The sequence below is a fragment of the Catharus ustulatus genome, chromosome 3, assembly GCF_009819885.2.
Source record: "Catharus ustulatus isolate bCatUst1 chromosome 3, bCatUst1.pri.v2, whole genome shotgun sequence".
Lineage (NCBI taxonomy): Eukaryota > Metazoa > Chordata > Aves > Passeriformes > Turdidae > Catharus > Catharus ustulatus.
In genome coordinates this window covers 40,754,588-41,287,288 of record NC_046223.1, presented here as the reverse complement: position 1 = coordinate 41,287,288, position 532,701 = coordinate 40,754,588, and the positions used below count along the sequence as shown (strand labels likewise).

Genomic DNA, 532,701 nt, shown 5'->3' with positions numbered 1-532,701 from the left:
ATGTATATACATTTTTTTTTTTTAGCTAACTGTTCCTATATCAACCTACAAGTTTATTGTTGATTATCATCCCCATTGCACTGGTGGGGGTGGGGAGGGTGATGAGTGGGTGGCTGCTGTGTGCTTAATTGCCAGCTGCGATAGTGACAATAGGTCATTCTTATTGTGAGGGCACATATTTTGGGTGGAAGTGTTTGGTGTGATAATAATTCTAAGAATTATTATCACAGAATTACTAAGAATTATCTAAGAATTACTTTTACACCCAATTAGTTTTGTTTTTTGATTAAATGAACTGTTCAACGAGGGTCAACTGATGTTCAGCTCTCGGCACTCTGACTAAAAGGAATGTAATGCTTCCATTATTTTTCCTGTCGCCATCACAGTTCTGAGTGCTGGTAAAAGCTGAGTTCTGAATGAAAAGGAAAAAAAGGTTCCTAATTAAATGTAAAAATTAATTAGCACTGAAGCTGTTACCTTCTTATCAATTAGCACAGGGGAGAGCAAACTGAAGTAAATTCTGGTATTCCAAATTTTTAATTTTTTTTTAACATTCTCTTGGCTGGCAGAGTTTCCCCCACCAGCATGGTCCCAACAGGCGGGCAGGTGCGTCACGCAGCGAGGGGCTGGGAAATGAATCACAGCGCTTGCTTTGCCAGGGAGCTTCCAGAATAGCAAAAGCCGAGTGGGAACAGTGCTAAGCGAATGAACTTTAAATGCTTTAAATTAAAACCAACACAGGCTGATTAGGACTGAGACAGAAATAGGAGCAAATCAAAGCAAAATTCTGCAGAAAAGGCTCTCGGTGTGTGAAGCACCTGAGAGGAATTGTTAAGGGAAAAGCCGGTGGGGAGGAAGGTGTCCCAGGGCGGGAGTGTCCCACTCCTCTGGGATGCAGAATCCCGAGAACCTCCTGGAGATGCCCCAGGGACCAAGCAGGGGCTGCTCTGCCCTGGGGCTACTTCGCCCAGCCCAGCAAACAGGTCACACTCCTCAGTAAGAACATGTGGCTTCAATGTTCTCTCTCTCTCTTTTTTTTTTTAATTTTTTTTGGTGAGTCGTTTTTTTTTTTTGTTTGTTTGAACACAATCCATGCAGTAATTACGGCTCTGTTCTCCAAAAGCATTTTGTTTGCTTAGTGCCTAGTGTGTGAAGATCTTAACAGAGATCCAACCATTTTAATAGATGCTCATATAATACAGTCCTCCCTGTGTTTTTCTCCTGCAGCAACCACTATTATAACTTCTCATATAGAAGCTCCTGACAGCGAGCTAAACCTCTCTCCCCTTCTCACCTTCACCCCTGAGGTGCAAAGTTTCAAAGCAGACAGAAATAAAGCCAACAGTTAAATAAGTGTTCTCGAGAGGCTGTTGTGTGGGGCTATGTGTCACTGGGATTTATTCTTTTACCACCCTGTGAAGTGCTGAACAGATCTTGAGAGTGAATTTAAAGCCTCTAACCAAGTGGTCTGTCTTACACATCCACGTGCCTTCCCCATATCGGTTTGCAGTGCCCGAGATCTCTTCTTGGGACAGGCACAAACTCTGTACACAGCCATCACTGAACAGGAATGCTGATGTCCAGCGTTAAGTACTTGTTATGGGGATATTTTGTACTGATCACTGTATTCAACCAGGTACTCTATGGAAAGTGGTGGTCACTGAGCTTCTTCAGATTTGATGAAAATGTTTGTAGGCTTCACTCGGGTCATTTTAGAGTAGGAATAATTTGGCTTGGCGATTGTATCTGAAGGATAATGCACAAGATGTCACTAGCAAGCAATTCCTTTAAATTACAAGTACATGGAAAACAGTAATCTATTGTTTTCAATATCAAGGCTTCTTATTTTTTCCCAGTGAGGCTACAAAAAGATTCTGTCAAAATTGGAAATAGTCTGACTCAGATATTCTTAATGATCACCATGACATCTTTAATTTAATTTAAACTGGCAATATTGCAGGGTGCAATTACTGTGAAACAGCAAATATTGAATTTGTATTGATGCGTACAATGCCTTTTGGACTGTTTTGTGGTTCCTGGCATTTTGTGATAGTTTACTGGATAAGATTTGTTATTCACATGCCTGTTAGTAACCTTGTTATGGGTCGTACTGACAGTTTACTGCTGGGGTGTGTTTTTATTTTTTTTCCCTGCAGTTCTTATGGAATCTGTGCTGCTTTATTGCTTCTCTCAGATGTCTGAAATAAAAATCTTGCAATTAGTGGATTATTTGAAATATGCAGGTTATGTCTAGGAGTTCAGCGAAATTTCTGAAAGCATGAACCAATGGCCTATAGGCTTAAGTGTGGTAACAAGGAATCTCCACCTCCACTGGCAAGATATTTTAAAAATGCTGAAATCCAGAATTAAAACTATAGACTGGGACAAAGAAGAAAGAAAAATGTGTTGTCTAGGGCAGCACTGAAGTGTCAGTAGAACCATGGAGTATAAAAAGTTATCTTCCAAATGGTGCTTTCATCAGAATGAGCAACTGGAGTGTATCATGTTAGAAATCCTAAACATACATTTCGCTTCTTGAGTTTGAAGAGCTGATTTTTTTAGGGGAAAATTGTTCCATTATTTTTTTCTTTCTGATGAATCTGAAAAGAAATTTGAAGGCAGTAGCTGCATCTCTAACCTCTGGTGGATGAATACAGATTGTAAGCAGAACAAAAGGAGCTCAACAAACTGGTTGTAGCCACCCTGTGCCACCACTGGCTGATCCCCAGCTGTGGCAAAGCTCCTGCCTTGGCTCAGCTGACTGAGCTGCTTAGCATGCCTGCCTCCCAGCCCATCACAGCCCTGAGCTGGAAACCTTTCCTCCTGGGGTTTGCTTTGACTGAAACAAGCAGGGGCGGGGTCAGGAGATGCAAATGAGGTGTTTTGCTGTAAACCTTGAGGGGAGTTAGAGCGGAGGGCTTAGACCATTGCTGGTTAGAAACTAATGAATAGAGATGAGGTGGTGTTAGGAGCCGTACAGGAGCCTGTTTCTGTTTCCTCTTGGATGGGGTCACACGAAAAATAGGATTTCACTGCAGCTGTCACAGACAAATGTGTCTGCATTGACTGGTTTAGATGTTCTTGGGGGAAACAGCCAGCTGTGTGAATGATCCTTGCTCTTACTGTTGCCTGGGTACAGATAAAGTGCAAAGGGTTTCAGCTTTGCTTGAGAAGCAAGCAGAGTGGGTAACTAAGGCTTCTTTTTAATTTTTTTTTTCAAGAAAAGAAATAAAATGCTTTGTTTACAAGAACATATCTAAAGGTCCTTGGTGTTTATATCTCATTCATATCTCACTTATCCTCAGTCAATATAACAACAAAGTTAATAAAATAACCTCTGTTTTGATTCTCTGAATGGTTCACCATCTCTTTGTGGTTGTTTTGTTCAAAAATAAAGGAGGGGAGGGGGGAAGTGAGCGTATTCTAGGTACAAAGGGAGAAGATAAAAGCATCAGTCTGTTTCTGTACCTCCTATGTAATATTGCCATAGTAACGAGGAGCTGGCTGTGCCTGTTCATCACTGAATGCTGAGGTAGAGCAGACACTCTTCTTATTCAAGGGAATATTAGTAAAATACAGATTTTTTTAAGGTGTCAATAAAGAATTAGGAAAAAATTATTTGCCTTACATAGCACACTGTGAAAGCTAATAATGAAGTGCCACTTTGAAAGAAGACAGGGCAATTAAGGCATTTAGCAAACATCTATAATGCTGTAAATCAGAGCGGTTTATGCTCCACACAAAGCCGTGCTGAGGTGTGATGTGCAGTCACAGATGATATATTTTGACATAAAACGTGCATGAGATGAGAAGCTCTCTTCTCTTCTGCTTAATACATTTCTGGCATGGCTGTGGCCATTGCCAAATATTTGTACTGTAGCATTGACTGGCCATGCTCTAATCCAGATTAAGGTATAAGTGGGTATTTTATGTATTTAGAACTGTCTCCTAGATCCTGGTGCTATTTTTTAGCCATTCAACCACTTCAAGAGAGAATTAAATTCTGTTCCAGGTGTGTGCATCAAAAATATCTATATTTTTGAAATTTCAGTGGAGAGAGGTATAGTTCAGTTGCACTTGGGAAAAATTTGGGAAGGATAGAAATGTACACTGATTTCAGTGCATAATTACTAACGTAACTTACTGTTACTATTGTGACTTCTGTGTCCTTTACAGCAAGATTTTGGTATTTAAGTTGTTGCATTTCTATGTCCAATAACAGCCTTTTTTTCTGAGTCTTCTGTATTTGATCAAATGATAGATTAATCAGGGTATTTTACTCTGCACACACTCTCAAAGGTTTTATTAAATTGAAAGTTGTAGGTTCCGGTTTTCTTTTCTGAAGGCTTTCTCAGTCTGAAGCGTATTTAAAATGAGTGCTTGAAGCATGGAGCAGAATTCTGCTAGCAGCCACGGCTGCCTTCTGGGATCAGGAGGTCAGAAGGGGGCTGCAGGAACAGATTTTTCTACACCATCAGTGCTCTTCTCTGCCAACCTCTTTTGCCTCTGGTTGGGGTTACAACAAGGACAAGAGCTTGAGGCAACAGCTCCAGGGAAAGTGATCTGTGCTCAGATGCCTGAGGAAATAACAGAGATTCAGGTCAGAGCCAGGCTGAAGGGGTGGGAAGGCTCAGCCAGGAAGAGCAATAGCTGGAGGCTGTCACTCTTGGAGCTTGCAGAATAGGAGACTGAGCTGACAATGCTGGCAAATCCCTGTGAAATGCCAAAGAGAAAGGATGTTCCACCTCTTCCCATGATTGACTCAGGTAGCAGGTGACAAACTGGCTCCACAGACAGAGCCACTTTATTCACTCAGCCCTGTCCTGGCAGGAGGAAGGCTGGCATTCACTTTTTCCTCTTTGAGAAAGGCACACGAGCATGTCACATACACCTGCACACCATGGTTGTGGGACCAATCACACTGAAATCAGGTATGAAGTAGTTCATCCATCCCCCTTTGTTTGTATGCTTGTACAACCTTTTAAAAAGTGGTTTCAACATCACTCACTGCCCAGGCTTTGCTCTTCCTTGTGCAGCCTGGTTGTGTTTCTAGAAGTTTGTTATGCTATATGTGATGGATTTTACGACAGCTCCCAGCAGTGGCCACTGGAAAATGCCAGAACCTGCCTAATTATGCAGCCTGTTGGGCTGCACATTGACATGTTCTGGTTGATGCTGACCATGTTGCCTGGTAAAAGGCTGTGAAACCCAAGCTTTCACCTCCCGAGCATACTAATAGGGTCTTTGTTGTGTTTCGTCTGCTAGGGAGCCTGTGTGTGGGAAGGGAGCAAATAGAGATCATGTAACTTGGTCTCTTTCCACAGTTTGAACAGTTGCCTGAACGGTATTTTTATTGCTTGGCTATGGGTAGTAAACACTTTTTTTTTTTTTTTTTTCCTATGAAACTCTGTCCTATCTGGCTTGTGGAGCTCCAGTTTCAAAAACAGCTCTTAGGGTTTCAAGGGCAGCTTTGTGTGTGTTGTGGTAAACTGTGTGTTCATGAGGAGATAGGAAACAAGAATTTGGAAGAGGGAAAATGTGTTTGTGGATTACTGTTTCTTGGCAGACTACTACAGTTAAAAGAAAAAGCCAATTGTTTTAGGAACAAATGAAGTGCAGGATTCCTCTCTACCTGGTTCATGTCCTTAGGGAAGAGTTATTGCATCGTGGGCATCCTCTTTGCTTTGTCTAGTAAGGTCAGAAGAGAAGTTAAAAATTCTCCCTGGTGTCACCAACAGCCTGGTTGTTATGTTACTCTCCTGGAAGGTGAGGGGATGTGGGTGTGAACTCCTTCGTACAGAGGGCATGAGTGCACTGACCACCGCTAGCATGATGTGCAAAGTTTCCCGCTTTGTGGGAGAAGTTTCACCATCAGAGATGACAGTGAAATGTTTCTACTTGTAGAAGAACCCAGCTCTTACAAATAGTAACAAATTAACAACTAATTCTCTACAAAGATGTTGAAGGCAACATCTGAGCGATGATTTGAGAAACATTTTTATTGGATACTTCTTAGGGGTTTTTAAATTACTTCCTCCTCACCGCTGCAGACAGGGTATGAAAAAAGTCAGTGTGCTCCTGTGAGAGGGCAGGTCTTCAGCCCTTGAGCCCCAGGCTCTGTTGGATTTCGGTGTCTGGCTTGGATTTGTGAATGCTGTTCTATGAACTGAATGCCTCAGCAGGATGGGGCAGTGCCAAGTGTTGCCTCACTGCAGCTACATCCCTCTTCTGACTGCTGTGGTTTCAGGCTCTTCTTAATTTATATGTGTTGTGATGCAGGTGCTTTTGCATAACAAAACCTTTTTGTGTGGGGGAAAAAGATAAAGTACTGAGTTTGGGACTATGTGTGCTCTCTGTGGGTTTTTGTTTAAATTCTTTAGAGAAAGTGGACAATGCATAATCTAACAGAAGGATGAAGTGATGTCGACACAAGGAAGTGTGGGTTCAACACAATATCTCATGTGCAGCCAGCAATTAATCCAACAAGTGAATGACCAGTTGAGACCATTAGCACACAGACAAGCAGATTTGAACTTGGATTTAGTAATACTTTTCCAGTGACTTCTAAGCAGTTGTGTTCACTTGGAGTAAGATTTGGGTCACACATAAAGGAAACACAGGTATACCAACGTGGATCCTTCCAACTTTGCATATCCTGTGATTCTGTGATATGTCTTTGATTATTCATCTGTTGAATACTTTTTCTGCTTTTCCTTTTGTACATGCCAGGATGCTGCACACTGTAACTCACTCCTGTGTGAAGCCAGCCTTGTATCACTCATGTCATTTCCTCTTCTTTCAACAACCACCTGTTGATTTATTCCTCGCCTTTCTCAAGGCTGAATTACCCTTGGCAGGTGCTGCAGGAGGGGTGGAAACTGATGGTACAAGATACACTGCTTACAAAGTCTTAAGCTTTGCTAGTGGAGAGTTGCATGAGCTTAAAAGGAGTCGTAGACTGTCTTGTATCAGAAACTTTTCTTGTGGTAGTTTAATTACTTCTTTGTTTCTTTCTGCACTTTAGCTGTGCTATCTTCAAACCCATTTGAGGTTGGATCAGAAATAAGCTTCAGGGCTGTGTTGGTAGGGAAGAGGTGAACAGCCAGTGACCCACAACAATGCCTCTCCACCTAGGCTTATCTGTGTGTCTGTTCTGTGTGCTCACTGCAGACAGAGCTATGAGCTCAGCTCCAGAGAGCTTGCTGAATTGTCTGAGTGGTGCTGCTAGGGAGTTCTCTGTGGAAAAAGGCAAATGGGATGTCACCAGGGAGCTGCTGCAAGATGGAGCGGGGGAGGGGGAGATGGAAAAATGAGGTTGATGTGAAGAGGAGCAGACAGGAGCTTAGGGATATGGCACAACAACAGAATACCTCAGTCTGTGGCATGGTTCCATTTCTCTCTTATAAATCTTGCAGTGCCGACACAATTCTCAGTAGCATCATCTTGCCTCTAGAGAACCCGAGCAGCTGCACCATCTGCCAACCTGTCCTCTCTGAGGCAGGGGATCCCTGTGCTGCTCACTGGTACCTCGGGTGTACATTCATCTGAAACCACAGCTCAATCTGTGCCTCTCCCCCTGCTACCTTCGACAGAACTGTAAAGGTTTGCTCAGCTTCTCTGCTCGGGATCCTTCAGAGGTTGGATTTGAAAACGAGAGAACTAGAACGGGTGGAATTACTGTTACTGACTTTAAGTTTCTCTCTTTAGCCCTCTCGCTTACAAAACACTGTCAGTGCCCTAAGCTATTATTGCTGTGGCTCTTCACCCCAGACAATGCTGCTGCCTCATACTTGCAGGGTGGGGTGTGTGCCAAGGCTGCCTTCCACTCTTCTGCACACAGGGAGTGCCTGCAGGCCTTTCTGCAGGCTGGGAACCACCAGGATTATGCATGTTTGCTCGTGGCCTTGGTAGCAAAGGATTACTTGCAGTGAAATCAGGATTCTTCCCACTTGGAGCAATGTGCCTCCTGAGTAGTGCTTTGGTTTAACCAGCGAGATGGATTTTGCAAATAAACTGGAGGAAGAAGTAGTGGCACTTTACGCTTATGTTTTTGTGTTTTATTTTTGTTGTTTTCTTTTAACAAAATGGAGCTTCTTTTTAAATGTCAGTCATTTTTATTGTACTGTCGTTCTGCTTGTTGTCACATCTGCCTCATTTTGCTGCTTATTAGATACACATTAGATATTCACTGACTTTCAAAATCAATCACTGGCATTCTTGAGATTTCATAGCAACAAATTGTACTACAGAGAAAGAAAGAGGGATAAGTGATGTGCATGAATGATGTCAGTAATGCCAGGTATTTCTGTGAGATGGCAACTGTTTTCTTTGCAGTTGTCAGTCTCCTGCAAACAAGAAAGATGTGGTCAGACTTCATCTCAAATAGCACTTGGTAGTGGTGAGTGAATGTACATGCAACTGTTCTGTGTTGGCTCTTGGCCTCTGGTGAGGGAGCTTGTGCCACCTCAGAAGCTTTGCCACAAGAACCATGGCTTCTATGGTTTGGATTGAGAGGATGCTTCCTGTATGGTCTGTTTCTTGGAATGACACTTAGAAACTTGGTGAGCCCAGAAAGGCATCAGGCTTAGTCAGAGTTGGATGCTGAGCATTTGATAGTTAGAATAAACCAAAAAACCCCAACATGCCACAGATAGAATATGCTAAATTACCTAAGATTTTTTTCTGTATCTGGTACATGAACACTTCAGTTTCTCATGCCAGATCTGAGGTCACAGGTCAGTGCAGGACAAAGAGCTGATCTGTTTTATGCTCCTGCTTGCCTGGAATACTCTCCATTTCCTAAAGCTTAGAGAGGGTCTGACCTGAGATACCCTCTTCTGTCAGGTAGTACAGCTCTTCTAGAGTAGTCCAATTTTAGTGAGACATGAATGAAACATTTTTGAAAATGCTGCGGGTTTTTTTTGTTTGTTTGTGGGTTTTTTGGTCCATGCTCATAAGAATTGCTTTGATTCTTTGATATCCCAATAAAATCCTGTGTGTTTTTAAATGTGTGACAGACACTCAACCAATTGACATAGTTTACTTCTTTGTACCAAAACTCTGAGCAAGTCTTGCATACCTGTGAGCCACCAGAGCTGTTGCTCTGCCGCAGGCCATCCCTCCAGACCTCCAGCTGTTGTCCATGACCTGCAGGTCATGAGTTACAGCTACCTACCTGCTATGGATGTCCTTGATACACTAATTGCATCACACATGGAACGAGAAACATTGCATTTCAGCAGGATTTATAGGTTGTTTATGGCATCTTTGTGGTTTGCTGGTGCAGCCTGTGGGATTTTGGCTGTTCAATTCTGTTCTGTGCTGCAGAAGATTGTGTCTGCTGAGGGTTAACTTATCAGAAAGGATGCACAACTTCCGCTCCAGTTTACTGGAGATGTCTGGGAACCAGATGCACGTTCTTGGTATTTAAGTATCTGTAATGTGGTTAAGTGTGTTATTCTAGCTTCATTCATGGTTTGAATTATATATTGGCAAAGACAACCCGAAGGTATCCACTGCCACAATTGCACAGATTCTCCTTTTTGGCACCAGTTTATCTTGGTACAGAATAACCACAGAAGATGACTATCAAAGATGGCAAACAGAGAGGATAAAAGTCAAATTAGCACTTAGAGAGGAAGATTAAGAAGGTGTGATGAAACAAGCCCTAATGCATCAGGTAATGCCATTGTGGAAGGCTACCTGGCAACAGACAGCACTGAAGTTCAGGACTTCTGATCAAGTAACAAGGAAATCATTCAGTTGCCCAAGGTGCCAAGACAGTTTCTGTATTGGTGGAGCACCTTGATCTAACTGGTAAGAGAATGGAATCTGACATCAGTTGTGGTTCCTCTACCAGCATCTTTAATGAATTTATTTGCATTCTTTGTTTATGTGTGCGTGGGCAAGAGCAAAAATTGATTATATAGCCTAAAATGCTGAAGGCAGGCTTAAAAAAATCTCCCATGTACTAAGGGGAACAAGATTTTTAGGTGTGGTGTTTTGCTGTTACTGTGCTGCAGTGCCCATTGTTTTCATCAGCTATCAGGGGAGTGTCTGGAGAGCAAGGCTGGAAAGGAGTTCTTTGGCTATTTTTTCATGGACTGTTCCCCTGTGCATCAAATGAGAGTCCACCCTGGTTAACCTAGAGGGATGGTATGGATGGTATTAAACAGTATTTATTTGCATAATGGCATATGAAAATGCATGCTGTGTCAGAGACTCTTTTCAAAAAAGCTTTTGTAAGTGGCTGCTGTGAGATACTCAATATTTTCTCACAGCTCTAGTATTTACTCCATCGGGGTGCAGTTTGACACAGCTGGGTCTCAGCTTATGCCCTGCTGATAACTGGAAGAGACTTGTTTGTATTCCAGGAGCCTTCATGTCACTTGCAGGACAGTGCATGCAGCAGTGTGACAGCTGTAATTCTGTAGTGCCAGAGACAGTAATAGTGCACAGCTGACAAGAAACCTTGTATTTAAACCTGTTAGCAGGGCCTGCTGAGATGGACAAGGGGTAATGGTCACAAACTGGACAAGGGTCAAGTTAGGTTAGATACAGGAGGAATTTTTTACAAAGAGGGTGGTGTGACACTGGAACATGTTATCTAGAGAAGTGGTGGATATCTATCCCTGGAAACATTCCAGGTCAGGCTGGACAGGGCTCTGAGCAGTCTGGGCTAGTCAAAGATGTCCCTCCTTGCAGCGGGGTTGGATGAAGTGACCTTGAAAGGTCCTGCCCAACCCGGGACCGTTCCTGGACCATTCTATAATTCTACAATTCCATTGCTGGCTCGAATGTACTTTTCTTTCAGGAAACTGGCTCCTGTGGCTTGGCTTTGCTCCTTTTCCCGTAGTTCTGCCCATACATCAGTGCTTGGCATACTCTGCAGCAGAGGGATCTCTGCACAGCAGGGCAGCTGCTGATCCCGACTCAGGCTGGGGCAGCACATGGAATGCGCATCCCCCAAACCCTGCCCGGACTGCGGGGCCCGAGGACACTCGGGTCAACGTTGCCATCTGCTGGGGCTCTGCAGGAGCTGCCAGCTGCCTGCAGCTGGGAAACCCCGGGAAATCCCGGGAAACCCTGCCTGCTGGGGCTGGGAAGTGTGCGGGCAATAGTGCGTGTGCGTGCCAGCAGCTCAAAAATGCAAACCTCCCGCCAAGGTTGTTTTGAGAGGAGTTTAGGGACAAGAGGCTTCCAGAAGCTGCGGAAGGAAAAGGGTCCTTGGACTAAATCTGCTGTTGCCTTCTCCTTCCCCCAGGAAAAAAGCTACCACTACTATGGACACTTACTTCAAGCAGCTACTAGTGGCCTGTACTTTACAATAATTGTATTCTGTACGAGGTGGTTTTTCTCATATTCTTCCTCTGTACCCTAAATGTCTCAGTGTTCAATTTTTATACCTGCATCAAACAGAAGTGTTAGTATGTTTGTGCTCCTAAGAGGTCCATAACACTCTGAGGAAAGTTAAGCATACTCTTCTTTGTTGCATTAATTTCTTTTAACTGTATAATGCAGGTAAATTTCTTAGGTGTATATCCAAGGTTAGACTGTCTCTTCTGTTTTAAAGATAAACACAATAAAACAAGTTGGTGAAATGGCATTTCAAAGGGCTTATTATTTAAATAGTTTCAACTTGAGCTTGAACTCCTTTAGCTTTTCCTTCTATTTCCCATCTATCTGGTATGAAGCTATATATATATGTATATAAAGATGAAAAATACAGTTTTTAAACAAAAAAATCTGCCAAGTGTAAATTAGTTAGTGAGACTTCTCCTTTCTCCCATCTCCTCAAGTGCCAGCTTAAAATGTAATAGGATCTCTACAGACACAGAAATGTTTTTTTTGCTCCCAAGACTTGCTGAATTGGGAAGTTTGAAAGCAGATAAATCAGATCTCTGATTTTAGTGTCAAATCAATCTTGAGCAACAAAAGAAGGAAAAGATATGAAGTTGAGGAGAAGGAGGATGTTGGGAAGAGGGGTAGCCAATATTTATGTATGAAATTCTTTGAATTATGAGAAGGAATTTTTTTCAGAAAGATTTTATTTGTATTTTCTCTGAAAGCTTTCTTGGTGCAGAAGAGGATTTTCTTTCTCCAGCTAAAATAGACCACTTGGTACTGTGGACTAGGATTATTAAGGTGTAGCTTCACCATAGATGCATTATAATAGTAACTTGCAGATTTAAAAGAGGAAAATAATGACTGTACAAAAATCACAATAAAAAACAAAATAAATCAGATGAAAGGCAGACTGTTTGTAACAGTAACTACAAGACTAATTCTTTTTCTTCAATGATAGGTGCAAAGAAACCTGAGATATTAAAACCATTTTTCTAGATATACAATCACTGAAAAAATAACCTAGTAAGAAGTGTGATTTGTTCTGTTTTCTTGCTTTACTTTGGTATAGGAAGAAATTCTGAAATATATCAATAAAATAAGATCTTTTACTAATAGACAGAATTAAACTGCTATCCCCAGAAATTGCAGACAACCCAGCCAATCTCCAAACAGTTTTTATAGCTTGCAATTCACCAAATGCCAATTGTGGAAATCTCCTTCCTGCCTGTCACTCAGGTTGCTGACAGTGACATCCCTTTATGGACTCTTACCCTTTGCAGTTGCTATTATTTTTTTCTTTCCCCCTCAGAAGAGGAGGAAGCCTTCCCAAACTTTCATGGATGAAACATGCCAGATTTTCAGGAAGCACTGAGGAACAGTCCTGCCTGTAGTGAAATAACACATTTATTTTGGTGACTTGCCAGTCCCCAAAAATCCCTGTGGGTATCAATAGCTAAAAGTTAGGAGATTTTGTAGAGTTTTTGTAAGTTTGGTCTGTCAGCTTGTCTGTACAACAGCTTTGCTGCATGGTAAGATTTCTACCCCTCCATGTTTCAATCAAAGTTTTTGCTCCTGATGGTGTTATTTTGTTTAGCTGTGGATTTCCACATGCTGCCTTGGTCTGTTATTGCCCAGCTTGTGATTCTGTTTTTACACAGTGTTGCTAAGCTGGCTCACTGACAGGAGTATAGTCAGAGCTGTGAGCTGAATTCTGTTCCTTTACTGCTAACTAGTCTGGAAGAAGAAAGAGTTCTCATCCTCTCCTCTGTCTCCTGTGCTGTGGCTCCTGTCAGCTTGAGGATTTGGTGATGAGGTGCCCTGTTGCTCCTTAGCAAAGCTTTCCCTGGGGTATCCTCACTTCTTTACACCATTTATTCCTCCAGCAGCATCAGTGAAGACATGAATGTGTTGGTCTCTGGAACAGATGCCACAAATCAGTCTAGCACTTCTTTCTAATTTTAATGGAGATGAACTACTTGCTGTAATTTCTTGAATCTCTCGTTTAGGATGTAGAGAGACCATAAATCTTAAAGCAACAAACATTCCCAAATCCTACACTTTGAAGTGAATGGGAGCTCCTGAGTAATCAGCACTTTTCGGAAATAAGCTGCTTAACTAGGTGTCTGAAGTCATTGCAGTCTTCTTTTTTCCTTTCTGAAAACTTTGGTCTCAATATTTGAGGGAATATACAAGATGTTTGCATGGTGTGAGCAGAACTTCCCTGAACAGCCTCAGATAAAGCTGTTGGATAGTGCAGCATCCAAACTCAGCACTCCTGAGTGCCAAGCCAAGAGGTTGGCTTGGAGATTATGTTACATTTATTATTAGATTTTGTTTGGTGAGATGGATTTGGGGTTTTTTTGCTTTAAATGTTGTTATTAAAAACCCAAAACAAAACCAAGAAAACCCAACCCAAATATCAGGCTTGTTGTGATTTATTTTTAATTGGTTGGGTAGTTGTTTGTTCATTTAGGTTTCTTTATTCTATCAGCACTTTTTCATTCCCTATTTTGCATGTTCTCCTTTGAAAACTTACTCTTACGTGGGTGTGGGATAATCTAAACAACTGCTGTAAGTATTTGCCAAAGTATGTATCTCTGCAGAGTATAACATAGCTAAATGTATGCAATATATTTTTATGTTGTTATTCTTACTTCCTCATTTTTGTCTTTAGCTGAAAATTCAGTTTAGCTCCATAGTCTCTATAGATAAATGAGTTAATTGGGCTGTGTGCTGTTACTTGAATTGGAGACTATTTTTAAAGAACAACTATCATTTTCCCAGTACATAAACTATGTAAGCAATATGTTGAAACATAGATTAAAAAACAGACCAATTTCTGAAAAATGTTTGCAAGTCGGTCGGGACGGGAGGGGAAGAAACACGAAGGCAGCACTGTTGCTTATCTTCTATTAATGGACCATATCTTGGCACAAGTGTTTACATTTCACCTCAGGGTAAACTCTTCAGCCTGCTGCCTGACTTTTGAGGGCTGACTCATCCTGGCAGCAGCCTGGCTGGTTGGAGCTGCCCATGTGGTGTGGGGCTCAGGGTTTAATGGCACAGGAGCACTTCTGTGGCAACACTTTTGTGGTGATCTCAGTGTGGACAGGTGCTTGCCTTTTGTACTGGGGGCTGCTCTGCCTGAATAATCTTGTATTATTATCTGTGTGCTCACAGTAGTCTGGGGGGCTCACAGGTGCCCCAGCACTGCAAAGAAGTAGGTAAGAGCTGCACTAGCCAAGTGGAGGAGGTGAGGGGTATTGGTGTGGTGCTCTGCTATTGCTTGTAGCCCTGCAGCATTATTTGTGTGCTGGGTCTTTGACAGGCTGCAGCAGAGCTGTCAGCAGTCTGAGCTCCCCCTTTGCATCCACACAGTCCAGAGCTTTATTAAGTGGAGGCCCCAGGCTGGAGCAGCCTGTTCCTGAAGGACTGTGCCAGTGCCCCATGCTGAAGCAGTTCATGAGGAACTGCAGCCCAAGAGAAGGACTCACCTTGGAGGAGCTCATGGAGCACTGTCTCCTGATGAGGGGATCCATGCTGGAGCAGGGCAAGAGTGTGAGGAGCCCTCCCACCAAGGAGGAAGAATTGGAGGAAGCAACATGTATTGAACTGACCATAGCCCCCGTTCCCCAGCCAGGAGTGAAGTTAAGCCCAGGAAGAAAAGGTGGGTGCGGGAAAGGTTTTCTTAAGATTTGATGTTATTTGCCATTATACTACTCTGATCTGATTGGCAGGAAAATTAAACTGATTTCCCAAATCAAACCTGTTTTTCCATGACAGTGGGAGAATTGAAAAATCAAAGGAAAGACAGTCAATGTAAGGCAAGCTAGACAAAATTCATCACCTCTCACTGGTAGCTTTACAGTGCTCAATAAAACATGGTTAACATCTGTGGGATGTAGTAAGACAATTAAATGGCTCTAGGATTTGGTTTTGTGTTTGAGTTTTAGATTGAAATGTGGATGGTTTTCACTGAAAAAAAAAAAAATATATATATATTTGTGGGTTTCACTCATCCACTATGCCCACAAGGGAAAAATGTACTTCCATGATGCAGGTGAAAGTAAGATTGTTGTTGAAACCTAAATAACCTCAGATCAAATAAGTTGTTGTATCTGGGGTTTCTCTTTCTTTCTCTTCCTCCACTCTCCTCTTCCTCCTCTCTCCTTTCTCCCTCTTCCTTCTCTATTCTGCAGTTGCCAGTACTGCTCCTGTAAGGTCCTTCTTCTGGGACACTGAACTCTTTTTCCACTGGTGAAAAATTGTTGGTTTGTGTCAGGGCAGTTAGCAAACTTGCATTGTCTTAAGGCGCTGTGAAGTGAATTTGCTGACTTTATCATTTTGGCCTCAGGGTAAATCTACAAACCAGTCCTGAGTGGGCTGATGGAGGGAGGAAGATGAGGGTGAAGATGGCTTGCTTGGGTGTCAGAACAGGTGAGAGGCAGCAGAGCAGGACTCAGGTTGTGGCTGGTGATGGTAGGATACACACAGTATCCCGGAGGAACTTTCACAAATTTCTGCAATGGTGGAATTATTGCAGCCACTCTGGTATTTGGGACCGTGACAGCAGAGATCCAAATTAACTTGTGTTTGCACAGAAATACTTTCATTTCAGTTTTGACTGCAGAGCTGGCCATCACCTCCAGATAATATGTTTTCTAATAGTTCAAATATCTTGGACCTCTCCCGAAAGGCATTCGGTGGATTCTGTTACTCCCGTCTGACCTTTAACAGCTGCCACATGTCAGAATTTGAACTGAGCCTGTCAAGGTTGATGTGAATGTTTGGTAAGCCACTGGAAGAAAGCTGGCATGATTGTACACATGTAGGAAGCTCTTAGGCAGAGGGTCATGAATGTTTTACTGGATTCAAGGATAGAGCTTGAACCATGAAGACAAAATGGCTTTGGAGCTCTGGTTTATGAGTTTGTCTGCTGTGTGAAGATTTAGATGCTCCTCTTTTGACCCTGGCTTTTCAAGTCCTGCAGCTAGGAAACCAAAGTAGGTTTTGCAAGATGCAATAGTAGTTGTTGCTATTCTTTCAGTGTCACTGTAACCAGATGCACGAACATCAAGGCACAGCCTCTGCAGGAGAAGCTGGTGCCTGCAGCTCTGGGCCTTCCTGCTTGTCTTCTCAAATCTGGATTTCCAGCTTTGCCATTTGGGTGCACTTTGCTTCTGCTCTTCTCATTCCCTTTAGGAGAAGGTCAAGTGAACAAACTCCCTAAACAGAAATGGCAGGAAAGGAGAGGGCAATCCCATCCAGTTAACTTTCAAATTTATAAACCACTCTGTAATTTCAGAACTGTACTAATTTATTTCACATTAAGAAATAGAGAGGCTGCATTAATTTCTTCAAGCTGACAGATAAGAGCAGCTGATGAGTGACAATTGTCCATTCTTTCTGTTGATGGCTGAAGTCATTCTCAGTAGAGCCTTGAGATGGCAGAAAGAAGTTTGAAGCTGAGAATGATCCCAGGATAGGAGAAGATATTTGAGACAGTTTTACTAGTAGCTGTATGCATACATGCTGGTCAATTGACCAGACTGGAAATAAAAATTTATTAAAAAATACATATCTATGTCTATCTCTATGTTTTTTAAAATGCAAAGTGTTTAAGACATATAGAATTTTTTAAAACCACAACAAAACTTCTTGTTGTATTTTTTAAGTTTCATCAAAACAACGATTAATAAAAGGAAGAAGCTTCTGTGTCAACAGGTTAAGAACAATCACACTTTTCAAGAATTTTTATTTTAAATTAAAATGAAAATCATCTGTGCATTGTGGGACTTTTTAGTAGTTTTTATTTTTTAAAATTCCATTTTGCATGTGCTCTTCAAGCAAAAGGCCTTTTTTAGTGCCTGAAAATGAAAAAAGTTTGTCCTGATCTATTTTTGTTGCAAGAAATATGAAAAAAAAAATCCCCAAGTTGAAATGGTGAAAACAAAATTTGTTTGAAGGAGAAAGTATATGGAAGCCTTGCTTGAATGTGTGGTTAAATTAAATTTTAGGATACGTGGCACCAAATATAATAGATGTAATTTCTGGTTCATTTTTAAAAAGGTGAATAGAAATTAGGATAAATAAAAAATAATTCTTCTTTTTGTCACTTTTATAAAATTTACAGTGTTAAGATTTAATTTTGAAATATCTCTGTCGTTTACAGCTAGATAGAATCTCTCTCCAAGTTTTCCATGGGATGCAGCAAGCTGTTGAAATAAATGCTGCCAATTTCTGTGCTTTTGGTACCAGGATTGTTTTCATGACCTGGTTATTTATGAGAGTTTGCAGCTGAGTGGCCTCATTTTGCATATAAGGTTACCAGTGCAGAGCAAAAGCTGCTCCTAGTTAGTCTCAAAGGCTTGGGTTCTATCTCAATCTTTTGAAGGTTTACTTGAACTGAGAAACATCATAACAAAAACAACAGCCTAACTTTGCATGACATTTTCATCTGAACTTGCAATTAAGAAATATGTCTGATTCACCCCCTGTGTGAGAGGGAAATAAATCTCTTGCTTAAGACAGCTATTATATCTGGTGCCACATATCAGGTTGTCTCTACAGGTCCCTGTCAAAGTAGAGTTGTAGGCTTATTAGCATCCTATTAATATGTGCATAAAATGTAGTCTGTGTCTGAGCCCAAATACACAAGCTGGGAAATCAAAGAGAAATCCTTCACACCTTTTGCTGGCTTCATCCTGAACTTTTATTTAGCTTAAAACAACTTCCTTAAGAGAATTTCCTCTTCTAAAGGAAACACTTTTCTCCATACTTAGCAGGGGAATACTGCATTGAATTATTTCTGGAGTGACACAGTCACCATTGGGAGAGAATTGCTTTAATCATGGCATATGAATCTTAATTTTGTCTTGTGTAAAGTATCATTCAATTTGAAAAGTATTCACCCATCTGCACCTTTTTTTCTTTATAGGTAAAGGTTAGGCAAATGTTGAGCAGAGAGTATTTTCATTTGTATTTTAACAAAATCTTATCAAGAGAGGGCTACAAAGGCTGCTCTGTGTTACGAGTTTTGTTTTATTTATACAAACAATAGTAGCATACTGTTTCTGAGTACTTTAGGGCTTTATGTATACTACAGAATTACCTTTAAAACTCGGGTCAGTTCCATACTGACTTAAATACTGCAGTGGAAAAATCTTGTCTTTAACAGTCATTGTAATTCAGAATTCCATCTGTTTCGCTTGTGTTAGTAAGCAGTGGGTTTGGACTGAATATAAGTCACACTAAAGTGCAATAAAAGGTTTGTACAAGTTTAAAATCCAGTGTTCGGTTTAAGTGTGAGCTGAGAGTTGCAGTTAGGGGTGGAATAGAACAGATCCTTGCATGCACCCTTTTGTCTGGTGCTTAGTCTCAAATGTGCCTCATGAACTGTTAGGAACTGTCAAAACTTAGGTGATTTTGTTAAAGCTTGAGGGCTAAGAAAACCTTCATTTGGTAATGGAGACTGAAGTGCTTTTAAAATCAAACCAGCTATTTATGTTCTTTAAATAAATCTTTTATGTAACAGTTCAGACAGTTTCTAGTAGCTTTGTGTTGTTCAAACCATCAAAAGTCTTTTTTTATATTTTGTTCTTTGAGATTTTTTTCCAAAATATTTTTTCCCTTTATTTTCCTGACCTGCAGCTGCCAGTGAAAGTGTCCCCTGAACTGCCTGCAGCTACTGTCCTGCAGAACCAGCAACCTCCAGGCAAGCTCTTCCCACACTCATGTGCCAATAGGTCTGGAAAGTTGCTGCATCCAATTACTAAGTTGTCATAACAATTTGTCAAAGTATGTTAATGCTTATTTTTTACAGGAGTGCCTCACACATTATTGCTCATGGCTTCTACAGCATTATTTCCCATTATATGTTATATCAAATAAACACATGGGTGACTGGAAAATGCAGACCTCCTCTATCTCGGCATGCACACAAAAAATGGTTGAACTTTTTTCAACCATTTTTAATTTATGGAAATTAAATTAGATATAAAAATAAAAATTAACAATTTATTTTCTGCCCAAAATCTACCTGTGAGGGAGATTACACTTTTAGAAATGAATAACTCAGCTCTTTTGTTGTAAAGGCCTGTAGATGTCTAATTTCCCTTATGTTCATTTGCAGTCACATCTGCATAGCTATGGTGTACTCTGGACTGTTTTGGGTACAGAGCAGGAAAGCAGCAGTGGTGATGAAAATAAACATATTTAATTAAGTGACAATGGTTGCTGACAAACTTTAAATTGGCTTTTTCCAGTCATTTCAAACTGGAAGTACCCGAGATACATTAAAATATTGCTATTAATATTGATGTAGCAAAACTCTTTAGAGCTAATTACCTCAGACCTACTTTAAAGTGAGCCTCCAGCTGCTCCCCTTTGGCACTTGGAGGCTCACATCTGGAAGTGGGGCTGAGGTTGGATGGATGGACATGATTTGCCTTGTGTGTGCCAGCTGCCAGTGGGTGTTTTGGTTCCCAGTTCCATAGAGGTTAGCTCAGAGTGAAAAAAATCTGGGTGGTTGCTGGGTCCTCAGCACTGACTCATTCTGCAGGTTCAGCTTCCTCCATTCTGTGCTAATGCAGATGTGGACAGAGATGTGCTCCCAGATTCTGTTTCATTCATCTCAAATTGCCTGTAATGCATCTTATGGGGTGTGAAACTCCTGGTCCTCTTGAGTCATTTGTACTGATGAAGTCTGTAAAACTTAAAATCTTTGGCTTGGGTATGCAATTCATTGGTATATTAGCAGATAATCACTCATTTTTAATCTCAACAGCTCTTTATTTTGAGAAAAAAAAACCCCTAAAACTTTCAGACTTGGTTATGCTAGACTGTATTAAAAACTGAAATTGTGTAGGACTAAAGGATGGTCATTTTGGAATTTTTCTTAGATGCTTTCTTCAGAAGAAAATAATTTGGAGAATATTGAAGAGGAAGAGGGGAAAGGTGACTGCAGGAGCAACTGAGAGCTGGAGTCTCATCTAAGGGAGACCTGCATCTGTTTGTCTGCTGGATGTAGCAGGTAGTAGAAGAACAGCTCCATAAAGTACTTCTGTAGTGAAGCAATGCACCAAGAGACATGCTTTAATGCCTCAAATTCACCCCCTTTGGGAACTCAGATCTCACAGCTGCTCCGTGTGGGAATGCACATATGAGATGGGTTATGGAGAGTGGAAGCAAGTGGCTGTATCCAGCAGAGCCACTGCTTGGCTCCTCTCACTGCCTGCACAAGGCCAGGCTTTGGCTGGCTGTGAGCTAGCAGGGCTGCAAACTGGGGCTGTAAAACTATAGTGTGTGACCTGATGATCTCCATGGTGTCTCCTGGTGTTTCTGTTTTACAGTCCTTTCACACCTCTCCAGCCTTCCCAGTGCTTGCATTGCTGGAATGCAGCACCAGGCTCTAGGACAAGACAGGTGAAATGGTTGTAAAGTGACTGGGAAATGAAAATTATGCTCCCCTCCTCACCCATTTTGGATTTCCATGGGACTGTTAGCATGACAGGGTTATAGTTATGTTTGAAGGAACGTAAGATGTCAGTGAATGTGTGTAGGATGACATTGCAGTTGTGACTGTGACAGTTGCTGTTCAACACCTGAATATCAATATAGTGTTGGTAGATATCTTTTGAGCTGGCCATGGTAATGCAGAGAAAGGCAGATCTCATGTCTATGTTTCACTTGCTTTCTGGCTTCAGGCCCTGACTTCTAGAATTTAGAGCCACTTTTAATCACAATGCCATTTAATTGTGTCTTTATGCTTTCTCCCAATTTTGTAAATAATTGACATGAGAAGAGAAAATCATAAAGATGGTGACCATAGAAAACAAACAGAGAAAGACAGTAAATGCAATGTCTGCCCCTTTCTCAACCTATTTCTGAGTTTAGTTTATTCAGGGCTTGTGAAGTGGCACATAGTCTTTCCATGTAGGGAGAAACTGTGACTGCAGATTGTATGTGTTACTAGTACAAGCCTCAATTTTTCCATTTCTTTGAGAGCTAGCCTTGCAAGAATGCCAGGTGTGAATCTCATCCAAGTATTAAATATTTCCCCCTATTTAATGTAACTACTAGTGGTTTGAAAGAACTTGCAAACTGTGCCCAGTTGTGCTGGTTTTTGTTCTGAGATATTTGCCTGTGTGGAATGAGTTGCATTTATAGGCAGTAAATGCTAATATACACTTAGCTGGCATGGAGGAAAATAAATGCTACCACTGGTTTCAGTAGTGCAGGAGACACCATTGCAAAATACTGCTGCTGAGAACTGGTTTTACCATTGCATGGATGCTGTGCAAAACCTAAATAGAACCTTGAAATCCTGAAGAACAATAGATGTGGAAAAACTGTTGTCTCTAACTCACACTGCAGTGTCAGGTGAATGGAAGCAGTGAGCTAAACAAGTTCCTTCTCTGGATTCATTTCTGATCTCAGGAGTGATGACATGTTCCCACCTTTCCTCTTTGGTGGCACTGACAAATCTGTTCTTTATTTGGTAACATGCTCCCACTAAAGGTTTCAAGGTTTTTTGCATATCTCTGTCATATTTAAATTGCTAATAAGTTTGCAGCAGAAATTTCTTAATATTCAGAATGTGATCTTCATTTTCTTAGGAAAATAGAATTATTTCTTTACATTATTTCTTAGGAAAACACACAAAACTTCCACAAATCTCTGACTATAATAGATAGAGTGATCTACAGTTTGAATAATGGAGGGTGTAAGATGGTTTTGTTTGGGTGGGAAATTTAAATTTTGACTTTCTTTGTAAGCCCAATATAATGGGAATTTTCACAAGTGTGTGAATCTTTATAATCCTCCCTAATCTTGTCGCATGGGATTCCTCTCAACATTAGCTGCTAAAAGTTAAGTATCTCTCCTAAGGGAGTAATCTAGGAAGTAATTCCTCGGCAGATACCATGCCAGGGATTCATCTCACCTGTTTTACTCACCTATCCTAGAATGGGATAAATGGCAACCTGGAGACACTTATCTCTCTTGCTTGACTACAGAAGGAGCCTAGATGACTGGCTTGGATGAGCCACCTGATTTCTAGGTGGCTGTAGAGCAGGGGCACTACCTCTCTTGACCTTAGAGTATAAGATGTAGTTCTCAAAGATATATTCTTAGTACTGAAAGGGTTGCTTATATATCTGCACTCAGCTGTGCAAATAACACCTTTCTTATTAGTTGGTGTTTTGTGTATGGATTCATGTGCACTATGGGTTTGTGTGCACACTGTATTTAGGTGTGTTATTTTGTGTCCCAAATTTCTTTCTGAGAAGCATCAAGACAAAACTGAAATATGTGTATGCAGGTGAGTTACAAAGGCACGAGTGCTCCCTTCCCACAGAGGCACAGGGAAGCTCTCATCGTAATGGGTGAAACTTCCCAACCAGACTGGTACTGGGAAAGGCCAGTCTAGGCTAATCTCAAATGGAATAAATAAACGTAATTCTGAAAATTCTGTAAATGTCTGCAGTAGTCATAGTCTTTTAGCTGTGGAGGGGGACGTTTGAGTTCACATGTCTGCACAGAGCAGCACATCAGCAGAGTCCACTCAGTCCAGCTCTTTGATAAGTCTAGATCTGTGGAAATGGGCAGGGTGGTTTCACTTCCTCAGGCTGTCCTTTTTCTGTATTGCTGAGGAATATTGGATTGTTTCATTCACTTCTGTCACACAGTGCTCCTGTCCCAGCATGCAGCCAGGAAACAGTCATGTGGAGCCTTCAGCACTCGGTTCCCTCCTGAGCTGAGAGGAATCAGACAGGTGCTGAATTCCTCCACCTTGGTGGCCACATGGTCTCCTTGAAGTGCTGATGCAGTGATTCCTAGACATTTCCCACGAAATGAGCACTGGACAGGTGAGCTCTGGGTACACACAAGGACTGTGGGTTGTTTGTCAATGATCTTTCTGGGTTCTAGGCTGCCAATATCTGGGCATGATAAGGACACTTCTGTACCACAGAGCTGTAGGGCAGTGCCAAGACACATGGCACAAGGCTCAAGGTACATACCTGGTTACTCCTCAAAACTCATGGGATAGGTTTTCTGGGATTCTGCTGTAGAGTTTATCCCTCTGTGGCAGGATTTTCATCACTGGTTGTGGGGGCTGTTGCATGCAGAGGCTGCACACCTCTGTCATGCTGCTGCAGGAGCAGGAGTTGGGAGCTTCAGGGAGAACTGTCAGCAGAGGCAGTGCCGGGAGCAGAGATGGGTAACCGGGCACACCTTTGCCAAAAGACAGTGGGATTTAACATTTAGTGCCATTGGGAAGTAAACCACTCATTGCTGATGTTTGCTTTGATTTTTTTGAGATGGCAAAAAACAGTGAAAAAGATTATTTAAAATTAGGGAAAATCAAAGAGAACTGAACTAGCAAAGTTGTAGTCTGTTCTCCTTGTTGTCTTGTAATGCCAAAAGCATCAAGAAGCTATCCAACTTAACTGATGATGGTTTGGTTAACTTGCATCTAGGAGTGATGATAGAAACAGAGATGGCACATGAGAGCACCCTGGCTGTGGATGGTTGTAAGACAAAGGCGGATTTAGTGGAGTTAAATGGGTTGTTTCACCCATATTGTTTTATATAATGATATAAGAAGATCTCTCAGTTCTGTGGTCTGGACTCCGACTTTCCTCTGATTTTTTTCAGTGCTATAATTCCACAAAGGTATTATTTCATTTCAGAAAAACAGTGACAAGCTGGTAAAATCTTGGTTTGGGATATTGCAACCTGCTTTATTTTTTATTTTACAGTCTCAATGTAAAGGTGATAATCTTATTTTGAGTCACATTTCAATATAAACTCTGTGCTTCCTGAAGGAAGAAGTAAGACACCATCTATGAGTTGCTTTAAAAGGCTTGGGTAATTTTTTGAGGTTTTTTGGGTAGGAAATACAAAATATTTTACAGTTGATATAAGGATCTCAAAACTGTATATATTTTGTGCAATGGTTTTGGCTGAAGTAGAATATATTTTTTACTCTTTTTAAATTCTTGCAAACTCTGACTTACTTTTGAGAACAATGTGCTTTTCACTGTGTTCTACTGGAGAATTTGTGATTTGAAAAAACAATGTCCTTGTTGCAAGAATCTGAGAATTCACACATATTTTTCTCAGTGAGCCCCTTTGCCTGACATCAACCATTGTGTTATGCATTCTCCTCCAAAAGAGAAGTTGAAAAGGAGTGAGAGAGACAAAGAGGAAAAGGATCACAGTATCTCAATTTTATTTTCTTTCCTGAAGAGTATTCTCTTTGGACAGACAGTAATTGTAGTTTCTAATGACACAAACTTGAAGGGAAACAGAAGAAGACTACAAACAGGTTTATGGGCCTATCAGCAGGAATATGTGGCTACAAATTGCAGAGTAAATGAAACAGCCTGTTGTTTCCTAAGCCTGAGTTTGTGAGTGTTATGCCAAAGTATTTGAGGAGGAGCTAGAGCACCAGGCGGTGTAAAGGATACCTGCTGGGCCCTAATTGGTGCCCACTGTTGTTAATGGCTTCCTGTGGCTGAATGTTTACTTGTCATTTGTTTTGTGCTTTGTTTCCCAGCTACTGGAAGGAAAAAAAAATACTGACCAAAACTTTATTTTGCTTTTAAGTGGACATCCTTGGACATCAACTGCCACACTGCAAATTGTCTTATGCTTGAGACCATTCCTTAGTCCTCTTGGGCTTCTGAAATTACATTTCCTTTGGCTTTGAATTTGAAAAGTCAACAGATTTTTAAAAAGATATATTATTTATATATAATATAGAATGAATTATATATTATATGCAATATATATTTATTATCTAAGAAAATTATGCAATAACCATGTCTGGGGCTTTTGCCTACTGCAAGGCTTTGAATGGCTGAACATTTGATAATACTGGTTTTGAAAAATGCTACAGATAATAATAGTTTATTTATAAGCATCTGTTTTCCTAAAATGCCCATTTTTCTTATAAATATATATTTTTTTTTTTGTGGTAGGATGTCTGTTGAAGATGAAGAAGAACTTCTGTACATAAAATTCTCCTTTCTGTATGTGATACAGCTGGCTTGGTTGTGGTTTTTATTTGTTGTTTTCTTCTAATCAAAAGGGACTAAAAGAAAACGATCCATGTCAGTGTCTCAGACCCTTTGCTTATCCTGTTCTTGGTTTCCCTAACAAGAGAGCCTGATAGTGTCAGCTATGGTGTGAACACCTCCCTGCTGGGAAAAAGGAGTGAAACTGCTGTTTTTAACTAGGACAGCGAATAGTTTGTGGTGAATATCCACATATATACATTACTCAAGAAGAAGGAATTAGAATAGTAAAAACATCCTAATCCTATAATCTTAAATCCTCTTCTTCTCCTACACTGGGTTTTGGGGTTGGGGTTTCTTTTGAGTGATGTCAAGGGAAATTTAGTTTCAGTAATCCTAGAGAACAACACAGAGAACTTCAGAGAAAACATACCTCTATCTCAATTTAGCAATTAATTATTACTGTAACAATGTTTAGGTATTTGTCCTCTGTCCACAGGGGTGGACAGTTTGATACACACAAACATTACATGGTTGCAGAGACCTGAATCAGTTCGTGACAAGGCTGTGTTTGAGGCAGCTCTCTAGCAGGTCTCAGACCGTGTTTGGGGTGCCCTCAGAGGCAGACAAGACAATGTGGGAGAAGCTCTCATTGAAGTGCAGAGCACTTTGTCTGGGGACATAAATCTGATTCCTTGATTACCACTGACCCTTGTTTAGCTCTGTTTCACCTATATCTCTCTCCCCCGTGCGTTTGGCTCGTACACCTGCAGGTGTGCTGTCCACAGAGTATTACCTCATGCTATTTTGTGTTACCAATATAGATAACACTGTCTGGAGCCCTCCTTTAGCGGGAATGGAGTTTGGAAGCCACTTAGATCTGAAGGAAACTCTACACAGAGTAGAAGACAAGGATTTAGGTGCAGAGTTGCAAATATTTAACATTCTGTGCTGACCTAGGTGCTGGAGAGAGGGGGAAGGAAGATGGGTTCAAAATGTCCTTAACATATAGCCAGGCAGATTTTCCATTTTGTGGGCTGATCTCAGGAAAAGCACATCTAACTAATGTGGGAGCCCTTTTATGTAATTCCTGAAGGATCTTGATCAGTAAGAAAAAAGTGCTGATTTCCTCTGAGTGAAAAGATGATTCTCAGAAAACGGCAAAGGAAGGACTAAAGAGATTTGCCCCATCTTCAAGGGGAAGTTTAGTGTATTTCAGGGCATTCTCGTTCCTAATTATATCTTTAGAACATATTCTAAGATTTATCAAGGTATTTGCTGTCTTTGGTTTGTTCTTGGGTTTGAGTATTAACTACAGTAGTTTCACGAATACAAGCCGCACGGAGTATAAGCCGCACCCCCGGTGCCTCGACAATGTTGCTGTCTTTGTCAATAGATAAGCCGCACCCCGAATATTAGCCGCACTTTCGTTCGTCGCGAGAATCCGTGCGCAGCTTTCACAAATTGGCCAATTAGTAACAGGATCGCGGCAGAGCGGGCTTTACTGGCTCGGGGCGGGGCCAGGCAGGCTCGGCCCGCTCATGGTTGCCGACGGGGCCGGGTGGCCCAGCTCAGCGCCACGGCTCGGCGGGGCTGGCCGGATGGTACTGCCGCTGCCGCCGGGCTCGCTGGCCCCCCTCTCCCGTCAGCACCGCCCCGCTGCCGCGTTCGCTAGCCCCGCCGCCGGGCTCGCCAGCCGCGCCGCGTTCCCTAGCCCCGCCGCCGGGCTCGCCGGCCGCCCCCTCCCGTCTGCACCACCGCCGCGTTTCCTCGCCCTGGCCGGCACTGCAGGCCCCCGCACCGCCGGGCTCCCCCACGCTGCTGGCCCCGATTCTGCTGGGCTTCCCCCGCTGCCAGGCAGCCCCACCCGCCGGCCTTCCTGCTTCTGCCATGCTCCCCTGCACTGCTAGCCCCAGTTCTCCCGGGCTCCCCCGCCCTGCTGGCTCAGGCTCTGCCGCCCCCCTGCCCCGCCCTGCTGGCTCAGGCTCTGCCGCCCGCCCCCCACACTGCAGGCCCCGCCTCTGCCAGGCTTTCCCACCTCAGCCGGGGCCGGCCGGGCTCCAGCTTGGCTTGGGGCTGCCGCGGGCTCTCACTTCCGTGTTGGCAGCTTTTAGAATTTTGTTAATGTATTAGCCGCCCCGGAATATTGGCCGCACTTCCGGGTTTCCACCAAAATTTTGGTCAAATTGGTGTGGCTTGTATTCGTGAAATTACTGTAATCTAATATATTCATATCATCTTTTTCAGACTGGAAGGCTAAAGAATAAACTACAGAACCAAGAGGACTGTGAAGACTTTTGGCTGCTGTTTCCACTGGCTGTAACAGTTAACACCTCAGAAGAAAACCTGAGGATATAAAATCAAAAACTTGAGTTTCTTACACGCTTCGTTGCAGCTGAATATTTAGGCAGTTTAGTTGGGGGGAGGAGGGAAAGGAAGCCCCAAACCAAAACTGATTGCAAAAAGTGACAGCAAGAAGGCAGCAAGAAAAGGAGCCAGATCTGTAAGTGTTGTAGGAGTGTGTAACTCATTAGCACCAATGGATCAGTGCTCATTTGTGCCACTTGAGAATCAAGCCCAGTAACATGGTGTTGTCCCTTTAGTGTAATTTTTCTCTCACAGTTCCCAGTCTCTAGAAAAAGGAAAACTGAACTACATTTTGAAAATACATGTGAAATGCTAGAATCTAAAGTAATCTTTCAATTATTTAAATAAAAAAGAAGCCTCTATGCCAGAATATGTACAGAACCTGAGTAATTTGCCCAATATGTGAACAAGTGGTTTTCATGACTGGCTGTACTACAGCATGATTATTCAAGGACATTTTTCTTTGGGTTAGGGTGAGAAATACCTTGACCTTTGGTTTTGATAATCTATGTATCACTTGCTCATTTTGATTCTCTTTAAAGTCATCGAAAGAAGGAGATCTTGTTTTTGGTTTTTGCTGTCTTGCTCATCTCTTAACAGTTCCCTGTTCTTCTTTTTACACCTGTGTGTTGGTTTCTATCCTAATTTTTACAACACTCCTGCAAATATGGACTTGGTTTACTGCAGCTGAATTTAATCTGAATTTGCCTGTTGAATCAAGGCTACTAGGCATATGAAATAAGGGAAAGGAGTATTAGTTTGATTAATTAAAACTGTTCCCTTGACTTCTATAGAGGTGTCTCAATTGCCTTCAGTCAATCTGGAGCACAGATTACTCTGCCTATAGTATAAAATGTCTTACACAAATATATGAGTACTGTGATGCTAAAAAATTTAAAAAAAAAATGCTACTCTACAAACTGAATACTCAAGTGTTGGAAAACTGTTAAAATGGAACCATTTTTATTTCTTTCACATGCTACCAGTAACATTCTGATTATGTTTTTTCTCTGACTTTAGAGTGGTGTCTTCCCAAGGTTTGCCTTCTGGTGCCTTTGTAAGATCCGCCATGGAGCAGCTGGCCCTGGTTTCTCTAAGCAAAGGATGTGAGCAGCTGAAAAAGGCAAGCAACTTATGCTGTAGTCAAACAAAACCCTTGTGCTTTCAAACAGTGCTGCTCAGACTGGTATTGTGCCATCCAAAGTCATTCCTCCCTAAGCTGTGCTTGTACAGGACAGCAGTGGAGGCAGCTGCCACGACCTGCTGTGGCAGGAGACCTGCTACCTCATTCCTTGTGGTCAGAATGGCTTTACAAAGGCAAAACAATTCTTTTGCTGATAGATGTTCCCTGAAAAAAATAAGTTCTTCCAGCAGAACAGCATTTTTGCCTGTCAAGCTGTGGCTTACGAGGTTTTGCTAGAGTAGTTGTGCCCCATGCTGGTGGAATTGCTCCTTGCCTTCCCTGCAGTACTCTTCAGCCAGATGGCTGCCTGGCAAGGCTTAAACTTGGCCCTAGGTTTAGGAACATGCTCACCCAGTGTCTCAGCTCTTCACAACTTCGCAGTTGTGAAGAATGAAGTTTAACACCCTTGTGTTTTCTTGGAGGGCTTGGGATGATCCTTTCATTTTACTGTAAATTTGAGAGGGAACTCATGTACACCTGCATACATTGGGAATAACGTAAGGGGGAAAGCGATCATATAAGGTTGGAGGAGAGAAATATTAATTATTCAAACAGTGGTTTTAGGCTATTCTGTGTCCAATTTGGAGATTTGCTGCTTATACTAAGGGGGAAGCCAAAGAGCTACAGGAAAGAATTTTGGTCAAGGTATCAAGATTTTTGATGTTCCCCACAGAAACTAAGTGGCGTGAAGCCACTGAGAATGTTTGGGGGTGTGTAAGTTGAAGAATGACACAGAGATAAGGAGGGTGAAAATGCATAGAAGAAACTTCATTGGTGTTTGCCCCAGTCTTCTAGAACACCTTCCCTTCCAGCTCATTATGTCCCTGCACGAAAGTGCTGTAAACTGAAAATGCAAAAAGGGTAGATTTAAAGGATGGTGATGAAGAATGCTTGGAAAGACTCAGTAGAACACCCAGTTTTAATGGCATTAATCAAAGGGATTCATTCCTATTTTGGTAAGAAAACCACTTTTCATATAAGTTGGCAATGAAAAATGCTTGTCTGAAATAGCAGCAGGATATGAAGGAAACCAAAGTATCTCCCATTTTTTAGGCCCCTTCTCACCTCCTCCCCTCAAAGGCACTTGTTTCCCCTCTTTGTGTACAGTTCCCCTGCAGCTGTGCCCTGTGAGATGAGCCGGGGTGGCCGCGTTCCTCACACCTCCGTGCGATGCACACATCGCTCCCCCAGCCTGCCAGACTTTGCAGTATTTCTTGGGCCAGACTGTCAGGTTGCTGAGGATAAGGGAGGCTTTAATTTGCAGTTTGCATTCTTTTCCTAAGTAGTACGTGCTCTGGAGAGAAGTCAAAAGCGGTCCTATGATTATGAACTCAGTGGTTCCATGCATCTATCTTTATAAAAAGTCAGCTCTGTCCACAAGGTATTTCACATGTTGGGCCTACTAAGCTCATTTATACTGCAAGGGACAAAAATAACATATTTTTTTTTTTTTACAGCAATGAAAAATGTGGTGACCCTTGATTTTTTCTAATCTTAAATACATATATTTTTTTATTGTGCGTAGATATACCTGTGGTCACTTCGTCCTTGAATTTACCTGTTTGGGTGTATAAGTTGCTGTCATGTTTGCAATATAACACACACAATAAGGACACAGTCCCATTCTAGAATTTTTTATTTATTGTCTTTTACAAATTTGGAGTTACCAAATGATAACCTGGACAATGAAACAGTTTGAAAGAAAACACAACTATCTCTTTTTTTTTTTTTTTTTTTTTTTTTTTTTTGGGTGGGAGGAATTGCAGAATAGGAAACCAGGACCTTATCCTGTGTGTTTCATAATATGGTTCAAAGTTTATTTGTAAATACAAAAAGTGTATTACCTTGGAAAAACTTAGCATTTCTGGCAGTATTATTACAAGTTAAAGAAATAGTTGCACAAATGAAGAGTGATCTATCCAGTCTTCTGTGACCATTTTGCAGTGAATGAAGAAGATGAAATTTTTAAACTATTCCTCTCCTTTCATTTTCCCACATTTTTTCCCTGTGATTTTAGGGATGGAACAGGAATCAGGAGATAATTTTTCCTTCAAAGAAGGTTATTTGGCTTGAAAGGAAAAAAAAGAAAATGGGAGTGTTTTGAGATGAAACTTTAATCATCTTTTGGTTCAATTTTAATGTACCACTTTTGGTTTCCTTAACGTGAGGCAGGTGTTCTTAAGTGATATCCATTTGATGTTGTGATACAGCTTTTATCCTCTTCTCAGAAGGGCTTACACCAAACACTCAGAACCACTTTTCCCCATCTCCAGACTTGTAGTGTATTCATCACACAGACAATGTAACATCAGCAGCAATTTCAATAGTGTTTGTGTAAAGGACTTTTCTGCTCCCCATCACTCACCCATAATGTGTGGGTTGCTTTCTCTTTTGGCTCCCACACCTGTCCTCATCTCCAGTGGTGAAAAATGGGCTAGCCAGTGCCCAGCTCTTCCTTGGACAGCTTCAGCTGGGTCTCTTACAGCTGATGTCATTGCTGAGGATGCACATTCCTCCTGTGGTGAGGATGCAGGGGACAAGCTAGATTTGAGTTAAAGGATTTGAGCTGTAAAGCTGAGGCCCTTAAGGTGCCTTGTAATGTGAGAGGAAGAGATGACTGATTTGATATGATAAACGCTTTTCTTTTGATCAAAAGAGGGCTTCAGCCTCCTGTCCAGTTTAAGACCCAGTCCCTCTCCTTCCAGTTAGACTAGAGCAAAATGTGCTGTGTGGAATTCTACATAATTATATAATGTGGAGCTCTTGTCTTTGGCCCACAGTATACTGGATGATACCAGATATTCTCTCTTGGCTGTAGGCTGAAAAAGGACTTGGATAAGCAAATTTTACTCCGCTTTCTCTCTTTGCATGTGACAGCTACATTGTCCAGGCTGGAGCCAGGAGTAGCTTGGAGAGAACCTCTGTGATGAGAGGATCCTACACAGAGCAGGGGGGCTTGAGCCTGCTTCATGCTTTTGTGTAGGCAGACAGGAAGATTTGGCACCCATGTTTTACTAAAACAGATTTATTCCACTGCCATTACAAGCATGCTCATTTCCACCTTTACTGTCCAGGCAAACTTGTCTTTATAAACTTCATCCATTCTCAAAATTAATTTTCCGTGGAATTCAGCCACTAGCTGATGTCTTTAGGAGGATTTAGATTAACTGCTGTGTGCAGAGCTGGCAAGGAGAGCATGAAAGAAAGTTGAAATGGCCCATTAACAGAGCAAAAGTGAAAACACACAAGTATAATTGTTCTCAATCTTTATTTAGGATAAAACCCATGTGTCTATAGTGGCCAGGAAGCCAAACCATGCACCCAGAGAAAGTCCCGGGCTCCCACCAGCGTAAGTGACAGCAGAAAACAGGTCCTGAGTGCTGGCAGTGAGAAAGCAGCCTCTCTCATCTTATGGAAAGAGATTTACTTGTAGCCACATTTGGGTGGCTCCCTGTAATTGTTCCCAAAGGAAGGGAGGGCTGGCTGGGGTGTCACCAAACCGTGAGGGGGCCTGGATGGCCCTTTCATCCTGCCCCAGGCCAAGGGTGGCCACTCAGACCCTGTTTGCCTGACCCAAGGCAAATATGCCTTGGCTCAGGGCTTGTTTCTGTGTGCCTGGCTGAGGGTGAAGTGATTGTTCACAAACAGGTGAGAGAAAAGTAAAGTGGAGAAATGAAGGGATAGCCTTTAATGCATGAAAAGGGGAAAAGGCCACTTGAAAATTACTTGGAAACCCAAAGGCAGGACAAAAAATGAGCAAATGAATAGCAGTCAAGTTATTTTTAGAACAGTTATGCTCTATGGAAAATAGAAAATTCAGGCCATGAGTTTAGATGGGATGGTTGCAATTGGTTGGCTCCTTTTGGCATGTCCAGCCTGGAGCAGCTTAGCTGTGGCTCCAGGATAGGAGTGGGGAAGGAAAAGCAAAGGGAAACACAGCACACATGCAGACTGGCTTCTGGATGCTGGCTTTCCTTCCTCCTAGTATTCTGCATTTTAGGAATATATTTGTAGTCACACAAGGAGCTGCAAATATTTATGATACTGAGCCACTCTACAATGATAACTTATGCAATGCAAGTGTATAGGCAGCCACCTGGGTGCAAGTCCATGAAGAATCAGCCTAGAAAGCTTTGGTTTTTCTCTATGAAATGCAAATGGAATTCAATCAAAGACCTGCTCACAAACTAGCACTAATTTAAATGTATCTCTTGTTTTTTAACTGATACAAGCAATTGATGTGGGTTTTACATAGACATTGCCTGGAGCATTTCCTGTGTTGTTGCCCATCAGGGTTACAGAGATATATATTCAACCACTGTATTAATATTTGCTTGCACTCTTAGGTACTTATGCTTACAGTGCCCACTTCCATAAATGTTAGTTCCATTGCATTTTCCTTTAATTCCCTGGTCCTGTCATAAAAAGACATGCAAGTCCTCTTTCAGTTTTTAGTTGATTCAGATATGCTCTTCAGCTTTGGGTAAAGGAAGATCCTGTGCCTCATGAAATTAAAAAAAAAAATTCATTAAAATAATTTTTCTCTCCAGTTCTTGTTCTTCAGCTTTACAGAAAGGCCAACTTCTTGTTACTCTGAGAAAAGAGAATTTTTATAGGATTGCTGCAGGGAGCAACCCTAGACTAGAGGAGGACCAGATCCAGAGTTCACATTTCAATACTTCTCTTGAGTTTGGAAATAAAAGACAAAACAGAATAGAACAGTTCAGCTAGAAAGGACATAAAGTGATCATCTGTCTAGCAATATGAACAAAAAAACCAACCAAACAAAAAAAATCCCTGCAAAATATTTTACAAAAAAGCAGTTTTTCTTGCAAATTTGTCCCAAATAGCTATTACAACCGTCACAAGGTAGGTAAGGAGATATTTTCTTTTTTTTTCTTGCAAGATGCCACTAAATCTAATAAACTCTGGAAGGTAATGAAATTTGAATGACTAGCAAGAAAATAGATTACTTTTTCAAATGTTACTTATACTTGGAACACTGTGTCTAAGCAGAATTGTATGTATTCAACTGCTGAATTTTGGAGCTTTAGTAAAACCCATCTCAGGCACAGAAGTGCAGTCTGTAATCTTGGTTCAGGTGAAGACCCCGACACTGTTGGAGAGTGAAACGTGCCAGACAGTCCTGTTGTGGAGAACAGCAGCTTGGCGCTCCAGGAAGAGCTGCAGAGCAGCAGCTTGCCTTGGCCTGAAGGTAGCAGAGTTTCCTGGCTCGGGCACCAGCGCTTCATGCTGCTGGGCTGGGAGGCTTCATCTGATTTCCTGCTGTTGGCAGAGCTCCAGCAGTCCCTAAGAAATGGTCTGTGGGTCTGGCACGTGAGGGAATCAGTGAGAATGCTGAGAGGAAAGAGGTGTGTCTTGGCTTTCTGAAATGGCAGAGTATCCTGCATCAGGGGCATTCCTTTCTTTCCTTCCTTCATTTTGTGCCTCTCAAAAAATGGATCTGAAACATAAAGATGATGGTTTCAATGCAATGACTGCTGCCTCTTCCATTGTAATTGTTTTAACTGAAACTAAGCTGAAGGAACTAAAAGTATAAGCAAATTGTGTAAATCTGCAAATTAATAATTTCTTCACTCTTATTCTAAGGAAATTAGGTGTGTTTGTAGTTCTGTTGTCTGTCCCTCTTTCTGCCCTGTCTTCTGGGCACACTGGATGGATTTGTATCAAGGTTCCAAAAAGGTTTGTGAAAAACAGGTGTCTGGGAGCATGAGTGGGAGTCAGGCACAAATCTCAAGAGGAGATTTTCAATACAAGGCCAAGCTGCTTTTTAAAATGTCACTTTGAGGATGTGTTCATCGTGGGCACTGCAAGAAGCTAGCAAGTGAGAGCTTTTACCCAGCTTTAGGATAGAACTTAGGTATAACAGGGCAGGAACTGAAAATTCAGCAGTACAGGAAGGGAAGTCACAGAAGAGATAGAGCAACAGTTTTTGTTATTGCTGCTGCATTTTATTTTCAATGTAATTAAAGTTTCTGTGAAGTGATTATTATGTCTAAGTGCAACAGGTCCTGGGAGTGAAATATATTTGTATAATTCAGTTCTTCATTGGTCCAAAAAGACAGAAGCAGTGAAGAACTGCTTCTGTCTTTTTGGACCAGTGAAGAACTAAAGAAGAAAATATTTGTAGTAGATCAAGATGGTCAAGATGTGGACAAGCATATTGTCTGGATTTATTTTTTTATGGTGGAGGAGAATTTGAAAGGCAGAAAATATTCTAGCACTGGTAGGTAGAAAAAGTAGGTATTAAAAGTAGGAATTGAAAATTGAAGTCTTAGAAATGGGAAGAATTTTGCCTTCTAACAGCAATGGAGAAGAGGAAGTAACATAAAAGGAAGTAACATCAAAGGAAAAAGACAAGCTGCTCAGTAATAACTGCAAAGTTTAGTTTTAAACAAATAGTCATCCTTCCAGGCCAGCAGATCAGAAGTGTTATTAAATGTGTAGTGCTAAACTGAGGGAGATCACTTTGGTATTGAGATGCAGATTTGTGAGCCATTTACCTAAAGGTAATAGTTATATCAGTGTGAAGAGGAGAGGCTCCCTGAGGATAAGATACAGAAAATGACACCTAGGATAGAGCTTTGAAGAGCTCTCAGAGACAGGGCAAGAGATAGTGGAGAATGAGGAGCCATTCCAGGGTGATGGGAAATCCATATGTGTGCTGGGCTGCAATGGAACATAGAGGGGGATTTGTTAGGACTGGGGCATTAGAAGTGCCCACAGTCTGCTCCTTGCAGCCTAGATCAAACTTATGCCTGTTTGAGCTTGCATGTTAAAATAAATGGGATTTCTCTTCCTTACAGAATAGACATAAATCCAAGAGTAGGGACCAAAGTCAAGGTAAGTTTAAAAGGAGAAAAGGGGTGACAAGGAAGAGTCAGAGTCAGGAAAGAGAAATTTAATGCAGACTGTCCCATAGCTGAGAAGGGGACAAAATGAGTGAGGTTCATGTAGTGTTCAGCACAGCAGAGGAAGAGGAAAAAGGAAAGGGGCCAGGTTGGGTTAGGGAAGAGGTGCTGATTGTGAATTTAGGCTTCAGAGGGATGAGGCAAAAGTTTAAATACCAAAGAGGGCCTGGGACCTGGAGTTTTTTGTGTGTCTGGTGACTACTTGAATCTTAGCATGTGAAGACTATGACTCCCCTCTCTTCTCTCCCACATTAGTTTCTAATAACAACAAAATAAATCCCCAAATTGGTTCACTTCATGCTTCAGCCAGCCTTTCTCTCCCAGAGCAGTACCCCTTTGTGTGTGCCCTGAGATGTCCTGAAAGAGACCCTGGCCTTTCCTCCTCCCAGCAAGACTGAAATGCCCCTGCCTTGGGAGAAGAGCGGCTGTGGGTGCTGGGACCTGGCCCCCAGCGCAGGGACTGGAAGACACACTGTGCCTCTTGAGGTGGAATTTTGAGGGACTGCATTTTCTGAGAACCCACGCCAAAATTCTTTCACCTCTTGGTAAAGAAATGTCAGAAAAACAGGCCCTGATAGGCAAGAAGTTGTCATCACCCATAAAAACAAACTTCCTTCTCTTTCCAGTCTACCTTCCACTGGCATCCACAGCTCCCAAACCAGATACCAGCTGCTCCTGTTTTAACTCTAGACACAGCAGCTGAGATTAATGTGAAATTCTGCTTTCTGAATTTATATGTGTTAACATTCATTTAATTGTAAAGTTACTATTAATTTTAGCAGCAAATAGAGTTGGATATGGAGAGGAATATACCAGAGAATCTATGTAAAAATCAGGAATCGTATATAATTTCTAGAATGAAAAGCAAGTGTATAAGATAAATCTCCAAAAACAGTTTGGAGTTTAAGAATGAAAAAAATCATCATTTGCTTAGAAAATTTAAGGCAGTTCATTCTAAAACAAAACGGTGTTTCAGCAGAGACTAATTTTTTTCCCCTATATCAGAGACAAGGAATGGATTTGGAATTAATTTGTATCCTTCACTAGGAGCCTAATGTGTTTTTAGTAAAAGTACTCAAGGGGGATCCTGCTGTAGTGGTTTTCTGGTTATTATGCAGGTGGTTATGGAAGGGAAACATTCTGTGTGGAAACTGGTGCCAATCAGATGATGTATTGTGAATAGACAGATGACTTTTCTGACAGGGGCTTTTCCCTTCACACACTTAGCAAGGCTAAGGAGTAAGCTTCCTTACACACGGTGGATACAGGTAGATAATCTGTACTGAAGTTCTGTAAGATTGAAGTTCTGTGAGATTGTCCCTCAAGAAGTTATTTCAAATGAAACATTTCCAGTTATCTCTGGAATGAAACTTGATAATCAGGAAAAAAGAGTTCTTAAGCACAAATTCTTTCACGAGTGCAGTAGTCTCAGATATGGTATTGGTGGTCTCTTGACATCCCACTGAGGGTGACTGATGTGTAGAATGATCTGTGTCAGTTCCTTTTTAGCAGCATAGATAAGGAAGGCTGGAAGCACCACAGGTCTTGGTGCTTTTCAGCGAACTCACAGTGAACCACAGGATCACTTCACTCTTTGAAAATCTGGGGTTGTTCAGCCATGTCATTTACAAATAATAACAGCTGAGGTTGCGTGCCAGTGTCATCAGGGAGTTTAATATTTAATCTCATAGCTGTCTGTGGTGTGCCCTTGAAGCTGTGTCACTGAGACAGATACCTGCCTGTGGGAATTGGAAGTGCTCTCCAGGAACTGCGATGCCTTGAGCTGACAAGTCCTGGGTGAGTGTGAACTCTCACTGTTTTTTCATCATTTTTTCATCAAAGTGGCTGCTGGGGAAGCAGGTCCTGCATCAGCTGTGCCAAAGAACAAATCCTAATTTATTTTAAAATGTGTTTAGAATGTAACATGTGAACAGGGGTGTTTCAATGTTGGTGTATGTATGGTCAATATGAAATCTTTTGTAATCCAGTGTGTAAAATGTCTCATTTTTTACATGTGATTCCACAGAGCTTATTAGTGTTATTGTAGCAGACAGTAAATTAGACAGTGCAATATAAAGTTTGCTCTGTGAGAGGGTTGCAGGTGTGCTTGGCTGAAGCTAGACATTGTAGACTTGTTTTCTATCACCTTGCTCTTGTGTTGTCGTTTATATCAGTGCAAGTAGATGTAAACTGTGGCTTATTCAGGGAGGTGGCAATAACTGCCCAAAGGGCAGAGACTCAGACTTTGTATCTGTTATAGTGGGTATTGCACTGTGAAATATATTTCCTGTTCATTTCTCTTCCAGAGTACATTTCAAAAAATACCTCTATCTGGGGGAAAGAGATGGTGGTGTGTGTTTCACTGTTTGAGTGTTTTGAGTATTTTTTTTCTCTTGCTCCCTCTTTTTTTTTTTTTTTTTTTTTTTTAACAGAAGAACATACAGAGTTGTTTTATCAAAGCTTTTTGTAAAATTTAAAAAATAGTGCTGAAGTCATATGGAAAAAGGACATTTAAATAAGCAGTTATCAAAAGTTGTTGCAGTCTTTTTAATTCCTCCTTGAAAGCATCCTCAGTTTTGTCTGACATGGACCTAAGACCCCCACATCCCATTGTGAAAATATCCCTAATGATGTGCTAGTTCTCAAGGATGTATCAGAGTGCTGCAGCTAACACCCGATAACACTGCTCACTCCAGTGCTGGCACACTTTGCCTGATGGGTGCAAAATCTCTCCTGAAACAGATCTGAGGCAAGAAGTCAGGATCTGCATTGACTTGCAGCACCATGCAGCAAGCAGAAGAAAATCGATTCTCATTGAGTCATGAGGCTAGGCTGAATGCCTGATCCTTTCTCTCTTTGGATCCTTTCTTTTTCCCCTTGTTTTCTTCATGCAGGAAATGGAAGTGTTACCTGTCTTACAAAAACGTAGCAATTTTCTTTTTTTTGGCCAATAGTTAAGCACTGTGACTAGGCTTTCCCTTTTTTTCTTTTTTTTTTTCTTCTCACCAAGACTGGAATCAAAGCAGAGCTCCTATATTAAACAGTTTAACAAAGACTAGGGGAGTTATGATGAATATCTTTGCTCTGAGACTTATCCTTCCTTAAATTTTATTTTATCAAACTTAATGTTCATCTGACAAAGAGCTACAGGATGCACACACTTGTGGAGGTTGCTGGAAATAACTCCCTTTCCTTGCTTTAACTTGATGTCAGGGTTTCTGCAGGAGGAGAGCTACAAGGACTCAGTTGTTTACAGAGTACAGCATATAGCTAACCTCTGGCACCAGGTCCAGGAGGCTGCTCTGCTGCCTTCTCTCTTTGCTCAGCTGGCCTCCTGCCTAATCTTCCCACTGTAACAGGGATGTTTGCAGTCACTTTCCCTCTCAGTAGCAGTTTGTGTTGAACTGTGTGGTCAGAAAGCCACAGACAAGATTGTTTGTAGGCTTCTTAAATTAGACCAGCTGCAAAAAGGAGATGGTCTCTGAGGCACACAAGCTCCTCTCTAGGCTAAGGCTAATAATCTTGTAGTTTGAAGAATGCTAGGCTTCAAAGAGTGTTTTCTCCCTGACATCTCTTCATTTAATCCTGTATTTATTCATTACCTTTTAAGTCCAGGAGGGCCTAACAGATTATTGACTCTGTCTCCTGTTCAAGGGTCCATTATAATTCACTCAGTTGTCACACAGGGCAGTGACTGATATTTGGCCAAAGCAGAGAGCCCAGAGGTGCTCAGTTTTGATAAATGACCACGGCTGTCACTATTTGTAAGTGCTCTTGGTTAAATACTCAAGTGAAGCAGGATGCCTCTGCTAAAGTGAGTGGATCAAATCTACTGCTATAAGCACTTAAAAGCATTGAAAAGTGTAGTTACAAGGGATCTCTGGAGGTTTCTCATGGAACTTCTGCTTCAGCTTCAAATCTAGATCATGTTGCTCAGGATCTTTCTCAGCTGAACTTGGTCTGTCACAATGTACTCATTCTGAATCTCCCTGTGCTGCCAAGCACAAAATCTCATGGGAAAATTTTAAATCGGATCCATTACAAAATCCAAGTGTATCACATCCACACAATTGTTATTGCCAACCTAACCTGTCAAATAATGAAAATCTGCTGATGGCATTCATTGTTTTTATTCAGTAAATCATTGCAATAAACTCTTTCATCTGAGAGTCTCAAAATCGACTGAGGAATTGACGTGAACTTTTGTGTGGAATTTGCCATCAGTGGATCCACTCAAGCCTACCTTATGGCTGAGGTCTGCTTTGCTGCCCCAGTTGTGAACCTTTGCACCTCTGGCTCATGCCTGGAAATGAAAATGTGTAAATACCTTACACTTAGGCTGCTTCCAGCAGAGCCAGATCCAGGCATTTCTGAAACACCAGTGCTGTGCAGCTTGTGGGCTGCTCCTGGGAGTGGCATTAGCAGCTGCTTGTGCTTTGAGGCAAATGGAGGAAGATATGGGAGTAAACAGGGGACCAAAGTAATTGCACTACTCTGGAGCTTGTGGAAGTATAATAGGATTCAAAGGATTCATCAGAACAGCCTTTGTGAAAACTTATTGGGGTCTTCTCCATCCCCCCTTTTTCTATTGAAAGAGGGGTTAGGTGGCCTGAGCAAAGCTTTAAATCCGTTTCAGTTCTTGGTCTCTCAGACAGATTTTGTATCCTTGTGTACAACTGCTTTTTATGACAGATCTCAGAAAGAACCACTGTACTTTTTCTAGCCAACAAGAAAAAGAGATAACATAATCTCAAGAGTTTTCAAGTTTTAGTGTTGCTAATGATCAGCTTGCCACAGAAGCTCTAAATGATGGATTGGTGCTACACCTAAGCTGACATAACAGCTACTGCTGTTAAGTCAGCCCCCCTTCCTTTCCTGTCCTTGGTCTCCTGCTAGTGCTTCTCTGACACTAGAGTGAGCCAGCTCACAGAGCTCAAACAAAAAGAAAAAAATGCGCTCTTTTTTCTGTCTTTTTTTTTTTTTTTTTTTTTTGTGTCTTTATCCTTAATTGTTAACTGCCAGGACTTTAGTTTCACAATATTTCGAATTGATGTAACTATGCTGTGTAAAGTGAAGTTATCAACTCCAGCTCCTCCCTGCTTGTGCTCCTGCTGGCTCTCATGCCCTCTGTGTTGGGAGGCAGATCTTGGTTCTGATCTGGAGGAAAATCAGCTCCCCATTCTGCTCTCTAATTTTTCTTCAGGTTGGTTTAGAGATGCTTTCTTGACATGGCTGATTACATAGCTGTACCAATACTAGGAGGAAAGGACAAGACCTCCTGTAGCTGGTAATTTCCACTTGTTTTGGCTGAGACATAACAGAAAAGGGCTACTTTGATATGCCCTTGTAGAACTGGACCTGTTTTGCTGACAGTAAATCATTTATTCTCTACTTCCATTGAAGGTAGATTAGTGAAGAATATAGCCTGATGGAAAGAAAATACATAGGGTAAGAATAGAGTGAAGCATGGATAAAACATCATGTGGTCCTCTTCAGAAGTCTTTTTTCTTTCAAAGAAATGGAGATTGCTTCAATAAGGGAAATAAAATCTCTAAAACATTTCTGTGTTTTATGTTAGTTACTTCTTTCCAGGGGAAGATGAATTTTAGGATGGCACATCAAGGGGCAAATAAACTATCATGAGTTGAATATCCCATTTACAAAATGCATCCTTCTGACTTTGTTTTCCTTCTTCTGCCTACAGCACCCTGCCAGACTGCTGGGATCAGCACCCTGCCAATGGCTGCCTCGTTCTCATAAACACACAGAGCCCCAAAAAGAAACAGAACAAATATTTCCTATGGTAAGTGTGAAAACTTCAGCCCTTGTTGGCTCCTTTCAGCTGAATTTTGCTCTATAATTACTAAGATGAGTGTATGAAATTAAAGCTGTGTTTTTCAGCAGCTTTTTCCATTGTTCTTACCAGAACTGCACTTGATAGCCATTTCTACAAAGTTATTATTGTTGTACTGCCATGATAATAAGAGAAGAGAGTTGTGGTGCAAAAAGACAGCGTGCATGTGGCCAAAGAGGAGTCCTGTGGCACAGCAAATAATTTACCACTTTGCAACATCTCCCCCCCATACCCAGTCTCCCTCAGCTTTTCAGTTTCTAATATGCTTTTTTTAAAAAAATATTTTCTTGTAGGAGCACTGGCTCATAACCCTCCAGAGCTGCAAGGTTAGAGCTTCTTTCTTGAAAAGCTGATGGCAGAGCAGCTGTTATAAACTATGATACATATATTTGGAAAGATATTTTGAGGCATCACAAACATAAGGAAAAAGGCCAGTTCATGTTATGAGGTGATTTGTGAGTGCAGCACAAAGGCTATGGAGATTTTTGTTTTTAAAAACGATTTTGTTTCTTGTGCTTTGCTGTAAAAATCTATCTGCTGACACACAGTGGCGAGGTTATTACAGACTACTTCAGGATGGATAGCTAAAGATTAGTCCGGCGGTCAAGGGAACCTGCAAAAGCAATTATTCATGAGCTCACCTTCCTCTTCCCTCTGACAGCTGGGAAATAAGTTTCTAGTAAAAATATAGAGAGTGCTTACCTTCTCTGTGTCTCTTTCCATATTTCCTTGCTCTACAAGAGTACTCTGACAGTTCTGTTCCTGAGTTAGGTTTCTGAGCTTTGGTTGCTTTTTCAGGACACAGATCATCTTGCTGAGTCCTGGGTTGGGCAGTTTGTGTTGTATTTCCATGCTGAAGGTACTGGCACTGTTTGCACAGCAGTTACTGGGAGATAGAAGAGACAGCATCTTACGTGTACCAAGTTCCCTTAGAATTCTGCTAACAGAACTGGATTTAGGAACAGCATGAAATCCATGCATATCATTCCCTGATGGCTTTAGAAAGGGTACTCCATTCATTTGCTTGTCAGCAAAGCCATGCCATGCTAGCTCTGACTTCAGGCATGGAGAAGACCACACTGCATTTTTTACTGTTGCAGACACTAAGGTCTATTCTGGTTCCCACTGTTCTGTCTTGAAGAGATGTCCAGCTACCTCAGAACTTCATAAGCCGCTGAGTGGCACAACCAGCTGCTGAAGCAGTCACAGCAGCATCACGTGCCTGGATTCAGTTCATTTATGGTTGGAACTGCCTGACATCAGCTTTGTCACTGCTTCCAGTCCTGCTTTGAGTTTTAGGAATTGCTGCATCAGAAGTAGCTGTTAGTGAAAATAAAAGTATTAGGAAAAAATTATATGAGCTGGTCAGGATCGGCTGCTGAAATTCGGCTGCTTGTCAGAGGGGGCACATCCCATCATATAGGTTGTGCTGGTTTTGTCTGGGGTAGAATCAACTTTCTTCACAGAGGCTGCTATGGGGCAGTGTTTTGGATTTGTCCTGAACTCAAGGTTGATAATATTGAGATGTTTCTTTTATTGCCGAGTAGGGCTTGCACAGAACCAAGGACTTTTCTGCTCTTCCTATGGCCACACTGATGAGGAAGTTGGGGGTGAGTGGGAGGCTGGAAAGAGACATGGCCAGGACAGGTCCCCAGTTGAGCAAGGGGACATTCCAGACCACATGACATCGTAGTCAGTGTATAAAGTAGGGGAAGAAGGACATGGGGAGATCTTTGGAATGATGGCCTTTGTCTTCTCAAGTAGCCATTGCATGTGATGGGGCCCTTCTGTCCAGGAGATGGCTGAACACCCTCCCATGGGAAGTGAATTAATTTCTTGTTTTGCTTCACTTGTTTGTGTGGCTTTTCCTTTCCCTATTAAACTGCCTTTGTCTCAACGCATGAGGTGTCTTTTATCCTTCTGATTCTCTCCCTGATCCTGCTGGTGGGGGAGTGAGTGAGTGGCTGCAAGAGGCTTGGCTGGTGGCTGGGGTTAAACCATGGCATAGGTCTAGATGGATTAGCAGCTGCAGAAGTGAGAGCATTGAGATCTGGGCAATGCCCAGTAGCTTTTTGTAGACAAATCTCTCTCTCTAAACTTTTGCTGTATGAGCAAACAGCAGAGATGACAGTGCAGCTGACACTTTCCTGACTCACTAACTCCTTTTAAATTCCCATCCCCGTGCAATATGTTCCTCACTTGTTGCTTCTCACAGTCCTTATTTGTTCACTCTTTTCTGGCACTAAAATGCTGCCCAGCTTTAAAACATTGATGTAAAGGCCCAAGGTTAAAATACAAATCCCTAAAGTTTGGGGTGATAGGGAATCTAGGACCTAGAGGCTGCAGAAATGTTGGCATCCCACACCTAATTAAGGGCTCAGGGACAGATTTAAAGCCCACAAGCAGCTGTTCAAGCTCTTTCTCCTACACGGAGATAAGGACACTAGCTGAAGTTGGACACTAAATTTTTTGTGAAATCCAGGCCATGCCTTGGTGTTTGGATGATCAAGTCCCAGTGATTCTGAGTGGTGGACAATATCATGTGTCACTTGTGTGTCCTAGAAAATGGTTCCTGTAGACTATTAGTTTCAGGCACCCATTTCTAAAAATCTTGAGCTGGAGTTGCTAAAAGTGGTTCTTTAGGCCCAGTTCACAGCTCAAGGGTCACTTAAAATAAAGCATACTTTTAAGAGACTTTTATAAGAGAAGAGTTTTAGATGTAGTTTATTAAATTGTTCAGTTATTTCAAGAACAACGGCAAATCATTGTGTTTTTTCCTCTTTTGTTCTTTTTCTCCCCCAGCAGTTAGTCCCCTCTGCCTTCATTGCCCAAATGTAAATGGGTGCAGAAAATTCCAGATGAAAGTTTATGACATAAATGAATCCCTAGTGATTGATTTCTGTTTTCCTCTGTGAAGTCTACACAATGGGAGGTGGCTGCTTATCACTGAGTAAGATCACTGAGTGATTTAATGGGGGGCTAAATGAAAAGTAAGAGTTTTCATACTGGTGTGATGGAAATCCCGTGTCCAATTAAAGCCTCAAAGCATTTTTTAAAAGCTGTATAAAAGGTGAATCATTTCTGTAAACAGCCCTTAAAGTGAAAACCCAACACCTTTGCTGTGGGAGAAGTAATACAATCTCAAATACCTCTGCAAACAAAGAGTGCCTTGCCTTCTGCGAGCTGCTCTCTTTTTTTCAGCAGCTCAGCATGGGGTGCCAGAAAAATCATTACCGGGCGCTTCTTGCACTTCTGCCTTTCCCACACCTGCGGATCACCAGCTCTGCTGTAACTTTATGGACCGTGAGGAGGCAGGTTTGACGCCATGAAAGACAGGCTCAGCCAACAGCTGCAGGATGGGCAGAGAGCCAGACAGTAAAATGTAAAGAGGAGGAAGGAGAGGGATCACCTTTGAAGTTTACAAAAAAAAAAAAAAAAAAAAGCATGACTTTGACCACTTCCTTTTTTAATTAGCTGTCTCAGGTACATTGAGCCACCAGTTTGAATGGATGCTGGCAGGAGGTTGTTAGAAATGTTGAAGGTAACACTGTAAGGTTTCATCACAACATGACTATTATTTTTTAAACATTTTTTCTCTCTTTTTTTGGTTGTTTGGGATTGTTTTTTGGGTTTTTTTTGTTTGTTTGTTTGTTTGTTGATTGTGTTCTGTGTTAAGTTAAACATCCTAACGCAATGTCAGGGAAAAGTGCTTATTTCACTTGGGAAGGCCTGAACTACAGCTAAAATTTGTATCTTTTGCAAGTGTGAAAAACAACGTTAAAGCTGTGTTGAAGGGTACTTGGAGCTCATATTAGCCAGGAAATTGATGATTGCCACTCCCCTAGCAACAAGGACACACCTCTAGGACTCACAGGTCGAAATTTTTTATTATATGTATATTGTGTTCTGCTCAATATCCATGCTAGCACCAGGAGGTTGCTTTTGATTTGTGCTATTGTAGCTGAAAACTGAATCAGAGGGATCCTTAAAGAAATTGCAGTTGCTGCAGGAACCAAACTTCCCTGTGCCCCCAAGAGGCCAAAAGCTCACTTTGAACTAGTATGTCCCTACTCCTGTCCATTCATGTTAAAGTGTGCTCTGGGAGAAAATGCAAACTGCTGTTGTCATCCACGTTGGAGCTATATGCATTTAATTTACAAGGGTTAAGAGTAAGTATCTTGATATTTATAATCCATGTTAGGGTGAGATCCAAGAATAAAACTCTAGTAATTCAGAACTAAATGAGCTGTCTACCAGGTGGAGAATTTCTATGGGGTGAAAGGACGATAAAGCCAAATCCTGAACAAGTTCAGTGAGTATTTTTCTAGCCTCAAAAAATTAATTTGAGGATTTACTGGAGATACAAAAATCCTTCAGACTGAACAGGGAAAAAAAAAGCAACAGAATTTTCTACTGTCCTGTTGTAAAGTGCAGAATGATCTCACAGTAAAGTCCAAAGATGTAATATCAATGGCATAAAACTCCATTGTGCTGTGTAACTTCTGTAGTCTTGAGTCTGTTCTCTGCTTGAAAGAGAAGAAAAGAAGTTACATTGGATATTACTATAAATACACCAAATTCAGGTAGAAATTTAGCTTTTTAGAGGAGTTGAATGTGGTCCAGTGTGTCACTTTGTTTTAAAAGTTTAAAAAAAGGGAAAAAGAGGACACCAAACTGAATTGTATTATACACAGGTCATTTGCATGATTAAAAAAATTTTGTTGGAGCATGGAGTAATTATTCTCATGGGATTTTTTTTTTTTAATGCTTAGATTAATATTGATAAACTGTAGTCGAAGTACATAATTTGATATATCATAGGTAAAGAAAAGTGTTTATGTAAATTAGTTTAAAGTATCATTTAATTTACTTTTACATAATCTATTTTTAGTAATCTAGTATATACTCTAGTAAAATAAATCAGTCTGTCATTCCTTGCTTTTTTTTTTCCCATCTCTGGACTTAAGAATTAACAGGAAAGCATACTAGGGAGCTTGCAGATGGTTGTCTTTAGCTGAAATCACTCCCAGTTTAGGAGTGTTGATTTAATTTGTTAAGATCAGGTACTCTAGACAGACTTCATGGTGTTTTCAGAAGTAATTTCTATAGACTAATGGCCTTAAAAATGTCTTTCTAGAGTTGATGGCTTGTTGCAATCTCTATTTAGTTAGGCATGAGGCAATTTTATTCCCCAATATATTACAATAAAATATGAACATATAACAGGTTTTTGTAGAGGGTGGTAAAATAGAGGTGAATCAATAGCATAGCTCATAAATATTTTGCTTTATTTTTATGAGACTCTTTCAAAACCTGTACATTTTTTTAAGGGATTGGATCTTGGAAAATTCTGTTAATTGCAAAAGCTTTAGGCTGATAAGGTTGTTGTAGCTATAGAACTGGAAGGTTCCTTTCTTTTAAAGAAAAGATAATCTAAGACACTCATCTTCCCGGTGAACCTCAGATAATACCCGCCCATCATTTATAGATATTTATATAACTTTCTCAGGGACCTGTTTTCCCTGTCAAACTTGGTCCAGATTCCCCATCTCCTTACCTTTAAAATGTCTATTTCTCAACCTGGAACCTTAAGCTTCTTCCTGCAACTAGAGCCATTCCGCTTTTTAAAAATTATTTTAAATTTGTTTTCCCCCAGTGACAAAATAAATAGGAAAAAACTCTATCAATTCCTTTACCAGACTTGCAGATCATAATTTCTTCAGGAATTTTTTTAAAGCTATCATCATTTTAAGTACTTGCATTTTCAGAACTTCTGTTGGCCTTCATTTTTCTCCTCAGCTGTTCAGTGTCCCTCTTGAAGCAGCTCACACACATCTTGATGTGGTAGTGAAGATGTAACACAGCTTAATGACTGAATTATTATCTTTTTGTGATTCCCAGCCTGGATTTATGCTTCTGGTTCTTCTTGCAGTGTTTGGGTTTGCAAGGTTTGCAATCCTTGGTAGTTACTCATTTTCATCTCGTGGTCTAAGCAGCTGCCTGGCAGCCTGGCTGCATGTAGTCCATTACTCTTGCCTGTGAGCACTGTCTTTGTGCTGATAACCTGCTGCTGCTGCTTCAGACCATGCTTTCAATTTGTCCAAATCACTTTGTATTCTAAACACAGCTTCCTGGTAGTCTCTTCCCACCTGGTGTCATCCACAGGTTTAATAAAATTATCCACTACTCTGTCACTGCATGATGTGTTATGGACTCCAAGATTAATACTGGAGGAATACAAATAGAGTTTGTCAAAAGGATTACAGCTGTGTCTAGTGGTTCTAATAGTGGTCCTCAGAACACTAAATCAGGAGCCTCACTGATGAAGTGTATGGATGTACAAGGACTTATGCCCTGGAAAAGAAAAGGAGGTGGGAAGTAATGTGAGAAAAAGAAACATCTAGACATACAGATGTAGAAACAACAATAGAAATACAGCCTGGCTTCTTAATAATATATTAGCACCTCTAGTGACAGAACTAAATATTGAATTGGTGATAACATAAATAATTATTCTGATGAGACTAGGCTCAGTTTTCCCATGTGTCTTTTTTCCAGGTGATTTACAAATGTCAGCAGGATAAAAGTCAACCCCTGTCATAACTCTCCCTTTTACCCTGAGTTTTGATGATGGCTGTGTTGCCCTCCCTAGCTGACTGCCTTTTTCTGTACTGACATAAAGGAGAATCTCTGTAAACCACCCCCAGGTGAACCATGACTGAAATTGTGCTGCTCTCAGGAAAGTCTGGATCAGATAGAGAACACTTCATAAAGGGCCCCAGAAATACATTCATTATTTTTTTGGTGCCTTGCACCCCTAGCAACATGGGGATCAGTAATTCCTACAAGTTAAGGAGAGTGGGTTGGTTTGGGGTTTGAGAACTGTCCAGGAAATCCAGTGAATCCTAGAGATGTGGAGGGAAAAAATGAAAACGCATTTTTGTTCACATCAGCACTGAATGAGTGCTGTAGCAGACTGTAAGCCACCAGGCTGTTTCACGGTGTGATGCTTTGAATGAGCCTTTACATGGGTTTCTCTTCTTTTTAAAATTTAAACTGTTATGTTTTTTTCCAAGGTAAGAATGGTGAAGTCTTATTGGAAGAAGTCAGAGTATGGCACACGGAAAGAGCCGGCAGCCTCCAATTCCTACTTATCCTGTTAGGCTCATATTTTGGCATTTCTGTTTTATGCTAAACCTGGATGTTGGATTATGACCCACAGCTGCAACTTTCTGCGCTCTCAGAATTGCAGAGAAGACCTGAAGAGCCTTGGGAGGAGGTGAGTTCTTCCAACAAATCTTCACAGCATCTTTGTTATCCATGCTTTCTCCTCACTCCCTCGCCTCCCTGCCCGACAAAAAACTCCGAGGTTTATTTGAACTCTTGTAATTAGATCTGTCTGGGAGAACGACCAAAGTGTCAAGGTTTCAAAGAGAAATTCAGAAAAGTCAAGAGCAAGTAGAGACTTGAAAAGGGAAGCCGGAAAAAAAAAAAAAAAAAAAAAAAAGCTGGTCTTTATCATGGTAATAGTAATGAAGCCAAGCTGGAAAAGCCCAGACGAGGGGCTGGGTTACTGTCCTGTGGGTGCCAGGGCAGCATCCCGGGAGAGAATTAGAGAACCAGGGAGCGGCTGCGGGGATGGGACCGCGGTCACTGGGGAATTTCTGGTGCTGCGGGGATGGAGCGATGGAATGGGGATGGAGCGGGGATGGAATGGGGATGGAGCGGGGATGGAGCGGGAACGCCGCAGCAGCAAAGCCACCGAGTGGCTGCGGGTGGGGAGCGCTTGGGTGGGCAAAACAAGGTTTTGAGCCTCTCCGCAGGGGGCTGAGTGTGTTCCCGGCCGGGATGGGCTCTGTGCCCGCTGGGGCCCGAGGTGACACCCGGGAGGTGACACCCGAGAGGTGACACCAGGGCTCCCCGCCCTGCTGCGCCCCTCTCTCCGAGTGAGCCCCGCGGGTTCGTGCTCGGGGGCACGCCGGAGATGTGGGTGCTGATCACAGAATGGGTGCTGGAAAAGGAGTTCCCAGCGCAGGAGCCCCCATTCTGTGAAGGCTCCGTGCGTGCACATCCCCCCCCCCGGTACCGGGTATCGCCTCCTTCGCCGCTGCAATCAGGCTGCTAATCAATTAGGCAAATTGACTGCCGGGGTGAGCTATTTCCTACGCCTGGCAACAAAGCCGGTGTGTGTTAACTCCGTGTTTCCCAGGAGCCCTGGTCTTCTCCACCTTATATATACACACACACACACACATATATATATATAATATTTTTTTCCCCAGAGGCGTAAAGGACACAATAACGAAAAGGCAGAGGAATTTCTAGTAACTGTGAGCATGCTTTGTAACGCCAAAATAATTTCCCCAAGTGTGGGATGATTTTGGTGGTCATTTAAAAGCTGGTAATTTGGATCCAAAGGGACAAATATTCCAGTTAAGCAGGTATGGGAGCATTTGCTCTTTAAATCCAAGTCAGCCTAAGACCCAGTGCACATGAACAGATTCACACACAGCCAGAGAAGCAGTACTGTATCTATTTAAATCTGTAGGTGTGGATATGACGTGCCACTTAACAAATACAGCTTCAGAGGTTCCAGATGAGAGCTGAAGCTGCACTTTCCCCTGCTGTTGTTCTACATAGCAGGGAATTATTTCTGCCGGGCCCTGCAAGGAGCTCTGCATAGAGGAGTCACCAAAGCCCCAAAGGCTCCATGTAGGCACAGAGGTATTGGGAGGTCAGTGCCAAAGGAGTTACATCTGTTCTTAAACATTATTGTACACATTCCAGACTACTGCTTTCACAGATTGTTCCCAAAGATGTCACCAGGCCACGCTGTTCTGTCAGATTTCATCTGCTGTTTCAGGAGTTTAGTTCACTGTGACTTGTAACTAGTGCAAGGTGTGGAACAGAAAAAAACATCCTCCACAGTGCTGTATCAGTTGCTTTCCAAAATGCTGTTTCCAAAATGTGCAGCTGAGCAGCTCACCAAGCTCATGGCTCTGCTGCCCTACCTATTGCTTGGGCCTCACTCCAGTGCAACACAGAATGCTGAAAGTGTTCTAGAAGGAATCATCCACACTGGTATTTTATAAATTGAAAGTGGACCCTGCTCTGAAGCTCAGCTCCAGAGCCTTAGCTTACAGCTGGTCCTGAAGTCATTCAGGAATTTTAGAGCTGAAATAACTCTCATTAGAAATAAAATAACATTTTAATTCTTTTTTTGCTAGATTTGCTTCATTGAAGAGGCAGGCAAATAATTCATGCTAGTAAATTCACACAGAAAAGCAAAATAAAGACCTCAATGAATTTGCCACTTTACATATATAAAAATTAAAGATTGTTGAGATTAAAAATTGCTACTCAAAGTCATTAATGACAATTTATTTATTCATTGTAAATGACAGGTAAATATGCATTTCATACATGAGGGATGCTGTCACACAGTAAAATAATGAAAAGCAGAGAGTGCTAGTGACAAGACATGTTTTCTTGCTGGACCAGTCAGCAAAAAAGGGGAAATTACAAGCTATCTATTTTCAGATGCATAATATAAAAATTGTATTTTATAAAGAAAATTATATCTTTCTACAGCTCTTCCAATATGGAAAAAAACCCCTGTAATTAAACCAAGGATTTTTTTTACATTAGATCTTTTTTTGTTATAGCATTTCTGAGTCCAGTGCGATGTTTCATCAATAGGCATTTCTGTCCAGTGTTACACAGTATTACACAGACAATGTTTATCTCCTGATTTAAATATGAAATTTTCTTTGGGTAAGCTCAGTTTATAATAGTCATAGTGTCTAATTAATTTTTTTTTACTTACAGTACAAAACCTGTAAACGAAGAAATATTTTCAACATGGAAAACACCTTTTTATTTGCGTTCTTACTATGGCATTGTGCAGGAGATCAATTATTGTTATTATATATTAATATATTTAATATTTTATTAAAATACATTCAAGTCTTCTAAGCTTTATCTAAAAGATCAAGTAGCTTCACTATTTGACAGACTTACGTAATGTTTAAAATGTGTTATTATACTAATTTTGGATTTACAAGTGTTTGCTTTTGTTTCTCCTTCTGCAAAAATGATGGCAGGGTGCTATTCACAATTTTTGACTACCAAAAGAATGGGAAAAAATGTCCCAAATATTAAAAATCATTAAAATAACTGATGCTAGTGCTCTCATGTTAACCATGTGTTCAAAAAAAAGGAAGAGACCAGATGGTAGGTACCTGAAAAGCTGATTCAACTTCGGATTTGTTTCCCCGTGTACAACAGCAAACTTTGGCAAAGGAAGGCTATAAGTCTGCTTTGTTTCATGTTCCGTGTTCCGTGACTGAGTACATTTCCATTGGACCAAAAGGCCTCAGAGACAGAGAACCAGACCAACACAAAGAAAATCCCAGTTACCTTAAGACCAAATCAGTGTTTTTCCATTTCACCTTTTCCAGCTACCAGAGCACTAAAACAGAAATGTAATTAATTTTGTTCTGAGAATGTGAGCAGGAGGATCAGAGCGGTGACTTGTATTTGTTGTTGTTAAAGAAAGTCCTTTCCTTGTAGAATCCCAATCTTGTTCAGGAAGCTGACGGACCTCCTTGCAAACCTCTTGCTTAAGCTTCACTGAAGCTTTTAGGAATACAGCTGGCTCCTTAATAGAGAGCAGCCTCAGGGTTTTGATGGGTCTCACGTGTTCCAATGATCTCAAGGACAAAGTCACGGTGAGGCTTCATTTCAGATAGAAAGCTGAGCTATTTAAAATGTACCCTGACCCATGTGTTCTCCCCTGTGAAACAAAACCTGTTTCCATACTTGAGCTCTGGTGAAGCACTTGCTTATGGCAAAAGGCTCTCAGTCCTCCAGAAAAAAAGGAGATTGTAATGCTGGGAGAGAGCTGTAACAGTATATATGTAACGGTATATATATATAACTCTGCCCCAGTATGCAGAGGGGCACTTTTTCAGGGTAGAGCTAACTCTGACCAAAATTCTTATTTTAAAAATTATTTGAAAAAGTACACTTCTGGTAGATCAGTGGCAAATCTGCCCAGAAGGCTGGAGGGGCAGGGGTTCACATCTGTTTTTAACCTCTCCTTACTTTGCTTGGCTTTTATTGAAACAAAAGGAATTCAGAAAAATTGGCAACAAGCATAAAGTAATACATTTAAAATAGTTTTTGGATGTAGTTTTTGTGTTTTGGCTACCCTACAGGTTAGAAATACTGTGTTCTCAAGTGTGAACCATTAAAAAAGTTTATTTTTTCTAGATTTTCTAGGCTTTGAAACTGGGGTTTAATATCTCATGATATCTAATACCTACAGATAAGCCTTTCAAGAAGATGATATCAGGACTTTTACAGTTTTTACAGTTTTACAGTTTTCAGGTATGAGTCCAGAACTGCAGTAAAACCAGGAGTAGTAAGCTTTTATTATTATAGTACACCATAAAAAGAAATGTTGAATATTTACTACTAAAAAGATAAATGAAAGTCAACAGGAAAATCTGACAGTAAAGACTCATTTTGTTTAAACTAATTTCTGAGTTTTTTGGATATATCAATAACAGATATTTGACTAATGAATCATTATTTCAAGAAATAAGATAGAACAAAATAATAAATAAATATTTATTTTATTTAGCTAATACTTTACTGAGTATCAAAACCAGCAATTATGATAATCTCAGGCTGTGGGACATTCTTACTGAATTCAGGGATGTATGGCTCTTCTTGAGAAACAAAACCTTTAAATACTATTCTTTCACTAACTTCTTTTGCATTATTCTTCCAATTGCTTCTTCATACTGTGTACTTAACAAGCAGTGTGCATGGAGGTATTAACTGCAAGTGTTACTCTGGTACAGGAGGCACACATAAAATAGTTGCTGATTCTTACAGCATCTTTCTTACCTATTTTTAAGCACCTACTTTAAGCATTTCACCTTCTCCCTATCTCAGCTATCCACTGTCACTTATGATGAATCCAGACTGGAGAACTCAGAACTGAGTTAGCCATGAACCTCACTCCCCATGCCAACTAGCAGAAATGTACTTCCTTATTCATTCCAAAATTCAGTCTAAAACTATGGTCTAGGCAGAAAGATGATGAATAGTTCCAGTAACTAACAGAAATTTCAAACCAAAGCTTCAAAGATGCATTCAGTTCTGAGCATGTAATTGATTTTGTTACTCAGTTTTGTTTTTCTCTTATCCCAAGGCAGATTATTTATTTCCAAGACAGCGTGAATCCCCAAGTGTCACTGAGAAAGTAAGGAGGAAAACGCAATTCCAGTTTTGGCCTGAGAGGAGCATCAGGGACAGCACTGCAAGAGATCTTCCAAAGCATGCAAAGCTTTCTATGAATTGAGAAATTAAGATAATGGGGTCACAGAAATGTGAGTATGTTTCCTTCACATAATGGTTTGAATCAGCATATTTCCTAGATCACAGCCTTTCTTGCAGGAAGCTCTATCCAAAGTTTATGTCTACAAGAGTAGTTCCTGTGAGTAAAATGCCTATATTCTTTCATTCTCTGACTGAAAGCAGAAACATGATTTATTATAATCACTAAGGTCTCCAACACCCTTTTCTTTTTGTAACTGATTCAGAACAATGCAGTACTGAAAGTAATCACACATTCAAATACAAGTAGGTGTGAGCTTTCAAATATACTGAAAGTGAATATTCAGAACATCACATCCTGGTGTTTGCTTCTGATGTTAAAAACCTGCTGTGCAAACCAGGATGCATGTTTTCAAAAGTCTATAACTTTGCCATTTTGAAGATTTCTTCAAACAGACCAAGGCACATATTTACCTTCCAAGGATTTGTGCCATTTGTGCTGGCTTTGGTACCCTTAATGGAAACTAATTTTGAATTTCCTTGAATGCAAAAGTGCATGCAAATAAAATTTTTCACAGCTGATTTTTGAATGATTTTTTTTTTAGGTGTTCTGAGATACATTTTGCTAATAGTTTCTCTTTATTTGAGGTTGGGAAGGTTTGAAGAGATAATCTAAAAAGCAGAAGAGACAGAAATTAATTTATTGCAATAGAAAAAGTGTATCTAATATAATTGTATTGCAAACATAGCACTATGCTGTAAATATTTAAATTAGGTCTATGAAACGAATTGTTTATAATGAGCCTTTTCAGAGGTGTATTTTATATGTCCTGCAGAAATCCAGTGCCAGTGCTTTGGCCTGAGAAGAAATAAACATTTGACACTTCAGGACACGGCTCTGAAGCATCCAGTGCTGGTATGTTGCTCCTCATTGATTCCATACAATTGTGTTTGGTTCCATACGCCTCTTGAACCAAGTTTGGAAGCTTTGTCTAATTTGAAGGGAGATTCAGATTTGACTTTGTGCTCAAGTCTGAATGCAGCAACACACAAAGACTTCAATTCGACTGTTTATATAGGCATGCATATATTTTATTAATACCTTTTCCTTAAATGCAGTACTAGGAACTTTTAAAGTACAGGTTTTGAGGATCTGGTTAGGAATAGATCTGATGGAAAATGAGAATTAATGAATTTTGAAACGTATTCTCCTTCCCGAACAAAAAAAACCCCAACCAACCAAAAAACCAAAAAAACCACCCCAAAACAAAATAAAATCCAAACCAAACCAACAAACAAACAGAAAACAAAAACAACAACAAAAACAAGGCCCCCCCCAAAAAAAAATTTTGGAAACCCACCCCTCCTTCCCAAACAAAGTAAAATATTTTCATCTCAACACCCACCCCCCCCGAGGAAAAAAAATAATAATAAAAAAAACCCCTCAAGATTCAGTCTGGCAATAACAAAACTGCATTTTGACTTGAAAGCTCAAAAGATGCCTCAGTAAATCACTGATGTTCTTGGCTCTGATGGTGTTATTTTCATTTGCTATAATGCCACCAAGTGCTCTGGGTCAGCTCAGTTAACCTGTATTCTTCTGACTCAGAGGGGCTGTAACTCAAAAAAGGAAACAAAGAAGAGCACAGAGTGCCTCTGTCAGGCTCCCACATCTCCCCATGCTCCTGTGCTGCACTCGCTCAGGAATCCTCCACTTACAGAGAGGAAATCTCTTTGCACCACACATAAAATGGGATGTGCAGTCCAGCCAAGGAAGCCCCATGAGAAATAAGCCACCATCCTCATGCAGAATCCACTACAAGGCAGGTGTTGTACTTAGCTCTAAACTTTTAGACTGCTTTAACAAATAGTAGTACTGGGACTCAAATTTGACTTAAAACCGCATTATTTTTTGTATTGATTTTTCCAATTCAAATTATACCTATTCTGTGAAAATGCTTACTTTAGCAAATACTGTATTTTTCTCCCTTCTTAATTAAGTAGCAAAGTAATAAAGCATTTTTAAATAAGCTGATGTAACTGCAATGATGACACAGCCCTTCTTCAGGACTGACTGATACCATTAATTTTACATGGCTTAATTCTTCAGTGTAATGGTGACATTTTGTTTGTTTTTTTAACTTTAAGTAGCTAAATCAAGACTTACTGATTGGACTAATCAGGCAGATAAAGAAAAATCTCTGAAACTGGAAAGGAATTACTAAAATACAGAAGCAAGAAATTACTTTTTTATTACCTCCCCAAAAGCTACATCAGGTACACACCGTCTATAAATACATGGAATTTTAGGTATTAACAGTCATCCTTACACTAAGACAAGAGTTTTTGCCACTCTTTTATCTTCTTTTTCTGCAACAAATCTTGGAAGTAATTTTTCAGAATGATTGGTGTTGCTGCAACTCAAAGCTTAAACTACTGTAATGAAACTAGAGCTCCTCTTCCACTACTGAAAACCACAATACCAGTGGTTTTTTTTCTTTATTTCGTACCACAACTAAATTGGTAGGAAAAGTTTAAGACCTTCCATGTACCAGTATGGGCCAGCAACAAAACTGACTATGAATCAATAAATTCACCTTTCCAGGAAAGAATAAAAATAAGCGTATTTAGATGTTCACTTTCTTGGTATGTTGCAAAACACAGTTTTCAGTTTCATTTTATGGAAGTTTTCATACCTCACACTTGAGTGTGCTGTTTTACACTCTCTCTGTAGCTGCTTATGGAAATAAACATACCATGGTAGCAGAGACCATACCCTCAGCTGTGTGAGAGAACACAACTCTTGCAATGGGAGACATGAGAACACTGAGGAATCAAAGATGGTCAGTGGAGAAGAAAAAAATCTCGTAGTGACTCATAAATTGAGTCACTATTTTCAGCTAGAAATATCCACTGAGAGCTAAGAGTTAAAAAAAAAATAAAAAGAAAAAAATATCTAAACACCAGAAAGCTGTGTGAGATAAAAGACCTAATTTTTACATTTGTAAAAACTGGTTCCCTCACTCTTTAGAACACGAAAGGGACAGGAAAACTATTTTTCCTGTCACAGCTGTAGGCTGCAAGGCAAATTTAGCCAGGTACATGAAGCACCTTCCTGGTGCTTGAGACTGCCTGGCCAACTCTCAGTTCATTTGAGCACTGATAAATTCAAAGGGCCAGCAGCTCCCCCACCACTGCTGCAAGAAAAGCCCCACAGCAGGTATCACTAGCCCGTGTTTAGTGGCCACTGCTACGTAAGCAAGCCTTTGGAGGGTTTTTATCACACTGCTACCATGCAAAAGAGATTGGGTTTAAGGCTTTAACACTGGCAGGATGGGGATGAGTATGTAAGGGCAGTGTAAACTTCATTGCAGCAAAAGGAATCTACAGGACAACTCTACTTTTTTACTTCCAGAAATTGCTGCTTGTTTTATTTGTCTTGCACAGAACAAAGTGTGTCTAAAACAGAGCAACTGAAATAATAAATGTGTGAAAAGTGAAGCAGGCAATGAGTACATTCACAAAACAGCAAAAAGGGGATTGGTCAGCCTGTTTTGCAAGAACAAGGCTATTCTGGTAATTCATGTTCACAGGAAAAATCTTCCTGAGTTTGATAGTGCTCTCTTTTGAGATATGCTTTTTTTTCAGATTTGATCAAGAAATTGAATTTTAATCCAATTTTATGACTGAAGAGTTTAACCCCCAAGATGGCTTCATTTCCAACACCAGATTCAGAGTTCCAAGTACAGCAGATAAAGAGCTGGGGAAAAAAATTCATCCACTACCAACCAAGAAAGTTTTCCAGCTTTTACTAATGTCTTAAAATTAAAATGAAAACCAAAGTTTTAGCAAAATAAAGTATCCTGTTTCTTCACCTTAATACCCAGGCAACAAGTCAGGGAATAAAAACGCTATTTACAACAGAGATGCAATCTTACAAAAGAAATTAGTAAAGACACATTTTGTGGAAGTCACCTAAAATCCAGAACAAAGGTTGTAAGATTTTTAAATGGTATATTTCTGCACTTAACTGCTAATAAAAGTGGGTACTAATTGTTAGGCCCAAGAGTTATATGGGAGGGACAATTAGCATGTTGTTCTGTTTTTGAAGTATCTGTCTGCATTAACATAGGGCATTGTAGTGCAGATTACATTGAAATGCTGACTACTCTGCTGTAATATTGCTAGGAGGAAAACAGTCCTACAGCAAAGAACTGATATTAGTTAACTTAGAAAGGGTGAGTTTTGCTCTGGTTTTGATATTTTAGATGGTCTACTTGATAAGTAAATACATATATATTAATTTCTCACAGGGATTTGACATTTCTTTCCACAAATAAGTGGTTTCCACTAGGAGTTTTTAACGTAAAACAAAGCAGTTTTATATACAAGCAAGACAAAAGTTGTGACATTAATGCCAGCTTCTCTCTGCTAAATCTCTCAGGATACAAAAAGAAAAAAAAAGTTTTAGATATTAGATTTAGAGCAAAATCGTATCTCTGTTGGTCAGGTTAGTTTTCTTTGCAGCAGTCAGCCCTGTCTAAGGGAAACCAGCGCTTCTGACCTGTGACAAATTTCATTTAGATCAATGTGTCAAGATCAAGTCAGTATTTTCTACAGCCTTGCCTTATTAGATTTCAACTTTATATTTTCATATCTAATTATTTTTGCCCAAAGTGCCAAACAAAGAGAGAAGAAAGGAAAAAGAGAGGTAATTGTCACAAGCAGAGCGAAAGAAGTGTGTTTGCACATGCTAATCAGTTCCTCTGTATGTTTTGGTTTTCCCCTCCGTGGGTGCGGGTGGAGAGTGGGGAGGAACAACAACCACCAGCTTCTGACCCGGCAGCTCCGCTTCCAGCATCATTTCCCCTTCCCCTTTGTTCTCTCCCGCAAACAAAGCAGTTTCTCCTACCGGGCTTCTCCTCATCCCACCAGGTCTGGCTCCTTTCTGCTCCCCTTCCCCACTGCCCCATGGTCCCTTCCCCCACCGCCTCGTCTGTCTCCTGCCTGCTCCCACTGCTTTTCCATCCTCCTCCCATCACTCCTGCCTCTTTGTTCCCACAGGGCTCTGGAGATATGCAGCAGGAGCTCAGCTCTTTCTTTTTAATTCTTTCATTTGTTTTTTTTTCAGGGAGGAAACCTGGAACATTTGAAGCCCCATTGTGCAAACAAGTAGATAGCAGAGAAAAGAAGCAACCATCATAAGCCTTAAGAAAATGCTATCATTAAACACATTTTCTTTTTGAAGAAGATACAAGTACCAAGAAAGACTGTACGCAACTTGTGTGCAACTATGACAGCTTACTGTGTAAGGGATCTGTACAAAACTAAGAACGTTCTTCACAAGTTTAACAAAATTGTAAGAAGAACCTTTATAACTGCAAAGGAAAGTGAAGAAGGTAGGGTCAAGTTGCCTCATTAGGTTTTCAGAGAGCTCTCGTACATAGAAATAATTAATATATTTTCAAATCTGTGTACAGATGTTTAACTAGGAACTATAGATTTCTGTAGTGGAGTCCAGCAAGGCCTCAGGTGCACAGCATTAACCTGCTACCATGAAGGTGGCCTGGATAAGAGTGCTACATTCTCTTTAAAAAGGAAGAGAAAGCACTGCAATAATTTTCCCAGCTTTGGCATATGCCAAATTTTTCATCAAAACCATAAAAAACAACTTTCACCACCACCATATTTTGATTAGGAGCATAACTGCAAAAACAAGTTTAAGCAACTAACAGAAAATGTTTACAAAGTGCTGTGTCTCTCCTTACCTATTTAAAAATTACCTCTGTCCTGGCCAAATCCAGGAAGTAAAGAAAAGTAGGATTGGAAACGAAGCCCCTTTTATTTCTAACCATGTTCTTCAAAAGTCCCTGACTGCTTCCAGGCTATGCCTGAGATAATCACATGTTACTTAAAACTGAGTTAATGGAACAAGCAGCAGTCAGGCCAGTCCAGCTTGGATTGCAAGGCAGTGCTGAGGAAGCTGAAGGTACCTACAAATTTGTTATCCCTAATATCAAAGATCAAAAGGGTGAAGCACTGCTCTGCAGCACAGCTCATAAATTACTTTATAAGGGAATTCTCATGCGTCCTGATGGATCTATGAGAACTGGCAGACACTAATAGGCAGTAAAATAATTTCTCTAGAAGTTCACTTCTGCTGTTTGTTTGCATGCCTCTCTGGGACAGAAGTGAAATTTGCTAGTGTTTCCCCCTGAATCCTCCTCCCACGCATTGGAAACAATGAAATTCTATTTGAATTAGGACAACAGGAGAGGCAATTTAAAGGGGCACTAAAGAGTCAGTCTCTTAATCACAACTGTGACAAAATGCTGTTATCCTTGCTGGCAATTCCCTGGCAATTTACAGTACACTGGTGTAAAAGGAGGGGACCTTGCATTGCAAGGAGCCTGAGTAGATACCCAGATCTTCATCTACTGACTCCCCTTTCCTTGCACTATTGCACACATCCTAGGGATCACCAGGTACTCTGCCTTCCTGAAGCCATTCAGGAGCTATATTTTGACCCTGACATTGAATCTAAAGTTATTTAGAAAGCGAAGTCAGTGCAGAGATTGGCTTCTGAATAACCCATTTAATGAGGAGGGCATTTCAGTAGGACTGTGTGAATGCACACCAGCAGCCCCATTAGGCTGCAATAGCAGCCTAAGAGTCTTTACTGCAGGGGCAAACTAAAACCACTCTGTCTGAACTGTGGTTTCTACTGCTCCCCAAAAGGGACTCCCTTCCTGCATGTAGGATAGAAATTACATTGTTGGCAGGTTTCCCCTGCAAGGTCCTGGAATCCTAGGTTGCCCCAAGTCTAGCAGATGATTTAGAGTATAAGAAAAGAAATACAGAATTAGGAGTTTGAGAAAGACCTGAGGACTTTGAAGATAACATCCCAAAGCAAAGAAGACCTAAAGAAGGAGTTAGGATTTCTTCTTTTATGTCACTGCTGGGCTGATTTCTGTCTGAACAATTGCTCAAATGTGAAAAAAAAATTTTGGACTGAAAATGGTAAGTTAAATAGAGTCAAATAAAGGCTTATTTTTATTATCTACATATAACTGAAGGTAATTTAAAATGTGAGGAAAAACAGGTAGTGTAAAGGCCAGAAAAATACCCCAAGGATCAATATGGTCTTCGAAAGATTGTGATGTTTTTAACAACTTGTTAATTGCTGGTATATCAGTAGGTGTCAAACCCAAATCATTGTTTCAAATTATGTTCCAAAGCAAAACACATAGAAATTGCCAAACTCTGTTAAGCAGCACAAATAAAATGTACTCGTGGGTGATTTTTGAATTATTGCAATTCTTGTGACTCTCATAGCTTGCATTGACTCTGAAATGAATGTCTACTTTCATTACCAATCACTGCTGTTTTCAGGCCTTGAATATTTGAATCTCAGCATTCTTCCTGCAAGATGCTTAAATAACTAGAAACTGCAAATATGGTCTATTAGCCTTTAATCTGGACACTTTTGTCAAGAGAAATGCAATTAAATTACTGTAGCTGTCTGTCAGGCAAAACTCTTAAGCCATCTATTCCCATGTTCCTTTAGGGTGAAAGCATTCTCAAATAGGTTTACCTAATTCTTTTGCTTCTCTCTTTATTACTAGCTGATGGAAAAAGGCAGAAGAAATGTTAAGTGTAATTAATTTATTTTAAAGCATATTGCTAAACCAGCATCCCTTTCCAGAACAGAATATTTCTGCTGACAGCCTTTTTACACAAGATCTCCAAACAGTTTTCCATGAAATGTTTCCACTATCCTCAAAGAATAATTTATTTTTCCTATGAAGTCTTCTAGAGTTGTTAATTTATATAGAATGAAGAAAGTAATTTCAAAACAGATATGAAGTAGGCAATTGCTTTTCCTTCCTGAGGTTGCCATGGGTTTGTTCTCTTGCAGGAGAGTGTCACCTTTCAGCTGAGGGCTTCCAGTGACAGGAGTTTCCCTGGTGCTGTGCACAAAGCTCTTCAGCTACAAGTGGAAGGGAAGATAGACCTCTTGCAGCCACTTCAGGATTTCCACTTGGAAGCCTAGTAACAAAACACTGAATTGAAAATAATTAGAAGTATTTGGGATTTAGTGTCAAAGTTTCTCAATTGAGGCATCTCAAATATATCCATTGAGAACAGCCTCCTATCCCTTACTATTACTGTTCAGTTACTGTTCAGTATTTCTGTTCAAATGATCTGTTAGTTGGTCTGAGGCTGTTGAAATATCACTTCTAATGGTTCATAGCATCCTTTATAAATAATATGCTTTCTGTAGAATTTCATATTGCTTTCTTAACTCTGAGATAATGTATAGAAAATTTTCTCTTTTTTGAAAAATATTTTAAAACTGTGGCTCCTGTTTTGGATCATGCTTGAAGTTTAATCCAAATTTTTATGGAGAGAGACAAAACTTATCTCCACAAACACTTTAAATATACTAGGGAACACTCTTTTCCTCAGGTATTTCTTAGAGTCAGAACACTGACAATGTTAGGAAAGCTACTTTTTGGGGAGAAAGACTCAAGGGTAAGATTTTATCCTGTTTTCATCCTTCAGATTGCTTTTGCAAGGCTCTCTGCAGAATGAAGCATGGAAAGAGCAGTTGTATTCTCTGTCCTTCATGACAGCTTGTTGATATCCATAAGGCTCCCTGAAGCTGTGCTTCCTCTTAGAAGGGAATCTGGGATTCTGTGTATTTTGTTGTTTTCTTCTATCTTCTTGGGGTTTTTTCACTGGAATGTTTAAGCTAAAAATGTACCAAAATTCTGTGGTGAAATTAAGGCATGAGAATCCAATCCAATAACTTAATTTCTGCTTAAAGTTGCTTTATCTGGTATCATTGAGCATATCACAATGAGTTTGGTTAGTAAAGCTGAGAATATGCTTTCTGTGTCTGAGGGCAGGTTAGAAATGGAGGTTGTGGGAGCTGAATTATCCTAGTTTTCTACAGTTCTTGACTTTGGTAGGAAATGTAGGTATTTAGCAGTCCTGATGAATAGGAAACTTATTTAGGTGTTTAATTGTAGGCACTCAGGCCGAATTTTGAGTTATTTTTCTTTCTTGAGTTTGGATCTAAGTGAGGAGAGGGTGGGATTTTATGTCTTGTAAAATGTAAAAGCATGGAGGGAGAGAACTGGTTTGAGGCTGCATATCAGGGTTTGCCTAGAAGGAATGGCATTAAAGCTAGGCAGAGTAAAATGTGTGCCCCATATGAGAAAAAAAAAAGCTTACAAACAAGATACATTTGTCTGTAAGAGTGTTTTCCAAGACAACCAAAGAAAATGTTAGCGTGATGGACATTGAAAAGTACTCTGAAAAAAAAAAAAAGAGGCATTTGCTGGACCGTGGATAGAAAGGGTTTTCATTTCTGAATATTTAGCGTGAAACATGGTGATTTTGCTTGAAAATACATGGGGCAGCCAAAAGCTTGTAGCCACTTGTGCCTTGCTGAGAGATCAGCTTCCATAAAACTGAGCTCCTTTAAAGAAGGTGCCATGCTGTCAGCACATCTGTCTCGGGCAAGGGAAGGAAGTACTGAAGGTGGAGGATTGCCATTCATTAATTGCATCATATTGAGCTTCCAGGCAGACTTGAGACGGCCAAAAGGTGGAGATTTTTAGGTTCCTCCCCCTACTCTTCTATCTCCTCCCTCCTTCCCAAAAGAAACGTTTTGCCAAAACCTCCTTGTGGCAGAGCGAGGGTTTTAAAAGAAAAGTCAGGAACAAAGCAAGAATTTTGGAGACTAGGTTAATTCAAATCCTTTATTTTCTGAAAAGAAGACTTGTAATGTGTACACTCTATCAAGTGACACTTCTTTGTCACTGTTACTCAGCATGCAAATCCAAAAAACTTTAAACATATCAGCAATAATAAAATAGGGTCACAAGTCATTACCCAGCCTTGTAAATACAAGAGTCTACAGCTTCCAGTAGTTAATATAAGAACAAAAATTGTAAGAACTGGGGACATATTTGTACTTTGTTCAGTTTTATTAATATATGGATTACTCATGGAACAATTTCCTATGCTTTCAACAGAAATATTTCTGAGGTAAAATCTGTGTAAACTAGCTCATGCTTCAGAACTTTTTTAACATTAGGGCTCATTAATGAAATGGGTTTGTGAGTTTTGCAATTTCTTTTCAATTAGAAATGCATACTTGACTTATTCACTTAATACTGTGCCAGTTTGCACACTGTAATCTTGTATTTCTAGATGTAAAATGTGGTGAAGACTTTTCAGTGCATCCCAGCAGTTGCTTTTTGAATGGAAATATATTTACTACAAGTGTAGACAACTTAATGTGTGAGACAGGACATCTGCCAAGGATAAAGTCATGAATTAAATCCTATTTTTATCAAAGCTGTCAATGTGTTAAGGCTTGAAGTGTTTTGTTCCTAAAAAAAAAGTGCCTTGAAGTTATTTTCTTAGATTGACCCTGTCCTTGGCATCTGGACAGATAGAAACAGGAAATTAATTCTTGGGGATACATGGCATCTGCCACAAGGTTCTTGAAATGAAATGCACCTGAAATTACTGACTTGGACAATATTGAAATCTTCCTTGTGGTTTCTTTGAAAAATATTTTGCAAAGTCAGTGTTAAATGCAAATAACAAGCTGTCTAAGGATAGAATTGGGGAAGGCTTCAATTTGTAGTGTTTTTTACTAGCTTAAAACAATGAATATAACATGACTGAGATTGATTTTAATTCGTTTTAATTCAGCTTGTTAAAAAAAAAAAAGCTGAAGAAGGCAGAATGTTTGCAATGTGTCTGCAAGTTTCTTAATGTACAACATTAGCATGGATGTAAGTGGAAAGTCCGTGACTGAATGGAAAAACTCTGCAGTGTCCCCATGGCATTCCTGGCACTGCCTCCTGTGGCACAGGCACATTTGTCATTTGCTCCTCATTCGTCATCTCTGTTGTACCTGCACGTGGTACTGACAGCATGAATTGCTGGATAAAAAAGTGGGGCTTACATCCTTCCTTTTACTTTGTGGACTGGTTTTGAGGGTTTTTTTTGTTTGTGGTTTTTTGTTTGGTTGGGATTTCTTGTGGGTTTTTTTGATGTTGTTTGTTTTGGGTTTTTTAAACAAATTTAAAGTGCAAAATGAACCAATGTCTGCAGCATGCTGGAGCTAAGTGTACTAAAATGAGCAGTTTAATACAACCACCAGAGGTCCAGAAACATCCAGCAGGAAAAATACAACCTTGTTAGAAAATCAAGCCGAATTTGCATTACCAGACATCAAAGGTTGTGAATTTTTGTTTTGACATGTAATTACTCTTCATTATGTACTATTAGCCTATTGGATGCTTGCTTGCATTACAAATAGCTGTAGAGAAAATAAGGTTGGGATATTAGCAATTAAACTTTCTGAGTAATATTTTCCCTCTGAAGGTTACTAAAATGAGATCCTGAAGACTTGCCTGAAGGGAGATAGTGAGTCAGTAGAGCCCAGAATCAGCTCTCCTGGCATTAAAACACTTGTGCTGTACATTACATCAACCATTTCCCCATATCTAAACCTGTTAGGTGGCATAAGGCCAAAAGAAGTGGCCAAGACTCAGCTAACCTTGGCTGAATTCACACTAGAAAACCATAAGAAACATTTTTGTTTGTCAGAGCTTGATGGGTATGCTTGATGCAAAAAGCTGAAGCTAGCAGAGCATTCTACATTCCTCATGGAGCCACAAGCAGAGAAGCACAAGCATGTCTGTAGGTCCCAGAACGTGCTCTCCAGGTCTGAGCCCTGTGTGACAGGCACTAGTTTTGCCCATTGTCTCTCTGAGAAGACCAACAGGAGCTTCTTTAAGGAGCTGTGGTGTCAGCAGCTCCTGATTTCTCTGCAAATTACCACTTTCCAACAAGTGTTTCCTCACTTACTTATTCCTTGTCCAGATTTAAATTTAATTAAACTTTTTGTTGGTGTGACAGTCCTGTTCTGCTCTGTGGGGTCCTTCTCCCACATATTTTCCCTCTGAACAGACCTGTCCAGCCTGGTGAGAAACATAAATACTGTGCATAAGATTTACAGGGAAATACAGTGGTGGCTTGATCAATTTTGATCAAAATTGATCAATTCAATTTGAATCAATTTTGAACATTTCACTTTCTTAGAAGTAATAATATGAAAACAGTGAGATGTGGGGAAGACCTTGTTGGTGAAGTGGGTGTGGGTAAACTGAGGAGTTAGGTACAGAGAACAGAGGTACATCACATACAGCTTGGAAGAAATAAATTAATTGTGTTCAGAGCAGTGTAAGAAAGGGTACAGTGGAAGGACCTAGAAAGTGGCTCAGTTGATGTAAGAGCATGCTATGTGTGAGTTCAAATAATCCCTAGACTGAGTTAAGGTTCTCTCCTTTCCTCTGAATCTGCTGCACCCACATGATGAAAAACATAATCAGTTATATAAAACTGCTGGTGTCAGTCAGTGGAGGTTACCTCAAATAAGATAAAGAAAACAGTTTTCTGTCTGAGATCTTCCTTGCTGATGAGAGGCAGAGAATTTGTTTTCAGTAACCCCTCATTGCTGAATCTGTTAAAATCCTTTTATTTTGTATGGATAAGAGAGTTACCTAGAGCAAGAAATTGGGAAATAACTTTGGCAGTAAAGAGTTCAGGAAGGGTGGTAAGCTTTGAGGCCACATTCAAGGCAGTTACTAATTCCAAAGCATGGGATTATCTAGATTTAGATACAAATTGCCAGATGAATACTAAAAATGTTATCCTTACTTATAAAATATAAAATAGGGCTCATTAACTGTGTGTTTGCCTTTCATGTGAACTAGTAAGGAGAAGGAAGAAAACAGTAAAGGAGGAGTAAAAAATCCTCACAAAGCAATGTAAAAGAGATTGATTTGATTTTTAAAATTCTGCAGTTACAGATTAGCACTTATATCTCTTTATGTAGAGGTGTTAACATTGTCTAGCCGTGAAGCACCCAGTTTGTCTGAAGCCTTACAGTAATCTTCATGAAATGTTCAAAGTAGAGGAAAAATGATAGATTTCAAAATTCATCAGATCTTTTATTGATATTAAAAGAATTATGAAAGAAAGTTTGATTCTCAGCACTGCATACTTTTATAAAGAGAGGCATATGCTTAAAATGAAAAGATTAATATTTCCAGTAAAAGTCTGTTTTGGTCATTAATGTCAGCAAATCTGAGTACTTTTGTACTTAAGACCTGAACACTAGTTTTTTAACCTCCACCAACATATCCCAGTAGGGAAAGTTGTGTTTACATTAGCACCCTTTAGGAACTATATACATTGAAGTATAAGAAAAGGTGATGTTTGTGGTAGTCTCCCAACAGGACTCCTGCTAGGACATTTATGACAATGCTTGTACTTTCTGTCCTCAGATTTCTATAGTCTCTGAAGCATTGTATGTCTTCTGTGTGGGGTCGGGTGTTTTGTTTTTTGGTTGGTTGTGGTTTTCTTTGTTGGTGTTTTTTTGTTTGTTTGTTGGGGTTTCTTTGTTTTGTTTTGTTGGGGTTTCTTTGTTTTGTTTTGTTGGTTGGTTTTGGGTGGTTTTTTGCATGTGTGTTTTGTTTTGTTGTTTTAGTTTTTGTTTGGCTGGAGTTTTTAAAATTTACCCTTTAGTTCAGGATAATACGGTAAAGAGTATCTATTATTCTACTACTTTTCTCTGCATCCCCTATAGTCACTGTTGTGCCTGTCCCTCTTTGCAGCTTCAAATTAAATGGCCTGTTAAAAGTGGTGAGTGGTTCTTGCTTGTGTCATCTACTTGTTCCCACTTGTTCACTCAGGAAAACTTGGTTTAAACAGCTCTTGTCATCTACAGAATTGCTAAGATATTGAAAAATGTATTCTTGGTCAAGATATTCTACTCCCACATTTGCTAGTTTAATCTATCTTTGTGCCAGGCACTCTCTTAGGGACTTTGATGGGAGCTTCAGTTTATTTTGTTGGCTTTCCCCAGTTGGTGCTGTCTAGTGCAGCAGGCACTGAAGTCACTGGAAGTTTGATCATTGACTTTCATGAGGGAAACCTCAGGATCTGAGCATTTGAGCTGGAGAGGGCACTTAGCAGTACTCAAGCAAAGATCTGACTAAGTCAACGGGAGTTTTGCCACCTTCCAAAAATGCAGGATGGCACTCTGCCTTTGCCTCGCACTCCCAAATGCTAAAGAGGGAAAGCAAAACAAACCAAGTTTGTTGCTTGCTGTCTGTACTCTACCCAGAGTACTTGAAAGTTGTCTGTGCTCTGCCCAGACTACTTGAAAATGTTTCTCAATACATGTTTGCATCAAAAGCTGTAGAGAATTTCAGTCCTATTAAATACTAAAAGTGGAGATCCTGAAACATACTTATCCCAGAGTCTTAATACCCACATAAATATGGACAAAACTGCTGTATGTTTTCACAGGCTATCATATCCTATGTAAGTATATGTTTGCACACTGAGTTACAAAGTGGTGAGTTCTTTTAAAGAGCTCTTCCAACAGAATCTTGAGGCTTTGTGTAAATCTTATATATAAGGAAAATTATATGCCAGGTTAAACAAGATCCAGAACCTTCCTAGAAAAGTGGCAATTACATGCACATCAATGCCTCAACAGCAGTACCAGTAGGACATTCCTCCTCGGTGTCTAGGAAAAAGCAGCTGACAAGTAGAAAAGCACATCTCAATTACAGATATATAATGATAAATGTGTTCATTATTATTATAAGAGGGAAAAGGGGTAAAAAATCTAGGTGGTGGGAAAGCAGGTGTTGGCTCTTTAGGGAATTAGAAGAGGGAAGTTTTGACCTTTGGAAGGTGGGTTTCATCCCTGGGCTTATTGGGTGCTGGCCTAGCCCGGGGGCAGCAGAGACATGGATCCGGCTCCAAAGGTGGTGTTAATCACTTGTGTCTCCCCCAGAACTGCAAGCTGAAAGATATTTAAACCAATACTTCCAGTACTTAAACACACGGGCATTTTGGCACGGCATCCTCAGGCGGTTAAAGCTGCAGAGGGGCAGCTGGTACCCTGGGACCGCAGGGACGGGCTGGTTCCCGCTGGGAAGGTGGCTGGGGGAATAATGTCCCGGGGAATAAGGCAGGGAATGACGGACAGGCCTTCTGAACACGACGTGACAGCTGGAGGCTACCAATCTTCCCATGCAGGAGGGAAAGTATTGCTATAAATCGGGGATCTTTATAGCTGTTCGGCTGGAGGAAGTTTTTTGGCTGTAAACTGTCATGCACTGCAGCTCCCGCTGAAAAGACTGGGGAAGTGGGGACTCCTCTCTCCTGAGAACCAAAGTGCAATTAAGATCAGAAAGAGGGGGAAGGAAATAAAATAAAGACGACAGGAATACAACCTGAGGAAAAACTTCACGGTTTGGGTGTGTTGGTTCTTTTGGAGCAGTTGTTAGGTTGTTTTTATTTTTATTTATGGCATTCTCAAGATTATACATAAACTCCTGGAAACTTTTTTCTTTTAATGATAATTTCAAAATTCAAAGCTCGAAAGACTTTTTTTTTTTTTTCTTTTTAGGAGACCAGCTAAATTTGAGACCATACATTGTTTATCTGGGATGAGCAGCTCACTCATTTGCTAAGTATTAAGTAAAATGTGAGATAAATCAAGTTGAACTTCAGCTTTCCTCTCTTTGCCTAAAGAGAGCGAACAATGCAAAAAATATTAAGCATATGATAAGTCTGGTGCCGAAGAGCGTCTCATCCCTTGAGTGCATGTATATATATAGAGGGATTGGTCCTTCTTGAAGCATCCGTCTGAAAGAATTAAATGGTGTTTTAAAAGCTCAGATCACAGAAATACAAATTTAGATCGTCTCTAATTATTTGATGTATACATTTTCAGAACAATTCAAATTCCACAGAAACCGCTCCGCCGCTTTCAATTCCGGCTGTTCCTGCCGCTTTCGGCTCTTAAACACGTTCATTGTCAGGTGGCGTGGAGCTGAGGAAAAGCTGAGACAAGACAGGACCCACCATCACCACCCCCACTGCTCCTGTCCCTTTTCCCCTCCCCGCTTCCCCGTGCACCGCACCCTAAAAGTGACGGGACATCTGCAAGGGGCGACGAGTCCCCTCTCTCCCTGACACCTCACGGAGCTGTCTGTGCGAGTCCTTCGGGGTTAGCCTCTCCTGGTACCCGGTTTTTTCGGATAAAGATGTTAGAAATGCCGCCTTCAAAGCCCAGACCCCGCGATGGGGCTGCCAGCCCAGCCGGGCGTGCCGTGCTCAGGCTGGGGTTGAGCGTCCGTGGGTTTTGTTAGGTCGGGGTTGCTCGCTTAGAGTGAGATAAACACCTGATAGCGAAAAGATCCAACTACGGCTAGCAGTGACCACGTAGCGACTTCATAAACTTTGCCCGTAATTTATTTGCAAATGCTGCTTTCCCCTTCCGAAGAGGACAAAAAGCAGGCAGTAGGTGCTCAGGCAGAAAGAGCTTTAAGGAACTTTAAAGCAAGAATTACTCTGAAGGGACAACACTTTTCCGCCTGTTTCTGCACAGTGGTTGAGGAGAGATGGCTCGAGGAGTTCGGCTTGTCAGATCGAAGGGGTAAAAAAGCTCTGCGGAGTTGAGTAAGTGAATGATGTACGAGCCTGATGGCGCTGGGTAATGAAAATACAGCCCTAAACCACAGCTACTAAGCCAAAATCGCCGTCTGCATCCCGCAAAAGGGACCTTCAGCGTGCCTTCCCCCGGCAGCCCTGACTTCCAGCTCCTTTTGCTGCCAGGCAGCTTTACTGTGTATCCCGGGCACTTTCTCCTAAAATTCGAAAAATCCCGGCAGCGATGGTGCAGGGTGTTTGGGGAAGAGGAGATGCCTGTTTAAAAACAACTCTGCTCTTTACACCGCTCCGCTTCTTTCCCTCTCTCCTTTGCTCCCGTTTAAAGAACTTGTTATTGTTTAAAGAGACCCCATTGAACTATTTCCTGCTCATTGTCACCTCTCTCCCCCTCGCCCTCTATCCAGGGATTCTCACGGAAAGGTAATAAACTTCCCTCACACCACAGACCGTCGCAGCTCCGGAGAATGCAAACTACTACAACACCGGCCGGCGGGAGTGCTTCAGAGCATCCCTCCTTTCCCTCGTCCCGGCCCTTTAAAATAAATTCACCCCGTTGCAAAGTTTCGCCCATGAGTTTCTACATTATTGCCTGCAGTAGCTCGCGGGGGTTTCTCCTTCGCACACGAACCAAAGCCTTTAAATATCGGTCTGTTTTCAGGAGCATGTTTTTGTCTAGGTGAGATTGCTATCGATGTGATTTTCAGATTTTAAATAAAGTTATTTAAGTGGGATGGCTCTAAAGCATCGCCGTGGAGCATCTCTCGGTTGCGAAGGCACAGCCCGTGCTGGTGCTGTGGGGCAGAGAAAATTCCGCCACTTTTCTCCCGGGCTGGCTCAAAGCGGGGAGCGGCCGTGCCGTGCCAGCTGTGTGTCCAGCCGCTGTACAGCGCGGCTCCAGCTCTTTGGCTGGCTTTTCCCGCAAGGGCTGTGGCTGCCAGCTGCGCCCTTCCCTGCAGCAGGAGTTCCTGACAAGGGGGCAGGGGCGTGCGGGCGTGGTGCTGCTGTCAGCTTGCGGCCGCCTGGAGGAGAGGACTGCCCGTTTTTTCCCCAAAAGATGAACCCGCGGCGGGAGCGCCTCCCGTCCGGCGCTGCCCGCCTGGAAGCGGAGCGGGGCTCCGGCCGCGCCGGGAGGGTGCCACGCTGCCCGGTTGTGAGGCTGTTGCCGAGATGGGCCATTTCCTCCGCGGCTGCCGGAGCCCCGGCCCCGGCGGCTTTGATAGAGGTGCAAACATTTGGGGGCAGATTTACATAAAATAGCCGCGTTTAATCCCGCGGGCTGCAATTAACATCACAGGCTCCCGCGGGCACCGTTCTGATATGGCCGCGGGCGGCCAATGGGCAGCGCCGCCCGCGGCCATCAAAGGCGCCGCCCGCCAATCAGCGGGGCCCCCCCGCCGCGGCGGTGACGTCACCGCGGCCCGTTTATGGCGGGCTATAACAGCGGCCCGGCCGCTGAGGGCGCGCGGAGGCGGTCGGGCCCGGCGCCGTGTCCTCGCCAGGGAGCCGCCGTGCCAGGGAGCTGCCCCGCGGGGCCAGGATGAGCTCCCCCGGCGCGGAGGGCGCGGGCAAGCCCGCGCAGTACCGCGTGGATCACCTGCTGAGCGCCGTGGAGAGCGAGCTGCAGGCGGGCAGCGAGAAGGGGGACCCCACGGAGCGGGAGCTGCGCGTCGCGCTGGAGGACAGCGACCTGTGGCTGCGCTTCAAGGAGCTCACCAACGAGATGATCGTCACCAAGAACGGCAGGTAGGGAGGGGCCCCGCCGACCCCCGCCGCCTCCCGAGCCCTGCTCCGGGCGAGGGGTCCCGGCGGCGGGCCCGGGGGTCGCGGCTGCCTCCGCCGTGCCTCGCGCCTCCGTGTCGCCCCGCAGGAGGATGTTCCCGGTGCTGAAGGTGAGCGTGTCGGGACTGGACCCCAACGCCATGTACTCCTTCCTGCTGGACTTCGTGGCGGCCGACGGGCACCGCTGGAAGTACGTGAACGGGGAGTGGGTGCCGGGCGGGAAGCCGGAGCCGCAGGCGCCCAGCTGCGTCTACATCCACCCCGACTCGCCCAACTTCGGCGCGCACTGGATGAAGGCGCCCGTCTCCTTCAGCAAAGTCAAGCTCACCAACAAGCTCAACGGCGGCGGGCAGGTAAACACCGGGACCGCCGGTCAGCGCGGCTGCCCCGGGCTCGCTCTCTCCTTACTGCTCGTTTTCATGCTTTCCTGACCGAACGTGCCGGGATGGGTCGGGCTTTTCCCTACTCCCCCCCAATTCATTCATTCATTCATTCGGAAGAGCTGTTCCTTCCACCGAGGATGGGTGCCTCGATGTTTTATCACTTTGTCTTTTTTGAAAATCTCTTTCTGGTCTGAATATCTGCTGATGTCAGTGGTGTGGTAGATGGATCTTTCTGCCTGACTTACCATTGATGCATTTGTGACTCTGCAAGTGCCTTGTCAAGTAAACAGGGATGAGGATAACGGTGCTGAAAGTTGTGATGTCTGTCCTCACTGTGCCTTTCCTTCTCTCACAGCTTCAGCTTTAGGCTTTATTGGTACTTACTGCCTTTCCCACCTCTGATGGAAAGATGGATACTTCTACCTGAGCGCCTTTTGTGCCTTGGCAATGTCTGCCACTCCTGTGTCACTGCTCACCTGCTCTATTTGTTCGCAGATCATGTTGAACTCCCTGCACAAGTACGAGCCCCGCATTCACATAGTGCGGGTGGGTGGCCCGCAGCGGATGATCACCAGCCATTCCTTCCCAGAAACGCAGTTTATAGCTGTGACAGCCTACCAGAATGAGGAGGTATGCCCAGCGGGGAAGAGAGGATGCCACTGCCGGGATGTTTCAAGTAGCAAAGCATGCATGTTGCAGAGCAAAATAATGGATCTCCTTTTGCATTTTCTAATACTTCTTATGCTTTTTTTTTGAAGCTAAATATAAGAGATGAAACTGATGTATGTAAAAGCCCTATGAATGAACTGTAGAGCAAAGTTCTGATCATTGTTCGCCTCAATATGTGCTGCAGATTTGTTATGGGGGCAGTGACTTTTAAAAGACTCTAGGGGTCAAACAACTTATGCTAAAAACTACAATTGTCATTTTCAGCTACGCAGCGGAATGAGTGAATGTGCCATTTTTGGAGCAGCCCTTTTTCTGTTAGCCCAAATGCATTACTGTGTTGAATGAAGTTGTAATTATCAAGTTTTCTGGGATTTCTTTGATGTCCAATCTACTCTGGCTTGAAATGTGAAGATTTTTATAACTATTTAGTTTATTGCCTTTCTTAGGTGTTTCTTTAGATGATCAATGAACACAGGCAATTTAATCTTTTAAAATTTGGCAGAGAGACCAACTTCTAGTGCTTTGATAATACTTCATACCTTAAGGAGCTGTTTAATTCATGCCCATCAGTTGCTATTATGGGCCTACTTTTATTTCTTCAAAGATCTGTGATTTTGCTAACTTCCGTGGATAGTCCTAATTCAAATCCTAATATCAATGCGATAATGAATGGTGATATATGTGAATAAAGATATTTGTTGTTGTTTTTAGATCACAGCTTTAAAAATTAAATACAATCCGTTTGCAAAGGCATTTCTTGATGCAAAAGAAAGGTGAGAGCTGTTAACTTAATTCTAAAATGTGGGCTTTTAAGATATATTTATGAAGGCATATTCTTAACTGATATAACACGATTTCTTTTATAGAAGTGATCACAAAGACATGATGGAGGAAGTGGGGGACAACCAACAGTCTGGATATTCACAGTGTATGTTTCCTTTCATTGTACGTCACAGGCATAACTTTGATTTCTTCCATCTACTCTCTGTTAGTTTAAGCGAAACTTTGAGACCAGTGCTTGACGGCTGACTTGCTACTTCACAGAGAGGAATGTTACCAATCTCTATGGTTGTGGTTCATGCATGTTTATGATTGTATAAGCACTATAATCTCTGTGTGTGGTTAGGATTCATTGCATTCAAAACCATTTAATAGAATCCTGCAGAGTTCCCTTTGTGTCCAAAAAGACTTCTGCCTTTTTATTCAAAGACAGCAATGTTCACATAGACATGGAGACAAAAGTTCATTTCATAGAATTTATTGAGACAATACTCATGTTTTAAGTACTCTAAGAAAATTATGGGCATTTGCTTAAAAATGTTCTTTCTGATGATTGAAAAGCATTAGCATTTTAATGATTTCTGTTTTAACAGATGATTGACTACAATACGCAGCCTTAAAAGGATGGGGGAGTTGATTTGCAGTGGGAATTATTTTGTTTCAGAGAAAATAATTAATTTTTAAGAGGAGTTCTTAGTGGTCTGAGGAACTTCAGAGCTTAGTTGTAGATTGAGACCCCCAAAGAGCAATTTAAAACTGAATACCATGCTAACAATTACTGAGTACACACTACCTACGTATGGGAGGGTTTAACAATTTCCATGTTTCCTTTCTGTGGTTGTGATTAAATGGTAATTTAAAAAACATTTAAAAAAATTTTTAAAAGTTAGCTTGGCATAAGACTTTTTCTAGGCTGCTTTCTAGTTTTCCTTCATAAGGGCATTTATCAAACTTGTGATGAGCCAGGTTTTTCAGCTGTGTTGAAACTCTGTTTCCTTTCCTGAGTGTGCATTTCCTCGCTGTTCAGTTATCTGCCTCATTGCTGAGATTCTCTGCCTGGCTGCACCACGCACCCCTCTTACAGAGCTCTTTCTTCCCCACAGTAGGCAGCTGGCTTATTCCTGGCAGTGGGACTCTGTGCCCCCCTGGCAATCCCCACGGGCAGTTTGGAGCCCCGCTGTCGCTGTCCCCTGCCCACAGCTGTGAGAGGTACTCCTCACTGAGGAGCCACCGGCCCGCGCCCTATGCCAGCCCCTACGCACACAGGAACAACTCGCCAAGTGAGTCTGAGCCTGTTTGTTTTTACCTGTGGCTGTTGTCAGTGTCTGTCGGTGAAAGTTCCACCACAGGATGGATAGCAACAATAAAGATATGAGTAATCTGCAGATCTTTTAAAAAAGGCGTGCTCAGAAGTAGCCAAGTATCTTAAGACTTAGTATCTCAGGCAGTGGGTACTTCAGGGTGAAAAGGGCATTTTTGCCAGTAGGGGTTTTTTGGTTTTTTCTTTTTTTAAAAATTTCTTCTGGTGAAGAAGAATGGTTAACAATTTTAACTTTCAGGCTACATAGATATTGAAGGTTCCCATTTAAAAAATATTTATTTTGACTTGCAAAGTAATACATGGGCTTCTAGATACAGCCTGACCAATCTTGTATGTAACTCTGTAGTTCAGTTTGAAGTGGAAAACTAGCTCTCCGTGAGCTTTTCTTGCATCTTGGAAATTTTTGTGCAAGATTTAAAAAAGAATAAAAATTCGCTGGTGTTCTTTCTTCTTCCCTGGTCCTCAGTAAAAAAACACCTTCCCTTAGCTAGCTACCACAGCAGCTTCCTTCTTGCTATGGGTGACTGTATGGCATTCCCTTTATGGCTTCCTAGTGCCCCTGCTGTGGGAGCCAGCCAATTTGGGTCACAAGCCAAGTAGTCTGAGCCACAGACCAGTCACTCCTGGTGGTGCCTAAGGCAGGTTTCAAGGTGGCATGCTCAGCTCAAAACTGGGATATGTGATCCAGTGATAGGCTTGTTATCCAGCTTTGCCAGACTGTTACTGCCAGTGTAGGTGATGGGGATGGAAGGTCTCCAGGTGACAGGGCAATGCCAATAAAGGTGTGAGCTTGACATAGCTGTTTTTTGTTGTGTGCATAATTTTGTTTTTTTTCTTTGCCAAGGCAGTAGTGGGGAAGGGTGGTTTAAATCTCTGCATTGCATTTAGATGGATACAAGATTGCTGTTTGGCCTGATTCTAGTGTTTGCAAGTGATTGTGTTTTCTCAGCAGCCTATGCAGACAACTCCTCTGCCTGCCTATCCATGCTGCAGTCCCATGACAACTGGTCTTCTCTGGGAGTCACCACACACACAACCATGCTGCCCATGGGTCACAGCACTGGCACAGCTACCAGCTCCAGGTAGGAGTTCCATCCCTCAGCAGCCCTCAAATCCCTATATTGGCACTTTCTAGGAAGAAAAGGCTGAAAAAGGAGGTAAAGAGTCACCGGCGTATTAGAAGCCATTGATATGAACTGTTTGTACTCTGTGGGGCACTGGAAAGGACTGTCCACAAGGAAAACAGATTGAAAAAACAGATTTTTTTTTGTGTATGTGTTTTGGTTTTGGTAATGTAGATACTTGTGGCAGCAGCAATATTCAATAGATTAAGGATTACAGATTGCTTAGACAAACTTAGACTGAATTTGAGGATGCTCTCAAGTTTCATCTCTATTATGCATAATGGTGTTTTAAAAGTTTATTTTCTTTATCCTTTCCACTTTGGCTGGTCACAGCTTTCCAAACTATCTCCATAAACCCTTGTTCTGCTACAAATGATGAGCAGTGAACTCTAGTGTAAAGAAGGAGCACACGGCTGGGGCAGTAATTCTTTACTTAAGCATTGCCACACTAACCAGCATAGCATGGGATTGTACATGTAGTGAAAGTCGGATATTTTGCAATCATAAAAAAAGAATCTTTTCTTTGTAATTATTATCTTAAACTTTTGGACCCTTTAGCAAAAATTTAGCTTGCAGTTAGTCCCTTAAGACTCTTTCCTTTCGAGAACTAAGCTTGAAAGTTGAAAAAGATGCAGAAAATGTGGTAAAATATTTGCTGTTAACTGCAGAGGGGCAAGATTTGGACATCTTTCTCTGCAATTCAGACCTACCATTCTGTTTGTGGAAAGTGTTTTTGCATTTGAACCATGAACATGGATTCTTAACTAATCAGGTTATGTACTACTGCCCAGTAGGAGTTAACTGTATTACTGAACATAAGTTTTAGTCCTGAGCACAGATTGAGTAAAGAGGTTTTTCTAGCACTTGTTTCTCTGTCTGATCCCCAGGATGCATGTTTAGGAAGTTGCAAAGTTCTCTGAATTTCAATTCCTGCATTGAGTTGTTCAGTAGGTAAAACCAGCAGAGCTGGAACTGTGGAACCTCAAGGATGGCGTTTCTGCCACCCCTTTTGTCTAACCCCCTATCTGTTGCAAAACAGGGGAGTTCAGTTTTTGTGGAGGTGCCATGAGCACAAATTCTGCCTGGGGGTCCTTCCCGCCTCGCAGTGGCTGGGAACTGCCTAGAGAGTTTCACTGTTTCCAGCAGACAGACCTGGCTTGGGGGCCGTGTTGTGAGCTGAGGAGCTGCCAGTGGGCACTGGAGTCACTAATACCTGGTTTTATCCATGCTTTCCCTCTTGCAGTCAGTACCCCAACCTGTGGTCTGTGAGTAACAGCACCATCACGCCGGTGTCGCAGCCCAGCGGGATGTCCAACGGGCTGAGCTCCCAGTTCCTGCGCGGCTCTCCAGGACACTACTCTGCTCTGCCCCACCCAGTGCCAGCAGCCTCCTCTGCCTCACCCCTGTACGACGGCGCCGCGCCCGCCGACCTGCCCGAGAGCCAGTACGATGCCTCTGCACATGCCAGGCTGGCATCCACGTGGACACCTGTCACCTCCCCTTCCATGTAAACCCAGGCCTTCTCTGAGACACTTCTAGCTACTGAATTGCTTTAGGTGCTTGATCCTCAAGGAGGAGAAAGAGGAGACGTGAAGGAAACTGCAACCAAAAAGCATCTGCACTGCTCTGCATAGAGCATCCACATTATACCTCTTATAGTGAACAGTGCATCACTGACTTCATGTAGAGTTTACAAACCTGGTGAGTGTGCAATTCTGAGAGCAGATTCACTGCTTTTAATATTTTTTCTTTTTTTAGAGTTTGATAGACCTAAGTTTTTAAACTTTTACTTGGATTCCAAATTTCTCAGTGTTCTGATTTATTTGGACCTGAAATTTGGCATCAGTCTTGAGTAAGTTACTCATAACTGTTTTTCAGTTAATTTTTTTAAATGGCAAACTTAGCTATAGTCATGAGAAGATTTTTTTATTAACCATCTAGTTAGAGGCATTCTGAAATATGCACAAATGTAGCTGAGGAGTGAAGTTTTTGGAAAACCATGTGCACTAACGCGTATTTGCTTCACAAATACGTTGTGTTATTAACTGTATACTTGTTTCCTTGCTGCTGAATTAATGTCGAGACAATCTTTGAGGACTATGTTCTTCCCAATAAAAACAGTATTAATGTTTGGTCTAAAAAGTTTTACCCAAAAGACTCCTTTTAGAGGTAGGTTTTGCTATTTGATCATGTAGGTTTCAAATACCCTCCATCTTAGCTACACGTGTCTTTTTCAAACAATGTCTAATTAGAAGCCCTATCCAAAACCTTTTTGAACCATTGACAATACATCACTTGAAAGTTTTTTTGGTTTCTTTGAGTCTTTGGCTCAGGCCTTAAGAGAAACAATTCAACACCTTAGGGAATCGTTCTAATTTATTTTATTTCAATCTTGTACTCAGATTTGTATTTATTATTTCATAAGTTACAACTTTATCTTCTACACACTAAGATATGTAAATAATCCCTCAACCTAGAGTGTATTCTTTTAAGACAATCATATGTGGGAGATGTCATCCTATGGCACATGGAACAGCATGGATGTAAGTAGTTAAATTACTAGAAGAGGAAAATCTGTAGTTGCCAAGGATTTTGCACAAAAGTGCAGATATACAAAGATTTAAAACACACTGAGTACTTGACTTGCTGGAAGGAACAGGTCTTGATAAAATATTTCCTTCATTACTGATATGAAGTAATGTGATCCAAATGCCTAATGCAGGCTAACCCAAAACATTGGCTGCAAGTGTGCCCTCAGACATGTCTTTCTCCCACTGAATCTGGCAAACACATACCCTGAGGAAAGTGAGGTCTTTTGCATAAGCCATACTAGATGACTTGTATAATGAAGTGCCTAATATAACAAAGCAAAATTCTGTATCAGGGAATTCCTTAAATAACTCATTGATGTGTGCTTGTGTGCTGCAGTGGCAGCTTTAAGATGAAAAAGCATATACTTGCCACCATTTTGGTCTGTTTGGTAGCCTTTGGACAGGTTCCTGCACCTGGAAAGGTTTTGGCAGGGCATGTTTGCTACAGAGACAAGTCTTCCAAGGTACTCCAGCAGGAAACAGCACCAGAAGTGGATGGCTGCACAGCCACATGCTCTGTCGATATGTAAATACTGACCTAAGTGCTCCTATTTTGTTGTGAAGGTAAATTGTGTAAATTATGTAAGTGCATTATTATTTAGACTATTTTGTAGAAATTAGCAGCATCTTTCATTGTGAGGTTTTATACTTGTATTTTGGGCGTATAATTTAAGTTAAGAGAAAAAAAAAAAGTAAAGACTTAAGAAAAACTCCATGCTTGTTTTCCAGTTTGTGGAGGTGGTGGGAAAGGTGAAACAAATGCACATCAACCATATTGAACCTGGAGTATGCTGACCTTCCACTGAGCGTTTTCACAAATGCTTCCTGCTGCACGTCAGCTTCTGCCTGTGGGCAAAAGTTCAAACAGTTCTCATTCACCTCTCCCTGCTTTCTTCACCCCCGTCTGCTTCTCCCTTGTTTTGGTGAATCTGTGATGACTGGTATTCAGAGGTGCGTAGGGTGCTGGGTGAGAGCTCTTTTCCCACAGTGCCCAGTTCCTAGCCAGGCCTGGATGCAAGCCTGGCACCTGCTGTGTTATACCTCAATAACCAGATTTTCAAGTGTTTCAGAGTCCCTGTCCCCAGTAATAAATGCCAGGCTGCTGCCTGGTACTTTCAGCTGTTTCAGGGGTCTGTTATCAGCTGATCAGCGCTACTCTGGCTCTGTGTGCAGCTGAGGCTGTGTATGCCAGGTCAGAGGGCTGACTTGGGGGAGCCCTGCTCCTGTTGGAGTGGGAGCCGGCCAGCTTTATCCCTTGCCCCAGAGCTGTGCCCTTAAAGCACGCATGATCAATCTGCCATAGAATCATTTAGTTTGGAAATGAGCTTAATCCAGCACAGCACAGTCCACCACTCAACCATGTCTCTAAGTATCACATCTATATGTCTTTCCAACACCTCCAGGCATGGTGACTCCGCCATTTCCCTGAGCAGCCTGTGTGCTGAAGAGGACCCATAAAGCAGGGGAGAGGTGCTAAACCTCAGTCTGGAACCTGTCTCTGGGCATGGCTCTTGGCAGGCAGCCCCCTGTGGGTGTCTTTCCCCCACCGGGCCTGTGTGGAGAACAGGGCTCAGTAATGTCTCATGTTCTTGCAGACCTTGTACTGCAGAAGTGGTTCCATGTCCATGTGGACAAAAACAGTTGGGGCGACTTCTAGGAATGAGCTATGGCTCTCTGAACTAACCTCCCTGCAGCTAAAGCCTTTGGGCTGTGTAGTGGAGGAGTTCAGCCTTGCTTAGTGCTGCTATCAGATGCATCTTACCTACTTGGTTTTTTCTTCTGCGAGATTTTTTTTTTCCCTCCCATACTTTCCAATTAAAGAAACCAAAGCCTTTCATTGAGTGCAATTTAAAAATCACTTTAAAGCAGATGGAGCATTTAAATACCTGTGTACTTGCGTCTGAAAATGAACTTTGTGTGACCCAGCTGGAGAAGCTTTTCTCACCTGTGGGCTGAGGGCAGCAGCGCTGTGCTCTACTCCTTCCTCAGCTGCTGGCTGATGCAGACCTGAGGCTGCTGGGGGAGGTGCTGATGTAGGTGACATTTCCAAATGCTGAGGAAGGCTGGTGTGAGATGGCTCACCTCAAACAGCCCCCACCTGTGGTTGTGGCTCTGCTGTTTCCTTGTACCAGCTCCACCATGACTCTTCACCACTCCTGACTGTGCTGCACATCAAACAAATACTGGGGTTACAGACTACTGTGAGGCTGGGAGAGGTCCAAATCCCCTGGAACAAAGCTGTCACCAAATGCTCAGAACTCTTAGGAAACTTACACTGTTTGCCATCTCAGTGGGTTAATGCTTTTTTATGTTTATTTTCCTCTGGGTAACGAATAATTGCTGGCTGTAAAAAAATCTTCGTAAAACTCTCATCCCAGGTGTGCAGAAATGTCTCGTTCTGCTTCCAAAAGCCACGTCAATACAGAGTTCCAAGCAGGAGTAAAATGTGAGATTTGGTATTCCCCTGCTTGTCTCCAGCCTGACTCTCCACCATAGATATCAATTAGATTTATGAGCTAATACACATTAAGGCACTGCATCACTCACGTAAATATAAATAAAATAAAAAGTAATACAAATCAAAAGTAAAAAAAATCCCCCAAAGACAGGTATAAAGAAGATGGAAATGAACACATACTTTTTTTTTTTTTTTTAAACCACACAGAGACTCATTCTAGAGGCTTATATCTGTGCAGAAAATAATTTCTTCTGTAGAAGTTCTGGCAGCTGAGGTAAAGAAAATGAGAGAGTGAGTCTGAGTGGTGTGTGGTGCAGTTCCAATATTTCTCATAATGTCCAATAGCACCTTACAGACACAGTTATTTTTGACACTGTCAAAAATTCTTTGAGAAGATAACAATCCAAACTCGGGTTCTCTACTGTACACACCACTGTGATATCAAGGGTAGGGACACTGGTGGCTTTAGAGCCCAAGATTGTATGGCTGGCTACAGCAGTTGCTTTTGTAAACTGTAATTTTTGTTTCATTCTCACATGTCCTGTCAGGCTTCTCTGGGCTTTTCCCCATTCAGCAAGTGGGCTTTTTCCAGGTTGCCTGTGTAGCTTTTCTTATACTGACCAACATAGCTTGGGCCTTGGATGACACTGCAAGGAGAAGTCACTGAACAATGTTGAGAGGCCAAGTGCTGCAAAGCAGAGCACAGGCACTGCCAAGAGTGAGGACCAAAGAGCAAAAGGGAGATCTCTCACAGGACCAATCAGAAAACTGGGGAGCAATGGAAGTGGTATAAACAGGACTTCTCAGGAATCTCCTCCTGGAGCTAACAGTCCTCTACCATTCACAGATTTTGTCCTTCTGTCCTTTGAATTCATCTGCTCTGCTCTCCTAAGCGGACACTGCTAATTTTACTCCTGTCGTTGTTAGTTTTAGTGCTGGCTTGTGTTTATCATTTCTCAAGTCTATCTACAATGCCAGCAGGAGCAGGTAAGGTGCTGAAGCCCATTCCCAGTGATGGTTTCCCAGAGGTGGATGTTGGCTAGTCAGAATGGAGCAAGAAGCTGTGGGGGCTGCCATATATTGTGTATCTCCTGTATGATCACACAGCTCACTGCAATTCAAATCTCAAGCCAATCAAGGCTTTCCTCCACCTGATATTTTTTTGATGAATGGCACAGTTACCATAATATACTTCTGGTGTTGCACTCCTGACATGTCTCTGAGCCTTGTCTCCCGAGGCACCACCTGAGATGGTGTCACAGCTGTGTGACCAGAGGACGCCTAGGGATGACAGTCTGTACTCTCTGGGCAAGCAGCTTGAAGTTTTTTCTGGCTTTTTCCTCTCCCTGTCTTGCAGAACTACAAAAATAGGTTACTCTTTCTTGATGCTAGTAAACTAATTAATTGCTTCAGTTACTCTGTCAATGCCAATAATTCCTCTGTGATATGCAATTACCAGACTTGTACCAGAGAGTTGGAAGGGGTTTACTGAATCTAGTTCCTTAATTATAGGAAATCCCTTCACAAAGACCTTTTGGGAAAGAACTTGGGGTTTATCTTAAAAACAATGGGTGAGATTCTGGGGAGGTTTTTGTGTGTGCCTGTGTACGTGTGGCAAGTGGTGTTGCTTTTTTTATTTTTTGATTGGCAGACTTTTGCAGCCCCCTTGCTTCTCATTGCTTAGGAGCTATCTTTTAATTGCCAGATGAAATTTATCTGTAATAGTCTTATGACTATCTGATCTTGAGCCAAAACCTATTCCCAGCTTAAATGATTCTTCTCCCTTGGTAGTCTTTAAGCTGATATGCATTGTTAGAAAGTAATTTCTCAGCCTCTCTGTTGGTAGGTTATAAAAATCCTCTCCTTCCCTGGTAGCTTTCCCTCTCCTGCTGGCCCTCTGTCTGTGTCTACCTTGAGGAAAGGGAGAGATGGAGTGTCTGTGGTACAAAGCATGGGCTTGCAGAAGAGCCTATGCAATGGCATACTGCTTCCCTATTTCCACTGCAATTAGCCATTTTGATAACTTTGAAAAACACATTTTCATTATCTAGAGTTAGATTAGTGATTATCTGGTCACGATGATCCAAACATTCAGCTATTTGTTGCTGATGATCTCCAATCTTCTCTCACAAAGTGTTAGTCTCTTGACTGATTTTGCTCTTGTCCCAGCCAGTTTATACCACTTCCATCACTCCCAAGTTTTCTGGTTGGTCCTGTGAGTGATCTCCCTTTTGCTCTGCGTTAATGACATCTCTTAACCTCACATCTCCAGATTTTGTCAATGCTCTCTTCACTTTTGGACTAAGACATTCATGAAAGTGCTAAAGCTCCCCTTAGTTTTTCTACCTTTGCCTCCTTATTATATCCTCTCTTCCTCAGTGAGAACAGAAGCAGGATAATGAATACTTGTGGAAAAAAACTCCTGTATTAGCCTGAATTTCCATCATGTTCTAATGGTACAGTGACCCCACTCCTCTCTCTCCTCTCTCTGTGCACATGGACTGCAGGTGTTCTGGTCCTCACTCTTGGCAGTGCCTGGGCTCTGCTTTGCAGCACTTGGCCTCTCAACACTGTTCACTGACTTCTCCTTTCAGTGTCATCCAAGGCCCAAGCTATGTTGGTCAGGATAAGAAAAGCTACACAGGCAACCTGGAAAAAACTCACTTGCTGAATGGGGGAAAGCCCAGAGAAGCCTGACAGGACATGGGGGAAGGCAATCAGAACATCAGCAACTCATGAAGGATATCTGCCTGTTTGTTAATATTGGTGATCCCAGACCCAATACTGGTTAGCAGGGGTGGTTTGCAGGTTGGAGAGCTCGTGGTGCATTACAGAAGCCTTGTGGCTGTGCAGACACTGCCCTAGCCCACAGAGCTGGCACACAGGTGGCACAGCCCCACCTCACTGCTGGCTGGCCTCAGTGGGCTCTGGTGGGGAGCAGGCAGGTGATGCTAGTTTGGATGGGCACAGGTGGGGATTTTGGAGCAGGTGGAGCCAGCTGACTGTGTGGGGGGTTGATCCACCAGTGGGGAAGAGAGGGAATTGCAGATATATTTGGGATGTGCAGGATAGTGGTAAGTCTGTCTTTTTTTTCTTGAAAACAACCAGTCTGGAGCTTGCAGGTAAGGTGTGGTATGTCTCCTGGGCTGGGGCTCTGCTGTGGGCATGATGGCACTGTAAGGAATGAGTTGTGCTGTGGATTGGTGAGGTCCTCTTTAGTATGTCCTGCTGGGGCAGAGTAGCTGCTTACTGCTGTGGTGGGATGGTCCAGAGAGCTGGAAGTGTTGTCCTGGGAGCTGCTCTGTGGTGCAGCCTGCACAGCAGCAGCTTTCCCCAGTGTGGTCTTGTGCTTACTAATTAGACTTAACTAAGGGTTATTTCTGCCAAGAGGGCTGCCTTTAGTTGTTGGAAGGCCTCTCTTACTGTTGGGGTGGAAAAATGCTAAACCTTCTGCCTTTCCTAGGGACAAGGAGGCAATGGTGTTGCTTGCGGCTGCTTGATCTGCCAGCACTGAGGGGGAAAGGGCATCCCCAATGAAGGGGAGCTGGCAGCTAGCTGGAAGCTGGACACTCTGCCATCCTTCAGAAATACCAACTTGTCTCAGTATCAGAAAACCCTGCTGCCTCCTAGGAAAGGAGGTTCCTCTAAGAGAAGCTGAAACTGGCTGTTAACTGGTCTTGGCTTTATCTTGACTTCATGAATTTCATGTTATTTTAAATTCAAGGTGGCTTCTGCTAGTTACCCTGCACAGTTGCTGGCACTGTTTGGAAAAGATTTTGGCTTATTGAGTTGGGTTTTGGGCACTGCACTTACTGTGTGAAACTTAATTCTTGATCTGTCATTCACCTTAGTAGAACATTTGTAGTGGTAATTGTGAAACTTTAATAATTCTGAGACTTTCCCGCATTAAAGCTCTTGTTTCAATGCATTATAAGTGGTGTCCCATGCTGGGTCTTGTGCCTGAATTACTGTTCAGAGGGGTGTGGTCTGTGTGAGAGGTATTTATAATTCTTGTAATCCAGGATAGTTCTGTGTTCTGGTTGTCCCACTTTTGCTGGATGGCTCTTGTGATTTTCCATCATCTGTTCTTTGCCCAGTTGTAGGCTGACTCTGGTGGGCGGGAGGGGAAAGAGAAATTTCCGCTCACCCCAGCAGCAGGTTTATGCAGTTCCACATTTAGTTTACATCTCTGCAAAATGAAATGCGGTCTTGTTGTTGGTGCCAGGGGAAACTTCTGCCTTCTTCCTGTTCTTTTGGTTTGTACAAATGCCAACTCTCAAAAACACCCCCAAAAAATAGCTGCAGGTTGGATATAGGCTTTTCTTATGCCCTTGGCAGACAGAGAATCTTGTCCCCTTTTGGTGCTTCAGCTGCTGGCAGGATGCTTGCAGGGCAGGAGCTGGAGATTTGTGCAGGGGGAAGGGGGAGATCCAGGCTTAGGTTGAGACATGTAGGTGAAAGGGGAGCACTAAGTCAGGAAACTTGAGAAAATAACTCCTGTTTTGCATTTATGGAAATTTTCTTCTCCCTAACTGGATTGTTCGCAGTGATCTCTTCTACAGAAAGATCATAGAGGATTGTCATGCTGTCACTGCAGTTTTCATGTAGATGGCAACATGAAATTAATGAGAGTTAAGTCTGATTACCCGAAGCTGGAGTTACTTCTTTAGCACTCTAAAAATAACAAGCAACTGTATGGTAACTTGAATATAGGTGAGTGATACCTTCCGTTCCAGTTTGAATAAAAAGAGATGAACTTTGGCAACTGGACATGAGCAGTTTCTCCTCTACTTGGTTTGCTTTTTTTTTTTTTTTTTTACTTACAAGCACATTTTTCTATGTAGGTGAGGAATGGTACTCATCTTGGAAGCACTTGCTTCTGCAAACCACAGAGCTGTTGTTGGGGCATGCCAGGGAACTCTGCAAATACGCTGACTGCTGAAAAATGGTAGCAATTAAACAACCTTTGAAAAATTGCCTGTCAGAAGACTGAATTTGTGTTTTTAAACTGACCGGTGAGAGCAAACAAAGCTAACTTTTAATTTTGACTTGCCTTGGTTACTGAATAAATGACAGCATTCCCTCAACCTGCTAATTCCTTAGTTTAAGGAATGCATTTATTCGTTGAACTTCTGCTGTTAGGTAATTAAATAAGACAAACTTCATCTGCAGATGCTGGATTTCAGCAGACAGGTTCACCCCACAGCTTGGTTTTCTCTTTTTCCTTGTATAAATTTGTGGTAGTTTGCTTGGCTGACAACATGCACAAAGTCAGTGCTCAGAAAGGCTGCTGGTGTGGTCTGTTTTGCTTTGACAGACTTGCTATCAAGTGGTTGTTGCTTATCCTCAGTTTTATTCCACCTCTGTGACATGTGATTGTGGTGGTCCCAACCAAATTAAGGATTGAAATTTATCACTGAACTGTCCATTTTCATCCTGAAACTTGAATTTCTTAGTTGTTTTACCTGTACTATATTTTTTTTTGTTTGTTTGTATTTTAAGAAAGATTCAAGGGCTCTGACAGACATGTTTGTCTCTGCTTTAGCTTTTGTTCTGTCCCTCTGGTATGGGTTCTGATGTAGGTGCTGCCAGTGAGATGGTCCCCATAAGCATATATGTGTGTGCTGCCACGCTTGCTCTGTTGGCTCTGCTTGCAGCCTCATCTGTGCTGCTTTCTGGTGGATTGCTACAGGGAAATGCTCTGCACAAAAATCACGATTTGGACAATGGACCTTGTGCAGAGACTTCCTTCTGTAGGCTCTAGCACCTTGAAATGTTTGGAAACGCTTTGCCCCCCTCTAGTGATGAACTCCTGTAGGGTTCAGGGTGCTACTGTTGGCACTCAGCAGGTATTTAGAGACAGAAAAATGAAGACAGCTCTGTGATTAGGCCTCAGAAAGGAGCGCTGCAGGAAGCCCATCCTTGCACTGCCACACTCAAGTGGGTGGTCAAGGGGGTCAGGATGCAGCCCCAGCACTGTCTCTGCTTGGCTCTGTGCTGCAGATGTGGCACATGTGCTCCCTGAGGCAGGAGAGACAGAGTTCTGCTGGCTGCCAGGGTCCTGAAGTGACCAGCAAAATGTCACTCTCAGTCCTAGAACAAGATTAAGCAGGTGTTGCTTGTGAAGAACTGGTAGTTTCTGTTCTCACACCTTGGTTCTGGTGCATCAGGGCTACTTCAATAGGGAAAAAATAGAAAACAAAAGCTTTAGTATGCTTTGGAGAGTATAAAACACTCTTGATTGCTAAATAACCTGCTGAAGCATCAGGTCTGCTCTTTGGGCTACTGTGAGCTTGAAAATTTCCTTTTTGCCTGCCTAATCAAAATTGTTTTGTCAGACTAAATTCTAAAAATAAGAAAAAACAGAAATCTAACAAAGCTCCAGTTGTTTTGAGCCAATTTTTTATTTGCCTGCTCATCTCCCTTTCAGAATTTCAAAGCAACCAATACTTTAATAATCTCTCAAGTGCTTCTTGCCCTCCCCCTCAGCCCCGTTTTGCTCTTCCCCATCCCGCAGGATGCTTTCTAGCCCCTCGGGGAGGGGGGAACACCTCTCCGAGCTGTGGGAGCTTCAGTGTGGACCTGTACCAGAGGAAAAAGCTCCACTGCTGGTCTGTTATCTCCCTCTTGTGGACAGAGCTCTCTCCTTCCCACGAGCAGGTGAGATTGCAGCAGGATGTGTGGCTTGGCACAGCTCACAACTGTGAATTAGTGGCTAGGCAAGCATGTTATATACTAATTACTGAAGCACGCTGGGTTTCCCTTCTCTGAGGGTGTAACCTTGTAGTGTGAACCAACCTCAAATTTGCCCTGTGAATAAACGCTGCTGCAAAATAAACCGTCAATACATTTACATTTGACAAAGCAGAACTGAAATTTTTAGAGCTGCCTTTCACCTTTTGGCTTGCTCCTTTCCTCTATTGCTAATAAATTGCACTTTAGCAATTGAAGTACTAATGATTTGTAGAGTGCTGTGTAAGTTTTGGGTAACTTAACAGGGAGGAGAACAAAACTTAAAAACTTCAGTAACTTCAGATTTGTCTGTTTTAGTCATTTTTTTTTGTGCTGTCTTACATATGATCAAATCCAATAAATCCATCGCTTACTTGTACACCTGCTCTACCTCTGAGGATCTGCCTTGCTGAAAGTCTGGTCCTTTCTACCCTTGCTTTAATGGCATCTGTGGTTGATGTTCTTGACCATTTAAAATCACTTTTGATTGGCGTTTTGAAGAGAAGAGCTGAGCCAAGGACAAGTGATGGCGTTTTGCTGACTAACCAGTATGGTTTCATAAATGCCACCAAATATGGGCAACTCTTGCCCTGGTTAACTGTTGAGATTAGTTCTCATATATATGAATAAGTCTGTTAATGAACACAAACTTTTCCACTTTATCTAATTTACTTTAAATAAAGTGCGTTTAAAATGTGTCCTTTCATTTTTGTATGTGTGAGCCTGCCTGGAGCCCAAAAAGCCATGGGAGAGGAGACTGAACCAGCCCTTTGGACTGGGACTCTCTAGTCTGGCACTGGCCAGAAAGCAAGGGCTTTGCTCTGTGGCTCTTCAGTGCTACCAAGGGCTTTTCTAGTTTGGAAAGAAGCATCCCGGAAAGTTTACATAAGAAAAAAATAATATAAACAAGCCTATAGGCCTGGGAAGGGCAGTGTTGATGGATGAGAAGAGAGTGGTCTTCAGTGAATTCAGGTCTTTGCACTGCTCTGGATGGCTTTTTGGCTTAGAGCTAAGAACCCTCCTCTTGCAAAAGGCAAATACACTCTCCTGGAGTGACATTACACTGAAACATGAAGCCAGGAGGCAGAGATGAATCATTGCAGTTACAATGGTAAAATACAGTTTTTATCTTATCTCTCTCTGAGAGTGCATGCGGCTTCTGGCCCTGATAGTGATGTTTGTGAGTGACACAGAAGTAAGGTGACTTATGCTCTGCTCTTGGCAAATACTCCATACAGCGTTTGACCCTTAAAGGCCCTCGAATGAACGTGTTCATTGTTCACTGCATCTTTATGGATGTTTTATCTGTTTTGGTAGAGGGAAACACACCACTTTGCACTCAGTGCCAACACTATATTCTGAAGCTAAGCTCACTGTTTTTAAAAAGTGGAGGCAGCTAACCAGCTTAGTAAGATCAAACATACTCTTAAAATACTTGTCTAATAACTTGGAGTTTTGTGTTGGATCAGTACACTGATAGTTTAAAAGCTGCTTCTCTTGGAACTGCCTCAGGTTTTCCAAAGGAGTGCCTTGACAGAGAAGTAAACCTTTTGGGGAGTCTGGAATCTGGTTATCTAATCGTATGTTGTCTTTGTTGCTGCTTTTATTTACTATTTGGAGGAGGGATCGCTGATTTACTGTGAAGACCTGCCATAGGTAGAAATTTGTGACCTAGAATAAATGAGAGATTATTTGATCTAAAGGGTACTAGCAGCTTTTGGTGGTCAGGCAATGAATGCACATGCAAAACCTGTATCAATATTGTTCTCTCCTTTTGTGACATTTCCTCTGAAGCCAAAGCAGGTACTGTCACAGCCAGCAGTGCTTTCTGATTCATGCTTTCTCTGCAGTGTGATCTGCTGTTGTGCCTGGGGTGTTTCTCCAGCTTTCTGGGCATTAGCTGTTGCCAGCTCTCAAAGCTTCTTGGGAACAAACCCTCGACCCTTAGCACTGGTTTTTGGGTGAGAAGAGATTGGGACATGGCTCAGTGCTGTGTGAGACCCACAGTGGGCTCTGGCTTAAGAGCAAGTCCTTGACAGCACACTGTCACATTGACCTTCTGGTAGGAGAAAAGGACATGAGGTATAAACTCCTCATGCCAGTCTGGGGAGCCAGGTTGCCTAGGTACACTGACACCTGCCTGCTAAGGGGTGTCCAGTGCCCCCCTGGGCTGGGTGGATGGGCTGTGGTCCTGAGCCCCTGGATCAGCCTTGCACACTTAGCCCCAAGTGCCCCTGAGCTGTGTGATCTAAGGTGGAGCAGCCTCAAGTTCAGCATAACCACCTTGCCAAAACAAACACATGATGATGCTTCCTGGAGTGGAATGTGCTCCATGCTGATGCAGCCTGGTCAGGTTGGCTGATCTTGCTCTCGGGGAGTGTGTGAGTGGCAACTTGCCCAAGGAGCTGCTGCTCTCAGCCTCTTCAGGCAGCCAGGCAAAATCAAGTCTGTCATGGGCAACTTTGTATGTTGCTCTTGGTTCACTGCACAAGCTGTTAAGGATATGTGTTTTTCAAATTAACAAAGAAACTTCCTTTTCCCCACGTCATGATTGCTGTGGGTTTTTCTTTCCCCTGCTTTGTCCCCCATGTCCTTCTAATGCTTCCTCTCAGTACAGCTTCCATGTACTGCTGAGGGGGAGCTCTTAAACTCTATTCCAGGGAGGAGAGTTGTTCGTGGAAATAGACAACTAAACCCTTTTTCCTGGAAAATCAGGCTGAAGTCTTGAAACAAAACCAATTTATTCAGCAATCCTTTTGTCATAATTCCCTGGCCAGGCTCTGCCTTCAGAGTGAGGGAAGACCAGCACAGGCCAGAGCGAGGCATGTCAAGGTAAAATGTTTCTGAAGTGAATTTTTTGTGTTCACAGTGAGTGATCGTGTACTGTTGTTGTCCTGTATGTTTTCTTGAAGGGACAGGAAGATACTTTTGTGAATAATAGCCTTTTCTGCAGCTTTGACTCACAATGTTTAAGTTTCCTCCCCTGAGTTTCCTCAAGGAGCTGTTTCTGCCGCAGATGCTTTGCATATGCAGGAAAAGAGTGTGTTAAGAATGGAGCACCTAACCTTTCAAAAGCTTTTTTGGCTTTCTATTGTCAGTGCAGCCTATGAATTTATTGTTTTTCTGAGTTTTATACCCTTCCTATCATATGAGAATGAAGTTTTTAAAATCAGTAAATCAGTTACTGTAAGAAACATATCTTTTTAGCAGCAAGATCAAAGAACAAAAAACACCCTTCAAGCACACTGCTCCTGTCTCTCCTCCATCAAGCCCTGTGCTTCTGGCCATCCAGCACCACCTTTCCCAAATGTTCACTCTTGCTTGCTAAGGAAACAGCACTGTCACTGTTATCCCAAAAGCTTTTGAACTACTTCTCAGTTTATTGCATGTGAGCAGGAAGTCAGAGGCATCCAAAGCTGTGAGAGAAACTGAGCCTTGAAAAACTTTCTCCTTGCCAGAGGCTGCTGCCTGCTGCATCAGCCACCCCTCTGTCCAGCCCTATGTGTGCACACCAGGCACCTCAGGGTGTGTTGGAGCATGCAAGTGCTGGGAAGGTGTAAGGACATGGGGGTCTGAAACTGGGATGGCTTAGTCCTGTTGGTCAGGGAACAGGAAATGGTGCTGTGTGAAAGGAAACCAAGAAGCTGACAAGGACAGAGAATGTGTAGTTCTAATTGCTGGCAAAAGGGCACAGACTTCACCAAAATCCAAGAAAATAGGAAAATCAAAGATCAGAGAGCTTAGACTTGAGTTTATTTTTTTTTTTTAACAAAAGTGTTACCAAGGCAAGGTTCCCTCCTCCTTTCTCCTTCACAAGGATTTCACCTTGATATTTAATCTTTCCCAAAAGAACTGTGATTGTCTTATGCAGCTTGAAGAAAATGCTGATCACCCACTTGCTCATGAGTTTCAGGGGCTACTATGACTCTGGAGAATATTTATCCCATCACTTTATGTTGGGACTGTTAAAATTCAGAGTTGTCCCATGTGAGGACAATGTCAGCTACTCTGAGTCTTTCCATAACATTAATACTCAAAGGGCGTTAGGAAAGAGTCTCAGGGAGAGAAATTTCTTCTGGACTGATCTCTTCAGTTTAAACACTCATGAAATATTCCCGATATCCCTCTGCCCTTCTTCCTGCATCACTCTGAAGGTTCTGCCGGTGGCCTTTCTTAGGCCCTTCAGTGCCTTGTTAAGGGCATGGGGATAGATGTATAATTTACGTTATTTTCATTTGCCTAGCTGCTTTTTCCGTTGTTTATCTAGTGCTTTCTTCTTGATGAGCATTTGGAAGTTGTACAGCAGTTTAACTTAAGTTACTGATGCTTTTAAACTTCAGGTAAACAGTTGTTTGTGAGGGCCAGATTGAGAGCATGAAAGCTGGAGTCAATAAAGGCATGGGGCAGGAATTAATCGATAAATTAGCTTTTGTTTGCTTGTGCGGGGAATGATGTTTTGTCAGAATGGAGGTGTGGCTGGATGGCAGATAATGCCCTGGGAGTGGGTGTAGCTAGTACAGTAACCTGCATCATTCACTCTGCTCTGTAGCTGGTTCTCCTGGATTTGGGCAAGAAGTCACTAAAGTAACTGAACAACACTCAGTTACCACAAGAGGTTCAACAATTCAAAGTGTTCAGGATGTCACAAGGTACTACTGTCTTCTGTATCAGGTTATGTCTATGCTTTTACATAAGCACTGACTTTACTGTAAGCAACCTGGGATGCTGCAGAGGCTACAGTAAAAGGATTGGAAATAAGACTCTATGGAATAGCAACTCCAGTTTAACTGCTTTTGATGGAACCAGGTTCAAAGGACGTAGATGTGGTAATAGGTCCCAAGATGTGCAGGAGTCATGCTCTGAGAGCAAGAATGTGGAAAATAAAATCTGGTTTCTTGCTGTCCATCTGATCAGATGTGAGTTTGTACTTGCTTAAGCAAATCCTTGAGGAAGTTCAAAGCTGGAGCTCAGCCAGCCTGTACTTCCAAGGAAGATAAGTTTTATGAGAATATTGAGAGGAAGGAAATGGGAATTTGGGTACAGCAATAAATTTACCAGGTAGGTTTTTGAACGTATCATAAAGTAGATGTTATTTAACACCAGTATTCAGTGTTGAAACAGAACTTTTTGCAAGACTATTGAGAATTTTGGAAAAACTTGAATAAATTCACATGCAGCTTGCATTTCTGCTGTGGCATGCATGGCTGTGACTTCAGCCATGATCAAGTGATTACTCAGCTTCACTTATTGTAAGCTATTTGTCAGAAAGATTCTGTGATAGTATCTTCAGAAATACTTTGAACTATTCACCTGAACAAAATGTCTTTTTTTTTTGTTTTCTTTTCTTTTTTCCCCTTAGAGATGAAGAAAAAGCTAATATTTTGGTAGTAATAGCAAAAAACTGGAAGCAAGCATTGCTTTAATCCACAGTGAGGCAGTCATGGTTTACCAAGTGTGTCTTGTTTTAATCCATTTAACATGTATACAGGGAAGAAAGGGAAATTTTGCAACATACACCACTATTCCAGGGAGAATTGTTTTGAAACTTTTTCACAAATGTTACATCTGTTTAGTAGTATCGAGTGTAGCTCTCTGTCCATTTTATTAGGGAAGTCTGTTGACCACATGTTTTTCCTCTATTAATTGTGGGGAAATATTGATTGTGTACCTTGTTAGTGAATTACTACTTACAGTAGGTTTTAATTTTAAAAAAAATGGCTGAGTAGGGACATAAATAAATGCTTCACTGAGGTGCTGGGCACTGCAGAGCTCTGCTTGCTGGGGGTGTAGGGCTACAGAATGTGTTGCTTCAAAGTAAGTCTTTGAAGGCATGTAAGGGGGAAAGCTCTCAGCACAATTGCTGAAGAACAGCACAGGGCAAGTTCTTAGGAAAAAGATGTAAGGATCTGTAATGGAGAGACTTAGAGGGGACAGGCACAATGTTTCTGCAGGTCAACTTTGATCTTTTAGTAGCAAGTCAGTATTAGCATCCTACTTGAATGGAGCTATTAATGGGAGAAGCTGCATGTGCCTCTCAGAAAAGTGAGGAGAGAAGGATTTTTTTTTTTCTTTCATGTAACATCTCTGGCTAAATAATAACAAGGCGTCCTGACTTAGCTACTTGGTGCAGTTTAATTTTGTCAGAAAACAGTCACTTGCTGAAAACTCACAAAGCATCCTTTTGCACTATGCCTTGTTCACATTAGGCTTTGTCTTTATTTCCTCATGCCAGTGCATTTTGAAGCTTGCCTGGGTTTACTGCTGCAAAGAGACTCTTCTGTTATACAGTCCTGGCTTCAGTGTGGTTATTTGGGGTGTTGATATCTGTCTTGCTTCACTCTCAGTTGCAGTTTAGAGCTGTGGTTGGCCTTTATCCAGTAATTCAGCTGTCCATATTTTATGGGTGGACATTCCAATACGTGCAATCTGGAAATAATTGTTGAAATGTCTTTTTTCAGTGAAAAAGAAATGGATGCAGCATAAGGTTATTGGCTTGCAAAAGAATTGGCGTTCAAGTGGACAGTTTCAAAACTACCAACCTGTACATATCAATATTAATAGTTTAACTTGGTTGAGTATGAACTATGAGATTACTTCCTTGTATTAAAAATATACATGGCACGAGAATAGGTGTATTTTCATGAGACCATATGTCTGGTTGCTTGCTGCTTCCAAGTTGTAGTCTGTTTATGCTCCAGCACCTCCCTGAGAAGTGTACAGTTGCCCTCCATGCCCATGTTGTGTTGCCTTCAAATAACTGTTTCTGGGCAAGCAAAATTTCCCTGGCACCATGTACAATATGGAGTTGAGGTCTTCTATTGCCAGCTTTTTGGAGGAGAGACCTGTTCCTTCTATTTATATCCAAGGCATCTGTTAACATAACGTGTCTGCTAAACTACGATGTTTTACAGGAGGACTTGGTCATTCTGATCTAGACCTGGGACCTTGGGATATTGTGCAGACAACATGAGCAGACCCAGTATCAAGTGTTTTTAATCAAATATTAGAAAGAGCAAGTTAGGAAGATATCCACTCACCAGTGTGATTATTTTATTGCAGGAATGCATGAAAAAAGTCCTCAAAACGACATGATTTAACGGTGTTTGGCATAAAGAACCATGCTAAAGAATCTGCATTTCTGGCTATAAAATTAGTTCTGTGATACATGGCTGGGTCTTGTGGAACATATCTGTTCTATTAATACCTCATTCTAATAAAGTAGAAAGCACTGAAAACTGTCAGAGGGTCAGATGGGCTGGATAGTTGTCATATGGTTTATTGGTATTTACTCACTTGACTCTGACATAGTATACTGCTAATTGGCAGGCAGGCAAATGAATTGGCAGTAACTCTTTCTGCAGTGTTCTTGACAGCATGCAAGGGGATAGGAGAGGCAAGGAGAAGCTGTAATAATATCTTGCCTAGGGTGAAAATAACAGGACAGAAATCCCAGAAATCAGAGCTGAAAGAATAAAGGAAACTTCAGAGGAGGAAAAGCTATGTATGCAGAAAGTTCCATTGCACTGAGAACAGCTTGAGAGGAGGAACTGGAAACAACCTTCCCCAATCTCCAACACCCTGAGTTTTATAATATCTTGCATGAGAATCTCTCATGGATGGCAGTGAGGAGCCCTCTGCACAAAAAAAAAAAGACTGGAGCTATGACTAGTCCAAGTTAAAAGCAATAAGGGTTTGTTTGATTTGAGTTTTAGGTGTCCTCAGATGTGCTGCAGACCCGTGCCTGCTTTGTCTTTTTCTTACACTTGGATTTAATGTACAGCATGAAGAGTCCTCTAAGCTAACATGGTAGAAGCCATTCAGGTTCTCTTTCATGCCTCTTGGTTATACTCCCTTTGGATTTTGAGGGGCATCCTTCAGTCATTGCAGTAAATCAAAGGTGAAATTTGATAGTACTGTGGGAATGCAACCTTAGACCCAGGATACAGATTGGTACTTGAATTTGAAAACTGAGAACCAGTTGCATTTGGTAGCTGTCTCAGTGTGTGTTTCTCAATATCTTATTGAGATTTGGAGCATGGAGAGGCTTAACATGAATGCAGTTGGTGTCCAGTGGGACACTCACTCACTTCAGTGCTGAAGAGGTTTAATGGAACCCAGTCTTTTTCCTGGAAAGAAAAACAAAGGAAAACAAGTTCTGCTGCTGATAGTGACTGCTTTAGGACAGAAAAGAGCATAGAGGAAGACACTAGATACTTCATTGAGGGTCAAGAGATTAAAAGACTCCCAAAAAAAATCAAAACAAAAAAACAAATAAGCACGAGAAGGTTTTCAGGGGCTTTCCAGAAATTTCAGTCTACAACTAGAAATCCAGATGTATAACAGCACTGGCTTCATGTGTTACAGAAAATATTTTTAAAGAACAAGAGGGAAAATGGTGGTTTGAATTGGTCTCCTCAAATCATATTAAATGCTTAACTGCTGGTTCCAGCACTTGAATATGACTGCCAAAACCTTGTAATGTCTGTCCATTATGATGGCTGCCACTGCTCTTGTTCATTTTCTTGTTCATTCCCCTTTATCTCAGACAGGAAAGAAAAAATAGCTGTTTCATTAGTGAAATTTGATGTATTGTTTTGGGAAGCAGTAAGGAGAGATTGGATGGGGGGGTGATTGCTGTATTTACTGCCTCAGACACTACTGCTTGCTTATTTCATGGCTAACAGACTTCCAGAAGGGAAGCAGGGCTTAAGGAAAGAAATAACTTTTCACAGACATAACAGGCCCCAGAAGATTACCCTGAGTTACTTTAAATTTGATTAAACTCATGCCAGGATATTGCTTTCAGATACTATGTTCAAGAGGAAAGAGGTCTAAAAAGTGTAAGGAATTTGGGTCACAAATTAACATTTTTTTTTCCCACTGTTCTCCTTCCTCTCTGGTTAATAAATTGCAGCATGATTTGGAGAACTCATCATGTACAAGAGCTGCAGAGAAATAGCCCATATTACAGTCTGGTGACTCTCTCATGCAAAACACACTGTTTGTGATATTCTTTCTGCTTTATCTCAGTCACCAGCTGTGTAACCTCTACGAGAGAGACTCTTACTGAACATAGCTCTACAGGTGATGTGCTCATTTCCACTGCTGTTATTGCCTGACTTTTCCTAGCATCACTAAAATAGATATCTGTGTAATGTTGGCTTCCATTTAAACTCCCAACAACATAAATGCAAAGGAATATATTCTATGGCAGTCTTCTGGTATGAAATAGGAAAATGCTTGTGATATGACAAGAATTCACCCAATATATCTTTTTTTCAGGTATTTTATTCTCCCAATACCTCTCCAGAATAACTGGACAAGAATAGGGTAGGTGAGTCCAGCTGAGGTTAAAGAGAAGACTTGTGGCAGAGCATAAACTAAGCTCAAGTCTCTCATAACAGAAACAAATATATTTATTTTTCTAGATTTGAAAAAAAATCAGGATTGCTTCTTATCTTTAAAAGATGCATCTTGGATGTTTTCCATTAAGCAAAAAACATAAGCTGGTGTTAATGTGGGAGGGAGTGAAAGAAAAGGAAGAAACAAAAGCCATTTTTCACAATCTCTGGAAAGATTAAAAAAAAATTAATGCACTAGAGGGGGGAAATATGAAGAAAGCACACACAGCTGCTGTCAAGAAAATTATGCAGGGCTGATCAGATGACAAAAATGTTGGAATATGCTTCAGGGACTATAACAGCATTGCTGAAGGAAATCTGGTAGAAGTTCCATAAGTAAGCTGGAGATTTTGTTGATGAAAAACTGTTCTGCTGCTGCACTTTTAGTTATAAAATAATGTTCAAGCTCAGCCTACTGCTGGATCCTTACCTAGGGAAGTTCTTACTGGAATTTAGATGAGTTTCTAGTATGAAAGAAAGTTGTAAGCAATGCTAGTGTTTGCATATTCTGGTGTACACTTTTGGTACCCATTTATGGGCAGAATCTCCAGATCCTGGGAATCTGGGGGATTTGAGTCCTGTCACATTGACATAGAGTCAAGGGCTGTGACTTTTGCAGAGGAAGGCACTTCTACACATGCACTGAGCAAAGGGAAGGGCTAAGGAAAGCATGGCTTACCCGTGCACTCATGGCTGGCTGTCACCCAGAAGTGTGAACAGCCCTTCTGAGCTGGGACTGCAGCTGGCTGTGAGGTGCAGGTGCTGGCAGCCCTGCAGCAGTGTCCTGGGAGGTAACTTGCATGTTTCTCAAGGGATAATGTGTTTTCTGCAGTGGTGCTGTGCACAGATTCCAGTGCCCTTCTAATACTCACCTCTGCAGTGCTGAGGCCCGTAGGAGGAATAGACAGGAATAGGAGTCTTTTAGTAGATGCAAGCTTTGACTTGTTGAATTAACTTATCAAAAAGAAAATTCAGAAGTCAGGCAGTGGTAGCAAACCAAGATTCAAAGTATTCAATTTAAACAAAATACAAGCACTTTTTATGTGAAGATGGTAAAGCAATTGAACAGGTCGCCCAGACAGGCTGTACAGCCTCAATCTTTAGGATTACAGTAATTTCACGAATACAAGCCGCACCATTTTGACTAAGATTTTTCTCCCAAACTGGAAATGCGGCTTATACTCAGGAGCGGCTAATATGTGAATAATTTTCTGACATTTACAACCTCAGAAGTGCCAGCCAGAGTGCCGAGCCGAGCAGCTGCAAAGCCGGCATTTCGCGGTTGTTACAAGTTGTTACTCTGTTGCGCTGCGGGTAGAGCCTGGCACTCTGCAGGCAGCACGGGGGGCAGGGAGAGAGGAGGGAGAGCTCTCTCCTTCCCTCCTCTGCCGCAGCCCGGGGGAGAGATGGGGGGGCCCCATGCCGCCATCACAGCAGCCTGGGGGGAAGGCGGGGGCCCCGTGCTGCCATCGCCACGGTTCGGGGAGGAGGCGGGGGGCTCCGTCCCCACCCGCTGCCGCCGCCGCGGGAGCAAGGGGGGCTCTGTCCCTGCCTGCCACCATGGGGCAGCGCCAGGCCGTGGTGACCGAGCCCAGTGGCAGCGGTGGCTGGCCCCCAGTGGTCCCGCTGAACGGCAGCGCCGGGCTGGGCCACCTGGCCCCGTCGGCAGCCCCGAGCAGGCCGAACCTGCACAGCCCGAGCCGAGCCAGTAAACCCCGCCCTGCTGCCGTTCTGTTACTATTTGGCAACTTTGTTGCACCCGGGTCCTCGCTGCGAACGACAGAGCGGCTTATACTCAAGTGCGGGTTATTTGTGGACAAAGAACGAAATATTTGCCAACACCCAGAGATGCGGCTTATACTCAGTGCAGCTTGTATTCGTGAATTTACTGTATTCAAAACCAGACCTGACCAATCTGCTATAGCTGATCCTGCTTTGAGGAGGGGGTTCGGACTAGATGACCTCCAGAAGTTACTTTGCAATTCAGCAATTCTGTGGGGGTTTTTAGGAAGGTAGGATACAGCAGAAGCACTTAGAATCATAATCATCTATTGAATAACCACTCCTAGTGATATTTCAGTGTATCAGCAAGTGGAAATAAATAGGAATAGCTATTGACCAGTTTTCAAGTGACTACATGCTGGCATATATGCTGGTATATAACATATATGGTAACAGAAAAGTTTCCCTCTCCAGTGGCAGATTCTATCAGGTCAGTTTACAGGAAATTGAGAAGTGCCATTAATTCAAGATTCTTGGAGTTAGTGTTTTGATATCAAAAGAAGGCTTTCAGTGCTATTTAACCACCTAGATCAAAGACAGCAATAACTAGACATTCTACTCATTTTCTGCCTTGGTAGAGATGTGTAAAACCAAGGAAGTCTCTGTTTGGTCCAAAAGCTGTGCATGTCATGTTGGATGTGCAAATATATACCAGTGTAGCCAAGTGTGGGGAACTGGGTCCCTTGTGACAACCTGGGGGCCTTTGTGATCCACAGTGGAGGGAGTGCTTGTGGCTGGAAACTCCTGAGCTGTTGGCTCCTTCTCACTGTGCTCAGAGCACACATGAGCACAAAACACACTGTTGCCCAGGTTATGCTCAATCAAAACAGCAGAGAGGGAAGTGATGCTCACCTCTTGCATAGGGACTTGGCAGCCACTTGCAACCCCTCCCTAGGAGGTGATAGTTCTGGTTCAGCTATCTCTGCAGTCTCTTTCCAGCCACATCCCTAATTCACAAACTGGGAAACTGTCCATGCTGGACCTGGATTCTGGCCTAGTTTTTCCACAAGGAAGTGATGAGATCAAGTTATGGCCAAGTCAAGGCTGCATATTGAAATATTGTACAGGTTTTGAGAAGAGTAGGAAAGTGTTTCAGGTTTTGCCCAAGAAGTCATAGGCTATGGGTTTAGTGTCTTGAGGCAGAAGGAGCTTTGCTTGCAGTGAGAGAAGCTCATCTTTCTGCTCCATTCTCTTGTCTGGTGACAAATGCCATATGGCATTGAGCTCTGCAATTTCCACTCATTGTCACAGCAGTCATGGTCATAAGCCCTCTCGTTACAGCAGTCACCTGTTTATCACTTTGTTAGAGCGAACAGATGTCAGCCTGATGTTTCTGCTGCATACATGGGTGATGAAATAATTAAGGCTTTGTCATAATAGCAATCACCAGCAACCCCACAGCCATGTGAAAGCACAGGGAGGCAGGTCTCAATATACTGAACTACTCTGCTGACTGGCTTGGCTGTAGTTTTGGACTGACATTGTGTTTCAGCTGGTTTTTAGTCGTTTATTGTCTGGAACAATAGGAGTTGCATATTCTTTGTATGGATTATTAACAGCAGAGCATGGATTTTGTGTATTAGACTGAGTAAACTGTTCTCAGCCTTCCGCTTGAAAGATAGCCAGCTGATGGGTGCCTGATCCAGAACTGAGGTCTCCAGGTAGGGCTGCAATCTGGTCAGCAGTTCTGGTTCTGACAGAATACTGGGTGAGGATGTAGAAGGGGATCATCCCTCACTGCTTTCCCTCATTGCAGTGATTAACAATAAGTCAGTTAATGACAGTACAAATTATAATCTCCTCAGTGGATAGGTAGTTCTTTAATTCAGTATTTCTCTACCTCCTATGTCTCCTATTAATTGGAAAAAAAAATCCTAACCAACAGGCAAACATCTAAGAAATAGTCTTATATTCTTTTGTAATTTCTGACTTTCTTGAAGGAAGATTGGTAGTGCTGTGTCTACGCAGAGCTTAAGGTTTCTCCATTTACATCTGTAAAAACTGCCTGATTCAAGGTGGTCTGTAGTAACCCCCCTTGCTGCTTTTCAGTGCTGTAGCAATGTGTGTGTCTAGGTATCAGATCTGGCTGGGATTTCAGGTAACAGGAGAGCAGTTATCTCTTTGAAGGCAAGAAAGTGCCAGCAGTTTAAAAGGAGACTGTAACAATAAAAGGAGACTCTATCTCTTAAAAGGCAGGTTTGGTCTGATACCATTCCATACCAAGCCTGATCTGTGGCTCGTTCAATAATATCAGAAAAGCCGTATGCTTACTTACATGAGAAAAATAACTTTTAAAATAATAGTATGGTTTGGACTCTATTTTCCTGTGTAAATACATATTTTTTTACAGTCATTACAGGCTTACACTGGCTATAGAATTAGGTCAATTGCTCTATGGTATCCTGGTGGAATTCACTTTTATCATGTGTGTTCGTAGGATGGCCATGATCTCTTACTCAAGCGGACTGAATAAAAGAAGCACAGAGCCAAATACATTTATTTTTCTGAGTCTTCAAGTAAGATTGAACAGGCTTGTTTCCTGTGCCATAAGCAAGTTTTTCATTCCTGACCTGATGTTAAAACAAAATTAGGTTTTTTTTTTCCTATTGAGGTTTACAAAGCTGAATTTTGAAAGCTGCAAGAGCGATTTGGATGGGACATGAGCTAAATGCTAACTCATGTAAAAACAATCCAGTTAAAAAGCCATTTCAAAACTACTTGAGTATTTTTTTCTTATGTTTCTTCAGAAGCACATGGATGTGGTGTAAGGCAGTAACTCTTGTGTAGGAGTTCTTAAATTGCAAATGCAACTGTTTATTTTCCGTTCTAAATGGACATCACTGTTTGTGTAATACTAATTCAGAAGAGAAAGCAGTCATTTCATAGAATCATAGAATTATTTGGGCTGGAAGAGACCTTAAAGATCATTCATTCCAACCCTCTTTCATGGGCAGGGACACCTTTCACTAGACCAGGTTACTCAAAGCCTGCCTGGTGTGGCTGTGAGCACTTACAGGGATGGAGCATCCTCAGCTTCTCTGGGCAGCATGGTCCAGTGTCTCACTATCCTCACTGTGAAGGATTTCTGCCTTGTATCTCATCTAACTCTGCCCTCTGCCCATTTGAAGCTGTTCCCCCTTGTCCTGTCACTACACGCCCCTGTAAGAAGTTCTCCTCCAGCTTTCCTGTAGAACATTTTTAGGTACTGGGGAATGCTGTAAGGCTCTGTGAGGCAGATGCACTGAAAATATAATACAGAATGAAAACTAAGCTCCAATTGTATCACAGTAGAGCAGACACTACACTCTCCTGAGTGCCCTTAATGTAAAATACTGCAGAGAACTTGGAAGTTTCAAATTCACTCAAAGACAGAGAAGCTAAAAGGAGACTACAATATTTTATGTAACCACTGCATATGCAATTTTTTAACAGACCTAAAGTGTTTTGTTAAATGAATGGTTCAGTGTATATCTATGAAACATAAACAGAAAATGACAAATTTCTGAGGGCCATTTTATGCCCTGTGGCAAGATTAGAGCTGGACTACAAGACAGGGATAAAAATTTTGGTAGTCTTTTATCTAACACTGCTTCTAGCACTGCTGATCAGGGTACTTTATAAAAATGAGTGACATCAGCTTTTACTAAGGTGGAAGCTGGGTGTAAAAGTTACAAGAAGGTCCTATGCCAACACTAATGGATCAAGGAGTGAAACTTGAGTCACAATTTCTGGACCAAAGCTGGGCAGTTCGCAGTTACAACTCTGAGTCTTTATTTAATTTGAGGTATGTGGAGGCTAAATTGTTATAACAGATGTTGTAACTCTGTTTTCTTGCCTATGTGATAAAGCAGATAGTGAACTTGAAAGGTTTTGAATCCAGTTGTTCCTAGTAAGGATAATTCCAAAAGAAATGACTGTTGGGGATGAGCAAATATTCATTTGCTTAGGATATCTGGCACCATTTACCTGTTTTTTTTGTGGCAGAGGGAATTTTTCATGCTGCAGAGGACTGGGTCTATCAGAATTAGCTGTGAAGTCACACTAAATGTGATGGATAGCTTTTATTCTCTCAAAAAAGTGATAAATAATTTAGGGAAGGACTGACTTTTCAATTTTGATTTTTGGATTTTGTTTTTCTTCAGGAATATATTTAATGTAAAGCAATTAGGAAAAATAATTAAGAAAAATCAATAAAAGACAGATTATACATTCATCTTCAAATTAATTTATTTACATTTCTCTTTAGCAATAATTCCCAGAATCACTTATTTTCCCCCCTATTTCTAACTAAGAGATTTGAATCACTAATTTATCAAAAAAGCAAAGGGCCCCCATAGCGAAATGCTGTGACGCTTACACCCTTTTGTGAATCAAAGCCAGACTTCTCAAAGCTCCAGCTGTGCTGAAGGCCTGGAAAATATTTTTCTTTGGCATCTAGCACCCCTGGAGCCAATTAATGTCCATCCTGGTGGATTTTGGACAGCCTCCACCTGAAGCAAGGCAAAATGGGGCACATATTTTGTCTTTGTGGAAAAGATTGTTCTGGTTTGTACAAGTGTCACCCCCTCCACCTATGAGAATGAACAATAGGCTCATTTCAGGAACAAATGGAACATCTCTGGCTGACTTACCCTGAGTAATCTTCCTGGGCTTGCAGAGTTACTTGGAGAACTGAGCACTGTAGTCTGTTAAATGGAATAGTGCCCAGTGTGGCTAGTAAAAGTAAGAACACTGTTAAAGTCATTACCAGAGAAAAAGACACCAGCTAACTTCAAAATAGGCTGATGGCTTTTTGAAACAAGGCCAAGCTTCCTTTGATACTGAGAATCCTGCCAGTTACCAGCCCTTTATACATGTACATATAAAAAGTTCCTTTTTAGATTGAACTGCAAAAACAAGACATGTGAGCTCACTGTCTGTTTATCCATCCCCATTCCTTTCCCTCTCATGGCTTTTTAGCCCCATGCTTAATTTCCACCAACTCTGAAACAAACTTTCAGTGATCATTAAACTCTGATTTGGGGAACACTAGGAACTGAATTGAGGAAGGAGGTGCTGCTAGTGTAATTCTTATACTGTGAAATAACAGCAAAAACCGTCTTGCTAGCACTGAAGCCAGCACAAAACTCTGGCCTTCCTGCTGTGTTTGGTTTCATTGGAAGGCTGCTGTCTTATTCCTTTAGGACTATGGGCCTTTGAAATCATTGTAGAGATCAACCTTCCTGTGACAGGGGTAGCTGGGTTTGTCTTTAAGGGGCTCCCTTTTCCTATGAAGAGGTCTAAGAAAGGAAGGTTTTGAGGGATGATGACCTTTTGTGGTCAAGGGAAGATCTTTGTGGTAGAAATCCCAGGATCTTGTTTGGTTTGGCTCCTTCCCATTCCTTACATATATAATGACCTGCTTTAAAGTGTCAACTTCTGTCCTGTAAAATTTACAGCTATAGGGTTTCTCTTCAAAGATGTGCAATTGTCACTATATCTCTCAGTTTTTGATTGTGGCTTTTTCCTACCAGAGGTTGCCACCAGAAATTCTCTGAAGAGACATTACGCTCTGTTGAAGGCCCTCATCTGTGAAATGGGCTTTGACTGGTCTAGTAATGGCTGTGTACTATCCAGGGCAAGTGAGAGGATGAAAAGAGAATGGATCTTCCTTTATGTTACTTACCTGACTCCTTATCTATCAAGGAGAACCTACTGAGATGATTCTGCTTTTCCTTGAGTTTCTGGACACATTTTAACGGGTTTATATTTTCTATATATTTTTAATACATATAAGCAGTCCTTTCTTCGTTCTCTTGGAGTAGTACAGTAGGCTAACTAATATTCTTTTTCTTATTGAGATGTTAACATGACTTGCAGTCTTACTGTAAATGGGGTGGAAAGACATGTGTTGAAGTGATTATGTATAAAGAATCTTTTCCAGCATGTAATCCCTGCACTCCTTTTATAAACAAACACTAATTCATGTGTTCTGTCTTATGGAAAACATTGGTTGGGATTTAACAGGGCTTTTGTGGAAAAAGTGAGTGGAAATCTAAGAAGGAAACAGAAAAGATGCTAGATCCTGATGAATTAACATGAGAGAAAACAGAGGTACCATGAAATGTTGGCTGAAAGAATTGTCCTCCTAACTGAAATGACTAAATACTTCACCCAGGCAGTCTCTACACGGGTCTGAAACAAACCAATTTGAACAGAAAATGCAGACATATGCTTTGAAATGAAGGTATTTTATTTGTCCCTACCAAGCCTGCAGCTGTAGTACCACAGAAATAGTCTGCTGTAAATCAGTATTTCCATTCAGGAGAAAGCCTTCTGTTTCAGCACTTCCTTTTCTATTTTCTGTGTGTGGCCCACCACACACTGCACCTCTGCCCCAAGGTGTCATACCGCATCATTGGTCCTTTTTTTTGGGCAAGTACATGGACATGACACCCAAAATATACTTGGGTTGCCTTGTACTTTTCAATAGAAAATCAAAGACCCTAAAATGAAAACTATAAAATCTTTAACTTCTAAAATTAATTTTTTTCTCAACAGTAAGAAGGCATTAGTAGGACTGCTAGTATCTTGTAATGTTTTTGGAGATATAATGTGATATTTTGTTTAAGATTTTTGGGTTTGTTTGTTTGGTTTTCTTTTTTCTTTAAGTCTTCAGTAGGTCAAAGGGTCTTTCTGAGGGTATGGGAGGACTGTGCCAGTACTGCTGCTGTGTCAAAGGTGAGGTTTGGAAAAGAAATAAGATGTTCAAGAAGTAACATCCTGGCATTTAAATTTCCAGGCAGTTATGTGAGCTGCTGTTTCTTCCTACATCAGCAGTGTCTCACGGGAAATGGCTGGGACAAGCTGCTGGGTGTTTTTACGTCACTGTAGTGAATCTGCTCTTCCTGAAAAGCTGGAACCTATTTATTTTTAACAGTCCCACTTATTTCCCAAGGGTCAGTATGTTTTCACATACTGCATTTTAAAAATTTCTGAGGCAGAAATGATGATTAGATCTGTCAGTCCTCTCACAATGGAAGATTTTGTTGCTGCACATGCCCTTTTCTCCTTTCAGGGTGGTAAGCCATAAGGTTTTGAGACAAGACTAAAATATGTGACATTTTTCACTTTTTGACAACCCCATCTAACCATAACCCAGTTCAGTACCCTGTTGTTTGAGATGATAATTTGGCAATAAAAGTTAGACACCAGCGAGTGCAAGGCGAGCGTGTGGATAGGCTGTGCAGGCTGTCTACCTAAGTATTGTCTGAAGGCTTTGGGCTTGTCGTTAATCCCTTACCTGCTAATTGATTTCTGCTGCAGCTGGTAGTCCTTCTAGGTAGTCCTTCTGCTGGTAGGCCCAGCTGGTTCTCCTGCTGCAGGCACATGTGAGGAAGGGTGTCGGTGCAGGCACAGCTGCTGTGGCATGTGAGGATGGGGGCAGCTGGGGCACAGGCTCTGGAAGAAAAGAGGGCTAAAGTCCCCTGAACTACTGTTCCCATGAAACACAGCAGTTGACCAAGGACATAGGAATGAAATGGAGCATAATATGATAGGTTGCTCTCTTAACCTACTGGTTTCACACTTGATTTATGAGAAAATCTGAAGTTGCTGTTGTTTGTGGTAACGTGCAATGGAAACACATGAGCAATTTCCAGGAGACTGGAATTCTAGTTCCTAGCTGTAAGAGCAACTCTTCTACTCTTTCTGTGCAGCATATTCTTGACCTGTGAAGTGTGGGCTCTACAGAGATGTTTATCAGTGACTGTGCTGCTCTTCCAATATGCATGGATATTTCTGTGAAACTGTGAAAGCATGTGATAGTCACTGTTTTTCCTCTGTCTAGATCTCAGGGAATTAGAGCTTCAGAAAAGCACTGTGTTCCCTAACACCATGATGAGATATCCATCTAACCCTGCTGTAAAAGAAAAACATTTAAACAAACAGGTAGCACATAACTTTGCTGGCTCTGTCATCATTATCTTTCTTCTGAGAAATCTTCATTCTATTTAGGCGTAAATACTTCCAAGGGGGCTTTAAAGACTTGAATACAACAGTTACTACTGCCCACAGAAACAGCTTTTATTTATAAATCTTTCTAGAACGGTTTCAAATATTTTCCCTTTTTAATTAATTGTTCTTAGAACTATATTCAGGATGTATTACCTTATTGTAGATGTATTAGGACATTTGATGACTATTCCAGAAAAGTGATTCTAAAGATCTATTAGCTATTTAAAATCATTTGTGGTTAAAGTGAATTGAGAGATTAGTATTAGTAAAAGTGGGAAACGTTTATATATTTGAGTTCCTCTACTGTAAATGTCAGGCTTTTGAAATGAGTTGCACTGCACCCAGATAATGGGTTGCTTTTAATTTATTACTTCAGGTAAAGAACTTACCAAAGTACTTCACTGCAGCAAGTAAGTTGAAGGGTTTTTTCAAATTCAATACATACATCCTGACTGGATAGCTACAGGGAATTGATAAACCACCCAAAATTTCCTTTTTCAGAGGCAGTTAAGTATGAAGTAAAATCTGGAATGGATCATTTAGACTTTGTCTTAGCTTTGGTTGCTCTAAAACCCTTTCTGGAGCAGACATTTCTTTATTATGATTATTTTACTTAAAATACACATTGGTAAAAAACGGGGACAAATGCTTGTATTTTTGTTTTTCAAGCTTCAGTGAAAGATGAACATGAATTATTTCAAAGGCTTTGGCATCCTCCATTACTGATAAGAATACAGAGAAGTTACATTGCTGATGTAAAGTCCCAGCCCAGTGGCTCTTTTCCAGGAATGTCAAGAACCCAAGGTAAATATCTCCTCAGAGGACACCACTGATTACAGACTCCCAAAGTTGGAGCTAGCTCTGAGCTGGTTTTGTAAAGCAATTTCTCAGTAAAAATGGCTAAATAACTACCCTAATATGCTAGATCGGGAAGAACATGTGCCTAACAATTGCAGTTGGGAAAAAATTGAGGTATGTTTGTAAATCCAGGGTTTACTGCTATCAAAACAATAAGTTTGTTCTTTGGATACTTAAGATACTTGAAGGAATTTTCATGGATGAGTCTGAATGCTGTTTTCATACACAACATGAAAAAAAAAATCCCTAAATTTCATTTATTCAGGGGTCTTTTGTGTGGAATCCCTCACCAGTAATGGCATTTTCAAGAGAAAGTAGGCACTTTCCCTGCAGGCACAAGTACTGAGTCAAAGTCAAGGCAGTGGTAGAACATCATTTCAATATCCTCCTGTTGCTACCACGGGCATGGTCCTGATTAGAGCAATGGGTAAGCTAGACTGAGCTTAAATAACCTTGAGTGTCCCAGTGCAGTCCAGCAGGTACAGGACAAAGGTGCTGTGAGTTCAGTCAGGTGGTCAAGATCTATTCATGGCACAACAGACTGTGACACTCGTGTGTGCCAAGGAAGTGGGGCCACCCCTGATGCTCTAGGATAACGTGGTAGTCTAGATTTTAATTTACTACAAAACTGCATTTTTTTTCTTCTAGGGAGACTGGGAGGAAACCTTGTTCTCTTTAGTCAGAAATATCTTTTTTTAGCACATCTTGCCCCTGATAGCAGAAGCTGTCTATTATAGTGTTTTAGTCTTCTCTTCTATTAATGAATGAGCAGGAAAGATTGTTCTGGGTGTGACTCAACCTCAATTAACTTCAGTGATCAGGGATTATGCTGGTCCTTTGAGTTTCTTTCAGATTTGGTGAGCTGCCAAAATTCATCATGGCAACACGAGGGCTTCTTAGAAGTAAGGCTTGAACTCAAATTCATTCATTTATCTTTCTTTCACTGGGAAACCACAAAATTACACTGGCACCTGTAAACAGAATGGTGAGAATCCTTCACCAAGTGTTTCTCTCTGCATCTTTCTTGAAAATATAACCCTCAATTTCCTGCTGCCCTAATCGTTGGGGGAAGTGTTCAGCTTAAATTTTCTGGGTAAAGTTTAGTTCTTATGTTCACATTTTCCTTCTAGAATTATGGCCCTCATGAGTAGCTCACTCTGATTTCCTTTGATAAATTTTGCTCCAGTTCAAAGTGCTACATTTAATTTACATTGCAGTAAATACACTTGATCTTAGAAGCTGAGGTTTCCAATCACTCTGAGACTTGGGGAGATACTTGAAAATCCTAGCGACAAAAGGCACAGAAAATCCTGGCAAAGCATTGGTTTGGAAAGACCAAATGAGCTGGCAGATTTCATTTGGCTCTCTTGTTGCTCCCTTGTTTGCTGTCTTGGGCTGACAAAAGGAGGAAAGGAGAAAGGGAGAACAGCAACAATATCAACATCCCTGGAGGCTGAAGTCTTCCTTTGATAGGAAAAGCAGTTGATGCTGCAGTGCAAATTTCCTTGCTTGATAAGGACAACCTTCAACTCATTCTCAAGGGGTTTCTTGAGGGGAGAAAAGTACTTGCTTCTGCAGCTGTGACCTTGCTGCTTACATTGTCAGAGTTGCCTGCAAACTCGGCCAGTTTTGAGCCAGAGGTGGCTGCCTTGGTCTGAACTGTGGACTTGATGTTGCTCCTAGGTGTGGGCTTCAGAACATAAGATGCCTCCTCATCCATCAGAAAATAAAACCGCAGATTTCCTTCTGCTGGTGATCTCTCTTCCCTAAGAAAATCAAAACCAATCCTCTGCAGCAGCTGTTGTTTGTGGTGCATTAATGTTTGGTATGCATTAGTGTTTGAGCTTGGGCCAGTATTCTTATTATCCTTCCTTTGTCCTGATGTCCGAAATCTCCTATTTCATTCCAGATGCACGTCATTATCTGAATACTGGCCTCACCTCCATGGTCACAGGGATTATTTTGTTGTGATTAGATAGTTGTAACTAGGATAATCCCCGTACTTTTTCACGCAAGACCAGTTCAGCGCCTCCCTGTTCTCCTCTCTTGCAGAAGCACAAATGCAGAGTTGCCTGGCCTTTGTTTATGGGGTGATGGTATGGAACAGCTGGGCTCCAACTACAATTTTGGGTTGTTCCCAAGCTGTGGAGTCAGAATTTGTGAGTGTAGAAAGTTTATTTGCTGGAGCTAGCACGTGCCTGGGTTTATGTGCACTGGGAGCAGGCTCAGGCTGAAGCTGGAAGGAGAAGTGCTGAGCAGCTGAAGGAGCAAGTCTGCAGCCTCAGTGCCATATCCTGCTGCTGACTGCTGCAGTCCCAGAGCCTGTGACATCTGGCTGCAGCAGCCTGAGGCCATATGAAATGGGGGGCACACATGATGTTTCAAAGCTCTCAAGTAGGTACACACCAAATCTTATTTTTCTGTCCCTCAGCTCATGATGTGCCTAGATCTATGCTTCTGTGTGTGGAGTCAGCAGGCTGAGGTTCATGGGCAGAGCTCCAATGGTGTCTCCATAGAGCAGGACACTGTGCAGCTTGCTCAGTCTCTCTCTGTGGGGATGCAGGTGTGATGTGCTGTGCACAGTCCCACCTTGCTGGGAAGCCTGTGCGTTTGCTGTGCCTCTGGGAATAGACAGAAACTGAGTCTGTTTACAGTGTAAGGAAGGGAGAGTTGACCACAATATTACATGCTGCTCTTCTTTCAGGTTTTGTAGTCAGAATACAGGCTCTTCCAGTGCTGGATCAAGGAGGTGTTTTCAGCATTGTTTCTTGTGGTAATTTGCACATCCAAAGCTACTTTTTAAGGCCATGTAATCCAAACTGAAAAATAAAATGCCCTCCTAAGAACCCAAACTTATGTAACAAAAGGAAATAAGATTTTGTTAGGGAAGGGTCCAGAGGGAAAGAGGGAAGATAAACAGTATGCATAATCCTTTCTCCATCCTGGTTTTATGCTCCCTCTTGGCAAGGATGGGCTGGTCTTTCTCCTAAAGAAATTAGTATCTATAACCTCTCTCCAGATCCAGGATTTCCTGATTCACAGATGCTGTTGGGAGACAGAAGGCAGCTAGATGTCTCCACTCCACTGCAGTTCTCACCAGATTTTTGTATGGACATTTGCTCAGTTTAATTCCATCTCTTTGCTAATTCAGTAGGTGTGAGGGAAGACTGCACCAAAGTCTCTTCTGAAATTTGTCGTTTTCTCTTTTCCTGTGAGTTTGAACTCTTCTCCACCAACTTACAGCCTCCTGGTAATACAAAGACAATGCATGATTTGTCAGAGTTATTTTTAAGATTTGTGTGCAAATCAGAGATGCAAATGTACACAGGAGGAGAAACTGAACTTTTCTCGAAGGACACCTTAGTTTAGAGGTAAAAGAACAGACTAATCTGTGCTTGCTGTTCACCAGCTACTGATGTGTGACGTGTTTAGAGGTAGAAGGACCATTAGAATAATTGTCTGTCTTCCTGAATAGTGGAGCTAAGAGAATCTCTGCTGCAAAGTTCTGCAGTAAGATTACAATATCTAGAAATACATCCAATCAGTCTTGAGTCAAAGACTCCAGATGGAGGAAACTGTGTCCAGGGAAGTGATTGTAAAGGCTAATTAGTTTCTCTAAAACTCAGAATACTTTGTTTAACTTTGTTTTTTCAGACACTGCATCCCAGTCTGACTCTTTAATATGTCTTATACTGCTTATTGTTTACAGCTTTTTAAATCAGTGTTAATGGAACTGAATTCAAAAGACTTACAGAAGCCTGTTACAGCAAGATGGTTCTCTTTCAACATTAGCATTTATTAACTGAAGTGAAACAAACCAAAAAATTCAAGTGTTGTGTGACCTGTTGAACTGTTTCTAAAAAGTTATGGTAACCAGCATCAATAACATTATTATCCTCTATTTTACATAGTTAAGAACATCCTAAAATATTACAGCAGTGCCAGCTGAGCTATAGTAACCATGTACATGCTCTTAATCCATGGCATATGAGAAGAAGTGATTGCTAAGCTGGTCTGCATGAGAAAGAGGTAAATATGGTTATTTTCAAGTTTTTGTAGCCCATATCAATTCACATGACAGCTGCAGTGACACTGTGGTGACTGTGTCTGCTCCTTTGCCCTTCCACAGTTTTGCCTACAGTCAGCGACAAGCTGAATGACCAACAGCTATATTCTGTGTAATTTTAGAATAAAATTTTCTCTACTGTAACTTTTTCCAATAATCTGGAACTTCCAATTGACTTTCCATTGACTTCAGTGCCTTTTGGATCAGATGTTAAAATGAACATCTGGTTGCAAATTCATTAGCCAAGTCTGAACAAGACAGCCTCTGTGAAACATGTCTTTCAGACTTCTTGCCTTGTTACTCTCTTGAACATCTTACTGTAGAAATTTGGTGGTCTCTGGAACTGTAATGTAGCAGCTCCAACAGCAACGTCAGTATAGTGTTGACAATGCGTTCACCTGCTGTTCCCTGATCCTGTTATTTCCTCTTCAGAACTACAGCTCAGCATATTTCTGGCTGAGTCCCCTGATGCACAGGATTTACAGCTCAGCTGAGCTGATGCTGGTATTGGAAGGTTATTTTCTTAATTTCTTCTATTCTCTTTCCCTTAATTCAAGAAATCGTGCTGCATTTTTCTCTAATGTTTCCAGGCATTAGGAAGAGAGTTCCCCTGCTCTCCCACAGCAACAGGTCAGCAGCAGACACTGGCACCACCATTTTTATGTAACTATTGAGTCCTCTTTTAGAACTTGGAAGGGATCTAAGTTGTATTCTAGGCCTTGGGAGCTCATTTTATCTGAACATGAGATACTTAGCTTTCTAAAATTCTCCCCCAAATGGGAGTCAGCCGAACTAGATACATTTATATTTATTCTAAACACACAGGCATATAAAAAAGGCAAGTAAAATGTGACCCATTTCATCTACCCTTTTTTGATTTCCTTCTACTAGTTTGCACAAATAGGAAAATACATGAGGACACAGGGGAAAATAGGCTTCTAAAGAGGTTGCATTAATTTGGGGGAAAAATTAAAATCCCAATGCACATTAAGAAAGGCAAATTTGATAGTTCATTTAGTAAAGACATCAGTGCCTTTATACACAAAATTTTTATAGCTCTGTTGGATTCCACCCTTGAAGAGTTTTTGTTGTAGAAACCGTGCATTTATAATTTTTGTTGTTTTCCTTTTTTGAAAAATCTCTATTTAATCATTTAAAAATACATGTGGTATATCTAGATCCCTCCTGGTGTTGATTTTTCTGACTAACAGTGCATTTATAGTTAAACAAGTGAGGCATTTGGACTGTAGTCATTTTGATTTATAGCAGGCAGGAACAAAGCGAGAGAGTACAGACGTCAGTGCTGCTGCTGCTGATCTGGCAACAGAGACTTCCTAATGTACAAATTACGTCTTTCACCACACAATTCCCTCTCTACCCTAGCTAGAGACAGGGAAGCATGCTTATTTAATGCAGTGTGTGCCATCTATACAGAGGTGTGTGTACAGTATTAAGTGAATGCTATAGCATTCATTTGAGGCACATAGTTTATATTTCACTGTGCTTTTTCATTTTAAAACGAATTGTCCATAATGGTAAATATGCAGTGATTCACTTTCCTTGCCTCTTACAGGCAGGACAGACATGTGTGAGTTAAAGCTGATTGTAGAGGTGGCTGTAGTGCTTTACCCATACAGTCCCCAAGAAAATGCAGTAAAAATATTAATTCATTTTTCTATAGATCACCAAAACAGCATCTGTGGTGTTTTATTCACATCTGGCCCTGGGAAGGCCTTTGAATAACTACCCCATAGGTGAAAGGCTCTGGATGTTCAGGCTCTGTACCACTAAGTGGAAGGAGGACTGTTTTGATAATATTGTGTATGTGTGGTGGAACAAAGGACTCCAGAGGAGTCCTGTCTCGGTGGTGGTGTTCCAAATTCCAGGGCTGAGTGTAACTGCCTATACCTACTTATCTATATGTAAAAATCTTAACAGTTGTCCTTTTCAAATGGCATGAAATATTTCACTAACCAAAAACCAGACTCAACTTGGCTGGGTAAAGCAAAATCTGGCAGTCATCACACCCAGGGACCAGGCACCGCATGACTCTGGTTAATATGTGGCTGCATTTCATTAGTAGCTGGAGTGATTCCTGTGCATATAGCACCATAGCTGGTATATCTGCTAAGCCTTTAAAGCACTTCTGGATGAAAATAGCTCAATGAAAGATAATGGTCTCAATTTAGCATTGCAATCTGCAGGCAAAGACTTGGAGCAACTCCCCAGGCAGAGCAAAGGCTGACTGGTTTCAAACCAGCTTCTCCAAAGGCAGGTCTGTTGAGTGCAGTGCCTTGTTCTGTGCAAAAGGCAGGGAGCTACCCCATCCATCAGGCAGGCACTCCCCTCTGCCGAGCTGAGAGGGAACAGGCACTATTTCTGCCTGGACAGGGGGCCCCTTCCTGCTCCGTGGGCATCATTCCACCGTCAGTATCATACAGCATGCATGGGCAGTGGCTAGCCTTGCTCTCACAAGGTCACTTTTTAATGTGGGCAAATGAGCAGTAAAGTCACCCTTATTAATATATATGTTAGTGGATGCTATCTGTCCCATCTCCCATTTACATACTTGATTGAGATTGAGAGTTGCACCACTCATAATGTGAAAAATACCTGCAAATCCATCCCGAGGTTGGTTTTGCTGCACTGAAATAAAATAGTAAAAAAAAAGAGAAACCCAACTTATGAGAAAGGACAGTCACAGTGGTAGAATGGAAATGACTGTGGGTAAAATCAGGCTTCTTGCTGTCCCTGGGACTCCGTGGGAGCCCTTCTGAAAGCCTGTCTTTCCCCAAACATCCGGCAACTGGGGCAGATTGCTGAGCTGCTTGCTTCATATCTGGTGTGGTGAGCCAGGGCTTGGATGAGACCCTGAAAACCTCTGTCCTGCATGGCTTCGTGGTCTAGCTGTTAAATGGATAGCTATTGAACATCCTCACTGACACAATTGAGTTAAATACAGCTGAAAAAAGAAACTGTGTAAATGCAGTTTTATGTATAAGCCAGGTATTAAAAGCTATGAGTGCATTCCTGTTGCTGTGGGGATCCCTATTGCCATCCAGCACTGTTTTTATGACACTGGATTTGTTTTTTTTATTTTCACTTTTATTTTTATTTTTTGTTTGGTTTTGGGGTTTTCTTTGTTTAGTTTTTATTTGTTTTTGCCGTGTGTAATAAAACACAAATAGTATGATTCAAATGCGCAGTGAAGCTCTGGCTGTGCACAAGTTATTCAGTTGGTAGATTTCTTTCTCTTCAGAAATTTAGTTTGTGGTCTAATTGCTTAGACTTTTACAATTTGTTTCTCTCGTATTTAGGAGCATAGTGGTTATTCAAAGTGGCTGTAGCTACAGAACCAAACTGTCTAACACTTTTGGGACTTGGGTTGACAGAAAAAAAAAGATTTGTTACCCTATAATTGTTAACGTACCCAGCCCTGAGCCGGAGGGGAGCAGGGGTAAGTACAGCTGGGAGGATGAAGAAATGGCTGTGCCTTGTACCACTGGGACCTGGGCAGCACCAGACTCGTTTGCAGTATGAATTAATATAGTCTTTAGGCAGCTCTAATTTATCCAGCCAATCTCGACCTCGAAGGACCTTTATCTGCTGGGGAGGTACCAGGAGGTGGAAGCTAGTTTCTGGCTCCCTGCATGGCGGCAGCAGGGAGGTGCAGGATCTGTTCCAGCTGTTTAACGTCACCAAGGATTCCTGTATGAGAGGGCAGCGCTGCGCCAGCATCACAAGCCAGCTTCGCAGCAGCTTGGCACTGCTGCAGTTAAGCTGAATTGAAACGGGGCAGGGTTTGGCCAGAGCGTGGCTGTGCATGCTCTGCCAGCCAAATCCGGTGACGCTTGAATTCACTGATTGCCATTGACTTTAATAGGACCGGGATATTGTCCTCTCCGCCGAGCTAAGCACAGATACATTCTGAAATAGGGCAAGGCCTGACCCCACAGAAATCCGGGGAGCTTTGCCATTAAATTCTCCAGGGGAAAAGAAAGGGGTGGAAGGAGACAGTTGGGAAGAGAATGCAAATAAATAAGTTTTAGGTTTAACTGTGCCCTCAAGCCTTCCCTCTGACCTTGATGTGCGGAAGAGGCACACAGACAGGCGGCTGGGGTAATGTGTGCAACTGAGGACATGCACAGAGCAACCATTTTATAAACCATTATTCTTCAGAGCCCAGGACTTGATGATTAATGGAGGGGGTGGTGAAGGCAGTGGCAGGAGAAGAAATAACGCTGGGTGTGCGGATAATGTACAAATGCTGAGTGAGTGGGCTATTAAACAGGAGGGGAAAAAAAAAAAGCTTGCTTTTCTGGGAAGAGAGGGAAATCCGTTATGATATAGTAAGCTGAGTGTCTGCTGGTGCAGCCTCCCGGTTCCAGTCTGTGCTGCAGTGATGGGGAGAGAAGGGGGAGAAAATCGGGGGTGGGGAAGGTGTGCGTGGGGGGCTCGGCACCTCAGGAGACCCGTGCCTGGAGGGACACGGGGCCTGCGTGAAATAAATGAAGTAGCAATTATTCCTCAAATTATTAATTTTTAAAATGAAAAGGGAGGGTGGAAATCCCCTCGCGCCGATAGCACCGGCTTCATGAACGGGGATCCGTAAAATATAATTAAATAAATGCCAGTAAGGCATCTCATTGAGGGGGAAAAAAAAAAAAAAAAAAAAAAGGCAGAAGAGAATGAAAAGAGAAAAAAGAAGGGCTCCACGGGAGCGGCAGGGGGTGGGGGGAGCGGGAGCGCAGGGCCCCGGTGCGTGTCGCTGAGGCAGCATTGACGCAGGCAGCTCTGACGGCAGCAGCCGCCGCGGGCGGGGGGAGACGGAGGGAGGGAGGGAGAGGGGAGGGAGGGAGGGAGCGCCGCGCTCTGTCCCCCATCCCCATCCCAGCTTTCCGCAGCCCAGCGCTCTCCGCCTGCCCTGCCCAGCGCTGCGGTGAGGTGCGGCATCACCGCCTGGCTGAGCGGCGTTTTTTTGTTGTTGTTTTTTGCACCCCTTTCCCCATCCCTGAGTCGAGAGTAGAGGCTGTATCCCTGCCGCCCAGCCCCGGTGTGCCTGCGTGGCCCCGCGGGCTCACAGCATCAGCCTTCATGCATCCGAACGGGGAAGGCTGATGGCTGTGGGTAGGAAGTGTGGATTGCCTGGGAGTTACTGCTTTACAACTTGGGAAACAAATGAAAATCTCCTGCTCATCCCCTCTCTGCGAGTTTGTTTCTTGCAGCTTCTAGGGAATTTGGGGTTTGTGGTCTTCAGGGATGAGAAATTCATCTTTCCTGCGAGTTTCTCAAGGCTTTTCTCATATGATCTCTAAGATGCAAAGAAAAGCAATCATTATATTGCTGATAATACCAACACTATGCAGCCAACTTTTTTCTCGGTTAAAAAAGGAGAACTCAAATCCCAATCCCAGGCATGTCTCTGCATCTACAATATAGTCATGGGGATTTTCCCCTCAGTACGTTTGAAGGTGACACCAAGCCAGTTGGTGACACACTTCAGGGATGGGGTGTTATCCACAGAGACCTGGACAGGTGGGCCCATGGCGATCTCATTTTAACAAGACCAAGGGCAAAGTGTGGCACCTATGTTGAAGAATGAACAGATTGAAAGTAGCCCTGCTAAGAACTTGGGGATGCTGGTGGCTGAGGGGCTGGACATGACCCAGTAATGTGTGCTCACAGCCGAGAAAGCCAATTGTATCCTGGGCTGCATCCAAAGCAATGTGGCTGGCAGAACTGGGGGGAATTCTGCCCCTCTGCTCCACTTTGGTGACACCCCACCTGAAGTGCTGCATCCAGTTCTGGGGTCCCCAGCACAGAAAGGACATGGACCTGTAGTCCATGTTGAGTCCAGAGACAGGTCACCAAGTTGATCAGAGAGATGAACCATCTCTGCTATGAGGAAAGGCTGAGACACTTGTGTTTGCTCAGCCTGCAAAGGAGAAAGCTTTGGAGTGATCTAATTGTGGCCTTCTAGTATGTAAAAGGAACCTATGAGAAGGACAGAGAGCGACTTGTTACAAGGGCATGTATTAAGAGGACAAGGCAGAAAGGCTTTGAACTTAGAGTAGGTTTAGATTAGATATTAGGGAAACCCTTCACTGCAAGGGTGGTGTGGCACTAGAACAGGTTGCCTGGAGAAGTTGTAGATTCCCTGTTTCTAGACGTGTTTAAGGTCAAGTTGGATGGAGCTCTGAACAACCTGGTTTAGTGAGAGATATCTCTGCCCAGGGCAGGGGGGTTGGAACTGTGTAATCGACAAGGTCCCTTCAAGACCAAGACATTCTTCGATTCCATGATTTGTCTTCAGGACCAGAAGAGTTTCATAAAATGGTGAAAGGAGGCAACATTAACTTCTTGCTGCGGTTCCCTGCCTTTAGTGTTCCAATGATGGTTAAGCAACCCTGAAAATACTTTCTTGTTTTAATGACTGATACTGTGCTGTTCCCAAACATTACTTAGAAAGGACCTCACATGTTGGGGTCACCAGTCTGGTAACTTTCAGCTCTCCATTCACTACAACATTTTTATGAAAAGGGCTGTGCAGGTAAAGAGTTTTTCCCCCTCTGTCAAGCAGGATGATTTCTTAAGGGAAGTAAAAAAAAAAAAAAAAAGGTGATGCACAGGCCCTGAGTGGAAAAATCAGAGGCTAATACAGTGTCAGAATCTGACAGGAAACTGATAAGGTGGCTGCTGGTGTCAGTGTCCTAGCCAGTGTCAAACCATGCAGTATGTTACTTTTCCCTCATGCAGGAGCTCATCTCACCATGACACGAGCTCATGTCACCTGATTGTCCTCCCACAACCATCAGAGCCATCTGGGGGCTTTTTTTTGTCAAATGTGCAGATTAACACTAGTGAGAGAGAAGAATCCTTTCTTTCCTCCTCTGTGTTCTCCCAAGAAAGGTCTCTGTCCTGTGTTCTATGAAACTTTTGAAAACAAAACTTCTGAAAGAAAAATTATGTTCTTGAAGAAATAAGGATTGCTAGATTGCTGACGTTTTTTATGGAGTTTTTAATTCAGAAGTCTTATCTGGAACATTGTTTAGAGTTGTGACTATGAGTAGTGATTGTTTTTGTTCTTTCTGCCTTACATTTTCACTTTTACACAGTTTCAAGTAGTGAAGTGGATGAACTAGTGTTGTTGTAGAACTGTTACTCTTTCAGACAGTTGTAGTGGGCTTGAATGGTCATACAAATAAGTGAGGAGATAATGCTTTGATTTGAAAAAATATCTCCAATACAAAAACCTTCCCAAAAAACCCAGTGTGTTTAGAAAAGTCTGAATCAGTTTCCATTAAATTAACTAGTGAAGATGAAAGTGAAAAGAACTTACAAAGCAGAATTAGAGGTTCAGGTGAGGAGGGGCAAACTCCTGCTCAAAGCCAAAGCTGAGAGATCAGACCAGGTTGTTCAGCCTAACTTGCCCTCTTCTCTTGTGCACACTGGTTTTAGAGCACGTCTAGCAGAGCTGCCACCAGTGACAGATTTGAATCTCAGGAACCAGATCCTTCCTTTTTTTCACTTATACCAGTTTTGTGGTTTCTGGGAGTAGATGCAGTTAATCCGGCTCTATATTAGAAAAAGGGGTAGGAAAACTAGTGCTGTTGAATGAAAAGGGAAAAAAATTATTTGTGTATGGTCACTGAATTGCCTCTTAAAGACTATAAATATTCTACCTTTTCCTTTAAATGTACAGTGTATTTTGATAGTATGCAACATTTAGTGGATTTTTAAAGTTATTTATTTTTTTCTTTCTGCTACCAAGTATATGCAGATGGAAATACTGTCAGTTATCTTTTGAGAGACAAAACTTAAAGGTAGAAGGTTTGCTATGGAAAAGAATTTGTAAATAAGAGTTGCATGTTTCTCACAGAACTTGGCTTTATTCTGTATTCCTTAAATCAAGAGTTAAAAATGATTGAAAATATAGAGTGGAGCTTATCTTGCAGAAACATGCAGTTAGAATTGATTTTTTTCCCTCCATCTTTCACAGAATATTATGAGGAAAAAAAACCCTGTAGCTTGGACACTGTGGTGGGGGTTTAGAACTATAACTCTTGTGAACCACTGGGATAGTTGAGATGATATAGCTTAAAAGAAGAATGAAAGCTGAATGAACAGTAAGAAGAAATAGTGTGATTTTCCAATACTGGAACTTCTTATTTAGACTGACATATTCTCATCCCCCTACAGTCTTGAAGTTTGGTTTGTTTTTTGGTTTTGTTTATTTTTTTTAACTGAAAACCAAGGATAATCCGATTCTCAGTTGTTTCTGCTTATTCCTATAGAAATTATATGTAATCAAACATGGGTTTTTACCCAGATGAATTTGAGACCTCACTACTTGAAACATTAGAGTACAAGAGACAGGCATCAAGACAGGCTCTGTGCTGCAAAATATGCAGGCCAGAGGAAGTGGGGAGGCGGAGCAGGTAAACCACCTTAGTGTAACCCCCTGGCACTCTCCAGGGCAGCCCTGCAGGTCTGGGCTGTTCTTCTGCACAGAGATGCTTCCCTGGTCTGCCTCCCAGCATGTCGCTGTGCTGCCAGGAGAAGGTAACAGAGTCGTGAGCTGGCAGCTCCTTTCCTACCACAGACTCTGCCAGCAGCCCCCAGGGGCCTGGCAGGGGCCTCTGTGTCTTGCCATAGAGATTTTGAGCTGTAAAGAGGGCTACAAGGAAGAGGGCTACAGAAGTAAATAAAATAAATGAAGAAAGAAAGACAGGTCCTGGATCTGTGTAAGAGAGCGTGATGGAAAGTGGCAGGGCCACAGCCCAGTGTGGCAGTGTTTGAGGACCAGGGACATTTGAAGACAGTTTTCTCCTATTTTCTCCCTTTTGGTTACCTAAGGTATGACAAACTACTTTTCAAGCATGGAGTATTCCACATACCCCAAGGTCATAGAAACTCCCAGTACTTACCTTCTGATGCTGGACTAGAGTCTAGGGAAGCTAAAACCATTTCAGTGGAACAACCCAGTGTGTCTTTTACAAAATGAAACGTAATTACAGTTTCATCACCTTGAAGTCATAGACAGTGATAAGGCAGGTGCATGCTTCCCCTGCTGGGTAGGGGATGTTGGATATTATCTCCCAGAAGAAAGGGATTTGTGGAATTCCTTCTCTAGAAATAAAGGAGGAGGAGAAAGAGATGGAGAAGAGGCAGGGAAGGGGAGGAAAAGTGCTGGAGAATCAGAATTGCTGCCAATAGGAGGTGGGGAAGTTTCTGTACATTTTCCTCTGTCTTAAATAGCTGCTGCCCTGAACACTTTCATTCTTCTCAACAGAGAGGTGTGTAAAAATCCAGTTAACAAATTCACAGCCCTAAAAACTGGTAACAGCTCAAAGAAGTCACCATACTTTTACAATTAGAAAGGCTACTGCACAATGAGAGCTAAGGTTTATGAGGAGACAGAGGACAGGACTTGATGGTCACGTATGCTGAACAAATATGCAGAACTTGGAAGGAAAAGTAGACAAAATAACTTGATCCTGGAAGGTGAATACACCCAGTTCCATTTAACAGAGAAAATTTAGCAAGACCTCTCTAAAAAAATGTACCTGTCTTTATCTGTGTGTGAAAATATAAAGAGAAATTTCGTGAAATTAGAGTACATATTTCGTGCTGAAAGAACAGCATTAAAAAAACTGAGACATGGTTTTGTATCTTGAAACTGACTTAGTCCTACCTTCCTCCTGTGCTGAACTTTATGTGAAATTTCTCTGTAAGAGTTGTGCTTTTCACCTCCCTCCTATGAATTGTTAAATGAGGAGATCAAAAAGGCGGTCATTTTCATAGCACAAGAAACTGGGAACTGTGTCAGTCCTGTGAGTTTTCTTTGTGTTATGTGTCAACTTGTATTGTATGTAATGTCAGTGCAGTGGGGCTACTTGATCATTATTACTACTGCAAATTAGCTTGGGTGGGGGAAAAATGACAGATATAGTGCTAAGTTCTGGGTTTTGTTTTTAAATTGGGAAAGTGGATGAAACAAAAGAATGTTTGTTTGAGAAAGAGGTTTCAGTTCTAAACCTGCACTAAAACTCTCTCCATGGTCTTGCTCAAATCACTTAGTGAAAGAGACCGTGATTTTCAGTCCTATCAAATAGTATCTTACTATGCAAGAATCCCCCCTGAAAGCAGTGGAACTATCCAGGGATTAAGGCACTAATCAAATGTGAATAAAGATGATAGGTGTAGAGTTTGTTCTATCTGCTGCTGTTTCCCAACTTATAAAATCAGGATAATAAAATACACCAACTGTTCTGGGTGTCATAAAGATACATGAGCTCATGCTAGCAAATCACTTTGAAGACAAACCCAAATGCTCTACAAATGCTAAGGATTCTGTCAAGAAGTGCAGGAATATATTCACAGTTCAGGGATACATACCAAAAACCAGCCTTGAATTGGGAGAGGGCTTTTGCAAGAAACAGGCATCAATGATACAGATATCTTCAATATCTGAAATGCTGTGTTATAAATGCATCTCATACATGCATACAAAGAAAAAATTCTAAACTATTTGGGAGAAGTGACAGTGTGGCTGCATGAAAGACAACTGATTCTCTTATTGTGCTGTTTGCTGCATGCTCATTAAGTATTGCTGGGCTAAACAGTCCTGAACTGAGTGGGCTATGTGAGAAGAAAAGTAAGAAAAAGCAAACTTGCAATATGAGATCTCCCTTGTTCTTTATGACCACTGGCTTTGGTTATTTTCTGAGTCTATACATTGTGTATTGTACTGAGATGTGTTTTTCTTGACCAATTGCTATTCCTATGTCTTCTAAAGTTTTAATTGCGTGTATGTTTAAAATACGCTGCGTTCAGATTGACTAGTCACTGAAAACCACCATGAATGGTCCTTTGTGAACATGACTGACAGGCTAGGCTAGCAATGCTTTAAAAAATAAAGCAAAAAGTGGAGTGTTTGCCAACTGAGCTATATTTATTGATGACCTTTTGCCTGATGATTTCAATTATTGACTCACGTGAGGCAAACAACCAAGTCTAAATCAATATACCTGAAAACACTTATAGTCTTTCTCTGTACAACTGTGTGACTTAATTCCAGGTCCTATAGCTGAAATCCGAAAACTCAAAGGGAGGGATGACCAAATGTGATGTAAAGATTCCTATTTGCCTTCAAAGGTTTTAGATCAGGACCAACTTCTCTTCTAGTGAAGACTTTGGGCATTATCAGCTGAATGCCACTTACTTCAGATTGGTTATGTAAGCCCACCATAAGAAACAGTTCATGTAATATTATCCAAATGAAGTTACTGCAGCCACTGGAAATGGGTAGCATAGAAAATATTGAGTTACAGCATAAAAATTAGTTGTTTCTCAGGGCATTAAAATTAACTAATATCAGAGCTCTCATGTACATGATTAAGCATTTTTCCTCGAGGCCTACCCCTGTGTGATAGGTAATCACAGTGCCAGGAAGGGAAGGAAGGGAGCATTCTTCTGGAGATAAGAATGATTACTACTGAAATTCTTATATATTAACACAAGAAAAAAAAAAAAAAGAATAAAAAAAGGTAAGTAATGGTATTACACCAAGAAACCCCAAACACTGGTAAATTATTTCAAAGTGGTACCACCCCCACCACAGAAGTCTTTGCTTTTCTATTCCAGGCCTTGCCAGTCAACCAGCACCATGCCATCTTCTCCCCCCTTTTTTTTTTGTTTCCCTCTAAGACCGTCCCAAAACAACTTGAAATGCACAATCTCTTCTAGACTGTGAGTGTAGAAAACCTGCCTTGCTATAGAACATGGAAACTGGTACTGCATTTCCTTTACTTCTTCCTCCTTCTTTACTCTTGTACATATGGCACTTTGCAACATGGTTTTATTGAGCATGGTGGTATTTGGTCAAAGGCTGGACTTTGTGATCTTGGAGATCTTTTCCAAATTTAATGATTCTCTATGTCAAAGGTTTTTAACTGTGGAAAAGGCAATGGTCCTCATCTTGTATGTAGTGCTAAGAAATTGTTTTAAAAAGTGCTAGAAGTGACTGAATGGAAAGCTTTTCTTTGGCAACATCTAATAGAGGGGATGGAATAAAATCCCAAAGGGATTAGCTAGACTTAGTTTTGCTGGATGCAACTCAGAGATTATTGTTGGTAGATTTATCTTGTTCACTCCAAATCCTCCCCACAGGAGATGATTTATTCTGTATTTCCATCCCTGATTTCCATGATACTGTAGCAAAAACATGATCTGTCACCAGGGTGAACAAGTTAGTGGAAACTTTTGTGTAAAAGCAGATCTTTATGGTAACCTCCTAAAGCACAGATGCAGAATAATATGTCTTATTCTATGGTAGATAGTTTGTGTATTCTGTGTGTTGAATGGGTGGAAAAAAAGAACCGTTTAGCAATGTAGTACTTAAAATTAAATAGAAGATAGCATAGGATTTCCCCTAAAGCTTGACAAATACGTACAATTCTGGTCTCTGTAAATTTTTTTAGTGTCTCGCTGAAGGAATACCGCTACTCGGTCACCAAAATCTCCACAAATCATTCACAAAGACCTTGCTAAACTAGACTATGTAAGAAAGCATCTCCTGCTAATGATGTGAAAGTCTCCTCTTTTACTATGCAGTCAGTCTCACCAAAGCTTTGCGTGGGCAGTTTTCATAACAGATATTTCAAGGGCCACCACAGGCACCAAATTTAACATCCATGGTAGCACGAGTCTTTATACCTGCTCTCCCTGCTTGGTGCTCTGGTTTGCTTCCTTTTGCTTCTCACCAAAATAAACTTAGACAGGAGAAAGTACCCGCTACCTTGTGGGTGCTTTCAGCAGCCTTGATTTGGGCTTGCAGCAATCCCACTTCCATCACCAGTATCTACACTTGCTCCAGCAAAGGATGGCTCAATGATTTGAGCAAGTAGCCACTTACTTTGGACTCAGCTGGAGGCCAAACAAGCCCTGTCCTGCTCCCGAGAGGACGCAGGAGGAAAAATCTGGACACCAAGCATGGGGCTGGGGACGCAGAGAGCCGACTGCAGCACTCGGGGACCTCCTCACAAAACGCCCCCGGTATCACCAGCTGAGTGGGGATGCCTGCCTCAGCCAGCGGGCGCCGCAGCCCCCGCACGGCTCGGTACGGGAAAGGCACGCAGCTGGACCGCGCTCCCCCGGCACCGCCCGCGTCACCCCCGCCCTTCTCCTGCGGGGGCACGGCGCGGGGCCGGGGCTGCCCGCTGCTGTCCCCGCCCGGCTGCGGCGCAGCGCGGACACGCGTGGGCGGGCGCGGCGCTGCCTCCCCCGCGGCGGGGCCGGGCGCGGTGCGGTGCCCGCGGCCTCGGGAGCTGCGGCGGCACCCGCGCCGTCATTCGCAGGGCAGCGGCTGGCGGCGGGGGAAGCGCCCCCGCCCCCGCGGGGCTTGGCAGCCCCGAGGTGCGGCCGCCCCCGCGCCCGCCCGCCCCCGCCGCGGCTCGGCAGCGCTCCCCACACGCGGTCCGAGCCGCGGCGCTGCCACAGGGTCACCCCGCGCCACAAGGAGCCCCCTGCTTCCCATCGGTGTTTTGCATTCTCATGTCTTTCCAAGTGCCTTCCAGGGCCACGTAAAAAAATATAAAAAATAATCTTTGCACCCTATATAGCAAGAAATTGCTACTTAAGAAGATCTAGCTATAAACACTTCAGCATGTACCCGAGCCGAAATATATTTGGAAAGATGGGTGGGGGGAGGGCACTTTTATCCTGCTTTCATCAATGCCTGCTTGAAGAGAGACAGAAATAATTAAGGGGGGAAAAAAAATCCCTCCCCTCCCCCCGCCAGAATAATCATAATATATTGAAATTTTCCAAAGTCTAGTCAGCTGCAAAAATTAAATGTTGTTGGTGCTAGAGGATCATGTTGCAGAAGCGTGTGACTGCAAGACCTAGATTCCTTTCCCTCTTTCCCCGTCTCTTTCCTTAGGTGTTTTTTAGCGTTATTATTTGTTTTGGGAGGGGAAAAATCATCTTCGCTTCAGTCTCTTGCTAGAGGTCCAGACTGCTTACGTCTGAGCGCCCCTTATCATTTCAGTGAATGGCAATTGCAGCCTTGGTGCTGTTATAGCAATGAAGCTACAGACGTCATTGCCTCCTGTTGGACGTGAGATGTGTCCAAGCATCAGCCCCTTTTGCTTAAGAAAAACTCTTTAACTTCCAAGCAGCCGACAGGCAAGCTTTTCTAAGATCCTGTGGACCCAACGTTGTACTGAGAGAGTTATATATTTTTATTTATAAATACATACACACGTACACAGGTGTGCATGTGTATGTGTGTAAGTACGTATGTATAGAGAGAGACAGATAAATTAAAGCCGCAGCTATATTGCAAGCTCCTCTAAAATTTCCTGCTCGTCAGAGTAGCTCTCTGCATCGTTTTGTTAAATACAGCCCGGCGGGAAAGCCATCATCAATCAATTTCGGGTAACAAGGAAGACTTGTTGAACACCTTGTTCTCCAGACCCCGGGAAGATGCTGGGCTGCTGGAGCGTGGAAGAGCCAGGATTGTGCCCTGAACTTCACCCACTTGGCAGCAGCTTTTCCTAAACAATTTCCCCTCTCCTCCCCTGCCTGTTTGCCTCCCGGACTGACTGAGAATCTGCTCTGTAAAGTTGATCTGAAGGGGAAAGCAGAGACGAGCTTGTGCATAGTTTGGAGGGTAAGTTGTGTCCTCGCCCCCTCCTCCCCCCCACCCCCGCTAACAATTACCCTCTAGCAAGCTTTGAAATCCGCCTGTAAAGGGGGCAGGTCGGGGGCGGCGGGGGACGGGACTCCCCAGGGGAGGGGCACATCTTGTTCCCAGAGCCGAAAGGGTTACAAAGGGAGCGAGAAGGAGCGGCTGCGGGGGTACTGACTCCGCGGCGGAGTTTGCAAGGTGCGAGTTGCCGGTGCCTGCTGCCAGCCCCGCTGCGCTCCCGCAGGTGTCGGGCGCGGTGGCCGCAGCCCCCGCCGAGCCGCGCCGCGCCCCTGCCCACCGGCAGCCTCCGGGGAGCCGAGGATCTCCGGCTCCCAGAGCACATGACCCCTGCAGGGAATTTTGCCTCCCTGCACCTGCAGGCTCTTCTCATCCCTCCTCCTCTGCTCCTGGTTTTCTTTTTAATCCTCTCGTTCCCCCCGCTCTCCACACACCACCACCCCCACTTCCAACTCAACCCCCCTGCCCCCCCCCCCCCAATCCATTCAGCTTTTACTTTCCCCCCTCTTTCTTTTTTTTTTTTTTTTTTTTTTTTAACCAGAAGGAATCCCAGCAGAGGAAAATAATATCAATCAGCTCCCTCCTTCCTCCCCGCCCCCCACCCCCCCATAAAAAGGAAAAAAAGCACCACCTGCTAACATTTGGAAAAGCAGCAGAGGACTATTACCTCTATCTTTAATTTTCACTCACACACTCAGATGAATGAGCGAGGAAGGGGGAGACCTTACCAGCCCCTTTAGACGTGGGGCTGAATTGATGGGATTGTGATTTGTAGGATTTCTCCACTTAGTCCCTGCCTCCTACTTGCTCTCCAGCCACTCCAAAGTCTCTTCCCCTCTCTTTAAGCAGCGATTTCTTTCAATCTCTCTCTCTCCCTCCCTGTGTCTCTCTCCCTCACACTCTCCCTCTCTCTCTACATACACTCATCTCCCCGGAGAGAGAGAGAGGAGAAACTCAACTCCCAAACACCGACCAGATGTCGAAGAAACGCAAAGCCCTGGAGGGCGGCGGAGCCCCGCTCCCCCCCGAGGACCCCAGAGCCTGCTTTGGGGCCGGCGAGGAGCAAGGTAGGGCGGCGGAGGCCTGCAGGTGGCCGGGCGGCCGGCAGCCCCCGGCGGGGACGAGCGGGCCCGGCCGGCCTCCTGCAGCCCACCCACCCTGGGGTGGCTTAGGCCGGGCTGCTCCCAGCGCCGGGCTGCGGGGCTGCCCCCGCCGCAGCCAGCCCACCTTGTGAGGGGGAAGGGGTGCGGGCAGGGCGTGTGGGAGGGTGGCCGAGGGGAACGGCAGGTGTGCCAAGCAGCCCAGGCTCCCTTCCCCACTGCAGGTTGTCACTGGCATGGGCACAGCCACGGTGCCTCATTGATTTGTAGCTCGTGTAAATCTGTTTGCGGTGCGCTCTTGGCCGGGGCAGCGGATGAGCTATAGGCACCTCATGCACACCTTGTGGCTTTGCGTGGGGCCGGTGTTCTCTAGCCAGCCCCTGGCCCTGGTGCGATTTCACTGGCGTCACCTTGGCGCTTCAAACGCCGCTCTTGTAGTGCCCTTTGCACCCAGCTAAAGTTGGTTTTGCTGCAATTTTCGAGCTCCAAGTATTTGTGGTGAAATCTGCTCCGTACTTTTTGACAAAATAATATGAACGTAGCAGGCGCGTGGTGTAAAATCAGCTGTGCGCATAAGTGTGAGGGAGTTCTGCAGCCGAATTTCTTGTTGTTCAGCCAGCCCGGTGGGTTCCCTTGTTTTGTGTTTATTTTAACAAAGTGGGCCCAGATGAACCAAGCTGAACTACAGTGCTTTGGGCTTGTGGCTGTAATGCAGAGAGGAGAGGAAAATTCCAGTTGGATTCAGAGTAGTGTTTCAGGCTGCTGCGAGTGGCTCTGGTGGGAGATGGTGGGTGTGTGGTGGTTCAGATGACGGTGTGAGTATGTCTCTGTGCATACTCGAATTCAGAAACATGGTGGTTTTGCCTGGGCAGGTGTACACTGAGCACAGAGGGATGGCATGAGTGTGTTTTCCAGCATGGAGTCTGTGGACCTTTTTGTAAATGATGTGAAAGATCCTAACGTCACAAATCACCCACACCATGAAATTCCCTTACCACCATGGATGTGTCTGTTTTTGCAAGGAAATATTTCTGGCACAGTAGTTGGTGTGTTCTTCTGGTTTCATTAGAAAGGAGCACTGAAATTCACCATTTCTCTCAAAAGATATGTTTTGGGGTTTGTGTGGTTGTTGGTTTTTAATTGCTTGGCTCTCCCACAAGAAAATAACATGCTCATGTTGCCTTGCCATTTCTCTGTTTAAGACTAATCTTGCCATGGGAGGGATATTTTCAGACCCTGACAATGACTTTATATGCATGACAGCATTCAGTGTTTTTTCAATGTGGAATTTTGCTGTTACTAACCTGGAAAATGTTACCTCTTTGTCAGCAATGGAGGAGGTTAAATGCAGAAAGGGCATTCAGCAGAGATTCAGTACTCAGAAAGTTTGGTATAGATTACATATGATTTTAATTTAAATGTATGCCAGTAGTGGGTGTAGAAGCACCTTACACGTTACTGTGATGCAGTGGTGCTTGTCTGGTTAGAGGTTTTTTTAAGTGCCTTTTTTATTTTTTTTAAACTCCACAACAATATTTTCTGTAACACTTCTGGTTATGTAACAAGAAACAGGAAACATAATGTAACTATAACACAGGATTGTGCTTTTTCTTAATTTCAGTATGCACAAAACAAATAAAATGGAAAGTGAAAAAATACTTGATAAAGTATTGATGTGTATCTAAAGGGAGTAAATAAGGTATAATTTTCCTCATAAGGGGACATGATGTATTTTGCAAATTAGATTGAAAGCTTGTGTTTTGCACCCAGATAATTCAGGGTCTTGTCTTTTCTCACATAGTAAATAATGAAATCAGGTAAAAAAAAAAAAAAAAAAAAAAAAGTAGTTTTATTTCTAAGCTTAAACATATTTTTGTGAACTTCTGTTTATTTTCTTCCTCCTGTTTTACAAGAAGGAATGTTGCTTGTTAATTACATTGTCTGTGCCTATGTAACTGTAGAAACCATTAAGAGTGTACAATGTATCACAGTCTTGTAGCAAATGTATTTTTGTGTAAGATGGTGGGTGTGAGACTTTCTTAAGGCATGAGATGGGAAGGTTTTTTTTTATTAAGCCTAAGTATCTTACTATGAAGTATTGTGCTCTTGCAGCAGGTTTACTACCTCTGTGGAGAAGGCATACTTGCTAAGTTTAGAGGGCAGGTGTGTGGTGTTTGCCTGGAAGTATGGAGAAACCATGTAACACCTGGGGTTTAGCACTAAAATGTGTGTGCATTTGGAGCTGGGAGGCAGAGAAGGCAAAATGGGCATTAGTAAACCAAAGGGAAGAAAAACAGAGAGCTCAGATTTCTGGAGGCTGCCAAATCCTGTATTCCTGCAGAAGCTGAACGCGGAAGCCCGGCTGTCCTCAGCTAACGAGGTGACTTCTTTCAGTGACAGAAGTGTGAATGAAAGAGCCTGGATCCAGGTCTGCCATCTTATTCTTCTATGGTAACTGGTCAGCTGAGAGCAGGTGTTGCTAACAGAGGAGTCTCAGACCCTTTCGAGGGTTTGCACTTCTGTTTTTAAATACTCAGAGAGTGCGGACTAATTCTTAGCTGCTCCAGACTGTGCTGGATATTTGGCCAACACAAGTGTGCGCTTGCAGAGTTTCATTCAGCTCTTGTTTATCCTCACTTGGCGAAGCTGTGGGAGGATAGACACTATGTAGGCCACAATACAGATTTTTCAAACTTCCTTGGTGTGGCTTTGTTTTTATTCTCCTTCAAAGTATTATATGAAGGACTCTGTAATCCATACTGTAACCTTGCCTTTTATTGTGGGGTCTGATGCCGATGTTTCAGCCTCGTTGGTGTGGAGAGGAGATAAGGGATGAGGCAGCTCTGTATCTCCCACGTTCTCAGCAGCAACAGCCTACACCTGTCTATCTGGTTCAAGGCACTTCACTGCTTCACCTTATTAAGGGGTAGGCTCATGAGGCTCTTTCCCATAATCTCTGGAGACACAGTGGCATCTTTTGGGGAGAATTCAGGTTCTTACCTGAGCTGAATTGCTTCTCAGAGGCACTCCTTTCTTTACCTTGATTGTGCATGAAGCTTAGGGTAACTACACTGGTTTATTTGTACCAGTTAAAGTGTCAGAAATTCCAGCAAAGCTGGTAAGGCCCTAGTGGAGAAACCAGTTATGGCTGTTCAGTGTGATACCCAGCATGGAGATGGTGGGATTTGTGTGTTGAAACTCATCTCTCTGCACTCCCCTTATAGTCAGGAAGCAGAACATTTCTAGAGATCAATTAATCTCTTCCTGAAGTGGAAGTCTACATTTAGTCAGCAGAATCAGATCTGAGGAGTGCTGCTTCTGCCAGTTGAATATAAAAGTAGTCCAAACATCTAGCATGGATGTAGACAGCTGTATTTCAGCAAATGACTGCTAACTTTTGACCAGATCTTTCAGGCTTCAGTGCAAGTCAAATGACAAAGATGTTTTTCAGCTGAATTTGAAGGAGAGGAGTTCCCTTTAGGTAATAACCATTTTGCTCAAAATTGCAGCACAAAAAAACTGAAGAAGGGTCCTCTTTCTGTGAATTACTTTTTTTTTTCCGATGAATGTGTTGAAAGCTAGTGTAGAAGATGTGAAAATGGAGGGTGTTGGTTTAAAAACAAACAAATAGAATATGGACAGTTGTCAGGACCAAATGCAATATGATCTGTGCCAAAATTATACAGTAATACTGCTCACAGTTTTCCAGTGGTTTCTGGATACAGTGCAATACAGTATTTTGGAAATTTTCTTGCAGGGATTTTTTTTGAGCATGATGGATTCAAGGAAGGAGTCATCTGTAATTTCTTATTGGGCTGCTCTTTCTCAATTTGCATTTTGTATGAAGATAAATAAATGCATTTCTTCAGCTTCCCCTGTGGTCCAGTTGTTCAAATGGGCTCCATTGTCACAAATGAGAGTTATAGTTGAGAGTTTTCTGTGCTTTACAAAACTGGTCTCTAAAGAGAGAATTGTTGCAAAACTCTTCCAGAGACAAAGTTGAACTCCTGTCTGCCCACAAGTAACTTTTAGGATGTGATTACTTTTTTTTTTTAATTTCAGTGGTACTTACCATTTACGTAGAAGTTAATAATGTGCATAAGGAAATATTTTCAAGATTTCGATGGTCTTAGTTATTACTAATCAAAGCCCTCTTGAGGGTCACTTCTATGCAAGGGATCCTTCCCCAGTGATTACTAGGGGGAGTAGTTAATACTGAACTATTCTCTCTAACACTTGATTTGTGTGACTGCTTAGCATTCACATTTGTCTTGAAATTTGGTATTAAGTTCTGATTATTATTAAATGTTAATTTGGGATCGTCAGGCACAGGAAACCAAATTCTGTCCTGTTATTGAAGGCTTACATTGATGCAATGAAAATCAGAATTGCACCCAACTTCTGAATTACAGTTTTCCAAATACTGTCTTCTCAATACAATTCACTAGAGTATTTATTCCATTTGTTACTTTATTAAGCAAATGAATATTGTGATTCCTTAGAGTTCTGAACACTGTAGCTGATATTCATGTTTCTCTGATGCAGGTAGAAAAGCAAAGCAGTTCTTCCCTTGGCAGTTCTTCACTTGTTGTGGCTTCAGTTTCTCACATAGTTGCTTTTCTCCATCCTCTGTGTCCTGACCATTCTTTTCTTTCCACTTAGCTTCTGATCCCTGAAACAAACAAGCCCTCTCTGGATCATACTCTTGAAGATCTGGCTAATCAGAGTTAAGGTGTTTAGCGACAGACGCTTATGTGTTTGTGAGGGCATGGGAAAGGAATTACTGTACAGCTTGGTTTTTGTGCCGATGCTGTAATAATACAGAAAGAACGGATCCTTTTGACTTCATTCACAGGAAGAAGTTCGTGTCACCAGAAAAAAAAAAAAAAAGGACAAAAAAATTTCATCAACAGCTTATTAAGGGTTTTGTTAATGAAAAAGGAACCATGCTTTCCAAAGCTGATTAGCTCAATGGTTACCGATAATTTCCTGTGTTTAATTTTTAAAAAATCTCTTTCTTCTGAGACAGTCAAGTATCTGCCCTCCAGATGCTGTGAACAGCCTATGGGGTCTAACCTTTTCAGAGGATCAGATTTAATATGCTGAAAAAATGACCATTCTATCAACTTCAATTTATGTGAAGTTGCAAACTAAGAATGGTAGAAAAATGTAAATCTAAGGAGAGTTCAAAATGTTTGGAAAGAGAGATCGGGGCAAGTATCTGTGCTGTTGTTGGAACAGTTTTGAAAGTGCTCTCTGGAAAAAATGCCTTCCTCAGGCATTGCTGCTGACATGCCTTTCCATCCACTGTATCGTAAAGACTGTTGAGGAACGTTTCTTTTCCCACTTGTTTTAGAGAGCTGTGCTAGTGTGTGCCTGGGTATGAGTTTATGAGCCTTGTTTGAAGTAAAATACAAAGGCCAATGCTTGAGCATTAAGCTGAGTTGGTGTTTCCAAGTAGGAGGGGACTTTTCTGCCCAGCAGTGCAGTACTGCCTAGTACAGCTTGCTCTTTAGCTGCTGCTAGCAAGTCTTGAGGTCACTATCTGCATTCTAGGGGAAAAAAGCTATCCCAGCTGACGTGAGAGGCAGAACCATAGGGAAAGGGGTGATATTTTAAGTACCTGACATAGTTGCTTTGGTTGGAAGGTATGACTTTGGGGGAATTGCCAACTTGCCCTATAAATAAATTTATCCAAGCATTTTAAAAGTGGAGATGACTTTTTAATTATTTGTGGGCACTTAGATATTTCAGCTATGCTGGTCATGTAGCATGAATGGTAATGCTATAAAAACACCCAGTGAGACAGGAATCGTAATTTCAGCAAAAAAAAAAACAAAACAGCGAAGAAATCTCCTGAGCAGCTGTTAAAAATGATGCCTTGGTTAAATAGCCAGCATTTCAAGGACAAACATATCTTGAAGCTTTGTGATAACTGTTCGAGACTCAGCTTTGGGCTCTATAAAATTGCAGAGTAGTTCTCATGATTGTGGTGCTGTAGCCTCATTTCCATCTTGTGAGGGAAAGATGTCCATCCTGGCTGGCCCCAGCCTGCAGATGGTGATACTCCAGTGTACTAGGAAGCGTTAACTCAATGCAGCAACTGCTGTTAAATGGAACAGAGTTGTGCAGTTGTCTGAGTTCATACCTGGTGGTTACTCTCCCTCTGCTTGGGAGGCAATGGGGAAAAAGCAGCTCTGAAAATGACCTTCAATGAAGACATCCTCCTGACTGCACAGTGAGCCTGAGTGGCCTTCCAGAGAGGACTAGGACTAGTCTTTAGAGAACCTGGTCCTCAGTTGGCCTCAGGTGCTCCCCTGACTGGTCAGGTGCTGCCTGGGAAATGGAGAACTCTGGCTGACAGAGGAGGAAGACCCTTGACTTGGGATGCTTCCTCACACTTGAAGAAAAAGCTAAATAGGGAGGGCAGCATAAAGGTGATAGGATTATAAAGGAAGTTAAACAGAAAAATTTAAAAGCTTTGCATGTTTCCTTTAACTTCTGGTAGAATGAAAATGTGTGTGAATCTCCTGTTTTTACTAGGAATGCCTTGCTAGGTTACTGTTTGGTTTTTCAAAGCCATTTTCCTCCTTCTGCAAATAAATAAATATTGAATAAATATTAAATAAATAAATGAACCTGCTTTCCTGTTCCTGGTCAGCAAAGGAATGTGCATATCTGCCCTTACCATGAAATGTGTGAGGGAGAATCCTGGTCCCCAGTAGAGTGCCCACATTCACCTGATCACTCTGTGTTGACAGGAGGATGAGTTGTATTGATGATACCACATTCAATTGGTTTCTGAGCATATCTGGGTCGAGTGCTTCTATGAGGGAAGGGAGGAGAGATGCAAAAGGCAAGTGACATGAAAATGCAGATTTATTTATCTATTTTTTAAAGGTATTGTGTTGTTAATGCACAAGAATAGAGACTCTAATCTCTAATGAAGAACTTGTTCATTAATGAAGTCACTGAGTGTTTTCAGCCTGTGGCCCTAAAATTTCTGTACTGTTTGGGCATAATCCTGTTTTTAAGTTACTAATGATGATGTAGAAAGCTTGGCAACTCAATGGGCAACAGTTGTGGCTTTATGCTGGAGGAGGAGAAGAGAAATGCTGTCTGGGTGTGATGGGCTAGAATACAGTTGCTTTGTGTGTTTATCACTTCAGTCACAGTGTGATGGGTAATTATGTTGACATTTAAGGCATGCCCACACATTGGGCAATTGAGCTTGTGCTCCTAAGTCCATTCCTAGTATGTCTGATCACAGGTGGAATGAGCAGCTGTATTTCAGGTGTCAAGCTGTATTAAAGCCATCCAAACTGTGTTTTACTTGAGTACTGTATCAGAGCTGAGGGGCAGTTGGTAATGGACTGATTCTTACATTGTTTTTCAGTATATGTTGGGCCCAGATAAAATACTGGAAAGTTAAAACCAGTATAATAGGACCAGAGGTGGAGGAGTCATACATGATAGCACCATGAAGTACTAGTTACAAAAAATGAAAGAGGAAAAAATCCTCAGAAGGCAGTAAGAGACATGCAACCTTTAAGGGAAGATCTACTTGAGTTTAGAGATGAAAGTTGAAAAATGATAGAGCGAGGATGTCAAGACAGATGAAGAAGGCAAACTCTGCATGAGCACAGGCTGAATATCAGAAAAACACTATCTTCACAAATAGCTTTTTTTTCATAGTCATGATTATTCCTTTGTTTTAGTTTTGTGTAGTTTTTAGGTTAGAGTAACAAATTTGACTCTTCTGTATGCAATCAGGTTGGCTTTCTAGGCTTTGCCCATGCCAAGACTGATTTATTTCTCTCTTTTACTGTTTATTCACCTGCATTTTTTCTGTTATATTTCCTTCAGTATAGATACAACCAAGATAGGCTTATGCTATAATTATTATTCAGGCTTTGCAGATCTGCTCTGTATGTTGTTAATCACTTTCTAATGTTATGTTTTGGAACTAAAGATTGCAGATGAGTATGTTCAGATGGTAGGTCTCTGTTTTAACAAACAGAGTTTAACCAATGCAAGTTCTACAGCTGTCTTTGGGGAAGAAAAGCTAATGACTTATAGGTGGGCTTCAACCTTGTGTGAACCTTGCCATAAGTGGGACTAGGAGCGTTCACTCCTGGAGGCTATATAGAAATGACTGAAACAGTGGTCTTCCTACTGCTTTTAAGCTCTTTTGTGCCATCTATATAAGACTGCATGAGCACTTTCTGTCTCTTTCGAGGGCCAAACTAAACCAAGTTCCCAGAGTTGCATTGTGGGCAGTCTTGTCTGGGAAGTGATAACTAACAGCTTAACATGCCTGCAGGGCATGAAGAGTGTCCTCAGTTGTGTGGAGTGAGCTCTAGAGAGTTCTCTCCTCTTTGTTGATCTCCTTTTATTTCTTAAAAACCCCATTAATTTCTTGGAAACACAAGAAATGTTGTGCAGGCCAGTTTTTGCATTCGCTGACTCCAGGCCCTTGCCTACAGTATTTTGGAGATGTTGGTGGATTTTTTTTTTGTTTGTTTGTTTTTTCTTCACAGTAGTTGAAGAATTTTCTTGCAATACATTTTCTTGCAATGAAACTTTTGATTGCAGGAGATGGTGCTGTGGCCCATGTAGGGTTTTTGAGGTGGATCATGTGATTTCATTAGGTTCTGGTCATGGTACCTGAAAAAGTTCATTCTTAACATCCAGATACTTCTCTTCAGAAGGATGTATTTGAATGTTGGTTATTATTATATTACTTGTCCTTTGACTTGCAGAGCCTGTTATTTTCAGACTGTATATGCTTACCTTAGCATTTGAAAGTACTTGGGATTTCAATGCCTATGCAAGAGCCACATGCTGAGGTTTAGGCAAGGAGTTGAAGGCGCACAGGAGACACAAGAACCTGACCAGATAAAGGGCCTATAGCTGGCACACTGACAGAGTCAGCACACAACCCTGCAGATTCAAAACTACACAGGAAGATAACTGTGACCTATACACACACCTTCCTTTGCCACATCTAGGGGAAGGAGACTCACTGCAGTTATTCTGCAGAGATAGTTAAAATGCTACAGGCCATCATCATTTTCTCTTTCCTCCATGAAATACAAAGCCATAGTCCTGGCTGGTGGCAGCTAGTACTTGCAAAGAAACCTACATGTACACCTCTGCTAATGCTGCACATGTAGCTTTGGAAAAGATATTCATGAAGATGTGAAGCTGCTAAATTGAAGGAATACGTAGATTAACACTGGGAAGAGACCAATGTAGCTATGCATATATATATATATATATATATATATATATATATGCTGTGTAAAACTTTTTTTTTTGGGTTTTGAAGGGCCAAAGCATCTAAATAATCCTTTATCTAGGCCTCAGAAGCTAATGATGTCAGTGACTTTTAGTATGCCACTGCCACATTCTCACAGAATGCTTTTGACAATCGCCATTCCTTCTGCGACTGCAACCCAGGCATTGGGTGTTCCCAAGATTTTCCTTGGCAGGACTATGTCTTGCTCCCTTCTCACTCCCAGGTAACTGGACAGCAATTAGGAAAAGGCTGTGCCTCTCTGGTTTTTAAAGGCAGATGATATGTGATACTTCACCTTTTTTTAAATCATTAAAGAATTATAGCAGTCATTTTTGGCTGGGAAACTGCAGTATAAGCAGTGCTAATCCCAAAGTGTGATATATTTTTAATTTGGGATTATAATAGGCTAGGATAGGAAGAAAAAGAAAATTGTAAAGCTTAACATGAAGGAATATTTAATTTTTATTCAGGAAACTTTTCTGGCAAAAATCCCTTGGATCTGCACAGAACCTACAGATTTAAGATGTCTTTGCACAGCCAGAGGCTGAGATCATGGCTGTCTAACTACAGTTGGATATTCTCACATCTGCCAAGTTTAGCCTTAAATAAATAAATGAAAAAAAGGTCATGCTTCATGCTTTGTTCAAACTCTTGAAATTATTCTAAGTTAATATTCTAGAGGACAGTGACCTCTCTTTGAAGATTCTATCCTCCTGCTCAAAATCGTGCATGGAACCAAGAAAGTAGCTGTTTAAATGGAGACATGAAATGTCTGAAGGTACTTTCTGGAATCCCTTAAAATGACCTTAGTTCAAGAAATATGCTCTACTTACTGCCAGGAGCGCAGTAAAGTCAATCACTGGAAATCTATTAGTTGTGGGCAATTGCAAGCACGTTACCCAACATTAACCCACAAAAAAGAAAATTAACACAGTTAAGAGTAGTTCTTGCCAGAGAAAGATGAACAAATAGGAGCAGAAGCTGAGTGGGAAGCTTCAAGCAGCAGGAGGAGGGAACTGTAAAGATCATCTGTTCAGACACGCTTTTTTATTTCTCCCCCCCGCAACTCCCCAGGTATCTCTTTCTCTTCACTCATGATTTTAAAGACGCAGATGCAAATATACCTAATAGCTACTGTGAAATCTGTAATAACAATCAACTAGCCAGGAGGCAGTTTTCAAGGACCACTGTGATTGAGGGTAATGTTTTTACAATGAGGTCATGTCCAAAGGCAGCCTCAGCTGATGGCAAACTTGTACTTGAGCACTGAATAAACACCTTGTCTTGCATGGTCCCTGCTCCAGAGAGGCTGCAATCTAATAAATCTGGCACACACATACATGGCTGTATTTTTAAAATTGCTAATTTTATGGGTTTTGGGTTTGTTTTTATTGTGAGTTTGAAGTCATTGTGCTCTTCTTTCTTTACCTTCCTCTATTTACTCATCTCTTAATACTTCATCAAACCAGTTTTGTCTGAAGTGCTTGTTTTGAACTCACAGAAGTACTATCACGTTGTGTGAAGACAAGCACGAGATCAACAGAAGCCAATGGGACAGTGTGTTTTCTGGTAGGTCTGCAAAGAGAATAGGAAGCCTGGCCTACTTGCTGTTCTCTTCCCCTTTATTCAAATTTTTCTCATGCAGTTTCCCTGTTCCTCAGAAATGCCCATCTCTGTGAAAGTTCAGCTGCATCTGTGCTCTGTAACCCTGTGGCTGTTCAAATGGCAGGATGGAGAGGAAAGTACCGAAAGCCAGCCTCAAGCAGGATTTGGCCAGAGTGTTTTGCATGGATACCTGCAAGCCAAAAACTCTCGCCTTGTGTTGTGTTCATAGTCATGGCAAACCACGTAGCGTCTCACGTGGCATTTTGTGAGCTCCAAAGCAATGAGCTGTGTTTCCAATTACCTACAGGCACTGCAAGTCTTTGCAAACTTGTCATAACTCAGCTTGAATGACACCAGTTAGTTTATACAAATTAAGATGTGAAATAGCTCATGGTTCTTTCTGTAGGGGAAGATGGGTCTTTGCACTATGTTACTATTTGAAGGTGACTCTTCACTGAGTTTAATATCCTATCTCCTTTTAATAAAATGAAAAGTCAGTATTTTAAAAAGTAATTATATTAGACATACACAAATTCTTGTTTGATCTACCTTTCTGTTTGAAACTAAATTTATTTTAAAATAACCAAATGTTCTTAGTGTTTTAGTCTACTGTGACAAGTTATTGTACTACATCCTAAAAAGAGGAGGTCATTCACTTGTTGAAACATCTTCCTGGGGGTATTTAGAGACATCTTTTGTTTACCATCAGAGAGTATTGTTTTAGGATGGTTGGGTTTTTGTTTATTTTCTGCTGCCCACTAAATATAGTCTAAGGGAAACAAAACTCACTCTGTCATCAGGAAGAATGGTTTGGTTTTGTGAATGTTGTGTTGTTTTTTTTCTTGAGTGGTTTTCTTTTTTTTGAGGTGGTAATGTTTGTTAATAATAAAGTTACAAGAATTTAAAAAATTTTTGTACATTCCATGCAAAATAATTTAGAAAAGATGATGGGCTTGGGTAAGTGTTACTGAGGAGGACACCAGTAAGACCATAGTAGTACAAGTTTACTATAGAGTTATGTTTGGCCAGTGGAGCTCTTTGCTTCTGGATGTGGTGCTAAATAAAATGTGGAGGAGTTTTCAGCATGGCTCTTGAAACATAAGTTGAGTTTTCTTCCTTGCAATAAAAAAGAAAATAATGCTTTTAATGCAGATTTATTGAGAGTAGGAATCCAGGAAAAAATCCAATCAACTGTGACTTTGTTTTATAGCTTCCTCCACTATATTTCTGTTTTTCCATGTTGTATTATTACTTTTTTGGGTTTTATGTCTAAAATGATCCTCCAAATTCTCTTATGGAACATGGTCTGGGCTTTCCTCCTCTCCAGTTGTTCATGTTTAATTTACAAAATTTGAATAAGTCCTACAATAATATGTAAACTAATGAATTTCCTTAACCATTTTCTTCCATCCTCCAGATTTATCTGGAATATTGCATGGTACAGAAAGCTAATTTTGAAATTATTGAGCTGGGCTGGACTTTATACATTCTTTAACTACTTGGATATCAGCTGGCGGAAAAATCATGTCAGGTAATCACTGGAAACTGCTTGCACAGCTCAGATTTTCAGTAACTTTTAGTTCTCTTACACTTTCTCATTTTGTTAGAAAATCAGAGACATTAAATAAGTGCATAAAAGGAGATGCCATGATGGTGCTGTTACTGTATTGGGCTGTTGAACTGTACAGGTGTGGTACCAGGAGATGGAGTATGTCTGGAGCATGGAATTTGTAAAACTTTAAAAGTTTTTTTCTGAAGTCCTGTTTTTAATACTTGCAATGAAATGCCTGAAGATTATTAATATCAGGTTAGGTTTGAGGGGGAGGGGGATTGTGTTTTTTGTTGGTGGTGTTTTTGCGGTTTGTTGTGTTTTTCTTGTAACTAGCTTTTTGTTGCTTAAGTGTTGAGTTATGTCTCAGAGGATTCCACTTACTTTTATTTAAATTATAGGCAGATATGATGGACCTTACGTTATTATGACTAACCCTTCAGCTGAGGTCAGAAGTTATGAATGTCTTCGTCTCTTTCATCAGCTCAGTGAAATTGGAAAAAGCAGATATTCTCTCTTGTGGTTTGTTAATCACTAAATAGCACAAAGACACAGGGTGATGCTGAATAGCCAAATATCTCTTTGCACTGACTACACGTAATTGTACTTGCACACATCTTCGTTAATTTTGATTTCTTCTGCTTTTTCAACTTGACAAAAACTCATCTCCTTCCTCCTCCTCTTTCTAAATCTACCTTTCTTTGTAGAGCATGGAAATCTGGGGCTTGATAAGGAATCAGGGAATGAAGAAGGAAAGAGATGAGTTTTAGGGTCAACTCCATCTCATTCTGTAGACTGAATTTTATTATATTGTTTTTTTTTTCATTTTGACTTTTTATTTTGAAATCACTTAGGAGTTTGTCGGATAGCAGAGGATGAGAAACACGAAGTCTCAAAAAAAAAAAAAACCAAACCTGAATCATCCAGGTGGAGCAGATGATACTTAGTGCAAGTTGAAGGTGTACTGAAAGTATGTGGGAAATGGTTACAAGACTGGAGTAAGATATAGATATTTTTAATAATAATTTAAAAAATTTTCTATGCTTGTCAAGTCTGAAATCTCTCTGTCGAAAAACTACTTTTGACTGTGTTCTTTTTTCTTACCCCAGAATTCCTCAGCTTGACTGTTGGGGTAGTATTGGCGAACTACAGGCCATACTGTCTCTATCTACCAGAAGGGATACTTCTGGTTGCTGGAATCTGTAGATTTTAATTTTTTATTTTTTTTTTTTTTTTAACTCTTGAAGGTGGTAACTTCTACACGTGATATAAGTTTGGCCATTTTAGATATTATATTGATATTTAGCTTTCTTTTCTAAATCTAAGTTATTAAGTGTAATAATTTGAATTTTAGCATAGGTAGGAATATAATCTTATTTCTGCTATTCACCTCATCCTTACTGACATGGTACAGAATACAGTTCATTGAATTAAGCCACATCCTTACACAGGGAAAATTGTTGAAGTTAGAAATATTGCATTGGCCAAAACAATTCAACTCTGCTTAAGTGATCTAGAGCAACAAATGATGTTTCTTGGGAAATGAAGTTTGAGATGAACATTAATTTATTGTTCTCAACCTTGCTTGAGCTGCTCAGGGGCCTACTATGAATATTCTTGATGTGATGTTTAAGGAGATTAACTTGAATCTGGCATGAGACTCTAAGCAACAACTATCGAAAAAAATACTTCCCTTTGAATATAGTGTGTAATAACCCCCCATGTTTTTCTGTTGTCTTTTCATGAAAATTTCACATTTGAGACATGTTACACATGTTGTGAGTGTTCTTTCACTGCAGGAGGTGAATTATCCATATTCTTGTGAGTGGGTTTCTTTCTTCAGTAGGAGTTGTGAGCAGCCATGTTCTCTGCTTTAACAGTTCTACCTGTACATTAGTCTGAGAGTCAGTTACTGTTTGACAATCTGGCTTTGGAGTTTTCCAAAGTTTTATTTCCCTTATCTGGAGAGGGGTTTTTTTGCCTCCAAAATGGGCCATTAATCTTACGGTAGCTTAAACAGATGCTTTATTTCAGGGTTACTGGCTTCTCCTGCTTCTTTTCTAAGCAACAGACAGTTAATATAAACAGACCCTTCCCCTTGGAAAATCCTTTGGATTGCCTTGAGGTGAAAGTGAAGGGAGAGGAAAAGGCAGGATTGTTTGGTTTTAAATAGAATTTGAGACATGCTTCATGTTGCGTTTACTGGAACTATCTTCCAGCACTAGGGTATACTGGAGGAGGACTATCACCAGTCAAAGCCTTGAGCAGTGACTGCTTTAAGAAAAGCGCCTGTATTGACTTTGTTCCCTTTGTTTTGACGTGTGTGTAGGGATCAAAGAAGTAGGTTCTATCAGTGGTTCATGGCAGGACACCACTGGAAAAGAGGAGACCACATGCTTTTCCACTTAGGTTATTTAGGTCTTTCTTATATTCTAAGAAGAGACCAAAGACATCCTGAGAAATGTTACCTGGTGTTTTCCTGGCAGGCTCACTGAACATCCAAGTCCTAGGTAGGAAGACAATCTTCCATGGTGTTCAGCAAAAAAAAAAAAAAAGCTGAGAGCAAAGGAGCAAAGTTTCTGCTGCCTTTGTAAAAAGCAAAGATTTTTTCCTTATTTTTGCCAGTTATACAGTCTACTTGTCATTAATTATTTAGGTTGAGGTCAAAGACCACAATTTCTAAGGCACCTTTACAAATAAGCTCTCCACCTATAGCAATCTGCTCCATTGAAATAGTTCCATTCTGACCTTTATGGTTGGAAACATAAACAATTTGTCACTAGAAGGTTTGGAGTCATTTTTAGGAATGAAGGAGTAAGACAACATATGGCGGTTAGCCACTGCCCAACCATCTTTCATTTGCTGGTAATCAAGGATCTCTTTCCTTTAAGGCTTACACACAATTCAAAAGTAATGGTTATTACAATAGCTGAATAAAGAGAACCTAAGTAGAATATCATGGAACTTTTTTCATTTACTACTAGCAGTCTTCATATGATTTTTTTTTCATTAATAATTTCAAGAATCCTTGTAACTTGCACAAGTTTTTTGTCCTGATTTAGTTTCTCCTAGGGCACAGGCACTAGTTACAATTAGGTGAGAGGTGTGTAGTGTGAAATGTGAAAGAAGCTTGACTTCAAGAAAAAAATTCATGAAAAAATTGAAACTCATTTCACTGAGGTCAGTTGGTCATGGGAGAAGACAGGTTTCTCTATCCTGAAGTCTGCTCATGCTACTGCCTGTATCGCTTGCTATAGGTACTGAAGACAGGCAGTTTTAGGGAATTTGCTTTCGGAAAGGGCTGATATGAAGAGCTCTCTTACACTTGAGGGTTTTGTTTGCTCAAGCTCTCCCTGTTTTGCAGTAACATCTAAAGTCTGCTGACTAGTTCTGCTGAAAGTGTATGGTTCCTAGACTTTTAAATGTTAGTTTCTCCAGTGGGACACTTTTCTTTCACTTGTTAATAAAAAAATTAGTTGCCTGCAGAGATTTCTCAATTGTGGCTCCATTTCCTAAAAGAGGGAAGGTTCCCCCTTTCTGAAAGTCTTTGCTGTAAGTCACAGCCCTAGTAGGTGATATTACCCCAAGTGGTGTATAAACAGAAATCGTGCAACAATTTATTTTTTGAAAAGTATGCAGTCACTACTTCCCCCGCCTTCCCCCTGATAAAGTGAATATTTTGGTAAAGCTGGAATCTGGATCTATAAAAGTCTTTCTTAAAGTGCATGCTAACTTAATCATCTTTAGAAGAAAGCAACATGTTGCTATGTCAACTATGTTTTGGTTCCTTTCTTAGGAGTGGATGTGGGCTTGGTCCACGCTATGTGCACCAGAAACTCTGTGGTTTATCCTCGATTTGGAGACTTTTCAGCACTGGAGATGCTGAGGATTTTGTTTTGGCTCTGTCTCCAGAAAGGAATTTGCTCCAATTCTTCAGGACTGGTATCAGCTCCAGTGTGGCAGTATCACCCTCAGAGGTCCTGAGGGGTCCCTTTGGTACAAAAGAGAGATGTGAACTTCTCTTTTCATTTGTGGAAAGAAGGAACAGTGGTTTAAAGAGACATTTAATTGGTAGGAGTATTTAATAGAGTTTAATAAACACCTTTGGGAGCATTAGCAACCTTCTGCACTGGTTATGGGGGGTACTGTTACATTCCCTGAAATGTTGGAAGTACTTAAGCCTTGCTTTTGATGCTGCTCCTTACAAATCCAGCATGCTGCCTTCAGCAGCACTTCTGAGATTCCTAAAACAATGAGGTCTTTCTTCTTTCTTCTGTGTTTTGTCCAGCCCGTCTTTCACATACCAAAGCTTTCAGGTTTCTTTTAGGCCCTTCTGTCCTGAGACTCTGTTTTGAGGGGTTTTCCCCAAAAAATACAATGCAATATCCAACCCTGGACTGCTTGAGGCCTGACTGCTGTAAGGAGCAGCAAAATAGAGCCTTCTGTGGGACACAGGGCAGCAAAAGGAGAAGAGATGGAGTGGAAAACAAATTCATGTTAGGTAGGCAGCAGCAAAAACAATGGCTTATTTGTGAAGAGTGTATTGCTAGAAAGGCTGACTGGGGTGTCTGGGGTTGAGATGGGACGTATTTGCTTAGCTTGGGTTGGGAGATTAAATAGTGACAGATGGTTCACATGGTTTTCCAATGCAGGAGAAGGTATGAAGCACGTCTGTGTTTGTGTGAGAGAGCGCCAGAGCTTGGAGGATTGATTACGTGCGAGAAGCTCGACATGTGAGTGCAGTGTTTGTGTGCAAGCATGCAAAGGCAGGAGTGTTTGTGTCAGAGGAAGTGTGTGTGAGAGAACTTGCCTAGTGGTGTACAGATGTACACAAGGGATATTCTCAAGTTGATGTTATAGTAAGAGAGGACCTGAACATATTTGTGTAGGCTGGTTTTGTTGTGATATTTTTTTTTTTAAAGCTGATGTAACTTGCCTCACTGTAAAAACAGAAATGCTCCAAAGATGCATTTCATTGCTGAAATGTTCTTTTCTGCAAATATTACAAGTTCTTGAAACATCATTATTTTTAATAAAGCGTTCCGATTTCTCTTCCTATCTTTTAAAGTACGATGAAGCCAAGTTTTGCAGTACATACCTAAGTCATAACATATAGAAGGCGCTTAATTTGTGGACCATTACAACATGCTTTGGGTCACATTGTGGCCAAAGGCTGTGGCTTAATTTACCAAAAAATATTGTAATCACATTGAAATGCACTTCCTGAACTCTTTTACTCTTGCTTTTTTTTTTTTTTTGCCTTATTTTTTAAGATTTTCTTTTAATTTTTACAATAAGAAAGCAGTCATACATGTGCATTTATTGGGCACATTGAACAAGGATCTGGAATTGCCAGCAATCTGTCAGATTATGGTTCTATCCAGAATTTTCCAGTCATGTTATAAAATCTCGCTATATATACATATATATATGTGTTATTATTTGCTGTTGTTGATGAAGTATATAATTTAATTAAATTACTTAGCAAATAAATATAAATCAAGATTTGACCAGTAGTGCTATGGCTTAAAAATGATTGTGCAGGATGGTCAGATTGTACAAAAAGTTTGACTGTTTTGCAGCTGTGCAGTAAGCCTTAACAAAGCCAGTTTGATGTTATTCTATTTTCTTATAGTCTTTCTTGTGTGTTTCATCACCCTTCTCAGACCTGCTATGTTCTTTTTCCTCATTCATGGTCAAAGCATTAAATTCATTCTGGGAAACCTTCTATGCAAGTCCCTAGATTTTTCTAGGTATAGCACAAGCAATCCTTCAGAAATTGTTCTGGCTTGTTGGTTTTTCTTTTCCTGTGGGTTTGGTTTGGGATTTTTTTGTTTGCTTTTGGTTTTTATTTTTATTTTTTAAATTTTTTCTTATTGTAGGGCAGCCTTTGATGAATTTTCTTGTTTATAACAAGTTCACTGCAAGAAACAATAAATCTATGAAAAATTGAAATTCCATCCTAGTCCTAAGAGTCTAGTTGCAGACACTAGTGTAGGAGCAGTTTGTTGAGATTAGGAAACTGAACATATTTTAAGGATGGCCTCACTTTGGCTCTCAGCTTACTGAACACATTGTAAACTTTTTTATTCTAATATATGTAAAAATAGCGTGCCAAGAACAGCCAGAGAGAGAGGTGTTGAGCATGAAGTTAAACTATTCTTTTTTTAATGTATTAGATACTCTGACATATTAGGAGAATGTGTTCTGCTACAGTCATACTGCTCCCCAGTCAACTTTACCCTGCAAAGCAGGGAAAACCATTCAGTGGGCAACTGCCAGGTAGGAGTTGGGTTCGATGGAGGAGTCACCTGGAGGGGTCCATAATTACCATGTGCCTCATGAGTGTTCTGGAATGCTGCTTGGAACAGGAAAAACAGCTCCAGCAGGAACTGGGAAAATTATGTCACAGTTGGGAGATAGGAGGAAAGACCTTGACTGTTCAGAGACAGAAGAGTTGATGCTGGACAGCAAGTGCAACTGTGCTGTCTCAGGTGGTCTTGGATCCTCCCAAAGAACAGGCAAGCAGTTCTGACGTGGAAAAAGAGAGTTAGAGGAGCAGCTCCTGATGTCTGTCAGCAGAGGATCAATTTTTACTCTGGAGCAGAATGATGTGAACCTGGTACCATGATGTTTCCATACATCCATTTGAATTTGTAGTGTATGATTGTCATACACTGTAAACCTCAGGACATGAGAGGAGTAAAAAGAACTGTTCTCATTTTATTCCTTTGGCATGAAGTTAACTTTGACCCTTAATTGCTAAATTATTTTGCATGCATCCATACTATTGGAAAGTCAGACAAAGCTGAGAGAGAATAAGCTGGTTTTCAGTCAACTTTCCCTTTATTTCCCCTGTTCTTTGTAAGTTGTTTTGTACCTTTGCATTATTTTTGGCCTCTTGCTTGCAATCTCTCTGACTGTGTCTAGTTACTGTGCTGTGATTAATGATATGTGGCCTGAGAATTAATTGATACCTCATTTGAGTAATGTTTATAATGTTTCTATCAGAAGACTGGTGCTCTGTAGGTGTCTGTCTTGTCTCCCTTCCCCCTTTAGTAAGTGTGCAAGTTCCTATTCTCCAAGTTTTTGAGAGTAAACCTTTAGGATCAGACATCTAAAGGTTTTTTCTCACTTATCCTGAGATTCTCTGTTGCAACACTGTCCCTTTTCACGTACCTGAAGATATGCTATTGTTCTGGTGTAGATCTGAATTTGCAAATTTTGAGTGGAAGAGTAGAGACTTGGTCTGAAAATTGCCACAGCTTTTACTGAATGACTCTGTGTTTCCATGTTACTCTCTTGAGTCTGTGCCTTCCAGATGCTTTCAGTGTTTCCTTATGTATATGTCAGCAGTGCTTACACACTGTGGTTGCAAATGTCAATATGCAGTTAGACTGGTTTTGACCCCAATATTGAAAATCTGGAAGCTTTTTTTTTCTCCTTTACCCATAAATTATTTTTAAAAAGCATTTTAAAAATTGAAGTCCTGTCAACTCTAAGTACTATTTTTTCATTCTGAAATGCCTTCCTAGATTGAGACTGGTATTTGTGTGTTTTTGATAAATGGTGGTTGTGTTTACTTAGCTGTTGCTCAATAGTGTTACCTATTTTTCATATGTCTGATGAATGAGGTTCTCTGTCACTCTTATGTTCCAAAGCTTGATTAAAAAAGTGCTTTTCACTTTCAAATGGAGCCATTTTTTTTTGTCACAATCACGACTAACTAGTAAATTTGCTGAATTAAATGAGTGATGACTTTGATTTCAAGTTATATCACAAACTTGTCCCCACATGAAAGCAGGTATCAGGATCTCGCCAACGTGTAGACCTTACAAGTTATAAGGAAGCACTAAACTGTTTCTTTTTCTACTGATCTGTGGAATTAGGTTGGAAAAAGTTTTGGGTAGCCAAGCCAGACAAATGGCAGTTTCTTATATACTTCTCTTTTCCTCTTCTGTTTTCATAATTATGGCTGTTTTTTCTTTTTCCTATGTGGAGGGTGGAGATTGAGACTTCTCATAGAATGACTTGATACATGATTTACAGTAGTTACAGTGAATCAATCTGAAATTTCAAAAATTCAGTCATGCAAAATAGGATGGCATTTCAGGGTAAGATAAAATATAATAAAGCATGAGAGTTGTCAGCCCAAATTGCTAGAAACTATACAGGAAAAAGTATTTCCCCAGAATGTGTGATTAAAGCTGACTGCCTGAACATGCTGGAAGATATTTGTAAAGACCTAAACTCATTCAAAATTCTAAGAGCTTGCCCTTGTAGTTTTTGATCTGACCTTGTTATAGAAAAAGCATGGGCAAGCTTCTTTTAAAACCAGGAATCTTATGCACATTCTCACATAGGGTTCAATATTTCTTAGTTCTCAGTTCAAAAGAAAAATAAGATCTGATGGTATTGGGTATGTGTCAATATAGAAATTTTAATGCCCTAACATAAAACGCAGAATCTGAAATATTTTTGTTCACAGAGTAATTTCCTATCTTACAATTAACTAAAAGAATGCTTTGGGAGTAGTTCTCAGAATAAGCATGTATGAATTGGTCTCTGTTAATTGTAAAATAACAAAGTCTTCACATTTGCATAGCTGAAATGCTAGACGTTTCAATAGTGATTCTGAAACAGCAGTGAAATGTAACATCTTGGATTTGGTGGTTTTGGCAAAGACCTCTATAGGATTGACTTTTTTCCTTAATCAGTGTTTTTGAATGTAATACACGTTAACAGTTTTGTTAAGTTTTGATTCATATTCTCTGAAGATGCTTAGAACATTCTGTTTCTTAGTGATGGCCAAGTGACAACAGGGCGTGAGCACTCGTATCTTTTAACTTGTTCCACTGTGACAGGGAAGTAGTTACAAAGAGGGGCTGGTTTCTAAACCACCAAATAGGCTGCTTTGAGAGGTGGTGCTTGGCTCAGGACCGCTTCTTAGGAGGAAATATCTCAGTTGTCTCTCTGTCCTTCCACTTCCCTCTTGTCTTGCTCAGGGTTGTGTTGAGTGAATTCCTTGCAGACAGGCCTGGTTGGAAGACCTGTGAGATAGTTTCATAGACTTTGTCAGCTGTGTGGCAAAACCAGAATTGTCTTTTTGGAAAGTGCTTGCTTTCATCTTGGCACACCTACCTTTGTTTCTGCTGCCAAACAAAGCATATGTAGTAGAAATTACTTGCTCTGTCTGTTTTTCCAGTTGCCTTCAACCACAGCTTTCTGTGGTAATGCTCTCATTTTGGGTCATTTTTGGCAGCCAGGGAACTTCCTGTCCCCTGTGCAATGTACCAAACAAATGGATGCTAGGTATTGAGGAAACAACAGGGAAGTTTGCTTTGGGAGAATCTGTGGAACATGGAAAATGGAACTTAATTAGTGTATGTTGGAAAAATACCATTTCCCTTAGGAAAAAGTTATGCTGATTTTATTAGACATGTAACCAATACAGTTCTGTAGAAATTAATTGTTGTTAAAGTGGCTTTTAAAATTTATTTAGTACTTTTAATTATATTTCTGTTTGTCAGAGAGAAGAAAACAGAGTATTTCTGTTGATATGGAGGGCTGAAAAGAGACTCTATTTTTCTTTTTTATCTACCTCCTTTTTTTCTTTCCTTCTAGCTTCCAGGAAGAAAAACAATGTTTGCTAGCAAAATAGTTTCCAAAAAATTGCCTGCAACTTCAGTGGTTTCTACTTACTTCTCTTAAACATCTGTAACTTTTCTTGTCAATGAACATTTCAGACAGCTCTAAACTGTTTTCTTAAATATTTACAGTTAATAATAATAATAACAACAATAATAATAACAACAACAATTAAAAAAGAATACTTGGATATTTAAACTCATTCTCCTTTATCCACTATGGGCTTAATATATAAGGCTGTGAAGATAGGATGGTTTTCCCTAGCATGAAGATATTTCTATCAGCTTCTAATTTGTAAGCTGTTTTTAAAGACAAAAATATTACATACTGTAATATAATCCCAATCACAAAAATGTACCCATTGCATTATGAAGGGAATTGCTCATATGGCAACAAAGTGTTTAAGATAGCTGTGCAGCTCCAATTCTAAGTTACTTGAATTGTTAATTTTTATGTGTTATGTGAGAGTTTTGTCCACCTTCTCCCAGAACTGAGTTTGATTATTAAGTAAGTGGTTCATGCCCTAAAGGGGTAATATATAAACAAGGCAAGAACTTTATAATTTTGGGACACAAGTTGCTAATGATGATTCTGATCTCTTCCAATTTACAGATGTCTCACCATTAAGACATTTAATCATAGCTGGTCAGCTTAGGTTGCCTTTGTATTCAGTGGAGAATATTTTCAGCGAGACACAGGCACCACCAGATGGTGATTCATCTAATCTATTTTAGACACCTATTTTAAGACAAGATGAATCACCCACTGAAGGAGCCTTTCTCGTAGAATCACAGAAAAATTTAGACTAGCAGGGCCCTCTTAAAGTCACTGATCCAACCCCTTGCTCTAATCTTGGCTAACTTCCAAGTTACATCAGTTTACTCAATACCTATCCAGTAGAGTTTTGAAAATGTCCAAGTATGAAGAGTTTGCAGCCTCTCTGAGCACCTTTGTCAGTGCTGAACCACTTTGATTAATTTTTTCCTTATATCTGAGTAGAATTTCCAGCATCACAGTTTGTTGCAAATTGTCTCTTCTTTTGTTGTGCACTTGTGACAACACTCTCATGCCACCTTCCCTATAACTCGCCTTTAGCTTGTTGAATTCAGCAATTCGATCTTGGACTTCTCCTTTTCAAGTAACCCAATGCAGTTCCTCTAGCCTCTCCTGGCATATCTTCTAGCACCTTCAGCTATTTAAGTAACAGTCTTAGTCATTTGGTGCTCCACTACTGTATTTTCTCCAGGTTGTCAACACCCTGTTGTTTGACATCTGTTTTTGCAGAGCTGCTAACCTGTCCAACCAGTTGGTCCCCAGCTTGTACTGACTTTTTTCTCTGCTCATTAAAAAGGAAACCAGTGGTAACTAGGCTTAATGCTAAAGTTAGGTCATGTAAATAGCCATCTAAAAACTGATTTATTTGACTTTTGCAATCTAAAAGCTGATTTTTATTCTATTAAATATTAAATTCTGATATACTGCAGTACTTGTAATCTTATGCCTTGAAATCCTGCCTGCTTGATAAATGCTCAGAGTTTGGATGTACCAGATGGATATGTTCTCAATAACGAGTCTGCTTGAACTGAGTACCACAGGGCTCTGTCCTGACACCTGTCAATGAATAGTTTTGGCAGTGACCTGGAGGGGTTGATGGAGGGCTTGCTCTTAGTTTGCAGAGGATACCAAACTGTAGGAACCAATCAAAATGCTTAAAGGCAGAGCCTCCCTTGAGGGTGACATCCTAGACAGGCTTGATAGAAGGGCCAGCAGGAACTTTATGAAATTTAGCAAGGACAAATGCCAAGTCCCACACCTGGGATGAAACCCTGCCTTGGAACCATACAGGCCAGGGAACAACTTGGCAGAAAAGAACTTTATGGGCCTGGTAGAAGAGAAACTGCATTTATGTCAGGAGTGTGCCCTGGCAGTGGAGGCAGCAGCTAACAGCATTCTGGGCTATAGTAACAGAAGTATGGCATGGAGGTAGAGGGATGCAGTTGTGTCCCTCCACTCAGCAATTGTTAGGCTGTCCCTGGAGTACTGCTTTCAGTTTTGGATCACCAAAACTGGACAGACATTTATATAGAGTTTAGAGGAGGGTCACCAAGATGGCTGTGGATGAAGCACATGGCAGGTGAAGACAGGCTGAAGGAATTGGCCTTGTTCAGCATAAAGAAGAGGTGATGCAGCTGGGGCTACTAGTACTCCACCAATTTCTAGAGGAGGTTATTGAGAAGATGCAGCCAGGCTCTTCAGAGCAGTGCATGGCAGAAGGAAAAGAGACAGCAGACCTAAGTCGCAATAAGGGGTTTAGGCTGGCTATAATGAAAAGCTTTTTGTCTCTGGAGCCAGTCAAGCAGTGAAGCAGGTTGCTCGGACAGGTTGTTCAACTTCCACCATTGAAGGTTTCCAAGACTCAACTGAAAAAACCCTAATCTCAGCTTGACCCTGCTTTGAGCAAAAAGTTGGACTAGAAAACTCCAAGCTGAATTATTCTATGATTTCTATGAACTGCATTTAACAACTTCATCTTGCCTTTTAAAATTATCTTTTGGTCCCTTTAGGGAGAGAAGGCAGGTGCAGGGATTATACTTTTTTTCTTAAAATCCTGTGTATGAAATGAGAAGTAATTCTGTGAACTGGTGAAAAGATGATGTTTAGGCATAAATTTCATTAGTCGCATTTCATGTATTTCCATATATTTCAATTGCTATGTTCCTTTTTTGTTTTTTCCTACATAGTAACAAGGTCTTTAATAAACACCTCTTTAGAAAGCAATAGCTACTGGAGGAATCTCCAGATTAACTGGTTAAGATGCCATTCTTACAATTACTAGATCTAGATAGAAGTACTGCTTTTCAGCCTAATGATTTTGTCCTTCACGCAGTTCCAAAACACTTGTGAGTACAGTGTTTCTCCATTCTGTGCTGTTCCTTTATACAAAAATACCACTGGGCTAAATTCAGCTCTGCAGTTACTCTGATCTCAGACAGATCTCTGCAATCTTGTTGATTCAGCTTTAGTGATACAAAAAGAAAAAAAGCAGTTGAATAGGTTCTTAAGACATTAATGGTTAAGGCTAGCAGGGTATTTTAGAACTAACCATAAAATACTTGAATGTGGAATTAGGCAAATATTGTGCTTTAAAAAGACGGTCCAGATGAACATATTTCAATGTCTAGTCTTTCCAAAGTGGATTTCTGTGTCTATGGATCTTCATTGCAAAGCTATCCAGCATCTCAAATTTGAAGTTGGTTATGAGTTGCAGGGAAGAGTAAAAATGGACTGTTCTTATTCTTTTAAGCAACCTAAATCTTTACCTTGCTCAGAGGATCTGTGAACTTGTCTGAAAGGACTGAAATCAGCTACAGAAAGAATGTTTTGCAGCAACCACTGTCTGGGGCTTTTGACAGACCTTGCTAAGCCATTGCAGTTTTAAAAGCGCATTCACGACCCAGGTAACAAAATACACAAGTGAGAGACGGTTTCTTGACTTGGGCTCTCTTCAGCCTCAGCTGGTCTGTACTGGATGTGATTGACTCCTTCCAAGCTGGCTAGGAATTGGAGGATCTCTTACCTTCTCTACATCTGTTAGGTTCATATGACATGACTCGGCAAAATTATATCTGTATGCCTGCTCGCTTGCATGCTTAGAGGCTTCCTACCTCGGTGGTGTCTGTGTTGTTTATGCCCTCCAAAGCTCTGCTGTCATCAGAGCAGCGTCAGCATGCTCACATCTCTAAGCTATGGGCCATGAATGTTTGGAGCCTTCTGACTGCCAAAACTGAGGTTGTACCCTGTGCTTTGGCTCCTTTCATGCCTGCATTCCTTAGTTCATTTCCTTGGGGTATTGAGGTGGGGGGGGTGAGGTGAGACGGGCCAGGACTCACCTGGGCTCTATGCTTGCCTCTAAGAGGTGGGAAATTATACTGCAGGTGAAGTTTAGCTGCTGCTAACTTTTTGACAACATTTATGTTAGCATGTTACTCGCCTTAGGGAAAATAACTGGCTTCCTTAGAATGTACAGAAAATGTGTATTAATTATAGCAGGAAGTACCTTTTCTTGAGAAGCAGATGGTTCACTGGGTTTTGGTTAGGAAAAATGATTGCTACTGGACACAAGGACAGGAATCTCATGGGAACTGCTTTCTTATGGTAGAGTAGTAGAATGATTTTACTATACTAAAAAAATTTCTATCCAGTTAACACAAAATAGCTTTCCTTGCTAGCAGTTTTGATTTTTTTCCGTGTCTGTAAAGTAAAACGACTGGAACTGTGCAGCAAGGCTTTAAGTGGCTCTCTGCCTTCTTGGTGTGGCATTTCCTGTGTTCTGTATGAGTGTGCTGGTGCAGACTCTTTCTGTGTACTTGCCAGACTTCCATACAGGCATCCTTGAACTTTGTCTTGTAGTAACCTGCATATCTTGAAATTCTTCCTACATTTTGTTCCGGCATGCTGACTTTTCACACCACCTTAATTCCATATCTGGTGCATGTAGCCTAGGTGTTGTGGCTCATGGTAATTGCTACTTTCTGACAAGGGCCTGAGTATCACAGAGGACATATTTTATTTGCTAGGGTCTTTTTCTGTCCTCATAGTTTGCCAAAAGGCCTTTGAGGTAGGATATTCATAGCATTAAAAAAAAAAAGAAAAACAATATTCAAACCCATAAGCAAAATGTGCAGGTGCTTCTGGGCTACAGGCGTGAAATGCTAAAATGTTTGTTTTGCCTCATATGAAGGGATTTCCTTGAGTCAAGCTCACAGAAGCCCAAGCATACAGAAACCCTCTGCATGTTGACAGATACAAATTGATTGAAGTTGGAGGATGATGATATGCTATTTGTAGATACATCCTTTCTAGATATATCTTGTTACTTTGCTTTCCTGGTGAGGTAAGCCTACAATAGTGACAGGCATGTTAATTCTATCAAAATTAGCAGTTTCCATCCTTCAAGTAAGTAGATTATTGATTATACTTAACTACCATTCTGATAGCTAAACCACATAAAGATCAGTTTCATTACAAGATTTTAATATCTCTTACTGCAATGGAACTGTAAACATATATGGAAAGTACAATGGTAAGAAAACTCAAGCCCTCCCCAAAAGAAATCCAAACCTGTTTTCCCGTTAAAATAGACAGATTTGGTCAATATCTGACATGAAAACCCAGTATCAGTATGTTAACTTTTTTTTTCTCTCTGAAAACATCTAAAGAAAATTCTTCAGTGAGTTTAAATTTTTTTAAATGACATCTTCTTTGAAAAATTATAAAAATTAACTTTTTAACCTGAATTCTCTTTAATCATGAGAAAATTATTCTATCCATCACTCTTGACAAATGCTACAAGTGCTTTGTACACAGGCTGTACCCAAGGCTATAAACCATTTGCACAATTTGACATACATGTGTCTTAACTGCACTTCTCTAAAACTTCAATCAAGTTCTTCCAGCAGCTGTTTTGATTTTAAAAAAGCAAACACTTTTGAGGTGTCTGTAATGAGGAAAATATAAAACATGTGAGGTGAATGTGACCAGAGCAGGGAGGGGTTACAACACGCAAGAGTCAGTTCTTGAGGTGTAAATCACAGTGAGTTGTGGATCTTCTAAAAATGTCTCTTTTGCACAGGCAAATCCAAACCATATGAAGTGTAAAGCTGTCCTAGGAGTTTCCACTTTGATGAGCTTTCACCATAATCCAAGTTTCTTGCAGGCTTGCTGTCTGCACTGCAGGCTCCAGGGCCTTCACACTCTATGAACTGGGCAGCTGCTCCATGCATTCTGCTTCAGCCTGGGGGACTCTCGCACTTCCAGCTGTGGCAGCTGCTAGGAAACCAGCAGATCATGAGATGAACATCTTGATAAAAGGAGCTGGAGGAGTTCTCGCCCACTGCCTGCTAACTCTGGCAACAGCCAGTGTACTTGGGCTTTGGGAGGCTTGTTCCTCCCTCCTGGAGTGGAGTGTGCTGCAGGACTTGTGTAGCAAATTTCTGAGTCCTGAGCAGCTGCCCTAGGGACTACCACATTCAGCCAAGTAAGTTGGATACTCTGGAAAAAAAACTGTTCAGATGATGACATGCGTTGACATGAACCATTCTTTGCCCTGAAAATTTACCATTATTTGTGAGTTGCATCTCATTTTCATGCCTGCTATTGGGGGTGTGTTTAACAGCTGTGCTCTCTCTGTGTCTGCGGCACAGGGGTAGGAGATCTGAGAATGTAACCTGAGATCATATAAAACCCTGGTGGAAAATTTTGGGAGCCTAGATAACCTGAGGTGACAGCACTCGAAACAAGTCACAACAAGACATAAACAAGCTCTTGTGGTGGCTTGTGTCCATCTGTGGGTTTTCTACCACGTTTGTTTTCTCCAGAAGGGCTCCTCTTGTCCTTGGAGGGACAGGGGTGCTGGGCACTGCTTGCAGTCCTACCTTGCTACTGGGGTCCCTCAGGAGTGCTTCAACCCCAGCCTCCTCATACCTGCAAGTCCAAATGTGCTGCAGACCCTCAGGAAGTTTTGGGTTATCTCTAGGCGTAGTTTAAAAAAAAGAATTCCCTGAGAACTGTAAAAGACACAACTGGGCTGCAGCAGCAGCTTTCCATGCAAACGCAGTATCTTATTTAATGACTGTGAGCATTCCTTGTAGTAGAAGGGTGTGTGACAGGAAAAAAAATGATTTAACAGTATCCTTCTGGACAAATTTTAAACAAAAAGTGAAGTTTTTTAGCTAATATATATATATATATATATATATATTTTAACTAAAATACATGTTGCTGAAGGGACAAAAACATATCTGTCATTTTATCCTGTAGCCAAATGTAAAATAAAGGCTTTTATGTAAAACTGACTTGTTTCTGTATAGATAGTGGTCAATTTTGCAAAAACATGAAAAATATTTTCAATGTGTAATTTCAAATTTGGGAGTTCTTTGAGGCATTAAAATGGGGGACACTGATCTGTACACCCCTGAATATAAATATTATAGATAAAAGAGTCATTAATGCTTTAACACTTTAGGGATTTCTTAAATTTAGTTTTGTTTTTTACAAGCGTGCATTTCAAATTCAACTTTTCACTCTGTGTGTATGTATGTCATTGCCCTCTACTGGACAGATCTAGAGTAATTTTTTGAGCAATGCTGCCAGATTGCTTGGAGTCTGTGCCTGTTACTTCAGCACAATGAGAAGAGGGATGCCTTCACACTCCAAGTATTAAACAACATATGGAAATATCTCTGTAAGGTGGGTAGGTTTGTCTTTGTATTTTGTATGTTTAACCAGTAGTTTTTAATTTTTAATTTGTGAAAAACCATGTTGTTTTGAGATTTTTTTTTTGTGGAAAGTTCTGCAAGATAAGACTACTTATCCTTATTAAGAGCAATCACTTATATGGGATGAATGTGGATAATTCCCTTTTGTCTTGGTAAAATCTCCCAAACATTTCATAAAATGCAAGGATTCAGAAAATTACATTGGCAGTGGAACTATAACTGTAATGGGCAATGTACTTGTGCTGTAGTTCATGGCTAGGTCAATGTCATATGTTCTAATCCTTAGAATTTTTTTTGGATTAAATGCTAAAATGAACAGGATTAGAATGAGTAAATAATTAAAACCAACTGTCTCACTATTTTCACATTGCAATTGGGGGACTTGATCCTACCTTGTGCCCAAAGCCCCCATTTACTGACAACTTGGACAGAATCAACTCTTTTTAGGTTTGATTTTTTTTTTTTTTTTTTTTTGCTTTATTGGTATCTGAGTTTCTGCTGTTAACAGGACCTTGCCTGGAGGTGGCATCATTTGATACTGAAAAGGGATGCTTTGAGGGTTTGGATTCTGGATTTCTGGGGAAGGAGAGGTGCAAAGTAATCGCACATTGCATCTCCCATTTAGTGAGGGCTGCTGCAACATGCAGCTTTTCATGCAGGACAGGAAGGATGGGTTTGGTAAGAGTGCAAAGGAAGGTGACAGCTGTCACCTAGTGAGTGGCACTTTGGGGAGGGCATCTTGTCTGGGCATGCTTTTCCCTCATCTGCTCATCCAGTTGGTAGCGTTCTCTTCTATGGCTAGATGGACATCTGTACACGTTAAATGGGAGGAAAATATTGCTGCTGTTTCCAAAGACAGTAAAGCTGAATTTTTAGTACAGTGCCACATAGAGAATGTTTGGTTGAACAGAAGGAAAGATGAAAACCAGGTACTATATGATGCAGAAGGATCTAAAGTTGAGAGGATGGCAAGCAAAGACAAAGAGGGAAACCCCAGATTTGCTCTGTGACTACCTACTAGTGGAATTCCATGAGGTTTTTGGGCCTCCAGCAAGCAATGTTTTGATGTTGATCTCTGGCACAAAAGTTGAGAGTAACAATGAAATGATTGGGAGTAATGATGAATGACCACAGAAATTTGAGAGGTGCTGTAAATACAGAAGAGGGTTGGGCTTATTTTTTGTCCTTTTCTCATCAAGTAGATATGTAACAGATACAAGTCTACAGGCATAACTGCCTGAGATATGGTAGTCAGCATAGTTAATTTTAAAGCAGAATTTGATTTTAATAATTATAATGGTATTCCGCTGACAAACTACCATGACTTGGTTTGTAGCAGATTTTAGGACTAGTCTTTAGTCAACAATGATGTATCATGTTTTGAATAATGTGATTTTGTGCATGTCTTCTTTATTTAATTAATCTTCAGTTATGAATACTAAACACAGTAGTAAAGAAAAAGGACATTCAACATCTCACTGATAAGAGACATACAGTAAAATGATACATAGAATGGAAGCTTTACCCAGACTTTGCACAATCCTTGCTGTTTTCTCTGAAGTGTTTTAGAGCACAGGGGTGCAGTATGAAATGAGACTTGAAGGGAAGCAAACCTGCACTGAGTCACCTGTAAAGTGACGTGCAGATGTTTTCAGTTTCCTTAGACACACAGTTCATTAGAACTTGTGTACATTAAGATATCTATCACTGTGCACTTACTATTATCTAAATAGAATCATCTAGGCAAAGCTTAATCTCCTTGACATTTCAGAAAAAACTTTTTTTTTTTCTAGCATTTTAGAGTGTGATGAATTTGGATATTCAATAAAACAAATTAGCATAATGGTTTGCATACAGGATATGGATCTTTTGACAAGGCATCAGGTTATAAATGAAACTCATCTGCATCTAGCCAGGAGGCACTGTGTTTGCTTATATAACCTGACTCCCTCACTATCAGTGCTGTAACCCTTACCATGTTATGTCATTGAGAGGGAGAATAGCTTGAATCAGTCATGAACTACTTTTAGTTTATATTTGGCAAGAGATAGGGTCAAAAGGAAAGAGGAAATTAAGGATAAGAGGAAAAAGTTGTCTGTTTCATTTAAATGTTTGAGTGCTGTATGGTGGTTATTAGAGGTAGCAAGAGCTAATAAGGAGTAATTTTTACCAAAATTTGCAATGTTGTGTATACCATTGAGGTTGATTCCGGAATCTGGAAGAGATGTACTACATAATCTTGATTTTTTTTTTTTTTTTTTCAATTTGTTTTAATTTCCTGAGTAATACCAGCACTGGATGCTGAAGTGAATAGGGAACTTGTAGACTGGTAGAATGGTTTCAGTACAGTACACTTTCCATGGTATGTCAGAATGCAGAGATGACTGCTCTATACATTCTGAAATTGGAAAATACCTCTAAGAGTGTAGTGGAGATCAGGAGGTAAAGTAATGGCTAAAAACATGCTGAACAGCAGAGAGAGTTTCTACAGATAAAAATGGGATGATAAAACTGTGACAAGCTGATAGCTATTATCATGTGAACACAAAGTACCTGGAAGGATCTTTTTTGGTGAGTCTCATTGCTGTCCCAGAAAAACAAGCTAAATAATTCCCACCTGTCATAAATGGGAATCAATAAGGCTAGAAATGTTCTCAGTAAATCAGAGTTAAGTTCATGAGGTGTGGAAATATTATTTTCAAAAATTTACCACCTGCATGCCTGACAATGTTCATTGAAGATATGTTAAATAATTTAAAGATAACTTTCCAGTTTCACTAGAAAACATTATGCCTTTTTTGTCACTTCATGGGCTGAGTGAACAAGCATGCAACTACATCCTTGCTGCTATAATTTTTAAAGGAAATTAATTGGGATTCAACAGCTTCAGAGAATGTTGGAGAAGCCACATAGCAAGAGCAATTAAGAATGGAGCTAATGCAGGAAAGAATCAAATCAGAGTTTTGGACACCAGTGGAGCCTATCCAGACAAAAGTGTCCTTCATGCTGTGAGGCTGGGTGAGATCTAAAGTAAGCAGAGATGGTGAGGGTCCTGTCTACAGCACAAGCGTGGTTTCAGAGTACTGGACACAGTGGCATGGAGGCTGAAATATGTGCAGGTTACCATTTATGAGAGGTGACTAAACACAGAAAGCAGCTGGTTATTAAAGCACTTGGCAGTGTGTTGAAGGATAGCTGCAAGCATCATGAAATGACAGAGGCTTCAATTAAACCATGCTTTTTGTCCTTCTCATGCGACATCTCAAGTGGTTTGAACATGTAATTCTGCTGCCTAAACTTTGCATTGCTTAGGCTGTGTTCACAGAAGTCTTGTTTCTTCCAGTCTAGAAAATACAGTACTCTGCCTGGTGGAGGAAGAACATAAGGAATCAGTGTATATAAAGGAGTAGACGTACTTTAATTTTAACCAAATAATAGTGTTTTGCTGTGAGAAATTCAGTCATGAGTGCACTGGGAAAATTTTCTGTCCTTTTCACATGTACTAGCAAGGGATGTCACTACCTATTTGAAACATACATCTCTGATTTTGTAAAAGCATTATTCTAACCAGTGTTAGTTTTCTTATTTTTCTAAATCACTCTAGGGAAACTCAAGTTCATGGCCTGAGTAAAATCTTAATGATGCACAGAGCACATGTTCAAGTGATAGGCCCATGTAATCTTCATTAAGTCTATGCTATAAATGCCAAGAAATCAGAGTCACTTCAAATAATTTAGATTAGGGTCTCTTTGAACTGTGTGGCTTGTTTCAAAGCCAATATCCTGCTTTTGCTATGAGCAAGGAAATCCTGCTGATGTTAGTACAATTCCAGGCATGCTTGCCAGGATAGCAGGAAGAAAGCCTTTTGCATTGACTTGGACTGCAGAACACAATCTATCTTGGTTTTGCAGTTCCAGGACTCTGAAACTTGCCCTGTTTCTTGGTTCAAAATATTTGGTGGTCTTGCAGTCACTCTGGGGAAGAAACTTGCTCAACAGGATTTTGGAATGGACCAACCATATATGCCATGCAGAAATGAAAAGCTGGAGTGGCAGAAAAGAGCTTTTAGTTTTTCTTTTCACAGACAAAAAATTGGCAGAGCCATTATTTCAAATGTTGCTGGAATTCTGTTCAAATACTGTAAAAATACTGCCTTGAAGATTTTGTTGTTGTTTTAAACAGGAGAGAAAAGCCACTTAGTCAATGCTCTAGGCCTGTTCACCAAAGGGACATGAGTGTCCTTATCCCTGCTTCACAGCTCAAGGAAATGAAGCCTAGGGGGAAGCAAGCCTGGCTTTCCCAAGATCATGCATCACAGAGAACTAAATGGAGTGGTAGAACTGTTTTTTTTTAACCCTGATGGGACATCCAGTCTCCTAGACAGTAAGGCTGCAGTAGCAGCCTACTGTCACTTTTAAAAATACCTGAACTTCCATCACCAAAGATCTGACCAAATCAAGCTGTTTTGAAATGCACACTTTAATTAGGATGATGTGAGAGAGTCAATCCAGACTTTCAGCTACGAAATAAGTGTATATCAGAATACAGCTTGATTTTTTCCCCCCTGAATTGAAATGTGCTGGAAAAGACTAAAGGCAGTAGCAAATTTCCACTCTGTTCTTTCAAAATATTTAATGTATGAAAAATCTGTGAGGAAAAGAGGGCAGGGTGATAGCTGTACGTGAACTTCTATTTTTTTATCTGTTTTAATTTTGGAGGTTTTGCATACTGCTTGACTATAAAGTCAAATTTAAGTAAAGTTGCAGCACCAGTGTCAACGATAGTTATTGCTCTGGTTCCCCTGTTCGTAGAGATTATTTTCTCACATGTTTGGATTTTTGAGTGTTTAGGGTCTTTATGCTCTGCAGCAACTGCTTTCAGATGAGGAACTGGATGCAGTATTTTCCAGCAAAATCTGTAATGGTTTCTTTTGTATGATTTTTATTTGGGTAGTGTTCTTATCTATTCGAAAGTTAAGGTTCCCATAGCAATGTTAACATGGCCACGCTGCACATATGCAGCATTTCCAATAACTGTTAATTTATGCTCCCTCTGTATCTTGAATGTTGCTGAATTACTGTTGCTGTGGGAACCTAAACTTTTGAGCCTTCTGACTTTGCGTAGTTTAATGCCCGTTGAGCTCCTTTCTTAATTTCTTGAGAAAACAGTGGTCAAAGTCAAAAAAGATCTTGAATGTATTTTCAAGTAAGCAGTTTTAAATTGTAATTTCTATCTAAAGTAGTTACCCTAGACCAAATAGCACAATAGCTGCACAGTCTGGGGTATGCTCCCAGTTCCTTCAGAAATCAAGTGCTACTACAACTGCTGGCATGTTCCTCTACCTACATTTACCTCTTGAGTGTAGACCAGGGCCATCCTTGGCAGCAATTCCTGCTATGTGAGTGGGGAGAAGGCATTCAATGTCATGGATATTACTTTCAAATCATGTGATGAGATTCATCTACCAGCAATATTTGCAGCACGCTCTAAAAATCACTTGATGTACTTGTAATTTATTTTATTGACTCCTCTGTAAATGATTTAGGGGAACTATTAGCCAGAGTTACTGTAGGTGATTGCAGGTTCTTCTTGAAATTAAACAGTAGGGGTCTCCAGTTGTGCAATGACAACTTCTGCAGTGTTCCTTTCAAAAGCATGATGATTTAAGGATTCGCCTGCATGAGGAAAATTGATTGGCAGGACTGTTCCCTTCTAACTACGAGGGTATAATTTAGCTGTTCTAGAATAACTCCCACATGTGGATGAAATATTCCAAAATAAAAATGATTTTATTCTATAACTATTATTTCACTTTGGAAATGGAGTAATTATCCCAGAATAAAATAATCACCCTACTTCCAGAGGAGAATAATTATTACAGAATCAGAGTTGCTTATTTTGGACTGGTGCATGAGCACTGAGGAGCTGTCAGGGAGAAGTTATTTTACTATATTTGCCCTCCCTAGTGTTCACAGGCAAGTGAATACTGCTGGTCATACTGTGCAGCTGGTGGCCTTGAAATTGTATTAGGGAACATACGTGCTGCAAAGAAGAGTCCTCAGTCATATATACCTGAAGTTCCAGGTTTAAAAAAAAAATTAGTCTGGAAGGTCTTTGAGCTCTAAGGGCATTTTTAGAGGCTGATTATTAGTACAGGTGATTCCACAATAGTTGATTTAAATAATGTGTCCATTACTAATGTGACACAAGGATTTGGGTGATTTTTGATACTGGAACCTTGCTGGTGGGGCTGATCCACGGCCAAAGGGCTGGAGATTGGAGCTGCTCAAGTGAAAATGAAGCTGTGCCTGTAGAAGATCTGTAAGGCAATGGGGAGGCGGGGAGAACCAAGGGGATGATTTTGAGTTTGCTCTTTGCTAGGGTCTTCAGATCAGGATATCTCAGACCCTACTCCTGCCCTGGCCAAACTGGGCTGTTCTTCCCAGGAGAGGATGAGTGGTCGGGTCCTGTGGGAGCCAGGTTAGAGGTGCTGGCCTTCAGCAGGAGCAGGAAGTCTTGGGATGCCAATGTCTGAAGGAAACTTGACATAGTTCCAGAGTCAGCGCAGTTCACTGGTGACGACATACAATTGCTGTCACCTAGGAAATGAAACACGTTCCCATGGCAACCCCAAGGCTGCGTTATTACTCAGCTTCAAAATGTTGACAGTTGGAAAAAGGCCTCTTCAGATATCACCCCCCGCCCACCAAAAGGGGTTTTTTTCCTCCTTAATAAATGCACTTTATTATTTAATCTGAAACAGTCAGGGGAAAGGCATATATTTAACTCAAGATACTTCATGGAAATAAACCTTTAGAAGCAAAAAAAGCAAGATGCTTTAGACACTTAAAAACTCCACTGTCTCCTGAAATAGTTCCAGATCCTGTGAAGGTAATTTTAATGAAGTGTATGGCACTTCAGTTGGCTTAAATCATCAGTCAGCTTCTGGAATTTTTCTTTTTATTTTTTTGATTCTTTTACATAGTTTGAATCACTCTGAAAGTCTCCAAATGTAAACTGTAGCTTTGTTTTGAAACCATATAAACAACTGGAAATTGAAACCTTCATTTTACAATAGTAGGAATGGAGACACATTTGCTGTATGCTGCCTTCAGCCTTTCTTCAATATTTTTTTCCATATTTTTTAACCTGGCCTGGTTACCTGTGCCCTGCCTCTGGGGTACATTAGACTTTTGACTTGCTCGCAAAGTTTGTTTCCCTGTATTACTGTAACGCAGACAAAGCATTCCCCTGAGACCGTATCTGTGTTAGTTTTTGCACTGTGCCAACTGCAAGTGCGCCTTTTTACTCCGTCTCCATTCTCTTGTTTATATAGCAAAGTATATCTTGGCTTGATTTTTTTATTATTTTCACTTATCCTTTGCCTTCTTGATCTCTAGTATTAGGAAGATCTCATTCTTTACCATTTCACCCTATTTTCCATTACTTAGTAGGTTTTCATCTTACTCTTAGTATCTACCTCCAGGTAGTTATTCATCTAGTAGATCTGATGCCCCTTAACAAAAGTCCTCATGATTACTGAAAATACTATTTTGGAATTTATGCCCTGGGTACCTCTGATTTGGAGAAACTCCAGACTTACTTTATATTCAAGTCCCTGATATCCTTGATCCATCTGATTTTTCTAATAGAGTTTAACTGAGCTATCTGTTTTAATTGTAGAAATCTGTTCTCTGAGTTTTTCTTTATATTTCCAGTTAACTTTAAAGAGACCTCTTGTGATCCTTCTGTCCCAGGTCATATTCTATATTTAGATTTTTTTATAATGTCCAAATCTAAATTTGCTTAATAGCTGAATAGCTGAAGAGGTTGGAGTAGCTGATTGTATCTGTCATCTTTAGCTCCTTAATTGTATGAGAAAAAGGTTCTTAATTGTTAATATTACTCTTTGCTAATGCTGTTGAACAAAATCTATCATTTTACTGTGATATGTTGTTTTTATTTCACCATAAAATACTGAAATTAAACTTCTGATGCAGTCTGGAAGAAAGCAATCTGGAATAGCTCACGATCATCTGTTCGCTGAAATTTGCTGTGCTCAGTGTAACTATGACAGCTTACATGTAGTGCCACTTCATTCTGGATCGACTAGGAAGCAGTAATACATGAACAAAAGTAGATAGCGATTCCTCTGCATTGAGAAGCTTATGTGAACTGTTGCAGTGTTTCACTGTTTCTGCTAAAACTAACAACTAAACCTTAAACAGGCAAAGGACTTCTCTCCTGAAGTTTGAGCAGTCTTTTACTTGGAAAGGTAAAGGTATTTCAGTACTTACCTCACTGTTAACTCTGCTCATGAGGTTGATATTGGCAACACTCCCATCAGCTGCTGATTTGGGAGGTGCTGACTAACCTAAACACTGTCAGGTAATCTCTTGGCTGTGACCTCAAGTCAGCTGAGATGTTGTGAGGTTGCAGAGATGGAATGATAGATGAGTCACAAGGCCCACTGAGGTGGATTAAACCTTTGGAAAGAATGTACAAAACCTTGCCCCAGAATCTGGTGGTATTTCCATAGCCCAGTGCTCAGAGATTATTTGCAATAGATGTTAGGTTTCTATCTCTGGAGATGTCCTGGTCTACTAGTGCCTGCTAAGCTTTCTCTGTCACAGTGATCAGAACTGCCTGGGAAGGTGGAATCATGATGCAATAAAAATAAAAACAGCACAGATGCAAGGTGTACTACCCTCTGGCAGGGATATAAAGGCAGATATCTGCATTCTAGGAGAGATATTTTTTTGTCATTCATTAAACCAAATAATATAAGTGAAGGTATTTGAATAGAAGTCAGCTATTTGAGGAGTGATTCAGGGACCAAAGCATGATCATGTAATGTGGTTTCAGATTCCCTGTGGTACCCCAGACGTCAGCAAAGAGACAGCAGCTAAGAGGTAGGCTTTATGGGAAGCCCACCCATTTCTGGGCAGCAAGACTGAATACCTTCTGGCTTCTAAAAGCACCTAAGCTCATCTCCAAACGGCTCTATGGATCTAGGCTTTACCCAGTGGTGTCCCTGCTCTGCTGGAACTTCATCTGCTGAGCCCATTCACACAAATGACTGTGTGTGTGTGAACGCTGTGCTTGCAAGCTTCATTTCCTGGTCATTTCCTCTCAAACAATAAGCTTTTCCAAAGCTCAGCTGTGAGTCCTTGCTCTTCTGCCTGACAATCCTTGTTCTTTCAATGAAAGATCCCTGTCCAGAGCTCACTGGGGAAAATGAGAGTCTATGATAAAGTCATTGATTCTTCTTTGCCGACCTTGACAGAAGGGGAAGGGATTAGAGATCTAAATTTTATTATATTTTTGTAAGCTTCCTCAAGAGAGAGGACCTGTTTTGTTTCTTTCCCTCCCCACTTGGACTTCTCTCCTTGTCCCTCATGTTTCCTATTAGCCTTTTTTCCCCTAGGTCAACATCCTGTCTCTGCTTACTCTATAAAGTCTATCTTCCTAAGCCTGTGTAATCATTGAAGGGCAGCATGTCCTGCAAGCCTAGCAGGCAGCGCTGCTTCTGGCTGGTGAGTCGTAGTTTGCAGACTGATCATGGTGAAGACCAATAAGATATTAGAGAACAAGGAGATTAAGGGGGGGAGGGGGGGTAAAAAGGTTGCTCAGCAACAATGTGACATAAGCATGGTTGCAATCTATTTTTACAGCAAGAAGGTTGCAAAAGACTATAGGAAAGGTTCATTTTTTTGCAGAACCTTATTTGTATTTGTGGGATGAGAGTGGCCTGAAGGGAGGAAGGCTGTACAGGCTGGGCTATTAGCTGTGCATTTGTAATTGCCTCGTTGTACAGCCAGGAGTTGGCAGCAGATTAAAAAAGAACAGCCAAGTACAATGGTTATCCTATAGTTTTTGAGGGAAAAGGCCATGGCTATAACACAAGCAGATATAGCAGAGAAGCATAGCTGCAGGTAACATCCAGAAGTCACTTTCTCCCCACGCATCAGATACGATTTTTAAAAAAAGTTTCTTTAGAAAGTTTAAAACAGATGAGTATAAATTTCCTTTGACCAGCCAAAATGTCTGCCAAACAAATTACTCTGTGCCTGAGACAAAGGCATAATCCTTTTTTCCAGTTTTTCTTTTCACATTCCTTCCTAATCCCCTAGGAGCAATTTTGCCACATACATACCCCACCCTCCCTCCGATTTTTATCTCCAGTGATCACAAAATTTATCATGCTTTTCTAAGAAGACAGCCAGGAGAGAGTGTTAAGTCTAGCTGTCACAGTGCAAAGATCACAAGTTTGATTAGCTGGAGTCCTGAAATCAGTGAGCCACACCAGCTTATGGCTTCCTCCAATGAGGTTCCTTTATCTTTTTGGGAAGAGGTGCATTGCAAATAATTGACATAGCATATCATAGCATATCTCTTGATTAGTTTGGCAGAGAAGCAAAATGATAAGGTGAGAAGAAAGCAGAAAAATTTAGAAGCAGAGACAGATGTGGCATGAATTAAAAATAAATATTCAATCTAAATTTACTGTAAAACTTTTTAAACTTCTTGAAGGGTTAGAGACAATAACTTTGTACAGTGATAGCATCTCTATCAATCCTTTCATCACTAGAAACTGTACAAACAAGTTCCTCTCAAACTACTTCATAATTTTCAATTAAAGGTGGTTCTACAAAAATCATATTAAAACCTTGCCTGTGGCCCCATTCTAAAAATGTTTTTATTGGATTTTGAGGTTTTCTTTATTGTTTCTTAATTTTTAATTTTATAATAATGATAAATATAGACCTTCAAATATCTGCTTTTGAAGTCTACAACTCACATGAAAAGTTGAAAATGTCACTATTAGATTATTTGGGGCTTTTTCTATATACATTGTCCTCTTTTCCTTGTCTCCTTTTTGAGCTCCTCATTCTGAGAAGGCTTAATAAAAATTTTTGAGACACAAATTGGGAACTCCCTGCAAGATATATACACAATTTACTTAATCCTAAAAAATGTTTGCCTGTGGCAGGTGCCCTCAATCAAATGAACCTGTCTATGTAAAACATTTTGTATGCATATTTAATATACCTGAACCAGAAAGAGTACTTGTCTCTTGAGATGATTTTTGCATTTGTTCCCTCTGGCTTAGTTTTTATGGATGCCTTTTCAATATTAACACATTTAAGCAATATAATCCTACTCAATTGCAACTTACTGTCATTCCACACAAATTTGTACTCCATCTCAATTTTGCCGATTATTATTTACTTTGGATCAAACAAAACATCCTGCCAGTTGAAGAGTTAGTTTTTGTAATGGCATCCCATATAATTTGTTTCCCTTAAACAATATTTTTGTAAATGCCTTTGCCTGCTATGGTGTCAATTCATGCATTACTGTGTTTATGTACCTGAGAACATGTGTTTTTGCACGTGCATTTGGGAGCTTGGATTCAGGAACTAGTCCTTTTGTTTCAAGTAACAATAATATATATAAAACAAATGTAATACTCTTATTTTGTCTCTGGCCTAGCTGTTTTCTTTATATTCTAACATTTGCTGCCATCCTGTGGTACACAGAGAAAGGCACACACACACAAAAATAAATGACAGACTAACATAAATGGGGAGTGTTTAAATATACAGAATGAAGGACCCTTCAGAGGTCTTGAGAGAAAACAGGTGATTTTCATTTGTGGCTAGTTTGAGTAGTGTAGAGTGCATCAAAAGGAAGGCCCATGTATCACAGCAAGAATGAAGAAAAGTTCTAGGTAGCTCCACTGAAGGTGCTAAGGAAATATGAGGTTTGGATTTTTTAAAACTGGGAATTTTTCATAAAGGAAGAAAAAAATTTTGAACACCTTTCCTCCTTACTGCTTAGCTATTATATTGAAAATTTCTCTAAGAGCTGTCAAGTGCCAAATGCTTGAAAAAACTGTTCACAGTGCTACAAAGAAAGAAGCCTCACGCAAAGGCTGCTTCTAAGGAAAGCATACTGATTTGATTGCAGTCATGAGGAAAACCTAGAGCCAGTTTTTGTGACACACAGAGAAAGAGGGTAATGACATGCATTTGATTAGCTGGTGTCTTACTGGCTCATGAACTTGTCTTAAGCTCCAACAGATATGTCAGACACTCATCTGGATCTTTTTCATGTAGGATTGTTACCTTTGTGAGTTAGATGGGTACTCTTTAGCAAGATAGAGAACAGAAACATTTTTGTATTGCTCTTAGCTATAAAGTTCACCCAGAATCTGAGACATGTTCCTGATGAATGTTTTTGGTCTTTCTTGTGAGGGCCTTGGTTTCAATAAATCAGTGTAGTCTGATGACAGACCTTCAGAGCAGCTTTAATGGTAGTATCTATATTCCTTTATAAAATCATTTCACAGTTGTATGTGGCACTTGTCATCTGAAACAGGGTAAAAGCCTTGGAGAGAAACTGAAGTGGCTCTTCCTTTTCTACCTATGCTCACCTGCTCCCTCTTTGCACCTTCTGAGAGTCCAGCCTTCAGCCTAATAGCTGGGACCAGCCTGTACAGGGCTTCCAGAGGTTTCTCTCACACTTACAGAGATCAGAGGAGCTCTTCTTAACTCCTGGGTCATGTTATAAATCAGTTAGCATTCCCCAGTCCTCTAAAGCATTTTGAGGCTGCTCAACAGGTGGATTAATACGGGCTCACACTGAATGATTATATATACACGAAAAGTGAGATCAAAGGTCACTTTGATCTGGAGGCTGAAAAAAAAATACAAAATGCACAAATAGTACTGTTCCTAATTTAGGTATTCAAGGTGGCATTTTATTGCATTTCCTAGGGCAGACATACTTAGCTATGCACAGAAAAGTGAAATCTTGTAGAACTGGACCTAAGAGTGTGAGGAAATGGGGCCAAGTTTGAGTGTGGAGCTGCTTGGCTCTACCTCCCAAGTTTATGTTACTTGACATTGGTATTTTCTGATACTAATACTGATATACACAGTGGATTCTGATACTTAGCAATCTAGATTTTTTTTCTTATTGCTCTTTCCTTCTTGCCTTTTCAAGGAGTGAGAGATTGTGAGGTGTTTCAGTTTTTGCAAAGTAGGAAGGATTCAGATTTCCCCTTCTCCATCAAGAAATCAGAACTGAAAATATTCTCTAGTGAGGACTGTTACAGGTACTTTTTGCTTCTGAGCTCAATGGAAAATTGGATGACGTGGTTGGAAAAGGTTTGGTCTTTCCATTCTTCTATGTGAGAAGGATGGAGAACAGAACTAATATTAGATCTAGCAAAGACTTGGTGGTGTTGTAAATGTTAAAAGTCCTGCAGAAGACACAAGCAGTGAGACAATGTACCAGCTCTCTAAGCAGAGAGATGAGTAAAAGCATTCCAGAAAAGAATTCCCCAGGAAATAATTTCAAAGCATATTAAGAATAGGAGGGTGATTGGGAGCAGTTAGCATGGATTTATGAAAGGCAAATCACGTTTGACCAGCTGGATAAGTTTGTATGATGAGATGACTGGTTCAGTAGATGTGGTTAGAGGAGCAGATGATGCTTATCCTGATTTTAACAAGGCTGTTGAAACTGTCTCTTCTAATATCCTTATTGACAAGCTGATAAAGGAAAAGTTAGATAAGTGGACAATGAGGTGGACTGAAAACTGTTGATTTCCTGAGCTGATGGGTTGTGAAGTCCAGCTGGAGTTCAGTCACTGGAATTGACACTGAGACAAATACTACTTAACATCTTCATTAATGATTTGAATGATGGGACAGTATTGTCAAGAAGCTTGCAAATGAGACAGAACTGGGAGGAGTGGTTGATGCATCTGGTGGTTGTGCTGCAAGTCAGACAGCCTGGAGAAATGGGCCGACAGGACACTCATGAAACTTGACAAAGGTAGATGCAAATGTCTTGAGCCTAGATGAGCTCCCATGCATCAGCATAGGCAGGGAGCTGGCTGGTCAGAATTTGGCTTTGCAGAAACAGACCTGTGTTTTGTGGCAAATAACAAGACAGACATGAGACAGTAAGGCATACTTGTGGCAAAGGCAGTCAGCAGTCTCCTGGGCTGCATCAGGGAAAGCAGTATCAGTAGACAAGGGAAAGGTGATCCACTCAGCACTGGCGAAACACATCTGGAGTATCAAGCACAGTTGTGAGCTTCTCTCAGAGACAAGGGATGTGGACATGCTTGGGGTGAGTCAGCAAAGGTGGTTAAGGACTTGCTTGGGGCAATCTGATACCTGAGAAGAGGCTGAGAGCGCTGGGACTGTTCAGTCTACCAAACAGGACACTCAGGCTATTCGATTCATGTCTCTGCATTCCTGATGGAGTGCAGTAAAGAAGATAAAGCTACATTTTTCTCAGTGGTGCCCACAAAGGCTGTAAGAGGCAATGGGCACAAACCGAAAGACAGGAACTGTTTAAATGTTAGAAAAACTTTTTTTAAACTTAAGGGTGATTGGATACTGGTCCAAGTTGCCCAGAGAAGCTGTGGAGTCTCCATCCCTGGAGATACAAAAACCTCAGCTAGATGCAGTAGCCCAGAGCAACCTGCTGTAGCTGACTCTGCTTGAGCAGTGCGGGGTTGCACTGGATTATCTCCAGAGGTTCTTTCCCACCAAGATTCTGTGACTGCTGAGATGAGCAGCAGGAAAATGCTACTAGACTACCTTTCTCCAAGGAAGAAGAAAAAAAAAAAAAGGGATTTTATGCAGTGGAAAGCACTATTAAGAAACAGAGACTCTTGTTTGATGAGAGAATTTGCTTTAAACAGTGTCTTTTCACCCTAAAGCACGTCTTGCTTTTTAGTACTTGCTGCAGGCTTTTCATTAGTAAAGCAGAACCCACAGATCTTCCTCGGATCAGCAGCTCAAAAAGCTTCACGAGTTTGGTAGAAAGGGGATGCATAAAATATAAGTGTGAAGCATGCTAATATATCCTACCACTTGTTCAAGGGTAAATTTTGTGTGAATTGGAATAGGCTGAAAGTGGGAAAATCTAATGGTCTGTGTCTGGGTAATGTGTGCAAAAGACTGGGGATCCCTGAAAATGGAGCATGGGGTATTTATTGTCAGTGGATACCCCCAGGCCTACCTGTTCTTGCCCAACCTTCCAGAACCATCAGTCCCTGCCCCAGCAATTCTGCAGCTGCAGCAGGTTCCATCTCCAGCTCCCCACAGCCCTGCCCAGCCTCAGCCCCACAACCAGTCCCAACCTGGGCACAGCCCCGGCCGCCTCCACCTGGCTGGGGTGGAGGGACAGACCTTGCCCTGACAGACCCCATGGGCAGCACCCACCTCCTGGGGCCCTGGAAATTGTTTCACCACCTTTCTAGAGATGTTCTGAGGCCGTTTGTTAGTGTTGGATTCATTTAAAGTTAATGCCTCCCTGGGGTTTCTCTGGGACCCGGCTCCTGGCCAGTGCTCTTGCAGGCGGGCCAGTACCAGTACCCTTTGTCACAGCCGAGTCCTTGGGTGAAACCTTCCAAACTTTACCTGTGTTTCATTGACTTTGAAAGACACTGTGCTGGAATCAAATTAGCAAATGTAATGTAGTTACCTGGAGAACTGTTCCTTTTATTTCTATGACAGAGCCTTGCTATAAAAATAGAATAATAGATGTGCACTAGGTAGTGCATTAGGAGAAAAAACAATGGGTAACTAACTTCTGAAAGGCTATAGATAGTGCATTAAATGGTGACTTTTTTTCACTATCTTGGGTATCTTGTCATATGTTAATTAAATGCCTGGAAAAATCTTTAGGAGATAATAAGAAGATAATAGTGCATAGACTTTAATGTAAATTGGAAGCATTACACTGTATATCTTCTTCTGTCTTACTTTTAAAGCCCAGTAAGAATTCTTAGCTCAAACAATTGATCTTAATGTACTAAAAAGTAAGACAATTTAAAAGTAAATTAGAGAATTGAAAAGCAAGCTTTCTGAATTCAAGTGATTTAGTCTGTCTTCATTGCTTGAACTCCCCATTTCCCACTTGTTTATGTATCATTTCAGAGTTTATATAACGGCAATCCTTGTCCTCATACTGTCCCACTGGGAAAAAACAGATCTCTCATGTATTTCTTTGTTCCTCTTTCATGCCCCTTTTTCCTTCTCTTTTGGAAGTCTGCTTCCTGTGGTTTTGATCATGAGTGTAAAACTATAGTCCATGTGCATTCATGCAAAGGCGTTGGAAGGATGTCTGCCATGGCCATAATGAACTGAATTCTGCTATCCTTGGCAGGAAGATGAGAGAGGGGGACAGTTTCTGATTATCCCCATGGCTGGAGTTTGTCATTGTAAAGGCTGATACTCACATTCCAGCAGGGCTTGATCCTGTGAACCACACAAAGGAAGCTCACCATTCATCTTTGTCCTTCTCAACATTAATTGTAGAGTGTTTACTTTGCTCTGAGGAAGAATACTGGACAAAGCTCTGCTACCCCATCATTATTGTCTTATCTAGTAAGAGTGGATATTTGTTTATGTTCGATCTAGATAATAAAAAGATGTTTGGAGTGCATGCACAGTCTGGCCAATGCATTCATCGTATAAGTTCCTGAACACTCAGATGCCCTTGCCATTTTAATATCTTGTGTGGTCCTCTGAAATCCTTCAACAGAATAATACATTTCTCAAAACACAGGGGAAATAGGAGTTTCTTTTACTTAAATTCTTGTATCACTTAATTTCTTTCTTTCTCTTTCTTCCTTCTTCCTTTACTCCTGGAAAGGGAGACTTGACACTGCATTCTCAGCTGTTCAAAGCATTAAGTTTAGAAGGGCAGCCCTGGATTTCTGTTCTAGCTATGGTGTCCTCAGTTAGAAGGGACCCTGCCAGTGGCCCCCAGGACGTTTCTTCATAGGTAGTAATTAATGAAGTATACAGAAATGGCCCACTTCAAATCCCAAACAATTTCCATGTCAGTTCACAGTGCTGTCATTTACTGTATCAAAAGTAAAAATTAGTTTCCATGATGTCCAGAGAGTTTTAATTTAGATCAGAAAACAGGGATCCCCTTTTTCCTGCATTATGGGGTGGTTATTTTCTGCAACAGTTTCTATCTGATAAATGTTTGCTGTTTTTTCCTGGTTTTGACTTATGAATGAAGTAAAATAACGCTCCCTTCAATTTGGAAGATAACGTTCACAGAAGCTGCTTTAGTCTGTACAGCAGCAGTGGTGGCTGCAGCCAGATAAAGACTTAAATTTTACCAGATTTTCTCAGTCATCTGCAAATATGTCCAAAGGTGCTGATGCTTGTCTGAGACTTTGGGACAGTGACTTAAAGGTATGTGCATCTAAGCAAGAGAGGCTTGTACCACTTAAATATTTTTGAGAAACTCACAGAAATTGCAAGTAATTATGACTTGTATGTTCCCTTTTCGATCAGGATGTTACATTGATGGAAACACCAGCTTTAGCAAAAGAATTCCCTTTCTTGCACAATTATCAGTGATTTTGGTGACAATACACCGAGCAGGGACTCTGAGTAGGCAGCTGAAAGCATAAGTCAGTAGTTTTTCAGAAGACTGTACTTCAGGAGCTAAGAATTTTTCATTTTGATGTGTGGACTTTCGTCGTTTTGTTTTTTGTTTTTTTTTGTTTTGTTTCTTTTTTTCTCATTTTAAAAATAACTAACCATTAAAATAAGAAATCAGTGTTTTCTGAAATTAATCCAGAGTGACATTTGTCTTTTCCAACTTGGTCATCAGCCATACTGTGATACTTAAGACAGCTCAAACAACACAGTTTGCCAGTCTCCAGGTCAGGACATGTTTGTATGCAAGAGTAACTGCTTTCCAAGGGAAAAAAAAATCATATGGAGTATATATTTATTCTTTCTTTCCTGGGATTAAAATAATCTTGTCATTAGATTAATGGGCACACTTTTTGAACTGTGAGTTTTTAATGAGTTTCATTGTTTTCAGACAAATAGCTTTGTGTTAGAAATTGTAGCAGACAGAAAGGTAGGTGAGAGGAAAGTACCCCAATCTATATTTCTCTTTTTTATATTTCTCTCTGTGCTGTTTTTACCTCACTGATAGATAACAAAATTATATAATTATAATTATATAGCTATGTAGCATGTTTTGTAAAAACAATGGACAAAAAAGGGCAAAGTTAAATTTCTCAATTTTAATTTTCAGAAAATTCTGTTTCTACCTGGATAAATTTAGCTGTTTAAGTTCTTAATTTATGGGACCCACATGAAAGGTCAATTCATAGCAACACAGGTCTTTGGAATACTAAAGAACCCATAGTAATGATATATGGAAATTAAAAAAAAAACAAAACAAAACCCAACAATTTACCCACTGTTAGGACAGTTGTTAGGATTACGTGACACTTTGGACTTTGGCTGTATTACAATGTGTTCAAACCATCAACCTGTGTCCTCTGTTACAGCGAATAAGCAGCATTGGCATTTATATGGAGGGACAAAAAAAGTAGCACTAGGAGCAAGGGTGATAGTAACTGGTTTGTGAAGAGGTGTTGTCAATTTTTTTTTTTTTTTGGTGATTTGGGAATCTATAGCTAAACCGACAAATTCTATTTCCTGTCCTGGAGAGATGAACACCCAGGTTCTCTTTATGAAGAGATGGATATCTGGGATATAGACATTCACAGTGGATTCTGATGGTTTGAGGAATTTAAGTGTGTACACTGTGAAAAATCTACTGGCAATTTGCTTATAGAATGGGAGCTACTGTAAAGAAAAAAAAATTGACTTCTGCTTGATGCCAATAAATTTCTGGTTTGACTAACAGGTTGATCCCAAGCAGTACTGAGAAGAGTTTTGCAACATACTCTTTTTAGAAATTATGTTCAATAGAGGCAAAGAGTTTTATGAGTTGTCTTCTGTCACAAGGGACATAATTTTTACATCTATTTTTAGAAATGTACATATAGATCTTATTTGAAGTTATTGCAGAGTATGTTTTCTTTCATTCCTGCTAATATCCATTGAAACATCTTTATGTTTTAAATTTGTAGCATCACATCCAACCATTAACTATTATTAACTCTTAGTCCCATTGCACGTATTCATAGGAGCAGCTTTAAATGACCAAACCAGCAGAAAGAACTTCAGACTTAGAAAATATTTGAGTAAATGTATTGTATATAAGAGAGGCTGCTAGCTGGTTCATGCTGGCAGCCTCCAGGGGCCCCACGTGGGATCAGGGTGCTGTCATGCTGGTGGTTTTGGAACTCTAAAAGTCTACAACTATATTATGTGTTTTTATACTGTTTGAAAAATACTGAGCTGAAAAAGAAATCAACCGTTCCCTGAATATTCAAAGCATCCCTTTCAAATAAGGGATAGTCACATCATTGTCTTTCCCATCCTCTTAGTTTACCATGTTTTACACTTCCTTAGAGTGGAATCAATCTGTGAAGCTATGTTAAATCAGCTTTTTAGAAGTGGCTGATACTCAAAATACATATGTAGAAGTGGTAGCAAAGTCTGAGCAGATGATAAGCAACATCAACTTATGTATTGCACTATAACAAAAGAAGAGAGGTGAAGCCAGCTAGTTGGAAACTTACTGTTTCATCAGTTTGGTAGGCATTTCCTTACTTACTCCCCTTTGTCCTCTTTTTGGAATAAGCTTTTATTTTCTGAAATGGGAGAATTGACAGAGTGCTTCACCTTTGTCTTTCCCTCTAATTCAGCAGGTGAGATAATAACTTACATGTACTGTATCCCAAAAGTGTCATGTACAAATGAATGTATTAGCTCTATTTAGTCATGACATCCTAAACGAGATATGCTAACTCATGCAGCTGTAAATGCAGCACAGGGTTTTACCTGCCCAGTTTTAGCTTTTTCCAAAAGCAGTATGAGTATGCACGAACACCTTAATGAACCCTGGGCTGAAAGGTGCAGCACCTTCTTTAACCAAGAGTACCATTTGCGTCAACATGGAAATTGGAGTCTAACAAAGTTCATTTTGCTATTTCCTGCTGGTTTTAACCATTCCATTTGCACAAAATCCCATTCAGGCTTCTTAACAGCGCTGTGAATGTCTCCAGAGGGAAAGCAGGAATTATGCTGTTGTTACTTGTATAGTAGTTTGGTTGGTTTCGCTTCCTGGACTCTTCTGCCTTACTTGAGAATGGGTCAACAGTATGTTCTCTTCTGAAATTAGATTAAGAAATTACTTTTCTAAGACGAAGTCATTTGGGATACTACAGGGATTGTTTCAGTTTTTTTCTGTCTAAGTATAGCCAGATATGGCAGTTAACACAGTTTCTTTTGACGTTACTTTGCTACTACAGTTGTTCTAGGAAGCTTTTACTTTCCTAGTTTCTTTTACTTAGCATTTCAACAAGTTCCCCCAAAGGACTGGTTATCCCAAAAGCAAAGACTGTTCAAGTCAAGAAACACTCTTTCTCAAGACCCTTTACTTCTGCTGTGGCTCTCTTTCTTGGTTAGTAGTTCCTCTACATTAACCTATTGTCTGAGCCAAAAGGAACACAAGTTACTCCTGGACACAAGAGAAAAAACCCCTTTCTAGTGGAGCTGATGGTCCTCAAAGAGTTGGAGTCCTGCTGCGAAGGTGATCCAAGCCTTCAGATTGTGCTCCAAAATTTTGTTGTTTCCTCCTCAGCTGCTGAATTCTTTGCTGCTTTCAGTCTCATCTGGCAAGAACAGGGCCACATAAACATTTCATTCAATGGTTATCGCCTTCTCCAGCCATTATTTTGAGAGTGCAACTATCTTTAAGGAATAGCCACTGTCTAATGGCAGAGCTGAGGAGTGTGGCCCTGTAGAGGAATGAAGTCTGTACAGATGGTATGAGATTCCAAGATTTTGTGTAAGGCAAGGGAAGAAGATTTGACTTTTGGAGAAAGATGAGAAAGAAAGATCAGCAAATCTAAGAATTGAGCAGATGCCACCAACTTCGACTGTCACTTCAGCCATATTCAGACAACGCTGCATCAATTGCCAGTTATGTCATATTGGGATGTATTTCAGATCATAATGATAGAAATCAAATGTTGAGCTATACTGAAATCACCAGCTGGGATTCTGGTTTAATGGGGAATTGGTACAAGGCTCACATTCTGAAATACCAGTTTTAAAACACTGGACAGATTCCCTGGCAGATCCTCTGGCTCTGGGAGAGTGAAATATGAGTGAACCTGACTGCTATGATTTTTTTTCTTTCTGCAGGCTGCTCATTTTTTTGCATCACCACTGCAGTGGTGAATGCATAAATATTCTTCACTCTTTATTATCATTTACTTCAATGCCCAAAGGGAGAATTTTACCAAAAAACTTGAAAAAATAGTTTAGGTGTCTGTAGAAGTCAGAAAATGCGCATATATGCGTGGTGGTGGAGAAATCATTCATTAAACATTTATGTGTGCATCTCTGAAAAGGGATGAGGAAGACAATCTGTGGTTTGTAGGGGTTTTGTTTGGCTTGGATTTTTTTAGTTGGTTGGTTGTTTTTTGTGGAAATACACCTTTTGTATATATCTCCACAAGTGTTCTAGAGATCTCTTATTTTGATTTGTCTGTGTTATTTCATACTTGAACAGGACAACTATCACACTTCTTTCTGTAGGTCCCTTTGGAATTAAGAGAGGTTTCACAGTTTGAGGCTATGAAGCTTGCTGAAATGAATACTAAAAAAAAAAAAAAAAAAAACCAAAAAAACCCCCAGCTGCTTCTGAGGTGAAACTCGATAAAATCTGTAGGACTCTTCTTGTTTACTTCAATGTTCTGTGGACTGGAAACATGGTGAAGTTACACAATGCAGTGAAGAAAAGCCTCAGAGGAGTCCTGCAGTCTTTATGGCGTGTACTGCCATGCTAGTGATGAAAGACAAAGGCTTCTTATTTGCATGCACTAATTTGCGATGAGAATAGAAGCTCTGCAGCTATTTAGCATACTTAAGAACAATCAACCTGGAAATCTGTTCAGGGGTAGGGGGGGCATGTTCCACTGTTGGGAAACCAGTTACAGTTCCTAAATGCCTCTGTTACTTATTAGTTACCCTGCTCAGTGACTACAGTAGAGCATAGCTGTATTGCCTTCCTATCTGCTGGCTGAAAATATTGCAGAGCAAACTCTTGGAGGCCCTCCTTAGGCTTTGAAACCCTCCTTTGTACCAGGGGGTACAAAGCAGAGCTTTCTCTTAACACCTTTCATCAAGAACTCCCATTATGAGATTCACCTGATTTTTTTTTTTTTTCCCCCCAGCTGGAAAGGAGAGGATAAGCCTTAGATCTCGATAACCCTTGAAAGGGGGGAGTTGAGAATGGAAAGGAATGAAGTGGGTGGGAGAAAGGAGGGGAGAGATCCATGAAATGTAACACCTTTTTTATTGTTGTGATTGAGAAACGACTCTGGTACATTGCCAGTGCAGGCATAATCAATCTGCACTCTCAGGCACAAACTAAACTGTACAGTTGACGTTAATAATTAAATTTTTATATTATTTTTGTATCTGGAGGCACAGACTGAGAAACAAAACTAAAACGTGAGGAAAGCTAATACAAAACCCTTATTTTTCTTTGCATTTTCCTTTATTGATGACTTTTTTGTCTTGTTTGCTAGCATAACAATCCCATTACTATATCTTATTATTATTTGTTGATAAGCTAAATTGCATCTCTTTCAGTGATGCTCTTTGCTAAACTTAGTTGACAGCCTAGCCTGTGCATCACAAACTCTACAATCAGCTGATGAAACAATGGTGCTCATTCTCTGCCTCCTCTGTTGTGTTTCTGCGTGCCGCCTGTGTGCTCTCCTCCCTGCCTTCCTGTGGGCACAGCACCAGGAAGCGAAACTTGCCAAGATGCTCAGCATAAACTCTTTGTTCTTCAGTTCCACTGAAGAACTGAACTGTTCTTCAGTTTGAGCTGAGGCTGGACTCACTGCTGGCTGTCATCATTAGCAGCCGTGTCCCGCTGTGAAAGTCCAGTGTGTGGATGCACGCACTTGGCTGCTGAGAAATTATGGAGCTCCTTAGAAGTCACCTGGAGATACTTATCTTAGGGAGAGGACTGTGCACTTGCCCTGTGCAGCAGTGATACATACCAGGCACAGAAGAATCCAGTCACACTAAAGCTTAGTTTCTTAAGGAAGCTGCACTGCAGTGTGTCTGGGTCTCCTCCCTCTGCCCTTTCCCTCTTCTCTCTCTGACCTTTGAACTCTCAGGCTAAATTTAACTAAAGTTGGAAAAGGGATAGAAGTTTAAAATAGGATGGTTTCATTACTTTCCATTGCAATGCAGATGGAAGATAAAGACCCAAATTAGTTCCCAAAAAAAACCCAAAAAACAAACAGTGGGCAAAATTCAACCGTGTGATACTGTACTTGAGAGCCTGCAGGTGGTCAGTCTTCCCATATTCAGACCAGTCAGTAATAACTGCAACACATGGCATCTCTCATACACAAGATATGGGGGTGTGTGTGTGTGATGTTGTTGTGGGAGTGACAGAGGTTTAAAGGATGAAAAAACCCAAACTGACCAAAAATTAATCTTCCCTAGTTCATGGGACAACTTTTGCAGTTAGATATGAGGACAAGATCTTATCCTCTACTTGCAACTGCTGTATATTACCAAATATAATGTGCCCCCTGGACTAATGCAGCTTATCTGTTTTTGCCTTGGTGGTGTGGATCCTCTACGGATATTATTTATTTCATGTTGTTCTGCCAGATTAGGAGCAGCTACCTTGCAAGCTCTTTGGCCGTAACATTTTGCCAGTGGAGTTCTGTGGGAAACATTTTCTGTATCTCATACATAAGAGTAGAAAGCGCAAATCAGGCAATTCTATATCTTGGTACACAGCCCATGCTACAGGTTTACTGTGTTCCAGTGCAGCGAATAACAGATTGTCTTGCTGGTTTACATTTTTTTTTTTTTGTTAATAAATATGTGATTAGGAAACTCTATGGTGTACTGCTTCTTCCAGACTCTTCCTGGAACAGATGTAGTTTGAAGTGTTACAGAAACAACTTCTGTCCAAAACCATCAGAATGACAGTGGACATGGAAAATCTCAGGAGCTTTGGCAGTCAGGTAATGCCATAGTAAGTCACGTAGGTGGTTTCATATCAGACAATTGTATGTTTTCAGTTGCTAGCAATTTTTATTATTTTGGAAAAAATTTGTTGCTGATTTTCATCATTTAACTGATGAAAAAAATGGTAATATATGACTTTGCAAACAAAACTAGTCTGAATACACTGTCAGTTTTGCGTGCCAGATTAACAAAAATCTTTGCTTTTAGCAGTAAATATCATTTAACAGCATTATCCAGTTTAATCAATTCTAGTTACTCTCGAGCATTTATAATGCATTTACTTTATATTATATCTGAAATATCTTATTACAGCTTATTATATCTTATTAAATCCTGTAATACAATAAGCATTACGTGCTTATTTTGAACAGTGACACAAATATTTGCTGCCACTGTGCTCCTGCAGGATCCTGTTTTCCAGGCTTCCTGCAGTCCTCATCATCAGTGTCAGGCAGTGTTCAGACCTGGGGAAGGTTCACAGGACAAAGGATTAAATTACCCCTGAGTTGCAGAAGACAAAACAAGGAGTTCTGACCACTGGTCAGCATTGTCCTGCTCCACATAGTGCTAGGACTCCACAGAGGACACACACTAAGGCACAGAAATCCAGATTAGATGCTAAAGGTCAGATAAACCATCTGTGTTATTAGAGGATGAGTTTAAGCTTAAATGGAGGGGTTTTGCCAATAGTATCATTAAAGCCTTTAAGCAAGCAGAAATTGAGGGAGAATGACAGAAGCTGTTACAGAGATGGTGCACTGCCTCTGTAACTTCAACCTGTGTATTGCTCACGGACTGCATGGGGTTGTCCTGTTTCATATTTGCTGTTACCAGTGGAGTAACTGGTGCACGGAAGTTCCCTTTCGTGTCCTGTTGCTGATTTGGTTTTAGAATACCTGGAAACACTTCACAGTGTTGTGTGAACAAGCCTAGTTGCAACAATGCAGGACTCGGGAAGAAAATGTTTGAGAATAGCAAAGGGCATGCTGAGATTGATGACAACCTTCTGGTTTAGTAGCCAGGTAGGCACTGGAAGCAGCCTTCTTGCTGAAGAGGGCGTGTGCCCCAGTTTGTGTGAGATACTTGGAAGTTTAGTCCAGGGTAAGACTTCCCATCCTTCATGCCCCATCCTGGCTATGTCCAGCTGGAATAGAAAAGCCAGGGGCTGCAGAGAAAAGCCCCATGGCTTTGACAGAAGCTACAAAACTCTGATCTGACCCAGCATCTTTATTTTCCATGGACTGTCCAAGAAATAATTACTAATTGGTCATTGATGCTTGTTCATAATTTCCTTTCAGATGTTTTGAGGTTAAACATAATGCTATGATTTGAAATCCATGCAGGAACCAGAAGCCTTGTTGCCATACAATCTTTCTTTTGGCTTTTTAGCTGCAAACAGGCCCTGCTGCCAACTGTTTCTACCAGATCGAGCTTTCCCCAGTTTTCCTTTCAAGTGCAAATTGCATACTGGTCAAATCAGGTGAAACATACACTTCTTTCCTCTTTTCTTGTGTCCTGTGTTTCAGTTTAATTCACTCCTGGGCCACAGATTATTGCACTTGTTAGACTGCAGTGCTGGAATTGTGAAAATTATCGTATGATTGACAGTCATGAAAACAAATCTCACAGCACTAAAGCAAAATCCCTTCACTTTCCTTGGCAGCTGAGTATTGATTTCAGCTATGCTTTGCTTAAAAGGTACAGGATTTCTCAGGGATGCAGAAGCTGATCATGATCATTCCTGAAAGCAGTGTATCTGCGCATATTCTCCTGAGTCACAGGTAGAGCTTTCTTGCAGAGCCGCAGGGAGGGACAACGTTGCCACTCTCTTTGTGCAATGTCTGCTGGCACTATGACATTTTTTGGGGGGAAATGTTACTTATACTGAGTATGAAATATACAGAGAATAACCTCTTAACATGCTGTAATAGTGATGCTTTCAGATTTGTAATATTAAGTGATCAGAGTTCACAGTTGTGAAATTCCTTAATTAAAAACAAATCTGCTGTGTTTATAAAATGTCTAAATTTGCTGTTATGCTTAGAAGAACACACAAGAGAAGGCTTTGTTGAAATGTAAACACTTTGACTTATTACTGCAGTGTGCTGTCTGAATGCTCTCATTTAATGACACAGTGCTCAACATTCAAGTGAATATAATTGTAGCAAAGGGCTATTAGGCTCAGATTCAGTGTTTAGGCTCCTAACTTTCCACTGAAACAGTTTATTGAATCCAGATCCTTTGTTAACCCTTGCCCCTTTACATTTTTCTTTTTTTTAATTTCTGTTTTTTGGCATTTCTATGAGCTATGAGCTTTTTTTGTTTGTTTGTTTCTTATAGTGGTGAAAACTGGTAACTTTCTCTTTTGAATGTCATTGTGCAAGACCCATTTGCTGAGATTCAGGAACCTTTGTAAATGAGATCTTCATCAGTGTATTTTCCTTTAACACCCTGAGAATAAATGGCTCCATCAGAACACAGGGAAGGATTTGAGAATTGGAGGAAAATGGTTCCTCCAAAAGGATAAATAAAAGAGTCTTGCTTATTTAAGTCAGAATATGAATTTAAACTACCTTTATCACTTGCCTTCAGCCAGTGCCAAGTGGAAAGGAGCTGTTGTAGCAGGTTCATGGGTATAAGCAGGGTGGAAGAGCCTGTTTGAGAGGTCCTAGACACTGATGCCACTGGACTCCTCCTAAAAATCTCTTACTGTATTTGGATGTGGATGCTCCAAATTATAGGGGGTAGTCTTCTCTGGTATCCTTATCAGTCATAGGAGCTGAGGTGACAATCTTCTTCCAAAACGAGAGCTCCTGAGCAATGGCAATGCAGCAGATATATAGCTTCGTGCAGCAGTGCTGATTGAGGGCTGTGATCACTAAAATCCTTGCAAACTATCTTAAATCTCATCCAAGTGAGCAACTCTACATCTGACCATCTTTAGAACGAACTCTAGAAACTGGATGGATTTCAAAAGGAGAGTAAGTTTGGCTTTCTACTCAGAATTTGCCTGATGAAATTTGCAATGAAGTAATCTCCAGCAAACATTTAGTGCTCATGGGATTACCTGAGTGTTCATGTTATGCCCACAAATTTAATTGTAGCTGGGATTTTGAAGAATTTAGTACAGCCATGGTAACAGGAAATGTGAACCAACCATCTGAAAACTATGCTGATGGGAGCTTCTGTGTTTTAGTGTAGGTTAAAGAGTATGTCCTCAGCTTTGGGACTTAGGGAATTTGGTCAATACATGATTTTTCTGAAGTTACCCATTGTACTCTTTTGCTGATCTGAACTAACGAAGACACAAAGTGATACCACGCCCAGTTTTCATCTGTTTTGGAAACTGTTGAGTTGATCTAGATGTTGCTGCAATCATCCTCAAAGCTAGAATCTTGCCTGTGCAAATGATCTTAAAAGGAGACCGTGATCTCTGTCCAGCATGTTGCTGAGAATACCACAGTGAAGGAGAGAGGGCAGGTGCTTTATCCTATTGAAGTGAGGTGCGTTTGGAGGCAGCCGAGGCTCGGGGAGGAGAAGATGCTGCGGGAGCCTTTCGGGGCTCCAGTATCTAGCGCTGAACACCAGAGGGCACAAACTCTCTAAGAGTCGCCTCTTCTCTCCCGGCTCCGTGAAGGCCAGCATTGAATAAAGCCCAAATACAAGCAGGCTTAGAAAAGCAAACAGGAAACTTTACTGGAAAATCAAAGGGAAAGTAAACGTGGTAGCAGCTTCAGAGCACAGATGAAAACTTCGTGTGGGATGCGTACAGCTGTGCTGTGAGAACTTGTGTCAAGGGCACTTGTGTGACACGTGTGTACAGGTTTATTTTCAAGTGCAAGGAGATGTGGTAACTGTGTTGCTGCCACACATATGCGAGAATTGCTTTGCATATGAGTGGAAACACGTATGGGTTAAGCAGGTCATTCTGAATTGGTGACAACCAAAATTACTATATAAAATGCATTTCTTTTTCTGTAGGTTGTGCTTAGTAGAAAGATAATTTTAGAAACAAGACAGGACTATTTGGAATCATTTACCTACCTGATTGTCTGGTTCTCCTTACGTGTCAGAACTGGGCACTTCTGCTGTCACGGGCTGAGTTGCACAGCATCACTGGAAAATTCACTTGTACTAAGCCCAAAGACTTTTCTAATCCATATATAAAATTATTGTTATGCCAGTCTCTCCTAGCTAAGAATGCAAGTGAGAAATTGTACGTAGATGCATGTGAGTTTTCAACAGATTTTAAAAGTGAATCATTTGCCAGACTGTGGTTTGGAGCCAGTAGCTAGGGACCTTCCAGGCCTCCAAGCAAGTGTTATCTGTCCCTTTGTCAAGCTTCTGTTGTGGGAGTGTATAATATTCTTCTTTCAAGCTGTGTGATGCTGTCAGCTTCACAATGTTAGAATTAAATCTGAAAGAAACAGACTTAAGAGCTGACTACAATTTATCATGTGATACAATCTCAGTGTATTTTATTTTAAATTTGAGTCTAAAATGGGTGAATAAAGCTGTAATCATCCTGTCAGTACATGTAAGTACTTTGAAAATTAGATACTGATCAGTCTGAGTAAAATTTGGTCGTAATTTCAGTAATGCCATTAAACTTCTAATTATTAGAAAGTGAGGCTGGTCCAGTGGCCTCAAAGTATATCTATAATTTGGGAGTCCCAAATTTAGTCCCTAGGTGTGCCACTATCTTCCTGTTGGACACTAATCTCTAGGTTCTTTAGGTCCAAGGCCCTCAGGAAGAGGACCAACTTTGTTAGGGCTTCAGTCCAGATCTGTGCTGGGCAGGGATCTTAACTGGCACTGCTAGACCTTTCACTCAACAGGAACACAATGTTATCCCTGGGGAGGAGCTCCCCAACAGGAGTGTCCTTTCAAGTTGGCTCTGAACCAAAATTGTCAGTCCCAGGAGCGGCAGGTGCATGCTGTGAGTGACGGGGACAGTCAGAAATGCCATCAGGGCTCCCTTGGTGTTAGCACCCATCTTAGGCTGGTTAACATATTTCCCTTGGGCAGTCTGAGCTCCATTATGCTCATCATTTCTGAGGCTTCCTCTAGTCCTTTGGTGCTCCCATTCCAATCTTTTGCATTTTTATAACAACATAATTAGTAAATCTGATGATTAGCCACATCTTCCGGCTCTTTCTGAAACCTCAGAACAGTATGATTTGGACAATGCAAGTAGAGATTGGAGAATGTTGATACAGCTGCAATGAGTTATTCACACTATGCCTGCCTCCAGCCTATGCAAATAGCAGAAGTGATTCCTTGCTTCATATGACCTGACTTCAGGTGGGCATTCACCTGTGCATTCATTCATTTATGGAGCACAAACACACTCTCTGCAGCAGAAAGGAGAATCTGTGAAGGCACACAGAAGTATCTGTTCTGCTCCTGAGACTAAAAAGACATCCAGAAGAGCAGAGCATTTGAGCAAGCGGAAGAAATGGTCCCTTTCATAAATCTGCTCCATTACCCTCTATTACTGAAGGTTGTCTCTGAGATCTTAATTAATCCAAGCAGAGATGTGTGTCTGTGATGTGAGTTAGGATTAGGAATTAGCTCTAAAAAAAAAGCAGCCTATGCAAAATTGATGAATGCTGCCCTGTAAAACAACTTAGTGAATGAGTTCCCATTTGTAATGTGGCATTCCTTGAAATAATTGGCCCACAAGTATTGGCCTCCTCGGCCGAGGCGGTAGGAAACAGTTGGCTTTCTGGGCTGCAAGCGCACATGGCCAGGTCATATTGAGCTTTTTGTCCACAGACACCAGGGCTAATCTTTATACTTCTCCTCCCATCCTGTACCTGTGCTTAGGAATACCCCAACCCAGAATGCAGTACTTTGCACTCAACTTTGTTGAATTCATGAGGTTTGCACAGCCTCACCTCTCAAACATGCCAAGTTCCCTCTGGATTGCATCTCTTCTCTCCAGCCTGTTGACCACATCACACTGCTTACTGTCATCTGAAAACTTTCTGAAGTTTCTGAAGGCTTTATCCCACTTTCCATGTTGTGCACAAGGATGTTAAACACTGCCAGGCCCAGTGCCAACCCCCGAGAATGCCATTCATCACTGGTCTCCGCTTGGGCATTGATCACAACTTCCTGAATGCAACCATGCATCCATTTCCTTATCCACTGAATGGTCCATCCATCAAATCCATGCCTCTCCAGTTTGGGGACAAGGACATTTTGCAGGATGGTGTCAGATGCTTTGCACAAGTCCAGGTAGTTGACGTCTGTTGCCCTTCCCTTGTCCACCATTGCTGGAACCCCATCCTAGAAGGCCACCAATATTGTCAGGCATCGGTTGCCGTTAGTGCAGTCATGGTAGCTGTCACCAATCACCTCATTATTTTTCATGTGCCTTAGCATATGCATTTCCAGGAGGAACTGCTCCATGATATTGTTGGGCAGTGAACTGTGGTTAGGACAGGGATAGAAAGTTTGTAAATGTTATGTTTAGGCTTTCAGTGCTGCTCCTTCTAAGCACTTCAAAAACTGGAGACCTGCCATTTCATACTTTTTGGTTTAAGAAAACCCACATGACATTTATTTTGTATGGTGTTCCAAAACCCAAACTGTCTCTACCTCTCTGACTTTCTTCCTTATTGGTTGGTAGCCACCTTCATCCAGCTAAAGCAATGACTACAAACACTTGAGGCAGTCACTTGATCTCTTACATGTTCTTCATAGATGTGTGTTAATAGGAATAGCAGTGGTGGTGCTCTAACTAAGAAGTAGGGTCATTTCCTAATAAACATGTAATGAAAGGAAAAATTACAGGCAGGCGTATTTCAAAATTAGATATTGATATTATTTTAGATAGATATAGATATTATAGATAATTATAGATAGTTTGGTTTTTTTTCTACAATGTGACTGTGATCTGGGAAAAAATCAACTATATCCCTTAAGGTCTGTAGTCATTCTAAATTAAAACATAATTCTCTGTAAGATATGTAATACTTTTATTTTAACATACCTCAGCATTTTAAATGCAGCTGTAGCACTGGGATGCTTCTAGGCTTGCTTGAAGATCAAAGTTTGTTTCCCTGTGAAAGCAGTGAGTATTCTGGTAGGGGGAATTTAACAATATTTTGTTATCTGATTTTTGGCTTTTTGCCAAAGAATAGTGCCAGTAGGGCACTCACTGCTGTTTATATGATTTCTATTGACTTCAGTGGGCATTGAATCAGGCCTTATAAGCACAATTTCCTCATTGTTAGCAGCTGTTCATTGCTTAGCATCATTCGAGCCACTATTCAGCTGGCCATCTGCGATCTGGGACTTCTCAGACTGCAAGAAAATCATTATCTGTTCCATTTTGGCAGGAGAATATTGTAACTTATCTTAGGGATGTATTTGTGCAAGGAGTATTAATGTTTTTCCCCAATAGCTATTGCTTGTTGTTTGCCCATCTGTGGTTCTAACACACAAATGTTAAATAATAAATACAGTAACAGAACTAGAGCTTTGAACATTCAAATTGATGTTTATTTCACCAGGATGTTGCGATATTAAGTCTGTTAGCAAGAAAGTATTCATTTTATAAGTACCCGTGCTTGTTTGTCAATCTCTGACACTGGTCAGTCTACAGAGAACCTAGTAAAAGCTTTAGAAATTATGTAAAAAGGTCTCTCTGTCCTGGAACCTTGGTGAGTTATGACATCAAATCACAACTGAGAGTTTGAGATGAAGCTGGATTTAAGGGGTATAAAAAAAGAATTGGATTGAAATTATATTAAGTGTTTGTATGGTTGAGAGCAGCCATTCAGAGTTAGAGGTATTGTCCTACAATAATTCTCCAGAAAGAAGTAACTGTGGAAGGGGAGGATTGCACTGATAAATCAGCACTTCAGTTAAACTGTTGAATGTTATCCTGTATGGCTAGATTCCTTCCAAGATACACCTGTTCTTACATTCTTGCCAGAACCATTCACAAATTACTTTTAACAAATATCCACCTTAAAACTAAACCCCATTTTCAAAGTAAGTTTAAAGGAATGTAGTAAGGGTCACAAGGAAGGAAAAGGAAGATTGTTCATATGTCTATTTCAAGGAAAGGGTTTATTAGCCCAAGATCAGAAATGTATGGAGACCTTGCTAGGAGGGAAATTATCTTTCTGTTTAAGAAATATTATACCAATCTATGATAATTCTTAGGCTAAAAGCCACTCCTGATTGCTCATGTGATAAAGTAAATGACAGCAACTGCTAGTTAGGCTCCTGGAGAGTAGCCCTCTGTTCCTGATGCACTTTCAGCCATGCTCTTGATAGGTACTGCAGATGCATGTCACTGGCATTGAACAGGAAAAATCTGAGCATTCTCTGGTTTCTGAATTGAGCTTCTTTCACTTTCAAATGTTCTTCTATAACAAGAGAAATGGATTTCACTGTTGCTGATGAAGCTTAACTGCTCATTTACATGAATGACAGAAATGAAGTGGGGGAAGGCAACTGGATTTCCCTTACTTCCCAAAAACAGGATTTCCCTGTGCCCAAATTTTCCATTTCTATTTCTCACATAGAGCATTACTGCCTGGTGGCAAGAAAAAAAAAATTACACTATTTCATCAGTTTCCCAGACTATGGGTACTTACCAAGTTTCTTGCAGATTTCAGAAAGAATTTTCTGGATGCCAAAATAAACGTCTGACTTCACTATGCCCTGGGAGGAGAACCTGCAGAGTTCTCCCACAGGGGTTGGGAGGGTCTTGCACTGTATTAGGATCTATGTTGAGTCTATGAATCCATCAGCAAAATTCTGGAGAGACATAATATGCAGGATTGTACCTTGCTCTGGGAACTGCCAAGAGAAATACAAAGATTCCATCCTCCAAACAGTACACAAGACACAAACTCTCTATTTAAGCCAGTTTAACAGCTCAAGGACTATTCCACCCCATCAGGTGACAAGGAAGGCAATGAGGAAATATTCATGCATCCTCCAAAGGTTATTTTAATCCCAAAAGGGTTTAAAATAATGAAATAAGCCTTCCCCATAGTCAGGCTGTGTTTGCCAAATCGGGAAGTCTACATAGTAAGTAAACCATATAAAAATATAGTAAGTCTTCTACATATTGAGCAGATGTTCATGGATTTATCCACTATAAGGAAGTTATGTATCAAACTGTACAATTTTGGTGCCTGTTTTGTGTACTCTGTGAATCCCAGACATGTTTAATATTTCCCCCTCTGAGGTTTAGCAGTGCATAAATAACGTTTAATAAACAACTTTTAACTTTAAACAAACTTATTCAGATAGATGATGTCTGCTCAGATCTCATATTTTAAGCATGCTCATAAATGTTGGACAGGACCAATCAAATCCTGTAATATGTCTTTAATTGTAATATGCCTGAACATGTGTTCAGTCTCTCTCCCAGCAGCATCACTTTCAGGGTTTCAGTGAAGGATGCATTACTTTTGATTTATCAAAGGTGGGCAATTCTGCAATCCTGATTTGCAAAGAATTTAAACTTGGCACATTAAATTCCTGTCCAAGAGCTGTTATTTTTTCCCCCTAATGTATTCAGAGAAACAGTTTATTCTTCATGTTGTTAGGGTGGAAAAACAATGTCTCAGTGCCTTTATTCCTCTGATTATAAGTCCTATGAGCGTGGTATTTAAAAATGGAAACTTGTGACATATACAAGAGGATCTTAGACTACTTTTAAACTAGAAAAATTAAAAAAAAAATCCCCAAACAAAACAAAACAAAAAAATATATCCCTTTACCTCCTCCAATGACTGAGTTATTTCTGGATTTGAAGCTTCAAAGCATGTAGCAACTCTTATTTCCTAAATTTCAGGATAAAATTTTAATGATGGCAAATGGTGATCTGAGAACAAAACAAGAAAGATATAAGAATCCAGAGAAAAAATATGCATGATACAGGAAAATATCAAAGACAGATTAGTGGGTATTGTAAAAAACCAAAAAGCTCCAAACAATCAACCAAGAAAACGAAAACTGCAAATTGCTGTTGATAAGCAAATTGCTAATGGGCCTTGTATTCTTTGGGTGTCCACCAATAACTAGCTTTCTCTGGGTTACTCCAACGTGCCTCAGAATAAGTCTTAGCTGACACCCATAGGATTGAGAAGCTACTTGTGGTAAGGCATGACGAGTAAAAAAGTAGACCTTCTCTCTCTTCTTTCTCAAATTCAACTTTCTATTCTTCCATACATTATGTTTCCCAGAATGAAACTCTCCCCATTGACTTTGAGAGATTTTTAGATGCTCAGCAATTGTTAACATTTGACTTTGTGTGGCACTGCTCAGTGTAAGGAGCCTGCTCAAGATAAGTGGGGATGAAAGTAGGGCTGATCAATAACCAAAACTTGAGCTATTGGAGATACTAACTCCAGCCTCTGGGAGTGTTGGATTGCAGTTTCTTGACTGCAGTCATGTCTGCTGGCTTTGCTGTTGCTCCCTGCAGAATACAGATGTCTTCTTCAGCATCACTCTAATAAGCATGAAAGGACAATTAGGAGTATCTGTTGCTTATGAATTGTTTTTCTTAGTGTGCAGGGTTTTTTCTGTGATCATATGAAAACAGGTTTGTTAGCATTTTGATTAGATTACCTACAGTAAGACTCTGTAGTTCAAAGAAACAGGCATATAGCTGATATACAGTAGCTCCCAAAAGCACAGGTTCATGATAATTTTCATAATGCAGCACACTGTGTATCTCTTATTGCTAACGAGGTCGTTAATGAAAGTCTAAGCTCGAGTGCCCAGCGGGTATCAAGGCAGTCATACTTTATGTATTCTGCTTGTTAATGGTAATGGTAAAATATCTATTACATGTTTAAAACCGAACTTTAGCTGCTCAGGAAAATGAGAGCTGTTCTCAGTTTCATTTCATATTATCACTGCCTGCTTTACACAGAGCTGACTAGGCGATTAGGTAGTGTGAGGAGATTTTTCTTGTCTCTAAACTGCCTATTCCTTGAGAAGACGATTGATGGTAATAATTCTTGCTGTATCTCAGCTGGTGAAAAGTCCTGTGCCCGGACATAGCAGGAAAGCGTTAGTAAATGCTGTACTTTTGTCTCTTGGTTGAAAGCTCCCCAGAGGAGCTTTCTCAGATTAGTTCTCCAGAGATGCATGAAGAAAGCAGTGCTCTAAAACAGTTTTCTCTTGGATTTGAGAGCACTTTATTGTCAGGTGCAAACATCAACACCACTACAAGTGAAAGGGGTTATTAGGCTTTCACAGAGGGTGAATTGGTAGACACCTCACAATTTGTTTTTCTGCTGGCCTTGTTCAAGGTGAGGTTACATTACCTGAGGGAGAGAACATTTTCAATTTAGAACATCAGCAAATAGACTGGGTGCATTAATTGCAGCATTCCTACAACCAGGATTTCCTGGATTAGTTGTCAATCATAAAAATGGCATAGTGAGAATTCTAAATATTTTGTATCGATGTGAAACATTCAGTCCTCAATCCATCTAATATTTTTAACTTCTTTTCCTAAAAATTTTAATTTTTAGTCAATTAAAAAATTCTGAAATGTGTAATAATATGGAAATGAAGCATATCAGCATTTCTGAAATTACTGAAGTTAGAAAATATTAATATAAAACCTTACATTGCTTAAAAAATATTCCTATTCTCCCTGACCAAACATTTTCAGTAGATGTGACTTGACATGGGAATAGTTCTGCATTTTCCCCCTACTCTTCGCCACCCCCTCCTTTCCCCTGAAGTTGTAGGTTTTGGCTAATTTTAGCTGTTTACGAGAAGGAAAAGAAAAAAAAGCCAAGTCTGGCTGTATTCTTCCTTTACTTTTATAAACTTTGACTTCACTGCTAAATTAAGATAAGTTTTATGCATTTCCCAATGGTCTCCTCTACTCCTCAGATTTTTAGAGGTCAAGGAACAGTTTGTAGGCAGGGGAAAGCAAAACTGGTTAAGAGGAGTAAATGTAGACTAGTCATGTGGGTTTTCTGCTTATTGTGAAAGGGCTGAAATATTTCACCCAGTGGAATATTGGCTGTGTTCAGGTGTCTCGTTGAGTTACCACAGCTGGAAGAGTTGTTGCACCTGAACCGCGCTGCAGAAAGCAGTCAACTGATCTGGTAGCTTGAGGCAAGCCCGAGGTGAGACAAATTTGTCTAAGTGTCTTTTGATGATGATCTATGCTAATGGTTCTATCACCTGTATGTGACAAGCACACTCAACTTACATCACTGAGTGCTAATAATCAGAGAGAAGGATCTTCTCATTGGTGAAACACACCAAGGGCCTTAGGTATGGTGTGAATAAAGGCTGCCACGAGAACACATTGGCAGGTTTTGGAATGAGCACAAAAGGGTGTGTTTTTTCAAGTGCACTTTTCCATTCAATATGTCAGCTAGTTCAAGTACAAATCAGGCCCCACTGCAGCAGCACTGAGCAGCGCAGATCAAGAAAAGGGAGCTAAAAGGAATATTATTTTGTGGCACCAAGGATTCAGGGAGCATTTTCAGGCAGCAATCACCTTTCTTCTGTGTGTTCATAACCTATCTTGCTGAGTACAGGTCCTAGCTTGAGCTCTAGCAGCTGTAGAAGGCAAATGGTTGTGCATGAGGCATCTTGATCAGCTCCCAGCTGGCTGCTGCTGTTCTCCCCATCCCCCTCCAAATTACCAGGGTTACCGCCTGGCTCAGATTTGCTCAGGGTTACGTCTGCAAGCGTCACCTCTGCAACTGTAATACAGATAAGAATTTACCAACAATCTTGAGAGACATTCCCTGGCCTGAAGTGCTCAGAGGCATGTGACAGCAGGATTCAGGGCTGTGCTACCAGTGAGACAAACAAATACAGTCACATCTAAGCGGCTGTGTTGCTTCGTCAGACCTGGCAAACTGGTGATATTGCCTGTCCTTCTGGGCTCTACAGAGAGCTCTGTCTGGGAATGGTTTTATGCAAAGGTTTTCTAAATGTTTGTCTTCTCTTTTCTGAGGTCGTCCTTTGCAGATATAAGGGAAAGAAGAAGTTTCTGTCCCAAAAGACAGTCTTGGGAAGCTGCTAAGTCAAACTGAATAACAGAATTAAGCTTAACTTCAGATCTCTATATTTTCCCTTGCAAATGTGTTTGTTTTACCACTGGTGCATCTTCACATGGAGATCTGGCTGGTGGCTGCTATTTAAGTTTACTTCTGGCTCTGGCTGCCATCAGGCTGTGCAGAGAGGCTTAAGCTTGAGAGCAGCCCTGCTTTTGCTGTAATTGGTTTTTTCCAAAGAGCTTCTGCTAGTTTACATACCATTATCTCCCAGTCTGATTCTACTGGGTGAAAGGCAGGGACTGAAGATTAAAATATGTCCCCTCTATCATACCAAAAAGGAGATTATCAAAGACATGGACTGTCAGCTCTGACACACTCCTCCTCTGCTGAAGTGGATGATCGGGTGACCTGAGTGCAGCAGGAGAATGGAGACTAATGGCAAAAAAATCACATATCCATACTGATGACAATTCATGCTCAAATACTTTGTCATCTGAATGCAGGTAGAAAAGAAGCTAGCTAAGAAAAATCTGAGAAAGGGAGTGGGTTTGCAATGTGGTGTTGCCAGCTTCCTGCTGCTCGGGCTTTCTGTGGCAAGGGAAACCCATGGGAATCCTTGGATCCAAATGCGGTGTGTTCCGAGGACTCCTTTTACACCAGGCTGTGAAACCTTTATCCATTTTTTGCAGGATTGTTTTTGTTCTCCCAGCTGATGATTCTATTCCTAAAGTAATTCAAATAAATGAATACAATGTGTTTGGTGAGTATATTACTGTAACTAAGAGTCCCAGTTGGGTTTCTCATTTAAGCAGCAGGATGGTTGAGAGAATTAAGACATTGGGTATTCCTCTGTCCTAGCCTTGCTCTGCAGACTGATTCATGGCACAAGCAGGGTCTGTTTACTCAGACTGGCATTTCCAGACTCGGGTGCCTAAAGATAGGCACTAGGACATGTATTTAGGCACTCACATGAACACTGTTTACTTTGCAGAGGTGCAGCTCTCTGGGAAGGGAGGGTGTTTACAGGCATTTAGACTCTCTGGAAAAGGAGCCAAGCTTTTAGACACTGAAGCAGAGAAGAAAAAGTTTACACTTTGGGTGGGCACAGTTCACCCATGTGAAAGTAGTAATAAATACTTTGCAGTATCACAGGAGAAGGCTGTGAGGCTGAGCTGCTGAAATTGGAATTGCAGCAGCCTTTTGGAAAGAACAAAGCTTTTTGTTCGTATCTGCTTGATGTCAGGGCTCACAGGAAAGAGAGCATACCTTTATGATGGGGAAATAACAGATAAAGGAATGGAAGCAGAAAAACAATATAATTTTGACTTTTCTGACTTAATTGTGTGTTTAAATCTTGGCCATAATAAGAATATAAATCTCCATAAATTATTAAAGCTTTTTCTTTTTTCTTTTCTTATGCAATATGGGAAGTAATAGGCAAGTGCAATGTATAAGGGAGGAAAATCCACCAAGAGGGTTTGCTGAACTGAGCAATTGAATGGTATTCCTGTGGAGTGGCTTTACAGTGTCACTTGAAACCCCCCTGGTTATGCAGTCTCTAGGTAACTGGAGGCAGGTCTGTTTTCCATAATATACTGACTAGCCTGGAACTAAAAACACACGCATAAAATTCCCCAAACCTTGCTGTATCAATTTCTGGCAAAAGTAATGGAGCTTGTTTAAAACCTTGTGCTTTTTATCCATGTCAAGTGACTTTTAAAGAGATTGGTACGTAAAGAAAATGGAGATTTTCTTGGTAAGTTGTTCCAAATCATAGTTATGTCTTGATACAAGGTATTTGTAAAAGGAAATGTATGCTTCGCTAGAGGCGCAGAATTCAGAACAAGGTGCAATTTTGTTTGGCTTTGGGACAGAGCTTTGGGGGAAGCGGGCAATAAGGTATTAATGAAATAAAGCCTTACATGGAGGGAAGAGAAATAAGCCTTTTTATGAGAGGACAGAAAGGTGGTGGGAGGCCAATGAAAGTGCATACAGCTAGGGAAATGTGATGTGGGAGTCACAGGAGAGAACAAAGGAGTTGGTGGAGGGTGCAAGAAATGTTTATCAAGAAGCAGAATTTGGTGAAGCTGCAGCGAAGGGCTGGAGGGGAGTCAGAGATGGCAGCGAGGCACAGAGGAAGCCCAACTAGAAACAAATTGAAAACTTTTCCTCAAAACTGTGCCAGATGCTTCTGGCAGTCTTGCTGGTTGGTCAGTGTTGGAGTTCATGACACTGTTTGCAGTGTCTGTATTCTTCCTCGGATACAGCCTGGAGGAGGAAAATGCTGCCAGTCTGAATGACTGAAAAAGGGGAGCTTTTACTACCTTTTGCCACAACAGCCAGGATTGGAGAGTTACAGAGAGAGAATCCCTTGAGAAAAGTGAATTTTGGACTCTGTTAGAGATACAAAAGGCACAGACTGTGTATGTGCAGTAGTTAAAACTGAAAGGGAAATGGAAGCATGTTTTTACTTCTAATTCAGTCATTTCTCACTGTAGGCAGGTTGACTAAATGTTGGATAGCTGCATTTCCAGCAAAGAGGGAGCTGACACCGTATCTGTTGTACCATCTGTTTACCAGTTACCAGTGTACTGGGGAGAAGCTTCAGCAAGGAGTGGGAAATCTTCCAGAGTTCACAGTTGTGTTTAACTGCTTGAATGCCAGCAATATGAAGTCAATGTATTGGCAAGCCTCCTATGTTCTGAGCTAAAACTACTGTGTGTAGCCTCTCCTTTTCAGCTAGTGAAACTCTGCCAGTTGGGTGCTTCTCCTTGCATATTGCCATTGGTGGCAAAAAAAACCTGGCCCCTCCTAGCCAGGCTGCAGCCAGGGAGACACTTTCCATACGTGTCATTTTATTGTTCTTTGCACAGGGAGGAGGAAAGAAGCCACCCCAATCCTGCTAACAGTGGTACTAGAATAAAAGTGGGAGAGGAATGTTATTTTGCTATAGCTAGTAGTCTGCAGGGTGCCTTGGTGCTGCAGTGGTGCTGGGATGCCAGTTTATTAATGAACTGCTTGTGTGAAATTACCAAGCACACCATAACTAAAAGGTCAAAAGAAACTACCAGCAGCAATTCAGCCCATTGCTCCTGGTTTGCAGTTAGACTTTCAGACTGAGAAAAGTAAAATGCTCATGAAATCATATTTGGGCAATTCTGCTTCAGTTTCCTCTCTCAGCTTTTTCCACTCCAAAATGGACAAAACCTGGTGACTACCAACTGTCATGATTGAAAGCTGGAGGTCCTCTCTAGCCCTTCAGAGTAGAGGTTTCAGTTTCAAAGTTCAGTTCAGAGTAAGATACAGAACATGAATTTCCTAAGTAGAAATTGTGATGCATTAGGAGGAATAGCAGAATTACCTTCAAGCTGATAATGGTTTCAAGCCCAGGAAGGTGGTACTCACTAGCTTTGCTTTCTGAATACTTAATTTCCTTATTAAGTCAGTGCACATCAATTACTCTTTGACTCTGAATGTCGAAAACTCAGAGTTAAACTTGCATGAAACAGTTTTGATCTTGCACAGATCAATTTCCATTGTGGTCGGTTTTGCATTCTTTGTATTGCATCTTTGTCAGGGTTGAGGTTATCTGCCTTTCCCTTCCCTCCAGCCTGCATTTCCTTAATGCTCATTTAGCTTGACCTAGAGGCATGAATGAGCCCTCCAGATCAACTCTGTTGGTTCATAAAGTCCAGATAATTTCAGACATCTGCAATTCTTCCTCTTACCCACAATGAAGAGGACTCATCTTTCCTGCAGCATCTCTGGGGTAGAAACAAGCTTGTTCTGCTTGAGAGCTGCATAGTTGTGGTTAGTGAGCCACAGAGTCCCAGTTTATGCCCCCACATATGCCCCTGAGAGGCAGGGCATATGGTTTTTTTGCTTGACATTAGAATAACAGAACCAAGCATCATTACCAGGCAGAGTGATGTCTGTCTGCAAAATAAATTGAGCTTCAAGTGATGGTTATGTGAAGTAATTTAATTCTTGAAATTATGTGCTTTTAATAATGAGCTTTTAAGAAAAAAGGTATATGTGAAGAGCTGTTCCTAAGGCTCTGCTGTTCGAAGGAGACAACCTAAGTAGACTTTTAAGACCTGTCATCTTTGAGCAACTCTAACTTCTCTGCCACCTGAGAGAGACCCTTTTAAAATAATTTGATTTCACTTTGATCTCAGATGCTCACTGTTGTCTTCTGCACTGTCTTAACAACATGCAAAAGCTTGCAGAGATTTTTTTCATGCCAGTCTGTTTCCTTCTTGCTTGTCTCTTTTGAAAGTGCTAGTAAGCTGGTATCTATCAAATGAACATCCCCCAACAAGGTCTTTATGCTTGTTTATTATCACAAACTCCAGTCATCTTTCAGGTGAGCACTAAGCAAAGTACTGCAGTCATGCAGGAAAGCTCCTGCTCCCTCTTGATGACTCTGCTAGGAGAGGCTAGTACTTACTCCTATTCCCAGGGCCCATGGTTTTGATGGCTATACTGTGTTTCACTACGGTGTTTATATAGTCAACCCCTCTGCATCAGTCAGCAAAATGGCCTGCTATTCTATTATTTTTTTTCTCTCCAAGAAATAAAGGAAAACCAAAACCCTGACAGCAGCAATCTTTACTGAGAGCAGGTTTGCTCTGCACTATCTGCAACTTCCACAAGGCATGCTTTGAATGCATCTTCCATCAGCTTAATCTGCCTTTTTCCTGCGTATTTGGGCTCTGAGGTGGAGGCCTTTGCTCCTGCCCGCCTGGAAAGACTGCAACTTTTGTTACAGGCTCTCAGCTTTCATTCCTGGCCTACCCTGCAATGGCCCAGGATTCTGTATGTCCGAAGATGTGTGTAGTTGCTCCAGCACCTGGAAGGGCCACATCAAACCCCTTGCCACCCAGCCACTGAGGCATGTGAGTTGAGAATCAGCCAACAGAAAAGCAGGTTAGAGTTGTGAAAAAACCCTCCTGTTTCGTGACGGTCAGATACAGGTAAATATTACGGAGAAGGATGGTTTATGGTTCTCTTCTTTGACATGCTTTTTATGTAAACTTACATTTCATTATACAAAAGAACTGGAGCCAATTCCCAGCAGTTGTCCACCTGTTCCCTCTGAGTCTTCAACTGACTGGAGAGGAAGGGACTACTCTCTGTGCCCATGTGCCATGGTAAATGGGTTAAGGTGGATGTACTTGTGTCATTTGGTATTTTGCACATCGATGAAGCTGCGAAAATTATCTTTTATGACCTGCTCGCTTCTGCTCTGATCTTCCTTACACCTAGTTGAATGAAATAGTGAAAGAGACGCGTCCGCACAGTCACAGCGCTCTCCCCAGGTGCCTGCTGTGGCCATTCCCCACTCCCGGAGCTGCCCTGTGAGGACGGTCCGTTCACCACTCCCGTAGGATGCCCCGTGAGGGCGGTGCTCTCCTGCGGGGTGCCGTGTACACGGCGGGGCTGTGCCCTGCTGAGGCTCTCCCTCGCCCCGTGCGCTGTCCCGGCAGGGCAGGGCGGGCCGGGGCTCCGGGGCCGGGTGAGGACGCCGAACGCCCGCAGGGCCCGGCCGGCAGAGGCAGGGCCGCGCCGAGGCAGCGCCTGCGGGTCTGACGCAAGCCCCGTCCTGCTCTCCTCCCCTCCCCCTGTCCGCACCGCTTCCCTCGTTACGGCAGGGTGGTTTGATTCATGAGCTTTCTGCAGGGCCCTTTGATTCATGAGCTTTCTCTCGGCTCGCCGCTGCGCCGGGTGACTCAGAGCACGGGCTCAGTGCAAGCTTCGTTAGCGGAGATTAACGTCAGCACGCACCTTTTGTTAGAGCGAGGTGCCTCTCCCTCCCCCCCAGCCCCGGCCTCTAGCTGCTCTGCATCGATTGGCAGCCCCGCGAACGCGTCCTTGCCCTGTCTCAGGTTGCCACCGAAGTGGGCAGGCTCCCGGAGACACGGCTCAAGTGCCACCAGCTAGCTCTGATTGAATCTGGAGTGCAGGCTTAGACGTAAGCCGGCACCTTCTTCCTCGCCCAGCTGTGCATCCACAATTGCGTTCGGCCGCTGAGGGGAACAGAAAATACTCATCTCTGGAAACCGGGTTTTGGGGGCTAGTGCTGTGTTCAAAAGAGCGTGGGGGTAGAGCAGCGAAGGTATTATAATCACCTGAGTAAAAAGCTTCAAATTATAGCACCTTGTAATGTAAAAATGCCAGTCAGCAGCTTCCAGTGTCCTAAGAGGAGACCTGCAGTAGCGACCCAATATGTTTCCTTCGGGTTGGGGCCACATGCTTAACAAGGTTTTTGCCTCTGCCCCAGTCCCTCCAGTTTGCTGAAGTTGCTTCCTGGAGTGGAGAAGACAGTTTTTAGTGAGGGAAAGAAGAGCTTTGGTTTTTCATTTTTCTGCTATCTAAGTGGTAATACGAAGAAGGGAATGGTGTACAGCTTTTGGAGCCAGGGAGGGAACATGGGGGCTGATCTCTTACTCCTGCTTTTACATTCACAGATGGCTTAATTTTCTGAATCTGGGCTACCAAACTGTCACTGAATGCTGCTGTCACACAAAGGTCCTTTGGCTGTTTGTCTTCAAGGTGTTTCTTGCTTTATCCAGTACTGGCGAGCCCTTCCTTAGCTCCTTGTGGCCCCTTGAGTCCTCTTGGTCCGTCTCAGTTATGGGAGGGGTGGGAGATGCAATTGGAGCTGCAGTCACATCCTCTTCTCACTTGTGAAGCTGCTCAGGGAACCACAATGTGCTGGAAAGGAGCAGTGGAAGGAAAACGGTACTTGTTTATTGCTTTAGCTCTCTCAGAACTGCCAATCCAACACTTCCATCACTGCTAACATTATTAAAAAAAAAAAAAAACAGAAATAGAAAAAAATATGCCAATACCAAGCAAAACAGGAAATGGGGGTACTGCAGGAAGTAGGTAAGACATAGTCCATGCTGTAAAGCACAACCAGCAGACTGAAATTGTACTGCATAGCAGTCCAAAAGAATCAAGGTGAGCATGCTGCAATAGCAGTCCAGACTGTGCTTCTGCAGTGGCTTTGGATGCAGATTGTGAGCAAGTGAGAGAACTGTAGGGACTGGGCAGCCAAAGTTCAGATACGTAAGGTAACCCAACTTGCTTACAATACATCAGAGAGAAATTTGGATAAAAATGCAATAAATAAACAAGACTGAATTTTACGCATCAAAACCAGTTCAGCAAGCTGCTTGACCACTAACTGCAGAGGGGAATACATGGATATATTATTAGATGAAGAAATACAGACCCACAAGCTGCCTCGAGATGAAATGGTACCTTTAGGTGGCCTCTGAAAGGACAAAGCAAATAAAGCTTATGTAGATAAAAAGCACGAAGAAATTCAGACTTCTGAGAAGGCTTTGAAATCAGAGTGCTGCAAAATGGCAGCTTGTGCCTTATTCCACTGGACCTGCAAACTGGACAGCAGGCTTTCATGCTTCACAGGGACATTTAGCAAACCACCAACATTTTGAGAAGACTGTATTCATTCTCTAATAGATGGCAAACAAACAGAATAGCTTCTTGAATCTTTTGTCCCCTAAATGCAGGGTGAGGTAGTTAAAGTACAAGGATTTCTGGTAAGTGTTTATGTAGTTGCCTGGTTCTGATGCTGTATTTCAGTTGTAAGTGTTCCTTCCTTAGCAGTATCAAATTCTTTAATAACTAAGAATTTACTCTTTCAGTCTGAAACTTAAAAGGGTAGGAAAGAGCAGGGAGCATAAATACATAGAAGCCTGCTATTCTATTTTTGTTTTCATTGAACTTTTGAGATCAATTTGCAAACAAATTTCCCAGCAATTTTTTGGTGGAAGTTTTAACCTGTTCTTCTGAAAAGCAGTATAAATGTAATCGTAGGGATGAGACACAACCTGCCTCTAGATTTCTCAGCAGGCATATTTTACCTGCTGCAGAGATTTATTCTTCAAGATTTTTGATAACCTGACTTTTCTGAAGACTTCCTAAAAACAAGAATTTCCATGAGGCTTTCTGTCCCATTTTTTAAAAACAGTGGGGGAAAAAAACCAAACCCAAACAACATTTTGGAAACTCTTATATTTCTGTAGAAACACATGCAAATATGATGAATGTTCTGTAAAGCCTCAGAACAAATTATAAGTAAAAAAAAATGTAAATAGCAAAGCAAAAGTGGAGAAACCTGAATGAGTGAAAGAAGTGAAATAACAGCTGACTACATGTCTTTGATGCCTTTTTGTAACATCATGGGATACTTCAATGGAAAGGGACTTCAGTATGTCCCTAGTCCAGCTTCCACGTCAAAGCAGGATCAGTCCTGAAATGAGACCAGGTTGTTCCAGGCTCTGTCCAGTGACTGCACAACCCCTCTGGATAACTTGTTCCCTTGGTAAGGTATTAACTGTACAATTTTCTTGTTCAAAGCCAACTTTGTCTTCTGGGTGGGGAATTAAAACAGCATATTTACATATTCTAATGAAAGTGCATCAGTCACCCCTGGAAAAACTCTCAGGGAACAACACAACACAGCCATGTAGCTCTTCTGAGCTAAACAAGTGGCTGCGGCATTGGTGGTAACATGGGAGCAGAGCTGTTGAACCTGGTACAGGATACCAGATCTCTGAGCTATAAAAATGTGAGGGTTATGTAGTCTCATGGAGAAATGTGCATCTGATTACTATAGCTGTAATCGGTGGCTTTCAAATATTTTTTTTTATTTTGGTCCACTATGGATAGTCAAGTAGAGCTTCAGCTTTTTTTTGTGGTATTTGAAGCAACCTTTCCATAACTTGCTTTTGTGGGCCCCTTCAAACTGACCTGTGGATCCATGCACAGTTCAAAACTATTGCTAGGAGTCTTCATCAGTTTTTATGTATTTCTTCTGATGTGTGACTCATCTGTAAATACAGGGAAATATTTGTACTGTCATCCCTCATTGTTAATGCTAAATAGAGGGGGTGGTACCTTAATCCGATTTTTTGCAGCAAGACAAAGATAGAATTTTGTGGCTCTTGACCCAAGTTAGTAACTTCCATTTCTGCTGCTTCAGTTCTTCAGAAAGACATTCAGAACTGGCTTGCAGTCATCATATGGTCCTTCACATGTGTTTGCAATATTCTGTACTGCAAAACTGTCTTAGCTGTGAAAATTTAAGACTAAGATTGAATTTTCAGTTCTGTAAATACAGTTGGTCTTTACAGGATAATTTGCTAATTCCAAATATCTCTTTTCTATGGAAAATAAGGTGATTTGAAAATTCTGATGAAAATGTGCCCTATTTTTTATTGTTTTGTTTTATCCTTTGGCTTTTGTTTTGACAAAATGCTGCCTGAAATATTTCATAATATTAAAACCTAGAAGGAATGAGTAATGAATTCAAAATTCAGTGTTTATTAGAATGAAGCATTTGATTTTCACTAAATGCAGACAAGGTAACTGTGAAATGTTTTTGTCTTCAATTTCCTGGTAGGAAAAACTCCTGCACCAAGAGAATAAAATGCTGCCAAATTTGTTGTAGATTTTACTGGGACATGCACAGAGGTGCCAGAAGCTTGGTAGAAGCAAGAGAGAATGAAACAAGTTAATGTTTGTAGGGTTTCATTGGTATTCTTTACTTGTAAGGTAAAATTATTTTCTCTGGTTTTCCAATCGTTTTTCACTCTCTGGTATAAGTGTTTTCTCTCTCTCAGATGCTTACTGTATTTTTCTGGACAGGAAGCAAGAACCGGAAGCAAATGCCTGAAAATTCTGGTTAATAGTGAATGTCAGGCAAAGAAAATATATATGATGTGGAATTATTTAGGAACATTTTTCTTTAGTAATTATGAAAATGAGATGGCAGAGCCAATCCATCTGATTGGGAATATAAGAATATGCCTAATGGTAGGAAACAACTACTGTATCGGTACTTGTATTGCCTTTCTCCACCCATTGCTCAGAAGAAGAAATTTGATGGCATTACAGTTAATAAAAGCATTTAGTCTTGCTTTTGGATTTTATACCATGACTGCTTGAATGTTGATAACAAGATAATTTTTATGTCTTTAAAAACCTGATACTTCTGACTGAAACTCAAATTAAAGCTTAGAGTCAAGTTCATACGAAATTATAAAGCAATGTGCAGTGACATTTGGCTCTGGGACAAGAATTCAAAAATTAGAAGTTGTTAAAGTCTGAGAATTTATATAACCTGAGAATATAAGAGAAGCGTATAATATCAGCAGATAGTCTTTAATTGTAGGAGTGGAGTTCTGTAATGTGGATCAAGACTTAGCTCTTTGTCCAAATGTATTAAGACAATGTGATTTTAAACTGACTCATACACTGCAGTGTGAAGAGGTAAGGGTAACTTACGCAAAAGTTTAATCTATTTCCCAGCCTCTATGAAAAGGTTATACTCTCCAGAACTGTCTTTTTTAAGTATGGCATTTTTTGACAAGCATGAAAGTCTTTGGAATTCCATTTGTGGAGTGGTCTTCAGTGTCTTAAAGTGATCTGGACCTGCATAGATGAGCATTCCCAGGTACTGAGCAACATGTGTAATACCTCTGGAGCAGAGAGCTTATGAATGCTTACTAAATGTTTTGTAGCAGCAGTCTGGTTACATGCTGCTTAGAGGGAATAATTGGCTTTTTCCAAAGGAAAGCTTGTTTATAAAGAGTGGCTAATAACAAAATAACAAAGTACAAAATTTGTCTGATCTGGCATAGTCACTCCTTGATTAGATTATTCTTTGTTGTTTCAGAAGAATTAAATGAAAGTTTTCATAAATATCTTATTTTAATCATAGGTATATAGCAAGTTAGAAATTATTTGGGGAAGTTGTCAGTAAACTTCCCTGGACAGGAGATTGCTCTGAAATACGAATGTTTCGTTTGAGAAATGGGAAAATGTGAATGTACGTGACAGCATGTTGCAGAAGAGAAGGCAGACAGGAAATGAAAAAAAAAACAACTGTTGGAGTCACTCGAAAACATCCAAACCATTTTGATTTTAAGTCTGGAACATATGTAAGTGCAGTTGTAGCATATAGTGATTGGCAGGAGCTGCAAGTGAGAGAACTGCAACTCTCATGTATAGACTGAGAACATCAGTGAGTTATTCCATGGTGTATAAAAGCCACATTTTTCTTTTTGTATGTATTTCTGCTTCTCTATTAATCTTTTTACTTCAGAAACAATAGGTTTTGTTTTTTTTCTGTTTTTAGTAGAGGCCTGGTTGGAGGGTGTAGGCAGTAGAAATCTGCTTGGAAGGCATGGTTGAAGCAAGTTATATTCAAACTTGTCAGAGGTATAAAGAGATTGATTAAAGCCCTTCTCTGAGTTTCTAAAGTACAGCTTTTATGTAATCTCATCATAAAGACTTTTGAACAGAAAATTAGGGAAGTAATGTTCAATAGTATTTTTTATTCCATCTTGATTCTTCATAGCTCAGTTACACTGGCTTAATAAAAGCTGTGGGATATATTTTTTTTTTGCTTATAAAAAAGGTGCTGAACTTTTGAGAAAGAACTCAAAATCCCACCTCATTTTGCAAATATGTTGAAAAGAATGACATTTGGAGATGTGGTATTATCTCGTCAGAGCCTATGTGCCACTGAATACATTTTACTCAGATTTTATTTCGTAATTCTCATTAGAACAAGGGTTTAAGCAGCAGGCTCTTTTTCCCCACATGAAGAAACTTTTAGTCCCAGTTAGGTAAATACTTATTTCTTCCATAGTTTGTTTGTTGTATTTGCAGAACCAACTCTAAATATGTATTTCTGGCATACAACTGCCTATGCAACACAGTCTTCTGTATGTAGGAGGTACAACTGAATATCCTAAAGTTTATTATTAAATCAACACACAATTAATTTAATTGTACTTTAAATTGATTTAATAGCATGCTTTGGCATAAGGAAATGCAAATTCAGGATTTTAAAATGCATTTTCTTTTATTTGACTTTGTAAGTCATGAAGAAAAATGTACTGATGCTTTTAAAGTATTATTGAATTCTGAAAATATATTTTTAATGTGTTCCTCTTTGAATTGTATTCATAAAATATGTGATTTTTCCTTTTTGGATTTGTCTCCAAAAATTATTTGTGAGCTACTATATGTTTGCAGACATATTCCTCTTTGAAAATAGCTCCCAGCTAGACTTTCTAGTTATTTGACGTATTCAACATTAAAGATACGGGTATGGGGTGCTGTTCTCTATCTGCTTTCGTAGAGCTTAATAGTTGCATGTGCACGCACAAAATTGTTGTTGCTTTCTTGTCCATCTTCAGCAGAATTGTGGAAAGTAATTGTGTCCTTTTTCTTTGTTAGATAATTGTGTAGTTACTTGGTGCTATTCTCAATGCACAAAGCAGCATAAAAATGCTTTTTGTATGCCTTCTAGGTGTAGAATCACAGGTTGGAAGAAACTTAGTTTCTGACAGTAAAACAGATTAATTTTGAGTATGAACAAGAAGAAGATGTAATTTTGCACAATATTTTTACACAGTCAGTTTCTGGACCATTGAACAATAAAAGCTACCAAAGGTGCTTGCCTAAATGAGATCAAGTGGATTGGACTGACTGATGTTAGTGAAGATCATTTATCTCTTACACTGCAGATGAATACCTGGAGTTTCAGAAAAGCAGGTTTAGGTTTTCTTTCAGTTAGGTTTTTGTACTTCAACAGAATGGTACAGTATAAGAAAATGTACTTCTATATCTAGTTTACAATTTGGTATTTCATCTGCAAGTACTTTCTTAACAGGAACCTGATGTCTTAATTAGATTTTTAACTATCTAGATTCATAGATCTAGGAAATAAAAATTTTCTCTCCTTCAACTTCTAATCATTATCAGTCCAAATTAATCATTCCAACTTTGTTTCCAGATGATTTTGGTATCTTCTTTCTCCACTAATACTGACAGCTTAGGTATTGTCAATTTTAACTAAATCTAGACTAGAAGGGGCTTATCCTTTCTTTATCATTATTCTATTCTTTATCATTATTTCTAGAATTCCATGAAAACATTAGATTACTTTGCTTATGGTTAATAATCAGTGCATACTTTTTTTCATCCAGCTTGTATTTGTTGCCTCTCTTCTTTACTGCTCATTTACATACTGTGAAATCTTTTGCAAAGTTTTGTAGGCAATGGGATAATTGGGCACACCCTCTGAAATTTTATCTCTCTGGATGTCAGAGAACTTAGCAGAAGACATCAAACTATAGCAATGGGTTTATATGATGAATTTATATATTTATATTCTATATTTGTATTTATTTAGATATATGTAGTAAAGTTACTTTCTGGTAGAGCAGTCCCACAAAGGCAAGGCAAGCAAGGCATACTGTAAACAACTCTACTTCTACTGCACTGTATTTCAGAAGCTCCTTGGAGGGGCATAAATGAAGGAAAAAAGTATCTCAGATGTTTTCAAGAGTTATAATTCTTCCTTTCTAGGAACTGGTGGATTGTTTAAATGTTTTCTGACAGGGACAGGTGGTGGTTGGAGATCCATTAGACTGGATAATTTAAAGGAAACATTCTCCCTCCTCAAATATTTTTCTAAGAACCAAAAAAAAAAAAAAAACCCTAAACTGAGAAAACCTGAAAAATCTGTAATATTTATTGCTTATTCAGGTGAAATATTGATTATTGAAATTGTGATATGAAAGGACCCCTGAAGGATAGCTAGTCCAACCCCTACTCATTAAGGCACAATTTGGAAATTGCATCATGTTGCTCAGAGTTCTGTGTGTCATTATTTCCACATAGAAAATACTGCTTGTTTTTTTTCACAAAATAATGTGCTATAATTGGTAACTTTTAAAATAATTGCAGATCTTTCTGGTATTGGAGCTCTGATGCGTCTGGGCGTTCTTCAGTGTTTTTCTGCCTTTGGCAGACTTTGGAAATTTGGGCCATAATATTGCTGAAGACAGAAGGTACCAAAGTTATTAGTAAGCAAGAAGAAAGACTATAGCTTTAGGGTACAGAAGTAATAGTTTAACAAATAAACGCAAAGAAACATGTACACTTTAACTCTTCATATAATGTGGTTAACGCAGCATATCATTTAACTACAGAATAAAGGTCCAAAAGAAAAGGTAGGTAAGAAAAAGAAGTAACTACACAATACAATCGTTTTTAAAATGAAATTACTTCATTTAAAATAGATATCTATTACAGAAAAAAATCTGAAAGATTGACATGTAGAAATAATACAATGTTTTAAAGCCTAAAAATATATTGTTCTTTGTTATGAAAGAGAATATTTTATTCTCCTGCAAATGTCTCTTTGCTTATTCTACCAGACCTGCAGTAAATGTGATGGGGGTAAAATGTTGTCCTCCCACAAGTCTATCAATTAATATCCTGATACATTCATAGCATTGAGTGCTTTGGAAAAGATCCAAGGTGATCACCACAGTGAGACATGCTTGGACTTATTTCCTTATTGGTTTACCATGGATTTACCAAGGTGGAATATTTGGGCTAAGGCTGTGAGTGTTGCTGTCCTCAACCTCTGGGCTGGACTTACTATCTGGTACAGGCTCTGGCCAGCTCCTTTGGAACCCTGTCTATGGGAAGCACTGGCCTCAGGCAATTAGTCTAACTCACTTACTTGCTTGTAGTGGTCTTGCAATGACCTCTTTACTGCTTCCAAGGGACCTTGGAAAATGAAAGCTGCTATAAGAACCTGAGGTTTCTATAGCTCTCCCTTTTTGTGGTCCTAGAAAGGGGTAAGCAGATGTGATCGGAAAAATGGCCAGACTTTTCCCTGGATCTACAGTTTACTGCTGGAGTAGAAGAAGCTGTCATTACTATCTGGACTTTTTTCTAGCAGGGAAGAAAAGGAGACCATTCATCTCAGTGGACTGTGGAGAAGAACAGAAAGAAAGATGAGGTCTTAGATATATATTGCTAGAAAAAGAGAAGGCTTGAAGTCAGGTGCAGCACCTCAGCCACAAACTTCACTTGTGATTTTGGTAATCACATAGTCTTGAAACTCTTACCTGTGAAATGTGACAGACATAGCTGCTTCACTGAAGCACAGTGAAAAGATCGTTCATGTGAAGGATTCAGGTGTTGATATGACATTGATGGGGTTGACAAAATTAATGTAGTGAGAGTCCCATTGCTTTCTGGAGTACAAGCTCTATATTCTAAACCTTTGGGAGGGAGAAGGAAAACTGCTTGAAGGAGTAGTGCCTTGCTCTAAATGGAAGATAATTTACTGCATTATGAGAAAAGGTCAAAGAGAACTGATTTAAACTTGTGATCTTTTTAGGATTCTCTTTGGCTGGTTTTCTTTAATGTTCTTCCCTTCTCCTTACAGCTCTGAAATAGAGGCATAACACTACATGAAAGAAGGTAAAGACAGCTCTTTCCACAACACAGCTTCTACAGTTATAGCATCAAATATTTTGTGGCCTGTGATTTCTGGAATGTGTTGCAAAATTGATGGTTTTTTTCCTTGTAGATAACAGGAATCTTTTGTGCTTCCCTTGGGAAAGTTTTGGTCATTGCAAAGCTTAGCATAAGCTTGAGTCCTCTAAGTCTTTACCAAAGCAAGCAAGTTTCATTTTAGGGAATCCTGGCACTGTGTACTACTCTGTACTGCCATGCCTGGAAATACGATACTCGTGTAAGGATACACAGTGGCTGGTGCAAGGGAGGAAAACAAGGTGGGCAGCCTCTGCCCCAGAAGGTCAGCTTTATTCAAGGAGCAGCAGCAGGTTGCTTCAGCTTACTTATGTTAACCACCTTTTCAGTACTTTCCTTAGTGAATAGGACTATTTAAAACTTCAATAGAAATCTGCATTCAAAGAAGACAGCTAACTTTTTATTGCATAACTTAAAGATATCACTGATCTTTCTCCCTCCCCCACACAGAGAGAGCTGTCAAATTGAAAACGTTTTCAGCATGGAGCACAAGCCTACTCCTTTCAAACCTCATCAAAATTAACTTCAGAACACTTTTAGATGAAGAGAGAGGCTGCAGAGATACAGCTGCAGCATGTTTGATTCTCCTTCCTTTTGGGGGGCCCGTGGAACTGTCAAAGCTTAGATCTCTGAAAGGTAGTGATTATTAAAAAGCAAAATTGAGCACAGCTAATTGTGAAATAACTCTTTCTTGATTGGGCTCTGTTCAGTAGTCAGTTGATGAAGGTAAGTAGATTTACAGAGGCGGTTGCTTTACCGCTGGCATGGATTCTTGGAGTGTTCATATGATGTGTGTTCTCCAAGGAGAGACAAGTTAAAGTTTCATGCATGTTAACAGAAGTGCTGAGAAGACTTATAGGTACATTGGTCAATAGATTGCACATTCAGCTCCCTTGCACAAGTCCTACCAACTCAGTTCAGAGGAACTGTGGAGATGCTGCTGAATAATGAAGGATTGTGTTGATTGACGTTAAACTACAAAAGGGAGAATATTCTGGATGCCTTGCATCTTAGCTTAGGTACCATCCTGAGGCTTCACTCCTCCAGTTTAATCTCTTGCTCTGAATTGCCCTTTAGGGTTACAATTTCCTCTCACATGTACAACATATAGAGTCTAATAAGAACTGGCCTTCCCAAATCAGTGACTTGTGTTTATTCAGCAATAATGCATCTCTTTTTGGAATGATTCTTGCCCTTTCCTCTTCCAAGGAGCTCTCCAGCCAAGAGATGTGCCCCATATACTTGTTCATGTCTCCTCACATCACTTAAAGTAGTACAGTGCATAGTGTTTGCTGTTTTTCATGCTGTCTTGTGATTTTCTGTAGATTGTCTGATCAAGAAGAATAATTGCACACTATTAATGATGCAACCAAAAATTCTCCAGAAGGATGCATTCTAGACATGAAAGGCTTTACTTTTCAAATGACACTCTTGTTAATCTATACTAAGTATTATTTGAGAGAAAATTCACCTTTTTTTTAAGATTGCAGCAGTTTGGTTTGGGCTTAGAAGAGGATGACAGCATGGGTTTAGATGGTGAGAGCTAGAAAAAGGTGTTTATTTGAAAACAGATCTCTCTTCTATCAATTAAAATGTGACACCTCTGAATTATAATCTTACTTTTTGGTAGATTGAGTGCTTCTGTGATTTTTTTCTTTAACAGAAAGATTATTATCTAAGAACTTAAGGCATATTTACATAGCTGGTATCCATAAGAAGACATCAAGAGCTGGGTTTATAGCACAGTTGTTATTTAGCTTTACAAGCCCAAACAATTTCAGTTAGTGGAAGCTTGCACAAGATAGATTACTAAACATACATTGGGAGATAAGGAACAGTTCAAAATTTAGTTTACACTTTTGTTGTTGTTCTATTATTCAAAATCCATCCAGGTAATTGGGCAGCCATTGGGGTTGGGATGGGGAATCCTGCAGGAAAGGTTTGGTATCTTACAGGGCAGTCATTCATTTCTTTACAGGTTACATATTCAAGGACAATGTCTACAGCTCAACAGTGACCTGGAACAAATTCTCCATCATGAAGGGAAAAGAATGCTGTACAAATGCCTTCCTAATGAGACCAAAACTGAGGGAACCTGAGACAAATGCAGAACCTGAGTTACAAAGCAGGAGAACCAGTGGGGAGAGTGATGCAAGTGAAGCTTGGCAAGAGGTGGCAGAAGCCCTCCCCAAGTGCATTTGCCACACAAAGCTGTTGAAATCTTACTCTCTTTCTAGGGATAATGTAGCAGCCTTTTTAATAATGGTTGTTGCAGATAATGTGGTCCCTGTGATGAAAAATAACCCAGGCAATGAACCAGAGAGAGCTTCAGACTTGTTGGAGTCTAAGAGAGGAGGGACAAGAACCAGAAATGACTGAGAGGATAAGTGGCATGCTGAAACGAGCTGAAGGACATCCAGTAATGAGAAAGGTAGAAAATTATATGGAAAACTGAAAGTAAATAATGAGCTCCAAAAACATTTTGAGAAAATTTGCCTAAGAAGTTTCCAGATTCACAAGAAATTTTGTGAACCACAGTGTTCCATGTGCCAGTTAATTCAGGAATATTATAATATGTTATGACAAAGGAGTCCTTAAAGAATTTTTAAAAAAATTGGGATTATATCAATCAATGGACATTTCAGGGAAAGAAACAGTTTTCTCCTCTGATAAGGTACAAGATTTATGCTTGTAGACCTACTTGGTCTCATGTCTTCCAGAAGATCTCTCTGACACCTTGGACAGAGTTCTCAGGGCTTCTTCCACTTCCATCCCAGCACACCAGAGCTTCTTGCAGTCTGAAGTATAGTTTCCCAAACAACATGCCCATTTCTCATGCCTTCTAATAGAAAACTGGACTCACCATAGAAAATTTGTGGTGGGACTGAAAACTGGCTTGAAGGTTTAAGATCTTCTGAGCGTTCGTGCTTCAGTTGTTCTTACTGTGTATAAAATGCGATGAACATGCTCCCGCTCATAAAGTGGTAAACAGTTTTACTGCAGTAATGTGTATATACAGAAGTAGCAGAACTGAACAGGTCATAAAATATTCTGTTTGATTTTCTAAATATTATATTAATTTTAAAATCATAAAGAGCATGGATATAATGTCACAATGCTTTTCCTTCTAATGCATAACAAATTGTGGATTTAAATTCAGCTACTCCAGGCACCTTGAAATCTAGGTGATTTTATTTATTGTTGTTTATTATTTTATTATTCTCAACCATAAATTCAATTAATTTTCTTGTCCTGAGAGGCTATGAAAATTGGCAGGGTTTTCAGGTAGATGTGAAATACACATTTAGTAGGTCTCATGATCAGGCCAAGGCTGAAAGAATATAAAAAGCAAAGTATTTCCTATCATAGGCATTATAGTAAGACTATTTGAGTATTTATATTTTGTTTTACTATATAGAATAAATTTTAGTAACATAACCTGTATTCAAGATGGAGAACTGGATTATGGGATAAAATTTCAGTGTATGTGATCTTGGTCAGATGAACTTTGTTGGAAGTTGGTGTGACGCTGAATTCGCCCTTCTGCTCAATCCAAATACCAGTCATCATTTCCATAGTGTGTAAATGTTCATCTGGATGATGACATTTCATTCCCGTCTTTTCCCAGCTCACGTTACTGCTTTGGGAATATCTATTGTAACTCTTATCCTTCCATACGCTGTGCTGTCGTCACCACCACTGTGGCTAATCCACTACTAGTTGGCAAGAAAACTGTTTATCCATTCTGCTTTAGGGTAGATAGCTGCAGTAAAAGCTGGAGGAGGAGGCACAAAGCGTAGTGCATTGTGTTTGTTCTGCAGTGCATTAACCCGCTAGCTGAGCTAACAAGGAGGAGATGACCAAGCGTTTTGGTCATTAGACTGATTGTGTCGTGGGGTTTGATGACATACTCCCAGATAAACTACAAGGATACTGTGACCAGAAGTAGCAGGAAAGTAGTAAAGACTATGTTCCTGTAGATTTCATAACTGTCCTGCACTTTTTCCATAGTTTGTCATGTGGAGAATCACTTACACCCTGAATATTAACTTTGATCCACTTGAATTGCTGAATTAAAGTAGGAATGTTTATTGGCTCAGTGTCTCAGTTTCCTCCATTTTTTTCTATCTTTGTTTTGGCTGCTGATGGCTCAGAAGGCATTTCTTGATACCACGAGCCCCAGTGTTGCATAGGGAAGAAATGAACCAAGGGCCATCCCATCTGAGGAGCAGCACAGTGTTTTACCCCACACCCTTCCTGCTTTAGAGTTTGAGGTTGTTTGGTTAATTTCACTCTGGTTTTTTCAGAGTATGTTAGTTTATTTCATTAGCTGTTTATGCTAGGAAAAAACAAACCAAAAATAATTGCCCTATCCACCCTCAGGAAAAAGAGAAAATAAAATTACTGAAGGAAACTTAATCTGTCTATCTCTCCAAAAGCTAATTTATCAAGTACAAAAGAATGGACTAAAGCTTGTTGCAACTTATATAGCTATTCACTACTTTAAATGCATTGCTTCCATTTGATTCTTCTTAGCAAGCTGCTCACCATACTCTGCCTCCTTGTGTTTTTACTCATTAGCAAGAAATCATAAAACTGTGGCCTTGTTCAATACTTGTGCATTTGCCAATTTTTGAATGGGTTTTCCTCCTAGACTAAGTAGTGTCTCTCTTACCCAGCTCAGCCCTTGGATGGCAATGCTTTTCATTCTGCTGTCTTCTGAGGTTCTCAGGAAGATGCACTGTATTCCTTCCACCTAAGCATTTCTTATTGTCAAACAGAAGCAAAGGGAAGAAAAGCCAAAAACCCCCAAACCATCAAGGTCTTTGATGGTAAAGGCATAGTTGTATTAAAAAATGTAGGAGAGAATACTTCTTGCAGTTTCAGTTCTGCCTTCAGGTTTGTCTGCATGTTTGACAGTAACTCTCATGTCACTGAGCACACGTACTGCTTTGCCACTCCTGCCTCACAGGGATCCCTCATCCCTGGGGCACGCTGTCCTGCCTGCACAGGAGCCTACCAACTGAGCCTGCCTCTGTGCTGCCAGTGTGCAGCCAGCCCAGGAGTTTATGGTTGAGAGCAGGCAGTGACTGACTGCACCCAGAAGGCACTGAAGGAAGTTAAATAGCAGGAAGAAGCAGAGTTTTATCTTATTTTATTTTTGTTTGGCTTAGTATTTTTTGTCCTAACTCTGATAAGGAAAACTGCAGTAATTGTAATTTGGGGAAGGATACAGTCCTTATATTCTATCCTTGTGTTACTGGTTAGGAATGATGGAGAGAATGATGCATGCTTATGGAGAGGGAATGTCTAGAGATTTTAGTAAGGGCTTTCACAAGGTTCATGGAGATTAATGCTGTGATCAACAAATGGCTATTTAGTACTGCTCCTAATATGTTGCTTTCTGCATGAATATTCATTGTGCCAGCAAGCAACTGTGGAAATAACAGGAGCTTCGGTCTAGATTGAGGTTTCCGTTGCAAGCTATGCTGAAACTTTTTCTCCTGAAAGAAGTTTCACCTTTTTAAAGCAAGGAAAAATCCAAGGAAAGCTTAAGATTCAACATTTTAGTTCAAGTGAGATCTCAGATATTTATTAGCATTAAACAAGAGTATTAGGTTCTTCCTTTCTTCTAAATTTCTCATGACCACAGTATGCTCTCTAAGGTCTTACATTTGAGAATATTCTGCTTGTGAAATTCAAATATGAAAAAGGAATGCATTACTCTATAATTCTTTTTCCAAATAGCAAATATTTCCTTACTCCATCACCTTATTTATGGAACTAAATGTTCTCTAGCATTTTTCAAGCCTCCAATATATTTAAAAAACCCTTATTGTTAGTCTTAATATTCCTAGCTATTTGTGCTTCATTATTCCTTCGTGCACTTCAAGTACCATCATTACATTCCTTTGATTTTTCTTTTTAGAAGTAACAATGCTGTAGTTTTATACTCCCTGTAATTTTTAGAGCTCCATTTTTGCTTGCAATTAACTTAACCAACTTGTCACTCAGCCTTACTGGCTTTGAAATTTTGTGCTTAATTTTGCATAATGGTACACACTCCCCCTGAGCCACCTTCATCATGTCTTTAAAGTTTAGCTGAACTTTAACAACTTACCAATATTATCACTAATTAGCTTTGCCAGATTATTTAATTCTTAATTTTCAGATTTCACAGTTTATTTTATTCAAATTTGTAGCCTAATGCCCTTTGAAAACTGCATTAGATGGTAAATTACAATCCTCAAGCAGTCCCTTACTCTGAGCTCTTCTCTGCTGTGTAAAACATTTTTTAAACTCTTTTGCTTTCTATTATCTGCAGCTCAGATTGCAGAAGCACAGCTTCTGCAGGACTTGGATCAGTGTTCCTCATGGGATCTTTGAATATTCTGTTCTTCTGAGGTAAATTTAAATTATTTAGGTGCATTTGCTAACCTCGTGACAGTCATTTGTTCAGCAGTCCCCACTGTGGCTCCTTCCTTCATTCAGCAGTCTCTGCACAAACCTGGGGGTGAACTACAGTGGCATAAGGGTCTGCTCTGAAGGTAGTTATAATAGTCAAAACCAGCTGAAGGCATACCCAAAGGTTTGGTTAGAGTTCACCTCTGTTGTGGTTTAACACCAGCCAGCAGCCAAGCCCTTCTCAGCTGCTCTCTCACTCCCCCACCAGCAGTATAGGGGAGAGAATCAGAAAGGTAAAAGCTGAAAAGCTCACATGTAGAGATAAAAACAGTTTAATAGGAAAGCAAAAACACGCATACAAGCAAAGGAAGGCAAGGAATTAATTCACTGCTTCCCATGGGAAAGCAGGTGTTCAGCTATCTCCAGCACCTCGTCATGTGCAGGGGCTCCTTGGCGCCACACGTGACAAATGTCATCACTCCAAATGCCTGCCCCTTCCTCCTTCTCCCCAGTTTATGTACTGAGCATGATGTCACATGGTCTGGGATATCCTTTGGGTCAGTTTGGGTCACCTGTCCTGGCTGTGTCCCTACCCAACCTCTCATTCACTCCCCACTTCCTCACCAGTGAGGCCATAGGAAAAGCAGAGAAGGCCTTGGGTCTGTACAAGCCCTACTCACCAATAAAAAAGCATCTCAATGTTATTAACACTGTTTTCAGTGCAGATCCAAAACACAGCCCCATACCAGCCACTGCAGAGAAAGTTAACTCTATCCCAGACAAAACCAGCACAAATTCACTGCCCTGAAATAGACCTCCACTCTCTTGTGGTGATTTAAAAAAAAAGTTTATTTTAAACATGATACATCAAGGGTGTTATTTGCCAGCTAGGGACTAAGCAAAATCATCTTGGATTCACTTCACACATGCATTTCTTTAACTTGAAGACTATTCCTCTCCTTCCAACTCGTTGCATAAAAATACATGTTCAGGTCACTGGTGGGGTTCTACAGGGCTTCATCCTTGGGTCTGTGCTCTTCAACATCTTCATAAATGATTTGAACACGGGACTGGAAGGGATACTAAGCAAATTTATTCATGATAAAAAAATGGGAGGAACTGTTGAGTCCCTTGAAGGCAGAGAGGCCCTGCATAGAGACATGTGCAAATTAGAGAGATGGGCATTTAGCAACTAAAAATTCAACATGGGGAAGTTTCAGATTCTGTACCTGGGATGGGGAAACTCTGGATGTACAGACAGACTGGGGAATGAGAGGCAGGAGAGCAGTGCTGAGGAATGAGTCCTGTGTGTCCTGCTCAGTGGAAAGCTGAACACAAGTCAGCAGTACCCTGGCAGCCAGGAGGGCCAACCCTGTCCTGGGGGTCATCAGGCACAGCATCACAGCTGGGCAAGGGAGAGGATAGTCCTGCTCTGCTCTGAACTGGGGCAGCCTCACCTCCAGTGCTGGGGGAGCTCTGGGTGACACAAGATAAGAAATGCATTAATAGTTTAATGCTATTAAACAGTGTCCAAAAGACAGTTACAAGGATGATGAAGGGCCTTGATGAGAAGCATATGAGAGGCAGCTGAGGTCACTGGGTCTGTTCAGTCTGGAGGAGACTGAGGACAGACCTCACTGCAGTTACAGTTTCCTTGTGAGGGGAAGAGGAAGGGCAGGCACTGATCTCTGCTCTGTGCTGACCAGTGACAGGACCTGAGGGAATGGCCTGAAGCTGAGTCAGGGGAGGTTTAGGTTGGATATCAGGAAAAGGTTTTTCACCCAGAGAGTGGTTGGGCACTGGAACAACTCCCCAGGGAAGTGATCATGGCATCAAACCTGACAGAGTTCAAGAAGCATTTGGACAATACCTTTGGGTTCAGGGTGTGACTCTTGGGCATGATGCTGTGCAGGAGTTGGACTCGAGGATCCTTGTGAGTCCCTTCCAACTCAACATATCCTGTGATTCTGTAATCATATTCTGTCTGTTTCTTTTGTGAAGAGCTAAAAAAACTGAACTCTCTTTAGTCTCCTCTTGGGATGTAAGCTTTCCAGTTCCTCTGCTTTTTGTAGCATCATTCTCCTATTTGACTCTTTCCTTCTTATGTGCAAGTAACCAGAATTATGCACAATATTGCAGATGATAAATATGTATATCAGATGTCTCATTTGGCACACCTTTAAATCACATTTTCCTCTTTCAAGGCGGTTTGATCTGTGGTGGATCACTGTTATCTCTGAATTGATCCTGGGATTAAACCTCTCCCCACCTTCTCCTCTGTCAGTTCCAAACAAATTTCTACTTTTGGGTTCCAAAGTTTATTACTTTGGTTTCATGTTACTGCATTTCATACTGTCTCTGAACATTCCAGTCTTTCCTGAATGATACCTCAGTCACATCAGTGTTGGTCTTTTAGGCACATTTCATCCTCTTGTGCATATTTTCATGCCAACATTATTATAAGAGAATGTTGCTGTCAAGATTAGGTTTGCAGGAACTTCTGCAATTTGGAGTAAGGCTTTAATGGTATCTGCTATAGCTATCTTTCTCAGTGTAATATTACAGTATTTATCTCCATTTTACCAACTTCCTCTCATGGCATGCTACCAAATGCTTTGTTAAAATCTGATCTACTCCATTTTATTTCTCAGAAAATTAGCTACCCTCCAAAAGAAATAGGCTATTCTGACACTACCTGCCTTTGATAAATGATAATGTATTAATTCTCCTTTTGTCTATGCCTTTAATTGTATTTTATGTTGGTTTTAAAGATTTTTATGCTACTGAGAATGAGCTAATAGTGTTTTAGGCCTTAAATTTAATTTACAATGACCTCTCTCACATGTTTTGATTTTTTAAATGCAGATGCTATGCTTGTTGTTCCCAGTGATACAGGAAGTATCATTTCTTTCTATAGAGGGAATTCTAGAGGGAATCACTACATAAATACTTCATTGTATTAAAAATTTATTGTTCTGGATTTGCAATTTCTTGTGTCAGGTGTTTTAGTGTTCTGAAATGCAGATTCCCTCTTCCTTACTTTGCAAATTGCAGTAAGCACACTTAGATTTTTTTTTTCCATCTCAGATTATGGCATTTTCTCTTTCATATTCTTTTAATTTCTATTAAAAAATGCTGTATTTCATTTCAGGTCTTCATTACATTTAAATGTCTCATTGGTCTATAAAATAATATAGATTATCTGCCTATCCATTTTAAGCAGACATTAGCTTGTAGTGACAAAAATTAAGACTGCAGGTATGATCACTAGCCTGTCTGATGATGACAGCAAAACTATCTGTATTAGACCTAATGTAATATTTACTGTCAATTGTGGTAGTAATTGTGGAATTTTTAGTTGGGTTTATACTGGCAGGGAACTGATGGACTCAATGTTAACTTTTTGACTATGAACATGTTCAGTTGTTTCTAATTCACTGTTGTGCATGTAGGCATTAGAGCATCATTACTTTGAGGTATTTATAGGAAAGGAAATGAAAATCTTGCAGAGAGAAATCTGACTCCCATGTGTCTGGGAAGTAGCAAGAATTGTTGCTCCTTGATTTTCCCTCTCAGGCCTTTTTCTGGTCAATCTTTTATCTTTTCCTTATTGGCAAATAATTATGTATTTCGGTAATATATAGGTGACAGACATGGGTCTTGATCAAACGATGATTTGTTTGGCCAGATTCCCTGAAGGTCTTTGAATGTCACCACTCTGGTGGGATTAAATAATTCAGTAAGAGCGTAAAGTTGGTGTGTTCAGTGTTATCTGTGGTTCTGAACAGACTGTCACCTCTTATGCCAGATGGAGGGATTTTAGGGATATGTGTTTTCACTTCCAGATATGAATTACAATAATCAACTTAGCTGTGCTCTGAAAAGCTTTCCCTTTTGTTGCATAATTTTAACTTTCACCACAGCTGTTAAGGCCCTCTGTGATAATAAATATATATAGCTCTTTTATAATGGAGGAATTACGACTTTCAGTGAGCAGTCTTTTGCAAGTTAGCTTTTTTAAAATGCAATGTGCTTCTTTTGCTGTGACAGTTCAGGTCTTTGAGATCCAGCAAGTTCTGTGATAATGCGTATCATGTGGCCATGATTTAGAGCCATTCTCACGTGCAGCATCCGCGTCAGAGCCAAGAATTCACGTAAATTATGTTTGGATATTATGTTCTTGCTGACTTCTTAAGTGATTTGCATGGGACCCCCTGGAATTTCCCTAGAATTTCTATCAAGGACTGTCTTTGATTGCCCTTGTGTAAATGAAGTTTATGACTCAGTTTCTGTGGTAATTTTTCAACAATACACAAATGCCTCTGTAATGCACACTGAAGCCAACTTTATTTAACACTTAGAGACTGAAACAAGTTTTACTGTCACTTTCTTTTTGCCTAATGCAGTTATTGTTCAGTGAAGTAACTTCAAAAATATGCAGTGACCACATTTGAGTCAAATACCAATCTTGTTGTATTTCAAATCCCTAACTAAAGGAAGAAACATCTGGTATGTGGGTGGGAAGCCAGTACCTAAAGTAGCTCTTCCAGGAGTTCAGGGAAATAGGCAAGACGAATGCACTTAATTTTCAAACTGTTCTGATACAGGAATTTCTCAGGAACATTACTTCTGTCAGAAAAAGTACTCATAGTAATTATAACCGTTCAATTTGTCACAAGTAGCAAAGACCTTTATTTTATAATTTCTGTTTTCTGTACATTTATATAAACATCTAGAGAAATTATAGGGTTTATTTCTGTCTGTCTAGTTATAAGTTTTTTTTCTCTTTTGCAGAAATTACATTCTTGTGTTGGCAATAATCTCCTGGGTTTTGGGAGATCCACTTGGGAATTAGGCTGAAGGCCATGTGCCTCTTTGCCATTGTCCAAGAGCTTGTAACTAAGTAAAGGGATCTTCAAAGTGATCTAAGAGTAACACAGTGCATGTGATAACATCTTTTGGAGTTTTGAGTCATTAGGATGTAACAGAACCAGACTTCTGGATTTTTTTTTTTGTTTCTTGGCAACTACTGGAACTAAAAATTACTATTTTCTTAAGGGTCTGTTTAATCTTACACAATCACCTGACTCACCTGGCTCTGAGAGCTGGGACTTGAGGATAAAGTTGCTATACCAGCTAAGATAGAAATGCTGCACAGTATACCAGTATGTTGAGAGAAGGTTATTAAAGCAGGTTGTTTAAAATTTACTTCTATTAAGAAATATAAGACATACAGATTATTGCCCCGAGAAGGGGAAGATTACTTTCCAATTGCAGTACTTTTAGCTATTTATCTCCTTTTAATAGTTTTGGCTTTTAACTTTTCTCTCTGGCTGGCAGTGAAAGTTAAATCTTCTGGTTTAGATTAGACTGCTTTCCTCGAAATCAAGGATGCAATACATATTTATGCATAAGAACAAAATTTTTGCAATTATTCTAAGTAGTGTATTTTGCAGTTAGGTAATAGAAAAGGTTGCCTTGAATCTACAAGGCAACAATATAAAGCACTTTTCATGGAAGCAATTCTCTTTAAAAACTTGTAAAAAAATTTTTAAATTTTTGATTTCTTTTGGGTTTTGAAGAAAGCAAACGAGTATTTTTTATTTTCTTTCCTACTATTGCAAATTTATAAGTATCACACTGATTTCAGTTCACAATGGTGCAACATTAAGTTATTTCAACTTTTTGAAACAATTTAAAAACAAATCCTTAAACAAAAGAACATACTGTTTTTTGTGGCTGTTCTGTTGCAAAATCTTGAACTATTTAGAAGAAATATTTGTAATATGCTGCACAACTGTTGTGGATCATTACTAGTCTGTTTTAAATTCTTCAGCCTCTTCAAAGACAGATGTTTACCTAGCATGTCCATGTTTTGAAGTATACTATGTAGGGATATATTTCATTCTCTAGAATTTGTTGTGATAAATTCAAGACTTGTTATTCTTTCACTTTTTTTTCCTACAATCCATTTTTCCTTTGGCTTTTGAAGCATGTGTGAATTGGTGGTGCATGCAATTACTAGGAGTTTGTAGTGTCCTAAAGGAACTAGCATGATTTATATGTGCAAAAGAAAACTATTGATGGAGACAAATGACTTTCCTGTCATGTTCCAGTACAGTTTGTGCACCTTTCGTGAGGTCTGTTTTATGCTCTTCCTGAACCTTGACTTTGCCAAAAGTCTAAAATAAGAGTATAAACTTCAGCCTTAAGGTTTTTGCTTTTTCATTCCCTGTTGTTTTTTATCCATGCCTCCTTCAGTCTGCAGACTGAAACTGTAAAGCTGACTATTTATGTAAAAAGCTTGTTAGGAAGGTTTACTTCTACTTCTGCTTCAGTACAGCTAAGCCAGAGTTCAAAGAATTTAATCCCTCCATTTGGACAAATGGGTTTGAAAACCCACACCCCAAAGTAAGTGTAAGTTTAAATGTTACTGAAATGGGAATTGGATTAAGATGTCCAAGCTGCATCAGGAAAAAAAATTAGGAAGACAAGCAATATCAAGAAATAAGTCAGACCCTTGAGGGTTCCAATTGTGTGTATATTTAAAAATATCAAAATTTTCAACAGTTCTGTATTAAAGCTGAAGAAATATCTGTTTTTTAAATTGACAAAAGGAGGTTTTCCTTCTGCTTTTTATACACTGACTTCTTTCCTTCAAAGATTAATTTCTGTGAAATTAAACTGTTTTATTCCAAGTTCTTGGCCTAAGAAAATTGGAGTCAAATTCTGGATTTGCTTTTCACTGGAACTGATGAGCGGAAGGAGATGGGGTAAAATGATCAGGACTAATTAAGCATTTCCTTTCTATCTCTAAGTCTAATGGGAGACAGATTGTCTGCTGCTAAAGTTTGAAAATTTATATTTTCCAAACTAATGGAGGATGTTCTGGCGGGGGAGTTTGCAGTCTCCTGTGCAGAAGCTGTCCTGGCTTGACAGAGGTCTTAAATGTGTAAATCCCAGCTCCCATGCATGAGTGATGTAATACGGTCATTTTCCCCATGTATCTAATTTTTTTAGAATAGTTCCAGTAGGAGACATTTTAATGGATATTCCATGGCTAGAGGCTTGGACTTTTTTTCTGAAACAGAAAATAAATTCATTCAATTCACCTTGGGAAGTAAAAAGCATTTGAAGTGGGTATTGAGATTGAAGCACAATGTGTATGTGTGAGTGCTCTGACCAGTGTCTCACCAGTTTGATATTGAGTGAAGAGATGGGTGACAACTTCTCAAAAGTTGTGAGTCTAGCCCTTGATAGCCCATCACTCTTGTAATGGTTCAAAACAAATTACATCATATGTGTGAGTGGCATTATTTCTGTTTCAATACAGAAACAGACCAGAAATGAGAGCATTTCTTGTACTGGAAACTTCCTTGTCTTTCATTCTCTCTCTCACTCACACACAAAAAAAATAAACTTCAAAGCTGATTTAATCCAAGCACAAATATGTGTGTTATTATTCAACAAGTGAATTAAGGATTCAGGATTAAGTTCTTCATTGCAAAATTATGAAAAAAACCCCAATCTGCCAAGACAAGTGTCTGGAGATGACTGTTGACTAAACTCCAGGAAGAAAGAAAAGATGACTATAGTGGGAGTGTATCTAAAGATTTTAAGAGAGAAGCCTTTTGGTACACAGGGAAGGTAGGTTTTTTTATATTTGTAGCAGCCATGTGAAGCCCCCAATTTTTAATATTGGAAGATGCGTTTGCCAAGCCTTTGGAATTTAGATACATCTGGTTTTGCATAGAAGGCTTAAAATTGTGTGACATGTAAGCAGTACAAAACCAGAGGAATGGAAATACCTGTGTAGCTTTTAATAGCTGAAGTAATTTAAAGTTTTGCAGTAAAATGAGCTTTTTAATAGTGGTATGTGTAAATAGAGATCATTAATTTTAAATGAAATTGTAGAATTGAGAAAAGCAATCTTTCCCTGAGTTGTTTAAACACATTTTTTCCCAATATGCTTCTTAAAAATCAGAGAAAAACTAAAGAGATTAACAACGTTTTCCCCTAATGATCATGGAAATTAAGTTTTTTACATGTTTCATGTTTATGCATGTAGTGTGTTACAAATAAATATGAAAACATTTCTCTTTTCACAAATAACATGCAGTCCAAGGTCCTGAGCCTATGGAGATGTTTACGTGTGATTCACAGAATCGTCCAGGACGTAAGGCCAGCAGGGACATCTGATTTGTTTTGTAATGCGAGCAGTTTCATGTTACCCATCTCAACTGTCCTGTACTGAGAAACATTTGTTTGGCTAAGCATATCTTCCAGACAAGTGCTCAGACATGATTCAAGGATCTCAAGGGGTGGCAAGTCTGCTGCTTCTCTTGGTAGCTCATTCCAGTGATTAATCATCTCCTCTGTTTAGAGTTTGCACCTTATTTTCAACTTGCATCTGGCTTCGGCTCTCAGACTCAGGCCTGGTTCTCTGCTGCCCAAGCTGTCCCTCTTGAACTCTGAGCATCATGACATATCTTAGTGTTTCTGGTGAAACATCTCCAGGTCTTGTATACATGCAAAATTCCTGGTGGGGTGTGTTTATGCCTGTGTGTGGTTTAGGACAGAGCAAATGTTGCTGTCCTTTAAAGCAAGAATTAAAATCAAATGTTCCTTGCAGTAGGTTAGGAGAAGGACCTGCATTTTTTCATTATACCTACTGTATATTTCTGTAAAGACCAACTGTGATCTAGCTTTGAATGGTTTTATTATGGAAAAATAATTTAATAGGCTTTTCCTTAATCTGTGATAATTAAAAACAACATTTGCTTTTTATTTCTAGACAAAGGGTAAGGGGAAACAATTTTTCTGGCTTTGCTGTTGAGCTAATTTCTTAGACATGCTTGGTGAATATATGAATCTGCCTGAAATGTATCTTAATGGCACTGCTTTTGTATGTTACAAAACCTGTATGGCATGCCCTTGGCTGACTTGTACTGCATGTATAATTTCTTGCAGTTGATGTCTGTATTGACTCATCAGAAGATTCAGTTTTTGTTTGCTTTCCAGATGCACACAAAGACTTTACATTTTGTATTTGCATGCTCTTGGTTGCTACTTGCAGTCCTGTATTTTTATACATTCTAGGTGTCAGGAAGGCATTTCCTGCATCACTTGGTTTGCTTCCACACATCCTGCATGATAATATTCTCTAGAGAATATTCTCACCAGAGTGAGGGGCTTTTGACTCTTGAATTAAAACAATTTAATTTTGTTTTAAAAACTTCTCTTGAAGTCTAATATTTTCTTTTAAAATGAGGATGATAATTTGTCAAGGATAGAGTCACCTCTAATCTATGTTAGAGAGAGGCACGGCTGCACCTGCATCACACATGAGGTATGTGCTCCTTGCACACTTCTGCTAGTGGTAGTACAAATCTGCTTAAACCTCCTGGAAAATCTGTACTTGTCTATACTTTCATTGTAAGAGAGAGTAAAATTGGGCTTGCTTTTTTGCTAATAACTAATGGCACATATGGTTCATAATGTACAGCCCAAGTAAAACAGACACTGAGTGATAGGAAAGTGTCACAAATGACACTTCACTATTGTGTTAAGGTATTACTGAATTTATAATCTTGTGTATATTATTAGTTTCTTTTAAGAAAGCCTGATCATAAGATACATTGCTTAATGTAATTTGTGCTATTTTTGCACAGATGAGAAGTTTTTAATGGTTCTCAGTTATATCTGAGCCATTACACTCCAAGTGATTTGCAGAGATACAGATTATCATGAAAGAGAATTTTGTGGGGCAGCTACTTGTGCCCACATTTTTCAGTAGATTTGAGGTAGTTTTCCCTCACTGGACCTATGCTGTCTGTATTAAAAAAAGAAAAAGAGCTTCACTGTGCCACCCATACCAAGGTATTCCTGAGCCCAGTTTGAAGCAGTATCAAGCAAGAGAGGTCAAAAGAATGCTGTTCAGCAGAGGTTCACCACGGGAGTCTTTGGGGATATAAGCTCCTGCAGTAGCTTGGTTGTCTCATATGACAACTTGTTTCCTCTTCTGGCCTCATTCTTAGGAGAAGCCAGAACAGGCATGTGGTGAAGTGGAACTTAGAGCTTCCCTAGTCTGCTGTCCTAGGATGCCATCCCAGGAGCAGAAGTTTTAGTAGTCATTTGCTGGCTTAGTATCTCCTCAGCTAACCTGCCAGGGGTGTGGAACAACCATGAGTTCCCTTTTGCGTCACATTACAGTTTGCATGCTCCAAGAATTAAGGATTAGTCATTGTTACGTTGTTTATAGAAAGGATCTGGTCTTAAATCTTGGTGTTCATAATTCACATTAATCTGTAGTGCTGCACCTGACATACACTGTTCCAGTATGGGAGCATAAGGTATTGCCAAATCCCTGATCAGCCTGTGGATTGATCAGATGGGAACTGCCTGTTCAGAATTCCTCCTGCCAGTGTTTAACGCGCACATTGTTGTCTGGGTCACCCGAGTGTATATTTACTGAAGTGTCTGCATTATTTGGCATACCTAATTTTTAAGAACATGATCCTCAACAACCTGGCAAGCTGAAGTTTTCAGGTAGGTAGGTAGGTAGGCAGATTCTGTTCTAAGATGTGGTTTGTAAATTGGAACCCTAAATCCAAGATGCACAGAACAATTATTAATAAAACATTACATTCATGTGATGTTCTGCTATCTAAGCTCCGGTGCAAGGTTGAGTCCTTTTGTGCTCTGAATTGCACAGAACATAATTCAAATGTCAGTTTGTATTTCAAAGAGTATATACTGAGGCACTTACTAACAATTTGCTTTCAACTCCTTTGTGTTGAAGGCCTGCCTGGAGAGAGAGGTGTTATTAATTAATAATTTATAACAAAATCATGGATTTAGACTGTACCACTTTGAAACTTCTTTAGCAAGCCATCTTTATGAAAACTCACTGAGGACATTGCTGAAGAATGTACTTAGAAATGACAAAACTACATGTTACATGAAATGAAACATCTTGTGAATGTATTTAACATGCTGCTTACAGTTGGCATTTGAAATTAATTGAAACACAGAGAAGTATGGTACACATCAAGGCAGTTTGTGCATAAAATGAATATTTTAATAACTACTTGGTTTTGTCCTTTCTGGCAGTCCTACGGTCCTACGTGTTTTATTTTTGGTTTTCTTGTGTTTTGTTGGGATTTTTTTTAAACTTCTTCTTCCACTTTAGTCAGTGGCAGTTGAAAGCAAATAATGACCAAATGTCATCCATTTTCAGTATTATGTGATTAGTAAGCAAACAAACACGTCAGAGCAATGCAATTCTCTCTGTCTGTGATAGTCTCCTGGCTTGCATTTCAGATGTGTTTACATCTCTCTTACAAAAAAAAACTTGACTACCCTGTCTGTATACCCATGTTAGGGCTTGGAAAGGCATAAAAAGGGTGGAGTTGACTGATTTATTTGCATAGAGTGTGGGAAAATGGAGCCTTGAAGTTGAAACCTGAATGTTATTGCTTCTGTTTGCTTCTCTGCATTTTAACTAGAGAAATGCTACTGCTTTCTGATGATGTTTCTCTTCCTAAAAGTTGATTAGAATTTTAACACAGTTAGTATATCACATGTGATATAGTCAATGGTAGAAGTCCTTAAAATCAAATCTGTTTGCCTTTCAGTAAGACTTCTGTTTAAATCTGCAGGCTTTGGGCTAAAGGCTTGTAGAGATTTCCTTGGGTTTTCCTTTCACTGTCACACCCATACTGGTTAGCTGAAACATCATTTGAGCTGCTCAAGCTATGAGGTGCAGTAAAAGTTATGTTTCACCATAGACCAGCATGTAACAGCACAACCCAGCCCAAAGCAACCCCCTTGGTTCTTGCTGGAGAGATGGCCACGGCTGGGTCTGTAGCTGGGATGTGGGGCACCAGGAGGAGCTCAAGAATGGCAGGGACTGAATGCAGGTTATAAACCTGGATCTCCTAATTAGGCACCTGGATGAAATGTCTGTGAAAAGGCATTGTGGATCTCTCACCATACTGCAAAAAATGGTTTTCTGCTTGCTTCTCATTCCTCAGTTCCACAGAAAGCCAAACTGGGATTTATTTGAATTCATTAGAGTTTTGTCCTGGTAGCCTGCTTCCTATCAGTTCTTCCCTTGAGGAATGCAAGCTGTAGCACCCAAGGAGGCTGACAGGACTGTGTGCACTAATAATCTGATTGATTAGTGACTACTAATGAGATGACCAATCCTTGTCTGGACCCCATTCTGGTGTTGTTTTGACATTAATAGGTATGAGATAGCACTTCTACAGATCAGGATACTTCTCATACTTGACAACTGCTGAAACTGTTTTAGAAAGGAGTTCTCTCTGTTGAAGAACAGAATGGGTTGCGTTTAGAAACTGCGGGCTTTACAGGAAGTATTATTTTCTACCCATAGAGAAATTTGTCATCCAACCTTGCTAGATAGCACACTCTGTCAGAGAAACAGCTTCTGGAAGCAGGAAGCTTAAACTGGAGGTGAAGTAAGAGGGAGATCCATGCCAAAGAAAACAAACGAAGAAGGCGTTCCTATTTGAGGTGCAGGCCAGAAGGTCATATGGATTATCTGAGACGTGCCAGGACACTGTCTTGGGACTGATTACGTATTTCAGAGAACATGCTCTTGCGTTTACAGAGACACACAAGAATAATTATACTGCCCACTTGTTTTTTCCTTGCTGGAATTGAGATGAGGGGAATGTAGTAAAATTACTTTTTCTTCAGAGACAACTGAATTTCACAGATTGGACACATGGCCCTACATAATTTTTGCCTGAATTTGAAGGATTATCAATAGTATTTAATTGATTCAGCCCATCGTTGATGTTGCTATGGTTATTCCATATTTTAATATTTTTTAAGAGAGAAAGAGTGAGGGACACGCTCTTGTCAGTTTGCCTTCCAATAACTTCACAGTAAGGACAATTGCAATTTTCCTATTGCTGTTCATTTACCAGACCTGTATCTCACAGAGTGTGAGCTCATGTCTTTCCCAGGCACTATTGTGGGAGCTATCATGTCCGTTGTTGCTAGCTACTTGATCCAGATTTTCAGTAGTTCATATAGCACTGTAAGCTATATATATGAATGTTTTGAAACCTAGGTTTCGAGGTGAAACATGCTTACCTGAGAAATTCAGGCTGAACCTATCTTTCCAATATGTAGACATTTTATGTATTTGGAAAACAAATAAAAAAAGTATTTCAAAAGCGAAGTGTCTCCCACTCCTGCTGTTAATTAACAATTGCCTAGGCAAAGAACATACCTCCATGGTAAAATGTGACTCACCGTGGGTAATGAGCTCTGTCGTACTTTTCCCTCTTAGATGGTTAAGACTTTTCATATCAGACTGTGTTAGCTTCCTGCTTCCTTGTCCAGAGCTCCCTTGTAATCTAAGTGGGATTTGCATGCACAAAATCAGGAAGAACATACTGCACCTTTAAATATGTGTATTTAAGTTTGTAGCAAACATATGTTCTCCAGTCTGGAGATGATTCCCTTTTCATTCTCTTGAAAGGGTTGTAGACATCTAGGGTGATATAAATCTCAGAGCACCTCTGCTTTTCTTGTATTGCATAGCAGTCAAAAGTGTGGATAGGATGTGGAAATGTGGGCTTTAGGTTTGTGCTTTGCTGCTGAGCATCTCAGCATGACTGAATCCACTGCCCTGAGCTTTGTTGGATTGCTGGGGTTTAAGTTGTCAGTAAAAAGTGTGGATTCTAGGAGCTACTGTTATTTGAGAAGTGTAAGAAAAAAGCTCAGGTAACATAGTTTAATTTCCATTTATTCTTAAGATGATTCCCACATGCTTCCTTGTTAAGATCTGTGTTTTGTATGTACTTATGTGGGGTTTAATTATGGTATTCACAAATTCCTCCAGTCAGTAAGCAGAGTTCACACATACAAAAATAATGTGTTGGCCTTCTTTCAAATTATAATGAGAACACAGAGATGGCTTCATTTGACAGTGATGAGGACAGTCTTTGAAGCAGGCGTTGTTTCTGATCTGTTTTCCTATATTTGTAGGTTGATAAGATGAAGAAGGAGGAGAATATGGATTTGTACCAATGCAACAGCAACTAAACCGTGAAAATGGATTTGTCAGAACTGGAAATATGTAGTGTTTGAAATGAAACTGGTTTAGGGACTGAATTTGTGTATTGTGAAGAGAGCATGCAAGGGCCTTCTGAAAACCAGATACATTCAAGGCAGACTTTCCATTCCATTGGTAACTTAACCTAGAGGTGTTTTACAAGAAAGGAGTTGGCATTAGCCCCTGAAAGAGGTTTGAGTCTGTCTCCACTGGATGTCAGTAAAAGTCAAGGAACAGAAAACAAAATTAGGTATTTCAAGTATGTTGATCACATTTTCAAAAATGTCAATCAGTTGTTATCCACGAATTTTCACGCAGATGAATGACATTGTGCCAGGTACTCAAATTATGGGACACTGAAACTTTCTCCTTGTTTTTTTTTCAATGACAGATAAACCTTTCCTTTTCTTGGAAAAACTCTCAAGGTTTTTTCAACTGTAGCCAAGACTAAACCATAAAACTTGTCCAACTGTGGTGTTCTTCACCTGAAAGAGTCACCATTGTTTTGAGCTGATAAAAAATACTATTTCCAAAGAAGCCAGAAGAAATAGCTAACATGCTATTTACTGTTGTGCTTATTTGTATTTCAGTAGGATTCTTCACACAGAGATATAAAGAAATCTCAGCACTGGCTTTTCTGGAAGGACATATCTGATATGTCATAAATTATGTGTGTAATAATAAGACTTGAAACCAGGGCATCTACAATGCTAGTGCTATTATTTCATTCTGCAGAAGAATTAGGAAGTGCATTGCTCACACTTTTAAGGATCTTAATGGAATAAGCTTTGAAGATCTCTCATCCCAAGAACTTTGAACTGTAGGGTTAATTACTACTGATGGCAGTATTCATTTAACTTGGCAAAAGAGCAGATTGTGGCCTACAGAGCTTTAGCTTTAAAAAAGCTCTCCCTATTATGTGCCGCATGCATTCATGCAAAGTACTTTTATCTTTAAAAAATAGCTCCTAGTCTGAGCATGTTAACAGGCTAAAGTTTTTTTCCAGGAGAGCTCTAGGATAGATGAGATGAATCTAGCACTGGGTTTTATACCTGCTCCGCCTCTTGCAATGTATGGGTTCTCCCACTGCTGTTCACATAAAGGTTTTCAAAAATGTATGTGAAGTTTGCTGTGTTTGGGCAAGAGGAGTTCTCATCTGATGGTGCTTCATATTAGAGCAAGATTTCCTAAAACTCTTCCGCATCTTGAGACCTATAGATTGGTCGGAACTCATTCAGCCTCTAAGTTGAATATTAGCTTTCTGGATTCTTAGCTGAATCTCTGGTAGTCTAAAGTGTAGCGTGGGTGGCTGAATCAGTAGGTGCAGCAGTTCATAAATGGAGTGAAAGAACTTTTTGAAGGTCTTAAATTCAACTCTTGATGAGGATGACAAACTTGCAGAAGCTGATTAAATTGTCAGTGATTCATGTGATGACTTAAGGCTCTGTGTTTTACAGAAACTTCACTAAGGAAATCTAGTGTCACAAAATTTCCGTGTGTTTTTGTGAGGTTTTTTTTGTTTTGGTTTTGTTTTTTTAATTTTTAGTTGAAAATATTCATAGTTTTAGCAAACTCTTCCCACTGAAGATAATCCAAAGTCCATTTTTGACAAGGCTAATGTAATATTTGTCTTTATGTTTGCCTTTTAGTTCCTTCACTTATCTACAGATAACTTTTCTATTTGTTTAAAGCCCTTTTCCACATATCTGATTGGAGGGCTGGCAGAAATAGAGATGACACAAAAAGAAAAAAAAGAGGACCGATAACTACAGAGAGCCGTTGCAGGAGTAGCAGTCTGTTTTCCCAGGAGTAGCAGTCATCTGGTGAAGCAGCAGTGTGCACAGTTAGCTCCAGACTGGTCAAAGCATGTGCTGTCACTTGGCTAGTCTAGAATGGAATGTTGGGAGAAACACAAGGAGAAGGAAAGCCACTTGGCACACAGGAGAGAGAGTCAGCTAAGCAGGGAAGGAAGCATTAGGAGTTGTAGGTTCGGAATCCATAGATAATATGTTTCAGTAGTTCTGTTTGTAAAACTGCTTCTCGGGGTCACAGCTTCACAGGAAGATTGGCTCACAGAAAGCAACAGGAGCTGCTGGAGGCCAGCGGGGCCCTCTCTTGTAATGCAGATGACTACTGAGAACAATGAATCTTGCTGGGGGGTTTGTCTTCAGTACCACCTGTGACAAACATCCAATGACCTTTGCAGGCAATCTACTCTGGTGTTTCACTAGCCTAAGCTTTGGAGTTTTTCCTAATGTCAAGACCAAGTCTGTCTTGCTAAAATTTAACCTTAGTAGTGATTAGATTGCCCATTGAAAATACATTGAACTCTTTTCATATGTGCAGAAAGCTGTCTTGTCTTCAAAAGTAATCTGTGATACTTCATCAAGAATTGGATAAAGTTCTGATTTAACTTCTGAAGAGTTTCTGGTAAACATTCAATACAGAAGTAGACTATAGTAGTAGACTACAATGCCCATCATACCATATAAAAAAAAAAACATATGAATACATGCTTCACAATACCATATGAAAAAATTTCAAACTATTTATATCATAGCCCATGGCTGTTGCTTTTTACAACTTTGTTAATAAAAGAAAAAAGAGTCCTCCTGACTCTCATAGAAAGTTGTTTTTTCTTTGGAATTTTCAGTAAAACTTGCAATTTGACAGGAATAAAAATGTAACTTGCATAGACAAGCTACATCTTATTGACTGGTATTGGAAATGTGAGTTTAAGACCACATTAATTACAGAAATTAGTAACAACTTAAATATTAGATAACAGTGAATAAAGTTAATATATTAAAATTATTTGTTAAAATATGATAAGGAGGAGGGCTCAATAAACCAATAATTTTTCTTCTTGTAGTCTAGAACATCTGTGAAATTCGAATACCTGAAATATATAGGAATACCATGTGACAAATTTAAAGTTGCTTCTGAGTTCACTTGAAAGGTTAAATTTCAGAAGGAACTTTTGAATACTTAATGTTCCTTTATAATTATTTTCCATGTAATAAGAGTAACACAGTCTATAAATAAATTGGTGTATTTTTGCTAACACATTTTGTAGCAATGCACCCATCCTCAATATGATCCTCAATACGCTCCTCTGCTCAGGAGGGAGGTGTAAAGTGCTGTTCAGAAAATTATCCATGATCCTTTCCTCAATGCTTGCTTTTTCATCTGGAACACAGACTTAAAACCAGAATAAATCGATGCTTAACTACTAGGTGCTAAGCACGAGGCCTTTCTAACACAACGTGTCTTGAGCCATGTGTCAGCTGGTTCGGTGCAGGACTTTTCGCTGCACTCCTGTGTTGCCAAACACATCAGCAGTGAACTAGCACAGTGGTTCATGGCACGGTCTTTGCAGCACCTCTGTCATATAATTTTGGCTGCCTACAAAGAGATGATGACAGTGTCATAGAAGGCTGTGGTTAATGGATGTTGGGCTCAGAGGTCTGATAAGCATGCCTATAATCAACACTTTTAATTACAGTAATTTCACGATTATAAGCTGTGCCATTTTGACTAAAATTTTGGTCTGGACCTGGAAGTGCGGCTTTTAATCAGGTGCGGCTTATATATGGACAAAGAACAAAAAGTTGCTGTTTTAATTTGGAGGAAAGGTGTCTGCTGAGAAAGGCAGGAACTTCTCTTTGAAATGGAGAATGTAAACCCCCTCCCTCCAAATTATTATAATTTTTAAATCAAGGGGCTTTCAGGCAAATATATGGGAATTAGGACTAACAGTTCTTTTCTAGGGAAATTAAAATAGAAATACAGTACTACAAAGAAACAAACCCCAAACCCTGACAGAGTACAACCTGACACCCTGTCAGGCAGGGTGTTGGTAGCAGTCCCATTTAATGGTGGCTGCATCCTCCTGCAGTGACAGATGTGATTCAGTTGGAGCAGTGCTCCTGCAGAAGGTGCAGTTTCCCTCTGGAGGTCCAGTGGGGATGTGGAGAAATCCGGTTTTCCTCTGGAGTCCAGTGGAGAAAGGGGCTCCCTTAGTGTCCCAAAACCTGTTTTTATCTTGGTAAAAAGTGTTGGGCTCTTCCCCCTGGCTGGAGCAACTTCCAATGGGATGCAGTAATTTTATCAGTCGCACAGTGGGACTCAATGGGCCATTAGCAGAAAATGACTGGCTGGAGGAAGGATGGGTTGTGAAAAGATAAAGAACAATGCCCTGCCTGGTTTCAATGGATGGCCCATTAGCAGAGTATCTGCCGTTGAGATAAGGATCACTGCCCCCACCCTCAGCAGATGGTGATAGAATAGATACCTTTTATCACACTCTGTATTGTAACGTGCGGCTTATAATCAGGTGCGGCTTATATATGGACAAAGAATGAAAAGTTGCTGGCATCCAGAAGTGCGGCTTATAGTCAGTGCGGCTTCTAATCATGAAATTACTGTACTTGTTTTCGTGTTGTTGGTGTTGCTATGGTGCCTTTTTTAGAGGTGGGAGTGCTAAACAGGTAAAGGGAGAATCCTGACTGTGAAGGACTTTAGCTTCAGGATGCTTTAAGATGCAGGAAACAGTAGGAAGAGGCAAGAAATGAAATAAAGTTTGATATGGGAGAATGAATCATGAAGCATGTGATTTTTGGAGGCTGCATATATTTCTTTACGTGTTTTATACCCGGTCCTAGTTGACATGCATGACTGTGCAGCCTGGCATGTGTTAAACATTTTTGAAAGTATTTAGAAAAGGGCAAGTTGGGTTTAGTTGTCAGCACAGTGTTACCTGCATTGTTGAGGTATTGTGTAATCTTGCTTCTGTTTTATAGCAGGGGATAGATTATTTTAAATCTGATACAAAAATGGTTTCATGCTTGCACTTGACTGCTTTAAACATTTATCATGTATAACATATTTTCAAGCATAATCGAAGTGTTAAAATATACTTCAATGAAGATTCCCTGAACAAACAGTTATTAGACTCTTTCATTGAATCTTTCTAGTTAGTTTTCTATAACTGAAACTATCCACCCCTTAATTAAAAAACCTCTGAATCTTAAAACTGCTAATTATGATAAGTAATGCTTGGTTACTGGTGGTTTGTTGGACCTGCTGCTTTTCTTAAGAGGCAAATATTCTCTGTGGTCTCCATTTGCTTTGGAGTAGTGTGATTCAAAGAGGGCTAAATGCAGGTGCAATTCTAATTTTCTCCAATGGAAATGTCATTCCCCTAACACTGAATTTGATTTTGCCTGATGATGACTGCATCCTGGCAACACCTTGTGGGTGTGTCAGCTTCTTCTATGTTATGTACAGAGTACACACGTAACAAGAAAGATGCTCCTTGTTCCTGTTGTTCAGTATTGAAGTTTTAAGGAACTTGAAAAACACGATTCTCTTGACCAGCTTTGAGAGTGGTGTCTTTTCTTTTCCCCATCACTACCTCCATAAACTCTGAAAGCATGTCAGCAGTGTAATCTTTGAATTCAAGAGTAAGAGAATATAATAGAGGTATTATTGTGAGAGATGAATGCCCTGGTAATTGATTTGAGATGGCATTCATATCTGGAGAGTCTTTTGTTTGGATGCTGTTTTGGAATGCTGAGATTTTGAACTTATAATGGAAATAAGATGGATGAAGTATGAGCTATGATGGACAGAGAATGAAGGGCATTATTATGAAAAGAGCAGGAAGAAAAGAGACTTTTGAGGCTTTTGTTTGTTGTGGGAACCTTAATGAGAGAACATGGCTAACAGATGCAAGGCCTCAAAGTCTATGGAGGCAGGCATCAGTGCAAAATCCAATGACGAATATTTCTTGCTGAGTAGAGCAGAGAAGTAGGAACTTGGAAAGCTTGGAAGATGGGCAGTACAGGCTGGCAGCAGGTATTTGCCATGTACATCGGCAGCAAAAAGGGAGTTGGGAAAGAAAGTGCTGCACAGATGACAGGACTCATTGCAGACAGAAACTGTGATATTTTTCTTTATTTCTTTTGCTTTGGGGTGTGAGAATTTCACATCATTGAGTTTTCAGGAGCTAAGAGCAACTGCTTTCAGTCCACACCCAAAATAAGTGAAGAATAGCAATGAAATGGGTGACTCAGAGAAATGACTGACTCTAAATCCAGCAACTGATTGGATGGAATGCTTTCTTGAGTCTTAGACATCTGTATCGGACTTCTGAGCTTGTTTTGGTGCTTGCTTTTCCAAATATCTGGTAGCTGAATATTTTCCAATCCATATTTGGAAATAGTTGATTCATTCATAAGGATAATATTCATGCTGTTCAGGAAATGCAGTAGTTTGCTCACAGATCTCATTCGAATGATGGTATAAAACTGTCTGTTATTTTAATTTCTAAAATAATATCAAATAATTTTTTGAGAACCCTGTATGAAATCACAAGGGATAGGAGGAGCTACCTTTGAGTAACTCAGGTAAAGGAGAGGAAATGCTGTTCTTTTATTTTAAAAAGTTGATATTTACTTAACTGCTCGTTGTCTCAAAATATAAAATATTGCTAAATGATATTTCCTCTTAATGATAAGACGGGGTCCTGTGCATCACACGAGTTGGAATTCTTCCCAGAAAAACCTCTGAACAAGAAATTGGCCACCACATAGTCTACTCTTTGCTTACATTGCAAACTTGCTGTTGTGTTTCTTGTGGGATTAAGAAGGACTCTGTGTGTGTAGGTGGGACCAGGATATAATTAAGCAGTGCTGTTAAAGGAATATCAGCTTTGAGTGATAGGAACAGGAAAGTGATGTGTGATCATGTAGTTCCCCAATGTAATTTGTATTGGTCAGAGCTATGGAACAGATCTGAAGAAAGCCAGATCATTGCTTTCTGGAGTACTACTGGACATGCACTTTTGATTCAGGTATCATCCCAGCTACGGAGCAGGGGGAGAGGTTTTTCTGCCAGCTGATGATGAAATCTTGCAACTATCTGCCTGAAAAGATTGTATTTTTAAAAAAATCATTAGGCTCACATTTGTTTCTTTATCTTTTCACTTTTTTAAAAGTGCCCTCTTCCTGGGATTAAAAAAAAAAACAACAACAAAAAAACCTTATGAAATAAAATTTTTAATGTCAAATCCACAGAACTGGAGATGGGGACTTTTTTGAAAAAATGCATGTTAGTGGGAGATCCAGTTTGTATCCAAAGTCACTGAGAAAGCTTATGGCAGAGCAGAGAAGAAAATACAGATGACCTCACTAATGCCAAAGATATGCCCTCCCTTTTTTAGTTTGGAATTTTTTGGATTTTGTCTTTCTTTCCTGTTGCATTTTTGTTTTTCTCCCAATAGCTTCCATGGGTCTGCATGGCCCAAAAATAGTCAGGAAAAACAGCTTTTATTTCTGTTTTCTTGATGACCTTTTAAAAGTTTATAAACAGTCAGAATGGAGCTTGTTGCCATAATAATCAACTATAGAATCAATAAGGTTAAGGTGGTTGCTAAGGGAAGGCCATGTATAGCTGTGAGGCAAGCCTGAGTGCCACAGCCCATCCTGTAACAAGAGAGAGGGTTTGTGGGGTGAGGGTGTGTGTGTGTGTGTATGTGTGTGCGATTCTTCGGCAAGAAGGGCTGCTGAAATCTGAATTCAGCTCAGCAGTGTTGATTTAATGTACCTTTCTTTGTTATGGCAACAGAAGGGAACATATCTTTTGAAATATCTAATCTTGCTTCTCTCGTTGACCTTGTTCTTGATAAACAGTATTAAATATCCTTGTAGGAAATATGCTTTAGCGAGTGTGGTAGAAGTATGTGGAAATGCATATAACTGCAGAAGTGAAGAGCAGCGAGCTACTTGTAATACAGACTGAATTAGCCCCTCACCTTTTTCCTTTCGAAGTTCACCATTTCAAAGGAATCACCCCTGATACAACAGCTTTGATGTTGTGAGAGGTGAGTTCTCATCCTTGGCTGCTTTGGAGGCTTATCTCAGCATGTAAAAATTTTAGGTGGTTGTAAAGTTTTAACTCAACAGCTGCTGTACTTCCACTCTTCATGGTAGAAGTCATGAAGACTTCCCTTTAGCCCTACCATTCTCAGCAGATCTTTTGACCTTTTGGAGATTTTGGCAGCTGGTCTGACTGAAAAGGACTAGATAACTGGCCTTGCTAGTTGGGCAGTGGCATGATGATGGACAGAGAATCATTTTGGGGGGGGTCCTGCACTTTTCCTCAACTTTACGGTGTGCTTCTTGGCTGCAGCTGGACCATCAGACCATTGTGTGTTGAACAATTGCTGAACAAAATGGGATTAAAAAAACCACAATATGGATTGTCAGCCCAAGGTTACTGCACAATCAGAGTGAATAGTTAAGTCATAATGTAAATATTTTTACTTCAGGTGTTTATAAAAGTAATATAGAGAACAGGATATCTCAGAGGTGTTTAATGAGAGAATTAGGAATGGTTCCCTTGAAGGCCTCCAAATCAGATCTCACTTAAGGTAGCAGTGCTTGCAAACCATGAATATTTAGCAGAGGAAAGAAATTATTTAATTGATTTCTGACTCTCATCACAAAATAAAAGCCCTGGAAAAGTTGTGGCTAGCATTCTTAGAGAGACCAGCAATTCCATCACCATAGAGATTTATCCTCTTGAGCTGCTGTTTTCCTGAGTCAGGGTTAACACTCTGGCTGGGCTGACGACTGCCACTGCCTGTATCTACCTTCCCTTTGCAAAGAACTTTTGCTCCGGAAAGGTTAATCAGCTAATCTGGAGGTCAAACAAGACATGGAGAACAAATATCACTTTGCAGTTTGTTCCATCAATGGTAATAGATGGGTATTACTGCTACGGTCTTCATTGTCCCTAGTCCCAGTCTGAAAATACAGAGTACCTCATGGACAGGAGACCTACAGAAAACATATTTGTGTAAAACAGGGTTATAAAATTGCTTGCATATGCAAGGTTTGATTAGTAGTTGTCTGCCTTTTTTTTTTTTTTACACTTGGAGTTTTAATTTTTTTCATTAGGTTGGTATGAGTCACTGTTGGTGAGAGTGCAGGAAGGGGTGTGTTTTGAAGAAGGGAATATAAAGGCCAAGAGATAAGCTACATGCGTTCCAGGTTCAGGGAGTATATTTTGGAAGGTTTTGGCTCTACAAGTGAAAAACTGTAAATACAGTTAAAGTGTTTTGGTATTACAAACCAATGGGAGCTTTACTCTTCTGTGTCAGCTATCAATCAGCACTCCTCAAAGAAATCAGTTTTAAAGGTTTTACAAAGACTTACTATTTCCCTTGTCTTACTGAATTTCGGTTTTTGTTTTGGAATTTTCTGCAGGGTACCTTGTCAGTATGTTGCTTATAAATGATATTGCTGTGGGCTGGATGACAACACAGGACAGAGCTGGAAGAGACACACTTGGCAGGCTCTTTCCTTGCCTTAAAAATGCTCTGCAGGTTTAAGATAGCTTTCTGTGCTTTTTGGATGGCCCCTCCATGCTGCTGGCCAGGTGGCCATGCTGACATGGTGAAGCAGAAGGAAGAGAAGCTCCTCCTTCCTTCCCTACTTTTTCTTCTTATCAAGCCCTGGGCAGGAGCTGTGGCTTCTGGTGCATGTGCTACACCCATGACCTGGCATCTGAGAAGCTCTGCTTAATCCACACGCGTGTAAGTAGGGCTTGTTTCTGCTGCCTGTGGGTTGCCCTATTGATGATAACAATCTAGCCTTTAGAGTGTTTTCTGCTTGGCAAAATCACCCATAACCAACCATTGTTTAGATTAATGCTGACCTTGTAACTTGTGATGAACCCAAGACCTACGCAAACAGAAAGTGAATAGCCACAGTTGAAAAGTATCTTATCAGATATTTGAAAGAATAATAAACAAGAGGAAGTGGATAAAAGAATGCCTTTCAGTGAGACCTTATTAAAATAGAGCTTCATGGCCTGGCTTCTGTGATGATAGATAGGTCCAGTCAAAGATAACACTGAGCCAATGCTGTTGTACTTTCTTTGAGGTAGTCACCTGGCCTGTACTGACGCAAGGATGTCCACATCATTGTCCCAGATTTACTGCCTAGCATCATTTCAGGACCTGCTTTGAGCCATCTGGGTGATATTGTTGCGTTTTTATTACTATATATTTGTAAAATACATTTACATAATTGTACATTACATAATTGTACTCCATGTACCTTGACACAGAGTGTAATAACTGAGCATTTTTTGTCTTTGCAGTGTTATTTACAATTTCCCTGCAATTTCAAGGAGGGTGCCTAAGAAAAAAGAAAACTTTCAAATTCAGATTTTCTTTCACTGTGTAAGTCCCCTATTGCTTTTGAGTCCAGGAGCCATGTTCAAGCAGTTTGTCAGTCTTTTGCCTTTGGAGAAGGGCTTTTCAAGGCAGCTGCAGAAAGCCTTAGGTGGTGTTAGTGTATCTGGACTGCCACAAACCACCATGGCGAGTAAACTCTGTTCTCTGTCCCATGCTGCCTTTGTGGCCTCTTTGGGGTGCTTCTTGTTTTAAATAGTTTAAACTGCAAAACCAGTCCAAGGCGTAGAATTGATCTAAATGGTCATCTAAACATCTAAAGCCTTAAGGCCAAATCAAGCTGTAACTATTAATATGAGTAGTTCTGTTAATGTCAGTGGGTTTTCTCACTTAAGCGTACTAGGTTTGATAGTTAGGTTAGAGATTATCAAGATTTTAAACTGTTTAAGGGGGGAAATCCCCAACCAAACAGAAACCCTTGGTACCTCTTAGACTGTGTTTGTTGCGTTTTTTTTGGTGGGGGGAGATGCAGGGAACAAGAAGCATCTGGAAATGTAAGCAGAGCAAAGTTTTTGCTTTCTAAACTTCTATTCAAGAGTAATAACTAAAGAACTATATGGGGATACCAAGCATACACCTCCTGAAGCCACCCAGGCTTCTGGCTACCTTTTCTTGACTGGGATTTGATGATTTTCAGATGTCTAGCTTGCCAAATGCAGCTGGGGAAAAAAGGAAGCAAACGAAAGGTCTAGGAAATGCAATGAAGAGGAACAAATTACTTGAGATTAAGATGATGCGACAAACTGAAGATAAAAAATGTATTTTAGCTTCCAAATTTTCCTGGTGCAGCCTTTAGCTTCCTTAAATCTGAAAAAGGCCCCTAGTGCCCAGATGCTTTTCTTTCTTCTCCAGCTTTTTCAGTTTACCTGGTAAAGTATTGATTCTTTCTTCAAACTTTGCCCTGCTATACTGTTACACCAGTATGCTGTAATACTGTTGCTGTTTTAAACTTCTAGTCACTTGTCCCTGGGAAATGCATGTAGGGAGGACTGCAGAAAGAGAAAGGTTATACAGGTACACCTGGGCAGTACTGGCACAACTGGGAGCAAAGGACAGAGAGGAGGCTGCATATCCAGCCTTGGCTTCTCCTGTGCCTGCAGCTTAGGTGCTTCACCAACCCAATCTCTTGAAGAAGGAATGGCTTTTGCATTGAAGAAGCCCTGATTGCGATCCACCGCACACAGTTTTGACACTGTGCACTTTAAAGGGAACATTTTAGAAGTTAACCTCTCTGGCAGTTCTCTGCTGTGAGGGGTTGAGTTCTATGAAGCCAGCACTGTAAAATGGAGCAACTTTGGGTTGGTGCAGTACCTAAGTAATCCCAAGAGCACTCTGCAAAGTGGCAAACTACATACGAATACAGCGTGTGCGTAGGCAGGAGATAACAAGGAGCTGAGGAGAAGAACAGTTTTGCTGGGGAGGAGGTGGAATGAAGTGGGAGTGGGGCTCTCAGCCCCAGTGCTGAGCCTCTGCAGTACCTTTAGCTGCTGCATGGCCAGGCAGGAATGAAGAGGTGCCAAGGGGGCAGCTGGTGCAGGCTGGATGAAGGCAGAGGAGCCACAAGCAGGACAGGAGTGTTTTGCAGGACAAACCTGATTTTGTGTTGGTCTCTGGGCATTTTATTTCCCTTCATGTCTCTGCCATACCAGTTCACAAGACATGACTGGCAGCTTTGCCTTGCAATTTATTTGATCACGGTAATTTTTTTGACAGGCTTCCTTGTGATTTTTTAATATATCAAATAGAGTTTAATAATAGCCTGCTATTAAGTCCTTTTGTTTCTCCCTTGGGATTTGCTTATGACTGTTGCCTCTCTTACCTATTTGAAGCTCTGAATCTCTTTTCCAACTGTGAAGAACTTAGCAGTGTGAGTGCATGCATAATATGTAAAAACATTTTGCAGAATTGTTGTTATGCTTAGGAATTAATAAATGCCAGTATTGGCATTTATTGGCATAAATCAGGATTGCCTGATTTGCAGGGGTATTTCTACTAAGTTCAGCAGGATGGGGTGGGTGCAAGGTGGTCTCCACAAGGATTTTATTTTATGTTTAAATTGAAATTTTGTTTCCACTCATCTTTTGAAAATGAATTTTATCATTGACTCCAGGATCAAGTGACCTCTGAAAAGAAGAACCTCAGTGAGAGTAAAAGTGAACAAAATAAAGTAATTTCTGCAGTATTTATAATGGCTTTGAATTATCAAAGACAGTAAAAGGAAAGTGGCTACATACATTTAATCAAAGTAGGGTAAGCATGTCTAAATGGCACCTAATGGTACATGATTATGTTCTGTAATGGGGGAACCAAAATCCTCTTGTTTTCCTTATTCCCCTGACACTGTTGGTCTGTATCTTCACTGTTTACTATTTCCACACATGGCAGGCCCACCTGTTTTTTTCTGCTCTTTTGCTTTTACTGGTATTTTTCAAGAAACTCAGAAGTACTTGTCTTCTACTCATTCCCTTTGTATGCCGTGTTGAAATGGGGATGGCACAAAGCCTAATTTCACCCATCAGTATTCAAGTGCACAGAGAGAGACTCAGACCTTTCCTTCTCTCTTCTCATCTGCTTGCTACCACGCTGGTTGTTTAGCTCCTGTGTGATCACTCAGATTTCTCCCCTTTCTCCTCTCCAACTCCAACTTTTCTGTGGAAAAGATATGTGCCAGATACAGCTACATTTTGCCGAATTTGGAGTCAGAGCTCACAGGTGGATGAGTATGGTACTAATCCCTGGCTTGTGCTAATCCCTGATGGTGTTTGCAGCAGTGTGAGGGTAATGTAACAAACACTGTTGAGCCCTGCATGCCAGCAACAGACACAGATTTGCAGTTGTGGTCTACTTGTGGGAGAAAGACATAGCAGTAACGGGATGACTGCTGGTAGGAGCTGTACCAATTCAACCCTCTGCCTATGTGTTGGAAGGATAGAGGAAAAGATAGCTAAGTGTGTCCATCCACATCAACAATAATATAGAAGTGAACTGACAGTGATTTGCAGAGTAATCGCTCCTCTGTAGAACGCTTAGACATGCAGAAGTTCCAGGTTCCAGCAACTGTCCCCAAAGCTAGTCAGTTCAGAAGAAGATGATTTTATGGCTTGATCTTACCACTGGAAAATATATGGACTGAACAAATTTCCTGATTTAAACCTTTATTAAATGGGGAATTTCCCAGGATGTTATGCAGTCAAGGATTATTCCTTTGTCTGCAGTGTGAAATTCCTTTAGTCTTTTCACATTTTCTCTTTTGTCTCTTTTTTCCTCCTTGTTTGCAATGACATTTGTTATGACCATTGGAAGGAAATGTTATTCTGCTTAGCTAATATTTTGGTTCCTCTTGCATAGTTAGAGGACTTTAGTGGAAGGCTGCCTTGAGGTCACACACCGCAGCTGTATGGTGGTGACAGCTAGACAAGAACTTCCATATGTGCTGAAGAGCATGGCTCAGGAGTTCCACTCGCAGTGAAGGAGACAAATTGTACATTTCAAAAAGACTGGTAAAATAACTTTCAAGGAAGAAAATTCCATCATAGAATGGTTTGGGTTGGACACAACTGTAAAGATCATCCCATTCCAACTCCCCTTCCATGAGCAGTGACACCTTCCACTAGACCAGGTTGCTCAAGCACTGTCGGACCTAGCCTTGAACACTTCCAGAGATGGGGAGTCCACAACTTCTCTGGGCAGCCTGTTCCACTGTCTAGATCTTATGTTTTCCTAAGTTTCCTCACAGGCTTTCTGAAAGAAACAAAACCAGCAGAAAGCTCCAAATCCAAGTTAATTTTGAACTAAAAGCTACAAACTTATCAGAACCCTTAGGCTATTTCAGGGAATGCTGCATTAGGTGTAGTTATATAGCATTTTCCCAGAGCACTGATAAGTAATTGCTGATGCAAAAACAGGGAAGTTAATAGAAAGTGACACATGTATTTTGTAACCAATAGAAATATGACGTAAAGAAGAAAAAGTACTGTTCCCTTAGTGAAAAGATACGGAAAGAAACTTTAATCCCCTCCTACACATCATGTCCCGTTCTGTTCCCCAATGGAATGAAGACAAGAGGAGAAGAGGGATCAGAATCTATTTATAATTTTGGCACCAGGGATAAAAATAAATGGCAGAAAGTCTGTGGAAGTTCTTTGTAACTTTCTGAATTTTTAAGTATGAATAGAGTGTATGGAGAAACTAGTATGCACCCTTTTTCTTTCCACTACTTTGTCATTGCCTCTGAATTTTTGTGTTTCAAGTGCCTGCTTATTGCAGGAACCAGGGGCCTGAATCACTCCAGGCAGCCCACAGGTCTGGTGACTTCATTTCCTGGGTTATATAAAATCCAAACTTCCTAACAAATTGTCTGCAGGAAGTGTTTACCACATTGATATAGAACAATTAGAGTGCACTGAAACCTGGCCAGGTTGAAAAAAACAATTGCATGAAATATTGACATTATTTATAAAGACCTTTAAACATGGCAGAGGGGTTTCCAGCCAGTGAGCCATCAACCAACTTACCTACCTGAGTTCTGGAGCAGAAGTATTTAGTTAGCTGTCAGGGTTAGGTTTAGTGTGAAGGGTGGAGATCTGTGTGGAAAAAAATGCAATTAAGGTCTTATGTCTAATGCCATTCTCTCTAATAAATAGCTCACCTGTGTAGAACAAGAGATCTTACATTAATATTTATTAGCATGGTTATTCGGTATGCCTGCTAAGGTGCCTTGAGTTATTCTGGGTTTAAATAGTCCAATTTAAAACTGACTATGTTGGTTTATGTGGGGAGATGGCCTCCTACTGCAAAAACTTGCTCCTGCTCTGAGTTGTTTGGAGCCATGAAGAATGAGGGTTCTCTGCACTGGCATGGTGATGCTGCAGAAAACCAGGGTGACAGAAAGAAGAACCACCCATTAATGTCTCACTCCACAGAGTTGCAAGTTAGGCAAGAATTTCCCCATCCTGTGTAGTCTACAGGCTCTTGGGTATCTCTTTCACACCAAAAGTGCAACTTTTCTCTGACAAGTAATTCTTTATAATACCAAGCAGCAAGAAAACAAAGAAACAGAAAAACTGTTGACAATATGCCACTTTCAAACTAATGATTTTGCTTAGACCCCAACAAAGACAAACAAGTTCTTATGGAGCTGTTATTATTGGCTTCTTATGGAAGCCAAGTTTGGTAAACCTTGATTCTCTGACCAAGTTCTGTTGGTTTTATGGTTTGTAAATTTTCATCAGGATGGCAGGCTTCTGTTCATTTAATATTTCAAATTATACCTATCAAAAGAATTTTTATTGACGTGTGTAAACAGAACCTTGGCCTGGAGTTTGAAAAGAAGAAGGATGCAGCTGCTGTGATGTGCTGTCCAGCATTACCTTTATGCAGAAGATGAAGCAGCAGAGAAATTGGGAAAAGTACATCTTCACATTCAGCTGGAAATGTGGAAATGCAGAAAGCAAGTCAGCAAGCTACGTAAGTGAACTGGTATTTGGCTGTTTCAGCATAACTTTAAGTAAGATCTGAAACAGATATTGCTTTGACTGCTATTTTGCATGCAGCAATGGAAATTTGTTCTCTGAATTGGGACTATCTCAGGGGTTCTTGCTTGGAGGTGAAGAATGCTCACCTCTAGGGAGTCCCTAATGTAACTTTATTCCTTAGATTCTGAAGTCAGAGTCCTTGGTGGCACGTAGGACTTACTAAAATTCAGCCACTAAGGGGATTGGTGTTACACACCAGTGCTGGCCAAGGATTAAATTTCCCAAATGAGCCACTTCAGTGGTGCACAACTTCTTTGTGCCACATGTTTTCTGTTATGGAAATTCCCTGTTAGGACTATTTGTCAGAAAGCTAATTGTTTAACATTTGGGTTTTTTGCTTTTAGTTGATAGCATTCAGATCTCTTGCTATGAAATTTGAGCTTTCTTTAGTTTTCCAAGAAAGCCTTGCTTCTGCTGAGTATCTGGCTAATTTCTTGCCTAACTTCAGTGACATGTTTGGCTATTGTAGGGTCTTTAATGTATTATCTTTGTAGAATGCTATAGTAGTGCAGTCTGCAAATTTCTCATTTAAAGCAGCACTCTTTTTTTAAGACCATTGATACTGGTATAAAATGTCTTTCTCACTTTAAGCTTTCTCATCTGGGAAAGGATTGTGATATTTCATTATTCTAACAAAATACTGAAACCTCATGACAGCAGGACTTGTATGGCTCTTAAATATCATGCTACACTTAATTCTGTGTCAGGACTCCTAAAAAGAAATACAGTAGTTTCACGAATACAAGCCGCACGGATTATAAGCCGCACCCCCGGTGCCTCGACAATGTTGCTGTCTTTGTCAATAGATAAGCCGCACCCCGAATATTAGCCGCACTTTCGTTCGTCGCGAGAATCCGTGCGCAGCTTTCACAAATTGGCCAATTAGTAACAGGATCGCGGCATAGCGGGCTTTACTGGCTCGGGGCGGGGCCAGGAAGGCTCGGCCCGCTCATGGTTGCCGACGGGGCCGGGTGGCCCAGCTCAGCGCCACGGCTCGGCGGGGCTGGCCGGCTGGTGCTGCCGCCGCCGCCGGGCTCGCTGGCCCCCCTCTCCCGTCAGCACCGCCCCGCTGCCGCATTCGCTCGCCCGGCTGGCAGGGCTGCCGCCGCCGGGCTCGCCGCCCGCCCCGCTGCCGCTTTCGCTCGCCCTGCGCCGCGCCTCGCGAGCGCCGCGCCTCGCGAGCGCCGCGCCCGCCCCGCGGCGCTTTCGCTCGCGGCGGCGCTTCGCTCGCGGCGGCGGCGCTTCCGCTCGCGGCGGCGGCGCTTCGCTCGCGCCGCTTTCGCTCGCCCCGCCGGCAGGGCTGCCGCCGCCGCCACCAGGCTCGCCGGCCGCCCCCTCCCGTCTGCACCGCCGCCGCGTTTCCTCGCCCTGGCCGGCACTGCAGGCCCCCGCACCGCCGGGCTCCCCCACGCTGCTGGCCCCGATTCTGCTGGGCTTCCCCCGCTGCCAGGCAGCCCCACCCGCCGGCCTTCCTGCTTCTGCCATGCTCCCCTGCACTGCTAGCCCCAGTTCTCCCGGGCTCCCCCGCCATGCTGGCTCAGGCTCTGCCGCCCTCCCTGCCCCGCCCTGCTGGCTCAGGCTCAGCCGCCCGCCCCCCACACTGCTGGCCCCGCCTCTGCCAGGCTTTCCCACCTCTGCCGGGGCCGGCCGGGCTCCAGCTTGGCTCGGGGCTGCCGCGGGCTCTCACTTCCGTGTTGGCAGCTTTTAGAATTTTGTTAATAGATTAGCCGCCCCGGAATATTAGCCGCACTTCCGGGTTTCCACCAAAATTTTGGTCAAATTGGTGCGGCTTGTATTCGTGAAATTACTGTAGTATGATTTTCAGAGATGGGGAGCAAATACAGCTGTAATGAAACCTAGGGCATCACTCTGTGTACATTAAAGTGCTTAACTATATTGACTACAGGAATCAGGATCTCATGAAGGATTATTACTATGTGCTGAAACTGTCAGTATTTAAACTTGAATGTAACTTTAAACTTGAATGTAACCAAATATAGGGCTAGGGACCTAAGCTTTTATATCTGAATTTAGAGAGAGTTTGACATTTACAAAATTATGAGCTTTTATTTTGTTGCAGTTTTGGCAGACCCAAAGCATCTCAGAGGGGGCATCTACAATTACTAAATACTTTTAAGCTTTTGGCCTTGGAATTTAGACTCTGCTACCCATTTTCTCTTTGCTGGGATGCAGCCACTTACGGCACAAGTTTTAAAGATTCAAACAGAGATATCTTCTTTAATTAATTTCATAATTCATTTTGGTATCTAAATCAATGTACTCCAAATTTATGTTGAAATTTATAAAGAGAGCATGCTCTTAACATATGTTTCAGGTTAGATAATGAAAAGGCCTTTTTGCAGTTTGACTCAGCTTTAAGTTGTATTGCAGGCCTTGACTATGCATGAAGACATACATGTAGGCTCTTGATGTAACTGTACAAATTATATGCCTTTGATGCATCATTTATTGCATGAATCAACCTTTAGTGCTATTAAACTGCTTGTGGGGAATTTTTAAAAGACTGCTTGAGCCCTCTGAGATTTCATTCTCTCTTTTCTCCAAGTCTGCCTGTTATCATTTTAAAACAAACATCTTCCCTACATCCCTCACCCCCAATCCATCCCGAAGAAAAAAACTGTCAGCTTTGGAAATGTGGTAAATATGGGGAGAGTAAATAGGTTTTTTTGGTTTTTGTTTTTTTTTTTTAATAACCTTGTCATTGGGAAGGAAGATCAGAATGATGATAATCAGAAGTGTCTGGAAAATGCATATTATAAAGAGCATAATAGAAAATAGAGCATGTATGTTTCTCCTCTTAAAATAATAAAACGAAAAATAATTCTTGGTGGGAACATAATAGAAGCAAAGGTGATTGTTTACAATGTAGTAATAAAGCCAGGAAGGGTGTTTTCAGCTCTGCCTGCTCTGCTGCCTGGCTTTTGAGCTATCATGGCAGAGTATATGTGAGAAATTGCCATCATTATAGTGAATCTGGAAAAGTTAGATGCAATTCTCTCCCTGGGCTTATTGTGCCCAGAGAGCTGGGCAGTCCTTAGGTCTCTGGAAATCTATAGCCAGGGTAGGGTGTGGTTTGGTGTTTATCTCATAGATGTGTCACTGAGCTGCTGTGTCTGATCCCTTGAAGTGGTTTCTCCAATGTGCTGTTCTGGCCTTGCCTTTCCTGTCCTGGTAAGGCTTGAGGCACTGATGCAGAACCAGCTCTCACCTCATATTGCCCAGGCATTCCCCTTAAGCTGGAAAAAGACTTCCATTCCTAGACTGGGTAGTTCAGTGTTTGTTGTGTGATGCTTCATATGGGCTGTGTAGCATTCACAGGGTGTGAGCTGATTCACCAACTACATGTTAGCATGCGTGTGCATATTTATGTTGCAGGTACTTCCTGCAAGTATGCCTGTCTGTGAGGCCCCTGGTCACTCAGCAGCTTTCTTACAAGACACTGCTGCTAGCAACAGATGGAAAGGCCTGGATGTTGGGAATTGTGAGAGTCTGGCTAAGATGCAGGGACACAGGGTGAATAAGAAACAATAGTGTGTGGGGGCAAATGAATGCCAGCAGTATTTTACAAGTACATGTCTTTGTTGTCTTTACTCGGCTGCAGAAGTCACAACCATCAGTGTCAATGAAACAGTCCTGTAGAATAGAGGCCATCACCTTTTGTCAGCCCTGTAGCAGAGTGGTGCTCTCATTACCTGTGTCTGAGGGAGCAGTCTGAGGGAAAGGTCCTGTCTGGCTCTGAACATCTGCAGAATTAGAGCTCTGCATCTTGGCACTGGTGGGAAGGAAATCTGGCCTTCAGGCAGTACTCTGTAAAATGCAAGCAGGTTATCCTTTTATTTTCTTTTAGTGGCCAAGATGAAATGCTTTTTTGACCCAATCATTAAAAAATTGTGTGTTTCCATTTCTATCTGTGAAACTCGACTGCAAAATAATTTGTTTATCGCATTACTTGTGAATACGTATGTCTTCAGTGTGGTACAAGACAGAGCAACTCTGCCTGTCTTTTGAAGAATTCAGATAGGACTAGGGCTTCAGGAAGAGTAAAATTTGCCTTCAGTTTGGTGGAGCAGTGCTAGACAACATGAATTATATCTTTCTTGTTCTATAGCTACTAATATACATGCTGTATGCTTCAGTTTGTGCCTCCCTTAGCATGACTTACCAAAATTAGAATGGTATAAAGAAATAAAAAAACATTTTTAAAAAAATGTAGCAGAGCAGAATAATTTTCTCTGTATACCAAAAGTATTTAATCCAAAAATCATAAAAGCTCTCATTCCTGAGACTGAAAACAAGGGCATTAACTGAGTCGTGGTACAAAATCTCTCTTTGAAAATGTCTTAAAAATGCCAAATATCAGTTTGCGCTCTGAGATAAACATCCTTTTTCAGCAGACTTGCGGAAACTGGCAAGGGTATGTAGTTTCAATACACCTGATGGCACACACGACTACCTACATTGCCCATTCACCTCTTTGATGTCACTTACAGGTTCTGAAGCAGTCAGGACTTACCTGTTCTGTTAATTTTTTTGTGTGATATAAGGGAAATAAATTCTGGTTTATATTTCTGCCCAATTAGTATAAAATGCAGAGTGAGAAGTGCCTGGATGCTGCAGAGATAAGTCCAGGTAAATCCTCCAGTAAATTCTGTGGGCTACCCACCTAGCTTGCTGTTTTTAGAAAGAAGCGGGCCTGCTTTTGACAATGTATTTTCTGTGTGATGATGTTGTAGATAGGTAAAAGACAAACACATTTGTTTTGCCAATTGTGTTCAGCTTTACAAAAACAACATAGTTAAAATTGGGGTTGGGTGAGATTACGTAAACCATTTAACATGAAGATAACCTTTCTTGATAGTCTAATTTTCTAAGTGAAAGTAGCTGTGGGCGGATGCTGGGAGGTGCAGAGAAACAGGCAATGAAGGACACGCTGGGGAAAAAGTGTATCTATTTACCAAGGTCTCATCCCATGGGAATACAGACTGTCCTCCCAAGGTCTGTAGCTCTCCTGCATTTTCAGAGCAGTGATTGCCCCTGAGAGGAACATCCTGGGATTCCCCTCTGCAGTGCGCTGAAGTTGGGATTTTTAGCAATGTCACTGCTGCTTCCTGTTTATGAGAAATTTATAGTGGGAATAAGATTGTTTTGGATTACTACTCAAACAAAGTCAGAGTCCTGAGAGCCAGAACTGTGGCTATTTCTACTTCTTCAGTAATCCACCTCTCTTACTATAACTTAGCTTTCCCACCTTCCCTTTGGTGCCTTCTCCTGTCGGGAGCTAGATTTCTGTCCCATCAAAGAGTGGGGGACTTGGTAGGGGCAAATCCTCAATGTTACGCAACCCACCTTGTTGAATTTTTGTGACTGACAGCTGATGTGAACGTTTTTACTTCGGCTGTATAAAATAAACCTAGGTGGTTTCTCTCATCTGAGTAGGCTAAGCATCTCAATTACTGCCTGCAGGAGAAATCATTTAGTCTGGTGTCTTTCCTCAGTGCTTTCCACACTCTTCTTGTCCTTACTCTCAGGAATTGCATAGGCATCCTATCTCCATCTGTCAGTTCTGGCCTTAGATTCCTATGACCTTTACTACTTTTGGTCCTGTTGAGCTGTTTCACATCATTAGTGTTAAAAATTAGTTCCTGATCCTGATGGTCTTTCCCTTAGTGTTGGGTGGTGGTGGTCTCTGTCTTCTTATCAGTCACTGTTTGATAGGGTGAAGGATCACTAACCAAAGTGCTTGTTATGGAGAGAAAAATTAAGGATTGCATCTGCCAATGAAGGATATCATGCAGCTAGTAAAGATTTTCTTCTTATTCACTGAAATATCTACGTCTCTCTGCATCTTAAGCACAGGAATGGAATTAAGGGATAAAATATCCTCTTCATTATCATTAAGAACATTGCTTCATGGCCTCTTTTATAAACCAGTAACGGAGGGTAATGGAGCAGAAGGTTCTCTCTGAGATCTTAATTAATCCAAGCAGAGATGTGTGTCTGTGATGTGAGTTAGGATTAGGAATTAGTTCTAAAAACAAAGCAGCCTATGCAAAATTGATGAACACTGGCCTATAAAACAATTCAGTGAATGAGTTCCCATTTGTAATGTGGCATTCCTTGAAATAATTGGCCAACGCAGTCTTCATCAGACGAGGCAGTAAAGTCTGAATGAATAATTTTATCACTTTAAGTTAATTTATGATGGTGTGGAGAGGGTGACAGATATCTCTTTCACTGAGCCAGACCCTAGTATGTTACTGTGGCCTAATAAAAAGATGCTCTTTTTACTTTTTGAACTGCACCTTGAATACAGAGGCCTATGATCTGCTTGGGTGGTTCAGCCAATCTCTGGGGGAGGGAAGGTATCCAGGAAAAAAGTGTAAGAGTGTGTATGTGGGCATCAGAGAAGAGAGAGAGGTTGGAGGAATGACAGGCTTCCCTGTCAGAAAGTGAACTTCTTCCCTACGCACGCCTGCAGGAGTGGGTGTTGAGGGGAGGCTGACTGCCTGACTTGCTTCTGGAAATCTTCCATGTTTTCAGCAGAGTGAAAAGAACATTATTTTTATTGCTATTAAAAAGTGCTTCTGCACTTACAGTGTCTGTAAGTGAGTATTATAGTGCTGCTCAGTGGAAGGTTAGCTGAAAGTCACAGGATATGTTCAGTCTGATGCCTCGGGAGGTCTGAATCTGCATTGCATCTGTAATGGTCTCAAAACTGAGTACAAAGGATTAGGAGGTTCCCATGGTCAGTAATGGGGGGCCTTCACATGGGGCAGGGATGCTCTTTGGTAAGCTGTGGGAGGGGAAAGTGAAGGCCATGAGGATTATGAGCAAGGAAGGGCAAGAAAAAGCATGTAAGAAGACACAGCATTGTCCAGGGGAAAGAAAGGTGACTAATGCTCATTTCCAAAGCTCCAAGTATAGAGTGGCCTCCTGGGAGCAAGGCATTACATTGCTCTGAAAAGAAGTGTCCTTGTGTATGGGCTGGGGTATGTGGCACTGGGACTGAAGGACAATGGTGGTGACAAATGAAAGGTGGTGGCTCCTGTGTTTCTCGGGAAACTTCCTCAGTGAGAAGAAATTTTTGCAAGGAATGAATGCTGCCAAACTATTGATTTTTGTTTATTCTTTTTTTCACCTGTTGCTTTATTGTGTGGGGAGACTATGTTGTTATTGTTTGGGTAAGATGTCTCAGTGGAAAGAATTTGGGAAGATGAGAATGACAAGATGTTCAGTGGCCAGCTGCCCTTGTATGTAATAGGGGCACAGAAAGTTGCCTTGGATGAGCACTGTTGCTGTGGCACACTTGCTCTGCCCATCCTGGATGTTGCCCTGCTAGCCGGAGAAGTCAGCTGCCTCCCTTTGCTCCTCATGATAGCATGGCAAGCGTGATAAGTGTGGTACGGTCTGAGCAACAGGTCTGGTGTGTTGCATTGCCCTGCCCAAGCTGCAGGAATAAGGGCAGGGCTGATAAATAGGAGCTTTCAGACAGCCCCAACCACCTTCTACCTCCCCTCATTTCTTCACCCTTCTCCCTCCATCTCCACAGCTCACTCTTAACTAGCAACTGGTTAGTGAGAGGCGGGACTAAGCAGTTTGCTTGGGTGCTTTCTTGAGCCCACAGTGCCATGGGGTTGGAGTGTCTGGAGGTGGTTATTCTGACAAGGGTCTTGTTATTCTCATAGTTAGATTAAGTAGCCTTATGTGCTTCCTTTAGGCATTTTGTGTACCCCTCTCATCAGTATTACCATCCTGGCAGCATCAGCCAAACCAGGGTGTGCAAAGTGTGCTACAGAAAAATGAGCATTGTCGACAAGCCTTTTCCTTGCCAGCAACACTGAAGCAGAAGAGTATTCCCGGCAACTCTGTGTGCTGCAAATAGTTTTGTTACCAGCAATTAAGGATTGGACGTGATTTTAAAGAATTATATTGGCATCTGTTAAACTTAACCCTTTCAAATCAAGTCATTATTTGGAACAAATAATGTCCTCTGCAGTTAGTAAAACACAGAGGTTGAGAATGCCAGCCTTCTGTACCAAAGCAGAAGAAAATCAGTGAGAGGCATGAGTATGCCTCTGGTAGCAGCACTGTGTTACCTGAGGGGTCAAGGAGAAGTCACAAATCCTCTGCAGGGAATTTGTTGGCTTCCCATGGGAAATTCCCAATCTGGCAGGTCAGGTTTACCCTCATTCTTCACTTTTCTTAACATTCTCCCCTATTATGTCCTTTGAGAGTCAGAAATCCAGTCCTCCAAGATTATGGAATAGTTGCCTCAAAAGTATGGGGTGGTGCTCCCCACTCTACCTTCAGTCTTCTCTCTTTCTAGCTCATTAGGGAACCCTTGCCAAATAGGTCTCCCAAGAACTAGTTAGACAGGAATAGGTCTGCTGTGAATGTATCAGATTAACTCCATGTATTCTTTATATTGCTTGTGAGTAAATGATTGTGCTCTCTGGATACTTCATAAATTTGTCTAATTCTTCATGAAATCCTCACCAAAAAAACAAACAAACAAACAAACAAATGCATAAGAGAGTAGTCAAGGGCACAATTCCTCAGTGGAATAAAAAGAATGCAAAGTTTTTAGCCCAAGTTATTTTAGAGGGCTGACAAATCCAAAGAATATTTAGTAGCAGTTTTGAAAATGGAATCCATTGCTCTTTTCTGTTTATTTTGATTCCTTTCAACCATTTTTCTCTTTGTTTTCTTTTGTTTGTTTTTTTCTTAAATTTTATCAATTGCATACTCAAAATTCAGAGATGAGATTAAAGTGCAGGAAAAATTAGCTCCAGCTTTATTGAGAAATAACTCATACTCAGTGAGTGTCCAAAATGAAAAAAAAATTAGAGTACTCTTTGGGGACCTATACCCCTTGCTACCGTGGCTAATTACTGTTAAGTAAATACTAACACTTCAATAGTGTCCATACCTGAATTTTATGAGCACAAAAGAGCATAAGGCTAAAAGAAGCAGCAAAGTTTATTAAAGCAGAGTAGCATGGGAGAGTTCTGCACCTCATCTAGACATGTTCAGGGTGTGAGGGAAAGCTGGTGTCCCTGACATTTTTCCATCAGAGAAATGTGTCACCTAGAAAAAGTGCATGAAGGACAGCTTGTTTGATGCCTACCAAAATGTATCTATTCCTCTTTAAGGTTTGGAAGAGAACTGATGTCCTGGCTTGCCTCTGCCAGTGCTGTGGCAAGTGCTGTGAAGTAAGGGGTGTGGAGATGTTCCTTGTGAGCTCTGTGCCTGCACCCCAGTAGCTGCTTTGGAAGAATGTGGAGAGGAGGCACAGTTTAGATGAGATTTGTATGATTACAGCAGAGGGTAAGCATCCTGCTCCACCAGCCCTTCCATATTCCTGCCCCCCAAGCTCCTGCAGCATACTTCTGGTTTGCACATTATTCAGCACTGTATTTGTCTTCTTCCCTTTTTTTCTAACATAATTCATCTTGTTCCACAGAGCTGTGCAAGCCTAGCAGTAAATAAAGCAATGGTTTACTAATCAAAGCCCAAGACAAAAGTATTAGTGCTTAGAAGGCTGATGACTATAGGATCAAACTATGTGGTTATAGTCTTTGTTTAAAGTGAGGTGCCTACTTAGCTGTCTCAGTACATCTCACTCAAAGGCTGTGTTGCACACACTTGCTGCACACATCAGTGCGATGACCTGATCTCTTCCCACATCAGATGAATTCTTCAAAGTTTGGAGGAATTCAATTTCCTGTGCAATGTGGCTGGTCTTATTTTTAATAGCAGGCCAGGAACCAAGCACTTTGCCATGCTCCTCTCCAACAGTCTCTTGGTCATCTTCTTCCCAGCATGAGGGAAGGTTTTAGGAGAGAGCATTGGTAGCTCCATGCTGGACTCCTGCATGCATTTGTGCATACGCGTTGATTCCTTTACGCTTCTGGGGGCAAATGGCATAATTTCCATATACTCTTTGTGGGGTGAGAGGACAAGATAGCCAGAAAAGCTTCCCTGAGAGACATGACTGTTGCAATAGTTGAGACATGACTGTTGCACACTGATGGTGGGTAGCTCCTCTGAGGAAGAAATTATTGTCTGCCTCAGTCATGCCAAACATAGTTCCCCATTGCTGTGCTAGTGAGGAGGTACCTCACATTCTACTCCCTCCCACCTGGAAGGGCTGAGCCCTGGAAAGGTGAAATAAAGGTGGATTGTTTGTCTAAGGTGGCCATTGTGAGCACAGTTGGGACCCATCTAGTCGTTGTACCCTGTCAGAGCTGGTGTTGACTTCTGCTGCCAGCCCTTGTACCACTGCCATCCAGAAAACACGTATGGGAATATATGCAACATGAGTGGAAAGGAAGGTTTGCTGGATGTGGTGAGGGAAGAGCACGCAAAAAGCTTCTGTTTTAGAAAGGGATGTGTAGTTTAGATTCATGTGTTGCCAGTGGAGGTGAGAAAGGTCAATAGTTTGGCCTCTCGTGACCATCCGTAGTGACATGATAGAATCTGGCTAGAAATACACAGAAGAGCGTGATTGAAACCTGGAGTTGCTCAAAATGAACTGGAGCTCTAAGTACCATATCAGAACCTGCTGGGCACAGGAAAAGAGACCTGACTTTTGTAAGTAAATTTTTTAATTTATCTGTGTCTCTTTAGGAGAAACTGGAGTATCTAAGGGAGAAAATGTAAAGCCTCCTGAGAACATGAAGTTCAAAAAATTACCAGGACTAAAAGATACCAGTAAACATCTAAGGCTTTTTGAATTAATAGTGTGTAGTCACAAAAATTAATGAATTATGGGCTTCACCTGAATCCTGGTGAAGTCCAGAGGGGTCTCAGCATGCTTCTTCAGATGGAGGATGATGTCCCAAGTGATTAAGGAATAGACTTGCTGGTTTCTTTAAAGAATCAGACAGCTTTATGAATAACTGTTGTATTTTAGCCATTATAACTAGCTGTTTGTGATGAGGGGAAGTTGTTGTTGTTGTAGTGCCTGTTATCGACTGCTTGCTGAGTCACTTAGAGCATAATTAGAGAGATGAAAGGCCACTGTAGGGTCCTGAAGAACCAGTTCCTTGCCAAGTGCCTCTATCTTTTTAGACCTTTTTAGTGTACCTCTTTGATAAAAACTTGGAAAGCAAATACAGAGCTACTAGGCAAGGAGCCTATTCTGAACTGATTGAGGTAAGATTTGGAAGTGCAGGTACCTGCTATTCCAAATAAGGGGAATGCTCTGAAGCCACAGAATAAACAAATGATGGCTGGCAGCAACTCAAAGCAGACAAAAGTTAAGAGGGAACTCATAATTAGCAGAAGCTGCTACTTGAACCAAGAGCATTGTAAGAATTTGAAGGATTTCTAAGAGGGAGAAGAAAGTAAATTAGGAACTGGTTCTCTGAGCATGAAGAACACCGGAGATACAGAGAGAAGTAGGAGATTCCATATTAGCTGAAAACCCTACCAATATCGAAGGATTTCCATGGATTCTCATAGATTTCCTTCTTTCAAATGCAGTTTCTTATGACTAACCTGATGGGGGTATTTAGGGACACCACAATAGCCATTGGAGTTGCTAGGATACTCAGTTATATTAAAGAGGGGATTAAAATTCAACTAGAAGGTGTAAACCTACATGGCATAGAATTGAGGGCAGGCAGGAATATCATGTGAAAGGTTGCCATCTCTTCAGTGGCAGCAGTCGGAAAAGATGTGATAAAAGCGGTCACAGGAGGAGGCAGGATCAGTGTGTAAGAGATTTTAAAGCAAGGTTATAGGAGACAGGCCTGAGGCTTTCTGAACTGTGAAGGAGATCACATCTAAAAATATTTTTAAAACCCCAAAACCTGTGAAGGGAATAGTGAAACATTTTCATTTCCTTCCTGGTTTTCTTTTTGAATGAAGCCCCTTTAGACTCCTTAATGTAAAGCTAGTATAATAAATGTAGAGCTGATCAAAGGGTGTACTTCCTTTTCCAACACCTTGTCAGCTGCTGCAGCCTGCACTTGCAAGAGGTGGAGGCACTTGAAATAAACGCTGTGGACTTACCAGTGAAAGACTTTGCAATTTTGCAGCACAATGCAGCATTTGTGTCATAGTACCTGAAGGAATAAGCCATGGGATTGCTCACAAGCAGGTGTTGGGAAGGAGCTTCCTGTAGAGCTCGTGCAGAGCCGTGCACAATTAGCCAGCTACTTACCTCTTCCCGTTTGTCAGTCCAGGTCACACGCATCATTTCTCTCGCACTTTTAGAGATAGCTACGGCGGGGCTGGCACGGCAGCCCCAGTGGACCACTTGTCTAATCTGCTGTGGCAGTTTGCCTTCTATGTAGGCCACGGCAGAACAAACTAAACTTTCAGTGTTTTCATTTTCTTCTGCTAATGGCTTTCTTCTTTAGTTCTGCTTTTCATTTGTATCAGCATTCATTTTTTTTAACTACATGGCTCTGTCCCTCACCTTTGGCCTTGCAGAGAATCCAGTAACTGTTTTCCTGCAAATGGCAAGTGCATTTTCAAGGCCTAGGCTTTAAATGGTTGTTCTGGCAGAAAAAAAAAAAAAAAATTCCTCTCACGCCCTTGACATGAAAATAACAATGTGAACAATGGGAGCTGGCCGGAGCCAGCCTGACGCTGGAGTGCGCCGTGTGGAAGGAGGCTGAAGAGGGAAAAAAAAGCCTCTACATGCCGTGGAGGGAGGATGTTCAGCAGACTATTTGCATCAGAGTTTGAGAACCCACACAATAAAAATGAAAGTGCAGAGTGCAGGCCAGCTGCCTGAGATAAGATCACATTGTTGGAAAGGGGAGAAACGTACTGTCTCCACACTAGCTGGGCAGGCAGCAAAAGTACTCTGCAAAACAAGTGGTGAGATCAGACGTGCAGCCGCTCTTCCTTGGTTGCTGACGTATCGAGTGATCTTGATTGATTTTTGTGTGTCACGGTATGCCACAGCCAACCTGGGAGAATTAAGCAGATGGTATAGTGTGCAGGGGAATTGTGTGGAGCGTGGATATGGAGGGCAGCTAAAATCAATCATTTTTAACAAGTAAATGCAACTTTGTGCAGTTCCCCAGCAGTGGTAGGGCCGTAACTGATGCGATGGCTTTATTGCAGCTGTTTGTGGGTGCGTTTGGCCTCAAACAGGGAGGAAAGAAGGCTCTGCTGTGGCTCGAACAGAGCTCTCATTTGTTCTCTGCACAGCTCTGGGATTCGGTTCCTCGCATCTGTGGCAAATCATCTTATTTACCACCTCCAGTGACCAATTCAGATGTCAACAGAAATGTCAGTTTTAGAAACTCACAGATGCTATTGGGGTACTGAACTAGCTGGATTTTTTAATCGTATATTTAACATACACTCTGATAAGACTACAGAGTTGGGTTTGAACTCTCCTAATTTTTAACTCCAGAATTTTCTTAATGAATTTTTTTTTTTTAATTGTATCCCCCCTAAATTACCTTTAAAATTCTCATTTGCCTTCCTGAAGCATTACAAAAGATTGTGGAGCTGTACTCTGTTTTCATTTAGTCTGAGCTCTGTTCATCATCTTGTGTTGCTGGCTAGTATTGCTGGTTTGACTTTATGCTCTGTCTGCTCCTACTTCCTACTACACTACTTTTATACTCAGTGATAAAAAAGTGATTGCCTGTGTGATTGCCAGGTGAACATGAAAGGTTTTAGCAGTGCCTGCCAGCCATTTTGCTCCACCCTCGTGTGGGCAGGTGCTAGCATGTAACAGTGCTTTCAGCTCCAGTGCTCTCACCTGCTTTGTCCTCTAGGGCTCTTTCTCTCTTGCTATGGATCTGCAACCTCTTAAAACCATTAGGAAGAGATTTTAGGATTATTTTTTTGAATACCACAACACTGGCGTTATGTCTCTTCCAATGTAAAGCGTGGACAACAACTTCATTTTACTGCCTTCTTCATGAATGCCCCTGGGCACAAAAAATGCCTGATGTGGGAAAACTCGGTCCTAAAGAGGGGCAACTGGAGAAACTTCACTGCAGAGCATGGTGCTGCGTAGCTGATGAGTGCCAGAAAAAGGCTGCTAAGCTAGCCTGCAAACAAGTGATTCTTCTGCACCTTTTCTGACCACTATAATACTGTGCCAGAACACAATACCTTTGTCTGCTCCCTGTGGTCATCGTGAACCTGGGCTCCCCAAATGTGCATAGCTAGAGATAAATTTTACACAGTCCAGCATGGCTCCATCAGGTGAGCTGGCTCAGTCTTTCTCTGTGTGTGTAAATATTTCCAGTGTTCCAAGTGAAAAGGTCCCATTTTAGCAGTTTTTTTCTCTGGCCATCCAAGATATTGGCAGGACTGGCACTGCAGTTTAGAAGAACCATAGGCACTGGTGGTGATTGGATGGAGCTGTAGAGGTTTGTGTATGTATTGGGTCAGGATTATCACAGGAACTGTATGTGTGGATTCAAAATCTTTAGCAGAACAGCTTAAAAATTACTTTCCTGTGCCCGGAATTAAATGCAGGATGCATTTGTCTGTGTGGAGATGCTAGTCCTGTGCTCATGGTTCATTTGATTATAATTATTTTTTACATTTTTGTGCACTGTTGAGCTATTATTGATGCACATATACAAGTCAATATCTGTGAGTCCTGGCCTACTGAGCAAGCCAGCAAGTAGGCTGACTAGAAGAAAGACCATGGAGCTTCAGATTGCTACTCAGTCAGTGCAAAAATGTGAGCAACTGGCTTAGCCTTTCAGTGTCTTTATGATTCCTTCTCTTTAAAACAGTCTGCAGAAGTTGCTTCTGGAAGGAGCTTTATTTTTTTGGATAAAGGTGTTGTAGAAGGAAAGAGTACCTCTTCAGATTGCTGTGCCCCCCACTCTGCCGGGTCAGCCTTTGCTCATCAGCCTGTTGCTCTTCCTCAGTTATGTCGATGTTAGGGACAAAAAGAGCTCTGACTAACCACTCAGTGGGTAACGGGTGGCCTGCAGATTAATTAGGGTGTTTGCTCCCTCGGTTTACTGACACTTGAACTTAAGTAGGTACATCCCGTAGAAGAACATTACTGTAACTCTGTTTCCTGGTATTTTAGAAAGTATAACCTTGCTCGCCCAGCTGCATCTCTAGAAATTTTCTGGGTTTGTTTTTGAATTCTAACTCTTGTTTGTTTCTTTTTCTAAGTGGGTTTTCATATAACAAAGTGTATCTATATATAGACTTTTCTGAACCATGCACAGTTGTACGGAAAAGAGTCTCCACTATTCTCTAGGATTATCTTAAAGAAAATAGTAGAAACATGCAAAAGAAACTACAAGGTACTATAAGTTCTCAGTAAAGTCTGTTCAACACTTTTTCTCCCTCCTAAAAAGAGACTTTTCCATAATTTTTTCCATATATACATGGATTTATTTTTAATTATTGTTTTTATTAGAAGAATTGTGTTTTAAGAATTACTCAATCTGCTAAACAAAGAACCAATGTCTGAATTGTCATTTAAATGTAGTTTTTAGGTTGAAAACCCTTCTGGCATGGGATGCTTGTAGCCTAAATTGTTTCTGCTATATAAGGAAATGGATTTTATTTAACTTTCTCAACCAAGTCTGTGTGCACAAGAGAGAAGCATCCAAATTCAGACTAAGAATAGAAATTTTCTAACTGCATTAGTGAGTTTCTGCTATGGCCCTGTAACTAGTAGTCAACAGTTTATACGATTACTCATCTCTGATTTCATAAAAGCTAGAGGTTACAGATGTGTTTTCTTAGTAATTTTAATGTATTGGGTTTTTTTTTTTTTTTTTTTTTTTTTTTTTTTTTTTTGGCAAAGTCCCTGTTGGCAGCTTTTTGGATGTGGGCTTTGCTCTGCCTTCCCTGTAGTTGTTCCTCCCACTGTGTTGTCTCTGAGCTTGGGTGGTGAAGGCAAAGGTAAGGTTCTTGTGTCAGAATCCCAGGACTCCTGAAATCCCAGTCTTTGCCTTACCATCCCGTGTGTTCTGAGGTGGACAGCAGTCTAGTTGCTAAAGACCAAGCTGCCAGGTAACACACAGAGCTCAAAGTCCTGATTCTTCATATGTGGGCTGTGCTGGGGTCTGTGCACACTCATGCAAAAATCAGCTCAAGAGCTTCCTGGTGCAAGCAGATATGCCAAATAGTGGGATTCAGTCTCCTGAGATCAGTTCCTCTGCTGCCAAGGGGGTAGCTGGTGGCTTCTGCATCATCTCTGACTAAAGGGGATGCAAGGTGCAATGGAGTGGGAGTGGGCAGGCTGGGTCTGGCCCTCTGGTTTCAGCAGCTGCCTGGCTGGGATGCCAGTTGATTTTCTGGGCTGAGTGACCCTTAGCCACCTTCCCTCAGGGCTGTATCCACAGAAGGGGTGATACTGCTACCAGGTACTTATTGATGCCATATTTTGGTTATGAGTGTTTCACTGGTGCTTAAAAGCAAAGATCTGCTTCAGGGAAAGGAAACCAATCATGCCCCATATTGACCCACACATTACATCTTCCTGGTCCACAAAAGTGAGTTTGTAACTCCTCTTTCCCTGCACACCCTCCCTCTCTGCTGACTGTGAAAGACCAAGGCAGCAGAAACTGCTTTGGTGGCCCAAGGCATGGTACAGAGGTGTGGTGCCACGTCCAGCTGCCTGCAAGCCAAGTCCTGCCTGTAGGAGCCCACCAAACCTCTTCTCACTTGGTAATGAAGCACAAGAATTTGTTTCACACATCTGCTGAGATGTATTTCTTGTACTTGCAAAGCTTCGCATTGATTCCTCTCTCTGAGATCTGATTTTGCTTTTCACTGTAAATTGTCACTGAGTCCCTTGGTATTGGGGGATTTAAATGGTTTCAACCCAGCAACAGGAGACTCGGGAATGTGATGTGATGGTTGGGCCCATGTGCAGTTCTTTACAGCAGATATTGCCATTATGCATAAAGGATACTTAACACCCCAAAAGAGCTAAAAATGCTATAAATTTTACATCCACCTCTCCCCCAATAATGTCTGGCTCTGCCTGTCCTGTAGACCACTGGACAGCTAAATTTGGTAAGGAAGTACCAGGATATGAGCAAGTAGGATCAAAATGGGCACCCCACACTGCTGTTGGCTTTGTGCACTGTGGTCTGGATTTCCCCAAGAACACAGCTGCCCTTCCCTGAAGCTGTAATGAGGCCATTTGGGGTGAACATCAGTGACAGTGGCGTGCTGTGGTGTGCTCCCCATGATGAGAGTGAGCTGCAGAGCCTCCCTGGCCTCCATAGAATAGTTAGAGTTAGAAGGGACTTTTTAAAGGTCATCTAGTCCCACCCCACCTCCAGTGAGCCTAAGTAAGGATGCACACAGCCCCATCCAGCCTGACCTTGAATATTTCTAGGGATTCCTGTCCCTGTAGTTGTCTCCTGGCCATTGCACATTGTCAGTGAGACTGCAGTTGCTTTGGACAGAGAGCAGGAAGCTCTCATCTAATCCAGCCCTGCAAACCCCAAGCTACATCACTGGCATGGGATAGCCTAGAAACCCTCCTTACCATTTCTTTCTTCACCCTGTAAAATGTGCAAGTTTTGAACTGTCGTGGGAGACTATAAGTGAATCAGCTGTAAATAAACTTCAGAAAAGTCTTTTCTTCTTTTCTTTTTGTTGAATTTGGCTCATTGTGGTGACATGCATTGAGACCTAAATGATTCTATAATTCTGTGAGACTATTAGTAACATATCCTACCACGTCTTCCTCCTACATGCAGAAAGCACAAAGACTCCCTGTCAGATGGCCCTGCATGTGATGGACTTGCTGCACCTCAAGTTAAAGCGTGGTACCTACAAAAAGAAGAGTTTAAATGGAGCCGCAAGTGAAGCAAGGCATTGTGGACCTAGGATGTGTAATAGGATTGGAAATTAGTTCCTGTCATTTCACTGAGGAGTAGCTCAGCTTATGACAGCACTCTTATTGAAGGACAAGCAAGGTGACCCATGAGTTTAGCCTGCTTTGGCCACCAGCAAGTACAGGTAAAAGATTGTTGTGTCAGTGGCTTTTGGCACCATATATATAATATATATAATATATACTTATTAAGGAAGGGCAATACAAAAATGGCAAACATTTAACACTTGGGCCCCTCTGCTAAAAGGTAATTTGCCTGGACATTAGTTTTATTTGTATTTATTCAATTCCTTAAATTTGTTATCAGGGACAGTAGGAGCTTGTTCATATAGGGAAATTTTGCCAGTCACACTTGCATAATTCTAACAGGATGGTTAGAAACACAATTCCTTGCATAAATGCTTCTATTCCAGTGTAATGATGATTATCTGACAGAGTTTATATGTCTTAGAACAACTACAATAAATTAAGAAATACCATTTTAGTCCAGGATTCATAGTGGAGTATCTCTAATTAACTCAGCTCTCTGTTTTATGCTTCTACAACTTTTCTGGGTGGCACAGATAGAGACGCTCAGTAATACAGTCTCTTTGACAAAATGATTCTACTGAGAAGGGCAGTATGTAGTCATGGGTCTGAAATTGTGAGTTTACCCACTAAGCCACAGATTCTTCTCTTGCCTTTGAAGGGATCATGATTTAATCTGCCTGTGTATGCTCATTTACCATCTTCTAACAGCTAGGAAAACCTCTTCAAGTTTCCTAGGGTGCTGCCAGGTTTCAGTCATTAAACTTCGGATCTGTGACTAGGAGGCACTATTAGCTTTACTGCTTGACTGTATTATCCTATTGTTTATATGACTGTGGTCGTTCTTTAACAAACACAACACTATATAATCTATACCCTAAAGAAATCCTGTCTCACAGAGAAAGAACTGTACACTGCAATTACAATCAGGGTTGCTGTTAAGTACCAGGCTGTTAATTTTTTTCTGATGTCCAGGATCTCAAAGATATCCCTTTATTTTGCTGCCTGTGACTGGGAGCAATGAAGAGTAACTGGGACAGGAAGAACAGTGGTCCTGGGTGGGCTCCTACACCATTCCTTTTGAAGGACACATGGATCCACAGGCAGCAACCCTTGCAATAATGAAGACTGCTTTCCTGTGGATTTGTGTCTTTAGGAAAAATTGGGCATCATCTGCCTCTTGGTGGGTTCTCAGATATGTAGTAAGGGTTATATTTGGAGGGTATGTTTGCTGTTAGGGAAGGCACCAATAGGGTGATAGTCCAGATTTCCTCCTGCTTCATTGTGTGGAGGCCTCTTGGATCATGGCTGGAAAGGAGTGTTGATAAAGCCAAGTTTTATCCACCCCTGTGGAGAAAAACACCTTCTATTTGAGCAAGAATTTAATTTGAACAATCTGAAGTAATCTAAGACCACTTAAAATCCTCCTTCATTGATACTGGTGTAACTTTATGGTCTTCTATGGAGTACCTTATCATTTACATCCATATAAAGGAGAAACAAATCTGTTCTTATGTTCATTGCTGACCAGGAGAAGAAAAAATTAAACACACTGTTGCCCCTTCCTTTTTGTCCCCATTTCCCTGTGGTTTCCTGTTGAGAGATTCAGATTAGCTCCTTTTCTTTGTCTCTCTTCTCTCATCCATTTTATAGTCTTTGCATTACCTCTTTTTAATAGTCCAAGTACCCATGTGAAGGGCTTATTAGAAACACCTGAGTTTGATAGCTGTATCATTTGAACTTATCTGGGTTTCTATTTAATCTCTGCTCGTGGTATGTCATGATGAAGAATAATGCGGGAGAAGACGACAGGTCTCTTATTCAATAGCATCTATCTCTTCCTTCATTATTCTCTCTACTGTAGAGTGAAACAAGGATAACAAAGTTTAGATCTTGTCTCTTTTGATTGCTTAATTCATTTCATAGCTGTATATTTGTAACATAGCTTTGACAAGTATATCTTTGGTAGAAACTCTGACCCAGTTCTTGTCTTCATGGGCAGAATATTGAATTTTCTTACAAATGCACTTCTTTTGTAACAGGATTTTTTTGTTCTTGCAATTCATTTTATTGTCTGTTTTTTGTGAGGAAGGTGACGTTAACAGGATCACAGTGAGCAGGTACAATGGAGAATTGTGAATACAGTGCAACATGTTTCATTGTAAAGCAGTAGACAGGTTTCAGAGATGTTATGTCTTAAGACCACTTATTTGTTCCTCAAGTGCCTGTAATCACATCCTAAGGGAAAATGGTTTCAGTAGAAGTGTTAAAATCATGAGTTTCATTTCTGAGCACATTAGGAATTATGCAGCTGCATTTGGTTTTTTAATGCAGAAATCTAAATTTCTGACATTGAAGGTTGCCCCTGACACTAAAAAATCATTAGCATAATGGCTATGAAACATTTTCAATTGGTTATCATTTTCAAATTGCTGAGCATCTTTTCTGGAGTTACCAAGTAATTTAATTTTTTTTTCTTGGACTTCAACAGTTGAGCAAAATTTCAAGGCACAGCAGGCTGTACTAATGAGGATAAGCAAATGATGGTGTGAGTTGTATATCTGTGCCACTGCCCTGCATGTGTATGTCAAGAATATGAAGAATCCTATATTGCTGCACTAAGAGAGGATGGGGAGAATGGGACAGAACCCACAAAATAGGTGTTATTTACGTGGAAAACAAAATGGTGCTTGAGGGGGTGGGGTAGGTGAGCCCAGTGCTTAGTCATGCTGTGCTCCCTCTGCTCGTCTGCCTCTCTGGGGCTTGCTTCAGCTTGTTTGGTTTTTTTTCCTCTCAGTTTTTTCAGTTGTACATCCTCTTCTTACAGGAACAGTCACTAAAATAGCTTTTTCGCCCCTTCAGATGTATAGAACTTGCTTGTGTTCAGGGGGTAATTTGTGCCTGTGTTTAAGGAGGAGAGTGCCTTTGTTTCTGATGCCTTATTGCAGCAATAAGGCTAATTATGCCGGATTTTTTTATGCTTTTTCTACATGCCAGGTTGCTGTTAGACTCATCACATTTCAAAGAGATTGAATACAATCCATTACAGCATTAAGTAATTACTCATCTGTTGTTGCAGCAAGTAAACTTATCATAGTGATGCTTAAGGAGCTTGTGTTGATAATGTAGGAGATATGGACATTTCAGAAGTACCACTTAACACTGCTTTTCTCCCTGTTTTTAACAGGAAGCATAGCTTCTGTCCTCATTTGTAACCTCTGTTAACCTCTGTTTATTTTTTCCACTGGTTTATTCACCATTTCTGAATGTCCCTCTATAATAGCATGCCTATATGATTATTATTTCCATTATTTGCCAATGCCCTGTCTACATATTACCACTGGTTCTCCTACAGTCTCTGGTTTGTGGCACTGAGGGTCTTCTGGGCTGCTATGTATGACGAAGCTATCTCTGCAGAATTCATTTCATGCTTTCCCTGTATACACATTATGCATTTGCTGTTGGAAACACTTGAAACAGCTGGATCTTTACTGGGTATTTCATTGTTTTTATTAGACACAGTCTCTGTTCAGAGAAAAAAAAGGATCAAGAAAACTAATTTTTAACTGCTTGGGGTTCAGAAAGCACAACAGTATCCCAAAAATTGAAGCTCGCTTCCCCTCCCCACTCCGACCCCCCCCAGAGACCCCACTGCTGCTGTGCAGAAAAGCATTAAATGGTTCTTCTGCCTTGTGCAGTGAATGCTTGCTTCTTTCATCCCAAACATGGCCTTTTCTATTTGGTGTCTGCCTTGAACCAGACACTAACCAGATGTGGACTATCACTGTTTCAGCAGGCTGTAAAACAAAAGGAAAGAAAAAGAATTCAGTGGAAGTGGAAAAGTTTTGCTGGTTATTAAACTCAGTGTCAACGCTTAACAATATCATATTATAGCTCTGGATAGAACTTTTCCTCTCCACTCAGTCTGGATAAGATTTAAAAACAAAGTGCTTATGGAGAAGGTTTGCCTCACTATTACCACTGTGGTAACTGATACATAGAAAACTGCAATGACTGGTACAAAGTCAATGTTGGGAATAGAGAACAACATCATTTCAATGTATAAATATTGCTGTTTCCAAAGGACAGTTTTCCCCAACTGAGGATATTTTTTGTCTTGTTGATGCACATATTGCTTGCTTTATCCAAGATCCTTATTTTTACCATTTTAACCAGCATAACACAAGGTCTTGGTTTAAACCTGATGGTGCTGACAAAAGTGAAATTTTCGTCATTGACTTTTGAGAGAGGCAGAAATTTCCCTGTTGAATTCTGTATGCACTTTTAATGCTATTCAAACCAGTCCAAAGATGATTTATTGTTCAAAGAAACTGTGTGGCCTATCACACAAATTTTATTTTTCACAGCAGTGATCCTAACCAGACCTGAGGTCGCAGTACTGACACTGTGCAGGAGGAAACCTAGTAGTACAGGATTTGGCAATTCACAAAGTAATTTGGGATGTTTGTTTAACATTGCAGTCAGTGTGTTTGTAGAATGACTGGATATTTTTCCCCCTATTTATTTTCTTTGTTTTTATTGTCTTGGTGATGGGTTTTGGGCTGAGTTTCCTCGGTTGTTTACACCTGTTACGTAAATCCTTGGCAATAAGCTATTTTTCTCAGCTGTGGAGACATGTTGGTTTGAACTACACTACCTGCAAGTGTCATGGCAATATTGGAACTTTGTCTGCATCCAACAGTGCCTATTGAAGGGTGTCCCAATCTCCAAGACACTGGGAGACTGGGGCTAAGCAGGCACACCATTCACCACCACTGATCCATCTCTATTTCTGAGGCTGTTGTTGCAAAATAAAAATATTAAATATTTGCTCCTTTGTTTATTTAAGTAAGACTTAAGGTTAAATCTCAGTCCAAAAAACATGGAGAAATACATGGGTCCATGTTTTGCAGGCCTGTAAGACTATTTTTTTTCAGTCTAAATTTTCTGCGGTGCTGTGTGTTGTATAACTTTGAGAGGGGTAGGCCTGTATAAGAACAGCAGAAGTGATTCTGGATTTAACTTCTTTAAACCTCTCTCCTTTGGTTTGACTTGCAATATCAAGCAACTCTTGTTTAGACTGCTTTTATTTTAACTACTTTTATTTCCCTTATTCCTATTATCAAAAACATTCCCCAGCCTCAGACCATATCCTGTAGTAAGTGGGAGCTCTCCTACATATCCTGCTTTATAAAGGTCTAAGGGGAGGGCGAGAGGCAGGACATTTGGGGCCAAATTTCTGTTTGTCCATCAGTGACACCCTGATGGCAGCAATGCAATCAGCCGCAGATTTATTTGTTTCTGAGGACAGCTGTAGACATCTATTAGCTGTAGACTAATAGATATAAAGTTCTTGGAACTGCCCAAGAACTGCAGCGTATTCTGTCTTGAAGCTACCCTCTGGTGTCTGAATTGTAGTTGATATTTAAGGAGACTTAAATCAGAATCGGTCTTAATAGGACTGAGAAGTAGGAGAGGGCTTAACCTAAGCAGGGGAATAACAGGCTTTTGATTAGGGCAGCATTAAGTTTTGACATGGGTTTTGGGATAACCTGAAATACTCCAGCTTGTAACAGTGCTCATTCTGAGTGATAGGATGTGGTTCATCCCAGAGCGGTTTGCTCACTGTTTTGTAAGACAGTCAGCTCAAGCATGTAGGTAACAGGGAGAGGGGATTAGTTATCCTCCAAGAAGAGGGTAAGCAAGTGTATAGCCAGCATTTCCTCTTCAGAGGTCCTTGCCACTATCAGCAGCTTCCTGAGTGCTACTGGACTGAGGCTGGATGCTCAGTGCCCTCTGCTCTCTGACTTTGCAGAGGAACAGAACTCCTGCTTCAAGTTGCCAAGTCAGTGCCAACCAAAAGCTAGTTCATTCCTGGTGCTGTCAGAGGTAACAGAGGTCAGGCAGGGTCAGTTAAGGTTGTGTCTGCCATTTCAGTGCCAAAGACTTTTGGAATTGCTGCAAGTGATGATATGATGAATGCTTCTGTCACAGGGTGGTAGTGAGCAATTTACAATGATTATGCCATGTCTGGAGATGGATTCAGTAGGGCTGGTCTTCCCAAATCTGAAAAGTGCTTCAGAAGTCTAGGTGCAGTCTTTCAGGTCAGATTGTTCAGTTCTGGTTAGTTTTTCTGGTTGTACTATTTTAAAAAAAAAAGTTTAGGAATGACTAAACACCACTGCTGACACAGTAGAGAGCCCAAATCAAGTATAGGTAGAGCAGTCATACTCCCCCCGCCCAGACACTACCATACTTTCTAGTGAAGAACCATTACTTATTTTGTTTGTTGGCTTGATTCCTCTCGAATAGGGTACAACCCAAATGGTGTTCCTCAAAATACTTGGGCCACTTACCAACAGTCTGGATGTTGGTCATTAGGTCTGTTCAGAGAGCAGACATGAAGCCCACTGTGTTTATGTGTTCAGCAAAGTTAGATCTGATGACTTCAGCTGGTGTTTCATCAGTGCAAGCTTTTTGCCATGAATGATTAGTATTTTTAAGAAGCAGTTATGATGAGGAAGCTTGGAAAAGACTGAAGCAGGCAGTAAAATTTGGATATCTGTACCAGTGCCCTCCTGAGTCACCTCCTCTGCTGATTTGACCTTTGAGGGTTCTGGGCTGTCTCTTCTGTCAGAAGATACATGCTAAAAAAAGTGTTTGCCCATGGCTGGCATTAAACTATATTATCAGATGACCTAGGACATACCTATGTGTTTGGTCATGATCTTCTGGCATGAAGCTCTAAGGCGAGAATGTCACTGAGCACTACACTCCCTCTACCTTATTTTCCTTTGCTTTTTCATCTGACCAAGCTCTTCTTCACTTCCTGCTGCAGGCTGCTGTATTGTACATCTAGCCATTGCTCAGTCCAGCTCAGATATCCACCAAGTGGGAGGATTGTGTGAGTGTATGAAGCTGTGAGAAGGCATAATTGATATTTCTATATTATTGTGTTTTCTGTGTATATACTGTTATAGCCACCACTTGATTTTTCATGATGCACTGCCTTGTGTATCATTTTCCTTGACTAATTGGCCATGACAGGAAGACACTATAGTTTTAAAATAAATGCACTTGTCTTGAAATTGGAAATAACTGAATGATCTGGATCCTAATTATTCTTATACTATAGGGAACTTCATGTGGATTTTTTTAAATGGAGGTTTATTTTTTTTCCCTCTTTATCTTCTGATTTTTAAAATATCCAACTACTACAAATTTTAAATCTCTGGTGATAAAAAAAATAATGTAGCTTTTATTAAAAATCATATAAATGAAAATTCAGCATCCTAAGCTGTTTCTTTCAAAGCAGAACACAGCAAATTTTTCCAAGAGGCTAAATATCATGAGACTCGTGTTGCAATACAATGAGAATGGGAGAAGTGGGGGAATTTAGCAATACTCTAGATATTGCTGAGTTCAAAGCCACACTGGAACAAAGCAAGCATTTCCAGACTTTGCAGGGAAATTCCTGTCACATATGCGTACCTAATAGATACATCTGTTATATTAAAATAATTTCTTACACTGAAAAAATGAACCCATCATGTTATAAAGTCATTTAATGCTTTAATTCTGTCAACTTAATTTCATGTTATTTTGTGTGCAAATTAACATTCTATAATTAATATCTCATTTATAAATAGAAAGAATAGTCTTGAGTTCAAGTAAATTTCAGTGATTTAATCCTGAAAACATATTATACAGAAATTGTAAAGAGCACACGCAGTTTCAGAAGAGACTATGATTCCTGCCTCCGCTTGTTTTGTTGTGTTTTGTTTTGAAAGGGCAAGCACGTTTGATGCATTCAAACATTGGAACAAAAGACTTTCTGCTAATCTTTAGTTAGGAGAAAACACCAGTGTTGGCTTTGATTCGAGTTTTAATAAACACAAATGGTGATGACAGCTTTGCTTGGTTTTTAAGATTGTCAGTCTGTTTCCGGATGCTTTTCCTGCCTGGGCTGAAGGCGGGTGGGAGCCTTGTCAGGGTGGGCTCTGAGCTCCGGCTTCGGAGGGGTCTGGAACACCCTGGTTCCAGTCCAGCCTGCAGTGCAGGAGCTCCTGCAGTCCCTTCAGGAACGGCTTATGTAACTTCCGACATACCAGCAATATCCTATTCTGTGAAATGGTCTCTTGTCTGTTTGCTGGCTTTATTTTTTTCCCCCCTTTTTCTTTTTCTATTTCCCCCTCACTTCCCCCTCCCCTACCCCCCTCCTCTTTCCTTCTCTCTCGGATGGATTGCATCATCTGCCTGCATTTCACAGCTTGGGCAGCAGGGGAAAGGAACTGAATAAATCAACATGTTGCTTTTATCAAGTAAATCTCTGTGAAGTGGCCTGGTCAGAAGAAATTTATATTCTTTCTATCTAAGCCATCTTCAAAGTATGCTTCACCCCTTTTTTCCTTTCAAGGATTTTTTTCAAGGCTTTCCAAATCACTTTATCAGAGTTTGTGATAAGCTGAGGCTGTGTTTTCAACAGTTTGCAGGACTGCTAACCCCTTTTCTCAGAACTAAGATGGTCTAACAGCTAAAATAATCTGAAAATCTCCTTGCTCTAAAGAAACAGTGGGATTGTTACCTTCATGAGAGGTAAACATCCAGCACCTTTCCACCAGTGTCAGTGGAGTTACTGTGAACTCAAAGAAATGGAAGGGAAGAGAGAACCTGTATAAATGCTACCCAAAGATAGAGAAAGTAAGCTGGGTGTGAGGAAGTGATCATCTTTTAGTGGGAGCAATGGCACCTACATCAGAAAAGAGCATGGGACTGTGATGTCAGGTTTTAGCACACAAAAATATTTTCAGTTCTTCTAACATTTTAAAGCATGGAGCAGTGGCTGCAGTCACAATTTCAGTTGTTGCCAAGGATTACTTGGATACTTTTTATCAATTTATATTGAAATCACTTGTTGCTTTCAAGATTACAAGATTAAAGATAGGATTTGGTAGGGGCTTGAGGGGAGGTCGGTTTTCCCCTTAGGCATTGATATATATCAACTAAAGATCCTGAATCAAAAAAAAAAAAAAAAAAAAAAAAGAGAGAGAAAAAAAAAAAAACCAACAAACTTCCTGGCAATCTTTTAAGCTTGGAAATACATTCTTATGTTGGAGGATGAATAGCTATAGAATTATTTAATCTCTCAGGGCTTCTTCTGGATCAAGCAATGCCTTGTACAGTCCTCACAAGAACTGTATTTCAGAACAAATTTGCTCTAGTGGTCTTGCCTTCCACATTGCCACTGCTGCATCTCAGAGAAGGCCAGGCATGGATCTGTAGGAAGCCACATGTATGGCAAAGAGGAATAAGGCCCCTGTCTTCTGACAAACAGATTCCCTGCTGTTGCTACTACAGGCTGGATTTGTCTGTCTGCTGTTCTGCTGGACTTTATTGGAAAGAGACTGGCTGTGCAAATAGTCACCATCTTTTTTTTTCCTTCCTTATAGCCCAGGAGAACTGAAAGAGCAATGAAAATAGAAGTACCCTCACAAACAGGAAAAAAAAGGACTAAAGGTAGCATCTATGGGCTGTGTTCATGTGCAGGCTAGGACCTGGAGGTGACTGTTCGGGTTTGATTTTTAAGGAGACTGCAAGGCACTGAAGTTAGAATCTCGTATTTGAAGTGCTTGTCAAGAACACGGTCCTACCTAAAGGTAATATTAATTCTTCATTTGAAAGTCCTTACCTGTGTTATGAACAGTGTTTTAGAGGAGGACAGCAATAGTTTAACATGATTAATTTATTTTGTAATTTTTGTGGGTTTATTAGCTTTTGCTTCTTTCAGTTTGCTAATAAAAATATGTGTGTTTTTCTTTTATTTGTAAACAATTGCATGTTCCTTGTTTGGGACACAGATTCTGTGCTTTAAAAGTTGATTTTTAAATTTTTTTTTAAAGAACTAATGTTTTTATTTTACTTCAGTTCATTGCAAACAATATGCCAGGAGCCAATTTAACTTTTCGGTGTTACTTTAGATGTAGCCTTCATTAAATATCTAGAAGCAAACTGAAATCATTAATGTAATTGAGATATTTTCTTAAGGCTTTGGCTTCCATCACCAGAAACACAGGAGAACAGAAGAGTGTCAGGGACTTTACTGGGTTGGAATTAGAGAACACTTAAGTGCCAGTGAAGTATAGGGTACCTTTATATAAAATAAACATGCTAGAAGAAAACCTTCAGCAGTATCCTTGCATTTGGTTCACTTTGCTGAGAAAGGAAGTGTTTACTTGAGAAAGCATCTGGATTTTATTGTGTTTTAATTCATTGTGGACAGCCTGATGGAGTCTGGAACCACTTAGAATGTCACAACCTTTCATTGTCACATGCAATGTGGAAACGAAATAAAAAGCGATCCAAATCTCAGGCTGTATTGTAGCCCAAGTTATTACGTTTTCTGTGGTCTTCCTCCTGTGAGACAGACTTCTTGAACAAATACAAATTTGTAGTGACAGTCCTTATAGTGCCTATTTGTTAATCTAAACAGTCCTTTGTGAGCCACAGTCAGGTTTCTCAGGGCTAGGAAATCAGGAGAAAACCTGGGTAAAAGAAAAAATGCGCAGAATCCAGTGACTACTGTACCTTTTCTCAAGCAGGCAAATGAGAGGAAGTGACATCTGTGGTGGTGCATCTGAGACTGGGTTCACTATTTCTAGGTTCCCCTCCCTGGTTCTGGTCACTTCTGTTTGTTACGATAAGTGACATCACAGGAGAGTTAACCCGTTTGCAAGGTCAGCCCTGTGCTGCAGGCATAAGTCTGACTGATTTAAATAAACTTCACAGGTTTTTTTAGAAGCATGCCTGAATTTTTGGAATTAGTTTCTAGTCCCATTTCTCGTGACTCATTTATGAGAAGATAAGATTGATGTAGACAAACTGATTTTCAGTGAGCTCCATCCAGCAGTTTCATTTTTTATAAAATTTCTATTTGATCGTTTTAAAGGTAACCTGCCCACCCACATGAGTCTGGTGAACAGATGATACATTTCAAGAGCAGATACTTTCATTCTCACTCCTCCTCTGAAGCTTATGAAGTTACATCAGAAAACAATTTGGACAAATACATCTGAGCAGTCCTCTTGTTTAATAAATATCTGCAAAAGAATGTGGTATTCCCTTTCTCCTCATGTTCCCATTTACTTCTCTTTGTGTTTTACATCACGCTTCTTTGAATCAATCTGTTTCTGGAACCACTGTTCTCATCTTCAGTAACACTTTCTGATGGCAAATTCTTTGCAGCATTAATGCACAAAAATCTTTGTTGTGAAACATCTATGTTGTATGTTTGTGTGTATATAGCAACACTGATGGCCCTAAGCCAAAAAGACGTAAAAAATCAAAAGCTGGTGTACATGCAGTGTTGCTGACACAAAACCAAAGAAAGGAAGAATCTGGAAAATGAGGGCGGTGCATACCTTCCACCCACATGTCCATCCCTTATTGTTACTGCAAACCTCGTGCACTTAATTAGTGAAGAGAAAACTTGCCCTTCTGCACTCTCTTCACTAGCTCCCTCTCCTTCCCCACACAAAAGGCAAACAGTAGAAGATACTCGCTACAGCACTGAATTGTAGCAGCAAAGGATGGTGTACAGGAGATAATTGGAGCGGGGGAGAACTGATGCTGCTGTGGAACCAATTTGAGAGTAGGGTTCATGGTCTGTGATTCATGATGCTTGTGTTCATAACATCATCATCATATAATACCCACTTGTAGGTGGACAATTAGCAAATGTGTATTGTTTAGGTGGTTATTAGCAATGCTGAAGGCACCAAGATTGTTGTTTCACAGTGAATGATAATTTCCTGGTGCTATTGAAAGGCAAATCAGCAAGGAGGGCTCCACTGGACAAAGATGTTGTACTAGCAGGAGCAGAGGTGTGATGAGAGTTTCATCTCCCCAGTTAGCAGAGATCCTTGGAAGGAGAACTTAACATGATACAATGCTAAATGGCACAGTCAGTTCCCTCCCTTCCCACACTGTCTCTGCTGTGGTTGTGTAGGATGGTCCTGGGTTGAGTTAGGGACTGTGGTAAAGTAGAATTACTAATAAAAATGCAGTTCTCATGAATCTTTCTTTATTTTTATTTTCCCCAAAACCATAGTATGACTAAAGATTGTCTCTAATTCTAACTTCCTTTAGAAACAGTTGTAAAAAGTCTGCCCTGTCAGTATCTGTGTCTTTCTGAGGCTCAGAAAGAGCAAGATGGAAGGCAGACTATGGTTCTACATTTATTGTTGATGGGGGAAATCTAATAAACAATAAGTTTTCCAAGAGGAGATCAGCATCTAGAGACAAAGTTGGAAAGTGTCATATGAAAAAATATTAATAGAAGAGAACAAATGGAATTGCTAGATTCAGCAGTGTAGACACATCTTAATATAACATGCCTGTGATGAGTACATGCGTGTAAAGCACATGAATTTTGGCCACTGTATGATGCATAAAAGATGGACCATGTAAAAGTTATTATGGTTTCACATCCTAGTTCAGCATGTCTTTCAGGCAGAAGTCCAACTTTCAGTGCAGATGTCACTCCCGCTGACTTTAAGGATCCCCATCTACACAAGGGGTGATCATGGCCTTGGTTGCTTTGTGGAGTGTAAGTCCAGTTTGTTAAACAAAGTGCATTGTCATGGTTCCAGTAACATCTTGTCACATATGGGTGATTCATAACTGATGAAGGCCAAAAGACTCCTGTGCTTTTCCAGTTCTGGTTCTTATGGGGCAAATGGAACCATATATTCAAAGCACGAAACAGCTTTAAAACTGCAGCAAAGCTCTAGATCATAACAGAAATGTTTTGGTTCTATCTATGGAGGAGGCACTGGGCAATGTGGCTGTATACGTGGTGTCTCCAGGATTGCATGCAGCTGCAGGCCCCTGGCATCATATTTCTCTGTACTTTCTTATGAAAAAGCAGTTCCTGCACAATTTGCAACTGGCCTTTTTAATTGTAAACTTCTGTTTACTGTTGCCGTGGGTGTTTTTCCTATTTGAACCACAGCTTAATGGCTCAGGAATCCCTCGCGCACAGGTTAAAATCTGCTTTCTTTCTATTGAATTAAAGAGACTAAAGTCCATCTGTTTCCCTTTGGTATGACACTACTGCAGCCTCTGTGAGTGAGCTCTGCTCACTCATGTGATGGTCTGGTGATCCCAGGGCTGATTTGTATTTTGCTACATCAGTGGGAAAAAGTAATTGTACATTTAACTGTCCTCATAAATAACAGGTTATTTTCTCACAGAATTCTTTTATTTGTAAGTTTATTTGTCTGAATTTTAAATAATATCAGGGAAGTAACTCAATGTGCAGACAGACTAATATTTTGTGAGCAAGCCTTGTCATTGGTTTTGTTCTGAACAATTTTACTGGGAAATTATTCCAGTTTATGAGGGTATGAAACCAATTAGCATGCTACCCCTGTGGTAGCCTAATTTATCTGCAGAATTATTACATAGAACTCACCAGTAGTTCTCATAGTGGGCAGTAAATAAGTATGAAGTAGACTTAAGTATGGTAATGGGCAAGCACTACAGAAAATTCTGTTTCATGCCACTCTTCTAATTTCTTAAATGACATGGCTCCTTGGTACCTGAGTTTTGTGTCCTGTTTTAAAGAAATTATCTTTCCTTCCTGAACTGTGGAACTCGATTTTTGGAGCAGAAGCAGTGAAAAGCCTTCTGTAAGACTAAAAGAAAAATAGCAAGTGAGGTTAGCATGAACTTCACTGAACTGAGAGAGAGAGAGGTTCACCCTCCTTCATGTGGCCCTGTTCCAATAGTGATTACACAGCAGCAGCCAATAGTATATTTAACCAATCCAATTCTGGGTAGGTGTTAGACATGATTTCTAGTTCTGGGGTGCTTTACTGAAGGACCAGTGCCTATTGATATATAGGGATGTGTATAGGAAGCCAAGCTTCCACCCAGACATCAGGAGCAGCACAAACTTCTTGTTTATATACCAAAGTCACAAGTAATGCACATTGTAATTTAGAGTCAGCTGGGTATCCTCAAGGTGGAAAGCAGTAAATAGGGAAGATACATAAAAATTTATACAGGGGTTTGGTTTCTTCCCTCTCTTCAGATGAGGACAGTGGTTCATTCCCCACCTTCTAGGATATTGTACTGGTTTTACCTGGGATAATTTTGTTCATAGGTCATGAGTATCTGTACTTTGGATTCTGCAGCAGTAATAACACTGTGTTTCTCCATGCTGGCTAGAACTCCCAGTGGCAAATACTGTGCAGTGCTTTTTCCCCAGGTGGGCTGTGCAGCACTGTACCAGCTGAGCAGCCTCCCAACAACCAGTGCCAGGTGGCAGCAGTGCTCGGATGGCTGGCCCTGAGCAGGCTGTGTCTGCAGAGGTTGCTATCACGTGTATGGGCTGTAGCATGGAGAGCCTCTCCTATTCTCAAAGATACCCTGTCTGTAGGTAGGGGCTCCAGAAACTTGAACTTCTTCAGATTCGTGTAGTAACATGTCAGAGGTTGTAAAAAAATAAATGGAGAAAATAAACTCCTTCTTATTTTTTTTTTTTTTAATGCCTCTGTCATCTGATTCATATAGTTTGCAAACCTTGATTTAATGAAACTTTGGAAAAATTCCCCCACCCCAAAGGCTTTTGTATTCTTTTTCCTTGGAGCTACATGTAAAAAACCAAAAACGCTCAACCATACTGAAGCCCCTTAAGGGAGCAGATAAGTCTCACTTATGTTTCAAATAAAGGAGGGAGAAGGAAATCTCTCCATTGACAAGACTTGTTTCTATCATTCCTCTTTATAGTTACAATTTTGCTTTTATTGGAAAGTTCTTTGTTTAGAAAGCCTTCATCTTGAGCTGCCCCGATAGTGAGTGCACGGGCGGGGAAACTTGCCTCTGAATGTCAGGTGTTGGGTAGTGAGGGCCACCAAAAACTGCTTTCTGTCTTGTTGGCTGTCTTTGGAGTTTTTGTTTGGAGCTTTTCTTAGCTGGAGAAAAGGACTGTTTAATGCTCCAGCCATTCCAAATCCTCAACAAAAGATCTGAACATGCTTTAAAATCTTTCTGCACATTCAGTCACACGAGTAAAAGAAATGTATCGAACCAGACACTATTTAACTTTCTTCTTTAACTGGAAGTCTAGGACTAAAAATTCTCAAGGCTCAACATTGTCACTTTCTTCTCTGTAGAGTAATTCTATGAGGTGGTGAGTCACTATATTTTAATATCTCACTTTTATTTAACTGTTTGGAAAACGTGGCAGTGTGTTAACCTAAATAGTTACTCATTTCAAGAAACAAAACAAGTGTCCCCAAACTAGCTGTTCCTCTGAGCCAGACACTAAGCCAAAGCAGAGTTGCCCATGAAAGGAGGCTCATTGGGTGTAAAAGCTAGCTGTGATGAAAAGAGCAAGCACTGGCTCCTTGCAAGATGCTGGTATCTCGGGGAGGGAGCAGGAGGGGCTGGCACTGCAGGGACCTGGCAGATGGCATTGTGCCGGCTGCATCTGGTGTGCCAGGAAGCAGGGAAGTGATGAGCACTGGGGTTTGCAGCCCTGTTAGCCCACTGCCCTCACCATCCTCTCAAAACAGGAGATGTGGTGTCATTATTTGTCTGGTTTAGAGGGATACGCTGCTGGGACTGTGATCCAAGTATTGCCAGCCAAAGGGAAATAACATTAAAGGTTAAGAGCGCAGAAACTAGTCAGGTCACTTGCAATTTAATTCAGTTTGGAAAGGGAGAACAAAGTCCAGAAGTTTCCAGACTGGAGGGGGGGTGTAGTAGGGTGGGATGTTTACCATCTTTATGGGCAAGCTCAGATTTCTGAGGGTTTCTTTTTCACTTCTTGTTGCAGTATTTGCTGCTGGTGTTTAATGATTATACTTTTATAACTACTAAACTTCATGGAACATGTTTAGACTCTGTATACTGAAATTATGGGAAACCAGAATCAATCACTTAACATTCAGAACAGATGCAAAGGGATAATGTGATTTTTTTGCTTTTTATTAATATCATACCTGTAAAGAGATAAGTGCATGTTCTGTAATGCCCACTGTCACTCATTATGGAAGATGTTAAAGCTCCCCATCAATGCCAAATCTGAGTATCTCTAGCACTAAAGGCTTAGTTCTGACATTGTTCTCACAAGACTGAGAAGTACATTAGCTGGGTTGTAACGGGTGTCAGTAGAGGGTTTAAATCATGCTGAAAGCCTCTTGCAGAGCCATTAACTGAATTCAGTTTGAGGCCTGAGGTATCAAACCTGTCTTCTCAGTGCTCTACCTTTGAAGTCACTTTCCCCTGAATTGCTCATGAAAAAGTTACCTGCCTGCCACTCTTAACAACATGATCTCTTTAGCTGATGAAGCTGATGATGGTGTAGGGGAAATGGAAATACTAGCCAAATAAATACATACTGGAATAAAACTGGAAAGCTTCCTCCTCCAAGCTTAGAGCTGGCAGTCAGAAGCAGGTCAAGTGTGTGCTGCTCCTGAATTCACCAGATCTAGCTGCACAGCTCCTACAAAGAGTAAGTCTGCAGTGTAAGGTGGTATAGCAGTATCCTTATTATTGTCCATGCCTGTATTGCTGGCATTGGCTCACTGTTGAGTTTCTATGTCCTGATGGAGACAAGATAACCCCTTGTGACTTTGCAAATTCAGAATACATTGCCTTTGCCTAAGCTACTACCTGCTGTTTCGCCTGTTAGTGTGTGTGCGTGTTTGGTCAACCAGTGAATAGTATAATTCCCCACCACTCTTAACAGGATGGTGTGGATGAACCCTAAGAAGAGTTTGGGGAATGTAAGGCATTTTTTTACATATTTCACTGGGAATACTATCTTTGAATGGGCTTGTGCACTACAGGCTGAACTACAATGTACATCCTTTAGTTCTTTTCACTGCAAAAAAAAATATTCAGAGGAACTGAAAATATAGAACACAGTCTCCCCACAAGTCTTCATTAAACACAGGGTTTCTCAAGTGATTTGTTTCCATTTGTTTAATAGTTTTGAGATAATTCTGATACCTCCTACTGATTGCACACAGAAATACCTTGGGGATTCTTTGCAGAAGTTGCTTTGGAATGGTGTTCCTTCAGCGAATGTGTGGAGTCTACCTTCTAATTTGAGACTATTGCTTATAATTTTCTCATTCTTTTGAGAGAAGTGATTGCAAATACTTAAGGTGACAGTAACAACTTACTTGGGGCCTAGTATTTACTTGTTGAGTTTAATGTATAACCTTGGATTGCAAAACTAGTCTGAAGCAGACTATTTTCAAGTCTTGATTTTCACGGGGAAGGGCTTGAAAGTAGGTTAAAAAACTTTAAAATGTTTCCTTTAACCTCGCAAAGCCAAACACAGGAGCCCTATGGCATTGCTTTGTGGCCAGAAAGTAAAATAGTCATCAACAGAAAATCAAGTTGTCTAGAGCATCCTCGGACGAATGATCACAGAAACTCTGCCCCATGAAATAACCCAGTGACTAGGGCTGGGCTGGATGATAGAACTACACAAAAGTTGCTAAATCCTCAGGAATGGTATTTTGCCTTTTTGCTTCCAGCAAATGCCTTCTTGGTGTACACTATATTGACCTCCAGGTTTTGTATAAATACTTGCTGCTAGAGACAGCTTTAATTATTCACAGTTTAGTGTAAAATAACAGTATTTTCTTGGATTTGGATGGTTTTTGATTTTGGTAGACTTACATTCAGTTTATATACCAATATTCCTGCCATGAGCTTTGAATCATGAAGTTTAACATGATTTTAAAACTTGAGTGATTAATTTTTAGAATGCATCTCAAGCACTATTACCATGGCTTTCGAGCAACAAAATAATTTTTCTGTGTTTTTGGACAAAAGAAAAAAAGAGAAGTAAATAACCCACCATCTGCTCCATTAGATGAAGAAACTGAAAAGCTATGATTTTGAGAGCAGTTACTTCATTCTGAGTTTCTGTACTTGGTACAAAAGGTTCAAATGGACACATATGAAAAGCTGAAATAATTCTTGCTTTGATCAGGTGTTTAATATCCCACCATTTTTGATGCCAGACAACCACAGCACACTGTGATTAGATTCTACTTCCACATTACTCTTACAATTGCTTGAGTTTATAAAGCCCGGTATGCTTGTTATGATCAAGTAGCTGCTAGCCTTCTTTAAAGCTGGTCTGCTCTGAGCAGAGAATGGGAGAGAGAACCTGCCAAAATCAGCAGGTCAGGGATAGACTGGTAGAGGGGGGGTGAAAAGATCGATGGGCACAGGGAATATGGGCACAGAGTATTTCTGATGATAAGAGCATGACCACATGGATGTTTTTTTTTCACAATGAAAGGCACTAGAAAGAGAGGAGGGATTTGAGGAAAAAATCCTGCCACTACAGAGTAGGAATAATACTAGCAACAGAACTCAGCATGACCTTGATAGAAGCAAGCACATCTTTGAAATCCACTGATAGTTTATTCTCATCATTCCCACTGGGAAAACCATGACTGCTTCTTCGGCACAAACCCAGACTCGTGCTGTGTGACTTGAGAAAAATGGCCAAGCCTTTCCCAGCTCTGGTTGTCTGTGTGTAACAGCTGCCTTTGGAAAGTGCCAGGGGAGCCTTGCCTGGAAAGTACAGTGTCAGGGATGGTAAAGTTCTAGTATTTGATGTAAATCATCAATGAATGGTGAGGACAGAGCCCTGCTGGTGGTCTGCTCCTCATCAGCTCCAGGGCAGGGTATAAACCCTCCAGATGTAGGTATCTGCCTCTATGCTCCCATTTTTTTAATATAAAAAGCTTTCCCAGTGGTGATAACTGATGGGCTTTTTAACATGCTAGCTACAGAATCAGGCTCATTTCTTAAAAATACTGTCCATTAATGAAGTGAATTGTTTAGCAATCCAGTCCACATGGAACCTGATTAAAAAGTAAATATCCTTGAAGGTCTGTTAGGTTGGATCTGTTGGTACCTCACCTGAATCAAGACCAACAGCTACTGCATAAAAATGAACTTGACCTGATTTATGCTTCATAATTCTGTAGTGACTCACTAATTAAATTTCACAATTCCAAGTGCACCCCCTGGCTACTCATAAATATCTCAGAGGGTTTCAAAAAAATGTAGGTGTTAGTCTTTTAGAAAGATAATGTCAGCCTATCTTTTTGAATCTTTATTTGCTAAATGCTGGAAATATGGTTTCTGATTCCAAATACTTGGAAAATACTTCCACAAATGATGAATGAGTCATGTTTTTCATCTTTTATCTCTAGGTAACTCATGCTGACATAGTGCTTGATCTCCCTCTGTCCCCAAAATATGCATGCTTACCCCTCATTCATGACTTATTTTTCTGCTCTTTGCACTGGTTAGTTCACCTGAAAATGTTGTCTCATTGTTAATATTTATTTCCTCACACACAGAATAAAGTTGCTCAATCTTCCGCTTTCAAATTAATACTTGCTTTGTTATTTCTCAATGACCCTTGTTTGTTCTCTCATTTTTCAGGTTTCTATTACATTTATTTCTCATGCTATCATCTCAGTGGGCTTAGTCTACCTTCTTTTAACTTCTTTAACAGAAATTCCTTCTGCTGCTGCTTTTCAGAGGGCAAGCAAGGTTAGAATAAGAGATTGGGAGTTTATAATATGATTTTACCTCTGAGTGTGATCTTCAAAAATGCCTACCCTGTAAGTTTCCCATACAGTGTAATAGAGGCAGAAAGTGGCAGGTTTATTTGCAGTTAAGACAGTACCATATTTTTGTATTTCATCTGTCCATCCTGTTGTTTTCCCCCATTTCCTTTCTGGAAGACATCCTGATGTTGAAATAAAGTCTCATGCTCTAGGGCTTCATCTGGCTGCCCACAGGGGTTAGGAATGATATTTATGAATAATGGGAGTGGTTTTCACCTTTTTTTCACTCCTCAAGGACAGGAAAAAGTTGCAGATGAGAGATGTGATAGGGTAGATAGTAGAGGGAGTTCTCATTTTAAGATAGCTGTGTAATATCTCATAGTCTTATATCCCATGTGAAACTGCTGATCACATTTGGATCTGCCAGTGGAAAAAATTATTCTCCTGGTCACTTGGCTGAGACCCGGAAATCAACTTGATTTTCTCTTAGGATAGGTATGTGGATCACCTACAAGGAATGTGTGCTTGTACCACACCTGTGGTTGCAAAGATTTGAGTTCTGTCTTCCTTCCTGCTCGTAGTCTTGGAGCATGCAGACAGCTTGGTTGACTGAAGAATCAATTGCTTTATTATAATGAAAGTTGTTATTCTCAGTAGAAAGGGCAGTAGTGAAATTTAACTGCAGGAAGCCACAGTAGACCAACTTGTGGTCTCTTCTAGCTTTAAACACTAGGAAATCTCCCTCCAAAACTGATGCCATTGTTACTCCTTAGGTTTGCTGGCAAGGAGAGAATTTCAAGGCAAGCATCCAGCACCCACCCACAGATTGTGTTGGCTTTGAGCCTGGCAGCTTGAGTCCCTTCCAAAATGCATCCAGGATCTTCTTGTTAGGAATGCAGCATATTGCTGGTTGTGACACAGATACAGCTGAGTTTACTCCATGTCTTATCTGTAACCTTTTAAGATTTTCACATGGCTCACTCATTTGCAGAAGCTTTTGTAAACCTGAAAACAGAAAACAGCATGGGTTTTATGTAGCTACTGCTGTTTTCCCTGATTTAAGATGTTCCCAGTCTTGCCTCTGGGTATCCTTCTTGTTATTTTCAAACCTCCAAGGGTCTTGCTGTTGTTGCTTTCTGGCCCGCACCCTTTATTTTTTCTGGGCAAACCTCCCTCTAGCCTGTTGATGTCGTTCTTAATTGCCCAAAGGAATCATTGCTGAGCAATGTGAGGCATTTCCTTCCCTCTTATTAAAAAAGCACCAAAATAAAACTTAGTCTTTCACAGCAGTGGCTAAATCAACCACATCTTTACATTGTGTTATGGCTGCAACATTTTGGACTGTTATTGTAAAGTAGCAAGGTGTTTTAGATCAGGTTTTCATTAATCACTCCTGTTCCCTGACATCAGTACACACTGCATGTACGTGCATGGAGTCTCAGTGAGCAGTCTAGTATTCCCTTGACAAAAATATTGCTTGTGCCAAGGCCCTGTCACTATGGCACTGTAAACACTGGGAGGAGACCACTGAGCTACTGTTTACATAGGGCAGAAGTTGCTCCTAAACTCCACTGAAGAAAAGTCAATTGAAAATGTTTTTTCAAGGTACTTAATTTCTGTCCCCTGTACTGACTACCTGCTATATTTTTTTACAGAGTTACCTTGGACTAACCCAAAACAGAGATCTGTTGTGCTAGTTTGTCATAGTGCTTGAATGTAGAACAGTAGATTGTCTCTCCTTCAAAGCACTGGCAAGTAAACTGGTAAATACATAGTTAAAAAAAAAACCAAAATAAATAAAGCTAGGTTCAGGCAACTGCTACTTCATAGTGATACAACTCAATGCTCTTCTTAATGGAAGAGAGTAAAAAATTTAGTGGAATTCTGGTGATTTTTAGGAAATGCATAGTGGTTGCTGAATTCAGTGTGCTCTCATCACTCTCTCAGACTCCAGGACTGTCCCTGGGGTTCTACTGGTTTAGCAGAGATAACAACTCAGGGAAGAATTTGTTGATGAAATAGATTTGGTAGTACTATTAGAAAGCTGTTTGAGGCTTTACAAGTTCTTAAAAATTATCTTTCATGGGTGTTAGCACTTTCTTGCAGTCAGATGCTTTGATTAATTACACCCTCTCTTAAAACTTCTCTGTGAAAAAAAATCCCATTCTTGACAATCAGTTAGTAACTGAAGGTCAACAAACTGGAAGGAGGAATCTTGAGATTCCTCTCACAGTTATGGCTAGTGATAATCAATTAAAAGTTAAATTTGTTTTCAGATGGAAGATTGTGGTTGGTCTTTATGATAGAAATTCTGGACCATGAAAATGCCAGTAAGATTACGGAATCATTTCGATTGGAAAAGATCTCTGAGATCATCAAGTCCAACCTTTAACAGATCACCATCTTGTGAACTAGACCATGGCACTAAGTGCCACATTCATTTATTTCTTGAACACCTCCAGGGATGGGGATTCCATGACCTTGCTGGGCAGCCCATTTAAATATTTAATAACCACTTCCATGAAGAAATTCCTCCTGACATACAACCTGAACCTCCCCTGGCACAGCCTGAGACCGGTGTACTCTTATCCTGTCACTAGTTGCCTGAGACCTGCCTTTCCCACCTCTGTGGTGGCTAGACCTGATCCCTTATTTGTCCTGTAGATGCCATGTGAACGCATTGAAGATGATCTATTCCATAGGTTTGGCAGGCACTGGGGTCAGGCTGAGAGGCCCGTGGTTCCCTGGATCCTCCTTACAGCCCTGCCTGTGGATGGGCATCACATTGGCCAACTCCAGTTGTCTGAGACCTCCCTGGTTAGCCAGGGACTGGTGATAAATGGTGGACAGCAACTTAGCATCTTAGCAACTCCCATCAGCTTCCTTGGCTGAATACCGCCTGGTCTTAGACTTGTGAGTGTCTAAATAGCTCAGCCAGTCACTAGTTACTTACTCCTGGACTACAGGGGTTCTATTCTGGTATGCTGAAGTCACCCCTTTTGTGGAAACTCCATCTGTATCTCACCAATAGCTTGGAGAGTGGCGGGCCTGGTCTGAGAGATTTAGGCTCAGAAGCAGTGTCATGTTTTCTTCTACTCTAGCTGGAAGGACTCTTCCAAATGAAAACAGAGAGTTAAATCTGCAAGCAATTTAGCCTAGTGTTTCTCCCACTGAAACTACCAAGAAGGCTTGTTAATGAGTTTTCATCTCAAAGATGTATTTTCAGTGTGGTTGCCCCTCCTTTAATAGAAATTATTTGCAACCATTAATGCCCTGCAGGCAACCAGAAAGCTATCAGAGCACAGAGAAAGGTTTGAGCTGTGCTGGACAGAAACATCTCCTTGCACATGAAATTTTTCTTAAGGGATGAGGAGTGCTCTATTGAGTCTTAAGACTTTAGTAACTCAATTGTTAGTCTGGTCAGTCTGAAGGTGAAATGCTCTTGTTATTAGCAGCCTCATGAGATATCCGTTCCACTCTAGTTTTGTACCATTGCACTGATTTTGATGCTCTACCCTGCAAAGGAAGTTGCTTTGATATCTTTTTGCTCTTCCTTTATTGTTACTGAAAGTGCTAATTCAGTATTGCACTGTCAGCCTGCAAGCACATGCTGCTTTTTGTGTTTGATGCTAGGCTACTATGTTGATGTGGTTATGCATTAATTGTATGGTTTCAATTTGCCATTGTGGACTGCTGAAGAAATAGGCAGGGGAGTTAGTTGTGCCTCTCTCCCAAGACTTTTGGTTCCTTCCCCATTCACAGCTGGTCAGGAGCTGTCCCTTCCTCTCATTCTTGTCCCTGGCCTCTGTGTCTTCCCTCTCTGCTTGCTCAAAGTTCCTGGTGGATTCTGCTGCCTTTAGCTGGGAGAGCAAAACAGCAGTTTTAAATAATTTGTTAACTCACCCTTTCTGGCTGGTGTTTACTAACACATCTTAGCTGTAGGATTTTCAGAAGTGTCTGAAGTTAGCAGGATGTTTTGGTTCCATTCATCTCAATCCTCCCTTTTATCAACATGCACAGCACTTTCTGATGGAGATAAAGATGCCCTGAAAAGCTTCCAGCCCAAGTTAAAAGGAGAACAAACAAGTGAGGAGGGCAGCATGGAGGAGGGTGAGAGGGAAGAGGGGAGAAATGAATGGAGGCGAGACTGGCATGTTTATTGGAAAAATTTACTCAGATGACTGATACTAGTGAGTTTTCCAGGTTAACATGAGTAAGTTTTAAGGCATTTTTTTCTGAATGTGGCAGAGACCACTGTTTAAGTTTCATTGAAATTAATTTTATGAAGGGGAGTAAGGTGGGAGGAAGAAAGAGTGAATGCATGCCAGATGGGGTTTAAGAAGAGAAATCCAGGCATAGACAGCATGAAAAGATCTTGCAAGCAGGCATGTGAGGGGAACACAAAGGGGATGGAGGGAGGGAGTGAATGGAGATGGGGGAGGGCCAGGCTGAGCAGATGGAGATAGCAAGAGGAGGAGGATGGGCTAGCAGGAAGGGGATATGCTTGTAAAGAGACACTGGAAAGTAAAAGTAAGGAGTTTGGCATTGGCTGAAAGTGGGGGAATGGAGAACACATGGAACTCCCTTGGGGACTGAATGCAGGTGAAAGTGCAGAGTTTGCCACCCTGGTCAAGTTTGGGTGGGTCTGGAGGGGACTGAATCTTCTTCCTGAGGCCACTGCCCACCTCAAACCCTGGAGACCAAGGCCTTGCTCCAGTTAGCACAGTGAGAAAGGATGATGTTTTCTAAAGATACAGGAACAAGATTCATGTAAGACCCTTCTGGAGAGTCCTTCATAGTACTCAGCATTGCAGCCATGATTCACGCACAGCCAAAAAGATGCTAAAATTAAACAAGGTATCAGTTCCTAGTAACTCAAACATGCAAAATCTGTCAAGGGGACAGCTCAGAAAGACAAGAAGGAAAAGCTCCATGTACAAAGACTTGAAAGATATGGAGATAAAAATTATTTCAGTAACACTCACACCATGCAGAAATGGAGGGCAGACATACCTAAAAGATTTCCAACATTAAAAAAAAATGGTGTAAGAACTTCCACCACTTGTTGCTGAGAAAGAACTCCTGTTTTCTGGTAGTGGCAATGCCTGTCTGCCTGCATGAAGAATCAGGAGCATGGAGCACAAATTTGGGTTGTCAGTTTTGCCTCATCATTGCAGGCCTTTATTAAGGGAGAGGGAAAAGCAACTGCTAGCAGTTGGGATAAGTAGCTAAAACATTAAGGTCCTCCTGTTAGCAGAGAGCAGGGTGAGAGAGCAGAGTACCAGCAGGATATGCTATCTGAGAGATTGAGTGAGGAGGATGGGCAGGAGAGAGGAATTTCTCACCTGCAGGATGGAAGATGGGACACCAAATTTTGGAGCAGAGTGCTATCCCCAACCCAGGACTACTCTCTCTGCCCTCTGAGTATGCTTTCTTAGTCCATCCACCCCGAGAGAGGCTGTCCTACTGGGAGAGAAAGTAATTTTTCTTCTTTAATTCTCATTTTAAACCTGATTCAATTTGTGGAACAGATCAGAAGAAGATGCTATCTATGTTTAGTTGTATCAAGCTGTCCCAAAAATATCTCCCAGTGTGAATATGAAGTGCATATTGAACATGGAGATAGGGTTAAGAAAATCTAATATTTCAAGAGATTTTGGGGATCTTTGTATGTCCATATGCATAAGTCACCTTTGGTTTCATGTTTACACTTTTTTTTATTCCAGACAGCTTTAAAATAATTTTGTTTGGTTTTGTCTCTTTTTTTTTTTTTGTTTCTTGTTCATTTGTTTTTGCAAACACATTCATTTAGGAAGAAAAAAAATCAAGGGGTGAAATAACTAAACTTTTTAAAAGGTGGAATACTTTTCTCAGCTGAGCTCAGCTGGCCTTGGTGACCAAAACTGTGTGGTGGTAACACGCAGCTCCTTGTCACCACATCAAGCAAATTGTTGCTTGGGGAATTACCTTTTCGATGAGTGTTGGGGTGATTCAGAGTGCGTTCAGTTTTGTGATTCACAGAGCTGCAAAGGAAAACTGATGACTGGGGGAAGGAGCACGACAGTAAGGCAGAAAAGCAGTGTCCAGGAGGTATTTGCAATAGCCATGTTTCAGAGTTTCTAATGATATTGGACAGAGACATTTGGCAACCACTAGATTTATGCTGCATACTTTAATCTTTACTTTCTGACAGTGTTTTAATGTTTTACTAAAACACTATTGCTAACATATGAAAATCGGTATTTTTAGATTGCTTCCTACTCTTAGGTACTGTTTTATCACACAGAACAAGTTAAAGCAACTGTTTCAGCCAGTTACCACTTTGGGAAGGCACTCTTCATTGGGCTTTGCTCTGAAACTATTATTTCTTTTCTGTTTTGCAAAATTCTTCTTCATGTGAAAAGCTCTGGTTAAAACATGTCCCTTTCTGGTTAAACTATCCTGCTTTCCCTCAACAATTTTTTCAAAGTTAGAGTTGTTAGGAACATAAAAGAGGCCATTGCAGATAAGCCTGTCTGGTGGTCTTGCTCTGCTTTTCAGAGAGTCCACTCTTAGAAAGTTTGGAAGAATCTGCAAGAAATATCAGTGAAGTCAACTGCTCATGGGAGAGGATTTTTCCTAGTCTCATTCATTGAATTACCAGTCTAAATTGTGAAACTTAGATGAACTTCTAATTTCAAGCTTAACCTTGTTAATCTGATTTTTAAAATAGCACAGCTATTCACACAGCTTGGCTACACATTGCATACTCTAAGTATTTTTAATCAGTTATACAGTTTTAGCATTTCTGGAGAAGAAGAAAACTTTTTTAGTTATTAACTACACTACACTACCCTGGGTCCTCAAGTTTCTGAAAATAACCAGGCACCATCAAGATAGACAAGTGCTTAGGTATACCTCAGCAATCAGCATTAATTATTTAGTTAGTGTGTGTAGTAGTCATTTGTGCAAACACAGTGTTCACACAGTCCTTAAACACACAAGAACAAAATGTTCCAAGGATTAAACATGGGCTAAAGTGACCTGTCAGCTGAGGATGCTCTGTCAATGCCTGTGCCTGGAATATGCAAATCCCTGAAAAAACCATGATCAGTAATATGATCAGTAATGGAATCAAAAAGACAATTTCATTAGGCTTTTATGGGAAAAAGAATGCAAATAATTATGACAAAAGTAAAGAAATTTAGAAAAACTCTTTTTCAAGTAAACACAGCATTCCCAAACAGCGAGACATAATGGTTTTGAAGTTATCTGCAAAGTCAGAATTATTCCCACAGTAACTTTTGGTGAGTAGCCTAATCAGACAGTGGCACCAAGGAAGAATGAACTTTAAACAATTTCTCTGGTGTGTTAAGTACAAGATGCTTTCATATAGCATCTGTTCCTTTTGTCCCACATGGTTTTCTTTTAAAACTATACTTATTATAAAGAACTGTAAAGAAATGCCTTTCATTATGCAGTTAATGCAGGGCTTGAAAAATGTACCTTTTATCTAAATAGCCAGTGGAGACTGTGTCTACATATGTGGGCAGTTTGGTTTGGTCTCATGCATGAAAAGCCCAATGGTAATTCTCCTTTCTCTGGCTTTCTGAGGATTTATTTTTTCATTTTGTTTTGTTTTCAAACATGCTTGGAAGGCACATGCTGACGAATCAGCAAAATATGACAGTCTTGTTAGCTTTTTAAGTGATTTTCCATCTGGTAGATTCATCTAATTGGAGTGGTGGGCTTGAAGTTATTTGCTGCTGCTCATTTTGTGCAATTCAAATACCTGCATGGGGGGATTCCTAGACTGTCCTGTGCCCATAGAGAAATGGATCTACTCTGTCCAATGTAACTACAGCAAGTACTCACCTGCAGCATAAGGCTTAGATAACTTCTTGCATTTTTTGTCCTTGGAAGGAAGAAAACCTCATCTCAGCCAGATCCCTGTAAGCTGCGACTGAGGAGGCTTTGAAATGGGAAAAATAGAATAATTATGAAGAGTGAATAAGGCAGTCAAACCAGGGAGGGCTGGAAGAAAAGGCCAAAAACATGTGGTGTGGCTCCTCTCTTTGATTGCTGTAGAAATAACCCAATCCATTGAAGTCCATGGCTTTATGCTGGCACAAAGCAGAAAAAAACAGGTGCAAGGTTTCAGGCAAAGCAAGGACACAATCTTTAACGAACATAAATGAGTGAATTATTGTTTGGACTTCTCACCCAGAAAACTGTTTTGTGGTTTGGGAAGCAAGAACTTGAAGGGTCCATTTGATAAACATATTTCTTATTGCCTGAAACTGCTGCAGGGTGTGGTAAGATTTAAAATAACTACTAGCTAAATGGCAAAAACCTCCCCCAGAGCTCCAAGATGACTCCATATACTTTTCCATTACCTTTCTCCACATTTCCGTTCCTTCTGAATTTTAACATGCCATCTGATTAACATAGCTGTTTTTCCTTTTTCTTTTGTACTTTCTTATATGAGATTTCTAGATATTTTTCATGCCTTCCTACATTTATGTTTGCATTTCCTGAAAATGCTGTAGAGGGTTGGGAACGTAGTTTACACTGATATCTCTTTTCTAATGGAGAAGAACCTTTGTGAAACAGCTATGCTGATTTTCATGGAAAAGTAGTAGTATGAATTAACTTTTTGTTGTTGTTATTCAAAACGAGATCGGTTTCAAAAAGTCTTTTGAAAAACTGAATCTGATACAAGTGTACACAGAAGTAGAAGCTGTAATAAATCCTGTTGGGGTCAGGCCATTCGTGTCCCGAAAAGGAGCACAGGCCAGTGAGACTGCAGCAGCTGCTGCTGTGTCAGTTACTCTTGTATTGCTGCCTGAAACCCAACTATTGGAAAAAGCTAAGAAAAACCTCAGAAGCACCTCAAACTGTATGTCAGGCTTCAGCACAGTTCATGTGGATCAAATATTTTCACTTGGCAGTGTAATGCAGTGATCTCATGAAAGCTGTTAATATTAACAATGCACTGAACTCTAGGTGGGAATCTTCCTTCTACACCCAGGCCAGGCCAGATATCTGATTACAAAGAACAAGTTACCAATGACAAGAAGGTAGGTTTAACTGGGGAGGTGGGGGTTTTCCTACATCTCACCATGGGCAAAAGTGAACCGAGATTGGTGGGGATTGGGTGGGCTTTTGTTTTGCTTTGGGTTTTTTTAATCAAATAGCAGGTCAGTTGTTGTTGTTTGAAGTTTCTAAAGGTTCTGTCAGACTAAATTAAGTCATTTATGTACATTGTAACTTAATGCTTGGTAGAGTGGCCTTGCATAGAAGACTGGCAGTTCACAGACGAGGAGGGATAGTTTGATCTCAGCCATGAGTGTGGTTTTGAAAAATTACACTTCTGTTGAATCCAAGGGTTTGTTTTAAAAACCACTTAGTGTCACATATAGCAAAGAAAAATGGCCATGGGAAGAGGGAAAACAAAGGAGAGCAGAAGTTAGTTTTCCTTAAAAAAACAGGACAGCAAGCACTAAGGACAAGCCATGCATTGTGATCATGCTCTCGGTGGCTGAGACAGCAGGAGGCTTTTTAGGCAGGGCTGGAGTTGTGCTCTTTGGGTGGCTACTCTGCTGGAAGAGCTCGTCTGCTTGCCTTCCTGGACAGGCAGAGCAGGCAGCCAGGTGCCCTCCGGCAGTCTGCGGCTTTCAGGATCTGCTTACTTTGCCTCTGTCTGAAGCCAGCCCCAGCCTGGACTCTGTCCTCCCACGTGCGATGGAGGAGAAAACAGACAGTGATGCTGCAGGCAGAGGAACAGAGGGGGGACCAGAATACATCTGTGTCATTTTTCAATGGTCTTTTACAACACTTTTTAAAAACTTCCTGCATAACTTCAGGGGGAAAAAAAGAATAAGCGTTTGTGTTTCTTCCTCTGTAAGGCAGCATTAGTGAAGAATGCTTCCCTGTTTTGCAGAGCTGTCAGGCAGTATCTTGAGTATTTGTGAAGTCTGCAGAAATACTGAGTGCTGTAGACCACCTGTGAACGAAGTGTTCATAGCTAAAGGGAAGACAAATGCTCTGTTGGCATAACGAAAGTCACAAATTGAATTTAGCAAGAATTTATTTGGGGACTGAATTGGTTTTGTATTTTCTTTCCTACATGCAAGTAAGGCTGTGTTAGCAGAGTTTATAGATTATAAAATTTGAGAGTCCATTTTCTGCACAGAGGGGAACTGCAGAAGGTACAGACTTTAGTATGATTCAGAGAGCTCTGAAGTCTGTATGACTGGAAGCAGAATGAAACATAGCAATTCAAAGTGCAATATCATTCACCTAGGGGCGAATATGAATGGTGTCTTTGAGCTCATCAGCTGGAAACAACCAAGAGCAAAGAAAGTCCTCGTGGCTATGTTCATCACAAAATGACTTGGGCAACAGTGACTCCTCCCACCCACCCAGTACTATGGTCATGATGTATCAGGCAAAATGTCTCCAAAAGAACTGGCAAATGTTTAAACTGTCTGTAAAATATTAGCAAGAGCTGTCTGCAGTTGTAGTCACCTGCACTGAGGAAAAGTGAATTCCAACTGGAAAAGGCATAGAGAAGGGCTTGTAAGACACCAAGAAAGAGAATAAAACTTACATGAAAGAGCTAAAAGATTGTGCCTTCATTAGTCAAGAAAAATGGTCTGAGAAAGATTAGACTACTCTCTTTAAATATCAAATGTCAAAAAAAGTGGAAGATATATTTTAAAAATTGTCCCTGTCTCATTTTTTTTCCTACTCCATTTAGAGATTCCTGTGGCTTCCTTTCCCCTTCATTAAAAGCCCTCCACTGTAGATCATTTACAGCTGCATTAATTTTATCTTGTTGTTTTAGAGCTCCATGGGGCTGAAATAGTCATAATATTAACTCCCATACTTTTCTAGGTGAGAAAAATGGTATTCAGTTTTGAGTTTGTATTGTGATAAGCCATGTACAGAGCATGTGCTGGTAAGCAGGAAAAGCCATTGGTGGGAAAAAGTTTTGCTTTACCAATAAAACTAATCAGATTTTATTTAATGAAGCTCCATTCAGTCAAACCACAACTTAGGTTATAGAAACCACAGGTGAAAACCTCACATAAAGCTTGGGATAAATGAGAAGTTTGCAGTCTCACAAAGGAATCCTTCCTCCAGAAATAAACCGAGTTGCTCCTGCATCAATGTCTTGTTTTGTCTGGATGTCAATCTGTACTGAAGGAAAAAAAAAAAAAGGTAATGATAGATAATTATATCTGAGTGTGCATGAGCCATATCAGATGTAGAGATGGTCTGTTTGACTTGAGTGTGAGGACTGGTGTGTGATTTACTTTTTCTGCTCTGGGAAAATGGGGGCTTGCCAGAAGCTTCCTCAGTGTATGCATTCTGAGTTATGGCATTTGTGGGAACCACATTGTTGCTTTGCTCTGAAAATAGTCAGGTTCAGATTTACATGTCTGCAGACTGTATCCAGCAAGAGAGAGCCTAACTAAGTTTGCTGTAGGGATTGCTTCAAGTGGGTTACACTGTGCTTTCCCTCCTGATTTTGTCCTAAAGGTGCAGGACAGTAACAGAAAAAAAGGAAAAAAAGAAAAAGCTATGTTCAAATACACATTTTTATTTCCAAAATTTTGTAGATAACTCAGGTCTGTTCTTTCCAAATATGACAGCAGTGAACAGTTCCATATTTATTTTCTAAATAATAAAGCAATTAATATATTTTGAAATCCGTGCCCTGTTTTGGTTAGCAAGAATGCAAAGATTCCTAGTCTGAATAAGACTCCTGTCAGTTATATTTATGGAATCTTATTTTACTTTCTTTCTGAGAAGAACACATAAAGAAATTATTTGTGTCTATTTAATTTTTGGACTGCTGGACTTGTGTTATCATAGGAGTGGGATGTGTCCTATTTGTTCTGCTTGAACTCTGTGGTCTGTACTCAAGTCTCCCAGTCATTCATTCAGAGGACCCATATCAAGCAGAGAGATGAAAAACTCCCTGTCTCTGTGGCCAAGCTGATAAGATAATGCTGCTTTGTTTCTACCATCCTAAAGCCTCCTCCATAGGCAGCCCCAACCTTCTGGTAGAGAACAAGCAGTATCTGTCCTTTCCCTTCTACTTCAACAGATAACATTTATTTAGACCCAAGGCTTGGGAAGAACCTCCCTCCTCTTTTGAGGACCAGAGTTTTTTGTGAGACCTGCACAGAAGAAGGGAAGGAAGATGTACTTCTGTTGGAGAAAGACTTTGGAGTAGTAAAGGGAAAGCAGGTGAAGAGCTTGTTGCAGCTGAGAGAACAGAGATGCTGCCAGCTTGAAGTATGTTTACTGAGATGTAGCAGATGTGGCAGCATGGGGAGAAACAGTAAACTGGAGAGAAGAATGGATTGTGCATGGGGGACAGAAAGCTGTGGGAATAACAGGAGCTGCTGGATGATTGAAAAGGAGATAATGGGGAATAAGTAAACGAAGCAATAAGATCCAGTGAATAAAAGTATATGACAATTCTCTTATTTCTAGAGAAGAATTGTACTGAATCAAATAAGCTGGTCTGCAATGGTCTAGGGTTGTGTATGTGAAATTTGTATAGGGTTGTGTATTTGTTCTGGGATTATGGCAGTAATACCCCAGCCTTCTATGTGGTGGGTTTCACATGCTGATGTTAAAATATTGCATAAAGAAAATCTATATTGTTACATTGATTCTGGAGCTAGAGAAATATTGTCTATGTGGAAGAGACAAAGAGAGGGAGAAAGAAAAAGAGGAAAAAATAGGAGGAGAATAGGGGGAGAAGTGGGAAGAGCAGGCAAGAAAAAGATAGTGTGTCCTACAGTGGAATGTATGTCCTATGGTGGAATATAGAGAGCAGCTGCATGTTCATAGTGTGTACATGTATGTTGCTGTAGAGAAATAAGTTGGTTTGAATTTCTTGGTCCCTAAGGTTCAGATGGGATGGAGAAAAGTTGCTTAGATAATAAACATTTCTCAATTTTATTAGCTCAGTTGTGAGGTTGAATGAATGCATATTACAGCAGTCTGAGACCCCACGTGGGACAGCTATGTTTGTACAAAAAACTTGAAGAGTTCAAGCTTTCATTTTCAAAGTCGAGCTTTTTAGTTTTTGGGACTGCAAAGATATGTTTCTGTATAAAAACAGGTCATGATTTTGAAAACAAGCTTTCTAAAAATGCTTTAAATAATCTGTGGTTACTAGAGATATGCATTTCTTCTCACTTTTTGTCTTTTCAAGGTGTTAACTCTGAAAGCTAATAACTGCATTTCAACAGCCACAGTTTCAGGTCTGATTTTTTTAACAGAAGGGCAGGAGTAAAAGTCCTGTTCCTCACAGGCAGTAGCTTGGTAGTCAGTGCAACTGAAGGAAGGAGGAATTTAAGTAAAAAGGGTGAAGCATTTCCCTTGAGCAATGATGAGATATCATACCAGGGGCTTGCATTCAACATGAAGTTGCTTTGTTTGTAGGTAATTCTAAAGGTTGGATTCAGTCTCTTTATTTTATTTTATTTTATTTTTGTACCTGCTGCTAATATTGAAGAGGAACCAGTTGTAGGTTTAGGCTAGAAAAAAGTTTTACACTTAAACTTAGGGATGAGATTGATAATTGCATCAAAGAATTTACCAGTAGGACTTTTCAGGAACTGTTTAAATCATGTTGGGGAAAAGTCTGCTTCTTTTTATTGGTCCTAAAATTTGGGAAAATGAAGAAAGGAGTTGCAAGAGAGTTATAGGAGAAAGCTGGCATCCCTGTTGTGACAATAGCAGTGTATACTCTGTGGTATGTGCTATCAAGATGCACAAACAACTCACAGTGAATGAGTACAATATAAGGCAGTATTAACCTTTCCTTTTGGATTTTTTGTTAAATCTGTTTTTTAGTTCATGTAAAGAATAGAATTTTTATGCTCCAGTTGAGTACAGAATAAACTTATCTGTAACATATAGCAAGTTATAACAAATTTCTATCATAAATGAATTCTAGATTTCACTATGAAAACAGAAAGGTAGAACTATAAAAATTCTGATAACACTGTTTATTTTTCTTGCAATAAAAATGGTTCTTCCAACAGTACTAGGTAACAACAATGCTATTGCCTACCATGCCAACCATTACATCCTTTGCTGTCTGTGTTTCATTACTGCTTCAGAGGCCCTGGTCCCAGGCCATGATCTTGTTCTGCTGGACAGGATTTAAAAGATGGCTTTTGTATCAAAAAGCTTGCAGTGTTTATGCTGCTTTGGGTTTATAACAAAGCATCTCTCAGTAAAGAGAGCTGCTACTGGAGTTTTAACTTCTTGAAAGGACAGTTTTTTCTGGAGGAGTGTCCCCTACTTTTATGACAGTAACTTAGACCCAAGCAGTCATTTCACTCTCTGAAAACCCTCTAAATAAAACCAGTGAATATCTGTTCCTTGTCCTGCATAGGAAAGCACAAAATGCTAGATGGCTTCATAAGGTTTTGTTTGGCTTCTTTCATAGTCTTTTATAGGAAACAAATCTGAGGTACAGTTATTGTAAATGTTTCCCTCTGTATATTGACATTAGCTTTTTCTTTTTAAATTTTAAATTTATTTTTTTCAATGTAATATTTAGTAATATATCTACCTGAAAATTTTGTGATTTAAAAAAATCACACGAAGTATCTTCTATCCATAAAGAATTGCAGTTTTTCCCTGGAAAGTAATGCTGAAAACTTCTCATAGTTTTGTGTGTTTCTAAAAGGAAGTAGAAAAAAAATGGCAGGAAAAGACATGGTCTTCACAGCTTTATTAATGTACCCACTATCGTACATCACACAGCGTAACACTTCTAGAAAAGCTTTTATCTTATATAGTTCCAGCCACAGAACCTTTCAGCTGTGTTGAAAGCTGAGCAGAAAGTGAAATGACATAGCAGAGCTGAATGAAATACTGAAAGTAAACAAGATATTTATCTACTTTTTTATTATTACTATTTTTCTGGATGTCGGTTCTCTCTGAACAGACCTGGATTTCTTAAATTTTTTTTTTTAATTTTTTGAAAGAATTACCATTCATTTCCTATCTCACAGTATTTCTTCTCTACCTGGACTAGGTAATTCCCCAAAATATTTTCAAGATGGCTGCTAGCACGTTTGCCTGTTCCCAACACTTGCAGTTAATATTCACATGGAAAAGAGGTGACTTGGATGAGTGTTTGTGGGAATCAAAGAAAACAGCTAATACATACCCTTTAAATAAACTTACTCCTTGCATGAGTATGGTGTTTAAGAATTATCCTTTGTAAGAACAAACTCCTATGAAGTAAGAGATTCTCTAAATTATTTTAAAGGTTTATAGAAAAACACTTTAGAGAACAATGTCTATCCTGGAGGTTTCAAATTTGTGATAGCAATTCAGTATCTGGCAATAGAGTAAAATCATTTAGCAGAAAATCCCTGGGAAAAAAACCAAAACAATTATTTTTATCAATTTTCTCAGGACTTTTCCATAAACTTTTAAACTTGTATTTACTCAGCCTCAGAGCTTGGGTTTTAGCTGCATTTACCCTTTGGTTGCCCCTGCCCCACTTTTCCAGCAGGTTGGCTTCTCTTTATTTCATTGTGACTGCTTATGTCTCATCCACATTCAGGTGTTTGGTTCTGTCAGCTCCTCTACTGCTGTCATCCTACATTTTTATAAATTCCCTTTCCCCACAGTCTGTCCTATTTCTTCTTTTTTTCCAATGAATTGGTCATATATTGTGGAATGGACTCAGGATATAAAGATGAGATAAGAGGATTTACCAAGCAAAAGAGTGGGACCAGATAAAAGATGAGTCAGTCATTCTTAAAATGGAGCCAACAGAATTGGGAAAGAACAGGTGTTTGGTTTTAATATCAAATAAATACAAAAAAACCCTTCGTTATAACTTGATTTTACTTTTCCCCCCACAATGTTTTTCTTCAAGTATTTTGACTAATATTGCCAAATTATTGCCAAACAGTCTTATTTGCTGCGTTCAAACCAGGCCTATGCTTGTAAGTACAATGCATCTGATGGCTTCAGTGACTTCATGATGGCTTCAGTGTGCTGTGACTTCTGAATTCCTGTGAAATCACCTTTATACGTGTAAATACAACTAAAATCCTTTGCTCATGGTTGCACTGACACAGGGCATTTGTACCAGAGCCCTTGCACCTGGGAATGGTGCAAGGGAATGCCCCAGAGTATTTTAACTTGCATTTTGTTGTTTCTGCATTTTTAAAATCCCTTTTTCTTCAGGGGGAGGGGATATGTGGGGGCATGATGTAGCAAATCTCATGCTTCATGCCAGAGTGGGTGAGACTTCTCTGGTAAATGACGTGAGTATATGGTTAGTACCACAGAGGGATCAGTGACATCACTGCTCTGTGGCAATGGAAATTTTGATGTTGACTGAGCAATGAAGACCCAGATTGACATCGATGAGCAAATGTGATTCACCACTAATTTACCCCCAGGTATTGAGATGGTCATGAAGCATATTTAACTTGTCTGCAAGTCTGTATAATTTGCAAATATAAACGTAGAGAGATTGAAAATTAATTTTCACTGTCATCTAACTTTTCTTTGTGATTGCTTTTGCTTGCCCAGCCAAGAAGCAGGTGACCAACCAGGTATGAATTGCCAATGGCTAATGAACAGTAATCAGATGAATAGTTTGTAAATAACCCTTAACCTGAAAGCTGCTTTTCTAGAATATCTGATAATTTCTTACAAATCAAAATGTATTTTCCTGTTTGATGAACATACAGATACATATTTATACATGCACAATTGACATGCCTTGTATAAAACCCAGTCTGAGGCAGTGCTTTTGAACAACTGCAGTTTGGATAAACAACAATTGAGTTATTTAGCATAGTTAAACAAGATTTCGGCATTTATAAATTGACGATGTAAAGTTTCAATAATTTACTCTTGATATTGACAGAACAATTTGGGACTAATCTATCTAAACACCTTCTTTAATTTTTTCGGGTGACTGGCTCTTGCTTTTTGTCAGTAATTTCAATCTAATTAGCTCTTTCACTTTAAACATTTTAGAATAAGAGTTTTTCTAATAAGAAATTGTTAATTGCTAAACAAACACGCTGCAATAACAAAACACAATGCACTGAAATTTTGTTTCCATTAACAAAACTTTCTCTCGAGGAATTTAGATATTCACTGAATCTCTGTTCCTTGTGCAGCAGTTTTCAGGGAAAAGCTCTCTATGTAATGGTTTGACTTAAGGAAATAAAAGCATCTCACACAAATAGGCATGTAAAATAGTTATTAAACTGTTTTGGTAAACGCAAATGTACTAAGAGAAAGTGGATCACAAAAGTAGATTCGGTTTTCTGCATTTTAGTTCGAGATTTTTAGGCAACAGGTTTTAAGAACCATGCAGATGTAAACAGTTTAGCAAAACCTGAGTCTTCTTGTTTTGTTTCGTAGATTTTTTGTTTGTTTAATCAGAGTCTCTAATCTGTTTTTTGCATTCTAAACCCTTTTCAAACTCTCTGGATTGTTTCTCACTGCTACTGAACATTCAGCTGGCTGGAAATGCACTTTAATTTGAGAGCGTTGCTATTTTCAGAAGAATATCTTTTTCAGCGTCACAGATTGATACTCAAGCTTTAAGAGGAGTTGGTGTGTTTTCCAGCATTAAAAGAAGTCCTGAAATGATAAATATAAAACACTTGAACGATTTAAAATAAAACCTAAAAGCGTAGGTTTACACTGTTTTCAAAGCAGGAGTCGAAATTCGAAACAGCGAGCCTAATTTTGAACAGAAATAGGAAGACTGCGGTAGTTGGATGAGGATTCCCGCCGGCACCTGGACGCGGTAATGCAGCACCTGGAGTGGCGGCGGACGGCGCGGAGGTCAGATCTGCGGGAAGGTAGAGGAGCAAAACAGAATCTCCCGCATTTCGGGTGCCCTGCTGGCAGCGGCAACACCAACATCTTTTCCGCCAAAATCCGCAACGGTTGCGGCGGTGCCCGCTCCGTCCCCGCCGCGGGGCAGCGCCCGCCCCGGCTGCGCGGGGACCCCGCCGCGCCTCAACAAAATCTGCTGCCGGCGGTACGGCGGCGGTCCCGCCTGGGTGGGCACCAGCGCGGCGGCCGCTTCTCTGCCCGCTGGCGGGGGGCAGCGCCGAGGGGATGCGTGGTGCGCCTGGGGAGAGCGGTTCCCTCCGCCCTGTGCCGGTAGCTGCGGGGCAGGAGCCCCGGGCGCGCTGTCGTGCCGCGGCGGTGGCACCGCGCCGCGCACCGGTCCCTCGCAGCGGGGCCCCAGAGCTGCCCCCGCTGGCGGTCGGCGCCGGGGGTGCCCCGAGGGAGCTCCTGCCTGGCGGCCGGGCAGCCCGCGCTGAGCCCCCGCGCCCCCCCCGAGGACGGGGGACGCCCCGCTGCCCGACAGCTGCGGCGGGGCGAGGGGAGGCGACGGTCGGGCATCGCAACCCCCGCCCAGAGAGCGCCACCGCTTCGGGGTGAGGGCAGGGGCGCCGAGGGTTGCCCTGGCTGCTCGGGTGATGAACGATGGTGACCGGTTCCGGCGCTGACAGCGCTGGGGCGCGGCTGTCCCGGGAGGGGAGCTCGGCGGCGGGCTGCCCGCAGCCCTGGGGCTCCGGTCGTGCCCACGGGCGGAGCGGAGCATCCGCTTTACGACCGCCGCAGTCCCGCTCGGTTCGGCCCGACGGGAGCGCCCGGGCGGGCTGAGGGGGGCCCCATAACCAATTAGTGATGCTGGCCACCCTTTCCTGCTGCTGGAGATGAACCCCGGTGGGCTCGGACCTCTCCTCCCGCCTCTCGGCAGCTAATGACCAGGGTAGAGAGAATTTAGGACGAAAACGAAATACGAGCGGCGGGGGCTTTAAGCCCGGTCATCGGCCCCGGTCCAATCCAGCCGGGCTTTGGGCTTCCCTTGGCCGGGCGATCTGCCGGTGGCTGCCCCGCCGAGGGCCGCGGTAGGGCGTACCGCCGAGGCGCCCGGACGGGCGGGCTGCGGCCGGGGTGAGGCACCGGGGAGGGACCCCGAATGTCAGGGGAGCCCAGCGCGGGGGCGAGGTGGCGGCTGGCCAGGCGACAGGCTCCACTGGCGAGCGGCGGTGCCTGTGCTGGCAGAGCAAGGCCGGTGGCAGCCCCGGGGCCACAGTGCACCTGAAGAGCAGGGTCTGAGGCAGCCTCCGGGGAGCCGAAGGGCTGGGGGTGAGCGGTGGGTGGCTGTCAGTGTGCCAAGTGGTGGGAAAGGCAGGGGGGAGCCAGAGCAAACACGTGTGATGCTGAGCGTCGGGGAGCATCTTCGCGAAGAAATGGTGTTGGATACCCCACAGAAACGGCGGGGCAGCTCTCTGGCTTCTCCAGCCCAGGCACAGCAGGGCGCCTTTTGATCTCGGCAGCTGGAAATATATGTTTAAAACAATGACACCGCATAGGGAGGATCTTTTCCTCTTGTTTCTGCCCGCTTTCCCTTTAGGTAACCGCTGTGCCGTAGCTGCCGTGTGCGCGCCTAGCAGTGAGAGGAAGGGAGGGAGGGAGCCTGGGAAGCGCTGGCTCCGCCAGTGGGCGTTTTCTGGCGGCCGGGACTGCTGCTGGAAGCGGCACTGCAGTGACTGTATCTGCCTCTTTGCAGGCGAGCGCGCACATACGGGGCAATATTTGCCTCCCTCGAAGAAAATACAGATTGTTGCCGTTTTCTTGCTTTGAATGCGAGGTGGGAGCATGGGGGAAAGCGGACTTTAAAGGGGATTGAAACCGCTTGGCGGTCAGTAGCGCCCTGTCCCCTCTGGCCTAAAGGGGGAACGGAAATGTGAGGATTTTATGAGGGCGGGGAGCCGGGGTGCGGAGGAAATACTGCCCGGGAGTTGCCGGAGGGAACGCAGGACCGATCCGCGGTTGCCTCTCGTTTGGCTCCGTCCTTTTCGGCTTCCCCTTTCGCTTCACTCCGGTATCTCTGCTAGACGTCCTGCCTTAAACTATCGCGAAAGGGAGGGAAGAGCGGAAGCATGTCCAACCCGGAGAAGCGGATCTTATCCCGCCCCTCGGCCCCCCTGGCTGCAGCACCCGGGGAAAAGCCCGGCTCCGGCAGCCGCCCGCTCCACTCCCATGGCCAGAGCGGTGGAGGTGGAGGCAGCGGCGGGTCTCCTCCTCCTCCCCCCGCTCCTGGAGGCGACTCGCCTGCCTGCAGCTCCCTCTCTCTCCTCCTAACAACCACCAGCAGCAGCAGGAGCCGCGCTACAGGCACAGCCTCCTCCGCCGTCTCCGCCAGCATCGTCTCTAGAGCGGCAGCGGCTCCTTTCCTCGTTCCAATCCCCTCCTTCTCCTCCGCTTCTCCATCTTCTTTTTATTTCTTGCCGCCGCCTCCTCGTTTCCCCTCCTCATTTTCCTTTAACCTCACAAGTCTCCAAGGGAGGGAAGGAGGAGGAGAGGCAGCGAGAGCGGCAGGAGGAGGAGGTGGAGGAGGAGGAGGAAGAGATGTTGGCGGAGCAGCAGCAGCAGCAGCTCACTTGATCGCCCATCCAGGCGGCAGCGGCAGGAGGAGGCTCTTCTGTTCTTCCTCCATCCAGGGCTTGCTGCTCCGTTCCGCAGCCAGCGGCCCCCGGCAGCACCACTCCCGGCTCCTCCTCTCCCCAGCCGCCTCTCGCCCGTGGTCCTGCAATTCCCTCGGTGCTGCAGCAGCAGCAGCAGCCCGCGGCGACGGGATCCGAGGAGGCGACGGCCCCGGCGGGAGCAGGACTCCTAGGCGGCAGCAGCGGCAGAGAGGCGCCTTCTTCTCCTTCTCGTCTCCCCTGCTCCCAGGGCCAGACATGGAAGATGGATCTAATTCTGCAAGCTGCTTTAGGAGATTTACGGACTGTTTCTTGAATACAAGTAGGTACCGGAGTGCTGTGCCCTGCAGCGGGTCGCGCGTGTCTCGGGGGAAGGCGAAGGGCTGTGTCCGAGGCTGGGTGCATGCCTTGTGGAAAGGGCATTTCTTTGTGAGTGGGGGGGAGGCGAGGACACAAAGGGGCCGTATACGTGGGGCGTGTGTGGACGCATGGAGGAGCGGCCGGGTGTGTATTGAGGATGCACGGACAAAGGGGATGCTCGATGTAATTGAGTGCTCTTTGTGGGAGCTGGCTGTTAACGCCTCGAAGATTTCGGCATCGTTCCGGGATCACACAACTCTACGTATATGTATGTCAGCCTTTTGCCTGGTACATGCTTAATTTGTTCAGGAATGACACGTAGGGGAATGGAGACTGTTCCCCCTACTTACTTGAACTGGCAATAAGGAAGCATTATGATATCGGCAATTGACAGAAAAACGGCGGCGGAGGACCGAAAAGGGTGAAATGGATCGCTCCTTTCTGCATCCCCCGTCAGAGCTGCCACGCGCGTTCACATTCCATATTTCTGATTCGGCTTTGGTACCGGGTGCCGCCTTTCCCTGGCCGTGGCTCGTTGTAAGGCGGGCCAGGAGCCCGAGAGGAAACATGTGCTCCTTGCTACGAGGGGCTGGCGCAGGAGCGGGGATAGTGACCGGCTGGTGGGGAGGGCGGAATAAAGGGGGAATTGAGGCGCTCCACAAAGGGCGCCCCGCAGCCAGCCGTTCCCAAAGCCTCGCCGGCTCGCAGCGAGCCCGAACGCGGGGGGCGGTCGCCGGTGCCGGCGGGCGGGAGCGGGGCCGGAGCAGCCGCTCGGCCTCCTCTCGCTGCGGGCTGGGCGAGTGCCCTCCCGCGCTGGCCGGGAGAGCCCGGCGGGAGCGGCCCGGGGTGTGGGAGCGGGGAGGAGGCTTCGCATGGCACAAAGTCCCCGTTCGCAGGGGCGTGCGGCCCGGCTGCCCCTCGGCTGTCTCGCCCTCCCGCCGGCGAGGCGCTTCCCCGGCACGCCGCGCCCCGCCGGGTGCGCGCTGCCGAGCTGGGGTGGCCCCGGGACTGGAGCGGCCCTGGAGGGGCCGGGGCTTCGGGCCGAAATCCCCCGGGGTCCGCATGTCCCTGTCCCCCCGCCAGCCCTCAATTCCAGCGCCCCGCCGGGAAATGTGCTCGGTGGGGCACGATGTGGTCACGGAACTAAAGAATTTACAAGCGGAGCATGTATCAGGGCTGATACACAAATACATACATATAATCTATATGTGTTCACACACACACATATATATAACTTTTTTTTTTTTTGTCTGTTATTTTGATGCCTAGGGTGACTTCTTTCAGTTGCGGCTATATTTTCTTTTTGTGACAGCTCCACAGTTTGTAGATCTATGTCTTAAGGTGTACCTAGACTTGAATTTTAATCTGTTAGTATACTTCGATAAAAGTGGCTTTTTGGATACAGGTGAATCGTGTATGGTTCATTGGGGGGATATGAGAAGAGCTACAGAGATGTCCACTGAAACCTCATTATCTGTTTTATTACTTACAGCTGTCTTGAGCAGAAGAGCCTGCAGGTGTGCTAGTACTTGTGTTCCAGAGCAGTGGTGAATAAAAATGATCATTACATTTGCTGCACTGTCTTTTCACAACTTTATTCAATAGTTGATTATGGTACAGAGCTTGTTTCACCTTGACACCTGAAAGGAATCCTAAACTCTTCCAGTTTTAATTTCTTTGTGTTTGAGAGGGGTAGAATGCTGCCATGAGTGTGGTACAACGCTAATGTTTTAAAATAAGTGGTCTTGGAAGCAAGGAACTGAACCAGGGAATAGGTATCATATAAGGCAATCCACTCCTATGCTAGACCAGAAAAAAGATGATGTGGAAAATATCAGCTTTGTTCAAAACAGCTTTAAAAGCAGCAGTGAATTCAACTTCAGCTATTTTATGAACTCTTGAACACAAGAAATTTGGTCATCTTTCACTGATTGTGACCTCTGACTGAAGATTTTCCGGCAGGCAGGAAAGGAGCAGAACTATTCTTTCCCCTGTGAGTTTACTGACGTCTAAGAAGACACGCAGCCTCTCTCTGTGGAAACACTTTTCCATACTCTGCAGCCCGTGCTCACAAAACTTTCAAGTACTTAAAAGTCTGATATTCTCTGCTTCTCTTTTGAATGTGATTGATCAGTGGGCTCAAAAGGTACTCATGAGGTCAGGTAGACGGACAGACAGACGTTCACGTGTGCATATGTACGTATGTGTACCCTTTCCTCCCTCCCTGAGTGATTGCATAAATCTGATTTCCTTAGGAAGCTAGGCAGAAAAAAAAGGAGTGGAGGGAAACAAGATACTATTCAGTTCCAGTGCAGCCACTGCAAAGAGCACTTGTCCAACTGTTTGGAGTGCTGTGCACAGTCCTGGTTACAGTGCAGCCGGAAGGCTATCATTGTTTTGAAGAGGATGAGATCATGTAAAATAACGAAGATAATGTGCTGTGTCTCATAGCTTTTGTTTCCTGAATTGTATTTTAGGTTCTAAATTATATCTATGTAAATATATATGCTCTTTGACTGTAAAGACAAAAAAAAGAGCCTAAATATTTTTGCAGGTAGTCTGAGGGATTCTGTTGGGAAGAGAATTGAGATGAGTCCTTCTGGATAGAAGATTTAGAAGTGACATAACAGAATCCTCAGGGGTGGAAAACAGTGCAATTGCTAGAGATGTATTCTTCTTTCACCTCTGAATTCTTTTGACTTGCATGCTCTCCAGTCAAGATTTTGTTAAAAGGCTCTTACTATTAAAATTTTAGGTTGGTTCTGCAATACTCAGTTCGTGCCATATCTGGCAATTTTTCTTATTAAAATTCTAATGAAGCGCTGGACTGCAGAAGCTTATATGAACTTTGTGTGGTGTATATTGTTTTTCTTAACTGTCTGAAGTCTTGGTGCATTATGCAGTGTTTTAAGAAACTTTTAGTATTGAACATCCTGGATCAATACTCCACCGGAGTCCTGTCACATTTAGAATACTGTGAGTTGCCAGGTATTCCAGTATTTCAGGTTTCCGGGAAATGTCTTGCCTTTAGGGGAGTGTGCCATCTTCCTTCCACATTCAAGGTCTTCTCTCATGGTTAAGCATATGTCAGTCATCTGTGTCCCATGAGTCTACTGGCAGGTATGAGTTCTTTACAGCATGCAGGCTTTCTGCTTGTCAGAGAATGATCTGTGTATTTTTGTTATATACAGTTATCTTTTTCTGGCTGTTTTAGTCCATACCTTCATGTGCTAGATGCTAAGACTTTCTGATTAAGCAGAACTCTAAGAAAAAATACATGTAGCAAGATCTGTTGTTCAGGAAAAATATAGCAGTTAGGATTTAAATAGTGTCAAAATTATTCCTGTTACTTGATCTAATGGAAAAGTTAATCTTGTCTTGACTCTTGTTTTTCCTCATCTGCATATTCGTTTTTTTTTTGCAGTCAGGGTGTTCCGAGTTAAATGCTGATCTTCAGCAATGAATCCTTTGTGTGAAGGTGGACGCAATTTTGTTTTCCAATTAGATCATGCTTAAAATTTAGAATATGTAAGAAATGAAATTGTCTCTGGTTTTCACCCCATGGATTCTGACTCCAGGTTAATTGAAAGCAAAATTGTCCCTAAAGTGGGATATAGTTATGATAAGTGATGTCATTCAACAACTCCTATCAGGACTGATGTTTCACACTTTACATTAATGTATAGGAGCACCATGTGTCCTGGACTTAGTGGGATAGCAGAACAATACATAGGGTAGACAACAAGGAATGGCATGGAAAGGTAATGAAAACCATGCAAGCACAAGCAGGTAACAGTGGAGAAAGACTTGCTTTTCCAAGTCAGGTATTTTTACAAATGGTCTGTAAATTTTTACAAATTGTCTGTAAAACATGCAGCTTACATTTGGAATATCTAATGTTCTGTCCCTTTGACTCCTCAGCTCTGCTGCCTGTGCCTGATGGTTTGGGTCTCATAAGCCTTGAGAGAGGAGGTAATGCCTTCCCTGTTAACTCAGTAACCTTGCTCCTCCTGTGAGATGGACTGTGGAAGGTGTGATTATGCACAACGGGATGGTTCAGATGAGTTGGGAGACAGTTTATTTTTGCCACTTTTGTGAGGAGTATGGCAGCTCTAATATTCTAACACAAGGCCAGCAACTTCATTTACCCCATTCGTGTCCTCCTCGCTTTTGCTCATGTTTAAGCCACCCTTGGTGAAAATCTGAAGTGTAAAGATGAGTTTTTATTTGACATGTATGTGACAGTGACTTGATTTTGAAACAGTCATGTGAGTGCTTATTTGCACTAATGATCTTAGGGCATATTCCTGGCTGACTTGCTCTTATGTCATCTGTCGTACAGATCAGTACAACAGTAACTTCTGTTTAGTTTTAATATTCTGTGCCATTTTCTTATACAAATAGATTATAACCAACACACTCTCAATATTAGGAAATTGTGGACTTAGTTTTAGATTCAGAAAGTTAAGAAGAGAGTCTGTGAGTGGATTTTTAACTTGCAAATGGCTTATGCAGCTTGTTGATTGATGTTGACCTTGCTTGTGTTTAAATTGGTATTTCAGATTGAGTTTAGTATCAGCTTTTTTTAATGCTACTTTAGAAATTATTTGAGTTTCAAGTCATTCTGTTAAATACTTGAGCATTCGATTTTTGTTTGTTTTATAATATTACAATTTTTGGACTGTTGGCACTATTATCATATTTTAAAAGAAAGCTAAAATCCTAAGTAAAAATACATATGGAAAGAAAAAGGCTGTTTGAGAGTTTTAAAATTGTTTTTATACTCCCTCTGCTGGCTGTTTCAATTACAAGTACCTGTACTTGAACATTGTTACTAAATCTGCTTTTCCTTTTACTGTTTGATCAAATAAGTAAAATGTATTGATTTCAATCTGTTTAAAATTTTTTTAAAAAAGTGTTATTTTTAAATGAAGTAACACTCTTTGCAGGAATGGGAAGGCTGACACTTTTTAAAAAAACGGAACAGAGTTTCCATGATAAAAGATAAATAATTTTGCTATGTTTTGTTAAATTAAAAAAAGATAAAATGTAGTCATGAGTTTGACTTACTTCAATATAATTAGCTACAATGCTGCACTCAAGTGTTCTGCTGATGTAAGGGATAATTTCTTAAGGTACTGGTTTTGTTATAGTAGCGTACAACAGTGTCCATCCAGAATATAGCACCAAAAATTGTAATTTCTAGCAACTTCAGAGATTATATTCAAGGGTTGCTTTGTACACTGTAGAAACGAAGCCATTGCATTCCCCATGGGTGTGGGTTTTGACTGGAACAGTTCAGTGTTCCTTGCTGGTTTCTGCTGGGGTTGCAGGCTGCTCGGCAGTGTGCGCTCGCTTGCGCTGGTGCGTGGTTCCCCGGCCGGAGTTTGAAGAGTGCCACCTGCTGAGTGACAGCCCCGCAGCGCTGCTGCCTTTGCCATCTGAAGGCTGTCATGGCTCAGCCTCGTTTGGCTTTGGGGTGTGACAACTCGGTGCAGTTGAGCCTGGCAACTCTGTGGAATCAAGTCTCGGCTTTGAGCTCCGCTATTAAATTATGCAGGTTTTATTTTTTTTTTTTCCCTAATTTGTTTCAAGGTGAGGACACAGGATTTTCATCCTGGCAGGTGGGCTTCCCTTGCCATCTTTTCCCCCTTTTAAAAGCTTGTGAGAAAGTGTCATATTTCTGTGGTTTCTTCATCACTTCTTGTCAAGCTGTCATAATTGGTGTGGGAGGAACCAGCCTGGCTGGTGTTTATTGAAGGCTTTGGCTCCTGCTATGCCAGACAATGTAATGATGTGTTGCACACTCAAATGAGGCCTTTCTAAAGGCAGGTAACAGACTCACCACCATGCCTTTGCTAACAGATGAACATTCCAGAATGCTCATGATGTGTTTGTTTTTGCAGGCAAGAAGGACAATTTGGTTATCAAGTTGTAATTTTTTACAGGAAAGTCGTGCATTAATCTTTAGTGCACTCTAAGAATGCTTTATTTCAGCATTCAAGTATGCTAATTATGTCTTAAGAAAACCCCAAAACTTGGCAAGAATATGAATTAGTTTAAAAAATGTATAATTTACATACTTACAAAGAAATCCTTTATTTAAAATTTTTTATAATATATCTTTTCACTGTAATTTTTTCCCCAGGAAGCTTTCTTAATGCCAGCTCTTAAGCATCTTGTCACAGGTGGCATTAAGAACAAAAAATATTGGTTTAACAGATTTCATATTCTTTTGGAAAACACACTGATAACAAGTTTTAGTCCATGTGAGATTTTTAACTATAAAATGCCACATCATTAAGAGATGCCAAATCTTATTGCTCAAAAGGACTAGATTTCTGGTCGATATATCAACTTGAAGACTTTCTGAAGTAGTTCTGGCTCAGGAATACTAAAAGAGAAGGCTTTTGAGTATTATTCACTGCCTTCAGAGAAGCCATAGTAATATCAGAGAAGCCATAGTAATACTATTCATATATAATGAAAATAATAATAATAAAACCTCAATGTAGAAGCAGCAGTAGTAATCTCACCTTCTTTGGTGCTGGGACCCAAAGAATAGATTGTCAGGGTCAGAGACCAGTTAATCTACCTTCCATCTGAAAACTTTTAATGTTTTCATTAGCACTTATGGATCTGATTCCTTGTTTCTGCATTATCAGCCAACTCCATGCACCAGAGCTGTATTTCTCTTAATGAAGTTTATTCAGCTGATAATAATTTCAACATTCTTCCTTCCTCTCTCCTTCCACTTGCATCAAAAAGAAATCCCCTAATGTCAAGCCAAAAATAATTCCTAGAGAAAACTTTTGCATCTGAAGTTATAATAACTTTGTACAGAAACCTCACATCTCTCATTCTTCTGACCCATGCATCCCCAAAATAGCAGGTATTTGTAGCTGCTGACAAGCACTGCTGTGCTTACCTTAGTAACACTGCTTGCTTTGCTTCACCCTGTGGGGAAGTTCCCACACTGTCAGGAAAGAAGCCACTTTCTTTGTCATGTATATTTTAGTAGTATTTCTGCAACATTGTGATTCAGAGAATAAGATGCTTAGCCTGAATTATGGTGGCTAAATGTGCCTTCTTTTTATTCTTTTGTAGTTTTCCTCACTGCCTAGTTTTTATGTCTCCATTCAATTTCTTTTGTAGTGTCTTATTTTATTTGCCTCCAAACTGGGTAAAGCTACTTCCCTTTCTTCTAAAGGTCTTTGACTTAGTCTTAAAGAAAAAATAAATAAAAATAAAGTGTTTCAGAATTTCACTGATTTTTTTTTTTTCCTCTAACACATAGCAGTTGAGTTTATGATAACTCATTCTTTTACTTACACTGGTTTTTTTGTGTTTATATTTTGGTTTTCTTTCAGGCATATACAGATACCTTGGCAGCTTCTCTAGAGTGAATTGTGTTTTGGAACATAGCTCTGTCGGCTGTCCTTTCTTTGTATGGCTGTCTTTCAGTTATATTGTAATTTCAGTTTTATATTACTTCCCCCTTGTCCACCCATAAGCTTATTTTAGCTGATGTTTCTTTCTTGATTGCTGAATTGTGCTGATTTTGTTTCTTCCTGCAGAGGTCTGGTGTCTTATACTGTCCTTTTTACAGTGATTTTGTTTTCCCCAACTACTTCTGTTGTGTGAAGGCACTATGGCGCTATTATTCTTCTTCAGTATGGTTCACTTAACCAGTATTGTCTGGATTTTTTTCTTTTTGGTAAGAGGAAATTTTGCATGGTAGTTTGAAAATGCTCACGATGTGTTCGGTATTTGCGGTGACTCACTGTATTTCCTAATCCACCACTGTCTGCCCAGCCCTAAGTGTGATGTCAGTAGAAATTTTTTCTTCTTGCTTTTTTTTGAGCACACGTAGGACTGATGAAAGTTACTGTTTGATGTAACAGGAAACTGAACTCATCTGTTCTCAAAACAGGCACTGCCTTAGCTAATATGCTCAGGTTTCACCATGCCAGGCTTCTGTGTCTCATTCTTGAGAGCAAATTGCTTTTGTGTGGATGTGTCTCAATGTTCCTATTTCTTCAGTTTTCACCAGTACAGACTCCTGAGACAACTGCTCTTGGAAGCTCCTTTTTCATGGAACTTAAGTGTTAAAAGTAGTTTTTTGGCTTTCAGCTCATGATTATGAATGCAAGAAGGTCTTGGGATTGGAGTTGATGTTTTGAGAAGTGCTTTGAAGACATCAGAGAGAATGGGTGACCTGCAGTCTCCAATGTTTATAGAACAGTGCAACTGTTGGCTTAGCTTTTGTGGTGGTAGAGAGAACAGGATCATTTGGACATTGCAGGAACTTTCGTAGACTTTTTGAGGGTAGGAATGTGCTTGTAGATTGTGTGTTTCTTTCAGACCTTTTTTGGACTTTTGTTGGAGCTATATGCAGTGCTCATGCTTTTTTAACTAAGCACAGAGGATGTGGGCTCAAGCTTTGGTCCTGTCTATTCTGCTTAACTTTTAGTGAGCTCCTTGGTCCAATTTAGACTGATACCTAATTGCATATGTGTTGGGAGTAAGCAAATGCAGGTTGTTCCCAAAAAGCACTGGGAATTATACTTGCATCTCCCCACCTTGGGAAAGAAGAAGAGTTTAGCTTTGCAGACACAAGTGTCATGCCCCTGTACTTTGTGGTTAAAGATCAGGCTCTGGGCTGTCGTAATTTCTTGTTTAGGGACATAGTTCTATGGAGCAGCAGAGGAACCACAGTCAAAACTCTTGGTTCTGCACACCATGTTCTCTTAGGGAATGAACCACAGGTTCTACAAAGTCCTGAATGAAAGATGCATGTGGTGAATAAGGGACCATATTGGAGGACATGGCTTGCTGCCTGAGTCAGCACAATTATTTATATTTTCTGTCTTTGTTTCCTCAACTTGCTGCTTTGAAAGGGTCTTTGGTAGTTGTGACTAAAATGTGTATATGAATGTTCATAAGAGAACAAGAAGACACAAAGTTAGCCAGTTGGCAGGGACGAATGAAGTGTGTGTGGTGATAGTACATATTTTAAGTTAATGAAAGATGGAGACTTGTCCATCTATGACAGTAGTATTGAAGGGACAAAAATCAGGAATAGAACAGAGAAAAGACTGGAATGGTAAGAGGAGTTTAACATTTTTATTGCTCAAAGGAATGCAATTACAGCAGAAGAAAATGTTCTTCCTTATAGGGAGAGCTATTTATAAACTTTAAGAGGTTTCTTTTGGGGTAGATGAAAGGCTTGATATGTAAATATCTCACAGCAAATTATCAGATTTCAAGGGAATCTCTTCAATGAAGTATAAGATTTGACTGAAGAAGTAAAAGATTACTGTTTTTTAAGCGAGTGTTATTTTTCTTTTTAATGTCACAAATGCTTTCTTTCTGTTTAACTATTAACTTTTTCCTCCTTAGTAACAACATAAGTGTGCATTGGGAATCTTATATACTTTATGAATGTGCTGACAGATAATATTTTAATTTATTTCTTTACTTTTTCCAGTTTAATATTATCTTCATGAATAGGCCAGCTGCTATTTGACAATCTTTTGTTTATGCCAGCTGAGAATGTCCTTTACCATTGTTTTTTAAGGTCGCTCTGAAAGTTTTACTGTTCCACCCCATGTGGTTTTTATTTCCTTTTTTCCTTTTCTTTCCTTTTATTTTTTTCTTTTTTATGTTTTAATTGTAGTTTAATAACTGATCCATCTTGTTCCTGGTTTTTTTTTTCCTAACAGCTTATTAAAGTGTAATTCTGGCTACACGCAGAGCACATACCCTTCTCTGTCTCTTAACATGAATGGCCTTGGGTGGCTGTGGATGTGTTGTGAGTATAGCTAACATCGCTGTGGTTGGCTGCTTTGATGATGGTGACCTCGTACTTGTCCATGACAAGCCTTGGTTCTTGTTTACAAGATGATGTTGCAGGTGTTACCTTCTGATTTGACTGCAGGGCTAATTTTTTGTTTGTTTTTCTTCATTCAGTTGTCTATACTTCTTTAAAAAATATGTTGAACTACTCTCTTAGCACTTTGCAACATCTTGTTTTAACAACTTGCGTTTGAATCAAAGCAACTAGCCATTCTGCTGTGCCAAGAAACACTTCTTCCCAAGCACTTCTAAAAAGGAGGTTTTTGTTTCTCTTGTTTCACAATTCTTTTGCTGTTTATGGAGCTGAAGGGAGAAATGGTAAGGAAGTTAAAATTTGTTATATATATGTCAAAATTGAAAAGAGAACATGAAAACAATTACACAGTTATATTGAGCAATATTGGAATTTTTGAATTCTTTTGCCAGAACAGAAATTGTTTAAGCTTTGTTTAAATATAGTTCTGTTCTGAACTTCACTTTGGAAATTAAACTTGAGTTGCCAAACTGATTTTCAATCCCCTATAAAGACTTTAATATTGGCTTAGATCCGTATGATTTTGTTACGTTTTAGATGTCAGAGATGAGGTCTAATAGTGGCAACTGAGATACTTAACCTGTGCTTCTTTGCTTGAAGTCACTACCAGTGCAGCAGAGGTAGCAGGAAAGAGGCTCAAGCACTTTGTTTGTCTTCCTAACCTGTAATACACAGAGGTGAAGGTCTGCTGACTTACTGAGCTGTAGGCTGCTGTGATGGATGAAGAACTGCAAAGGTGACCTTGGCTCCTACTCGTGTGCTGGTAATCTCTAGAAGCAGATTGCAAAAGGCTGTTAGGAGCAATGAGGACATAAACTGTTACACTGTCTGGCTTCATTCTCCTTTCTGTCTGTTAATTCTGGAACGTGTCTGATCCCAAAGAGATTGTTTCAGGGGGCTGTGATATGTTAGGTGTTTGTTGACTCTCTCTGGTGTAGAGTAAGTTTTCTAATAGCTCACTTCCTGAGTAAGTTCAGGAAGTTGAATTTGTGGAGTCAAAGGGTCGCTGGTGCTGATGAGAAGCCTGCTGACACGTCAGCCTGTTGCTGGGAGCTGATGACAGGATAACCCCTTTCACTCATCGTAGATCAGCTTGGCTCTGCTTGGTACACTTACGCCATAGTTTCATGGTTACTTGAAGTTCACATAAACTCACCCTCCTGTTTAAATAAATGGCCTAATCCCTCCTCCTTAAGGATGCTCTTTCTATACATGAGTAGTCCTCCCCTTGTGCAGGCACGTTTACAGGGTGGAAGTGTATGTTTAAAATATGTTATTTAACATGGAAGATGAAGATACAGCATGATCTATTTAATGTAAACTTTGCCATCTTGGAAGTCAGCTTTATGAAAGTTTCTTCTTAGAAGCTGAGGTTTTTTATTTTATTTGGTTTGGTGTTTTTATTTTTTTTTGCTTTCTTTTCTTTCTTTCTTTCTTTGGCCCAGTTCTTTCCCCAGTCCAGAACATGCATGATGTTGATAGGAAGTGTTATTTGGGTTATTTTTTTTTTTTTGTAGTGACCCCTAAATTCTTCTACTGTGAAGACATTTTATAGTGATGGAATTGCTAGTTTTCTTTTGGGTTTTTCTGCTGGTGGTGGTTGCGTGAAGGTTTTGTGGGCATGAAATAACTTGTTTTTCATAGAAGGTCCTGAGTTGGAAAGGACCTGCAAGACCATTGAGTCCAACTCCTGACCCTGGACAGAACAATCCCAAGAATCACATAATGAGCCTGAGAGCATTGTCCAAGCCCTTCTTGAGCTCTGTCAGGCTGGTACTATGACCACCGCCCTGGGGAGCTGTTCCAGTGCCCAGTCACCCTCTGGGTAAAGAGCTTGTATCCTAATATCCAACCTAAACCTCCCCTGACACAGCTTCAGGCCATTCCCTCAGGTCCTGTCACTGGTCAGCACAGAGCAGAGATCAGTGCCTGCCCTTCCTCTTCCCCTCACAAGGAAGCTGTAACTGCAGTGAGGTCTGTCCTCAGTCTCCTCCAGGCTGAACAGACCCAGTGACCTCAGCTGTTCTCATATGGCTTCCCCTCAAGGCCCTTCGTCATCTTTGTTACCCTCCTTTGGATGCTCTCTAATAGCTTTATATCCTTTTTTGTGCTATGAGGCAGTAATAATCTCTTGTCACTTGCATATTACTGAAGAATGGAAAAATAAAGGGATTATGTAGAAGTACAAGAATATTCATTGGTTTTCTTAGTCAGTTAATGGTTGGAGATAACCTGAAATAATTATATCCACCACCCCTACCCAGCACTGAGTGAACACAGGCGAGTTCTCACAACAAACCTGGAAGTTTGCAAAACCATCAAGCTGCAATGAGAAACACTGTAGTCTTTACAAACAGCTGGGGAAAACTTACCAAAGTAGCTGAGTGGCTACAGAAAAAATGGCAGAACCACTATGGCTCCTAATCTGGGGATCCCTCTGTCAGACCACATTGTTTTAATGATCCAGCAGAATGTTGCTATAGCTTCCTTCCTGTGACTTAATTTGTGTTTTTGTCTTTTTTTCTGTAAACAGCTCCCAGATGCTGGGGATCTGGGAGCTATGGATGAAAAACATAATTCTCTTCAAGGGCAACAGTGAAATCACTTTAAATGTTCTTGCATTGAAAGCATGAAGTGTGAGATAATTATTAGTTTTGATTAGATCTATTTCTGCTACTGCCACTTTTCTAAGTTACATTTTAATTCAGGAAAGAATTTAGTGTTTTAGAAGATAGCATTATATATAATATATAGTGAGAAATTATAAAAACAATAAAGATGACAAAATTACCTCACCATCACCAAAAGGACTGGGGGAGAAAAAACTGAAAGGGAAGACAGAACATGCTAAAGAGAAGACAAACTAGAAGATATTATTTAGATGCTTCTCAACTGTATTTGCAATTCATAGTTTGCTGGGCATTTCCTATTTTTGCCTCATTTATTCATCTTGATCTTTAGAACTTGAGGCAGTTTTGCTTCACCTTTCATGATGAATTTGCTCTGAGTTTCAGAGCATACTTTTCTTCATCCTACATATTTACTGGTATGGTCTGGCCACAGCTAAGTGTGCTGCAGTCAGTGCTGTTGCTGAAAAAGTGAAAGATTAAGCCTGATGAAGGAGAACTTCAGTCAGTAATGTAATGTTTTCCATAGATGTTTTCATAACTCAATCCTGTATCCTTGTATCAGTAGGGAAATCTTCCTGAAACTGTATCAGAGCTCTTGAACTTCAGTATAATTATTGAGTTTTGGGAGGAGTATCAGCAAAGGGTGTAAATAAGGAGAAATAGATAAGTACCTTTAAAATTGTAAAGTGACTGTAAAGTAATGTATCTTCAGTCTAAATGATGCTTACCGATACTTTCCTGTGCTGCTATTCAGTGTGCACTTTGTCATTTACATGCAGAAGCACGGATAGCAGTCACTTCCTGTCCTGTCGTGCTGGAGTTTGAATGTTTACTTTACTTACTGGTGTCTTTTATATTGTTTGGCAGTCAAAATCTGCCTGTGAAGGTTTAGTCTTTGTTTTATCAACTGATCACCTGATGTGCAGTTCAGTGAAACTTTTGAATTAAGACTTGAGATTCATTTAGTTAGTTTTTAGCAGTTTATCTCAGCCTTGTTTGGTAATAATTTTGTTCTGAAGAAAAAAAAGTATTTATGAATTATTTTGGTAAAATGCTGCAATACAAATATTGTCATATTACTGACATAATGCTTTCTTTTTTTAGAGCAGTGTATAACGTGGGTACCACCCAAACTTCTATTTTGCATGTCTTCATATTTTACCAACTTTGCTTGGTTTTTCTGCTGGAACACCGTGAGTCTGCTCAACTCTGTACCTACTCGGTTCAAATTTAGTAAGACAAAGTCCCATAACCCTTAAACCCCAATCAATTCAACAGTCACTAGATCTGATCTGAAGTCTGGATATTAGTGATGCTTTTTCTTTTTTCCTTCTTTCTCCACCCCTTTCTTGCTGCCTGGAATGTTTGCTATCTCGTAAGAGGGCAGAGTTTCTGTGGGCACTTGTTCACATCTCTGTGGTCTTCCCAGCTGCTGGTTTTCTTGAACTCATCTGACACATGTATAGCAGGGTCAAATTTGATTACAGTTAATCACAAGGTCAGAATCTATTTGTATGGACAAATTTTGTAGCTGACAAGCCAGTAAGGCACTTGCATGTTTTGTTACTTTTGACTTTTTAAGGATCTGTTGGTTTTTTCTTCTTGTTGCATCTTCTCTGGGTAGTATTGAAGTTCTGTTAATGTTAGCTCTAATTTCTTTGGATTCCTAAGATTTTTAGTGCTTTATGCACAAGGCAGAGATACATAGCTTCTGCGGGAGAGGTCAATGATGTTTTCAGTAGCTTTTTCCTTCTCAAGTGTCATTTACCAAGGGACTCTGCAGTCGAGTCATCATGATGGGAAGTGCATCTCAACTGATGTAATGCATTTGCGTTTCCTGGAAACAGAACAAAAATCTCAGCTCTGCTTCGTTTAATGTGAGATTTGTCATTGATTTCTGTTGCCATGTGTCGTGGTTTTAAGCCCAGCTGGAGATTAAACACCACTATTTATTTATAATTTTTACTCCTATAATTTGATCTTTTTGTTGTAATGTATTTTTCGTGCTTTATAAATCCGATTTCCTAACATTGGTCCCTCAAAGAAGTGTTGAAATTTTTTATTCATGAGGACTGTTTTTACAAAATATTTTGAAATATGTAACTAAATCATATTTCAATGAAACTTCTGTTCTTTTTCTCTGCAGACTACGCTAAAACAGGAGATCAAAATAAATGATATGGCAAGAGGGGCTAGATGCATAAAGCTGGATGGACTTGATAAATTCTTCAAACAGACTAAATATTTATCTAATGCATTTTACTCCTGTCAAGATCTGTGTAGTGTGTATTTCTCCTGTCAGGAATGTATTTTCTGATGAAGATGCATTCTTTCTTCTCGGTCTGTCTTGGAAACTAAAATGCATGAAGTTGAAAAAGTATCACTTTGTTCCTGTTGGCTGCCACTGTATATGTTTAAGCCAAATCACTTTTCTGTCTGATGTGTTATTTTTTCTATTTTGCCTAAAATCTCATTTAGTCTGAAGTGGAAACACATTACATTTTGTCGCTAGAGAGTATTCAGTGTCTACTACTGAATATTGTGTTTTGACCCGTGGAGCACAGTGACTTGTCTTGCTATTTTTTTCGTATGGCTTCTTCTGCTTGACTTCAGAAAAAGTTATGGCAATATATGGAAGAACATGAGCTCTGTGACGTACAGGTGTTTGGTTTGAATGCTTGGGGTGTCCAAATGTCCTTATGTGATCACAGTTAGAAAAGAGCACACAGAGATTTACCTTAGCAGTAACTCGTAGAGTGAATAACTATGTGTATCAAATTTGCAACCAGAAAAATCTTCAAAAATGCTCCAAAGCAAAAAGCATTCCCTTATTTATTCTTATATAGCTCTGGTTTCGTTGGAGAGAGGATTAGAGGAGAGGTTTGATGTTTAGTAACTTTAGCTGATTTTTGCTAAATTTAAGGCAATGATGGTACAGAAGCTCAGAAAGCATATAACCAATTAAAGAAAAATAAATTATGCAGCTGCTTTTTCTGTATACTGTAGCATAGAAGACTCAATGGTTGTGTGGTTTCTTTTTTAAATTTGCTTGACTCCGCATTAGTCTTGCTGAAGAAAACTCCTGCAAATGGTTTAAAAACAGTCCCTCCTGTGTATAGGCATCACCAGGATTTTCTTTTTTTGCTTCAGCTAGACTGTGTGATGTTGTGAAAAGTTCTGTAGAACTTTTTAGGCACTCTTAACCATTACGTATGCATGCAGATGTGGAAGCAAATGGCACTCTGATGGCTCTGTATTGTTGAAAGTAATAGTAATTGTGCTATGGAATTGTGTTATGGGTAATTCCCAGTTCTAGCCCATTATCTCAAGGGAGCTTGAAAGCCATGGGGTGAACCTCGTGTTTGCTCTGACAGGAAGGCACTGGCAGCTACACAGACAGTTGTGCTTTGTGTGCTGTGGCACAGAAGACTCAATAGTTGCTCTTTTTTTTTATTTGCTTAACTCTGAATAAATCTCACTGAAGAACACTTCTGCAAATGGTTGAAAAACAGTAGGATAAAATTATTTTGTAAAGTAAAGCAAAGTATGTTTTTGTAACAGCTGGAAGATACTTTTTTTATGGTTTCTTTGTGGCTGTTCCTTTTGCCAGGCTAAAGATGAATTTGCAACTCAAATTCTAATAAAGCTCTAAACAAGAGCTGGATCCACAGTTGAAAACTGTACATAGATTGATTTTTAATTTTTTTTTTACTTTTTTTCCAGATACACATTTATTCTTTTAAGTGGAGTGATGTGTCTCTAAACTAATTTGTGAATTAAATAAAGATTGTTTTAGCTTCAAATTTCAGGAAAATTAACTTAGAAAGATACTCTCAGATGATCTGAACTAATGAGTAAGGTATATTAAGCTGGTGAGAGTTTTCCTTTTTCAAATGTTGGTGCACTCAGTTCCTACTAAAGACCAAACTCATCTGAAACGACTATCATTGTCTTGTTTTGTTTCTTTCATCATTTACTTCATATTGAACCACTCAGCTATTCACATGGCCTTTCTGTAAAATCATACATTGGCAGAAGCTCAAGGGCATGACCTGCATTTTGTGTATAAAAAAGTAGAAATCAAGGGAAAAGAGGGAATTGCAAGCCATGATGTACTTTTCTAATGAAACTTCTACACAGCTTTGCTGCTGATTTCTCCTTATTTGTATGTCTGATGTAAAAAATGAAAAGCAGCTTTCCTTCATGACCTCCCCCAAAACAAAAAGTAGTGTTTTTTATCTGCTGGTCTGAAGATGGGAGTGGAGATGGCAGTTTGTGTTCTGCTTATGAAAGGATTGTGATATTTTTTGTGGAACTTTTTAAGAAAACAAAGCATTAAATATCTACTGTACTAAGGGACACTAGCTGTGAAATACACTGGAGGTGTATTTCTGAATTGTAACTTGGATTTTGGACTTGAAACCGACTTTTCATTCCCACAGTGTTTGTGACAAGTATTAAAAGGTGACTCGGTAAGGGTAATGTTAGTCCTGTAGCAGCTGGAATTTTAGAGCAAAGAGATGGTTGTGCTGATTGGATGCTGCAGACAGGCAACTCCCTGCTTTGTCCTCCAGCCAGTTGTGCAATATTCAGGGCTGAAAATCTGTCAACATAATTTTTTTGGTTATTTTTGGGACACTTGTGGAAACAGACCATCAAAGTTCCCTAGCAAACACACTTAAATGCTGCTGGGATAATGATTTGGATAAGAATAATTAATTCAATTAACTTAATTCCAGGTTTTGAAGAGCACAGTGGAACTGCCTGAACAAGAATATTTGACATCCAATTATATTTTAGTTTGTTATATTTAGCAACATTTTTCTCTATTGAAAGTGAAAAGCAATAAGTTTCGTTTCAGGAGATTATTATCTGGTTTACAGCATATTTAAAGTCCCCTTGCCCTTTTATCTGAGCTCGTAACAATACTTTATACACTTGCTACCTTTGGCTTGAGTTCAGCTTAGTTTTCTGGACTTTTTTTTTTTAAGTTTTGGAGACATCCCGTTCTTTGACTCAACAGATGGGCTTGTGACATATTTGAAAAGCAGGAAAATAAATGGTAGTTGCTGTTTCTGAGGCTGTGGTGAGGAAACAGTGCTGTTAATAAAGGGGGAGAGACTGGACTCCAAACTGCATATGTAAACTAGATTTCCATTCTGCAGCTTTTCTTTTGGTATTCATGTAATTGCATGTAGACAGCAGTTGTTTTTCAGTGCTGTTACATTTTGAAGTGGACTACCGTGCTGGATGGATTAAATAACCCTTCATCTGATTTAATGGACAAAAGGAGGAAGGGAAATAATGCTTTTAGATGCTGTTGTTAAATGGCAAGCTACTAGAATTGTTGCAGTTTCACTTAGTCACCTGCTCCCTTCCCTTGATGATTTTAAGTTATGCATGGTTTAAATTTAGATTTATGGTGAATATATTTTCTTGACAAAGGTACAATACATTAGTAAAATTCCCATGTATTATACATATAGAAGGTGGGTAGCCAGTGGAAGCTAGGGAAGGAAGTAGAGTACTACCAAGTGCTCATAGCAGTATTTTTAAAAACATAAACTAATCTATTCATCTCTTCCTAAAATACAAAGGTGGCATTCCTGGTGCTTCCCCTGTTAGGGCTATCTGCTGAAAGGGCGAGAGTGCTTTCAGTGGTCTTTCCTCCTTCCAAAACTTGTCATTGTTGATTGATTCCTACCACAGCCTTTTGGTAGATGCAGTATCATCAGGAAGAGGTGTTTTTGTTTGGTTGGTTTTTAATTGGGGGTTTTTTTTTTGGTTATTTATTATGCAATCACAACTTCATTTCAGAAGGTACTTTCCTCAGAAAGACCAAACACCAGCCCCCACACTGACAGCTTTACCAAGCGAGAACAGCTGTCAAATGAGTGAGACTGGTAGTTTTATACATACCCGTAATCTTTTTGAGAACTGTTAAGGATAGATGCCCAGAAGTTCCAATTCTGTGACTGCTTTGAGTAGCCATTTTTTAGCTGTTTGTTGCCTTGACTAACGCTGGCAGCATAAAGAGCTGCTTGGCTCCATTGTGAAACACACTTCGAAAGATTAACGTGCGCAGGATGTCTTCATAGGAGGAAAACGGAAGAGAACAAGAAAGCGTATTAAAAAAACCCCAAGATAGAATTCTGTAGTTTCCTTGCCAATCAGAAAATAAACATAGCTGAAAAGACAATTGGGACACCAAGAAGTGGCAGGGGCAATAAGGAATTTTCTGGCAGAAGATTTAAAAAATACCAACAAAACACAAATAGATTATGACACATCAGTTCATATTTTTCCATTGACAAAATACAGTCCCACCTACTCAAGTTTCTGAAGGAAATATGCCAGCTTCTGGGAAGCTGAAATACCATCTTTTGCTCATATTTCTTGTGATACATTCTTTATATCTTAATCGGACATAGGGACTGTGGTGATTTGTTATCATTTAAATAAGGCACGTTCTTCATTGCAAATAGCAGCTATTTTTCTGGTCGATGCCTTTTATGGTGCACTTGGGTTTTAATGCTTCCTCAATCATTTCCTTTGTTGCAGCTTAAAAAGGCAAAGACTGGCTTGCCTCTAAGTTTCTAGGTAGCTGAGTTGACTCTGTGAGAGGGATTTCTTTGCAGGGTTTCCAATGTAAAAGGAGAAGGAAGTTTCTTGGCCATTTAGAAAGTCTTTAATTTTTTGGACCTTGAACTTATTTTTCCAATATATTTAGACAATAGATTCCTCACATGTATAGGTTTATTCCTTACTAAAGATAGTGACTTCAACTACAAATTGTGCATGGAAAGGTAAAAGAAGTTTACAGTCCCCTGAGTATCAGGGAGAAATGTGTTTCATATCCATAGTGTTCTTCAGGCTGAAGGTTTATGTAGAACTACATTTAAACATTAAGAATGACAAGAAAATAGCTGAGACTTTACTGAAGACACAGGGATTTTTCTTTTTCCCTGTTTCCACTTTTTCAGTGTTGCAGAATTTATTGATGTGTGATATTTAAATTTTTACATTACTTTTCTTCTTCCCTCTGCCAAGCCCTCGGGGACTCAGCTGTCTGCCCTGTAACTTTTGCTGTCATCGTTAGCGCTCTGTTATCTCCCGTGGCTGTGTGAGGACTTTAATCTTCCATGTAATTGATGGTGGCGATTGCTGCTAAAGCTGTAAAGGAAAAGCATCCTGTTCACCTTCGTGTGAAAATGGATGATTAACGAACTCAAGAATGTTTCCTCTGAGCTCTGAACCCAGTAAGTAAGGCAGAGTACCTCAGGCAGTCTAATTTCCTGGCTTGATAATGGACTGGGAAAAGAGCCATTTGTTGTCTTCAGGGTTGTCCATATATGGACAAATCTTTTGCTGGGCTGAATGCAAACAGCCATCTTTCAGGAAAGAATAGAATGTTAAAAGATTTTAGGAAATAAACGTTTTATAAGCAGAGATCTAGCTTAGAATAATGGAAGACAGTTTGCTTCAATGCACTTCAGGCCAGCACAGGCTCAGGTGTATCCTGGAAGTGTTTCAGAGCATGACAGCTCTACATGTTAAGCTTACCCCAGTTGTTTGGCAGCCTTTGCATTGAGAAGAACCGATGGTGATGTTGGAGTAGGTGACCTGCAGACTTCCACTGCCTTTTTATTTGGGTATGGATTAGAGAGTAAGAAGACATTTAAGATGAAGCTAAATTCAAGAAAGATTGAGTCTTTTACCACCTGTGGGTCAGTTGTATGTTTGTTTATCATATGAAGACCTTTAAGAGTATCATACCCTTGATGATGTGGAGAATCAAGCTGATCATCATCACTTAGGAGATCCAAGAACAGCTGAATAATTCTTGAGTCGACTGCAGAATTGTGGTGTTATTTTCTACTCACTCAGAACAGGGGTTTATGTCGGGTCCCCCCATTTTTATTATGAAATACAGACTGTGTGTGTAAGCAGTGATTATCTCTGCATTTTGTCCTGTGACAGACTTGAGGACAGGAAGCGGGTGGGGGAGGAACACATCAAACTCACAGTTGAAGGATTCTGTTTTGCCTACTAATCCAGTTTCAACCTATTACAATATTTTATATGTAATATCTTTGTTCTGGGTGTACTTGAAGAGACATTAATTTCTAAAGGGACTTTTGAAAGAGTCCTAGATTTCTAGTAACAGACTTTAAGACTTGTCCCAATGATTGTGTACCCAAGTCCACAGGCACCCTGGTTTACTTCTGACCTGAGGGAGATTCCACAGATTACAGGATAGCAAATTTTGTTACATTGATCTAGAGATTGTTTCAGAGTTGTTGATAGTCTCTAAGATGATTACATTTTTGCACATTGTAGTTCAGAGAAGCTTTAACTTTTTTTCCTCCCACCTGTTGTACTTGTAAGGGGAAGTTAAATGACAGAAAGAATACTGGAGAATGGATTGTAAGAGAATAGAGATGGTACGGCAGACAGCCTTGCCCCTGTTAACTTGCAGCTGTGCTAATTGCCAAAGAGTGGAAGCAGCCTTGCCCTTAATAGGTCAAAGCTATTTCCAATAAAGATGGGATTTGGTTGGCTGGTCCTGGAGGCAAAAGAAGAAGAAGGTAGGAGAAGGAAGAGAAGAAGTTAGTGTTGTGTGGAGCTGCCGGTGGGATGTTTACAGAGTGAAGGTATGGAAGTTTTACTGCGTGATTCTTGTCACCATCTTTGGTGTTAGTTACTTGAGCCCACCATCAATTAGGGGAAAGGTATGAAAGATTTTAGGCTAATAAGGGACTGATGCCTGTGGCGGTCATGAGACCACTGTTGAATAGTGCTCTGTGTGAGGAGTGACTGACAACAAAAGAAGGGAACATTTTTTCATCGAGTAGTGGGGAAAAAAGCAGCTGATGTGCTTTAGGTATTACTGAAAATTTCAGCTGAACTTCTTACACAGTAATAAAGTATTTTGCAGTTGGTTGCTCAGATTTGACAGATGCTTGAAATGGAATAATTCCCTTTTTGACAGGAGGGAGATGCCCTATCTTAGGGATTAGGTCAAAAAAGGTTGTGAAATTATCGTTGGCTACTGAAAGTATTAAGGTTACAATAGAGGGAGGAAGGAATGAATATAGGGCAAGACAGGAACAATCATGCTGTCTTTGAGACCAGGGTGTGTTAAGTGTTATCAAGAAACACTATCTGGATTGACTGTGTTACTGGGCAGGACATCAAATAATGTAATGCAGTTTCCATAATATGACTGTAAATATGTGGGATTCTGTAACTTAATGCTCTTCAATCAACGGAAGACTGATGTGACCTCACTGGCCCAAGTTTTTAACCTTACATTTTTTCCATGCTGTGGGGGAAGTATTTAGCTTTTTTATATCCTTATTCTGAAAAAGAATGGTTTTGAATTTGTGGGGTTTTTTTTTAATTGGGGAGGCGGGAAAAAAAAAAAAGGTTTGCTTCTCTTTCTTTGCCTTTTTAAACTTAGTGAGTGGTTCAATTTCCTGATCATCTTACAGTGCTTTCGTCTTACAGAGCTGACTTAGAACCTTTGCACAGATCTTCAGCTGTGAAAACTATCATTGCGTTTTCTTGTATTTCTTATTAAGTTGGGCTAGTTTAAGCTGTTTCCTGTTTTTATTATTACAGTTTTTGCTGAAAGCAAGAGGTAGTACTGCAAAGTAGTTTCTTATTACTACCACCTGCATTTAGAAATACCTAATCCCCGATCAAGGGCAAGATCTCAATCTAGATCTATAGCAAACAAAGCACCATTTTTTCACTAGGTGAAAGGTTGGGGTTAGGTTAGGTTTAGCTGAGAGAAATGGAATGAGCCAGATAAAATGAAAGAATTTTCTTTACTCATTCTTTAATCAATTTTGTTAGATGTGAAATTTACAATAATAACAATAATACAGTAACTAATTTTCCAAGGAGAATAAATATGAATACATGCGTGAAAAGTAAAACAAGGTGTAAATCAGTTTTATTTTTACATTTCACTTATGCTTTTCTTCAGAAACTGTGCTAATACTTGGCTTGCATTAGTTAGAGCAATTAAATGGTGTATTAACCAATACTGAGCAGTAGCTTGTCTTCTTTCTACCCCTAGTCTGAGCTTTGCAATGAAAAGCATACTCTGCAATAAAAACATGATTTTATTTAGCATGAAATATAAGATTTTATTGCATGTTAGCGAGAACATGTTGAAGGATAGCATAATGTGATTTTAGATTTTTTTTCCTAATAAAATAGTAGCCATATTAATTATCTGCATCTGTCTTATAGGTATTTTCTCACTTTTTCCTATATATTTCTCACTTTTTCTTATGTTTCTTCACTGCATGTAGTACTTTCTAAGATCCATTTTTATTCTGTCCCTGGCAATTTTTACTCTCTGTAATCCCTCTCCCCTTCTATTTTGTAAGATTGATTTTTGACTGTCTTCTTTCTGATGATGTCCCAGCTGAAGACTATTCTATTCCTTGGTTGTTGAACTTGTACGAGGTTTTTCTTTATTCAGATAGCTTGAGAACTTTTTCCATTCCAGGCTGCCACAGGCTGACTCCTTCTCTTCATCTGTTTTTTTTTGGCATCATTGCTGCTCTTGATGGCTCTGTGTGCAGGTCTGCTAGAGCCTCAGTCTTGGTTTGAAAGAAGAGTTAGATGATGGTGCAGATTGCCTGCATGACAGATTGCTCCAATTGTTTACTCACAGCTAGTTTAAGGAGAAAAGGAATGAAGTCCTAGAGAGGTTTCTCAGGAAAAGCATTTCAGATGGTGGACTGAGTGAGAAAGGGTAAGAATTGTGTCATTGAGGAAATGGTTTCAGCCTAGGTCTAAAGAGGGGTATGATCAAGTGGAGAGAAGGGCAGGTATTTGGGGAAGATTTATTTAGTCATGTTCAAAGAACCACTGAAATTTTTCTCCTATTAGAGGCTCTGTTCCATCTGACTTATGGTGATGGAGTGCTAGATTGCCCATTGCTGAAATTTCTATCTGCTGTATTGTTCTTCCATGGCTGAGATAGAAATGTAACATTAAGTGAAGTATACTGTGACTGGGTCTATGTCCACATTAGTATGTTCAGGTCAGAAAGGTGATTTTTAGGGTGACTGTCCTAGTTTGGATCACATCAGAAAATGGTCCAACAGAGCATACATCCCTTAAATGGATTGTTTCAGACTAAATAAAATGGAGATGTGCACTACAGCATTTTCTCTTAAGAAGGAGGTTTGGTGTATAGGACCAGATTAGAAGGAGTTTGAAATTAAATTAACCTAAACATTACAAGTGTCAATGCTGTAATCACCTATTTTGATCTGGAAATCCACTCCTGGACAAGCGGTACTAATGTAGGCAAAGACCTGATTTGCTGCTCATTCTTTGAAAATTCAGCAGTACTACAGGAATCCTTTTCAGTGGTTGTGGTGGTAGCAAAATGGGAGACCCAAGATGTATGTCATCCATTGAGTGATGTTTTGCATACGTGTAAGTGTCTGAAAAATTACTTTGAAGACCAGGGTCTGCTAAATAGCTTTGGCAAAACATGGTGGAAGTACTGTGGAATATTGATGTAAGAATATTTTGTGACCCCTTGAAAGGAACTCGGATGGATGCAAATGAAGAATTGTGTTCCTGCGGGCTTATTCAATCTGTTCATGATTAATGTGTTTGTAAAACATAGCTAAGGCTTATATATTGCACTGTTTTGAGATGCTGTCTTGGGTTTTGGTGTTTTATTAATGTTATAAATTTGATTCTGCCGAACTGGTCCAACTTGCAAAGAAAATCAGAATTTCTATTCTTCTGAGGAGCAGCATTATGCACTGTGTCAGATTTAGTTAGGGAAAGTGTGAGTAAGTGTGGTTACAAAAAAGTCCAATCTACTTAGAAAACACGAATGACAAGAGAGGAACATGGTATTCTTCCCTGCACTGAAATACTAGTGTGCCACTGTTGTAGTTTATATCTCATTTTGTAGACTAATCTTTGGTTTGGAATATTTTTGAATCTTACAGAAGAGTCCTAATTTAAACCATATAATATAATTTTTTTTTTTTTTTTTTACAAAATTTGTGATTTTTTTCTCCTCTGCTCTCCTGTATCTAGGCAAGTGCATGTTTTCCTAGCCTCATGATGGCTAATGGACAAGCCTATGTCCCCTTTTCTGATTATCTAACCTTGTTAAAATAGCCTTAGTCACAAAGAACTGAAAGACTATACTTGGTGATCTGTGTGATCCAAATTCTGTATTCCTCACATAGAGTATAATTCCCGTGGTATATTTTAATTGTGGCTAGGTGTTCTCTGTTATATTCAGACTGTCCTTTGTGCTTCACTTTGCTTTCTCCCATCTTTGTTTTTTAGTGTAGTTTCTGGTTAGGGAAGATGAATGAGAATAATTCAAATTTGTCTGGTTCTTAAATTTGCTGCTGGAAGAGAGTGAGCGGTGTAGAACAGCAAGAGTCCAATTTTGAACTTCAAACTTCCTGTTTGAGCATCCATATTTGCGAAAATAAAGGAAATTGAACAATGCACCCTCTGTTGAGGTCTGTGCTGATACCAGTTTAGTTAGGTTTGTATTTGTGCTAGGATTGATCTAATTTGATATCTTATGCTATTGATCCATGAAACATTTTTCAAGTCTAACAAGAATTTATATTTGCTGTCAAGAAAGTGTGCGTTTCAGCAATGGAGTACAAACCTGGTATTACAAAAAGCATGAGCTGAACCTTTCTGTCACTGAAGTTGGTAGTGAAGGTTTCCGTGACTCTCAGGAGCTGGGATGAATGCTTTGATGGCTACTTCCAGGTCTGATGCAATGGGGCCATTCTTACATCTCTGCATGACATGGGGAGATAGATGTAAATAGGATGGTGCTTGCTTGAGATTTAATAATCTGTGTTTTGATGAGGAGCCTTTTTGTTAGATTTGTTGGAAAGTCAAATAAGACAAAAAATTATGCATGTGTAGTAATTGACTTATTCCAAAATACTGTTTTTCTTTTGCCCTGCTTAGTAAATCACTGGTGTTACCTTCAGCAGGTGCAGCACATTCTCCTGATGCTCTTTTATGTAGCCATGGTCATAGTTATTTGCAAGTGTTTTATTGAGTAATAACAAGTAACTTTTGTCTTGCAATTTTATGTATTTCATTGCTAACAGTATAATCATCTCTAGCACTAACACTGCACTAACAGAAACATATTAAAGTGTGGTGTTCTCACTTTTTCTTGGTGTAATTCAGGAAGTATCATGTATGCTGACATTTGTATTATGTTTGGTAACATTAGAAAGTAAATGTGTGTGTTGTGGGTTTTGTTGTTTTGTTCTTCTAAGCCAAGCAACTCTACTACAGTAACATTAATGGTTTGTTAGTTGGTTTTAGTACCCAGAGATTGTGATGTGAAGTTGCTTTAGGAAGTAAGCTGTGCAAACACTTATGTGATAAAAGCTGTACCTGTACTGATGTCAGCAGTGTTATCCAAGGCTGCCTTTGACTCCAACAATATAAGCTAAGTAGCTAGGAATTCTTGAATTTTTGTGGTGCCCCGTAGCTCTTATACAGAACACTGGCAGCACTGTTTTAACACAGGTGATTTTATTAATTGATCTTTTGCACAATATTGCTTACAATGGTATCATGTTGGTACTTTTTAACTAGAGTGCTGTCTTGGTTGTTTGCATACACTGAAAGCATGTTAAAAAGTACAGGTAAGGAATTGTCATGTGTGAGGTTTGTTGTACAAGGTTCTGGTCTGTCGGCTGCAAAAATAACAGTGGAATGCATGCGAAGTGACAAATGTGATGCAACAATCTACATGAACATACATGTGCACATAACAAACATAAACTACACCAACAAGTAGGATTTGTGTTTGATCTTGTTTAATGTACCTTTCTCTGGAGCTCATGTTATAGTCATTATTCTTAAGCCATTCCTGAGGCAACACCATTCTTGCTGTCAACTGCAGAAGATAGAGCTGCTAGGCTGCACTTGACCATTTTCATGAAAATAAACATAAGCACAAAATATGTTTCTCTGTGAGCTATAATAGAAGTAGCCACTGGCTGGGGTGTTGGGAAGGAGGCAGGAGGGAGGTTGGGTTACCTGAAGATGGTAAATACTTTTTTCAGTCTGACTTCAGGTCTTGTGTGCTTTGCACGTGCTGGTTTCAAAACAGATTGATTTTTGTAAGGAGTTTGCTGGAATAAATGCATATATAAATCATTCCAGGATAATAATATTTAACTTGTAATGTAGTCTTGGCACTTTATATATTTTGATGATTTATATACTTTATGTGCTTTCTAGTTCTGGAAGGGTGCAAAGCTCAGTTTTGTGCTCTTCTGACCAGATCTGAATGTTCCACCTGGGATAACATGCTATGATGGCATTTCCAGTAGGAATTTGAAAGCATACAGCTATAAATTTATCAGATAAAAGGAGGGCTACTGTTTTTAAAAGTGATCTATATGACATTAATTATACATTTAAGGAAAATAATTTAAAAAGACAGTAGAATACACGGTTACAACACTTGACTGATTTGCATTTATGTGGAAGTCTTAATTCTGTTTTGTTTAAATGTAGTTGAAAAGAAAGGGTTGCTTAACAGATCTCCTGCATAGTTTAACTGCTGCATGGCAGGTGTTGAGGTCACACTTCCATAGAGATTAGTAGGTGTGCACTGCTGTTTCTTTCCATGTGAAAAGTGTACTTTGTGGGCTGGCTAAGACAGCCTTTAGGATTGTGGTTATGTTACCAGTAATGATAGCATATTGGCTCAGGAAAGGCTTGAATGATGAGACTGGCTCAATTTACTCTAACTTCTGAATTCTGGCATTTCTCAAATGAGAAATGATGACATAAGATGGTGGCTTATTTTCTTAAATTTCCCTTAAAAAAGAAAATAATAATAAAAAAAGATGAACTAGCAAAATTTCATTGTTTTCGCATTGTAAAAAAATAATCAGCCATCCAACTTGTAAAATGGGGCCTCTTGAATAAACAGCATGTGGCTCTGTTTGTTAATAAAGGCTGTGAAATGAAGCTTCAACCCAAGCAAAAGTGAGGGGAAGCTGAGCAGAACATTATAAAGTGAGAATTTCAAAAATAACTTGTTCTACCACCCTTTGAGGCTGAATAACATACTTATAAAATGGAGAGCTACCAATTTTGCTGTTATTTCTGTGGAACTAAAATAGCAGTTCCACAGAAATAAGTCTCAGTTTTTCCTGATACTAGCCATACTTTGGGAACACATTTAATGCAGGTGGAACATGAAGGTTGTGGGACAAGTGTTCTGAGCATAGTCAGTTAAGAATGTCCATTGGTTACTGTTTAACCATATTTGGACAAGTCTTCTTGCAAAGCTGGGTATCACTCTCATTTATGTTGTGATCCCTGTTCCTGTTTTTTAACTCTATGAGACACTAGAATTAATTAGGTAAAAGTGCAAAAGAATAGAATTTACTGAATGTGGGTAAATCTGTACCATTTTTGCTATTGTTCCCTGAAAGAATTCTTTGCTGGTTTTGTGTTCAATATAAGGTCTGCTGAATTAAAATGAATCACTGAAAACTTTTATTTAAACTTTGTGGTTTATGGAATGATAATTTTAAAGAATAGTGTTGGGCAGTCTTGACTATAAAAATAAATGCTACTTTCCATTTTGGAAAATTTATTAACTGTAGATTTTTACTTTGATAAATTGCCTAATGATTTATCAGTAATTACAGTGGTAATAATTGTATGTGAGGCTTGCTTGTTTTCATTAAGCTCTGTGAGGACAAATATCAAAAAGAACAGGAAAAAAAGACAGCAGTTGGACCACGGAGACCTTGTGCTTTGATGTTTTAAGGCAGTCTGAGAAATACTTCAAGCTAGTGTGTGCCAGCGTGGCTGCTGAAAGACTTGGTGCTGCTGTTTCTGAGAACTTCTGCTTGCTAGCTCAGGGGAGGGCAGGGGAAAACATTTCCCCGAGGAGGGAATGTGTTCATGTGCCTAGGAACTGCAGAGAAGGCTTTGTGGGGAAAGAATAGTAGAGAGAAGAGGAATGGGTGCTGATTTATGTCGGATCACATTATCTGTTGAACTGGCCTCGGGCTGGGCAAAGTTAGGGTTGGTTGGATACTGAATGAGACAATAAGTGGTTAATTAGCCCCATGAGACTGAGCAGTGGGACTGAAAAAGCTTATTTCCACTCTGGTTTTGTCTGGTGGCTGGTCCCCCTCTATAGATACCTTTATATGTTTTAAGGATTTAGCCAATGTTGCAGCCATTTTCTCAGTGGAGGCACAGATATATCCTATTTTTTTACCAGGCTGTTCTGGAGTGATCTCAGATGTGTTAACCCCCTGAAAGAGATTAATATTTTCATTGCAAATGGACAGAACTTCAAATATTTTTCACGTTCATGTGCACATTTGCATCTATATTTTCATTATCAAATTTGCTCATTTGTTTTGGAAATCATACAAAACTAGTGTTGTTTCACATGGATTACATGTTCTGAACTTAGTATCTCTAGAGGTACCTCTTCCCCACTGTAATGCTTTTGGCCTGTGTCCCCGAATACTTTTTCTCTCATGGGTCTCAGCAGCCATGTGGAGAAGATGTGATGTGACTGATGGTGTGGGTTGACTGGCTGCCAGTGTGCTGATTGATTAAATCCTGGGCACGCAAGAGAAAATCTGAAACTCTTTTAACCATGGGAATGCCAGTTCACCCAGTTGCTAGTGGCCATAAAACTTTCAGAAATGTAGTTATTTTTGGATAACTCTTGTCCTGTGCTGGTTTTAGCTGAAACTGGCTCATAAGTCCAGAAGTTGTTATGGGACAAAAGCAGAGAGGTGGCTAATCTGGCTGGTCAGGACTGAAGGTGTGAACACTGGAGCCTAGATGTTTTCTGCTCTAGGCTCCTGCCTGCAGTGACTCTGACTTGCACAGGATGTTTCCAGACTGGCAGAACTCTGCTGGTATGAATTCAAAGTTCATTCTTCTTGTCTCTGCTTTACACTCCTGTGTTTTGGCATTCAAATCCCTGATCTCAAGTTGCAGGCACAATGTAGTCACTGCCTTCCTGCCTGGGAAGGCACCATGGCAAACTGCAGGTCAGCAGACTGACTGACTTCCTGTGGTGCTGTGTGGATGTGAGTTTGATGTAGCATAACTAGTCAAAAATGACTTACCCTTCGTGGTGTGCGACCCAGTGTACTGAGAGGGGTGCCAGCATGTGACTTTGAGGGCTTGTATAGCACATGAGCAAATGAACTGGATTTCTGTTAACTGGATTGCAAACAGACTTACCTCTCAACTTTCATTCACCATTCATGCTGTTGTTTCAGGGCATTTTGTGTTAGTGAGGAAGTGCTCTTTCAGGCAAAAACTGTTGGTGATGTGCACAGTTTACTGATGTATTGATGACAAAGGAGAATCACAGTGCACACAGCTAATGGAATGAGGTGCCTGGGAGTCTAAGCCTTTCCAGGATGCTGTGCACTGATGACCACAGAAATGGGGCAGTGGAAGAGAGATGTGCTGCAGGGAAGGAGATGTGGAAAGGAGGATGAGTACAAAGTGGATTTGTAGGGGAAAAGAGTTTTGTGCTAAGGATTCAACATTGATCTCGTGCATTTTAGTGAGGTTTATTTCAGCGTGGATCTGTGTTAGTTCTGTCCATTGTAATACCATTGGACTTGCTGGAGTGCATCTTCTGATGTAGCTCAGCCTACAGGGATGCCTCCATGCATGTGCTCTGAGTCTGTTCAGCCATGAGGATCTAGGTGCCATGAGTGGAGTACGTGCAGAGAGTCACTTTGGAAGCAAACTTCCAGATAATAGCCTGCTAGTGTGGTGCTGACATGGGTAGGCCCCCCATAGGGTGCCTCTGGCAGTGCTGCTAATGTGCTTAAAGAGCACTTTGCATCCTTTTTAAAAAAGAAGTATAATTCTTTTAAAAAGTTCAAAATTTTGGTAGCTGTAAGGAAACCAAAGATGACTGTTAGTGGTGGGCAGCCCTCAGCAGCAAAGGTGGTCCCAAACTATAAGTATGGCAACCAAATAACTGGTTTTGACATGTATTTACAACTGGCAGAAGATACCAAAAGAAAAAAAAAAAAAGCAGGGCCAAGGGAGGTGCAAAGGGCAAAAGTTTACTAAAAAGGAAAGAAAAAAACCCCACAGGGTCAGAAAGATCTTTACTGGATGGAAAAGTCATTCTTCCATGTGAGGAGAAAAGAGCTCTCACTGAGTTATTCCATTCATAGCTGTGGTCTCTCCTAGAGAGAGGTTACCTAGCTCTGTGTAAAGAGCAAGGTGTTAGCTCCTCTTGAGAGGAGAAGGGTAGAACTGGTCAGTTGAACGGGATCAATTTATCTGCTTTTCTAGGATTAAAAATTTTGGCATTGCTTGTAGTAACTGTGGGATTTAAGGTAAGAAACCTTTGTTAATAAGAATGCCTCACTGACTCATTTGTGACTGACAGGTTGGTTTATTTTTTTGTCTGAAGAGGGTTCAGTCCTTGCTATTTGCAGGAGAAATTCAATGGCTTTGGAATCTATAAATTTTTCTCTTTCAATTTCTACAAGGTCAGTGAAAGGTGTATTTCAAAATTTGCTCTTCAAGGTTTGCTTCTTCATGTTTTTCCACTTTAAAAAAAAAAAAAAAAAGTGGGGGAGATAAAGTTAGCAAATGGCCTTGAAACTTTTTCACTCAAAAGAGGCTTCTGTCCTTGTACACTTTTCTTCCTGCTGCCTGTAGACAAGAGGGAGCTTTGCCTACTCACTTGACTGACCTGTCACTTCCATCACTGACAGTTCTCTACTTTTATGTGGAGATTAATGAAAACTTTGGTATTTCTTCTGTCAAACTTGAAAGCCTTGGAGGTGCAAGTGACACTCTAAGCTCATAGTCATGCAGCTTTTGTATATGGAAACCCTTGTAATGCTGATGAGATGATCTTCCACTGAAGTGGTGGGATCTGGTTTGGCCATTGCCTGGCTTGCTTTCTCTTGTGCTTCTAAGACAGCGTAACAGCCTAGCATAATATCAAAGGCAAATGTGCTGTTGCATATTGAAGTGGCTGGGATGAAAACTGAGGACTCAGTCCATCAGTGTGACTTGGCTTGTACTCTTCTAACCTGTACTCAGTATCCTTTGTCAGTGAGAGCTCTCCCTCACTCCTCCGCAGGATATTGGTTCCAGTTGTTGGGTGTTCTCTAGCCTGTACTATGTGAAATTCATGTATTTGTACCTTGAGAGCTATGGAGAAAGTACATCTTTGTGCTGTCTCTGGTTAAAATACATCTGTGTTCAGTGACTGTGAAAAAACTACATCAACTTCTCCAGTTGCTCATGAGAAAGTGTTTCTACTTTGGCTGTACAATGCAGAAATGGTACAAAAGTGCAAGGAGAGGGAGTGGTGTTCTGGAAAGCCAGAATGACAGGAAAGAAATTCTGGAGGAGCAGTAGAGGGCCACAGAGCTCAGGGTGCAGGACAGCTTGATAGTGTTTTTGGAGAGAAACTTGATGAAAGGAGAGGAAGAAATCGGGATGTGTGATGTTGGCAATCCAAACAGAAGGAGTTAATAAGAGTTGGAGAAATGGACAATTAGTGTTTTTTTGGCAAGGCTTCTCATTGGAAACTGATATATGGGAGTCAAATCAATAATAAATATCAGTGAAATGTTAAACATTAAGTAGTCATTTCCCATATGTTCTGGGGCTCTCTTGAGTACTTCATGTGACAATGTTTGCTAAACAAAAATTATTCCAGTTTGGGATGTTTTAATCAGGCAGCACTTCAGCTGTTTGCACATGAAAACACAGCATTTTCTAATGTTTATGGTTACACCTGTTACATGCAGCAGCTGGCAGATGAATAGTGTAGAAATTGTTTCTCAATTGTTTAAAGTAAAAGTGTTTGAAATAAATAATATTTTCTTGATTCTGATTTTTTTTTCTTTTTTTGGCAGAGATAGGATAGATGGGAGCAGTAATTTAGTGGATGACTTAAGTTATAATTCATAGTCTTTATTTCAAAGGCTAATTACTAGAGTGTCCAGAAAAAGTAGGCTTTGCCACATTAGATCCATTTTTGGGGAGAATCATGGATACATTTTTAAAAATTGAATCAGAAATATTATTTTTCTGAAGATGGGGGGTGGGGAAAGCCTTAAATTTGTATGTCTCACATCTCAGGCAGGCCTGACCCTGCCTTTTGGCCAAAGAAGTCTGATCAGGGCAGGACCAGATGAGTAATGTTTGTGGTGGTGCAAATCCCTGGTGACCCATTCTGAGCAGCTGCAGTTCCTAGTTATTGGAAAGCTCAGGTTTTGACTAAGACAACAGCTGGGGTCTGGCAGGTTAGTAATAATACAAGAAATTAGCATCATCAACTTGACAATGGCAACAACTTTAAATGTTGACTAAGAAATTTTAAATTCCTTATTCCAGTTTTGTTGGCTAAAGGCAGAAAAAATTGGCAGTAAAATAAATCCTCTGAACACAATTCACTGTTCAGTGCGTGTTGCTCAGGAGTAGCACAGTAGAATTAATTGTATTAGTGATTACTATTTGTATTAGTGATGAAGCAACTGGGTTTTTTTCTCCCTAGGTTTGTCCAGTCCAGGGAGTTTTGTTCCTTTTGTAAGTTTTGCTCCCAGAGTAACATTATATGCTTTATATAGATGCCTCCAGGGGGATTTTACTGCACTCCCAAGACAGATGATAAAATATCATCATGGTAAATCCAGCTGTGAAAACAAGCCCCCTAGCCTATCATTTTAAAACTGATCTAATCCAAATTTTTTAATATTTGAGGGGATTGTGCAACATTCTTTTTTACCAGCTTATTGATTTCAGATACTGTTCTGGTCAAATGTGAATGCTGCTGGTGTTTCAGTTTATTCTTTCCTGAATGTACAGAAACACTATCAAATATAGGAGAAAAAAAAGAGATGGATATGAGAAAATATGTAGACAAGATGGTATTTTGCAGGCCAGATGAAAAATAAATTTCCATACTTTGGATATTATGCCTGGAGTTTCATAATGTTTTCATTTCATAATGTTTTCATAATGTTTCATTTGGTTACCTTCTTCATGTACAGATACAAAAGCAGGATAGAAATTTTCTTTTAAAAATAAGTTTGGGGTTTTTTTTAAGGTCTTCTTTTATATTTCATGGGTGGTTGGTTTTGTTTTTGGTTGTTTTTTTTCCAGCTATGGTCATATTTTCTTTTTTGTTGAACTATTAGAAGTGATTTGAGTAACTTCTATGACTCCTCTACTACAGTAACAGTTATTCTAATGTTCCTGAAAGGATAGTGGGCATCACATAGCTGAGAGAGGAAAAGATGATCTATTGTGCATTGACAAACAGAACCAAGAAGAGTGTAACCTGCACCACTTGAAAATAAGAGGTAGAGAATAGATGGGAGATGTAGAAAATTGATGCCTTTCATATATGTTTTTAGTTTTTCTGGTTATTCTGTGATAACTGAATAAATGCTTCTAGACATTGCCACTAAGATTACAATCAAATGACATGCTCAGTGGCAGTTTGCCACTGCCAGGGGCACTACTGCATCTCTAATCTCATGCAGGGTTAGAGGCAGTGTTTTCTTTACTAACAGATGTATCTGTAGAAGTTCTTAAATTTTAGTATTATATATTTTGCAGTTTGTAACAAACAAATACTACTGCTTCTGCATAGAAACAGTGTTGAACGATGTTTTGCTCAGCCTTACTAACGAGTATTAATACATGGTTTTTGTAAGCTTATGTTTTATTTGGGCTGGATCTAGTGCTGTTGAATCTACAACTGGAGCAGAGGAACTATAAATATTTGTAATTGGTCTCCTTTGGATAACCAGAGTTACTGTACTAGATGTGCGTATGAAATTCCTCTTTGTTTTCTTTTCCTTGTGTTAATTCTATGCTAATCCATCCTTTTGTGATTTTTTTGGAGAGAGTTTTAACCACTTTTCACAGATAATTACTTTAAAGCTTAAATGATATGTACATCTGTGCAAACTAAATCAGCATGCTTCATTCAGAGCTAGTTCAAGAGGAGGCAAATCTCCTAGTCAGAGCCTCAGCTTCTTCTCTGTTGCTAGAACTTGTGTACCATTTCTCAGGATTCCCAACCTGGCTTGTCACTGTGCTCCAGAATTGTCTTGAAACAGGCATCAGAGATCCCATGACAGTTTATGTGTGATATGTTTATGCTGGTAACACCTATGTGAATGTGTATATTTTTTTTCTCCTTCATATTTTCAGTCTCTCTTCAGTGATACTTTGGTGAAAACAGTTCAGGGAGGATCTGATGCCACAGTTCACTCCCACAGCCTTGCATCATTAAATTGATTACAGATGACCACAGACTAAATACTGTTCAGAATTGAACAGTCCTTCATAGGCAGGTCTTGAAATCCCAGAGAGCCAGAATTAACTCTGAATCCATACTTGGATCATTCATAGGCAGCTCGTTGCAAGATCAGTCGTAAATGGTGCCTGAGTGACACTTTCAGTACTAACAACAACTTTTGAACAAGAGGTAGGGGAAGAGCAGGGAAAATGTTGTTTACATGCTGAAGCTGAGATAGGTATAGCTGCTTTCATGCAAACCTGCTGAATGTCTTGGTATTTTATGGGTTGTGTAGCAGTGTGTACTGCTGAGGTTAATAGTAAAGAAAAAATAGAAATCGTGGAATAGAATAGTTTCTGTTGTTGGAGTACTGGTTTGGCCAAAGAAATGCAAGTAAAGTATAAAACCTCTTGGTTACTGTTCACAGTTAAACATTGCTCTCAAGTGTTTATAACAGATGTGTCGTATTTGAAAAATGTTGCTTCTTTTCAGTCACCAAGTGTACAAAGTAGCAGATTAGTGACAAGCTTTGGTATTCGTATGCTGAAAAAGGAAAAACAAAGGCAAAGCTTATAGCCAGACAATTACAACTTAAGCAGCTGCTTAAAATAAAATTTATACCAAATTATGCATTCTGTAAGCCATGTAAGTAGTGAAAAGGGAAAACACTTTCTGTGTTTTTAATGACATTTTAATGTTAAGCACTTCTAAATAACATTTGTGGAATTAGGATAGTTCTGATTCCTTGCTTTTTATTATTGCTAACTTTATTAAATGTTTGAGTCTAGTTAGCTTTTAATGACTATATGAGGAGGTAACATTGAATAAGATATGTATTTAAAAAGTTGCTTTTAGTATCTTAGAGGAGTCTGAATAAAGCATGCAGCTTTTTTGACAGAAATAATTGCTGTAAGACAGTAGCAATTGGTCATTGCCTACTTATAAAAATATCCTTTAATAAAATAAGTTTAAAAGGCTAATGATAAAAAAAAAGGAGCAAATTCCTGGCAATAAAATAATTCTATTGACTTTAAACTTCTATACATGATAGGGGTTTTTGCAACCTGACACAGCAATGGCTTATTTGATCAATCTGACTGAAATAGCTGAGGCTGTCTGCTTTACTTTTATATTCTTCCTTGCTTGATTTAATTGTGGAATTTTTCACTACAGATTCATCACAATGTTCAACAGCCACTCCTCCATGTGAAAGACTTCCAAGAAAAAGAAAAGCAACAAAAAGCTGTAAAAATAAGTGAATGGCAGTAAAGATCATAACTCTTCATTTCTTACACACATTTTTCTGGTTTACTACTATTGTCTTTTAACACAAAGGCCATTTTAAAGGTGGGAAACGGAGGCATTTAAATCCACATTGTGAAATATAGCCACAAATGTCATATTTCTCTGTGCTAGGATGTCTCTACTCAGAATTCAATTTTTAAAATCACTTTCATAGCACAAAGTGAACCTAAATGGAAAACATAATGTCCCTCCTGATTGTGGGTCTGAAGAAGTCTCTGATGGGTACCAGAAAGGGACATGTGGAATTTACTGGTTCTTACTGAGTGGTTTGGCCTTTAGAACTTCCTCAAGACCTCATGGGAAAACAATGTCAGAAGGGGAAATGGAATTTTTTTCTTTAGAACAAATCTATTTTTATTAACAAAAATATAATTGAGGCTTCATCATGATTTCCACTCAGTTTCTGGTTTAAATGCTCATTGCCCTGTAAAGCTTAGTGTTCTTTAGGTAAGCAATTCCCAGGCTTTTCTAGTGCCTGAGAATGGCTATTTTGGGACTTTGCATTAATACGCTTTTCTGAGGGAGAGTTAAAACAGGGAAAGATGACAGTGACCTTTTAATTTTTTTATTTTTTAATTTTTTTATTTTTTAATTTAAGTGAAACTTTGTTTAATTTTGAAGCTTGAACTTGCTAAAGATATGCTGCTGAAATGTTTCAGGTCTGACCCTGCACAAACTTTGAAAACTACTTTATGTGCAGGATTCCCTTTGAAGAATTATTAGGTGTATAAAGTGAGGAGCTAGAGAGGGCCTGCTGCTTACATGTTTCAACAACCTTGTGTTTTGCTATATCACATCTCATGACCAGGCATTAAAAAAGGATAACATCATGTTAGAATGGTCTAAAATTATATTACCTTTTTGATTAGGTGAGGTCTTACAGAAAAAACTGTGCACATGTAAATATTCTGTATTGTTTTTTAAAATAACTTGACTAAATGCAGATGAGAGTCTCACCTGGCAACTAAAATTGTTTTGGTAATTATTCCTTTGAATACTTGAGGTACCATGAAGTTTGTCAGTATTGGTGGTTGTTGTGATGGTTTGGTATTTTTGGGTGTCTACTGTCTTCTCCCCCTCTTCCAAAGGCAAGTTTTTTTCTGTTTCTGAAACAAATTGAGCTATTTGTCTGAGAGTCAGGTCTTTGGAGCCTGCAAAGGTTTTGATAAACTTGTCTTGAACAGTGGAAATTGCAATTAACAGAAAAAGGTTTTTTCTGACACAAGTAATCTTCCAAATTGTCAGTCGGGGATCTAATTTCAAGTTAATGAGTTGAAAATAATTTCATCTCTCCCAAAAGACTTGACAACACTGGATCCTCCTGCCGACTGTAGGGTTTGTTTCTCACTCACTGTGTTTTAAGTACTTCTGCCCTCTCCTTCTGCAAGGCCTCTGACTACTTCAAGGAGAGGATTTTCTACAAACTATAGTGGGAGTGGAGCCAAATAGCCACATTATTTTAATTAAATAATGTTGCAGCTTTTAATTTTGAAATGCTAATTGAATGGCTTTTTTGTTACATGAGCTAAGCCTAAAGGGTTACTGCTTTCCTCTAAGAGCTGCTCACATCACTCATACCTAGAGGATGGAGAATTACATTCCTTTTGCTGATTTAAGTTCTCCCAATGCTACCAGTTGCAGCAGAGAGTCCCAACTGTGAATATTGACAGCAATTGATGTCAGAAGTTACTATGTTTGTTTTAATTAATTTCTTGGTAATATAGTTTTTCCTTTAATGTGGAAACTTCACTTGAGCTCTTGTTTTATGTTTGAATAATGATTTAAAGAGCATTCCTTCTCAGTTTCTTGTGATCTGTGGGTAATTTTTGCCAAGTTGTGTTTCTGTATGGGATTGTGGATTAAAACATCATGATTTAAATCTGTGGATCGGAGAAGAATGTTTATTTGGGATTTAAAATGCATGGTTTTGGGATTTGGGGACTGACCATTGGGATAAAGTTTAAAATATGATTAAGTGGAGTGCATGTGAGTTTGAGGCTGTAATTATTTATTATATAAAAATATGAACAAAAAGAAATTGTGGCTTCAAGAATGTGGCTTTTGTGGTTATGTTGCCATACTGTGATTTATTTCAGGCACTGGAACAGCACTGCTGTCAAGGTGGACTCTGACTTTGTATTTATCAAAGCTAAATTTGTTTAATTATACTATTAATGAGAAAACATCCACAAAATAGGAATAGATTTTTTTTTTATTATACTCGTGGTGTTTTTAATTTCTATATATTATTCTTACTTTTTTTGGCAAGCATTTTCAGTAATGTCATAGGACTGATTAATAGAAGACCTTAAGAATGCAAACTGAAGCATAGTTGGTGTCAAATGCAGACTAGGTAACAGTATAACTTTATGTACACTTCCTCTTCAATATTAAAATGCATAAAACAAAACACAGTTTTATTTAGGCATTATCTTTGTCTCTTAACATACGCTACAGGTGATAATTTTTTGTATGCAAGTGGAAACATTTGTGTAGGAGAAGGTTGATTAACAGGAATCTAAGTGTCTCTAAGTGTAGCTAAGCACTTATACATAGTAAGCTTAGATATGTGTAACAAGCAGCTTTCCATTATTTCCTGGAGACTGGAGTCAGCCTTGACTTGGAATTTAAAGTTATTACTGATACTGTATAAGTTCAAACTGAGTTGTTTTGGATAAAGCACAGAATTTACAGTATGTGTGTTGCATTAACATTTTGGGCCTGGGAAGGACAGAGTATGCAGCTTGGTTGAAAGTAAAAGCTGTTTATGCATTCTAAGGATCTGGCCTTTGCTCATACTACATCAGTTAAATCTATTTGCCACTTAAAAGTCTTGTATTGGCTGTGTTCTCTGGACTAATAGAACTGTGAAGGCAGGATTCAGAGGTGGTTTTCTTGTGGCTCCTTAAATCATTTCATAATGAGGATGATGAGTCAAGATAAATCTCAAGGAGTGAGTTTTTAGAATTAGGCAGAAAATACGCTGTATAATATTTGAACTGCATTTACAGTTTTCTTTGTGTTTCATTTGATTCACCATTATGTGTGTAAAAATGTCTGCACACAGTAGAATGTGTCTATCTCTCTTAGTTCCTCAGTGTTCCAGACATTGAAATCCATGCCAACCCACAACTAGACTCACATGCAACTATTTTATATGTTTGCTTTGCCATCTTTTTACCAGGATTTTCTGTTGTCAGTTTTTCCACATGTGGCAAACACTCAAGCTCTGTTTGCCCCTTATAATAGGCAGAAATATATCTATCTGTACAGGGCTGTGTCTTAATGAATGAATGAGTTGGTATGTGGAGTCAAGACTGTGACCAGCTGGAAGCATCCATTAAAAGTTTCCATGAACTTCTGGGGGCTCCTTGGGTCTTGCCACTTGCATGGCTGTGGTCCCTTACAGAGGCCGAAGCAGTTCCTTTCTCTCCCATAAAGACTCCGTGCACATTTGTCCTTGCCAGACCTGCAGTCTGAGTAGTTACATGATGCTTTCTCAAGGCTGTCAACACATTTGAAAGGATCATCTAGACACTCTTCAAATGCTCCCAGCTACAGGCACTTGTGGCTTGCCTTGAAATCCTTTTGGATAAACCACAGACACTTGAGCCTGGGGTTACTGCTGGAAACATGCATGACAAATCTTTTGATTACTCCTACCTAGTTGTCATTCAACTAAAGAAACAACCCGCAAACCAAAGGCAGACCACCAGAACTTTCATGTCTGAAAGGCTAAGGGTTATTTAGTTTTATTTAGTGGCTGGAAGGTTGATGCTTTTCAAAGCCTCATGCAGGCAGGACCCTGCTTGCTGTCTGTCTGGAGAAGCAGAGGGGCAGTGCTGCAGTGCAAGGGGAGCCAGAACTTTCAGAGAAAAAAATCCTTGCAGTCATCCTTTTGGATTATCTGCCCCTGCCTGCTTCATGAGGAGGGGACTGAATAAGAAACAAAATGAGGGGAAATCCCAAGTGTTTCCTGTAAGAATGAGGCTGCTTTTTAAACCAAAAAAACTCTGGTATTACTACGGAACTACAATGTTAAACTTTCACTAGGTGAAGTTCTTGAATTTCCTATTTAAAAATACTTTAAAAAGCTTTCAAGATTGCTTATTTTAAAACTTGTAGATGAAGAGTCATATTTGTACAACAGTTTTGATCCCTGTCACTACTTCAGTGCTGCTGTAGACATTTGTGTGTGGGAGTAACTTAAAATTCCTTAGGTATGTGAATATACCTACTGAAGTCAGTAGTACTTAAAATTGGACATATTTGCAGGTTTTGAAGTCTAGGCTTCAGCAGAGAAAGCATTTTCTGAGCAAAAATTTTATTCTGTAAGCGTAATCTCATGCATTTCTCCACTCAAAAATTGGAGTCTACTGGAAAATCTGGTGACAGAATTCTGAACAAACCAAAAACCTTTTCTGGTGTACCAGGTCTGGGAATGTTGACATACCTGTGTCAGTGAGACCCTTTCTCCAGTGATGAGCAGGCAACAAGGCTCTTTGCAGAGATGAGTGTTCTGGATAAATCTTAAAACTCTCAATCCAGAGAGCACTATGAACAATATAATCCCTGTGTGTTTTCCAAAAAAGTTAAATTAGCAAATTTTAACATTGCACTTTCCCTCTGAAGTGAGCAGCCCAGTCATTTTAATTATGATGGTCTTATCACCTGTGTACATCGAGTAAGGCGCTGGGTGATATGTTATAGTTGTACTGGAGCTTCAGGACAAAAGCTTATAAGTAAAATTGGCAAAAAAATAATGGAGAACTCCAAGGAATTGGGTAGAACAAATGTTCCTGCATAATGAAAGTATTGATAAAATTGAGAGGAGCATTAATAGAATTGTTTTACTAATGCTAAAGTTTGTTATTCTCTCTCTGCATAGGGAATGTTTGTCTAGAGACTTTTCCTTGAGAGTTTGTTGTCTGTCATTGTGTTTTATATATCTAGGAAAAAAAAATGAGATGAAAAAGTAACAAGTTGAAATAGAACTTTGTGGCATTTGGCTGCAAATGGCTGCAGTTCTCTGGGAGGGTGTAAGCATCTCTTTCAGTATGCTGCATCAGCTTTGGTTGTCCTGGCTGTTTTCCCTGAAGGGAAATATTGTCTGGGAGCTTGTGGATCGAAGAAGTGCCCACAAACAAGGCCAGATCTCATCAGTTCTGCTGAGGTTGTGAAGACTGCCCAGGTAAAGGAAGCAGGCTTGGAATATTCTGATCTAGTACTCTGGTTGCAAGCAAGAGTCTACTTGATTCTTCCCCATGCACCCTCTCCCTAACATTTTAGGGTGCACTGGGTCTAAATTTCAAGAAACATTTAATTTTGACATTCATTATAAGGTCAGATAATATCGCATGAGGGTCTGGAACTGCTTCTGTTACTTGGCAGAGGTGAAGTAATGGCAACAGTGCTTGTTTTAGCAGAGATTTTGTTAAGGTGAAAAAAAGTTGTGAAAAGACTGAACAGCTAATGATTTTGGTATGAGTGCTCTTTTGAGTCATTTGTCTTGAAGAAAGATGTTAGTTTGGACTTTTAACTTTATAAACTATATTTCTCTTGAGAAAATAGGAATGGGTGTTAAAATAATCTGTAATTTCATTTCAGTTAGAACTAGAAATAATAGTCAAAACTATGAAAGTCTGTGATGTTTTCTTTAAAATAACCTACCCAGGTAGTTTTACTAAATTCAGTGGAGAAATGAGCATTTTGTCTTAACAGTGATGAACAGATGATTGCATAATCCAAATGTACCTTATAACATGCTTAACTTTTCACACTCATTTCCTGTGGGACAGTCTTACTAGTTTGATGATGATCAAAATATATAATTATAGAGATACTACTGAGCCTACGTAAAAGACTTTCTTTTATTAAAGATTTGAAGTTTGGTTGTGGTGGTGGTTTTTTTTTTTTATCTCATGGGCCTTGGTGCTGTCAGAGTTGTTAACACACTAGCACAGTAGACTCTTTTCTGCTGCTTCTGTAGTGCTGTCCACAATGGAATGAAACAAGAGTAAAACACTCAGTAATTCTGTCTTAGATGCTTTTACATCACCAATATTTAAAATCAAATTAATTTTTTTAAAAATACAACTTGGTCATAAGAGACTCTAATGTCTTTCTGTACACAAATAATTTTGTCATTTTTTTGTTCACTTCTAAAGCTGTTTGAAAGCTAACCAGTCTCTCCAGATAAAAACTAAGACCTAGAAGACCCCAAATCTACTTGAGTTTGAAAGAGAATATGTGCTTATATTTCGTTATCTTTTCAAATTTTAAACATATTATATGTATTTTTGAGATTGTGTTTGCCCAAGAGTGTAATTTTTGTGCTATGATCTTGTGATCATACTCGTATCAAGGAGTATTTAGAGAAATTTCATATAGTTAAGGAAACTATTTCCTCACTCTGTACTAAATAATTTTTCTAGCTGTGGACATGTCTTATCTCTGGATAAGATAACAATTTGTGCTATATGGGGTTGTTAACTCTCTTGTGGCACTTCATTAACTGTGATATGTTAATCTTTTGGTTTGGCAATTTTAGTTCTCCTAATTCTTTTACTTCTGACTTAGATATTATGTGCAATTCTGGTTTCCAAATGTTTTCATACATGCAGCTGTTGAACAGAATCATATCAGAATGTCAAAAGTAGTGTTGCCTTAAAGTCTGGAGGGGTTTCTCTATTAGGACAGAAGAGTTTGAGGACCACTTTATTCATCTTGCGTGGAATTTGGAAAACTTAATTTCAAATTTCATCTGTTGTTTGCATAGGAGATTGAAAACTGGAGAAAATGGTCAGGGAAGTAAAGGAATCAATAGAAGTGTGGCAAGGTGAGTTTTTTAAATTAGAGTATTTTTGATGGACATGGCTAAGATCAAGGCGGCACTTCTAAAGGATATTCAGCTTGTGCAGGGTGCTGACAAATGGCTTTCCTCTTGCTGACCACAAATGTGATTATCTTTAGGCATATGAAGAGCTCCCATTGGTTTCATTGTACTAAATATTTTAGTAGAAATAGCATGCATAAAGAGTTGAACAAGATTGTGCAAGGAGCACCATCCATCTGGTTCATTCTTCAAGGAATGTTGGTTCCACCGGATGTAAAGGGTGCAGGGGAGTCTTAGGTGAACATTAAATTGGTCATTGACTTAATTTGGTGTAGCTTTGTACTTTTGTTATAATACAAACAAATCAGGCTTGTTATTTGAAGGAATACACACAGGAATAGTACACAGTATATATACTCACTGTGTAGAGCTTGTGACCCAATTTATTTATGCAAACAATTTACTTGTGTTAAAGAAACAGCTGACAAAGCATTGTCATGTAACCGAGATGTAAGTGCTTAAATTGACTTGTATAAAATTACTAGTCTTGTCTTGTATATTTGCGCTGAGATTTTGACACTTTAAAAAAAAAAAAAAAACAAAGGAGGAAGTAAAGGGAGAAATTGCAAAATGGAGATACAAAGTAGACCTTTTTTTTTTGTACTCAAGCAGCCATGTAATGGGACTCATAGCAGAGATGATGCACATTATTTTTTTCATGTGTGTGTCTGTTTTTCTTGGCTAATGAAGCATCACATCCAGTGTTTATGTTTGTGTGTCATAGATCTGTAGCTACATTTATAATTCATTTGTCAATTGTGCTTTCAAATGAAAGTAGAAAGTGTGGAAAATTGCACACTCTAAGAAACATAACTTCTGTAAGTCACATGCCTCATGGGAACACATGATCCCACACAGAGTGATCCTCAATCATTACCAATAAGTTCTTTATTTGTTATTTAACTCAGAGGGGACCAGCATACTCTTCAAGCCACTAATTCTGTATCCCAGTCACTGTGCACAGGCCTTTGAGGTGAGTGCAGTGGTGGCTTGTTCCAAGTGCAGAAATTAATCCATTGAAGTAAGGACAAGAACAGTGTCTACAGGTGATATTTCTCTTCAGGCTTCTCATTTGTTTTTCTCTTTCTCTGTCTCCTAAACCTGATAAAGCAACAACCTGTCTGACCAAAATAAAGTTACAGACAAGAAAAGAAAAATACGAATTTAAAAAAAACCCTATGTTGTGACAATTTTGTAGATTTCCATAATCACTGGTTTGCTATGTCTTTCACTCTATAGAAAGTTTTTAAAATTATAGGATCTTTGGTCATAAATTTTTGTTGTGTTTTATATAGAATATATTATTGGTATTTGCCTAAAAAGGAGCTTGTATTTGGAGAAGAAAGTGTACTAGTACTGGAATTGCCTCTTCAGATGAGTAATTGTCCCACTGACTACGCAGTACTGTTGTGGTTCGCTAAGTCAACATAACATGAGAAATGAAACTTGAAGCACAGTATGGCTACATGCACCAAAAATTGCAATTTTTGATTATGCAGCTTATGAAAACAGTGTTTTGAAGTGAAAAAACTAGAATCTTCATTAAACTGAACAGAACTCGTGACAGGCTGCCCAGTCCTGGTCCTCAGCCAGTAGGTCTTCCCAGAGCTCTGCTGAATCCTTAGCAAGCAAGGTTTCTGTGCAAACACTGAGCCTTTATTTTTTTGTCCTCTACTAATGTTAGTCTGGTCACTGCAGTATAAGACAAAAAGGTTTTGTATGGAAATACCTGCAACTAATTATAAAGATTGCTCAAGGGTGCAAACCTACTAATTTCCTCAGATACTTTAACAGCTTTTCCTGTTCTCCTGTAATTTATATCTTGTGATGCATCTTTAGAGGTAGAATAGGTTAAGGAAATTAATCTGAAGGAGGTGACTTTTTCTTTTGCTGTCTGATTCATACACATTGTGTAGGAAGTGTAGGGTAAGACAAATAATATTTTTCTGAGTAATTGTATTAATTTTTCAGTTGGAAGGAACCTTGGAAAGCAGATACTTTACTTGAGAATTATCTCTGTGGTGAACGTTTTTCTAACTACCAAATACAAAGGATCATTTGTGCAATCAAGTTTTAAGCTTGGAGTTGTGCTGTACCATAAGGCTCATTTGGTCCTGAGAATAATTTGCTATAATAAATAGCAAAAGCTGTTAAGTCCTGCTGAAGCTCTGCATTTGGGAAATAATCTGGGCTGTTCAAATCTTGTTTGCAATAAGAAACTGCACCCATTCGTAGGTTTCCTGGAGGACACGCTTACGTTGATAAGCTTTTTCATGAGTATATCGTATTCCTCATTTCTCTGGCAGCCCTTCTATCAGCTGTATGTGAAAGGGAGCATTGTCTCTCCAACACACACATTCTGCCTTCTCTGAACCTGGATGGGAAGAAATTTCTTTCTTCTATGAATGTGTGGGGAAAGCAGGAGAAATTTCTGTTGGGATTTTCTACAACCGTACCCAGTGCAGGAGGCCAAAGTATAATCAGGGCTCTGTCCTGCAGTCCAGCCTGGCTCACCAGTCCCGTTTGACCTCCTCCCTCCCAGTTCTACACACCTTCCTTCCTTCCTTCCCCCCCTTTTTTTTTCTCTTTTCACACTGCAGAGGTTGAAGTACCAGACCCTGCAAACTGATAAGATAAGAACCACATGGTGCGTGCCATAAGCCGAGGGTCCCTACTGGGTCCACTGACGCACGCAGTCCTCCCCTGATGTCAAACAGCTGATAAGTAGCACCTTGGCTCCAATCCCAAACCTCTATGCCAAGAGGGGAAAAAAAAGCCCTTTGTCTGGAAAAGGCAACTCTGCTGAGATATTTTTTTAACATCTCGCTGCTTTTCTTGAATTCAGGCCAGAGTTCTGTCTGTTTAAACTATTTAGTATTATTCTTGAATTGTTTGGCAAGAATAGATGTCCGCTCAAAAAAGTGTGTTTAATTCATCATGCGTGATGTATATTTGACTGTACTTGCAGCATCAGACACACGATACAGCGTGCAGTGTTTATAGAGCGTGATAGCCAAGCCCACACTACGGTGCTGTTTAAAGCTATACAAAGCTTACTTTTCAAGAATCTAGTATCAGATCATGAAGTAGAGCAACAGCAAAAATATTACAAATTTGAGACTACATTAAAGATTTAAAAAAACAGGTTGGTTTTCAGATTGCTGCTGTAATAGAACAGTACCCTTTGAAGTCCTTGAACTCTTATTGGTTTTGTTCATCTATATAGTTCTTATTGCTTGATTTTCTGTATGAAACTGTAGGTTTAGTGCTTCAGATTTTGAAAGATGTGTTCCTGCTTTAGAAGGATTGCATTTTCTCCTGTTTATTTTTCTTAACAATATAACTTTGGGCCAAATTGTGCAGGATGTTAAAACCTTTAGAAATAATATGAGGTCATGAGCTTACATGACTTCAAAGCTTTGTATAATATTTTTAAGATAGTTAATTGAACGTGTTTCAGTCATGTACTTATTTTTGTATATTTATTCAAGCCTGTTGTTTGCAAATGGCAGGTTCATCCATACAGATGTTTCAAAATTTGTGTTGCTATTTAGAATTTCTAGATGTGTGTCCAATTTTTCTATGCTTCAGTGTTCTTACAGATGTATTTATAGGAATACACACTCATGGTTTTATTTCCCACTGCTGTAAAGCCAAATCCAAAACAGACATGCCAAGATAACCAAATTAATCACAGGTCTCAAGGACCCAAGTAGCCAAAGCAGCAGCTACTGCTGTTGAAGCCCTCGTGAGGCTGTTAGCCTTTGAAGTGTTGCTGCTGTAATGAAGTAGTGGCATGATGGCACTAACATGGTTATCTTGGACTAATAATTATCCAAAGCTTTTTTAGGAAACTATTTGGTTTCAGGAAATACTTCATAACTGTTTTGGCGATCTACTTTTAATGCTACCTGAACCAAAGGAGATGTGTCTTGTGTTATTAAGCACAAGGGTGATGCTAAGCTTAATGTATCCTTTTTTGTGATGATTAAGTGCACATCAGTGTATGTATTATATGTGCCTTCTTGCATGCGTTATTAAAATATTTAGACTCACTTTGGGCTACTTGGTATACAAAGCCATATATTGTGCTTGTCATCCATTTGCAGAATTTCATCCATTTATCATAGGAGCAAAAGTTAGGGTGTGAGTGTGTGTCTGTAAATGTTTAAAATGCCAAACATGAAGGTCTACTGCAAAACAGCTTTTCACAGTTGCATAGGATTATGCTAATGCTCAGTGTTGCTCAAAGTACTGTTTTGGGTATCTGAAAGTGTAATTTCTCTTGGGACTGCCATTCTGGCTATATAGCCATTGCTTGCAAAATTCAGCTGGATTTCAAGTCAGGAAGAGCTTACAGGATTTGTGCCTGAGTGACTCGGAGTTGGACTGGATGCACAGCATCAAGTGCTCAGGACCAGGTTGGATAGGGCTTTGAGCAAACTGGTTTGGTGGAAGGTGTCTTTTCCCATGACAAGGGAACTGGAACTTGATGATCTTTAATCTCCCTTCTAACCCAAACCATTCCATGGTTGTAAAAGAGTGTACTGCTTCTCAAGTATGTAGTTGTTTTAAGAGATACCTAAATCATCCTGAAGTGATCCATTATGTACTTCTTGACTGGATAAAATGAATGAACAGAGTGTGGTTTAAAGTAAGTGGCAACTCTGACATTTCAGGGAATTATTACTCTAAACAAATAATGCAGTGGATTTCATTAATGTACTGTGCTTTTCTATCATATGATAGTGGGTTTTGTTTTGTGATTGTATGTGGAAGGGTTTCCCTCAGCTTTCTTCCCCTTCTTAATCTGATTATTGTATACTTAGTTCTCAAAATAAAGTCTACGAAAAGTGCTTTTTAAATCTTCATGGAAAAGAAAGGAGAGGTATTCCCATAGTTCTCTGCTGCTTGTTTCCAGAGACTGTATTAACTGTAGAATGCTTTTAAAGAGAATATATTATGAAACTTCAGTTAACCATTAACAACAAAAATACAATAAAGAGAACCAGATATTGTACGCATAACTTTATAGTTTCAAAATAGTTTCTTTATTAAAAAGCTTTTGTCTGAAAAGTCTTTGTTTATACTTTGCAAGAGAAACTACAGATAGATACTGTAATTAATAAAGACCAAATTTCATCAGCTGACTTCAGCAGGATGGTGTTTCACCCTAGGGATTCAAGAATACTTTTCCCCAGATAATTTTAGAAAGAATTGCAATTATTATTTTGAAATCAAAACATTTCCCGAATCCTCATGGAAACTATCATATATAGTATTAATTTGCTATGTAATGTGACTCTAAATAGTTTATACTCATGAAATGTTAATGTTTATAAAATACAAAATAGCTTAAATTCTTGTTTTATCAGTTAGCATTGCTTTAATAATAGTGTGAAAAGATAATTGTGTTTTAATGTGAGTAATTGTATAATTTTTGTCCTTTAGCAATTTGGAGGCTGAAATGGATTTCATTATAGTCAGCAGCATGATCTCACTGTCTTTAAGGAGAGCACGAGGCTATGTAAGCTTCTTTTGCTTTTGCTACAATGGTTTTTGGATTGCTTATATTAGTTAAAATAAATGAAATAATTTTCTTCTGAGTAAAATTAACTTCAAAACAGATCCTGAATCTTACTGATCAAACCCCTTTTACATTAAATAAGGTTTTTTATTTTAAAAGACAGGGTTTTGTGTGAAGAGTAGTCTAGCAATATATTTGTGACATTCTATATGTTTTAAGATCTCTGTACAGGACACAGAACACGACATGAGAGGAGGAGGATGAAGGTTATGTAATGCAGAGTAACTGAAAAAATGTGCCGCTTAATAAAATAATCAGAAATGGTGAGATGTAAAATGAGTTACAGCTTGTGTGAAACAGCCCCCAAGATGTTCCTTGCAAAAAGCCTAGCTCTTTGAGCCACAGGGAAGTTGTAAATGAAGTTGAAAAATGTGTGCTTAAGGCTGATCTAATGACTGTAAGATGGTAAGCTGTGACTGAACACTTTATACAGCTGTATTAAAAGCTGTGAAGAGGAACATTTCCGGAAGTTAGCTGCAGCCTAAGCTGCAGTATTTGATGAAATTCTCTTTGAATTCTTTGTTCAAGGCTTTAATTCTCTGGGACTGCCTTCTCCCTCCCAGTCAGTAATGGGGTTTTGGCTGCCTGCTGCTGATTCTCTCTCGCAGACCCAGCAGGCGTGCTTGCACCCATGCCTGGGTGTGCTGTATTGCTGTCCTGGGCAGAGAAGAGCTGCTTTCTGTGAGGAAATAAGTTTGCAGTGTGGCAACACTGCTTGGGAACAGGATGTGCGTTTTCCCTCCATGCCCTTGTGTGCTTCCTCTGTGCCTCTGAGAGCCTCTCTCAAGTTCTCATCTCTTGGTGATTCAGAAGGGATACCAATAATAGGTGTCCATCATTGCTGTGACTTGTATGTGGTAGTGGTTTCTAATGAGAAACTGAATAGTTCTTGTTCCTTTTTTTTTTTTCTCCTCCCTTCTCTTGTACTACTTCAGGCTTTTCTGCTTCTTGTTTGGAGCTGCTGTAGTTAGCTATAGAACTCAATTTTAATGCTGTTCTGTGCATTAGCACAGATAAAACAGGGGACTCTCGCTGAAATAATGCTGAGATTACAAAGTGAATCATGTTACTCAAAGAATAATTTTTCCCTTGTACTTAACAGCACATACAAGCCTCTTCTTGGGCTACATTTATCTCACATCTTTCATGGAAGATGGTGTTAAACATGACTATACATGTACAAAAAAATCAGTGGATTTCTGCCACCAGGCAAGAGAGAAGCTGCAAAGAGGGTAAATGAATCAAAAATCTTGATCAACTGGAGTAGTTATGGGTAATGAACCAAGTAAAGCATAATAACTAATACCAAATTCAACATATGTAAATGTTGAATCAGAAACAGATATAAGTAGTGCAGAATCAGATATGGGGATAGCAGTGGGTAGCAAAAAGAGTAAGTCAAAGTATGGCACAAGTCTTAACAACAGAAATATTACAGTTGAAATGTGGAAAGATAATTTCCCTCTCTTCACCACTGGTGAGGCTGTAGCCAAAATAACGCATGTTGAAAGACAAATCTCTGTGGTACCAATGAGTTAGAAGCCAGAGGAAAGCAACAGACTCTCAGGAGACTGAGAAAACATAATAAATTTTGATCCATCTAAAATAGAGAAGATGGAGTGAAGAGAGCAATGCAGAACACAGGCATCAGTTTGAGTGAACTTGGTAGATGAAGCAAGACAGTTGTTTTCTGTAGGAGGTCGTGGTATCACAAGAGAACCTTGGGAAGACGCTAACTACATAATAAATACTTTGACAGGAGCTAAGATAAGCTGGAATGTTTGCTAGCATGGACTTTTAGGAAGAACTTTCAAATGATATCTAAGAAGGGGTGCACTTAAAAATACTTACTTGATCTTTTTTCAGATCACAGAAAGGAACTTAAAGATTCTCTCATTCTGTGTTTCTGTGCTTTTTACTGTGTAATTGGATCCTTTTATTTTTAATAACCTCTATCATGTAAATTTGAATGTATAAATATAAGGATTTAAATCCAGAAGCTTTGTAATAGTGAAAATTACACTTTGTTTATGGTAATTTTAAAAAAAAAGACACAACAGACTATTAGTGAGTGACTTGCATTTAAGCCCTTTAGTCTTTCCCCTGAATCTTGGCAGCAATTAGGAAAATGCAAGATTTATGAGATTTTAGAAACCTCCTCCTGCTTTTTCTTTCAGAGGGAACAATAGTTTAAAGCTGTCTTTCACAGCTCTTTTATTTCTTCCAAAACATAATTTGGTATGAGAACACTGTGTTGTTAAATTCATGTAATTAAGTAGTTTTGTTTGCTTTTACTTTCTGCTCTTTATAAAGAGTCTTCCAAAACCCTTTAGAGGGCACCTATAATTTAGGAGAGTGCAAGAATTTGCACAGTATTTGCTTAAATGTTACCTCAGATATAAACCTTTTGTTCACAGAAGGGACAAAATATTCCTGATGTGTATGTAGACTCAAGACAACTGAAAGGTCAATATCTCTGTCTCCAGCTGTAGAAAAATGCGAGATGAAGACAGCAAGGAGCCAAGACAAAAGAAACCAAGTGATCAGGCAAAGAGATTGGGTGAATATTTGCATTTGAGAAATTGAGAGAATTTGATTATGGCAAGTTGGGAAACCAGTGTCTAATTTTCAGACTGTAACCCTGACAGTGGCTGTAGGAAGTCTGTGCTGGAGATGGCAGAGGACAGGTGGGCGTGGAAGGAGATGTGATAAAAGCTTAAATAGTGTGGCAGCAAAATATAACCACGGTGTTCAAGCTTTGTGGAAAATCTGTGCATTTAATATGGCATATGGGGAATTACAGAAGGCTGGACAGGAAGTAATTTAGGCGTGAATAAAGGTATATTGAGGAAGCCTGACATAAGGGAGGGATACTGTAGTGCACATTTGTGGTGCTTTATTGTTTCTATTCTAATATAAAATGATGGCTGTAAATGTAAAATACAACCTTTGGAAAGAACAGGTATCTTGGTGAAAATGGTAGATAGGCCACCACTGCTTATAATGCAACTGTTCAAAATAATATTCTGTGATTTAGCAGAGGGGTTGATGTTTTCAGATGGTCAGTACTCCATGGAGATCTTAGGCTAAGTTGCAGATGAATCACAGAGTCACAGAATACGATGAGTTGGAAGGGGCTCATGAGGATTTTCAAGTCCAGTTCCTGGCCCTTCACTGGACCATCCCCAGAAGTTACACTATGTGTCCCAGAATACTGTCCAAATGTGTATTGAGCTCTGTCAGGCTGGTGCTGTGACCCCTTCAGTGATGAGCCTGTTCTAGTGCCCAGTCACTCTCTGGGTGCTGAACATTTACCCGATATCCAACCTAAACCTCCCCTGACACGGCTTCAGCCCATTCTCTCGGATCACTGGTGAGCACAAAGAGATCAGTGCCTGCCCTTCCTCCTCCCCTCACAAGGAAGTTGTAACTGCAGTGAGGTCTGTCCTCAGTCTCCTCCAGGCTGAACAGACCCAGTGACCTCACCCCCTCACATGTCTTCTCTATAAGGCCATTCATCGTCCTTGTCACCCTCCTCTGGGCACTAACAGTTTAATGCCTTACATTGTGTCACCAAAACCAGCTCCCAGCACTGGAGGTGAGGCTGCCCCAGCTCAGAGCAGAGCAGGACTATCCCCTCCCTTGCCCAGCTGTGATGCTGTGCCTGATGCTCCCAGGAAAGGGTTGGCCCTCCTGGCTGCCAGGGTACTGCTGACTCATGTTCAACTTGCCAGTGACCAGGATCCATGGTGCTGCTTCCCAGCATCCCATTCCCCAACCTGTCTGTACATCCAGAGTTGCCCCATCCTTGGTACAGAGTCTGGAACTTTTTGTTATTGAATTTCATATGGTTGGTGATTGCCCAGCTCTCTGGTTTGTTGAGGTCTCTCTGCAGGGTCTCCCTGCCCTCAAGGGGCTCAACAGCTCCTCCCAGCTTTGTATCCCCTGTGAACTTGCTCTGTATCCCTTCCAGTCCTGTGTCCAATTAATGAAGATGAGGGGCAGAGGCCTGAGGATGGACCCTGTGGAACCTCCCTAGTGACACGTCCCCAGCCTGATGTCACCTCATTCACTGTAACCCTTTGTGCCTGACCCATGAGCCAGTTGCTCACCCATCCCATGGTGTGTTCATCCAGCTGTGTGCTGGACATTTTGTCCAGAAGGATCCTGTGAGAGACAGTATGCAAAGCTTTACTGATATCCAAAAAGATTACATTAACTGGCTTCCCCTGATCACCTATGTGGTCTATCTTGTCATAAAAGGAAATCAGGTTTGATAAGGAAGACTTTCTGCTCATTAAAGTGCTGACTGTGCAGTTCTATCCTGGCTGATTTTGTTTTTTGTAGTGGCTGGCCGAACATGTTCTTTCTTTCTAAGTATTGAAGAAAATAAAAGACAATAAAAGAAAAAAATGAGTAATAGGAAGTTTCAGTTCAAAAGATGGTGTGAGGTTACAATTATAAGCAGGCAGGCTCAAACTTCATGGGCTGAAGGAATGCAGCATGTGGATTAGAGGGAAGCAGTGATGGTACAGTTGTCGCCTAGAGCCTCTGGCTGTTGTTTTGTGCTGCCTGCACATCAAACATAAAAGTTTGGACACCCTTGATTTGTATTCATTGAAACTGACAATCTTTCTTGTATCACTTGAAAGCCACAATGTTATTACAACAGTTTATTTCAACTTGGTTTGAATTATCCAAATATGCAAATTCTTTCTTCCGGCTTGGCAGTAGGATTTACAAAAGAACTGAAGCATATTGGGTAACTGTCATAGAAATGAATGCTGCTGTGGCTTCCATGGGACTATACCTCATTTAAAAAACTTACTAAAGCACCTGCCAGCTCTTTGTGAGGGTGTACTCTCTGCCTTTTTGTCCTTTTGAATGTTTTCAAGTTCCAAATTAAATTCCTGTTACTGTTGTGCTACCGTTGTGTTTGTGAAAAGCATTGGGATACTTTCTAGTGATTTTGACACCTGTGAGAACAACTTCTTTTTCCCAGAAACACCGACATTTCCCTCTAGTGTAAGTTATTTGATTAATATTCCTTTATCTCTGCAAAGGATTCTTTCACTGAGAATGTATACCTTCTGCAGGTATACAATTTAATAGGTTTTATAAATTAATTCCTGATTTTAGAAATGATTAAGATTTGTTCCGTGTCTCTATTCAATACTACTCAGTTTTAGAAATGCCACAGAATCATTGCAGTATTTCAAACTGCATTGATTGACTATCTTTATGTGCGCTTTTTAGGATAATCTGTGAAAGTTTGAAAACTAGGTGCTGTTATCAGAGTTTATAGTTTATCTGAAAAATCACTGGAGTCTCAGCATTTCAATTGCTCTGTTTTTTTGCTAAGTACAAATGAAGAAGGTGACTGCACATTTAGGACGTGGCAACTTTAACTCCCACTGAGTTCAATGAAAGTTAATGGCAAATCTTCGCACTTCTGAAAAATAAGATTAATTAGATGAGGGTCTTACAGTGCTGGGCTCATAAATAAAGGCCCGTCACAAACCCTTTAAAACTCTATATTCCTCTCATGCGAGGTACTTATTTTCATGTGACTGTAATATTAAGATATTTTTGTCCATACTGATAATTTGATCAATGTTGAGCCCTCAGGATAGACTGCTCTGTGTATAGTAATGTGCTAAGGAGAAGAAAGTGGCCAACTGAAACTTTTCCCCTCTCTGTTGTCAGCAGCAGCATGTCTTTAAATGAATAGAGATAGGTGCTTACAAGCAGTCGGCGTTTCAGCTGCACACAGTATTTCTTTGGGAAAGTGGAAGACAGTACTTCAGATGATTAAAAGGACCTGACACAAATCACATTTGAAAACGTTTATGCAGGGTATGTACTGCAAAGTCATTGTGTGCAAGTATAAATACTGTTAGATCTTTTCATAGGAGTTGTAAATAATATATGAGGTTTTCAGTAAGAGACATCAATGATGAAATATTTTTGTGTGAATTTATAGCTATAACATTACGACTAAAATACTGACCTGAGTTAATCTTTAAGTGCCAGGAATACGAGATTTTAAAGCTCTGTGATTTTATAACATATAATGAGGTAGTAATTTGGACTCCTCCAAACATAGAGGAAAAAAAAGTACAAGAAAAAATTAACTTACTTTTCTTTTAAATTATTATAAAACTAGTGTTGAATTTTTGTGGGTTTAATTAGTCAATGTTTTTAGTACCTGAGGTGATATTTAAATTGAAATTTGTTATGTAAACATAATAAAAATTTTATATATTTTTAAAGATAAGTCTTTGTTTTGTCTTCAAATAACAAGGTAGTGACTGTGGGCGCTAAAATACAAGTTTACCCAGTGTTATTTACAGCTTGATAGAGTTCAATTATAGGAAATGTGGGAGGACAATAATTTTAAACTAGTTATTTTTTATGGCAAGATTCATGTTGTTTAAGAAGGAGTGACATTAAAGAGCATACAAACCTCTGCGTCACTGTTTTTTTTCTATCTTCAGAGACAATCTGTTTTTTGCAAATAAAAGCTGAGGATGTTTTGAAGATTCTGCTTCTAATAATCCAACCGTTCCACTGCTCTTAATTTCAGTATCATTGTTCTGAACTAGAAAACAACTTCCAGCATCAAGGCACCCTGACATTGTTTTTTTTTTTTCTTGTGAGTGCATGTGGTGCATCTGTAATTTTTTTCTTTTAATTAATTAATACATTTTTTTCTCATGATGTTATTTTAAAGAAACCAAGGTATGTGAAAGCAAGGTAAAATCAGTGCTGTATTGGGCATAAGAGTAGTGTGTATCTTTTAGTGCTCCTCCTTCACAATTCTAATTGAGTGAAAAGAAGAATTTCACTTTTCATGACCCAAAAAAAGTGCCACTATTGTGGGTGAGGTTTCTCCTCTGAGCAAAACAATCAGAATCATGTTTTAGTGTAATGAATTCAGCTGTTCATCTGCTTCCTGATGCTCCCCAAGGCCAATTGTGTGAGGGATACTACCTCATCTCAAACAGTTCTCTGAAATGGGAACTCTTCCAGTTGTTCATTCACTTGCCATAATTTAACCATCACACTAGCCTCAATATTTCCATCCCTATGGTAATTGTCAAATGACAGTACAAGTATGTGTTGTGCTTATGCACTACATTATAACCATAGCTGAAACATTTCAACTACAGTAGTTTCACGAATACAAGCCGCACGGATTATAAGCCGCACCCCCGGTGCCTCGACAATGTTGCTGTCTTTGTCAATAGATAAGCCGCACCCCGAATATTAGCCGCACTTTCGTTCGTCGCGAGAATCCGTGCGCAGCTTTCACAAATTGGCCAATTAGTAACAGGATCGCGGCATAGCGGGCTTTACTGGCTCGGGGCGGGGCCAGGAAGGCTCGGCCCGCTCATGGTTGCCGACGGGGCCGGGTGGCCCAGCTCAGCGCCACGGCTCGGCGGGGCTGGCCGGGTGGTGCTGCCGCCGCCGCCGGGCTCGCTGGCCCCCCTCTCCCGTCAGCACCGCCCCGCTGCCGCGTTCGCTCGCCCGGCTGGCAGGGCTGCTGCCGCCGGGCTCGCCGCCCGCCCCGCTGCCGCTTTCGCTCGCCCTGCGCCGCGCCTCGCGAGCGCCGCGCCCGCCCCGCGGCGCTTTCGCTCGCCCCGCCGGCAGGGCTGCCGCCGCCGCCACCAGGCTCGCCGGCCGCCCCCTCCCGTCTGCACCGCCGCCGCGTTTCCTCGCCCTGGCCGGCACTGCAGGCCCCCGCACCGCCGGGCTCCCCCACGCTGCTGGCCCCGATTCTGCTGGGCTTCCCCCGCTGCCAGGCAGCCCCACCCGCCGGCCTTCCTGCTTCTGCCATGCTCCCCTGCACTGCTAGCCCCAGTTCTCCCGGGCTCCCCCGCCCTGCTGGCTCAGGCTCTGCCGCCCTCCCTGCCCCGCCCTGCTGGCTCAGGCTCTGCCGCCCGCCCCCCACACTGCTGGCCCCGCCTCTGCCAGGCTTTCCCACCTCTGCCGGGGCCGGCCGGGCTCCAGCTTGGCTTGGGGCTGCCGCGGGCTCTCACTTCCGTGTTGGCAGCTTTTAGAATTTTGTTAATAGATTAGCCGCCCCGGAATATTAGCCGCACTTCTGGGTTTCCACCAAAATTTTGGTCAAATTGGTGCGGCTTGTATTCGTGAAATTACTGTAATATTTTTGCTTAACAGTGCAAATGAAGACTTTTATGCAAACTTATAAAATAAACAGACAAATCCATAAAATTCTTAAATGCTATATTAGTTTGGCAAGTGTAATTATGTATCCTTGGTGGTAGCGGGGGAAGCTATGATAGATTTCTATCAGTTTAATTAAAGCTCCATCAAGGGAATAGTTGTTCTAGCATGTGTGTGGAATGATTACACACTAGATTTTTGTACAGGAGCTTTTTGAAGTAGTGCGCTTCCACAGTTGATTTCTGTTTTTGTGGGTGGTGAAGGGGATCCCTAGGTCCTGGTAACAAAGTAGTAATACATCATCTCTGGATTTGCAGTCTTTATCATTGTAACTGCAGAACCTTTTCCAGCATGGGCATTATATTTCTCTTAGGGAAGTGGAAAGGCTAAGTCCTTAACTGACACAGCATTTTAGTAGCACTTGCTTCTACATGTTAAAAGTAAAGCCCCGTAGAAAAATGTGCACATGGATGGGTGTGAGTTGTTCTAGGAGATGTACTTAAACCAAAGCAAAACAGCCCCTTATTCTTATAATTAGTGTATATTGTATAGTAAAATTTTACTCTGTGGGAACTAGGAATGGTTTTATGAGAATGAACTCGAATCAGGGTGTACCCCTGCTGCCAGCTGAGTGCTGTGGTCCCCGTGCTGGAACATTGTTGCTCATTCTGCTTCTGGCTTCATCACTTCTCATTATCTCTAACACCTGTGACCTGCTGCAGAAGCTTCCCTCCCTCCTTGCTCTGCTTCCAGCCAGAGCTCCTTGCTGGCTAAGACACTCTGCTGGGATATAAAAGCTTTTGGTTCAAAGAAATTTGGCCATGGTGGGTGACATAGTACGCATTTTATCTTCTGTGCAGGTGTTTGTGTCACTGGGCAGTAGTATAAAATATTGTTTGATGGTTCCTTTTGGCCTGTGTTAGCAATATACTGATCACATCCAGAGTTAGAATCTCCTGGAGTTTAAGGCACCTCTTGGCACCCTTCTGGTTATAGAAGCAATGACAGTGTACCCTGAGATTTTTCATGCTGTGTTGCTTTGATTTAGAGGAAATTAAGATAGTTCAGAATATGCTGTAGATGCATGCTCTGAGCATGAAGGAAAGCAAAGCCCAACTATATTTTTCCTGAATACTAGAGGAGAAACTATTTCTTTTTTTTTTTTTTTTCAGATTGTATAACAGGAACTATGCTTGTTCCGTCTATATGTATTCCTAGATAAATCTCAAGGAGTTTCTTAGCAATTATCTCTCACCAAGGATATTCACTGTTTGTTTGGGTTTTTTTTAAATGAAGAGACCACAAACTAGAAACTTATTAAGTTTCTGTCTTGTGTGTATGACAACTTGAAATAATGAACTATTGGCCATTATTCTCTTAAATTGTCTTGTAAAGTCAAATACATGACACAGCATGTCAAGAGGAAGCAGAATATCACTCTGATACCTTAGGTTTACAGCTTTTGCCTAATGAAAACTTTTCTTATGGTGATTACTTAAATAACAGCCAATTTTTTGGGATTCAGTCATTCTGTAAAAAGTGTGTGCTATATTTATATTTTACGAACACTTAGAACATAATTTCTCTGGGATAAAGAAAATGCTGATGAATACAATAGATTTCTAAAGAAGGCATCTCAAGTTCCCCCTACCCATCATCAAATTCCCCCTACCCTCCAAAACTCCACCAAGCTCCAGATACTTCATTCACCTTTTGAAATTATTGTAAGTTTGGAAAGTATGCTCTGCATATTTTATAGTTGACATAAGGTTGATACTCTGTCAGAACACTTTAATGTCAAAATGGATTTGACATTAACTAGAGAACTCCAACAAATAAAATTTGCTAATTTCCTTAAGTGTTCCAAAGAAATTACCCTGTACTTTTCCACTTCTATGCTTAATTGCAAAATTAAAGCAATAAGAATTAATATTACCTAGCAGGTATTGAACTTTATGGAAAACTAATTTCTTCTTCCAATTCTTTATTCAAGATAATTTTTTTTTTATATAAGTAAACCCATGATTTTTCAGGTGTCACATGTGGTATTTGAGGCTTAGTCTTCCAAGAGTTCTTAAAGGCAGGTCTAGGTTGTTTTGTTTTTTGGGTTAATCCAGTTTTCTAATATTTTAAATTGCTATTTTTTACAAATGTATTGACTATAACTTTACAAGATGCTAATTAAACACATAAGTGCTCAGCGAGAGATAGTTATGCACAAACCAGTATTTGAATAGCAGTTTTGACTCCACTTTGTCTGTGTCTCTGGTGGTATTTGAGACTGACTAGATAGCCTTCTTGGGTTGAAAAACACAACTTGATTTGACTGTATTTTTTTGTTACCTGACTCTAAGGAAGCTCATCTTAATTGTAATGAATTTTCCTTAACAGTTTGCCAAATAAATCAATTAGTAAGGTTTAACTCATTCTGGTGCTTCTAGTAAGGAAAGTTAAGGCAAGAAGCACATGTCTGCAGATTGTGTAATAGAGGAATTTTGAGTGGCATAGAAATGTGGGCTCTCACCGCTCACTTGTATGTTCTGAAAAATGCAGATTTGTTGAAATGAAAGTACAAACATGTTAGTTCTAATAGAAAGATTATGAGGAAATAATAGAGTTTACATTTTTCAGAATTCTAAAGAAAATAATAAAAGTACAAAGCAGTAAAATGAAAAACATGGGAAAATGTCCCCAGTTTTCATACTTCTGTAAAGTTCTTTGTAATACTGGTAACAAATAAAAATCAAATTTCAGAGTACTGGAATACTTACATTACTTGGGAAATTCTCCTTTCCAACTTCTTTCTAAGAAACTAATTGATTGTTTTGCATAGTTTTAAAAAGTACTGGTTTATTGAATCTGAAAAGTGTGCTAGCTGATCTTTTTGAGACGTTATACATTACATAGTGGTGTTATGTGGCCTCTTGAATGGCATGCATTTATTCTTCCACATTTTAGGCTGTAATCCCCAATCCCTGTAGACCAGAGGAGGTTATCAATGTTACTGTGTGAAGAGATCTGCCTTCCCTCAACCTGGACTGCCTAACCCTATCCTCATCACTCTTTGCTACAATATGGAGGTTCACACAGGTAGACAGGATAACTGGATTTTGCCAAAAGCTGTCCATTTGTGGTTTGGGTTGGTTTGTTTTATTTTTTTTTTTTTTGGTTGGTTGGTTTGGTTTTGAGTTGTTGTTGTTGTTTGTTTATTTTTTTTTCTGGTTAATTTTGTACTAGTTTGGTTAGTCATTGCTTTACTTCTTGAATAGTCTTTGTACTCTCTGACCTGTGTTCATCCTCATGCCTCTAAAGTTTTCTTCTACATTGTCTTTGTGTTTCTCCTGGCTTTACTCTGTCCATTTATCCACGGCAAAAGTGTCGCCATCTGAGTAGCCCTGTCGCCTTTTTATGCTGATACTATGTCCAGTATTTCTTGAGCCTTTGTATCACATGAGAAGACGACTGTGCCTAAAGAATTTGAGTTGATACATTTTTAATTACCCTTTGCTTCTTTCTTTGTTCTTTTTACAAATCTCTGTAGCACCACCAATCCCCCTGCCCAATTTAAAATCCATACATATTAAAATTTCCCCAGCTGCTGTCATGCTGAGTGTGCTCAACTTACTTGTGAAAATATTTGGGTGTCTGTTGACTTTGAAATGGTTGGATTTTTTGCAACAAAGTTAGAGTATGTGTGTCAGTCGTTTAAACAGAGGCATTGCAGAATTGCTTATTTGCTGGAAAGACATGCCAGGGACTTGGATGAATTTCACTACCAGGTACATTTGTTAGCTTGTGCAGGTATGTGAACAGCGCCAGCACTATTAAGTCCTCAGAACTGCTGTTCACAAAATTACTAAGCCATTAGTCTGTAAAATAATGTGACAGTGATAGTGAAGGAGAAAGAGTAATGTACTGGTATTTATGACTGCTTTTTGTCATTGATACCATATCCTTGAGAGACCTCCTGCTGCCATTTTTCTTGCAGTACAACATGGAGTAATTTTTTAGTTATCTTGGGTGCACTGGAATTTCTCCAGATCTTTCATGTCACTGTCAGTTAAATTGAATAGTATTAAAATTTATATTCTCCATCCTACAGAAGTTAAAGTCTTGGAGGCTTTCCCAGAGTGAATCTGAAGGACTTAAAAAATGTTGATAGCTACCTATTTGTTACATCTCTTTATTTTGTTTAATTTAAAAATTTTGAAGTTCTTTAGTGTTCTTTTCCCTTTTTATGATACAGCTTTTAATTGGCTAGTTTTGCCAGTGAATCAATCTGATTCTGCGCTATCAACATGGGGTTTTTTTAGGTAAGGCTTTACTTTTTGTTTTGTTTTTTTTTTTTTTTGGTCATTGTACAATATTGTCAGGTTCCTATCATGGGCTCATGAGAACTATCAAGTTGGTCAGCAAGCTGGACTGAAATCAGAATCTCAGCCATCAGTACTGTAAATTTATGGTTAGCCTTGTGGAAATGTGCCTCAATTTCATATGTTATACTGTCTGTCTCATACGGACATATTTATAGTTGTAAAGTGTTTTTCTGAATGTAGTCAATGGCCAAGTTCAAATAGGCTTTAGACAAAGCTGTTACAAAGCAATTAGTAGAAATTATTCTACCAGAAATTTTTCTCATTGAGTACAGTAGTTTCACGAATACAAGCCGCACGGATTATAAGCCGCACCCCCGGTGCCTCGACAATGTTGCTGTCTTTGTCAATAGATAAGCCGCACCCCGAATATTAGCCGCACTTTCGTTCGTCGCGAGAATCCGTGCGCAGCTTTCACAAATTGGCCAATTAGTAAGAGGATCGCGGCATAGCGGGCTTTACTGGCTCGGGGCGGGGCCAGGCAGGCTCGGCCCGCTCATGGTTGCCGACGGGGCCGGGTGGCGTGGCCCAGCTCAGCGCCACGGCTCGGCGGGGCTGGCCGGGTGGTGCTGCCGCCGCCGCCGGGCTCGCTGGCCCCCCTCTCCCGTCAGCACCGCCCCGCTGCCGCGTTCGCTCGCCCGGCTGGCAGGGCTGCCGCCGCCGGGCTCGCCGTCCGCCCCGCTGCCGCTTTCGCTCGCCCCGCGCCGCGCCTCGCGAGCGCCGCGCCCGCCCCGCGGCGCTTTCGCGGCTCGCGGCGGCGCTTTCGCGGCTCGCGGTTCGCGGCTCGCGGCTCGCGGTTCGCGGCTCGCGGTTCGCGGCTCGCGGTTTGCGGCTCGCGGTTCGCGGCGGCGCTTTCGCGGCTCGCGGTTCGCGGCTCGCGGCGGCGCTTTCGCGGCTCGCGGTTCGCGGCTCGCGGCGGCGCTTTCGCGGCTCGCGGTTCGCGGCTCGCGGCGGCGCTTTCGCGGCTCGCGGTTCGCGGCTCGCGGCGGCGCTTTCGCGGCTCGCGGTTCGCGGCTCGCGGCGGCGCTTTCGCGGCTCGCGGCGGCGCTTTCGCGGCTCGCGGCGGCGCTTTCGCGGCTCGCGGTTCGCGGCTCGCGGTTCGCGGCTCGCGGTTCGCGGCTCGCGGTTCGCGGCTCGCGGCGGCGCTTTCGCGGCTCGCGGTTCGCGGCTCGCGGCGGCGCTTTCGCGGCTCGCGGTTCGCGGCTCGCGGCTCGCGGCTCGCGGCTCGCGGCTCGCGGTTCGCGGCTCGCGGCTCGCGGCTCGCGGCTCGCGGCGGCGCTTTCGCGGCTCGCGGCTCGCGGCTCGCGGCGGCGCTTTCGCGGCTCGCGGCTCGCGGCTCGCGGCTCGCGGTTCGCGGCTCGCGGTTCGCGGCTCGCGGTTCGCGGCTCGCGGTTCGCGGCTCGCGGTTCGCGGCTCGCGGCGGCGCTTTCGCGGCTCGCGGTTCGCGGCTCGCGGCGGCGCTTTCGCGAGCGCCGCTTTCGCTCGCCCCGCCGGCAGGGCTGCCGCCGCCGCCACCAGGCTCGCCGGCCGCCCCCTCCCGTCTGCACCGCCGCCGCGTTTCCTCGCCCTGGCCGGCACTGCAGGCCCCCGCACCGCCGGGCTCCCCCATGCTGCTGGCCCCGATTCTGCTGGGCTTCCCCCGCTGCCAGGCAGCCCCACCCGCCGGCCTTCCTGCTTCTGCCATGCTCCCCTGCGCTGCTAGCCCCAGTTCTCCCGGGCTCCCCCGCCCTGCTGGCTCAGGGTCTGCCGCCCGCCCCCGACACTGCTGGCCCCGCCTCTGCCAGGCTTTCCCACCTCTGCCGGGGCCGGCTGGGCTCCAGCTTGGCTTGGGGCTGCCGCGGGCTCTCACTTCCGTGTTGGCAGCTTTTAGAATTTTGTTAATGTATTAACCGCCCCGGAATATTAGCCGCACTTCCGGGTTTCCACCAAAATTTTGGTCAAATTGGTGCGGCTTGTATTCGTGAAATTACTGTACTTTATTATTTTTGCCTGAGAAAAGTTTGTATAAATTAGAGCAAAGGCACAGTGCAGGATATATATCCTGTGAATGTGGGAATTTAAGAAAACAACGTATTTCCTGAGTCCTGTATAGATATAAGCCCTCGGTTTTCATCCCTCTTGTTTTCCTTTTACTTCCACTCTTTCCAACACTTCTCCCCCCTCCCCCATTCCATTCTTTTCTAAGGATGCTTTTTGGAGGTGAACACGTGTTTGTGAGCTACACTGTCTCCAAAACAAACAAAAGAGGGTGGGGAGATGATGGAGGGGAGGAGGACCGGGAAAAGATGCAGCTGCTCATTTTTAATTTTTGAAACTAGCCTTGAATTCTTGGCATTTGATTAAGCTTTATAATAAAAACTAGGGGCATGACTGAAACACTACGTCTTTGTTCTACTGTGATTGCCAACAAGAAATACTTAAAATAGTAACAAATAGATTATTTGAATTCTTGTCTAAAATAGTATCGATGGAAGATGTTTTGCCAGATGAGATTGCATGCGTAGAGCATTGCCACAGCAGTGAAAGCTTTTGGAAAATCAGCCAACGCCATATGTTGTTTTTTATTCTGTGGTGCCAACATCCAAGTTAGTAGAAGGTATTTTCATTTATTTCACCTGCCAGGAAGTAGAAATCCCTGTAGCATTTCTTCCTGTAAATCTATTGAACATGCTCAAGCTGTGTGCTCTCAAAGCAAAGATGGCCAGCAGCATCCCAGCATTAGGAAGGGCATTGCCAGCAGGTCAAAGGGTGATCCTGCCCATCTCCCCAGCCCTGGTGAGACACGTCTTGGGCCCAGTTTTGTACTCCCCAGTGCAAAAGACACGTGGACATAGTGGAGTGAGTCCAGCAAAGGGCCATAAAGATGATTGGGACTGGATTATTCAGCCTGAAGAAAAGAAAGAATCACTGGGGGGTCTTACCTGTTTGTGTGTCTTACAGAGGGGGAAGTAAAACAGATGGAGCTGGTTCAGGTTCTTCTTGGCTGTTCCCAGCAGAGGACAAAATGGATTGGGTGCAAACTGAAACACAGGGATTTCTACCTGAACACAGAAAAACACCTGAACACTGGCACAGACTGCACAGAGAGGATGTGGCGTCTCTTTCCATCCTTGGAGAGACTCAAAGCTGAGAGACCAGGACTCTGAGAAACCCACTGCAGCTTGAGCAGAGGCTCACCTTGGTGGCTATCTCTAGGGGTGCCTGCCATCCCTAGTGAGTCTGCAATTCTTGTGTGCCTCTGCTTTGGTGTCTAGCTGAAAAACTGGAGTATGTCAGACACCACTAAACAAGTTGTACGCTCTCACATATTTTTCTGAGTGGTAATATTAGTGAAATAACATTATTAACACTATTAGAGAAAAAATTGTGGTTGAGGAACAAAGCTTGAAACAATGTGTGGAATGAGACGTGTTTGGGGCTTTGTTGCACAACCCTTCACATGTTAGTGAGCTCTTAGCCACATAAGTAGTCTCGCTGACGTCAATAGGACTACTCCTGTAAGTGTTCACCAGAGCAAATAAGGGTTGCACAATGTGTCCTTGTCTGTAATGTACAAGTGTATGTAACACAGCATTTAATTATCACTTCAAACCTCCTTTACTTCAGCAGCATATTCTTTTAGATATCTCAAATTATACTGCTTTTCCTAGGCTGTGCTTTACTGACATAGAGACATCATTACATCCATCACCATACAATTGAGCAGAGATAGCATCTCTGAAAAATCATCTTTCCTTCTGTTCATTTATATAGCTGAAAAAAAAGAGCTGACAGAAAAAAAGAAACTAATTCTCTTCCTTTATAGTGTTTTAAATAAATTGGAGTTTCTAACTTTTTTCTGACAGTTTGATGGAGTCAGTGCCATACTTCCCATGCTTAATTAGTCTGAAGGTAGGCTTTCTGTTCTTCACAAAAGAATTAAATAGGTTTTTTTTTATTTTTATTAAATGTCAGTCAAAGTTCAATCTTATATCAAGAGGCATCTTATATCTATATTTTATACTAATACAAGATGTAGAGTAAAAAGTGGTTTCCAAGATCAATTATGTGATACCAACTTTTTATATTTCAAGTTTATTGCTAAGATACCTGCTGTGTAGCTCTTTTGATGGTGTTGAGGGAAGGCTATGATGTACCCTCCAACATTCAAGTGATAAAACTGGATTCTCTATTACAAAAACTTGATTTTTTGGAAGGCTTTAAGAAACTTTTATATTTTAGAAGTTCCTTTCTTGTTTAGGTATTAAAATTTTTGTCAAGGTGGTTGAATTAGGTTAGGGAGTTTTCTGGAACTATAGGAATAGTGGAATATTTGCATATGGATACTTAGAGTTAAATCTCTTTGGAATTGTGAAATGTTGTAGGAATAGAGTGCTATAATTTAGAAAAATGAGTCTGTTCCTCTGTGTAAAGAGGATAGATGGTATTCATTCAGACCAGTGGTACATTTACAAAGAGTTTATAATGTTTGTAATGCTGAAAACTATTTCAAGATAATCATTAAAGTGCAAAAGAAAAAAATTAATTGCTGGAAGGTAAAATAAAAAAAAATTGAGACTGCAATTAGAGTGGGATTTTAAAATTTTATTTATTTCTTTAATAGATACACCAATTTTATACCTACTAGTAACCTGAAGAGACTAATTGGAAAATGGAATAAGCTCTTTTAGAGCTTAGTCTTTTATTTAAAATCAGATGTCTTTAAAAGAAAATGTGTGCACCAACTTAGTCCTCACTCTTCGCTTTGTTAGGCTTCATGTACATCTAGCAGACAACACCCTTTGTGTTAATCAATAGGTCAGGATCTTGGCAGCACTTTCTGTCTTTAAACAAATTCAACCTGTAAATATCAAGGCCAATCTTTAGATCAAATAAGAATAGCAACTTGTAACCTGCTTCTTGCATCCCTTCTGAAGTTTTCTGTTCATCACTTTTGTGCATAGCAATCTTTTTAGACTTCAGCAAAGCTTTTGATGCTGTCTCTCCCAGGATCCTTCTGCACAAAATGTCCAGCACACAGCTGGATATCAGTTTTATGTGATGGGTGAGCAGCTGGCTCATGGGTCAGGCACAAAGGGTTACAGTGAATGAGGTGACATCAGGCTGGGGACCTGTCACTAGGGGGGTTCCACAGGGTCCATCCTCTGCCCTGTGCTCTTCAACATCTTCATTGATGACCTGGCTGCAGGACTTGATGGGGTTACAGAATATGTGAAATTCATAATTTAGACTAATTTGTCTATTTTTCTGAATGTTTTATTTAACCATGATGTCTAGAAAAGTACTGGGCTAGCATGGTTTGTTTTTGAAGAGCTTCCTTCCCATGAGCCAGATCAAACCTTTCTGGATGTGGTTATATTATATTTCTTCTATTAGTACTTTTTAGTGACTGATTTCTCTGGGCTTTTTACTTCTCATTTTGCAAAGGATGTTGACTCTGTTTGCTTTAAGCATCCTAAGACCTTAAGTTTGGAGGGGATTAAAAAAGAATGACAAATCCTGGTGTGTGGTGCTGCAGATAGGGTCCTAGCACCACCAAAGTAGAGACTCTGGGGTGTCCAGTGTTGTTGCTAAGTAGTGTGTTATTTGGCTGTGTGTAGGTGTTATTTCAGAAGAGTCCTGTGCTCTGGGAAACTGTCCTAACATGTCTACTAATCTAAGTGTTAAGATGAAGTGGGATGCTCCTTTTAGAAGGAAGAACATTCTCTGTCTTCAATTTAATGAAATAACAGAATGAGACTTGGCACAGGCATGTAGTATCCTTCAAAGGTTTCATCGTAGTGGATTTTATTTGTGGAATAAGTTAAGGTGCAGTTTCTAAACAATGCTGCACATTTATTTTGGTATTGTATTGATATTATAAAGAATTTACGGAACTTTATTTATGAAAGTTTGTTTTAAATAATAAATCAGCAGTAAAACACTGGTAACGAAGGGAATGGGACTACTTTTAAGCCAGAAGAGTTCACTCAAAAAGGGAGCTACTCCAAGATTAGGTGGGAGGAAGACATTTCATCAGCCAGAAGATTTTACTGGAGAAGACATAAATCAAGAACTTGGTCCCAACACCTGTTCTCAAGGGAAGAGTGAAGGCATTTTTACCTTGCTTAATCATTAGATTTTAAGTAGTTTAATCTCAAACTGTACACGTTCTTTTAAGAGATTAATTATGTTTTGAGGGACTTTACATTTTTAATGAGTTATTAATGTATTTTAGTATTTATTTAGTCTTTAGTAAGATATACATTACTCTTCAGTTATATTTTGGGCATGAGCAAGGTACCCTGGCTCTGTGTGTTACACAAGAGAAGGAAAGAGGCAAATAGTTGTACTGAGATGTTCCTTATACATCTACTAGTACATTTTAACCTACTTCACGATAATGCTTTACTTATAATTATGTTAATAATTATTTTTATCAGTAACCTTAAGATGATACATAACTCTCTCAAGCAAATGCTTGAAATTATTTGATTACAATTTGCAAGTCCTGGAGCATATCTATAGTCCTTTTGTTAGCTTTTTGCAGAGTGTTAATTAAATTTCCAAATTTGGTTCCATCATGCACCTGGAAGGAGAATAAAGCTTTTTACAGACCCCTCAGATTTACTCCAATGTGATAATGAGAACTGGAGAAAAGCTACTCTCAAACCAGGAAAGAAAGACAGAGTTTTAAAAAGCTCTATACATCAACTAATGGACGATAATACATTATAACAGTATAAATACAGGATTATGCCATTCAGAGAACTTGAAGTGTGTTTTGAAACCCCATGAAAAATGAATATTCAAATTGAGAATACGTTGGCTCCATTAGGCATACATATAACTCCTATGGAAGGATTATAGGCCTTGTAGCTCTAGCTAATGAAAACTGATTTCATCAAGAGTTTTATATTTTTTTTTTCTTTTGAAGTTATTACTGAATCAGGCCTCAGAGCTACCAGTACTGTGCAGTTCTTGAGTGTTAGATTTTGGGAGACATAAGCAACTGAGTATCCACAGATATCTAGGGCTCAGGCTTGCAAGATGCTGATAATATCAGAAAAACCACCATGAAAGTTGGTGGAAACTAAAGGCCTTATGTCCATGCCTTGCTCAGCATCTGGCATGTTCAAGTGCATCCATGTTTTTTTCATCAGGAACAGGGGATTTAAATTACAGGATACAGGTTGTTGATATTCTTTCGGTATGAGCACATTCCAGTTCTGTTTAGCTGAGCTGGTCTCTATTTTCTCTCTCTCAACCTTCATCAGTGCTACTGGCATCCTGACTGAGATGTCACATATCTACTTCTGTCACTTACATGTGTACAGAGCCTGCAGGTTTATGCAGTTACTGGAGGCTCATGTAATTAAGCATTCACATTTGAGTTGAAGGTTTGAAACGGTTAAGAGTCAAATTTATTATCAGTGAAACAAACATAAACCCCTTAAAAATACCTTAATCAGCAGTGAGGTGTTTTCAGGTACTGTATTATTGTTTTTTACTGGTGATATGCTGGAGCCATGTATTGGGTTTCTTCTAGCAATGCAGCAGGGACTTGGAGGAGAGGGGCAAAAAAGGTGACTGGAGCTGCTCAGAGACAAGCTCGTGAATTGATTTTTGAAGCAAAGAGAAATCAAAGAGGCTTGACCATTCTGATTGCTTCTTGTTAGTGATTATACTTTTTGCCAGACCAGTAATGTCAGGTTTCAGAGGGTTTGGGCACTTGGTCACATTACATTCCTGTGTACTTAAATGGATTAAGATAAAAAGTCTGACTTGAAAAGGATATTTCAAAACTGACTGTGCCTGTGGTTTTGAATCCTGATGCTTTGAACAAAGAAGGGATTGATTTAATGGGATTAATGCTTAATCCAAATGAAGCAATGTACACACATGCTTTGAATGCTTTTGAGAATAACTACAAATATCACTTATAAAGCTCTGTAGAAAAATACAGAGAGGTGATCTTTGTGTAAGTAAGAGATGGGACAGGACTGTTTTAGATAAAGGAGTACACAGGCAAAGCTGTGTTCAAATTAGGTCTTGTGGATGATTTTCAGATATTTCAGGTCTTCTTTTTTCATACAAGTATGATATTTATTTTCAAATGCTGATTTTGAGAAAGTGTGAAACTTCTTGCTTCATAATTTTGCTATTTCAGATAAGAAAATACATTTTCAACTTGGGCATTTTTAGCTACTTGGAGAAATTAAGACTTTGCCTATATTTGCTGTGACTCTGGCCCCTGTAATTTCAGGGAATAATTGCTTATTAAACCAAACAAGTTAATGGATTTTTTTTTTGTTTAATTACTTTGTTGCTGTTGTTAACAGATTGTTAGCATTTTAAGTTACAGTAATTTCATGACTATAAGGCGCACCCTTTTGACTAAAATTTTCCCCAGAACCCGGAAGTGCGCCTTATAGTCCGGTGCGCCTTATCTGATGTACAAAATTGCGACGTTTGCCACCCTGGAAGTGTGAGCCCGCAACAGTCCCCAGCCAAGCAGAGCTCGCCCGGTGGCGGCATCAGGCCAGCGCCGGGCTGGGACGAGCCCGCTGGCATCAGGGCAGTGGCTGCGCTGTTTGGGAAAAGAATGGCGGCACAGCCTGGGCAGGGGGGCGGCGGCCCAGCGCAGGCCCACCGGCATTGGGGAGGTGGCCCCACAGGGCGGGCCCGCTGGCATCGGGGCGGTGGCTGCATGGGGTGGGGAAAGCCACCAGAATCGGGGCGGTGGTGGCGCGGGGCGAGCCTGCAGGCATCGGGGCACCCGGAGCGCCAGGGGACTCCCCCAGCGCCCATGCAGCACAGGGTTCCCGGAGCGCCAGGGGGGTGCAGGACACCCAGAGCACCAGGGAATTCCTGGAGCAACGGGGCCCCAGACACACTCCACAGAGCGGCGGCGGGCATAGCCCGGCCCCGGGGATGCTCCACAGAGTGGCGGCGGGCATAACCCGGCTCCGGGGACGCTGCACGGAGAGGCGGCGGGCATAGCCCAGCTCCGCCAGGTACAGGCGGGCCCGGGGGCCAATGGCTGCTGAGTTGAGGCAGGGCCTCAGCCAGCAACTGCGTGGGGGGAGCTGGGGGAGGAGCCTCACTGCAAAAAAAAGTGCACCTTATAGTCTGGTGCGCCTTATGGTCGTGAAATTACTGTATTTCCTTTTGTGTTTATTAGTAAAAGCCTTCTTGATATGAGAAATCCACTTGATTTCTTACAATGACCAATGTACACCCTCACAATGTGTTTTCAAACCACTGGATCCTGTCTAAATGGGTAAAAGATGTGTCAAGTGCAAGGGTTTGGAGGGAAGCAATGACTGCAGTCTTTCAGAGATTAGCTGCTCTAGATAAAATGCTGACCCTTGGTAAGTATCAGGCTGGCTCATCAGTTTTTACCCATTCTTTCCTGACTCTCCATGTGCCCTCCAGACTGGGAACCAGAAACTTTAGGTGAAAATTAGAATTCTTGTCTAATCATGAGGTTTGATTAAGCTAGTGGTTTTAGAAAAAAGACCAAATATCAAAACACTAATGAAAAAATTGCAAGAATTGCTAATGACGTGTGTGACTCATGTTGCTAAATGGAGCAGATTTTTAAGCATAGCTCTAGGCTTCAATTCTTTCATCTCATTCACAGTCAGTTCTGCTTTATACTGAGCTCAGTGAAACTATTCTCAGAGGAGGGTGCAGTGTGACATGGATTAAGAGTCAGAGAGTGGAGCCATTAATCGATTTAATACTACACAGGTTATCTAATATCTAAGAAATGTTTTAAATATTTTAGGCAGCAAAAAAAGCTGAAAGCAGAAATATGACTGTCTAGTGATTTTTGGCTTTATGAGGTTTTTTTTCTCTAAAGGAAGTCTGTTGAAGACTGGCTCAAAGGCAAGGAATAATTACTGATAATTGATGTTTGAAGGTTTTTGTTTCTTGTTTTATTTTTAAACCCGCTCTGCTATATCTGAGTTAGTAAACAGTGTGAAGGAGTATTCTTGTGTACTAGAATTTGATTTTTGTCTGGAATGGTTTTGGCGTTGCGTTTTCCAAGCTAGCTAGCGATGTCCTGGGCAGGTGTGGAATGCTGCTCTGGAGTAGGGTCAGATCAGGGATGGTTCCCGGCAGGCAATCAGCCTTTCAATTTTCTCTGTTTCATTGCTGGACATCAAGAAAGCTTAATAGTAAGGATGAAGGAGTTGTAAACCACTTGGTTTCAGGTCAGTGAACAGCCCTAGACATATTTAGTTTACTCATGTGGACAGGCCCACAGTGCTTCCTTGTAGTATCCTTATAATTTAAGCTAAAACTCACTGTAAAGTGAGCTTTAAGATGCTAAATTGGGATAATTTGTCACCTCTGCCCAAAAACCATTTTCTTACTTAAGTCCTAGTGTTTTATGCTTTTATTTTAAAATCTTGATTTTCAGTTATTTTCCAAAGAGCATTTTTCTGGCATCTTAAGATTACGGAAGCATATAAGACTGCAACAGTGTTTACAGTTTCTGTCTCTTCTAAAACCCAACACAGACATTAAGAGGACGGAGATAACAGGGTGAATATTGATCACATTTATTAGAGGAATCTTTCTGTTCTATAAACTTTGTACATTGTTATGCTTTATTCCTTCCTGGTCATTCAAATACACATTGTTGTTTGGAAACTATCTTCACGCACTTGAGGCTTCTTGTAAAATATTTGTACCAGTACCTGTAAAATGTTCTACTAGTGTAGTACTCCCAAGTCTAACAAATGTTTCCTAATTCTCTCTTATCGTAATTAGTATTTATTTTAGTGCTACAGTTGTTGACTAATGATGCTGTTGGTGTACTTACACTGGACGGTGGGAGATTGCTCTGTGAAAACAGTTGATGTTTTTTTGGGTTCTAATTTATATTATCTTTAATGAAATGTAGGAGCTGTTGCAATGGAAGTTTTGCTGGTAGATCAAAAGGAGAAGCTATGCTTGAGCAGGCCAGGCAATTGCCATTAAGCAGCCTGCAATATTCCCACTGGCTTTGTTTGAGACCTTGCAGCTATTTTTGAAGGTAGTGGTTCTGGAGTTTTTTGGGGTTGTTTGGCTTTTAGAAGTACTAAAAACCCAGTCCATGTTTTAGTTTAGTTTGAACCCCCAATAATTTAGTTTTGGCATCCCATTGAAATTAACAAATAGTAAATATAGTTTCCTGTATTGGTTCATAATCTACATGAATAAGTGTTCCTCTTTAAACAGCTCTGTTGAAGTAGCTGAATTACCTTCAGGTAAAGGCTTCTTTACCCTCAATGAAATGAAGCATTTTTAAAAACTATTAGTCATAGAAAAGGTAGTTATTTGTCAAACCAGACTATCATAAAGGTTTTGGCTTTCCTGTTTAATTAATAACTGGACTGTGATACTTGGTAGCAATATCTGTACTTTCTATTGTTAGCTTAGTAAAATAAAAAAGGGAAAAAAAATCCCTCACATAATTTTGGCTTCTACTGTAGGTATTTCTGATATTAATTCCCGTGAAAAATAAATTATTTCTCATAATTTGGGTAGGGAAAAACACCCAGAAGTGACACCAAACCACTTGCACATGCTGAATTGAAAACCAAAGAGTTATTTTAAAAAAACAAACCCTTGAACACTACTACTTAAAAAAAACCAAACCCTAAACATAATCCCAAAATTTTAATGGACTGGCATGAGGTATGCCAGATGAGGTGCATAGCTCAAGGCATATGCAAAGTAGAACAGGGCTTTTCATACAGTGCACTAATACATAAATTTCTAGAAGTACTATGAGTAAATACAATTGCTTTTCTATAATTTTGTTTACCTTCTTTACTCTTAATATGTGTGAGACTAGATTGTGTAAGATTAGGAATGGGGATGCAGCCGAGCCTCATCCCTAATGGGGTGCAGCTGTATGAGACAGGTGAACAGCATTGAAGGAGAAGATGCTGGAATCTTGATGTGTGCTGACCAATCACAAAGAGTTAAAGGGCGTGGAGGTGTTATGCATATGAGAAAGAAAGGCGTGAAGGGTTAGGAGGACAGAGAAGAAAAGAGAAGTGAGTTTGCTAGCCGTGCTGTGAGGGGGAATGGTTAGGTGGTCCTGTAAGGGACAGGAAGGAGTTGGTCAGTCGTGTAGAAGGAAGAGGGAAGGAGAGAAGGAGTCAGTGTTGTGTGGAGCTGCCTGGGAAGTTTACAGGGAAAAGGTATGCAGGTTTTTACTATAGGATAATGAACTGATGGTGTCAGTCAGAGACCACTGTCCAGAGGTGCCAAGAACTGATGTCAACATGAACATCCTGGAATGAGTGTCCTGCTAGTAAAGTCATTTCCTTTGGCAGTGAAAAGGCCTTTTTGCTGATCAAGGAATTGCCTCTTGGGCAATGTCAGGAGGAAAGACTGTCTTCTGCACTCTGCTTTGCATTGAACCTTACCAGTTTTACATTGTGCTACCTTGTAATAAATGAGATACACGAAAACGACCCATAACAAGGTGAACCACTTGCACAAAGCTCAGCATTTATTGTAAAGTTGTATTTCCACTTAGTGGCCTAGAAATGAAAAATATGAAACCAAACCAAATGATCAATGTTTTCTGTACATGTGAAAAAACGTTTAAAAGCAGATACTATGGCCAAATTGAGATCTGCACAACCTAAGTGGGTGTGCTAGTCAGGAAGTGAGGAGCTGCTGGGCTACCACAAGTGGTGGGCAACTGGAACTATTTCTTGCCTATGATTTGTTCATAGGGGAATGAAAAAAGAAAGAGCTTATCTGATATGTGGTTGTACTTCATTAATTAATCACAAATTCAGAACAAATAGTTAATATGTGTGACAGCAAGTTGTGTCAGATAGCAGCACTGAAATGTGAGTTGATCCTTTTAAAATAAGAACACAAGAGGGAAAGGTGGTTTGATGTGCATGTTTTTAATTAAGCAGGGTGTATGTATGAAGGGCAAACTCCACATTGCATAAACGGAATGAATGGACATCCAAATCAAATGCCAGAATCCTCCTTTAATTCCCAGAGGAATTATTCCAGTCTTTCTGTGCTTTCTGGCCTGCTGGATGCTAGGCTGTTGGCCAGAATTCAGCCCTCCTGAGTGATGGTCCCTCTCGGTAACTTTAACAGCTCTTTCAGAGGACAAATGGGTTCCAGAAACAGGAGGTGATGCTTTCTGCGGATGTGTGAAATGAAATGAGGGGAGCTTTTGTTTGGGCTACTTGGGTACAGACCAACCCAGTTAGGAATGTGTACCACTGCCTTTTCTTTTGCTAGGCACTGTTGATGTATATACTTGATGCTCCACACAAGAAATGATGAACGAGAGAAGTCCTGGCATTACTGAAGGTTTTGTGAAGTAGCAGTGAGGGGAGAAGTAGTAGAGGAGAAATGTTTCTAATGTGAAAGAATATAGAAAAGTTTACTGCCCCAGTACTTAAGACCAGTACTTTAGTAACAGAAAAATTAATAACCAGCATTGGCTTGTGTTATCTTTGTTGGTAATTCTGTAAATGGCACCTGATTGGCATGATAAACTTTTGTTTCCTGAGTGTGGGTGTGTTATTGTACTGTTTTTTTAAATGTTAGTAATCATTACCCCTAAATATTCAAATAGGGCTTTTTGCCTTTTTCAGAATTAAGGAATTACAATGCTTTGATAAGAAAGGCCAATAATATTTAACAAAAATACATGTACTGAAGTTTTCAGGAGTGCGTGAATGTTCAAGAGGGCACGTGTGTGCATGTTGTTATGTAATAACTTCATTCTAACACACATCTTGCAATCAAGAAGGCTTTACATATACCATAAAATAATTGCATCTGTACAGCTGTAATATGCTCTTACATTCAGGCATCTTTACAACACTTTTTTGCCTTAATGTACATAAAACACAAGCCATTAAAATTTATTCTGAAAGGCTTGTATTTCTACATTTTGTGAAGTTAGAATGTGATATTATTACTTTTGGTTGTGGAGTTTGTGTGTACGTTTGCAGGATGTATTTTATGATGCAGCACACTAACAGCTGGGAGCCAACCAATAAATTGGCCTTAATCTATGTAGAAAATACATTTAAGTTACAGTAATTTTATGACTATAACGCGCACCGTTTTGACTAAATTTGGGTCCAAACCTGGAAGTGCGCCTTATAGTCCGGTGCGCCTTATATAATGTACAAAGTTGCAAAATTTGCCAACCCGGAAGTGCAAGCTGTGAGCTGAGCCATGAGGGGGGGTGGCGCCACAGGAGCACCGAGCCGCGAGGCGGGGGGCTGGAGCGGGCAGCCCCTGGCCACCAGGAGCTGCGCGGGGTGGGTGGGACTGGGCAGCTGCAAGCAGCCCCCGGCCAACAGGAGCCGTGTGGGGAGGGATGGAGCAGGCAGCCCCGAACCGCTGTGAGCTGTGGTGACCCTGAGCTGCCCTGAACCGCAGCAACCCTGAGGTGTGAGCTGTGGCTGCCCCGAAATGTGGCAGCCGCGAGCCGCGGCCACCCCAAGCCCTGCCTCGCCAGCCGGGGGTGGGTGGGAGTGCTGGGGTCCGCGCACGGGGAGGGCGCTTGGGGCTGCGTTTAAAGGCTACACCAATCTCTGAAAAATGTTTGTAAATTGAGCACCTGCCAGTAAACTCCACGATCGCAGGATTCCGTTACTAATTCATTACATTGTTGCACGTTGCACAGATCTTCGCTGCAAAAAAAATAGTGCGCCTTATAGTCCGATGCGCCTTATATAATGTACAAAGTTGTGAAATTTGCCAACTCCTGGAGGTGCGCCTTATAACCCGGTGAGCCAAAAAGTCGTGACATTACTGTATGTACTCTTTCTTAACTCTGCAAACATAGTTGTAAACCCTATTTTCTTACTCCCATCTACAAATCCCACATGGAGAAAGAACATCTGCACAGATGACTTCAGTGATCTAAAAAAGAGTAATTTAATGACTGTTTAGGATTTCTCCTAAACTCAGGTCCATGAATCACTTTTCTGTAAAAGGTTAAAGCAGAGGTTTTACCTTTAGGTTGTTGAAGTTGCATAATATCTGGATATTAAACTTGGTATCTGTAGATTGAAGTCTTATTTCAAATTGACATTTTAATGAATTCCGATGTGTGTTTTACAAAACCCACAACATATAAAGGTTTGGGTGAAGAATGAAACATTATTTTCACTGAAGAAACAAATAAATCTTTTCAGAATTTCAGTTGCTAATTTTGCAATCTTTTCAGGTCCTAGTTTTTTTATTGGAAGCAAAAAAGTGTTTCTTTGCAGTCTAAAGACAACGTGGAAGTAGGAGAGATTTTATGACAAGTCTGTTTTGGTTATTTTTTTCATGTAGAACTTAATGGAAAGATAAATTTTGATGACATTCTGATGGCTAAATCTTTAAAATGTACCCTTCTGAATTAATCTTAAAACATATTTCTTTTTCAAATTTTCTCACTATGAAATTAGAAATACTTTTTAAAGGTACTACATTTTTCTCATTTGTATTATGTTCATTAGTTAATAGAATAATAGAATTATATTAATGAGTTAGGTTTGTTTTTTTTTTTTTTTTCCAGAATGATGCAATCCCTGAATAGGTTTTAAAATCATCTTGTTCATTTTGCACTTCTTTATAGCTGCATTATGATCTAACTCTACAGGCTATCACCTGAGGTTAAACAATCAAAGTAGCAGGCCTTTGCTTGTTTTCGCCGCACTTGCTGATTATCTACTTGTCTATTGATTTAGGATAAACCTTTTCTTCACTAATGAAAATCAGGATGCTCAATTATCTCTTATTCAAGTGATTCATATACGGGTAACTGCCTTAAGTGGCAGTGTTGTTCTTTCAGTCTATGGTACCAACAGGAACTGCCACCTCTGGATTAAAAGCAAGGGTAGTTTAAACTAGTTTTGCGCTGTTGGGGGCTGATGTGGGCGAGTGATGTGGTGCAGTTGGTGTGAGAAAAGTGGTGTAGGGGGTTGATGCACTGAAGATGATAGCTGTTGGTTTGCCTTCTGGTATTGCTTCCTGAAGACTCTCACAGTAAACATTTGTAAGAGATCTTAAATATTACCGTCATTGGCTTGTAATTGCACTACGCCTCTGTTCATCACTGAATACTCTCTGAAAGAGGTCAGTGTTGTTCACAGGGGACTCTTTTCCCTGAACAGAACAAACAGGCTTTCTGTGGAGAATTTTCTATTCTATTTAAATATGCAAAACACAAGAAAAGACAATGTATTTGAAGTCATTGCAGTGGTTGTAACTCCTCTTCCCCTCATATCATTAAGGCTTTTGCACTGGGGTGCCTGTTTCCTCTATGGTAGCCTGGAGCCAAGTCCCTCAGGATAGGTGCTTTTTTATTGCTGTTGGACAGTCTCAGCACTGCTGGGATCACCTCCCTGTGGCCAGTCGTTTTGTTTGGGGGATTTGTAAAGTGTATAGTCAGATTGTAATTTTGTGAATTTGAAAATTTATTTATGAATGTCAGGGATTTGAGATTCTGAATATTCCTTCTTTTTCTAAAATGTTTACTGGAGTTTTTGTCGCAGCTATGTAAATACCTTTCTTCTCCAATTATTTAAATTTTGTTAACTAAGTTACTAAAGCAATGGAAGCATGCCTGTGAAAGCAGTTTATACATCAAAAGTAACTGAAGTAATTCTAGTATTTGAAAATTGCATGTAATTTTGGTGTTCCACAATAGCTTGTGTTGATTTTGCTGCTGTTTGCAGTGAGAATACTGAATTTGGCTCTGTGAGACATCCCAGTCCACTTTCTTCTAACTCCTTCTAACAAGTTTCTTTATCAATATATCATCTTGCATAGCTTGGAAATAATTTTGTAGTCACAATCATAGTCATGAATTCCTGCCTGGATGTTTCTCCTGGGTAATGTTCGTGTACCCCTTTAGGGGACTTTTTGTGCATGGTATCTTGTGTAGCTACACTTAGCTTCTACTATTCTCAGCACTACAGCTCATTTTTTTGTCAGGATATTGCTCTCTCTGCTCTATTTAAATAGTCATGTATTCAATCCATGTGTTAAACAAAGGGATATTGATACTTGCTGGTCTCCAGGTATTTTTTTCCTATGAGGGAGTTCATACCAATAATGTAATCAATAATGTTCTCTCTTTCAGGCTTAACAGATGAAAAAGTGAAGGCATATCTTTCTCTTCACCCCCAGGTACTGGATGAGTTTGTGTCAGAAAGTGTAAGTGCAGAAACTGTGGAAAAATGGCTAAAAAGGAAAAATAACAGACAAGAAGGTAAGTGCTTCTTATTTGTGATTAATATTTACCTTCAAACAGCTCAGTTATTTTCAGATTTAAAATGGAAATCTGGTTTTGGTGTAACTTGACTATTATAATTTTTCTGTTTAGGTTCTATCATTTTTTTGAAGGCAAAGTTGGCTAACAATTTCTAAAATATTTTGAGCCTTTTGGTATTTTTAATTTTTAAATATACTGGTATTAATATTGGAAGTTTACCCATTTTGAATTGCAAATACTATCCATCAACGTGTAGTGTCTGTTTTGAGGACATAACTTGGTTTTCTTGTATCAGAAATTGCTAAGTTTTGAATTAAAATTATCCAATATGCCTCAGTAAATTGTTGGATATACCATCTCAAAAGTTCCTACTTGCAACATGTAATAAGTCAATTTTGGATAAGAGCATTGACATAGGTACTATAACCCAGTGTGTCAAATTCTGGAGGTGTTTCTGTTGGGTTGATTTAAGTAGAATATGTTGCTAAATAGACTAAGAAAACTTTCTTTTGAGACAACCTGGGTTGACAATGATCATGAATTTTGTACTGATCTTAAATTTTGAGAGATGGTCTGCAAACATAAGATTCATTTAATTCTAAAAATGGTTTGTAATGTACCAGGTAAAATGCAAAGGAGGAAATAACCAAGAAGGTTAGGGAAGAAACACTGGTTGTGCTTTGTGGCTGACTTCTAAGATGGTTAGGGTTTTAAATTCTAATGATAATTAGTATTTAAAATAGAGGGGCTGTTGTTACTTCCTAGAAGTTTCCTTTTCTGCACAATTATTTAAAAAAAAAAGATGGTGGGCAAGGGACAGAAAAAGCTACATTGAGCCAGCTTTTTGGTGATGATGACTACATATCCCCCTAGGGTGGCAATGATTTTTTGTTTGTTTAAAGAGATTACCTAGCAGCAGAAGATAAGCATATATAGCAATAGGCTGTTTACTACTTTCTTTGTAGTTTGCAAACTACAGCACTGCAAGATGCCTATTGTTATAATCCACAACAGTAGTCAGAAAAACTGTTATGAATCAAGGGAATAGGTTGTGACAATGCTTTTTGTAAACAGATGATGAAAAATAATTTAGTGTTACCAGAAATTAACAGTTCTTGTGTTTGAGCTATGCTTATTTATTAATAATAATTTTTTCTAAGGCGCTTGAAATCTCTGTAAGTAATCATTGTGTGTTTGAAACCCAGTTTATAGTCTGGGTCAAGGATCTTTATGCTAAAACCAAATAAATGCTTTGGAGACCTTTTAGCTTCAAGAATCATATTTTGCTAAGTGGAGTTTATTACCAGTTGCTCAAAGTTTCTAATTTTTGGGGGAAAGGCTAAAAACAAAAGAAAAATTTTTGTGCAAGTCCTCATAAAGCTTTTTGTAGCAAATGCAAGAGCAAAGTGACCGCTGACCATTATCCTAGCAAAGTTTTAATGTGAACAGGTACTACAGTGGGATTTGTCTGTTTTTTTCATACACTTAAAATTCTATATTATGGCTATTTTTCCCAAAACTTGCATTAAAAATGTCAAGCAATATTTATGCTACCATTAGTATTTAGCTTCATGTCTGTTATAATCCTATAGATCTGTCTGCCTTCCCTGCTACTTCCCTTTTGCTGACAGCAGTCTTTAAGGTGGCTGTAGTTATTACACTTAAGGCAGTCATACAGATGTGACTTCTTTAGTGCTGGATTTTAGATAAAAATAAGGAGAACTAGATTTAAAACTACACTTGCCAAGTAAAAAAAATTACAGTAATTTCACGATTACAAGCCACACCATTTTGACTAATATTTTGCTCCCACCCCGGAAATGCAGCTTACACTCAGGAGCGGCTAATATGTGAATAATTTTCTGACATTTACAACCCCGGAAGTGCCAGCCAGGGTGCCGAGCTGAGCGCCTGCCAGTAAAACCCAGGATTTCGCGATTGTTGCAAATTGGTTAATGTGTTGCGTGGCGGGTGGGGCCAGCTCAGAGCTGGCAGTGTGGGGGTGGGAGGGAGGTGAGGAAGCTCCCTCCTTCAGGCGGGGGGCTCTGTGCTGACATCCCCACGACTTGGGGAGGAGGCGGGGGCTCCGTGCTGCCATCCCCGTGGCCCATGGGGTAAGCGGGGGCCTCCTGCCCCCGCCTGCCGCGGCAGGAGCGAGGGGGCTCCTTCCCCTCCCGCGCTGCCGCCGTGGGTGCCAGTGGGCTCCATCCCTGCCTGCCACCACAGAGCAGCACTGGGGCGGGCGAGTGAGCCTGGCGGCACCGGCGGCCAGCCCCAAGCGGCCCCGCCGAGCTGGGCCACCTGACCCTGTTGGCAGCCCCAAGTGGCACAGCCCGAGCCGAGCCAGTAAACCCTGTTTGTTGTTACTATTTGGCAATTTTGTTGCACGCGGGTCCTCGCTGTGAACGACAGAGCGACTTATAATCAGGTGCGGCTTATTTGTGGACGAAGAACGAAGTGTTTGCCAACACCCGGAGATGCGGCTTATAGTCCGTGCGACTTGTATTCGTGAAATTACTGTAATTTGAATGCATTTTTTATTCCAACGAAACAGATACTGATGAGCCTTGTCTGCGATTTTCTTGTAGAAAGATAAAGTCTATATGCATATAAAATATTTCTGATAACAGCATATCCTAATCTTTCAGAAAACACTATTTTCAGTAAAGAAATTCGCTACATGATTTACTCAGTTCATATTAAGTATGTTCAAATTCTACTACCTGAGTTATGGTGGCAGTAAGAAAATGAGGGGGAGAGGATGGAACTTATTCTTTTGGTGTCAGCACAGATCTGTGGTGACTTAAAGTGAATATGTAGCCTAAGTTACTTTACATCAATAGGGGTATAATTTTCCCTCTGTCCCTTTTGCTTCAGTCTAGTCTACTTTACAAATGCTCACATCATGTAATGTAATACAGCTGGGAAAGTAAGCTTTGTTTTTATGAGGGAGTTGCCAGGCAGGCAGAAGGCTGTTTTGAGGTCTCTGGCTTAGTGTTTGTACTCTTACATGTTGGTGACGCAGAACAGTCTTTAACCTATATGCAGAGATTGTGTCCTGCCTGATTTACAGGCGTCCAACTGTGCGTACTCTTCAGCCAGAAGTCAATGGGCCTGCAGCCAGAGTAGTTTATCTGAATTTCATTAGCATGAACTGAAATGTCTGATTTGGACTTAAATGAACTAAAATTTATCTGTGACTGAGATTCACTGAATTAATTACTGTAGATGGTTTGGGCTTTTTTAAAACCTAAATTATTAAAAAGGGAGGAAATCACTAAATATTGCAGTGTTTAAGGTATATCTATATCCCAAAATATGATGAGTTGAGTTGTCAGTGTGTTAGATCTTGTATCTATTCTGGTAAATGTTAGATTTAAATTTGCTTATGACAGGTTGAAGGTGATGGGGATCTGCTTGGGATTATAAGACATTTTTTTCTTTAACTTTTTTTTTTCCTTTGCCTGGTATATTGGACAAAACTTGCAAAGGTAGCACTGGAAAGGAATGCTGCTCATGCTGGCATTTGGGTATTCACTGCAACTTTTTGAACTCTGTTATCTACTGATAAATTGTGCGCTTAAAACACTTCCAGACTTTGTATTGTTGCACACAGGATATCCAAACAACTCTATTTGTAATGCACAAAAACTTTAAAACTAAGTTTTAAATTTTTCCTACCCAGATCATGGCAGAGTTAATCTGCCAGAAGGAAATCTTTTCTTTTCCAGATGCCTAGATATAATACTCACAGAACTCATGAGACTTCTTCCATTGTCCTCTTTCATGTCATTCAAGCTAAAGTAGCCAGAACCATAATAGTAGAAAAGCTTTAGGCTCTGCTGCTGGGTAGATCCTCCTCTCACAACAGATTTCTCAGAAAAATATTTATAAATTCCAACCTTAATTATATTATTTGAAGCTTCACTGCCGCAACAATAGGAGGCTAAGCACATTGATTTTAAGCCAGATGTGCATCTTTTACACTGTTGATACTGAATTTCATAGATGTCTTTCCTAATCTTTTTAATTACCTCTTATAATAAGAAGTAAGGACAAACTGTACTGACGAAGAATTTCTACATGGAAAGTTGCCTATATCGCTTAAGAAACTCATCACTTCCCATGACCCTCATATTCATTACAGTGCATGACCATGTGCTTAATTACTGCTGAATCTGGAAACATTAACAGCTTCATACATTATTTTTTTTCCCAGCAATATTTGTCAAAACAATGTAAAGCTATGTATACTAGGAAGTTAAAGTGCTTTGCCATTGTTAATACAAATGTTGTTAAGCAATTAATGAATAAAATTTTTAAAAAATTAAAAGTAGTACATTCAGTACATGATGTGACAGTGATTATACTCAGAAGTTATCATCTTTTGAGTGCAGCTGGCTTACTTCATTTCCAGGAACCTGATATTTCATAATTGACCTGTTTAAAATAAAAAATGTAAATAGAAATTACTTGCTTAATATAACATTAGTATGACATTACTGCAATATTTGAACTATACTAGGCTGCATCATTGACATATAATCAAAGTTCTGTACAAAAAGTGATTTCTGGTGCTGCATTTTCAGGTTTTAAGATATCAGCATGGTGGGCTTTCAAGTTGGCTACAGTCCTATAAGAGACAAAGTAGTGAGTTTTTGAGAGGTGTTGATGTGTGACTCTATTTAGGGAGCAAGTCTGCGCTTAGGTTTTTGTTGTTAAGGAATACCAAAGTACATACTTCTGCATTAGATCATAGTGATTTCATTTTTTACTCTTTTAATTACATCATTTATTCCTGCTTTTACAAGATGGTGTATAGAGGCATTCGCCTAAGGTTATTAAATAGGCAAAAGGATGGCTAGCCTGCATTTCCATAAGCAGGGATAGTGTATATAAAAAGACACATGTAAGGAGGATGTGTGTCAGTATGAGTATGCTAAAGAGATGTCATCTTGCTGCCAGAATTATAAAGAAAAAAATGGAACCTATTCTTGGTTTGTTAGTTTTTGCCTTTTTGCACTGACTGAGCAGAGATGCCTGTTCTGTAGTGCAGGGTAGTAGCTGTAGAACTGTAGGTGAAGGATACTGGGAATCTGGAGACTGTCCCTGCTGTGATGCTCCACAACTTGTTGCAATTGCGACTTCTCCCCGACCTAGGCAAGAGGAACTGATATGGCAGCATGTTAACAACCTCCTTGATTTATAATTAGGGTGTGTTAATATTTCATTGATGGTGCAGACATGCTGTTTTATTCTGATGCATCCCTGCTGTGCTTATGTTTGTGACATCCAGGCAGGCAAATACTTGCCAAAAAGCAAGGGTAATTGTGGGAATTGTTTGGGCAGTGCATGACTTTGCACTGCTGATGCCATAGTAATAGCTCTTAATGCTTCTTATTACCAAACCCTGCTATTTAAATATTATGATGCCTTTCTTGATTTTTTTTATTTTTTTCTCAAAATAAGATAGAAAGGTTGTATCTTCCAATTCCAACTGCAATAATTGCTTGCTGTGGGCTTGCTCTTCACTGAACATTTTCTAATGACCAGTTAGATAGATACAAAATGTTGGTCTAAGTGGTCTTGGTCTGAACCAAGGTAACTTATGATACTGACAGGTGCTACTTTCCTGGGATAATATTTTCCTGACAAAATTTGTCTCTATTTTGAATGTTGTTACCAGAAAAGTTGCAATAATATGTGGGGGCTTGATTATGTGGAACCTATTTCTCTGTGTATTTGGCGCAGTCCTCATTCCATGGAGATAAAACTCATTGGTAGACTTTTGTGTGGCATAGTTTGCAAGTTGCCATTTTTCATGTGTCTAAAAAGTTTGTTAGTATCAGTATTTCAGAGGCAGACAGGTGAAGGCACTTCCTGACTTCTGTGGTGGAGGTCTATGTAGGAATGCCATTTTAGTCCAGATAATGAAAATGGAATACATGTGTCAGAGGTACAAAAGAATTTTGGAGCAGGTATCTGGGGAGACTGTTGTAGTGTGCCATTGCTTGTAAAATAATTTTATTGCTGCATCATTTTCTGAAAAACTGAGTTTAATTGTCTGAGGTGTAATGGTTTCTTTCCTGTGTGATCAGTTCAATTTTTTTTTATTGTTTTCTCTTAATTAGAGGAGAATCAGCTTATAAGTGGCCTCATTTTGGTTCTGCAATTATTGAGAAGGAGTTAATGAAAAAGTTCTCCCTGTTGTGTTGTCAGTCTGGCTTTTTGAAGAGAAAAGGTTAATGGAAAGGATATTTAGATTAGAGCAGGATTTTTTTAAAATGTATTGAGAGTACAGAAATACAGAGCAGTGGCCTCTTGGAAGAGAATATTGAAGTCTTGAGTGATGATGAAGTCTTTTCAGTGTGCATTTCAATGTTGAAACCGTTGCTAATTTTATTGTTATTTGAATGGTTATCGCTGGCAAACTCCAAACAATACTAAAATGGTTTAGTATATATTTTTCTTCTAACTTGCTGAACAGTGTGAGAGTTTGATTGTTTTGGGGGTGGTTTTTTTGTTTTTTTTTTTTTTCAGGTGAAGGAGGTGATTTTTCTGTTTTTATGGAGTTCTGCATATTTAGAATTGCTTAGATGGTCAGAGATTTGCAGAGGGTAATCTTTTAATGACGATATGTTTGGTCTTAGGAGGTAGACGTCACTGCTTGGTCTGAGTTCCCTCTTGAAGTAATTATGTTAATCACATTATATCTAGAGCAATTATTCTCAACATGTACTTATACCAATGTTTCTTGTGTCTTTGTCAAGCTTGAATTAGGAGTGTTTATGGTTTTTTCTGTCTACTCAAAACCACTGTTTCTTCTCACTTTTAAGCCTGGCTTCACAGAATCATTTTCTGCTCAGTACTGCTAGTTATAATAGAAAATAAACACATTTTGATTTCTCAGTCTTTCGGTAAATTAGAACCTGGAGCTTCTTTTACTGTCATACTGAGAAATAGGTTTTCCACTTTTCTTGCTATTTCTCTTCAGTTTACATTGCGAACATTTCCAGATGATCAATAGCCTTCTGAAGAGTGGGCAGTATAAGAGTGATAGTATTTCAGTAATGGGTTAATTAACATTACATGCAATATAAAACATTTCTCTCCTGTGTGAGACAGCTCTCCTGAGTGTTTTCTGGCCCTACTATTCTTTGTTTTCAGATTATTTCTCTCCTGTACAGGGATCTTTGTTTTTAGAATAAAAAAAATCAAGCAAACAAAAGAAAAGAACTCACTAGTTGGTGAAGATCCATTCTGCTGATGTATGTGGAGACTGAATACTCACAAAGCCAACACTTTTTAATAATGATTATTTATGTCAATGTCAACTAACCTGTTTTACCTGCATTGAAAAGGAGTAGGAATGTTCCCATGGTCTGTAAGCTGAGAAAGAAATAACAAGGGAATAGTCATTAACTTTTATGTGACTTTAAAATCCAAGTATTAATTTGATTAATGGGTGCTAGACAAATCCTGTGATCAAGATTGACCAGTAAGGATAAAAAGACAAAATGTAAAATAACTATAGATGTCAGCATTGCTTGTTCTGTCCATTAAATGAGACTTGCATCTTTGAGGAAAGTATCCAATTGCACTGTGTTGCATCACATGTGCATAAAGAAAGGATATTTATTCATGGATGTTCTGTATACAAGTAGTGAAAACTCAGTTCAGCAGAGTTCTCAATGCCTTATCCATATGTAATATATGTGTAAAAATTCTGCCATCTCTTTTGTACAACAGGAAGTACAGAAAGCCCTGAGGATGAATGAAAATTCATCTCTTACAGTGGAGATGTCTAGTTGGATATAAATGTTAATGCCATGCTCTAAATGGATGATTTTATGTTTCAATGGGCAGAAAAAATTAATGTTATTTATCTTAACCTTATATTGGCTATTAGTGAAGGTTTTCAGCAGAAATTTTACTTCTGAAACTGCTCTCGTGTCTTAAGGCTTTGAAAGCAGACTGTGTACACAGAACAGTAAATCATAGATATAGTATGGGCTTAATGAAGACTAGGAATTTTCAGTGTGTGATTCTGTAGTGATTTAGCTAATCATGGTGGTGATTCAGTTACTTTATCCTTTAGAATATCTATGATTAGATGGAATTTTAGTCTAGTTGTCCTGTGTTTGTTTATCCGATCAGATTTACTGTAGCTAATTTTAAGTGTGCTCTTTTCACGGTGAGTCATAGGTACTCACTTTATTTGTCCTAGTGGCCATTGGTAGATCAAGTTCTTGGTCCAAAAATTGCGTCTTCGTACTCTTCATCCTGGCAATGAAATAAATCCTGTCAAATATCTTTCAACTGGACTATAATAAACTACTCTTGTTTTCTTTTCCCATGTTTTATGAATGGAACTTAATTATATTCCCAAGCCATTCAGAAAGAGGAAGGCCTAAGCATGGCTTCATTCCTATTGATTTACTTCTATACCTTTCCTAATTGCTCCTTCAGGAGATGATACCTGTTTAGATATGTTGTAGGAGGAGTATATGTATTGCACATAAAGGAGCGCTGTTGTCTCTGCTTAACTGACGTAGAGTTTTGTTTGTGTCACAAATGGTATTCAAATACTTTGAAGATGTTACTAAGCATGTAGATAGGAATTATTTAGTCCAAAACGTACTCGCATTGAAGGCAGTAAAAAAATCCAACAACAAACAAACTCACGAGTGAGTTTAGAGATGAGCCCTTTTCCATGACCTTCAAAGATACAAATATTGGCACTGAAATTTCACGTATTGGAAAAAAAGTCCTCCTGAAGATTGAGTTGCTAAGAACTTGGAAGTAAACTATGGAATTCCTAGACAATTTTCTCTACAGAGCACTTCAGTATTCTGAAAAGAAATTTTTATTTTCATAAGCTCTCTGAAAAAATGGATGCATACTAGGATACTAAAACTTCAGTTGTACTGAAAATTAAACCCAGATGCATAGAAACTGCAAAGAATCTCATAAAGTGTCAGATAAAAGTAAGATTTGGTTGATCTTGGCCTCTGAGGCCTAGTTACTTGGCATATCACATTTACAAGGCTGAACTGCTTTTTCTTCACACCCAAATATGATGTTGCATCCAAGGTACCATCTGCAGTATTCCTGGGCAGGTGTTAGCTCTCTCATCTGATTCCAAATATTGTTTTGGGAAAGTGCAAGTTGGCAAGATCCAAACCACACTGTGGGTGCCAAGTTAATCAGCTACTGGTGATATTCAAGCCTGGTCTACAGCCCTGATTGCTCCATTACTTTAGGTCTAGTCTGAATTAGATATTGCAGCTCAAGGAGGGATGCTAGGAACACAGTGAAAAAAATTAGCCATTAGAGCTTGGAAACAGATAGAGAGCTTAGCCAAATGCAACCAAACAGGAAGCATCATTAAATTACTGTGGAAATTTGTGGAATCTGAAGTTCAGGTAATGCCACCTCCTCGGGATACATAGAAGAGCAAAATTAACTAGATGTATAGATGTCTCTAATCTGTATCTCTAGAAGTCCAAAAAGCAAGCAATAAAAGAAGTTGGTTTTTTATTTTTTTTTTCTCATAGGTCTCTTTTTTGATACAATATATGTGATAAGCTAACATTTCCATCAGCGCAGCAGAGGGGGACAATTTGATTAGCAGCATGTGAGGATTGGTGGAACCACTTCACCTGACTTTATCAATGGGAAATAAACCTGGATAACAGTTTACTGAGTTTAATTATTTTAATTCTATAGACAATTTGAGCAAAATGTCTGACTGTCAATTATGGAAGAGGAAGAGTTTGTGTATGGTGATTTTTCTCTAGGTCTCAGAGGAATGTTGGTTTTTTTTCTTCGCTGTGGAACACTTAAAGCTCACGTGTAAGCAGGTTTGGCAGGAAATGATAATGGGTTATAAAACCAGTGTCGGTTGGTGTACAGACAATTATAAGTACAAATTTTACTTCAAGAGGATGTGTCTTGTTTAAGCATAAGGATGGAAAAGCTAAGAAAGAATTAATTGCATAATTAGGTTAAAGAATAATTTCTTCTCAAAATAATTGTTTCTGTTTTTTTATAAATTCTGTGAAGACATTTACATCTGCTTAACTAATTATGTGACATTTGAGGATGCTCAGTTACTATCCATAGATCTTGTTCTTTTGTAGGAGATTTGTTGTTATTGTGGAAGGAAGTTAGCAAGGTCTGAATTTCTTGCACTGGCTAGAGCATCTAGTTCAGCCAGAAAAAGACTCCCAATCCTTATAGTGTTATTAATTCTTTATAAAGCCTTTCTTCCTTATTATCTGTACACTGTGATGACTTTTATGATGCTGCTACCAAACACCGAGAGATTCTTTTTTCTGGAAAAGACCTGAACTGTAGCAGAAGTTTTATAATTATGACTGTCGTGATGAAGACAGTTGACAGATTTACCTTTTCCATAACAGAGGAATGAAGGGCACCCTGCAAAACAAATTGACTACAGATTTGAAACAACAGGATGTCCTTTTTCACACAACCCGTGCCTAAATTATGAACCCATTAGCATAATATATTTGAGATGTTAAAAATGTAAATGGGTTCAAAAAGTGATTAGACACATTCCAAAGAAGAAATACTTCATCAAGAGCTGTTACATACTATGATCCTGATGCAGCCTCCAGCTGAGAAAATTCATAAGCATCTGATTGCTCTGAGGACATAGTGGAGTAAGTGTACTCTGTACATCTGTAGTCTGTGTTTTCTCTCCTTTTCATACAGTGTAAATTCTTCATGTTCTCTTCCTATTTCCTTTCTTAATGAGCTGTTACTAGCCATTGCCATAGGCTCAAAACTCGAGTAGATGGACTTTTAGTTTAGCAGAATAGGGTCATTATTCTCTGTCATTATGCTTCTCTGGCCTTTCCTGGGATTTATGTACCACCCATTGTTTGAACTGTGAGTCAGATTGTCTTAACTCATTTGAATATGCTGGAAAAGAAACTGGGTTTTTATACTATAACACATTGTTTATGGATCTTCTTAGATAAGCTGCAAGAGCTCTCTTCAGTTATGATAATAAGGCATCTTTGAAACTCTTTGGAGACAGTACCTCATTCAGATTTATGTTAGCTGCAGTACTGAGCTAAATTATTCTTTCTTTCAACTTGCCGTATGCAGAGATACCCATAAGTGATGATCTTTGGCTATGGAAAAAAAATGTTTCTCTAGTTGAAACTGCTGAGCAACCATGATTAAGAGACTTTCTCACATTTTTTAATGCAAAGGTAGTATGTTTTGTATGTTTTATGATTTACTCAGGTAGCAGAAGGGAGCTCTTTTACTGGGTGCTTGGTCCTCATTCTAAAGTGCTGGTTTCATTTCATTTGTCATTAAGCATGGGGAGTGAAAGGGAAAGAGAGAAAGGATGATGGTGTTGATGAGCAGCAAGGATTAGGAAATTAAAACATGATTCAATAATAGGCATGGGAGGAGGAATATCTGTGGGTTTTTGAAGGGTTTATAGTAATTGGGTCCAACTGACATCGGTTTTGGTGACTGGGGTGGGGAAGTGGCAACAGACTTGTTATATTTATACTAATTCAGTCCCAGAGGGTTCATTGTGAACTTGGAAATATCTTCATGAAGTTCATCAGGTATTTGTGTAGCAGTAAAGATATGTTTATTCTGGGGGACTTGCTGGGCAGTGATTTTGGATTTACAGTGCACACTTGATGAGACTTGTCAAAACAACTTTTTAAGCTAGTAAGTACACAGTGACCCTTTTTTAAAATCAGTTGTCATGACCCACACAGTAAATGCCTTGGTGGGGAGAGAAGGTTATTTCAAATGAAGTTTTAAATTACCCAAATGTGCTCTTTTTGCTTCATTGTATCACCTAGGAAGTCATATCATTGTGACACCTGCTGGTTTGCCATCATATATTTCATGGTCAGTCATGAATGTGCTCGAAGAATAAGCTGAGTTCTCCCTATTGTCTGTTACTTTTCTTAAACAAAATTTTAGTTTTACAGATAATTGTTTTTATGAATGTGTGCTATTACCAGGTTGTGTTTTTCATTTACTGGCCAAAATAATTTTTGCAGAAAATAACTGTTATTTCTCCATCTACCAAAATGATTGTGTTAAAAATTTTGCTTCTGAGGAGTAAGCAGTGACCATAAATCTGATACATTGTAGTGTTTGAGGTATGTATTGTAGCAGCCAACTGTGTACTCCAAGAACAGTGAATATATAGATATACATCCAAGTGCAGAGAAATTGGCACCATGTAATATAGGAAAAGGGTATTTACAAGTATTTTCTCATGTTCTGAGGGTTTTGGTTTTTTCTTCATTAAAAACTCCTTGTTGCACTGCTTAATAACAGTTATCAAATTTTGAATCAACACATTTTGAGCAGGCATAGAAACAATTATGGCTCTTCAAAATTCATAATAGGTGTCATAGAAATCTCAGAAATGCATCTTTTAGTGACCACTTTTAGATCTAAACACTCATGAATGAACCACTAGCCCATGTTGGCAGTTTTTTACTTCACAAATAGGTCTTTATGATTGGAGAATGGATAGGCTCAAATTCTGGAATAAATACTACAACTGTATGTTTCTACACAGATTTATTTAAGTGTTGTCAAGACTGGCCCTTTTACATAGGGACATAAACAAGATTTTTTTAAGCTTTGAAAAAACTCACCAAAACTAAACTGGTTTTCTGGATGGTGTAGGTGATTTGAATGTATTCTTTGAAGTGTGACAATGGCAATGCAGTTTCTGTTCACAAATGTAGATGACTTGTTATCATTCAGAATTCAGCATTTTTTAGTTTATGTAGCTATCCATCAGCTACATACAGAGATGCTTCTGGAGCTCTTCACAAGTGCTGATGGAATCTAGCAATATTTCTGAGGGCAGCTTAAAAAATTTAGTTGACTGGGTTTCTGATTGTTAGCAGTGGAAAAATAATTCTTGTAATAGAAACAATGAAAAGAGAAAAGCTATATACACAGAATCCTCAGGAATAATGTCATGTTGAAAGTTCAGCGTTATTTCTTTTATTTTTTCTTGTAAATCTAGTTGAAGTGAGAAAATATTTGATTTAGATTTTCTTCATTCTTAATAAATGTTCATAAAATCTGGGATAACACTTGAGTTATGATATTTGTTTTTCTTTATTTTTATGACGCATCTTAAAGGCTTATTTCAAATAATACTACATTTTCTCTGGAAGTTTTCTCAACTCCACAATTAATTACTCGAGGCTTTTGAAGAGCTCTCTCTTCTACAGACTGTTAAGAAATTATTGGCTTTTTCTGAGTGATTGTCTTTAGGTATATCTTCAAGCATTGAAATCAACATCTGCTTAGCTCAGTATTGTCTTATTAGCATTTATACCTTATTTTCCTTTTGATAAATAGGCAGAATGAAGCCTGATGTTACTAGGTTTTCATTCAAAGTCTGCCATTTCTTTTTACATGGTAAAGTGATGGAATGATTTTCCTTGGTCTCAAGGTTCCCTTTGTCTCATGATTCATCCATATCCCTCAGATATGATTGGCTGTCTTTCACTACACTTTCTGAAGGTGGATTTACTTAAAGAATGCAGAAACAAAAGCATTTTTTGTACAGTAGGTAGCTGAGATCTGACTGTCTCAGTCTGTCAGGAACTTTCTGACTTTGTAAAACTTCAGTGAATTCTGATCCCACTTTTACCTCTTAGAAAAAAAACCACATTTAATAAGAGTTCCTGGCCTGACTGTTTTCATATCCTTGAGGTTTCTTTTGTGTGTCTCAAAAGGTTAATGAAAACCTTTGCTGGGTAAGTGACACGCTCGCACATTTTAATAAGGAGAATAAAAGAAGAACAGGCATTCTTAGCAGGGCCTCTTTTTGGATACTTGTATCAGATATCACCTTGGGTTTTGAAAATGTTTTTACAACATGTCCAGGATCCAAGCCTAGAGGAGAAATCAGTGGAAACTGGCTTGGTAACTCCTGTGTTTCCTTGAGGAAACAGATTAGGAATCTAGAGAAAGTATGGAACTTCTATTCTGACCTCTCAGTAATCCTGTTATCTCAGTCTGACCTTTGCTTTGGAAGTGTCTCAGATTAGTTGCAAGAGATTGTATTTAGTTAAATGTATTTCATTTGACGTATTCAATCTTTGTAAATTTTCTTTTAAGTGGTTGCACAGAATATATGTTGTGTTCCAGATACTGGCATCTAAATACGCAGGGAAAAAAGCTCACAAAGCTCCAGTTCATTTTGTTAATTCTAATAGAAAGACCTGGGTTAATGAAAAGCAGAATGTGTTTTTTTCATAGAAAAGATGTCTGGAATTCCTTATGACCAGTTGAAATGCTGCAGGAAAATACATGCTGAACCGTGGTGCCTTTCTTTGAGCTGATGGTACAAAGATCTTGTTGTTTTGTTCCTAAAACACATCTGAAGGTGAAGTCTCAGTGACTGTCTAAAAAGTTGCTGTATGCAAAGAATAGGTTAAAAAAAAATTGTCAGTACCTAAGTATTTGCTCCTGCTTTTCATACTGAATTCGTATCTGAAGAACCCTCCAAAACTGTGTATAAATCCTCATCTTATTGAGTTCTTGAACAAATTCAGAATCTTACAATTTTTCACTACTAGTTTCAGCATTTACTAGAAAATTACTGCTCTGAAGATTAGTGTTTCAAAGATACTGTGACATAATACGTGAAAAACTTGGCTGCTCTGTCAGTAGAGAAGCTTAGAAAACAGCTTACCTGCTTATCCCACTCATGCTTTTTGTAAACATCCTTGGCTACGTTCCCAGTAAAGATAGGAATATGAAGTGGCTTTACCAAGGGATTTCTTTCTTTCCTTTATGTACTGAAAGTAGAGCCCTTTGGGGAAGCATAGGACAGATGAGAAAAGGACAAAAGCAGGAGTAGATGCGTGCAGGCTATGAAAAAGAGGAGTGGATTGTAATCTGTTGGTGATGGCAGGCTGAGACACTCACCCTTTTCAACTAATTACCACCCCATAGATGCAAACAAATATGTCGAATTTGTATAATTTCCTTGCTGGTTTTTGTTCCCATGAAGTTGGATGCTGCAGAGCCTGGGTTTCTTTGGGCTTAAAGAAAACATAATTTCCAGGATAAAACAAGTAGCAATTTAAGTAATAAGTCCTGTTTATATTAATATTAGCTGTCAATTTAAACCGACAATCTAGAGTGGGTTTCTAAAGGAATGCATGCAGTTACATATTGTTTTATGTTTCTGGGAAATCCTTTTATGCATCAAATTAAAGGACACTTGCTAAATTACATATGGAAAAATAAATAAGTTTAGTGACCAATAATATTTTAAATGAGAACTTTGAATGTATTTAATAAGTTTTTTTGATTGTTTTCGTAATTAAAAAGTGATGTTAAGTAGGAGAACACAGGATTCCCTAAATTAAAAATTCTTTCTGAATATTTATTTTGCTGTGTTTTCTGTGGATCAAATTATGTACAATATAATTATGACTAGCATCAATCGACTGATAGACTAAATTGAAACATTATTTTCCTTAATTTTTGCACTCTAAACTACCTACCAATATGTTGCCAAAGTGAATGTGTCTTTGGGGATGAATCCCAGTCTGCACCACAGAACTGACAGCCAAGCCTACCCACTGGAAACCCAGCCATTATTTTCTGCACAGTAGGGTGCATCTACCCATTTATGGTATTGAGCCATAGCTTTGTTTGGTTTTTTTTTTTTTTTTATTATAATCTTTTGTACTAGATAGTCACAGGAATAAATTTTCTCTAGATGTGTATGTAATGTTTCTCCCAAGACAAAACTCAAACATAATAGATGTTTGGGTTTTTTTTTCCTAAAGTGTCTTTGAAAAAATTGTAGTCTCTAGCAAAGGGTTTTTCTTGGAACCAAACACATTTTTACCCTGTCATTGATATTGTAGGCACACCTTATCCAATTTCATTGCTTGCGCGCAAACAAAAGTAAATTAGGGAGTAGATTTGAATTCCTTCAATATATCTGGAATTGAAATGGAAAAAGGAGAGTATTAAAGGCAATAATACACTGTAAATCAGTTACTGGGGTCACAGGCATCTTTTAGAACAAGATTAGAGAATCTGTCATTGTACTGTCAAAGCAAGTTTCTCTCTGTGCTTGTTTTCTACTTGAGGTTTAGCTGAAGATAATTTTCCATCTTAATTCCCTTCCTCTTTAACTGTTCCTAAAATAATATCATCTAAATAATCAATTCTAAATCATTTAGATGCAGGATGGACCAAAAGAAAGAGCATACTCTTTCATACAGAGGTACGACTTAGCAGTGTTTGTCTTGACTGTTAAGAAGCATTTCAAGATTTGAAGAGAATAGTGTCAATTCTTGCATAAACCTTTCCCTGCATGCTCTACATGTACCTAAAACATATTAAAGATTCTTCCTCATTCCAGTCCTGGGCTAAATGAACTAATAAATAGAAATGAATGTTGATGTGATCATCGTCTTCTTTGAATGGAAGAACCCATTAAATTTAGACATCTCTGCAACTGCGACATTTTAGTAAAGAGAATGTGTCAGTGTCTCCAGCCTGAAGGAAGCCATAATTGCATTTTGTTTTATTAAATATTAAGCTATAACATATGAATGAACTTCTCATGTTAAAAAAATAAGTAGCAGTCATCTTAGCTGAGAACTTTCAATGCCTCCTTGCAAGTCTTCAGAATCTCAGGCTCCTTTAGTTGGCACCAACTAGCCTTGAATAGCCCAGTCATTAGGAAACCGAGATGGCAATGAATCCTGTCTGCTCGAGTGGTGTTTGCTCAGGCCAGAACCTTCTTGTTCCCAGGAAATAACTCTGTGGTTGATTTAAGTCTGCACTGCCTGCCCTCAGCTTCCATCCCAGGGTGTGTATATCCAGCCTTTCCCATGCACTGGTCTTTTTGCTTATGTAATTTTAGATTGTATCTGCGTCTGCTGTAAACTGCCCCAAGGCAGTGGGGAGAGCACAGAGGTGGTAGTTCAGGCTCAGATTGGTTTCTGCTGGTGTGGACCTGAACCTTGCCATTCCTTTCTAGATAGTTTCATCACTTCAGGAAGAGACAGTTTCAGATATTCCAATCTGAGGTGGCATCTGTTGGATACGATTAAGTAATAGACATTGGATATCGGATGTGGTTTTGGTAATAGAATCGCAGAATGGTTTGGGTTGGAAGGAACCTTAAAGTTCATCTAATTCCAAGCCCCCTGCTGTGGGCAAGGACACCTTTCACTAGACCAGGCTGCTCAGAGCCCCATCCAGCCTGGCCTTGAATACTTCCAGGGATGACATACCCTCAACTTATCTAGGTAGCTTGTTCCAGTGCCTCCTCCCCCTCTCAGTGAAGAATTTCTTTATACTAAAATCTAAACCAACTCTCATTTCAAATCCATTATTCTTGTAAACAGACTCTCTCCATCTTTCTTGTAGGCTCCCTTGAGGTACAGGACGGCTGCAATTATGTAACCCCAAAGTCTTTCTTCCTTTTTTCAACTTGGTGATCCTCCTCTGGACCCACTCCAACAAATCAATGTTCTCCTGTAGTAACAGATCCTCAAAAGAAAAAACACCATGCAGTTCTTTAAACTCTGGAGAAATTGTACACGTCCCTCTTTGAGTCATTTTTCATGTAGATATCAAAGCAAGGACTTTCCAAGAATGACGTGTTAGACTGAATAAAATATGCACAGAGAGGACAGGGTGCTTAAAGGAATTAAACATTAACACAGATTGTACTAATAAAAGTTGCAGAGAGAAGTGGTGTGCATTTGAATAAATCTGCACATATGGGAACTGGTATATATTAATTTGGAGTGAAAGCTGAATTTTCAGTTTGTTAGCTATCGCTTTTTATAGTAAATCCATTTTGGCACATTTTGAAGGTGACAGGAATTTGCATCTTATTCAAGTTAATTAGATTCCTAACAGACACCACTTTACCAAGTCGAGACATTGCTATGGCTGGAAGAAAGACAATGGAAAGTAAGGCAATCAATTACAAATCAGTGATTCCAAAGTGAATTCAGTGTAGGCTAATATAATTTAAAATGGTGAAGAGAAGAGCAGATAAAGCACCTCAAGTATCAAATAAGCCAGTGTGGCACAGCATTTAACAGCACTGACCTATGTGCTGGATGCATTTGGCTGGCGTTTTGTTTATTTCTTAAGCACATCACCTCAGAGAATAAGACTTACATTTGTGTCTATTATTTCTGGAGCAATTTAATTCTTATTTATTTTGCATAATAATATAAATGTTATATATACATTTAAAGGAAAGAAAATGTAACAGGCTTTTTCCCTTTCATCTTAGAGACTGTCAAAATTGAAGTCCTTTTTATAGAATTCAGGCTCAGAATGCGTAGAGTAACTTGGAAGTTACCCTGGAAAATAAATTACTGTTTTATAGAGCTTTTTCTGCATTTCTTTTGTGCTTTTGTTTCGTTTGGCATATTTGTTTTTGTATACTAACTCATAAATGTGATTTTTATAACCCTTATTTGTACTTTTATGCTATTTTGAATCCAGCAGCTTTATTTGCAATATTGCTGTCTTTTTTTTTTTTGTATAGTTAGTGTTGTCTAATGAACTTATAAATACTTCATTCTACTAGAATTTTAATAATGCCATCTGTTCACTTGATGGAAAATGGCAAAGCACACTGAAGCAACTACCTTTTTCTTTTTCTTGACAGCTGTATTTTTAAAGCTTACGATTTAAGTTTCCAGTTTTCTTTTTTCTTTAACAGTAGCAGTAAATAATATTGGAAACAAAAGGAGCTTTTTTGTGCAAATCTTACCTTGTGACTTACATGAATGATTTCCTTTAGATGCAGTTTGAGTTTTTTGATTTGTAATAAACAATTTTTTTTATTGGCACTGGATCTTGTTTTCTACCGTGTCAGAATGTAAAATAATCTAGAGAGCTCAGTAAAGTAGCATCTGATATCTTTGTCCAAGCTGCTTGCCCATCCTGGCGTCTTTGTCCCTCTCTCCCTGTACGTCCTCCTTTTGAAACTGTTTTGAAAGTCTTTCTCTTTGGTTCTTCTTTCTGCTTTCAGTCTTGATTTATTTAATTATGTTAATGTTTTTCTTTTGAACCACCAGCTTATTATGTAGTTATTAGGCTGTTCTCTTTGGTGTGCTGTTTGGTGACTTAATCTCACTCCTGCAATTAGTTGTCAAAACAAGTGACCTGAGGTCTAGAAGTGGTCAGGTCCCTAGTAGCTCCTGAGGGAATTAGTGCAGCATGTGAAAATTGGGTGGCCATGCATGTATTCCTGAGTAGTTGTCAGACCCGAATGGGTTAATTAACACAGCTCTGGTGTTCCTGAACTAGGTAGATGCAGTATATAAAGAAGTGTCTAAGAAGCAGTTGTGTCACGAGGTTGTTTTTCCAAATTCCTTGTCCAAGTAGCTGTATGATGCTTGCTTACGTAAGAAACTCATGTTGGTGTTGACAGAACTCTGTGGCAGGCTTGATGAAGGAAGTTGGGAAGAATGATGCTGTAACTGACAAATTATGAGATTCCTCAATCATGACTGTATCAAAACTATTTTGAAGGCATGGTGAGAAGGGACTTGGATTATGAATTACCCTTTTCATACTTGCAGGAATAGATTTCTCGCTTGGTTGCTGGCTCTCAGTGTGTGATCATTAGTAGTTCTGTTAGATTGACAATTTGGGAGATAGACACAGCTCCTTATCCCAGCAGGTGGCAACTTCAGCCGTGCTGAAGAGGTGCGGTTGGCTCTGGTTCCCTTTATTCCACCAACAGAAGTGGTACTTCCACTTTCTCTTACTGCTGTGTTAGATATAGTTTATTAGCTTTCCAGCTGATTTCTTTATGTATTTCCTGATTTCATATTAAGTATTTCAATTAATTTACCATCTGCACTGGATTTTGTTAGTTAAATAAAAAATGCACACGAAAGTAATTTTGTCTTGCATGAACACATCCAGTTCTTCATTTGCTATAAGCTTGTAGATCTGAATTTGCAGTTTTCCTGTGGTCATTTTTTTTTTCTTTATTTTTTTTTCCTTGACATCTCTCAGGTGAGCTATGAGTAGAGAATTACTTCTGAAATTTCCAGTGTAATCTCTTCTCTGTCTGACGGTATGTCTATGAGGGCACATTTGCCTTGCAACCCCTAAGGATGGGATGATTTTTTTTACCAAGTCTTTCTCTTGTTTCTAATGGTAGAGATACTGTGATTTACTTCTCTTTCTTATGGGTTAATGATTCAAGAAACTAGATTCTTATGATGGGACTTATGATGGGACTGTCATCAGTGCCTGATAGTACAGCTAGCCCTCAGTTTGAAACCTTTGTCAAGGCTTCTGTACTGAAGGTTGGTATGCAGTGGATTTGTTGGCATAGTGGAGTGTGAGGATGTGCTGGTGGCACACTCAGAAATCATCAGTCCACTGAGGACTGGGTTCTACCTGTCAACATTTGTGGAACCTGTTGGAGAACCAGTCTGGATAATCTGGATGCTGATGTGCCAAGGCATTTAATGACCATATTTCCTGCCATGACTTTGTGATGTGTTTTGGTGCTGAAGTGTCTGATTTTGGCTGCTACAGCACGTCCTCAGGCTTACACAAGACCAGTCAGACTTACATAAACAGAGCGTCATTGGGAACTTTTTTATTTTCAGCCAGGGACAATCGGTATTCCTCATATTTTTATCGTGTCTTTTAGTATGCTCACTGTTCAATAACCTTCCCCAATTATTTCATGTAACCTTAGCATCATCTTAGATGTTCACAAGTGGCTGAGTCTCTACAACTTAATGAATGACCATTCTCACATGAGCAGTGGTAAATCAACACACCTACTCATCATTGCGGTATTTAATTTCCTTTCATTTCAAGGAATTAGGTGCTGGACTGTTGTGGAATTTTTTTTTTAAATCACAGTGCATGTATCCCTGCCTGGAAACTTTTCTAAATCTGACCTACCGCTTTTAATACTGCACCTACTATTAGAGAGAGTTAAAATTTTGCATTTGTTTAAATGTCAGTAGAAGAATACTAAACTCCACAACACCTTAGATTTTGTTGTTGCTGTAGAGCAGCCAAAAAAGATAATTTTAAATTTTTTTTTCTTGTATCATTCCTGTGAATTATAATTATCTGTCATTATCAAATCTTTTTAGAATAAAAGTGACTAGTTCAGAAATTTGTAAGGTGCTGTCATTATCTTTCATGGAGAACTGTCTGTAATTTTGTAGTTGCATTTTTTGTTCCTTTCCACTCACTGAAGTTATAATTTTATATTTTTTAGCAGTCTTCTCATTGCAAGCAAAATGTTTTACTCACAGTGGTGGTGCTGATAAGTAGTAAATAGTTCAATCTTCCCTTGGTTTCAATCGGTTCATCATGTTAGTGTAACATGTCATTTTTCAAAGACTCTAAAGTCATGAATTATCTGCACATCATTATTCTGTAATATTCAACTCAGTCGCTGAGAGCTTGATTATGATTACTAACAAATCATCTGAAATATCCTAAAAGCAAAAAGGCTTAATTTGTAAATTTTAGCCTGTCTTTTTCATATTCAGGGTTTTTTCCTGATTAATTTAAACATTTTTTCAGTTTCTTGGTTTTCGATTTCCAGAGTAAAGTAAATAAAATACATATCTAATACAAATGTACCTATGTTGTAGTTACAGTATGATTTCTTCAGAGGGATTGAAATGATTCCCCTGACATAAATATGTTTCACACTGGATCACTGCACCCTCTCACGTGGTAACCTATCATCTCAAGCTCTAATGATCCCTTACCCTTGTTGACGTTAGCAAACTTTTCCTCTGGGGCATTTTCTTTTGTTTCCTTTGTCAGCTGTTCTAAAGAGAAGAAAACTACTCAGTCTTGATTTTTCTGCTAATTCTAAGGGTTTTATTGCAAAGTTCAGTAACATGACAGTTGCTTTCAATGTAGTCAGAGGTGCAGAAAGAAGAAAGGCAGGCTGAAAAGCTTCTTGTTCTACTTTTCATTCTCTATAGTGATAAACACTACAATCTGAAAATTTTAAACAACTTAAGCATCCAATAGCTTACAGTTTAATTACATGGACATGTTTTCCCCTAAAAAACCAATATTTTATGTTTCTAAACAGAAGGAGACAAGAATACTGTGATCAAAAAGGTAGGGACGACAGCAAAATAGAAATAATTAAAAGCAAAAAGTTTACTAAAAATGTTGGTAACTGATTCTCTATTTCCCCGGGGTAAGTGAAAGATTGCATTCTTCCTAACATGTGTAAGATTATTATGTTCCCTTGCTGTCACTGAGCCATACGCAGTATTTCCTGCTCCAGAAGCTGACAATCTGCTGAATTTTCTTGGTTTCTCTTCGGGCCATCAAGTCTTGGAACCCTTTCCCCTTGCCAGGGATGGAAACATCATTGCACCAAGCTGTGTAATCCCATCCCTTGCCTCGCTGGGCTCAGAGTGGAGTATGGGCTGTATATAGATGTTGGGAAAGCAAGAGGCAAGTGCCTTTTCTTAAAGTTCTCCAGGTATCTTATCAGCTGGGAAGAGGTATTTGTGGTCTAGGAATAAACAAGCTGAACTCAAGAGGCCCAACAGGGTCCAAAAAGCATGCGTGTTTCTAAAATATCAAAATGTCTTACCATGGACAAGATCCAGTGAGAGTTTCTCGGGCTGCTGGAGGTTTGTAGGACCTGCTTTAAGCAGTGTTCTCTTTTAATCATCTCTTTCAGCCCTGAATCACTATACATTGCAGAAATGCCGTGACATTTAATACATAAAAGCATTTCTGTTTCCCAATGCATGCTGAAGCAGTTCTATTGATTTTGATGCAATTGCTTAAGGTATATGTCTCAGTAGTATTTGAGCCAACAGCGATGTAATTTTTTCCTTCTCCTTGAAAACACCTGCTAAACACAATTAAACTTTGATTTTCAAGTTTTAATTTGGTATTTGAAAAATATTCAAGAGTAAAGGGACAGTTGTATTCAAAAGTGAGAGGACAGATTAGTAGTGACAATGCTGTTTCTTAGATACATTGATTGCAGTAAATCTAAGGATACTTTGACTTGGCAACCAGGACTTCTAGTTTGATATAAAAAGAGTAATTCTGAAAGTGTGTTACTACTGGATGAGAGACCTTCACCAAAGATGCTTGCAAGATATGTGATAAATTTTAGAGAAAACGGCAGTGCAGCAAGTGGAGTGAAAGCCAGGCAGAATTGTGGGTTGGACAAGAAAAGCAGTAGATACGGACATAAAGGTACATCTGTAAACTGGCAAGTGTGAAGAAATGATCAACTGTTTTACACACTCTTCAGCCCATTGTCTAGTGCATTCCCGAAATAAACAATGGTGATTGCACCTCGTTGACTGATAAGGTAGATGAGCTAACCAGTTTAACACTCTTGTCATTCAACAGCCCTGTTGAATAGGACATGAAGTCATTGGCTAATTACCGTAAAACACAATCATAGACTTTCTTGGTGAGGCATATTTACTGCTGGAAACCATTCGGTTTCTTCTTGATGGTCAGAGCCCAGGTTCCAACATGATTTTTGCTGATGTGTACTAAACTGCTATAGAATTTTATGGAGCTTTTAGCAGATGTGGGAATGCCCTGCTTAGATTAGTTTAAATTGTCACATGCATTGTACAGTTGAGGATTTTTATGATCGTGGTTGTGTAAGAGTGAAGCTATCATCGGTATGTTTTGTACTACTGAGAAATTTTGGAAACAGAAGAAAACCCTGGATCTTCCTCATGCCTTTCTGCTCTCACAAGGACAGGTGATACTTTCCGAAGATGCCTTTTGGAAGTTTTCTGGCCAGAATAAGCCATCCTGCAAAATTGCTCCAACTGTTTCATCAATTTAGTGTGGGCTAAGACCATAGAATATAATAAGCTTCCAAATTTACCAGATTTAGGTATGTCTAATGAAGTCAAATACAGTTTCCTGAATTGTATTATATGTAGTACCCTGTTTGCTTATATGTGAAGGAGCAAATTAAATTTTAGGCCACCTGGCAGACAATATGTTTCTTTGCTTACCATCTGCAGTGAAGTCTTGGTTCAGGCCATACTTAGTGTCTAATGCATGCTACTTCAGAAGAGGGAGAACTGAGCATCGTTTTCCAGGATCTTAAAAATAAAAATGTAGAACTTATTGATCATGTAAAATAGCTGGAATTTATGTTTTGTCCTGATTCAAGGAAAGAAACGCAGTGTGCCACCAGTGATCAGTCTAATGAATATTCTCTTTCTATGACTAAGTCTGTGTTTAAATAAAGTTAGTTTTCTGTGAAGTACACAACACAAGTACTTCTGAATTGCGAGGTAAATCCAGACTGTTGAAAATCAGGAGAGGTGCTCAGGTGCCCTTAATGAGATTACACATTTGGTTTTTGATTGATGGCTTGAAATTTCTGTTGCATATGTGTGATAGTTACTGCTTTAGGAAACCCACCCTCAGCTGAGGTGTCTTTGAAAGGTCTTACAAATTCAGTGGAAGCATAAGCTGCCAGATTCAAGATGTCTAAAACAAAGATGCAAATTGCAATTAAAATACACTGACCAATTTCATCTGGCTGAACTCATTCTACCACAAAGATAAAGTAAACCTGGCAAACTTTATTTCAGGGTGGTGAGATCAGTCTTGAACCAATCTCCACAAATTCATATGGAATTTCTATTGATTTATAGGTGTATGACACTTTTCAAGGTGGAAAAAAAGCAGTAAATATATCTCTGCTGGTATAATTGCATTACAAACAACTTGTGTCTTATTATCCGAAACCTAAAGCAAATTTTCAAAAGAAAAATTATTAGGTCAATCTGACATCTGCTGTGTGGGAAAACATTCCTTAGGAAACTGTGACTGTGGAGCTATCTGAGATCTCACAAACAGAATTAATCCTGAGCATTTGTTTGCTGTCATCAACAGCAATAGTGTACCAGCAGCAGTATTTGACTACACAGAAAAAAGAACAGCATAAGACCAGGGAGAAAGTCAATATTGTTTTTCCAGAAGAATTCCTGTGATAAAACTAACTGGGCATTAAAATCATTGTTTCCATGAAAAATGGCTCAAAATTTAATGCCCGAGATGTTGAAAACTTTCTTTGCATTAAAGTTTTCTTTGTTACTGCTCTAGCTTAACATCTTGTAATTGTTGAAAACTTGTTGACCTTTGTTTTGTATAGTTTTTAAAATGCATACATAGAAATCCAAGCATGAAATGGGATTTTATGATTTTTTTTATGTGCAAAATGAAATCTGAATTTTTCCTATTAAATGAATGGTTACACAATTTAACACCTCTTCGCACACACTCCCAAAGAAGAACCCCAAGCCAAACTAAACCTTGCCTCATTTACACTGAGCCAAATTTCTGTGGATTTTTTTCCTGTCTGTTTCCTTTCTTATTTTCTGCTTCTTCCTAGCTTGCATGACTGGGTTTAGTGTGGAAGCTTTCCCAGATGGATGCTGTCTTTAATTACTATAATCATTGTTATGCATATCTGTACTGTATGGTGCAGTCGTTAATTAAAATTGTGTCGGTAGCAGTTTTGTCTTACAGTGGTGTGAAAGCGATAGAATTGTAATGGTAGTCATTTATATTCCATATGTTACAATACATTGATTTTGCTTGAGTAGAGGGAGATCACTAGCATGATTTACCCATGTTTTTCAATATATGCATCATGACTTGGGTAAGAGGATGCAGGGTTGAAGGTAATTTGGAAGATAAGATTTAAAAAATTTTTTTAGGGTATAGTTTAGGGTATAGTCCAGGGTACTAAAGGTACTAAGTGAGAGCTAAAACAGATGTTAATTCTGATAAATGCTGAATACTTTACATGGGGGATGTAATTTTGCACATACAGTGGGGGCGGGTCTTAGTTATAATTTTGAGAGAGATATCAGTATTACAGAATATAAATGTTTGAAAATGCTAGCCCAGGGTTTAGTAACTACCAAGAAAACAAGTAAAATATTAGGAACTGTTCTTTTCAAAAAGAGAGAAACTCCCTATACCATCCCTGTGTCATTCTGTAAGTCCTAGCTGTGTTTTTCCGAGCTGCAGTTCTGGACTTCCCACCCCAACAAGATGCAGTGGGACAGAAGGAGTGTGAGAGTTACCAGCAGTGAATCAGACCAGACCTCTCAAACCAGGAAACGTTTAGATGGGGTATGAAGCAGAGAAGGACTTGCTTAAGAGAGGTGTAGAATCACAGTCTGTGTAGATAAGGTGAATAGAAGGCATCAGATGAACTACATGGTGTGCAGGGTAAAAAAAAAAAAAACTTGTATTACATATCTGAACTGTGGAGCTCATAGCATTTTGAGAATGCTGAAGGCTGATGACTCAGGTTTAATAACCAGCAAACAAAATCAAAAGTGTGAAGAAGAAAACCCCATCCTTTGAACAGAAAAGTGTCACCACTGATTGAAGAAATGTTTGATCCATTGGTTGCTGAAAACTGAGAGTACACTCCAAGGAAAGTGTCATGTCATCACTCTGTTTTCTTTGGTTCACATTTCCTGTTGCTCAGTGTCAGAAATCAGGTAGTGGGGGAGATGGATTTTGAGTGTAGCTCTGGCTGTTCTTGTAATGGGTATGTAGATTTGTCTGCTTCAGGAAGATAACATCACTGAACGTGGCAGAGCATGTGTTACACATTGCACTGCAAGCAACAGAACTGCCTTAAATAGCTGAATTAAGTTTGTCTGTGTTCTGCATGTGTGAATTAGGGGCATATCATTTGACTGGGATTAAGAGGAGACTGATATTCGCTCATATTGTGAAATATATCATTTTCCTTGGCATCACTCAATTTTCAGGGGGAATCTATTGCTGTAGGGAATTCTTTAATCAGTAATTGTGCGTTAAATGTGTTTACTAGAAAATCTGGGGTTTTTCTGCTTTTATTGTTTAGAAGTTCATTTTAAATGGCAAGATATGAAGAGCCTTTGAAAAATATAAACATATGGTATTTTCTGTGAGATTAAATCTATTTCCTGACTTAATTTCTGAAGTATAGTAATATTCCCAGGAGCAAATAAAAGGTTGCAAATAGTTCTCTTCATGTTTTCAGAAACAACTAATCAGCTGGAGGTTCTTAAAGGTGTTTTTAAGTTACTTTTGGCGTGGTTAAACTGGAAGTTGGAAACTTCTCCTGTGGCAGACATGTTCTTGCTGTATAGCTGCATTTTCAGAAATGCCACTCAGTGTTTTAGCTCAGACATTGTACCTGTGTTTATTTATATGTACTAAACCTACCAAAAGTGCATGAAACTATATTTGCATTTGAATGGGCAAAACATTATAGTTTGTGTGGATATATATATAATCTTGTAATTTCTTTTAATGTGTTATGCCAGATCACATCGGTGATAATCTTCTTTTTTTATGGCTACAAGATTTTTTTTCTACTTCCAAAGAAGTCAATAGGAGTATCATCTTTGATATTAAAACAGATGACTCAAGTCTGCTTACTAGTTTTGTTGTAGGATGTTGGTGGTGTATATCTGGTAGCAAAGGCCTTCAATTCTCAGAACTATGCAGAGCTAACAATACCCTTACTGAACTGGAAAAAATGTAGTGTTTAGCTGGTCTCTGCCAGCTTCATTCTGAATTCTGAGATGTATGAAATCTTGTATTCCTTCTAAGTCAGGATAAAAATCCTAAGTTCTTTATCCTAATTTCAATTGACTTTTAGCTTTAGAAGTTTTTAAAAGATTGTAAATGCAAACCAGTCTCAGGATATTTCAATCACTTGATCAAACCATGTTAGGAAAGTTTTGTACAAGTGTGCAAAAATAGTCCAAAGTTTGTTATCTTGTTCTTCATTCAGTCTAGAAACTTCCCAGAATGCCTAATTGTTTGGTTTGTTTCCTTTTAGATGAAACGGCTCCTAAAGAAGTCAGCAGGGTAAGTGCTGCTCTCTGTCCCCTCTAAAAAGAAGTGGCCCACTGTTCACTTGAGATGATTTTTCCATAGACTCTGATCAAGATTTATCTCTATTCCCTGGTTATAGTGGATCTCCAGAGGAAAAAAAGTGCTGTACAGACTGTCTAGAGAACAGTTAATAAGGAAAATATTAAGAACACTTGATTGGCTGTAAATAAATTGAAGGGTATTTTGCATTTGGAGCTCTCCCAGTGCTATTTGCATGATCCAGTTTTAAAAAGGTACTTAATGGAAACTCGTGGCAATTCATTGGACATTGAGCATAACATCAGACTATTTAATCAGTGTAACTGCTTCAATAGATGGCAAGCATAAGAAGGGAAGAAAAATGCCCTATTTAATAACTCCCTTTTGAGATGTGGCATGGTGCAATGAGTTACATTCTCTATTTTAAAATACTTTGCAGCGGTCTGCATGAAATGTAATGCAAAATCCTAAAAAACCCATATTCAGTAATAGATTCCCAACCCTAGCTTCACATCTGATTGACAATGTGTCCTGCAGAATATCTGTCTGTGACTAAGGACTAATTGCAGGGATCTGTTAGGAATGAGTGCTTTTGTTGTGAATGAGAAAAGATCAGTACAGGACAATCGGTTGCCCCCAGATGGATCCAACCATCCTGAGGGGCCCCACAAGATGAGGGAGTCCTTACAGCTTTCCCAGGTGGAATCATAGTCCAGTTTTGTTCTCCTGTTTGAATGTCTTGCATAAACTATTTCACATTCCCAGGAGAAGCACGGTAGTGTCAGACGTACATTAAAAATAGGGCAAGTTGAAAGACTGCAAAAACTGGCTGGATGCTCTTACACTCAGTAGAATTCCTTTGGAAAATGCTGGAATGTGGAAGGAGTGGAGAAGTAAGGCTGGTAGTGGAAACCTCAGTTTTGTAACCCTGTGAGCAGAGGGCTGGGATGAGGTGGAACTGAAGTTCACCTCATTCATGTCTACAAAAAAGAAATTAAATGTTGTCTAAAATGAGTTCATTCAAGCAGATGTTTTCCATATACATGAATTGCCATGGATTTATAAGGGTGTTGACAATTTAGGTGAAAATTAGTATGTTTTAATAATTCATTAGTTTTCAATATGGTTTTTGTTCATCCCTTAGTATGCTACTGTTATGATACTGAACACCTTTCGATGTAACCTGGAATCATTGTTATTAGTATATTTATGTGTTGTTTTGATCTCAAAATAACTAAAGATCCGCTTAAAAAAATCTCAGAAGCTTTAATTATGTATGTGGGAAGGTTCCTTTTAATTTTCATTAGTTTAGTAGATAAACATTTATTTCTGTAAAACAGAATTACAGAATATATCTTGATTACCACATCTGAACTATTTAAGACAAAGAAAGCAAGTTCTGAAGCCCCAAGTCTGCCTTGCCAGTCACCCCTTGTGTCTCTCAGGCTTGATGCAGCCGTCTCAGCCCCACAAAGTCCTATCTAGTGGTTTAGGATTTCCAAAAGATGGATGGGCTTTCACTTGAAGCCCTGGAATCAGTAGGGTGCAGATGATACTTCAGATGTTCTTAAGTAAACATTTTCTCCCTTGTTTTTTTAGCCATCAGTCATTGCGCACTTGGTATGTATATTGTGCTGCACTTATATGTGGTTTGATTTTTTTAAAGTACTTGAAGGCACTCGGTAATATGCCATGCTACAAATAAACAGGTTTATTTTGCTATATTTTTGAATAATGCCATATACAATAATGTAGGCCATTGTAATACATCCTCTTTCTTCAGCAGCAGCAGTTCAAACAGATACCATTTTAATTAAAATATGAGCATAAATTAGAATTTAAATTAGCAAAGATCTGTACGTGAGTGATGTTTTTGAGACAAAAAGACATGTTCATGCTGACTGAAGAATTATGAGTTTTGAAGTCATTAAGTGTTACATTTTTAATTCCTGAAAACATCTGCAAGAAGCAGCTTGTACCATAGAGAAGGAAAAGTTAAGGTTAGTGAAAGGAAATTTATTGCAGAATTAAATCACCAATTGCCTAACAATGCCGTGTTAACTAGAAAATGAGGTAGGAATATAATTTTTTCAAAATACTTTTTTTTCAAAAAATCTTTAATTGTTGGAAGGAAATTTCAGTATTTGCAAGGCAACTTCACACTTTGAAAATTTAGGAAATTTTGAAATGGAAATTTTGAAAACCTGTTATATAGGAACTGCATTTTGAATATCATTTTTTAGCCTCTTAGTAGAAAATTAAAATAAAGCAGCAAATTTGCCTGAAAGACTGAAAACTTCCACATAATTTAAATTTTGGGAAATATAGAACAGAAAATAAGCTTTTCAAAATTTATTTTTCAATTCTTTAATTACCATTCTACTAATGCCAATTTTTTCAATATTTTGGTGTTCAGAATTTATATTGAAAGATTTTTCTCATTTGGCCTGATATAACATGTGATGGGTGGTAGAGGGGAAAGATTTCCTGATTCCTGTAGACTGCTTTTGGCATAAGAACAGCTCTGGTTACAAAATACCTAATGAGCATCTGTGGCCAGTGAACCTGTGAACTTTTTTCTGAATAGTAGTTTCCAGTGTTCATGAAATATATGTAACTGGGGACAGAATCTCTTTTTTGTGTGAGGTAGCATTGGGAACATCCTTGGAAATGCTGAGTTTCTTCTGCTTACTTATTGTGCAGATGTGAGTTGGCTGATCCCATCCGTCCTAGCTATGCAAGTGGTTTTCTGGGCAGAGGGATTTCTGAAAGAAAATCAACTATTGAACTACTTGGATGAAGAAAACTTAAGCTGAATACTTTGTTACTTTGCTGTTTAATCTGCAAAAGACACAAAAATAGAGGAGTGTGAGTTTGAGCACCAAGTGCTCGTGTGTTCATGCACATCTAGACTAAAGATGTAGTTCTGTGAGTACATAAGTGAAAACAATGTACTTTGGAGACACGTTATCCTTTTCAGTTGGCAAAAATAACCCCATTCCTTCATGAACTATAGCCAAGATTCGGTTCTACGTGCTGCTAAGTTTCCCGTGATCACTGTGTGCTCTTTTGTACCTCAGATGCTGAAGTTTAAATGAAAATACTCAATGTTCCTGATATGATCACGGCAAAATTAGCTGTTCATTTTGCTTAATAGCTTTCCATTCCATGTTTACTTGTACAATACTTCCAGTGAAGCTGTCTTTTGGCAAGTACCTTTGCTTTGTAAACTCTGGCAATGCCAACAGCAATTCACTTTGCAGAAGTTTACCATATAAACACCAGAAAATTATTACCTAGCGACTCGCTCATTTAGAGTACTTGATTCTTGGAAAGAGGAATGATACTTTAATCCTCTCCTTTCCCCTTTCTGGACTTGCAGCTTTTTGGCAGTTGCCTTGGCACCAGGCAGCACCCAGCACAGTATGTCACTGCCAGTCACAGAATTAACAAGTGTGTTTTCAGTAAATAGTTGTAGTAATTGCATGTGTCTTCACTGTGTGACTGATAATAAAGGTTTGGGCTTTTTAAAACACATTGGCAAAGCAAGCTCATTCCGTAGTATCTTCTTGCTAAAGATGGGATTTAAATGTTTTCATGCCATCCCAGAACTGAGAGTAAATTAATCAAAAAAGTTAGGGGAACTAGAAGAAATATAAAAAAATATATATTTATATATATTTAGCCTTTAGAAGTGTTGCAAATGACATTGCACCTATTGTCACGAGAATATGCTTGTATAAGCCGATTTCTTTAAAAAGAAAACCTTGTGAATACTGTGGTAGTGATAAGCAACAGTGGTAGGAAAATGAAGGAGTTTATTTTTAATTTTGTACATGGTGTCTTTAGAGTGCTTGCAAGTCAAGTATTAGGAGGGAATGTCATTTTATAAAAAGCTTTTTAAAAAGAGGAGCAGTATTCAGCCTTGTCAAGTTAAACTGAAGCTCATTATGCCATTTTATTATATAATCTGGAGAGGTGATATAATTGAGATATTCATGAAGTTTTATGAGCCTTACAGTTAATAACAGATTATATGGTTACTTCTATGTAATCATAAAGTTCTTTTCTCCTTAGTGAAGCCTTTACTTTTTATGATGTATTTTTCTATTGTGAAGCTATTTATTTCATTGTTACCGTTTGGTAACAGGGAAGGAGCTGATGGGAAGGTCAGAATGGATATCAGTGAGTGGGGGCTATGGGGCAAGAAGCTTCCTCTAGGAAAGGTGTTCTCCATCTCTCTGAGCATTGGAAATCAACTTCATAGGCTGGGAAATGTGTGCCTTCAAAACTAGTGAGTCCTTTCTGTGCAGAGTAAGAGAGCTGGTTTGCATCATAATAGAGCCTGTGCTGCCAAACGTCATCTTGTATTTTCCCTTCTTTGCTTTTGTCATGAAGGTGTTTGAGGGAAGAAAAAATTCATTACTACCTTCGTATGGTGCTGCAATGCTGAACTTTATTTACCGTGCAAGTTCTAACCCATGTCCTCTCCAGTCAAAACAAGAAGAATAGACGTCAGACAAATGCGTGTAGGAGCAGTTTTCTCCGAGGCTATGTACGGCCATTAAAATTAATCACCTCAACTAAGACTGCTCTTTATAGTTGCTTGCTTTCCAGTGTCCAAGTTTTAAGAGAACTGGTTACTCCAGCCAAACCCAGTTACCTCTTCTGATTTTTTTTGAGTTTCCTTTTCAAGTTCATTGCTCCTCTGAAAGCCATGTATATACTGTAAGTTTGCTTACTACTTTCTTCAGTCCAAGGATTTCACATCCTTTGGCTCAGCATTTCTACTTTGAAACAACCTGTTTGATTAGCCTTTTCTAAGGTTGGGGGGGACTGGTGTTTTTTGATTATTTTTTAAATGAAGTCCAAATTCATATTTTTGTTTCTTCACATGTGCTGTTTATAAGTATTTTCAGTGTTATTAGAATGTATTTATCTTGAGGTTGTCTACGCCCTAAAATAACAAACACCAGTTTCCATGCAGAACTAGCCATCAGTGGAGACAAACAATGCAAAATATTGCAGCCAATGAAACACAAGGTCTAGAAAAGGTAGCAGTACACATAATCATACATGGCAAACATGCACACAACCTATCTCACTACATAAACGTCTTTTTTTAAAAAATTTTATTTTCCCCCTGCAGCCATTTCTTTCTTTATACCTGCTGGTCTTCAGAAGTGCAATAACATCACTATAACTAAAATAAAATAATTTCTTTCATTTAAAGAAGTAGGTGACTATTGTGATAGTTAAAGGTCTAACCTTCTTTGTTTCTACACTAGATGTCTGAATACTCATTGTGATAAAGTGTAGTGACATGGAATGAGTATTTTAGGTACTTTTTAACCAAATGTCTCTTACAAGGATGCCTTTGCCTTCAAGGAATTGGATTTAGTTCACCAATATGTTCCTTTCTAGTAATGCGTTCCTTTGTGAGGAAGGAAAAAGAAAAAGGAAACCTAGAAGAATATTCTTCAGTTTAACAAGCTATTTAGTATGTGGGCAAATAAAGTAATGGTGCCAAAATTCTTAAAGGATATATAGTATTTCTTTAGAAAAGATACAAATAATTGAGTATTGATTATCTTTCCAGAAGATAAGTTATGGATGCAACTTCAAAATTATATAGAGCAAATCTTTTAAATCAGGATGGTAAGTGTGCATATGGGATTTTTCATGATGCTACCCAAGAGAAGGGAAAGCTGATGTATTCCACAAAAAGGCATCAAATATTTTAGTTTATTTATTTCATTTTGTGACAGCAGTTCTGTTTTTTAAGAAGTACAGAAGTGTTGCTGTTGGGAAATATTTTTTATAATGCAAGTATAAAGGGCATTGAGAACTTAGGTATGTCTTTTTATACTTCTAGTCAAGTACAAAAATACCTAGTGTGAAATATTTTGGACTGACATCTCAATCAAATGTTAAGCTAATTCAGACTATTAAGACTTCAAACAAGTGGTTTTCTTTTCTTTGGGAGGATTTTTTTAGTTCATCTTTAAATTCTTTCCCTCATGACTCCTGTTGCCAAGACCATAGTTTTATATGAAAGAAAACTTGTGTTGGCTGGAAGTTTATGAGGCGATTTGGTCGTTTTGGGTTCAGCAGCTGCCTGTGTTCTGTACCGTGCTAATAGAGAAGAGAAGAGCTGTCAGTTGTAAAATGACTGAAGAACCTTGGGTGAAATCCAGTCCCAGCCTGAGGACATTCTTTTGTGTAAAATGTTGCACATAATTACTGGAATTCTGTATCTCCAAGTTTTGATGCTGTCATTGACAGTTTAGTTTAGGCAGTTTGAAGAAGCTGGTTATCTAAAACACTAACTGATTTAACCAGCTAGAGAATGAGTTTTAAATTCCTGAGTCTATGTACAATGTCCTTGGCCTATGTACATCCTTTATGCTTGGTGATTTCACATTGCTCAAGAATTGAGGCTCCTTTCAAGAACCTCTGTTTGCCCCAAGAGATCCTATTCCTGGTCCAGGAATTCCTTCTTACCTGGACAGCTGAGTTCATTTTTTTCTTACCTACAAATATTACTTTGATCTCACAAAGTGTGTTTGTTGTTTGTTTTTGATGTTGCTTTTGTTGTTGTTTTGTGGTTTGTTTTTTTATGGTTTTGGTGGGGTTATTTTGTTTGAGATGTTTTACTTTGTTTGCTTTGCTTTGCTTTTTCTTTTTTTTTTCTTTTTTGGCCTGCTTATATGTCTTGGATCAAAAATGTGTCATCAGTATCAAATGCCCCTCCTTCTGTCCCCAGTGTTGACCCCCTGTGACACCTCTAGAGTGCCTTGCAATTGGCTGAAATTGTGGCACTGGGTACAATGTGTGTGGCATCAGGTCACTCAGCTCTGCTCAGGCTCTTATGTACACTCCATCCAGGCAGACTGCACAACAGTGAGGCATTGGTCCTCTCCTCCTGGCTCCTCTGGCATAGCAAATGAAATGAGGGAAATCTGCGATGGCACGGTTTTCCCAGGACATTCGAGTTTAGTTGTTGTGTTGGTTTTTTTTTCCTTTCTCCCAATCCATTGAATCTCTGCATCCCCAAAGTACTTTTGGCTATCCCTCTCCACATAAATGGAATTTGGGTGCTTGTTTATTCTAACTTGGTCTGTGATGGGATCATATGCTTTGAGGCCTGCAAAAGGATTAAGTTCTGTTGCAGAACCAGGCATTTGTTGCTCTGGAGAAAGAGCTCTGTAGTAGGGAGTAAGTGCTGCATAGAAATTTACTCATGGCTATTCATAAGATATTTTAAGGAGTTACCGAGCAAACAGATCAACTTCTGGATTATGTTGGCACTTACTGACCCTCCGCTGTATTGATGAAGTCTTTTTGTTGCAGCAAAGGGGCTTTTTCTTTCCTGCAAAAGCCAAAAATGCCTATGGCACAGCTGCCCTATGAGAATTGAAGCATGGAAAAAAATCTTAATTTCTGAGATTTTTTTGGGTTTTTTTTGTTTTTTTTTCAGTTTAGATATTAAATTGTGTACTTAAATATCAGTTTCTCCATGTGTCTTAATTTTTTAGTATGAAGACTTCAAGTTCATCTCACTCTACAGTATCTCAGTATCTCTTTTAATGTTTATGTTTCTAGCGTCCTTGTTTAGTTCTAAGCCACAAAACTATTCTTAAATCACTTGTCATGGGGGGCTGTTCTATATTGCACTGCAACATTCTGAAGACTAAGAACCATATAAATTTTTTAAAATAAATCCTGTAAAACCAACCGTATTTAATATTTAAAAGTTTTAATATTACCATTTATAACATGATTTTCCTTCTTAATTGTTAGTCCATTTTCCTAGCTTTAAAATATACACAGCTACTAGAAATATGATGATATGATAGTGCTAAACTAGTTTTTAGTCCAGTTGAATTATTTTATCTAATGTCACAGAAATTCAGAATTTTGTAGTAAGTATACCAAAATACTTGTAGATGCTGAATCTTAAATAGAAAGAAACCAGCAATGGGAAGAATGAATTAAGGAAAAAGTTGGTCAGTATTATTAATGTTTAAATTGCAAATTAGAAACTCTTATTCCACATAATAGTGTACATATATATAATAAATACTCCTTTTTCACCAAGTGTGTTGAATTTTTTTGAGGTATTTTTTTCCCAAAGTAAGTTTTACAGCAAATATGCACAAGTCTTTGTTAGCAGCCACATTGGCCAGTGCTTGTACCAGAATTTCCTGATGACTTACTCAGTGTTTAAGTAGATGGTTTCATGTACAATACAAAGACTATTGTGGCTTTTCAAGCAAACGTTATCGTGGTTATCCAATCTAAAATGCCTAGAACCTAATAAAAAGCCTCTTTCACTCTACTGCAATGAAAGGAAAGCCGTTTCCCAGCATGACAGAGTGAATCTTTGTTGATGATTGACCCAGGAATTACTCAGTAGTGAGTCTGGACAAGCTGTGTTCATCTGGCCAGTTGTGGGTGTGCAGATGGTCAGCACCAGACGTGTGCCCCATGACGATGGCCAGCGTTGCACAGCTGCCATCCCTTCAGTGACATGGGTGGGGGCAGTCCTTTGCCCTGCTTACCAAACGTTTGCAAGCACGTGTGGCAGAGGTGAGGATAAAGGGCACACGCCTGTTATGTAATTACTAGGCATGTTGAACTGCTGCTTGATTAGAGGGAAAGCAGTTATTCTGCCATGGCTGTTACGCCAATGGGCTCATTTGGATGATGCGTTCGCTTAACGTATTAGCTTTAACCTTTGAAGATTTGATTTAAATCCTGACTGTGCGTCACAGTATTCATTTCCAAGTTCTGAGAAGGCATTTTTCCACATGATAAAGGCTTTGTGCATGTGTGCTTGATTAGCTGTTGTTGCTTTAGGATATGTGGCTACACATACTTTTGCAGACTGGGGTTAGCACATCCGAATAATGTAGATTCTTGTTCACCATTTTCCTGCTTTATGGATACTTACAGATACAGATTGTAAGTATAAAAACTCCACGTGCATTAAACGATGCCATTGTTTTCTCCCTTTGAATAATAATTGTACAAGAGTAAATGTGGGACACAACAGAGTGCAGGCAGTGGAAGCTTGCCAGCTGCCCATATGGTGCTAATATTGGTGGTGGCATGCTGTATTGTAAACTCAAGACCTGCAGTAGTTTATGCATTTATGCAGTGTGATCTTAGATTGCTGTCAAAATGTATAACTATCACATCATTTTACAGAAAGAATTATGAAGTGTAAGGTTTGTTATACATCGAGAATACTTGGACAGCCTAGGACTCAAATGTTCTAATACATCCATGTGGAGCAGTAGATTAATAGATTAAGAAGAGGTCATGGCAAAGATTGTATATTCTCAGGAGCCATTTTAAAGTCAAGATTAAGATCTGCTGAATTTAAAGAAACTGGAATTTATATTATCCAGCAAGCACTTTTAATTTGTTCTTTGAATTTGTTTGTGAAGCTTTTTGGGTTTTGTTTTTTTGTTTGTTTTTGTTTTTTTTAAATGCAGCTTCAAAATGTATACTATATATATATATCTCTTTACATACTCTGTATTCATGACATAGTATGTGGTATGCATAAAATAAGAGGGGGAATAAAAGTCATATAAGGAATTTTTTTTGTGTAAGCTATGTGCTTAATCCATCAGTGTCACATGTAGAGAGGTTTACCCACATTTACAGACACATCTGGAAAGGTATTGAGCAGTTACATATATGCACAAAAACATCGGAGTGATAGTAGGTTAGACTATGATACTCTGAGCATTTATGGTATTTTCCATAGTAGTTTATATTAGTCTGATCTATGTTAAACTTGGCTCTGAAGAATGAATGAGCAGAAGAGTAAGCCTTAGTCTTTCAAGCAACATTAATTTGTCTAAATATCACCAACTTAATTTTTAGTTTAAGCAATGTAATTTACTGCATCATGGCATTCAGTAAGTAATTGACCATATCACTTTCTTCAGTTACCGCATTACCAGTTTTGGGCAGGGTAATGAATCTTCACTTAGTGCCAAGTATTGCTTTCTGTGAAATTATTGTTTGTGATGTTGTCATGCTACACATACACATTTAGAGCTGTTTTTATCAGCCCTTCAGAACTTTGGAAATGGATAAACAACTGCAGCTGGGCCCCTGAAGGGAGGCTGCATCTCCTTTCCTGTGAGATTTTAACCATGTCATGCTGTTCCATCATACCAGCAATCAGCACCCCATGGCTCCCATCTAAATATCCTAACTGATTTGTAATCTGCCAACAGATTTGATTTGTGTCTTCCATCATCAGTTGAAACAAATGCCTATGAAGCCGCAGTGGCTGGCGTGATTTTGACTTGTGATTTTTGTCCTTCACTTGGTTGGTGTTAATTGCTGCTGTGTTTAAAAGGCTGAGCTTCCTGAACTGCCACCACCTGAAAACTCTGGTGCTTGGCAGAGTTCTGTCATTTGGCACACGAATCTGAAGTGGAAGACGCTAGCTAAGATAGTTGTTTGCTTCCTTTCTTGGAGGACTAGGATCTTAAAAAGAAGGAGTTGGGAGTCTACTTACTTGATAATTGTCATCTCTCTCATTTTCTGTAGACATTGTCCATGACCCTGGCTCAGTTTAGGTGGTTATTAATTGTCAGTGGCGTTCTCAATGTGCTTTGAACAAATGTGTAATGAACAGAGAGTGGAGTGCTGTGCCTCTTGCTTAGCAGTGACCTCGTTCTTCAGGCAGCTGGATTAGGACAGTTCTGCTTGACTCAGTATTGAAATCTTAGCGTATTATTTTTAAAGAATTTGTATGTTTAAAACCTGCAAAATGCATCTCAGTTATTCTAAAATGTTCTTCTCATCTTTGCTTCCATAGTACCAGGATACGAATATGCAAGGTGTAGTGTACGAATTAAACAGCTACATAGAGCAGCGCCTGGATACAGGAGGAGATAACCAACTGCTTCTGTATGAGCTGAGCAGCATCATTAAAATAGGTAAGAAGGAGAATCTGATATCTCTGGGCTGTTACTCAGCATCAGTGCACAGCACATTTCTTACGTGGTTTAATTAATAAAGACAGATATTGAGGGATAACAGTGTTCCCATTGGATGTTCTCTCAGTGTGAACTTGCTTCACCTTCTGCTCCTCCGTGAATCCCTAGCTGCACTTAAGTGAATTTCATCTTTGGAGGCAGTTGCATATCCAATTGCAATATTAGAGTCTCATGTTAATTGAACCAAAGAATTGACTATTCTGGTTATGATAGTGTTGCAATTTCAATAGTGAAAGTTAAAAAATGAGTAAAATAAAAAAGCTCTCAGTAATATCACTGTATGCTTAAATCCCTTTTGAGACAATTGAAATGTCTCTGGAAGAAGGCAAATCTTTTGTGTGATCTCAAATTAAACTCAGTTGTTTAATTTTTCTACCTGATGTAAGTACCTTTTGTGGTAAGAGAATACTACATATGATCAAAAGTTAAAAATTAAAACCAAACAAAACACTCAATAATGATGCAAGTGTAGTTTGGCCTCTTTTTTAGCCATAGTGGATGTACTCTGGCTTCAATAGGAAGTGTCACAGCCGATTTGTCAGCTCTTTAGAAAGGTTTTACTGTCCCAGCTACTTCATCATTTTGTAATGATGAGTAATAGTTCTAGTTTATACATATGGTGTTATCCTTTTCTCTGCTGATTTTGCTTAAGCTGTTATTTGAAAATTTATGTCCAACTCACAGCAAATCAAATTTGTTAATACACGGCAAGTGAGACTTGAGAATAGACTGCTTATGTTTTACAATTATGGTTTTTTTCCTTTTGTAAAGCAGAGAGGAGGGTTTTTGTATATTATTTAATTTATAGTACTCATTTGCCTTGTAGGTTAATATGCTTAGGTTCTACAGCTGAAGGATTTAATATCTGAAGGCAAATTACTGTGCCCTCAACTCTTACCAGTGCTGTGCAGTTGACAACAAGCAAGTAACTACAAAGTGGACATTTTTTCCTTTTGTCAAAGAAATTAGGAAACCCTTCGATTTGATTGCACAGAAGTAAAAAATTTTCTCCTGAAATGTAATAAAAGCATTCTTGAGTTCATTCATAAAACAATAAGTACCAGGTCATTTTACAGGCTGGAATATTTATTAACTTTTGGAAAGACAGTTATATGATCCAAGCCTGTTGTGTAAAGCAGGGTGAAAAACATTTTCTGCTATATACTGCTGTGATTCTGAGCGCAAGTTATGATGGTTGGTTGACTAAACTTTTGAGAGTTCAAAGTAACTTGACTTTATCCTGTTTCGTACCACAATCTGAATTGGGCAGAAATCTAAGGAAGTATAAACTTTCTGGTGAGTGTTAGTATTTTTAATATGGGCTAGGTGCAGAAAATAGAAACAGTTTGTTTGGAAACACATTTTTATAGCAGTATTTGTAACTCCTCATTTTTCCCATGATTTTCTCTCTTAAGGAAAGGACAAATATAGCTTAACATTTAGATTTGGCATTTATTTTGCTCATAGAAATTGTAAGGGTATCTAAGGGATTATATTGTAAACACACTTCTTAATGTTACTTCTACTGCATGAATTAATTTGCTTTTACAGACATTAGGTCTTGAAGTATAGATGTATATAAAGAAGTTTATTTCCAATTTTCTTTTAGAATGGAGTAAATTCCAATGAAGAAAGTAAGAACTCTGTGGTACCTCCAATTTTGTAGACTTTTGGAAGTTTTAGGGGACACAGCAAAAAACCTTAACCTTTGGAATAGTAGATGTTTGTCCTAAATGGAATTGAATCCATGGTTTCACCTCAGAGATGTTCTATAAGTTTGATTTATCCCTGTGAGTAAAATTACTTCTCTTGTTATTGCTTCGGCAGCTACAAAAGCTGATGGGTTTGCACTGTATTTCCTGGGAGAATGCAATAATGTAAGTATACTGGATTAAAATGCTGCTTTTCTGTGCATTCACAAGTATGTTTTTTAATATAATAATGGTGACAGTGAAAACAATTCTCTGCATTTAGATCCTTGGTCTTTTCTGGTTTTTTTTGTTTTTTTTTTTTTTTTTTTTAAGATTTGGCAATAATGCTATTGTTTCTCTGACTCTGGAAGCTTACCCTGTGATTTAGCCTTATTATTAACTGTCTTTAAGAAGCAGAAAATTTAACTTGGATTTACTGTCTGCATAGCTTTTTCTTTGTATCTAGTTATCTCCCTGATTTTTTTATTAATGTTAATTGTCAGCTGCAACTTGATAGCAAGGTAATGTAAATTTCAGATGTAGAGTCTAGTTGCATAAAATAAATTTATCAATTCAATTAGTTTCTGATGTAAAAATTCAGGTTGTAGTGAGTCCAATATTTGTTCTTTTGTTATTTGAATATTAGAATACCTAAGATCTTTTTCTGTCCAGTTTAATTTCACTTAGAATGATACTAGACTTCGTAGTTATTTCAAGAAGGAAATGTAGTTTTGTACTTCAGTCAGTTCCCTCAAATTAAAAATCACAATTTGTCAGAAATTTTATGTCTTTCATTGGTTCAAGAAATAAGCAGTGACTAGAAAGGAAAATATTTTTTCTCATTGTTTTTTTTCTTGCTTTACACAGCCAGTTTTAATAGATTATTCTTGTATAGTCCATTAGCCAATTTCCTTTGCTCTTTGTGTAATATTTGAATCCAGAAAAAATGGTAAAAATTGCATTTTTGAAGTAGTGAAAACAGAATTGAAGATGTACAAACCTGAAAGTAACTTGATGTGGAAGAAGGCCCATATAGAAATTTCCTATAAGAAATGGAAATGAGGTTTTGCATTTTTTGTGATATGATAGTTTCATATAATAAAGAAACTCCCCCTTTATTATTAAAATTTTTTTTCCTGAATGGCTTCGATTAAGCATATAAGTAGCATATATTTTTAAATACTCTTCCACCAAGAGGTATAATTTAAGAAACATGTTGTTCATCATTTATGAATGCAATCTTTGGTTCTCATTAGTAGGTGACAGCGTTCATTGTCATGGGAGGGAGCTGAAAGCTCCCTCCTGCTGCCAGAGGCAGGAACCCACTGGAAGTTCACCGCTGGCCAGTGGCAGTGACTGCCTGCCATGAGCATGCTCATCTCTAAATGCTTTGTAAAAGATTACAGTAAAATTAACTCTACAGCTTGAGACAAAGAGAATTCCTAGTATGGTGAGGTTTTTCCTATTAGATTAGTGTGGCATAATATGGGATTACTCACAGCCTTCTGATACCCTGAGGGCCTGGGTACTATATGACCTTCTGCTTTTCTTTTTTTTTTTTTTTTTAAATAACATATTAGGCAGATGAATCTATTTGCTTCCCAGTATTCCAGTACAACTCTTTCCTGAAAAAAACTCCAACCACTAAAAACACACATTGACTTTATTAACCACTGCTATGTAGCTGCATCACCCAAAATGGAATGTTCTTCATGTAGTTATTATAGGGACTGATCCCAAGTCCTTTGAAGTTAGTGTGAGATTTTCCATTCACTTTGGTGGGCTTTGGGCCAAACTCATGTTTGTAGTCTTGTAACTAAATGGTAATGCATTAGCCTATTTCTTACAAGAAGTTGTCATTGGAAATTAATCTGGATAGCTCTTGTCTCTTGAATATTTAATTTAGAGGATGTATCCAAGTGAGATTAGCCATTGCCCAGCAAAAACACTGAGAATGTGGTTTTATTTCTTTTTATTAAATGTCTTTTTAAAATAGGAACAAAAAGATTCTGCATAGCAAAATCAGGAATGAGCTAATTCTTTAAGCTGAAATTAAAAAAAAAATAGAACGTTTTGATTAGCCTGGACAAAGTATTTGCCATATGTTAAAGAACAATATCACCTTTTTGATGGCTTAATATTTTGCTGCTAGATTTGTGATTTTAACTTTGCAAATTGGGCAACATCCTTCCCCTTCCCCCCTCCAATTTAGCATTGGGCTTTTTTTCATTAGCTTGGAAAATATTGCTTGTTATCCAACTAGGAGACTGTGCGTGTGTGTGTGTGTGTATACATCTTTTTGAGAATTAAGTTCTGGGAGGGAAATGTGTAAGAATGGAGGAAGCTTCCTTTCAGTTCCTGCTTTAAATGTGTATAGGTATACCTCTGCCTGTTTAAATTAACCCGGATTTGAGAATTTTGACTTGTGTTAATCTCAAAGGAACATTTTTGCAATATGAAATATCCTTAACTACATTAAGTCTGGATTAAATAGTGAGTTTCTGATTAGGATGTAAGATAATTTCCTTCTAAAACAATCCTTAGTTTTTGCAAAATGAAAACTAGTAAATGATTACTACATACTTTGTGCAATTATTTCTTAATACTGAGAAAATTGCCATTTCATTGCAGATTGCTTTTTTTCACTAAGAGTATATAGTAGGTCAGTCTTTGGTGCCATATTTAATACAGGCAGAATTTTCTTTACACAAAAATTATATTAGAACTGAAAGAAAATTCATCTAATTGGAGAAAAAACTCTAGATGAGCCAGTCCCTTTCTTTTTCCAAAACACAGATGATACACAGAACTTTTTAGGAGGACATTACTTTAGAAAAAATTCCTTTGGAGAATTTAATGGCACAAAAGCAAGTTCGTAAAAATATCTGTCCATATAAAAAGTTTCTTTATTGCCTTATTTTCTTTCTCTCAATTGAAGTTTACATGCCATATTAGAGCTGGAAAACAGCATAAAGACTAAGTAACTTCTGGCTGAGACAGTTGAGGTTGAATGCCTTCAGGATATTTACTTGAGTGAATTTGCTTGAAATAGAAGATGCCACATCAATTGCAGATTCCAGCGCATTTCTTTATGTGAGTATTACTCAGACTTGGTGCCAGAATGGTGCCTGTGTGGACAGTTCAGTTTAAGCATCCTTCTGGGTGTTCAAATTGATTGAAAGCACTACCACTCAGTGCAGTCCTTACTGAGAGTGCTCTGATGGTGATTTGCAAATGATTGCCCCCTAGCAGGTGAGCACCCCTTGCATGCCCAGCTCCTTCCTTCCCCATGAAGTTGCCCAGTCTCAGAATCTGGTTCTGCCTGTGCTACGAATATGGTAGAATGAATCGCCTAAATTCTACCATCCATTGTGCTAATAACAGTAGACCTTCCTCATCAGGGTCGTGATCTGAACAGACCTGTGACCACACTGCTTCTGATTTTTGAACTTTCTTCATATCTAAGGAATTATCTTTGTCCATGAGTTATGCAAATAAAATTATTTTTTCTTAAGCTACATGGCAGCCATTTTACAAATACTGTATACTGGAGAGTAGAAACACTTCCAAATCAAACAGGAATGTTTCACAGCTCTCCAGCAAAGGACTTGACTTTATTTCGATTTTATTTTTTATTTCTTATGGGGACGAATATACTGTTCATAATTCTCCTGCTATGACCTTAATTAAGTATCATCTTCAAACATGATGTAAAGGATTTATTAAAATCCTTATATTGGATACTGTGTGCATAAATCAATTGCCCAAGTATCATGCTAGCTGGGCATGGATTTAAGCCCATAAGCTGACATCTTTAAAAGGCAATATTTCTAAAATACTTATCACAGTTATAGAGTTCCTAGTGTATTACTTTGTTAATCAATTCTTCAGATAGTTCTTGTTTATAGCTCTTGTATGAGTAATTTGCCTCATGATTACACCGTGATTCCTACGTAAAGATGGATGACTTCTAATTTAACAGGCATACACTTAAAGAAGCTTTTACTTGGTCTTGTGTTACTTAGTTCCTGAGACTGCAAATTGTGTTGACAAACAGATAATCCTCGATTCAGACAGAAGTTTCCAATAGCTTTATTGTAAGAGCTAATTATGTGAGGCCACAAATACGTGCACATACTCTGTGCTTCAGGGTGTATTTTATTAAGCCATTCTTGAATTTCTGGTCATGCAAAAGTTGTTGCAGCTTGATGTGTATGCAGTGCCACCTAGTGAGTTTATGAGGTGGGTGATTTGAATTATTAAGGAAAAAACATTTACTGCTTGCTAATTGTCTCCAGTTTTTGAATGCATAGTGATCTTCTCTGAAATTTGAGTCTTTTAAACATGTTTCCAGGTGAAACCCTTCTAGTTGCAAGTCAATTCAGGAAACTTTGGTCCTTGTCCTTGAATCAATTCTAGGACCATGTGGTTTTTTTATATGTCAAGTGGAAGAAATCTGTTGCTTTCTTGTTTGACAGTGAATACTGATACTCAACAGAGAGCAAAAGCTCTTGTTTAGTTACAGTGTTCAAGTTTATATTTGAGTCAATAAATTATCAAGCTAAAAGAAATAAGTGTCAAAATGTATTTGAGGGAAATTTTGGTCTTGTTTAATTTACTATTCAGGTAAGTGGATTTGTGGAATGTGTTCATGATGAATATAGTATCATAGAATATCCTGAGTTGGAAGGGACCCATCTGGATCATTGAAGTCCAGTTCCTGGCCTGCACAGGACAGCCCAAGAATTGCTCTGTGCCTCAAAGCATTGTCCAAACACTTCTTGAACTCTGTCAGGTTTGATGCTGTGATCACTTCCCTGGGGAGATGTTCCAGTGCCCAAACACGTTCTGGGTGAAAAACCTTTTCTAATATCCAACCTAAACCTCCCCTGACACAGATTCAGGCTGTTCCTTCAGGTCCTGTCACTGGTCAGCACAGAGCAGAGATCAGTGCCTGCCCCCCCTCTTCCCCTCTCAAGGAAATTGTAACTGCAGTGAGGTCTGTCCTCAGTCTCTTCTTCAGGCTGAACAGACCAAGTGACTTCAGCTGCTCCTCAAGGCCCTTCATCATCCTTGTGGCCTTCCTTTGAATTCCCAGTTACAGCTTTAAATCTCCTTTATCTTGTGTCACCCAGAGCTGCCCCCAGCACTGGAGGTGAGGCTGCCCCAGCTCAGAGCAGAGCAGGACAATCCCTCCCTTGCCTGGCTGTGATGCTGTGCCTGATGCTCCCAGGACAGGGTTGGCCCTCCTGGCTGCCAGGGCACTGCTGGCTCATGTTCAACTTGCCAGTGACCAGGATCCCCAGGGCCCTTTCCTCAGCACTACTTTCCAGCATCCCATTTCCCAGCCTGCGCATAGATCAATATATATTATAGGTAGAAGGCAGAAATTGCTAAAAAATTAGCGTCCAGTTGTTTGTGTTTCACTATCAGAATGGGAGGTTGTTTTGCATAGATCTGCAAAGATTTAACCAACTATCTAGTTTTGCTTAATATATTCACTAATGACAAGTGGAGAAAGAATATAGGACTGCAGATATGTTTGTAGGAAGGGATTAGATTTCAAAATGGGGTTTGGAAAATTATCAGAAGAAACCAGACAGTGATTCAGTTAGGAAAAGTGCTCGGCTTTCCACATATTACCTCTCTCTGTGTAGGGCAGTTGATGACGCTGAGAAACATTCTAGGGTTTTCAGTGAATTTGAAGGTAAAAATGTGTCTGCAATAATCATTGCTGCATCAAAAAATACACTTATGTATATAGCACAAACAGAACTTTAGCCCTAGTGTAAAGTATTTTTCCTTTTTCTCTCTCCACTGCTAAAGCCACAGATGGAATAACGGCTCATTTAAACAATGCACTTTCAGAAAAAAATAGAATTGGAGGAACTGAAGGGAGTTCAGGAGATAACAGAGAGAATGGTCAGGAAACAAAAGAAGTGGTTTTGTTTAGTCTATATAAAAGAAAGATGAGGGATGAAGATATGCCTGGATAAAGCAGAGAGGAAGGGAATTGCCTCCAACACCTATGGTGTGTAGGGCAAGCAGTAGTGTGCTTGACTTGGCATTGGGAAAACTTCCTCAGTTGTGGCTGTAATGATGCATGACAGTCTGTTGCTTGTGCATGCTCAGGGATCCTCATCCCTTGAGGAGTGTTTGGGGCCTGTTCAGTGTCTTTCAGAAAAATGCTTAGATGACCATGCCTTAAAAATTGAAGGGATGATAGAGAGGTATGTCAACTTGGATTTTTGTGTCAATGAACTGCTATAACTCTCATATGGTTTTTTTGTGTAAATCAACTGGAAAGTTTCCAGGAGTGAAGTGCAGTTAAAAATTTGATACCATTCATATATATTCAACATATAACCCACCCCCGTCCCCCACAAAAAACAAACCTAATCAAACTGCTAGTAGTTCTACAGTAAGTGCATCATCTTCATTTCACAAGTATCCAACATTTGTGCCCACTATGTGGCTTAAAATTGCAAATCTCCTGTCTAGTACACTGTGATGTATTGCTTAGTTAGAAGTAGTTGTATGAAAAGAAGAAATGACTGTTTTGTGAAATGATGATGATGATGAATACATATATGCAGTTTAAATCAAATCCTGGCAAACTTTATGTAGTTGGTTGAATGGTTTCTAGTTTTTGTGCAATGGGATATGGTGTTGTGCTGGATTCCAACAAACTACATACAACAGTGACTAGAAAATAGTATCAATTATATCTGTGGTTGTCCTCTTTGTCAGAGGAGCCAAAGATTGAAATCATTGAAAACTGCAGGTATTTCTTCATGCTGTATGAATGTCTGTCAAGAGCTGAGAATGCTATTGTGTTATGAGAACTAGCTGCTGCTACTCATGTTTTCTTGGGATTTTAATCTGCTGTCTCTGTCAAGCATTAGATTTTTCAATAGAAAAACCAACAATGGGACAAAGTTATGCCAGCATGACAAGATGAACATGAGTAATTATTCGTGTGCATGCTCTTAGCTGTTGGAAATGACAAGTGAAGAAGGTTTTTTCAACCACAGTAAGAGATTCAAGATAAATTACTTAATTTTATTAGACTGAGTGCATAGCACCAAGTAAAGAGCGCAAAAACCCATGGTATTAAGTTTTATTGACTATATACTGATCTTGTTATGTGTCTAAAAGCTTGGTGGGTTTGTATGTGAATTGAGAATGTTGTCATCTTTGTATCTCTTAAGAAATAGTTACAGTGCATCATTCTGCATTTCTGTAGACTAGCAGGCTTGTTAATACATTAGTATTTAAAAAAGATAATAGAGAATACTAAAAGATATTAGAGAGTGCCTAAGAAACATGGGGTCATAGAATAAAATCATAGTATCTTTTAAGTTGGAAAAAACTTTGAGATCGTTGAGTCCAACTATATAGCTTAACACCACCAAGATGAAACCGTGAATTTTGAATATTTGTCTGTGTTCACCAGTGTTTAAACATTTGTTAGGGTCATAATTTATTTTGGACTTTTTGTTTTGCTTCAGTTTGTTTTTTTAAGAACCTCTTGATCTCTATGTTTGTGCTAGGTCATTAGTGGATCCCAAACCACACTTCCATCCATCAAAACTAATAGGAATTTTTTGGCGGTGGACTATATAAAACTGAATTAGGTGATTAAACTAGGAGGGGAGGAATAATTTTGGAGATTTTAGACCCAACCAGAACAATCTGTGCTGTCACAGAAGGAAGGAAAATTCCTCACGCGCTCTAGGGTTACAGCAAGGCACAGGAATTTCTTGATGTCAAACTTTAGTGTTCCTCTGCCTACTACATCTTAAGAATGAAGTTCATCACCATCTAGAACTTGTTGTAAGAATATTGTTAATGAGGTGGTTGAGACTGATGTAGGAAAGGAGTTTCTGTCTTTGTCTGGAGGGAGGGTATACAGATCAAAATTGGGAATTGCAGAGTCCAGTGGCCTGCCAGGTGGCAGAATGTCTGAACCTGGAAACTTCTAAAGGATTCTCTCTCCAAGCCAATGTTTGTCCTTTTGGTAGTTTTTCCGATCCAGACTGAATCACCCCTTTTGGTTGCCTTCTCTCTCATCAGCGGTAGAGATCCCTAATCCTCGTTCTACACTAGTTATCTTTTATTACTTAGGTTTTGCCTGGAGAGAGACAGGACATTGCACTATCAGAAAAGAGCTATTTGTATTTTTCCCTTTCTTATACTGACTAAGAGGCTCCCTGCAAGTGATAATAGCGGCAAAAGAGTCTGTGAGCAGTGCACAAGCATCCTGCTGTCTCCTCAACCTTTTCCTTTTGCTGCATCGTGAGTTATCAGCATAGTATTTGGTGAATCAGAGATCCTAAAATTCTCATATTTGTTTTTTTTATTGCCTGTATCTTGGTTAACTTGTGGATGAAGATGCACTGATTTCATATTTTGATAATTAGTCATTGTTCATTATCATTACCATAAATACAAACTCTTTTTTGAAGTAAAATATTCAGACCAACTGAGAAAATGCAAGTTAATTTGAAACGGCCCAATCTATTAATTTCTGCACTTACTTGCAAAGCTGTATCCAATTTATCTGATGTCTATATGGACACACTCCTAGCTACCCTTTGAGCTAGTGGAAGATTATTGGAAAGTACCTGTGCAAATTAAAAGAATGCTGGAGTCATTCACAGTTGGAAGAAAGTAGGTGAGCCCCAAATTTTATCATTACTGCAGTACATTTTATAAGTATTTTCTTAAGCAAAAGAGAAAGTTAAATGTGAGCTGGATAGGGGATGTGAAAAACCTGTTTTTTGAGTGTGATAATTTTACCATAAAGCTGTGTCTGTGCAGTGCCTCAGAGATCATTTCAGTAACATACCGTAGTGGAGCAGAGAGCAGTTTACTTTGTTTTGTTTGGCTGACCTTGCCATTGATGACTTGTATTTGAGACATTTCTACATAATTAATTTGCAATAAACATTTAAACTCATTCAGATTTAAATTAATCAAATATGGAATGTATGAACACTCATAGCAATTTATTAGGTGTATGTATAAAGTCAGTGTGGAATGGTAGAAGCTTATGGATTAATTTCAGCTTATACATGGTTAGGAGAAAAACTGCCTTTCTTTTTAATTGTGCTGCATGCTCAGGGTAAGATTATCAGTTGTTCTGCACAGTCATTTCTACCTCTACAGTCAGGAGAATTAGTGGCAAATTTAGAAACTATTGGGTAGTTAGAAGAGTTTTTCGATCACTGTGACCCCTTAGCCACAGGTTTGCAACTTTCCATAGAAGCAGAATGGGACTGCTTCTGCAAAACTCTTTTTTGGAGAATCTGGAAGTAAAATATAATGTTCACAAACTTTTTCCAGCATAAGGAAACTTGTTCACTGTATGGTGTTAGCAACACAGGGGTTTACCAGACAAAATGATACACAAGGATACAGGAAAGACTGTGCTGGTGAAAGCAGCCTTTGCAGGCAATATTTCATGGTGTCAACACAGGTTTTTGACCATTGAAGGTTTTAGTGAAGGTGTGAGAAGTGATTTCTTTGCTTTCTGGTGCAAGTGGCTGTTTGGTTTTCTTCCTTTTTTTTCTTGATTTGAGAAGCTCTTTCTGAGAGGAGAAAGATTCATGCATTGTTTTGTGTTTAGTGCTGGGTGTGACTCAAGAGTTGAGTGTGGAAAACCACATTTTATACACATAATTTGAACATCACAGTTCTTTGCTAATCATAATGCATTGCTACCTTGGCAAAAAGAATCAAATATGTCTTAAGTATATAAGAATGGCGTGAATAGAAGTGTTATTCTTTGGCATCTTTGGTAAAATCAACTTTGGTCTCCAATGTCCTATTGATTTTGTATCATTCCACTGCTTGGACTACATCAATCAGACTTGAAGCATTGTGTTGCATCTCTGCATTTTGCAGTACTTTGCAACAGAAACCACCTTTGCAGTTTTGAACACATTATAACATTACTGTTCCTATTGCAAGTGGGATTCCTATTAAAATAGTAAATCTTAAGCATATAGAATAGCAAATCAGACTTCTGTAAAGATATGTTTTAGTATTTCTATGCCCTTTATATTTTACTACCTTTTTTATTTTTTGAGAAATATTTTATACCAGAACACTGATTTAAATAAAGATATGTTATTTCTTTAGTTTTATTAGAATAATGTACTTTTTTTAGATCATGGGGTGCTTTTCTTGGCTATGTTATGTAAAATGTTCTTCTTCATTCTATTTAAGTGCATGTAAAAACATGAACTAGAGCTTATGAAGGCAAGCAACTGTGAAAATTAAGTTATCATTTAAAAATTATAAGTATCTTTATTAGATTATAAGCAAGTAAGAATAAATGGAGCTTTTTATGCTGGTAGATTGAGTAGGGTTGTTCTGACAGATTCAATGTATTGATTTAATGTTTTTTTGTTGTTTGGATGTTGCTTTTTTTAAAAATTAAACTTTTGGAATTCATATGGAAAATAAACATTCTGATTTTTCAAGTGTATCTTACTTCTAGCAGCCACACTTACAACAAGTTGTGAGGATAAATGGGTTTGAAGAATAAGGTTCAGGTTTAGGATAAGAATAAAGAGAAAATTCCATGATTTCATGTCATTGTACTGTAATGTAAGACATCAAAATGGAGTAAATAATCTGAATATTCAGCAGGTCAAGTCCATGGAAGAAACATCTTTCCTTTCACCTTAAAAAATACTTGTCAGTGCTAAAAAACATCTGGGGCAGCTCTATTTTTTTATTATTTTTAAGACAGTTTAATTTTCATCTGTACCACATATTAGCAAATGAATTACTTGATGGAAAACTCACTTTCTTGTCTTGCTGAGTTTTTTTGGACTGACTTTCTGTTTAAGAATACTCAGTTGTTGTTTTTTTCAGAATCTTGAGTGTTTTTCTTTTCAGCTTACTAAATACCCTAATGGTTGGACTACTGATTCTCTCCTTGGATAGACTTCACTCTTGTTTTGGCTATGAATTTCAATACTATTTATTGACCTTTCTTTTCCCCCCTCAGCATAAAGTCCCAACTTTCTCTTTCCAAAATGCTGGTAATATGTTACAGCTAAGGTATCTTCATCACTGCAAGAGTACCTTCATATGGTGCATAATATTGCATCTCTTTAGTTTCTGAACATTTCAATGTGGGTTTTTTTTGGAATTGTTTAGTACAAATGTTTTATAACAGACCATGCATGTTTGTAAAGAAATGAGAATTATGAGAGGATGCACCTCACATCATCACTTTATTTTCTAGAGCTGATAGTAGATGCTACATTTTCACATGCAAATTTCACCTGTAATAATCCATGCTAGAAAAGAGCTCCTGTCTCATTGCAGCCCTAATGAAAGCAAATTCTGAGAGTAAAATTAATCAGCAGCAAAACCTCTGACCATTCTTAAGAGGAATGCTAGTAATATATTGTGGTGTGGCATTGTCATCTATCTCTGGTAGTATATAACAAGAAATTTAAATATAAATATAATATAGATATAAATAATAACCGATTTTAGTCACCTACTGTTCTCCACAGGAGTTGTCCAGGAGTTACCTGGATGACTTTAAACCGGGACTTTCTAAGATCTCAGAAGAATTATGTGAAGTTTGTTCAAGTTTTTGTCTATATTCTACATAGGTTGTGCAGTAACTGTAAAAGTAATCATGCTTTCTAATTGCTTTTTTTTCCTTTCTTTCTCTTTTTTTTTTCCTTCTAACTAGAGTCTGTGTGTATTTACACCACCAGGAGCTAAAGAAGGACACCCACGACTCATTCCTGCAGGGCCCATTGCACATGGCACTACAGTATCAGCTTATGTAGCCAGATCCAGGAAAACGTTGTTAGTAGAAGATATTCTGGGGGTAAAAAGCTTTCTCTTTTTAATTAGATGATTGCAGCATGCTCTTAGAATGAATGTTTTGATGATGAAATGTTTATTGAGATGAATGTTTAGTGACAGAATTTACACCTGTCTTGATACCGGGAAAACAAATCTGAGTTTGGATTAGCTGATGGAATAATTTCAGAATATTTAATTTATTTCTAACTTTAAAGGTTTGGGTGTTTTTCACTTTGGGTTTGGGTTATTTTAACTTTTTTTTTAGCTGTCAGGTAAAGGACATGATGGCACCACAGTCACTTGGAAAAAACAACCGATCGAAACTCCTGAGGTCGTCTTGGTCTTCAAATATTAACCCCGAACAAGAAGACTTTAATATAGTCAATCAAATTTGAAAATTTGATATAATTTTAATACAGGGCTCACTCTGGCAAGAATGTCAGTCAGAATTCTGGTTATTAAGCAGGATTTTAATCTCTGCATACTCTAATGTGAAGCTAGAATACTGATAGTATCAGTAGACCTACGTGAAAAGTGCACTAATGTAACTGATATCAAAATTCAAGCCTTTTCCTGTAATAGGAGTTGGAAATTCCTAAAGTGATATTCCAATAATTATTGGCACTCTGTATGTCTGTCTATTTAATTTTTTTAAGCACTTCATCCTCTACTTGCGTCTATGCAATTTTATGAAGTTGGTATTTAAACTGTACTTTGTGTGAACATTTATGGTTATGAGAACACTAAGGAAGTTTACATTCTCTTCTCTCTTCAGTATTTCCTATGTTTCCAAGTTCTGTCCAGAATAACAATTTTTGGATACTTTGACTGAAAAAAAAAAAAAAATTGGACATTGCTGCCTCTACTTTTGAAATTATTTGTTAAAAATATGTATGATCTTAGTTGGGCAATCCTGGATATAAACAAATACCAGATGCCTAATGTGAGTACACTTAAATAGAGCCACAAAACCAAAAGGCAAAAACTGCTTTCCCTGTAGTAATAGTCAGTGCTTCCTACTCACCCTGGAGTATTAAGAAGTTATGTGTTGGTATTTTTTATCAGTTAAATGAAGGGTTTAAATTGTTACTGGTAATTTCCAATTAATATCATGATATCCTCACACACAAGAGTTCTGTGTTTTGATTTTACATTTTTAGTAAAATCATGGGGTTAGTGAGGAGGAGTTTTGAGCTTTTTTGTTGATTTAATATCAGTGATTCATTGACCAAACAGCAAGATTCATTTTGGTGAGATGGTTTTCCTTCATGTGATTTTAGGAGCTTCTCAACTGCAAAAGGGAAACACGTGCAGGTAGACTTGGCAGCCCTTTTTTGTGGGAGGACAGAACTAAAAAGAGAAAGCAGAAGGCTCGTGTTTCAAAGTGCTTCCCACTCTCTTTTGTCTGTCATTTGTTCAAATTGATTGTCATCTTAGTAATTAAGGTAGAGATTACTTGGTGTTTTCTTTGAGAAGTGAGAGATTTTGATCAGCCTTGAAGGGGTGTCTGTCTTGCCTAAGCACAGCCTGCAGAGAACATCGGGTGAGAATCAGGTACTGAGAGACTCTGACGTGCAACCAAGTGGGTCTTGCACACTTGGCACTGGGCAGTGGCTGCCTTACTAACTGTGACATCCAGGTGCTTTCTTAGCTCTACCTGAGTTTTCCTATATGGGGAAGTGAAGCTATAAAGCCTTGAACATTCCCTGTGAGGATTGAGAGTAATGTATTTGGGCCTTTTATAGTAGCTGGTCGGATTATTTTAATGTTTGTTTCTGTGTCTTTTGCATCAGTTTATTTAGGATGCACAAGCAAAGGAAGAAGATGCTTCCTCTCGTGTAATTTTTTGGGAACACTTTTTCCTCCTCAAGAGCTGGTTGAGGATTATAGTTGCATAACCTAAAGCCTTAGGCTCAAGTTTGAATCTTTGTTTTCTTGCAAGCACTGTTGTCTGCTCTTTAATACTGATATCTTAGCAGCCCACTTTGTGATTGAAAATTCTTTGAGGTTTTTTGGAGGGAAGGATGGTGGGGTGGTGGTGTTGCTTGTTTAGGTTTTTATTTAATCTGGACTGGCATTAGTTATAAAGTGCTGTTTTTGCTGCAGTGAGATTAGAAAAAAAAAAATATATAAACAAACCCAAAACTGGGTGTAATATCACAGCTAATTCTGACTTTGCATCAGTAAGGTTATCTGTATATGTATATTAATATCTGTATATTAATGCTGAGACTTTAAAGTTACATTTTTTTAGTGGACATCTTAAAACTGTGTATGAATTATGCTGAGAGCCGACTTTTATTCAATTTTGTAATTTTCCTGCAGATTTGTTCAGATAAGAGGGGTAAGGAAAACATCACTACATCTTTCCTGTTACTGTCTTATCAGATTTTACATTTTATCAGATTATGTTTGCGTTTTCTAGGATGAGCGATTTCCCAAAGGTACTGGACTGGAGTCGGGGACCCGTATCCAGTCTGTTCTGTGTTTGCCAATTGTCACAGCGATTGGTGACCTGATTGGTATCCTGGAGCTTTACCGTCACTGGGGCAAAGAAGCCTTCCACCACAGTCACCAAGAGGTGAGCTCGTGTGCCCACGTCCTCATGATGATCAGGACTTCACTGTCCCTCCCCCCACTCCAAACTTCCTTCTCTCGCCCTTCTCATGAGTTTATACCTTTTTCATGCTTGCTTTTTGCTCTTATTAAAAAAAGAAAGTAGGTGCTGATTTTTATTTTCAGTCAGTGGAGGTATACAATGTACAAGTACAGGGACACATGAATAATTTTACCTTGTGTTCCTTTGCAGATAAACAGATTAAAGGTTTCTTTATCGATTATAAACTCAATACAGAATTGTTAGAGAAGTTAACACAGGGCACATAAATGAAATGTAAATGTAAATCAAACATGAAAACTCAAAATCACTTCATATAAAAAAAGAAAATGCTCAGTTATCCTGATTCTCAATCTTAAATTTCCAGTACAGCTTTATTTTACATTGTTGTAAGTTATAAAAATTTTAGTTTCCTTTTTGCTGTGGTTCTCACAGAATGAGCCCTATTGCAAAACAGTGCTGCGATGTTATAGCAACAGTTTATCAAGTCTCAGTGCTAGGTCTCTCAGGAGGAGAAGTGATTTTGCTTTAAATCATACATGAAGCAAAAGAGATTTTGATATTTTCATTCATATTTTTACTGCCACACTCTCTCTAGCACCAAGATGTGTCTGTCTAGGTGGTATTTCCAGTATCCAGGTATCCAGGTAGTCCCTCCAGAATTCCTTGCAACAGGAGGACAAGGGATGCTGTGTGCTGAGTTTTTATGGTTTCCTGGTTTCTTTCTAGGTTGATAACCATGTGCTGGTTTTGGGTCAGGCGTTTCTTTAACTTTTAGGAGCTGATAGCTTTTGTCTCTCTCTAGCCTGTCCCTCTCTAAGTTATCAGGGTCACTGTCCTTTGCGTTCTGACTTAGATGTCCTTAGAAACTGTGTATAGAAATGCTGGTACCTGGATGGCCTGCCAGTCTAGGTGACACTCGTAAAGCTCTCTTCCGCTTTTTTTAACTTCTGATGCTTCCCTATCCAGATATTCCCATTCATCCTTATCTTCCCCTTTCCATGACTGTTCTGCATGCATGATTAGAGAATCATGTAAGTACTGTGTAGCTGCATTGTCCATACATGTCCATTTGTCAACCTGAAGTTAGGAGGTGTTAGCCAAATACAAATGGATTTGAAAATGGAGCAGGTGTGGCAAAGGCTGTTGCTGTACTAAAAGTGTTCAAAGTGCGTCTTTGCTCTCATGTCAAGGTGAGGCCATTAAGGTGTCTCTGATGTAAAGATGAATTTCTCTCTGTGCTGTTCCCCAGAGAAGGGAACCTGGACACAAAGTTAGGACAAAATGGAATGATAATAGCCAGGTGTATTGTCTTGACAGTAGCATGAGATTCACCGTGGTGCAGTTTAGCTGTACGGAACAGGAATTATTTGTGTGAAAAGGATAGAAGGTATTCAGGCAAGAAATACTAAAACTAGTCCTCCCAAAGAAGGGAAACAGCAGCAGTATTTGTCAAGTGTATATTTTGTTTTATCCATAAGCTAAGTACCCTAGCATGCATCTGATGTATATATTAGTTGGGTAGTCGATGCCACTTCAGCTTGTTGTCACAACTTGTATTTTTTCAGCAGAAGACAGAGGTCAGGGTAGGGGACTAGTAGTGGTGCCACTGTCCTTGCTCAGAGAACAAGGAACAGGCATTCATACAAAACCAGGCTTCATTAATTCTGTAGCCTACACAAAACATATCTAATTTTTAAAGTTGTCCTATTACATTAATCAATCTATAATTCAGATCTCAAATATGCATTGTTTTGTGAAAATATCAATGTTTTATGTTACATGAAATAGCTTCTATAGCTAATGTTCTACTTGGAAAAGACTGGATGCTAAATGAAAGTATTTTATTAGTAAATTAAAAATATTTCAAGGCCACTTTTTGAGTGTTCTAAAGCATTCTTTTCATTTTCAGTTTTCAGAAAGCCTTTGGATGCCATTAGGAATTTTTATGAAATGTGTGCAAAGTGTTCTGTTTGAAAATATAAAATAAAAAAAATACCTTAGGAGGGTATGCAAAAGCTGACCTCTTGTGCTTCAGTTCCCTGTGTTCCTATAAAGCTCCTGTGCTTCAAGGACAGGAGATTATGCATGGTAGCACATCATAGTTAGCTGCAGTTTACATGACATTTGTTTGAAATGTTGCCTGGAAACTGTCATACTTCAAACACTTGAGCTGAGGGATCAGGTCTGGTTCTTCTGCCACCAAAACAATAATGAAAGAAACAGTGCTTGTTTACAGCTGGAAGTAGCTATTGCTGAAGAGATACAGCTCCAGAAAGCTGTTAAGGCATATTTTACTTGTATGTCAGATGCCTTTCAACAGTGTAATTTTTTAAAGCCCTCAGCTTATGAGATGTTTGTATTGATGTTGTATTTCTGAGCTGATGGGCACCCAATTCTGCTTCTGAAAACCATTGGTAAGCTCAAGAATTGAAAGTACACTGAGACTTCTGCAAAATAACTGTCTTCTCTTAAATTGTTACTGCCTATCTAAAACAGCTCAGTCAATTTACTTAGCAGGTAGATAGAGAAAAGAGGCCTGTCACTGATGTGCAGTTTTCAAAGTTTCTTCAGAGAGAGTTTATTCTCTTTTGTTGCAGGTTGCAACAGCAAATCTTGCATGGGCTTCAGTAGCAATACATCAAGTACAAGTAAGTGTGAGTGTTTTTTTAATTTTTTCATTGTGTAACTGTCTTCCAGAACTTGTTTAGTAGGATCATGGATTGTGATCAGATTTAAGTGGAGACCATTGCTACAGCATTGACTAAAGCCCCTTCCTTGAACCTGGAAAAATATGCTAACATTTTTGGTGTTGAACTAGTTTTCCTCACTTGCAATCATAGATCAAATAACAAACAATATATGTACTAAAGGAAAGAAATTTGAACAAAGTAGTTAAATAATGATTAAAGCAGATTTATCATAACAACTTTGCAGGGTTGTTTTGTTTTCCTTGTGGAAAGGTAACTTCTAGGCTAACTGGTTGCTTTCCTCCTGCCTTAGTATTCAGTTTGAAATTATGAAGTGTTGCTAGCAAAGCCTATTTTAAGCCATCCTCACTAGCTGCTTCATGGTCCTGTAACTACTGTCACTAAGGATGCTTCATGCTGTCCGTAGCTGGGTGCCTAATGGAGCTTCACACAGTGTCGAGCTGCTCTAGCAAACCCCAGCAGCTTTGCTAATAGGTTTTGTTACTTCAACTAGCAGAAGATAGTAACACTGCAACTAAACATATTCTCTCAACTCAGAGAAGATGCTAAAATAGATTCTTCTGTCAACTCCCAGGAAGAAATTCATGACATTCTGTTTTTTCAAGGTGCTTTTTGTACACTCGTCAGAAGATGTGCAGAAAACTTCCTGCTTTTGTCTTCGAGGCTCTAATCTTTTCTGCCTCGGTGCTGGAAGTCACTGACTTTGGGGTGGTCATTCATATCTAGGCAGTTAGCTGGCGCAGACTATTGAACACTAGTAGAATTGCAATCGCATGCGGTTGTAGCTTCACCTTCCTTTACTGACAAGTCTTTCGCATCTAACAAAACACAACAAGGAAAGTTAAGTTCAGGATTGTGCATTGATCATTTTTATTTCTCTTCCTTCTTCTAAGCAGAAGGCTTGCTCTTCCCAAGTTTTTTGCATGAGAAGAATGCAAGAGTTTTGATCTGGCATTTTGTATCTGCATTGCACAGATGAAAGATACTGCTAATTCAAAGTGATATTTTTGTGGATATAATATGTACAAGCAATAGAGGCTGGTTTTACTTTTGGCCTCAGTGCTTGCTCTGCTAATACACAGACCTACAGTTGTGCTTCAGATACAGACTATGCAAATAGGTGAAGTAAAGATACAGTTGAAAGCTTTGCTTCATCTAACGTTTTGCTTCTAAAAAGAAGCATGCATACTCTTCTCTGTATTCATATTCATGCTGATTTCTCCCTAAGTTGAGCATATATCATCTGTTGCTTAGCTTAGTTAAACTTGCCTGATGTCAGTCTACAGTTGTGTCTATATGCTACTTTGCAGCCTGGAATAAAACTGGTAAAAATGTGATAAGGGAGAAGGGAAACAAAATATTTGACATTCTCAGAAGATTTGAGGGTCTGGATAAGGAGATGTTCATTCCATAATCACAGTCAGTGACAGCCTTTGAGACAGCATGAACAAGTGTAAAAACCAACAGTTTTCAGTGAGTCTTAGGATAGATTTTACTTGTGTTTCACAGTTTTAACTCAGAAGCAAGATAGCTAAGATTGAAACCCAGCACACAAATTCAGCTGTAATTTTATACAACACTGTAGCATATAAGTAGACATATATAGATAGATAGATGTACACACACACACAAGTACTGTTATTTTTTTTTCATACAAATTTAATTAAATTACATTTTCATACAAATTAAATGTAAGGGACTTCATTTTCCCTCTGATATCAGTGTTCTGGAGCAAATGGTTCTATGATCTGTGCTTCCAGGTGTGCCGGGGCCTTGCCAAGCAGACTGAACTGAATGACTTCTTGCTTGATGTATCGAAGTAAGTGTGATTTGCAAGATATTCTCATGAGTTTTTGATGAGCTTTTCTAGTGTGGCTCTTCCAATCTACCTGTGTTCACTCAATAGCAGTAGTGGAAGTTACTCACTGTAGCTCACAAGCAGGGGCAAAGGCACACTTCTGAAAGTGGGCAAACTTCAGGGACAAGAACAAGTGCTATATGTGGCAGTGAAGTATGTATACCTTTCATAATTTTGTTTTTGGTGCTGGTGCAGATGAAAATGTGACATTCATTTATACCCTATAGAGTTTATGTATTCTTGTGGTCTTTTGTAGGGATTTTTCTGCTCTTTTCCCACCTCTCTTCCGTCAGAGTTAAATGTGGCTATTTTTGAGAAGTGGTAGATAGGCTTGGTGTCTCATGGCAATTTTAGAAGGCTTGAAAGAACTTTACAGAAAGTTATTTAGTGTGCTTCAGCTTCCCCTATTCTCACAACAATTTTTTGGACATGAATGCACATATTCCTAAATATATGGACTTCAGAGTTAAATCCTTGAACAATCAGGGCTGTCACTTGGTTTCTCTTCCCCTACATTTTCTGAAGGCTCTATTTTAATTTTCTAAGACTTTTGCTACATGTAATATGTTTGCTTTTAATTTCTTGTCACTATAAGGCAAGATTAATTTGAAAGCACAGAAAGAGTGTGCAAGCTTGAGCTTACACTTGCAAAATCAGTTTTGTATCTTAGGTGATCTACTCTTCCTTCATCTCTTTTTGTTTGTCATTGCTATTAGGATCTTTAAATAGGAAAGATAACCAATAAATTAAAAGATAAACTGGAGCTGTACTTTTGGTAAATCAGTCTGGAGTGCTTAACAGCGCTTTATGAAACTAACTGGTAGAAGAATTTCAAAGTGCATCACAAAGTAGTGATGGTACTGTGGAAAAATGAGATGTCTTAGATTTTTGCTGCAAACACTTGTGTGTGTCTTGATGAAAATTCTCAAACTGATGGAATTAGAGGATGTTCAAGATTCCTATGCCATTGCTCAGGAATGTAGACAGCCAAACTGACCCAGCTGGAAGGGAGAGTAATAAACCGCAGGGAGGAGTCTGGCCCTTGCAAGGAGGGCAAGCTGGTTGTAGCCAGATGTTTTTCTGAGTTTTTTTCCTCAGGATGACCTTCTTTAATTTCAGCATAATTCAGAGCATGCCTCCCAAAGGGCACTCTTACCAAGTCTTGCACCATTATATTCCTTTCCAGAGTGCTTTTATTTTACTAACATCCATACTGAACTAGTTTACCGAAAAACTATATTAATCTACTCATATTGATGGACTGGCAATTTATTCTCGGACTGGTGTAGTATGAGATTGTTTTAAAGATCTTTGTAGTTCTTTTAGATTTTTAAGATAAAAATGACAATAAATACTGCAAATATTTATTATACCTTTCTATAAGAAAATAATTTTCATGCAGCATTATCAGTTGCTAGAGTATTTTAGTTTCAACAAAAATAGTCTGTGTTTTAAGGCACAAAACTTGAATATCATTTAATCATATCTTTATGAACTTTATGTAGGCAAAGACTTGTATCAGCAAGAAAATAATTAGTTTCCTCTTGGAAATGGTCTGTATCTTTTAACATGGAAGGAGAACTTCTTTTTAAGTGAGGAAATTGTTAGTGTACAATGTCACTGGGACATGTTCTGTAACATTTTAGAAAGGGCAGAGTATGTAGTGCTCCACCTCTTCATGTCCCTGACGATGTAAGACCAGTGTATTATGTACCTCCTTTCCACTAGACCCAAACAGAACTGAGCTGTGTGTGTATTCAAGGCCACGGGACAATGCCTTTTGTCTGCTGGGAACATTGTAATCCAAGGGTTATTAATACTCGGCATGTGGAAGATTTAGCTTTCTTTTACTAATAAGTTTGACCTTTATCTTTCAATGTTCTTGACTGTCCTTGAACAGTTACCACTTTGCTGTGAAACTGAGATTCTTTCTAATTATTTTTTATTTTTTAAGTTACATGATCATTCCCTTTCCTCAACTCAACCAGAGTTAATAGAGAAGACCCATTAAGAGTTTCTGAAATAGTTGCCTTTTAGCTAGTGTTAAGGATTGGATAAGATGATGTGGATTTTGCTGCAGTATGTACTTTTATTCAGTTCTCAGAGCATATCATGGGTAAGCCTAATAAGATATTTTGATATTTTGAAAGAAATTGATTTTTTGTTGTTGTTTTCTACTTCTTTTCTTTTCCTTTTTACTTCTACTTTTAAAATTTTCAGTGTGTTAGAGGTGCCAAAGCATTTTGATGCATTCTTGGTGTTGCTCAGCAGGAGCCTATTCAGTTCACAGCAGGCAATATTTGGTAGTCTTTTTCTACAGAGAAAATTCTATGTATAGTAAAGAATATTCTCAATTCTCTAGAATAATGGCTTCAGGGAACAGAGCTAGGACAATTTCTTAATACCCTTGTGCTGTATCAAGCCAGTCGGTGAGTTTCAAGGTGCAGTGGATTGTCTTCACCTTTTCTGGCTCTATGTTAAGTTGTAGGGAAACAAGAGCCCCAACACCCATTTAAGAAGTGTTTGTCTAAATGCCAATGTTTACTGACTTCTCTTTTTCTGCAGAACATATTTTGATAATATAGTTGCAATAGATTCTCTACTTGAACATATAATGGTAAGTTATCTTTTTCACTTCCAAGTTTATTAGTTGTAGTTATTAAAGCCCTTCATTCTCCTTCCCTTGAAGACATTGTCATTGAGATATACCAGTTGTTTGTAGTGAACACATAATACAAACAGTATAAACGTGTCTACACAGAAAAGTTGGTAAAGGATAGCTTGATTTGCCATTTTTGCAACAACTTCCACTCACAGCTTCTATAAGGAATGAAACATGACTCTGAACCAAATAGTTACTATTGTGTTCTGAGAAAATTTGAAAATTGTGACAGAAAGGCTTCTGGTTTTCTTTTTAATTCAGCATGTTCTATTGATTCCTTTTTCCTAAATTCAATTTGCTACATGCTGCAAAACACTGCTGAAGAAGTTACTGTCTGTAGCAAGGGATAGAGTTCAAAAATTACTCCTAGGGTATTTTTTCCAGTTGCTGAATGAGATGTGTAAGACCTTGGAAAAACTACAACCATAACTACAGTGACAGTCAACATCTTATAGAAACCACTAAAGCCAAGTGGTTAGTTATTCCCTTTAATTCGTTAATTAGTTATTTCAAAGTACTGTTCAGAAGAAGTTTGATTTTATAAATCAATTTTGAATTCAGAGTTATTTCCTGAATAGTGTTAACAAATGTGCATGAACTGGTTGTTCATAATATGTTTTGAGTGTTGGATGTGTCAATTATACTTTTTAGCTTTATGCACATTCATTGCATTCTTCAGTTCTTTTTCCTGGGTGTAAACCTGAATCAGGTCTGTGATACCATGATTTAAAATTTTCACATTCAAAAAATTACTTTCCGACAGTACTCTGATACATGCCTGCCTTCAAAATGAGATTTTTAGTGAGACTATTCAAAGACAGCGATGTTAGAATGCAAACAACATTAAAGTGGTTTTATTTGGAAACATGAATTAGTAATGGAAAATATTCTACAGTGTTCGTGTTATTCTAGTTAGTACACAGTCAAGAATTCTCCACATAGGACACATTTCTGAACATTGACTTTTCCAGTTTAAATGAACCTCTTAAAAATAGCTTAGCATTTAAAAGAACTGGTATAACATAACATATGGCATTGAGAACAAATATTGATATTCTTCCCTGTTCTTCCCTGTGAGTAGAGATCTGGTGCAAAACACAATTGGCAGTAAAATACACTTACTCTTTCATCATATTTTCCAACACTTGGCCGCACCATGATTCTGTATTTTAACCTGTGTAATGTTTCATACTCAGCTTCCTTTTAAGCTGTAGCTGTTGTCTCTTTCTTGAGCCAATTAGCTGAATTATGTTTGTACATTTATTGCCATTTTATAGGAGTGTCATTTTATTATTATATGGCTTATTCTGTGTCTTATTGTAGGAAAAGACCAGAACTCAGTTTCACCTCACTAATTCACCCTTTGGTGATTGCACTTACGGTTTGATTTTTTTCCTGCAATACTAAAAAAAAAAAAAAAGTGTGGTTTTTTCCATTATTTTGATTTTTGTTTTCATCAAAATCTCTCAGCAAAGCTAGTGATATAAGGGTGGTTTTTAATGTAAATGCAAGAAAGGGAGGTAAAAGTTCAAGTTGCCTTACAAGTTTTCTTGCCCATATGCTTGAGTAGTTACAAGCAGCTTGTGGAAAAGGTGGTCCCTGGCTTCCCTATTGACAGTGCAGATCATAATTGTTGTACTGATATTCTCTTGCAACCAATGGTCAGGATATGAGAAAGGGATTTAGAGATGTAAAACTCTCTTATCCCATTAACTTTTTCAAAATTAGTACTGTTTAAGTAATCATTTTTGTAAAGCATGAGTCGTGACCAAGGTAAGTTCTTGAGTCATAGGTATTAAACCACAAAAGATTAATTGTATAAAATCAACATTGTGCTGTAGATTTTACAAAGAAATCCGATACAGTATCTGAATAGAAGCATTTAGTGAACCCCTTGTCCTTTTGGCAGTTTCTGTTCACTCTCTTTTGAGCAAGTGAGTAAGCAGTCCAAGTGGTTAAGATCTTTAAATTTCTTAATCCTCTAAGGGGGAAAAATTGTACAAATCCTTACCTCTTAGATTGCAGTCTCCCTGACTTTTCTGTTCTAATGGATTAAATGGAGTAGAAGATAACAGAATCTTCCTGAATTGACTGACAGATTCAGCTTGCATGGGAGAACTCTCCAAGTTATGGACTTGGGCTAGATGGTATCTGTGCAGTTCCCCTCACATGGCATAGAACTAGAATCTCTCAGCAAATGATTTTTTCATTTCATACGTATTTTTTTTTTCTGCCGAGGTGTAACATTTGTCCATTTGCTTCAGTATGAAGTGAAGTACTTTATTGTTTTATTTTTATTTCTGGAAGACAAGAGAGAAGGGGTGGGGGAGATCATTCATATGTAAGTCTTGTGACTCCTTAAAACATGCCAACTGCATGCATTGCACACTATTAGCCTCTTTCTGTAACTGAACGACTAGGTAGGTGCTATAGATAAAGTGGAGAGAGATCCACCTCAGATCATACTCTACCAAGCAGTTACTGTACTTTCTGAGCAAAGAAGCAGCACAGGAGGTTTATCTGAATTGGATAGAGCATGTTCTTGTGCCTGTATTTTGGCATCTGAACATAGTGATCCTTGTTTGATTTCTGTCTTACTTTTTCCTCTTTTTCTCAGAAAGACTATTGTATGTCTGACAAATACTGCAGTGAGGGGCTGCTGTGTTCCCACGACAAGATTCTGTTCTGACAGTCAGTGCTTCTGGGAGTTATTTTTGCTGAGATACAACTATCTTTGTTGGTTCAAAGTAAGATAGAGACAATGCAAGTCTGTTGCTGTACTGTGGTAGTTCCTTGGCTGGTACCTTTGGGCTTTGGTTAGTTCATGCCCAATTTCTAAGTCTCAGCTCTTGTGCAAGTACTGTCCCTAACACGGGGAGGCTGCAACCATTTCCTATCCCTCTGCACAGGGCAATCTCTACCTCTAACGCTAGAATCACAGTGTCACAGAATATTTCTGACTTGGAAGGGACCCACAAGGATCATTTGGTCATTGTGGTGTATTACAGGCGCTTAGCTTTTTTAGAAGCAAACACTAGCCTCTCTGTTATGGCTGTCTTTTCTAGATATTAAATACCAATATATTTGCATTGAAGATGAAGACAAAATTTTTCTTGGGTCCTGCTCTAACTTGTCTATTTAAAATCAAGTAAAAATGAATAGCATCTAAACATGTACCGGGAGGAAAGGTACTATTTTGGAAAACCTTGAAAAACAATTAAATGGGAAAGTCTGTTTTCTTTTTGGAAACTTTCAAGTCTTTGAAGATAATCTTGCATTTCTTGAGGACAACACTAAAATTTACATAGAAAATGTTGAATTCAAGATTTTTACTTTTGAATTGCATTCTAAAAGACTGCTTCTTCAAACAGATTTCCTTATTGGAGAGCTTCTCAAAACTTTTATCATAAAGAGATGTATGTTTTTTATCAGGTAAATGGCTGGAAATAATCCAACTCATGACCATTAACTCTAGTTTTGTTTTCTGTCTGTAGATATATGCAAAAAACCTGGTGAATGCAGATAGGTGTGCACTCTTCCAGGTTGACCACAAAAATAAGGAGCTGTATTCAGACCTTTTTGATATCGGAGAAGAAAATGATGGAAAACCTGTCTTCAAGAAGACCAAAGAAATAAGGTAAGAATAGCTAGCAGAAGAGTGCAGTTTCATTATAACTATGGATGTGCAGGCATTTTATTACCCAGTTTCTGTGCCTATCTGCAGGTACCCTGACAATACTTGTCATACTGTGATATCATTCCCACCAGGACCCGCCTCCAGAAGGTAGTACTTCTGGGAATGACATTGCAGTGCCATCGAAACAGCGTCTCTGAAGCTATAACGTCACTCCTGGAAATGCCGTCTTCCGGAGGCGGTCCTTTTGGAAATCATGTTGGGAAAAAAACAGAGGTGTTCTGAGGTAGGTAAAGGTGCAGGTAATAGTGCACCTAATCCGTAGTCTGCCAGTTTGGGACTTTTTTTCCCAAGAGGGTTCCCAAGAGGAATTAAAATTTGTGTCATTCAAGCACATCCAAAGCAAGGAAATTGCAATTTGTACTTCTTATGGATGGATTAGGCAAATGTAGAATTGAGTATGGATTGGTCATTGGTTTTGAAGATTTCAAGCTCAGTAATTTAATTTTACTTTTCTCATGAGAATTTAGCTTTTCAAACTTTTAATTGTGTTACTGAAAAATGCTTGAAGTGGTGAATTTGAAAATGTATATTGTCTGGTAATGACTAGAAAGGATTCTCTGACTAAAAGTTATGTGTATTTCTGCTTCATGTCACAGGTACCTAATTTTTATGGTTATACACTTTTTTAATGTCAGAAGCTCAACAACAAAGTAAATATAGGTTTTCACTTTTCAAAAATTATGAATCCCTAATAGATCCAGACTAAGATTTTCAAAGGCACACAGGTTTCAGATTTTCAGCTTCTTAAAAGTAAAGAAATGTATGACTAAGTATCCTGTACTAAAATTTTCCTAAAATATTCAGCGTTGATTTTTATCAGAACTTTTTTCATTTCCTCCTTATACTTGTAAAGTTCTGGGCCGGTATGAGATGTGATTCATGTCTTCACTAAGACTCCTTTAGACAAACTTACTCCCACTTACCATTGTGTGAGTGAGAATGGAAGGAGTCAAAATTGGTGCAATTTGCGTACTGACAAGCAAGGAGGTGGTGTAAATTAAAGCTGGTCTGCTTTAACATGCACTTTCCTACTCTTTCTTGATAATTGTTTTTCTTGCTTACATCTTTCTATCTTTTCTGTATGTTATTAAAATGTTGATTCTAAGTGCAAGGGTGTGAGCCATTTCACAGGTACTGTATACTGAAAGTGAAGCGCAACTTAAATATCTGTAAGAAAGTGACACTGAGTGAGTCATCAGGAAGAAACCTTAAGTTGGTGTGATGTACCTATCATAAGCAACAGAAAAATCTAACTTAAAGTCAGGTGTGCAGGGTGAAATCCTGACGGCTTTATCACTAACTTCAATACCAGGCACCAGGGTACTATCAGGGTACATTTAGACTTCAAAGCATTCCAAGAACGATTCTTTTCATGTGTTTTTCTCCATAAATTTTCTTCTGCTTTTATGTCATAACTGCTTTATGTTGGAATATTGAAAATTATTTACTCACGAGACAGACGTACAGATTTTTCTGATACAATTTAGGAATATATTTGTTGGGTTTAACTTTTGTGGTGATTAAGGGATACAGTTAGTACCATGGCGTTGTTTGATTGTCATGAAACAACGTAGTCATTCCCATGTCTACATGGCAAATGCATATAATGTTTTGCTATGAAACCAGTGTAAATTGGTCTTTTTCCAAAATTTTGTTACCAAATCTATACGTGTACATCACCTAAAGAAGCAGGTTCAAATGTTGCCTTTGTTGTGTCTAAAAAAGCAATGAATATGTAAAAGCCATAATAAAATCAATACCTCTGAAGTGTAAACACAAGTCTCAGATTCTGTATGAATGTTATGTTTCTTAGGGATAACCCCCTGGGTTATTAAAAATTTTAAAATTTGTCACAAAAAAGGTCATGTAATGGCATGTTTTGTATTAAACTATGTAGCTATATAAAATGTGTTTAGAAAGTACCTGTTAGGATGTGCTTTTTGCTTTATTATGTGCTACTAGTTGTTGTAAGATTTTTCTCCTAAAAGCAAGGAAATGGTGCTGGTTGGGAACACCCATTACTGTGCCCAAGACAGACTCCACTAGAAAAATGTATTTTCCATATTTTGGCTAATACACATTTTTATTTTCTCCAGATTTTCTATAGAAAAAGGAATAGCTGGTCAAGTGGCAAGAACAGGAGAAGTCCTTAACATCCCTGATGCCTATGCAGACCCACGCTTTAACAGGTAGGCTGCTCTTCACTGGAGGGGAAGATAGCTCATCAAACCTCTTACATAAAATTGCTACTTACATTTCTTACTGAGATGTATTCATGGACCTGTGGTCCTCTGACAAGGAGGTAACTTGTAGATGATTATGAAATGCCTTAGCCATCAGAGGTACTTTTAAGATAAAAATAAAAGTATTATTTTTATCAAATATTAATATATTGGAGGAAAATTTGGTTAGATTGTTGCCAATTTTTACTATCAGTCTCCCTGAAGTCTCATTAGTTTCAGGGGAGAAAAAACAGTTTGCTAACAAATAACATGCCTAAGAATACCGAAGTGTTTTTTAACTCTGCATTTGAGGCAATAGTAATTATTTGTCTTGCAAATGGACAATAAAGGATTAATAAGTTCTTTCTAAGTATGACACAGTACATAAAAATATTTGAGGGTTTTGAGGGTGAAATCCTTGCAGGTACTAATCAGGTCTACTTGTAAATGATTCAGTATGTTGTACATCAACTTTTCTGAGAATCAAGGAATAGAGATCCATTGATGTTAACTCTTTTCTCCTCTTGCTTTCTCCTTTATGGCTCTCCAGAGAAGTAGACCTCTACACAGGCTACACAACCAGAAACATCCTGTGCATGCCTATTGTGAGCCGAGGAAGTGTAATAGGTGTTGTGCAGATGGTGAACAAAATAAGTGGAAGTGCCTTCTCTAAAACTGATGAGAACAACTTTAAAATGTTTGCAGTCTTTTGTGCTTTAGCCTTACACTGTGCTAATGTAAGTTTTATTTACAGTTTTGTAAGTTATAATGAGAATGCTTAAGTATTTCGATGTTATGTACTATTAAAATGATTTATAAGTCTGTTTCATTGAATTAACATTGCATTCCTTGGTGAATAATCCTATTTTAAGAGGATGACGGGGATTTCATTTGAAATAACCATACTCTGGATATATCAACTTTGTGTCACTAAACTGAGAGAGCAAGCTCTGGAATGTGAATATCTGTCTTCCCTTTTCCACTAAAAAGTGTGATTCTTATTTACTTTTATGAATTCAGATTGCATTTTATAAATTTAATTGGGGAATGGAGATATGATATCTATTATCTCAATTCCAGATTCTTAATACTCAAAGATCAATTTTTACACTTATATGCTGTGGTATATACTTATAATTATCCATGCTTCTGGATAAGAGTGGGTAGCTATTTTTGTCCTCAAACCCTTTATCATCTCAAAATTTACTATGCCTCTAGGAAACATAAGCAGTGTAATGATCCTTACTATGCAAGTATAGAAATGCAATACAGTAAAAATGCAATGCAGAGGAACTGAGTTATGTTCATGGGAAGTAAGATAAAATACAATGCCAGTTAAACCTGGTGATTTGCATTAAGTAATTTTACCATTATCATCCCAGTGGTACACTGGGGCAGCAGATTTTATTACTAGGTGCCTCAAGTTGTTTCGCTTGGGTCGAGGCAGTTAAGGATGGCCTGCATATAAATTACCCTCAGGACTATGCACACTCAGTAGTGTGTGAGTTCACTACTTTTAGATGGTGAATGTTACCATTCAGGGCTTACTGCTCCAGAGGATTGTTTGACTAGTACATTGTTATCTCTTCACTTGTTTGCAAGCCATGCTGTATCTGAACCTCTCAGTAATTAACTGTACTTATTTTTCATACTGAATACTAATGTAGGTATGATAAACAGCCCACATACTTTTTACTGTGCATAGACAGCAGTAATTTGTACCAATTTTATCGATTTCATACTGTGGCAGAAAATATGAATTGTGTCCTGTTACAGGTTTTCTCTCTGTTAGAATTTTGCAAGGAACTTAGTTTTTGACTCCTGAATGTGGATTGCTTTTCTTGGGAGAGCTCACATGCAGTTAAGTCAGCTGAGCCTTAGATATTTACCCAAGTGGGTAGATGAAGAATAATGTGATAGAAGGCCTGGTTTCCCAGAAGTACTGAAATCAATGTAATCTGTCACTTTTCTAATGTGTGAAGTTGTGCAGCCAAAAGCTATCAGTTATGCTAATGTATATTGTAATAATCACTGCTTGAATACAGGAAATAATTTTTTTTCTTTATTAAAATTCCACATTCATGCATTACTTCTCTTTTTCAGATGTACCACAGAATTCGTCATTCAGAGTGTATTTACCGTGTAACGATGGAGAAGCTATCCTACCACAGTGTTTGTACAGCGGAAGAGTGGCAAAACCTCATGCACTGTACACTGCCTCCACATATTTATAAAGAAATTGAACTGTAAGTATTTTTCTAAGCTAGCAGTAGTAGTATGTAGCCCGTTAATTTTTTTTCCTTATTTGTAGTGGAGTTTTTTGAGGAAGCACTTTATTATTGAACTTCAGCGATATCATGGTGCTTTTATCTCTGGCTTTCTTATACTTAGCTATACTTAATGACCGGTGAACAAAATTTATCCATCAAAGATATAAAATTATACATACTCAGAATTTTTCCACCAGCAGGGGTAGATACAGAGGTTGGTTTAAACATTAGATTTTTTACCTAGGGTTTGTAGAGATGACCTTTAATTCTTATAGTCTCAATTCACTGTCAGCTCAGAGTCAGAGAGGAAGCCAAACTTGGAACATCAGTACTTAGGACCAAGTGCATGATCTCAATTCCTCTGGATATGTTTTAGAATTAAACGTATATCTCCCACCTCATTCCTGGATTTTTTTTTTTTTGTTATTGTGTGTGTTTTTTAGGTTTGGTTTTGGGGAAGGGGGTGTGTAGAGGGGGCGTTTGTTTTTTTTTGGAAGTTTTGAATATGGATGTGTGCTTGTGTGATGCATCTGCTTGTGTTTATTGAAGAAGGGGAAAATGATAATTCAGGGTTACAAACCCCAGGTGCTAGAGGGTAGAGGTGCAGCCTAGCTTTGGAGGAGGACTTCACATCCAGCCTTTCAGGCTTTGTCTGGCATGATTTAGTTATTTTCAGGTGCTGTATGCTGAAGATGAACCTCTATCTGTATTTTATTGGCCGATCCCCACTCAATGTTAACAATGGGAACCATCACGTTTTTAAGTCACTCTTTTTAGTCCAGGGCAAGAAATTCTACTCTAGTAACCAGGTGCCTAAAATCAGCTATTGAGTTCCAAAATCTAAGCTGTCCTTTTAAACCTCATCTCCAGAGCTTGCTCACTTCTGTTCGGCATTGAGCATTATAGTTGTGAGCAACGTGAAAGCCTGTGCTTAACAAGGACTGCCTATAGTTAAAGTTTCTTACATGCTAAAGTGATTTGCTTGAATGCCAGGGCATTAACAGCTTGCAGGATTACACCCTAATAGAAGCTTATTCTTTGCAATACAATTTCTTGTGCTTTGTTAGGTGATATTATATAACCCACCTCCTCAGCAAAAATGAATTTTACTTGCAAAGATGACAGGTTTCATTCTAAATTATATTAGCATCCTTTAGTTCAAGCAGAATACATTTAACCATTTTCCAAACAATTCAGCTACCTTCAGTCCTCTCACAGCTGATGTGCTGTTCAGTGTGCCGAGCAGTTAAGGTTTCACGGAGAAAAGGTAGAGGGCTTGCAGCACAGAAAGTGCAGGGAAAGGGTTAATTAATAATTGAAGGAAAAACAGTTCTACTCTCCTGGGTCCCTAAAATTAGGCCTCAATATTGTTATCAGGGGAGTGAAGAAGTCTTCGGGTAATGAAACATTTAAAAAAAAATTGAAATTTTAAATTTTTTGCTTAATTTCTATTAACCAGTAAAACCTGACTTTTCCCTCTGTCAATGTTAGGCGAGTCTCATGCAATTTATAACAGAAATTAGTGGGAAAAAAACCAGTAAATATATTTTGGAGACCTTCTTTAGTATTCCTGGGAAGAAAGTCCTGAATATTTAAAAAATGCCTGTAAAGCTTTCATTGTTCTTCAGATTTCTTTTTGTCAATTACTTAATCTGTAGATCCTTAGATAAAGATATGTGTTTCTGTTAAGTAAACAAAGCCAAAAGCTGTTTGACTCAAGGGTCTTTTCCATCATAAATTACTAAATGATTGTATGAAAAGATGAGCCTACTTCCATTGACCTTAGGAGCCTGTAAATTCAGCTTTCTGTATGTATTCAGAAAGAAGTGAATCTTGTTGTGTATACATTTCCTAATAATTTTCACTTGTTTTTAGTAACAGTGAAAAGGAATTTGTCTTTTCTAAACTGAAGCTTTCTTCTTAGATATCATTTTGATATCAGTCCGTATGAAGATGTTTGGCCTGCCATTTTTGTCTACATGGTTCACCAGTCCTGTGGGACAGCCTGGTATGAAGTATATTATTTCTTTATTTAACTGTTAAGTCTGTGTTTATTTACTTACTATTTTTGAGATAATTACTTCCTAATTCAAGGTCTATTTTTTTTGATGTTTATTTACTATGTTTGGTCTGTACAGGACTGTAATAAACAGTCTGAACTTCTTGTCCCACCTTCTTAGTCCTTAGTTATTGAAATCTAGGAGCAGTGAGGTTAAGAAACTCATGAGATCATCCTAACAGTTGTCCTTACAATATACAGAAAAACTGTTTGGCTCTGAGATGAGTTTGCGTTTCAGACAGAAGATGGTAAAGACATAAAAAGCACTCTTCCCAAAAAAGAATGAAGTTTTATGAAAGCTTTTCATTTTTCAGATATGTAGTTGCTGAAATTAATAATGTATGTGGTAAATGTATACCCAGATCAGATCTGATCTTTCTAAATGAATCAGTTATTTGCATAGTAGTGCATTAATTATGAAAGTGAATTATTTTCAAATTAAATGCTTCATTTGCTGTCCTTTCTCTTAGTGTTCCTTATTATTACTAAGATCAGTAGCTGGCTAAGTATGGCCCATTGCTATAAGAAAGGAGGTGCTCCAAATTATGGAAAAAAACTACAGATAGTAAATTGAAAGGGGAAGTACATCCCTACAAAAGGGAGCAACATTCTGGAAATGTTTGCTGGTGTTTCTTTTTATTTTGCTAACTGAATGAGTGTGCAGTCAAAGCAGAGGATGCTTTCTTCAGTCTTCCTCAATGCTGCGAAGTGGGTGACTCCTCTGAACACAGCTCTCTGCTGCTCAGTGTAGTTAGCTTGTTTCCATTCCAGACTGAATGGCTGTGGATGCAGGGTTGGGGTTTGTGTTTTCAGTCAGGTCCTGTTCTCTTCTCTCTCCGACTCCCAGTCTCTTTGTTTCAATGTATAGCTTTGATGAGAAAGAATTGATACCTACTCGATGTTTTTTGAATGAACCTCAGCTTTCACATATAAAATTAGGAAAAAAAAAGTGAGGAAAATACTTCAAAATGAGACTGTTGGAACAGGACTTGTATTTAGTTTCTGAAAGAACAAAAATTCTCAAACCTTTGAAACAAAACCAAAAACTTTAGGACTAAAATTTGATTTTAATATATTGAGGAATAAGCTTCTGCCTTAAATTATTTACCTGTTTAATGTATAATTGTCCTGTCCTTGGAGGATTTCAAAGAAAAGTTTATTGTACTACATTTTCTCTTCTGAAGAAATAGCATTTTACTGCTTTAATAAAGTTTACAAAATACAGCAATGGACGAAGTACTATTCTATATAGAGGCATCACAGATAATGATTTTCCCTTTGGCTATAATTGTACTATTGTGTAATAACCATTGAGTTGAGATTGGATGTAGATGGAAGTGACTATTGTGATATTTTGAATTATGATGTACTTCTTTAAACAGTAGCTCTATTACTGTCTGACTTTCTAGAATTAAAAAAGAAAACTTAAGGTTTTTTGAAAGACAATATGCCTCTGGTTTTCCTAATGTCAGATTAAGGCTGAGAATAATAATATTGCATAGCACACAACTGTAGAAATACACATTTCTTCCTGTTTCCACACAGAAGTTGTGTCTACATTTTTACACATAGGTCAGAGACATTTGGATTTTTTTCTCACCCCACACATACTGCAAATCTAGAACATTAGCACCACTTTCCTGATGTATCCAAGAAATTATTAAAACGTGGAACTTAAAAAGAAAGTAAAATCTCAGCAACAGGGGAGAAAAATGGAATAAAGGAAAACTGCCTTTTTATGAGGGGGAAAAAAGTCATTGATTTAGGACTTGACAAAATATAGTTTGGTGAGAAGTGAAGAAACTGTGAGATGTGAATTTCTGTTCTGTTAGTCTAAACTGGATGAAAAAAATCTACAGGTATTGGAAAAATAAAATCTTTCACTTCTCACAATGTCAATGTCGCAATATCTCTTTAAGCATGTTTATTTCTTCTGGGTCCTTTGCTTAAAAACCCCTGCATTTTCTGTTTTGATCACAAATCACGCTTTCAGATTGTGCATTAGATGAGGAGTTGTACTATATCTCAAGTTGAATAAGCAATTGAAAGAAATCACTCCAAGTTTCTGGGAGCAGAGAAGGTCATCCAATTGTGTTGACTGAGCTGGGTAGCATGACTTATGTTCCTGAATTTAACAAATTAATCTAAGAGCATTGTCAGGCATCCACAGTCCTCTGTCCTTGCCAAACTTGAGTGACTCTTCATGGCATTCAATGAGTCATCCACAGTGAGAGTCAATCTTAGCAAGAAGGCTAAACCAAAGACCATCTTTTCTCCTCTGCTGGTTCTTTTTCCTGTTCTTATCGCTCATCTCTGACCAAATTATTTTCTTCCTAGCTTTGAACTTGAAAAGCTGTGCCGATTTACTATGTCTGTAAAGAAGAATTATCGCCGCGTGCCCTACCACAACTGGAAGCATGCAGTTACCGTCGCACATTGCATGTATGCCATACTGCAGAACAACCAGGGGCTTTTCACTGATCTAGAGGTAGGTGACGTGATGATATCAGTCACCACTCCTCGTAAGAGTTGTCAGCTGTTGTATGTTTTCTGTGCTGGAGTTTTTTGTCAGCTTGGGCAGAGTGCATGTAGAGGTCTTCATGGAGGAACAGATGTGAGTAAAGAGTTTGAGGGAGGAGGATTACTCAGTTCCTATTCCTTGTCATGTTTTTCAGGACTGCCCCTTAAAAAGCAGTGGTAGATTTGCTATAAATCTATGTCTAAGTTTGGATTTCTCTCTGCCAACTTATAACCACAGTCTTTAATTATTTAACTAACTGTCAGATCTGCTGTGAGGAAGGTAATCACCCTGGATCTTGAATCCTGTGAGGTTTGGGAGATGCTAAATAGGAGGACGAGGGTTGCAGATATGGCTAATATACGTGAGTAAAGGAGAAGAGCCAAACTTTAAAGTGATCACTAAGTAATAACTAAGTGATCACGAAGATAGCTAGTAAAATAGAAGGCTTAGAACACTAATACACAGTATAGAAAACTGTCACTTGTTTTTCTTCTGTATTATGGTAGGTACAACAGAGTGTTGTCTCTTATTAATGTTACATGAAACTTCTGACTTGGTGAACCTTGAGTTCAGAACTTTTCAGTTGTGTGTAACTCTGCCAAGTATTAGCCATTTGGGCTGTAATTTTCCAAGTTCTGTTAACTTCCTCTGAGTGATTCATGTGGGGAAATTTCAAGCACAATTGTTTGGCTCTTTAAAAGAGACATGCTAGTAGAAATCAAAGTTTTGTTCTGTGTATAAGAGTAAAATGGAACTTGGTGAACTTTCATTAGAAAAGGTCTAGTTTATCTTGCTGTAAAGCAGAGACTTGAAAATTGGCACTGAAATGTGAAAGTTTTTCTGCATATGCTGAAATCTGGTGAAACTATACAAGTTTGAAAAAAAAAAAAATCAGTATTTGAAAACAAAAATTTGTGGAGTACAGCCTCAGGGAATTTTTAAAGCTCTGATAACATTCAGTACTAACCAAGTGGTAAGCCCCATCTCTTTGGAGATGCAGAGTATGAAAGAAAGGGAGAGCAAAAGAGACAGCTGTTAACAGAAATGGCAGCAGTCTTTTTTTCCCTGCAAACTCAAGCTAACCTTCATCTGTTTGAGTGTCCATGTTCCAGCTCTTTTCAGCAGTCCCCTTTCTTGATGCTGGAGATGAATCCAACAAAAATGCAGGAAACTGCTGAAAGAAAGTTTGGAGATGTAGGGATGGGCTGACCTCAGGTGAGGGATGCTGGCACAAACCTCAGTAGATTTAGAGATGGGAGGAGAAGTATAAAGCACTATAGAGGAGACACCAATCTGGAGAAAAATAGAGGAAAATGTGGTGATTAAAGATTTGGGATACAAGCAGGAACAAAAGGTAAAAGCACAAGAGCACTGTTATTAGGCATTGTACAGTTCTGGAGGACTGAGACAAGAATGAGACATGGAGACTGGGACCAGCTGTTACTGCACAACTTCAAGGGATAGAGGTGTGTGCTGTGTTCCTAAGGGTTCCACCTCTGCTGAGGATCTATGTGGACACATGCTGCATGCTCCCGGTTTTTATATGCTTTTTAAAAATACAAAACACACTTCACAAAATGCAATATTGAAAAGACATCATTCAAAATAGAAGTGAATACCTCAAAATTGGAAATACTGTTAGCATTGCTACAGACTTATTTCTGCACATGATGTATTTGTGATGGTATTTCTAATTGCATCATTGCTATGTTTCCACAGGCTTATGGGTCTTTTAGTATAGTATCCAGGTTGGATGTTATGCACTTAATAGATTGTTAATCAGCATTCTTTTTCTGCTTCATGTTATAGCCTTATCCTTGTTTACTGAACACTCATGAGAACCAATTATAAGAAAAAGCTGTTGTGTCTCTGAAGAAATTTTCATGATACTTCATGAACATTATTGGATTATTTTTCCAAACACATAAGCTGTGTGAAAACCTTTTGAAAAAGAGATTTCAGGGTCTACATTTCTTCAGGATATTAAGGATTAATTATATAAAAACCCTACTTACTGTCTTTATTTGTTTACATTTGCATCATCCAGCATTTGTGACTCATGTTAGTGATTTCCCAGAAAAAACCCCACTAGGAAATTTAGTTAACATCTCTAGGAATGCTGCAGACACAGATTTGGCATTGAACTTCAGTGCCCCTATCCTGACCAGCAGATCATACATCTTGTGTGTTTCTTTTCCCTCAATAACTCCTCTTTTTATTGTTTTAATAAACATGGTAAGGATTCAGTGGATAATCAGACTGTTTGAAATGCAGATTTCTTCTGAAGCACAGCCCACCCAATAGCATGTTACTGTCAAATAATGATTTTTAAATTAATAATATAATTATAATCAGACCAAGATTTTTAATTCAGTACGTCCTCATTGTCACATTTCTCTAATTTTTAAGGATATTTCTACATGTGCTGTTGAATGTTAGCATGCTGCAACTTCTACGGTATTTTGGGTGGAGAGTGACATCTAGGGGCAGGAAATACATCTTGCTTTTCATGCTTGTGTCACTTTCTTTGTAGCGAAAGGGTCTTTTAGTTGCATGCCTGTGTCATGACCTGGATCACAGAGGTTACAGCAACAGCTATCTCCAGAAATTTGATCACCCCTTAGCTGCTCTCTATTCCACATCAACGATGGAACAGCACCACTTCTCACAGACTGTGTCCATCCTGCAGGTAGGATTATTGAAATTGTATGTTCTGTGCATTAGTGTCCAGTGGTGGAAAGAGGAGCCACATCATTACCAAGTAGATTTTCTGAAGCATGCTTAGTTTAATTTCTCTATTATGGTGCTCATTTAGAAGAGTAGAAGATTTATTACAGCAAGCCAGGTTTCACAATTAGCAACCCAAGGATTCAACAATGGGGCAAAACACAGATTTCTCAAAATCTTGAAGTTATAAAAATATTCTGTATTTGAAGGTCTTTATTTATGGCCTACCTTTAAAGCTTTTAGCTTCTGGTTCTCTGGAGGTTTTTCCCATGACCATGTGGAATAGAAACTTTGAAAATTAAAAATCATTTTCTCAGTTACATATATATTTTTGTCCTAATGTATTTCACCAAAGTCTTCAGGCATCCTGAAATTTTGAATAAAAACTCAAGTACTAGCAAAACTTTCTATGAGAAACTTGAAAAACCGCTGTAATAAATTCTGTGAACATTGAATGTGTGGCATGAAAGGGGAAATGTTAATTTTCCATGCATGAAAATTGTAAGCTTATTTCATTATGTTATCCTGTGCTTTTTTGTTACTTGGCAATTTGAAATCAAAAAACCTGAGTAAGGTAATATTCTGTGAAAGAGTTCCTAGTATGAGGTCATGTGTCTTTATGTTTAATGAAGAAAGGACTACAAGAAAGCATGCAGGTGCTTTTGGGGAAAATATATGTGTGCTACTAACACACATATTTTCTCATGAATGAAATTTTTATAATTCTCAATTAGAAGAGTGAGAACTCTTCCCTGTAAACCACTGCCACTCTGTAACATACCTGTGCTCACTAGTTTTAGTTGTCAATGCACACTCAAGTTACAGTCTTACCTTGCTACTGTGCCACTCATCCATTGTTAACCTTTCTTTCTTTCTGGTTTTTCAGGGGAAGATATTTATTTTCTTAAATACATAAACACCTTTTAGGAAAAATACATATTCTGTCTTGTATTCAGAATCACGTCTTGTGATTATGGTTTTAGGCATCATATACATTTAATCACAGAATGGAAGCTTTATCTCTGAATGCTCCTTCATGTAGGAGGGTGTAATTGAATCCTTTAGTGGTGGTATGGCATTAGATGTTTAGTGTTCATTCTTCGTGTGAATTTGTGCACAGTGAGCATGTTCCTCAATCATTAACACTTCACTGTCCAAACCATGTTGCATTTTTCTGGTAGAAATGTTGTAATCAATGAAAATCCCATTTGCCATGAAGGCAGGGAACCCTTTTGCTTCCCTGGCACCTCCAACATTTGCTGTCAATGTGAGTGAGGGAAGGGGAATAAGTGGCCAGGGCTGTAGAGTGGATTCAAGACACCAGCTGCTACTTACCACCATGGGTGGCGAGTAGCAGCAAAGGTAGACTAGAGCAGCCTTTTGGACTTGCTAGGGTTTTTTTTAATCAAAAAGTGTTACTAAATTCATGGATTGATGGGAAAAAAAGCCAAACCAACCCACCAAGCTCTCTAGTGTTTATCTGAGTAAGTTTTACATTAGTAATCTGCAGTGTTTTTAGCTGCCTGAAATTTGAGCTGCTTTGCTTATCCCATACTAAGGACACAGGATTCTATTCACTAACTTTAGCTCAGCAGGCAAAGAACAAAATTTTCGGAGTTGTACTTTGTATGTACTACTCAAAAGCCTAAGTGACACACTCATAACTGGCAGCTTCTATCAGCACTTTACAGAATCAGTTCTTTTTGAGTAGTCTGAACAGAAGCTGTCACAAGCTGTCAGAAGTGGTCTTTCTGAGAGGACAGCTTCTAAAGCCCAAGAGTAGAATCCAGAATAATTTAAATATTAGGACAAATAGCCCAGTCCCAGGAATTAGACAGCAAGGCTGTGGAGTAAAGGGTACCCAAAACCCTAAATCATGAGAACTAGTAGTAGTAATTTTTTGCTACCAAAGTGCTGATGATGGGTTAAAATGATCTGAATATTTTTTTTTAAGCATCATGTTCCATGACTTGGAAATCTGTCAAAGGAGCATTGAGACAGAGATGGATTGTATTTTCTATTCATTATTCACAATAAATCTACTTGTCTGAGTAAAAGTCCTGCAAAATCAGGTTTATGTTCTTAATGGTGGGAGAAACCAAGCCTATCTGTACTGCAGAGGATTTATTTTGAGCAAATTATGTAAATTCTTGACGAAAGTCAGGGAAACTTTTGAGCTTCAGCCCAAATGCCAATTAAATGTCAAAACATCTCTGCATTTGATGTATTTTAATGATACTTTCTTTTTCTGAATGTGCACACCTTGACATGGCTAGCTCATTCTTTCTCTTTTTTGTCTACTTCCTCTCAACAGTAGGAAGACATTTGACAAGCTGTTTTCCAAATCTTAGAGACAGCAGATAGTCTTGACTTTTCAAAATGTGATATAACTTCATGAGTGATCACAGTGCACGGATATTGTCAGTTAAATGCACAATAATACCTAGTGGAAATTGAAAAGTGATGGCAGTGGTGTGTTATCGGAGCCTCCACAGAAGAAACTGTTATCTTTAGTTTATGAGTCATTCAACTTAAGGTTGAACAAAGCAGCTTTTCCCCCTAAATGTTCATATGCATTAAAATAATTAACTTTATTTTTCTATTGAAAATTATGTCAGTAAATGCAGTGATTTCAGACCCGTTTCATTTGGAACATTAGGAAAACAAAATTATTTTGTGTTTTTAACTTCAGTGTTTTTTTAATCCATACTATATATTATGCAGTATCAAAACTATGCTTAAGCAAACCAGGTACTCGGTTTACCAACTTGAGTATGCAGACTCTGGACCAGAATTTAATTACTCCAAGTTAACACTGTGTGGAAATGTTCTTTGATTTAAAAGTATTACATACACAAAAATATTTCAATCATTTTTCTCTAGTAATACCTTTAGGCATCAGAAGGATCAGTCCCAGAAACAAATTGGTGGCTCAGTCAAAGTTTTTTCATGGCAGTGTTTACAAAGGAAAAATAAAAATGGGAATTTCAGGCTATTAACATTTGAATTTGCAACTTGTCATTGGGCTGTAAAACTGTCGTAACCTGTCTGGTGAAGTAAAGACTGAAATCATCTCAGAATTAGAGCTTTTGCTTTTTATTGGTTTTTTACTTTTTCATAGCTGGAAGGGCACAATGTCTTCTCCAATCTGAGCTCCAGTGAATATGAGCAAGTCCTTGAGATCATCCGGAAAGCCATCATCGCCACAGACCTTGCCCTGTATTTTGGAAACAGAAAACAACTTGAAGAGCTGCATCAGACAGGAGCATTAAATCTTAAGAACCAAACACACAGGTAAAACCACAAACCAGTAGTAGATCCCCATGATATTAACCTAGAAAGTGAAACCTTATTTTTTTAATAAAGAATTATCTCTGCATGGTAATTTTCTTGCATATGTGATCTCTAAGACCAGCAGTGTGGGAAATTCCACATATGTAACAGTAATTTCCATTGCTTTATATTTCTGTTGACCCTTACATGGCCGATGACTTCTCTATCTTAACTTAGGGAAAGTGTACTTTGAATTTAGTAATTGATTTTTCTGTGTATTTGTGTATTTCCTTTGGTATATTTGTCTGTTGGTAAAGTTTCAATGACTGCTATCACACTGGCATGCAGGTTAAGCAAGCTCTATGCTTTTTCACATGGAATAGGCATTATTAACAAAGATGCAGTTGTCCTTAGGGGCCATCTTAATTTCTTCATTGTGTGAAAACAAGTGAATTTAAATTGAATTGCCAATTTTCTTTATAAAACTTAGATTCACAAACCATAGGTTTGAGCTATAAAATTGGTTAAATAGGAGTTTATTTTGTGTGTGCCTTATTCTAGTAATGATTTTACTACTACTGATGTTGTTCAGTTACTCTGTGAATGGGTTTGTCAGCACATAGGACAGAGTTATGCATTGGATTCTTGTTCTGTCAGAGTTCAAATTCATTCCAACAAAGCAATGACAGCATCTTGAGACAGACTCAGAAGCAGTCTTTCCTTTTATTAGGAGCTTTTTTTCCTCTCTAAACAACAAAGAAATGCAACAGTAATATATACCATCTTTCTTTTTATAGACTTGTACTGTATATTCAGAAAATTATAGAGGGGCATGTGAGTGTTTTAACAGGCAGCTATTCTGTGTCCTTGTCTATGCATGTGGTTGTGTAGAGGGTGATCAATGAACTCTGGTTGCAAACAATGTAGGGAATACAATAAGGAATGCAGTATACAATCTGTGCCATGCCTTACCAAAGAGACATAAACAAATGAGGAAGAAACAATAAGTGGGAGAAAATTGGTAGTGTGTATACATAGCTGCTGATTAAACTGAGGAAGGGCAAATGGAAACTTTGCAGAGCAATCTTTAATTCTTTGTGAAAATTACAATTTTGTGTTATTTTATTCTATTTTAGAGACAGAGTGATTGGCCTGATGATGACAGCTTGTGATCTGTGTTCTGTAACAAAGTTGTGGCCAGTTACCAGACTGACGGCCAACGATATATATGCAGAGTTCTGGGCTGAGGTACGTGTGATCATTTTGCTTACTCTCCTTATAAACAGAAGCATCCAGGAAGGAAAAACCCAACTATAAGTACAGTAGTTTCACGAATACAAGCCGCACGGATTATAAGCCGCACTTCTGGTGCCTCGACAATGTTGCTGTCTTTGTCAATAGATAAGCCGCACCCCGAATATTAGCCGCACTTTCGTTCGTAGCGAGAATCCGTGCGCAGCTTTCACAAATTGGCCAATTAGTAACAGGATCGCGGCATAGCGGGCTTTACTGGCTCGGGGCAGGGCCAGGCAGGCTCGGCCCGCTCATGGTTGCCGACGGGGCCAGGTGGCCCAGCTCAGTGCCACGGCTCGGCGGGGCTGGCCGGGTGGTGCTGCCGCCGCCGCCGGGCTCGCTGGCCCCCCTCTCCCGTCAGCACCGCCCCGCTGCCGCGTTCGCTCGCCCGGCCGGCGGGCTCGCCGGCCGCGCCGCGTTCGCTAGCCCCGCCGCCGGGCTCGCCGGCCGCGCCGCGTTCGCTAGCCCCACCGCCGGGCTCGCCGGCCGCGTCGCGTTCGCTAGCCCCGCCGCCGGGCTCGCCGGCCGCGCCGCGTTCGCTAGCCCCGCCGGCGGGCTGCCGCCGCCGGGCTCGCCGGCCGCCCCCTCCCGTCTGCACCGCCGCCGCGTTTCCTCGCCCTGACCAGCACTGCAGGCCCCCGCACCGCCGGGCTCCCCCACCCTGCTGGCCCCGATTCTGCTGGGCTTCCCCCGCTGCCAGGCAGCCCCACCCACCGGCCTTCCTGCTTCTGCCATGCTCCCCTGCACTGCTAGCCCCAGTTCTCCCAGGTTCCCCCACCCTGCTGGCCCGGGCTCTGCCGCCCCCCTGCCCCACCCTGCTGGCTCAGGCTCAGCCGCCCGCCCCCCACACTGCTGGCCCCGCCTCTGCCAGGCTTTCCCACCTCTGCCGGGGCCGACCGGGCTCCAGCTTGGCTTGGGGCTGCCGCGGGCTCTCACTTCCGTGTTGGCAGCTTTTAGAATTTTGTTAATGTATTAGCCGCCCCGGAATATTGGCCGCACTTCCGGGTTTCCACCAAAATTTTGGTCAAATTGGTGCGGCTTGTATTCGTGAAATTACTGTACTTTTCAATCAACATCTTAGTGTACTTGTTTTAAAGAGAGTTCACTGGTGCATGCACGTGTTCACTGCTTGCTCTGAAGGTATTTAAAGACCTGAGTTAGCTAATTTTCAGACAATGTTTTTTCTCTCTGTTCAAGATCATGTATAAAGTATGTCCCAGCATAAAGTGACCAAGCGACAGAACACAGACGTCGTCACTAACTGTAGTTTTTGTAGAAATGCAAAATATTAAACCAGCTTCCAGGTCAGCTGCCTTGAAACATACTTAGATAGCTATAGTTGTGAGTACAGAAAATACAAAGCAAAACATTACATTTTTTTTGAGTCTTCTCTGTGAGCCAGTTAAACAACAGTGTCACAGAGAGAGCTGGGTCTTCAATACACTGAAAGTTACTTGATTGTTCATATGTACTGAGAATTGAAACAAGGAATTAAGCTATAGTAATGTAATCATGTTCATAAATAAATGTGCAGTCTCTCTCATGTCATATGCTGAGGTGTAAATATCCTAATTGTTAATTTTAAAGTGGAAGTGACTGCTCTGGGGATAAGGAATAAATTGCATATTTTTTCTATATGGAGTAGAGTTATGCAGCTTTAGGAGATAGGCTGTGTTTTCAGGACTACTATTGCATGTGTGTATGATAAAGTGTTTTCCTTCTCTGTTATGTGCCCTGTGGAATGTTGGAGTATTCACTGGGCTTATTTCTGTTTTACACAGGCATAAAATAGAAATCAGGCCCGTGGGGTTGATGTAGCATGCATATAGCGTGGAGTTTGTTACCCTGCCTGTTGCGTATTCATTATGCAATTCCAGATGTGTGCTTCTTGTGGGTGTATTTGGTATTCACATATTCTTGTTCTCTTAATTACAAACAGCTCAGGCTACAACGAAATATTTGAAAAATGCTGACGGTGTAAGCTCAGAGATCTAGTTCAGCACTCACTTTCTGAAATGCCTGGAATGGAAAGTGAGTGATTTTAGGAGTGGTGGAATGGAGGTATAATGTTGACGTGCTTCACTGATTACATACTCAACTTTTTTGCTTATAAGTAAAAAGACTTTTCAATGGAAATTTTGTGAGATCAGTGGAGAAGGAAGGATAAAACTGATTTTCCAAACTAAAAAATAGTAAAGATGTGATTATGGATGTAATTGTGCCTGTCCAGATGATAAATTTCTGTAATTCAAGGATGAGTTAATAAAGGTGGATGTTGCTATATTGGTATATATTGAAAAGACACAATTTTTGACAAAGAGGGTACACTGTAAATTCATCTGGCTTTCTCAACTTTTCCTTGGATGTGTGAGTTGTGTTCTACTGGCCATTGCATTATGCATTTTGAAAGATGAGACTAACTAAGCAGATAGAGGGGAATAGAATGACTTCTTTGGGTTTAGTCTTCCAGTTGTTTTTTATTACGAAGACACACTTGGAAACAAGAAAAACATGTGCACATTGACTTTACAGCATCTGCTGTTTACGGTTATCACTTAGGTGAATGTACAAAATGAGTCTCTCCTTGGGCATTTTTGAGATCGCCTCACAGTGATAACACAGGTTATTTTAAATTCTGTATTTTTAGATTGACATAGAATGGAAGATGGAAATTAATTCTGGTCTCAATAGTCTTGTTTTTGTTTTCCTAATCTCTCTCTCTCTCTCTCTCTCTACTTTTCTCCAGGGTGATGAAATGAAGAAAACAGGTATTCAACCTATTCCTATGATGGACAGAGATAAGAAAGATGAAGTCCCTCAGGGTCAGGTACGAACTCTTTCAGGAAAATGGTACTTGTTTATGAATAAAACATGTATAGAAAAAACATTTCATATGTTAATGAATATTGCTTTTGAAATTGGGTTATTCACACTGCTGAATTCTATATTCTGCATGCGACTGTTATTTTTAAAGTAGCAGTGGAAAACTTATTTTCAAATTTTTGTTTAAATGACAATGTGCTGTTTGCTGTCATCATTTTTTTCCTTTCTTTGTACTTGTAGCTCTAGCTAAGACCACAATCTCCTGAATTTTTACAAGTGTCAATAATGCTTTTTATCTTAGTAAGCGGTGTTTCAGCCCTTAGCTAGTGTCCAAAGGAGGGTAAGAAAAATGGTGAAGATCCTTGAGGGGAAGCCTCATGAGAGGCAGCTGAGGTCACTGGGTCTGTTCAACCTGGAGAAGACTGAGGACAGACCTCACTGCAGTTACAGCTTCCTTGTGAGGGGAAGAGGGGAGGCAGGCACTGATCTCTGCTCTGTGCTGACCAGTGACAGGACCTGAAGGAACAGCCTGAAGCTGTGTCAGGGGAGGTTTAGGTTGGATATTAGAAAAAGTTCTTCACCCAGAGGGTGTTTGGGCACTGGAACAGCTCCCCAGGGAAGTGATCACGGCATCAAACCTGACAGAGTTCAAGGAACATTTGGACAATGCTCTTGAGCAGAAGGTGTGACTCTTGGGGATGGTGTTGTGCAAAGCTGGACTTCGATGGTCCTTGGGGATCCCTTCCAACCCATCATATTCTTTGACTGTGATTTTTCATTGAGTCAGAAGGTCTACAGGGTGACTGTATCTTATGTCCTACTTTATTTTTTGACAATTATAGAATAATCTCCTTTTTTCCACTGAAATAAAATAGTTCCCCTTTAAAACTAGCAAAAAATTAAAAAAAAATTCAAAACAAATGGGAAGAAAATGAGGCAGTATGTGAAATAGTGTGGATGAGCAGACATCCCATCTGTATGTAACCTTGCCTTTAATGAGCTGCAGTTTCTTTCTGTTGGTTGCACTGTAAGTACTTAATCTCAGAGTCTTGGGGTCACAGCTCAGAAAATTTAACTTATTTTTACTTAAAGTACACAGAAGACTTGGTTACATAGCAGTATGGGAAGAATCTTTGTATTGATGAAGACAAGAGTAGCTCTTCAATTTCTAAATAAGGATCAAAGTTTGGACTATTAAAAAGAGATATTATCAAATGCACTTAAAAATTGTGCCCAAAGGAAGGGATCATAGTGCACTGTTGTAACTGTCATAAGAGTCTAGGATAAGTGAGCAATATAATGAATCTGAATCTGTCGTCCTTCATAATACATAAGTAGCATTTGCTAAAAATTTCTTCATGTCATGACAATTCAGCTGTGACATTGTAACCATCACAGCCCATATGAGTCAGATATCATTAAAAATGTGCTCATTTGGTGTTCCCTAAGAATGATAATGGTAAAAATACATTATTGAACTGCATACATGAAAAGCAACTGCAAACCAATCATTGGTCACATTGCACACAATTCACAAATATGCAAAGCCCCCAGCATTTTAAGTACATTGGACTATGCAATGCATAGCCTGGAGGACATCAGAACAATCCATATTATGACCAAATTTTGTGTATGCTGCAAAATTTTCCTTTTTTAAAAAATAAAATCATCCCATGAATAATATCTGCAGAAATGTCTCTAATGTCTCCACCTACTTCTCTCTGCTACTGACACCAAACAGGTGGACATATCCTGAACAAATGAAATGGAGCAATTGAATAATAAAAGGTTCTGTAGAAAACCCTACCTGAAGCAGCCATATCGGTCATAAAAGAAAGGCATGTAAGCAGGTTGTAATTACCAAATATTCCACTGTTGCTCCTTATTTTAAAGTATTTGGGTATTAAAAGTAGATGCAGGAGTATGAGTAACTAATATAAGTGATAATTAAGTAAAGAGCTTTGAGCTGTTACCTTCCAGTGTTGTAGTTTGACAATAATTTAACTATTTTTTTCATTCTTGTTTTTCATAGATTGGATTCTACAATGCTGTAGCCATCCCATGTTATACCACCCTTGCACAGATCTTTCCTCCAACTGGGCCACTACTCCGAGCATGCAGGTGAGTAAAAGTGCATAGCTCATAGCTTGGTCAAGGAAAAAGCAAGAGTGCTTTGCAAGTTTGTCTGGAAACACAGAATTTTAATTTCAGAATTTGCATTAACAGGGATACACATCTCACATGAATCTATTCAGAAACCCAGAGGTGATAGCTACTCTCTGGGACTATCCACTGTAGGTCTACAGACACAGCTGATTAAAATGTGTTGGAGGCCAAAAGCATTTAGAGAGAAATAGTTCAGTGTTTGTGCATCCCTGTCTGCGCTGCTTCAGTATAATGCCCCTCTGTGTCCTTTTTATTTCAATGTGGTTCCCACAAAATATTTGGCTAGTATTCGCTTAATTTAAAAATGTGTGTTAAGGTTTAATTTCATATTAGATAATTTCTATTAAAAAACAGAAAAATAAATACCCAGAAAATATTCAGTAGTTGAGAGCATAGAAGTAGTAATGTATGGGTATGTGACTTTCTCCTATTACACAGTGGGTGTGGAGCTTGGGTTGTTTTGGAAAAGAGGCAAGAGTCCTTTACCTGTTGGCTGCTCCTACACTTGAATTATGGTGAATTGCTTTGTAGGTAGTTCTGTCCAGTAATTATGTCCTGGGCCTTAGCAATCTTACCTGACAAAAATTTTGCTGAAATCAGTGTATGCTTCAAGAAAATGTTCTGGTTTCAGGTTAATTAATATTTTCATATTTTCATCTTTTTCATATTCATATTTTCATATTTCATTGTTTCATAAAATCCCAGCAATCTCTAGTCATGTCGAGTGGTTAAAGGTTTGTTTTTCTATTCTCTTACTAGTACTTTCTCGTGGTTTTTTTGGGGTTTTTTTTTTTGTTTGTTTGGTTTGGTTTTTTTTTTTTTTTTTGTGGTCCTTAAATTCTATCTTTGAACTTTTTCTTTGTCCTGTATGGCACAGCTACCTCCTCTTGTGGATCTTGTGGACAAAATTATTCCTGTTAAGTAACAGAGAGATGCCTTGAAATTAATGTATCATTCACACACAAACACTTTCATATAGCTGTGAGAAGAATATGTAGATATGTGTCAGTGGTACAGGGGACTACCTTATAAAAACCAGTGAGTATCTAGGAACCATCTAGTCAGCTGCCTCTAAGGTGCCCCTGCTGGGCAGGGCTGTGCAACCCTTAGATGGATATGGAAGGAATATTCAGAAGGATTAGAGACTATACCTCTGTAGGTATTACATTAATGGGATTTCAGCTGGAATTTTGTTCAGTGTCTATGCTTTAAGAAGGATAGATAAAAACATGAACAAACAAGAGAATATAAAGAGCTGAAGGAATGTTTTGTGACCTTAGTGGAGTTGGTTTATTCAAGAAAATCATAGAATCTCACAATGGTTTGGGTTGGAAGATTCCTTGGAAGAGATCATCTAGTTCAGTCTCCCCTCTGTGGGAATGGACATCTTCTAGAACAGGGCCCAGGGCTTCACCCAACCTGACCTTGAACACTTCCAGGGATATGGCTTCCACAGCTTCTCTGGGCAAGTTGTTCCAGTGCCTCACCACCCTTACGGTAAAGGCTTGATCAAAATGAAGTTTTTATTCCGCTTAATGGAAACTGGGCCTTAGGATAGGTGGAGTGCTTAAGACTTCACAGTATCTTTCACAGGAGCAACAATCTGAGGAGACATGCATCTTGGGTATCCCAATGAGGCTTATTTGCAAAACTAGCCTGTTTTACTTGGTGGTTCATATTTTAGAACTCAGATGAGGATATTTAAAGTTGAATTGTGGATATCAAACACCCACGTAGGGATGTACTCTGGATAAAGGCTCTCCCTAATTCTGAAGACCAAGCATGAATATCTTTTCAAGAGTTGATTTCTCTGCAGGAGGTGTGATGTCTGAAGTAAAAGCAATCGGACTCCTGGCAGAGATGATATGATATTTTTCTATTCCACAAATTATGTTTGTTGCTTGCAATTCAGGTTGTTATAATGATACTTCTGAAAGCTACACTGGAACAGTCTCCACACTGGATAGAGCTCTGGACAGACAGCTTCCTGTCTTGTTGTTGTGTATTCTATTATTTTGATTGTGCTAATGCAAGACTGAAACATAGATGAGTAGATAAATCCTCTGCAGGACTAAAGGGCTTCTTGAAAATTCACACCCTGGCATAAAGTCTTCTGAGGAGCAGGTTGGTAGTTATATCTAAGCCTTGATATTACCCTCTGCTTTTTCTTTGAGGAGAATGAAGAGGAAGTTTGAGGGTTAAGACTTGGAGATGGAGAATAGGAAATTAGAACACAGATATAACTTCAGGTGCCCAGTTAGAAAAAAAAAAGGTGTTATTGCGGGGTCTAGGCTACTTCAGAGTATTTCAAATGGCCGATTTTGCAGTACACTTTTGTTTTTCCTTTATTTTTGATGGGTACCTGTTATTTAGTGTGATCAGAGGCATACAGACTCATTCTTGTTTGGTGTTTCCTTAGTTGTGGACTGAACCAATTTTGATATCACCTCTTCAGCAGCAGTGCTCATTCTTGGAATACAATATTTAAACTGCTGTGTCCTTGAGTTCTTTGAAACTCAGATACCAGCTGCAAATAATAGCAGCAAAGGCAGCATGTCAGCATCCAGCCTTTTATTTTTAGAACCTCTGGGCATTTATTTCAGACACTAGGAGCCAGGGCTTCATTGGGAGCTCAAAGGCAAATGAATCATATTATCTATACCTTACAAAAAAATAAAATATCTGACACTGTTTTCCCTAAAGTAAGGTAGCAACTAACAGTCTAGGAGGTTTTCTTGTCTGGTAATTCATTCTACATTTTTAAATGCTTTCTTCTCATCCTATGTAGATCAAAACTATTAGCCCACAGTGTTCAGAACAAGTCCTGGGTAACTTCTGTAGCCCATTCACTCAGTAGGCCTACCAAAGTATAAATATATGATAGTGTCTTTATTTGATGGATGAATTGAGTTTTTTTCCCCTTTATTTCAGACCAAATAATTAAAAACTATTTTCCATGTGCTTTTGGGTCTCTCGAGTCTTGTTGATATAATTTAATTATGAATTGATAATTTTAAATGGATATAATTTAAAAATATTTTGTCTGCAATTCTCATTACTTTCCCAGGTCCAGGTAGGAGGCAGAAATAGTGATGTTTAATTTTTTCTTATCCTTAGTGTCTGATTGCATTAGCTGAGATTCAATCCCATAATTATGCTGGCTTCATAACTTCCAGCTGGCCCAAAGCACTGGCAGAGCATTTTCCTGCAGAAAAATGGTGTGGGTGTTACCCTAGAAGGCACCAGCTTACTTTAGTAGACTTCATCAGATCCTGTCTTCCACTACCCCCAGCAAGTGCAACATTTTCTCTTCTTGCCTGTAAGATGTGCTTTCAGATCAATATTTGCTAGTTTAGAAAATGTTTTGGCAAGGCTGGGACATAAAAATCAGAAAAGCTCTGCCACATAAATTCTGATGTAATTTCTTGGTACGACATACCATGGGAGACCTTTCAGTACTGTTGCCATCCTGTTTATTTACCAAAGGCATCTAAGAACTGCTGCTTTAGCAACTAGGGATCTGACAGAATGAAGATGTAGTATAGTAGTTGGATTTGCCAAGGCCTATCATCAACATAGACTTCTCTGTCACTAGAGTGGTACTGGTGTACAGCAAGTAAGACTATGGATTTGTACCCCTTGAGATCATTAGAACATTACCAGCTTGATGTATCATCATTTTATGGCTTATGAACCAAATTTTGAACTTGGAGATTGGTCACACTGAGAGGTACTAAAAGACATTTATGTCTCAAGGAAGAGGTGCCCTTTAAATGTAGTAGACCGATAATACGATCACCACAATAGTAATTGAAAATCGATACCATGATCTTGGCATGTAACATTTTATATGCTGTCAGGCAGCCCTTTTGCAGGAGTTTCAGAAAGCTTAATCTGCTCCTGTGCTTCAGAGTTTCTGCAAACATGTCTCTCTTGGGTCACAGCTGGCCTTCCTGCAGCCAGGAGGGCTATAAATTTGTTGTGGAAGCAGGTGGTAGCCTCTAGCTTCAGGGCTTGCCTTGGGGGAGGAAACTGTACTGTAGGCTAGGATAGAGTTAACATGGATATGAGTCAGACAGAATTACAAAATGGGATAACTGAAGTTGAAGACTGAAATAATGTACAGATGATAAAAGCTTGATGATATACAGGTACTAATATAAATATACTTACATAAATATAATTATCAAAGTACAGTACAACAGGTGTTATTGCAAGGAAGAAATAAATCCCAGTAAATTTATGAACAGTGTTTTACCTTTGACTTTTTTGCATCTTCAGGGACAATCTCAATCAATGGGAGAAGGTAACGAGAGGTGAGGAAGCCTCTATATGGATTTCTTCTCAATCCCTTGCTCCTGGGACCTCAGATTCTCTTCCTGTGAAGATTGATGACTGAACAGCAGCAACAGATTGCTTTAGCCTGAAAAGCACCCCTTCTTGTTTTGGGGATTGTTTTTTGTTTTGTTTCATTTTTATTTGAAAAATAATAAATAAAAAAAAAAAAAAGAAGAAGGAAAGCTACAAAATGCTAAGAAGTAGACCTGCCTAGGAAGGTAACACCCAGGGAGTTACCTCAGCTGAGTGACTCTGGCAGCCAATCTCCTGACCTACACCAGTGACACAACGTAAACAGAGGGAAAATGACAACTCAGATGTTTTGGAGTCAGCTATCAAAAGAGAACTTACAACTTGTGAATATAAAAGACTGGCCTTATCTCATGGGCTACATTGCTGAGGCCTTAATTTAAAACTGATGGGGTGGGGGGGAGAATCTTATGGGGTACTTCTAAATTGTATCTTTCTAGTAAGGGTTTCAATGGTACTTTTATTATACCGTACTGTGGCTGGCTTTAACACCAGTGTCACTTGGGAGTTCTTGGCTATAAATAGAACAATATACCCATTGCTATTGTGAATGTTTATGTGTGATCTACTTGTAATCAGTTTGAACTCCAGCAGAGTCCTTGGAGACTATAATTTATGCTTAGGTTACAGTGAATTCTCTTGCTGCAAACTAAAGGAAAACCAACATTCAGGTTAAAGTTTTAAAGTACTTCATTAAGCATCATGATGCCAGTTGTCTGTCACTCGCAAGGGAAATGCTGATAGAACTAGTGTTGGTGCTTTGTTCTTTAGGATGTTTTTTATACCTAGACAACCCCTCCCTTAAAACACTGGAAGTACTGGTTAATTATCTCCAAAGTGAGAGGGAGTTTCAGGTGGAGTTTTTGTATCCATAGTGACAGAAATATTGGATTAAAATTTAAATGTGACAGCAAAGATTTCCTTGCCTAGCTCACAATTAAGTAAAGTCATCATTTTAATTTCTACCTACTGAGCTGTATTTTAAAAGGTATCAGAGGCATACCTGAAATATGCTATCTGCTGGGAACAAAAGCCTTGTCGGAAAAGTCAGGTCTGATAAGAGGGATTGTGGTACCATCACAATAAATCAAAAATGTATTTGTATTGACTAGCTTTTGTGTTGCACAGTAACACTGCATGTCTTCTACTGCTTTTTTCCCCCCATCCCAAGATGAGTGAAATTAGAAAACTTCTCCATTTGTCTGGTTTTTTCCCCCTAGTTAGTGAAATTTCCAGGTTTAGAAAAGTCTTTCTTAGTGAAAGAATAGCTGACTGAAGAAAAGTACACTGAACAGTGTGTTTACAGTTCTGTGCTGACTTAGGCCTCAGCCTTACAAACTTATGCACAGACTTACATGTAATGCCACTCTTAAATTTAGTGCAGTTGTACAGAATGTTTCACAGCACTTAATTTGCCTTTGTCTTGCTCTTAAAAATAATGAGAAGAAATCTTCATAGTGATCCACACAGTAGGTGAAAACACAGTCTTTGCATACCTTTCACATACAGCCTATATTGCATTATGTGCTTTTTCACAGATAATGCACTCTTGTGGAGGTTCCGTGGTAACGTGGCCATTGTGTACCTGCAGTGAGTAATGGTAGTGACGTAAAGACAGAACACAGGTTCTCTTTTTCCATCTCCTGTCTTTTGGGCTCTATTGCTCTAATAGGCATGCCAGCTTTTGGGTTTCATGTGAACAACTTGGCCTCTTGAGTTTTGCCTTCTGTTATGGTCGAGCACATATCAATATCTGTTTGTGTGTACAGTCCGTGATCCGTATCGCATTATGTACAAATGCACCTAAGCCTTTGCTGTACATAGAGATCCCACAGGCTGAGAATTCAATATGAAGTTATCTTATTTGTATGATGCATGTTACCTAGCAACAGCCCCTTAATTTATTTTTTTTTTTCATTTGCCTTACCAATTCTGAGTGCAGAAATTCTTTGGTCATCCCAGCAAACTGGTTTGGAATTGAAAAAAGAGCAAAAACCAAAAAAAGAAAAAACATGGCAGAAATCAATTACACCAAAGTAGAATAAATAATGTCTCATGCTGTGTCCTCTACTTTCCTCCTTCACCATTCTGTTTCAGCTAAATAATGCAGATGCTACCTTTCATCCACTAAGTACTTGAGACAGAATCCACGGTTCCTAATTTACATGGGAATTATCTAAATCTACAAAAGCACTCTTTGAAATTCAGATACCCCAACAACTGGATGGAATGTTTTCCTTCCTGCATTAAGCATATTTGCTTAAGCATATTTGCATTAAATATATTTACCATTATTTTCCCTTTCTATTTAAAAATGCTGATCTTAAAAGCACTGCAAAAGTATTCCTCATCACGCTATATCTGTGTGTATGGAAAGCTAGTAAAGATAACTTCACTAGGTCTGTTTCCTACCATTGAAAATGTTTGGCAGTATCACACACTATGTTGTGTTTTGGAGTTTATAAGTACTGATAGAGGTCATGTTTATCTGGCAAATTTGTCAAATTGGCAATAAGTTGTTCTATTAATGTCTCAACTGAATCAGCTACTGTTTCTAATAGAGAACTGTCCAAACCACTTAAAATACATGTTTGCTATAGTATAATGTCTATTAGAATTTTTAAAATTGGCTGTGGTTTGGGTTGATTTCCTGGTGTGACAAAATATTACCTCTTGTTAGGACCTAGACCAACAGAAAGAGTCATGGCAATCTTGGTTTTTTTTAAAGGAAATGTGGTCTTTCTTAGCATTTACCAGGTACAAATTCATGAATGTAAATATTTTGTAGAAAAAAGACTTGTACCTGCATTTCCAAAGTCAAATTCACCAAAAGAACTTTGGAGCTTCATTTGAATTTCATGGCTCAAAGACATGTGGAGATTTAATTGTTCAAAGTTCTGACTCAAAATCACAATAGATTAAGACATCTAGGTTTGTAAGTAATCTGACTCATTAAGTTAAATTATCAAAATTCATTCCTCCTTCCATTCTTATCCTGCTAAAACTGATCTTGCCCAAACGACTGTATAAAAAGCTTAACAGATCTCTCCTTTCCTAGAATTTTGAGGTTTTATATTCCTGGAATTTCATTTTTCTTTATAATAATTCCAGCTGCTTTTCCCTCCTATGTCTAGTAAAGGTAAAAGCACTGTTTGAAGTTGTAACAGCATTTCTAATGTATTATGAAAAGATGCCTGAAAGGTATACAGTGAGTGCGAAAAATAGTTGACATAGCATGATACTCATCAGAGATGTTGTATATTTTATTACAGCATGACAAATTCCATTGCTATGATTAATCTATGAATTTTGCATGATTTTACAACATTCTAGTGTTATGGTTCAACTCATGGAAGTAATTTTTTTTCTATAAGTGACCATTAGAGAAATGAAATACTGATTTTTTAACCTGGCTTATATGATCAAGCATATTAACTTGGAGGGGATATGCAGAATGGAATTCGTATTTTTATGTGACACAGATTTCTTTCCTGTGTTTAAACTTGAAACAGTGTGATCAGTTTGCTGTGACTGCACTTAGAGCATTTATTTTTAAAATTGTAGGAGTAAGTAGCAAAAAAGCACTATTCATGTTAGAAAATAGAGATTGTTAGATGCTCAAATCAATCATGACCCTCTTGAAATAATGCATTTGCCTCAAACACTGTGATATTGGACCAGGTCTGTGAAGTGGAACAATTAATTTATTCATTCTAAACACAGAAAAGGCTTTCTGCACACTACTATAAGGAAGTTCATGTTAAAACTTTAAGTTATATATCCCAATCTAGCAAAGGCACATCATAACTTTTGTTTGCTTTCTGACCAAAAACTGTGCTCGATTGTAATACGGGTGTATACTCTGTCAAATAAACCTAAAATAACGGACTGCTTTCTAGGATAGATCAAACTGATTTGTAGAGTAGTTTCATAAATATTCCAAATTCAGGTTGGGCTGTTATGTGGAGAAGAAAGAACTTCAAGGTAACAACATTCAACTTTACTACATTTAGTGAGCTGAAAATTTTGTTTTATATATATATATATTTACACACACACATATATATATATATGATACATATAAACTATCTTTGTAAAAAATATGCAAGTGCAATAATTTAAAGAGGTCTTAACTTTGCATTTATAAATTATAAATACTGTACATGGTGTGTAATTTTTTTCATGTATTCATTTGCAGTCTTTGTATTTAAAAAACAAACCTAAACCTTTACTATTACGTTTGTACAATAGAACAGTAAGCATTTATTATGATATAGTTAAGTTGTAAATAAATTCACAAACCAAACAGCCAGTACATATGCATATATGGGTGTCCTATTGTGAAACCTGTTTTTGCTTTTACTGCTGGCTTTAGCACAGCAAGACGACTTCTGTGGATATGTAATTATACATATAAATATATGTATGATACATAAAATATATTTAGAAATGTTCATAATTTTAATGGATATATCTATACATATACTTTGGTGTGAATATTACTGAATACAGAGTTTTTTAATATTATTTTTCATGTTTATTTTTGCTATTATTGGGAGTGCAAGTGAGGGATGGGAATGTGTGTGCATATACATATGTGTTTCTACTACAAGAAAATCACAGCACAAAGTGATTCAAAACATGATGGAGCCTTTTGAATAGATAGTGCTTTTTGTTCCCTGTATTTGCAGTTTCCTGCTTAAGGTATGTTTTCCCAACATAAGACTTTTTTTCAATGCAGTTTTATCACCTATTGTGGATTCACATTGTCTCAAACTGACAAGGGATCTCCTTTTCTGTTTGTCCTCCTGTTGTCAGGAGCTTATTGTGCTGTTGATGGATAATTTCCACACAGATCCTTGCTTTGCCACTGTCTAATGTCTGTGCAGTTGATATAGAATCATTTGCCATCTTTGGAAATTATTGATACACAGATACTGAATTGTAGAAACATAATCCTGCACCCAAGGATTAGTAAGGGCTAGTCCAAAGCAATATAGGGCTTTAACAGCTGATAGTATCCTGAAAATACAAGGTAGGTTTAGAGAACTGTAGAGTAAAATTCTGAGCAACACATTAAAAATGAAATTGAAAAATAGCTGGGGGGAAAAAAAAAAAGAGAAAAAAAAAAATCTGTATTTCTCCACTTAATATATACTCTTGTGACCTGCCCTTCCAGAAAGGTCTGTTTGCTGCAACAGCCAGCTTTTGTGATGAGAGAGAAACTGATATTTAATGCATTTTTTAGGCTTTTTTTCATTAAATTTAAAACTTTCTGAGGGAAATGCAATAGAAGAAGAATGTTTCTCTAAATAAGATTAATTTAATATTTTGCACCAATTTCTGTATTGTTGGCAAGGATCTATAGGCTGAGGTCAATTAAGAACTTTCTGGACAAGATTTTAACATGGGTGGCAGTCAAATCACATGCCTTTTCACGTTTTTCTGCTTGTTGTGCAGCCTTAGCTCTTGTAGCACAGCATGGTTGTAGCACATGTAGCACAACAGCTTTGCTGTTGATGGTCACTTTCCATTTGATGTGCTTTCCTTACCATTTAGCCCTTTGACATTTAAGAATATAATGAGAAACTTACAAAAATCAAGCCTGGGTATATTCCCTTGCAGATAATGGAAAATATAAATTTAAAAGCACCTTAATTTAAGCTCATTGATGTTTTTAGAGGAAATTAGTATTCTGTTGATTTTGAGGAACTTGGAATTTGTCTCACTTGGGAGTGCTCTGGGACATAATTATCAATGGTTTTCACCTGCTCAACAAGTATTGTAGAGTACTTTGTTGTACTTATTTTGTTGAAAACAATTACTAAGGGCAAAATTCCCCTTCCTCAATTCATATTCTGTCTTCCTGATGTTAGGGAGGAAAGTTTTTTGCAGTGTGTTTCAGAAGCACTCTGAAAGAGCTGCCTTTACTGCAGAAGCTGCTTCCAAAGATGAAGACCTTTGGTTCAAGAATGAGTTACAGAGAAACGCATCAAAAACTTGCTCGTGTGTGCATTATATCTGTTTTTTACAAAGTCTTAAAGAAAGGAGAAATCTGAGACTCAAGAAATATGAAAAGAATTAATTATAGAAGGTAAAGTTGGGATTTTTTTTGCTTTTTTTGGTAACATTGTTGGCAGGACTAAATTATTTTAACAATATCATCTGTTAACATGCAGCTGGCATTAATAGTTTTTTTTTTTTACAGCATTGTAAGCCCTGTGAATACAGGTGAGACTATTTTTGTAGTGTTGTTTCTGTTTCTTTAGCTGTATTTCTGCTGCTTTTACAAGCAATATCAGTTGTTAATATGCGCTACTTAATTAGCCTATTGAAAATGAAAAAATAGGGCTTGTAAAATAAAAAATAAACCACACACACCAAAAAAACAGCAACAAAATCCAAAACTCAAAAGCAGATAAAATAAATTAAAAGTAAGAAGAAAAAAACCCAAAAAAAACCATTTGGAAGCACCTAAGAGTTTCAGTAGCTGTCAAAAGCCTCTGAAAATTTTACCATCAATGTAAAGTGATAACAGTAGTGAATGTGGTACAGTGATAAATATAGATAGTTTGGATTAACAAGTTCATCATAAAGAATAGAAATGGTACAACAGCTTTGTTAATTTCCAGCTAGGGAAGTCCAAGTTGTTTTCTGCTACTGTGTTGTGGAAAGAAAAGCATATTCAATATCAGGTGTATTTTACATATTAAGACAAAAAGAAAGCCATCTTGCTGAAAAAAACCATTAGTTTCTCCTGTGAGTAGTTTGAGAAAAAAACCCAGCAAAATGTACTTTCCTTCTGAACATTAAAATAGACTCATGCTGGAAGAGAAGAATATTTTCAGTTCATTTGGAAAGACAATGGGCATCTGTTATGATGCTACTTATGGACTTGAAGGAACAAAATTGTTCTGTGACAGATTTTCGTTATAAAATGCCTTGTGCAAGTTGCCAGTTATTGGGTGGATTGGGTTTGTTTCTTTTTGTTAGTTTGGTTTGGTATTTTTCTTTCTTTGTTTTTTTTTGGTTTTTTCCCAATTTATTTAAGCTGCTAAACACTTTCCTGGTTTTTTTTTATTTTTTAAATTTTTTTTAAAATGCATATTGGGAAATTTTCCTGGTTATGTGCAGTTTAGAATTCAAAATATATGTAGAAAAAGATATTTACTTTCCTGTCAGATGAGGACAACTATCACAGGGCTGTGATGCCCTCAGGTATGCTGCGGATGAGTACCACCTTTTACATTTTCTCTGATGTGAGGGGAAGATTAAGAAATCATATGGAACGCTTTCAAGCTTGCATGTATGGTTGCACCTTTAATGTTTGACCTGCTGCAGTGATGTATCATCTTAAAAAAAAAAATTGAAGTCCTATAACTAAACACTGTAGCAAATTTTGTTTTAAATTTTTACTGACTTCTACTTGAGTACCAATGGCAAATTGGTTTGGGTACCACATCTGTGTATTTCCTTTTCTGCAGTCATTTTGCAGGTCCTGTTCCAGGGCTGCTGGCAAAAAAATAATTTTTTGGATCCTTTAAACTATCTCAATCAGCTCCAGTCATCAGAAGACTTTTACTTTTTGCTCTTCTTGTACTATGAATTCTATGGTAGAGCAATTTCTTCTTTTTTTTTTTTTTTTTTCTTTCCCCTTTGAGGACTGTATGAGTACAACAGACTGCCATCTCTACAGCCTCTTCTATCCTTTCAATTTCTGTGAGCTGAATTTATTCCCAGCGATTGGAAATTAAAAGTGTAAAGCTATTCTGCAGGGCTGTGTTTCCAAGGTTTATGTAAAGTACAGAGTACATACAGATTGTCTACTGAAGACTGAGTTAATGGGCTGGAATTTGCAAAGCAGATCTTCATTTCTTCCTGCCCTGAGAGCAATAATTTTCGTCCAGTATTACAAACCTGAAAGGCTTGGAATGAAGTGAGTGCTGTGCCATATAAGAGGAAGTTGAGGGCTGATGGAAAACAAAAGATGGGATACACATGTAGAGAAGAGAAGCCACTGCTCAGCCTAAACTAAGAAAGCTGATCTGAAACTCTCAGCTTTCCTGCACAGTAATTTTTCCTGTGGGTTATATAAGGCCCTCATGCAGAATCACTGCCTCATAGAAGCATCATGTAATGCTTTTCAAGAGCCTTCTGAAATGCTTCAATGGTGTCTTCATGTCGGCATCGATTAACTGAATGTTTTTGAGAATCTTGGTACTTTCTTTTAAAGATGAAGCTGTATTATGAACCTGCTTAGGAAGTGACAAGAAAGGACTACAGAGCGAGATCAAGATGATTTTTCATTTACAAGACCTTTTGCCAATTTCTTGAATTTAATTGATCCTATGTAGCCTGTCATAGATGAAGCCATTTGTGTATCTTATTCCTTTTACTGTTAGATCACAGTAAAACAGATTTTGCAGGATTTGCTTGAGCTTCCATTTTGTTTGATATGTAACCTCCATCTGACAAAACACTTCTGACATTTCCCCTCCCCAGGAATACTGATGCTATGGGAAATGCTGTAGCAGACATTCACATGGTAAACAGGAAAGATTTTTTTCACATTCTTTCAGCTGGAACGTGTACCAAGAGAGGATCTCTGTCATCATTTTCAGTCAAGTCAGTCAATATAAAACATACCATGGGAAAACTGGAGTGGAACATTACTCCTTTTGCAGATGTGGGAAGACTTTTTGTCAGGGACTTATCACTAACTCTTTTTCTGTGTTTTAGTAGCAACTCTATATTTTAAACAAGAGAATCCTGTGACTGAGAATGCTATAATTTAATGTTTATGCTGCTGCAGTCAAGGCTAATGTGGTTGACACAGCCTGGAATTGTCTTTTCTATGAACTTGACAGGGTAGGCTGTTGGCTGTAACCTGTTTTGTTCCCTTCCATAAGAGACATTGCTGCCATTTTTGTCCTGAACTGAGGGGAATACTGGAAACTTCAGCAGAGAGAGAGGATGGGCTGGAACAGACAGAATTCTTTTCCTTTTTAGAGTGTTTCTCTTCAAGGTTTCCTGGAGATAAACTGGTTAGGAACATCAGTTTCACTAGTGCTACTTTCACCTTGGAAAAGAAAGTAAAATAAATAGAGTATGCTATTTTCTGTAATAAGTTTAGAAATAATTAAAAACCAAATATGAACTGTGTAATTTTCTACAGTACACTACAGGGTTAGTCCAAATTTTTCACATGCTTTTTCCTGTGCATGTCCATAAAAGCAACTATTTTTAAAATGCATGGTTTTCCCACAGCCTGTGTTGTTCTTCAGCACTATACCCACATTGCAATCACTTACTGTTTAAAACAGAAGTAACCTAGGAGAAAAATGTAACATGCTCTAATTTCTACATGCCAAGAGTGATGAGAGGGAAATGCTTGTGAAAATTCCTCTAGAGTGTGATATTCTGGGGGGGGACAACCAAAAAAACCCAAAGTTTTTTTTGCTCTGAGAATTGTTTCATTTAACTTGATAATAACTTGATAATAAACTTGATACTTATTCTGCAGGTTATATAGACTCCAAACAGCTATTGTGATCATTGGAAATAATAGAATCTCAATATTTATGGCAGGAAAAGGCTGAGAATACACAGAAACATGCTTCCTAAATAAATGATGGCAAATAATGTACAAAGGCAAAACAGTGATCTTTTAAAATGCTGAGAAATAATTTTTGCAAGGATTTTTAGCATGTGGCCAATCCCCAGCTTGCCGAAAATTGTGTTTGCAGAGCAGGGAGAGCTTAAAAAAACTTAAGTCGTTTTTCTATCTTGAAATCACATACAGCTGTGACTGTGAGGGATCTCACCTGGAAACTGTTCTGCACATGACTGTCACTGCACTAATAGGATCCCAGGGAGTTCTGTAATCCTCTCTGTTTGACAAAGGTAAGTATCAATGGTAACATCATACCCCTGTTCAGGAAAGTCTTTGAGACAGGAGACTGTGGTCATCTTCTCTGCTCCCAGCTTTATTAACTGGAAGAATCCACAGGAGCAGAACTGATGTGAAATCCTGCCCAAAGGTCCTGAAGCTGCCTGTTTCCAACTGTGTTCCAAAACGGGTAGTCCTCTGATCACAGGGGTGATGAAGCCCAGTTTCCTATTGATTTGCATTATTGTCTTTAGATTTGAAGAATTTAAGTTAGTTTTTCTGCTGTCTTTACATGTGCTTTTCAAATTCTCCTCTGTTCTCTATTACAATTCATCCCTTGCTGTGCTTTGGCTGTGAATTACAGGTATTCTGTAGAAGCTGGCTGAAAGAATGAAAAGTTATGGAGCGGATCCCGGTCCTTTCCCTAAGGAACCACCTCTTTTATCAAATATGGAACTTTTTTATTTATGAGGCTGTTTTCTGAAGTTTGAATGTAATCAGCCAATGCATTCAAAAGGTTTATGGTGGCAGAATGAAGGTGCCTGGGAGTGGGAGGTTTGGTGTGACATTGCTGAAAAGCCACCTGAGATATCACACAGTGCCTTACAGTTCAAACTTTGACTTTAGAACTATGGCAAAATAATAGGATCTCTTGAAGCCCCACAAACTGTATGAATGCTGGGAAACTTTTGCTTTTACCATTCCTAATACACAAACTAAATACTGCAGCAGTTTTTCTCTATTTAAGATGTGCTGTGTAGAGACACTTTACCTCTCTCTGCTGTGGGAAGCAATGCTTCCTAACAGACAAGCCTGGCTTTCAGGACTTTGGACTACATACTGGTTATATTTCTGATGCAAAAATGTGAGTAGGAAACTGGGATGGACACAAGCAGCTGCATAGCAGGTATTTAAAAACTATCTTAGATTTTGACTTGTTAAGGAATTCTGATTTTGTTTAAGGATTTAAGATTAGAAATTCTCTTAAATCTAATACTGGAGCTTGGAGCTGGTGATGACATGAACCTTCTCTGTGATACTGATGAGACTGGGTGCTGTGACTGTGGAATATCAGGATCGTAGGGCTGTTTTCAGATTCTGTAAATGCTTTTTGATGTATGGGTTTTATTTAAGGGCTCAATTTTTTTCTTTGTATAGAGCCTGCCCTGCACAGCAATCAGGTTTGAATTATCCGAGTTTGATGGTAAACCTCCCTCACTCATCTTCTGCTGTTTTCCCTCTGCAGCCTAGAGCTTTCAGCTCTGTCATTGTGATGTGAAAAATTTGGGCTAGATTCTGATTGTGTTCGTGTCAGTTTTCACAGAGGGTCCTGATGACTCCTTTCATAAAGATTGGCCTTAAATTGGGATTGGGACTGATGTAATCATGGTCAGCTCCTAAAGTTAATGCCCATGAGACTCCAAAGGTAGCAGTGTAGTTAGTGCTGGTCTGCAGTGACCTCAGAAGACCTACTCTAATATCAGCAAATGCTGATTGCTCTCATTCACCAGCTTTGGGTCTTGCCTTTGGCACGAGTGCTGGTGTGGGCCCATTACAGAGCAGAGATAGCAACTCTGACTCAATGCAGCATCCAGCCTGCTTCTGTGCCAGAGATAACTGAGAAACAGTCTACCCTCGTTCTGCCTCTGGTTAATGCCATGGAGCCTCTGAACTGCTCCACAGATCTGAGCACAAGGCCACTCCAGCTGCATTACTCTGGTTCAGACTCCACACCAGGGCTCACAGAGCAAATATAGCCAACCCTTCCAATGGATCCCCTGCCCTCTGCTTGATGGTGTCTTTAATGTAATACAATATGAAACTAAAGCAAATTGAACTCATGACTGTGACAAAGTACATAACAGCCATGAGATATTTGCATTTCAGGGCATTTGAGGGAAAGATAATATCCATAAAATTTACACCAATAGATCTGATATCTTGGCAGCCTTTTCTGTTGTTCATTGCAAACAAAAGTCCCACTGTGGAAATAACAGTAATGGAAGGAATGCTGTCACTCCTTTTCCCTTTACACAAATGTAGTTTGAGAATCAGGAGCAATAACTCAGCGGTAAGAGAGGCTTCGGTTTTTGGTGCCATGTTTCAAGAGTAACAAAGCTTTACTGATGTACCTATATTTGTGGTCATCATACACAGAAGAGCTGGCTGGGAATGATCACTGGTGGGCACAGATGGGAGGTTTCATGTTTATTCTAAACTATAACTGGGTCCAGCTGTTTTGTGACTCTTGAGCATAAAACAGAGATTCTTTGAGAGGAGGAGCTCAAGCTGTTCTGTGCCAGTCTGCAGAATGGATGCCAGCTTAAGGACAGGCTGTTGAGTCAGGCAGATATGACCGGTGCTGTGCTCAAAATGTGCTGAAGTGATTGTCATCTAGTTTGTCAGAAATCAGGCATGCAGTGCAATGCTGCTCAAACTTCTAAGAAATGGATTTAATTAGGTGTGCTTTTAAGATTAATATACAGTATCAGCATAGTGATTTGGGTTTGTTTGTTTATTTATTTATTTGATTGCAGGATTTTCTTTTTCTTGTTTTTGTTTGGTTTGTGGGTTTGTTTTGTTTTTCCATTTCTTTGGGTTTCGATTCCTTCTGTCTGCACTGGAAACAAATTATGGGATTGTCAGGCTAATGCATACATGATAGGATAACTGTGCCAAGGAAATAAGGACCTTGACATGGCCCTGAAGCCAGTCCAACATGTGTCTGTTGCTATCTGCCAGGGAAAAAGCTGTTTTCCATTTTATTTCTCATGTACTCTCACTGTGTCATCAGCTTGTCTATATTTTGATTCAACAACTTGATGCAGGTCCAGAACTCTGGTCTGACACTCATGGAAGCTTGGTTTCTCTGCATCTTTGTTAGATATCAGGCTTTCTATCACTTTTTCTCTTTCCCCTCTTCCACAGACCATTTACTGTGTGGTTTTGCCCCCTATTTGATTTTAAGTGTACAGACTTGCTTATATCTTGTTTCTCAGGAACACAGTCAGCTCAAGTCACCTGACATTCTCCTGGAGAGGCTCATGTCTTGACTTGATTCTGCCTTTGAGTGTCTCACTAGATACTGGTGTGACAGTGTGAGGATATGGGAATTCAGTTTTGCTGGATTTGCCCTTTTGCTGAGACTCCATTCTGCATCTACTCAATGCTTCATTTTGGTCCAAGACTAAAAATCTTCAGCCACTGCTGTCAGCAATACAAATACCTCTTTCCTTGAGGATTAAAATATTTTTGGTAGAAAAGACTTGGTGCTCTGTTGATAAAAGTTTCCTTAGCACTATATTTTTGGAGGTAAGCCAGTGTGGAGGAAAAACCCAAGCCTTATTGTAGGACTAGCTTGGTCCTTCAGAATCTTATTGTTTGCAAATACCTGAGTCACACAATCTCTTTAGAAATAGATGAAGCCTCAACCTGCATGGGGGTGAGGATGGTAGTCAAAGTCCTCTGCACTCTTGTGTTGACAGGAAGGCTGGTGCAAGGCTTGGAAGGGAAATTGTACTGCTGAAAGAAGCATCACTGAACAACTCGTACTGCTGAAAGAAGCATCACTGAACAACTCACTGGGAAGGGGAGGAGGCTATCCCAAAGCCCTGGCTGAGGGCATTGCATGTCTTAGCACCCACCCTCCAGGATGGCTTGTAACTGGAGTCTAGTTCTTATGCAGGAGCAAGTAGAGCCTGTGATAAGTTTGGGGGCCCTGAAAAGGGCAGTGGGGTGCAGACCAGTGCCTGACAGGGCCAGTCTGAAATCAAGCCTGGGTCCTGGCCTTAAGTCCTAGGCAGAAGCATGACTGAGGAAACACCAAGCCGAGGAGCTTGTCCAAATACCAGGTGGGAGCCCTGGGGACAATGGGGCATCCAGACAGTGTCTGTGGTGGTGGAGGGGACCTGTGGTGAGCATGTCCCTGAGTGTCTGCCTGGCTGTGGTGGTGACAGGAGAATCAGGTGAGCATACACTGGTTCCTGTCAGCCAGATATGGCTGGAGGGCCACAGGTGAGAAGTTTAAGAGGGGAAGCCACATGGGATGAAGCAGGTGAGGCCTTTGTGTCAGTCTGAGGGTGATGCATGAAATTCCGCTGCAGCAAGAAAAGCTGAGCATAACCCTCAGTGATCGACATGACACACACAGCAGGGCTGCCCCTGCTCAGTGTCCATATCCAAAACCTGACACTGGACTTGGTATATGTGTGTGTATCTTTTGCTGTGTGCATCCCAAGCTCCCCTGACTCTTGGGAAGCTATGCCTAGCTGTACTGAGCTGCTTTGTCACGCTTTTAAACTCTCTTCCACCCTCATGTTCTGCAGGCAAAAATATCCCTCTGCCTCCTTCAGGAGTTTTATCAAGAGGAGAGATGGAAATTTAGTTAACAAATCTTTCACTCCACAAGTGCCAATTATGTGGGGGTTTTTCTCAGATGGTCTAAATGATAAATATAGCTAGCTAAATTCAGAGTAACCATTTTCAACCTGTGTTTAGCACTGAAGTGGGCTGCTTCTATTTTCAGGCTGAAGAAGAATTTGTGTGCCTGAAATCCCATCCCAGTTCTTGTAAGTATATCAGTCAGTCTAATAAAAGAGATTACCTCTTCCTACGGACCTTGCCTCACTTACATTCTTCAGGCACTGTGACTACACCAACAGTGCTTGCTCATCTTTGCTGCTGCTTCTCTGCCACCTGCAGTGTGCAGCTTGAATGTACAGAATAGAAAACAAGGGGAAGCACATCAAGGTATTTCCTGACTTTACAGAGTTTCATTTGCAAGCTTAAAGATCTTTCTGGAAACATAGCAAAAGTTAAGTTGGAAAGGAGCTCTAGAGCTTGCCCAGTCCAGCCCTATTCCATGGTGGACTAATAAATTTTGATTGGATACTCAGCACCATATCCAGTGAAGTTGCCAACACTTCCAAGCATGGAGGTTTTACAACCTCTTTGTGCATATTACTTCAGTGATGAACCACAGAACTTCACTGAACCACTCTTTGTATGCAGAGTTTTTCCTTACATCCAACCTACTATTGCTGTCTCTCATTAGTGGTCTAGTCTCTGGGCAATACAAAAAAGCTCCTCCTGGGGTGGCCTGTGCTTCAGCCTCTCAGCAGTTTTAGTGTTCCTTTGCTGGACTTTGGTTTTTCATTGTCTTGCTTGCTCTACAAACTGGACATGATGTTCCAGACCTAGCTATGTAATGTATGGGGGGATAAGAACATTCCTCTGGCTGCTGGCTATGCACTTGCTTGTGGGGTCTAGAATGTGATTAGCTGCCTTCATTGCAAGGCTCATGGCTGGCTCTTGTGCAATTTGCCAACTCAGCTCATCCCATGTTCACCTGTGTGGGGTTGGAGCACCCCAGCTGGACATGTTTTGCTGCTTCTTTTTGGTCCTCAAGAGGTTTCTATTGGCCAATTCCTCCAGCCTGTCAAGGTCTCCCAAACTGTTGTTTTTTTGTTTTGTTTTTTCTATCTCCCTACTTTTTGTTAAGCATGTAGTTTCCTGTCCTCTTGTGCTGGTCCCTATGCAATTCAGACATGTTCAAAAACAGAGTTCCCTTTCAGAACAATGCTTTCTTATATTATAGACTGTAGAGGCATGGTGGGATTGGTTTGTAGACTAGTCCTAATTACATGGGAGATGGTTTTGGAAGGGGAAGGGCCTGTGCTGCCCACTGCCTTTGGAAGCTTTTACTTGACAGGATGCCTTACCATGCACTTTACCTCATCTCCTATCCACTTAGGTCTTAAAGCTTCAGCTTAAACAAGGACTGAATAAAAGGCTAATTTTGTGTAGAAGTTTTCAATGTTCTGCCCAGAGAGGAAATGAAGGGACAGCATCTGAGTGTGAACTTATCCCAACCCAGCTTGAAATTTCCCTCAGGACCAACCCAGGCTGTATTCTGAATGGGAAAACACAATTAGTCCCTTTCTCTGCTACATACCTAGCCAGCCTAGTGTTACATTTTTAGAATAATAACAGTAGTCTCCACAAGATGGTTTTATGTCAGTTTAAAGGCAGAAAAGAGGAGCAAATATGAACAGTTAGGCAGATTCTCCTCAGTTGCTTGTCCTTCATTCAACAGGAGGCAATATGCTTTTTTCTCTTGCATGTTTTTATGAGAAAAATCACGACCTTTTTAGAATGCTCATTTCCATCCCTCCAGCACAAGTCAATCATAGGAACAATTAAATAGTTCTGGAATTAAAACTGACATTTTGGAAAGAAACAGGTGCTAAGGAGGGAAAATTAAATATTCTTTTTCCCCTCCTCTTTTGTCATTGTTGATGAAAGAATAATACAGTTCTGCTTTATTAAATAACAGTTCATAAAATTTACTGCGTCTTTTAGTTTCACAGTCTGTTTTCCTGGGTAGCAAGAGGGTCTGCTCTTAGTCACCTCAGGTTGTTCACCTGGAAACTGGTGAAACTGGGAAAAGCAAGACATGGTCTGTAACACCGGTGATATTTTTTTAATTCTTGAACTCCTAAAATCTTTCCAGCCTGCTACAAGCATATTTTCGGCTGTATTCCCTCTTGTAATCTCTTCTCCAGGCTAAATTGAATTCTTGCACCCACGTACATTTTCTTCTCAGTTACAGTTTCAACTTACTCCCTTCTGGAATCCTCCAGTTGCCTTAAATGTTTCCTGGTGGTGACTGAAACTGAACATAACATTTGGCCGAAGCCTCTTCTGTGTTGGGAACACTGACAAAAGTATTCCCACTTGCTATGTGTTGAGCACTGGTTGTTCTCTATACCCCAAAATGACATTTGTCTTGCTCACCACACTGACACTTGATTTGTGCTGACCAGCTCATCCACCATGTTCCTGAGTTTCTACTGAGACAGCTGCTGCTGGCCACTGGAAAGCTGCTTATTTCTGCAGATACTGATGCTCATCCAGTTGTTCTGAGAATTTTCCAGTTTATCAAGAGCATTTTCAGTTCCAATCCTGTCTCTAAGAGTATCCCCTCTCCATTTCACGTCATCTGCAAATTTAACAAGCATACTGTGTATTCCATCATCCATAGTGTAAACAAAAATGCTGGGAAAATTAGATACAGATTCAGGAGAAATCTCCATATAGAATTGCTTGTTGCTTCTTCCATTTGGACAGGGAGTCTTTAGAAGTACTCTGAATATAGTTGTACAGAGTTCTTGATGTTTTTATTTTGCACCCATGCTAGCCTGTTGATCCAGATAATTTTCTTTTCTTTTTGTTTTCCTTACTTAAAACAGTAGTACAAAAGACAATGCCAAAAGCCTAAGTAAAGTCCAAATATGCAACAGAACAGCAGCTGCTTCTCATGCTCTAATGCTCTTGAACCATTATACTGGCTATCATTTTTAGTTGTTAACTCCATGTGTGTCATGTGGAGGCTTACAACAAGTTCACTTTTTTTTCCTAGTTCTTTTTTTATTTTTTTGGAAGTTGAAGGTAAAGTTGATGAACTTTTCTACTAATTTCCTTTCTCCCTTCCTTACCTCTTTTAAACACAGACCCCAAACTTACTGTGTTCTCACAGCTGGTAACTCAACAGTCCACAGCTATCCTCAAAAGTAAGTGCTACCCGTTTGATACTATTTCAGTTTTTCACATATGGTAGACACATATTCATCAGGTTTAGCCAAATCAGCAACACTTTGAGTGCTACCTAATCTGATCAGGCAGGCTATTAGGTTTTCTAACATTTATTTGGCCTTCTCTTGCTGATGTTGCCTGCAACCTTTCCAGTGCTGAGTGAGGAAAAAGGAATTATTTGGCCTAAAATAATAAAGCCTTAGGCCCAACGTAAATGAACTGGCAGGAAAAGCTGCATTCAAAAGCAGCAAAATTCATGGGGAGACCTAGTGGGGAAAAAAGCCAGAGACTGTTGCCGAGGAATGTGTGCAGAGGCTGAGCTTCACAGGAGCCCACAGGTGCCTCCAGGTTTGTCTGACTATTTGTACACTGCTGTAGATAAAAATCGTGGAATCCTTAAGGTTGGAAAAGAGCTTTAGGACCATCAAAGTCAAACCATTAACCTAGCACCACTCTGCTCACCACTAAAGCCATATTTCCAAGTGCCATATCCACACAGTTTTTGAACACTTTCAGAGATGATGATTCAACCACTTCTCCAATGCCTGACCACCTTTTCAGTGAAGAAATTTTTCCTAATATCCAAGCAAAACCTTCCCTGATAGAAGGGCCATTTCCTCTCATCCTTTCACTTGTTACCTGGAAGAAGAGCTTGACCTTCACCTTGGTACAACCTCCTTTCAGGCAGGTGTAGAGAGCAATAGAGGGTGCCTCTTGAGTCGCCTTTTCTCCAGGCAGAACAGTCCCAGTTCCCTCAGCTCTAGGTCCTTCACAAGGTTGCATTGCCCTCTCTGGACACACTCCAGCACCTCAATGTGTTACTTGTAGAGAGGGGACTGGAACTGAGCACAGGACTTGAGGTGCAGCCTCACAGCAGGACTGCCCTGCTCCTGCTGGCCACACTGTTCCTGGTACAGGCCAACATGCCATTGACTTTCTTGGTCACCTGGGTACACGTTGGCTCATGTCCAGCTGTCAAGCAGAGCAGGTAGGAGAAAGCAGCATATTTTTGTAGGTCATATCTGTGCAAAATACTCTGTCCCAAAAGTAGAATAGTTTTGTTGTGTGTTGAAGTATTTTGTCATCTAAACTTTTCCCTTTTTAAAGTATTTTTTGTCTTTCCTCTTTCTTTTAAGTGTGTCCTGCATCAATCCAATTCACTGTGGAAAGAAACTGTCAGGCAAGGAGCCTGGCTCATCTCTTAGTGTGGAAATGGCTTACAGAACAAATCTTAAACTTTACACCTCTGAAGACTTAAATCATAAGAAGTTTTATAAGCCTTGAGAGAAAATAAAACAGAGATTATGGTACTCTACCAGGAAACAAACTTGTTCCATAATAGAAAGAAATCAATTCCCAGCTGAAAATGAGAGAGTAAGAATGATTAAAAGATTTTCAGGTAACTTTTCTTCCAGCATCCCTCTGCTTCCAGCAAAGCCTGAATTTTTCTGCCATAACAACAGATATCCACAGTCACCTGCGACTTGTGTTAGATTTTTCTATTCCACTGGAAATGCTGAAGTTGAAAGCACTTACAAGGAAAGAGGAGGGAACCGACTGATTCCATGAGAGTCATCAAAAAAGATGGATTAGATGTGTCAGAGGTTATGGTTGTAGAACTTGTCAAAGGGGAATGCCAGTTCATACCTTCACACTTGTTAGCTGTAGTTAAAACTGGACAGTTTAGCAAGTTCTTGCATTTCCAGGAGGATTTGTAGCAAACTCTGAACTATTACCAAACAATTTAATGGCAAAATATTAGAGCAGCATGAAAGCAAGCTGGCTGAAGTAAGAAAAAGAGTCCCCAGGTGGATGGAAAGGTAAGTTTTGCATTATCTTTGTGGGTGAGTTGGTTGTGCGTTCCAGGAAAATGAAAGCAAAATCACCTCTCTCTTATTTTCAAAGACCCAATCTCTTGTGTTTGCTTAGTTGAGCACTTGTAAGACACATCTACTACAAAACTTGGAGCCCAAATCTGTTATGCCACTGTTCACCCTTCCACTGTCACATGGAAATGTGCTATATACAGGAAAGCAGGGTCTTGCAAACTGGTGCTCTGTAGGACAAAAATCACTGTTGGTCAGCACCTGTGTAGGAACTGTATATTCAGCATTTTGTCCAGCACACATTGTTTGAAATAATGTGTAAAAGTAGCTACTTTCTCTCTGTGTGCTGCACAGGCAGCTGGAGCTGGCTGGCCCCTTGTGCTGGGTGGGATGGGGAGTGAATTTGATCACTGAGGGAAATACATCTTGCAGGAGTTGCTTGTCTTTCTTGAGTTGCTGCCCTGAAGGAAATGTTAACAATCTCATCAGCATCCAAAGCCAAACACAGGAGTGAGAGTTAGATAGTGGTTTCATAGAAATTAAAGATGTAACTTAATGAAAACTTTTGAGGGTTGGTAAACTAAGAAATGACTAGGCCAGTATGGTCTAGACAAAAACTGTCCTTTCTTGAAGATGAGAGAAATGTTTAAAAGAATTTGGTATTTTTCCCTTACTATGGTACTTATAGCCAGGTTTCCATCCTTTGTGAGATCTTATCATATTTATGAAGGGCATTTTACAGAGAATTTAGCAGTGGTGTTTGCTGGACTGTGGCTGCTAACAGAGAAGATGGAGATTGGGTTTGAAACAGCCATCCTAACAGAATCCCAATCCAGAAACTGGAAATGATCAAGCAAATAATCAGAGATTGTTAGTCTTGTATACCTCCACCATATCTCCGTTGGATTTTAGAAAGTATCACCTGCCACACAGTTAATGAACTTGCCACAAAAATTGTCTACTTCCCATCTTAGTCAAAATCATCAAACAGCTTTTCTCCTCTGCCTCTGAACTGAGAGGCCACAGTAAAAGGAAAACGGGATAAGGGAGAACAGAAGAGGAAAAGTGCAGTATTATATCAGGAAAACAACTTGATTTTAGAATTTTTGAAGCATTTTTTCCCAGGAAGCCTTTTCCTCAGAAACAATTTGAATCAGTACAATTTTTGTGGTACAAAGCTTAACAGAGAGCTGTCAATCTTTGCCCTTTGATTAAATGGTTGAACTTTCTACCAGCCTTGGTTTTAAACAAGAATATTCACAAAGTGAAAGACTGACATAGTATACTATCTACCTAAAAGGCTTGTTATGAAAACTTTAATCTTAGGCACACAGCACTTTGAAGTGAGGCCAGCAGCGCTCTTGAGAAAAAGTTCCTATGGTAGAGGAGCCCAGCCCAGGTTGCCTAAGAGACCCCCTTCTTTCTCTTGCCCAGATTTATTACTCAGACTTGGCAATGTATAACTATGAGATAATAGGAGTAGTATTTAAACTGTTGTATTCCTTAGCTAGGGGTTCTTGGGTTATCTCTATATGATTTATGTCTTTCTGAGCTAACAGTTAATTTTAAGTTATTTTAAGTTCCAAGGTGAGCTTCTTGTCTTGCCCCTTGCTCACGCTTTAAAATCAAACATATCTAAAAAACTTAATGAGCCACATAATTTTAAAAAATTTAATCACTTGTGGTCTCAAAGGGGATAGTCAATTTCTTTCTCATTTTTTATCCTTCTCCCATTGTACACAGGCAAGCAAACAAGAACACAGAATACAAGTGTTAAGAGAGATGCCTGTACAGAGAGTTGATTTTCAGCCTTCTCAGTGATTTGAACTGGCGTAATTTCATTCTATAAACTTCAACATGTTAATGGAGAAAGGAGAAATCACAAGGAATTGCAAACCTCTGCAAACCAACTGCACATGCACAGGCCACAATACTGGAAGAAATAGCACTGGGGAAAAAGGTGAATTGGAAATACTTATATTAATCGATTCAGGAGCAGGGCATGCGTTCAGTCACTGCTTTCACTTATTCATTTAAATTAGGGTCACGAGTGTGTGTCTATGTATGTGTCTTGTTTCCTTCAATTTTTCTTGACTGGCCAGCAGATTGAGCTGCATGGCTACAAAAGCTGTGTAATTTTGTCTTTAGTGCATTCCCAGCTCTGTTTCTGGCCCTACTGGTGAGACAAGCCCTTGCATGTGTCCCAGTGTTCCTACTGTGACTTTATGCCTGTTAATTAACCCCATAGCAGCAAACCATCACTCTTTCTTCCTGCAGTGTCCCCCAGGTTACAAGACAGTGGCACCACGTGCCATGCTTACATTTTCACTTGTTGAAATATCTCTATATGGTCAGGAGAGAAGGGCAGACAGTGTTTAGCAAAGATGGATGAGGTTTTTCCCTGGTTTTCTCTAATTATGAGTAATACAAACTGACACCAAACATCTGGTTATCACTTAGGCACTTTGTTAAAAACTTTTTAAGAAGAAACAAAACCCAAAAATGCACACACAACCTCCCCTTCCCCAAACAAAACCAACCCCACCAAAACCCCAGCCTTCTAACTTTGGGGCTCTAGTGTTAAAATCCTTGAAATGTTTAAGGAAAAAAAATCAGTTTGTAACCTACTGGTGAATTATTTTTCCACCTTTCACTTTGATGGTTACCTGTGAGTTATACTTATCTGATTTAATAAGCAGGTTTCTGTTATTTTCCTTTTGATTTTTTCACTATGCTGAATTATAATACTTGAAATCTTTTTTTGGGACAAAAGCTCTTTGTTTTTATTCTTGGGGACTTAGAGCAGTGATTTGCTTGTGGACACAACTAAAATATTGTAGCTGAAAATTACACTCTGATTCTGTACTCAGTGATGTGATGGTAGTCATGACAGAAATTCTACATTGGTTCTCCCAGTGATAACTGAAGGGCAAAAAAGTAATTCCTACATATTTTTTGTGAAATGAGTGCACATTAATATCCAACATTTATAGGCAAGAGAAGGGAAGAGGAGGACAGAAATCATTAAGTCCTTGAGGAAGAGGAACTACTTGGGTAAATGAACTGTTCTGAGAATGATATTGCTATAGTTGAAATCCAATAGATTATTTCTAGGTCTTGAAAAAAACCAAACATTTCAGAATAAGCCAACCTTCTGTCACAGCACAAAAGGTATGATTTTTCTGGAGCCAAACTGAAACAGGGGTCTGTAATCTGGACTGATAAGCATTTTTTGATAGTCTTCTTTCCTCTCAATTTATTTAAAGCATGAGCTCTTCTGGACTCTCTGCTTATAACACATTAAAAGGTAGCATTCATTTGCCAATATTAGCTCATTTCTTTGGTGATGCTACAGAGGAATGAAGTATTTAAAGTTGGATATGGGCACCCCCTGACCTTATGTTTGACACTGGAGATCTAGCGCTTGCCCTTAGCTTTATTGTTGACAACAGTTTCTGTAGGAGCAGCCCACAGTAGAGAAATCTGAGACAGCAGCTGCTGACAAAATAAGCAGAACATGGTGTGAGTAGACTGTGCTGGATTTCTGAAGTGTCAGACCTTTTGTCTTTCTGTCTCCTCTTTGCTGGAGCCACATCAGGCTTTTGCCAGGTTTACTGGAGGACTGCTGCTGAACAGAGGGTGGTATTTGCCTCAGGCTTCCAGGAGCAGTGCCACAACACCCCTTTCCCCTGTCTTTCCCTCCAGTGACACCTCAATTCTGGTGAAAGGAAAATGCATAAGGAAAGGTGTCTTCCCCTATGGGTGTAGAAGAGAAGCACAGAGGAGATGTCAAGGTCTGAGGGCAGAGCTATACCTGACTGACCCTGGGCAGCCCCCTTGGAGCCTCTTCCCGTCATGCTCATGGTACAGGACCCCATCTCAGTTCATCCTGCACCTTCCATTTCCCTATCTCATCCTTTTGTGTGTTGTCTTTCTGTTGCTTTCCTTACTCCAAAACTAGACCCCTCTGTTGCTGACAGCTTCTTAGGGCTGTGTTCTCCATCGATCCAGAGATGATCCTGTGGCTTTCCTCTGAGGATTTCACCCCAGTTATCCTCTCTTTAGTGATGAGCCTGGGAGTACCTGTGTGATATTGACAATCTGCTGACATGAAAATGAAAGGTAATGATGAACATGGCACAGCTGACAGCACAGGAGCTTTGTCTAGGTTAACACACTGCTCTGTGGCATAACACCAGAAAAGAAAGGATTGTCCAAAAGCAAGAGGTTTGCATGAGTCTGAGTTTTCATATTTAGTGGCTGTGACACATGCAGAAAACTATACATATTATTTTTATTTATTTTTTAATCAGTAAGAAAACTTTAATATATTTAAAAATTGTAAGAATGGCTACAGTCTTTTTTGTTTGTTTGTTTGAAACCCACCATAGAAGTTTTTTTCTTTTTATGCTTACCATTAGCCTCATTAACAGCTCATTGACAAGTTTCCATCAGAACTGAATTTTACTGAAAATTTTATTTAAAAAATGGTTACAGAACTTGTAGTAACTGACCCCCCCAAAAAAACCAAAAAACCCACTAAATCAAATTGTACATTTTACTCAGTCCACATTTTATTCTTTTCTTAAAATGTATTATCATAGGCTCTGAAGGCTCGGGACAAAGGGATGAAATACAGAGACTCAGGAAAGGTGTACAAGTTCCCATGCAGAAAGCCTGTACTACTCTGGAAAGAAATAAATAATATTTCAAATATTATCTACCCTTGTAGTAACAACAAGGTAGATGGGTAGAGCAGAGACAATTAAATAGAGTTCTGAAACTTTTAAAAATGTCAGGTCTTGAAGGAAAGCCAAAGGGTTAGACCTTGTGGATGGACTATTCTGGGCAAAAATCTTTCTTTTGTACTAATCACCGTAGGAGATATGGTTAAACTCTGAGCAGGACCAGGGCTTTATTTTGCCATTCCCAGCTGACCAGCAGCTAAGAGCTGAATGTTATCACAGTGGCAGTCTCCACACAGCCTGCAGCTTGCACTGTTAAACTTTAGACTGTGTCACTTTTGCTGAGGTGTTGATTTTGTTCCCTACTGTGGAGGCAACAAAGCCTAATTAGCCCTCTACTGCTGCCTGTGCTCTCTGAACAGTCCCAGTGCTTCCTTGCCACTGGTGTGTGCCCCTGATATTTTATAACACAACTTCCAAATCTCCTTACCACTGCTCCAAGCACTGATCTGACTTGCCACTCTCAATATTTGACCTTATGTTTGTTTAATTCTAGAACTCTAACCTTTAGGTTTGGAAGCTGTCCTGGCAGCCTATCGGCTTTCTTGTTCTTGCCCACTCCACTGCCTGAACATGAAGAATTACCAAGTCACTCTTTCACTAAGCTGCTGGTTCACTTTCTTACCCATCTCTTTTTCTTGTAAATGTAACTCTAACAAGATTGGATGACTCAAGAGGTCTTTTATATCTTTGCAATTGTTGTTTCCAGTGTATCTAGTGTGTATGCTATGCAATATTTACACTGTGCTTTTAAAAAGTATTTTGGATGATTCTGCAGTTAAGATACTAGAGTGTGAATGAGACTCGGGCTCATTAGCTTTCATTAAGGCAAGCAGAAAGATGACTAACAGTGACCCAGTAATCTGTGTGTCTATAGTTGTCTACAGAGAGAGAATTCATGGTGTGTTACTGTGGGATAGTCAAACTGGCATGAATTTAAGATGGATCAGGGCGCAGTGTGGAATATTTATAGCTCATACAAATGCAAATTTTATCTAGGCTATTCAGAAATTGATTTTTGTGCAAGCTTTTGTAAATATTTCAGAGATAAAGGGGAAGAATATGACATTTTGTCTTCTGCCAAAGTGGTGAAAGGGAATCCTGATAAACATCCCAGAATTATCTAAAGGAGTTCTTGAGAGATTTGTTAGCTGTTGGTATAAAAATTCAATTCCACATAAGACTTCAGTTCTAAAGAGCAGTCTGTTTCTAGAGAAGTCTGGGCACATGTGCTATCCTAATGTCAACTTCCTAGATTTGCATGAGAAGCAACAATTGAAATTTGAGTCATTTGTATGCATTACTTACTACTGACAGCATAAGACTGAATTGTTTCTCGTGCTGTGGATCATGTGCAGTCCTTTCTATGTGTAGGAAAACCACCCTTGGAAAGTGGGCAGAGGAAAAGGTTTTTATACAAGACTGATTTTTTAAAAAATAACATTAGTTAGTAGATATAAAAATATTTGGTAGGATTTTTGAAATCTGATGGTGGAGAGAAAATACGAATATAGATATGTAGGCATAGAATTTTATGTTATTGTGGTATCTAATAATGTGTAGTTGCTTCATTCATGCAGTGAACAAGAGGTTTCCTTTAGGGAAAAGAAACTTATTAAAGAAGAAAGTGCCTGAATCCTGAATGAATTAGTTCCTCACAGTGTTAATTCTTCTCTCCTTTGTATCACTGAGCATTCAAACCTGGTGTCACTTAGCTATAATTCACTGTACCTCAGTTCCTCTCTGCCCTATTAGAGCAACATTTGACCCCTCCGGGCATGCGCAATAATCTTCATTATATGTCACAACTATTTGCTCACATCTACCTTTGTATCTTGAAAAGATATTTCTGTAACTGTTCTCCTCTTTTGTTCTAGTCTAAACTGAAGAAATAGAAATAATGCAACGGATGAATCAGAGTGCAGAAAATAAAAAAGGTGAGTGATAGGACAGTTCTGAGTTGAGAAAGAAATATGGTACAAATTGTGGCAATAGGGTTCTAAAAGGTCAGAAGGAAAATCAATTAAACGTTGCCTAAACTGTTGAAATTTTTCCTGTTATTGTGATCAAAATGTGCTGATATCTAATGAAATCAGGTGTATAATATTTCCTATACTTCTTTTACTCCTGGCCTTATCTGAAACCAGTAGGTGTCAGTGGAAGACTTTCTAAAGTGTTAGAGAAGTCTCAGGGGATGAAACCCTTGAGCTGGCAGAAACATAATAACTGGATTTCATGCTTATGATGAGGAGGTTAAACCCTGAATCACGTGCTTTCAAGTGCCCTCCTAAGCTTCTTTTCAGCCTTCACTGTACCAGTCCTGAATGCTGTAGTTATCCATACAACAGCCCAGGTTTGCTCAAAGTTTTGATTCAGTAGCTGCACTGAGGTTTAAAGTCTATTTATGTATTGCTCAAGAAAGTAATGTTTCTTGATAAGTAAGTCTTTTGATCTGTAAGGAATCTGCATTAGGCTCTTCAAGTAGCATAAAAAAGCGTAAATCTGGAAAGCTGTGGAAGAGTGGAAAAAAAAGCTGACTGCTGATAAACTAGCAAATCCTGTGAAAGTCACCGGGATAAAGTATAACTAGTCTGACTGTAGCACACCTGCACTTTATGACTTTAGTGAAAACCTGTTCTGAAAACCGTTTTCTTCCAGAGCATGAGAACATGCTGGATAATAAATTATAAAGTGGTAAATAAGGAAATAGCTGTTCATGGGGTGAGGTAAAGTTCCTCTTTGAGCGAAAAGAAAGATCCAAATCTTCTTAATCTTATTTCTGTGTAGTGCCAGGAACAGTGCTTGAACAGCCAGACCGGCTGTAGTGTTTTATTTTTTTTTTGTTCAGCAGATAAACTGCCCCAAATTTCTCACTAGTGTAACTGTCTTCCTATCAAGAACATGGCTAAATGCAGCTGCTCTGATTATGCTTGTTTCTACAGCACGGTACAGATTTTGAATTCCATTGCTCTGCAGTGAACCGCTTAAAAAAACCCATAAAATCAGTCATTGGCTCTGGATCTCCCACAGGACTAATGAATAAAACAAACAGAACTCTCCAAGCCAAGGCATGTCTGAGAAATAGCTTTGCATAAAATGAACTAAAAGATATTTAAACAATGGGTAAAGGTTTTTCCCTTTCTTCTCCTTGCCAGGTACTAATTTCAGAAGTACTAGCTCAGTCAACCTCAAACTTCCCCTCCCTGTCTTCCTCAATTACACATTGAGGAATTAAAACTAGCCAACTCAGAAAGATGTTGCTGTTCTTCTTTTTTGCCTTATTGCTGTATTTAGAAGCCCAAGCCAAGAAATTTGGGCCACATGTCCTAACATGTGCTGGCACTATAGGGAACCAAGCTTTACAAACATTGTTCAAATATTGTTTATTGGAGGTTTTTTATTTGTTTAGTTTTTTTTGGTTTAGTTTTTTGGCTGTTTTGTTTTTTGGTTTTTTTTAATGTGAAATGGTAAGCAATTAAAAAAGTGTTCAATCAGCATTAAACTTAAATGAGAATGTCACAATTTTCTCAAAGGAGAAGAGAGACATCTGAGTATATTTTAAAATTGAATTAAGCTTTCTTAATATTTTCTAAAACAGAAATAATTATTTTCTTCTCTCTAGATAACATTTCTTTGAGGCTCTTCTATCATTTACAGTGTTTCACATGAAAAACAGGATCTTTGAGAAGCTGGTGTCTGTTGGACCCCAGGGCAGGGAGCAGCAGGAAGCATGGTCAGGCCCTTTCCCCACATGATGCAGAGCATCCCTCAAATTTGGCTCATGGTCTCTTCCTGCAGCCTGCCTCACTTTTCATCAAAGCTGTTGGCTCCCACTGGACCTATTGACTGGGTGCTGATACCACGTCACAGACCAGAGGGATGAAGAGGAGGGCTGGCTGCCACTTACAAGCTGCCTGGAGAGTAGGAAATTTAGGTGTTCTGTGACCTTTAATGCTAAAACATCACTACTCAATATAGTAATTTATAATATAGCATAGTCCTGAATCTGACACCCTGGCACAAGGCTGTTACAGGTCAAATATGGCCATTGAATTACTGCAGGTTCTGAAAGCCCATCCCAGCTCCAGGGCAGCCCCTCAGTTAACAGGATTTTCCTGATCTGCTCATAGCAGGAGTGAGACAAGGCAGAGAGCAAGGTTAGAAGCTCTTACACAGCAGAGAAAGGCCAGTTCTTCCTTTCTGTGTTCTCACTCCCTTCACCTGTGCCTTGCCTTCCTCCTCCCTTCCCTTCTGTAATTGCAAAGCCTTGAAGGTGTAACCCTGCTCCCATCTTTCCTGGCTATGCCATTCTCCATAGCTTCCCTTGCATAGGGACACAGGTGTGGGAGACACAAACAGGATGATCCTCAGCTGCCCTGCCACCAGGGAAGAAAGCAGTTTATTTGTATTAGTGCAGAGCTCTGGAGTGAAGGGCACTGTTTGTGCATGCACTTCTTCTCATCCCCTAGATGAGGAGCTGGCCTGTAATACAGCTCTGGCTGCCATAGCATGGACACTGACAGGCTGCAGACAAGCTTGCTGACAGGCTGTGAAAAGCCAAAAAGGTCTTTGCCACAAATAAGACCCGGGTTGGACAGAAGCATGAACTGGCCATGTAGGATCTTGTAACATAACATTATTGACTTGTAGTGAGGTGAATGGGTGAAACGACAGTGAAGTTGGCCTGTGAAATTCTGAAGTGAATTTTTCTTTTCTGGATTCTCCTGAGAGATTACAGTAAATTGACGAATACAAACCGCACTGTGTATAAGCCGCATGTCTGGGTGTTGGCAAATATTTCGTTTTTTGTCCATAAATAAGCCACACCTCAATATAAGCCGCTCTGTCGTTCGCAGCGAGGACCCGCGTGCAACAAAGTTGCCAAATAGTAAGAGAACGGCGGCAGGGCGGGGTTTACTGGCTCGGCTCGGGCTGTGCAGGCTTGGCCCGCTAGGGGCTGCTGACAGGGCCAGGTAGCCCAGCCCGGTGCTGCCGCTCGGCGGGGCCACTGGGGGCCAGCCGCCGCTGCCACTGGGCTCAGTCACCACGGCCCGGCGCTGCCCTGTGGTGGCAGGCAGGGACGGAGCCCCCCGCCGCCTCCCAGAGCCGCGGCAGGGGCGGCCCGGGTCCCCCCTCTCCTCCCCGGGCCGCGGCAATGGCGGCGCGGGGCCCCCCCGTCTCTCCCCGGGCTGTGGTAGGGAGTTTTCCCGCCTCTCTCCCCACCACCTGTGCTGCCTGCAGGCAGCCAGGCTCCACCCGCGGTGCAACAGAGTAGCAATTTGTAACAATTGCAAAATGCCGACTTTGCAGCAGCTCGGCTCGGCACTCTGGCTGGCACTTCTGAGGTTGTAAATGTCAGAAAATTATTCACATATTAGCCACTCCTGAATATTGGCGGCATTTCCGGTTTAGGAGCAAAATCTTAGTCAAATTGGTGCGGCTTGTATTCGTGAAATTACTTTACAACATGTTTATTCTGCTCCTTGTGTGCTATTATCAGTTCTTTGTGCTGGGACTCAGTAGTTTTCTTTCTTGGATCTGTTCCCGTTGTGTTCAGACCCCAACTATTTTTGCATGAAGTGCTAAAGGATCTTGGTTGGGATGACTGTGAAAGGTGAGTAGCACAGCTCATGTGCCAGCATCCATTTCCTGGTGGAAATAAAGTGTGGCTACAGTGGGTGTGTACCCAACTGAACTGGGGAAAATGCTGTGGGTGTTTGGCATAGTTAACTCAAGCTTATATGCCTGTATACCTACTAAAAACCCTCTGGACACAGCCTTAGATGACAATTAGCTTTGCACTGCCAGCTCTGTCCTTTAAATTGTCCATGTACTGTTTTACTTCTGGAAACCTGAAGCAGACATGAGCTGAAGAGAGTAGCAAAAAAACTACTCTCTGTTTTAGAACAGCTTGAATCTATGAGGTGTAAAGTTCTTGATAAATGGGAAGAAATGAACACACTAGCACTGTGAAGAAAGAAATAGTGGTTTATGCCGTGACGGTGCATATAATGGCAAACACTCTTTAAAAAATACAGGCAAAAAAATCATGAATTCTTAACATGTCCTAGTAAGATTTCTGGAGAAGTACTGGTGTCCATGTAGATATTACCACATGGATTTTAGCACTGAGTATTGGCCATCAGTGGTCCTTGTTTTATCCTCACACACCATATGTGCCGAGTTTGAGTGTTTCTATGCTCATCACATCATCTTAGCCTCTCCCCTGCAATGGGAGGCTTGTAGGCTGACCTTCACTATGTCAGATGATGATCTGCAACCATAGGGGTTATTTCTGTATTCACGCTACAAGTTTGGGGATTTGCAATTAAGTATGCATTAAATAGCAGCATCGTTATTTTTAACTTGTTTGTTTCTTAGCCTGGAGAAACAGAAAGGTTCTGGGTGGGATTTTTAAGTGTTCCAAGTTGTCGTAATCTATCCTTGAAATGAATGATGAAATGCCTAGTGACTTCAAGGAGGGAGAGATAGGACTGTCTCCTGATTCCCTTTTAAATCTCATTTCTGGATGCTAAAATAGCCAAACATATCTGAAGATTATTCACTAGTGTATAGGAATGACCATAGCTGTGAACACATTTCAGATGCAAACAGGAAGGTCAGCTTTAAGTCTAGATTGAGTCAGAAGTCTCTGATGGATTCTTGATATCAAGTAATTGATTTTTAACAAAATGACAAATGCTGACATGAATACTTGTTTCCAGAATAAAGCTGTTACTTTATTTTGCAATTCACTAGGCTCCATCATTCAGATCTCCTGGTCATTTGGTGCTGTACAAAGCAAGCAGTGCTTGTATTGAGTAATGTGCAATCCAAGGCACAGAACTTACAGAAATTTGTTCATGTGCTAAAATTTGCACACTGAAAGTGGCCTGTGTGAGGGTCGCTTAAACTATAAAAAACAGATTCTTGCAAATTTCTGCAGGGTTAGTGTATTTAGCATTTATTAACAGCATTCCTTTTCTACTGGCTGTTGTGCAGTTAGAAATAGCACAAGATTTCAATAAAGGCACTTTACCATGTCCTTGTCACTGGTTACACTGATAAGAGTTCCAGCTGTGTGAAGTGAGGAGGTGATTTCATGCAGCAGAAAGTACAGTCAGCATGACTAGGGGATAATGTGTCACTCTTAATGGTGGGCAAACAGCAGTTGTTCATGTAAGGCTTATGTTTGACTAAGCAGCTAAAAGGTCAAACATATCTCCAAACTCACTGTCCTCTGAAGCAGTTATATCTGTTGACAGGAGATGAAATTCATTAATTAAGTATACTATGAACGAAACAGGTGCCAAAAAGTCACAGAAAAGCTGAAAAAAATCTGTGAAAAACACATGACATGAAAATTGTGGGTATAAGTACAGCCAGTGTTCTTGTTATATGTTTGATCATCTTTAAATTCAATTACGTATTTAAAATTATTGTTTTTCCTGCCTAATTTTTCAACCAACCCTGTGCACTGCTACCTAAGAGTACAAGAAAAAACTCTGTCACTTGTTTGTAATGCAAATAGCAGGCCTTCAACATGAGAGAGCTTTGGGGAATGAAGAGAAGTCTTGGGTTGTTTACAAGATTTACTTGGTATCAAGATATTAAAACAATCAACAGCAGCATTAAGTCATGAACTCTTCATTTTTTTTTTTTTTCTAGCAAATAGGACAACTTAGGATCCATGTGCCTTATGTAAGGTTCCTGTGTAAGCTCTCAAAACCTGCTCCCCCATGGTATGACAACAAATGAAATATGAAATACAGTCCTCAGAAAAAATATCCATTTTGGGAAAGTCTTCCTTTTGCTTTTTAAAAAAGTATATGAATGTTCAGAAGGTCTTTAAATATAAATTGCTGGGTTTTTTTGAGGGACTGAGCTTGTCTGAACTGTAATGAAAAAGGAAAATCAGCAGATGGCAATGTTGTATAGCTGGCCCAACAGGACACAGCCACATCAGCAAGGGAGGGAAACCTCTCATACTCCTTAAGTAGCCATAAGGGAAAATGGGATGGCCCCTGCAGGCCTCTGGAGACTTGCCCTTCAAGCATACTTCGGCTGAATGCTTGTGCAGGCTTTCTGAGTTTGTAATACCATTTGTAACAGCAATTCAACATTTAAAGCCCTTCATTGAAAGGGAAAGCCCACTATAATTTAAGAGCATTCTAATTAAATTAGTGCACTACCATATTCTTTTAAAAACATTTCATAATACTGCATAAGTACAACATGTTCTTTGTCACAGAGGTTTTATTTTTAAAAAGATAAGCGTGTCTGATGCATTTTGTTTTGCTGGAATGTTAACAAATCTGTTTAATGATCTGTTATTGCCTTTTCATGTTCAACCTATGAAAGTCAACTCATCAAACACATTTCTCCAATGCCAAATGAAAGTTATCTCCTTAGAACCCAATGTGGTTCAGGCATACAGCAAACTAGTTTATACATGAGCTACTTGCATTGCCTCTATTTCCAAGTGACTGGAAATCTTCTCTTTGGCTCCAGCAAGTTCCAGATTAGGCCCACTGTGCTTTGCCCTCTAGAAAGTGGAAAGGTATGGGATGTAATGTGATAGAATTCCTTCTTTTTTCTTTTTTTTCTTTCTTTTTGTTTTTTTTCCCCCTAAACTACAGTGGAGAGCTATTAGTGTGCTTTGATATAATTAAGTAATTCAAAGCTGCAAAAGCCTCTTCCTTCCAGCTGTACTGAAGGCACTGGAAGGAGGCAAAAGCCTGTGGTAGATAACTCTGACATACAAAATTCATGGAACAGCTCAGCAAGAGGAACTTGGAAAGACTTCTGTGAAATGTAGGAACTAACAGATGTCTTTAGAGATGTGAGTAATAGTTTGAGTAAAACAATTTTAGGTTCTGCTGCAGACTGAAGTCTGAAGCTCTATGTTAGTAGCCAAAGAAGCAGGCATCACTTCAGATATAGTTGAAACATAAAGTACAATGCTCATTGCATTCAGAGCTTTGTCTAGCAGCTCAATCTAAAAGCCAGAAATGGTCATGGATGCTGAAAGACAAATTCAAATCATTTGTAGCATAGCACTGGCTGTAGCACAAAAACGATGCTTGTGGTACCCTTCCTTGTTTACATGGTAAGACCTGGTTTTACTGTCTGTTCAGTTCCCCTCAAGGTAAAAAGAAGAGAGACAAGAAGAGAGGCTCTATGTCAGACCCAAAGACATATGTAACTTGAGATGTAGTGCTAAATTAAAACTCCTGTCACACAGAGACTTTCTTACTGTAATTTATGTCAAGGTTAATGGAGTAAAAAGTATTGGAGTATTTTAAATGCTGATCAGACATGTTGCCAATTAGTATTGCTGCAGATTTTTTGTTATATGCTGAAAGTTATTTCAGTGTTTCTCACCATTTATGTCTTTTTTACAGGAATTTGAAGGAAATAGCAGAGAAATTTTAAATAAACTGAAAATCACTCAGGAAAATCAAAGGCAAGTATGAAATGTTCAAATATCTATGTCAGTGTGGTGGCAGAGAAAGTGTTTGATGGAAATGCCAGTCATAACAGCTTTGTGCCAAAGCAAGACAAATTAGTTACTGATAGCAGATGCATTCAAGTGTTCATTGCTGAGCATACACAGTAGCAGCTGGGAGTCATAATCAGATATTATAGATTTGACTTCAATGTGGCTCAGAGTATTAAATAATAAAAATTATGCACAGAGCTTAATTAAAAATTCTGATTGTTTCAGTTTTTTATTTACAGAGTCACAATATTCAAACTCGTAAGGGACCCAGAAGGATCACCAAAGTCCAGCTCTTGGCCCTGCACAGGACAGCCCCAAGAGTGATGCTATGTGCCCAAGAGCATTGTTCAGGCACTTCAACTCTGTCAGGCTTGGTGGTAAGACCATACAGGTACAGAACAGACACATTATGTTACTTAAAGACTTAGAAGTTTTCTGAAAGCATTCTGCTGATGGATTTTTACACCCAAAATGGAGAAGCTCAAGCCCTTGTCTGTTCTGACGTTGCTCACTAGCGCCAGTTTTGGTAAATTTTGTGCAGTGCAGTTTTCTTTATATTGATATCTACCTTGATATTCTTAAACTTCTTTGACATAAACATTTCTTTATTTGAAAGGGGTGTATTAGGGGATTGTCTCAAGCATTCGAAGTAAATAATGTATTTAAAGAAGTTAAATCCTGCATATTTGGTTATTGGTACTGCCTTTCAGAAGGAAGTATTGAATATATTTTTGTGGTGCTTTCAGTATTTTGTTTTAGCACAAGACTGTTTATTCCTGTCATGTTTTTAGTCTTCCAAAGCTCTGTATATTCCAAAGCTTTGGATGAGGAGCCATCCAATCTAAAGCATGGTGGAAGAGAGGCAATCCCTACTTATTTATCCACTGTCAAGATAATGCACATACTTATACAGGCCTTTGTTTCAGCATATTTAGCATAGCTTCAGATGGGTGGTTGCAAGTTTGTAGTGCTGCTTAAAGGTTTGTTTTTCTTGCCTGAAGTACAATCTTGCAGACACTGAGACAATATCAGCCAGAAATAAGGTTTTGTGTGAGTTAAAAGATATGCCTATAAAATATTTGAAATGTCTAGTTTGTTGTCCATGAGCATTTTTGCACCTAATTTATCAGTATAAGAAATCACTGCATCCAGGCAAATCAGGTAGTGGCAGGCTGCAGTAAATTTAATCCCTGAGTTTGCTGCATGCCTAATTTGTTAGTTTACATCTGCATGAGTGATGCAAATGATTTAATCTATCAGTTGGAGGTGGACATAATAAGTTAGTAAAAGGCCTGAGGACACACAGAAAGGCTCAGTGACCTGAGTGCATTTTGGGTCAGTCTTTTAGGATTTCAAACATTAGGCAGACATTATGGAGTTGTCTCCTTTTGTTACAACACAACACTAAGAGAACGGTTTCTCAGATTTAGATGGCAGGTGGTGTTTGTGCCATAGGGACCCCAAACTGCTGCTTCAGGTTCCTGTTGTGTCTCTGTGACTTATGCACTTCCATGCACAATTATGACATTGTTGGCAAGAATCCAAAATTATAGTTACATACTCCAAAGAAAAAGATCCATTAATATAGAAAAGAGTAACTCTATTTTCATCTTACTGCCAATATTTGGTGTCAAAGGGGATGTTATATTTGCTGACACTCGCAGAAATTTTTACTTTTAAATTTTATTAGGGAAGTAAGATAATAATTTTTTTCAAAGAAGTTATGAATCTTAGCAAAAAAGAATCCTGAACTCAGATCTTATGAAATATAGATTTATTCAATTAAATTATCTTTTCATATCTTTTAAGATAGAAAATCAATAATTCTATTAGTCTATGAAATCTTAATTATTAGGCTAAGCTTCTATAAATTTTCTGTTTCTGGCTCTTAATTGAGAATTGTGTTAGGTTTCATAAGGTGGTATGTACAGTTATGGTACCCTTGTGTTGTTGGAGGGTGGCAATGCAAGTAGCTCTCAATTCAGGAGCTGCTGCCTAATAATCTAAGACCACTAACACACAGTAATTTTATGAACATGCAAAGTAACCTCTTTATGGTATGAAGTTATTGTGTATCATGTTGTTACAATTTCCTGGATGGATGCATTCATTAGGCTTAATGAAGGGGAGGAGAGGAATTGAAGAAGAAAAAGAGTAAAGCAAAGCATGAAATCTAAATGAGCAGTCTTCCCACAAACAGCAGGGAGAGCACTTACTAAACAATGATTTCTATTTTGCTTCCTACTTAAATTTGCAAGGATTCCTTTGGCAGGGCAGAGTACTAGTAGATCAAGAAAGCTAAAGATAATCACAAAATTATGGGCAAATTAATAAGCGTTTTGGTTATTGATAGTTACATTCCCTTCAGGAACTGAACAGTTGAGCAGTAGCTGAGGTGTTAGAGATTACATAAAGGACCTGTATGAATAGAAGAGTTCTTTGCTCTTTCCCTTCAAAAAGTATTGATGAATTATGTTCTATGAACATGAGCAACAGAAAAGGTACAAACAAGGTTATAAGGCATGATCACACTTGCATCTGCTTATAAATTGCAGAACAGTGCATTAATCTACTTGCTGGTGTTTCTTTGATTTTGAATTGAGAGTTGAATGATCTGCAGGTCAGGTATGGAACTTAGTGAATAAATGTCAATGCCTTTTGACAGCTAAAACTTGGACAAAAACAAGAACTTAATTCTTTCTGAGAGAATAATAGAATATATTTAATTAAAAATTAGAATTTGAGAACATTTTAAATGTGAAATAAATGGTCAGCCAAAAGGCTATTAGAAATAAAACATAAAAGGTAATCAGTAGTAGATATAGTGAAATACAAGGTTAATTACTCTCATTTGTATGATGTTAATAATTCAATGTAATCAGCCCTGGGATACTTACAGAAGCACTCTCACTAAATGTTTTAAATGTTTTAAAAAATGTAACAGAAGGATTTTTACATTTTGCTTCAAGCAGAACTTATGTATAAACCTTTTAATGTAGCACACTGTCTTGGGATATTTGCATAATAAGTTGCTTTGTAAAATGAATGTCCAAAATTCTGCTCTTCCCCACAGTGTTAGGAACCACATTTCTAGACCTGCCATTATTCTCTTTCTCCAAGACGGAAGCATTGCTGGTAGCATGATATTTCCAAATCAAAGACTGTCTTGAGGCTTAATTAACAGAGGGCATCTAATTATCTGAAGTCAAAACTGTATCATCCTTTGCCCTTAATGCACATAAGATAACACAGATAACATTTAATTAGAGGCAAAACATGGGTTAATACTTATTTAGTGGCTTTGGTAGGAGCTTACATCAGGTGCTAAGAGATTGTCCAGTGAATTGGGCAAATATTTATCCTGTGCCTGTAGCCAGACAAACAATTTGCAGTAATTTACTTAGACAATTTCTACTGTTTCTGCAGTAAGAATATGATTTCTTCAGGCTTAACAGCTATCTTTGAAAATTGTTTTTATTTCAATTCTCATTTGAGAAATTAACTGTTTAAAATAAAAAATTTTGAGCACTATTTTTTACCTCTAAATGGATGAAGTCATTAATATGGTTTTAGTTGTTTTCCTGGTTAGAGGATTGTATCCAGAGGTCTAGTGGAAGAAGTAAAATCTATTTTGGACTTAGCTTTTCATTCTAATTTGGATTTTTCAGCTCACTATTTTATAGAAATTATAGTTGTCAGGTCTTAACAGCTCCGTTTGATCCATGCCTGAGTCATTGTAGGGAAGGAAGGCAGCAGGAAAGCAAGATGTTCTGTGGAAATGATGGTGTCCATACTCTGCATTATAAAACTTTATGGGACAGTGCCACAGATATAAACTATTTTTACTTTCAGTACATAATACCAGATCTAGAAAAGGTTTCTCTTATTTAGAAAGGTGTAGGGGGATGCTTTCTAGAACTGCTGCGTCAAGGCAGGTAGCTTTTTGCCCAGATCCATTCCAACAAATTTAAGTTATCTAGCAAGATGTTGGGAAATATGAATCACCCTCGGAGATGAATTTTCCTCTCTTAGCAAGCCACTTTGAGTGCCTGAAATTAGGTGAGTTGGTCTTAGTTCGTTTTTTCTGGCTCATAGTGGAAAGATCCCTGGGTGTTGCCAGTGTTTACATTGGAATGTTGACTGTCACAGGCTTAGATCTGTGTCGTCCATGTTTGTGGTGGTTTTATGCTCTATTTCTTTTTAGAAAGATGTGGGAGCTAGTAGGGGGAGTTTTGTTACCTGAAAAGGAAAAATGAAATGTCAAAGTCAGAAATGTGTTTTCCTTTTTGCATACACTATTGTGGATAGCTGTATCTGCATAAAGAGATGTTATCATAAAGCATTTTAAGAAAATGTCTAATGCTAGTAATCATTATATTAAACAGCTGTGTTATTCTGTACAGTTTTCAGTAGACATTGCCCTCTTTCCATCATGGCTCCTTTCCATATGGGAGCACCAGCTAGCAATTACACTCTCAGGACAGAATTTCCATGTGGAATTTATTTAGGTATATGAAAGCTACGTCTTCTAAATAATATCTGAATAGTGGCCTTGAATCATGCTTTGAACTGTGGTGATACATACTGGCATATGAATGTTGCTTGTGTGAGTCTTTTCACAGCCCCCAAATTTTGACTTTCATTTTAGAAATCTTACTGTGGCTGCAGTTTTTTGGGGTTTTTTGTGGTTTTTTGGTAAGCAGAAGACGGATTTAGATCAAGTGGAAGCATCTGCTTAATTTTGTAGAAAGCCTGAAAAACCAGGTCAAAGAAAAGAAGTAGTCCTTTCAACTAGAAGGGGTGTTGTTTAATACCTGTAATTAAACCTCTGCTATGATCAGTGGTCGTTTATGAAGGAATGTGAAGGAAAAGTAGAAAGAAACCAGATCATGCCAACTACATAGCATTATCCATGCTAAAGGAATGTATTTTTCCCATGCACAATCAACCCATGGAAAATGGAATTTTATATTTTTAATTTAATAAGTAATCAAATGGAAAGGGGACATGGAAATATTCACACTTTGTCGCAAACAAGACAAACTCAGAGATGTCAGTGTGCCGAATGGATATATTTGCATTCATTGGAAGAATATTAATTCCAAGGGAATTATAGACTGTACATCCCAGTTTAAGCAAAATCAATAGTCTATTGCTCCAACCTGGGATGTCTTGTTAAAAAAAACCCCAAAACAAAAAACCCCAACCAAAGAACCATTAGACAAATAAGAAATATAAAACCCACCACTTCCAAACAGAAAAAATGTCTACCCCAAAACATTAACCCAGAGGTCTTCAAATTGCCTGAAGTTGTTTCTTATTTGCTTGGTGGTTTGGGGTTTTTGTTCGGTTTTGCTTCTTTGTTTGTTTATTTTTATTTTTGTGGGTTTCTCTGTTTTATTTTTTGTTTGGCTTGTTTTCCTTTTGTTGTTTTGGTTTTGGATTTTTGTTTGTTTTTGGTTTTGTGGATTTCTTTGGTTTGTTTTTGTTTTGTTAAGTATACATTTTTTTGTTTGATCAAGTTTCATGAACAGGTTGTCACTGTAGTAGGTGACGTTGTAAGTCATCAAGTTGAAGAAGTTACATCATGGAGATGAGTTCTTAGGGTTTTGCCTTGTTTTAGATTCAAATACATAAAAATTATTTGCTGCTAAAAGAAAGATATCCTTATTGTCTTCCTCTACCTTCTTTTTAGTTTAAGCCACTGTCTGAAATGAAGCCTAAATTGGTACCTGTCTCAGCACTGATGTGTGTCACTTGCATTGGACTCAGATATCTCAGATCATGAATCCAGCTTGTCCTAAAAGATGTCTCTAAAAATATTTTTAAAATTTTGTTTTAGACTGATGTGCCCTCTATCCTGACTTTTGAGGAAGATTAAGAAGAGGGATTATTAGGAGAATTAACAATGTCTCCTAAATTCTAGTGAATGATGTTTTTCTTTGGATCTGCCATCTTCTGCCTTCCATGCTACTAGAGAGAATTTAGACAAGTCATTATGAAAAAGGGAGAGAAAGTAGTATCATCTCCATGAGTTGCTGTCCAAGATGCCATTTGTCTTGGCAATCTAGTATAGAATGACATTTTTAGAAAGAAGTAAGGAGGATAGGACTTTGTTATGGATAACAAGGGCAGTCAGAGTTATAACAGTTACGGCTGAAAGCGGGAAAAGACTTGAAAGTAAGCCAGAATCCCTCAGTAATGTCTAATAAGTGAAGTAGAAAGGGAACATCCTATAGCAACTTATGGTGCTGCTCGCTGCTGGAGATAGCACTCTGTGGAAAATGCTTTCTGAATTTGGGCCCATGGTGTCGGTTCCCATGTCTGGTTGAGAGATGGAAAATGGAGAGCTATTGCAATTTGTGGTTGTCATGGAATGTATTCTGTGAAGGAAATTTTAAAATTATACATATATATATATAATTTTTAATTTTTTTAAAAGCATTTTGGGTCATTTTGGTAAAGTCAGGGCAGAAGAGAGAAATTGATTTGAATGTTCAAGGACAATATATGCATTCACAATATAAAACAGTCACTACCTGAGTCTGATCTATACTTATGTACAAGTACTGATTAGTATTCTGTGAGCACAAATGTGTGTTTTGAATGTACTAATTATTACAACATATTTTTTAATAATTCTCTTCTTGTAACCCTCAATTTATCTTTATTGCATTTATGAAATAAATGTAGGAGCTCCCAGAAGGTGAATGTAATATTATTTTGTGCTCACCTCTCATTAGAGACTCTGCCAGAAGTTTACAAACATCAATTAGGTTTCACCATGCTGCCATTTGGGAAATAACTCTTCTTACACCCATGTTACAGATGAATAAACAAACAGGAGCTAAGTAACTTGGCCAGGATCATGTTGCCAGTTGGGAACAGAGATTTCACACTGTCTCCCAGTCCCTCACTCAGGTCTAACCAGTTACCATGATGGCACACAGTTTAGTAACATTTTGGACTTTTTAAATGAAATAAGTTGCTGGTTTTTTTCTTCTGAATCATCCAAAACTTGCCAACATTTTAAAAATAAATAATACTCATGCCAAAATTTGTAGTTAAATATAATGTTTATCCTCACCTTTGGTTGGTTCTAAGATTCGTGTATGCTGTTAACACAGGATGATAGCAGACAGAGCACAAATAATTTTTGTGATTCCCTTTAAAAACATTTTCTACTGACAACAATGGTTTTTGTTTCAGTTTCTCATATTCATATTATAAATTGATCTCTTCAATTCCTCAGTTAGCTTATTTTTTCCTTGCACAGAACCTTTCCTTTTTCTAATGTTTTCTAAAAATATTTCTAATGTTTGGTTGATCGGGCATCCATAAGGGATGAGGAGAAGTTTTTTTCTGTTGTATATTCTTCCTGTATTGTTGGTATCCCCTTTGGACCCAACAGTGATGTGTCTAATTGTGGGTGGAAATACAAAGCTTCTAATCATTAAAATTGTTCTCTTCCCATTTCAGCTCTAGGTAATTCAGATTTTTGGGCAGCGGTGGGATTTAAAGGTCATCTCACTTCTCCCTTGATATTACTTATGATATTAACTATAAATGCTTAAGGACCACTACTACAGTATTTGCTGTACAACATTGTAGGATATGCTTCCATGTGAAAAATGGGTCACTACTGTTAGACTGCTGGTCTTACTTTTCCTGGAGAGAAAGTGGTGCCAAAGAAAACTTTGTATGTTACTCTAGTGGTAGCTTTTAGGGATAGATTTTAGGGACATTCTCACAGAAGGAAGCCATCCTTTCTAACCTATGAGATTTAGGAATGTAAATTGGTTCTTTCTGACTTTGGCATTGAGAAGGATGATCATTTAAGCAGATGGGTAGATACACTAAGACAATTCTCTTTGTAATAAGCATAATTATTATTTAAAAATCTATCGCATTACATCTCAAGTGTTAGCTTAGAGAGCAGTCAGGGAAGGACTGAAGCGTGTGTTATGTCTGTTTCCAATCATATGGTGCCTACATTAATCCCAACAGGATGACTCTAGAGTATGATTAATGAGGTTACCTGGGTCTAAAGAATACAGGTTAATATCATAAAGAAGATCAGCATAAGGACTTGATTCTGTCCAGGCTTTTTCCTTCCTAAGGGGCACCACAGCACTTGCAGCTGACTGCTTGCCATTTGGACAAGTGGTAACCATTTTAATCATGCCCAGGATTACCAATGTTTCCCAAGCAGATGTGAGCAGCCAGAGGGTGGGAAATCATAGGACGTCTTTGAAGGAAGAAGTGATGGGAAGAAAATTTGCAGGAGAAGATCTGAAGTGTTGAGGAGAAGCAGAAAGTAAAGAATCCCAAATCAAATACTCTTCTGTTTGAAAGTTTTATGTCCTCTGTTTGTACCAAGCAGCTAGATGCTATGAATGTCTAACAGTTGGTTCCACATGAACCTTTGGAGATGAGAGAAGTAGGAAGCTTTATTTGCATATTTAATTTATTTATACATTTATTTAGTAAAATATTTAACTTTCATCTATTTAGCTTCTGTCAGTAAATTGTTTATTTTACATTTACCTTAATTTTGTTTGAGGTCGATTTCATGGTGCTAGCAAATGTCAAGATCGCTTACTTCTTTTGGGGAGTGAATTTCAAACTTGACTGTAGGAATTTTTTTTTATAATTTTTATTGTCCAGTAAATTGATTTGTTTTCATTTCCAAAAGGAATGTCAGCATCTTGCCAGATGCGTAGGCCAGTTTGCAAGATGCCACTAGCGACCTGTGTGAAAGAAGCCTCTTTTAGCTAATGGCGTAAATTAAGAACAGAATAGTCTGATCCTCAAAAAAGTAGTTGGGATCTAACATTTAATTTACAAACAATTTTACAAGACTGAGGAGGCAACACTTTTTCACTTTTCTCAAAAGAAATCCCAACACCCTCCAAATACACCCCACCCAAAAAACAAAACCAACAAAACAATCTAAAAAGGTTTTTATTCTTAGACTTTCAAAGCATAAAAACATCCGTGACATCAGCTACAGAGGATAAAAGGGCCTTTTGATTAAGGTCAGAACAGAAGAATAAACAATCTGAAGTATATTAAATGAAGTATTAAAAGATGAACGGCTCTGATGCATTCAAGAAACCAGAAATTTGTCCCAGACCAGGAAGAAGATTAGCAGAAGAGATTTTTCTACCCCTGAACATGCAAGGTTTTGGTAGAAGTTTCCACAGCACCCTTAAAACGGAACATTTCTCTCCTTAAGTCCCGGGAGAGTAGGTTTGCAAATTGGGTGTTAAGATACTCTGTTGCAACTTTTACCAACATAGACAATTTTCTTTGATGGTAGAATTGTTGTTTTCTTCTCCTGTGTATTTTTCTCCTGCACTCTGACAATCAACTAAAAATGCCATGTAAATATCATTTTATTCCAGCTCTATTACTAAAATGAAAAATTATATTAAAAAAGAATGCTCTTTAAAGCCAGAATTATTCTCGTAGCGATTAAGATGACACAGGCTTAGACACCTATTTTCTTCTTTACCCTGTTCTATTCTGATATGTCAAAATATCCTTAATCCAGCAAGCTGAAACTTGCAAAGTTTTTTAATATAAATGATGAGTTGGGTGCTTACATCACAGAAACACAGAGCTGCAAGAGTGCTCTTGAAAATTAACTGAGTCCTTACACCAGTTTAGCCTGTTCTTAAAATCTTTACAATGTAGAGGATGAAGTAGATTCTCACCCTCTCTAGCTTGTCTTATCTTGTGCTAACTGTTAGCTAAAGTTTTTCCTTTTAGTAAGTCTTCATAGAAGCACATCTGGCTGACTTCCTCTTGCAGTCGTTGAAAGGGGAATTACCATTTAATGACATTTCAGCCATGCAGTTTGATGAAGGGAAGAAAGCTCTGTCCTTCACTAAGTGAAACATCTTTTAAATAAAGGAAAGAAACAAGGCTTCTGAATACCCATGTGAACACTTTGTCTTAAATAAACGCAGAGCTTGTTCAGTGGCTGAACTCCCACCACTCAGCAGTAGCAAGATTTCATTCACAAGTTTTGTTATCGTGGGCCAAATAATACAGAGGTAAGTCTGTTTATTGCCAAATTGTGCATTATAACAGGCAAACATAGAGAAATGAGAGGAAACACCTGCTTCTGAAGGGATAAACCTCATGGAGAGAACATTGGCATGAGGAAGGCTTTGTCAGCAGAATTCATTTGAAACTGGACTTCAACAGCTCATTCTGTAGGATTATCAACTTATACTCTTTTTGTAACTGAGCAGGAAGGGGTTTTCTTTTTGCTTTAATTTTAGATGCCTGCCCTTAGACATGTCTATACAGTGTTATGGATGGTTTTCCAGTTCTGCAGTTCATGTGGTTTGCTTGGTTCATATCTCAGGTAATGTTCAGGGTTGCAAACTCTCATTGGCTGGAAAAAAAAAAAAAGGCTTAAAGAATAGTAATGATCTCAAACTACATAGATTTTTATGCGTCTATTTTTCCTGTGCTGGGGACCTACTTTATTGTAGACTCCGGAACTATATTTCTTCAAATGAGCAAGTAATTCTGCCTTATTAACTGCCAGGAATGGGACACCTACCTCAATTCACTACAAAACCTGGACATAACATACAATCACAGTGTGGTATGCATTTCTTCTATGTTGTTTGTCTACTTAATTAAGCCATTATCTAAAGCAATTAAATTATTTAACCTAGAAGAGTTGGTATATTTAATCTCTTTTATTTTTTTCCAATAAATGAAGTGCAAGAGGTGGGTAGTAGTAGCAGCAGTAAGATATTGTAATTAACATTTTGTTCTGCTAATAATAACAAAAAAAAAAAAGAACCCAAACATGATGAAATTAGTTACCTAAGTGAATTCAGAACAGAACACTTAAAAATGCCTGTTTAGGCAGTGACAAAACTTGTTACTAGGTTACCATAAACTGTTTGATGATGGGAACAAAGTGATGCAATTGTTAATGCCTACATTGCGTCATCTAATTAGGGGCAGATTCTGGTGTCTAAAATCTCCATCATCCTTATCTCTTGGCTTGTTTTCATAAAACACTGTATTTTGGGCCAATGTCTTCATTAGGAAATGCTAGGTAGCCTTGTGAATTACTTCTATGTGTTCTTTAGGAATTTGCAGGGTAGAGCTAATTCAGGACATCCTGACATTAAGATAACAACAGCTGAGAGAAGTCTAGACAGTTCAGGACCTACAGGTGGGTGTAGACAGGATTGGTGTGTGGTGCCCGAGGGCTGGGTGGGGAAGCAGCTAGTGGTAGTTTGTGAAAGGTGGAGTATATTAACATAGGTGACACAGCTTTTGTGAAGCTATGGGCAGAAATTCAGTGTAATGGGACCTTTGGGGTCTGTGAGTTGTCTACTCCGAGCTTGCCCTCCCACTATCTGAGGTTTAAACATCCACAGCCCCTTCTGATACCAGGGCAAACTAGCCTTTCTCCATTCAGACCTGCTTGCTCTGCTCCTCCTCCCTGTTTCAGGGATCACACAGGTGTTCTGCTACAATGCCTGCTTGCTCCTGGGCTCTTAGAGGGCTTTTGTCTGGTTCTCTCACACAAGTTCCCTTCAGAGAAGGGGCAGCTGTGTAAGATAAAAGGGCACCAGCACATGGGAAAGTTGGCAATGCAGAGGATGGGTTGCATGTTTACTATCAGTGTTTTTCTAGTATTAGGCCTGAATAGCATCTATTTAAGGTTGTAGTAATGTGGCAGATCTGGTTACCAGACAGGACCAAGCTGGGGAAGAACTTTGTTCAGCAGGTGTGCTAATACCACAAAAAAAAAATGAGGCAAATGTGCAACTGCCAAGAGCAAGGTGCAGTAATGAGAACATCCATAGCTTGCTGATGCAATGTGAGTTCAAAGTAGAAAGCTGGTTTTTGGAAGAGGTAGGTTTTTATATAGAATAGATACACTTGCATGGCTTTAAAAAGAGTATCCATACATAAACCTATGTTTCTTATTTTTCTTATATGAAGATAGAAGTGAAGAAAAATTTAATATTTACATAAAGTTCCAAAAATGTTATAAAATCTACTTACTTCTCCCATGTAACAAGTGATGGGGCAAGAGTAAACTGTACCAAGATTTAAATTGGATATTAGAAAAATTTTCTTCACCAAAAGGGTTTCTAAGCTTTGGGATGGCCTACCCAAGAAAGTGGTTGAATCAGCATCCCTAGAGGTACTTAAAATAAATATAAATGTGGTGCTTAGGAACATAGTTTAGTTGGACTTGACATTGTTAAAATAGGGGTTGGACTCAATGATCTTAAAGGTCTTTTCCAACCTGAGTGACTCTGTGATTATTCAGGTGTCAAAGAATCACTAAGCTTTTAATTAAAGATACTATAAAGATAATGGGGATGGAAAGAAATATCTTGGGAAGGAAAAATGTGGAAGGCATGAGGCATGGTGTGCTTCAGTGTGCATTACAGGACAAAGGGAAGCAAAAAATAGGGTAAGCAAAACAACAAACTAGGAAACTTTATGTTACAGGGATGTCAGAAGGTTGCTTGCAAAAAGCAGGTAAATCTGGTTATTCTCTTTGGGGTTTTTATTAAGTAATGTGGATCTTTTCAAGATGGCATAGGGAGGTGGGGCTGTGTATGTTATAGCTGTCTGTGTTGTACCCAGTGTGATGGGCAGGGGTTCAAACCCACTTGGGTGAATTGTAGCTCTGTACTGCAGTTTTGCAAGGGTGTGGGTTTCAAGAAGAGATCTTTCCAGTGTATCTTTTTGATATTTTGTTTTAAAAGACAGCACCTTCCATCTTCTGTTGGCTATGGGGCAGGGGTGTGCCTGTGAAGGGAAATCTTTACTGCCTGTGGTGTATTGCTCATGGCTTGTTTGTAGCATTCCTAGAGGGTAGCCTTTTTTAGGATTTCTGCCTGTGCCCACCATGTCTGATCTATCTTACTGAGTTCCTTGGTGTTTCCTTGTCTGCCATGAGCTGTCTGAATCTTCTGAATTTCAGCAGCAGCTGAGCTGTCCCTCTGGGCAGGTGAGTGATGTCCTGTGAAGTGCCAGACAGTCCAGAACCTCCCAAGGCAGCCTCTCAGTTCTACTCTGAGCTGTTTACAGTGGAGCAGGTCTTACATTTTTAAGAAGTGTTTCAAGGTAAAGTTATGAATAATGTTGAGTAGAATTGGGCCTTTAGGAAGAATAATTTCTTTAAAAAACATTCTGGTGTGGTCTCGGTAGTTGTCTAGGACCTGTAAATATGTGATTTGAGTCTCTCATCTGCAGAAATGCTCAAAAGATCTCTCCCATGAGAAAGGTGGCTACTGCTGAATCCTTTTCTGCCTGTGTGTGTGAAATTGAGGAATTTCTGGCTGCTTCTGTGAAAAGTGAACAACTATTTTGGCTGTGTCAAAAAGTTGACTATGTTATGTTTGCCCAACATTTTGAAACTAAAGCTTAATTTGAGGTGATAGGACAATACCTTTCTGTGTATACTACTGCTAACACTGCAACTGGATTGAGAACTGCAGATGTTGTTTTATTCATGCTTTTTATAAGTTTTAAGCTGAGTGGATTTCTGTAGCATGCAAATGTGCTCAAGAATAATTCTGCCATCTGTATCTATGCCTGCATATTACAAAACCAAGTATATCAGTATAAAATCAAGCTATTTCATTCATTCCTGTCACAACTTTCCATGTCTTCTCAGTCAGTCAAGTGTTGCATTTTGTTATTATTGCTTAGTTGAGTAGAGGAAACACAGGGATTCTAAACACCAGAATGCTTTATTTTTGAATTCCAACTTCCTTCAGCTTCCTTCTTGGATGAAGGTAGTACAGACATCTATCTGAACTCCTTTTTTCTCCTGCAAGTTAATGCTCTGGATTATAGGGTATTCTGGCTCTGGTTTTTTTAATTATTATTATTATTTTTTATGTTGACTTGTTGGTTTGTTTGGATGGGAGATTTGTTGGGGTTTTTTGCTGTTGTTTGTTCGGCGGGGTTGAGATGTGAGGTTTTTTTTGTTTTGTTTTGTAAGCATTCCACTTTGGGTATGAAATATTGGACAATTTTTGCATGTGAAGACCAGAATCCAAGTGTCCCAAATCTCAGATGAATGTCCTGGTGATCAGTTATATACTTCTCTCTCCAGCACTTTGCAAACTCTTCAGTATCTCATCCAAGAGGATCAGCATGCACAGAAACAGCTACTGCCATGGCTAGGAAGTCTCCTGTGCATGATGCAGCACTGTCCAGGCAGAGGAGGGAACTTACATCTGGCCTCTAAATTCCTCTCCTCAGCCACTAATGATCTTTTCCTCATATTTAGGTAGTTTTCTTCTGATCTGTTCATTTGGAGGCTTTAACATTGCTATCTTATACTCTTCCAACTTTAAACAAAAAAGCCCCAGACTGAAGAACATGTAAGTGGCAAACAATGGAATTACTGCTGTAACTGCTTTAACTGAGTTAGCAAGAACATGACTCTGTGCTCTAAGAAAAAGGATTTTCTGTGAGAATCATATTCACACTTTTAGCTGTGAATATTTGATATTATGCATGCAAATTAGGTTGATTAGCACTTCCAGGAGTTTCTGTATATTCGTCTGAAGTGTGTACATGCACAGAGGTGAATGGCTATTATGCAATATATTATCATTGTTAAATATATATAAAAATTAATTTCTCAGTGTGAGTGTGCTGTGATTCACCTTAATTTTGTATGAACTTGAAAGGCCCTTTATGCATTTAGAAATACATCTCCACTGTTATCTTAACAAATGTTGCTCCTTGCTGCAAAGTCAAAGTACATTTGAATGTAAGGGCACTTAGAGCATGTTTATATCATCCTGGAGCAACCACAGGGAGAAGTTGTAAGGCTGTAAAGCCTAAGCAACCAGTCACCATCCATAATTGTGGACTTTTGTTATTAACCCCTGTGACCAGAGTACTGCAGGACATGGAATAAAACACATAAAGTATTTATTGAGAAATAATAAAACTGCATTCCCCAAACAGAATTTTTACCTGTAGTCTCACAGACTGACTTCGTGAAATAAAGGAATTGAAAGAGCAGCCTGCTGGAAGCTATTGGCCACAGGGGATATGAAAAAAAAGGCAATAAATCTGCTGCTGAAAAATATTGTCAAATGGAATTTGCATGTGTATAAAAAAGTTTAGAGAAAATTAATTGCTCTCTTGAACTTCTAACTTCCCCCAGAACTGAAGCCTGCAATTAGGATGATTTTCTCTATTTTCTCTCTCTTTTTTTTTTTTTTTTTTTTTTTTTTTTTTTTTGTTCTGGTATCATTTATGTATTCCAAGTAACTCTTTTATTGTATGGAAGGCTGAACAAAACCTGCTGTTACATCTAGTGTCAGAGAAAGTATTTTCAGCGGTGTATGAAACCAGGCAAAATTCTGTTTCTGCCACCTTTGAAATTAAGCCTCCAATGTATTTATTGCAGCAAACGTCTCTGCTACTTGACACTAAATTGTACAATGATGCCAGGGAGTGATGGGGAAAAGACAAGTGATAATGCTGTAATCCTGAGAGATAATACAGGTTCAGATTTTTGATTGATATAATTATCTCACTGGAGAGTAATCTTCACCCATCTGAAGAGGACCGCTATGCACTCAAAACCAGTGCTGATGTTTTATGTAGACTTCAGTGGTGTCCAAACCTTATGCCTATAGACTGAACCAGGCTAATCTTGTTTTTTTCTTTTCCTCCCCAAGGTCTGTAAACCAGATAAATGACTTCCTTTTACTACTGCCCCAGCCCACCAATGTTGTTACAAAACCCAGGGATGGTCTCTGAGACAAATTTTGTTTCTGTTAGACCTAAGTAAATAGTTTTCCTTGAAAAAAAGAATTTTACGCATTTACATGTTGGTCTGTGAAAGTGTCTACTCTCAGGAGATAACTTCAGACTTTCTCCTCAAAATTCATGCTGTCAGCTGGTTATTTGGAAAACAAGCAATGATGTATCTGTTTCCTATTCACTTTTTCTTCAGCATGCACATTCCCAACAGGAATGGGACCCCATAGCTGATGGAGGTTGAATACTTGTTAATCGTGGAAATGACAGGGTATCCTGGGAACTGGGTCTGGCCAAGGAGCACAGTTGTCTGCTGAGGATACCCCTAAGGCACTTAATTAAAACTCCCAGCAGGCAACATCTGCATAAACACAGTTTTGGTTTTGGGGTAGACTACAAATTTAAGATTCCTGATGAATTTTATACTCTCTGCTCCCCCTCATCACCCCCCAGTAAAAGTGTATTCTCTCATGTATATGAAAATAGACAGCATGGATTCCATTAAAAAAACTTGGGAATTTTCATGTGGTATTCTCACCATGTCTAGCATAAAGAGAAATGTCAGAACTCTAGTGGCAATCACTTGTGTATGCATGCAGGTTTTAGCACCTTAAGGGCAAATAGCTTCTGCCTTTTCATGTCCTTAAAATTAGCATGTAGTAGAATTGGCCCAGCTTCTGAGTGGCAATGCTGTGTGATGTTTATCTGGTTCCTTGTTTAAAGTATCACAGGGGCAAAAAACATACAAAAGAAATGAAGCTCCACAGGCAGTGAGAGAAATTGCTAAACAGTATTTGGACTATTATGCTCCACACTGCTGGGGGAAGGTACCATTCAACAACCATGACCATTCTTCCTGTTCTCTCCTGCTATCCTTGCCCTAGCAGTTTTTATTATTGACCTGGGACTGAACACAATTAATTTTTTTTTTTCAGTTCTTTCCTGCATTTATCTTTAAACTTGATGGGGATTTTTTTAATATCAAAAAAGCATGTAAGAAAAGTTAATGTTCTAAAGCCTGGAGTGGATGATTAGATTTGCTGAAAATGAAAGGAAAGACTAATCCAAGTAGCAGTAACGTTTCAAACACTTTATGTCACAGGTGGTATAGTCTGCTATTAGAGTCCTAAAAAGCACTTTTCATACTTGTTGCAATAAATCCCAGTTATATAATGATGAGGGAGGAAGAGAGATAAGTGAGGTCACTTGAGGAGGTGAACACAGAATTCTCAGAAGAAAAGTGCTGGGGGTGGCACTGACCTCCCTGGGAAAGGGAGAAAATACAGGAAGTTTATCTACTCCTTACTAGTGTGTGTACATACCTCACCAGAAATGCGTTGAAAGCATTTTTAAATACAAAAAAACCCCAAAATAACAACAATGGCCAGAGACCCTGACAGAAAGTATGAAAACAACCTACAAGGTGGTTTCGTAAGGGCCAGAGAAGATGAATTAAAGGGAAGGACTGTGATGTTGGCCATACAAAATCTGAGAAAAGACTTAATACCCACTAGGGATCTGCATGCCCCGTGCTAGGAATAGTCAGGGTATTTGAAAAATATGTTGGACTCAGTGTAAAATAATATTGAACCTGTTTGAGGGTATGGATTAGGTCTAGGCTACTCTGTGAAGTCCTACAAGTTTCATGTTTCTACCCTCAGAAATTTGGCTGCTTGGTGCTATTTCAGTAATTTTGTATTTGAGGTACAATCATATTCTAAAACTTCATTTAAAGCTAAAACTCGGTAGATGCTATTCAGATGTTAATACACTAGCTTGAATAATCAAGGAGGCTACTCCATAGAAAATGAGAGTATTTTCCTTTCCATGTTTTCAGCTCTTTGTAATGAAAAAAATCAAATTGTTCTGTCAAAATATTTCACAACAATGGAAGCAGATGTTGACTGAGAAGAAGAAAATATTTCAACTCTTGTAAACTGGTAAGAAAAATATTTTAACTTTTGTTCTAAATCATCTTGAATCACCGATAGCTATAGTAAAGTCTGTAGTGTATTTTTCCTCTCATGTCATAAAGTATATGAGAATAGGCAAAAATCTTATTTATTTTACTTTGAATTGTGGTGAAACGTCTTCATTTCTACAAAACAAGAATTCTGAATTTGATACCTCAACTGTCCACTTGGAGAAGGTGTCTACATACCATGTTGCAGTGTTGTCAACAGGTTGCGAAGACCAATTTTCCAAAGACAAAGCTCAGGATTAAACTGTATTTGAACGACTTTTTTATGGAGCACCATTTGTAATGAATTGTATCAGTGCTCTGAGTGTATTCTTATTGATCTGAGATGTGCAACCTTTATTTCACCCTCAGCAAGTCTGAAATCTTGCTCTTGTGCTGGAACACTCGCATCTATGATTTCATTTGTCTTCTCTTTTATGCTTCTGACTCGACAGTAGCTAGCTTGTGATATCTTTCAGAAAGAAAGGAGTACTTCAGCCCATCAGAGCTGAACTCTGCATTTTTTAAGGTTAACAGTTTAATTTTTAAATACTGAGTTTACTCTTTTCTAAATAGAGTCTGAGTTTTATTCACTAGTGAGTGCTCATGAAGAATAAATGTGAAATCCTCAACCCAAACCCTACAGATTTACTTCAGATATCTTCTATTTTCTTTCTTTTGTGGGCTTAACTAAAGAATTTTAAAAGCTCTCTGATAAATAGGCATATCAGATTCTGACTTTATGCGGGGAAGTTCTACTGTAAATGCTTTTGAATCACGATTGCGTCTTCCCCCACTCTCCCCACCCTCCCCAGTTTGATTGTTTATCTCATTTTTCCATCTTTCACAACATAGTGTCCCCCTCTGTTTTCTGTTTTACTTGCTGACTACTTGCTTCTGCATCTAAAGAATATGGGTAATGTGTAGAAATTTGAATACTTTTGTTTTGTTTTCGTTTTTTGTTATTTTTGGGGGTTGGTTTGTTTTGTTTAACTGTATTTGTATTTTCAATTCTCCTCCTGTCTGCATAACCTTCTGTGATGGCAGGTGAATTTTGTCCTGGAGTACCTCAATCCAGGGAGTAATCTTCAAGACTTCCTGACACTTTTATGGAGACTTTGGATGGATATGGTCATCCCCAGTTCTGTCAGTGAGAAACCTGGGCAGGAGGACATCTAAGCTGTCATCTGCTAACACCACACTGCCAGGTAGGATATAGCAGGGTGGCAAGAAAACAGTTTTGGCACAGAAAAAGAAGAAATAATTGCTATTATGAGTTGTCATCAGTGTGTTTTTCAGGAAAGCAAAGGCAGTGGACCTTTTACTCACTAAGAGCAGACCCTGCTTTTAGTGGAGCAAGTTGCATGCATTTAGATAATGAGGTGCTTAATTTTGTTTTTGGATGGGAGTTAAAGTTTCTGGCCTAGCAATTTCACATTTACTCAAAAAAATGTTTAACAAGGCCTATACACTTCAACCAGCATTCATTAATGTTTTTGAACTCCATACCTATTATGATACATTCCCTGAAGAACAGCATTGAACAGTATATTCATTGATACTATCTATTTGAAATTTTCATTAACAGAGGAAATCCTAGCCTGCTTCTGTAGAATAATGTGGTTTTTTTCCTAAAGTACATTACCCCATAGTCCATATTTTCTGCCTATTTACTAAACTTCAAGGCAATGAATAGCTGTTGATTGCATTATTCAGCTATCAGCTTGTTTTATTCCCTCAGAGGGTGTGGGAGGAATGCTCCAGAAAAACCTATTGGAAAGCAGCAGTGCTCCTGCTGCATTTATCCAAGCTTGGGCTGGTTCTTACTGGACTCCTGTGAAATGGTGGTGCTGTGATTCTTAGAAAAGCAAGCAAAGAGAGGAATCAGCTTTTAGCCTGTGATAAGAAAGCTACTGCAAAGTTGCATTTTGTTTCTCTTTCTCTTTTCATACTAAAATCTGTACTCTTGTGTTTAAAGTAATTTAATTGGAGTCTTCTTCCCACAGGAAAAAAAACCTTATATTTTCCTCTGAATTCTGTCTCTTTTCCATATCAAGCTATTTCCAAGAACCTAGTGTTTTCTCCGTCCATTTAGGATACAACTATGTGCTCCTCCTGCCATCATCATTTGTACTGCACATCATTTATCATCATTTTATTCTTCTTTCTGTGACATCAAACATAAGCCATAGTTTTAGGACCTAGATGGCCTTTCTCCACGCACCCAAAGCTCACCTCCCAGCTCCAGTAACCACCTGGAAACCAGCAGTACCAGACACTCACATCCTAATCTTTTTTAAGTTCTTGGGCAAGTACTTTTATGCTGTCTCCTGTAAGCACAGGTTCTTGTGAGCAGTTCTTGTACTCTCATCCACCACCTTGAGGAGACTCATTGCTCTCTTCCAAATGCCTGATTGTATTTTTAAACTTTCATAATACCTACCAGAGACTTGACAGGAGCTGGGCTGCCATGTGTTGGGACACCATCAGATTGGCTGGCATCAGCTGGGGTTCTGAGTGCTCATTTGTCCTTATTTGAGACCCTTGCCTTGTGCCTGTTTCCTGTTTGCTTGCATTCAAACCCTAAAGCTTGGAGGCTGTTGCTCTGAATTTCTGCCTATTTTATGGGCTTTTAAGTGCAACCAGCAGGCTTGCCTTGCAAAGGCAAGATGAGAAATTTGTGCCATGGTTATTGGGGAACATCCATCCACTCCTTTGGTGTTATGTATCTAGCAATTAAGTTTTGCTTGATTTTTTTCAGCATATGGGAACCAGAAAAGGCAGTGATGCACCAGTCATATCATAAAATTATTCTACAAGTACATAGGTGATTGGAATAGGTGCATGCCAAGCTTCAATAATCAAGGAAGGCATTTGTGTGCTGCATGATGTAAGCTGTAGTGTCATTCAGATGTGTGGTCAGTACAAGCCCTACAGGGATTTCCTTCCATAACCCCTCTCAAAAGTGGCAGCACTCTTTTGGGTTCTCTTTCTGGTAAAGCAAGTCTGTGTGAACTTTTTCTGTTTTCTTGATAAACTTGTGTTGATTTATTTTATATGGGATATACTGACCAAATAAACAGGATATAGGTTTGTAAGCTGAAATCTGTACTTAAAAGTTTTATTATTAAATGTCTCACTTTTGGCTGGTACCTACAGACAACTAACAATAAAAATTCCAGTTATTTTGTAAGTTAGTTTCTCATACCTCACTAACTCTTCCTTGCACCTAGTTTGTCAGTGCAAGAAAATACTCGAGCTATATATATTCAAAAAGAAACCAGAGAATATAAATTAAAATACTCTCTTTGCCCTAGATTTCAGAAGGACCTAAAACGATTGATATGTACTATTTTGAAATAAGTTATCATAAATAAATCTCTAATAAAAATTACTTATTTCAGTCCTATTCTTCCAAAAAAGGTTAGGCTTTTCAAAAGATTTTTATGCTTTTGCAATCTAAATGTTAGTCAAACTTTTTAATAATTAAACATGGATGGCTAGAAAAAAATATATTAATTATACATCTCCTAGGCCACAGAAAGAAGCTGTTTTAACAGGCAACAAAATGATTCAGTATGCATAAAATTTAACATTTAATAATACCAAAAGAACATTTTTTAAAATGTTTCCATGTTCCAGTCCTGTCTAATTAATATTTTAATGTAAGTGCACTAATTATGCTCTTTTTTCTCTTGCTCAGTGTAACAGTGAATTTTTTCATTTAACAGCCATTGGTTGAAACTTCAACTAAACCACAAAACAGAATAAACTTGGCTACTTGAGGCTACAGACTTGAGGACCCCAAGGTACCTCAGAAGTAAGGTTCATGAAAAATAGTCATTAGGAATGCTTTCTTTACAATATAAGCTGTTGTACATCACCAACAAATTATACAGCAGAGGGTTTGGTGAGTATTATTTGATTAAAAAAAGGTTGCATCCATCAGATCTGCATTTTCATGCATAACTGCAGAAGCAGTGAAGATTGTTTTGGCTTGACTGGCATTTACAACTGTGCACTGGAGCAAGTGTTCTAATGCCCTCTTGAATTTTAGTTCCTAAAAGACATGATGCACTTGACAGCCTATTAGACTCTTCAGAAGCAAAGCCAAAGGAGAAACCTTTAAGCTGGGCAATTATTTTCTGTTAAAGTGCAGAAATATTGGTTGGAAGATAAGCAATGCAAAGAGGAAATATAGATTGAGTTAGAATGCTTAATATGCTCTCATAGTCTCTTTTATGAGTCTTATCCTTACCAAAATAAGACCTGATATGGTTTTTATATTTTTTTTTTTCTAAACAGCCATACAAATCAGAATATTTTCAGAGGAGGAAAGCCCCTACCATACTTAATTTTTTATTTTTTTATTTTTTTAAATTTTTTAAAATTATTTTTTTTTATTTTGTTTTCCCTCATTGCTGATGAGCTGGTATCATTGCAAGGTTTTTGACATTACAAGGAGGTGGTTTGGAGTCAGAGCTAAGAGCTGGGAAGGAGATGAGCAGGGGTGCTTGGGAAAAGATGCAAGTGTCATTGCTGAGGAGTGTCTGAAGAGGCTGGCTGCTTTGTAGATCCAGCTGCAGCTCAGAGTTACAACCTTTGAGTCAGTTTTGGACATGTTTGGGATTAGTGACTGTGCGTTTTGCATTAGGCATGGCTGTGCCCTTGAAGCAACAGATAGCAATTCTGAGTTTGATTTCACTTTTTTTTTCCTGCTAGTTTCTAAGACATCTGTGACAAGAAATGCTGTGCTTCTTTATGCACTTGTGGGGAAAGAAAGAATTATAAGGACACAACACTTCTGATTGAAATCTCTGCTCTTTCATTTCATCTCTAAATCTAGTATTATTTTAATGCTTTATAGTGCCCTTCAAGAAAAGCAAAGTAGAGCTATTGATAAGGCTTTATCTACAGGTAAGTATTTTCTTTCATCATGAGAAAACCAGGTTTTAGGGACCTGTAAGAAATTACTTCCCATTCCTCTCCATAGATTTGATGAGTTTTTCAGTTAGAAAGTGGTATTGAGGGAGTTGAGGAAGAGAGAATGAAGAGACAGCATCTACCCATCTGCAAATATATGAAATGTATTTAGAAATGTATTTAGATTTAATAAAGGCAGTGAGCAAAGGGATGGGACTTGAGCAAGTGGAAAACCTTGATGGCTTTGACAAGCCTTTTCTTTATTCTCTTGAGCTAATTGACTCATTTGACAGGTTAGCATCAGGGTACAGTCAAATTCTGACAGGCTAATTTGAGCTTGTGGTTCCAATGAAACATACATACGGCACTCACTATATTTAGTGACAATCAGTGTCATTTTCTGCTTAAATGCAGACAGCTCAACACATTTATTCAGTTGCCTATCTGGAAATGAAGCAAGTAACCAACTGATGAAGGTGAAACCAAAGGGTTAGGTCAGGGGGTCTATTTGCACTCTTCACAATGCTTGGGATCCAGAAGGAGGATGGGAGGTTGACCATTAAGCTGGCTTGAGTGAGACTGGTAGAGGCGGAGAAAGAATGGGAACTGCCATAACCTGCCATATGATGTGGTAAACAGGAATATTTCTTTGCTGTAATTGAACTAGAGATTCAAAAGACTGGTGGCAAAGCTATCCCTGCTTAGCAGTAGCTGCCTCCCTAACACTGAGTAAGCACAAAACCACTCAGAATTGCATGAAATGATCTTAACTACCTTTTGGAAGGGTATTGAGGAAATTGGCCAGCTGGACTGTGCTGAAAGACAGCAATCCTCAGCCTTCAAAACTGAGGAAGTTAGACTGGGTGCACCCTGACATAAGTATCCATTAGACCTTCAATTCTACAGTCAGAACTTTAACTGATAAATAACTTTACAAAACTTCTTAGTATTGTTTTTGTGCAAATAGTTTGCACTTGCTTAATATCGTCTTTGTATGCATGCTTTGACAAATTTGATTTGGGCCCTAAAATTACTAGATAAATGTCTCATGAGGGCATAGGGAAGGAGGAATATAATTTTTCAGTGTTAGCTCATGTTTGTTGAAGTTCCCATAACTCGGGGTCAGGACCTGTTTTGTTGCATCATCTTTGGCTAATGTTAACATCTTAGCACTGTTGTTCTATAAATCTAGTGAAATGCAGACTATGCCATTCTTCTCTCTCTTTTCCAGCTTTTAGATTCTCTGTTGGTAAAAATGATATTTTTTTTTGCTGGAGCAGATTCAGTATGAATATAAAATGTCTGAAATATGTAGTGTCAAATCCTAATTGTAGCAAACAGAAAAAGCACGTATGCTTGTAATACTGTAACATAAGACTTATTTATTTACCTTTTTTG

General features: G+C 39.8%; 2 protein-coding genes and 2 long non-coding RNA genes across 10 annotated transcripts; all 4 read left to right on the top strand.

The window, feature by feature from the left end:
- The first annotated feature begins 20,215 nt into the window (after window positions 1–20,215).
- LOC116994691 lies at window positions 20,216–28,851 on the top strand. The gene is made up of 3 exons (XR_004417553.1): window positions 20,216–20,377; window positions 25,332–25,382; window positions 27,615–28,851. It is a non-coding gene; the product is annotated as an uncharacterized LOC116994691 (long non-coding RNA).
- An 8,718-nt stretch (window positions 28,852–37,569) lies between these two features.
- On the top strand, window positions 37,570–62,138 carry LOC116994690. 2 transcript variants are annotated; one of them, XR_004417552.1, is made up of 7 exons: window positions 37,570–37,646; window positions 41,554–41,652; window positions 48,780–48,982; window positions 53,931–54,104; window positions 54,888–54,967; window positions 59,183–59,359; window positions 61,970–62,138. It is a non-coding gene; the product is annotated as an uncharacterized LOC116994690 (long non-coding RNA). The 2 variants fall into 2 exon arrangements; XR_004417551.1 differs by having other exon boundaries at window positions 53,927–54,104.
- A 9,939-nt stretch (window positions 62,139–72,077) lies between these two features.
- On the top strand, window positions 72,078–79,957 carry TBXT (T-box transcription factor T). Of its 2 annotated transcripts, none has more exons than XM_033056627.1 (8): window positions 72,078–72,360; window positions 72,485–72,749; window positions 73,275–73,409; window positions 74,160–74,221; window positions 74,315–74,376; window positions 75,332–75,508; window positions 76,499–76,631; window positions 77,917–79,957. In XM_033056627.1, the coding sequence occupies exons 1-8, from the start codon at window positions 72,155–72,157 to the stop codon at window positions 78,182–78,184; spliced, it is 1,308 nt and encodes a 435-aa protein (XP_032912518.1). In that variant the 5' UTR covers window positions 72,078–72,154; the 3' UTR covers window positions 78,185–79,957. The 2 variants fall into 2 exon arrangements, with proteins under 2 accessions (XP_032912518.1, XP_032912519.1); XM_033056628.2 differs by having other exon boundaries at window positions 72,088–72,360; window positions 76,502–76,631.
- Window positions 79,958–126,667: 46,710 nt separating this feature from the next.
- PDE10A (phosphodiesterase 10A) lies at window positions 126,668–479,597 on the top strand. 5 transcript variants are annotated; one of them, XM_033055156.2, is made up of 23 exons: window positions 126,668–127,230; window positions 246,233–246,393; window positions 383,156–383,284; window positions 411,204–411,232; window positions 422,088–422,208; window positions 424,096–424,145; window positions 435,685–435,825; window positions 438,229–438,384; window positions 441,021–441,071; window positions 442,892–442,950; window positions 445,555–445,606; window positions 449,146–449,288; window positions 451,445–451,537; window positions 452,121–452,307; window positions 453,674–453,816; window positions 455,765–455,848; window positions 458,237–458,387; window positions 460,954–461,109; window positions 464,269–464,441; window positions 465,557–465,668; window positions 468,460–468,540; window positions 470,569–470,657; window positions 474,984–479,597. In XM_033055156.2, exons 2-23 carry the CDS (start codon window positions 246,360–246,362, stop codon window positions 475,099–475,101), a joined length of 2,352 nt encoding a protein of 783 aa, XP_032911047.1. In that variant the 5' UTR covers window positions 126,668–127,230; window positions 246,233–246,359; the 3' UTR covers window positions 475,102–479,597. The 5 variants fall into 5 exon arrangements, with proteins under 5 accessions (XP_032911047.1, XP_032911045.1, XP_032911046.1 ...); XM_033055154.2 differs by lacking the exons at window positions 126,668–127,230; window positions 246,233–246,393 and adding an exon at window positions 127,988–128,333; XM_033055155.1 differs by lacking the exons at window positions 126,668–127,230; window positions 246,233–246,393 and adding an exon at window positions 301,744–301,810.
- The last annotated feature ends 53,104 nt before the right edge of the window (window positions 479,598–532,701 follow it).

Excerpts from the sequence above, each read along its gene's own strand:
- TBXT (XM_033056627.1), top strand. The coding sequence starts at position 72,155 with ATGAGCTCCCCCGGCGCGGAGGGCGCGGGCAAGCCCGCGCAGTACCGC. Across the intron at positions 72,361-72,484 it reads ATCGTCACCAAGAACGGCAG|GAGGATGTTCCCGGTGCTGA; the intron begins GTAGGGAGGGGC and ends GTCGCCCCGCAG. Across the intron at positions 73,410-74,159 it reads CAGCCTACCAGAATGAGGAG|ATCACAGCTTTAAAAATTAA; the intron begins GTATGCCCAGCG and ends TGTTGTTTTTAG.
- PDE10A (XM_033055153.1), top strand. The coding sequence starts at position 303,914 with ATGTCCAACCCGGAGAAGCGGATCTTATCCCGCCCCTCGGCCCCCCTG. Across the intron at positions 445,607-449,145 it reads CTCTACTTGAACATATAATG|ATATATGCAAAAAACCTGGT; the intron begins GTAAGTTATCTT and ends TTCTGTCTGTAG. Across the intron at positions 458,388-460,953 it reads GGCTTTTCACTGATCTAGAG|CGAAAGGGTCTTTTAGTTGC; the intron begins GTAGGTGACGTG and ends CTTTCTTTGTAG.